Source organism: Chroicocephalus ridibundus, chromosome 4 (assembly GCF_963924245.1).
Source record: "Chroicocephalus ridibundus chromosome 4, bChrRid1.1, whole genome shotgun sequence".
NCBI lineage: Eukaryota > Metazoa > Chordata > Aves > Charadriiformes > Laridae > Chroicocephalus > Chroicocephalus ridibundus.
The window spans coordinates 28,680,511-29,194,108 of NC_086287.1; the positions used below are offsets into that span (position 1 = coordinate 28,680,511).

The 513,598-nt window shown below is 46.8% G+C and overlaps 9 protein-coding genes and 1 long non-coding RNA gene across 24 annotated transcripts; 2 read left to right on the forward strand and 8 right to left on the reverse strand.

The window, feature by feature from the left end:
• Positions 1 to 42,148: 42,148 nt before the first annotated feature.
• GPATCH2L (G-patch domain containing 2 like) lies at positions 42,149 to 86,467 on the reverse strand. Of its 5 annotated transcripts, none has more exons than XM_063331375.1 (11): positions 86,408 to 86,427; positions 84,814 to 84,911; positions 83,736 to 84,406; positions 77,360 to 77,424; positions 74,492 to 74,668; positions 74,045 to 74,124; positions 71,882 to 71,949; positions 70,925 to 70,979; positions 68,838 to 68,923; positions 59,759 to 59,850; positions 42,149 to 54,696 (listed from the first exon to the last, which is right to left on the reverse strand). In XM_063331375.1, the coding sequence occupies exons 3-11, from the start codon at positions 84,392 to 84,394 to the stop codon at positions 54,524 to 54,526; spliced, it is 1,455 nt and encodes a 484-aa protein (XP_063187445.1). In that variant the 5' UTR covers positions 84,395 to 84,406; positions 84,814 to 84,911; positions 86,408 to 86,427; the 3' UTR covers positions 42,149 to 54,523. The 5 variants fall into 5 exon arrangements, with proteins under 5 accessions (XP_063187445.1, XP_063187448.1, XP_063187447.1 ...); XM_063331378.1 differs by lacking the exon at positions 70,925 to 70,979 and adding an exon at positions 71,032 to 71,071 and having other exon boundaries at positions 86,408 to 86,424; XM_063331377.1 differs by lacking the exon at positions 84,814 to 84,911 and having other exon boundaries at positions 83,736 to 84,403; positions 86,408 to 86,467.
• Positions 86,468 to 132,844: 46,377 nt separating this feature from the next.
• Positions 132,845 to 179,418, reverse strand: IFT43 (intraflagellar transport 43). 4 transcript variants are annotated; one of them, XM_063333705.1, is made up of 10 exons: positions 179,053 to 179,418; positions 178,054 to 178,131; positions 172,133 to 172,162; positions 162,716 to 162,783; positions 149,754 to 149,786; positions 149,192 to 149,238; positions 135,734 to 135,806; positions 134,322 to 134,397; positions 133,911 to 133,973; positions 132,845 to 133,095 (listed from the first exon to the last, which is right to left on the reverse strand). In XM_063333705.1, exons 2-10 carry the CDS (start codon positions 178,120 to 178,122, stop codon positions 132,985 to 132,987), a joined length of 570 nt encoding a protein of 189 aa, XP_063189775.1. In that variant the 5' UTR covers positions 178,123 to 178,131; positions 179,053 to 179,418; the 3' UTR covers positions 132,845 to 132,984. The 4 variants fall into 4 exon arrangements, with proteins under 4 accessions (XP_063189775.1, XP_063189772.1, XP_063189776.1 ...); XM_063333702.1 differs by lacking the exon at positions 179,053 to 179,418 and adding an exon at positions 178,631 to 179,022; XM_063333706.1 differs by lacking the exon at positions 172,133 to 172,162 and having other exon boundaries at positions 179,053 to 179,404.
• A 5,254-nt stretch (positions 179,419 to 184,672) lies between these two features.
• On the forward strand, positions 184,673 to 202,466 carry TGFB3 (transforming growth factor beta 3). The gene is made up of 7 exons (XM_063332418.1): positions 184,673 to 185,728; positions 191,352 to 191,515; positions 192,864 to 192,993; positions 194,515 to 194,622; positions 195,433 to 195,604; positions 196,168 to 196,321; positions 198,727 to 202,466. Exons 1-7 carry the CDS (start codon positions 185,008 to 185,010, stop codon positions 198,883 to 198,885), a joined length of 1,608 nt encoding a protein of 535 aa, XP_063188488.1. The 5' UTR covers positions 184,673 to 185,007; the 3' UTR covers positions 198,886 to 202,466.
• A 6,590-nt stretch (positions 202,467 to 209,056) lies between these two features.
• On the reverse strand, positions 209,057 to 350,421 carry TTLL5 (tubulin tyrosine ligase like 5). Of its 3 annotated transcripts, XM_063333498.1 has the most exons (35): positions 350,305 to 350,421; positions 349,593 to 349,768; positions 346,846 to 346,955; positions 344,362 to 344,444; positions 343,427 to 343,533; positions 342,743 to 342,873; positions 342,119 to 342,201; positions 340,043 to 340,112; positions 339,663 to 339,747; positions 323,763 to 323,864; positions 323,546 to 323,637; positions 321,340 to 321,447; positions 310,983 to 311,064; positions 309,370 to 309,431; positions 308,536 to 308,627; positions 304,282 to 304,323; positions 301,101 to 301,214; positions 300,630 to 300,721; positions 299,956 to 300,018; positions 298,953 to 298,991; positions 297,887 to 298,032; positions 296,580 to 296,871; positions 293,615 to 293,735; positions 291,810 to 291,956; positions 289,417 to 289,517; positions 286,322 to 286,455; positions 285,572 to 285,685; positions 284,758 to 285,168; positions 283,078 to 283,268; positions 264,876 to 265,030; positions 236,148 to 236,325; positions 228,031 to 228,251; positions 220,781 to 220,866; positions 211,419 to 211,456; positions 209,057 to 211,332 (listed from the first exon to the last, which is right to left on the reverse strand). In XM_063333498.1, the coding sequence occupies exons 2-35, from the start codon at positions 349,679 to 349,681 to the stop codon at positions 211,306 to 211,308; spliced, it is 4,008 nt and encodes a 1,335-aa protein (XP_063189568.1). In that variant the 5' UTR covers positions 349,682 to 349,768; positions 350,305 to 350,421; the 3' UTR covers positions 209,057 to 211,305. The 3 variants fall into 3 exon arrangements, with proteins under 3 accessions (XP_063189568.1, XP_063189567.1, XP_063189566.1); XM_063333497.1 differs by having other exon boundaries at positions 209,057 to 211,456; positions 296,580 to 296,850; XM_063333496.1 differs by having other exon boundaries at positions 209,057 to 211,456.
• A 219-nt stretch (positions 350,422 to 350,640) lies between these two features.
• Positions 350,641 to 353,263, forward strand: ERG28 (ergosterol biosynthesis 28 homolog). Of its 2 annotated transcripts, XM_063332119.1 has the most exons (5): positions 350,641 to 350,880; positions 351,085 to 351,175; positions 352,428 to 352,546; positions 352,733 to 352,831; positions 352,970 to 353,263. In XM_063332119.1, the coding sequence occupies exons 1-4, from the start codon at positions 350,748 to 350,750 to the stop codon at positions 352,810 to 352,812; spliced, it is 423 nt and encodes a 140-aa protein (XP_063188189.1). In that variant the 5' UTR covers positions 350,641 to 350,747; the 3' UTR covers positions 352,813 to 352,831; positions 352,970 to 353,263. The 2 variants fall into 2 exon arrangements, with proteins under 2 accessions (XP_063188189.1, XP_063188188.1); XM_063332118.1 differs by having other exon boundaries at positions 350,642 to 350,880; positions 352,733 to 353,263.
• A 149-nt stretch (positions 353,264 to 353,412) lies between these two features.
• Positions 353,413 to 393,790, reverse strand: FLVCR2 (FLVCR choline and putative heme transporter 2). Of its 4 annotated transcripts, none has more exons than XR_010070707.1 (12): positions 391,563 to 393,140; positions 379,918 to 380,087; positions 379,331 to 379,472; positions 377,868 to 378,008; positions 373,012 to 373,079; positions 372,118 to 372,221; positions 365,138 to 365,248; positions 364,406 to 364,511; positions 363,830 to 363,941; positions 363,355 to 363,410; positions 362,377 to 362,586; positions 353,413 to 355,201 (listed from the first exon to the last, which is right to left on the reverse strand). XR_010070707.1 is itself a non-coding variant. In XM_063332117.1 (11 exons), exons 1-11 carry the CDS (start codon positions 393,664 to 393,666, stop codon positions 355,195 to 355,197), a joined length of 1,458 nt encoding a protein of 485 aa, XP_063188187.1. In that variant the 5' UTR covers positions 393,667 to 393,790; the 3' UTR covers positions 353,413 to 355,194. The 4 variants fall into 4 exon arrangements, 1 of the variants encoding a protein (XP_063188187.1); XR_010070708.1 differs by lacking the exon at positions 391,563 to 393,140 and adding an exon at positions 389,450 to 389,489; XR_010070706.1 differs by lacking the exons at positions 379,918 to 380,087; positions 391,563 to 393,140 and adding an exon at positions 393,154 to 393,790.
• An 11,290-nt stretch (positions 393,791 to 405,080) lies between these two features.
• BATF (basic leucine zipper ATF-like transcription factor) lies at positions 405,081 to 410,554 on the reverse strand. Its single transcript, XM_063332685.1, has 3 exons — positions 410,253 to 410,554; positions 408,353 to 408,457; positions 405,081 to 405,652 (listed from the first exon to the last, which is right to left on the reverse strand). The coding sequence occupies exons 1-3, from the start codon at positions 410,316 to 410,318 to the stop codon at positions 405,446 to 405,448; spliced, it is 378 nt and encodes a 125-aa protein (XP_063188755.1). The 5' UTR covers positions 410,319 to 410,554; the 3' UTR covers positions 405,081 to 405,445.
• A 16,448-nt stretch (positions 410,555 to 427,002) lies between these two features.
• Positions 427,003 to 446,967, reverse strand: JDP2 (Jun dimerization protein 2). Of its 2 annotated transcripts, none has more exons than XM_063332101.1 (4): positions 446,829 to 446,967; positions 433,735 to 433,958; positions 428,905 to 429,009; positions 427,003 to 428,041 (listed from the first exon to the last, which is right to left on the reverse strand). In XM_063332101.1, exons 2-4 carry the CDS (start codon positions 433,933 to 433,935, stop codon positions 427,856 to 427,858), a joined length of 492 nt encoding a protein of 163 aa, XP_063188171.1. In that variant the 5' UTR covers positions 433,936 to 433,958; positions 446,829 to 446,967; the 3' UTR covers positions 427,003 to 427,855. The 2 variants fall into 2 exon arrangements, with proteins under 2 accessions (XP_063188171.1, XP_063188170.1); XM_063332100.1 differs by lacking the exon at positions 446,829 to 446,967 and adding an exon at positions 445,206 to 445,493.
• A 33,847-nt stretch (positions 446,968 to 480,814) lies between these two features.
• Positions 480,815 to 484,347, reverse strand: LOC134514346 (uncharacterized). Its single transcript, XR_010070705.1, has 3 exons — positions 482,377 to 484,347; positions 481,511 to 481,610; positions 480,815 to 481,391 (listed from the first exon to the last, which is right to left on the reverse strand). It is a non-coding gene; the product is annotated as an uncharacterized LOC134514346 (long non-coding RNA).
• A 3,941-nt stretch (positions 484,348 to 488,288) lies between these two features.
• On the reverse strand, positions 488,289 to 490,343 carry FOS (Fos proto-oncogene, AP-1 transcription factor subunit). Its single transcript, XM_063333500.1, has 4 exons — positions 490,020 to 490,343; positions 489,343 to 489,588; positions 489,094 to 489,201; positions 488,289 to 488,960 (listed from the first exon to the last, which is right to left on the reverse strand). The coding sequence occupies exons 1-4, from the start codon at positions 490,158 to 490,160 to the stop codon at positions 488,352 to 488,354; spliced, it is 1,104 nt and encodes a 367-aa protein (XP_063189570.1). The 5' UTR covers positions 490,161 to 490,343; the 3' UTR covers positions 488,289 to 488,351.
• Between the last annotated feature and the right edge of the window lie 23,255 nt (positions 490,344 to 513,598).

A 513,598-nucleotide genomic window follows, 5' to 3' on the forward strand; every position in this document is an offset into this window, starting at 1 on the left:
CAAAATTCAATGCACAAAGAAGGAGAGGAAAAGCACAACTGGCAGACTGCATCCAACTCTTTTACAATTTAACAAAAATAAATGTCATTTTTAAAAACAAGTTGAGGATTCTGACAGAATGAGAGACGAGTTCAGAGTTGAGTTCTGGGGGCTGGCCCAGTTGTGCTTGTATTTCTGCTGCAGAATAAACTAGGGCTAGTAGGGAGGCTAGCAATTTAACAGCTCGGCAGGCTACTTAGGGTCTCTGCCCACAAACAGTATTTGATGAGGCTATTCCTGAAAACAAAACTGAGGGTATTGATGGTACCTCCTCTATTGACTCAGAAGAAGTTACTTAGGTCTCAAGGACCTGAACCATGATTCCTGCTCGTGTCCTTGACTGACAGGAGAAAACTGACGAGTTACAGATATCAGCACAGCTCTTTTGCAGAGGCTGAGCTGGGACCCCACCATCTGGACTTGAGAGAATGCGTCTGCCCTGGTCCCCATTAATAAGCGCAGGGGTAATGGCTCTGGATTTTTTCATATCTAACCTCTACATGTTCTCCTGTTAGAGTCACAGTCAGGCAAGGCCAAAGGCTTTTCTAGGAGGCAGCTGGTTCTCCAAGACTTCACCAACTCCTAGATATTCATGATGTCCAGTAGAACCTTAATGGCTATGCAGTTTCATAGCAAACAGACTCAAAGGCAAGACAGCTCCTGATGAATACCAGGGGAAGGGTGGGGAAGAAGAGGGAGAACAGTAGGCAGAGAGAGGCAAAACAGCTTTTGCTACACTGCTACCTTTGGCAGTATCTCCTACAATCAACCCTAGCACCATGCTCAGCTCTGCAGGCAAAAGTACTAGTGCAGACAGAGTACCAGATCCACCAGCCTTCTTTTCAACATGTTGCTAGGCTTGCTTGAGCTGCAATGGTAAAGAAATGCTGAACTCATAAAGAGCAGGATAAAATCCTCAGGCACCAAGCCCATGCTGAACTTCATGGTTCTTTGGCTCCGTGGCTAACAGTACCTGAGCTAGTTTAGGCATGTCTACACTGCGCTGTGGGTGCTGCTCTTGCTGGAGTAAAGAAAGTTAGTTCTGTTCAACAGGAGCAGCTATCCTAAAGCAAGGCAAGGACCCACCATATCATAGCCAAGGTCTCAGTTCAACTGCAGCTATTGATTATGTGGGAAGATAAAGTCATTTCCTCTTTTTGGGCCAAATCCAGTTGATATGCTTAGTGTCTAAGCCGGTAGGATTTAGTCAATGAGTTTTTTAAAAAAAATGCCCTTCTCACGGGACAGGGGTCTGATGAAGCACTGTGCAAAGACTCATGACATTTAGACATTTCCCTCAGTTGAGCTACTGCCCTATGTGAAGTCTGGCTTGTCACTTTACTACTGCTGCATATCCCCCAGCTTTAAAAAAACCAAAGATAACAATACTTAACACTGTACTTTAAAGCACTTTGATATCTGCAGATGAAGACCTACAAATGAAGGGGGGGAAAAAAAAAAAAGTGTCTGACAGGCTGAGCTCCAGTGTGGAAACAGAACCTGGTCCTTCACATTCACCTAGTTGAATCAGATTAAAAATTAGCTTACCAAACAAAGAAAATTTTGAAATTCTGCCCTCTCATTTGGGCTGGCCGTTACAAGGTGGTTTGGGCTTTAATACTCAGAGCTGTAAAACATTTTACACTTCCCATTGCCATTGGAAGGAACTTTAGAAGCTCAGTCCACAGAACAATCAGGCTGAGGCATGGCAGATCAAGGTCCCAAAACAGGAGTACCTACATCCAACAGTCACTTTTGAAAAATTCAGCTTTAACAAAAGCATAGCCACATAGATCCTGAAAGTGTTGCCACTGTCAGACTGTTCTTTGCTGTTCTATATTACTGACATCTGAAGTTCTTCAAATACTACTTCAGCAAGCCTTGTGTTGTTTAGAACAGCATCATCCCTGCCCCATTACACTGCCATGGGCCAAACTGAAGCCTGGGAAAATGCCACGATGTAGTCTAAATCACGAGGACACTTTGGGCACATCTCAGTCAGGTAGTTGGGAAGCTCTGTTCAGTTCTCAGGTCCAGGTCCAGTGCTTATCATTGGCATCCCCTATCCACAGCAGACAAAGATCTGGGCATACAGTAGTCCCCCATCCTTCCACTTTCTGCTTGGAGGATGAAGGGATGAGGACTTGCCAGCATGCAAGTTAGCTAGTATGGATGAACCCTGAATGGAGCCAGCATTCCCCCATCCTTCCTCTCTGCGTTTACACAACAGGATGTATGACCTTAGTTGCTCCTCACTTGGGTACCCAGCAATCCAGAGATCTGCTTTAGGTAAAACTTCAAACACATGTCCCCTACCCACACTGCGAGCACCCCTGTGCACAAACACCTCTTAATTCCAGCCTCAGGTGAGGCAGGGAAAGCATCCAAGAGTAGAGGCCATGAGACTGAATGCCCAGTTCAAAACACTGCAAAAAGAAAGCCAGAAGATTTCAACAGCACCTTCAGATACATTAAAAAAAAAAAACAAACAACAACAACAACCAAAAAAGATCAACATCAGTGACTTGTAGACTGTATAAAGGCTCAACTCTTTCCTTGAGGCACCCAAATAGAAGACATTGTAAAGTGCAAGTGCAGATCTACAGTCTTTTCTACTTGTCTGGGAAGGTATTTTTTTTAAATGCTTCTTGCTAGGGCCACTTACATCTAAGCCTATATTTCAGTCTCAGATTCTCAAGTCTATGGTGGAGGTAAAATTTCAGTGCTTAATTTACTTCAAACACAAGGAGTTTGAGCTTTGCACATATAAATCTGGGCAGAATTTGCTCAGCTGGATACAAGCTATTATAGAAGAATGTAAAATATACTTTCCTTCTTATGACAAAAAACAAAAATTCACAGCTATCCTTTTTAGACAGGGACACAGCAAAACCAGTTGAAGTTTGAAAATACTAGTCCAATCAATGGAATCTTCCAATTCCCCCACTCGCACATTAAACCACCCAGATAATCTTTGTCCCTTCTCCCGTGAGCCTCAAGATGCTTCTGTGCACATCTGATTTATGTGCCATAAGTTTAGAGCTCAGAACCACTGCTGCTTTTATATCAGGAAATGCAGCTATGAATCTAAGTTTTAAAAGATAAACTGAAAGTCAGCCCTGTAGTTTCCAAGGCTAGCCACAAACTACAAGGAATAACTGTAACACACAACAAAAAGTTTCTTCGGCAGAGTCAGACTACTTTGAAAAATTCTCAAAACCCCAAAATTCCAGGGCAGCTGCGTTAGTGCCCTGCTGGAGTTAGTGAGGTGTGAATTGCACAGATTTCAAACAGGGACTACTTAAACACCAAAAAAAGATACTATAAAATAACTCTTTTCACAAAAAGGAAATGAATGTCAAAAAACCCTCTTCCAAGACTGTGAAAATAACAAGATGAGGAATAAAAGAGAAACAAAAGGAAAAGTTTGAGTAGACACGCTCTTCTGGATGCTTGGCATACATAGTATTACTCTTAGATCTAACAGGTAGATCTTAGATTTAACAGGTAGTTAAATATACTATGCATTTTGATACAAAGCATGTACTCTGAAAAAAGCAAATTTTCAAGAGGGAAATGCTGATATTATTGCTAGAAGTTTAGCTGTCTTATTTCCTTATTTGATTTTAAAGCTGCAAATTTCATATTACTTCAATGTTGTTCTTCTCTGCAAACCATAGCAGGATATTTTTTGGCACACACTAAACCCAAAGTCCATACGTCTGTATACAGTTCTTCCGTGTAACCTCCAGGACGGTGCATGCCATGCTGCCATGTCAAGTCTCTGTCATCACCAGGGAAAGTCACACTGCTCAGTTAATACACTTGTAAACTTTGCTCCTTCTTTAACTCGTATATATTTTACTATTTTTCAGGAATGTGAAAATGAGTAAGATTTTAACAGAAGTCCCCTACCAGATTTAGCCATTTCAGCTAAAGAAGTTACCCCCCTCCAGCTGCCTGCCAGCTGGAGATTAGGACTCCAAAAGATCTTTGGCAGAAGTGAACCTGCAAAAACTTTCTAAAAAGCTTCACACAAAGCATGTCAGATTAGGACTAAAGAACTTTCCTGGATTAGGCAGCATCCAAATCTGTTCTTCCATTTTCAGAGCTGTGGACAGAGAAAAGTCTTCACCTGGCATAGCTATTTGCAGAGTTAGGCTGTGGAGAGGCACCCATCTGTGGCTGCTCGGCAGAGGTTATGCCACTGGCTTTAACAAGAACAAGAGCAAGCACAGAAGAATGCTACTCTCCCTTGTTTTTCTGAGTCCACCAATAATAACAATGTACTAATGAAAAATAGCTTGGCCTGAGCAACGAAACACATACCAGAGTGCGTTCAGAGACTATCCAGAGCAAGCATTCAGTTCTACACGTACACACAGAAATAAAACCTGTAAGGATTTAACTAAAGCCTGCAAGCAGTAAGACAGTCATATGCTGCATTACATTTAAACACGCAACCTTTGACAGCCTATCATGTACAGTATGATAACACAGTCCCTTCTCTCCTTACCTCCTTTAGGTCCCGCCTAAACTTCTACTGCAGAGCCTTTGGCTCAAAGGGCTTCTGTGTTTATACCCAGCAAAAAGCAACAAAACAGAATAAGACTTCTTGGATATACTCCTGCCTAAATTGTGTAACCACGATATTCTCTCGCTGGAAACCACCATCATCTTCCAATCGCACGCTGCAACGTGCTGTCAGTTCCATCGTTTGGGGCAGGCACCTTTCGCGCTTTCAGCTTGTTGTGGATGCTTTGCAGAAACTCATCGCTGTTGCTGTACCACTTGTTTAGGACCTTGTTTAGCACCAGCAAGTCCACACCTGTGCTGGCAGGGCATTAGCTGTGCACTCGGACAAATCTCAAAGCAGCCCTGCAGCCTACAAAGGTCGGCTTCAGGCAAGAGATAGTGTTTCATGTTCTCAGTGACCTTGGCCATGGTGGGAAGCGAGAGAAAGCATGGTAACTGTCATAATAAAACTCATAGCAATTTTGATAGCAGGAGAAGGAGGACAAAGTGAGATTTAAACCAGTTCTGGTGCCAGATCAAATAGCGACCAGGACTGCCAGAAACAGGTTCCCCTTGGGTTTTTGTTTTGTTTTTAATTCAGATTCCTTCAGACAATTTCTACAAAACCCAAATAACTACATTATAACCACAGACGGGCCTAACCATGATGTCTGGCTCCAGATCTAAACTCCTTACAGCCAGACTGTTAGCTCAGCTCCCCAGAAAAACCATCACCATTTTCCAAATGCGTGTGTCAGGGGTGTTATTACCACTCCCTCTTCTCCTCTCCAAGGAGAGGCTTCATACTCTTTTGATTGTGTCTTGCTCAATTAAAAGATATTTTATAAAAAATAAAAATGAAGGCAAATAACCGACGAAGTTCCTCAAAGGAAGGGGGTGCTCCTGGCTGCAGGCACCCAGACGAGGAATAAGCCTTTCCAGGAAAAGCCCTTCACACACAAGCTGAGGGGTTTCAGAGCTGCTCACCCGTCTCCAATCCCCACTGAGGACTTGCCTGCAGGTTGCTGGAGCTCTCAGAGGAAAGTGAGGTGCCACGCATGTTCCTCGGCCTCTAAAGTGAGGAAATAAGTAAAGAGAAATTCTGCAGTGGGTCCCTTGTTGAGGCCCCTCCAAAGCAACACAACTGACCTCCCGTCCTGCCTCATCTCCCAGGCCAAGTTAATTGTGCCTGAAGAGCCCTTACCCCTGCCCTGAGACTGGGACTCTCACTGGTCTGAAGGAGAAGGCGAAGCTCCCATCCCCATCAAAATAACCACCAGCCAAGTGTCAGTCAGCGTATCCGCATTTGGTGTCTGTGGCAAGGTGCTGGCTGCCAGGCGGCCTCTGTGAGGAGAGGCCGGGGCTGCCCCGTGCCAGACAGGGCCGGTTCCAGCTGGCTCCAATGGACCCACCACAGGGCACAGCTGAGCCCCTCAGCCAAGATGGTGGCACCTGAGGGAAAAAGTGTTTAAGAAAGAACAGAAAACGCCACACAGCCAGTGAGGAGTGAGAAATGGCCCCACAGAAGGAGGGGAGGGGATGTTCCAGGTATCGGAGCAGACAGGCCCCTCCAGCCCCTGCAGAGATCGCAGTGGAGCAGGTGGATATTTCCTGAAGGAACTGCAGCTCACAGCTGGCCAAGGTCAGCCCACCACAGATTCAAAAAAATCTGCTTCGTTCAGTAGCTCTCCCTCTGCATCCAAGACCCAGGCAAGCAAGCGCTCCCAGCCAGGTGATCTCCGGCTGACGCCGCCAGGGCTCCTGTGCCAGGCAGGATATGCCACAGGGATGGGTAGGAGGAGACAGGCCACCAAAAATAACCCTGAACAGTACTGGAAACTGTCCTGTTACTACAGGAGAGACTATTCTCCCACACAGATCACACCAAAACCCTACCTATAACTCCTGACTGATGAGGGAATTAAACCACCTGATTTGGGAGGCACTTGAGGGCACACATGACTTTCAAGACACGGTAATGTGTATGCAGATGCCTGCCACAATTCCCTCGCTGGCAGTGAAGTTCTGCCACCATAATATCGCTCCCTCACTGTGGGTAAATCAAACACGAAATGGCAGGCTAAACATTACCTTCACAGAAGCCTCTCCAGCACATAAAGCTACAGCAAGGTTCACTTGCATCCCAAGGGGAACTGGGATCTGCGTTTCCAGCTAATGCCTCTCAGCTCTGTGCCATCTAAAATCTTGTCGGAGCCCACACCGTGGCTACCAGGCCCTTGACAGAGAACTATAAGCCCTTGTAATATGGTGAACAGGTGCAGACGCAGGTAAAATTCCCCCCCACCGTCCCTTGTCTCCCTTTCTTCAGGCTAACCATAGCAAGTTCCGCTGTGCTTTGGCTCAGCTTCATCTTAGCACCAAGTAGGGTGGTTTCTCCCGCTTCACAGTGATTCTGCTGCAGTCCCCTAATCTTCCTCAAGTCCTTCTTCATGTCAGTGCTCCCAGCCCTCCGAAAGCTCTCCTGACCCAGACCCTTCCTGCCCCTGCAGTCTGGAGCACCTCAAAACGCAAAGCATTTCCTCTCCAGGAGAGTGAAGAGAGGGAAGGGAAAAAGGGCAGGAGCCTTTTCATTAAATGCAGTTACACGTATTTGCAAGAAAAAAGGGGTTTGCCAAAGGATTTAGTGTTCCCTTTGTATACTCCCCAGGCAGTCAGAAACTCTGCTCCCCAGCACTGAGCTCATCCCAGACCAAGGAGCAAGGCTACAGCACACGCAGAGAGGGGACAAGCTGCAGGGGCCATCTATGCTGCTGCCGAGCTTCATTGCTTGTTTCAGTCACTCAGGATTTGGTCTGAGGATGCTATGCTATGCACTGAGATGACGCGAAGGAAGGGCCACAAACACAGTCCCAGAAGAGAGGTGTCAGTGCCAGGGAGTGCCAGGATAATGCGGCCAGTGCTCTGGCAAGTGCACCACAACTGCCCCCTCATCCAGCTGGAGCTACATGCTGCCAGCCAACGGCCTGCCAAGCTGAGAAGGAGGCAAAAACCCGACAGTTTCCCTACCAACAACCTTGGCGTGTGCCACGGACAGAATCCCCCCTTGCAATGCCTCTGAGGCCCTGGTGGGGAGCATGCTGCGCCCCCCATGCTCCTGGAAGAGCTATGGGCCCCTTCCGTGCTCAAAGGTGCCCTGCAGTTCACCACAGATATTCAAAGCTGCTGGAACCTGAGCTGGAGCTCAGGCATAGCACAGTCTATAGCAAGCTATATTATCCTTCATCCTCCTCTCCTCCTCCCCACCCCCCACCTACCCCCCGTAAAAAGATGTCGCATTCATTGAGGCTTAACAGTGAGGAGGGGGAAAAAAAAAAATCTGTCAAATTCTTAACCTCAAGTGGATTTACCCAAAGCCCCTTGGAAACAGCTGCTTGAGGAAGGTTTCTGTCGAGTCCGTGTTTCAGATGCAGACATTTGGTTGCTCAGTCCTGTGCTGCCGCTTTAGTCTCTGCTCTTGCCACACCTGGACCTGTCCTTGCCTGGAATAACCAGTCCCTTCCATCGCTTCTGCCTAGGGCCCTGCTGCTGCAGGGAGGTGAGGCCCAGCTCCTCGCGAGTCCCCTCCCTCCAGGAATGTGTCACGGGCATGGCCTCACACACACTTGCTCACACATGGCCTGGCTGCGACTCCTCACTGAGCACAAAGAGGAAGATCTAAAGCAATCACAGTAGCTTCTTCCCTGACACGCCACGTACCACGCAGCTCTCCCAATGATCACAAGCTTGGAAAAAACCAACCCAACCCACCATGAAATGAATTCAGCCCTCTGCGTCTTTGTGAGGCAGGGCAGTTAGCATCAAAGCACTTCACAGCCAGGTAACAGAAACTCCAGGAGAAGCAGCCTCATTTTTATGTCACACAGCAAATAAGGGTATGTTAGCAAAAAATAGCTATACAGGGCTATTTCAGCGTGCTCCGTATGAGCTGTTTTGGATTTTGGCAGAAAGATAGCCTCGTTCATACGGACTTTATATCCAGATGAGAACCAGGCTATATTAATTCAAATGGAGAGCACCATGAGATTGTATCCAAGCTGAGTTATCACTGCACGGTGCTCTCCTGTGCCCTGTAAATACGCCTTAAGTAGCCTAGACAAGAACAGAATCTCTCTCTCTTGGATACATCATGTGCCTTGCCATGAGATCCTGGGATTCATCCACCTGGTGAAACCTCACATAAACTTGCAGGACAGACTGCCTTCTGCTCTTTGGGAAGCTTGTTCTCCAGAGTTGTGTTGCTACATCTGCATCATTCTTCCGGAGAAGTTTCTTTTTGACACATTATCAGACTCAATTCACATTTATAAATTTGTAGGAAAGAGATGTTAGAAAACCTATATATAGCCTGTGGAAATTTTTTTATGTCTCCTTTTTAAGTTTTCATATAAAATGTTTATGTTTAAAGAAAGTTATTTTATTCTTCACTTTCTCACTGATCACTAGCTCTCATCCAGGCAGAAAGCAAGGCTCTAATTTGGAGGCAGGTGGCCTGCTGGTCGTAACCATAGGGCATTTCATATTTCTCGGCTGTATCAGCAAATTCCCCAAGCAAACACTTTCCTAAAGCTCGGTGGTTCTTTTATGAAATTTAACAAAAAGCAGAGTTGTTTGGAAGTCTTCTATGTTAACTACTATTGTTCTGAGTGGTGGTGGTAATCTGGAGAAATTGTTACTCACTCCAGAAAACTTTAATCAAAGTGCAAACAAGACTTGACACCGAAAGCCACAACACCAGGAAGCAGCTCCCTACCCTGAACTGCTCATTGATTCCCTCCTTCAAAGGTGATTTCTTCAGACAGGGTCTCCATGAACGCAAACTCTTATTTCACCTCCTTCCTCAGAATGTCTGAAACTGCTTCTGCATTGCTACATTATGCTTGCAAAATGTTACCTGTTTCCCTTGCAAACATTAAATGGTCATGGAGAGCCTCAGTGGTCCACGTAATGGCAAGATTGCAAACAAACCCCATTCAGACATTACCTTTATTTCGTGATACAGAGCAAACAAAAAGGAAGGAAGTTCCCTGACAAAAATGTCGTTAAGGCTGTGCCATGACAGACATGACTGCATAGTTACTGTTCATCTCTGAGAGTTAGTGTTTCCAGATGCCTCATAAATGATCATTTTTACTACAACTAATTACAGACACGCTGTGGTGACTCCCCAGCCAGACTTGTAACCCTTTTATGTTATTGTTATTATTATCATTATTATTATTACAAGCAGCATTCAGAACCTGGGCCCTTTGACACTAAACACCACGCATATGCAACTATGCAAATATGGTCTCTACTGCAAATACTTTGTAATTTGAGGCCTGGTCCGCATCATTTTTGTATAAATGTAACTATCCCACTTCACAGGAGTGATTTTATAAGAATATTGCACTGAACAAAGTTATATAACTATAACCACATTTATGTTAGTCTAGCTTGCAGCTCCAAAGAAAATATGCTGAACTAAGTATGTCATACCAAAGCAGTATTCATGCCAGACCTGTACCAGTTTAAGTATACTGGGATCCAAAATCACAATGAAACCAGTACTCAAACTTTCTGAGACTTATGCAATGAAAACTGGGGCATGCATAAGCTAGAGGGCAGAAGACAGAGTCAGTACAGACATCACCAATTTCACATCTGCACCTCAACTTACCTCCAGAAAGAATCTTCTACTGAAAATTTTGGGTCTGCATTGCCTTCTCGGGTACCTGAAAAAAAAAATGCCTTGTTTCCAACAGTTTTCTCTGTTGCATTTGACTGGCTTTTTAACTGTATTATACTGAGGCAGCAATATTACTCACCTCTTATTAAATTCCAGGGAATCCACATGCATTAGAAGCATTATGAATGTCCAGAAAGAAGGAAGCTCATGCTTTACTAGTCACTAGAGAATCTACAAGAGACACTGACCAACCAATGGATTCTCTGATGCACACACGGCAAGATGTGAGCCTCAGCTGAACTCTTCTGTAATTGGGGCATTTGGACAGTCCCTGTCCCACATGGATTTCCTGGACTCTAATAAGACTGAGCTCATTCTGCAGTCTTTCCCTAAGGGATACTAATAAGGTCTTCCTCCTCTACCTGTCACCTATTTCACGAAACTTGCGTGAACTTAATACCTTTCAGACTTCTGACTGGGTGCAAAATGTGTCTGAAATTAGATAACAGGTTCAAAAGTTACACAAACTCACCCAGTGCAATCACATACATAGTATTCCTGTCGAAAAACAGGCCTAACAATAAATCCAAATTAGACTGACAAGGCATTTTTCCCAAGGGACACAATATTGCAATATAATCTGTATTTAATTTTCTTTAAAAAAAAAAACAAACACAAAAAAACCCCAAAAACAAAAACAAAAAACCAAAATGAAACTAACCAAACTAAAAAACCCCACCCCGCTCTTAAACCAAAAAGAGCTGGATCTGGAATCAGGAGCCCTCACCTGTGCAGTACTCAGCTTCATCCTGCTTCACTCTTCTCGTGCTGCCACCCCTCTCCTTGCTGATGAGATATCCCACCTCTACCCTGCTCTGCCTCATGTGCACCATAGGAAGAGGGCAGGCAAGGACTCTGTGATCGCTCCTGGATTCTATGATTGGTGGCAGATTTAAGGACAACAGTTTCCTTGGCCCCCAGCAGATGTGCATAGGCTAACTAACAGCGATCTTTCCCGTGCTGATAAATTGCCACGGTTGTGCACAAACCCCTGGAACTGGAAGCCAAATTATCTTTCTAGATTTAGTCCCTCTTTTCATCAGTTTCTCTGTTTCGAACCACCTTGGTTCACTCTGGATCTCTTAGGGAGCTTGAGGATTTGAAGTAATGATGGTAGGCTGCAACCTGGACAGCTTTTTTTCTTCTGTACGGTATTACTCCAAGGAGGCTGGGTAGGTCCTCTGCACGCTCAGAATCCAACTTCCTACTCGACAGATTTCTTGGAATAAAATGCAGCAGACAGCTATGTTCTCTAGAGTCAGATCTCAGGATAAATAGGTCCGGATTGTGTTGGTCTCATATGAGGTATAAATGCTGTGTCTTTGTCTTATCACTCCACTCCTCCCCCTTCACAAACCCAAAACATTTTCTCTGAATAATCACAACTGCACTGATTTCTTCCCTCTGCAAGGGAGCCGGGAGCCTGCACTGATATTTTTAGGTAACCCACTTGCTCAGTTTTCTTTCCCCTCTGTGAATAGATCCTTCATTTATTCTAACTCATACTGCCACACACATTCCTTGTCTCTTTCTTCTGGCACTCTCTCAGAACTGTAAATGCAGGACCTACTGCTTAGATGCAGAGTTACACTATCACTTTATGCTTTTTTGTGTGTCTGCGCTCTCCCAGGGCTGTACATGCTATGACCAGAAGTAGAGAGTTAGAGACCACAAGGAGACCTTGATAAAAGTAGTAAGTGGTTGAAGTATTACGTAGGAAGCCAAGCAAAAATTCCAATTAGTATTTTATGATTATTCATGAAAGCTGATAAAGATCCCATTCCAACGGAAGCGGGTAAGAGACCCAGCCAGCAAAGGAAGGTAACCTACAACTGAAGAAGTTCCTCATCCAAATTCTCTCCTGTTTCATAGTGACAGTTGGCATAAAATATCACTACTGTGACATGAGGAGGCTTTGGTGCCAAGTTTATGGAAGTATGAACAACAAAACCAGTGACAAGACAGGAGAGGATCAGTCAGTTCTTGCGTGGCTGTGTCCAACCCACACTGCTGCTGTCTCAAAGGAGTTTCCCCTTTGGTTCTAACCATATCCTGGTTTCTTGTTCTTCCCGTCTTCTGCTTCAGGAATCTTAGGAATGTCTTTTTAAACATACCTCTTCTTTCAGAATATGTGCTTTGTCCTACCCAACTGCTTTTTTTCCTCATGCTTTCCATTCTCATTCCCAGTCTTTCCGTTTCCCTTTCCTTTTTATTTTGGCCCACAAACAACCCCCTTCCTCAGCATGTCAACAGCAGTGGGAAGTAACCTAATTAATAGCTCCTTGATAGCCTACCCCACACACGCACACACCCATCCCCCCAGTATCCCACTGGCAATTCAACAGCCCTCTCTAAAGAAAGGAAAATATTTCCATACTAATTAATAACAACATTGGGTATTTCTGGGCGGAAGGATCTGGGATTCCCACCTGGGCCTAGATCTCTCGAGCTGACAGAGCAATTGTACCTCAAAGCACATTTCCTTTTCCACATCCTTGTGTCATTAACTGTTTACAGTGCTCTCTGTATCAAACATCTATGTCAGCCTGGCTTGTATTTTAGCAGGTATCTTTGCAATTGAATTCAGGATGAATTCCTTCAGCACTCAGCCTGTGTCTCCCTTTCAACACATGGCACTTGCTCATAAACCTACGTTGCTTCCCTTCTCTCTTCTCCAGCAGGATTCACATGAGCCAAGGACCTTTCCACACTGTGTTTCTCAAAGGACACAGATGCTACTAGATACTAGATCCGTTTAAAATGTCCCTGCTGCTTGACATCCCCTGACATCCACTTCACTGTCTCTGTTACTGCCACAACCACTTGTAAAAAAAAAAAAAAAAAAAAAAAATCAAGCGCTGTTTTTGAACAGAGGAGAGGTTCTCAGTGCTGAGTGATCTACAGTACAGATTTTTTTCTATATGTAGTAGGATAGTCCCACTCCTGTCTTCACACAGGAGAAGGGGAAGGTAGGAAATGCTTCATTGAGGACTGTGTTGAGAGACAGGCTTCCAGAGAAGAGAGGGAGCATATATGAATTTTGCTATCCCGTCCTGGAACCTCCAAAAAGGGAGAGTTGTATCTTGTGCCTCTGGAGGTGACCTGAAAAAACATGACTAGTTGCTTCTTCTGCATCACAGGCCAGCAAAAGAATGAAAAGCAAATAAAGAAAAGTGTGGGAAACACTTCTGAAAAAGACAGAGCTCTTCCCAGTGAGCAAAAAAACCAACAGACATCCTATACCACCTATTAGCTCCTTCAAGCTATGACAAGTAAGCAAGAGTATTTCCTAGAAGCCCAATACAGACAGCATTGTGTTGGTGGACATCAGTATTGAAGTGAGACTGCCAGATCCCACGCATTGGAGGACAGCAGGCTGTCTCCAGGGACTGTTGAAGTAACAGAAACACCAGCAGCAGCTACAGAAAGTCTCACAGCAAGGAAGAAGTGGCCCACAAGCGTGGGTCCTTCTCCTACACAGGCTGAGCTGGAAAAATACTTTCAGATAAGCATTTAGATAAAATAAATGCATAAGGGGCACAATTACTAAGCAGCAAGCCAGTGAAAGGCATCTTCAAAACAGTGTAATAAGGAAGGAACTGTAAAACGGAACAAAGAAGGGAGATAAGTGAGGTGCCTCCACTTATTCTGCCACTGCAGTGCTGCCTGCACAGCCTCCCCTGTGTCACGTACTCAGTCTGTCCATTTCCCATGCCAGCCTTCTTCTGAAGAGAATTTTATCCCCCGGCTGCTGCCCAAGCCTCGCTGCATCCCCACTGTCCCCAGTGCCTGCCTGGCCACAGTCTTGCCCAGTCTCCCCCATCTCCACAAACAACCATTCTTGTACGGCAAAGCCTCGTTCATTGAAGCACTTGTTTCCATCCACAAGGCTGAAAGAAGGAAGGATGGAAGGAATGAAGGAAGAAAGGACCCCTCTTAAAGGAAGGGGAAGAAGGATGGAGGCAGAGGCAAATAGGAGGGAGAGTGAGAGGGGCCATAAATTCCCTTCTAATTCCAAATAATTCCGATTACACGGATGAGTAGTTTTCAATCAGAAAGATAATCTCAAAGATAGATGGCAGGATAATTGCTCGTCGGCGCGACGTAAATATTGTGTCGTTTCTATTAATCTCAGCGAATCGGGTGTCAGGGTTGTCACTCATTCATCAAAACAAATTAAAAAAAAACATATTAAAAAAAGAGAGAGATGCTGGAGGGAGGGGGATGTGTATCCAATAAGCAGCTGAAGGCGTGCAAAGTAATGAATGCTGCTTACATGCTGTTTGTATTTTTTGGTTTATAAAAGCTAAAGGTAACTCAGCCAGTAGGTCTTTATTAACCTCTCAGTAAGGACTGCAAGGGGCACTGCTGCATGTGGAACAGAGCAATAGGGATGCAGAATGGGACTTTGGTTGCACAACACAGGGAAGGAAGTGGACAAGATGCCCCAGATATTGGGGCTGAATAGCCTGGGCATTAACAACAGGCAGGAGGTACTGCAGACTCAGTACCTGGGATAAAGGACATGGATCATAGCATAAAACAAAGGCAATGCCTCCATCTGCCACGTATGGGAGAGGGCAAGGAACAGAGTGTGACGTGGGGAGGTGATGACAGCATGTCTCTGCCCCACTGCTATATCCCCTGTGTCCCTAGGATTGCATCCCCAGGCATTGTGCACTTCCCTCTCCCTGCCCTTACAACCTGTCTGGCCTCATGCACCATTCTCATTGGGCAAATACAGCCCTTTGGTCCCCTGACTACTGTGTTGGCTTAGTTCATATCTGCTGACCCAGCAAGACTCATCCTCCACCCTGCACCCACCAGCACTGTCCCTCTTTCCTGGGACCACTCACTTGCCTGGGAGAGTGCCCTGCTCTGGGACATACGGGTAACAGCTTGGATCACACACTGGTCAGTCACCAGTGTTTCCCCACTGACTGCACAGAGAAGTTCCTCGGGAAGACCCTCATCCCACTGTGATATCCCTTTCCTGAGGGTTCACATCTCTTTCTTCAGGTTAGGAGCCCTAGCCTTAGCTTCTGCGCGTGAGATTTTCTCTAGTGGATACTGGGCTGAAACTACCGCTCACATCACACAGCTGGCACAGATTTACTGGTGGAGATCAGGTTGGATCAAGCAACCACAAAGAAAAGGCTCCCCATGCAACTTTCTCCTTACCCAAATTTCCAAGAGTGGAAAAATTCTGCAAGATAGTAGCCTCCAGCCATGCTATCTTGTGCTACAGCCCACAAGAGCTGGTGAACCAGTAAAGACTAGATAAGCATTTGGACAAATCACTTCCCCAGTACACTGAGCTGTGGGCATGAAGCAGTTCCTACCTGCGCAGGGAGGTTCTCCAAGCCAGGACTGTCTGAGCCTGATGCTTGCTGCTGTGATGCGACAGGGAGCCCTTTCAGTGCATCACAATCAGCTGTAGTCACTGAAGTGGTGCTCTTTAAACAAGTCACCTTGGTTTGCTGTTGCCTATGTAGCATTTCTGTGTCACTTCAAAAAAACCCTGTTCCTTTCCCTGCCTGAAGTCTGGAGTGGCCAAAACACTGCCTGAAGCTTGTGCTCTGACTAACGTGTTGTAAGAACTTTGGATCATAGAATCTTCATGGTTGGAAAGGACCTTTGAGATCATCGAGTCCAACCATACACACACAAAAAAACAAACCAACCAACCCAAAACCAAAAACAACTCTACAATCCTGTCACTAGAGCATGCCCTGAAGTGCCACATCTAGACGTTTCTTAAACACCTCTAGGGATGGTGACTCAACCACCTCCCTGGGCAGGCTGTTCCAGTGCCTGACCACTCTTTCAGTAAAGTAATTCTTCCTAATATGTAATCTAACCCTCCCCTGCCTCAACTTCAGACCATTTCCTCTGGTGCTGTCATTATTCACCTGGGAGAAGAGGCCAACACCCACCTCCCTACAACCTCCTTTCAGGTAGTTGTAGAGGGCAATGAGGTCTCCCCTCAGCCTCCTCTTCTCCAAGCTAAACATGCCCAGCTCCCTCAGCCTCTCCTCATATGACTTGGTCTCCAGACCCCTCACCAGCCTGGTAGCTCTCCTCTGGACACGCTCCAGCACTTCAATGTCCCTCTTGTACAGAGGGGCCCAGAACTGAACACAGTACTCGAGGTGAGGCCTCACCAGTGCTGAGTACAGAGGCACGATCACTTCCCTACTCCTGCTGGCCACACTATTCCTGATACAAGCCAGAATGCTGTTGGCCTTCTTGGCCACCTGGGCACACTGCTGGCTCATGTTAAGCTGGCCGTCCACCAGCACCCCCAGGTCCTTTTCTGCTGGGCAGCTTTCTAGCCGCCCTTCCCCAAGCCCGTAGCGTTGCTTGGGGTTGTTGTGACCGAAATGCAGGAGCCGGCACTTGGCCTTATTAAACGTCATACAGTTGGCCTTGGCCCATTGATCCAGCCTGTCCAGGTCCCTCTGTAGAGCCTTCCTACCCTCAAGCAGATCAACACTCCCACCTAGTTTGGTGTCATCTGCAAACTTACTGTGGGTGCACTCAATCCCCTCATCCAGATCACTGATGAAAGAAATGCAAAGGTATTATGTTTTTAGACCAGACTTAAGTTTGTCAACTAAGACAAGTTTTGCCTTTCTGAGCTCCAGGAAGAAGCTGACAGGTTTTGGCTGTAAGTTAGCTTAGTGCTTCACAAACAGCCTACTAACACAAGGACCTGAACCAGTGCCCAGGGCCTGTCTTCACTAAACGGATTTGAAAAATGCTAATATTTCATCCTTGGCCATGTCAGTGTTTCTGTTCATTTACTGCTGTTGTTTGCTAAGTGAACTTATTTATTTAAAAAGCCATTCTATGGGTAGCTCCCGTTGAGAGTTGGAAACAAATTCCCCATGGATGTCCTCATGCCAGGCTATGGCAGAACTGGTCCCAGCGTAGGCCAAGAATCATTAGGATTGAGTGCTGTTCTCACTGCACAGTCCTCTGGGACAGAGGGAACTGGGAGACTTGTCCCAGCAATACTTTTAACCTGTCAATCCAGCCAGCAACGCAATATCCGCTGGGGATTTCAGCTGCTTCTGTGATCCTGCCTTATCTCCCTACATCCCCCGGCGTGCCCACCACTCGGTGAAATGTCACTTCTCTCTCCCCTTCTTCCAAGATGGAAGTGAACTTGTGTGCCTGGCAGGGGGGCTGACAGACATGAGCTGAAAGGCTGTCAAGGACCCACTGAAAAGCAGGCAAGCCACACTGTGTCATATTTCGGGGTCTAACACTGCAGCTTTCTGTCTGCTCTCAGGCTGGCTCTAAATGGAGCCTTTGATAGGCAGCCAGGCAGCTGTCATCACAGGGTCAGCCTCAGAAGCAGGAGGGTATGAGCACCTGGGAAGCACATGCCAGTGAGCAGAGAATAGCAGCAGTATTGTAAGGCTGGGTACTGAGGGGAACCAGGAACACTGGAACGAGGGGAGAGTCAAGCATCAGACAATGGGATACACCAAGTGCATCCATCCACAAGTCCTGGAGAAACCTCAGTTCCACAATGACTTCTCAGGAGGGGAGTGTCCCACAAAACCAGCCTCCTACTAACTCCCCAGTGCTCATATCCCTCTCTAAGAAATCAGCCTAAAGGAGACCTCTCAAGGAGAAAGAGTGCAAAGGCAATTATCTTTGAGAACCACCCAACGTCATTTCCCATTTCCCATGGGCGGGGACTGTAGTAGCCTTTGATTTCACCGTGGCTGAAGTCAGGGCACCTAAATGTGACCTGATGCTCGAGAAGAGTATGCCTTCTTCCAGTATGCCTCAGCTTTCCCAGTAAGCCCCTGGATGGGCCCCTAACACCCAAAACACTGAGCTTACCCATGACGGATGTGAGGGAAGAATAAAATGCCACACTAAAGGGAACCCCCATGATTCCCTCACTCAAGGCCCTGATCCTTATACCCATGCAAGCTGGAGTTACAATTACGAGCTTATTTAATTGCAACCATATAAACTATATACAATTATATATATATAATTAATTTACAGCTACCAATTAAGCCAGTTCTTTCACTCTGGAACAAGAGTTAGTCCTTTGCTTAGTGGACTTCTGTCAAGGTACCACTGAAACAACTTGGTGAGGTAACAAGCTGACAATGTGGACGTCCAGGTAATGCTTTTTTTCAGAGACACTCTTGTAAAACCAGCATCTGTGGAGTGAAAGTTCTGACACAAATGAGAAATTGGATGAAACTGAAAATGTTACTAAAGAATGAACAGCTAGTCTTCAGCATGAGACCAGGTCCAAAGCTCAGTTGCACCAGGGACTATGCTAGGACTACTGTGGTATGTTACAAGTGACCTGGAAACTGAGAAGAACAGGTGGTAGAAAACTGCAGATAACTGCTTCGTTTAAATTAATCAAGGTAAAAGTGGACTGAGAAGAACCTGACAGTGACAAAGCTGGATAGAAAGGCAGGCAACTGTGGATGAAATCCAGTGTCAGCCAAAGCCAGGCAATGCAGACTGCCCTCAGACAGCACTTCCATAGGGCTGGAATTTCCAAATGAATACAGGAAACACAGATAGTTCAATGGAAAAGACCTTTCACTTTACAGCGGTGGCAAGGAAAAAAAAAAGCAGAAAAAAAAAGTGCACTCATTCAGACAGACCAGGAAGGAAATAGTAAGCGATAATGGATAGGAATTTTTGTCCCTGTGTTCTGTCCTCTACAGTAGCACTATCTCTGAATGCTGGAGGAATCTCTTAGGGGAAACGTCTCTGCCCTCCTTTTTCCTTCCTTAGATACTACCATAAAGAGCACAAGGGAATCTTGCCCTCAGAGAGAGCTATCACAGCCAGTTAACACCAAATGTCTTCTGGAAGAGAACAGAAACAGGACTGCAAAGCTGGGAGAGAAAAGTGCGTGGAGAATATAGAATATATGAAGCCACATTAACTCATGGGACTTATTCCCACCAGGTAACACTGAAGATACAGATTAAGCAGGATTAAAAATAGGATCAGATAGGTACATGAATTATAATGTGATCTATCCAGGCTCTCCAGTCCTCTGTTCTCTCACTGGCAGCAGCCAAAACTTGCTGCAAGAACTTCATAGTAGTTTGGCACAATCTACCTTCTCTCGTAAAATGATCATCCTGACAGTCAGAGATTCATTTAAAACTCATAAGCTGGTAAGACTCTGAACAACAGAGAATACTGGTGCACCCAGCCACACATCAGTAACTGGATGCCAGCTGAGGGAGCCTCCCACAGGCTTTATGGATAAATTGGGTGGCAACTCTTTGGCCTAAGGGCCTGATTTGTCCTTAGGCTTTCTGCACTGACACAATAGCTGTTTCCATCTCTAAAGTTCCTCCAGAAAGAGATAAGAACTGTACAGAGTTGTCCCCTGAGCTTGCCAATGCACCACCTGGACCCACCTTCTTGGAGAAAAGGCAATGAATATCCAAAATCGGAGTCTGCAGCCAACCTCAAACCAGCAGAAAGAGAAAAAAATACCTTACCCCCAAATTCGACTCCTCTGGAGCATCAACGACCCTGGGAAACAGGACTCAGGAGCAGGGAGATAATTGGGTGCACACCAGTGTGATAACTTCTATGCTTCTACACTGTCACTCCACCTAGCTCTATTTCAAGTGCTGGATGGCTCTTTTCCGTGTAACTCCCCCACACCTTCTCGTGTCTAGACCTTCCTCCTCTGTCTCTCTAGATGAGGAGATAGGTGTGGACACCAGAAGCTGCAGCAAGATAAGTCTGCCTTGTTACCCAGAGGCAGAACAACTGTGCTGGCCATGTGAGCCCAGCCTGCAGAGGTCAAGCTGGAAAGCACTGCAGGGTACAAAAAGCCATCAAAGGAAAAAACGATAAGTTTCCTTCCCTGGCTACATTTCCCAGCTCTGCCTCACCCTTCCATGACCTTTACAGACTGGCAACCAACTACTGCTGAAATCCCCTGCCTTTCACACAGCATTTCTCACATGGTGTAACAGCCCAGAACCACCCAGCTCCACCATTTGGTGGCTGGCTCAAACACAGCCTGAACCAAGCAGCCATATCTCATTCAGAGCTTGTTGTAAAAGTGGTTCTTGGGCCTGTCAGAATCAATGGTAACCCTCTAACCCTACAAAACAGTTTTAGTATATATTCCCTTTCACCTTCTCACCTCTCCCTGCTCCACTGAGGATGGGATAGGCACATCAGTACCTCACCAGCCTGGTGAGATGCTTGGTACAACCTCACCTTAAGGAAAGTTCATTCACTTCCCCTCAGCCTCTGCCAGCCTCAGCTGAGCACTTCAAAGGCTGTGTAGAGACTTCATCCCTGCTGTGAGCACCTCTGGGGGCATCCATGACCCAGCTCACTGGAAAGCCCCCATGCAGAGCAGCACAGCTCTCATGGCATCCAGCCGTCAGACAGACACGTAGAACTGTTCCTCACAGGATGGATTTTCAGAGTCCTCTCACACCACCTCACTTCCAGAGCTGCCCTCTACAACTGGCGGGGGATGTAGGGGCCATGTTTACCACATGGCCCAGCTGAATAGAAATGTCAGGGGCATAAGGAAGCACAACTTGCAGCAATGGCCCCACACAGTCTAGGCTGACAATGAGGCAGATTCACCAACAGCACAAAGGGTGAATGTTAACCTCCAAGAGCCCTACTGCTCTCTTTTGTCTCTCAAATGCTAAATGGACAAAACACAAAGTGAGAGTCCAATGTCCCAAGGGAAATCTGGGACTCCTAGGTCTGAGCCTGGCTCACTCACATTAACACCTTCCTGGCACCAAACTCATTACTTTCCTGCTCCTCTTACTCTATGAGAAGTCAGTATTGACCAGGAGGCCATGTTTGAGCAGCTCTCTGGAGATGCTGGAAGGGGAGGAGTGAAGAAGGCCAGAGCAGGTTGGTTATATATAACATTTCGTTATCGATTTCACTAATTTCCTCCCCTGTCATTCTCCTGCTCCTGCATTGCAGTAAAATCCTTTTGCTCCCACCCCTGCTCCCTATTCAGATCCCTTCTGACACTGTAATTTAGCTACAGTGGCCTGAGGACACTCTAAAGATGGAGGTCCTTACAGCGGACATGGGCCCTCTGCTCCAAAGCATGCCCACTAACTCAGCTGGGTGCACATAGTGCTTCTGACCACTGTCCCACTGGCTCATCCATCAGCACTCAGACAGTCTACAGGCTGTATCCAAACCTCACTGAAGCCTCTAGGAGACTTTCCATTGAATTCCACAAACAATGAGTCAGACTAATTTTTCTCTCCAAGGAGCACAGTCTTAGGATTCCCCCAATGGGCAGCAACTTCCCAACCTTCAGGCACAAAATGAATACCCTCATACCTCCCTCTGGCACTATAGTCTTTCAGGTTTCTCCTCTCCACATAGCACGTTCAATGTGGTTTTCTTTTACTTGCACTGTGTCCTGGCAGTAGGGACCTTTATTTCTTACCTTTGTTTCTAATTTCATATTCCTTTGCATCTCCACACTGCAGTCACTGGTTACAGTGCTCCCAATTTAGTATCCCTTGCAGATTTAATTAATGGTCTGTTTACCTCCTCTTCCATATATCTAATGAAAAGGATTAATCATACCAGCTTGAATGGTGATCCCTGTCCCACCTCACTGGCCATTTCAGGCTATTAAACACTTCAATGGCAAAGACCAGGTCTTTCTGTCTCAAGCTTATATGATTCTTTTACAATCATTGTCATACTTTGATCAGTTTTAAGTTCCCAGTCCTCCTCCTATCTGGAGAACAAACACACACTGCTAATGGGATTTCATACAGCAGAATCAAATGCTTCATCAGCACTCAGATGCATGTAAAATATCACACAAAGAAAACATGAGTGAATAAGCAGCAGCAACTGAAAGCCAAGAGCACTTGCTCAACCTGGTTTGCTCTCCATACTGTCTCTACAGATGTCATCACCTGCTCTCAAGAGCTCCACATCATTCCTTCCCCCCCTCCCAGTTTCCAAGGAGATGCATCCACTGCAAGAACCCCAATGCTTCCACCATCCCTATCAGCCATTCCTATCCCTTACTTCCAGCCTCCCTTGAGCACATTCCTCCTGTGGATGTTCTCTTATACAAAAGCTAGGGGTGGGGAAAACAAGGGTACATGCTGGAAAGCTCAAGAATTTGTATAAAAGTTTCTGCAGTAGCTGAAGGTACTTGGCATTTCCACACGCAGACATGCCAGTGAATGTAAGGGTCACATTCTGCCCTCAAAAGCCTCTCACTGCAAATAGCTCCATTTAGAAGACAGAGCACATGGAAATATCCCTTTCCATCTGGAAAAGCACTAGGAATAGGACAGCTTCTCAGCAGAGCTGCTTCTCTCACCTGAGGCCACTGCAGGTGAGCTGACAAAAACCAACATCTGATACTGGGCTAAAACCCGCCCTCTCGCCCTGCAGCCAGCAACAGATCAAGAGAGGTGCTCCCAATGGCCACCCTGTCCCCTCTCTCAGCCTTATCTCCCTCCTTCCTGGCCTGCCAACAAGGGAATTATCTCTCTAGACTTCCTGCAAGAAGGAATTGGACACAGAAAGCTCTCAATATACAGAGGAACTTTGCAGCTTTGATTACAACAGCTGCATTTAAGCTGCCTGTGGATTACTAATCACAATGCCGACAGGTACACCTTGAGAGAATGAGATGAATGCTCCAGCTGTCTTACTCTGAGGCTTGCAAAAAAAGGTGCATTTATTTTTATCTGAACTTCTCTTAAGGAAGAGGGCAGAGCAAATGTGTCCTTCCAATGTTCATGACATTTGGTGGGGTTGGAGTAGAGGTCCATTTTCCTCCTCAAGAAAGGGGAGGGATACAGAGCAGAGAGCGTGAGGGCAGATGCCCAAGCACGAAGGCAGATCTCCCTCAAGTGAGAGGCAGAGTGACACTGCGTGGAGTTGCAGGGAAAGGGCTTTAAGGCCCCTGAATTGAACCCTCGGAGATCTTCATTTCTGTGAAATAAATGTATTCACCCACAGCATGTGATTAGAGAGCAAGTAGCAAACCCTCAGCTTTATAAGTCATTGCTTAAAGACCAACTCATGAGAAAACCCACCACGTGGTCTGCCCACCATGCTCTCCGAGGACATGCCTGCGACGGGCTCTCTCTGCTTCAGTGTTGCAGCCCAGTTATTCTGCCCCTTGTTCCATTCCACCTCTCCACCAGCACCTCCATACCGATGAAACACCACCTCTGATATCCCGCCTCCACTCCAACTTGCATCTTAGCCCTTCCTTCCTGGCTTCTCATGTCCCTTGATAGAAAATTTGAACCAGCCAGAAATCTCTCTCACCCCATGCACACTACCAGCTACTCTGTGCTGGCTGTAAGCTGACTAAGGAAAAAGCAGCTGAAAGTAACTTTACAGACTATGGGTTTCTCTCTGACCTATAACTTCGTTCTGATCCATTTTTAAGAGGTTCAAAATCCAATAAATTAGTGCCAGTCAGCCTCACCCGTGTCCTTGTGAGGATGATGTAGTGAGTCCACTTAGAACATATTTTGGGCACATAAAGGAGAAGAAAGTGTTTTGGAACAGTCTGTGTGGATATTCCAAGGATAAAGAAGAGACCCGATTCTCTTCTAGGATAAAAGAATGGGACTTGTGGACAAAGGGAATGGCATGGAAGCCATTTACCTTGACTTCAGCAAAGCATTCCACACTGTTTCCCAGAATGTCTCCAGTTTGATAAAAAAATATTATGAGTGGACTATCAGATGGGTTAAAAACTGATTGGATGATCAGGCTCAGAGGGCAACATTTATACACTACCTGGAGGCCAGTAACAAGAAGTATGCAGGGTGTATTCTGGGACCTGTCCTGTTTAACATCTGTACCAACAACCTAGAGGCTGCAGCAAAGCACACGCTCTTATCAAGCTTGCACTTGCCACCAAACTGGGGGGACCAGTTGATATGCTTAAGGCAGGGCTGCCATCCAGAATGCCACAGACAAGCTGCAGGAATTGGGCTAACATGAACCTTATGAAATTCAACAAGGACAAATGCAAAAGTCCTACACCTTAGAAGAAGTAATCCACTGTGACAGTACATACTAGCGACTGCCTGGTTGGGTAGCAGCTCTGCTGAAGAGGACCTGGGGGCCTGATAGGTAGTAAGGTTAATACGAGCCAGCAGTATGCCCTGGCAGCAAAACCAGCCAGCAGCGCCCTAAGCTGTATTCACGGGCCCATAGCCAGCAGGTCAAGGGACGCAGTTATTCCACTTCACTTAGCACTTGTCAGACTCTATCTAGAATATGTTGTCCAGCTTTGGGGCCCCAGTAGAAGTGCGAGATTGATAAACTGGTGCAAGTTAAATGGAGGGTGAGCAAGGTGGTCAGCAGGCTGGAGCATGTGCTCTGTGAGGAAAAAGTGACGGAACTGTGCTTGTTTAGCCTGGAGAAGAGAAGGTTTTTGAGGGACCTAACAGCAGACTTTCAATAAGGACCTTATCAATAAGACAGAGACAGTGGATTGTGGGTTGGCAATACACCACAGATACAAACGGAAACAAGGGAGGTTCAGACTGGATAGAAGAAAAGCTTTTCCAGCACGATGACAGTCAAGCATTGGAATGAGCTGCACAGAGAGGTTGTAATTCTCTCTAAAATAAGAAGGACAGAAGATGGCTCATCCCATATATCTTATGATGGAGGAGATCTTTTGCTCTTTACAATCAAGGGAAACATGAGGAAATATCTGTTGAAAATAAACCTTCCCACTGAAATACCTTAAAGGGCCTCCAAAGATCTCACGAGTGATGCCACTTCACACCTTTTAAAAAAAAAATAATAAAACAACCAACATGAAACTCAGGCAAAGATTGAAGCAATGACAGTGAGATTCCTGTATTTTGAAAAGGACAAAAGGGATGTTGGCGGGGAATTCTAGATCAGTTAAACTTGATCTCAGCCTGGACAAAACAATGAAACAGTTAATCCAGAATTATACTGGGAAAAATAAAATCAGAGGCTAAAAATATAGTGGAAAGTAGGTCTTGTTAGGCTGCTACCCTCTCTCTCCAGCTCTTTTTTTTTTTTTCTTCTTCTTTTTTTCAACAGGATGACAGGCCTGGTAGGTAAAGACAGCAGTGCTAGTGCAGCATACCTGGACATCCATAGCAAGGCTACAGCCATAGCCAGTTTAGGTGTCATTTCACACCCAGTGTGCAGGTCCTAACACGTTCCTGGTCCACAAACCACCCTGCTGCCCCTGTTCTGCACAAGCAAAAAGCTCGGCCCCAAATGTACTCTCTATACAGTAAAGAAGCAGGGCATGTGAAAGAGGCAGTAGCGGCAGTCTGATAACAGTGGCATGCCAGCTGCAGGAGCATGGAGAGCTGGACATGCTGCTTTCACTCTGTCTGCCCAGTGCAATCTGCTCTGCACATCCTGGAGCAAGGGAAAGCTCTGGGTTGGGCTGCAGGGGAGAGGACACAGACCTCTGCCCAAGGACGGACAGGCAAGAATGGCAGGGAGATCTGTGTCCCCATGGAAGGAGAGGGATAGAGCTGGGGGCTACAAGCTCCCTTCCTGGTTACAGGCAAGCTGCAGCCCCTGTCTCTGGAGAAACAAGTGCCGTGAGAACCTTGAGGCACTGCGAGCCAGAACAGGCACCTGGGCAAAGTACAGAGAGATGCCTTGGTCCAGGGCAAGGAAGACACTGGGCAAAGTTTTCAGGAGCCAGTCGTTCCCACCATCACCTGCTCATGAGGAGAGGAACAAGAAGGACAACATTCTTTGTCTCAAACTTCCTTCTGTGACATCTCAAGTAACAAATGTGTGCTGTGAGCAACCCATAGGGCATGCAAGCTATGGATTAAAAACTGGCTCCCCATTTGCGATTCAAGAGCAATTGTCAATGGTAAGATTACACTAAACAGAGACACTAGTAGAAGCTTGCACTGGCCCATTGCAATTCCAGCTCACTGTTGGTACAGGTACAACATACAGATGGGTGGGATGAGGAAAAACAAGGGAAGAGGCTACTCTCAACAACTTGACTCACATCATTCTCCACAACCCAGATATGCACAGCCCAGTCAGTGCAAAATACAAAGTGGGACTGACGCTGCAGGCAACTGTCACGGAAGCAAACTTAGGGGTCTCAGGCACAACATGAGCTCCCATGTAACCCTTGGATCTACAACATGGGAAAGATTAAAACCAATATGTAAGCATCTTGCATGCATCAGTAAGGCAGTTACTAGATCCCTTGTCCCCAGCGGGTGCAAGCTTTTTGCTCCTTTGATTATTCAAGACTGAGAGGACGTACTTACCATGGTAAAGAACCTGAGAGCAGGGTGCTGGTCTTGTAGGCAGAACTGTAGGCAAGGAAATCCAGAGGCAAGAAGTTGAGGTTGACAAGTTCAGCTTCAGAATGAGATACTGCCATACTGCCTCCTCATGGCAAGGGGAATTACACACCAGCCGAGGGAGACAAGGACTCACTGTCGCTTATGCCTGTTTACAAGAGATTAGTTACAACATGACATTGTCTTCAAATGCTGCTTACCAATCCTTACAGATGTCCTAGAAGACATTCTGTTGCAGGAATTTGTTTTCACCCTGAGGAGAATACACCACCATGGACTGCTGAAGCAAGACAAACTGCACATCTGAGAAGGTATTAAAAGTCAGCTATCTAAGGACCTGCAACAGGACTCTGTGGAGATATGGAACAGATCACACAAGGTCAGTGTAGACATGACTGGCTCACAGCTAACCCAGTTGTATCTGCTGTTTCCAATAGCTCAGGTCCCCAAAAAACCCACATCACTATCTTTCAGTAATCAGTCAAGGGTCAAAAGACATGCAGAAACTGTCCCAGAAAATGAAAGGGGAGCTGCTTTCATAAAACCAATTTCTCTTTTACCGAGAGCCACCACAAATTGTCCCCGGTGCAAATCCTCTTTGATAGGTAGGCTAAGAGACAAAGTAGCTGAGTGCTCCAGCGTCACTCCATTAAAAGCACTGCAAGTCTTAGACTGCAGTAACTGATCACTAGCTCTCTGTCACTACAGTTCCTGCTCTATTCCTCATCCTCCTTTTTGCCAGGAGGTATTGTCTATTCAGTACCTGTTGTATTGTTTTGTGGAGCACTGTGATTAGTGCTGAACCAAAATCACCCAACCCTTGTGGACCTTTTTTCCCTTCCTACTATCAGAATGAGATTTCATCTTGATGTTCAGTGCACGGAGACCCAGAGGTCAGAGGCTACCACACGATCCACTGAGTCACCCAGTCCCTAGATCACAATGTTAACAAATCACCATTTATCTTTGTTACTGCAGCAAGTGTCCAAGGCAAAACGGTGCCAAAGATCACATCTGTTGGGATAACCTATTGATTTGTGTCATATTCTGCCCAATCCCTATTTTATTCTTGCTCAGGCAGAGGTCAAGGCAGGTTAAAAATAACTCCTTCAGTCTGAGGTGCAGGACTGAGGAATTTAAAGCCAGCCTGTTCTTCCCAAGGGTGGGGGTTCAAAAAACTCCAACACAAGCAACAGGAGCAGTAAGCTACAGTGGTTACGAGCCAGAACTTGCTGTCAGGGAACTCAAGCCATGGCAGGAGGTTTTGCAGCTTTAACTAAAAGACCCTTTTTTTTTTTTTTTGTGAGAGAGAGAATAAATCAGTCGTTTTAGTTCATTCAAGCAACTAAGCATTACAAAAGTTTACGTGATGTACATACACAGCATATGCTTTGAAGTACCAGTGCAGACTCTGTTACTGCATTTACACCACCTAGCCAAAGTACACAGACCAACATCAGCATAATTCATTGTCCTTATTCCACAGTAAGTCAAAATTTTGAATTTTATTACAGGGATTAAAAAAAATAAAAAAAAGAAATCAAGAAGATCAGAGTTGAAGTTGTTACTGCTGTTCCTAGCACTAACGTTCACCTGTCGTTTTTGTCAGAGAAAACTCCGGGTAGATGCAAATTTTAATTTATATTACTTTATCCCATTTCAAAACCTTTTCTATAGGAGTTAAATTGCCAACACTTAAGAGATATTTTGCCTTATTTTGCCTTCTATTAACATTGTGCTCTTCAGGAAATTAAATTTTAAACTAATACACATTTCCCCAGCTTTTTCATTAAAGAAGCATAGTGTACATGCAAAGCAGAAAACACCTCTTTATAGCATTTACATGATCTCCTGAGCATTTTCCCCAGTGATGCAAAAGAGGATCTTACCTTTACTCTGGCTTCATGTTACCACTCTCATATACAGATTAGATGATTAGGAAAGGAACCCAGTTTGTTATTTCTTCTTCTAACAACAGTTTCTGCCACTAGGACTAAAGCCCAGAAGATTTTAAGGGGGCCTAACAGGTTGACAAGTCCTTTTTTTCTCTACACAGAGATTTATATCTGAGTATCATTCACCTAATGACCACACTCCTGCAGGCCTCTGACGTCTTCTGTAGAAGGAAGGAGGTTAAACCAACCTATGCCTCCAGGAGGCAGAAATAAGCACTCTGAATGACAGAGAGAAAGAAAAAAACCTCCCACTGATTGCCAGCACCTTGCCTGTAGAAGAGGGGGTATCATGAACTGTACAATATCTCTCAGAAATTTCATGCACTTATCCAATCAAATGTCAATAACATGGCTTCCCTTTCCATCTCCTCCTTGGAACTGAAGGGCCAGTGTATTGTAAGAGCATACTCTAGTCATACCACTCGGGACATGAACCAACAAAAGAACTACCTGCCCTTGTGCAGAAGTCCTGTGGCAAGGATGGTATGCAGCACCTCTCAGGGAAGCAACCAAAGCAGAAACCCCACCTCTGACAGGACAATGGTATAAATGCCCCAGGCGGGACATGAAAAAATCTCTGAATTACAACGGTAAAACCACTCTAGTGCTGTGACAAAAAGCGAGGAAGAGGGGCTGAAGTTCTGCACAGGGGAGGGAGGCTGGCTCACTGCACACAGCCATTTAACCCTTCCTCAGCATCCTGCGATTTTGGCACGGAGGGGAATGGATGTGACACCGAGCAGGGGACACTGGGCCAAAACCTCATAGACACTGCTGAGAAACACGAACGCGTTCATCTCTGCCCTGTCACAAAATTGCCCTGCCCCATGGTTAAGCAGGCTCAGAGGTGACTAACCCGGCTGACCATCACAGACAGGTTTTTGTCAGTAGCAACCATGAGGTGGAAGAGGCAAAGGGCAGTTGAAGTCTCAGCAATACCATGCTCACTTGTACGATATGCGCTCCGAAGTCATCTCCTCCCTTACCATATTCTTTCACCAGCCATTTCTGGAGCAGCAGGGCAGAGCCCAGCGCTGGGCGTCAGAAGCCAGCCGCAACAGGAGTTAACCAGCTGTGGCTGCTCATTTACAGGTTAAAGAGGAGACCACCAGCACCGGCAGGAGGAAGAGCATCCGGGGGCAGGAGGCAGTAGAGACCTGGCGAAGCACTCTCCTCTCTGCTCTCTCTCTAGCGGTTCTGCGGGCGATTACTCCGGAGCACCCAGCCATACCAAAATCAATAAACAATTTCTACGCGGCCCAGGGAACTTTGCCACACTTAATAAAAGTCTCCAGTCACAGTTATGGCTTCATTTCACCTTAACGTCTTCTTTAACTGTCCCTTCTTTTCAAGATCAATTAGAGGCCCGTGCAAAGAGAATAAAAAACAAAACAAACAACAACAGCGGAAAACCTAAAAAGCAAGGTCAAACTAAGCCGCCCATCTCTCTCCCTCCCCTCGCCACTCTCCTGAGGTGAACATGGAAATACAGGGAGTGACAAGTAACACATTGGGACACCTTGTTTACACGTGCTTATTGCAGCCTCTGGTTCTGGGCATAGATCAGCAAGAGATCAGCCTTACTTAGGAGAGCTGGAGTATTTGGTAAGACTCAACTGAGCCCCTAGAAAACACCTTTGTTCCCTGCAATTTCAATGGAAATTCAGCACCCCTGAAAAATTCCAAATAAAAAGGGCGAAACTCTACCTATCCTCCAAAAGGGATACAGCACTGGCACCTATAAGCGGACCTTCAGCTTGTGCTGGGATAATCCAGTCTCGCTGTCCCAATCATGCCTTTGCTTCTGATGAGACATCCAGAACACTGCCACTGAATCATCCTCTATACTGCAGTGATTTACGGGAGGAAAGGGGTAATGAAGGGGGCAAATAGCTTTTGGTTTCTCCTCCCACTTTGCAAACTGAGGTGCAAATATTGCTTTGATGTTGTGTATGCAGGTTGAAAGTATTAGAAAAAAATCAGCTGTGGGTTTTTTGGTTGGTTTTTTTTGACTTGTCTGAAATAGCTGGTTCTGCACCTGGGACATCTGCTCTTGAACAAACTATGTGACAGTCACTTTGTGGAGGGCCCGGCCCATATGCCAGTCCTTCAGTCTTTAAGAGGCTTCTTGAGTTCAAATGCTTCCTCAGATAGAACCCAGAGTCTCTGCCCTAGCTGAGCTGAGCCCACAGGCCACCAGGGCTATTACAGACAATAGCAACTGAACAAATTCATTCATTGTCTTGCAACAATTTAGACCCCTGCAAAGTAAGATTCAACAGCTCTGTGCCTCTGATGCCACCGCTACCTTTAGGTCCCTAACCAGAACTGTGCAGCAGAAACAGACTGAAATCATTACAACTCCTCAATTCCTCTTGCTGCTGCTGGAATCGGCAAGGGAAGATCCGCTTTGCATTCATCCCATCAGACATGGGAAGGAGTCACCAGAGAGACACCCTGCGGAAGCAGCAACTGGTGGGACTGACCTACCCAGGGAAGACAGTGCTGAACTGCTGCCACTTGGTAGCATTGGCCCAGGAAATACTATTCCCACAGGTAGGACTTTGGCCTTTCAGATTGCTCTTAGAGAAATGCATCCTCCTACTGAAAGCACAGCTTTGGAGCACAAAGCATGGGGCCTGCAGAAAGCAGGACAACACTTACCACCGTACCACTGTCACCAGCAAAACATCTTCCCAACTCAGGCCTTGAATCAGAAGTTCATCTATACTGAGCCTGCGTCTCCTCTTGTGCCTCCTTCACTGGAAAAAAAGCACAAGGGAGGAAGCTTGGGGACAGGCAGACACCATTCTCTAGCTGGCTCCCACTGCTTTGGTAGGGCACACAGAAAACTAAATGCATGCACACAGTCAGCAGGGCAGGTTGGTTTTTGAAATGAAAAGATCCAAAGAAGGTGGACAATAGGTTAAGATATAAGGAAAAAAAAATTGCTCAGCCTTCAATCTAAATCATATTTCTTTGATAACACCTCCAAAGTGTGGGCTCTGCTTCCCAGCTAGATCTCTATTCCAAAGACATCTAGCTCTTATCTTGGCTCCTCTTCTTCCTGCCTTTACACGCCTTCATACATGTATCTTCCCTGATGACTTTCAATGTGCTTTAGCTGGTATCCTGAGATACGCTGGCTCAAGTCCTGAAAATTAAGGACAATTAATTCAGCAATCAACAGTTCCGCAGTGTCTCTTTTTGCCATTTTATTTCACACTGATGTCATCACAGATCATGTATCATCCTGCCCTTCCTCTCCTTCACTACTTGTGGCCTACACCCACATCTTTCTCTGTTTGAACAGTACATTCTCTGGACAGTAAATGCTCCTATTCAAAGTCCGTAAAGCCTCAGGTTCAGCTGGACTTGGATATTGACTAGAACCTTCTAGGGACTATAGCAGCACAGAAAATGAGGAAAGACTGAGTTTACAATGATCCCACAGGCTACAGCAGTTGCTCAGGGCATCACCTTGGTCCACGGATTGTTTCACTGAAAGAGTACTTCTTACATCTCCCACATAGAAGCACCACTTTTCCAGGGGCCATCCAGTGACTTTTCTTCACGTGGCCCTTGCTGGAGGAGTTTAAAGCTCTTCAGCCACCACTTACTGGAGACTGAAGATTTTTCAGCGCACTCACGCCATGGCAACTCTAAAACAACCCAAGTATGCATCAGATAGATAGAATGAAACATTTCAAAGCAGGTTATGCAAACCTGTGCCTGGTTATATCCTCATAATTTGAGGCCTCTCAGGGAACATTGAGATGACCAATATATTAAAGAACACATCAGAAACTAATAGGGTGTTAAATATTTCCAATTGAGAAGAGCCTACATGGCTGGGAGGAGACAGCTTCAGTAAAAGTCTCTATTGCTGCTGCATCACAAGCCTCCGTCAAGAGCAATGATCTTCTTGCTTGCAATATTTTACAGGCTGTTCAAGGATAAAGAAAATTTACCTTTGTTATTTAAATGCGAGATATCTCAGTGATTCCCTGTGTTAGGGAATTGGTCACCATCTTCTACATTTAATCTTGTGCTGTGGCTCTACTGCCTGTATGAGTGGGTACACAGCAAGGCCTAGAAACTGTGCCCTGCAGCAGAATGCAGTGACAATCACCACATCTGTAAAAAAAATAGAAAAATACTGTTTGTTAAGCTCCCGGTTTGGTTGTGAGCGTTTGGAGGAAGACAAGAGGGCCAAGCAGGATAGACATGGAGGCCAAATAACGAAGGCCCTAAAATAGTCACTGCATGGAGCCACTAAAAATATCACTTGAAACAAAAGAATTCAGTAACACTGGGACAAAGGTGACTGGAGGGATGAGATCTTGTAAACCATTTGCTAGTTGGAGTCAGAAGAGAACTTTCTCCTCCGCTGACGTGTTACCACACATTTATTACACATCAAGTTTATATCCACCTGGAAAGCACCAGTCAGAAGCAAGGCAATCTCCCAGGCTGTGACAAAGCAAGCTTTTCATTAATAACCCCACCAAAGGAAAAAAAAAAAAAAAAAAAAAAAGAGAGATGCACAGTATTTTCAGAACTGCCCAAGATTCTCTGCCCATTCAACCCCATTTTGCAAGCATACACTACAGGTGCAAGTAAGCTGATTTTTAATTCCCCACCTCAATGTCCAAGCACTTCTGCAATTGTTCAATGATGAGACCTATCATATTCAACAGAAAACCTGTCTCTATGCTGAACAACCAAGGGTCTTTATCTAGGGATGGAAATGGAGACCTAGTAGGATGCATAAATAGAGCTGGATCATGTAGCCAAACTGAATAACATCCAGTTCATAATGACCTGTCATAATCCTGTGCCAGGATATGGGGAAATGGACCAAACGGCTTCCCAAAGGGAGATGTAAGTTGGAGGGGGAATGGTGAAAAACACAGACTGAAGCTAAGCTTCTGAGCATTGCATTGCATCCCCTGGGTACAAGAGGGAAATGGAGGGGGCAGCTAAGAAACAGATCCCTTTTCCCTGATCCCTCTACTGCTGGCAAGGCAGGAGAAAAGGAAAAAAAAAAAAAAAAAAAAAGAAGAAAAAGAAAAGAGCACTAGAAGGGTCTGGAATAGAAAAGATCACAGCTCTTTCCCCCTCCGCCAGGATGACAGCCCTAAGGGCCCAACAAAGCAACATATCTGCTTGTCTTATTCTTTCAAGGATCACTTCAGCTGTGGCATTGTACTGCACCCTCCCATCCAACTGGGATCATCTCCAGTGGCCCTTCTGCTTCAACTGAGAGGAGGAAGAATTTAATACAGGAATGCCCCAATGCTAATGCCTTGCCAGAGGTGCATGAGGTTCCTAAGAGGCCTGACAAATATACAGTCCTTTGGGGCAAGGTCTTTTGTGCTTTTTATGGCCTGATGCACTCTCACAACTGGAAGTGGAACTGATAACCAGCAACATAGGTCATTGCAGCACCTAAAATGAGACAATCCTGCCCGTTAAATCAACCTGCTTTAGTGCTTTCCTAGGTGGAAAAATATAGTCACGCTCTTTCCTCAAACCCAGACCCTTCAAACCCTGGGAGCAGACAGAGTAACTCTACTTCTGCACCTGAGAATTACTCAGCACAACCCACCTCTGCCTTGGATGGCAACAGCATTGCCTGGATTGCCTCCCCACAGGCACAAGAGGCCTGGAGAGCCAGACTCTCTCTTCAGCTGTGGAAGATCACCACTACATCTGTGTGTACCCAGGCACGCAGAGCTCAAACAGCACTGAAGTGTTAGCACTGCCCTCACAGGATGCGTGTGGCCTGGCACCCCTGAAGCTGGTAGAGAGGAGAAGATAGAGATCTTTTTGGATTTGAGTGCACAACTCAATCAACCAGGCCTGGTCTGGGCTTCTTCCTTATTTTTTCTTTCTTTTTTTTTTTTGTTTGTTTTGTTTTCCTTCTGCCTTTTTAAATGGCAGTTCTTTATTGTTTGGCTTCACAGAGGACTTCAGGACTCCAGAGTCCTTCAGCATTCCCCATCTGACAAATTTTCATCTGCCTTACCTACTAAAAGCAGACAAGAAGTATCTGTGCTCAACAAGGCAGACAAGCTAGATAGGGCAGAGCAAGATGAGAGTTGTTCATTGATACGACAGCAAGCTTGACGGTTGGCTCAAGAAAAACAGGTGAGAAAGAGTGACCCCTGCATTGCCCAGTGTCCCCCTCGCTCCTTCTAAGACAAGTTTGTCACCTGTGTGAAATCCTCACTTGGTCATCACGTCCTTCTTGAGGGATTTGACTGCTTTGCAAGTGTTCCCATTAGCAAACTCTAAGCCTCCCTTTTGCAAGTGGCAGCCTGCTGTAGAAAGCAGCTCCTTTACCAGGCAATAACACCTGGTGGAGAGAAAACCTGCAAGCAGATTCCTTGAGACTGAAGCAGCAACCTTGACCAGTCACTTCAGAGCCTTGTTACATCCATAATGATACCGTCTCCACCTTTCCCTTCCCCCCAGCATGAAAGATGAGTGGTTGTGTGGAACGAGTCCCCGAGCTGTGATGGGAATCCGTCTCGCTTGGCTGCAAAAAATATATATATCTTGGTATGGCTGTGATGAATCCTTTCATTATTCATCTGCAATTGCCCTGCTACTGCTGGTGTTCCGTTCTCGCTCGCTCTCTTTCTTTTATAAATAAAAATGGAAACAGATTAATGACAAATGTTGACAGTGATTGCTTTTAAACAGCCACACCTGAATGTGGGCTATGGGGGAGGAGCAGTGGCAGAGCAGCATCAGAGGGATGGGAAGACCAGGAAAGACTAAGTAAGAGACGGGAAAAGATAAAGATGCTCACCTCCAGCTGGGCTAGATGAGCAGTGAGTGACTGGAGCAAGGTATCTTTCTGGTGATGAGGACCTCGATTTGCTCCAACAAATGAGATCTGGATTAACAGAGTAATGTATCAAAAATATTTGAAATAACCAGCAGTAGTCAGTTGTGCTGTCAAAGATACTCCGGAGAAAAGTTTGTAGGGACTCCAGCAAAATATTCACAGGACAAAATGGCAACACACAGAGAGGTAGTTACACACAGCAGTCCCCAGTGATGAAGAAACAGTCTCTGATAATGCTGCTCATCCCACTCCACTCCTGGAGACCGGCAAATATCAAGGCTCTAGTCAGTGCCTTGCCAAGGCACAACCGCCAAAGCCACTTGTATTTTGGGAATGTGGCTCAGACAGGCAAAGACTGTCCGTGGCCAGTCAGGCCACAGCCTGACACAGCAAGTGAATGCATCCAACTGAGGCAAACCTGGCCTCATGACACCTTTCCCTGTTCATTCCCACTGCATGAAGAAACATGACAAGCATTTTACTGTCATCACTTCTCTGTGTATCTCTATGCCTACAGTGATATCCAGTGATTTTAGTCTCCTCCTCCAGGTCCCACGCTCCCTGCCTCAAGCACTGCCTATCCACCTGAAGATACCAGGTCTGCTAAAATCACCCTCTACCTAACCATTTCCAAGGCTATCTCACCTTTCTTCCATTGGTTACACCTTCTAGCTAGCTCCTCATTCCCATCAAACTGTTTGGCACTACGTTTGAGAGCTGAGATGTGCATGGTCTCATTGCTGCTTGCTCCTTGCCAGCCTCCCACTTAACTAAACCCATTTTCATCCTTCCCTCAGAATTGCTCCTGCTCTTTCGGTGCCAAGCCACCCTTCCTGTCCTCCTCAAAGCACACTGCTCCTTGGACTCCTTTCAACAGCAGCTAATGCAAGACATTACAGCACAGAAGCCTGCGCCAACTTCCAGTGCACAAACAAAGACCAGATACATGAGAGGAGAGAGCACACTGTCAGCATTTAATAACAGACACTAATTGCAAACAGGGGGATGAAGTTCTCCATCCCTGTTCTCTCAGCAGCCAAAAGCCATCTGAGCCAGGAGAGATGGCCATTCACAAACCAGGATCCGTTCATCACTGAATGGGCCCTTGCTCAGTATCTGTGTGACTGCCACCAGCCTGCTCGGTGTCTGACTGATCCACTGAACGGCCAGACAGCCTCTGGGAGCATCCCTCAATAGTGCAGGGACACAGAACTATAAGGCCTTTAGGGAAGTAATCTCAAAAGCCTCTTGGACCTGCCACAGGTTTGCCCTATAACCCTTTCAAACTTTTAACATCTCTCTGTCCCTCTTGTTTTCCTGAGAAAATGGCCTTACATCCCATCCCAGAAGGCTGCAGAGCATGCTGTTTGTGGGCCTCAGCATTTCAGTACGTCTATCAAAAGCTGTTGCAAAGGACAGATGGCTTTTTTAGTAACATTCTCATTCACCAGAAAGGCTGGTTCTCATCACATGCAACATGGTTGAGAGATACTAAGTATTTTCCATGATTTTGCCCCATCACCCATTATTCCATATAGGTAAACAAATCAGCCCACCTAAACAGAAGAGATCCACATGAGAGACACTTTGGGTTCTCTAGTGCAGGCAAGTCCCTCCCAGACATAATCCCTTTTTAGGAAGCATATATGGTTATGTCACAGGAAATGTCCCTTCTCACCTCAGCTAAACATGGTGTCAAAACCCCTAAGGAGCACCTGGGAGAAGAGGAGCACACAGTTCTTGGAGAAACTATTCCACGTGACTTTCCAACCACCCAAAGCACCTCTTGCAGCCTTGGATTGTGTGGAGCTCCTACGAGCTGCTGAATCCCTGGAGAACATGGTGTGGTGGGCACAGGTCCGTAAGCAATTAAGCCAAAGTTAAAAGCTTGGTGCTGCCAGTTAGGTGTCTCCCACATTCAAACCATCATTGCCCAGGACTTTCTCCCAGCTCACCCACCTCCCCCACTCCAATCCTGCCCTCATGCCTTGGACTGTCTCTGGCACTCCTTCCAGACATCAACTGAGCCAAAAACAACCAATTAAAGCAGCAGAAATCAAGTCATTTTTTGTAGTTAAGGGGGTTGACAAAGGGGTCCAAGGAGTGAAAGGTAAGCATCACGAGCTGACAGCCAGGCATGGGGAGATAATGGGGTGGAGATGGAAGAGGAAGGCTTGCCCTTTCAGCAGGGATGAACTGTTTACCTCACCTCATGGCCTTGCACCTCATATTTCCAAAAAGTAAAATAATGTCCCTAAAATTTCAGTCAACTGCAAAGCCTTTATAGAGTGCTTTAGGATGTATTTGGATAAAATAGTAGTAGAGAAATGGAAGGTCAACACCCTTCCAAATTTCTACATGCTATAGGGTTTCAGCTCCCACAGAAGCTCAAGGTGATGTTGGAAACCCTTTGAGTGCATTGCAGCTAAACTTACTGTCCCAATCTATCCAGCTGCATATGCACCGGATATCCTACACGCTGCTATAACCCTCACTGGACTTCTCGCTTGATTTTACCCTACACAGCCCTTCAGGATTCAGAGCATCAGTCCCCCCAGTATCCACCCCTCTCCTCAGGCTCTGGGGCCGGCAGTTGCATAATTACTTGTACAGTTACTTAGGACAGCCTCATGAGAGGGTTTCAGCTGCTGCCTTGCCTTGGAAACTTCATTAGCTTTGATGTTGTTCGTTGTTTTCCAAATGAACACCCTGCGTTAACCCACATGAAGTTTTATCCCTCACAACGCTGAGCAGATTTGAACCCTGTGGAAAGACAGAAGATCTGGAGTCTATTGACCTTCACATCCCATTGCAAAGTCCACCTTTCACTCAAGCTTATGTTTAATGAGATGACATGAAGTGCCTAAGTAATGGTGTAGAGCATTCATATGGATATAAACTGCCCAAGCAAAGGCCTAGTCCAGCCTGTCTCTCTTTCCTCCTTTATCCTGCCCCTTGTGTCTCACAGCTTTGCCCCTTTGCCCTTGTTCTGACTCTTCTTGATCCTCCCATCAGGTGACAATTTGAATTTTAAAGCCATTTACACTCCAAAAGGTGCATAATCAGATTTTTATCCTGTACTTTTCTGATGTGACTTTTTTATTATGACATCAAGTACTGACCCATAATAAGGATGTAAATGCCCACTTTAATGTCTATTACCAGTATCTGCAGATGCATATAAAATTATAGTATCATCACATAACTACATATTAACCTCTTGAGCTCCATGACAGACAAACTCACCAGGGAACACTGTATTCCAATTGTCAATTACCAGCAGTAGTTGAGTGACAAGCAGTAGAAGTTGTACTCATCCATATCCTAAACACTCAAGGTACTTGCAGAATGACAGAGAGTAGTCACATTCTGAATACACCAGTCCTGGTGCTGCTAGCTGCCAGCTTTTGTGACAAGCATTTGGGTCCTTCCCAGGAACAAACACACAGTTACGTTTAAGTACACATACAGGTGGGATGTAGCTGACCCAAAAGAAATTTGTGGTTTTCAGCAAAGTTGTTTCTGAGTCACATGGTAGTGCACTATCATCACTTTACCCACAGCAATTATCAGAGAGAAAAGGAGTACAGCAACATATCATGTGTCATCTTCTGTGCTTCTGTTAAGCAAACAACGCACTTTACTCAGAAAATGCCCATTTAGCACAGGTGTAAAGGTGCAATATGTGAGCAAGGAATGATGTGGTCCACAATACTTTATTGCAAGGATAAGGACACCACAACTGCAGCTACCTGCCCAATCTCAAGATGGCATTCATAGAAATGCAAACATTCTGATTTTCATCTTTCAGGTTAATGGCATCTGTTTACATCAGAAATCGGGTATTCAGCTGCAAACGGAGCCTGCTAACCCGCATTTGACACAAGAATCCCACAAAAACTTGGAGAGGGAGGTTTTTCGTTGCTTTGTTGTTGTTTGGTTTTTGGGTTTTTTGGGGGTTTTTTTGTTTGTTTTGTTTTGTTTTTTTTTTTTAAATGCACTAATTTCTCTAGAAGATCTAGACCTGAGAGTGAATGGAGAGAACAGAACAAAACATAGGATAATAAAGACAAAAGTTAGTACCATTCTTTATTTGCACCTTTCCCCTTCTTTCTGATACAGCTTAGTCAGATGATTGATTCTGGTTCCAAAGAGGGTCTCTGACCCAAGGGCATTCTTCCCAAAATATACACAAAGATTTCTGATATTTTAACACTCTGCTGAATGGGCATTAAGAGGCAGCCTATCATTTGTTAAATAACAGCCAGGTTTTCTGCACTGGACAGTCATTACTTTGGAGTTTAAGGAAGAGAATCAGAGGACAACACTTGAAATATCAGTGCAAGGCATAAGTCAATAGTCATATGGTCCTATGACATTCAGGTAAAAGCATATAAAGCGTTAACTGCTCAAAAGCAAATTTTGACCTACCTATGGCTTTCTCAAGTTGTAGTAGACAAGATACTTCACAGCAGATCATCTGTGATACTATGCATTTGGGCTGCTCTTCCACTTTTAATTCTTTTGAAGTGCATGAATCATAGACATTTCCAGAAACAAAGCATATTTTGGGAAGCTAAAATACCGTATAAGGAAACCCCAATACAAAATGAATACATACCAAAAATTCCTAGCTCAAAAAATAAATAAAATCTATCTATCTATATATACATATACACACACACATACATCTAGTTACAGATAAAAATAGTCAAAAGTGAAGAAATGAACTGCCACCCTAATTTGTCCTTCTGTGTATACACGTTACAAGAATACCAAATTAAATGATCACACAGTTTATTTTCTATGAGACTCCAGCTTCATACGAAGCACAGATCACACACCTCTGGAGAGAGGAGGGCTGAGAACTGAAGGAAATTGGGTCTGACTCATTTGCTGTTAGACAGAAAAGACAAAGCAGGGCAAGGCAAAGTTCTTGCAATGAAAGCAATTGACCACCAGCCCTGGAAAGATGCCTGCCTTTTCCACCTCTCTGATATCTGAGAAGCCAGAGACTTCAGCAATGAGGACTGGTGCTCCTCACCTCCCGAGTAATTGTGGCTGGATTTGCAGAGACTCTGAGCACTCATAGCTGCTACGGAACTTCGTAGGAAATGGGCTTTGAACCTACAAAAGGCTACAAAGTAAGCCACTGCAAATTGCCAGTACCCAGCTATCTCATCTCCGGCACCCCAGATTCACAGATAACTCCTAGTTTTTGCTTCATTCATTCTGGCTTAAACTCCCCATCTATAAAATAAGGGGGACAATAACATCCAAATTCTCAGCACATAAATAAATTCATTAACATTCTAAGCTGCCATAGCAGGAGGTACCCTGAGGACACCAACAAGGAAATTACTTCTTCCCGCTTCAGAGTGGAGTCTGGATGCTGTGCAGTAAATAAAACTTGAAGTCAGTCTAAATAAGGGGAAAAAAAAAAAAACAAACCCAAGCCGCTGTACATTCAGAGAACCTCAACCCTCCTACACTGACTGAGGCAGGAACCTAGTGTGAAGAGAGGGGGGAGACGAAACAGGACACACGAACCCTCGAACCCAACAACAAATCACATAACTGCTTACCTGCATTGTACTGCGCGTGCAGAAGGCCACTGATCACAGCAACACTGGCCACTTGAATTGTAGCCTTGTTTGTCATGGGAGCACAAATTTTCTGGTTTGTTTTCGTTTTTGATTGGGGGTGAAAGGGGTGGAGTTTGTTAAAGAAGGTACTTGTTTAAAGGTCTAAATAAATACGTAAACACAGGAAACCTGTGGCTTAGAGTCATGCAGCCTACCAGTGTGGTCAGGAGGGTGGGAAATGCCACCTGCCCCAGAGTAGTCCAGTAGTAGCCTCTGCACTGCTTGAGTGCAGGGCAATGGCTGCACCTCATGGTCCCTTCTCTCCCCTCCTGGAAATCAGACCCTGCACCCCTCATTCCCACTCCTTGCTGTCTCTGAAAGGTACCAGCAAGGCATAAAAGGTTCACAAAAATACCTGATAAAAGTACCTGAAAGGACCAGCAAGGGATAAAAGGCCCACAAAAGCCCCCCCACTTGCTGCTCTTGTTTGTATAGGCTCCTTTCTTGGTGACACTGGACAGCCAGTAAAGAAAACACAGGACTCCTTTCACTCACGGTACAACGCTCCGCATTAATAGTGTCTTCAGTTCTGGCTTTCTCAAAACGCGAACGCACGTTTCCCCATGGTGGGGTGCTGGGTGAGTCCAAGCAGTTGCAAATTATGTGGTGAAGCAGGATGAAGAAAAGTCCTAAGGCAATCTTGGTGAAACTCTCAGGAGGCTGGTGTCAAAATTACTAGAAAAACATCAGTGTCAATGCTGGCATTACTTCAGCAGAACCACCGGTTTGCCATTACTGCCCCTGCAGGCAGTCTGTGAGGAAGAAGCTATGACACTTCCCAAAGTAAGATTTCTCCAACTATGTGCAATTTTAAAAATGCTTTTACAAAATCAATGTGTTTCATCTGCCTAATGGCACCAACTCCTGTCTAAGATCTGCTCTTGTTCTTATCTTTAGATACCTCCATGTTGCTCCCCCACTAGAGATGAATAAAATTAATGTAATTTAGCATTTTGAAACTCTATACTATGTTTCATTAAAAAGTACTATCAAGTATCTGCTTTACTTCCATACAGAACAAATCTTGTACCCCCAGATCTGAAATACCCTTTATTTAGATGTAAGAAATCCTCCATCAGTAGGCAGCAAGTCTACTTGTACTCATTTGTAGTTTCAGTTGATTCTCTGAGCTGGAAAAGTATGAAGAAAGCATGGTCTGAAAAACATCAAAATAGGTAAAAGCCACCACAGTCAGTCCTGTTACAGAGTTTGCCACCAGCTATTCAACCTGAACTGAGAAAATTCTCAGCCCTTGAGTGTAAAATTAAGGATGTGCGAACTAGAACCATTCAGCTTTTTTTTTTTATATATATATAGAAATGCTTCCAATTATGAAATGAAATGCTTCATTCCTCAGGGAAAAAAAAATAAATGCAAGCAGGTGGAAGACTGAATCAGCTCATGATTTTCAGATATCTGACATTTTTGACTGTTAGCCATAGTTGGTCACATTTGCCAAATCTGGGCAATTCCCATAAAAGAATCTATTGTTAAGAGATCTTTTCTCCTTCCTCCCAACAAAAATCAGTGCATTTCACCAGGAACACTTCCCAGTTCTCACAAGTGCAGCCTGCAGATGAGAGAGGAAAATCATCACTTTTAAAAATTGCTCCCCCCAATATAGTGTTGAGAACTTGAAGCAATTTCCAGAGGATCTTGATCTTTTTGTTTGAAAGCATTCAAACAACTTGGGAACTAATTTTTTACAATTTATTCCTTGGAATAGTTAATGTAGAGGGAGTCCTGTTTTGCTCCTTCCACAAGAGCGCACAGCTATCAATACTGGGACACAAATATATGTAAAATAAAATTCAAAGTCCACTGCTCATTTGATCTTTGCAGCCACTGCTATCATGGCAAAAAAGAATGATGCCAATCTATCTTAAAAGGATGTCAGCGTCGGCCAAACGAATAGATATCCATTAAACAATTGAGACTGACCTGCTCATTTACATTAAATCCCTTTTGGGACTGGCCAGATCTGAAGCAGTGACTTGGAAGTGAAAGGCTACTTAAGAAACTCTGGAATTGTTTCAAATTCCAAACAGGGAGCATCTCACTTGTCTAGAGACAACGTCATGACAAACTGGGAAATAAACAAAATCATTACAAAAAAACAAAGAATGGACATGATAAATTACCTCAAATCCTTCACTCAAGTTTGCAATTCAAAGGAAAAAAAGCATAGTAACTCCCTATAGACCTTCAGGTTACAGTTTATATTTAAGGAAACAGTCAAGGAAGCATGCAGATTAATGGACATTCCAATACTGTAAATCTAGTTAGATGTCAGTGAAGCCTCTCTTCTCCCACTCTCAACTCAGTTCACTTTATATCAGATAAAACGCTTCTTTCATATATTGATTTATTTCCAGTTTCTAAAATCAGAACAAAGATCCTGCAAGAGCCTCATTCAGAGAATACACATCATGTTTAAGACAGAGAAATACAAGCGAGAATCTTCCTTATTTACACGTTACCCCCAAAATAGAGTCCTAGGAACCCAGAGTACAATCCCTATCAAACAGTTAAATCTTATGACCACATAAAACATTTGGGACACGTACGATGCATGTCTCAAAAGATTTTGAGTAGACCTGTTTGTGAACTATCTCTAGGTAAACCCTCTGGGACAGGAGGAGAAAACTAGAATGGAACTGATGGCAGCTTTGGCTAACTGTCTGGCGTTGCCAAACTTGAAGGAAAATTCAATGGCTTCAGCAGCACCCAAGGGCTCTGGTCAGGCCAGACCAGTCCCAGTTCACAGCACTCCCAGAAGAGCTTCCAGCAATGAGGTCTCACATACACCAGCCTGGGCAACAAAACCAAATGCTAGCATGGGACATTAAAACTATGTCCAGGACTTGAGACCTGAAGCAACAATTCAAATGTGACACTATTCCATCACTAGAATTTTACATTCATTTTGAAACAAAGGTACAGCGTAATGTATTTGAAAGCTGAAAAAGCTGAAGAAGTCATTGCTCCCTAATGTTAGAGAACACACTACCAGAAAATTGCATCCTTCAGTCACGCCATCTCCTCTCAGATGAGTGCAGAAGAGCTCTTCCACTTGGAGAAATTCTTCGGTGTGATAGTGAAGGCTACAGGCTACGAAAAGGGCACTCCTACAAGGAGGCATCTTCCTTATATGCCATGAGAGAGAAAAGCAGCAACAGCTGCTATAGTGATTAAGAAAGATATTGCATACTCTTTTGGCAAGTATCCTGTCAAGGTAATAAGCCAACTGATGCTCTCCCTCATTTGTTTCTGATTTCAGTGCAATGTGCAGGCAGTTCACACAACCGAGCCAAAGAACTGAGACAGAGCTGCTGAAGCTGAGCACGTCCACAGGGAACAATACCTCAAGACAGCAGAATTCTAGCTGCCAGTAGAGCAAGAAAGGGGGAATCCTCACCGAGGATGCTCTTCAACTGAGTGATAATATAGGTTCTGAAGACTGCATGTTCGTATGTCATTATACTACTCACAAATAAACTCACATGCAGAAATGCTGCTTCATTTCATTTGGCACAGATGAATCTTTTCTCACGTCACCTTCCCATGTAATTTCATTACAATCTTTTGGTAATACCATAAAAGTTCCATCACCATGACTATTCCCTATGTTTGCCAAAACTCTTCCCATTTTTCAACAGATCTCTATACTGTATCATAAAAAGTCTTCTGTTCTAAACCAGAAGCAACTATCATTTCATGTAGACTGACCTTCACTATAAAATTGACCATTCAATGTCTTTTAGAAGCCTCTGTATTTATTTCAATGGCTTATATTTAGCTACAACATTCCTTCCATAAAGCTACTGTCTTCAAATTGAAGTCTGAAGATACATAGAAGCTACTGCTTCCCACGGTACTTTGTTCTGATGGTTAATCTGTCCTCACTGTTAAAAGCTCACGCTCTATTTCTAAATTGAATTGATTTGGCTTTAGCTTCAAGTTCATCTTTATGCCCATCCGCACAAGACAAGAGACACTTTATTACCTAGTATTTCCATTTCCATAAAGGACTTTCTACCACACAAGCAAGACACCTCTGATCCTCTCCTGATAAAACTAAACAGACTCAGCTCTTAAGTATTCCAAATTATAAAAACCATCAGTAAAGAACTGCACTGTAATACCGCTAAAGGAAATGCCATACATTTTGGAATTAAAAAAAAATTAACATTATTCTTACCATCTAGGATCTTATGCATTGAAACGCAGTGGTAAGAACTTTAAAGTTAACTGCCTGCATATCACTTTTATTGTAGCATTACAGCAGTGTTTGGGCAGCAAGGGCTACCATGATGTTTGGATATGTGAGTAGATGAAGCCTGAATAGCAACAGGGAAGCAAGTGTTCCTCCTTCCGTAAAGAATAAGGGTAGACACCAGAACTGAATGCAGATGGATATGAAATACTGGGGATTTTCATGGAGCATAGTTAAAGGTTAAATTACAAGTTTTTAGTGTGAAGCTTATGAAAAATGACTTATATGGGTTAGTGTATTACATAGGACTTGTTGACTGAGTATAGGTAGTTATACATGACAAAGAAGCCTAATTGTAAAGGAAGAATAGGACTTTTCAACCCTGCTGAAAAAAAAGCATAGCAAGAAACAATGTCAGGATGCTGATATTAGGAAAAAACTATTACAAGAGAAGACGCAATTTCCTTATAAAGAGGACAATTAACAAGAAAACTGATTACCAAGAAAGATGAGCTAATCCTTACTTGATGTTTTTAAAGTCAGATTACATGTTCTTCTAAAAATATAATTAAATCCAGTCGCAGGATAAATACTATAGCCAAAGGGTCGCAAAAGTCTTCTCCAGCCTTGAAGAAAGATTTTGTAAAATCTTTTTGCGACAGGACACTGAGCTAAGAGAACTTAAAAGGAAATCCTTACAGTAACCTCTAGGCATCCAGACCTGGCTGCTGTGAGAGACAGACCTTTGGTCTGACCCAGTGCAGCCTTTCTTAGGCTGTTCATCCCATTTCCTTCAGAGGTTACAAGGAAAAGAGGGCAGCTTTGCAAAACCCTGATCATCCTAATACTGGCAGCTCTGCTTTAAGACAATGAATACCCTAGGTCATACATGCAGGGCTCAGCATTGCTTTTTCTGATTATTGTCTGCAGCTATGTATATATTTTGCATCTTTCTTTGATATAACAGGCTGTGCCGGTCCATTTTCCACTTTTACCAATTCTTTGAGTTGGTACAAGAATTCTCTTTTCGGTATGCCAGTTAACACATCGTTATCAACTCACTGGAGTCACACTAACAGCCAGGTTTCTAGTCAGGAAGGCATTTTACCCTGTTAAAGTTTAGAAGGATGTTGAAGGTTCCCTCTCTCTCCACAACCTACGTCTGTATGTCACCTGATTGAGGGCCAGCCATTCACCCGTCTCCAAGTGCTGGTGACGGTTTAGTCTCCCTGCACTTGCCCATGCCACAGTTTACTTTCTTAAGAATGAGACGCTTTGGTATAATCAAGACATTATGTTCTCTATGCTGAGTTCAATCCTTGTACTGGGTAAAAGTTAATGGCCTAAGATAATCTTGTCATGCCTTCCGTGTAGCAAGGGGCCCCTTATGCTTTATCCCTTAAGAAGCATTGCTGTAAAGTATTTTTCCCATACTTGATGGTACAAAAGCAGGATGTCTCAAGCACAAAACACAAACTGGAACAGAATGCAAGGGACAAAGAAAAAATAATACAGTATCACAATGAGAACAGAAGTTTGTCCTCCTTTGATAGTCTCCTAAAACTATTTCTGAAGATAACTGGTAGTGTCCTTTACTTTTGCATCACTGAAATGTTCTCCGGTTACAAAACTGTTGCTTATGAAACCAAAGCACAGTTCTTATCCACTTTACATAATTCCTTTTCGATATCCAGGCACACACATCATTTTTTGTAGCATCTTCTTTCTTCAGTGCAGAAGGGGTTACAATAACAGGCACTCAATCACCCTTCTTGTCCCCTCTGCCCAAGGAGCAGGTCTCTGCAGCATCCACAAAGGAACAGCATGAGCTTCTACAGTTCAAAGGACAGCACTAACCATCTCAATGTCGTTATTCAGGAATGCTGGCAAGAAACACCTCTGCATACCACAATCATGAAGCTAATCTATCATTCAGTAGCACTAGCCCCAGCCTCTTACGAGTTTCTCTCCATCTACGGTTTTGTTGCCTTCTTCGCTCTTTACTGTACCTTACTTTAAGTTCATAAATCCATCAGGCCAGAAACTACATTCTTTTAAGTCGTGCTTCTCCAGTACCTGCCAAACTGGGCGTTAAGCCTCACTACAGCTCACTGGAACTACTGGAAATGTGCAAAGAACAACTAGTAAGTGTACTCCTCCCAGCTCTTGATTTCGCTTTCACTGAATGCCTATCTTTTTCCTGTACATAAATAAAGCCCTGTTTGCAAAAATATGTCATTTTAAGACTGGTCTCTGTCATCCATGAAAAATTGTGGCAATTGCATGAGGTCCCCAGTGACAGAAAGGGGTACGTATCATCTCAGCTTGCTTTCATAAAAGGCAGGAAGGAGGATCTGGGGAATGACAGGCTAGTCAGCCCTACCTCGTTCCCTTGTAGCCTTATATGCAGCATGTTCTGGAAGCCATTTCCAGGCACCCTAAGGACAAGGTGACTAGGAACAGGCAGCCAGATTAAATGAGGGAAAACCATGCCTATGAACCTGACTGCCTTCTATGACGACACGACAGGCCCTGTGGATGTGCAGAGGGCAGTGGATGCTGTTTACGTTGACTTCAGTAAGCCTTTTGATGAGGTCTCTCATAGTATCCTTGTAACCAAATGGGGGAACTATGGACTTGATGCCATCCAGTAAGAAAGGTCAGTGAGAAACTGGCTGAACTGTCAGGCTCAAAGAATAGTGATCAGTGGTTTGAAATCTGTGTGATGACCAATTATGAAAAGCATGCCTCAGAAGACAATACTGGGATCAATACTGTTCAGCGATCATTAGTGATCTGGTGGGAAGAGACAGAACACACTCTCGACAAGATCAGAAATAACAGCATGTTGGGGAGGGGAGCTACTGATATGCTGGAGGGTGGGGGTACCACCCATAAGGACCCTGACAGACTGGAGGAATGAAAAGACAGAAAATTCATGAAGTTAATGAGTAGAGTAGAGTAGAGTAGTTCAGTTGGAAGGGACCTACAATGATCATCTAGTCCAGCAGCCTGACTACTTCAGGGCTGACCAAAAATTAAAATATATTATTAAGGGTGTCGTCCAAATGGCTCTTAAACCCTGACAGGTTTGGGGCATCAACCACCTCTCCATAAGCCCACTTCAGTGTTTGACCACTCTCTCTGTATAGAAGTGTTTCTTAATGTCAGGTCTGAACCTCCCCTGGCACAGCTTTGAACCTTTCCCATGCATCACGTCACTGGATACCAGGAAGAAATTATCAGCACTTCCCTCTCCACTTCCTCTTCTCAGAAAGCTGTAGAGCGCAATGAGGTCACCCCTCAGCCTCCTCTTCTCCAAACTAGACAAACCCAGACTCCTTAGCCACTCCCCATAGGACATTCTTTCCAGCCCTTTCACCAGCTTTGTTGCCCTCCTCTGGACACGGTCAAGTATTTTAACATCCTTTCTAAGTTGTGGGGCCCAGAACTGCACACAGTAGTGAAGGTGAGGCTGCACCAACACTAAATACAGCGAAATAATCACCTCTTTTGACTAGCTGGTTGTACTGTGTTTGATGCACCCCAGGATGCGGTTTGCCCTTTTGGCTGCCAGGGCACACTGCTGACTCAGAGCGAGCCTGCTGTCGACCAGCACCCCCAGATCCCTTTCTGCAGGGCTGATCTCCAGCCACTCCTCTCACAATTTATACTTGTGTCCAGTATTACTCCATCCCAGGTGCAGAATCCGGCATTTGTTCTTTTTAAATTTCGTCCTATTAATCATAGTCCAGTGCTCCAGTCTATCTAGATCCCTCTGCAAGGCCTCTTGTCCCTTGAGAGGGTCAACAGCACCTCCCAGTTTAGTATCACTGGCAAACTTGCTAATGGTGCATTCAACTCTTGCATCCAAATCATTGATAAAAACAGTCAACGGTACTGTCCCTAGAATTGAACCCTGAGGAACACTGCTGATGACCAGTTGCCAGCCAGACGTAGCCACATTCACTACAACCCCTGGAGCACTCCCATTCAGCCAGTTCTTCAGCCAGCACACTGTGTACCTGCTCATCTCACAGTTGGACAACTTGTCCAGAAGGATGCTGTGAAGGACAGTATCAAAAGCCTTACTAAAATCCAGAAAAACTACATGCACCCTTCATCCCCTAAATAGGTGACCTTATCATCGAAGGATATCAAATTAGTTAAACAGGACTTTCCCTTTGTGAACCCATGTTGATTGTGCCTGATGATTGCATCATCCTTTAAATGCCTTTCAACAGCATCCAGTATGATCCTCTCCATAATTTTGCCAGGTACTGAGGTTAGACTAACAAGTCTGTAGTTTCTTGGGTCTTCCCTCATGCCCTTCTTGTAAACTGGAATAACACTGGCTAGCTTCCAGTCAGCCGGGACCTCCCCAGACTCCCAAGACCTTTCGTAAATGACCGAGAGGGATCCTGCTGTAACATCCACTAGCTGCTTCAGTGCGCTAGGATGAATCCCATCCAGCCTCATGAACATTCAACTTACAATTTCAGTGTCCACAAATCGAAAGTCACTGTTCCTGTAGTCATGGTCCTCCAATTCAGAGGATTGGGCAGCCCAAGGTCTGTCAGTATTATTAGAGACTGAGGCAAAAAAAAGCATTGAATGGCTCTACTTTTTCTTCATCCCGATTTGTCAGGTGACCTCTTTAACAAGTACCGGTCCAATGTTTTCCTTAGACGTCCTCTTGCTACTAATGTACTTCAAAAAGCCTTTGTTGTTGTCTGACACAACACCAGCCAGTTGGAACTCTAATTAAGCTTTGGCCTTTCATGTCTTCTCCCTGCATATGTGAACCACAGCTCTGTAATGTTCCTGCGAAGCCTGACCTTGCTTCCAGAGATCATACAATTTCTTTTTCCTCTTGATTTCCAAGAGGAGTTCCCTGTTCAGCCAAACTGGTCTTCTGTGCCACTTGCTTCACTGTCAACACAAAGGGATTGCCTGCTCTTGTGCTGTTAAAAGGTGGTTCTTAAAAACTCATGGACCCCTAAGCCCTCAAAAGCAATTCCCGGGGGACACTGCTAATTAACTCGCTGAGCTAAAAGTTAGCTCTCTTTTAATCCAGGGTAGCAACTCTGCTGACCATTTTTCTCATTGCATCAAAAATTTTCAACTCAACCAAGTTCAATGTGATCACTGTGGCCAAGACAGCCACCTACCACCACGTCTCTCACAAGTCCTTCTCTATTCACAAATAACAGGTCTAGGAGGGCATCTTTCCTAGTTAGCTCACTGAGTACTGGTGACAAGAAATTATCTTCAATATACTTCAGGAATTTCCCAGACTTGCTTGTCACAGCAGTGAGGTATTCCCGATTGATGTCTGGGAAATTGAAGTCTCACATAAGGACAAAGAGAGAAGGTAAACCTGGTGGGGAGTCCTGGTGCGCAAGAAGTAAAATATGAGTGAGCTGTGTAACTTTGAAGCAGTAATCACATACTGGACCACCTTAGTAGAAGCACAGCTACCAAATCAAGGCACATTATTATTCCTTTCTACTGAAGCAATCCACATCTGAAGGACTGTGTCCTTCACTGTGAGTACTGTGTGAGTACAGTGTGAGTTATAAGGACTCTGCCTTAGAGAAAAAAAGACAAAACAATGCAGCTAGCTTATTCATCTAAGAATGCTGCAGACAGTCAAATCTGTATCAAGCAATTGAAGTTTGAAGATAGATTTTGATAAATACCCTGAAGTAACAAGATATATGATTCATTTATGTTGTCTACCACCTCAGGAGAATGAAATTCGGTTGAGAGCCTAACTGACCTGCAAATGGATTCTAACCTAGAAATAAGACAGACAGGGCAGCTGCAAGAACTTGAGTCTCTTGGCATTTCCAGAAAGTTGTGTGGCAGGAAGTATGGCTTACCAAAGGCCTGCCACAGTAAACCATACGAGGCCTGCTACAGTTACTCTTCAGTACTCCCACAGGTATATTCATCCTCTAAAAGGCAAGGAAGACCTCCTAGGAGCTTACAACCTAAGTAAGGGCTTAACCAGATGAACTGTGCTACTGACCTCAATAGGAAAATCTGATAAATTATCCTTCCCCGTCCCCCAAGAAAAATCACGTGAAGTCTGGCAATCGCCCCCTGCAATGAGCATAATGAAGGCTCTTGGTTCCCTAACACCTCAAACACCTCTCTTGTGAAAGTTTTAAGACCGTCCTGACACCACAGCAGAAACAGAACTACTCTGAACAATACTCACAATGGAGCAAGATATATCAGAGTTGGTTTTAAAAAGGGGAACACAAAGGCCAAAATTAAAAATTTTAGCTGAACAATCAGTAATCTGAGTAAGTCTGTTGAACAGATTCACAGAACCACACAGCATCACCGAAAGGTTCGGGTTGGAAGGGACCTTAAAGATAATCTAGTTGCAACCCCCCTGCTATGGGCAGGAACATGTCCCACTAGACCAGGCTGCTCAAAGCCTCATCCAGCCTGGCCTTGAACACCTCCAGGGATGGGGCATTGACAACTTCCCTGGGCAACCTGGGAACCTGCGATTCAAACCAAGAGAGGCTGTGGAGGATTCTTCATGAGATGAAAGACACTCAGCTGCACAAACACTTTTTTTAGGAAAACAATCCCTGTCACTGAAACAGCTTGCAAGTCCAGTTACTATGCTTCCTGTCTTAAAATTTATCTGCAGGTTGTCAGGAGAATGTGACCACCTTTCCTCTTCACTGTGTACTGTTTGTTCATGAGTACTAGATAGTCAAGCTACTACTCTTCAGGTTTACCTTCTCTTTATATGTTCTAGATTAGGCCCCGAGTGCTGAGACTTCCTGTGCTATCTCTTAAGCACCACTGCTCAAAATAACAACAAAACAACAACAAAATAAGACAATCCAATGACTACTTAAAAACAGGAACACTCCTCTCTTCACATAACCCTTACAGCTTGTCCCGTAATCCAAACTGACCTCTGTACTCCTTCAGCAAGGTAAAAAGGCTTTCCTTGTTCTAATTAGTTCTAAAATGCACCACCATCCAAAAAAAAAAAAAATGGTTTTGAGAGGGATTTACGATGACAGATCTGACAGTTTGCTTGGCCTGCGAAATATAAATCCAATTTGGATCTCTCCCCAAGAGTAAGTAGGTATTAGGGGATCAGACACGGACAGTGTGTCTGTAGAATAACTGTATTTGTCGATCATGATTTAGTGAGTCATTCAATTTCTGTTTTGTGTATGTTATGATCATTTAACATTTTAATTCAGAGTTAAATATAAATCACTGCTTTATAGCCTCACAATCAAATCTGTCCCTCAGCTATTGATTTATAAAGTAGAGTAGAACATTGCAAAAGTGCTAAAAACATGCAAATTTTGTTATCTACTTTAGAGTGCTAGCTGCACCTCTCCATTCAAAATGAATTTTACAAGCTTAAACGGTCCTGTCTGAAAGCTCCACATGGCAACAAAAGCAAAGAGTTCTATGCATACAAATATATCCTATTTTTAAAGGACTTAGGACATGAGGCCACCTGTTCCCTGACACATGCTATGCAGGTGTATACTCTAAAAACATTGCCCAAAGTAAGCTCCAGGCAGAGTAATTCAAGAAAAGTAAGTGGAGTGTGATCAAGAATTCAATAAAAGAGAGGAAGTAAATCACTATCCATATATTCTGCAACACAGAAGGTAACAGATGACCAAGTCAAAATGCTATGAAAAGAACAGAATCTCTTTTGTGTACGCTGCAGAGTAAAGTACAATCATCAGTAGGTGGAGACACCTCCAGTAGATATAGCAGACAATACTTTTTTGAAGGGAGGGAAAATATGAGACAGAAGTTGTCTGATCAATACCCAGAATGCTCTGAACTCAGGTGATACTTTAAATGGCTTTTTTGTTCAACGGCATGTTAACTTCAAAGTCAAGTGTCCTTTAGAAATGCTAGCAGTCATTTTTTTAATTTATACACCAAGAAATGGAAGTTTTGTATATCCTCTACCATCTCTCCAGACCCCTGGTGAGGGGTCTGGAGACCAAGTCATATGAGGGAACTGGGCATGTTTAGCTTGGAGAAGAGGAGGCTGAGGGGAGACCTCGCTGCCCTCTACAACTACCTGAACGGAGGTTGTAGAGAGGTGGGTGTTGGCCTCTTCTCCCAGGTGAATAATGACAGCACCAGAGGAAATGGTCTGAAGTTGAGGCAGGGGAGGGTTAGATTAAATATTAGGAAGAATTACTTTACTGAAAGAGTGGTCAGGCACTGGAACAGCCTGCCCAGGGAGGTGGTTGAGTCACCATCCCTAGAGGTGTTTAAGAAATGTCTAGATGTGGCACTTCAGGGCATGCTCTAGTGGCAGAGATTGTAGGTTGTTTGGTTGGACTCGATGATCTCAAAGATCCTTTCCAACCATGAAGATTCTATGATTCTATTCCAAGGACACTCAAGGGCCCAGGTTCCTTTCCAGGACTCCAGCTTGCAGTTTAATGTCCAAGTAGTTCTCCCAAATCCTTATCCAGCAGGAGATTTAGGAAAGAACATGCAAAACACAAGCAAGACTAAAGACATTCACAACAAGGGAGAAGGAAAATGTCTAATGGACCATGCTGCCAGTAAGCCAATGGCAATTTCTGAATGGACAAGCATCGTATTTGCTTCGCTAGAAGCAACATGATTTGAGTCCAATAGTACATGGCCTGAAAACGTTCTGCTAATACAGAATTCAGGTACCATGTTTCAACTTGTTTGCAGTCCCTCCTCATTCCCCAGCCAAGAAATCCTCCTGGCCTGGAAGAAAACAGGGGAAGACTTTTGCCTCCCCAAGCGGCAGTGGGACTTTCACCCAAAAAACGCCAAATGTACAAACAAGCAACATGTCCAGCGGGTGAATATAGATCTGAAGACTCAAAAGAATCTGTACATGACCCAGCAGATATGAGCTGGCATCAGGGAAAGAGATGAGTGCATAATAAATACAGGAATAGCAAGAACATTTTTAAAAGCCACTGCAGTCCCAACACTGATTACCTTTTTTTCAACATAGATTCACAAACATGATTTAGGTATGCAGGGCACACAGATCAGTCTGGGTAATGGCACACATCACGTACCAATACTGAAGATATCACTACTGCCAAACAAGATGTTTGGTGAAGACACACACCAGAGTCAAACAATTCCAAAATCCAGCAAGCTTTTACAGTTGCAATGCTTCTTTTTAGCTGTATCCAGGGCTCTTCTCTGGTGGCATTTTAAAAAAGTTACTGGAGGCAGCGATAGTGGCTTTCTCGGCTGCTGGTGTTTTCCCTGTCCACTCAGAGTTCTGGGATCTCAGGGACGGTGTTGCTGGTAGCTCTGACTCTGCTGCATCCATGTGGACAGATAAAGTTGCTGGAATATAAAATTGCAGGAAAGGGGGAACAGAGGAAAAGAGTAGGAAAGGCAATAGAAAAAAAAATGTTAGAACAAGTCAGTTCATGGCAAACACCTCATATATATAATTTCTTATACAAACGTGTTATTTCCTGAGCTCCTACAAGTTCCCCCACCAAATTCCTTTGAAATACGGGTTCTTGATAGCATTAACACCTTTGCCCTAATGATTCTCACATTCAAAAACTCCGAGTTCCTAGTCCAGTAACTAGCTCTCTTAGTCAAAGTTCCTGTGGAAAATCAAGAGCTTTAGCTGTCTCATTCTGAAACTGAATCAATTCATAATCACTCAATTGAAGATAACTTGATCTCTTCACAAAGACTCAATTAACCCTGTATCTGAGACTTTCAAAGTCTTTGAAGGCTTGGCAAATTTCAGGTTGCAAAGCTCAGTTAGAGAAGAAAACATACATCTCCTCCTTACCCAGTAAAGGCAGTACCATGAACCTCCACATATAACCAATACAGTAAATCAGTGTATTATAACAAGAAGCTACTTGCTAAGCTAGGTTGGAATCCATTCTCATTTTTTCAATGCAACCACTGCTTCAAAATTGGATGGTTATAATTAGCAAGAGAGATTTGCAGATCCATAGCTCAACCCAACAGTCACTGAAATTTCCAGCAGGACTGTCAAAAACCTAGAGATATGACAGTTTACTCCCATTCTCAGTATCCTGAATCACTTGATTGTCACAAGCAGAATGGGGCAGGATAAAAAAGAGTAATTACCACAGGAGTCTTTGGGACAACCAAAATTTTTTTGAACAATTAACTGCTTCAGTATGAAACACATTTTCATTGTATTCTCACAATAGATAATAGTTGTTTGCGTGTTTTTATTACAAGTTGCATCTGCTGCTCTGTAGCGGATGAAGGATAAAGAGGCCGTAACAAGTCTCAACTAGAGGACTGATTGCTTTGAAGTTTAAATAAAAAGCTGGTTCAGCGCTTGAGGTTCCACGCTCAGTAGACCTGGAACCCCAACAGTTCTGCTTCTGTACATCCAAAACAGTGAGTCATTCCCATACAATCACAACAACACAGCTGATAACAGTACATTGCATAATTTACTTCTAGCCCATCAACTTCCTCCACCTGAAGGTCATATGAAACACACAGACACACACACACAAAAAGTAAGTCAAAGTCCTTAAACTAATAATCACCAACAATACTACACTATGGGCCCCTTTCTAGCAGCCTCCCTACTCAGGCTCTCCATCTTTGCTCATAAAAAGAAAAAAGCAAAGGACTGAAACAGGCTTCTTGCCGCTGGGTACTATCACACCACGACAAAGAGTGAATGCCTTAGCAAGAAATAGGAGAGGGAAAATTCACCAAATCACTACTACTCATCAGATTGTTCTCTGACAAGCAGTTTCAGAGGCTGCTAACTGGCACATTTTAGAAATTATTATTTTTCACAAACTAAGCGTAAATACATGCCAAGGTGTGTATTCAAGATGCTCAGACTCACTGTAATACCTGAATAGGATGCCAGTTACTATGTGCACTGCTACATATATAGGGGACTGGACCACGTAAACATTAAAAACATCAATGTAAGGCTGGACAGTTGTTCATCATTTATTTCACAATCATCTACACATGTGGTCTGTTCTGACAAACAGAAGACAGGCATGATGGTCTTCATCAGATTCCTCTGAAACCAGAGAATAACTACCATGAGAATAACATTTTATGCATTATTTCTCAGACAAGTTCTACTGTGCTACTGAGGACATTATTCCAAATCTATTGCACTGCAATGGAAAGTAACCAAACACAAGGACATTATCCATGCCTTTTGAAGCCCCTAAGTCTTGATCACCGAAAGTTCGAAGGACTTTTTTGTCACTACAGACTTTCTTCCTCCCTAGGCACTGGCTGTTGGTCACAGAGTTGGACGAACTTCTGCTCTAATCCAGAACAGCTGGTCTTACTTCCTCCAGATCTCCTTATTCTACTGCCAAACTACACCAGCCAGACTTTTGCTCTTACCTGGTGAAAGCTTCATGCTTTAGAGCTCATACACCTCTCAATTGCATAGCGTGGAAAGCACTAACTTTCCTTTTCAATCTCTCTCAGTATTTGCATAAATTTGCTCAACTCAATTTTGATAACAGTCATTTCCTGAAGTGCAAATGAGTTCTGAATTTTCTACCTGTTTTTTGTTCCTCTCAACAGCCAAAACGCTATTCTTTAACAGCTATCTCAGTTATGGTATTTGGGCCAGTTAGCCTCAAAGGGCAGAATTAATATCAGAAGTTTAACGCTATAACAATACAATAGAGATCTAGGCACTTCTGCTACCGTAGTGCATGTTTTTTGATGTTCATACAAGGGCCTCTGACAAAATATGTTTTACCAGAATCCATAAAATACTCACATTCATAAAAGTACGTGAGAAGACACAGAATAAGCTTAGTTTGCATGGCTCCTAAATAAACATATCTCTAGCTTCTTTCTCTCATTCCTGCAGCTAGAAGGAAGATAGCATCCACATCTCATATGCCTTTTATTAGCATCTTCTGATTTCAGCCAAATTCAACTCAAAACTTTCTGTGGATGGTGGGAGGTGAGACGACAGGAGAAGATTTGTAGCTGCATGTTTAAGAAAGAAGCTAAATTCATCACAATGACAGGGGAGAGTGTTGGCAGAGATTTGAGCTATTTATTCTTTTAGGAAAATCCTATAAAGAATGACATGAGGAAGCCTCTATCTGCAGTCTTGTTCATCACACTGGTGAGGAGTCCGATAACAGATGTATGCAGTAGCGTGATTTAGTGCCGGGAGCTGGCCCCTGATGTGTATTAATACAGCGGCAAAGCGGAACGAGCCCCTCTTCATCACTCATCTCTATAAAAGAGGTGGAATCCGAGATGGCCCGATGTTCGGCAGAGCAAGCCCATTTGTTCTGCTGACTGATGGAGCCAGCTCAGGCTGTGTCCTTCACCTCCATGGGGCACTCAGGTTGCAAAAAAGGAGATCACTGAAGCAGGACCTGGTCAACAAGTGAGGCGAGAGCAGTTGGACTCAGCTAAAGAGCTATTTAAAGGTGAAGAAATCCAGCACTCTGTGTGCCTGCAATGACAGGCATGGGCCTGCATTCCGATTCACCTGTGCTTCATCTTTTGCAGAAAAAGTAAAACAACATAAACATAAAAAGCCTCTGTAGTGAAAAAAAAGAGGCTGACAGGACTCCTCAGGTACAGGGGAACACCAGTATAAGACATTTATGTAGGGGAAAATAGATGCACGGCAAGGGAGAAAAATCTATCTCATCAATGTCTAACAAGCATAAGAGTCTTCAGTTAATTCTCATTACTGCAGAGTAACCCTATGTATTTCTTTAGGCATTAGTAGTTCCAAGGTCAGATCACCTTTGCCAGAAATAATACCCAGATTTCAGAATTTTCCAAGTTACATACCCATGTTGTGCTCCAGCTGCAACTGGGAGACTGCTGTAGAAAGTTCGCTAGGACACAGCTTCAGTTACCCAATCATAAAAGTTTCTTCCCACATGTCAGTCTTGTAGCAAACCCTGTCCGTAGCTGTTAACTTTGCTGGGGATATTTCTAAACAAGGTCTAAGGAAAATATCTATACCTTTTCTGACCGTTAAAGACCTTGCAGCACTTTTCTCTTGATGATCTGCACAAGCATCCTGTCCAGATTCCAGTAACTATACTCCCCTTATTTTGTAATACATACTTTAATTTTCTCTCCCTCATCCCCCTGCAAAAAACAATCTCAAAAACCTCTGTGCTATTTTCCAGTGCTGAGTTACACTCCAGAGGCAGATTCAACTCTTCAAAAAGTGTTTACTATACAATTTGCCTATTTTAAAACACATAGGCATGGAAATAGAAGCTCACACACTAGCACTCATACTAAGAAAACCTAGGATCCCAGAACTAGAATTCTGTAGCTACGGATACACAATTTTACTAACCCTTTCACTACAGAATTTTGAATGTCCTAGCATGGATTACTCAACAGTCAGGAAAGAATATCCTAAATAAATAGTCAATAAAAGATGACACTTTTGCTAAGCAACAGATTATTAATGTTCTTTTCTCTTCTTTTTTTTAATACAGAACCTTTCAGACAGTCTGTAATCCAGACCTGTGGCCTGGAGAGCTAGCACAACTTTCTTCCCTACTTCATTATTTTACTGTCTATCCACCAGCCCAAGAAAGAAATCCAAACTTCATTCCTCCTATTCATCATCAATTCCCTTGGCTTTCCCCACTGTTTTCCCACCACCACGTTTCCCCATCAGTTTATCCACTGCCTTGTTACTGGATTACAACAATAGTTTTTTAATAAGCTAGTTGGAAGAACATGGGTTGCTTGACAGTAGGCAAAATATTTCAAGAGGGGGTAGAGCGAGAGGCCAGAAAGAAGTCTCCTAAATCCCTCTGTGTTCTGCCAATTAAAACTTTTTGAAATTCTGGTGAGTAATCAATCACTTTCCAGAAATATGCCACATGAAAATAAATCAGCATTTTAATCACTACATCCCCAGAGCAAAAGAAAAGAGTGTTTTCATCCATAAGGGTAAGACAACTCTCAGGGAATAGCTGGTCTCACCTAGTAGTGATACAAAAATTACCAGATTTCTGCTCCTCTGAAAGTGTCTAGAAACACCCTTAAAAGGGTACCAGAGCCACCAGCTAATGTCAGATCAACACTGAAGGAACATACTGTGTACACTTATCACCTCTTTATTACCACGTATTGCATAATTTAGGAACGGTGGAAATAACGCTTTATGAAGAAATAGATTATTACTCGCTGTACAGTGAAGCACTGTAAATTATATTAATTTACCATAGCTGCACGAACAAAGATTTGTTTAGTGGGCAGCTTTTGATGCTATGCAAAAACACATGATACTCTCTCTCACGCACATTTCATTAGTTTCAAACCAAGGTAATGCTATTTTTGACTACTGTGACTGGCACTTTGCTCAAGAGGGACACAACTCTGGAAATGCTGGCACACATATTACCTGATGTTGGGCTGGACATGGAGGCTGCAGCTGGCTTTCGTTTCCTCTTGATGTCCCTTGAACATGGTGGTCCCAGGTGTACATTTGCTTGCCTACAGAGAAATTAAAACAAATTAAACTTTGTTCCACTATTACTTTCCTCTAAGACTCTGGCCAATCACCCTCCAACTCCCACCTTTCCATCAGCTTCTTAACTAGTAGGCAGCACAAATCAAAAGCTTCCCAGGGAAGTTTTGCTCACATTCTTTGTTAATATACCATTATGCTCCCATTTCTTTCAAAAGCTCACACACATAAACAGCTCAGAAGCACAGTTATTTCTTAGCCTTTAAAAGACCCGGTTTTGTATTAACTTTAAAATAACTCCCTGCATAAGTAAAGATGTGATCAAGCAGGGATACAACATGTCCCACCATTACTTCTAAAGAAGTGTAACAAATATCTGCAAGATCGCTCTTTTAAAAAATTATGTGGTATTTTGCTCCCTTATTCAGAAATTATTTTGCAACCTATTTAGTACTGTAGAGTCATCTTAGAATGTACCTATATTCCAAATGTCCACACACATTGTTTCCACTATAGTAGTAAGTTCATAAAGTTAGGAATGCAAAACTGTCTCATGCATTTTCAAAATTACGATTTCCTTATCAAAGTGCTATGAAAACAGCTGAATCTGGCTTATGGTAATACAGCAAGGCTGTATTTCAGCCAGAAAACTGGCTGAAAGGTGTAATCTGTCCCAGTCATATCAACTATTAAGTCCGAAGCCTACTGATGACCAGTTTAACCATTTGCCAATTAAGATGCAACCTGCATTATTGGGACTGATTTCAACTGAGCATTCCTCCAAGTTCTAGATGCAGGAAGAAGAGAAGTTTAATTCAGAAAAGACAGCCTTGGCAGCAGACCAGAGAACTTTCGCAAATACAATCCATAATGAATACAAATGCATAATTTAGCAATGATGTTTGGTTCAAATCCCTGCTTTGTCTGAGATAACATAGCTTCTTTGGCAAGTTCCTTGGTCACTCTCTGCATCAGATCTGACGTGTAAAATGCAGAACTACAGTGCAAATAAAATCCATTAAAGATTGTGAGGTGCTAACATGGTGTAAAGATTGGAACCGTATAAATTTAGATGATTGAGTGCCGAAAAGCTTTTGTATGTTTAAAGCTTGTTATTTTGATCTTAAAAAAAAAATCCCGAAAGTTTAACAAACATATTTATCAAGTACTGAAACCTTTTACACATAACAAAAGGAAAAGTTCATAGCTTCATATTTCCATGTCCAAATCTACTTGTGAACAAAAAAGAAGCATATTTATAATATATACAATTTTAGGCACTGAATTCATGCAAAACCAAAGTGTGAGGTTGTAGCTATACAGAACAGTGTAGGGAACACAAAAAATTTCCTATACCAGCCAAAACTGTAAATTGTTTGAACGTTGCCAGGTCTACCTACTTACCTGTAATGAATATGCAACCACAAAATAAAAAAGAAATATCTACTGTTCTGTCTTCTCAACTAAAATTCAAAAGTTCTACAAGGAATCTACAAGATCTGTCATCTAAATCTGACATTAAGGAATAGTTTCAAAAATGTTTAAACTGTGCTAAGTTTCACCAACAGACAATTTTTCAAATCTGGGAATGCATATTAATACAACCAGACACAGAAGTCTCCTGAAAACACAAAATAAAGACTTGTGAAAATACCAGTACACCTACAGACTGCATATTCAAATCTTGTGTTTGTACGCATAAGTGACTAACCTCTAAGTGATTTCGCATATGCTTTTGTACATGATTATGACATTGGCTATATAGTGTTTTAGCACAGTTCTACCATGTATTCTGAAATATCTAGGCACACATAGCCCAAGGAAGAGATAGTCTCAAGCAAATGGAACTTCAGTTTTTTATTTTGCATCAGTAACATTGTATTAGATTACTAACTAGATGACTACATAATTATATATAATAATCCAACTCATTTTATCACATAATAAGGTTCCCTTTTTAATTTTATGAACTTATACCAACATTAGCCAGCTGATCCTTGGTGGAGAATCACTACAGACTAGGAAAGAAGCATGCACTATCATTTGCAAGAGGAGTTTATGCAATTTTTCCCAGTTTATAAATGCTACAACTAGATTTCGAATAAGAGCGTCTGGATCTCAGATCCATCTGAGCTCAAACCACATCCACCCTTACCTTATGATTACATAAGAGGTAAAAAAAAAAATAAAAAAAAACAGTGAGAATCTCAAAATCCCTTCTTGTAGTCAAAGTAAAGGCAAATCATACTCCAGATGGAGACTAATAGCAAGGACGCTGCATCTAACAGCCCTGCCTCTAACACACAAAGGCTCAGACATCATAAATTGTCTCTGTAACATGTATTTCATTCAGGTTTATCCCTTATTGATCACCCACACTTCAGTTAGTAAATCAGGAACCTATTGATTACTCACTGGCTCTGACTGACCTGGTGGTAAAAGTGTCAGTTTCAAGTGGTTGGTGCACTTTACAGACACCATAAATCTGCGTACAGGGAATCTCCAGGTGGTACGTACCTTGGGAGACAGGGGAGCAGAACAATACATGCAGGGATGATAGTCCTCATTAAGACATGCAGAGAAACATTGTCTGAGGTATAATTTATGAAATATGCATTTTTTGGTAGATACCACACTTTTGAATCTAAATTTCTAATCACTAACTCGCATATAGATGTTACATCGGTAAAAGAACAGAATTGGCAAATCCCAGTTTAACAGCAGACTCCTAGAAATACCACCACCAGGAAAGTCAGCTCATGGGTATGTGCAGCATACAACATTGAAGTGGACAGGCTGAACTATAAATTGTGAAAATCTCACTGACATGATGCAACATGAATTAGTTTTTCTGTCAAAGCTGAATTTTAACAACTCCTCTGAACAGTTTAAAAGTTACTCTGAAGTAGAATAGAACAGGGCTGAGAGGAAAGGCTGACAGAAAATGCACAAGACCCTCTGTGAAGAAGTTCGAGGCATAGAGTTTTATGGGATGAAAGATCTGAGCCTAAACTGAGAAACTAGAATGGTACTTACTCTGCCCTTGCTGCCTTTCAATCTCTTCTGCTAGGCTTCTATATACTTTCTTTAATGTTGCGCAAATGAGAAAATAATTGCCTACTTACTTTTGGACTATGGCTGGTTGATCATAAGAAAAAAACAAAGTCACAGTGCGCAGTCACAGTCGGATCTGCTAGGTGACTAGAGACTAATGCGAAAACCTAGTTTACAGTCTAGAGAAGACTGAAATCCTAACCTGGGAAGAGAAAAACAGAACGCACCTGGAGACACAAAACAGGATCCAAAGTGCAGCTACGCTGATGGCTGGAATATATCCAACTCACACTGCAGCCTCTCACTGCCAGGAATTAGTGAATGAAAAATTACATACATATAGAAAAAATGGTTTTATATGAGAAGAAGTCTACAGTGTCTTTCTGACAGTGATCTTTTTTTGTTTTGTTTTTAATCACAAGCTAAAAGAATTATGCAGGAAATGTGGATCTGTCTCTTGTTCTTAACATAGTACTTAAGGTACCTGATTCTGCATGGAGGTCACGCTAGAGAAAAAGTGGGCTTTGCTATGCAGAAAGCTGAGATTCATTGCTGTCTCTAATGTGTCAGAAGTAATGCTTCCTTTCTCTCCTTTTCCACATATTTATTCTGTGACCTTTTTTTTTTTTTTCAAATGAACTGTAATTGCATACACCGAACTCCTATCTCACTCCTACAGAGTTCAAGGTGATCACATGCAGGACTATAGGGCCACAGAAGCCTGCCACTACTTTACATCTACCACAAGGTTTCAACAGAAAATGAGGATTGGCAGTACAGTCTGTGGGAGACAATACAGAGCACAAGCAGACACCATCCCACAAAGAACCTTACTGAACAGCATCAGGCCCCTGAAGCCTTCACTACCTGTGACCAGAAGTCTATCCACTCTCTCAAAATTTGGGATAAAAAAATACCTCAGTGTCACAACGGAGGCCTCTGAGAAGACCCTACAGAGCTAACTGTGACAGTCTGTGGCCTTCTTGGAGGCGCTGCACACTTGAGAGTGTATGCCTCTCTGTAATCTCACATCATCCAGCTTCTCTGCTGACAGTTTTTATTCTAACCTTACACTTGGTGGAAGCAAAGCACTTGGATTATTTAGTGAAAGTGTGAGGCAGCCATTAATCTACTGTCACACAAACAAGGGATGCTATTATCCTCATGTTAAAGTAAATGTTCAACAGAGACAGCCTTCTAACAAGGATACTGCTACTAGAACTCCACACAACCCAGCTGTTGCTGTTGTGATGCTATACTCCCAGCAAACATAAGCCAAATGAAAGGCTCCTTCTCTAAGCCCCGAGGTGTTACCTGAAGCTGTTGATAGCAGCTTCACAAAGTTAATAGCAAAAGCAGAGTTCTTCCTCCTCTTTGACTATAGACCCAACTGGGCACCAAAGTCTGATCTGCACATAGCACGTGAAAAATCAATACGAGATGCTCATCCAATCTGCACACAAAGCTTCCACGCATGCAAGTGGCTCTTGCTATCACATCACAGCGTAGTTACTTCCTGGGAATAGCAGAGCCTGCTCTGCCCTGCAGAGCCTCACGGGAGAGCTTCTAAAGCACATTTTCAGATTCCAAAACCATGAACAGGTCATCTCACTTCTTAAATCATCCAAATCTCATAGGTCTTCATGCAGCAGCAGTCTGTTCCTCAAGTAAGCATTCTAATGACGTAGCAATTCCATTCCTAAAAGTTTGTGTATAGCAAATGCAAGGGAACATGTTTTCTTCTAGTTTTCCACGCAAGCATTCGAAGCAGAGACAATGTGATCCCATATATTGCATTCTGTATTTTTATACTGAATCACACGATATTTGTGCCAGAAAGAGTCCTAATATTTGCCAGACCTGCTGAGTACATGGATTTGATAATGGCAATATGCTTTATAGGAGAAGAAAGCAATAGCAAGTAAACAAAATTCTGAAGCCAAGGGAATTTTTCACTCCAGAGAATTAGGATTCACCAAAATGGGAGCATTAGGCCTCAGACAACTGCATGTGACACTAGGTTGATAGCTGCTGTTCATTGCATGCCTGTCAGAAGAATTCAGTTATATCCTCAACTGGAATATTAGCCAGGCTTTAGCAAATGAAGACATGAAAGTGCCCCAGCTAAATGGAAAAAGAGTTTTAAAAAAAAAATAAATAGGGAGAAAGATGCCTAAAGCAGTTGACAGCAGACATTTTTACATAAAGAAAATTCCAGGAAGATGAAGATGTGTGGATAGGTTGCATGGAATAAACTGGATACTGTCCTGGTCAAGTGGGAAGGCATGAAATTGTGAACATCCGTTCACTCCTTCAACTGCCTCAGGAAAAGCTTGACATTGTGGACAATCCCTGTACTTCCACATGTTTGAGTAAGAGGCAGAAATGTCAGGATCTCTGCACAGATACAGAAGAGAAAGAACAAAATTTACTTTGATGTGCATATTTCTAGAGCTGGAACTAGAATGAGAGACATTCAAACCTTTTCACTCTTAACAGCACCACCAAATCCAGGGTATGGAGCAACTGGCAGTTTACAAGGAGACTCACTCTATCACTCATACCTTTAGATCATTATCCCGTGTTCCAGGCAAGATGTGAGGCTTGCTTCTAAACCCAGACAAACTCTAGGTTTACGGTTAATATTAACTGAGAGGACGTGCAAAGTGATTTTCTTTGATTCATCTGTACTGTTCAGAGGTCTCTCTAACATTATTCTTCAGATCTCCATCTTCAAAATCTGCTTGCCACCTGAAGTCCACTTCTCCTGTGACCTCCAGTGGAAACCTTTAATTGAGCTTTTCACCCTTAACCCTATTTTCAAGGCTAGGTAAACAATAAATGGCATTAGGGACAACTTATCTTCTACTTTCCTCTCTTATTCTACCTGCTATTCAAACTTAAATTGAAGGAACATTGGCTGTAGGCTCTACTGAAACTCTTACCCTACCTCAAGGGAATAACATTCCACCGACCAACAACCTCTAACATCTTCCCAGCCACTGAATAACCAAAATCTAATAAGATATTCTGCTTGAGCCTTTACAAAATCCTCTTAAGCAGAAAGAGTTCAAGAAGAAAATTCTGTTCAGACCACTCCATTCTCCCGGAGAGTCAAATGGGCAGAGGGGAAAGAGGGGAAGGATCACTCAGGCTCTCCATGCAAGTCTCTACTTGCTTGCTTTTAACAGCCTGCATCGTGAAGCCGAAACCTTAACAGACAAGACATGATTAGCAAACGCTTTGTGCTCTTAAAGGAGAGTAATTATAGGCATGTGAAAAAAGGAAGAGATCCCTGAGGTACTCTTCCTTGCATGCCTCCCGAGAGGCAGCAGGGCCATTAAAAATTCCATGATGAAGAGGAAAAACAGCCTGGGAACAGCCAGGAGGCAATACAGCAAATTAATACACCAGTTGTCCCTCGGGAGGACTGCAAGAAAGCAGGAAACTCTCCTCGCTTCACAAAATAAAATTATACCACTAATGATAACAGTCACCACACACACAAAACTGCTTCTAATGATGGGTGTGAAATTCCCAATGCTATGCATACACTTTGAATGAAATCTCTTCTCATCGCAGACATAAAGCAAGAAAGGTAATCTTGGTAGTGAACAATTTATACAGCCTTTCAAATAAGACTTCCCAAGGAACCCTCCACATAGAACCTCCCTCCTTGACACTGAAAAGCCTGTCTTGAACACCCGCAACTGTGCTCAGTATTCTGGCCTTCAGCTCTGCTTAAATGAAGCACCGGGTTACCAGTCTTACAGATGAACTGCACTTCCAGATGAACTGCACCAAAATCCACCACTGACATAAAGAAAACATTTCCATGGGAGAGAAAAGATTCCACCCGGTAACTATACTCCATTGGACACATTCGTGATAGCAGCAACTAAAGCAGAGAGAGATAATTTTGCACGGCACGGAGGGCATCAGTTGAAGAAACTGGATGTCCACAACATAAAGACAGTTTCTTCTCTAACGCATCATATCATTCTCAGGGAATTAGCTCCCGCCCCCATCCCCCCACCCCACCATCACCACCACCATTCTGACAAATTTCTGAATAGAGTTTCTCCAGGATGAGGTGCAAGCTGTTAGGGGCTTACTAAAGCACATGCCACTGGAACTGACTGCATCCATGGCAAAAGACAACGACGTTACCTGTGACAACAGGTGAACAGCGCTTCCAGAGGTCATCTGAACCTCCTGTAAGAAAATCGACTACTAATAGGCTTGGTTCTTGAAGCACCTAAAGAACAACTACTGTCAAGAAAATGTTTCTGTGAAGGAACAATTTCCTTCGGTGCTCTTGGCAGTATCTTTACATAAAGCAAGCACCTTGCCACATACATGGGGCCACATAACACAGTCATTCTTTCCATATTTCTTTCTCCTATAAAGATTATTGAGCACATTTCACAATAAATTAGGAACTACTTTCTCAAACTACAGGCACTTAAAAACACAGACTCCTCTGGGATGGGACAACTTCTCTGCCAACATTCAGTAACAATTCATTGTGGATTATATTCGTCAGGACACCAGTCACCTGTTCATTAGAGGAAGGAACCAAGCATATATTCATCGGTTAGCTAGACTACATACTCAGCAAAACCAAGCAAATGTCATCCCTTCAGGTTTAGAAATCCCTTGCGATAACTTTGGTTAACTTTTGGAAAGAGCCTTTACTGACCATCATAAAGGCAGAGACTTTGCCCTGTTTGAATTCGTGAGCAGGATTCGCCTAGCTCTCCTTTCTGGAAGACAAACTTCTGTAGAGCGCCAAGTAAAACACTCAAGGCACAAGAAAGGTTATCCTAGCTGTAGTAAATGAAGAGACCAATCAATCTTCTTGCTTGTCAGGTACAAAACATCCCCGGAGTGGGGCAAAAGCCCAGAAAAAAAACAATTTTTGATGTACAATCTTCTGAGTTCTTTTTATTCTCATCCAGTTGAATGTTTAAGAGCTGATTTCTTCCTCCCTCCCCCTTTCCAGCTTTAACATGCTGGCTACAGCAGCATGAGGTCATGGTGCGACACCACAAAATTCCCTGCAGAAGCCAGTGGGAGGAGAGGCTTTGCTGGGTGGGTGCCAAGCTTTCGTTCAGACACATACAACCTCAGTACATTTTTCATGCTCTATTTGCTAATTAACAAGGGAAAGAAAGCCATGAAGCTGAAAGTCCAGACGTTTCCTTCTGATTTGGTCCTTCGTACAAACACATAAGCAGAATTGTGTCCCAAGCAAGGCTCCGTCTCCTTGCACAGGGAAAGAGCTCAAGGGCACCTTACCTTTAGACAGTCACCTGCAGCACAAGAACAGGAGTCACCTCCAAGGCTAACACTTGAATTTAATTTAGGATTAGTCAGCAGAAGGTGCCTGAATAACATATTAACCCCAACTATGCGGACTCAAATATATCTCAACGTTTGGCCAGACCAGATCTAAAATTCAGCTATAGCAACAGAGAGAGAGATAAAGCCATTAGAGGTCACCTCAGGTGAGTTCTGAATCTGCCTAGATGGTCTATTTTAGGTACCCAGGATACCAAAATGCCTCAGCATGTCACCCACACAAGCTTGTCAGCACTTTCTCTCTCATCTTGTTCTGTTTTTAATAGTGGGCAACAATACTATGCCCATTTGTACCCATACAACGGACTTGCAGCAACTCACTGCGCAATCCAGAACAGATCACATTTATTTCTAAAAGCACAGTATGTTCTGCCTGTCTGTCCTACACTATTTCAAATACTCTAAGTGCTTAGTGTATTGAGACTCTCAAGTAATCATCATCGGTATGTTTTATGCTAAGTTTGAACACAGGCCTCCTAGGGAAAAGTGCATTAACTTCCAGGTCCATGAGTATTGTTCAGATCACATAGTACTGCTGAAGATAACCATGGGAGGGAAGTGACACAACCCCAACAGAGCAGAGCAAGGGAGTTACCTGGCAGTGCAGTGTGCTGGTGAGCATCTTCGGTGGGAAGCATCAGCAAGCACATCCAGAGAGTACAGAGGAGATAATGGATTGAACTGGAAAGTCAAGAGATTTTATTTAAGCAAAGCATAAAAAGAAATAGTCTCCAGATAAAGCTGCTCAGATCTATTCCCTATAGTTCATCCAGTATAAGGAGACCTTTCTGACACATCAAGGGGTGAGACTAGGTAAGAACTGACTCTCACTTCAGACAAAAGGCTAGCACAGGATGCAACAGCAAATCTGATAACCATCTTCTCACAACAGACAGTGTTATAAGTACACTCGTCTTTCAATTCGCATTACTAAAAATGCTGGTTGACTAAGGGCATACTCAAAAAGCTCTACTGCTGCATGCCATGAGCAAGAAGTCTGCCTCCCTTTTGGGAAGCCTCTTGTCTACCTTCACACTGTACAGAGAAAAGTCACTGTTATGAATGATGCAAACACAGAACTTCTCACAGAGCAGTTCCAATATTCCCTATGGTCATACGTATCCCTGAAACAGACCTCTAGAAGACTCAGGTCCACCAGGTTCAGTTCACAATGAGCTCCCAATTCATTCCACAGCAAGTGAGCTGCTCCTCCCACTCCCAACCCACCTCACAAGCTTTCTTTGCAAACTGCTTAAAACAAATTTCTGAAACACTGCACGGTCAGGCTAATCTTAGATCCTTTGTGTCTTAGACATACACTAGAAAAATCCTGAAGGCATCAAACCTACGCAAGACAGCTTGTTGTAGAAGACGCAACTCAAGATTATTTATTTTTTTTTAAAGGTCAGGACATAGATGGAATAATCTAATCAATCAATGCATGGAGCAAACTTTGCTCAATACACAAATAGAAGGTTTAGACTGGTAGCTTCTCTGGGGTATCTGCATTACATTTCCATTCAGCATCTCCTCTATATTTCATACCATAAGCAGGAAATGCATTTCCATCTGCTTTGCAAAGTGCTACACCAATCTCTAGAACACTTTTCTTGTATTGCTAGGACTACTGAGGCATTTTTAAATAAGGACAAATGAATAATCCACAGCTGTAGCAGGACTCGTCCTGAAAGTTATCTGCAACTCTTAAACTCAGAACTAGGCCTCTGCCTTCAACCTTTCTAAGAAAGAAGAGGCACCATGCACGACAAAACTGCTGCTATCAGGGGGCCCCTCCTTAAGTTGGACTGTTAGTTTACTGTCAGTGAAGCAACACTGCACCTGCACAGTAGGGGAGAATCACAATAGCCCTCTGTAGCCGATTCATTTAAGAAAAGTAATTTATTTTGTTCATTTTAAAGCTTAGGTAGTTATCATTCTTATCTTTAGCAATATAAAAGTGGTACATGGAATGTTCTCATGAACAGAAAATACAAGTTGCACAAAGGCATGAAAATTATTTCTTGCCACATATGTATTTTTAGTCGCCCGAGGGGTAAAACAGACTTCAATTCTACTGCTCACCAACCAGAAACCAACTTGCAAAGGAACAGAAGGGAACGTGCATGGGTAGGAAAACTATTACAACACTGATGAAGTGGAAGATGCTTTTTGCTTTCTGCTATCAAGAACCTGAGCTCTTACATCTTAAGTAAAAAAATCTCCTAGTACTGAAGCTATGAAAGACTTACTGGAGAATATAAAAGTGCATAGACAAGAGTTTCAGTTACGGGAATGCCTATTTCTCTTGCTTATCACCTTATACATTTTCCTGTTATGGCTGCTATTTAACTACAAACAGCTCACCATTTTTTCCCTTCTCTATTGATGAGACTATCAGGTAGAAGCCTGAGACAAACAGGGCAAAACAATGCATTTAAAAAGAGAAAAATGTTCCAATTCTTATGGAATTTTGAGAGGCCAAAGCTCCTCCTGGCAAGAGGCATTTTCCATCCCACTCATGGTCAGAGAGGAAGGCCTACACTAATCTGAAAGAGGGAGATAAACAAAAGGAATTCCTGACTTATTCAACTTAAATAAACAATATAATGCCCAAGACATGGGTTGTTTTAAAAGCCCAGAAGACATCAGTTACAAAAATGAGAAGGGACACGGCTGCCTTACCTCATGTGCACAGGCCACAGTGTGTGGGAAATCAGAAGCCGACACTTTGTTCTTTCTAGAGAGAAGGAAACCAAGAAAATAAAAAAGGTAGAGCAGAGTCAGCTTACCTGGTTGCGATCTCTCTTCCCCATGGATGGTAACCAAAAACTGGAAGGTGGCAGTCAGAAGGACAGGTGGAAGCAATGCCAAGGAAGGAACAAACACATGGCAGGAAGAGGGGGAAAGGGGTAAGGAGAGAAGGGGAAGGGAAGAACAGAGACGGAAGGAGAAGGAGAAAGATTAAACGTCAGCAGCACTCATATTAAAAACAACAAATTTCAGATCCAAGGAGGAAAACTGGATACTAATAGCTGGTGAAGGCTGGACATATTGCATTACAGTCAAGAGGTGCCACCCTTACCTATCCATTGCCCAACAAGAATAGCATTAGAGGGATGGCAATGGATAGGCACCATGACTATTTCCAGTGCTGACTACAATTTAAATACGCTAATTGGGGAAGGAGACAGAACACCAAAGAAAGAGAAAGCAATTTCGCGGCTGCCTTGTCAGCATCATTTCTGCAGTCTCGGTATGTGCCCATAGCGCATATGACTCCACACAGAAGCTTTTTAAATAACTAACATACAGGACCCAGTCTTTTCATACTGTGCAGAAGATCTCCAGTTATTGCAATAGCACATTATAAGGGAGGGGGAAAGAAAAAGCTGACTGTACCAAAAGGGCATTTGAGCAGTGTCCACACACTGGGGCAGCCTTATAAACAAAAGGGAAGTCAGCAATTGCAAATCAGAAAATGGAGAAGCCGTCAGCAGAGGACTGTCTCCCATTCCACAGGTCACTGCATGCTTAAGTTACCCCCCAGCTCTTCATTCTCTTCAGTCCCAGGAGGGAAGAGGACCCTACAGTTCTTCCTCCCCTCCCAAAGTTCTACACAACAGCTGTTAAGGGCCTTACTCTTTCTGGCGCGGATCACTAACAATATGACCTAGCCTCTCGGTGCCCAGAGTGCTCATGGAGGTCTCCTGAAACACAAAGACAGGTAAAAGGTTGCAAACTCTCACACAGTGAGCAGACATAGTTGTCTGCTGCTGCCAATAAGAACAGATCTTACTCCCCTAGGCCACATCCTTTCCTCCCCAGCCCACTCTCAGCTAAACATATTCACCCTCTCCTTTTAGAGCCTCAACTGAGCTGATTTAACTAATTAGAATGGCAGAAAACCATTCAGTTTTATTTGTAATGTTTGGTTTTTCTTATTTTAGTGACAATATTTGCTTGCACGGTGGCGCACCAAGGACTGGACCAGTACGAAGTATGGAGCGTAAGGATGCAGTTAAGAACAGGGGAAACGGCTGAGAAGTGCTAATTTCCAGTTTACTGGGGTCAGCTGGGAAAGAAACAGGCTGACAGACAGGACATCACGCTGTCCCACTAACAATGGGGATTCACCAAGCACAGGTGAATGCAACAAGGGGTATGCATGAAGCTTTTGCCCTTTCTGAAAGCAGCAATTCAGCAGCAGGACCTCTAGCAGCTAAAGAAAAGGTAGATCCTAGGAGAAAGAACTTCCTCTGGGAGCACGTTTCTCCCTGCAACACAATGCCCTGTGTATGCGCTTGATGCTGGCGTACACGTACACACACAGCCTGAAGCACCAGCTGTTCATATCTGCATAGGAACTACCTCCAAGAAAGAAATATACTTTGCAGTAAGGGTCTGAAGATGAGGGTAAAAGGCTTTCACAGATAAGATTCTTCACAGTCTGTGCCAGGTACATAGGCAAAACACACTCAAAGTTCAGGGGTAGTTGTAGCAGCAGGGGTGAAAGAGGGGCTATTTGTTACAGCAGGAAAATTATTAACTTAAAGTGCCGTAATGTTTAAATTTACGGTTTATTACTGTGTAAATTACAAGCCGTACTTTTGGTAATTAGCAGCTCGCTGGCGGGGAGCTCTGAATGAAACTCATTATTTATGATTACAATTTAGAGAGAGATGGGGAAGGGGGAGCAGTGACCTCCGCTGCAAATGACAAAGATCCCTTTAAGGTGATGAAGATGAATTAAACAAGTAAATATTATCCTTCTCATTTGGATCATTAGAGGTGCTGCCAACAGGCCTAGCCACTTGCAGGTGGCCTGAGGAACCCTACCCAAAGCCAGTCTCTTGCCAGTTGAGGATTCATATTTTAAACACTGGTTACAACTAAGCAAGGTGAGTGGAAGAAAGAAGGGGCAAACAAGGATCTTTCAGGTGTGACTGAACAGAAAGAAGAAGTCACACTCCTCTAGACTCCAGGCTCCTCTAATACACCTTGCTAACAGACTCTCTAAAGCCAGTCAGCTCAGAATATATGCCAATACTTTCAAAAGCACAGAGCACATCCCAATAAAAGTAAAGCCAAACACAGCTAACATCTTCCTTCTCAGAAACATCTTTTACAACACAGACAGCAGCACTCAACACTCCAAGATCCAGACCCAACCAGGTGCGTCCCTCCCTCTTTTACACACGCATATGCAAAGTATTGCTTAATCCTTTAGAAACAGGCCTAATATTTTGTTTGTTGTTTGCCCTACTCATAATAAACCTAGTCAACGTCTTTGGGTAACTTCGTCTGCATTATTGCATATACCGTTTTATTATTCTGTCTCCCCACTAAAAATGCAACAGCTAAACCACCTTCCTTTGTTGCCATTCATATCAGTCTGCTTCCCTATTTAAAATTTGGCCTTCCTTCACCTTTGAGTCACCTCTCTGCCCTTGTAGTCTCAGACTGTGAGCATGCACAAGTCTCATGCCATCATCATTTTCCCCTACATTCTGCCTAAATCTTCTTGATATTTACGCTCCCTATCATTCATCTTCAGACCTCCTTTCATACTGCTTTTAGCACTGATCAACTGTCTTTGCCGTTCCAAATCTGCCTTCAATTCCACTTAGTCACTCAATCAATTTCTGACAGTCAAAGCAGTTAAACAAATCAAACAATACATGAAACAAAAAAATGTACAGAGCCCCTTTCTGCAGAAAACAATTCACATGATTATCTTAGAGTAGTACTTCAGGACTGATCAGCATTGGAAATACAAAATTTTTGTCTTGCAAAAGGGAATACCTTGCCAACGAGCCTCCTCCGACCTTTTCGGAGACAACGGGCAGCAGCTCCTGGAAGGCGATTCAGGCGAGCATGAAATCCTGAAAACCAAACCCAGAAAAACTGAGCAACAAATACAGAAGATTCTTCCTGACAAAATCACCAGGAAAAATAGTTAGTTCAGTGGTCAAATCAGATACTCTGTCTCTTGTTTCTCAATCTGCCATAGGCAGATATGCCAATTTATTCACAAATCCCATAAAATCCCGATTAAAAAAAAAAAGAAGACTCAAGAATGTGGGCAGCTGGTATTTTAGTATCCTCTCCAGTATTGCAGTTATTTTTAATTGGATCATTAATAAAAAACAGATCACTAATATCAGTTTAAATTGTGGCATCTATGAACAGATGTACTCTTGCCATCACATCAGAAGTTCTCAAACATGTGGCATTCCTTATGGACCTTACCTCTCTGAGCTGGCCGTGAAGGCAAGAGGAACGTGGAATCTGAGAGCTTGTCCAGGCCTGAGTCAATCCGCTCCACTTCAGATCGGTGGTCAGCTCCCCACTTAGGAAGAAGGTTGGGGACAGTGAATCCTGGAACACATTCTCCTTCATAAAACCAATCACTTTGCTCATCATCACCTAAAGAAACAGGATGGAATTAGCCACAAGTAATATCAATGTGCCCCGTGACAGTCCCACAAAAAATTACAGGTAGGCATTTCTGTATGTGAAGTAGCTGAAATCTCATTAGGAATTCCTTCCTGAAAAGCCTTATATTTGTATTCTGTTTCAATGATCTGCAGTAACTATGGGGCCTCAGTAAATGCTTTAAACTATCCAACTCATCAGTCTACAGAACTTCCCTATAGAACAAAGCTCTCTTTATAGACCTGCCTAGGGCAGCTTTAGCACTCCGTTGCGACTGCATCTCATAAACCTTAGTTTAATGTTGTGTGATGTCTTATGCACAACTCTTTCTCCGAAGTAATTACTGTGACAGAGGTGGAGACCAATCATTTGGCACAAGTTATAAGCCATCACAGGAGGTACTTCACAACAGGGGAAGACCAGGCTCACAGAGTAAGCAGAAGGAGCATATTTACTGATTAGAAAGATCCCTGGTCTCCTAGACAGCAGCAAAGAGGAAACTCCACAACTATTAGAAATGGTCACTCTAAGTACTAACCATGCTGTGAGTCTGACTCAGTCAAAATTTCTTAGAATCTCTGCAAAACTACAGCAGCAGCAACAGAAGTCATGACCAAAGTCTCCATCACAACTTTCACAAGACAAATTTTAAAGGATTGTATGCTAATATCACCTTAACTTTTGTCCCAAGAGATCACAATTAACAAAAAAAAAAAAAATCTACAAATTACAAACTAGGACCATTCTCTGCTCACAGCAGTGCACTGGTATCCGTAATTGCAAAGGCAACCCATTTAATTGGCAACAGCACAAGTATTACATGACGTAACCTCAAAAAAAGGGGGAAAAAAACTACATTCAATTTAAGTACACTGCTATCTTGTATTTCCCATTATTCAGTTTGGAATTGTACTAGAAAACTATTTCTAAGATGATTATTTGTGACCAAAAAAAAAAAAAAAAACCACCAGTGTTGCGCTCTCTCCATCTCTCTGAAGAGCTGTTGTTTATTATTTACTTTAGGACTTGAAACTGTTTAAAAAAAGGAAAGGGAGATGTTTCTTATTTAACCTGAAAGTGCAACAACAGTTTTTAACCTTTTTTTACATAACTGTAAGCCAAAACATCTTGGCCAGAAAGCTATTATAGTATAAACTGTTTGAACAGACAGAGGCCTGATGACTAGGATGTCAAATCTCTTCTAGTACCTAGACAGGGAAGGCTGTAATTGGATTTTATTAATTTATTTAAGTAGTATATTCTACATGCTCTTGTATACTGGGTATCCTACTTCTAGTAGCAGCCAAAAGTTAATGTCTAAAACGGTATCAAACCAGGGCAAGTATATAGGGCAAGCATATAGACAAGTGTATATATATATATATATATGTATTTATATATATACACACACACACACTTATCCAGTCTACATCAGTCTTGCCTCAGGTGATGAAGTAAAAATTCAACACTTCAGTCACCACCTTGCTTTGTCATCTGATATGCAAGTGCTCACTAATTTCAGCTCCTGCAGAACAGTCATCGGTAAAAAGAGAGAACAAAAGATTTGACTTTTCTGTTGCTTTTGAAGGATGGGAGGCTGGAAACAGTTATTTTTCAGCAAAGGTCAAAGCTGATATTTGAAATCCTTACTCTTGGGGAAGGTATTACAGCCACCTAAGATCACAACAGATCAGCCCTACAGCCTAACATATCATCAGAAAATACATAAGCATATTTGCTATCATCATGTTGACTCACACACAGATACCTGGATCAGTAACAAGCTAGTGGAAGCAGCATTTCCTACTGAGTTACTGATACTACTTCCTTTAGCACTCATATATTCCCAGAAGAGATCTCATCCAAATCTTAGCTTGTGAAATGTGACAGAATCAGAGTGCACACCAGCAGAAGCTACGCAGAATTACACGTCTCTAGGGTCACATTCCACCTGCTCCAAATGTAATAGCCCTGAGTGCCTATGTGCCTACTACAACCTCTTTCACACTTATTTCTGTCATATCCCCCATAAACTGGACACTGTGCTGTCAGTAATAAATAAAACCAGATTACGTTCCACACTCCAGCCTCCTAAGAAACCATTTCCACAACAGAGATTGAAAATACTAGGCTCAGCTAGTGCACACGAGAGCAAGGGAGGAATGGGTATTTAAAGAAATAAAACCTATCACATAATACTGGTGTCTTCTTAGCACAATCTGTTAGGTGACTTGTCAGTACTAACTGATTCATTAATTTATTTTTTTTTCACAAGGTCTCTTCCTACCCATAAAGAACACAACTAATAGATTCAGGCACTAATGGTATGTAGACAACAATTAAAACACCTATAGAAACAAATCATAAGCTCTGCTCTTTCATTATGGAGAGCTCTAAAACTCCTCTTGTATTTGTGTGCTTTCCATAATAATAGTTTCTTACATTTCAAATGTTAGGGATCTGATACACAAAGTATTTCAGAAGGAAAAATATACTGTTAACAAAAATCACACCTTGTAGCCCTCAGCTCATTTCTTAACTTCTAGCCCCTCCCAGCCATTGGCCTTTCTCCCGTACTTCCCTCTCTGTCCCTCTTCAAACACAGATCTTTCTTTGTATTTGTAATGAAAGTAAGAGAAATTCCCCAGCAACACAGGAAGAAAGTTACAGGACAGTTGTTACCTTGTCGGCCCTCATCATTGGTAAACAGGCCGGTATCACTGCTGCTGCATACACTGCTGGTTTCGCTGGAACAAAAACAAACAAAAACAACCCACTGTTACAATTGCAGCAGATAACAAATCAAAACCCACTTTATTACATTTTATTTCTCTGAGCCCAAAATGCATTACATATCTCACAGAAATTGCATTTCAGCCACATGGCTGACTCTAGCACGGGACATAATTGCTTTCAGTTAAAACCTAGCAATGCTGCATCACTTGAAATAGAGTAGAATCCTGTATCTAGTCTAGTTCTAAGTTATCAAAAAGTAATTAATACAATGGTATTTGCCTCGGGTACTAGAGTTAATAACCTAACTATGACACTGTCTGGAATACTCACTAGGAAATTAAGAGCAGTTAAAAAACTCTGTCCTTGGGTCACTTAACAGCTACTGAAAACCCTCTGAAGTTTTCTACTTCGGATTCCCTTCTCTCAAAAATGTTATACAGTTACATAAACCTCCCTTCAATCTACAGCAACTTTTATTTTATTTGGAGGGAAGAGCAGCTGGTATATTTACAATTCTTCAGCCAAATACCTTAGCACAGCATGACTTGCTGCTGCTGAATGCAACCTCGTTACAGCATGCTCTGCATTCGCTGAAGCAGTTACAGACTTAATTCTTGAACCAAAGAATTAAACTAGAAATTAATGTGTAGAAAGCCATTAATCGACTGTAAAGCTGGATGAATATTTGTAGCAGAAGCACATGCTCAGGTCAGTCCCAAGCATCTGATGGCTTTAATGCTGATATTAAATCAATCCTTGGACGCTTCGGGCAACACTTCCTCTGATTTAGCTGAGAGATATCAGAACAAGCAGAAAGTACTTACTGACCACCCCCTTAGCACTAAAGCCTTAGATGCAAGTGTCAGGTGTAACTCAGCACTAGAATCAATCTCTGATCAGGGTGTGCTGTTAGAAAGCATCTCTGGATCATACCAGACACAAGTATCAACTGGATACCCCTTGATTCAAAAGGCTGAAGGATGAGGGATCACAAGATGCATGACCCCAAAGAATTGCAGGCACATAATAAAACCCCATTTTGTGAGCATATTATTGCTCTTAGAAAATGCACTCTGAAGTGTAGCCAAATCAACTCATCATGGTGGATATCTACAAACTCTACATCTTCATCATTGTATAAAGGTCATTTCAACTTAAAGGATGAACAGGCTGTGCATCATTCCCACATTTCAGTATGTAAGTTAATATCAAATTCCAAATCAATCCATTACCAAGTTTGGCCATCCATTCACCCTCCCACATATACACCATAACAATTAAGGCCAAGGACTGAGACCCATGAGTCATTCATTTCATTCCTAGCTCTCCTACCAACTCACTGTATGACCCTGGGCAAATCTCTTAGCGTGTCTGCTTTCCCTTTTGAAAGCCTGGATTAATAGTCCTCACAAGCAGCAGATGCAAGGATTGAGTGACTGCTTCATAAGGGTTTTAGCATCCTCAGAGGAAAGGTGCCTGAGAAAGGAAAAAGCATTAAGTCAAGATTCCAGATCATAGTAACCATACTTTAAGCATCCTGTTCTACTGAGAGCTCTTTAGTTCCTTATATATACACATTACTGCCAGTGCTTTACTGGAATGAACTTTCACAGATCTCACCCTCTTCACCGCCCCTTTTACACTTCAGGGCTGAGCACAAACTAGACTCCTACACAAGCCTTTCTGCAGGTCCAGTAAGCACTGATTAATGACCTCCGCTTGCAAAGGAGGCTACTTACCTTAACCATGAAATAATGAATGCTATTGATCCGACAAGCTACTGCTATAGAGTGTTATTGATCACCCAATCTTTGGTTAAAATGGTCCTCATTTAGCAATTTCACTGTCGCAAACACCTGGAGCAAAGCATGCTTATAATTAAATAGTTTGGGGGAGTTAAAGTGAGAGGTGATGGACAGAGATCTCAGGTTTCCCCCATTTATTCTTGCGCCTGAGCTATTGTTTGTGTCAAGAGGGATATTGATTTTCTATAAAAATAAGAAAACAAGAGGCACCGAGGGGCTGCAGAAGGTCAGGCTGGGCTGGAGAAGGAGGGGAAGCTGAACACTCTGTCTTTGTCACTTGCCTTCCAAGAGAGAGGAATTTTTTCTTTACAGAGAGACTGGTCTCCAATTCATCAGCTTAGCCAGGCTCTTGACTGCCACTGCAGGCTGTCATCAAAACAGCTCCCTTCCAAAGGGTAAATCGACTGAGCTACATGCTCAGGATGAGCACTGGTTACACTCCCAGGCCAGAATACTGCACTGCTTTTGGCTGGGATAGAGTTAAATTTTCCTCACAGTAGCTCTATGGCGCTATGTTTTGGATTTGTGACCAGAACAATGTTGATAACACACTGATGTTTTAATTATTGCTGAACAGTGCTTAAAGAGTGCCAAGGCCATCTCTCTTTCTCACACTGCCCTGCCAGTGAGTAGGCCAGGGGTGCACAAGATGCTGGGAGAGGACAGATCCAGGACAGCTGACCCAAATTGACCAAAGGGATATCCCACAGCATATGACGTTGTGCTCTGCAATAAAAGCTGGGGGAAATAAGGAGGAAGGAGGGCGGGGACATTTGGGGCTACAGTGTTTGTCTTCCAAAGTAACCTTTACACATGACGGAGCTCTGCTTTCCTGGAAATGGCTAAACATCTACCTGCTGATGGGAAGTAGTGAATGAATTCCTTTGCTAGAATGCATAGCTTTTGCTTTACCTATTAAACCAACTTCATCTCAACCCATGAGTTTTCTCACTTTTCCAATTCTCTCCCTCCTGCCACTGTGAGGGAGTAAGTGGGCGGCTGTGTGGGGCTGAGCTGCCTATCTGCATGAAACCACAACAAATACAAATACATCAGCATCAAGCCAGTGAAGTCACACAGCATTGGTGGGTCAGTACAAACCCCAGTTTGAAAAAGTCACGCTAAGAGTTACGGCACTTGAGAGTGGATTAGACAAACTGCACATCTCTCACTAGTAAGCACATCATTCAAAGTGATTTTTCAGACAGCTCTTGTGCTGCGGTTTGTTCTGCCCTCAAGCCAAACCCAGACCATTCTGGGAGTTCTCAGCTTAGACCAGCAAGAGAAAGAACTTCAGCACTCGATATATAATTTGCCTTTGCTTTATTATGGCTGCAGGGAATCTCAAAGCATTAAGGGACAGAAGGGCACACTACTTCTAACAGTCTTAGCAGTTAATTGTCTCCTTTGTACAAATATACCAATGGCTACTTAACTAAGACCACTTGCTTCCTCTGTTGTTTCCACAATCATTTATATATCAGGCTTTGAGTCATGTCATTACCCAATTAAGAACCATCATCGTTCCTTCATCATATTCCTGCATATCCTTCCTTGTCTCATTTTTTGTTCATCTCTTGCCATGTCTGGCAAACAATTCCAAAGACTTCATTTTCACACACCCTTTGAATCACAATGCTGTAGCATATCTTTCTCCAGGAAAAGACCGGGTACAGTCCCCAAAGCAAACTATAAAAACTACCTCCTCATTAAGGATCCATATCCAAAACTTTCTCGTGAATGGGAGTAGGTTTTTGATCTCACTTAGGGTAAGGAGCCTTCTATAAAGCAGAGAAAATGCTGGATATTTTAGCATTTACAGAGATTCACTCCTACATAACGAAGAAAAGCAAGTGCCAGTGGAGGGGAAGAAAAAGAAGGTGAAAAAAAAATCGGTTCTGAATATACAACTTAGTTTTCCTAAACCACTTAGTTTTGTGACACTCCCCACTGCTAGATGAGTAAACAGTAGCAGAACCAATTCAGTATCAAAGTGTTTCATAAATCACTAGATTACTATAGACTTCTTCCAAGTCCCACAAACTTTATCAGTCACTTTCCCTCCCCTCAGCTTGTGATAACAACCATACCGTTTGCTCTGCTAGGCATCCAATTTTCTTCTCCCTTCCTCAGGATATGCCCTTGTTATACATCTGTGCGAAGTACTTCTCTTACAGTACCAGAAAAAACAGCTAGAGCAGAGCGAGTGAGGTAAGCACAGCCAGTTTCACTCTGCTGCTAGCAGCAAAGTGCTATATTTAGAGCAGCAGAGACCAAAGCATGATCCTTCACTGCTGCGAGGGATACTCTGCAGTGAAGAGGGATTGTATGTATTTCTCTTTCCAACTTTGACCCTCCCTAGTGAGTCACAGCACAAATCACACACGTGGTGTTGGAGAGGTCAAAACCCCTGGCTTTCCAAAGAGAATCTCAAGGATTTGGCAGCAGACGGTAAACGTCATTTGATGCAGACACTTGCACAATAATTAGTTTGAGAGCAAGGGACAACTGAGACAGAACAAAGCAATCCCCCAGCATGGTCCTCAAGTAACAGTCCAGACAAAGCTGTTTATTTACTCTTTCAAAGGCTGGCACAAATAAAGGCTGGATGAAAGCCTGCTGGTTTAAGTTCAAGCTTGACATGATGGAACAGACTCTGATTGGTGGAAAAAAAAACCTCAAGGAACACTGTCCATCACTGCCACATCAAGTAAGGGTATCTCTCAGTCCATCACCACTGACATACAACATGCAGGGGCTACTCAGCACATTCCCTTTCCTAGACTACCAGCAAATAGCTCTGAAAAAGATAAAAAGTGCTTTTAACATCTAGTAGCAAAAAGGAATCCACTAGTCTCTTGAAAAGGCCCATTTTGCACCCACTTTTTAAGCAAACAATAGCCACTTTTAAGGAAAGAAATGACTACTTTTTTTGCTACTTCCACTCCGTAAGGGTTATGTATAAACCACACAGATTCAATAAAAACACAATAGTGGTCCCCTATCAGGGGGAAGGTGGTCCCCTATAGTAGTCCCCCTGTCAGAGGATTAGGACAGTGAGGGCGTATTACAACCTATGCTTCTCACAGTATCTTAGAAAATACCACTGAGAAGTTTGCACTTACAGCTATTATCCACAAAGCCTTCAATAACAAAGTGCCACCTTGTCCACTCTGACAAACTGCAGGAGCCAGAACACTTAAGTGAACCTTAACATATGAACAATTATACTGGATCAAACAATTATACTTTCCAAATCTACTGTCCTCTGTGATTGCACCTATTATGGTGGATGCTTGAGGAAAGAACATAAGAACACGACAAATACAGACTGACTGTTTCCTATGTATATTCCTCCTCCAGCTTCTGGCAGTCAGCAGTTTTGAGACTTCCTGAGCTGGATCTTCCATCTGGGCTGTAATGCTTAACAGCCCCTGATACATCTATGCTCCGCATCCCTCCTTTTGGACACATCTAAATTTTTGACCTCCAAAATGTCCCACAGCAGAGTTCCAAACCTCCTGTTTTATGAAAAATAACAATTTTTTTTTTGTTTTAAATGTTTCCTCAACATCTCCTGCTTCTTACACAACAACAATAAGGAAATAAACAAGTCTATTCACTTTGTGCATGCCACTTATTAAGAAATCTCCTCCATTTGATTCTCAGCAGTTGTTTCCTTTCAAACCTGAAAAATCTCTTCGTACAGAAGCAGTTTTATAACCCCTAACCTTCTATGGAGAGAATAAAAGTCACACTCGAGGGGAAAGCTTCCCAAGAGTGACACACAAGCAAATTCAGATCATAACATCTACACTTCTCATTTTCATCTCGTGTATCAAATTCTGACACAAATTCATCAAAGTTCTCCAAAACTGGACACAGAGACATGCCAGACTCCACTGTTTGCACAAGCTTAGCCTCTAAGTATAAATTCAGCTTTCTCCAGCTTCTTTATCATCTTGCTACATTTTCCCCATAGCTAGCCTTTCAGGACCTTACTCCAGATCCAGAGCAGAGATGCAGAACTGCAAACAAGATGTTTTGACTAAGGTTCACACAGTACCTGCACAGAGGGCTAATGGTCACTATGGGAGAGCTGTCTGTTCTGTATTACTACTTACAGTAAATTCTGAAAACTAGAAACTGAGATCAGTTCATATGAGTCACGCAACACACGTGTAAACCGTGGATTTACTCTCCAAACCTCAGGCCACAAGCATGCCACTTTGTAGCTGCAGGGCCACAGACATTTCAGAGGGCTCCTTGTGTAACAGAATCCAGAAACATATCAGCTTGCCAACTTTTCAAGGAAGTGTTTTGGGTCATCAGTACTGACAGGAAAGACTTGGAAAATATCTACAGTTTAGAAGTAGCTGAAGTATTTCTCCTCTTCAAAAAAGAGAACAGCACTCAGAAATTTTGATAAGAACTTCTAAAAGCAAGGCACGGAATTTACAAGCAGCTGCAAGCAAGGCAGCCATGTGACTAGCACAGGAAAGAAACCGAGATCTCACCATTCTGACATGTTTTCATCAGAGCCCTGTTTCTGCTCATCAGCTTCACACTCCATTCGCTCCTTCCTTCCCCCTTTGCTGAGGAAGGGCCTGTTCTCTCCTGATTCACAAAGGCCATGACCTGATGATGTCCAAGGTGTATTTTCTTTCCAGCGTGAAAGACGCTGTTTCTTGGCTGACTTGAACCTGCAGCCCCTCTCGTAGTTCCACTCTGACACCCTGAGCTTTTGCTGGAGACTAGCAGCCACCTCTGATGTCACACGTTTGACTTTCCGTCGGCGCCTGAGAGGTCGACAAGGTGCATTCTCTGTAAAGGAGTCTGACTCGTGCCACGAGTGTTGCTTGCTCCTCAGGGTGGCACTGAGAGCTGGGTGTCGTTTGACCACTGCCATGTCATCAGAGTCACTGAAATTGGCTGTCAGCACCTCACGGCAATCCTTGACAGCTTCATCCAAGCTTGACTCTGAGGCCTCGCTGTAGCAGCAGGCATGCTCTGCCTGATGCGTGAAGTCTGAGCGTCGTTTACGACCTCGTCTCTTGCGAAGTTGACGCCGCTGCTGCCGTGGGCTTAGGGCCATCTCTTCCCATAGCTCATCCAGCTTGTTTTGTTCTGAAGTCTGCTCTAAGGCTGAGGCCAAGTCATGCACCAGTTCATCCATTGGCAATGCCTACTAAAAATGACAACAATTAGCACCAGATATAAGTGCTGCTACCAACTGTATTGGGTTTGCGTGGCAAGGTTTTGGCAGCAGGGAGGCTTCTGTGAGAAGCTGCTAGAAGCTTCCCTTATGTCGACAGAGCCAATGCCAGCCGTCTCCAAGACAGACCCACCACTGGCCACCGCTGAGCCCATTAGTGACGGTGGCAGCACCTCTTTAAGAAGGGGGAAAAAAAACCCTCTGGATTTGCAGCCGGAGAGAGGAGTGAGAACATGTGAGAGAACCAGCAGCCGCTATGGTCAGTGAAAAAGGAGGAAAAGGAGGTGCTCCAGGCACCAAAGCAGAGTCCCCTGCAGCCCGTGGTGAAGCAGGCTATCCCCCTGCAGCCCATGGAGGTTAACGGTGGAGCAGATATCCACCTGCAGCCTGTGGAGGACCTCATGCTAGAGCAGGTGGATGCCCAAAGGAGGCTATGACCCCGTGGGAAGCCCATGCTGGAGCAGGCTCCTGGCAGGACCTGTGGAGAGAGGACCCCATGATGGAGCAGTTTTGCTGGCAGGACTTGTGACCCCATGGAGGACCCACATGGAAGCAGTTCCTGAAGGACTGCACCCCGTAGAAGGGATCCACGCTGCAACAGTTCCTGAAGAACTGTAGCCCATGGGAAGGACTCATATTGGAGACATTTGTGGAGGACTGTGTCCCGTGGGAGGGACTTCATGCTAGAGCAGGGAAGGAGTGTAAGGAGCCCTCCCCCTGGGGAGGAAGGAGCAGCAGAGACAACTTGTGATGAACTGACCACAACCCCCACTCCCTGTCTCCCTATGCTGTTTGAGGGGAGGAAGGTAGAGAAAATCAGGAGTAAAGTTAAGCCCGGGAAGAAGGGAGGGGTGGGGGAAAATTTTTTAAGATTTGTTTTTATTTTCTCATTATCCTACTCTGATTTGAATGGTAATAAATTATTTTCCCCGAGTCGTCTGTTTTGCCCATGACAATAACTGGTGAATGATCTCCCTGTCCTTATCTCAGCCCACAGCCTTTCATTATATTTTCTCTCCCCTTTCCAATTGAGTAGGGGGGAGCGACAGAACAGCTTCGGAGGGCAACTCATGTCCAGCCAGGGTCAACCCACGCTAATACATCACTAGGCTAGAGTATGCTATAGCCTTTAAACGTTAACCATGTCCATACTTGTTTTTGAGTTGCCTAGGAGAATCCAATGCAGGACAACTGCCGCTTCTCGTGCTAACACTCACTCCTTCCTTTTGCAAGGGTTAAATCCCTTTTCTAACCATGGCAGCAGAGATCTCACTCGTGCAGCAGCCAGGGCAAGTGCTCTGTGTCTGAAAAGGCCTTAAGGTTGCATTTTTTGTGCTGAAGCAACATGATCTATCACACATCCTATGGATATGACAGTCTGTAACTAGCTCGCTACCTGGTGTCGGTAAGCTCCAGAGAAGAGTTAGCCTGCTTGGCAAACAGATCGAGTCTTCCAAAAAGTAGACAAGCAGCAAAGCTGAGAGTAAAACAGATGGTAACGCAAGTAGTTTGCAAGCCAGCATCATTTCAAAGGCAAAACAAGGTGTGCGGGACCCTGTGCTCCTTCGAACGGGGTGTACGAGACCGAGCCCCAACTCCTACGGCCAAAAAAATCCCACCCCTTCCACCTCAGGGCTGTCAGGAAGCCAATATCAACGCCCTGGCCAAACCTCTCACCTCACAACCTCCCCCTCTCCCCCAGCCGTGCCTTGCAGGCGGGGGATTTCTCCCCCCACCTCTTTACCGGGCTCAGAAACACCCGTACCCCCGCTGAAGCACCTGCCCGCAGGCCGCCTCCCTTTGCCCTCTCAGCGCCGCCCGGCCTTTCCCTTCCTCTGGGGAAGAAGCCCGGTGACTTCTACCGGACAACGCTACCGGGATGTCCCGCTCCCTTCCCCCCCCATCATCCCCCCCCGCCGCCGCTGCTCCCCGCTTCAGGGACCCTCTGCCGGGCCTCACCCCGACCCCACTCACCGGCCAGCGCCCCGCTCCGCCAGCCCCTCCTCAACGCCGCTTCCGGCCTCCCCGGGCCACTTCCTCCTCGCCCGCCCCGCCTGAGGGGCGGGTCCGGCGGCGGCGGGGAGCGGGAGGGGGGGTTGGCCCGGCCGGGAGGCCGCTGCGCCGCCGATTCGGCGGCGCAGCGGCCTCCCGGCCGGGCCAACCCCCCCTCCCGCTCCCCGCCGCCCCTCAGACCCGGTCCCCGCCGCTGCGAGGGTCTCAATCGCTTCTCCCTCGATTTACGCCGTGGTGGGAGCCATTACAGCTCATTTACCTGTTAAGAGGAGGGGGGGTGGCCCTTGCCACACGCTTACCCTTCACTTCCTTGTTTATGTATATATATATATTATTTTTTTTTTCCTTTTGATAACCCACACTTCGCTGCTGGCACACTAATTAGCCACATCAGGCCAGCAATTAGTTACCTCCCCAATTAAACCTCACGGTGTTAACGCCCCTCTCTGCACCCGCAGTCATTTTTACGCGTCCACGGGCCATCAGCGTACAGCCAGGTGTGACCCTGCCGCCGTCCGGTTTTGCTTAGCGTTCCCTTTTTTTTTCTCATCGTTCTTGTTCGTGGTTTGGTTTTTTTGACCCGTTTGGCCGCGTTCGTTTTCGAGACGATACTCGTTTGTTCTTCACATAACGTTTTACGAGGCAGCGTGTCAAAGGCTTTGCCGAAGTCCAGATAATATTACGTCCGTGACATTCTCTTCGCTAATTTTGTGAGTTCAGTCAGAGAAAGTAGTCAGGTTTGTCTGGCGTGATTTGTTCTCTATAGATCTACGCTGCTGCTTATTGCTCACAGATCTCTCTCATCCTTTGTATTTTTGCTTTTTTTTTCCCCCTGCCTCTATTTATTCCATCATGTCACTGGCCACAGAAGTTACTCTGAAAGGGTGATAATTGCCAAGATGACTCCTTCCTCCCTGCTGCCCCCCCTAAAAGACTGGTACAGCACTTGCTTTTCCTCAGTCCTCTGGCACCCTCCCTAGTTTGTCAAGATACTTCAAAAATAAGAGAATCCTGGAGTTCGACGTTGATTCCTACACCCCTATAGGACAGTTGTCGTTTCGCTTCACTGAGCTCTTTCTACATGCCGTTTCTCTAACTAGTCCTTTACATTGGTCTGAGCTGTCACGTTAACATTTTCATTACCTTTTCCTTCTCTGAGAAATTTCCTTGGAAAAGAAATATTAAAAGAAGAAAAACAGTCATTAGGTAGGTCATTTTTATCCCGTTCCCAATAGCTGACTTCATTTAAGTTACTTTCGCCGCACCGATCTGTCTGCAAAATTCTGTCCTTTTGTCTTTTTAACCCTTTCTGTGGCAGTAACTCACCCTACTGGTCTGCAGTATTTTGTTTTCCCTGCCAGTTTCCTATTTCCAATACAGGGGTTTTCTTTTTACTCTCAGATCTGAGAGCCAATCCCTCCTAAAATCTAATCCTGTTTCACCGCTGCAATCCTTTTTCATGCTTCAGGATATAAAACAGCTACAAAATGTCTGGGTTAGAGAGAAACTCCCCTGATGGGAAGGTTATTCTGTAAACATCCACTTCAGAGCTTCTTACCCCTTCATTTCAAGCACTCGGTACTGGCTGCCATTCTAGGCAGGATAACAAACCAGGCAAACAATTGTGTACAAGAAATCCTGTATTTGGATGTCCTGGGGAGTCAGCAGCAGATGCCTGTTCTAATTTCTCTTGTTTTCCCTTCATTTTCCCAAATGTTGTTTCAGTTGGTCAACAAACTCTTTTGGAACTGGTATAAATTTTACTTCACCTGTCTAATTTTTTAGACATTTTCAACACTTCAAACCAAATTTCAACAGAAGTTAGCAGCGTTTGGCTTGAGCAAAGGCAGCCGATTTGTGTGTGGAGTTGATTTTTTGGGAGAGGGTAAAGCGAAAGATAGGGCAGAAGCTGCTTTTGCAGTTGCCAGAGTCCCAAGAACTAAAATGGTGCAGCAATGGAGCGTTGATGTCTACGGGGAAAAATCAGAAAATTTGGAATAGGAGTTGGAGAAATACAACGGGGCAGTTGGGTTAATCTGTGTTTGAGCGGTTTATGGCATTTCTGTCCTGTCTTACAAGGTTGACTCTGAAGTGGGCCAGTGACCGTAAATTTTGAATCCTTCTCTGCGTTCGACTTCATCCTGTGTCCCTGGCAAATTATTCACTCTCTGTGCGCTTTGCAGGTTCCCTGCATGGACAACGGGAAACAGCCCATCTTCTCAGCGCTAGTTTTGCTCACGAAATGCTCTAGCGATACAACGTGCTTGGCACTCTTACTGGATTGTTTTCCCTCCCTGGGCTTTGTACATCCAGGTTTCTTTTTCCTGCCCGGAGGCTTGGGGTCACTGGCGCTGAACTGCTGCTGGGCCTGGAGGTGGGCGAGGAGATGTTGGTGGTGAGGGATGTTTCCGAGGCGAGCAGGAGAGGATGCTAGCAGCGTGTGGTTGCCATGCCTTTGCCCGGCTCCCTCTCCAGCGGGCAGCGGGAGAGGTACGTCCCGGAGGAGCGGGAGAGGAGAGGGGCCGTTGCTCTACCCCAGCAAATGCTCTGCCTGGTCCCATGGTGCTTCTCAGCGAAACCTTCCAGGGGTTAAAAGGAAAAAGAGAGCGACAGAAAGGGGACAAGAGACAAAGGGAGGAATAAAGTCAAAAAATGTGCCGTGAAGCTTCTTGCAGCAAAACGCGGAGAAAGTCATTTCCAACTTCTTTCATCTCGGAGATGAAGCCACTAAATAAAAGGGCAGCGCAGAACACAAGGGCTTTTAATCTGTCTCATCTCCTTCATAATAACTGCAAATTTTCCCTGGGCTCCTGGGAGTGAGCCTCTTTCCTCTGTCTTTGCCTTATCTCCCCCCTCCATATTTCACAGCCGGCTCGGCTCCCCTCACTCGGCTGCCCCCGGCCTAGTCTCCGAGAGGCCTGTGGGAGCCGCCAGCTCCCAGGGCCTCATTGTTCCCGGCTTGGGAGGAAGCTCAGGGAGGGAATTGAAGGCAAGTCAAAGGGAAACGGCATCATCGCTGCTTCATTAATGGGAACCTTTCAGCAGAAAACATATCAGAGCGAGGTCTTTTCAGAGGCAGTAATTAGCAATTTGGAGCCTTCCCCCCTCAGGAGATGCAGCTGCGATCTAACAAGTGGGAGCAGTGCTCGCCTCCTTTTACGCTTCATATTTATTGTTTTTCATTTTCTCCATCTTCCTCCCATTGTCCAGCCTCCTCCTCGCTGCCAGATAAGGGCCCTTTATTAATCGCTCCCTTTTAATTCTTCATTAATGATAATAACTTTCTCTGGCATGCGGAGAGGAGTTAATCTTTCCTGGGTATTGAGAAAGGACAGGGCTGAAAGGGAGGGAGTGAAGAAGTGCATGGTGGACAAGGCTATACTGCCATGTTTCCCTCCCACCCACCACCCGGAAGGAGTTTCTGAAGACTTCGGCTGCCGAGCTGTGAGTTGCCCATCGGAAAGCCTCGGGCTGTCAGTTTGGTCAAGCTGTGTGGCTTTGGTGGGATGTACCCTGGCTCAGAGATACGTCCCTTACCAGAAACAAGTATACTTGGGCCGGAGGGAGAGACTTTCTCTGCGTGTCTTCACAAAAAAAACAACGGTGTCTTGGTGTGACTTTAGGCTGTGTTTGCTTGTCTTGTGAGAACACTCCCTCAGACACCTTCAAAGCCTGGTTTCCCAACTGCCAACACTGTCCAAGCTTAAACAACACCTGAATGTGGAAAGAAATGGTATCTGGGAGGTTCTGCAACATGTCAAGACCCTCCCTGGTGCCTCCCCCTGACAGAGTCTGCCTTGGATTGCTCCCATCTGGAGGTGCCAGTCCACCAACGTGGACATCTGTGAGAAGTGACTGCTGCCAGGCTGGCTCAGCATCGGCAGCCCAGCAACAAAAGCTGGATGAACATGGCAGGGAGGGGAGGAGGCTGTCACACCCGCTATGGCCACATGTGTGGAGCTACAGTCAATGAATACCAGCCCCAAGAACATGCTGGGGAGGACAGTCCTGCAATACCCATTACACTTACAAAGCTTAGCTTCCCTTCCTAGTGTTTTGTACCACTGGCTTCATGGTAACCCCTGTTAGTGAGGGCCATGCAACTGATCTTGCCTTACAGTGGTAGCCTCAGCACTTTCTGGGCAGCTGGGCGTGCCACTACCAATTAAGAATATTTTACTACTACCAAATACGAGGAAAAAAAGGACGAATGCTACTGTCACCAGCATAGATGGCTCCACAACCTCATTGAGGATTGTCAGGTTGGCAACAGTGGGAGATGCTGAGGGAAGGGAACAAATGGCATGAGGAGAACACAGAAACTTCAACGCAGGAGCTCAAGCTCATCTGTCAACTTTAGAGACCCTCACAGAGTGGTCCTATCCCAGCTTCGCACCCTGGTGTCATTCCATGGGTGTTGCCAAAGAAGCCAGCCACAGTTCAAATTAGGCCCTGGAAGCACAAATCGCCACATGCTCACCTGTGACAGAGGTGACACAACACCATCAGTATCGTTGTGTGCTGATCTGAGGCAGTTGTCCAGCAGCGCTGGGAACTGGGCAAGAAACCAAGCTGCTGAGGGAGTCAGGGCAGGAGAGGGGAGAAACAGAAAAAAAATTAAATTTGGTGTTTTCATTTGCTTCTGCTTTGATGTCATTTTCAGGCAGATATCCTGTCTGCATTCTTTTAGAGACCGTGGTAGAAAATACTTTTTTCTCTAAGTCAATGCTCTCTCTTGGCCCAACATCAGGACTCTTGCCAATGGCTGTGGGGCAGAGAGGGTCAGTTTATTTGTGACAAGCATCAGCTTGTGTTTCCCTAGTATGCTCTGGTTCTGAAGTGTCTTTGAGGGTGAAGTGAAACTCAGGCCTACATTTATGTTCCTTTGAGCAATTTGCTACCAGCATCTTTGTTCATTTAATGTGGACTTTGAAGGATTCCTGGTAGTTCCAATAATCAGGGATGACCTGTATTTCAGTGTCCTGCGACAGACCTGTGCTTAATTTCCAGTGACCCTAAGACATTGTGGGGAGATGTCTAAAAGAACTTTCTAGCTATGAACTTGAAGTAATATAGAAAGTGGGGCTGGCCTCTCTGTAAATGGTGCGTTTTAATCTCCCAGAGGGTCAAGCTAGTCCAATTAAATGTGGGCTGGCTTTTAGGGCTCATTGTTTGCCCACAGCATCTCTGCATGAAGCCAGAAGACTTCACTTGCACAAAGCAAATGGAAGAGGTCTTCACACCTAACAGTGATAAATTAATTTCGTATTTTAAAACACGTATCTTTTCTTTAGACTCACTGAATCAGTTCTTGTCCAGTCCAACACTGCTCCCCTGCACTGGCAGGCCAGCAGGGCATACCAAATCCTCTCCTCCACCCTTGCAGCCCCACTAGTCATAGAGATGCTCTGCACCTTCTAAGACTGTTGCCTGCCTTCACACGTCTGGCAGTGGATGGAGACAGAGAGAGTTGAAGTGAGGGGATCCAGGAGGTTTGTGGAACCTGGTGCGTAGAGGGCCATCCTCCTTCCAGTATGGTGTGCTAAGCACTAAATAGAGATGCAAATCCTACCTCAGTCAGGATTCACAGGGACTTTGTCTCTGCTAGCAGTCAGCTGAGCAATGACCATATGCGGGCTACATGGTCAGGACTTGCGACAAGATGCCACTCCTGCTGATATGGCCAAGCCAAACTTCTGATTGCTGTGGAGAGTACACTGTAAATACAGGTGTGAGGCAACATAAACCAAACATTATTATTACTGTGAGAGGAGAGAGACAAGGTATCACAGATGCAGAGTTCCTCAGGAAAAAGAAAAAAATTTAAAATGAAGGTAAATCAATTTTACATGGATTCTTCCATAGAAAGGACATTTAAATATAGCAAGCAGGATGTTAATAATGCTGTAACTTGGAAGCAAGAACTAAATAAAAAGAGAAACTGAGAGCAAGCAAGGCAGGAACTAAAGAACCGCTAAACGAATTACAGGAATCCCCTTAGTCTTGCAACTGAAAGCCTGGTCATGAGGCTACTCATCTCTTATCTAGCATGTTTTATTGGATAATTTTTCTTTATTTGGCAATAGATCAAGAACTTCTGTAGGACTGGAATGGTCTGGGTTCTTACTATGGTGCCTGTCCACCTGCCATTGCTGGTGTAACAGCAGTGGCCTCTGAGTCACCCGAAAGGGCACTCGGCGGTCTCCCAGCTGGCCTCAGGGACCCAGCTAAATCCCCTGAGGATGCTTTCATGTTCAGAAAAAAAATACATTCACCATGGCAGCAGAGAGCTGGCAGTGGTACCAGTGATGCTGGTGAGGGCTGGAACATCGTGGATGTTAATGTCAGGTGGCAGGAACTGAGTGCTAGCTTGCCCTCAGCAAGATCAAGTGGTGTTTCAAAAGCTAGAGGCCTCAAAGAAAGCCAGCACAGCCAAGTGTGAGGGTCATCCACAAGGACTGGTGAAGCCTCGAGGAGGCTGGAATGATGCCTTTTGCAGTTACAATGATGGCAGGTTTTGCTTCCTGGAAGTCCTCTGTGGAGTCCTTGCTCCTCTCCTGCTGTCCCTGCATCTTGCAACTATCTGCCTGTTGCAGTGAGATTATCTGCCTGGTATGCAGGAGAGCAGCAGGTCTTATGCAGGGCACGTCACAAATCTGCATAAAGTAGACAGGCAGGGTGGCAGGCAAGCAAAGGTGGCCAGAAGGCCTCATTGGATGCATTGTCATTCCTTATTCGAGGGGAAGCTGAAGGTGCTCTACTGTCTGGATGTGCGAACCGGGCTGGGTGTTTAAGCCAGGGGCACACTCGTTGGAGTAGCCCTGCAGGTTGGCTGGCATTCACAGGTTGGGCTGGGCCGGATGGCTTATTTTTAAACATGAAGCTATTACGCATATGTGACCTATAAATGTGTAGCTCCAGAAAGCTACCAAGAGTCACATTTTCTGAGTCACAGGTGTTACTGGAACACACTTGCATGCAACAGCAATGGATCCCTGCCCCAGGCTGAACTTAACCTCCTCCTGCCCTCCAGGCCAGCCTGCAGCCAGGGCTCTCCTCCCTTATCTCCTTGTACTTGCTCATTGCTACTGCTTTCTTTCTGCACAGCGTACTTGCCTGGTCCTTGCCTCTTGTTGCTCAAGACCCAAGCAGACCTGCCGCAAGCCCCTGCCCCTTGAGCAGATCCTACTCACCGCCTTACCTGGCTTTTGCATGATGGGTGCTGTGGCCTCCCACGGCCGTTTCCAGCACTGCACCCAGGCACCCCCTCCTCCTACCCCATGCTGTGGCCAGGGGAGCCTTCGGTGCTGACATTGCCAAGCCTTTTGGAGAGTTGAGAGCACTTCGTGGTAAGGAAGAAGGCGTCAGTGTGGATCTGCAGGGAGGGGGAGGGAAGCAGCCTGACAATCCCCTTCGAATTATAAACATATCCTCTTTAAATACATTTCTAAGGATAACATTTGTATTACTGTGTCCTGTGGCTGCTGATAGGGCCCTGCTTATCGCCTCGGTCTCTCCTCCTTTCTCTGGGCCCTGCTGGGAAAGGTCCCTATCTGGAGCCGAGCTGGCAATCCTCCGCCAAGCAATTGTTTCAGTCCAGGGGAAAAATTAATTTCTGCCTATCGTTAATTGAGAGAATTGTGTGGAGAGCTGGGAGGGGGGCTGGCGGGGGGAGTGGGGGATGGAGTGGGGAAGAGAGAGATCGTGTTATTAACAGTGTCCCTTTCATAACCAAATACCCTGATTTCCATCAGTGAGATGAGAGGCTCATTACAGCAAGAAGGTGATTAGAGAACTTGGAGGAGCTATCAGGCTAAGCAGGAGAGTGGCAGGGAATTCGGGAGGGACTCCCAGCAGAAGGGCAGCCTCACCAACCAACCATCCCCTCTCACCCTCATTGCCATCTCCTCCACCCCTCCTCTCCCTGTCAGCCCCACTGACCTCCTATCCACATCTGAGGAAAAAGCAATGAAGAATTTTCGAAGATCAGCAGTTTTAGTGGCTGGAGAGACACTTTATGTGGTGGCAGAGCCTGCGCACTCGTAACCAAAAACCCACCAGTGTTGTTCAGCTCCTAAAGGCCCAGCTGACAGCTCATCTTAAGTGCCTTTCCCTGATGGCCAAAGAAGATGATGCACAAATATGTTGGCCTCCTTCCCAGCTACATGGCGAGGTCATGCATGGCCATTCAGAGTCTCTCTCATTAGCTGATTCCTCAACAGATGACTAAAAGCTAGGACCCCTGACTGTCTCTCTCACTCACGGAAATGATGTACAAACGGAAGAAAACTACCCCAGATTGTCCTCTGGTCCAGCTTTTGCACCACTCTTTCCATGTGTGACTCCTTCTGAGATATTTCCCCTATTTTAGAGGTATCACTGCTGTGATACAGCCCACCAGCCCCCAAGCCATCTCATGCACCATGTGTATGTCTTCATGAATTTGCTGTCCTTCAGCTCACAATCACTCCCCTGACAAATAGCTACAGCATCCCCTTGATTCCTGACATTGCTAGAAATAACTTTCTCCCCCTTCGGGAAGGTAAGCAGCCTTGAAAATTCATCCAGCCCACATAAACACCAGGGGATGGGACTAGGATAAAAAGTTGAACTTCTCATACCTTGCCTATGAATGATGCAATGAAAAAAAAAAAACAACCAATCACTTATATTTTCCTTCTTTTTTCAATGTAAACCTTTGGCATCCCAGACAAATTTGCAGTGAACAAGAAGATAATAAAGATTCTACTAAATTAGAGTAATCCATCTATCCTGTTACTCCCATAGTTAATATTAGTTAATGATTTAGTTATTAGGATTTTTTTGTTGTTAGTCTATTGCCAATGCTGTACTTAAGACTGTCAAAAATCCTATTCTGAGATGACAAAGGGGTCTTTGGCAAGGCCCACACTGGGGAGAAAAGCTGCAACAGAGAAGTCAAAGTATCAGCTGAGTAGCTGCAGATTGAAAAAAATTATGGGGACTGAACTTTCTCCTCTTCCTTTGACAAAAGTGATGATTCCTCTAGGCCCGGGATGAGGGACAGATTGTCTCACTGTATAGACCGCAGGAAACTCAACGCCGCACAGAACTCACGATAAATTGATGTGAAAACAGAAATACTTTTAGAAGGTAAATGGGCTAACTTCTCGTCTAGATCATGCCAGAGAACGTGAAGGCAGACAGAAGTGCTCACCATCACAGCATATGGAGTTCTGCATAGAGTAGCACAAACGTCGTAACTCCCACCCCAGAGAGATCTCCTACCTTTTCTTAGCCTAATCCCACCTACCCTGGCCATGTATTGAGCTCTAGTAATCTCCAGCTCCTCTGGGCAGATACAGACAGAAGCAGACCCTCCACATAAGGCAAGGCCTCCCATTTTAGCACCAAGTTTTCATTGCTGACAAGTAGAGGACACGTCCAGGAATATATGGTCTCTTGGAAAGCTAGCTGGGCAGTAGAGTGGTCACCAAGATCCATTCAATCCTTAGCAATTTCTCTTCATTCACTTATCCTCATGGGACAATTACCGGCAAAGAGCAAATTGTTAACAGACAGTTAAGAGTAGGCCCAGAGCCAGACTTAGAAATCTTTGAAGCCAGAATGATTTGTGAGAGTCTGTTTATTTAGCTTTTCCTCTTTAACAAAACGTCCATTTTTTGCTATTTCTTGTGCAAATCACTAGTAAAATGGAAATGGAGAAGAATGGTTGTCATAAATAGTTTCTGTGTTGAAATTTTGGGTTACTTGTGTCATTTTATCTAAAGATGCTGAGGGCTTAGCCTTGAATTTCTAGTATCACCAGTCAACTAATGAATAGAGAGGAAGATCCCGTATTAATAGTGTTCTGGTTTCATCTGGTATAATTTTCTTACTAGCAGCTGGTACAGTGTTGTATTTTGGATTTAGGATGAGACTAATGTTGATAACACAGTAATATTTCAGTTGTTCCTAAGCAGTCGAGGACTTTTCAGCTTCTCACGCTGCCCCATCAACAAGAAGGTAGGGGGCACCCAAGAAGCTGGGAGGGGACACAGCTGGGACAGCTGACCCCAACTGGCCAAAGGGATATTCCATACCATATGACATCATGCTCAGCATATAAAGCTAGGAGAAGGAGGAAGTGGCGGGGGGACGTTATGGCACTTGTCTTCCCAAGTAACCATTACGTGTGATGGAGCCCTGCTTTCCTGGAGATGGCTGAACACCTGCCTGCCGATGGGAAGTAGTGAATTAATTCCTTGTTTTGCTTTGCTTGGGTGCACAGCTTTTACTTTACTTATTAAACTGTGTCTGTCTCAACCCATGAGTTTTCTCATTTTTACCCTTCCAATTCTCTCCCCCATCCCACCTGGGGGCGGGGGGGGGGGCAGCGAGTGTCTGTGTGGTGCTTGGTTGCTGGCTGGGGTTAAACCATGACAACTAGGTAGCTCTGGTCTAATACAATTGATACTAAAGCCAACATAGGCTTCACACAGCCCCTCAGCTAATCCAACCTCTGGCCAGAGGGGTTCTGGAGACAAAACACAATTGCACAATAGGCAGCCTGACCCAGGGACTAAGCACTAAATCCTGGGCAGTTAGACACAAATGCCCTCTCACCAAACCTTAAACAGCTGAGACTCCACAGAGGCTAATGTAAGCTGGTAGCCTCCAGCTTTGGATACCCGATCTGAGCTATTGTTCTGCGCTCACATAGCCCAGGTTGCCTTCAAGTGGGGAAGCCTGGGCCTTGCATCTCAAACCAAAAATAATCAGGCATTTGCAAAAGCCTCCGCTACTAGCTCTTTTCTTCCACAGACAGTATTCTGCCACCAACTTTGCAAGGCTGCAGCTATGAGATCTGAGGAAGAGCTTGTATGGCTGCTTCTCATCCTCTCTCTCTCTGCATCCCATCAGGAAGTTGAAAAGGTGAGAGACTGCATGCTCAGCCCCCTGCTAAACCCATCCCAATTGATGGCTCTGAAGTGTCAATTATAATGACTAGTGTGGCAAGAGACCAGGAAAGGGGACAACTGGAATATGTAAAAGGAAGAGAAAGGGGAGGTGTTTGGGGGAAAAGAGCCAAGTAGTGACAGTGAAGCAAGGACAGTGACTGAGATAACACAAGAAGATGGACGGGACAGAGAAGAGAGGATTACAGCTTCTCAAACAGGGTGAAGCACTGAAAAAGGGAAAAAGAAGAGACAGAACTTTAATATTACAGTGATATAAGAGCTACACAATCATTTCATTAAATGGGTCAGTGAGAAAACAATATGGAAGTTGATAGATGGTATACAAAGAGAGAGAAAAAAAAAACAAAAAGCAAATTAACAGAGAGAAGGTGGGGAACCAAACAAGGCAGTACACACAGCTTCAAAGCTACTGAGCTAAAATGACCAATGCTCCTATTTATTATTACTTTCTTGGTCATCACCCTGTATCTAACTTCTCTTTGCCTCTGTGTTTGGTCCATAAGCATGGCATTCAAAAGGGACAGCACAATTATTTTGACCACGTGTTTCTGTATTATCATGCATTACTCTAGGTCTTATAATGAGTCAGCTATAAAAAAAGAGAGCATAACTGAACCCCACCAAAACATGTGGAAGTATTTCAGCAAGTAAGAAGAAAGCTCCCTTCCACACACAGAGCCAGTCCTGCTGAAACCCTCACACTGCTGCTCACACTGCTTGGGCACTGCTCTGGGACAAAACAGTGGTTAGGTGGAGCCCTTGGAGGGAATGGGATGAGGGTCCAAGTCCAAGATGCTCTGATGATCTCTGGTGTCCCAGCAAGTCCCAGGGCAGGGCAAGGTTGGACAGACCCTATGCTGGCATGGGGACCATGCACTTCCCAGCATCCTTCCTCCAGTTTGGCACAGAGAAAGTAGTGAAGAGATCAGCCAAACTCATGGAATGAAAGAGAGCATGACACCTGTACAAAGAGGGACAAGCAAACAAACAGAGCTGCAAGCAGAGAATATGAGATAATTTCAGGAGGAAGAGTTTGAAAAACAGAAATGTGACTACAAAGAGAGGAGAGTAAGGGTGAATTAGACAGAGGGAGATGGAGACATGGACTGTGTTTGGAGAAAAGAGCACAGGGGGGAAAAAGGAGGGGGCAAAGTCCGAGGCGCTCAGCGAGTTCAGAACAATCTCCATTCTCTACAGCGCTTTCTGTTTAAAAAAATAAAAAAGGAATGATGGAGAAGGGGAGAGAGTCAGACAAGTTTAATGATGTGTGTTCAAAGCTCAGATTGGAAAAATGACAGAGAAAAGCAGCCTGTTTCGGCTCTAATAAATTGTTCTTTGCTGTAAGAGACGCCTGTCGCAGCATTAATACAGGGCCCTAATACACGGGTCAGGGTTAAGTAATTTTCTCCGGCAACTTAAGCGAATAATGAAGCTGGCAGCGGCTAGTGGCGCAGTGGGAGAGATGGCCCGGGCCGCCGGCACTTTGTCTTCATTTATTATGCCAGCTCTCATGATTTGGGTACTGGCTGCAGCGACGGGAAGCCTCCGCCGAGGAGATATCGCTTCATTTCGGCAAGGTAATGAAAGCTGGGATGGGGGGAGGATAAACCAATTTGCTGGCTGACATGGGAAGGAGTGATTTGCAGACCTGGGTAAGGGAGGGGGGCGACCAAGCGAGAGGAAGCACAAGGCTAAACCAAGGGGGGTGCTCAAGGCCCTTCCCTGAGATAATGGCACCGTGTGTTTGTGGGGAGGGCAACCGAGTGGGACCATGCAGGAGGGGATGGTAGGGCTGGAGCGCAGCACATGTCAGGACCTGTGGGTTCGGGGAGTAGGTAAGAGCCACCAGGAAAAACAGTGTGGGCAGGAGAGGCTGGTGGAGGAGAAAGTAGCAGAAGCAGGTCCAAGGGCTGGTGGAAGTAGTCGGTGGAGTAAAGTTGAAGAACATGTAACGGTGGGATGATAAAAGACAAGCAGAGAGCAGCTGCGTGGGACAAGACAGGCACAAGAAGGAGGGTGACAGGAAGAGCAAGGGATGTTGTCCTGGCACTGTAGGGAAGGGAGACCCTCATGAGCAACTTGTCTAATGCACAGACACTCAGGAACTGCAGTTCTGGAGCTCACTGAAGGTCATCCCCACTGAGCCCATTCCCCTTCTCACGAGGAAAAAAAAACTCCAGATGAAGTACAAGACAACCCTGCAGCCACATCCCTCCCAGAAGAGAGAACTTCTGTCCCCTGCACTCCATTCCCACCACATGGGCATAGACAATCCATCTCCAAGCCTATTTCTTCAAAGAAGATTAGCAATGACCAATTTTGTGGATTAACTCCCAAAACGTGGGTGTCACTCTGATCAGCCTGGGCATACTGTTTGCATGCTCACAATCCCCTCTGATTACCTCTGCATTGCCATCCTCTCTTCTCAGCCTGAGAGGATATATGCCTAGCATCTAGTATGCCATCTTTGTCCCTGCTTTAAAATACCTGAGTCACTCAGAACACATCCCTACCTCCCTTCAACATCCATGCTCCTTACTCACAAAACAGTGTAGGGAATGGAGGCAACAGAGCCCTAGCAGAGTCAACTCTGGGCCTCTTACACTTTCCTTCCCTCCCCCTCCTCTCGATGTGGGTTAAGGATTTCCAATAAGGACCAAGTGTTGGAGGCTTAACACTGCAGTCTCTGGAGAAGCAGGCCAATTTCACACTAATCTTCCCCATGAAGGGAGAGAGCATCGGAAGCAAGAATTACATCAAAGAGAAGTTAATGCTGAGAAGCAGACGACAAAAAGGAGCTGCTTTCAGTTTCAAATGAATACACACAGCTGGATTAAGAGATCAGGCAGCTCAAAGCCTGTATCACAAGCTTTGGTACCCAGGATTTAGCCAGCAGGGAAGAGTTCTGATCTGGGGGCTCTTTTGAAAGGAGAGGAGGGTCTTTATGGAGCACTGCAGGTATTTGAGAAGAGCTAGGTAAGAGACAGGGAGGCTGATCTCTTGGTCTGGCCTCCACTGACCTCCTCTAATAAATATAATGACAGACTCAGATAATGCAGTGGGTTTGTGCAGCCTACATAGCTCCCGAAGCTTTTTGGTTAGCCAGCAGTTACTCTGTCACTTCCCCCTGCCCTGCACAGCCCTCCCTCCCGCTTTGGTCTGGGGCATTGCAGTTGTGTGGGGAATAGCCCTCCAGGTCCTGAAATGCAAGCAGTCCTTTTCCTCACGGCAGGAGGTGCGTTCAGCTTCAAATGCAACTAGCAAAGGCAGCTGAGCTGCCTGTAATATAAAACACACCCTCCGGAGGAAAGGGGAGCGGAGGGTGATTGCAGTAATGTGCCTGTTGTCCCATTTTAAGCATTGCTGAAGTGAGCCCCAGCGTGCTCCCCCCGCCGGGAGGCTGACAGGTGTAAATCCCGCGATGAATGAAGGCACCGAGCCCTATAAAGCTGGTGTCTCTCCACGCATCTCCGCTCTGATTGACTTGTCGGCTCTCTAAGGCTGACTCTATCAGCTCCTCGCTGCCTCCAATTCCAGGTGTGATTTAGTTTGGAGATGAGAGGTGACAGTTAACATTGGTACTCGTCAGTGTAGATCAGACACAGTCACGCTGTCTTCTCCTGGCTCACTCCCTCGCCTCCTCCCCCATGCTCCCCAGCCCTCTGGTATCTCCCACTCCTATCTGTTGCTCTCATTCTCCCTGCCTATCCTCATCCAGTCCCTCCGCTTACCACCATTATCCTCTGGCCTCCCATCACCATTGCCAGACCTCATTATCAGTAAATTCTTCCCTTTCTCTTGTCTTTTGTATCCCAGAATAACAGACTCCTAATGCCTTCTTCAAGGAAACTTCTGTCATGCAAAGACTAGGAGCAGCTGTTTTGGCTTGTCCTTTCCAGTCCCCTGTAAAGCTAAGCAAGCAATATCTAGCAAATACTCCATTTGCCAAATTTAACCTATTTCTCCATTCATGGGTTGTTCGTTCGAGTTGAATTGTCTCAAGTGTATTTGCTGCTTGAAATTCATGAAGCAGTTTTGAGGAATGAATCTGGGCTTGAGGACAGAAGAAAAGAGGGATTTTGCACTTGGTGTGCAAGATTACAACTGAATTGTTCAGTGTGGTGTGGAAGAGCTCTTTGTAGTCCCAATGCTCTAATACCCTAGAACAGCCCTACAATCAAGGTTTCTGACACAAATGCTCAGATTTCACATCTGGAATTCCTCCTTGATTTAAAATTTCCAGTTCACCAAACTTTTCCTGCCCAGGTCCACTACCTATAACCCTTAAGGAAAATGAACACAAGGGAAAGGAATCCCACTTTTTACTAGAGTTAATAGTTGCAAAAAACTCTTGTTTGTATTCACACAGCTCTTTTTAACCCAAGTAATAACTTTCTACTCTATGTCACTCTTGGTCTCCCATTTCCCAATCATGTTCTGTTTCAGTCCCTAGCACTCTAAGTGACAGGATTTCTTTAAGCTACACTAAAAAAGGCAACTGTTCCAACATCACCAAATAGGAGGTGACTCAATGGACAATGCATTGGTTAGGTTCACTCTTTTTGGTTTCCAGTTCCCTTCCTTTTTAATTTTCAATGACTTTTGTAGCTGATTCCAAGTGAGGTATAATCTTTTCCTCTTTTCCAGGAGGCGGTGACCCATCATCACAGGCTTCACTGTACCAGAGAGCTTGCTCATAAATTTACAGATTACTTAAACTGGAAGAGACTGAATGGGCATTGTAGGATGGGCTGAGAATCCAAAATGACCTTGACAAATTGGAGAAAAGGTCTGGAAGAATGGAGGCAGGTCAGCCAGAGCACCACACTCAACCATCAGGTAGGAATAACACAAGCAGATGCAACTATACAACTAAGCGGAAAGGGAAGGACTTGCAGAGCCACACTGCCTCAGCACAGGACATATTACATGCGTGTTGCACTTGAAAGTGATAGAGGAGATGGGCTAAAGCTCCTGTAGCATACTCCCTCCCCAGTACATCTGAGCCTGAGTAATCAACTACGCAGTCATGGGGCTGGAGAAGAATCAGGTAGGTAGCAGAACTATAGAAATGGATGTAGCAAGAAACAGTGGGTCACAATTTGAAGACAAAACCCCATACCAAGCTGTTGTGAAAAGGCAAAAAATGAGAAACAAGAGAACAGCCTATAAAGCACAAGAACTAATCCTCATGCTCTCCTTAGTGTAATTAAGGCCTGAGCTGGGCTTCTTGGCCCTTCCTTGTTCCTCTCTGGACACTAAACTTCAAGGCAAAAAAGTGGAGGAGCCAGAAGGACCCAGGGAAGTTAAGCAAGAATGATCACAGGTCTAGAAAACCTGGCCTGCCAGGAAAAGGCTGTAACTGGGTTTGTTTAGTCTAGATGAAAAAAAAAGACTAGAGGCGGCATGATGGCAGTCTCAAAACACTTATCAGGCTGCTTCGAACAGACAGTGTCTTTGGAGAGTAGGAGAAATTGTGGCCTTAAACTGCATCAAGGGAGATTTAGAAAGCTCAGAGAACTTTTTAGCTGCATGTGTAGTAAAGTCTTGAAATAATTTGATTAGAGAGGTTGTGGTAGCACCATCATTTTTCTTAAAGATGAAGTTAGGTAAGCATTTGGAAGGAATCACACAGATATCTTTGGACTGGATTAGATGAATTTTCAGGATTCCTTCCTGCTGTATTTTCTCTGAATCTGCAAATATATTGATGACACTCTGCTGACGTGACAGGGACTATGCATTACACAGTCTCTTCCAGAAATAAACACGTAGCTGGAAATCTGCAGTGGAGCCACATTAGCACATGAATGATAATAATATGAGGCATTAGCTAAAACCTGTCTGTGCTTCCCAGCATGGCTATGACAAAATGAAGCAGAAAGGAGAAAAGCCACTATACATGTACCATGACACTGCTGAGAATCTGAAGGAATGTTTCCTTTTCTCTACATGAAAGGCCAAGATTCACAATTTGGAGACTGAAGATTGCCTGCTGCAGATATTGCTGAGTTTTGTGATTCTTTCTAAGTTGAGTTATTTTAATGATAAATTAAGTTCTGAGCCTTTGAGCTTCAATGATGTGTGACGGTAGTTCTGTTCAGGGCTGATGAGAAAGACAGTGTTTAGAATACGCTTATCCTTTAATTCAGACTGCATGAATAATATTTACTCTAGTTTATTGGGTGATATTTTTCTGCTAACCACAAACTGTTCCTCTGGCTGCCCTTATAGCCATATCAGTATGGAAATAGTAATGATGTGAGAAGCTACTGAGCTTGATTGGTTCCTTCTTGTTTGGTCTGTTTTGGATTGGTTTCATTTTGTTTATTTCAGGTAGCTTTTGCTCTCTGACATCTCTATGTAACCACTCATCCTCAGTAACCAGGAGACACCATGAACAAGATCGATCCCTGGCCTATGGATCACCAAGAAGTCCCATCTCTTCCTCCAAGAGAGGAATAGAGCAACTCTGACTTAGATATTCACCCCTTGAGTCTGAAGGGCTGTCACTCCCTGTACTGTCAAAGAACACTAATCAAAAGCTCAAAGTGGCACTAGGTACAGCTCTCCACATCACCATCCTCCAACTACAAAAGTTTAGGGGAACACCTTAGTGGTGGGGCACATATGCCTGTTTCATGAACTTCCTTGTGACACACTGATGACAGCCACCAATAGACATTGAAATAGATGGACCACTTTACCTACTCTACAAGTGTATTCCTCCATACCTCGATTCTGAGGGCACAACAGCACAGTATTGTGTGTTCTTCTTCACCACCTTCCCACACATAGTCCAAGTTCCTGATGCTAAACTTCATGTTTGTTTATAGTGAGAGATACCCGTGCCATCTGTGGCTCACTAAGACAGTTTGAGTCATTGAAAACATGGGAACTGGAAATGCTCCCATGTATACTCTTGGAAGTTGGAAGCTTGGAGCTCTCAGTCCTAGCCTAGGGAATGTCTTGATGAAGTGGTTCCCAGTCACAAGAAGAGCAAACCAGAAATTCAAGTTAAAGCGATGGAGCCTTAGGAAGGCACAAACAGAATCCATGGGAAAATTCTGATGCCCTGGAAATACCTAAGTCACATTAGAGACAGATACAGTGAACTCTGAAATGGATCTTCTCAGTTCTTGCCCCAAAGCTCAGTGTCACTGGAGCCTGACCATACTCATGACTACACTCACTGCTAAGACATTTCTCAACATCATCTTAGCCTCTCCGGCCTCTATCTGACAGCCAGCATTCTTAATCTTCCCATTGTCAGAATCTAAATTATTTCTCTCATTTATGTGGCTATATGACAGCTGTCCTCCTGTTCCATCCAAAATCCTCTTCTCCAGGACAGACATACGTACCTCTCAACCTGTCTTCATCTACCTTTTCCTCATTCTTTGCTCTGCTCATCTCTACCTTCGGCCAGAAAGGGGACATTCAAAGATATAGCCTGCATGGTGTATCTGGGAGACTATTTACCCAGGCAGCCTCGTCTTCTCCACGAAAGACTCCAGACAGGGGAATTGCAGAGGGAAATGGGCAGCGTCAGCACAGGGCACTGGGTGACTGAGCCTGCCAACTTCTCTGGCAAATCGCCCCAGCAGAGCACACATGCATCTCATTTTTGAATGTCTGAAGGCACTCTTGCCTGTGTTGTCAGTGTTGGGATGCAGCAGCAGAGGGAACTTAAAACATTTTAAAGTGACCAAAAGCCTCTCCAAACAGAGGGCTGCTTCCTGATCCCAGCAAAGATCCCTGCACCTTCCCAAACGCCCTTTCTCTGTTTCTCGGGGCTAGAAGTTCAATTTGGAGAACAGACTGGGCTTTACACTTCCTAGTTTCTCCCAAAAACATATATTCCCTGCCTCCCATAACCCCACTGCCCGCTCTTGCCTTGTGTCCATCTGCTCCCCCTCCCTGCTCCAGCACCTCCCTCCCCACCTCCAGCCCGGGTGACGATCCATGAAAGCCCCCAGCAGTATGTCACGGGAGTGATAATTACATCCCCCTGCTCGCATCACGCCGCCTGCTGCTGACCTCTCACCCCTCCTCTCTTTTAATCACCCCTTGGCATCAGTCACTCTGACAGGGCAGCAGCACGAGCCACGTGACCTGTCAGCCTGGGGACATGACTTATAGGGCCCGGCTGGTGGACAAAGGGAAGGGAGATAGGCAGCATAAATCTCCAGGGCGAATAAAAGAGAGTGATGGGGCACTCTGCCGGGGCCTGCGTTAGCAGATTCTCGGCCTCTTGTTATTCAGCCCAGAGTTATGGTGATGAGGAAGTGGCCGAGAGTGACACGCGCTGGTCCCAATCAACCTTGCGAAACCTGCAGAGACCTAGAGGAGCCTTAATGTCACGCATGGCTGGAGAGCCTCAACGAGGTGAGCTAGGGCCAGGGGAGCAGCCAGAGCAGTCCCCCGGCCGCCAGAGGCATCTGACCAGCAAAAGCTTCAGCTGTCAGAGCAAGGCACTAAGTCACACAGAACAAGGACAGAGGACCCCAGAGTTGTACCTCTCCATCTCTACTGAGCATGGCTGCAGCAGAATTTGCACATCAGAGCACCCACCGCTGGCCTCAGGACACAGGTTTCTCCCCAGCCGGAACATTTCTCCAAGCTCCCCACTAGTCCTCTGCCTGCCTGCAGGCTCCCCTGCCATATACCTCCTTTCCACCTGCTCCCTTGCACTCACCTGTTGCTTGATAGGATGAAATCACTGGTGCATCAGTCAGATGCTGCCATTATAAAGATACAGGACATCCGGGGTTTGCACCAAGGAGCAGTCGCCCATTGCTCCTCTGCTGGGACAGAATGGCTCCTCTTGGGACTGCAGAGACCTTTTACATCTGTGCAGGGCACAAGAGGGTCTGCTAACGCCTGCTATGATGGGTGCTGCAGTGGACAAAGGGCACCAGAAGGACCCATCTGGATCATCAACTCCATCCTATGACAGTCACCACTCAGAGTCTCTACAGGTCACAGGAGGGAAAGTGGCAAGGGAGTGGCAAGTGGATGATGTCCCCAGTACTGCTGTAACTCCCCTCGTACCACACCTTCAGAGAAGACAAATCCAGGAGCTTTAATCCAGAAGGTGCAGGAAGGAGAAGGAAGCCCAGAGATGATAACTGGGGGCAGTTTTGAATATATTGGAGGAGAAATTAGGGAGAGGGAAACACATGAGCGGAAGACAGGGAAATTTTAAGTACATTTTCTTTTATTTGTTCAGCAACTGAAAGCAGTACCTGAAATTGTAGCTCTTCATCTGAAAGCTAACACATCAATAATTGTCCCTTGTGCTTTGAGAAGCAAAGTAATGAAGCCCATTTCCAGCTTTGAGTGCAGTTGTTTCTGACAACACAAGATAGGTGAAGCCCAGTATCCAGGAAAGATTTGGCTCCATAAACATCTTTATCTGGGAACCACCATGTCTCGGGTGCTCAGAAATGGGGGGTCAGAGCAGGAGGCACTGTGCAGACCTGGTGCTCTGTCCCCATCCTGTCCTGCACTGGCTCCTCTCAACTTCAGGTCTCATCTGCACAGTGAAAACACCAAAGCCAGCTGCCAGTGTTGGCTGTTCACACTGTCCATAAGCACCACCTTTCACCATCTCCTCTTGCACTTCCCTGAGACCTGCAAACCCACAGCACTTCCAGCACTGCAGCAGATATCCTTGCATTTGAAAGAAATGCCAGAGGTGCTGAGACCGGCTCTTGGACCAAGCAGAGGACTCAGGACAGCCACAGCAGCGTCCTACACTTATCCTGTACCCTCCTGCCCCAGCGAGTGCCCACCGCTGCTGCCCTCCTCAGTTTTCCCATCTCTGCCTGCAGCCCCCCAGCCCCAGCACAGCACAAGGTAGGGAGGGCTGCCTCCCACACAGAAGAGACTTCATCTAGGCTGGGACCTGGAGGCAAAACTGCTCAGCCCTGGAGAAGAGACTGAACAGGGCCCCACGCTGCCCCCTCCATCCTTCCAAAAGGCCTCCTCGCCACCAACGACTTCGAGGGAGAAGCCCTGCAGCCCCCAGCCTCCTCGCCAGCTGGGTCCTAGCCTCCGAGACAGGAGCACACAGCTCCCTACCCTCCTCCCCCGCATCTGCCTTTTAACGATGATGGAAGCTGCTGTCAGCGTGCAGCGACAGTAATAAACACTCTTCTTAATAACACAGGGTGTCCCTCTTATTAAAATGAATAGACTTCGGTGGCGAAGCCGGGCTGCCTGCCTTGCAGCGTGGTGTGGACAGCAACCCTCCAGCAGCGCAGTTTGTCTGCTGTAATTACTACAGCAGCTTCAGCTCCAGGACATTCCTGGTTACGGCACTGTACTCTACCCCCAGGCAGACACACAGGTAACATGGACAGACTGAGGCACCTACCAACACATGAGAACACAGAGAAATGCAGGCAGATAATTGCCTGTGAGCCTGCAAACATGTACAGTAACTTCTGAGATGCACAGACACAGCAGAGTAGGGTTAAATGTATCCACAGCCAGGCTTTTAGGCATCCTAAATCCCACTGAAACCAGCAGCAGCAGCTGGTGTCACTCTTTCTGCTTCTCTCATGCATAACAGGTATGTTAACACACGTGTGCATAAACCACACGGCACTGAAAGCAGGTAGAAGACGACAAATGCTTGGTGTGTGGGTGAGAATCCCCTCCTCCACCAGCTCACAATGTATCTGCTGAATTTTTCCTGTTCCCTGGTCAATGAGAGGTCACAGGATAAACATATTTCAGGTTTACATACCAGTCAACACATTGAAAAGAGCTGATGTGGCATCCCTTGTGTCCACCCTTTCTGGATTTTGGATCTCAGTTATTGTATTGGTTTCTCCCCCATGGGGAAGCTGCCCATTTCCCAAGCACCAAATTCAGAGGATCTCTGTATCCCAAGCACTGACTGTCTTTCACCCTGCATGTTGTAGACAAACACCAAGTTTGGGATTCACAGGACAGGGAAGGAAACCATCTGACATGATGCTTGGTAGTAGTTCTTTTGGAGGTATGTTTGGACTGGCTGTTATGCAGCAGCCTCTACGCATGCTTCCTGGCTTGGGAAACAAAGGCATCCCCCTCCTCTGCCAATCTAGTTTATTTTCTCAGCCTTTATTTAACTGACTGGTTCTGCAAACGTGCCCAGTGCTGACCCAAGGCTACATGCCTGTGGAAAAAAAGCTGCACTGGGAAGCACTTTCCTCCTTTGGAGCTCCCTCAAACAGAGATTATCCAATGGGAAAAATCTATCAGAAAGACAAATTACAGTAGCATGTCCCAATATGTGCTCTGCTGCCACCTCAGAGCAGTTCTCTGGTCTGCAGAGACCCAGCAAGACCAAATCTGGTCTACTGAATCTCACCCTTCCAGGAGGAAGCACAGAGGAGCAGTCCTCAGCTATTGCATCATTTCTCTGCACCTTCGGTGCATTAAGACAGGTTTCTGCATCACTGTCATCATCAGGCCCCAGATAGCTCACGCCCCCACAGGACTCCAGCATTCAAGAACACCTAACTCCATCTCACCTTGCAGTGGTGCTCACAGAAGAGCCTGCAGCAGAAGCTAGCGGTAGGCAATTTAGCAACAGGATAGAATAAAAAAAATAATAAGTTATTCATATGCAACCAGGAGAACCAGTTGGCAGGACCTCACCATGAAGAACGAGACTGAGGTACATCTGCCTTTATTATCCATGGGATAATGGCATCTGTAAGCTCTTAGAAAATATTCCTGGCACAGAATATTAGAACCTCACTGGTTTCACTGGTGTTTAGTACAGCAAGAGAGACTAGAGCGGTGGAGCGGATAGGGGAAAAAAAAATAATGAGACAACGGATAAGTCTTTTTCAGCCAGTGACTTCCTGGGCTCAGAAGTCAAATGCATCACAAGAAAGCTGCAGACATGCTGTTTATTCACGTTTCCCAAGTCACTCACGTGCCATGTCCTGAATTGTCTGTCTTTCTGCTCAGTGGAACGTTAGCAAGGATGTATCAGGGGAGCAGTTGATGAATGCAAAACAAGACAAGGACCTAATCTAAAAGGTTTCGAAAAGGGCAGTAGTATCCCAGAATAAGTATCTCTAGCTACGTGCAAACTGACTATGCCACCACTGTCAACAGTACTTCCACCTCCCCAGGCCCTGGCAGGGATGCTCCAAAGACCACTTCCCACCACCAGGACTAGATTTCCAGATCCAGATGGCTCGCCTTGCTGAATCACTGCCACCAAGGGCTGCAGGTCAAGTTGGGGGCTACTGGTGAGGTTGCAAGCCTTTGTCAGTGGAAAGGGCTAAACCAGCAGAAGATAGCTCAGAGGAGACTGGGGGACCACTGACAAGGCCCTGAGGGTCAGCCTGGCTTTGCAGTCTACCTCGTCCTGTCAGTGCCTTACTTAATAAGCACAAGCATTTCACCCACTTCTCACCTTAAAGAAAAAAAATCAATCTGAAGAGAAGAAAGTAAGGGAGAAGCTTGCACTAGGAGCTGGGCAGAGCTAGGAAAAGTTGCAGCAGTGATTCTGCGCAGGGGGACATGCAAGTTCAACACGGCAGCAGGGCTGAGATGGAAGCTGCATGAAGTCCACTTGCCCACTCCCAAGGCTGCTTCTGGCACGCTCAGTGCCTGCAAGGCCAGGCCAGCTACAGGAGCTGAGTGACTCCTGGTCTGGACAAAACCACCCTGCAGGACCACTGCTGAGGCTAGAGGCCACTGGAGGGGTCCTGACACTGGTCCACTGCCTGCACAAAGGTGATGGCTGCTGTGTACCACCACGTACAGAAAAGAAAACACAATATAGAAACAAACTTTCCTTCTTCTGTTGAGAAAGCAGTTGAAACTTCATTCACCCCAGCCCTCACATTGAGGGGAAGTGCTGGTGTCTGGAGTCACTGGGCTATGGCTAATCATCTGTCACCAAACCGTGCATGGGAAAAGCAATGGGAAAAGCAATAGGAAAAGAAGCTACAGTGTCCTGAGCAAAGTGTTTGTCATAGATGTGGATACTCCAGCTCCTGAAGAGGTCTTGTGCTCCAGGTAGCCTGCAGAGGAAGATTTTGCTTGAGGATGTGGTTCACCATTGCTACAGTGAAGTGAGACATATGGGAGAGTGGATGGCCAATCCTCAAAAAAAAAAAAAATCTTAGCACCAGTAATGTCATTCCCCTCCTTCCACTGGTGTCAGCTCCAAAGCAGCATCAAGGTTTTGCTGCTCGTGCTCTGTGCTGGGATGCTGGAGGACTTTGCAGCACCCATCAAGCGCACAGGAGTTGCAGAGGCACAGGCACAGAGGGGCAAGCTGAGACCCACAGCTGACAGCCTGACCAGAGGACGAGGACTCAGGAAAGGATCAGCTCTTAACCAGCTCCTAGAAAGCTCGGAACATGGTTTTGGCAAATCACTTTCTGAGCAGGTGCCTGGGTGAGTGGACTGAGGGCAAAGGGCTATTGATGCCACCCAGCTGCAGAGCCCTGCCGTGCCGAGCAGGGTGTGGGGAGGAGAGGGCAGACCCCAGAGAGAGACTCTCTCAAGCAGTTGACATCCAGAGAAACTGAGCCAGAATTCAGTCCTATGACTTCACTGGGCTTGCATGCTCTACGAGGCTGTGACATGTCAAGAAGCAGATGAAGAAATTATTCTGAGCAAGTGTATTTTTCTCCCATTGCCCTGCAGACAAGCACATACAGATAAAGAGAGACCTCTAGTGATGCTGGAGGGACTCTGCCTGTCCTCCCCCTCCGAGCATCCCTCACAGCCAGAAACAAATGTCTCGATTGCTCTGACTAGCACAGTAATCGCCTTCCTCCTGAGCAGGAGGAAAACAAGGGCTGATCACAAGAATATCTGCACATCCGCGGGGGAGGTGGAGGGGTGGCACTCAGAACAGGGGGGTGATTATGCCAGACTGAGGGGGTTCAGAAAAAACTGACAGAGGTAAGTGAAGTGGGCTCAGGTCTTGCCCACATCTTGCCTCTTCAGCTGCAGCTGCCCAAGCTCCAGCACAGTCCTGGGATCAGCCATGGGATTCAGCAGGCACATGGAGGGTGGGTAATTGCCAGTGCTGGGAGATGACGTGCAGTTTGGCTGCAATTCGGAACACGTGCCTGAAGTTCGAATTCAGGCAGAGAGGAGGTTCAGCAGCTGACAGCTCAGCATGGCAAGAGGCAGGAGCAAGGAACAACAGGTCCCTGGAGGAGCCCAGCCATGCCAGGAGACACCATATCCCCCCTGCACAACCTGACGATTGCAGCATCTGGCACTGAGCTGCAGGACGAAGGAGCGTTTTTGGCTTCTTGCAGAATTCAGCCTCAAAGCCCCAGTGTCCAGGTGTGGGCAGAAAGGATGGTGGACTGCACATAAGGGCACGTTCATGCCAAGCATCCCATGCCCAACACAAACAGAAGGATGGCAAGCAAACACCACCGTTCACCTTCCCAACTCTCTGCACCAAGAAGGGCTGAACACAGAGATAAGAAAAGAGCTTAAGTCTACTTGGACACACGACTACCACGTTAAACTTTCCAAGTATGAAAAGGGTTTGAAGGGAAACATGAGGAGAAGAGAGATGCCGGGGCAGACGTGGCTATGACAGAGGCACAGCAGTTGTGGTGCAAATGTCAAAAAGGAGACGAATAATCTGTCCTGTTGCTCTTAAACCCAGGGCAAGAAAAGAAGGCAAGGGCTCTGGCCAGCCAGAAGAGAAGGCCTCTCTCACCTGCTCCTGCCACCTTCTCCGCAGCTCTGAGCTGCGATTACTCAATTAGCAGCTCCCATAGTACCTTCCTTCCACTCAGCGGTCTCTCCTGCTGCCCAGCCAGCACGTAAATCAAGAAGGAACAGCTCTTTCCCTGGGCTTTCTTTTTCTTGTGCTAGCCCAAGCCTCAGTGACCTCCTGTTGGGAGAGGGGGCAATCGTATTTTGCTGGAATGTTTTATTTTCTGTGCTGCATGAAGAGTAATTGTGGAGGGGAGGGAGAGCGTGAGCACAAGAAAGCATGTGCGCTGCCAGCCAGGCTGATGTCCTTGTCCCACAAGGTTATGGATCCATTTTAGCTCAAATAATAATAATAAAAAAGCCTCATAGAAGCAAGGGATTCATAAAACAAAACATGAGCTGGGCACTTGGCAGCAGCTGCCCACAGAGGGGGAAGCACACGTTCAAGTCTGGAGGTAGACAAACTCTCTGTACCCTGCCAGCAGCTTAGAGATTTCGGGGAGCCGGCAGGGTTTGCGATAGCATGTGCAAGTGTGTGTGCACGCGTGTATGCAGAGAAAGCTGGCACAAGCCTCCTTTCTCTTCCCCCGCATACTTCATCGATGTTATTTCAGATACTCGGTGCGGCAAAACTCAGAGGGGCGTTCAGACTGAGGAGCTTACCTGACCTGCACGGGCGCAAGTGGCAGGTGAGAGCAGCCTGCGGGGGGATCTCCCCCTCTGCCCGGCACAGCAGAAACACAGCTTTTCAACAGCTGCGTGGGACACCGGCACTGAGTGTTTCTCCTCCCTGTTTAGAGGACAAACATTGTGAAGCACAGAACAACAGAACAGCTCGCACCTGAGACAGAAGAGCCTCCCCTGTGAGAATTCAGGTAACTTTGGGGATTTTCACATGTTCTAATGAAATCCCAACAGGCATGTGAATATCTCCAAGAGATAAATAAGGCCCTGAGGGCCAAATTCAAGACTTTCTGAAAAACAACAACAACGGTACACTTCATTTTGCTTCATATCTAGTGAGCGCTAATAACGATTACTGTTTCTTTCTTGTAACAGGCACACATGAAGCTTTCCTGACTGCAGAGGACATCTCGCTTGCTCATTTATAGTGCATCAGAACAGAGACATTTAGATCAAATACAAATGGAGCTGGTATAAGTTAAGACTACCTGGTACTTTGGAGGAGTCAATTGTTTAATAAATTACGGGTTAGCCATAAAAGTACTGAACAGGCTAGAAATTCAGCCAGTGTTATTGAAAGATAAAACCTATTTCTTCCTGATGGGTGTTCTTACATTAAAAAGCCCTGCAGTTAACTTGGGAAGCTGAAGGCAGGATCTGATCAATCGGGGGGATTTCTGAGTTTACTGCTCTGAGTGCAAAGGATTAGACCACCGGCCAATGTCCACATCAGCCTGGACTGTAAGTGGCTTTTGCCCATCAACTCTCCAACCTCAGCATCTCCAGGCCAGAGGTAACAAACTGGAATAGCAAAAAAGGAAGGGAAGCTGAGGACAAGTCAGAAATGCTTTTCTAAAAGAAAACCAGCCATTCTTAGTCTACTAGAAACCTCTGAGAGAATTTGAGAGAAAGAAAACATCATTACCTGGACTTCCAAAAAGAAGTTCATCGTCTTGAAGAGTCTGCTGCTGAAGTTAAGACATGACATCGCAGAGATGGCAATGAAGTTCTGTCATGGGATTAGAAGAGGAAGGAGTAGATTGCTAATCCTGGCGTAGCGGAGGAACAGCTTCGGAATACCAGGATGTGACCTCTTAGAAATGCTGCTTGATGCATTTTTCAGTGATTAGGGGTGAGCAGAGCAGTGGCAAGATTTGTGGGTAAACCCTAGCTGTATTACCAAATCCAGGCCAGAGATCCAGGGAGCTTCAGAGAGATGGATGACAGCAGGGACACACAATGCCGGTGGATGTAAGGCAGCACACATTCAGTTGCTCGTCTTCATCAGGCAAACACAGTTGGCAATTTGTGTCATGGAGCAGTGAGAACAGGCTCCTAAGGGAAGGTGAGCTGGCAGCCAAGGTTCATCCCAACCCAGGCAGTGCCCTCACTGACCAAGGCACAGTCCTGCAGCATCTGAGCATGGCAGCCAGAGGTTGGTGCTGGTAACAGGGTCCATCTACAGCCCTGGACAAGGCAAAGTAGCCAGGTCCAGGGTTCATCCAGGGAATCCCACCAAGAGCAGCAAGAGACGGGACTGGAGACACTGCTGCAGCATAGGTCTGAGGTGCGTCTAGGAGAGGAGGCCAGAGACAGGGCTATAGACAGGCAGACCTACAACACAGCTCAGGAAGGGAATGGGTGGCCCAGGCTGAGCTTAAATGGAGCCCCTGGGGAGAGGATGTGGGTGGGGGCCCAGGTGAGACCACTTAGGGCAATTAAGGCCTATTGGTGCCATCAGGACCCTGAGAGGTTTGCTTAATGTGCAGAATCCCTTCACATGGGGTAGGATCATCCACACAGGGAGTTTATGTGGAATTGCCCTTCCGCGCCAGCTGGCCCTTAGTGACAGCCTTCCTTATACACTCCTGTAACATCTGTCTGCCTGCACTCGCAACAGGGAACATGTGTTCACATCCCTCAGGAAAGGATTTAGCACCAACCAGGCAACAGCATTAGGAAAAAAAAAAAAAAAAGCAAGCAACCACCAAAAAAAAAGGTAAAAAACACCAATTCCCTCAAACTGCATAAAAAATAATGCAAATGTATTTCCACTTCTCCTGAAGAATTAAAAAAAAAGGGTATGTAATGGGAATACCTCTTACTGTAGTGCATAGCAAGCCTGTAGGAGTTGCTGATGGTCTGTGGAGGATGTAAGCCCAGAAGAGGCTCAGACTCCTGTGGTTTAGGGGAACACCTACGGTTACAGCAGACAGGATTTTAAAGACAACAGGTTAATTTGTGAACCTTCCTCATTGAGGGCATGTGGCAACTGCTAAACAGCTTGGAAGGAGGAAAACAGTACTCTCGGGGTGTCTTAGCCCCTAATTGTCTGTTATGACATTTCTTGGCCTTTTTTTCCTGAAGTCTTCAATTGTGGCCACCCTGAGCACTGGGGAGGCAAGTCAGTTCTCTCTGCCTGGGCAATTCATGTGCTAAGGGAGTGCTTTTTCCCCCAGCGTCCCAAAAGGCGCTGCAGGATCAAACGATAAAGTGTATTTTCTGTCCTGAGAAGTGAGCTGTGCAGACGGGAGACAGCATGAACCCAGGCAGGCAGCCGGGAATGGTGATCAGCAGAGAGCGCAAAGGCAGCACGGGGGCTTGTAAATAAAAGGTTTTGCTGTTACTCTGGAATGGCAAAGACATGTCCTTGTAGGAGCAAAACTGTACAGATTGCTTTATTATTTTCAGTCCAACCAAATTAGCTGGAGTGGAGGGAGAAGTGGGGGAAACAGTGGGGAGGAACAGCGGGGATGGAGGATGGGTACCGCGAGGACACTCTGTGCTCGGGGCTGCACAAACCTCAGTCCCCAAACCCGCTGGGCTTGGTGATGCCTTGGAAGCACAGTGTGGCTGGGTGAGCTGGGGGCAGGGGGGGTGGTCTGTCCTCCCAGCTGTGGCAGGCCCCGCTGGAGGTGCAGTAGCAGGGCCCCTCCGGCTCGCTGCAGGAGGCTGTGGCGACCCTCCAGCTCCCTGCTACTGCTTCGCAGGGCTGGCACCCCACAGAGCCCCGCGCCTCTCCCTGCCCCTTCCCTGGTCCATGGCCCATCCTGCTCTCCTCCCTGGCACCCAGAGCAATGAATGAGAGGCCGCACTCGCCCCGTCCATCCACTCCACGGGCTCTGAAGGAAGCAGCACAGTGATTGCCATGCCCATAGGCACGTTGGTCGCTTATTCCCCTACTGCATTCAGTGATTTATTTATTTGATGTAGAAGCCTTTGCATGCTCCCCCTACCCCTCATCTCCTTTCGCCATCTGTCCGTTCGTTTGGAAATCTGTTCCAGCTGACCTCGAGCTGACCAGCGCTTCCTTCTTCCCTCCATCCTGCCATGGGCTCCTCCAGACGTCCCCAGCTCGGCTCAGGGGCTTTTAGCTGACTATGCAAATGTCGCCCAGCCAGCTGGTGTCTGCCTCCCAGAAACACATGTTCAAAAGCCCCCTGGACGGCCAGGGGGGAGGAGGGGGCAAGTCCCCGTGCCCCGGCCCGGGGGCTGCGCAGAGAAAGTTACTTAGCCAGGAATTATTCAACAAACAGATGGGAGGAAGGATGGAAGGCCAGGGAACAGGGAAAATAAGAGCGTGGTGCATCTGTGTGAACGTGTGTAGGTGTGGGTATATGGGGGTCCCAGGTGAGCGTGTGGGAAGTGCAAATGAAATCACTGTGTGAGGACGCGTGGTGGTGGAAGGGGTGTGTGAGAGAGCTGTACAGATGAGGGGAGGATATTGTTGATAGTTTTATGGCCTTCTCCTCCTAATGACATCTTCTGCAGCATGCAAAAGGGGCTCTAATAGCACAGCTGTCAGAGGGACAAACAGCAGACCCACGGAAACAGCCCCCCCAGGAGAGTTACTAAAGCAAGGCAGGACCAGGAAGGCTCATTTAAACTCTTCTTCAAAAGGTGTCTCCTCTCTCCACCACCTAATATGTGACCGTCCACCTTAGAGCTCTAGCTCTCTATGGAGGAAGAGGGTGGAGATGCTGAAACTGGAGCTGAGGATTTGGAGAGGGATTTGGGACTGAACCAAGGAGAGAAGAGAGCAGAGGAGCATTACTGCAGCACCCCACCAGGGCTGATAACCACTGTAGGACGTACAAAGAAAGCCACTCATGCATCAGTCCAGCTCACTTGGGTATCTTTGCAGGACACAGGCTGTGACACAGTCATTTCCATTTTCAAGTTAATCCTAACAGGATTAACATGATGATGCCTGCAAGGTCTTTGCCATGCACGAGGTGAGAGGAAGGCTCAGAGAGAAAAGGACAAAGCATCCACAGTGCCTCTTGTGGACCTCCTCAGCCAGTTATGGACCCCCTCAGCAGCTCTGCTGCTGCACCCAAAGGCTAATGCATCCTCAGTTTCTCAGGCAAAAAGGAAAGGTTGGGTGTCTGCACGTAATTATACAGGGCTTGGACACTCTCCACAAAGTAGAGAAACTCCTTTTCTTTACCTCTTTCAGGTGCTGTCCCTAATCTGACTTCAGGTGGCTGGGTATTTACTGATAACATTTGAGCAGGGGGATGCCAAGCCTTCTCTAGGCTAAAGAAAAATCAGGATATTGTCTCTTTAATTTAACAAGATTCTTCCTTGTTAATAGCAATTAAAACTAGAAGAAGCCAAGGTACTTCTCCCAAACCTAAATTTTCTCCTGTCACAACTGGCCCTCTGATAAGGACCCCGTGGGCTCCCTGGAAGAAGGCAGGATGGCAGCTCCAGATGTAGCTGACAGATGATGCTCTTCCTGGCCATAGGCAAGAACTGTGAAATGGTGAGCTGCCAGCAGCAGCTTAAGGAAGACATGCAGAGCGCATGTGCAAGGGAAACTGGGATGTTACAGCATCGATACAGAGCACAGGGGAGCTGCTGGACATCAGAGATGTCTCCTTTGTATCCTGACCACAGGTGACAATGAAGCTTGTCCCTGAGTCAATGAGAAAATGTACATTGTGTGAAAGAAACCCAGGCAGTGCCACATGCTCATTTCCACTGAGACTGTAACAGGACACAATGAAGGTAACCAGGGCTGAGTTTGTTCCCCAAAATGTACTTGAAGTCCGAGGTAAAGAGAGCCACTGTTGAAGGATGGAAGGGACCGGTCCTGCTCACGTCCATATCCATCTCATCTGAATTTAGAGTGGCTCCCGGGACGTCGCTGGATTTTAGAAAGACCAAAGTGGAATATGTGAATGGATATTGCCATTCCTTAGGTGTGTGTTTTATGTGGATGGGTTTGGCATAACAAATAAAAGTGTTGGTGTTTCGGTTTTTTTACTGAAGAAGAAATCTGGGTTCTTTTTGCACTATGGCAATGCTCAGCAGAGACAAAGCTAGACAAAATCACAGGGCAGATCAGCAGACTGTATGAGCGTAGAACCAGATCTTCTTGTTTTGTGTATGCTAGATCTTCATGTCATAGGTCTTGGTGATGCCAGAGATTTTGGGGGAAGTACCTGACAGGCTTAGCTCTTTCAGGATCAGGAGCTTGGGCTGAGAGGAACAAGGCAGCCCTGTATTGGCTGATGCAGTCTTTGGAAGAGACCTGTGGGTGCATGCTTTGGGCACTACAAGACCAGCTGAACATCCCTGGACAGTTTGAGGCTGAGAGAGAAAATATTCATCACCAACCTGCTGTAGCCTCTCTGGGGCCTTCGACCCAGCCTCCACGGCAAGCACAGCAGAAGCACGCCATGACAGGCTGTCAGGAGCACAAGATAAAGTGACTGTACTGGGTTAGTCCAAAGGGCCATCCAACCCACCCACATCCTGCCTCTAACAGGCAGACTGGGAGCAGTACTGGAACAGGGCAAGCACCAGTGTGGGGCTTTAACGTGAAAGAGAGAGAAACTGTATCCCACTTCTTCTGGGGACAAACAAGCATCAACTAAGCACAGCATGAAGCCAAAAAAGAGCAGAAGTTACCTGCACTCGGTGTACACCCATTTTTCTCACAGTCTTTGATAGGATCTTTGTGCCTTGTACTGCGGTCTTGTCCTCAGCATCTCTCAGCGACGTTGTGTTGCTACACGGCTTTTTCTTGGTAACTCCAATATCCTGAGATCAGAAGTCACCCACCAAACAGGGCAAGAAGGAAACCACCTGGCTGCATCTACGCTAGTGAATTAACCAGGGCTCCAGCTCTAGCAGTCTCTGAACATGGGCAGCCTCCTGGCGGGGTGCTTGTCCCCAGCAGCTACTGCCCTCCCAGGCACCGTCTGGCTGTGATTTGTGGTGTATGGGGAACACCATAAGCAGAACAGAGGAGGCCTCATTGTGCTGTGGTAGAATAGGTTTGGCACATTTCAGCACGAGCCATGCCATACAGCTTGAGTTTGCTTGAACATACCTGCATAGGCGTAACCGCAGAAGCCCATCAAAGGATACCAAAGGGAGCCCAATTCCAAGAGAAACTAAGAAACTGCCAATCAATGGAGTGCCTTCCGATGCTCAGTGCTTAGCCAGACCCACTGAGCAAGAGCCGGCACCTGGGCCCATAAATCCTCAGCCTAACCACAAACCAGAACTTGAGCATCCAGTTTAACATGGACCCGGGGAGTCGTTCTCCCCTTCTGGCTGCCCGTGTACAGTCCTGTCTCGGCCTCGCAAAGCAGCCCTTGAGCCGCTGCGGGGGGTATCCGTCAGCTCTCCCGCACCCCAGCCCAGCTGAGCCGGGTGCGGGGTCCCCGCCAGCCTCCCCCCTCTCCGCGGGAAGGCTGCGAGGCAGAGCGTGCGTGCAAGGAGGGGGAGCGGGCTGCCTCTCATGTCTCCTCTCCCTTTGTATGTACCTCCTGGTACGATTATTAAACGCAAATTACAAAAGATGTGACCCAAACGATCTTTATTTCTTCTTTCACCGAGCGGTGCCTGCAGGGTCCTGATTCTGAATTCCGTTTCAATTACCGATGCCATTTTAACACAAAGCGGCTTCTGTCTGCAATTACCGGCACTGACGGCGGCGCGGAGACAGCTCCGGTGGCAGAACACAAAAGCCTGGCATCTTCCGCCTGTTTAGAAACTTTCATTTGCCGTGATTAAAGGCAGAAGACGCGGGAGTTGCCTGCCTGCAGAAGCGCACTGCACACGCCGCACCCGCTCCTGCCTGGTACGGTCCCCCAGAAACCAGCCCTCAGCGCTCACCTCCACGAATCACTCAGAAGGACTTTAACTGATGTTCCAGCCGATATTATGCAGACAGACTGACAGAGTAAACCCCACCGTACCTCAGCTTAGCAAGGAAACTCTCTGCTTTTACTGACGGTAAAGACGAGCAGCCTGAACCGCAGAGCAGAGACGCCGGTACGGGCTGGGGCACAGGGCGATGCAAAGATGAGTGTTTTCCTCTTACGCTGGCAAGCTAAAGCGCAATTAACAATGACAAAATGCACAGTTAACAATTTACAAGATGCGCTCTCTTCACTTGTAGCTGAAATGCAGCCTCCTGTAAGCACAAGGGTAGGAAATGCTACATGTATTACTGAGCAAATTAACACAAGCAGAGGTGATGAGGAATCCCAGAGCCAGATGAAACTGGTAACAGGGGACACACACATCTGCTGGAGTTGGCAATTACCTACGGCAAGAGGGGCTGACACCTGAAATCCGTGGGGCGTGGACCCAGTTTCGCGTCTTGTTGCAAAACCAGCATCTCCACCCGCACAGCATCCTCTGGTTCTCGAGCAAAATTCACAGCGACTGCGGTTTTGACAGCTGAAGTCAAACACAATGGAATTCAAAGAGTACATTTCCGAGCAGCGGCTGCACATCACTCCCTGCGGCTGTGTCTGGGAGCCCCTGCTCTGCCTCGAGCTGGGGCACTGCCTGTGTGCTGACCCACCGACAGCCACACACGCGCCCCCAGGCCACCCAGCCACCGCCTCTCTTTTGCCCCATCATCCAGGTCAGTTCTTGCTGCTGCTTCTTCAGCGTACATGGCTGTGCCTCTTTGTCCTTCAGCCTCCTCCACAAGCTCACCTGGCTCGTGCATGAGCCTCCAGCTTATTCTCATCTTCCAGACCTTTTCCTTCATTTCTGTCCAGCCTCCACCAATGACATCTGCCTTGTCCCCCCAGCTCCCTTTTCCCACACCATCCATAACGTACCAACAATTTTCCGCGTGCTCTTTAATGCCACTGCTCTATATGGAGTTTCTGCAGACCTGGGAAGAAGCTGATTGCAGGTGCTGCCACCCGGTGAGAGGTCCTGTTCACATTTATTTTGTTGCCCAGTTTGCTCTTTTTCCCCTTGCCTGTTCCTTGGCGTGCTTTATTCCTCTCTCCTGTATGTTTGTTGGAACACGAGTGCACGGCACCAAGCCCAGGCGAGCACGGCAGCGACCGGAGCCGTGCAAGTGAGTGTGCAGCCGGGGCAGCCCTGGCAATGCTGAGCCGGTGCAGCAGGCAGGGATGCTGTATCCTAGGGAAGGCTGTGCTGCGGCTCAGCAGCAAGGGGTAGGAGGCTGATGTGCCTCGGCTGGATTGGCGCAGGCACAGGGAACACCAGCCATGGAGGCCCCGGCTCTCAGAGGTGACGCGGTGCCCGGCCAGAGCTGCCAGCCTGGCTCTGTCCCCTGGGAACCGGGCGACCCTTGGGAAGGCAGTGTCACCCTTCCCCTTTAAAACCCACACAGAGCTTCCATGATGGAACGAGTCTTGAGACTCTTGGCCACAAAATACAACTTAAATAGGTGGTTTTTAGGTCAGGAAGTCAGCTCACACCCCCTTGCTGCACAACCCCCATTTTCCAACAAGTCCCTGGGCCCCCTCAGGCTGCACGGCCCCACCGGGGAGTGAAACACGGACATTAAATACCACAACCCCAAATGGCAGCGCTGGAAAGGTCTCTGCCCCAGGGGTGGCTGGTGTCCAGACTCCCGCTGGTTTCCCCCATCCCAGCCCGTGGCAGGGCAGCACGTTTCGCGTGATCCCAGCTGAGCCACCGTCCCCGGGAGCCGGCGGAGGGTGAGGAGGGGGCAATTTACAGCCGTGGTTATTGAGTGGCGTGTGAGCCGTTTGTCACGCTGAGCCCTGGCACCTTGTTCTACCTGTGTTGTGCGTGTTTTATTGGTGTTGAGCAGAGGGAGGCCGGAGCAGAGGGGAAGCTGGGAGGAAAGGCACTCAAGTGAAAAATGAACCGAGCCAAACAGGATTGAGAAAGAGAGAGAGAGAGAGACATGCAGGGAAAGGGGGTGAAGGGGCCAGATTATAAAACACAAGACAAATGTCCCCACTGGCAGCAGGGTTAGGGAAAGAGGGAGAGGGAAGAAATGAGCGGGAGTGGGGGGCAGGGGAGGAAAAAGAAAGAGAGAATAAAGACGCTGCCTTGTGGCCAGCACTATCCTAGTGGGATCGGGGATGCACATGTAGTCAGAAAAATAATTCTCAGTTTAACAAAGCAAGAAGAGGGGGGCGGGAGTGGAGGAAAGCTACAGATCCAAATGGAAAGTGCCCCAGGGTGTCCAATCTGCTGGGTTTAAAAAAAAAAAAGAAAAAAAAAATGATTTTGCCTCATCCCCCTCTTTCCCCCACCGGGGAGACGGCTCCTTCCCCGTCCCCCCAGCCACCACCACCAAAAGGAACGGGACCAGGGAGAGAGCAGAAGGTCTGTTTAGAATTTCACATCCCTTCCATCCTGCTCCCTCAGTGCTAAACTTTCAAGACAAAAATCATAAAGCGAGGTGCTTTGTTGGTGAGGCAGATTCAGAGATCTTCCTGTTAGGAACAAGAAAGGGAAAAGAGAGACAGAGAGTGAGACAGAGAGATAGCTAGATGGAGGGCTGGCTTTGTGCTTGCAACAAGCCACTAAAGGTGCATTTTTAATTAAATTTATACAAAATGTGTCAGTTTTATCTCTATGTTTCAAACCTGACTCTTTTCTATCAAAGTAAAGTATTGATCTTCACTGCCCCGAAGCTACCTGACTGAATTAAACAGAATAAATAGAAGAAGGACTGAAAGGGCTTAGAAACAACTGCAGAGAGGCGAATGTTTAATGGCTCCACAGTCATTTGCTGCAATTAAAAAACAAAACCGTTTAGAGGGGCTGTTAACACCTTGAAGTCTGAAAATCCTCACTTCAAAAAAGCCCCAAAACAGCTCCCAGGCAAAACATTTTAATTGCCATAAATACTTCCAAGCTCAGCCATCACTGGTGCGTGTGCACGTTGTGCAGATAGACAAACAGATCCCTGGGCCCGACAGGACAGAACCCACTCAGCTGGTGAGATATAGGTATGCTCTATACGGCACAGAGACACCTCCAGCCACGGAAAGGCGTCTATCCAGTATGATCCAGATACATATCCACTTTATGTAAGAAAAAAACCCACCCATTTATCCGTGAAGTAGAGGATGGCTGTTCCAGACCCGCACATGTATTCTGGGTCTGTTTCCCTAATGTGATGTTGCCTATACTGAACATTATTCTCCAAACTGGTTATACTCAATTGCATGTCATGCAAGCCTTAGGCATCTTACAAAGCTCTCTCTGTGCGTGTCTTATGTCACAAGAAGCTGTCACAGACTTTGCGCCACAACCAGTCCCACTCGAGTAAGAACTAAGTGTGTTGGGGCTGGGGTACCCTGTTACAAGAGCCTACAGACCCTGGAATAGACAGGGTCCACAGCTTCATCAAAGGCTCTTGACCACCCCATGATTTAAAAAAGAAAAACAAAACAAAACACGTTTGCTTGGTTAATCTTCAGGCAATGTGGTATGGCGTGACTTACCAAAGCCTTTCTGAAAGGCCTGTGCATCTCTCAGCATGGAGAAGATTTCCCATCCCTAATCTGTGGTCCTCTTCTGCAGAGCTCAGCAGAAGAGCTTGATTTTGGGGACTCTGTAGGGAGAGACATCAGCAGGCTGAAGAGCCTTATCGGCTTCAGACTTCCAGAGGTTGCACTGGAAAATAGTTTGGCACATTCACAACCCATCCCTTCCCTGGGTGTTTCTGGGACAAGGGGAGCAGGCTTATGGTAGGAAGCCGTTTTTGCAGGAGAAAATTACAGTTTTCTATCTCAGCAGGGGCACTACCAGGTGGGCAGTGTGCTGTGCCGTTACTAGAGAAGGTGTTTTGTAGAGAGACTATGAAGTTTTACTTCATGTTTCTGAAAATCAGGAAGGAGCTCTATAGCCTGAAACCAGCTTTTGGTTGAAAATCAAAAATAAGCAAATACACTGGCCTTGTGCACCATTTCAGTTAGTTAGTAAAGTAACGTGGCTGCAGCAGTGGAGGGATGCTTGGAGGAGCTGGGTTCGGTTCCTAGCTGTGTCACAGTCTCACCATAGGACCCTGGAGAACTTGCATTATCAGCCCATGACTCTGATACCTACGTATGAAATGAAGAGCATCCAATCCCCTTCACACAGGGACAGACAGGGCGTTAAGTCTTGGGCACCACGGGTTTGCAAGCCATGGAAGTGAGTAAGAGTATCTCTGTGGGGCAGAGAGCAATGCAGAGGGGCAGTACCAGAGATGGCTTTAAAAGAGCTAGCCCAGGTCCCTGAAGAGGAGCCACAGCACCCAGCTGGGCGAATCCAGGCTGCTTCTCATCCCTCTGGGTTAGATGGAGTTTGCTATCCGGACTAGCTTTGCGTGAGCTCAGGTATAGCTACAATAGCCTGAACTGTTGTCACACGTTTATTTAGGAGGCTGATTCACCAAGCCTTACAGCCATCTGTACACATAACCCCACAGGCAGTCACAAGCTTAACTCCAGTTTGGCTTTGGAGCTGGAAGCGCTGAGAAGGTTGCTTGACTTGGACCAAATTCCTTGGCAGTTTCCCAAGGCACTTCTCTGGCTTTGTGGGTAGTTCTGCTGATCGGGGTAATGATCAAAGCAAGACTTCAGCCTATCCCCTGGACCGCAAGTCCATCTTCTTTGGCTGATTCAAAATATCCCACAACACCAAAAAACAGTGACCCTCATCATTTCAGGGCCAAAAGCCATCCCGAGAATTTTCCTTACTTGGATCTGAAGGGGGGGGGGTGTGACTTTTGCTGAAGGAGCGGGGTCAGATAATAAAAGCTCTGACCAATTATTAGTGCGTCAGTTCAGGCAAATGAACCCTGCATTTTCTCATCTTTCAAACATTCTGCTCAACATTAAGCAATGATGAAAAGATTTTCTGTGAGCAGCAGAACATTTCACATGGAAGCAACAGCACCAACGTCACCATGCACAGCTCTTGCCTGTGATTGTTACAGAATCACATGTTTTTAAAGGACCTGCTAAGCCACACACATGGGTTTGCGTTGTGGCAGCTCCCTCACCAACATCTGAACTGCAGGTTAACGTTCATCCCAGTCAGCTGAAATGCTCAAAAGCAACAGCAGCACAGGGACAGGAGCCAGCGTGGCTCTGCTTGACAGGATTTCAGAGCTACACTCTCGCTTGAGCATCAGGAAGTTCTGCCCTATACCCTTCCCGGGCCCGCAGCCTCTCAGGGGTGAAACAGCCCTACAAATCTGAGCCAGTTGCCATATTCTGTAGCAGAGGGTACATACGCATTCAGTCAACGCTGCAACTTGTGCATCTGAAATGAACCGTTTGGGAACCGAAGAATATGCATTTTTAGCGCTAAGGTTGAATACTCCTGCTGCTTACGGCCAAGCTCCTGCTGCTGCACTTCAGAGCGTTTTGCTTTGTTACGGACCCCTGATTAACACTTTCTAAGCATTTCAGCCCACACTCCAGTCACTTTACAGATTGCAATGAATGCAGATTTGAGTTTATGGGTTCATAAAAGTGTGAATTAGCGCAACAATTTACCCCCAGCCTATTTGCACAGCCCTTCCTTGAGTGACCTGTCCCTTCAGACAACACAAATATTTCAGCTGAAGCGAAGTGCCCAGCGAGGCATTTTTAAGAGACTAGAACGAGATCTGTGGCCCCAGGAAGCAATGCCTGCGGGAGCGCAAAGCAGGAGCATCACTGTGAAGCCCAGCACTTGCACCTCTTGGCAACATTAAAAAGCGCTGAGAAGCAAAGTCCTTTAGTCCCTGCAGGAACGGCGGCGATCCCAGCAGCCCCGGCAGTGCCACCTGAACAGGCTCCGAGCCTGGCATTGCTATTGCCACCCGTGCTAAGCAAAAAGGGGCAAGGAGAGGTCCCCTGCCTGCGTTGCACGGGTGCAACGGTGCCTCTCGCTTGCTGTGCAGACATAGTTGCGTAGACCTGCACCAGTACCCTGGGCCAGACACAGAGATCCCAAGAGGAGCACCCCCACGGTGACCCGATGCTGCACAGCCAAGTCTTCTCCACACCCACGCGCCCTCATCTCTTCCAGCCTCTACACCGACATCCCGTATCTTTGGGCTGTGGAAAACACTGTCACCCAGTAATCTGCCCCTTTTCCTGCTCTCTGCATATCACCGGTGTGATCAGCCCTATCTCTGCATGGGGGAGGGGCTGGCTGACCAAATTTCTTTAATTAAAAGAAAAAGGATCAGGTTTATTCCTGATAAGCAGGAAGGATTAAAATAGAAAGAATAGACAAGGGGCAGCTGTCAGCACTCCAGCCGATCCACCATGATTATTAATAACGATAAGCAGGAGAAGAGGGCTAATAAAAGGATAATGAAGTGGTCCTGAAAGTGACAGGAGATGGAGCCCGATAAGAGGGCCCATGGCCTGGAGCTGCTCCGGCCTCAGCAAGGTCTGTGCAGAGCAGCCTGCTGGGGCAGGCTCGGGTAGGGGGATATGAGGAGGAAAGGTTTGATCTCCCCAGGGACTGTGGCAGAGACACTAACGGGCTCAGGAGCTCTGGACGTCCGTGTCATGCAGCATTCATGACTGAATCAAGCAGGATGTCCAGCTTCCCAGCTGTGGCCACACGGAGTGCAAGTCATCCTGCCAGATAAAGCACGGCCCTAAGAGGACTGGTCTCTTGGATCCCTCATGGTGCCCCACAGCTGGGACCCTGCCTTGGCCCTCACTCAGTGCTGCGCAGTCCCAGCACAGCCCGGGACTGAGATGCCACATTTTGAAAGGGAGCACAAGTGGGAGAAGCTGCTGAGGTGTGGGGCGGTTGCTGGGAGAGCACAGAAGCAGCATGGGGCACCTCTGCCCTGCCTGGGGATCACACAATACTCTGGTCTCTCCTGGCCCTGTCACCTCTCCAGGCCAGGAAAGCGTCCCATATCCCAGGCAGTTATCCAAAAAGGTAGAAGGATATGGCTGAAGAAAGAGCGGACAGTGGAGGGCTGGCTCCGGGTGCCCTTTCCCAAGGGAAAGCTCACATGCAGAGCACGAAGCACAGGCAAAGACCGCTGCAGCCTGGAAACAACACAGTGCACCCACCTGTACTAGCTGGCTACAGCTCCCGGCCGTGGTGCAGGTTGATCGAGGGGAAAAGGTGTGGAAAGTTATTTCCCAGGAGACATTAAACAGAGAATGAAATCCCACCTAAAAGCAAACATAACCTCTGTCCTCTCTGTCAAATCATCTGTAGAGAGGCAGTGGGAAAGAAGGAAGAGGGAGACTGAGGAGTGACAGCCTCACAGTAAGCCACAGAACGAGTCAGATGGCTGGAGAAGGGAGGACTTAGTCAGGGGATGTTGCAGGAGGAATTAATTCTGCTTGGGACAAACTGGATCAGTTTCCATTAGAATTGTTCTCTTTTCTATACAAACATACCCTTCTCCCTCCCAAGCCTAGAGCATGTCTCCTTCTTCAGAGGGAAAGACCCTGGCCACGGGCTGCGACATCCGACCCAGGCCAGCAGGCAGGCAGGTGGGCGGCTGGATGGGCGCTCAGCCGGAGCAGCCACGCAGCCCCCACGCTCGGCCACGGACAGGCGGCAAGCAAGGCCCCAGAGAGGAGCAGGAATACGGGCTCTGGCTCTCACTGCCTGGCGCTGCGCTCCCGCCACTCCGGGTCACCGCGGCAGATGCTGGGAGCATATGCCATGAATTAATTCCACTTTCCCTGAGACGCTCCGGCAAAAGGAACAGCAGTGCCTTTCCAACTTATTAACATAGGAGCTCCCCCCCACCTCCCATCACTTTGTCACACTTAATAAAACAGCCAGCCAGAGTCCCTTTAAGAGGCTCCTGGCTGGCAGTCAGGCTCTTTAATGGAAAGTTGCTGGGTCTGGCTTTTTTTTCAGCTTATATTTTCTACATTTTTTTTTCCATCACTGCGTACACTATCTCTGCCTCAATGTCCCCCCAAAAACAACAAACTGTACTCTAGTAAAACATCTCCACCGAGAAAGTCTATAATCCACCAAAGAAGCCTATAAATATTGTATCCATTATTATAAGCAAACCCAGAGAGTCCTAAACCTGATGGGACCTAGAATTAATTTTTCCTCAGTGCACTTCTTTTACTTTGTCTGTGATGTGGCTCACCATTTGCCTGGAGTAGCCTATTGAGCCCTGAGCCTGCAAGAGGCTATCTGTGGGTCCATATTTACACTCATCCAGAATCCCAGAAAGCCCCTGAGCAGACACCCCAAATTAGCTCACTGACGACACACACTTTGCCAAGTTTGCAGCTCTCCCTCAGCAACGCTTGAGCAGAGCAGAACAAAGAGCAAGCAGGACACAAGGACACTATGTTGAATCGCCATCTTCAAACTGAAGATGGGAAACACTCACCATGTTTTAATCAGAAGCTTGATGTTCCTTGTTTCTAACCCTGATTCTGCCACAAATTTGCTGTGTGGCTCTGGGCACACCACTGCACCTCGCTTTACCCCTCTGTGATACAAATCTGTGGAATCATAGAAGCATAGAATCTTCATGGTCGGAAAGGACCTTTGAGATCATCAAGTCCAACCATACACACACAAAAAAAAACCCCTACAATTTCTGCCACTAGAGCACGCCCTGAAGTGCCACATCTACACGTTTCTTAAACACCTCTAGGGATGGTGACTCAACCACCTCCCTGGGCAGGCTGTTCCAGTGCCTGAGCTCTCTTTCAGTAAAGTAATTCTTCCTAATATTTAATGTAAATCTCCCCTGCCTCAACTTCAGACCATTTCCTCTGGTCCTGTCATTATTCACCTGGGAGAAGAGGCCAACACCCACCTCCCTACAACCTCCTTTCAGGTAGTTGTAGAGGGCAATGAGGTCTCCCCTCAGCCTCCTCTTCTCCAAGCTAAACATGCCCAGCTCCCTCAGCCTCTCCTCATATGACTTGGTCTCCAGACCCCTCACCAGCCTGGTAGCTCTCCTCTGGACACGCTCCAGCACTTCAATCTCCAGCACTGGAGATTGACAAGAGATTATTCCTTGGCTTGGCACAGCCCAGAGGGCTGATCTGAGTTGCCAGGAGCTGGGTGCCCTGTTCTGAGAACTGCTCTCACTTCTCACCTTATCTCAGGATCAACCAGAGCTACACCTTTGCAGGCTACAAGAAAAAATTTACACCTGCCATTTCTTCCTTTGCATGCTCTTTCCGTGGGACTTTTCAGAAATGCAGGTTCCTGAGGCAGCTTTGTCACAGCCAATACACACTGGTGCGGCACCATGAGCCGAGAGCTGGCCTGGTCATGCAAAAGTAGCTCATTATTTCTTTTTAGCAAGGACAGTAACAGGAGGAGGTTCTCCCCTGACAGCACCAGGACCTGAGAGAGTCTCAGTCCCCTTCCCAGCACTGCAACCAAAACACAATCGAGGAAGGATGGTGGGTGGGAACAGCTTGCTGGAGGAAGGCCAGGAGCCAGAAACTCACCTCCCCTCCTCCAGCTGGGGAAGGAATTGAAAAGACATGGAAACAAGTCTCAGTCTATTAAGTTTATTGAAGGAAATTAAAGAGACAACTTGATCACAGTGCACATAAATACTGAAGAAAGGAGAAGATATCTGACAGCATGGCTTAACTGGGAAGGTGAAAGCATAAGCAGGCTCAGGGAACAGAAGATGAAACTCAAAAACTGAGTCTAGAAACAAAGCAGATTTTGAACCATAGGGGCAATTATCTATTAGAAAAACTAACGAGGGAAGTATTTTAAATATACTGTCTGCCTTTCTAAAAGACAGGCAAAGCTCAGCCACATCTCACTGGACTCTGCCAAGGCTTGTATTACAGCAGGTCAGACTAAATGATCAAAGCCACCTCCTCCTGCCTTAAAATAGATGAGGGTGTGATTTTTTTGAAGCTCTGCTCTCAAACTCTCCCTGGGTATTTGCTGGGCTCCCAAGGTCCCAGACTGGGCACAGGTCTGGCCCACATACACTTGCCTCCCACCCAAGAGCATCCCTGCCCAGGGCACCAAGCCAGAGCCAGGTAGCCAGCAGCCCCAAGCACAACCTTCTGGGAGATTTTATGCAGCTTTAGAGCAGCTCCTCCAGCACAACGTGAACACAGCTCATCAGCAAAGGCCTCGTTCAACTCCCAATATGCTCTTCCTGTGCTCTGTTCTCTCCTGGCTCTCCACCAGCACCTGCTCTAGTCTCACTCCCCTCCAAATTTTATGCATACCCTGTTCCCAAATCATTCAACCTCCTTGCTCCTCCTGCCCCTACCCTGCCTCTCCCACAAACTCTGCTCTTGCCCCTGGCCCCATCCTCCCCACGCCCTACCTCAAATGGCCCTCCCCCAGCCCTCCCCCATTCCCACCTCTCACCATCTCCAGCAGGATCTCCAGGGTTCGAAGTCCCTCCTGCTCTTCTCTCAAGGGGTGCATTCCTCTTCGTCTTGACTCCTGAAGGACCTCTGCGGCCTCTGTGGGATTGAGTAGCACTGCACAGCCCAGCTCCACTTCTCCTTCCTCTGCCTGGAGAGCAGCTAGACAAGGAGTGCTCTGCCCACCCAGGATGATCAGAGCAGCTCTTGGAGGCAGAAGATGGCTCTGCAAGCCTTCCTGGAGGCAGCCCAGGATTGCTGGTGCAGCGCAGAGCTGCTAGAGGAGCAATAGGCTTGGCATGACTCCTGCATGGAGCACTCAGTGGCTTCAGTCCTAACTACTGCTTAGTTATCCACTGCTAATGCTCCGTGTGGCCAGCAATGCCACCTCCCCAAGCCCCTAAAGAAAACGCAACACATAATATGCCACATATCACACACCATACCTCTGCCCGGGCAGCCAGAGATGCTGGATTCGCCGTTCACCCACCCTTGTACCTCAGGCCTGGGCATTTTCAGCTTTTGTGGTCATTGAAAACTGGTTGATTTGCAGTGGGTGACTCTGTGGTTTTATGAGGTGACACAAAAGTGCAACTCCTGTGTTTTGACGCACTGACTGAAGGGAGAAAGGTGGGCTCACCTCTCAGCCTCCCTTTCTCTCTCTGTTCCGGTTGTTTTCCTGCGCTCCCCCTCAAAAAACCGGAGGCAAGCGCAGCATGGTAGCAGGACAGATACTTCGCTGGTAGGGACACGGTGCAGAGACACAAGTTTCAGTGGGGGTACTGGTAGTCTGTTTTGAGCCACTCCTCCAACTACCAAAGTTTGTCCTCTCATTCTCGGGGCACAGAAAGTTACATTTGCTTCACACCTCAAAGAAGCTAGAGTCTCGCTGCTTCCATCACTCACTGGAAGCAGACACCACTGGTGAATCCAGGCAAGCAGCTTATAGGAGCAGTGTGGATGAGAACCTCAGATCAAGTAGAAGGGAGCAAATCCACGCTAGATAGTCCTACAGTTTGCAATCGAGAGGAGAGTGCCTCTGCTTTCTCTGTGATCCTTGAGGGATGAACTGAACAAATCTATGGCCCGTCCCCTTCTCCCTTTACCACTCTCTTCCTCTCAGACTGGCTTGTTGGGTTTGTCTGATTTACTAAACTAGTTTGCTGAATTTAATCTTTATTTTTTCCGGAATTTAGGAAGCATTCTAAATTCTCTCTGACCAAGAATCATAGGTGTGTCAGAAAAATAGACAGTAGCTCAACTGGGAAGTTTCTGCTCATACCAAAACGGGCTTCTGTGCTCAGAGAAAGACTTTGGGATTATCCTCCATACACTGGTCTCCCAAGCTTCTGTCTCACCTAGTTTTCTAGTTATAGGGGAGATTTCTTGGTTTTAAAAAGCTTAGTGTCTCCTTGAGACAGATGAGCCTCCCCTTATTTTGGTGGCCTCAGACTGGAACCTGATTGCTTCTGCCTTGTTGGTGGAATTGTTTGGCCTGTCAACTCCGATCTGAAATTCTGCAGAGTACCGAATTCACACTGCGTTATTTGACCTGTCCGGCTGTCAGTACAAAAGCAGAAATGCAATGCTCTATCAGACTGACCAAACAAGCTAAGAAAAGCAGCACAGCAAGCCTTCATCCCAGCACCTGCACTGCTCCCCAGGAGCATATAGCAAGATTCTCCAGCGGAACAAGGCTTTGAAGGACGTTGGCTTCGAAGTAATGTTACTGTTTCCTGCAAATAATGACCACGGTTCTATGGGGACAGGGCATTAACAGCTAAATGGATTTTTCTTCAGATGACAATAAGCGTGGGTTACTCGGTTCCAAGGAGACACCCACCAGGGAGTTACCTCGTTTCAGGGCAGCAGGCTCCATTCTTTCACATGCACGGAATAAACAGTATTTTCTTTGCAAAGTACCTATTGCCTGAAGCTATCTCCGTTCAGACCATGATCTCATCTGACTGCAAAAGCTAAGCGGGGTTAGGCCTGGTCAGAACTTAGCTGGGACACCTCGAGGGAAAAAAGAGGTGCTGTGAGAAGCGGTGTTGGCAGTTTAATAGGTGAAGCTGCTTCCTCTGAGTCAATGCAGAGGTAATATTCCAGGAGAGAGGTTAAACTAGCAGGGGATGGCTGGAGGCTGCGGGATGATATGTAAAAAGGCTATCCTGACAACTTGTGACATCTGTTGTGAGGAAAACGGTAATCTTGATGTCCTAGGCAAACAGATCCTATCAGCCTAAGTTTTGCTGATAGCCACCAGTGAAAACCACGCTCCATTGTAAGATGGTCCACCCCGAAGAGGCTGCATTTCCATAGAGGAAAGATCGACTGTTGCAGTTATCTGTAAAGGTGCTAGTGAGGTTGAAGTGACTGTTCATAAGTAAATATTTTATTGTGTTTAGAATTCTTAATCTCTTTTAGGAACAAAGTTTTTATATTAAAAAATAACCAAAACTTCTCCCAAGTCAGTTTTCTTACAAAGAAAGTTCCTATTTATTTTCATGTCTGAAATAAATTCTCAAATACAAACAAGTGAATAAAAAAAATTGAAGTGTGAACCTATTTACAGGGAATGCATGTATGAGATGTCTGGTGTGCCAGTGCTCTAGGGCAGACTGAGGTGATCCTCTCTCTCAGACTGTCCCAGGTCCCACTCAGTCACTAGTTCTGAGGACACCTCTGTGAAGACATGGTCCCAATTCCAGCTGACATCATCCTACCGAGAGGAAAAAGACAAACATGCTGAAATGTTACTGGTGACACCCAAAGGTCTCTGAATGATGCCAAATATTCAAGATGAACAGCAAAGAGGGAAACCAAATGGCAACTGCCTCTGCCAGGGAAGTCCCAAATTCAGTTGGCTAGAACAGGAATTCTAGCCAGAATGAAATGTAAATCCCTGCTACAATTTAAGGAATTTGACAGAATTATTCATGTTGCAAAATTCCGTAAAAGACAAATTTTTTTGACACTTGTTAATCTTAGATACTCCCAGGCAGTATGCAAAGAGGAGCCATAAAAATCTTCAACCCTTCTGTATTTCTGCTGAAGCATCTGCAATTATGAGCTGCAGAAATCCTTCGTCGCAAGCCCTGAGCTCCTGGCCCCCGCAGTTGTATTAAGGTTGTTCCGTCCCACTTTAACACATTTCTCTGCCCAAAGTCCAAATGTTTCTGCCTTTGTCCCTCTGTACTGCCCTGCAGAACAACATGGAACTCACAGTGGCTACCAAAAGACAATACACAGAGCACTGTTTCTGCAGGGATCTGTGACAGCGCCAGGCCCCTCACATTTTCCTTATTAGCTCTTTCATACTGAAGAGGCCAATCATAGTGATAGAGAAAGTCCTATATATCTTTAAAATAATCTGCTGGGGAAATCAGACCTCCATCCTCTAGGACAAGCACCTCTTCACAGGCTCCTCCTCATCTCTCTCCTCCATCCCACCGACAAAACCTTGCTTTCCAAGTATAGTCTGAGACACATAAGAAGCTTTTGCCTTGTTGGTGTTCCCACAAAAGAAAGACTCACCTCTCGTAGTTCATGCTCTGGAGCCAAAACTTTGGTGAGAAGCTTCAGGTCAACCTCTCCATCCTATGAACACACATAGTCACAGTCTTACAGACAGTGAGAAAGGGGACATCATCATTTCACCAGGTAGGTTTTGCTAGAGATAGGCACATTTGCCTCATAAGGGACATATACTTTGCCCAGGACAACAGCAGGAGCCTCAGCTGAGCAGCAGATACCATACCCACACTATTTACAGGCACAAACAAGCATGAAAGCCACACTGCAGAGATGAACAGACTTGAAAGCAGACTGGAAGTTGTTTGGATGATAGGGCTGTGTATTTTATGCAGCTGGGTATCACTGTGGAGGACGATGGGAGCCCGAAGGAGAGGGAGTCACATCGGTCACACCATAGCAACATCCACTCACCAGAGTCTGAAAGGCAGCATACTTCATCAGATCTTTGTCCAGGTCATGGTACGTCAGCACTCGGTTCACCTGCACACTGCAACCAGAAAGGGTCAAAGAACAAGCCTGGGTAAGCGTGGAAGCACATCTGAGGAGAAGGGTGGCATGAACAGGAATCTGGTGACACCCATCTCAAGCGTCCACAACCCCCATTCAGCAAATCTCATTCAGAAAATGAGCAGTCAATGACAAATTTGCATGCCAGGTTGTGCACATGCATAAAAATGGGAAGTGGAGCAGCCACTGTCAGAGGCTGTCAGAGAAGGCAGCACGCCAGAGAGAAGATCCACAGACTAGCTGCAAGAGCCAGAAAGAAAACAGGAACATAGTGAACATTGGAACAGCCCCAGCAGGCTCTGAGAGCCCTACCACACAAGCTACAGAATAGTAGGGACCTTGTCACTGCCATGTCGGAGCTGAGTCACAGCTATCAAACACAATTTTTTAAAATGTAGCCTCCAAAGAGAAACAGGGGCTAGGGGCATAATGCACCGTTGTGCCATGCTTCCTTTCACAGGTAGTATAGAAAATACCTATATTAATTTAATTTCTGTTTGTGTTTGTCTTTTCTATTGCAGAGAGACTATGGATACAGGAGTAATAGATGGGATTATAAAAAAAGAGAGAAAAAAACCCCACGAACTCTGGTGAGAGACTAAGTAATTTAAAATTTTCTACTATAACGTGTCATTTATTTTTGTTAATAGCTATTTAATTACAATACCTACTCCACACTTGTGAGAGGAGTAAGATATCCCACCCCTCCAAATGAGGGTCCCTAGAAATCCCAGTCTGTGATGTTGGCAATAGGCCCCACAGGGAAGAGAAGACTTTACTGATACATTTAAGATAAAATCCCCAAATCTTTCATTTTTTAAAACTTGCTGGTTTCCCTTGAGCTAACCCCAAGACTATTCTGATAACACCTTCAAACAACAGGATTGTACTCTGCAAATGAACTAGGCACTTGAGTAAGAAGGGTCCTGGGGAGGGCAAAGCAGCCTACCACCGTGTGTAATCAAAGCATGTGTGATAATACATGTGTACTGCGGGCATTTGAGGTTATACAGGTAACCTTAAATCAAGCACTGACTAACTTTTCAGAGTTTGATTTTGCAACATCAAACATGTTACTGTAATGTAGTTTTTGTATATAGAGAGAAAATATACAGTAATTGCTTTCTCTGTGTAATAGGAAACAAGAAGTTTGCACTGTTCAGCTTGGAGCCCCACTGACACAATACACAGCATCGGATCCTGCTGAATGGCACCGCCACTGGCATCCAGAGAGCGTGAGATAAGATGGAGTTTAATTTCACCAGCCATTTCGCACTGCTGATGAGAGCCTCAAGAACACCTGGCAGTGCTCTTACCTGGGAGGAGCTGCCACTTGCATGGCCAGGTCTTCCTCCTGGACTTCCTCCAAGTCAGGGATCACGGGAATGTCTGCAACAAGAGAAAGCTGGAGCAGTAAGTGGGGAGTGTTATGCTCTCCTCTCACTAGAGAGAAAGGGTCCCTTGCTTCACAGATATGAAACAACCTGTTTCTTATTAGAGAACACAAGAGAGTTATTTGGCAATGATTAAAAATACAATGTTTAATATTAAAACAAGGCAATAGAGCTTTGAAGCTTGGGGCCACAAGAAGTACTGCAAGAGGAGTAGATTTGCGCTGGGTAGGACTCCATAGCCATGGACTGTCCATTTGAACACAACCTTGAAACTGAAAGAAGCCGGCTGCACTAAACCCCGCCACCTGCTTGCCATCATCCTAAGACTGGCAAGAATTTTCTTCTTATGAGATGTGTTGTTATTATTTGCTTAGCTCAGCCACCAGTCACCTAGACTCTGTTAGAAATGAAACGTGTGGCAGAAACTGAGAGAAGCCAAGTAAAACTGCATGCTGAAGGAGCTGCTGGCTGGGTCTCAGACTGAGCAGAGGCCTGTGACCTTCCTGATAGCTGAGGAAGGAAGTGCTGGTGGTCTAGCAGATACAAAGACCGGGGAAGATTCACCTAGCTCTAATGTCATAAACCTTTTTGTGATTTCCAGTGTGACCCTGGAATTGGCTGATGTGTGGATCACTGGGTATCCCCAGCACAAGGGCTATGGCTACTCCATCTAAAAAGGATGCTAGAGACAAAAGAATGAAGGAGGGGAGGAAGAACTGGGTACATGTTCTGAAACTTGCTAAAGGAGTAAGGCTTTGCTGCTTTTTGATTTGACAAAGTCCTGCAAACAGATGGAGATTGAGACAGCAAAGACAGAGAAAGGAAAAGGTAACTGGAGGCGCAAATCAAGGACAGAGTACACCAGCACAGAGCTCCTTTAAAGATTCAAGTCCACAAAGGCTCTCCAGAGACACTGAGCCCTCAGACCGTGGAGAAGCTGGTGCTTCGGCTCTGGGAAGAGGTTTCACTTGGATAGCGTGCAATCACTGGAGCAAGCAGGCTGCTCCCAGCTCTTTCGGCAGCGTGGGCATGCCACTGCTGGACGGCAGCAGCCAGCTGGCCTGGCTTTGCCCCGTTTTGCAGCCCAGGCTGAAATGAATATTCAGAAGCTGGAGAGATGTTCCCACCTGTGGCGCTCAGGGCTCCGGGCAGGGTCTTCCTGAAAAGCCCCTTGTCCGGCCGCCTGCCAGAGCTTCGCAGGCTCTCAGCCGCCCTCTCCTGCTGAACATCCCCTGCGCATCCCTCCGGCTGGCCGGCCGGGAGGCAGCCCTCGCCCAGCTGCGGCAGGACATGGGTCAGCCCAGGCCTTGGCGCGGTGGCTGTTTGGAGCCGGCCACACAGTGGGATTTCTCGCTAATTGGCTGCCTGGCGGAAGGCTGAGCAGGACAGGGGCTGCCGTGAGAGCCTGGCCACAGCAAAAGGCAGTGACAGCTTGGCCGGCCCCAGCAGAGCTGTGCCTTCCAGTTCCCCTGCCGCCCAAAGAGCAGATGCCTGCAGAGCGGCTCTACACTACAGCAAATTTCCCAAAGACATTTAAAGGGAAACTGCAGCAAACAGACCCCCAGGCTGTCCCTTAGACAGAGGAGGCACTTGCAAGAAATGCCCCACCAGTGCCTTGCTGGGCATTTGGGGCAGATCTCCCCCTGCTTTCTGCTTGTAAGGACAATGCACAGTAGAAGCTGCTATCCTGCTGGCTCTTCCCTGCAGGCGCTCCTAACTCTTGGTAAAACTTATAGCAAAATGTAATTACGGGACAAGAGTATCTTCATGGACAGACAGACTGACCTGTGGAGGCAGCTGCTCAGTGATAACATGGAAGAAAGTCCCTGTATATAAGCAACAAAGACTAAAGAGGGAACAGACTGGTAAGACTGGTCCAAGGGGAGGAAAGAAGCACTGTGCAGAGGTGACCTGTTAAGTCCAGGCAAACAAGCATGAGAAACAGTCTCATCTCTCCTAAGCTAATTTATCCTTTTCAGCAGGACACTATGAATGTTGCTCAGCAAACACAACTGAATGAAGAACTACCTGGGAACAGAGATGCCTTCACCCACAGAGCAGCATTCCCTGCAGCAGGAGAAGGTCAGATTCTTAGCCTCTTTTGACAGCAGAAATGTGGAAGGTGTTTGCAGCAAACTGAATTTCTTCCCTCAGTGCTCATTTTGGCAGCCATTTCTGGGGTCTCCTCTTCCTGGTTCCCTTTTGCTTTTATCGCTCTCTTTTTGCACTGGAAAAAACTGTAAACTTAGGGTCCGGATCAGTGATGTCCCATCCATTTTGCAGGTTCCCAAAGACTCCTGGATTCTCCAGTACTGATTTTATCTCATTGCCATTGAATTCCATGGAGAGATTCCCAAACCCCTTGCAGAGCGCCACCTCTACTCTGCATTAGCAAAATCCAGGCAATCACGTAGAAATTCTTTCCAAAAGAAACTCAAGGCTCCAATATTTTATAGACACTTTGAAAATATTTCAGACAGAAGAGCTGGAAACGCTCTGGGGGCTCCTGCCAGCCCCTCCAACAAAGGCCAGTGCATGCTTGTTCTTACTGCAAAGTGCGGATGATTTGTCCATTTCTAGGCAGAAGCAATGCCCTTTAGGACTGTCAGACTGACAGGAAACTGAACAAAAATGTCGCAAATTATAAGAAAATACCAGCTCCCCAGGCTAACTGCTATCAGTGGCAAATCAGTCCTAAAATATTTGGGTCTTTATTTCACTTGTTACTCATAATTTCCTGTTCCCTCTGCCAATTCCCAGGGTGCCACCTCTCCACAATCCCTCTCCCTTCTTTCTCTGTACAGTTTGCAAAGCGCCTCAGTTCTCACTTTATCACCAAGGAGCCAACCTTTCCCCTCACTCAGTCTCCAACCCCCTAATTGTTTTTGTTGCTCTTGCTAGGACCCACATCTTTTTTTCCAGTAAACTCTGGTAACGCAGCCAAGGCATGGCACTGTGTCAGCTGCAGGGGGAAGAAGCACGTGGGCTGCAAAAGCATAGGCATATGCTTTACTTTTGATATCCCCATTAACTGCAGTTGAGTTACTTACATATAACATTAGGACATGCAGAAATGTCCACAGGACCACGTCCTCCCAGCCTCGCGCTGCAGCACTCCTGCAGCTTTTTCCGACAACAAGTTTACATTACAAACCCCCACTCTGTGTTACTTTGTTCTGTGACCCACTTTTTCCCCTCCTGTTCAGTGTGAGGGTTTCAGATCATTTTCCATCACACTGATAAAACCTATGGTTTCGGTACAGGATCTTGACACATACTTTACTGTCCAGGCTCTCATGCCTGAATTCAGTGCCCGTGTAGGTAAACCTTAGAAATGACTGCACAACGTACATACATGCTAAGGAGCTACCTGTGTGCAGAACCAAACACCTTCACAGACACCAGGCCACTGCAACGAAGTGAAAAATGGCCTGTGCATTACGAAAAGGAAATGTTTTGCAGCTGAGAAGAAGGGGTAGCTTCAAAACCTGGAAACAAAAAGTGATTCTCTGCAGTTTAGCTCTAGGTTTGGGGTCGGGCGGGGAGGGAGGTTGTGTTACTCAGCTGCATTTTGGAGGAGAGAGCAGCTTCCATAGTCTTTAACAACAACCGTTTTTAATCAAAACTGTAGGCAAATTTCGGAAACAACAGGAAAATCTTATACCTTCAGCTGTTCTTCCCCCACTTGCTTGCAGACTTAGAAATCAGAACAAACTGATATGCTACTAATAGTAAGAAACACTAAAAGAAAAGTTGAGTTACTGGTAAAAAAATACTAATATTAAAAAAGGGAACAAATCAACTACAAACCATCTTACCACCCTTGGTCTCCCAGCTGGCCTCTGAACAACATGCTGCAAGGTACTGTTATCTATGCCACCTCCTCCAACCAGTCTCCCCCAGACAGAACCCCTTTGATTCTCCATTTCATACCGCAGGTAACATTCCCCCAGTGACTGCTCCTGAAAACAACACTCACTCTCCCCCTGAGAGCAAGCATCCTGCTTTTATTGTACCTGAAGGGAGGGGAGACTAGGTAGACACGTGTCAGGTAGTGTTTTACAAGCTGAAGAAATGAGTGCATGCAACAGAAGATGGAAGGGGGAACATAAAAACTCAGTGCATGCAGTGACATTAAAGACGAATGGATGAGGCTTCTCTTTGTGGCCCAAAATGACTGGAAACAGAGTAACACAAAGCCTTTCCCCACGGATTTCTCAGCCCATAAAGAAAAAAGATATTGGCTTTAGAAACTGCTTGTGCTAGAGACTGAAAAACTGAGTGAGCACTTAAATGCCAGATGACCATTGCAAATTCGCCTCCATCTCCCAGATGATGGTGAACAAAGAACGAAACCAAATGCGTGTGTATCCATGCAGAAGTCATGGTGGAGTAGGAGAGACACCAGAACCAAATGCTGGTTAACAGGGGAGTTATAATGTACTGCACCAAACTGATTGCCTCAAAACATTTAAATCCCAGCATATAAGTAAGAATAGTATCTTTATTACAATAGCCAGACTAAACTAGGTGTTACAAAAAAAGAGCTTTGTAGCTAAGTTAGGGCAAGACACAAAACGCATAAAGCAGAAGCGTGTGAATGGTAGGAGGAAAAGACATAGGGGAAAGACTGAGAGTGACCTGCTACGTGCAGATAGCCAAACAATAAGCAAGGAACAGTGGCTTTTTAAGTCATAAACAAAAGAGAGCTTTATGTGTTCATATCAGAGTACATGCAGTAACCATCCCCTTCCTTATCTCATAGCAAATAACTTCCTGACAGCTGAGGAAGACAACCACAGAAAGCGACAAGCAGGCAGTGGAAGAACCAGCACCACCTTAATACCCAGTTGCTCTTGCAAGTTGGTGAGTTGCACTTCCCCTCCCAGGTAGAGCTGATTTTTGGTTTAGTAGCAACACCTGCAGGCTGGGTCCCTTAAAATCCTGCAAGCTCACAGTAAGATCTGCTCCCAGCCCCAAAGAACTAAGTTCTCTGTTAGATACAAGACAGCACGTAAGTGGGAACAGACAGAACCTGTTCAAGGTCAGGCAATAAATCAGTGGCAGAGCTCGATCTAGAAACCATGTCCCAGGTCAGGCCTGCAGTTAGCCAGCAGTGTGGTTGCCACTTTTTCCCTGAGCTGCTTAAGAGCCTCCCAAGCCAACATCCTGACACCACAAAAAATTCCTCCATCTCACCCAGTCTGATTCGCTTCCCCCAACTGGGTGAGTGTTTCAAAGGCCAGTTCAGAACACCCCTGCAGTGGGGACGGCGCTGCCCTCCCTGTCCACACGCCACCATAGCCAGAGAACACAAAGAGGGTAGTGGCTTCTGGAGCTGGCAGTCCCCTGCCACGCAGCAGGCATAAGAATGAAACTAACTTTAGTTTAAGTTGCTTGCTTATAAAATGTAAAACTGAAATAATTACAATATCTCTGCTGCTGCAAAACTTTGTTTTACTGAATGCTGTTACCTTCTGCATCACGTTTGGGGAATTTTAAACAGGCAAATGGAAGAAGGTCTGATTGAAGATGAAGTTAAGTGAAAGAAATTGGTCTCATTTAGCACATGACAGGATTCATCTGTGTTCCCAAGTCCACTGAGGTAGCATCATGGGCGTTTCATATTCATGAGCTGCTGCGACACTGTGTCCCCTCATTTACAAAGCACCGTGTTCAGCAAATTCTGTCCCTGTGGACACTCCGTGCATTTCATGGTCTTGTCAGAGAGACATCAAACACTTCAGTAACCAAATACCAGAAAATGGCTTTAATTAGCGCATCTCAATGCAATAAATAATTTTTCTCTCTAAGTGGAAAAATGGAGAATTAAAAAAAAAAGAAAAGAAAAAAGTGGAAAGCAACAGGCAAAAAAAAAAATCTTCAAAAAACCATAAGGAACAAGGGACACAGACAGCTTCTGCTGAACACACAAACAAGCTTCAAGCCTCTTGGAAGCTTTCTCAGGAGAGCAGCAGGCAAATGTAGAGGATAAAAAACACTTCTTTGGATGTTTGGACATTAATTTTATAGGGATGCCTCTCCCTGACTGAAATTGCCCTACTAGTAGGCCAATATGGAGCAGCGTACCTGCCTGATCAGCCAGCAGGGAGATGAAAACAGTAGCATGAAAAGCAGGCAGTACCACAGCTAGTAGGGCACTGCCTTAAAAGCTGAGACAAGCAGAAGATAACCTGAGTGTCCCATGTCCCAAAGCACCCTTTTGAGAAGAGAATGGTAACAGCACAACCTGTCTAGGCTGATGGGAAAAGGCACCCAGTGAGTGTGTGCCAGAGGATTCATAGGATCTAGGGGAGGTCACGCAGCAGATTCAGTACTGACTCTCCAGCCTTGCCTTAAAAGATTATGCCTTTACCTTGCATCAGACAAAATAATTTTTTCTCCAGCCACCAAGCTCTGATGATACTGTCAGCTAGAGGGATGACTGGCTGGGAGGTTGGGTGGTCCATGAGACACTCTACTTGCTTCAATAGTGCTGTGCTTTCACAGACCTCTTGGCATGGCATGGCTTCTTCCTCACCTGAGAGCTTGCTGGGGACAAGCATCAGGCGTATTTGCTCCTTCCCAAGGCTCCTACTGACTCTGCCTAGTTTCAACCCCTGGGAAGCATGAAGAGAGACAGGGCACAGAACAGCCCTGTCAGATGAGGGGCCAGTTTTGGGCCCCTCGCTACAAGAGGGACATTGAGCTGTTGGAGCGTGTCCAGAGGAGGGCTACAAAGCTGGTGAGGGGCCTGGAGGACAAACCTTATGAAGAACGACTGAGGGAGCTGGGGTTGTTTAGCCTGGAAAAGAGGAGGCTGAGGGGAGACCTTATCACCCTCTACAACTACCTGAAAGGAGGTTGTAGAGAGATGGGGGCTGACCTCTTCTCCCTGGTGACAAGTGATAGGACGAGAGGAAACGGGTTCAAGTTACATCAGGGGAGGTTTAGATTAGATATTAGGAGACATTTTTTCACTGAAAGGGTTATTAAACATTGGAATAGGCTGCCCAGGGAGGTGGTGGATTCACCATCTCTGGAGGTGTTTAAAAAAAGGGTAGATGGGGCACTGAGGGACATGGTTTAGAAGTGGCTCTTGTCAGGGTAGGCTAAAGGTTTGACTTGATGATCTTAAAGGTCCCTTCCAACCTCAACAATTCTATGATTCTATGATGAGTCGCTGGGCTCAGCCCAGGGCTTCAACAGGTAGTAATCCCTGTCTTGTATTGTGCAAGAAGAGCAGATACCGATGGCTTTAAAGATGAGAAATCTCTTAATGCTTGTTCACCAGCAGCAGAAGACAGGAGAGACTGGAGGCCAGGCTCAGGACCTGGAGTCCACCATACTCCTGAGGTTATCAGCATTTAGAGCGGTAACACATCTCCTAGCCTTACCAACAGCCCCCTGACAGAGCACTATGCCTGCCCTCCTTTTCAGTAACATCTTTTTTCCTCTTTTCAAAGGCTGTTCCCCATTCCTTTGCAGTATTCCCCTGCTGAAACATACTCAGAAGGTGGTGGGGCAGCAGATGAGAAGGCATGAGGTGCCCAGGGAGGGTCTGGTGAACTCAGAAACACAAAACCTTCATTGACAATGCTGGAGATGAGTGACTTTGCATTAGAGCATTACTGTAGCAGGGAAAGCAGCTTCTCAGGATGCTCCTGTGGAAGTATGTTCAGGAGCAGGCGTGTCTGATTCTATTTCATCCTCTTCATGTAACGCTGGAAAAACAAGACAAACTACATTTCTTTTATGCTAAATCCTTAGGTTTTTTATTTTTTCTTATATATATTTATTAAAAAATGCCTCTTTGATCGGCAGCACCCATGACACTTCCACATCCAGCAACTCCTCAGAAGCCTCCCTCCCTCCACACAAGGCCACCGCTGCTGACAGCCAGCCGGGTTTGATCAGAGCCACTCAGAATCGGATTTTCATAAGACAGATGAGGAATCTTACTGCTGCTCTCTCTCATATCAGATGAGAAACCGAGGGGGAGGGGGGACGGGTCCTGAGGGAACGACACTACAATCAAGGGCTATGCAGTTCTCTCTCTGTCCCTCCACTGCTGCAATTTTCAAAGGAGTTTGCCTCAGGCAGTTTTAAATGATGGTGTCTCAATTCTGTAATCATCTTTCAAGAGCTTTTTCTTAAAGGGTATTTTAGGTAAACCTAGTCCGTCAACTACACTTATGGACTCAGCAATCACAGACCCGATATGACTGTGTATCTACCATATCGCAGAATTTAGTGATAAAAGATGCTTACCCAGACCATCATTTTCAGCCCCCAACAAGCTCTGTGTGCTCCCTTGCAATTAAGCTGCCCACCGCCCCTTGGCCAGTGGCCTGCTGTTTCAAATAGGACTTCAGACATATCCCTTGGGACATATTCTCTCCTCCCCCCTGCCCACTGTGGCTGTCAGGAGAGAGCTTTCCTTGCACACCAGAGCCTCTCGATCACTGGAGGAGTTCAAACCGGCCTGGACCAACAGCTCAGTGGAAACCATCAGGTTGGGCTGAGTCTGCCCTTTGCTGACCTGATGCAGAAACTCAGGGTAGTGCGTTAGGGGAGCAGCCAAGGGGAGGACTATGGTGTGCTGAGAGCCACAAAGTCACAGTGCAGAATTTCAGAAACTCAGCAGTGACTGTCACCCTATGCCCACAGGTCTCTCTCTCCAGCCCGTTCACACCACTTGCAAAACACCGTGTTTTTCACTCCATCTCTATTTCACTGATGTTCAGAACTTTTCGTCCATTCAGCTCTCTCCAAACTGCTCCACCACAGCCTCCTGAGCCTATGAAGTACCCACTAGCCATCTCCCTGACTGTTCCGGCACATTCCCCCCTCTCTTGCTCTCATGTTCAGCCACTGCATCTGTCCTTGCAGCTCATGGCCCGGGGAATCCACCAGCACCTGGTGTGTTCAGTAAAAACAGCAGCTCATCGGGGAAGCAACTGGCAAACTTTATCAGGAGTGATAGAGCCAATGATAACTCACCCACACTGCACTCTATTCTCAGCTCTGTTTGGAGCTATTTCATCACTGGTGCATATTTGCATGCAGCTCAAGAGGTGTTCGATATTTTATGGCTGTGAATTCCAGGAGCTGGAAATCCATTGAGGGCTGTCTCCCACCTGACAGACAGACATCACTCCCCAGAAGGATGTGGGGACCATGGCATATGCTCCTTTCCTCCTCTGTTGTGCACAGAGCCTGGACTTCCATCCTGTTCAAATGCAAAGGAGCTCCTGGCACGCGCCAGAAGGGTAAGAAGTCCTTCTAGAGGTTTGATATTGTATAGAGACATCTAATCGTCTAATCCTCAAGGAGAGCTCTGCCTCCTTGAGGAGGCTTCCCAGCAGGTAGGAAGGGGTTTTGCCTTGAGGGCACAGATCTAGTGACTGTCTCCTGGCAGCTTTCCTCACCTGCAGGTCAGGTTTGGGTTGTCTGTGTAGCATAGTCAGGCTTTCATTTCAATCAGCTGTCTCATTCACACATGCTATCTGCTTTAAAATAACAAGCTGTCGTTCCTGCAGACAGAGAATTGCACATCACATCCCAATCGCCCAAGAAAAGCCCTGTTCTAGGAGCTATGCATCCCAAGGGTAACAGAGAGAAGGGGGGGAAGGAACTTCCAAAGATGGGACAATAGTCTATGGGGGAAGGATAGCTGGGAGAGAGATGACAACCTTAGCTAACTGGCCCCTGTAGAGTGTTGAGGAGAAAAATCCAAGGCCAAGGTAGCGAGGAGACAGGCATCTGGGGGAGTGCAACTCAGCAGCGCAGAACCGGTGAACAAGAAAGGACCAACAAAGAAACCTTTACCCAAAAGGACAAAGCAGTTTGCTGATGGGGCGTGTGGGGGAAATGCCAGTGTTTTTCACCCCAACAGGTAACAGCCCTTTGTAGCTGCATGCCAGAAAGAGACACACAACAGAGTAAAGCCAAATGAAATACCCAAGCAAAGTCGAAGCAGAGACACTACTGCCCCGCTGGAGAAAGGAGCGAAGGGAGGGGAAAGCCCTTCAACGTGAACTTGGTTGTTCTGCCTTCCCTCCCACCTGATGACAAAGAATAGTCTGCACTTGGGAGAAGCTTTTGGCTGCTACAGAAAAGGAAGCAGTGCTCTGCAGATAGCACTTTTTAAATTCCACTGATAGTCTCACATCTCCCATCTCATGCAGTTTTGCTGCCATACAGAGCTCAGTCAATGCTGCCCATTTCCCCTGTTGACATGGACAGAAATTGAGCAATTACCCTTAAACTCCTCTCTCTCAGATTGCCCAGATTGCTACATACACAGTATTAAGCCCTCAATTGCCCCTGGCCAAAAGTGACTCAACTAGGCCTGTCCATTAGGAATTAAACACTATTTTGTTGCTTGTGAAGGTTTATTATTCCTCAAATTGCGATGCATTAAATCCAGCTAAAGCAGGTTTCCCACCATGCAGAGAAGCTGGGCCCCCCCATGACAAGATGCAGCTGGACACACATCCACCTAGCAAAGGTGCGTTACCCATTTGCTGTGCCTGTGTACTAGCCTGTACCAGCGTGTGTTCAAGCAGATGGACACTAAGCTCACAGAGGGTGCTGTAGGGTACCCCAATATCCATCAGCTGGACACTCCAGACCTGTTTCTCAAGAGACACCACAGATTTTCAAAACAGTCTTTCCAGCCTTGCATTTTACAGAAGCAAATGGTGCTTTTAGTCAAACGTGTCATTGCTTTCCTATAACTCAAAACTGGCTCCTCTTTAAAGTGTCTCTCTTGTCCTGGACTAGCCTCTATGAAGAAGCAATATGGATTAGAGAAAAAGAATTCTCAGCACGACATGGTACTTCAAGGTACTTCACTGCTGGTATTGCAACGGTTTGTATTGTGCAGCATGGATGACTTGCACCTTCTGGGTTTCCCTGTGCAACTGTAAGGAATGGCTGAAACTGCAGATAGTTCCATCCACGTCCCTGTCTGGGCCACCCACTGTGTCCCATATTACTTCAGTCTTTCCACACAGCCTGAGAAGTGACTGTCCTTCTCTCCCAAACTCCCACGGAGATGAGGATTCAAATGCTATTTCATGCACAGGGTGAATGGCTAACAGCAGCGAGAGAATTCTACTTTTATTTCTGAAACTACAAGGCATGTCAATCCCCAAAGTCTCCCCTCGGCTGTACAACCTTCCCTCTACTCTCCACATGCCAAACTGGGCTCTCTCCAGGCGCCGTGCTTTTTTAACACTTCCTCCAACGGACTCCAGATTCTGAGCCTCTGGGTGCTAGTGCTGTATAAATGATCACAACTGAGCACATTTCAAACACACAAGAACACCTTTTTAAGGGCATATAGTTTTGTCCTTCATTCTTCTAATGAAAAGGTTGGATGGGGGACAAACAATGTTAATGGAATGGTACAGCTAAGCTTTCTAATAGGTTAAAAGAAGGCGATACAAATGCATTGGTTGACAGCAGCAATCATTACACAACTGCGCCTGTTCATATTAAGGTGTACAAGCTAACACATTATGCAGCACAAAATAACCGTGACCCATCCTTGGGGATCCATACACCAATGTCTTGATTTTTGTGTGTTTAGAATCTGAGCTTTACTGTTAGAGTTAACAACACGAGCCCAAGTGCAGTTCTGTGCAAAGGGGAGGCTGATGCGGCTCAACTTACTGCACACCCACGGAGTGCTACTCCCTGCCTTCTACACTGGGCAGCTATTTGTACCTCTCTGCTTATTCAAAAAAGTAATTTTATGCAGGTACCACAGTTTGTTTATATGTCACTTTTCTTCACTGTAATTGCTGACCCTAGAGGGAAAACTCCTTTCCCAGAATAGCTTGCTTAATCTCATCGTAGAAATAGGACCACATGCATACAATGCACTGATCCATTTAGAGATTTTCCATGTGCCAATCAGATCCACAAGCCAGTGTATTTGAACGCACCAGAAACTGCCTGGGCAGAAACCAGAATCAGATTTCTTCTAACACATAGATTTAATCCTGAACTGAACTCCAGTTTGCAAACAATCCCAATTCAACTGTTAACTATAGGTTAGGCACGGATAAATAAGTGAAGTCTATTAGGACTTGCCATGTCTTCATACCATATTCTGTATCAATTCTATTCTGTGTTTATTACTCAAGGTCTTAGAGCACTAAAAGTCACATGCTGCAAACATGTGGCAAGCACTTTTATGCCTGGTTAGCAAAGACAGTTATTATACTCTGAATACAAGACCAAGGTTCAACAAGAAGGACGGCGCATATGCAAACAGTCAAAGAGCTGTTCAGAACAGACTATCAGCCTCAGTGACATACGCTGAAATTTAAGAAGCCCAAGAAACTTCCCAGGGGGAAAATTAAGTCTGTTCTGAAGATGCCAATGCTATAAAGGTGCCACTTCTGGCAGTCATATGTTGCAATGCTTAATCTGTCTGGAAGACCCAAATAAGTCTTCATTTAATCTCATTAACCATACTGATGTCTGATCCTTTGTGACTCCCGGTAATCCTTCTGATGCTTGCTGATATTTTACAGATGCAACTTTTTATACACTGTATAAAATTCTTAGCCCTTGAAAACTGAGGTAGCTCCTTGAGACTTTAATGAATTTCTATGCTTCCCACAGAGCTTCTAGCACTCATCTCAAAATTCATATTGTGGATTTTTCCTGAAATTTCTCTTGGCTCATCCAGTCCTAGAAGAGCAGGTAACATATGCTATAAAGAAAGCCAGTGCTGAGTCAGGAGTCCAGTAGATTTCACAACAACCTGTACAGGGATGCGATGGGATTACCCACCAGTGCCTATATTTAACTTATGATGTATGATCCTGGGTTAGGACAAGCAGATTTTTTAAATTAGGAATCCTCTCATGACAGACATCCCAGGAGAGTGGTGCAGGCACTTGTCCTGATGGGAACAATACAAGGATGTTACCATAAAACATAAGAGAGGCTTTAAGCAGAGGATACTATCACCTAAACCAGGGCACAGCAGTGAGTTTTTTCCCTGCTCTTAACCTCTTATTGCTCTTTTAGCTCTCTTTTTGCCCCAGTACACTATTCTCCATGTGGAAGTAATTACAGAGAAAAGCGTGTCCTCAACACTTTCTCTCTTCCCAAAGGTGCTTTATCATTCTGTGTTAATGAAGAGCCGGAGTTAGACTACAGGTTCACTTCCTCATCCTCCTCTCCATCTCCTTTGCTGTCTCTACCTCATTCAGCAGCTGGGGAGATATAAGCATCTCCTGCATTTTTTTACCCCCAGGGTGGTTCATTTCTTACAAGATGCCTCTGCTCACTTTACTTGAGAACCCCCAGACATGCATGAAGGCACTTCTTGGAGTCAAGTAGGTGACACCTTACCTCCTCCATCATCTGATGCCTCCAGGCTCTGCTGTCTGAGACGATGGCTGCAGCAAAACACAAGGAAGAAAGAATTTCAATTGCAAGCCCAGAAAACCATCTTCTTGTGTCCCCTTCCTCTCCACAAGCCTCATGGCCTGTCAAGGGGAGAGTTCCCAGGTACGCTTAGCCTGCAGACTGACCTTCTTCCATAGCCCTCATTGCCAGACTCAGCAGAAATCTCAGCTTAGAGTGCTTAAGCAAGATGCCTTGCACCTGAGACAAACCCCTAGGCTGCAGATAGTCGGGCCTGGGGTGGATCTGCGAGGAAAGCAGATGCTTTCTACTTTTCCTTCTTTCTGTCACATGGGAGTGACATAGCCATCACCTACTCCATATCCAGGGAACTATAGAGTGACCAGCCCTGCCCCATCCCAGAACACATGACATGAATTCATGCCAGGCTCCGCACCCTTCCCAAGCCCCAGATCTTGGTGTACTGGTGCTTAGAGTCACATGTCCCTTCTCCATGAGATCAGATATAAAAGTTGTGGAAGAAGTCTCAGCAACAATGGGAACTTACTCTTCTACTTCTTCTGCATGCTTTCTTCCTGACCTGCAAGACAAGGAAAAACTTACGCTTAGAAAAGGGTAGAGAAAATTGAAAACCTGCATCTTTCCCAATATCACTGTTATTATGCAAAACAGTTCCTACACCAGGTGCGATAACACATCACACCTTTAAAGAGTTCTGAGTGACCATTAAACCAGTGCACCAAAAAGTCCCCAAGTGCATCAGATTGAAGCAGAACCATTTGGGTCCAAAAAGACAGCCATGCCCAGACACAGCAAGAGCTATACTCCCTGATTTTTTAGCTTCTCAGATACTTTTTCATCCCCTCTGCCATCAGCTGCAGGTAAAGCTTGCCTTACCTGAGTAGAGAGGTCGGCACACTAAGGAGTGAAGAAGATGCTATACTTTGTCCACCTACCCCTGGGAGATCAACAGGTCCTTCCTCCCCCTGGTCGTGCATAAAGATGATCTGGTTGCCTTTGTAGGTTAGGAGCCCCACCTGAGCTGGCCAAGTTCAGGTCAGACATGCTGTCACTGCAGTAAATCAGGGTTGATCTGGCTGAGTTAACAGGAGTTCATAATAATAACGTGGGGGGGAGGCACTGGCAAATGGCAGCTCCCTTGCTCTCCACCCCAGCAAGCCCAGAAGTAATTCAGTCACGATTAGGGACGCTTGTTCAATATTCAAAATGTAAAACATGGAGGTTGCTGAACCAGCACTTTGAAAAGTTAATTAAATGCCAGGTTTCTTTTTAGCAGATACTCCATCACTCGCTGATTGCTTTGGCCATTTTGCAGAGTGAAGTTTCATCTCTATGCGTTGAGAATAAATATTCTCCCCTCCCTTGAAGTCAGGGTGCTATGACAAGAAGTACATGGGGCTCTCCCCTACCACATGCACTGTACCAGGACACACCAAAATATAAGAGTTGTTTCATTGCCTTGCACTGCTCCTTTCACAGCTCGTCCATGAGATGGGACAGGCTTCTTCTCATCTGCTCTCTGTTCTAGCAGGCCATGGCCCTCAATTAGTCCTTCCTGTGATTAATCTGCTCTTCTAAGAGCAAGATGCAGGGCACAGAGGATGTCTAGCTACGAGGAGAAGAAAGCCTCTTGTCTCCACTGCTCTCCCTGGAGTTTGCAGTCTGTGAGAAGCTAAAGATTACACTGAATCGGTGCTCTGAGCCCAGTAATATCCACTGCTATAATCAGAACTGCAGCCAGGTAGGTGACATCTGCATCTGGGCTTTCAGCTATATCTGCACCCTTCTGTTCATCACAAGAGACAGAAATGCAATGGAGCCAGGGAATTTAGAAGAGAGCTCCTTCAGTGAGGAGTAATTGTCCCGCTCCATCCTTCTCCCCAGGAGTAGCACAAAGCACTTTTTGTGAACCCCCTGATACTATAGAGAGAGAAAGGGATGGCTCCAGAGAGCTCACCACCAGCTCTCATTGGAGTTCAGAATCTGAGAAGACACAGATGGGAACACGATGCTAGATTTATCCTATTTTATCCCTCCCTTCTGCCTTCACAGAACTGCTTCCCACACCCTGTCTTCAGAGCCTTGCCCACACTGAGATGAAACATCCCAAATGACAGCTTTGCACAGCCTTGCACAGTGAAGTTTCCTGGAGGCTCAATCTAACCTCTTCTTAGCACAATCCCGTAACTCTTGATAATTGTCCAGCCCCAAATAACACTCTCTTTTCCTCAGTACTCATGCTCTTCACATCTTTGCTCATCTCCTGTCCCCAGGCAGGAGTGAAACACTCCACATGTTTATACTTCCCAGGGGAGGGTCACTCCTGCTATCCCTGTAAGCAACTTCTGTTTCTTTTTCCTGAGCTCCCCGTCATGACAGATATCCACGTGGCCCACAGGGAAGTCAGTCATATGTTAGTCCTAGAGGCAGAGACTACTTCACTCTCATTCCCAGACTTAAGACTTTCCCAACTTCTCCTAGTTATGTTAGAAAAGGACTAACTCAGGGCAATAAGCAAATACTTCATTATGAAATAGCTGCACTATATTGGGGAAAAAAAAAAGTAATTTGAGTGAAAAATTCATAAACCGGGAGGGAAGAATATGACCCAGAGCCCAGATGTTGGAACACTCTCCTGTCAAACAAGATAGTTCCCTCCTCTCTCTAAGGCAAGCTAAAGCCCCACTGTCACCCCCCCTTTCCCCCTCAGGAGAACACCCTAGTCCCAATGCCACTGGGTCTGAAGGTGGCAGTGGGTGATGCCAGTCTCTCATGCTGACAGTACTGTGGTTTATACAGAGCATTTAAATACCAATGGCACTAGAGCAGGAGCTAGAAATTATTGTTGTTCTGTTTAGGTGAGACACCTGTTTCCAGTCACCTGCACTAGGTAAGGTTATTAATATATGATTTGGAATAGCATTATTTGATGAAACTGGCAGTTCAAACCAGTTGATAAGCTCACGGGTAGAGAACTATCCGGGAAGTATAGCACGAAACTTCTGGAGTATGGGAAGGAGTTACATGTTTTTATACTCCCTGTGGCCTTAATGACTGAGCTATTAGGTAAAGAAGATACTAACCAGCCTACTATTTCCTCCCTTTTTCAATGGAGCCTTGAACCCGAAGGCTTCCTTTCATTTTGTTTGATGCCAAATTACTTTTACGTTCCTTGTTTCAGGTTGGAAAAAAATAAATCACAAAATATTTTTGGTTGGTTCCTGAATAATGGTTTTCTTTTTTGGCCCAATTGCATTACACTTGCACTAACAAAGTGACACAGAGATAGAAGACAAGCTTTGCTCTGTGTCCTAAGGTCCCTGTGCCCTGTGTCCCTACTTCAAGGAAGTAAGGGAGGAAAGTTAACAGATCCTACGAAGGTGCCCTACCTCCAACCCTGTCCGTTCCATAAGCTTAACCGAGGGCTAAGGTACACATGGCGATACCTGCAGAACCAGTCACCTGCCTGTCCCCTTGTTCTCCAGGTGCTATAGAAAGCCCCGCATGCATTCTTCATGAAGTTATCATGCTGCTTTAAGCATTGTGGAGTACCCCATCCTAAGAACTGGCTCAGCTTATCAATGCCAATTACATCATTTTGAGACCAGCATTTCATCCTTCAGGAATAACAGGCCTGGGTAAACAGCATCCTCTTCATTCACCACAAGCTCACAGATTTCTAGTGGTGAGTGAAAGTAGACGTGGAAGAAACCAGACCATAAACTCAAGCCAGCATAGACAGATTTCTTTCTCTTCTCATGTTCTCAGCAACAAGAAGTGCACTCACTGCCCTGGTTTGTTTGCTCCAGCAGGAGGCACAGCACAGGAAGGGCAACAACGAGTGCCTACAAAGTGAGCAATTGTGGGTGAACTACAGCTACGCTCACTCAGGTAAGGGCAAACAAAACAATACAATCCTGGGCGCAGTGCTCAGAAATGCGTTCAGTTTGCTGTATTATACACCAGCCACCCCCAGCCTTGTGAGACTGCGATACCTCTGTTCTGTTGTTTCTTCTGATAAGCCCATTGCATTTGGAGGGCCAAAGAACATGGACCAACGCCATCACCTGGGCAGCGCCATTTAAAATTCCCTTTCACTGCAAGGCTCTTTGTGCTCTCAAACATATCCAAAATCCGAGAGTATTCCATCTGGCTTTGGCCAGCTGCTGACCCCTTCTCTATTTCAGGGTGTTGAACAGTTGAGAAACTGAGCAGAACACCCCAACAGACCCCATGTAACCCCACGTTCTGTAACTCCTCATCCAGAACACCTGTTTCTCCCCTGACTGTGTGTCCCAGGACAGAGGATAAAGATCCGATCTTGCTCTTCAGTGCTGTCTTTGCTAGGTTCTGGCCATCAGGAATCCTCTCTCCACATTAATGAGAGGGGGTTAAACCTCAAACCCGAGGCTTCCCCGACACACACCCCCCTAATGCACAGCTGAGCTGCCTCGGAGCTGCCAGGAACTTCTGTGCTGAAGGGTGAAAGGCAGTTCTAATGTAGACATCATCTCTGTTAAACTGTTTCTTTCTCATTTAATGGACTACCATGGAGATCTAAATGGAGATAAAGTAGCAGGGCTCAGAGAACAGCCAGGATGCTATCTTTATGCAGCATGACGATGTGCAGTGGTTAATTAGACACCGTTAACCTATTTTATCAGGGGACATAACTGGGATGAATGGGGGGAAATGTCCTTGAAATCTTTTAATGTCCACAGCTCGTGAGAGCTCAAGACACACTTGCGTCCTGCACCGAGCCACAGCCGGCTGCCAGGAGGTCAGCGTGCGAGATCCGAGGCTCTCTTCTGCGCGCCCGGGGAGGCGTGAGGGCGGGACACGCAGCCAGCTAAGGAAAAGGGAAGCAATTATGGTGCCTTGTTAAAACGAACAGGAACGCCCGGTCAGGCGTGACGGGGGCGGCGGCAGAGCAAGAGCGAAGGTTGGGGAGCAGAGCAGCCCCCGCGCCCGGCCCGGTTGCCCTCTGCCCGGGCGGGCAGCTCCCCGCCGGGGCAGCTTTGCTCTCCCCGGACCCCCCGCACCCCCGGCGCAGCGCCCTCCCCGCTCCGCCCCGGCGCCGAGGGGGTCGGTGCCGCCGAAGCGGCGCTGCGGGCCCCGGAACGGCCGCGCTCCCCGGAGCGGGGGTGGGGGGGGGTGGGCGCCCGCCGGCACCGCGGCATTGCCGGGCCGCGGCCGCCCTCTGCCGGGCCCCGGCGGCGTGGCGCCCGGCACCGGCTGCCCGCCGAGGCTGCGGGTCCCCCCGGGCCGGTCCGGTCCGCTGCCCGGTGAGGAAGGAGGCGAGCACTGGGAGGCAATCCACGGGGGCTGCGGGCTGTCCCCGGGAGGGCGGGCGCGACCGCAGGTCGAGAGGGAAGGGTATTTTAGGTATTTTACATGGCCCTGGCAGCGGGGGGTAGAATTTCATCTGCCTGCGTGCGTTAGCGTATTTCCTGGCATGTCTCAACCACTTCTCTCAACCACGTGAAACCAAAAAGCTGCAAAAAAGCTGCCCTCTTGCTAAAAGAATGAAATGGAAAAAACAGGGAACGTCCTGATGTTCAGAGATCCTTTTTGTTTTGCGAGAGCAGGGCGATCAAAGGGAGAGCAGAGGTGGGCTGCGTGCGGAGGAAGCTACTCACTGGCCAGTTCTGCCTCTGCACTTCCATCCCAAACCGTACCCACCCCAACACCGAAGGCTTGGCTCAGCCCACAGGGAAACAAGAAGCCTTTTGCCTGTAGGGCACAGACAGTAATTCAGGTCTAGGCCTGAGGGAGGAGGGGGGGGAAGATAAAAAAGGACATTGTACTCTCTTGCTCAAGTATTTTTTTTAGTGCCCATCTCCACAGTGAGTGGGTGGTGAGCTACCAGTTGCAGCTTGTTCAATAGCCTAAGGCACAACTAAGTTACACATCCAATATGACGCACAAGTGCTAACTGATCAGTTCTCCCTGCTCTCCAAGTGTGGGTCTTGGTCACTGCTTGTTTGCTGAGGCACAGGGAGAGAAAAAACACTCGTCAAAGCTGTATGTAAACTAGAACCACAGCCCGTGCTGGAAAGCACTACCACAAGGTGTCTTCTCAGCTATTCCATTGCACCTTCCTTGGGGCTCTAATCAGTTGTTTAAGTTTCCACCCCCTCTCCCTGGACTGTGGCCGCCTGGAAAAGCCAGATTTGCCTTGATTAAATCTGGGGGAGTTCAGTCTTCACATCTCCTAAAATCAAGGCAAGTTTTGCCATTGATTCCAGCAGAGCAAGGACTACTATGAGCCTTTTTTTCTGTCATAGGATGTCACCTCACAGAGCTCTCCACTTCCAGGCCCTGGGGCACATGGCTATATCTCCACAAGGGGGTTTTGGGCAGACACACATTTTTTTAAACTGTAATGGTCCCACCATCCACTTTCTGGTCCCTCATGGTCTCACTGGGCTACCTGGACCACATGCTGAACACATAGGGCACGGCACTGGAGGAAGAAGGATGCAGTGATGAGCAGTCTGTGGGATGCAATCTGACAGACCCTGCAGCTAACCTCCTCCAGCTGAAACGAGCTTGTGAGGTGCTAATCAATCTCTAGCAGAAGTGGTGGTGTTTCTCCTCACGTCCTAATACGTGGGCTTGCTTAACAGAAACAACAAAGGAGGAAAGCTCTGGCACGAAAGAACAAGCTGACGGAGAGGGTTCATGGGGGTCACTGAACCTCAGCCTACTCACTGCATCGTCCCTGTAACAGATGTTCCCAGGGTTCCCCCGCTCGCTGGCTGGTAGAGAGCTGACCGGCAGAGCCGTTCAGAGCTCCCACTGAGCAACAGAAAAAACAACAACACTCGATACAGATTCCTGCTGTGTGGGAAAACAGCGCTGCAGTTTCTAGAGGTATCCACCACACATCTTCCGTCCCTGAGAACAGGGGCTCCTATCCAAGTGATCACATCCTCAGACTCCAGTAATGGCCAGGACCAACTCTCACACCAAATGGCTCTTGAGGTTACAGGAGCATTTCAGTTTCCATTTAAAGAGAAAAGCACACTTCTGATCCTCGTGGTTACATGGAAGAACTGACTGCTAGAGGAGACAGAACTAGAATGCAAAGAAAAAGTATCTAAGGTTGGGTTTTTTTCCTCCCACAACAGAGAACAAACTCATGATTTTGAAGCACCGGGCCACAGACTTTTTACTTGTGATTGGCCTCACTGAAAACATTTAAATGAAAAACACTACTTTATTACCGAATGGCACCTTGTGCTGTCATCTGACAGCAACAGCTTCTGAAAGAAGATATTTTAAGAACTTGGATTAAGAACTTAAGAATAGCAGAGGGGTTATATGGGGAGGGGGACTGGGGGAGGGAGAAACAGGGCCAAGCAAGTAGATCAGGTCATCTTAGGTGTCTTTCTGCAGGTAAACTGCATTAAGCTAGACTTCACAGCCAATTTAGGGGTGACCTACAAAGGCTAGACAAGTTTTTAGCTTTGGCTCTGCCAGACACAAAAGGGTTGCAAGTTGCATGTGTTCTTCAAGAAGGTTTAGCTTTTTTTAAACTAGACATATTTGGGACAGCAATGATAGTATCCCCTGAATTTGCCTGTAAGTTCCTTGGGGATGCAGAGAACTCAGGAAGGAAGATGCTTTGTCCTCAGTCAAAAAAATCAGAGAGACTTCAACCAGCGCATGCTGCCACCTCAGCAGCTTACATGGACTGTTACAAAAAATGTCACACTCCTGTTCCTTATTTGTCATGCAGGCTTCATCTTCTAGGAGAGCAAGAGACAACAATCCTACTAGTTCTTCCATTGCCCACAGTGTCTTTCAGGAAAAAGAAGTCAAAGGAAACTTCACTAACAGAGTAAAAAAAAAAATAAAACCAAACCAAAACAAACAAAAAAAACTCAAACAGAAATCTAGAAAAAAGGAAAAAAGGAAAAAAGGAAAAAAGGAAAAAAGGAAAAAAGGAAAAAAGGAAAAAAGGAAAAAAGGAAAAAAGGAAAAAAGGAAAAAAGGAAAAAAGGAAAAAAGGAAAAAAGGAAAAAAGGAAAAAAGGAAAAAAGGAAAAAAGGAAAAAAAAGAAAAAAGAAAAAAAGAAAAAAATGAAAAGAAAAAAAAATTAAAATAAAAAAGGAAAAGAAGGGGAAAAAAAAAAAGCTCAATCTTTCTCCAGGCTCCTCTGGGCACTGTGAAGACACAGGAATAGGCAAAAGTCTAGCATTTTCCTTTTGCAGAAAACCCTTGCAAGTCATACTAAGCAGGATTAAATGGAAAAAAATCCACCATCACAGTCATGGTACTGAGGGATTCTCAGGTGACTTTTCTGTCTTTTAGGGACTTTCCTTTTTCTGCCAGTTATCTTTACTGAGTCTAAACAGAAACACCAAGGAGAGCTCACCCCAGCAATGACACGGAGGGACAAGAGGACAAGAGCCTGTTAGCATTCTTGGATCATTCAGCCTATTAAAAAAAAAAAAAAAAAAAAAAGAAAAAGAAAAAAGAAAAAGAGGTAGAGGAGGAGGGGGAGGGAGAAAGAGAGAGAGAGAGGAAAAAAACCCACCCTGGGCCTGCACATTGCAGCTTACCGCCATCTTGGTGTCCTTGATGCGTGCCGATGGTGTGGAGGCGGCTGGCACCAGATCAGCCCAAGAGAAGGAATGAGAGGCCAATGGAGATTTATGTGAGGAGAGTGAGATGGACAAGGTAAAATTGTCAGGAGGAGTTGTTAGAAAGTAAAATATATTGTGACAATTCCACTCCTGCCGTTCATCAATAAACTGACAGATCATTTAGTGTCAATTAGGAGTGATAGATGGACAAGTCCCCATGATCCTGGGCCAAAATTAATGGCTGGGAGGGAGAAGGTGATTGAAAATGACGGCTGACATTGAGAGGAAAGTCCTGAAGGTCCCCAAGGGGCCATTACTTGCCTCATTCCCTTGCAGATCAATGCAGGGACAAACCCAAAAACAGACACTTCAAGACAAAACTTAATCAGACTTCCTTTTCTTTCTTCTCCTTCTAAGTTGTACCCCCTCACTTGGCAGCCTGGATCCTTTGTGCCTATAGTCTTCACATCATCGAGGACATCCACAGATGGCTGCAAGACACAGAGTGAGGCTGCTGCCTTCCCCACAGCCAGGAGCCTGGCTCTGCTCCTAACATGGCAGTGTCACAGGGAAGCCCAGCCTGCTGGGCTGGGAGTCCAACGCTGCTGGACTGGGAGTAGAGGGCAGAAGCAATGACACGAGCTTCCCTCTACCATGTCAGGCAGAGAAACTCATGAGCATTTTACTACTCCCACTTGCAAGACAGGGATGGCTAGAGGTTCTATAAACCAGGCACTCTCAGGGGTCATTTCATATAGATACAACACAGGATAGTTTAAGCCCATATTTTTGAAACAGGAGGTTTTTAACTTAACTTACCTCTAGAGACCTAGAATCATAAAACCCCTTAATCTCTTAAACAACCTTCCTCCAGCTCCTGGGTGCAATCTCACCATTGCCCACCCTCCAGAGCCCTAAATGACATCTATACAGAGGCCGGGTTACCCTGCTCTAAAGGTCACCCTGACTGCATCCCTTTCCTTCCTACAAGCCCTTCACAGTCACCTTCTTGCTAAATGCTTTCCTGGACACTGTACCACCGCTTCTGTTCCAAAATACTTCAGCATGGTCATTTTCCTAAACAAGCCTGCCTTGATTATTCCAACTCAGTATGACCTATCAGTCAGAAAGGAGAAATTTCAGTTGTAGCTGGAGCACCTGTTGCTAAACTGCCACGATCCCTGTAGAAGAAAGCAGGTACACGGGAAGGCACGGGAAGGGATTTCCTACTGAAAGCAGCACTTGGCATTTGCTTGTGAGGCCACCTGAAATGAGCTGTGTTTATTCCACAACAAGCCTAGCTGCTGCCTGCAGAACTGTATGAATTTTAAGGGGCTGATTGCAAGACCAAACGGATCAAGGATCCAAATAAACTGGAAGTGTCCTGGGAAGCAAAGAAATAAAGATATTAATAGGGAAAAAAAATGGAAGAAATTCTACGATAGATGAAGTCAGATAGATGAGATTAGCAGAAGCTGGAATTAAATGGATCCCAGAAGCACCTCTCCTTTGTTAAATCCTCACCAGTATGCAAAACTGGATTCTCCTTTCCTTTTCCCATTGGCAGGCGCTTTGTGTTTCTTCTTTCTGATGCATGAGATAACCTGACAATAAACCTTTGCTTTGCTTGTCACAAGTGTCAACACTGATGTCATTAAGGACATCAGCACAGTGTTCAGAATGGCACTTGGGCTCCATCCAGTGGTTAGAGAGCTGCTTCTATATCAAAACCAGCTGTAATTACTATTATTTATGTAATCTCAGCAGGGTACTAGGCCCCAAGAGGCTGCCTATGTTCTTGGCTGGTCCCCTGTCCTCTAATACTGGGGCTAGAACATTGCTGGGGCAGCAATGGGACTGCCTCTTCTCATAGAGAGTGATTCTTCCCTCTGAGCATAAATTTAAATAAATACAGCAGATTCAGGTGCTGAGGGCCCCATCAGTAAGGAAAAAAGGTTCTTCCATCACTACTTTGCACCATTTATTTGCTGATTGCAGAGAACGAGCCTGAGGGGTTGCTTAGACACTTAACTGCAGTCCTCGTCATTGTCCAGATTTACAAATGAGACTTTTAGCAATGACAGCTGTTCTACAAAGGTACTAGGGGTCCAAAGTAATCTTCCCATGCTTGACTTCTGAAAATCTATCAGTAAGAGACAGCATTTGGATAGTTCTTGGGAATTTAAATATCTGACACTTGTAAATACTATGGGAACTCATAATAAAATACTTTATCTTACTTGCACACCATCTGTGAGAATTCATTTCAAAACTAATTGTAGGTTGGAAAACTTTAGGGGCCCTCCTCCTCTTTCTATCTTGCAACAGTCTGAGAGAGCAGTAGTCTGATGGAAAGAATCAGCAAGATGGTGAGAATATTTGCAAGTTTACCTAGGTATGACAAGAGCTGGGCAGGTAAGGGACTAAGAAGGAGCAGCAAAGGTAGAAAAACAGAAAAACAGGTTGCAAATTAAATTCTACTACAACGTGTGCCAAATGGAAACACGAAGAACAATTTCAAGTTATCCTTTCACATCAATAAGACTCTGAACTAGAAATACAGCAGAAAAGAGTTTTAAGTATCCCTGCAGGAAAAGCAACAAGTGGCCATTGCAACTGGCTGAATCTGTCAGAAACAGAACTTTAAGCTTAGACTTCAAATGGGGAGAGAATATCACATAAACAGCTACAAGATCATTTCACAAGTGGCTGCAGTATCCCATCTGACCGAGAATATATTTATACAACACAGGAAATCTAACTGTAACCATTCTGCTCATCCTTCCTTTCTAAGTTAAAAAAAAAAACAAACCACAGATTTTACACTGTCAGTTCTCAAAAGCAAATTACATAAAGCAGTACAATTCCCAAGTGTAGGTTCAGTTACACTGGCATAAAAGTGCTTATACTTACATCAAATATATCAATAGAAGCATGTTATTCTAACTACATCTACACTAGTGAAATTGGAGCAAGTCAACTTGACGGACTTCCAAACCGAGTCAAAATGGTTGAAAAACTGTGGGGAGATAGAGCCTGAGAAAACAGAAACAACAAAGCTACAGTAACTTGGTATGACATCAGCCGATGACTCAGACTTTTCACATGAAGGCTTTACTCTGGGATATGTCACAAAGACAGCCTCACAGGCCAGCACCTCAGACTTTTTTAAGGGAGAGAAAGAGAGAAATCAGCTTGGGGAGATTTACTTCAGAAGGCTGAAGTAAAGAAAAGACGGGGGAACTAGTTGTACAAAATCCTTGTACCTCATATGGCCAAAGAAAGTCAGAACAATCCTCCCCTTCATAAAATTTATTCAATAAAAACTCTTAACAGGAATTAAAAGAATTGCGTTCAACCTCATCGAAGCATTTACTCCAGACACCTGCTATATCTGTAAACCATGCAATTGGGATGCTGGAGAAGCACCACTGATAGCTACTGCTCCAAATCTATCTGATGAGGCTAATGTCAATGAAAAACATCCTGAAGTAGTACATGGCACAGTGCTGTTACATTAGGAACCTGTACACTGTCCTTCAGGGCACGTTAGGCACAGCCCTGAATAACTGTATTGCCTCCAATCCAGTCCTTCACCTAGCCAACAATTACAGAATTTATTTTTCCTGAACAATGCAATTCACCCTTGTTCTCTACTATCACGTTTCCATAAAGCTTCTGCTTGGTCCTACAGAGATTCAGGATCACTGGTAGCATTTTTTTTATAACCCTGAGGTGGATGCATCTTTGCAATGGCAACTTCTAGCTGCACCCAGCCTGTGAAAAATAATACCATTATCAGAGTTAAACTGGAGAGGAACAGAAGGAGCGCAGGCTGAGATCTTCATCCCTTTGCTTTACTCCAGTCTCCAGATTTTCAGCCAATTTATTCTCAGAGACAAACAGAGTGATAATTTTCCCAGAAAAGTACTGTTTTCCAGAAAGGCTGCCCCAGAATACAGACCACCTTTCTCACCTCCCAGGAAATACTGACTATATAACAGGTTTCTGGATGTCCTCTCCCATTCTCAAGCGTTCCAGGAAAGAAAATACATAACTTTTCCATAAATCAGAATGCCTCCAAAGTATATGTTCAGACATATACACGCTTATTATATGTCTTAATGTATACAAGCAATCTCACACCACTCCATGACTGTGCTGTTCAGCTCTGTGAATAGGAATGATAACACCAGCATAACTTTACGGCTTGAAAAATAACAAATAGCTTAAAACCAAGTCATCTCCTCCTGAACTGTCCTTTAGTTTTCATACCCATTCTATTACCATGTCCAGATATTTCCTTTCCCTTAGGTGTCCTTCATAAGCATCAGGCTTCTCAACCTACACTCTACAATTTGTATACTTTTTTCCTCCCATCTCTTCTTGCTGACCATCTCCATCCATCTCCATTATACCATAACCCCATACACACATAAACATTGACAAATTTCACCTTTACTGTCAAGGCTGATCACTAAATCCTGAATGGTTCATTGCATTCTTGTCAGTGGGGCACTGTCATGTGTCACTCTCCTGGAAAGGACACAACCAGTCAAATCCCCCCTCCCAGCTCCTGCATTTAACATGCTTATTACTTTCTTGACTCCTTCCAGTTACTGTACCAGGTAAGGAATACACTGCCTCTGGCAGACAGTGACATCTACGCAGTTCTGAGTCCCACCAGGCCAATTTATAAAGAGCATTAGCCAGCAGAACCAAGCAAGAGCAATACTTCAAATGGTTTGAAGGAGCTACAACGATATTGGATACACAGGCCACCTACAAGATCCAGAAAAACTGTTCCGATGCCTGTGACAACAAAGCCCAATCAGGGATGTTCACTTAATCCATGCCTAAGCCCCTCTTAAAAAGGAAAAAAGTGAAGACTCACTTGGTAGCTGCCAGTACAGGATCATCTGCCCAGCCTCCTTGCCGGCGTGGAGGTTTAGGTGGTGGACCCTTTAATAGAGAAGAGACACGTTACAGCCAGCTCCAGTCAAGGCAAAGTCAAGTCAACTGAGACACCGGGTCCATACATACTAATGTAACGCTTCACCAAATAATAGATGGAGAGATAGTGTTTAAAATGCTGTTTATTCATAAAACAAAAGGAAGACAAATATTGCAGGACAGGTTTTTAAGTGTCTCTGTAAACAAAAGATGTATCACTCTAATCGGTATCTTGACAAGTTTCAGGTCTTTGTGCCTTTGACTTGTCCAGGGCACACAGTACAGTAGCAGACCGATCCACAGAGGATACGTTCTCCTGGCAAAATATGGTTCATTGGGAACTTGTTTGTTACTGCTGCCCACATTTCAGTGGGACGAACCACATGTTATATGCTTCCTAAGGTATAAGCCAGCTTGTTTTAGATGAGGAATTGTTCCTAAAAAGCGTCTGCTTTTGTCCACTGCCTAGAATAGGAGGTTAGATGCCAAGTTCAGATACAGACAGCCATACCAAACACTTCTGAAGTTAGGCAAGATGAATCCCACCACTGAAATGCTACAGGGGAAGTTCATCTGGAGCTTGAAAACCCTCCCTGCTATTTTCTTGCATTGTCTCGTGTGGCACACTGCTGCACGGCAAGAGAAAACAGGAATTCAGCTTGGGGCTTACAATGGGAATTTTCAAAGAGCAGAGCCATGATTTCCCACCGTGTGGGAGCTGCCCGCGGCCTCTGGCAGTTTTGGGCTCAGTTCCCCCTGCCTGAAGCATCTTCTACGGCAGTGGCTTCAGTATTTTGCATGACAGGCAGTGGTGAAAGCAGAGGGGCAAAGTGAACCCAGTGCATGGATGTCAGTTTATATAGCTCCCAATTGACGGTGCCCAGTGAGGAAGATGGGGACTTGTGAAGGGACCATCATGAGAAAGGATGACTGGGTAAAAGATGTCCCAAAACAGGGAAAAACGGTAACCGCAAAAAGATTCTAGGCTGGAGCAATGGTGGGGGGGACAGGTGGCTCCCACAGCTTTTATTAAGAAAGGGAATGGTGTGGGCACCTCCTGAAGATTTTTGACTTGACAGAGGGGACCTTGCATGTGTAGTGGGGTCAACCCTGAGCGAAAGCCAAACTACCTCTTGCCACAGACGAGGAAGGGGCTGAGCTAACCCCTGATGGTAGGGGTCTCCCATGTTTATTTCTTGAAGCAGAAGCATTGTTTGTGAGTGTGGGAAATGAAGAGAGGCTGCCAGGGGCAGTCACTGCCTGCTGCAGGGAGGGGGCACGACCCTGCATAGCTCCCTGATAGGAGCAAAAATAGTCATCCTCCAAAAATAAACAGGGAGCAGGAATGAGGCAGGAGCTGCAGTCCCAAAATACCAGCTTTCTTCAGCAAAGGGAGCGCAGGAGGGCAGAGGGACAGGCAGGGAGCGTGAAACGCAGGAAACAGCCTCCTTATATGGGCTCATCCGCAGGGGACAGAGCTCAGTCGACTGGAATGACCATGTCACAGAATGTGAAGCCTTCAGGGGCCCAAGTGAATGGAGTTTTCTGATCTTTAAATGATTCCCCCAGATTCTTAAGATGCCAAACCAGAGAAGAGGCTACAGTGCCAAAAAAGGAGCATTTTGAATTCAGTTGATCTGGACACACCCAGAGCCCAGGAAAAGGGGAAAAACACACCACATATGGGCGTGCATGCCCACATAAACATCCCTATTCCCATTACACACACCCCTACCTCAAAAACACACTCCCTCCCACACGGATCCTTCCCAAGCAAACAACGTTCCTCCCCTCACACCATCTCCCAGATAGCCAGCAGGCCATGTTCCCAACACACAGACACACAACTCCTCACAAAGGCGCATGGAGTTACACAAATGTCACCAAAGAACCTGGGCCGTGAGGCTGAGGGAAAATGCAGCATCTCCAGGGTGTTCCAATGCACCTGCAATTTAATTGCCTCATCATCAAAACTCGCCTCCAGATCCAAGATATCTCAAGTCGGGCACTCCAGGTCAGAGGGTGATGAGAATGACTGCCCCAGTCTTGGCACAGGGCATGGCTCCATGGCATCTAGGGGTTTGGTCCCAACGTCTTGCCAATGTTATAACATCCTCCCATTGATCATACACACCAGGAAACCCTGGATGTCTGTCAGACCTTGACAAACATCTCACACATACCTACAGGTCCTTTTATTCCTCTTGCAATAAATCAGGTAATTCTTTTTGAACTGCCCACAGGAGAACTAGCAAGAGGAAAGGCAATGTTAACTGTCAGCTGAGGATAAATAGCCTTTCTTTGTTAGTTGCCTGGGAAGTGCCGTAATAAGGTCACATGCCACGTGCACTTTTGTCAAGTAAATAAACTTACCTTCATATACTTTCACATTTCCAAAACCTCAGCATAATTTACAATTGAGAATGCAATGCCGTGCATTGCCACAATATGATGACAGGTAGGGGACGTTGCAGCTGGAAGCAAGAGCTTGAGGCAGAAAGTGGGAAGAATGTAAACCCCAGAGGGAGAAGAGCAGAAACAGAGGTCATTGTTCTTCTGTCATGGAGCAAATGTGCTCCTTAACACGCCTCTTTGGTGAAGAAAAACAGGGGCTTTAAATGATCAGAACTTATTGGTACCTATATGTTATACTTGGGCAACATTTTTATGTATGTTCCCAAATGCAAAGCTAAGCTATGCACCCAAACGGTTTGGTGTCCAAGACACTGAGATTCCACCAGCTCCTGACAACAGTGTTCTCTCTCAGCTCTTGCTGCTCAGTCTCTTTTCCACTTCAGTTTTGTCAGTTATTTATCTCCAGAAGATTTCCTCTACCTTAGTTTCTGCAGTTCATCCACTTTTTCAAGGAACATTGCCATGGTCTGGGCCCTTTATTCTATTCTTTCTCAGAAATTCAGCTCATCATTTTTATGATGGTACTTTTTCAGTATTTCTCAGGACACCCTCCTTACCAACACTTTCATACTACCACCATAATCGGTATTTTATCTCTCCCTTTGAAAAATGACTGGCCTGAATTCCATCTCTCTTGCCTTAAAGTAGAAACTCTACCTCTTTCTTTATCTGTAGTCAGGCCCTTTCTTATCAGACAGATGTAGAATTCTAATTTGGCTTCCCCATTAAGGCAGAAATTTCCAAGCCACTTGTCAGATCATGTCTGCAGCTATGAAGGTGCTAGGTGGATGTTGCCTCCCTCACGGAAGCATCTACCCTGTGTGACTCTGGATCCTGAGGGTCCAGTAAAGTTTCTTTTACGACCTACCACAATGCAGGCAGATTACGGACACATTGGGTCCCTCAGATTCTCAGACAGGTCTGGAAATATGGATTAATTTACCTTTGAAACAGCGAGCACTCTGTGCAGGGAAGCAGGGACTCAAATGACATTGACAGCGTGCAACAGAGGACATAAAATTTTTCTGTCATGTAACACATCTCCTAAAATGTGTGGGATCTGTTGCGTACAATATACAAACACTCTGAGATTTTATTGTGTATGTGGGTGCCTTGCTTTTGTCCAATATTGACCACAGAGCAGAAAGAACTAAGTATGGCCAGTCCAGTCTCGAGCTCCCTCTTCACCAGCAAGTTGCCTGAGCGCCCTCTGACTGAGGAAAAGCAAACCTCCACAAACAGGCCTGATGAATTAGTTTTGACTACCACCAATTAAGGAGCTGTAAGTCAAACAGCCCCACTGCTTCCAAGAAGATACATAACACAAGCTATACCAATCTCAGAGCACGTATGATATCAGAAAGGGCTCAATTCCCAGATCTATGCGAGCCTCGGCTTTTTGCAAAGAACAGCCCATCTCTGTTAGCTCTCTTTATCATGTCCACAGACAGTTCAAGTAGTGTATCTGATTTTAATGAATCCCCTCCAAGAACTTCTGCATGTCCTAAATGCCTAATAGAAAATCCCATATTTCCATTTCATCTGCAAACTATCCTTCTTCATGGTCACTGACCTTCCTTTACTAGGGAAAGTGCTATTGAGACAAAGAAAGTTCTTGAGGGGCTTTAACTATTCTCTGTCGTCTATCACAGCAGGTAAAGGAGCAGCTCATACTGTTAAACAGCTATCAAGAATTTCTCCCTAAAGCAATGGTCAGCTACCTACTCAGCTTACACGTGCTAGGAAAGCTGTCGTGTTGCAGCATTTGGCACCTTAACCTGCCTCAAGACTTACTGCTCTCCCCAGCATGAAAACAGTGAAGCAGCACACAACTACGTGATCATCTGAGCAAGGGGCCACCAGGTAGAATCCTCTCACAACCTGCAGTTACAGGGCGGTGTCCCTCCAGCCCTCCTAGGCATGAACATCTCTCGAACAGTTTGCTACTACCTTGTGCTACATACTGTCAGACACGTTCCCATCCATCTCCATCGCTCCTACAGTTCTTTTGCTGCCTTCAGGTAGGTCCCGGAGCATTCAAAACATGAAATAAATGTGTGGAAATGAAAAGGAAAAGGTTTTGATAAAATTATTTTTGATGAGTTTGTCCCTAATCCACATCAAGGTATCCAAGCAGAGAGGATACTACAAGAAAGGCTGGGAAACATGGCTGGCTAGAAATGCTATTTCAGTAGATGTCATCAAAAGGCTAGTAGATAACCTCAGAAAGCTGAAAATAACTGCCCTGCTGGCCAGCCACTCGGGGTGCACGGGAGAGAGGCAGCGCAAGGCCTTGGGGAGCTCTAGGCCATGCAGTGCTGGGGCTCATACTGGGGAAGTTGGCCTAATTAGGGAACAAAAGTTCAGCTGCATTTTTTAGATTCCTCCTGGAGAATCTGGCCAACTTCCAGCTGAGCGGTCCCCGGGAACAGGCTGGGAGTCCAGCATTTCTACAAGCAACCAGAAGACCATTGGAAAAAAAGAAGCAATCCCTGTAAAATGGAAACAGGTAAAAAAGCCAGTGCTTCCTTGGATGCTGGTTTCCTTTGGTGGAGGGTGTTACTCAGCAGAATGTAAGAATTCAAAAAGATGACAGAAATTCTGGGACATGGAGGGACAAATTCAGCTCAGCCCAGGACAAACACGCAAATGGGAGGGCATTCACAATGTGCAACAGTTACAGGAAAATCTGCCTCAGAGAACCCTCCGAGGTTCTCAGAGATGCCAGTTGCTTCAAGAGCTATCTACTGACAGTCCACCCCACTCCCGACTGTATGCCTAAGAAGGCAAAACCCTGGCCATGTGCCGTATACAAAATGCAGCTAACCCCTGGTGAGGGCTCTTCTACAAGCTGAAGATCACAGGGGAGAGGAGGATGCTAGAGAAAAACAACGCAGTCTGACTGCAAGGTCTTTGGGAATAGGAAATTTTTGTCCCAGCTACACACCAACACTCTCTAGATCTTACTGCAATTCAAGTTGTAGATACCAAAAGGGCTCTAAGGGACTGCATTACAATTATACATGACTCTGTAGGTCATGAACTCTCTGAACTAGAGTGGCTGGACAGTGCCTAAACCACTGCGATTATTTTTACGCATATAAGGTCCCCAGTAAGCACCCAGCTGAGTGCAGCCGGTGCTGGGCTCCTCAGTCACACTTTTCTAAGTTTCAGGGGATGTGGGGAGGAGCACTTGAGGGGTGGCTGCTGGGCAGATCCAGACCAGACTAGACAATGGAATGAGAGTTTGGAACTGGGTGCCAACCACTGTGCAAGGGTAAGAACTGGGTCAGGAAAATACCGCTCTGATTAAAGGCCCTGATCATATCAAGCCCCAGGCCATGTCTACACCACAGGTGCAGACACACCTGCAAGTAGGATCCATGTGAGTCAGCCCGAGTCTGGAAACAGTCTAGCTTTAGGTAGTTCTGGTAACCAAGCTGGTACCTCCCCAGGTAGCGTGCAGGTTGCTTCTCACCAGGGGATCTCTGCATCATTCTGCACTGTATTTTAGGACGCAAATATGCTCAAACAACCCCACCGAACTGGGCAAGCTAGCAATGTAAGTCCACAACTAGCTTCGCATTTCAGGTACTTACATTTTTTTGATAGTTGTTCTTCCAACAAACATTCATTGAAAACAATTGTTCCTGACACGTTGTCTTAACCTAAAAAGCAACAGCCCATTTTTTCACCCAACTTGTCCTAAAAGCACTGGGAACTAGAACTACAGGAGGACTTGGCTGCCCCCTCTTGAAAGGTCAGATCCTCAAATCCTCTTTCCAGTTGTTGCCTCAAAGCATGTCATCACTCAAATTTTGAGTGATATAGTACCACATAGGTGAGCATCAACCTAGCTAAGAGTCAGAAATCAGGTGCTGTCCCCACTTTAGTCCACAAAGGACCTTGAGACCACCTATGGCATGTCTATCACAGCAAACTAGAGAACAAGGTCCCAGCTGGACTCATTAGGACCAGAAAAGATGTCTTCCTGGTCAAATGTTGTTGCCTTCAGTTAGAAGGTTCTTCTCTGCAGCAAACAAAAAATTCTTTCAGTTCCATTTTCAAAGCAGAGCAGCTTCAGGAGAAAGGACTGAGAGCCTTCTCAGACCCAGAACAGCTCATAGCTTTGTCATTATATGTAATATTCTCTAGGGAGCTGGGAAACATTACTTGATACATCTTTCAGGAGGAGGAAGAGGACAATAAAATCACTATCTTCCAGCTTGGAAAGGAGATGGTGGGTTTAATCTTTAAGTTTATGTATGAAGCCTGTGGCTTCAACATCAAAATTAACACCTGCATCCCTGGAGGTCCCCGAAGGCAAGGAAAAGCGCTGCTCCACTGCTGAAGGATACAAAACACAGGATGGGGATCAGGATCACTCACTGCCAGTGTAAGGACACGTGCTCCCAGAGCTCTCAGAATGGGGCCAGAACTCCACATAAGGACAAGATTTCAGACACACTCCAGTCCCCAGACACTCTACCACCTTAATAGATCCACAGGTCCATCCTGAGATTGCCTACACACTACACAGGCACCTAATACAGGCTGTGGATTTTGCTATGAGGATAAGGCATCTAAATCCCCCTGTGGACCTGCATTTAGGGAATCCCCACAGTTCTACATAAAGCTCCAGCCTCCCTTTCAGACAGGGACTAAAGCAAACTAGTGGAGGGACTTCTCCAAGGCCTGAAAGCAAATCCGTGGCAAAGCCAGGAAGAGAACCCAGCAAAATCTTGGCTCACAGCCATGTTCGTACTCCTCCTGCCTATCCTGCCTCTGCAAATTAACTGAGATATTAGGATACACCCTTTATTATACCATTGATCAGCCTTACAGCCTTTGGCTAAATGTCCCAGGCAGCCTTGGAAGGTGAAGCCAAATGAGTGATTCAACTGGCAAAAATTCAGATCCAAGATGAGTGGTTTGCCAGGGGGTGCAAAACAAGTCTCAGAGCAGGCAGATGGCTGGAGGGCAGGACTTCAGCAGGTACATTCACATCGATAGCCGGGATGGGGCTGTTTGCTAATATTCAGGCAGCCACAAAGTATCTTCAGCACAGCAAGAGGAAAGGGACCAAATCCAGGAAGAGTTCAGATTGTAACACTCAGCACAGCCCAAAGGGAGTTCAGAGAAGGGTTACATGAGCCATCAGGGGGACGAAGGGGCCAACTTCGGACAAATGATTCAAGAAGCCAAGAATTTCAGCTTGGCCAGGCAATGACTAAGGGAGGGATATACTGCAACAAGTTTTGGATCACACTTTATAATATAAAGTTCCCGTAATAATTGGTTTGGAAGAGACTTATGATACAATTAACAGAAGTTTGTAAGCATATATTATTATAAATTACAAGCAGCTTACTGATCAGTTAGATTTCTCAACACTCGCTTAACCATTTTGTTACCCTTCACAGGCATTTACAAATGGAAAAATACTATAAAGTGTGACTGTGATGCTTAAGAGCACAAGCCTGAATAAAGGGTGCAGGAATTATCCAAACAAGATGGATTTGAAAGCAGGGATCACTTTATACTAAGGAAAATCTCCTTGCCAGGCACCATTGCATAACATCCCTGAAGCAACAACAACTGCTCATGTGGAAGAGTCACATCAGTTTAGCTACTTTAATGAAATTTAGCAGCCAGGAGCAAGAAGGCGCCTGTGGCATGTGACCAGCCACCACTCAGTACAGCAGACCTTGGGAATCAATGATTTAGGGCACTGTATGGAGGTGGAATTAGTTCCAGTGAAATGACTGTAAGGACTGGTTCCAGTGGGCGGGAGGGGAAGTTTAGATCAATTATCAGGAAAAATTTCTATTGGGTAACCAGTCCCCAAAACTATACCCATCAGTGAGAGGTCTCTTTGCCTGATAAATGGAAAAGTGCTCTGGGCATAGTCCTGAACCATCCATCACTGATGAATAAACCCAGTGGATCTTTCCTACAATATCATCTCTAGCACTACCAAGAGATAACTGAGCTAATCTGAATAGTCTTGACTCCTTGTGATGAGTATAATCTTCTGAGGCCAGAATTAATGAGATGGGTGATACGGGCTTCTTTTCTGGGCTTTAAATTTCACAAATGAATATATTATGCTACCAGTATTGGGCTGGTGCTTCAGCAAAAGGAATTAAAGGTATGGGAGAGGATGCTTTAATTGTTTAACATATACAGAGAGCAGTTCTAGCCAGGAAAAACAGGGCAACACCAATTCCACAGTTAGGAAGAGTGCAAGACAATTAGCCCAAAACCATTAACAGAAACAGGCACTAGTTCTCAGGTTGCTCTGAACAGCACCACTCTGGCTTCTAACACCAAATGCATGCTGAGATGTAGTTTAGCTTTGCTGCAGGATGAGAAAGGATATGTGTATATAACAGGAGCCTGGTAAGAAGCACTATGCTATCCTATTTACCACAGATACTAGCATTACAGTGCTGGTGCAATAAAAAGGGAAGACTCATAGAAAATACAAAGGCACACATCCTTGTTACTACTGGCTGGCCTTCTCCTCTGGGACACCAGCAAGACTTCATAATCCCTGAAGACAAGTTTTCAAGTCATGGGAGCAAGCTAACCATACTGGACAGCAAGTCTAGGCTCAGTAAGGCTTTGTACTCTATTAGCTAATTGCTGCCCTGTCTTTTAAATGAGAATAAAGTATCTTTCCAATGGCCACATATACATCTGTGACCTCGGAAAAGATGCAGCAGCTGATAAGAGCAGCTGTTACAATGATAATTTTAAAAAAAGCCTGTCAGCAACAGGAACAGAGGACGCAGGAAAGGCACTGCATCTGAAGCAAACTTTATCTTATTCTCCAATACAAAAGTCCCCTCTTAAGGTAGTCTCCACACATATGAATAGGTTAGTCCTTCTAGTCCCCTTCAGAGGAGCCAGCATCTACCTAGAAAGCCTCTAGTCTTACATGGTCAACCTTTTCCTCAGGGTCTTCATCCTAGAAGGATCAGGAGGAAAAAAGAGAGAAAGAAGTTAAAAGGAAGAACTATGGAAGCCTGCACAAAATAGCTTGAAGATCAATATGAATGGCTGTCCCACAACGCTTGCTTTCCAACCTTATTCCTTTGAACAAAGTACAAAGCTGATCCCACCATTGTGAGATTTTATATCCAGTCATTTATGCATATACCAACTGTGATGCTATAAAGCATACCTGTTTGACTGCAATGGCAGGAGAGTCTGCCAGCAATCAGACCCTTGAAAGCCATACTAAAGAAAAAACCTACAAATAAGAGTGAGAAGACTTAGTTCCTTCTCTCTATAGCGTGAGAAAATCCAAATTATTTGGGGGTATAGGATACTAGAAAGATTTGTACGGATAGGCTCTGCAACCATGCCAGAGACCTGAAATGATACTGGACCGGTCATACTGGGGATTATACACCGTAGCAGGCTGTAGCCCTTTTTTCAGGAGCTACTGTTTCTCAACCCTCTCAAGCCTAGGTCAGATCCTCCACTGGGAGCAGGAGCTGCAGCAGTCAGCATGAGATAGGCCTAGCTGACAGCAGTGTTAGCTTTAGTAGATGAACTTTGGCTAACCCTATGGTATAAGGGAGCAGCTTAGTTACAGGGTAGATGAGTAACTCAGGGAAAGCAGCGTGTTAATCACTGTGAAAGTTGCAAACTGGTTGAAAACCTTTCTAGTGAGCAGACTGCCAGCACCAGGAGTGGTGATAACCAATTGTTAAGCACCAAATGCAAGGGGGAGGCAATTAAGAATTCGTCAATCTCTACACAATCCTAGAAATGAGAGTGTTCAGAATCACTAAGGGAGAGAATCTAGGGTACCCCATGACATTGCACCAGGAGTACCGGATGGCTGGAACCATTACACTAATCCACCTGACTTTTCTTCTGGACTGCATCATCTCTCCTGTGGAACAGGGAAGCCACGTGATTAATAAATTTCATGTATCTCTGATTAAAGTGGTTTGGTATATGAGTCCTCTTAGTCATCCGTCATCTGGTCTTACAGTCTTACCATGACAGAAGCGGAGGGAGCTACATGCAGGTTAGGGCAGCTGGGGTACAGAAATGTCCATATCCGTGAGCAGCAAAAATGAAATCAGATTCACCCAAATGGTAAAATCTGTTGGAAGTGTGTTATCTGTCAGCCAGGGACCCACATGTTCCCACACCAGAGAGCTGAAAGGCTGCTGTGGGGCCCAACATGACCTAACCTTCTCTGGATGTACAGAGCCTAAGCGGTACAGGACTTGCAGTAGCACAGAAGGAAATCTAGCTGGACAACACATGTTGGAAAAGCACTTGAATAACCACTTCTCTGAGCAATCTTCCACGTGGATTTCACCCTCAGCAACTGATTTGCAGTTGTTTATTCACTTGGTTTAGATAACCGAGTCCTATTTAAATGATGCCTGGATGTCAGCCTAGAGAATCACTGCCAGGGGTGTTTGTAAGCTGGGTGGTAGAAGTCCAAACAGCTGCTTTGCAAAATTCATCTGTGGGAACATCCTTCCAACGTGCAGTGGAGGTGGCCCAAGCTTTTGTCTGTCTATACAAATCTATTCCGAATAAGTTATTTTTACAGCACAGAAATGCTCACTTTTAACTATCACCCAAGAACCACAACTACATACACAAGCTTACAAATATCAGGTAGGACAGTCTTTTCAGAAGCGGAAGCACATAGCCTTTCCACAAGCTTTGGTGAAGCATGGGGAAGAGAACCAGTAAGAAACTTAGATGATTTGGGGGCAAACCCTGATATAAAGTGAAAGTGACCCTGTCCTACTTGTGTGGAGATATTCTCAACATAGCCTGGAAAACCCTCATGCTTTAGGCTGACACATTGCCTATTAAAGCAGTCTCCACTCAAAGGACGTACAAAGTGCTGCCAGAGAGACATCAGCAACATCATAATGAGATTGTAAGAGGTAGAAACCAGGGAAGCCTTGAAAAATGTCCCAAGGGAATCCCCTCACTGTAGGATGAAGAGAAAACAGACTGTGTAAACAGGAACAATTACAATATTTTTGCATACTGATCTCTTATGGAACAGCAAATAGTTCGCTCTTGCTGAGAGGAAACACAGAAAAGGAAAAATTTGCTGATATATTTTAAAAAAAGGCTTTTCCACTCAGCTTTCCAAATCAATCTCCCCAAGAGCTCCAAACCTGGCCAAACAGCTTCTTTTGGTGGATGTCACCAAGCCAACAGTCAGGCTGTTGGATGCAGTGATGTTAGAGCCAGGAAAAAGGTTTGACTTTTATTCTATGAAAGTGTCCAGAAGTCCTGGTAGGATGGGACAGCAAAGATCTTCAACAGATCTCATTATATCTGCCCCTCCCATTATACAAATAACATGACCAGCTTGAGTTTGTCCCATTTTGTCAGAAACTCGATAGCATCAAGATGAGTAAAAAGCAACACATCAAGCCAGGGGATGGGAAAGGCCTCCCAATGGAAAAATGGATACATTACCCCTCTGAAAATGAATGTTTGAAATGCAGAGTTCTGGCATGCAGTAAGCAGATTTATCTCTAGGAATTCCCATTTACGGCATATTCCCCTGGGTGCCCAAGTGCCTGCCGATTTGCCAAGGAGCTCTAAAGGCCAGGAACACGCACAGCCATTGCTGCAGGAGGATGCTGACAGCGCCAATTACAGCAAGTAATCATGTTCCTTCTTGCCTCATCAAATAATACATAGCTGCAGTGTAGTTTGTTAGTACTTGCACTTCTGAAAAGGCAGGAATGCTCTGCTCATCAGATGGCAGACTGGGAGTTTTGTGACCCTCAGTGAGCCCCTTGAGGAGACAGAGGTCTAAATTTGAAGGTAATGCAGATACTTCCACACAGGAATGGGACTTATCAAATAGAGATTTGGGCAGAGGAATTACAGATACACCGCTGTAGTTAAGAAAATTATTGTGGGAGACGCATACACACAACAGGCACTGAAAAGATACTAAGATATCATACTGTTCACACAGAGCTTGGGCAAGTACATTAGGCTACAAGGCAGTAGAGACTGCAGTTGTGCCCTAGGGAAGGAGGTTTTAACAACACATTCGTGAGAAAAGACACACAGTTGAGGAGATGTACCATTATTTGGAGTCTCTTTTGGAAGACAGAGTCCGGGTCAAGGAGAGATCAGCAGTAATTTGATAAAATCTACGCTCCAAGTCAGATGATTTGCCTATTGACTTCAAAACAAGCATCTTTTTAATTATGTTAAATGAGTTGTTCACCCCTCAAAGTGAATCTCCTCGTAATAAGCACAAATGTCAAAACATGGATAGACAGGTAGTTTTTGCTTCCTTCAAGCAAGCTGCTCTGACTGGAAAACACTTCCTGGATTGTTCTTAATGTCATGAAAAGACCAGAACAATAGCACAAATGGTATGTTCAAATGAGAAATTTGAGCTGGGTAGAAACTAGGTGGATTGACATGGAATTAAAAAAAAAAAGTCAAAATGAATCTTAAAACAGTTTTAAAACTCTGAGGAACTACTGACAGCAGAATTACCATCCTGAATGTGAAACTGCACATGAAGGTGTGACTATGGCAAAGGTTTAAGACAAACGCCTTTGTCTTCAAAATCAGTAATAAGAACAAAACCTCCATTAATTACATGGGGCCTCCTCCACTACTGCCAGTTCCAGAAAAAAGTACTGTGTGGCTTGGGTTTTTTTTTATTTTGCAAATAAATTGTTTCTTTTGGGAAAGTTCCTTGAAAAGGTTTCAAGATGACCAGATGGCTGAATGAGACATCCATTGTAACAGCTGACCCCACCAGTTGGAGGCAAGCCAGATCCAAGCTTCCAGAAAAGTAAAAGGTGATTGCCAATCTAGGGTGAAGGGAAAAACAATATTAGTTCTATTAAATGCTCACTTTTGATATCAAATATGATTGTGTATGAGAAGCCTCCAATTCTGAAGCAAAGGAAATGGCTGAAGATTATTTATAATGGATTTTGCCTCTTCTCCAGTAGCTCCAAGGTTTTCAGTTAACAGCAACATTCAGCAACGAAGAACTGTCTGAAGGGAGACTATTGACATAAACGGTTCTTCCTGGTGGTTAAGATCCAGTAATAACATATTTGAATCTTGTAAGGCGTGGAAGGCCTCACCCTTCTGCTGCTGGAAAGCTCATTGCTTTCAAACAGAAGACTGTAACTATTTCTCAGGCCTCTCCAGGGGTGCCCAAGGACTGGAGCCTTCACAGTTTCTTCCTAGCTATTATAACGGCTATGATGCAAGACACACCAAGTACAACCGCAGTAAATTACAGTCAGGCAGCCATACCCCGACATCCCGCCCGGGTCTCTTCCTAACCAGGGCATCAGTCCATGAACTAGGACGGCCAGTTCCAGTAAGAGAACAATCTGACAGTGAGCCACCCTAATCTGGAGGCTAACCAACGATTATACTCACTTAAACCACCAGCTGGTTTCTTTAAGACTTTCTTTACCTACGAGGCCCACACTTATTTTGATTTCTTAAATTATGCCTTCTGCGAACTCCCTCACGGAATCCCTTCCGAACTCCTACAGCATACCCAGGGAAGGAAGAATGCATAGGTGGGAGACAATTCCCCATTATGCCTATCAAGAGAAAAAGAGCATACTTTCTCCAGAAAAAAAAAAAAAAAAAAAGCCTGTTCTATGAGGTGCTGTTGTAAACTAAGCCATAACAGTGTATTTTCAACAGCATTGCAGGGACTCCAAGGAAACATCCCTCCACAAAACCATTTTGTCACAGATGGCTGGGACACAACTACCCAGTGTAACAGGAGAGTTTTGTCATGGCACAGAGGATCAGGGAGTAGCCACTACCGAGAGAGAAGGTCGCAGGGCTCTGAGCATAGTAGCTTGAAGCACAGCTGCTGCCAGGGTGGCACCAGCAGGGCAAAGGAGTTTTGCAATTTAAAGACGCCAAGAATACGGTATGCCAGAGACCACTACTGGCATTGCAAAAAGATAAGTATTATCTTATTGAAACAAATATCACTGACAATAAGATGTGCCCTTTTGTCCCTCTGAAGGTGTGAGGGAGCAAAATCTGTACGTCATTGCTTGATAGGTCCCTGTGGAGAAGCCATGCTAACAGCAGAGAGCAAATCTCCAAGCAGAATTTGGGCAGTCTGCAGTGGTAAGCAAGAAAGTGAACTGAAAGGGTTCAGAACTCATCTTTCCAGGTATTAGAGGGATGTTGCCTCACTCTCCTGTGAAACAGGCGTTCCAGACCATCTTCGACTTTCTGAAGATGTACTGACAGAACAGGCTCTGAACAAAAGTTTTTCTCCAAAGCCAAAAGGGAATTGAGTTTGCATGTTACTACGCACAAGACAAAGTCTCAGATGCTGCAGAGCTGGTGCCTAGCACGACCTCTGTAGCCCATGCATGGAGGAAAGGAAAAAGTGTCACTATACAAACTCGATACTGACCAGACACCGTACTCTAGCTCTAGCAACAGCAAAGGTGCAGAAGTAAGGCATCTGCTTACCTGTACTCTATCTTGCTACCATAGAGGGTGGGAAAAATGGTCACAAAATCATGTGCCTGCTCATATTTTAATTCCCATGGAAGATATGCATGTACGGGAGGGAGAGGCCCCAAGTCCTGTTTGATGCAACTCTCCATACCTCACACGTGAGAAACCGTGGCCCCAGATATGACCCTGTGTGAAAAGTACCCATTGCGCAGAGGGCAACACCAGGACCGGGACAGGGCAGTCACATGGGTCCCAACAATAAGGACAAACTTCAAAGGACAGAGCACAAGATCTCAGAAGAACCGAAGAATCCTCCACCGGGGATACACCAGCAGGATTACAGACAGGTTCTCCCAACAGGACACCCACCTCTCCGAGAGAAGCAGACAGGGAATTCTTCCTGCTGAGATTTTCGTCCTGGCGGGCTCGGCGGCCCATCTTTAGCACCTGTAGCGCAGGGGGAAACGCGAAGGAGCGGAGGGCACACGGTTACTGACAACAGCTGCTTCGGGGCCGGGGGCAAAGCCGCAAGCGGCGGCTCTGCGGTTACACCTTATGCCCTGCAATGAGACACGGCCCCCCGATAGCGCAGAGGCGTTACCAGCCGCAGGTGTTAACCCCGCGGCCGGTGGGCGGGTCGAGCTCCTCGATCCCTCCCTCCCCCCCGCCGGCTGCTCGGCCCTTCCCCGCGGCGCGGCGTCCGAACCCCGCGGTAAGCCCGGGTAGGCCTCCCGGGAGGGGAACGGACGACACCGTATCCCCGCCTCCGTCGCCGCGGGCCCCGAGCCCAGCCTCCTGCGAACAGGCCGTGCTTGAAGACTCCGGAACCCCCCTCCCCGCCCCCGGGACCGGCCTCGAGGCGGCCGCTCGCGCCCCGCGACCGTTAACGGCCCCCTCGCGCGCCGCGAGCGGCAGAGCAGCCTCGCCGCGGCCCGGGCCCGCTCACCCCGGCGGCGGCGCCCCCCCGCCGCGGCGCCTCCGCTCGCTCCGGCTCAGCCTCCATCCTCCGCCGCCGCCGCCGGTGCTTCCGGCGGACAGCCCGCCCCCGCCGCCCCGGCAACCGTCGCCCGCCGCGGCCACCCCGCTGGTCCCCGCCGGCCCGGCCTGCGCCGAGCCCGGCCCTCTCGTCACGCCGTCCCTGCCGCGGAGCCCGGCCTGCCCCCGAGCGCCCGACCTCGCCAAAGCTTGCCCGGCCCCGGCCCCTCCGGGGCGGCACCGGTCCCTGCAGGCGGGGGCAGCCGGCGGGGCCGCACGCCTCGCAAAGACGGGGTCGGGGCGGGCCGGGTGCTGCTGCCAAACGGCCGGCAACAGAATACAACGCCCGGTACTCCTGGTAGCCATATAAATATTCCAGCCCCGTTAGCGGACCTGAAAATCTCGGCCTGGCTAACGGCGACAGCGGCGCTACGGTTTCTCAGCGCAATACGTCATGTCAGCGCTCTTTTATCCGTTTTTAATTTCCCCTGCAGCGGGGGCAGGTTAAGCACAGCCTGCCGCCCTGCCTTCTCCAGCTCCTTGCTGTCTACGCTCTTTCAGTTCCCACTAATCCCAGCCTCGCACATCTCCCTCCTCACGGAGGGCCTTGCCAAGTCTCCTGATGCTCTTCCCAATGCTCTCCAGCTCTCTAACGCTGCTTTCCAGACGAGGCAGCCGGTCCCCAGAGCGCTCGGTGGAGGCAGTCCCGAGGATCAAATGTAAGATCATTACACACGTGCCCCTCGAGCGTACATTGTGCAGAGATTTCCACTGAGCCGCATAAAATGATCCCTGGTCCCTTTCTCGGCTGGGCAGATGTATAGATTAATGGTTTTAGCTCCACATGTTAAATAAACATTCAGTTCTCCGGTGCTTTCTCCATTTGCCGATATTTTTCTGGCATCTCTGACATTCCTCGCAATCTTCACCCATCCTTATTAGCCTAAATAATTGTCATCCACTTATTCCGCTGCTACGGTCAGGGACTGACACTTTGCCATGATGAAAATTGACTGTGTAATCCTAAAGTTTTAAGCCTTCCAGGAATACTTTTTATTAAAGGCACCACATCTCACTCCAGACCTGCTTAGCTTTAGTAGACGCTCACGGTCTGGCTGAAGAACTTTAAGGAGTCTGAATAAATTGTGTCAAATAATTCCCCCTTTTTCCATTCCTTACGGACATTTTCAAGTAGTTGCGCTGTGGCTGTGATGATCTAAGGATTAAGTGAAATAAGATTTGTGGGCAGAGGTAATAACTTTTTATTAGACCAACTGATATAGCTGGAAAAAACATACAAGAAGTGTTTCTGTGCCTGAAAGCTTGGCTGTTTTTTCCAGCTGTATCAATTGGTCTAATAAAAGATACTATCTCTCTTTACAAACCTTGACATGTTCAAGGAATTCAGTAAGTGAGATGTGATTTTCCTTTATTTGAAGCCAGGCTGCTTAGGCTCTATGAAATCACGATCTTCCAGACACTTTGTTCTTCTCTTTTAATTACAGATTCAAGTATTCACCAGGTAGAGAGGGCAGTTTTCGCTCAGCCCCATGCTTCACCACCAGGGATGTAGGAATACGGCCCCGCGTGTCCCACTTCCCACTCGCTCCTCCGAAGAGCTGACGCAACCGTGTAGCTACGCAGGTACCAGGAGACAGAGGGGACCCCAGGATGTCTGGGTGCAAGTGTACACTTACAGCTGACCTTCTCGATCAGAAAAAGAGCATCCTAAGAGGAGCGTGGTAGTGTCCAGAGGAATGTCTGCTAAAGCAGGAGGGCATCCCTGGGGTGGGAATCCTTGGGTAGGAGGGCATTGCCAGCTGTGGCCCCAAACAGGTTGCTGGCGGGGTGTTGCTACCAGCGGCAGGGTAAGAACAATATGGGGTGCCACCCTGGATGTGAGCCACCAGGACCCATGGGTTCACTTGTCTTGAATTGACCCCTCCCAAGCCCCTCCTCACGATCCCCCTCCAGTCCCGATCCCAGGCACTACCCCACTAGCACGTCCCAGCCCCCCCCAGACACGCTGTGCTGACACCCCGGTGACAGGAGTCTCAGGCCAATTGAAAGATGGTGGGGTCCTCGTGCAGGACAGAAAACATTCAAGGACTTGAGGAACCAAACTTTGACTTCTGATTTCAGAGATTCTCAATGAGAGAGAAGAGCAGATGTGCAGATAGAATGAAACCTAAAATCTGTCCTGCCTTGAGTCCCTCCGGACCCATCAGAATGGGGTTTGTCACCCACCCTGACACATTTTTGCCTGCTTGGGCAGGGCAACAGGGGAGAAAGAGTTTTCATCCATCGTTTCATGTTGTGGCTAAAATGGATCTTGCTTGCTTTAAATAGCGGGGTCACCTTTTCTGAACAGCCTAATTCTCCTCTGCCCTACTGGTGACAACGCAGGCAGCATTTGGTGCTGGGCCTAGAGCAGCCCCACTCAGCCGAGAAGGAGATGGTTAACAGGAGAAACACCTGGTGCTGCTGTGGCTGCCTAAAGCCACTCTCTGTGCTTGCTTCCTGTCCAGTTCAGGTCGGTGGTGCCAGGGTTTCTCTTTCCCAGCGTACGGTTTCAGGTGTGTATTCTCAGCTCTCAGTCTGCCTTACTTGTTGAGTTTTGTCCTCACTATAAATCACGTTGCTGCCACCCCCTCTCCTCCGAACAGCAAGTAAGAACCACGCAAGCATTCCTTCCGCGGACAAGTTCTCACGCCTAAGCATAGACTCTCTCCATCTGGTTCCAACCCAAACCTGATCACACACAATAGGAGTAACAGAGTCCCCCACTAACGCTGTTTGCTGTTGATTACTCCTTGAGTGGACCTATGAATAGAGCTTGTGTCTGGTCCTCCTTCCACCCAAGAGAAAGCCGGGAGAGTCTGGGAAAGCAATCACACTTGAGCATTCCCACATGCTTCTGCTCCTAGACCACCTTTAGAGCGAGGGCACACAGGCGTAGTTAAAGCTACAGCTATGGTGGAGAGCCCACATGGTAGCACTGCTGTGGGAGAGAACAATGACCACCTTATTCAGAGCAGCCAAAGGTTTTGCTGAGCAGCGCTCTGGCAGCAGTAGGATTTATGGGACGCGGGGCAATTCCAGTAGCAACCAGTGACACAGCGCTGTGCTTTTCCTTCCTCACCCAGTCCTCACGTCGGGCGGCCAGCCAGACTCCCGGGTTCGACATGGGCCAATTCATTGAAAACAGTAAGCTTCCATGGGGAAGCAAAGCGCTCGGCAAAGACTGCCGCTGCCGTAGCCTGCTCCACGCGAGCAGCTCCAAGAACCTGTTTGATTTTTCTGCTATTATTTTCTCCACGCATCTCCAATTGTTTACCCCATCTCCAAGGATTTTTGGAGGAGGGAAACAACTGCTGTTATTTGTAATATAAATTCTGTTATTTGCGCGGGTTCCAGGACAAAACCCCCTAACAATTGCAAAGCTTCAAACAAGAGGTTCCTTCCTCCCTCTGGAAGGTGGAAGGGGCTTTGATAAGCAGAAAAGTCGCCCACATTTGCCTGTCCTGATCTCCACGAGAACAGATGCTGTTCGGGTTACATCAGCCCCAGCCCAGTCTCTCAAACCCCAGCCAGGGTTGCCAAGTGTGAAATATTTCCTCCAACACTCACACGCTCAGTAGCCCCATCCGCCTCTCCCTCAGCCCAGCTGGATTCAAGCGTGTCCAAGACGTGCAACCTGTCAGTGACTGCTGCTCGCAGCCACCAGCGCACGTCGGCCCACGGAGCTTCCCCACCTCTTCCCAACCCAGAGAGAGCGACGCCAGAGCAGAATGCGAGTGGCCCAATATTGGAACCAGCACCACACCCACATCCTTCTTCTCCGCTATTATTTCCAAGCAGTAAGTCCCCACTGTCAACTCTTAACAGAAAAGTCTGCTCTCAGCCATTAACAACATAACTTTAAATTTTCTACTATTGCATGTCATCTGATTTCTACTGCCTCAGCCATCAAATTTGCCTACCCCCTCCTATAGGGTATCCCAGTCCTCCCCTGTATTGACAATGCCTCCCAACTTTGGGTAAGCAGCCAATTTCATTAGCACATCCATTGTGGCGTGCCAAGATCATTAATGAAAACTGGGCCCAGGACCAGCCACTGGGGAACGCCTCTGGTAATCTCTTATAATTCTTGAACTTATCTCCATCTTAACTAATAACTCACCATGCGGCACTGTAGCAAATGGATTACCGCAGTCCAAAGCAATCAGTTCTACTGCATTTAGTGCGACCTCCAACCTAACACCGGGTAGAGGAGGTCCCAGAGCTGAAAAGCATCCAGAATTCATTCCAGAAGTGCCTGGGGAGCTCTAGAAACATCCATCCCAACCTACATAAAAATATTCCATGGATGGTTAAACTGCAGCGCTCAGACTTTGCACCTTACTCCGAGTCGTGAGTTGCCTGACGTCATCTTAGAGCCACTAGATCTTGTTATGTCTTTGTCTGCTCCACCGAGGAACTCAAATGCCTCTTCCCCCAGCAAAGCACACGCAAACTGTGAGCAGCTCACCCTTCCGTCTCCTCAGACCTGCAGGGAACGGGCTCACCGGGCCCCCAGCAGCCCCATGGATTTCCTCTGAACCTCTTCCATGCTCCGTGCCTTCAGTGAGGCGCTGGCCTCTGGAGCTGGCAGAGCTCTCCCAGCTCAGCTTCCCCCGGTGCCCTGCCCAGCTCTCTCCTCAGCCGCAGCCGCTGTCCCTGCCGCATCTTCCCTGCGCACGGGCCCAGGTCATGGATCCGGACCTCAACTGGGTGTTACGCTTTGAGAAACCCACAACAATTTCTTGTCATTTAGACAATTATTCTATCACCCGATGACCTCTCCCCATCTGGGAAGGGGAATTGGGGCAAAACAAGGAAACCCGAGGGTTCAAATATAAATAGATTTAGTAGGACAAGACTAAATAATTAACATTAATAATACTAAAGAACCAATATTGATCCCGATACCAATATAAAATACAGGAGGATTATTCTCAGCCCATTCCATCAGCAGGAAGCTGTGCACTCCCAGCAGGGGACAGCAAACGCCGGACACTGCCAGCGCTGCGGCTTCGGGGGGAAGAGAAGGGCTCGGGGGTTTGGGGCAAGTTCTCTGGACTGCCACCATCAAGGGAGAGAGAGCACTGTGCAGCAAACTTTCTAATTTATATTGAATGCAACGTTCATGGTATGAAATAATGCTGTTGGCCAGCCCGGGGTCAAGTGCCCGGGTCTCGCTCCTCCTCATCCCTGCACCTGGCGAGCTCAAAAACACCAAGACCTTGAATCCCACACCATGGCTGACTATAAAGTTAAGTATTTTCACAAATTCAGACACTGGAGTCTTCTAAAAGTGCAGTTTTCCCAAGCATTGGAGGATAAATTAGTCCCATGTCGTTCAAACCATGACGCCGGGGCCGATGTCTTGTCTCCCGTATGTGGCCCCGGCCCCTCTGCAGGCAGCGGGTGCCCGAAGCAGCCCCGACCCCGCAGCGAAGGCTGCCACGGCGAGGGCCCTCCTCAGCGCGACAGCGGCCACCTGCCCCCGGAGCCGCAGGGCTTCACCCTGCCTGCCCGACACCGTCCCCCGACCCCGCCGGGCCCGCCAGCCCCGCCGCCGGCCTGGGCCCCGCCGGGGCTGTCACAGCCCCCCTCGCCCGCAGCGCGGCGCCCGGCCCCTCCTTCCCTCGGAAACAAACCACATCAGGAAAGTATTTGGGGTATTTTTAGCCGCTTTTAATGCGATTTCGCAGCTGGAAACGGGAGGGGCCTCCCCGCGCCGGGCGGACCACCGCGAAGGGCCCGGCCGCCGCCGCCCCGCGCCCGCCGCTGCCCGGGCGGCGCCAGCAGGGGGCGCCCAAGCGCCGCCGCCGCGGCGGTGCGGCGGCCACGTCGGAGGGCGCGCGGGGCCGCCCCGCCGCCGAGGGGCCCGGCCCCGGGGCGCGAAGGGGGCTCGGCGCCGGCGGCCGTGCGGGGGGCGGCGGCGGGGCCAGGCGGGGGAAGGGGGGACGGGGTGGGGGCGGCGGCGGTGGCTGCGCGGCTGCTGAAGCCATTAGCGCGGTGCTGCGGGCGAAGGCCGGGCTTGCAGCTCCCTCCCCCGCCGGAGCCCCGTCCCGGGGACGTCATGGGAGGGAGGTATAAAATTTCAGCGGCGGGGCCGGGGCAGAGGCAGTGTGCGCGGGAGGGGCGGCGCGGCGCGGCGCGGTGCGGTGCGCGGCCGGGGCACGGCGGCCAGCGGAGACCGCGGGCGGCGCCGCTCCCGGCCGTGCGGGGAGCGCCGCGGTGCCGCGGAGCCGGGGTTGGGGCAGCGGGCGATGTAGGGCGCGGGGCCCGGCGGGGGCATGAATGGTGCAGCGAGAGGGGCGGGCGCCGCGCTCCCCCCGCGGCGGCGGGGCGGCGCGGGCCGCTGACACGTGCGGCGGCGGCGCGGCGCGGCGGGGCGCCCCCGGCTCCGCGGGACGCGGGGCGGCGCATGGGGAAGGAGCCCGGCGCGGCGAGGCACGGCGCCTGCCGCTTCTCCTTGCGGAGCGCTGCCAGCTCTTCCTGGAAGTCCTGAGTCGCGCACGGCGCAGTGAGTTCATGCACCTCCTCGCCAAGCCTCAGCCTGCGGGATCTGGGGAGGCTGCCGCCAGCACACCGCCCGGTCCCCCGCGCCCGCTCGCCGACTCCCGGAGGTCTCTCCCGGGGGCCTCCGCCGCCGCCGCCCCCTCGCACATGAAGATGTACGTGCAAAGGGCTCTGGTGCTGCTCTCCCTGCTGAGCTTCGCCACCGTGAGCCTCTCGCTGTCGTCCTGCACCACCTTGGACCTGGACCACATCAAGAAAAAGAGGGTGGAAGCCATCCGGGGGCAGATCCTGAGCAAGCTGCGGCTCACCAGCCCCCCGGAGACCGTGGGGCCGGCCCATGTGCCCTACCAGATCCTGGCCCTCTATAACAGCACCCGGGAGCTGCTGGAGGAGATGGAGGAGGAGAAGGAGGAGAGCTGCTCTCAGGACAACACCGAGTCCGAATACTATGCCAAAGAGATCCATAAATTTGACATGATCCAGGGCCTCCCCGAGCACAGTAAGTGCTGGGCTCCCCCCCGCCCCGGGGTGGCGCGCCCGCGGGGCAGGCTGCCCGGGACCCCGGGCGCGGAGGAGGGCTGGCCGGGGCCGAGGGGCGCCGGGCCCCCGCGGGAGGGGCCGCTTTCCCGGCGGGGCGGGGAGCGCGGAGGCGGGAGGGGGCTGCCGCCAAGATTTGGGGGGGCGCGTCTCCCGCCTGCCTGCGCGCTCGGGTGCGGGGGCGAGTGGGGGCGGGGGGCGCACGCCGCTGTCCCGGGGCCGGGGTGAGCGCGGGGCGGCCAGCGCTCGGAGCACCGACAGGACGGCGCGGGGCTCGGCGGGCAGCGGCTCCGCCGCAGGTGGAGGAGGAGGTGGGCGCTGGCGGCGGTGGGTTGCGGGGTCCGGGAGCGGCGTCGGCCCAGGCCCCAGCGGGGAGCAGCGAGCCAAGCCCGTGTCTGGGGCTGGGGGAAGGCGGGGAGGGGAGGGGAGAGGGGCAGAGGGGAGGTGGGGACGCAGCAGGAGAGGAGGCACCTGGTCTGGGGGCGAGTGCTCCGCACTGGGCCAGGAGAAGGCGCAGGTCTGGCGTCCGGGTGACGAGCAGGTAGACGAGCTCCTCCCTGCTGGAGCTCCAGCGGCTGCCGCAGCGATACAGGCAACCTGTTTGGTGTGTGCAGCACCCGCAGCGGTTGTAGAGAAGGTGGAGAGGCGCTTGGCGAAGAGACTGCTGCCGGGAGGACACTGTCGAGGGCGTTACTCGGATAGCCTGAGGGTTCGGAGAGCGAGCAGAAGATAACAGGGATGCTGAGCAGGTGCAAAGCAGACCGTGGTGCGAAGGGGACCCCCGGGGGAACATACACGTTGAGGAGACGTGGCAGATGTTGAGCAGGTGTGGAGCAGATGATGAGCAGGCCCAGATGCAGACACTAAACAGATTCAGGTGCAGAAGCTGAGCAGATGCAGATGCAAAGACAGAGACTGAGCAGACATGAAGCCCAAGCAGACTGCAGATGCTGAGCACATGTAGGCACAAGCAATCCTTTTGGTCCGTGCTTGGGACTCCTTAGGATTGGAAGATGTTGGTGGGCATGCAGTCATACCACCATCCAGGGTGTCCTCCTGTGAAGTAGTGCCATGCTGGGGACACAGTTTGAATGCCAGCAGTTCTGGGGAGGAGCTGTGACTTGGTGCAGGCAGCTGCAGAATGCAGTTACTCTGCCAGGTTCATGTTAATCTTGACATGAGATGAGCCGGAATAAGAGCTACAATGTGGTAATGCAAAAAATTTCACTTAAGCTCTAGCAGACTGCACTCCATCTGGTTATACGATTAGCTCTTAGCTCAGGAGACACCAAGACTCAAGGAACAGAAAGTGCACAGGGTATTAGCAGCTTACCCGTATTTCAGCATTCTTGACCTACTGAAGTGTCATTTGTGAATTCTAAAAATATATGGGGAAACCAAGTGTCTGTGCACAATAGTACTGCCACACTGTGAACCAGTGTGTTTTGGGGAAGGAAACTGGGAAAGCACAACAGCAGGAAATGAAGTCAGAGCAGTGGATTTGGATAAAGTAGAGGGGAAAGAGTAATGAAGACATGTGGTGCACGAGAAGGAGCAGTGAGGACTGACTGTGCGTTGGGGAAAATTCCTATGGAAATGAATGAACCTGTCCCATCTCCTCATAGGACACTGGGTCAAGGTGCTGAGCAGTGGGTTCAAAAGACCAAGTAGTGCTGAGATTGAATTCCTGGGAGCGGGCAGTTGTAGATGCCACCACCCAGAGAAAGAGGGAACTTTGGAATTGGGTCACAGTGGGAGAGACTAGCTCCAGACAGGCCATGGTGTCAAGAGACGTGCTCCTTTTGAAACCTGTGGAGTTTCATCGCTTACACCATGGCTGGATTTGGCCCTGTGTCTTCAGAAGTGGCTGATGTTCAACTTTCCCATGACTCTGTCACTCTGCCAGGTGGTGATCTCAGAGCATGCTCTGAGCCAAAGCCAGTCTCCTCTGGGAGGGAAGGGGAGGACTGCTCCATTGAGGGAACCACGAGGACAATACAGACGAGTCTGAAATGCGTGTGCACACAAACTGTTCTAGCTCCAAACTATTACTTAAGTGGCTCATAGGCTCAGAGAACTCATCCTTCTGAAAGACTTAAGACCCAAAAGTGAGGAGAGCTGAGGAGCAAAAATAGCAGCGGGGAGAGCCCCCTCCTAGGAAGGAAGGATATTCAGGACCAGGTTCCCCATCCCTACTCTGAGCTGTTTGGTGACTCAAATGGTCTTTCTGCTGTGCTTCTCAGGCACATCGCCTGAATTATAAGGGACTTTCTTTCAGAGAATAACTTGCTCTTGACCAGCCATTCACTTCAGGGATCTCCTAAAACTCATGGGGGTTCAGACTTGGTTAGATTCAAGCTCAGGGAGCATCTCCAACAGTCCTGCAATGGCTTTGCTTATCTTCCTGAGGAAAAACAGATGACCTTTTCCAAGCCAGCTTGAGAGACAAGGCAATTAAAGCCATGGGTCACTGGGGCCAAGCATCTCTTCCCTCCAAATCTGCTACCTGCAGAGTTCCAGAAGGATTTTTTTTTTTTCTCTAAAGTTTTGCAGCTTTGGCATGAAACACCTTGACATACCAATGGTGTAACATGGAGTGAGGCAGTACCTGCTGACAGACAGCCTGCCCTTCTTTGACATCAAACTCTTAACTGCAGCCATCAGCCTTCCTGGGGCTTGCCAGAAACAGCAGCTGTGTAGGATCGTCAGCATGTGGAGAACCTGCACCGTGCTGAGAGCAGTGGTAGGAAGAGGGAAGCTCCCAAAAGAACCTGCTCCCTGTATCACACTGTCCATGCTAAGAGGCTACTGGTTTCATTGTTTGTGCAGTCAACAGCTCTGGGCTGTCTGCTGCTCCACAGTAATAGCAGGGTCTGATCGTGAGGATACATCCTGTCGTGTCAGACATAGCCTGGCACGGGTGCACAGGGTGTCACAGATTCCCTGTCTCCAGGCTTGGTTACAGCCACTGAGTGTTGTGGACTGGAAGATCTTGCAGGGATATTGCCTTCAGGCTTTGTTCTGTGCTGGTAGGTGGACACGTCCGGATTCCAGTGTGATTAACACACCTAAGCTGGGACTGGACCAAGTTTCCTGAAAAACCACCTTGCCTCCTTTGCCTGTGACCTCTTGCAAAAAGTACTTTGCCCAAAAGGAGTCAGCTTACTGGGAGTCAGTCGTGTATCTCGGACACCCTGCTATGAGAAGCAGGCTCCAACCTCACAGTGTTCAGAGTGAAACACAGAACACAGCTCCATCTCCCCTTCACAGGGAGCTTGTTCCCAGGGTATGAAGGGAACATGAAACAACTTCTTAGGGAAGGGAAGATAGCTATTACTGTTTCCACTAGGAAGGTCTCCCAAGACAGCGGCACCTTGCTGAAGTAGGCAGAAGGCAAAGTGGGGACACCAGGCAAAATACAGTAGATACAGTAATGTCTTACCACCATGGCTACCTAACAGCCAAAAATCTTACGGAGATGATAAACAATGAATTATTTTACCTGTAACCCGCTCTGTGCTGTAAGACCAGGTCTGCAGTCTCTAAACAGACTGGCACATAAAACACTACTGCTGGAAACAGATACTGGGCTAGGCTGACCACTGGTCTGATCTAGAAAGGCATTTCTGATGATTACTGGGACACCCCTCGTGGACAGGCAGGCAGGTCTGAAATGAAAGGGCAGGTGTTAACAGCACTATTAATAGGGCTAGGAGTGCAAAACAGCTTAAAGGGGTATTAAAATACAGTATCTGCCTAGATCGAGGACACAGAACAGTTATCAGTGTTACGACTTCAGCCAGGAAGGTGCCTCTGGGCATTTAATGAGATCAGAGCTTGGGTTTTCTGCTGTTTTTCTGTGGCATAAAGCCTAGAACTGGTCACAGTGGTGGAGTCCCCGCAGGGGGTGTCCTTGTGTGGCTTGGTGTACTCTTTGCACTGCAGGGTTGCTGGGCTGAGCATACCAGCTCATGGCTGCAAAGAGGTCTGGTCTCCAGGGATTACCGAATGTCTATCTCTTCAACAGCAGCCAGAGCCTTTCCTGTACAGGAAAGCTGTTCCAGTCAGTAGTACAAATGACAAAACCCCTGCCAATTAAAGCCCAATGTGAGCATCTGGTCATTAGCTTCTTGAGTAAAACTCCAGCACTGTAAGAAGGCATCCTTGTAAACTGACAGGCTCCTGCTTGCTGAATCTGAGCGCAGCATGAGAGGAAGACCTTCGTCTTCGTGGAGATGACTCTGGAAGTGCACCAGTGTTGCTCAAACCAGAATTTGGCACGGGAGGTGAACCTCTGTGCTCAGGCACTGTTTCACACTATCCCGTCTTCAGAAGCTGTTTCCCTGGGGAGATAGTGGTGGTGTTGAGCAGAGAGGGGATGATTCCAGTAATCTAAAATTAAGGTTGCTTCAACTAGGGCTTCCAGCCTATTTGTCACAGGCTGGAGCTGTGGCTGAGAACAGGTGATAGCTTTTGTTTCTGTTTCTTTTTTTGTTTAAAAACAATTTAAATATCAGCTGACATGACAGCCCCTGTCTTGCATTGGACAACACTCGGAGGTCATATGAGAGGCTCTGTAGGGCCGCAAACCTGCACTTGGGTGTAGAGCAGGAGCTGCTGTGTCTTGTCTGTAGGAAGCCTTAATGATGCTAGAACCTTGAGGGCTAATAGAGGTCAATAGGAGAGGAACAACAGTGACACCTAAGCCTTTTCCATGGGACTAAAATGGTCCCAGTGAAGAGGCTTGTTTTCTCTTGAGGACTCTGTTTTGGACCTCATAGCTTTTACCTACTCTTTTTTGGGGCATCTGTGAAATGGATCTTCCTGTTCAAACAGCACACAACAAGGCAGAGAATTGCTGTGTTATTTCCTGCCCATGTGTCTGATCTCTGCAGGCCTCTCAGCACTAATACTCTGTCCCTGAAGAACTTTGTATCTAGTACTATTCCTTAATTCCTTCTCCGGGTCACATGTGAGAACTGATCTTAAAACCCAGTTCTTTCAGTACACACTGAACAGTTATTGCCCCCCCAAAGTCCTCCACACCTCATGCTTTCTGGACACTTGGCTGGCTTTCATTTTAGGAGACAATGTAAAGGTTCATAAAACAAAGATTCAGTGGTAATGGGATCACCTCCTGTGTGGCTTCATGCCTCCAGCATGAACAGAGTCACACCATCATAGCTACTGGGAACGGCCCCCACTAGCTGCAAATGAGGTTGCCCCATCACCTTGGCTGGTGTTGTCATTTTGGATGCAGCAGACTTGGGAGCAGTAGCAATATTTGATGAACAGAGTTAGAAGAGATAATATTAAAACTACTGTGGTTGATCTCTTCTGATTCTCTGGCCTGTAGCATTGAAATAATGGTGGCAGTAGTGGGAAGATTTTGCAAAATGTTGCAGTGTAGATCAAATCTGAGTGAATTCATCCTGTATTATCTTTAGCTAGATAGCCATGCTTCACAGTGGCAAGATGTTTGAATGACAAGCCTCTGCTGGAAAGCTCTTTCTCAGACAGTATTTATTTGAGATCCCACCCCTCTGACTTATGGTTCTCAGTCTTTCCATCTTTCTTTCTCCTAGATGAGTTGGGCATTTGTCCAAAAGGTGTCACCTCCAATGTGTTCCGCTTTAATGTGTCCTCGGCAGAGAAGAACAGCACCAACTTGTTCCGGGCTGAGTTTCGAGTGCTGCGTGTCCCCAACCCGAGCTCCAAACGCAGCGAGCAGCGCATTGAGCTCTTCCAGGTGAGTATTCTTCTCGCCTTCCCCTGTGCCTGAGCCCATAATTGCTTGGCTCCTTAATGGCTGCCTCAACTGATACGTGCAGGGGCACAGAAGAGAGAGAGAGAAGAAATCCTATGCTGTACCCCAGGTTTCTTCCAGCATATGCAGTGATACAGTCACCTTTCTTTCCTGTTACAGTGTGGTGCTGTCCTTTCCCCACTCACGTTGGCTGGCTGCTCCGAGCACCCTGGCGTGGTGCCCCCTGCAGCTCTTTGCTGCACTGAGAAGGGAGCTGCCTCTCACCAGTGGAGGAGCCCTGACCCTTCTGTCACATCTCCATGCCTAGGTCCCTTGGCAGTTTTGTTCCTTTGACTGTCGCAATACAGTTGGTGCTAATCCAATGGGTGGAGCGCTCTTTGTCGTCAGTGACTTACTGGAAAAGTAACGCTTGCTTTCAATGTTCCCTTCAGCAGCAGCTCCTCAGGGGCACAATTCATGCCACCGTTAATTCAGGTACTTCTCTGGAGTTTGGTTTGAACCCATGGACTCCCCTGTCAGAATAAGGTCTGGTTCAGGTTTGGAAGTGGTCTTAGGCTGGACTAATTGTACAGTTTAGCATCCAGGCGGCACATTCCCACAAGCTGGTGTCTGTCCACTTTGCAGTAAGAGTGCAGCTAAAATTGCCCTGTAGCTGGTAGCTCTTCAGGACTTCCTGGAATTCAGCTTCAAAGGTCAGAGCAATTCTCCACCAGATGACACAACTGACAAGAAGGCAATGCCGGAGCTTCTCCATAGGTTCAGTGCTCTGTGGAGTGAACCTGGGGTCCTGCAGGAAGGAACGCCTTGCACAGGCTGTGGCTGTTTGTCCGGAAGCGGGAAGAAATGTCAGAGCAGGGGGAGAGGTCTCCGAACCTCATCAGCCCTGGTCTGTTTTGATAGAAGTTGAAGACCGTAGGACGCATGAAAATGCCACTCCATAGACTTGCTGGGCAAGGGACCTGTGGCAAGATGCCTGCTGCTAGTTTTAGTCTGAAATCCAGACCCACATCCCACAGGTATATACAGAAACAAAACCACACATTAGATCCATTGCTGTGTGCTTCTGCCTCTGGATATGTGCCCCAAAACAAGGATAAATTGAGACAGGCATGCTGCTTAGGACACAGAAATAAGCATTGTGTAGATTTCTGGAGTTCAGGTTGTTTGTGAAACGTGTCCTCACCTGTGCCAGGGTATTCCTGGTGTCTCACTTGCCAGGTCCAGCCTTCTGAATTAGTTTTTAGCAAGCTGTAGAAGAAGAAAGACTCGAGGCTATTCCTTCCTTATGCACAGCACCGGCTGATTCTCTCTACCACTCCTTCTGATGCAGATCCTTCGGCCGGATGAGCACATAGCAAAGCAGCGCTACCTCAGTGGCAGGAATGTGCAGACACGGGGCTCCCCTGAGTGGCTATCCTTCGATGTCACCGAGACTGTGCGTGAGTGGCTTCTGCACAGAGGTAGGGGTCTTAGCTGGGCTGGGTGTCCAGGCATCCACAGAAATGTGGATCAATGTTTTTTGCGTGAACTTGGCTCACATAGAGAACAGCTTCTTTCAGTCTGAGAACAAGCCTTCCCCCAGAGAGCTACCTCAGTGCGTGACGTTTGCTAGATTCCTAGCTCTGTCCTGGAGTCTCCACTGTGTAGCTCTGTGGGCTGAGTCAGAACGAGGATTCATCCTCTGGAGGAGAAAATTGTTTTCACTGAGATGCTGGGACTTCTTCTGGTTCTTCGATTCTAAGCCCAGGGGGGACCCCTCTGCTTGTCTAAACTATAACGTGCAATACATAGACAATGAGGATTGCTCTGGTTTAATTTTCATGTGGACTGCAGCAAATCTAGTAGGGGGAAAAAACCAGAAAGAATACTGGTTTCTTTAGCTGTTTACAGCTTGGCAGGTATAAAGGTGAGGAAATACCAGAGGCTGACACACCTAGACAGATGGAGACTTTAGCACTGCAGAGAACATACCTCTGCCACCACTGGGCAGCCCAACAGATAGTTATGGGGCAGCTCCCAGCAAGAACACTGACTCCATTCACAGCTGGAGCATAGGCACCGTGACTCACAGCTGGATTGGCCTCACAGATAGAAGCTAGGTGCCACTGAAAACTGGAATGCAGGTACTGGCAAGCAGCCGCTCCCTGGAAGGGTAAGCTGTGAGCTTGTAGGCTCCTCCTTTTTCAAGCAATTTAAGTCATGTCCTGATGGCTGGAGTTCAGGGCTGGAACTGCAGTGAGCTCTGGGCAGGCAGTCTAGCTGACAAGACATCACAGAGTATACAGAGCTTAGGAAAAAAGGTGCTAGGCACCTTGTCAATGCCCGAGGGAGCCAGATGTTTTAATTCATGACACAACATAAAAAAGGAGCTTTCATAAGAGTCTTGTGTTCCCTTAGTCAGGCCCACACAGCATGACTGGTCCAGGAAGTTATTATGAAAATAGACTTGCCTCTGGAAAGTCTGTGTGACTTAGACTGCTAGCAGTTCAACAAAACAGGAGGTTGCAGCTGCTGAGAAAAAGGCTTCCAGTGAAACTACTTGTCCATATCCAACTCACTCATTTTCAGTTCTCTCCTTCAGACACTAACCAGAAACCAGATAGTAGACAGGTACTGAGGATGGCAAAACTGATTTAACACAGACACCACAAGGCAGCTTTCCAGTGGAGCTCCCTGAAACTCACAAATCCTTTTGGATGCTGAATAGCCTAAAAAACGTAGCCAGGAGCACCCTTCTCACCTGCCCAGGAAGTTCCCTTTAGCAAGAGCAAAGCTTCTGGCACAGGTGGAGCTGCAAGATTCTGCTTCCCGTTTTCCTTTCCAAGGCAGCTTCTGTTCCCCAACTCTGATAGCATCCCTGACTTTGAGACCGACCCATAGCCTAGGAGCTACCACAGTACATGTCCTCACTGAAACTTCCCTGTGCCAGGAGCTGTCCCAGCTGAGGAAGACTGTTTCTCACAGAGTCATCTTCTTTGCAGAGTCCAACCTTGGCCTGGAAATTAGCATACACTGTCCTTGCCACACTTTTCAGCCCAACGGGGACATCTTGGAGAATTTGCATGAGGTCTTGGAGATCAAGTTCAAAGGTGATAAAGAGCTGGGTTATGGGAGGCTGTTGGGGAAGGGAAAGCCTGGTGTATCTAAAGAAAAAACCCGAGGTCTTGCTTTGTGTATTTGAGCGTTTTATGTTGCATAACGTTTGGCTTAAGCATACACATCTGGGTCTGCATGTTGATTATATAGGTGTATCCACTTTGTACATAGGTTAGAAATGGAAGAAAGTAAGTGCAGGCTGGGTGGGTTTGCACGATTGTCTGCAGAAAGGAATAATTCTGTATTTTCATGTCTCTCTGGGAAGTTCAGCTTGATGCCTTCTCAGATTTCCACAGAGGCTCCGCTTTCCAGTTAGGGTGACTGAAACACAAGGAAGTCAGGCATCCTGTGTGAGGTGGCCCAGAGAGTCAGTGGCTTGGCTGGCCTAAGAACTAGGAACCTCCTGGCTTGCAGCCCTTGGCTGCAGCCACTGGCCCCCACAGGCTCCATTTCTGAGGCTGTTCTGCGGAGTGCCAATGATCTGACATCTTCTTTAAACCATTCATCTTCCTGCCTGTCCTGGGAGGGAAGCCAGGAGTGAGTGGGATGGATTAATGGCCCCACCATCAGTTTGCAAATGGTAAAACAGGTGGCCCATAAGCCTCTATTTCAGGCCTGCAGCAGTCAGGTTCACCAGCAGTAAAGGGGTCCCGGTGAGGGAAGAAGTCCCAAAGTGGACATGATGCCTTAAAAACTTTCACCTGGTTCAAGGGCAGGCATGGGAGCGTTAAATGCACTGAAAAGTCTTTTTGCATCCTCCACTTCCACACTGATTTCTTTGTGGATCCTGTTTTTCTCTGAAGGCATTGATAGTGAGGATGACTATGGCCGTGGGGACTTGGGGCGTCTGAAGAAGCAGAAAGACTTGCATAATCCCCACCTCATCCTGATGATGTTACCCCCACATCGGCTGGAGAGCCCAGCGCTGGGAGGCCAGAGAAAGAAACGGGCCCTGGATACCAACTACTGTTTCCGGTAAGTGAGAATCCTGCCTGGAGTGACCATGTGCCGTGTCTGAGGTGGGCAAGCCTGGCAAGTCGCCATGCCACCCGGAAAAGCAGAGCTCTCCAAGGGGGTCGTTGGTCACCATGGTGCCACAGGGGCCACATGAGGAGCATAGCTCAGCCACATGCTCCTCGTGGTGTCCAAGAAGGGGACGCTGGCCAGCTCAGCAGAGTCACTGTGTGGTTCTGGCTGTGCCATTGGCTAGAGGGATACTTGCAAGTGGCTTCTTGGAGCACAGCCTGGGCAGGGACCGGCGATGGCCCCCTGCCAGAGAGCAGCTGGGTGCTGCTTGTGGGCGCGTGAGGTGCTGCCTCCCTGGGCCAGTGGTGAAGCCGCCTGCTGGCAGGCACAAGCAGCACCCGGCTGCTGAGCTGCCCACCACTGCTCGCCTGTGCCGCTCCTCTGCGCTTGGCGCAGGCAGACACCACCTCCCACTGGGCACTGCTGCTCCTCATCCTGCTCAGGAAGCTGCACCACACAATCACGTACAAGGCCCCTCTTTAGATTCACTGTGTTTCTATACTGTGTTTCAGGAACCTGGAGGAGAACTGCTGCGTGCGTCCTCTGTACATCGACTTCCGGCAGGACCTTGGCTGGAAATGGGTCCACGAGCCTAAGGGCTACTTCGCTAACTTTTGTTCGGGCCCTTGTCCGTACCTCCGCAGTGCAGACACCACTCACAGCACGGTATATCCAGTATATTATCCTGTCAGGGCCTGTGGCTGTGACTCCCCCTTCCTCCTTAAGTCTGATCATACCCAGTCTCTTCAAAGCGGCAAAAGCCATTCAGATCAATAGTTGCAAAAAAACTGTCCAAGGAAATGCAGAAAAGAGTCTAGGTGGTTCAGCAGGGAAAAGGTGCTTCCTTTGGAGTCAATACTGAGTCCATGCTTCTAGCCAGATGTTAAGGAGTAGGATGCTGCTGTCTCCTGGATAAGATGTGAAACAGCAGGATTGATGGTTTTAGGGTACTTACTTGGTAATGGCCAGGGTATTAACTGAATTGTTCACATCAAACATCAACTCTGGTAATAATCTTCTGCCTAAATTTCTCCTGCGGTTTGCACTGGATAGAGGATTTTTCTATGCTCTGTGCCAGGCTGTTATGCAAAACTGTTGTGTCATGGCAGGCAGCTGCCGTCTGCTACCTCAGGGGCAGCTATAGCCTGAAAATGAAGGGAAATCTGTGTCCGTGGCCAGAAGTGAACATAGCCATGCAGTAAGCTCTCCTTTCTGCGCAGGCATCCCTTCCAGCTGTATAAATCCCACCTGACCTATGGCGGGGAGGAACCTACTGGGCAGTGTGGTTCATGAATAAAAACTGGCACAAAGCAAATGTCTTTAGGTAACTTACGCATAACCACTGTTTAACATGAGTACACTAGGCAGTCTTTGGGAAGAATACCACCTGAGGCTGGTGTTTTCTTACACACTCTACAGTGGAAGAAAAGCAATAGAAAAGCACAGGCAAGGGGGAAGTACCAAGGGAAGAAGACAAACTAAGGAGCAGGCAGGCCATTGCTGAAGCAAGAAAAACCAGAGGAAAATCCTGTGCTTCTGTCCACAGAAAAGGCGGAAATCCAGACAATGCAGCAGCTCACTAGCAGCTTAACTTCAGGTTTCGCTAAAAAAAGTTACAGGAAAAAGCAGATTGAGCCAAAGAATAGATAACTAGGTAAACATGATATTGCAGAAAAGATGCTAAGTTGCTTGACAGCTTGAGAGTCTGCACAGCAGCAAGACTCGCTGAAGCTCAAGGACTAATACCAGTGGGAACAGTCAATCTGTGGGAATGAAGGAGTGAACAGATGCTGGACAGTAAGCAGAAGACAAAGCAAGGGAATGAACAGCTTTGAAAGGGTAATGGGCATGTAGCTTTACCATCTGGTTGACCTGAGAAGCTCTCTAGTAGATAACTGGACCGAATCAGTGTGAGAGAAAGAATTTAGAATGGTTCCTTCCTAATGTTCTTTTCTTGGGCAAGAAAGGAAACCATCAAGTGTTAAGGTCAGCTGAGTGATCCAAGAAACCTTTAGAACAATATAGCTGCTGACAGCTTGCCAGCACCACCAAGGAAAAAAACACGGTAAAAAGAGGATTTCTCACCAGTCTGTTTAACCTACTGTCTCTGTTGAGTAGAGCAGCCCCAGAGCATGTGGTACCCCTGTGGTACAGCCAGGGGGACTTTCTGAGTATCCCAGAGAGTTTCCACCAGAACGACTGCGATTACATGGATCTGGATGGTAGAACAGGATGTTTTCTTAGCACCTCTCATCCCCAAACTAAAGTAGTAAAACACAATGTGCCAAACCCTGTCACTTATACCAAATAAGCACTAACAAGACCACAGTAGTGCAGGTGAGATCATGTTTTGGCCCCACAACTCAAGAAGCTGCTTCCTGTTGAGAAGTGGCCACCTCTGGCAAGAAACGTGGCAACTGTTCTGAGTGGTTACATGGCTGAAGTGTACAGTCATCTGTGGGCTGGGGCCAGTTGGGAGGAGGAATCCAGTGGGGTCCCGCAGGACGCTCTCTTGGCTCCAGTGCTATAGTGTAGTGACTTGGAGGATGGAGTGGAGGGAGAAAGCATCAGACAGTTCAAAGCTAGGAGGGAATTGTGGATACTCAAGAGGATTGGCATCCATCCAGTGCTATCTAGAGATGTTGGTTGAAATAGGCAGCACTTTTTTCTTCTGGTTTCTTTAATGGAACCCAAGACAACGTGGCTCCAGGCTAGTTACACCCAGCCTTGTTAAAAGCAAAAATTGTGACTCTATCCACCATATCAAATTAGAGATGAAAGGAGACAACTACTTGAACTCCTTCAACTCTCAGGCATCACCCACAGAGCAAGGCTACTACAATTTAAAAAAAAAAAAAAAAGTCTTAAGAGTCAGGCCAGGGCAGGTGACACCCTTTAGAAGCAGGCCATGATCGGGAAGTGACAGGGGAGTATTGCTCGCCTCAAGGAAATACCCTCTGGTAAGCACAGTCTAAACAGCTAGAGACCGGTTAGCATTGCAGTCCCTTCCTGTCCTCAACCAACTGAAACATGTTTCTGACTTTGTCACCCCATTTGCTTTGTTTCTGCAGGTGCTGGGCTTATACAACACGCTGAACCCTGAGGCATCTGCTTCGCCCTGCTGCGTACCCCAGGACCTGGAGCCGCTCACTATCTTGTACTATGTTGGGAGGACCCCCAAAGTGGAGCAGCTCTCCAACATGGTGGTGAAATCCTGCAAGTGCAGCTGAAAGGCATCCTGGCCCGCCCAAAGCCAAGAGAGAAACTGTCAGCACCTACTCTCCTGCTCCCAGGCCAACACAAAAGGAACTGCGGGGCAGAGACTACGCATGCTGAGGGCCAAGTGCCAAACCCTGTGGCTTATGGTCTGGCAGCCCTTGGGGATCTCTTTTGGAACATTTCTTGGTCTTGTTGGCAGTGTCATGTTCCTTCTGGGAGTTACTTTGGTGACACGAAGGCCACACTATTCAAAATGGCTGGACAGTTGGTGCGGAAGAGAAGGATAGGCTGGAGGAACTGCTGTGTTTAAATGCTGGGTGGTTGAGCTGGGAAAGCGAGGGAATGAGAAAGAGCAGAAGGAATGGAAATGGGGAGATATTTTCTCTTCTAGCTTTAGCTACCTTAGGACCTCAGCCCTCCCCACTGGCCTGAAGAATTAAAGGTTTCCCCTGTAGGAGGAAACCCTGAAAGTTTCTTTAGAGAAAGAAAATGCACCAAGAAGGGAAGCTGCTGAGAGAAGAAATGCTCAGAGATACACTTAGACTTTTGTTCCTCAGAGGTGTGATCCAGGAGTCCTGCAACTGAAACTCTGTGTGCGTCTGCCAAACCTGTAAGTTCAGTTGGCAGATCCTGGCTATTCATTTCTAAATGCAAACTGCAAGGCTCCCAGCCAGCCTGCTGAGGGTGGGCAAATACAAGGAAAGAGGGTGCTGAGTCCATTTTCAGAGGGACTGATGTCTCCATTCAGCTCTTTTCCCTTCCTGGAGTTTCTGAGAGATCATTTCTGGGTTGGGGCAAGAGCAATATCTCTGGGTACCTGAATATTGGGCCCATTCATTTGTGAGCTGATACACCCTGAGGACCTCCTGTCTGTTGTGGTTTGTGAGGTGCTTTGGGGTGTTCTGCATGATGACCTGAACGTGGCCCAGGCCTCACCTGCCAAGACTTAAAAAATAGTAATCTCAAAAACATTGTAAAAAATAAATATTTGAGGGGGGAGATGCTCTTTTTTTCACAAGCAAGTTGTTTGTTGGAGGGTTAGATGGTTTGCTGTTTTTAAACTGCTACTGCTGTGGCATACTCAGTCAGTCTAAAGTCCTTCCCCTTTCCAAAATGTCTCTTCAAAGGAACAGGCAGAATTTAGGTCAGCCAGAGAGCCCCAGAATGGAAATTCCTTGGTACACTCAAACCGTGCCTGGTGTATATGTGCCCTGTCCCGCCCATGTCCTTCAGACATGTACATCACCTCTGGCACCCGCTTTTGATAGATTTCATATGTAGCTCCCCTCAAATGTAAAACACTTTCAGCAATACTGTTTAAATAACCAGGGCAGTACAGTTGCCACAGCTGACAAATGTCCTATGTCCATTTGAATATATATGGTCGGCCAGTGCAGACTTGTACAGGCAGGTAAATAACACACCCATCCTCCCAGTTGACAGAGAACATTGTAGATGCTCATAAAAAGCTCACAGATGTTGCCCAGGCAAGAATACTTTTTTAAAAGAATGGTCTTTTTCAGACATTTTTACCCATTTTTACCCACGGGTAAAAAACTCCGGTGCTTGCATGCCACATGAGACTCAGAGGCTGCCTCTCTGACTCCAAACCACAACTACTTAAAGTCATGTTCTAGGGATCACAGAGGTTCCTCTCTGTCCCCTGGCCCCCAGCAACTAAGTGTAAAATGACACCTAGCTGGTTAATCGCTCATGGCCAGGGCTGCCCATGGGCAACTCAGAATTCACCTCTTCCATAAGCCCTTCACAATAATGGCTGCTTCCATATACCTCACATGAGGCTGCCGTAACATGTAATCTCAAACATTTTAATAAACTATAAACAACCCTTCCTGCACCATCACCAGCATGCTAGAGGTTAGAAAGGGTGGGTCAGCAGAGGGAGCCTGCCAACCTGGCTGGTGCACACATGGTGTGACAGAGGCACTCCCCAGCACTTAGCTCTATCCCTTTCATCGCTCTGGGGCTCCTTGACCTGTCATGGGTGTGATGATGAAAGGTGCAGCTCTGACCAGTCCTGCAGCACTACTGTATTACTGTGACCTGGTGCAGCTCTCCATGCCCATGCTTCCCCCTCGCCTCCCCAAGGAGGGAGCAAATAAATACGTTATGATTACACTACCATGCTGACAGGCCAGAAATTTAGTGGCTGTAATGGGGGTTGGGGGGGAAATCCAGATGCCAATTGGCGTAGGAATTCTCTCTAATCTCCTTTTAGCAGCAGTCCCTGGGGAGGTTTTGGTTTACAAGCTGCAGCCTGTTCTTTGGTCATTGCTCCTCCTGAGCCCTAGGCTGGCTCTGCTGCCCATCCAATTGAAGGGCTTCCTTGCTAGTAAAGGGGAAAAAAAAAAAACCAAAAAACAAAAAACTAAGAAGGGGGAGCTGCAAAGAGCTGAGCTAGAACACTTGCACAGCTCACAGTCCTACGTGGCACTTGGAGCACGTCAGAACCACCCACGGATTAACCCTGGCAAGCCCCTTGAAGTGGGTCTGTCTTACTAGCCCCAGTTCACTGCTGCTCCTCAGTGGCAGGGAGGGGTGGCACAAGGGCCAAGCTGTTTATCTCCTTGGAAAGGAGGCAAAATGACAATGCAGCATCAGGGGACAAGAGTCTTGGGGCATCCAGCCAGTAAGGACAAGGTAATCTCATAGATACAGTAATCCTTGAAGTCAAACGGACACATTTCAGTTCTGCTTCTCTGTCCAGCCCTCTGTTTCCCTAGCAACATTTGAGAAGTAGATTTGTGAGACAGGATCTGAATTCATTTTCTTACAATTAAAATAGCTTTTCTAAGAGTGTTTTAGCTATAATTCAGCAACAAACGAAACTATCTACATGGGGTTAATAACACATTGAATACACTCCTGGGTGCAGGCTTACCAAAACGTTTCAGGACACTTGTGTGAGAAGGCAGAAGGCAGTTCTCTATATGCTCCGTTACTAGATGGCAAATTGAGGAAAACAATGGGAAAGAAAAAGTGGGATCTTCACTGCCAACACTGAATACAGCTCCCAACAGTTCCCTTTTGTTGTCCCCAGGAACAAGCAAAAGCTGATGAAAACAATCCCAGCACACTGTCTAACAAAGATCAATGGTTAGAAAGAGTGAAAAAACCCCTATTCTGCACTGCCATAAGGCAGATCCTACACAGATGATCAAACGACCGTCTGTGCAGTCCCTGCTTCTCTGTGACACACTCTATTCCAGCATGCAAGAGGCCTAGACCTGAACTTGAACACCTTGTTTTTCAGGCTGTAGTGCATTATAGAGCTCTGCAAGGAACACTGCTTCAGTACATACAGGAACGTACATTGGTATTTCAGCAAACAGCCTTTGCAGGCTAAATGAGTCTTTGTTCCCTGGTCTTTGGGTTGGACGGTCTCTAGCTATCTCACTGCACTTACAAAAAGCAGTAGTACATCCCCGTTACTACTGTGTGAACTGGGATATGCTGCATTCTGTTTCACCTTTCCATAACAACAGATATCAGTATACACAGTAAACAAAGATGAACCATGTCCAAAAGTAATAAAAGATACAAAAGACAAACATACCTGTCCGCTCCTCTGACAACATCATACCTCTGTTCTGCTCTGTCCTGTGATGTCTCACATCTCTGTTGTAGCTACCAAATTTCCATTCTCAGTTCACAGATCATTTTCTTACATTTCTACACTGCTCTGAAGCTTTCCTTACCTATGACTAGTGTCCTCATTAGAGCACAAATACAGGAGGTCTCCAGGCTCAGACTACTTTGTAAAGTAGTCAGACATCCCATGACAGAAGAGGATCCATTGCAATGTCTTATAAGGCAGACGTCTTCAATATGGTCTGGGGTCCAATGCAGAGCTGGTTCAGTACCACAGGGTGAGAAGGACGCAGCTCTAGGGCCAGTTCCGTTGTGCAAAAAAGATTTTTTTGTCCACTACAAGTGTTTCTAGTGGCACGCAAAACATCCACTCTATAGTACTGGGTTGTCTTCTCTTAACAGGTGGTTGAAAGGCAATGAAATTAATCAAGAGAATGCAGTTTTCAATACATATGGAGCCAACAGCGTGACACCTACACGCTTGCAAAACTATACTGATTTGTCGTAGTGCAAACCAATAAATGGTTTTATGGGCTGCCTATAACCTCCACATTAATTGTGGTTTAGAGTAACAGCAGCAATTTGGATACAGTGCAAAGAGGAGAACATGCGTTCTAATTCTTCAAAAATAACATCTACTAAAATTTTTACACTCAAAAATCACTAGAATAAATATATTGGTCAAAAGCTGTATAAAATTAATAACTAACATGCATACTATGATGTTTAGTAAGAGAACACCTGGACTTTCAGGTCTCTGCTTTACCAATATTTTCTTTTGTATACAGGGAAGTAATTTAAGCCTTGGTTCATTTTTTATGAACTCTAGAAGTGACACAGATAGAAGCAACTAAGCTCAGTGTCTTTTGTACTCTCTTGAAGAGAGGCTGCAGATGCCCTGTACAAATGCAAGATCCTTTATCACGCAACAAGTCAACATAGAAGAGACAGTTTTACTCATTGGGAAATAGATTGTCTTCAAAACGAAGTCAGACACATCAAAAAGAAATACAGCAAATGAAAATTGCTGACCAATGGTTGCCATTCTCTTACTTCTCTAAATGACAATAATGCATCTGAGATGCCACTTACGCCCATAATTTCAGAAAGAATACGGTACAGTACTTTGGATGTCACAGTGTGTTTCCAGGAAAGACTAATTTCAAAGATTACAGACCTCAGCTACTTGGCTGCTTTTAGAACATCCTTATCTAGGGCTAGGTTGCATTCGGAAGATGGCAGAGATGGTCTGAAGGCATTCAACCAAAGCAGCTGGGCCTTTTCCAGTACTGGACTACGATTTCATGGAAAACACTTAGGGGTAAGGACCTTTATATGCAGTACAGAATAGAGGTTTCTTTACAGCTGTGGTTTGTGGCACACACCCCCCCCCCCCCATTATTGGTCTCCCACATCCTGCAGACTTAGTGAAGAGCTTTCAGGCAGAAACTCTGTCCCCTGTGGTATATGCCGGCACTGTTGAATTATACCAAGGAATACCAATCTTTCAAGTGGTATCCTCTGAAGACAAAGATTTATTTCTCCCCCTTTCAGGGGGGTTGTGGTCTTTGTGCAGGGTGATGTTCTTCATCTCTCATTCCACTTAGCTGGCTAGGCAAGATGATACCTCATTGCAGTCCACAGAGACCGATGCAAGAAATAATTACACATAGGGGTTATGCATGTTGCAGAAAGCAAAGGTGACTTCCTTTTCTGGTCTGCCAACACTCAGACGTTTCTCACTAGCTGTTTACAGATATTCATTCATCACATACAGAAATCAGCATGAGGCATTATAATAATATATCATGGCCAGTGCATGTACATCACTTGATGAAAGAAGCCAGCTGGGTCATATCAAACCAGAGATTTCCTGACATTCTTCAGAAAGGATTTCTTTTTTCTCCTGCAGTTATTATCCTCTTCAGGAAGCAGACAAAACAAAGATTTGCTGTGCAGCCAGGGGCAAATCTTACAGGATTTGTTCAATACATGTAGTGTAATGACCGGGGAATGTCTTCGTAACTATGTTCTGGTCCTTTCTTGAAACAAAAATTTATGATCTTTTGAACTGCTGAAACCCTCTTGCAGGTAGACTAGATGCTTGGGAGATCTCCACTGTTTTCACAAGAATTTGTAAGAAACTCCACTTGTCGGGGAAAGCAGTAGCAGACAGTCTGACTCACAACAAGAGTCTCTGGAAGACATCCAGCTTGCACCAGGGTGCCTTGCGTGACACAATTTGACATCTGCCCCCTCAAAGGACACTTGCTACAGAAATCCCTAACTATACTTCAGGATCTGAAGATCTTATTTGGGTACTACCACTCCAAGTGCTCTATTGTGCTAATCTGAAGAACTGAAAACAACCAACCAGAACAAACAACGAAAGAGAAACAAAATAAAGAAAATGGCAATAAAACCTCAGGGAAGTATGGTATGGCAGCAGTTACAATGTGCCGACTACGCATTTTAAATTGTCTTCCATTTTTATCAATTTCACCTGCCCTCAGCCGAGCCATCATTCAAAAGACCTAAGAAACTTGCAGAACCACAATTTGGCAGGAAGAGCCACCAATTTTTATTCTTACGTATTTTTCATGAGAAATTTTCAGTAGACATATGGAGACAGGAGTTTTATAGGTCTGTGGATAAGAAAAAAAAAATTCCTAGCTGACACCATACACAAAATGTATTCCACATTGAATTTCTGGTATTAGAAATGGTGGAGAAAATACACTTTCAGGAGGGAAGACAACCCCGATTTGAATGGGAGAAAGCATCATGCAACTGGAAGCATAAGTACTGCAACTAGTGGCACTAATGGGGTGCCTACAGCTTCATTTGCCCTTCCAGTAAGTTCACAGCTGTCCATCTGCACACCTTGAAGAACAGCACAGACATCCTAGATGTATTAAATATATCTGAAACAGCGTGACCTTTTCAGAAGGTCATATAAATAAGGCAAAACCACTTGAAAAAACACGAGGTGAATCCTATATAGTAATTACTGGAAACAGTGGTGAAAAAATCCCTTGTCACTTTTTTTCCCCAACCTCAGAAAAAAAAAAAAAGTTATAGTAGAACGAGGAAATTATGACAGTCAAACATTTGTACCTGGCAATAGAGGAACTTTTCAAAGATCCCTTCCTGACTTTTGACATGGTAGTACTCAAGATACGGGGATTAGATCATTAACCCCAAAACATTTTTTGAGGAGATTTTATGACTCGTAAACATAACTAGACTGAATACAGTAACTTGTCTCCTCTTAGTCTGGGGGAAGGAGACTACACTTTATCCTTGCTACACTACAGTGAAATGAGATTTTCTAAAATACTCTTGCAGGGACACCAATTTAAACTAATGTTCTAGGATTGTCTTCTGCTGCACATCCCAGAACACTAGTAGGCAAAGGGCCAAATGCTGAAATTGCTTTTAAGCGATAACAGCACCTCTTCCACCTGCCCCAAACAAGCAATAAAAATTCTGGTAATAAAAGATACATTTTTAACAGCCCCCAAATTCTTAACAATTGCATCAAATTTGGCTTTTTAAGGCCAATTGAATTTTTTTGTGTGATAGGTCAGATAAAGAAGCCACTCCTTTTCAAAGAATATGAAATTTCTCAAGCTCATTGTGTGCGCTGTAGGCGTGGACTTGTAGAGAAGAGGCCCTGTTAAGTGTACTCTTTTCCCTAGGGAACCACTATGATTCACTGAATAGCACTGGCAAAGGCTTTACACCAGGATCTCCGCAGTGATCTGCGGAACTCTTTCCTTTAAATTGGAAACAGCAGGAAAACCTCTTTTTCAATACGGGCCGGCAAAATCCTATTTTTGGCAAGGTAATAGAGAGAGCAGACTCCTCAGGGCAGACCTGCTGTCTTTTTTGTCACCTGTAGTTCAGTGGAGTTTGTCCTCTGTGTTAAAACTGCATGGAGAGGCTGTTGCAAAAACTCAGAATCCAACAATTTTGGAGAAGATCAGCTCGTGTTTCCTAACTATTCATCTCTAAGGCAGCAAGGAAACTTAATGTCATTCTTTGGAAAAGGTTTTAAAGTGGGAAGAAAACAGTTACCAGGTACTGTAGTTCTTGAAGATGTGCTGTGGCTGTGCACATTCACCCTGAAGGTGCTCTGGACTCAAGCACTTTGGAAGACAAAGATGGTGAGAACCGAAATGTGAATGAATAAGATAACTTAAGAGCTTTGGTTAGTGGTAATTTTCTTTTCCATATTTAAGCGATTAACCGTTCACAAACATCATATTATGGATGACTTCCAGACAGCAACCTACTTTCCCCCCAAATCACAACTGTCTAGAGGTGGATCTTGGTGTCCTGTATGCTCTTGTAAGAGCTTCATCATTCTGAAAGCCTCTGCAATATATAGCGCCCAACCAGGTGAAGGTGTAGACAAGCTGCATATGACAATTTGGCAGATGTCAGCAATGTAGACTTTTCTTAGAGAACCCAACACCACAGACTGAATTCTGGTGGAACATGCCACTGTCATGGAAGGCAGCTTTGCCTTGGCTGTTCTAGTAGGCTGTACTGCAACTGTCAAAATAAAATGTCCATACAGAGTCAGACTACAACACCATCTAGCCTACCTCTCGTCTCTGAGAGTGGTCAAGAGCACACGCCTGACAGACAAGCTAAAAATCGGAAACAGCACATTATGATAGTTCTCCAGAATAGTCACTTGAAAAGTCTTAGAAACTTCCTGCTTGTTTTTTAGTTTTAATATTTAATATGCCCTAATAGATTACTTTTCTATGGATTTGTCTACTTGTCTTTTCAAACCACATACTTCCTTTGTATCCACAACATCTTGTGACGAGGAGTTCCACAGGTGAATAACATACTGTGAAAAATAATCATACGCATGCCCCCTTTTTCTTTTTCCCTTTGAATCTGACATCTTTTAGTTTCATTTGATGCTCCTACTTCTTTTAACAGGCAAGACTGTGCAATTACTCCCTTTTCACCCTTACTACCCTCCTTGCCCACCTCTTTTCCAATTAACCACTTTCGGCATGAAGATAACTATGAACGTTAAGTTTTGTGCTCTTGGTAGAAGAGATCTCAAGGACTGTTTGACTGATCTGATTCTGTAAAGATAAAATAAGGTCCTCCTGATGTTTGGCATAAACAAGGACATCTTAGCTCTAGAAACAGGAGGTTCTAGAAAGAAGAAAAGGAGGTCAAGTCCCAGATTCAAGTAAAGCTCAGAGGCTTCTTTTGGAAGCAACTCATGACAGATCCACAGGAATAACATGTCCAAGGGAAACAGTATGAAGAGGATTAATCAGCCAGTTACTTACTGCAACCAAAAAAATCCAACTATTTAAACACCAGCAAATAACCATCCAGATTCACACAGTGAGCTCAGGGTTATCATGAGCAGCAAATGTAGGACTGACTGAGAAAAAAGTCCTTGGAAGTTTGATCAAGTAAACCTTAACAAGAATAAGTCAGAAGCCAGTCTACTTTTGTTTCCAGCAAATAATCCAAAATGACGGGAACTGTTGTATTAGTACAAGGTACAGGCCCGAAAGAATGCAAGCTGAGAATCCAGTCTGTTCTGTAAACTCATCTGTAACTCGATGATCTTCTTCACAAATAAAGAGGAGGAATGGTCCTGCACTGCCAGCCATTCAACTCCATGCATACGGAGACTATCCATATTCCGGTATGAGGAAGAGGTACGGCATTGAGACTCCTACCAGTAAACAAAGATCTTGATACCAAAACCTCCTGCCACAGTGTGGAACCAGTATCAGAGATACATATATCGACCTTCCAGGCACCATAATGAGGAGCATTTCCAATAATCCATGATTGTCCAAAAGCATATCTAGTCTTGAAAATGGAAATTCTCATTGGCATCCAAGACTAAGTGATCTATCTAGCGTCACAACATGACCTCCCATTGATGGCACTCATGTGACTTGTGAGCCTGTTTAAAAGGCCAAGATGAACCATGTAAAAGTGAATTTTATACTTCACGTACAGAGTACAAGTCAGCTGCTTCTTAAGAGGAGAGAATCTAACATTACTCCCTTAATTTTTAATGTGGTGGTATGCTCATCACCTAAACACAGCACAGAACTGTTAACTGAAGCACTCTGAGAGGTTTTTGAAAAGGGACAGACATGGAGGTAACAGAGCTGCAAAGAGACAAAATACACATGTACAGTACACAGCATCCACCATGCACAGACACACATGGACTCCAGGCTGCGTAGTACACAGAGATGGAAAAAATAAGAGGCTAGAATCGCAGGATTTGTTCCTGATTCTCTACTGCACACACTCCCAAGGTAACAGTGTTTGTGCTCAGAGCTGGGATCAGCAGGTGCCCAAGGCAAAGGAATACTGCTATTTCCTTTGATGCTCTGGCTGCCCTAACACTACTGAGGCTGAACATGAGTTCAAGGTCTAGGCGTTTGGCTTGAGGTAAAAGGACCAGTCTTGATATCCCTGTTTTTTGGTGGGTTTTTTTTTTGTTTTTGTTTTTTTTTTTTGTTTTTGTTTTTGTTTTTTTTTTTAATTTTTTTTTTTTTATTTGTTGGAAGCAGAAGAAAAATTTTCCAGGGACAAAGGATGCAAGACTTCACTGCTGCTGAAGCTGACAAAATTCATTCCTTTGAAATGAGAGTCTTAGACTGCAATGTGCATTTCACCGAATATTTCAGAGACAAGATGTCTGATATACTGCTACTAAGTCATCACTGTTACAGATGTGGTGTTGGTTACATCGAACATGCAATGCAAAGTTCAGAAAACATGCTGGCTATAACTGTGTACAAATCATTATCCCAAAATGAGGGCGTGGGAGACGAGCAAAGGTGACAAAACAATTAACCTATGTTCATAAGCAGCCAGCACAAATTGGTAATTTGACAGACAAGTAAGAATGCTGTTTCTGCCAACGATCCTCTAAAGACAATCACCTTTCCTGGGGCTAACTGTGCATTTAAATCTCTATCCTCCAAACCTCTCTACAGTTTTCAGTGGTGGCTGTGATAACCTGAGCAAAGAAACTAGAGAACAAAACCAGAGATAGTGGTTCCACAAGGATGTATATCCTATAGCTACTTGGTCCTGCACATGAAACCCAGTGGAATAAGGATAACTCAGATCCCCTGGGAAGAAGAAGGGAATGGAATCTGTTATTTACTGAAGCTAAACATTATAGGGAAATAGCCCCTCCAACAGTTCGCGAACAGAGCTGGAGGCTATAGCCAATACCACAACTAGCAGAGTAGGCTATGAGAAGACAGACCCAAGGTCTTGAAGCCCACAGCTGGTGAGAACGTGCAGAAGTTTGAAGTCACAACTTCTGCAACTAATAATGAGCTGACAACTTTGATGCACCAGTAGAGACGTCTATCTCAGAGATCCATGGGTGGAATGCAATGGTTACAGATAGAAGGGACATGATCTGAAAGTAACTTCACAAGATTTTACAAATCTCTTGGTCACTGATGAAATGTGATGGTGGCACAGGCAGCAGACAAATGCTGTGGAGATTCTTGAGGAACAGAGCTGAAAAACACAGACAAAGTGAACAGATCATGAAGTGATCATGACTGTCTAGAAAATGAAAAATAAGCCAATGAAGTAAGAAAGGGAACACCTACATCAGAGAACTGCACTTTGGACAAATGAAGTATTCAATGTCTGTCATATGCACGAGTGGAACAGAAAGAGGAAAAAATGCATGTTCTGTCCGATGAATTCATGCCTGGAGCAAGCGATAGTGAAACTAATGGGGTATGAACATAATTATTTCATCTTCTTACTATTTATCTGGTCTTGAATGACAGAAAATATGCACAATCCAAGGCTGAACATGAACACGATCATTTCAAGATAAAACACTTTCCCCCCCTGACACGGTTTCTTCTGTCAGACATTTGGGTTGATCATTATCTACTTGCCAACACATGAGAATGATCTCTTAACACTGACTATACAGGTTAGAAATGACAGGGGAGCTGTGGAATAAGAAAACAGATCAAACAGGCTGTTAGAATCCAATCAGAGGGCTCTGATACAAACAACAAGAGATTTTGTACCCTTTGAGAATTACAATCCTACCACTTGCTGTTTGACAAGGCAGAAGTTGCAGAATACTAAGTTCTCCTTTAACCTGGCACCAACAAAGAGCCAGAGCTGAAGCTGTTTCCTGTTCATTTTAAGGATGGGTGGATCTTCTCTCCAATACATTTTCCAGCTGCTGATGTTGTTTTCTAACACAAGCAAATTAATTTTCATAGCATTAGGCAAATTTTAACTGGAGTGCTTCACCAAGCCACTACACTGCAATTGACAGGAGCCACCTGGGCCTCAGGGTTCAAGCTTGGGTCTGAAAACATCAGCCAATTTAAAAAGCTTATAAAGCCTAAACAAACAGAAATCAAAATACAAAAATAAGCCACACAGAACACAAGCATCCAACAGTGAAACATAAAGACAGATTTAAAAGCCTGTCCAATATAACAACAGAAAATATTTTGGGGCTGTGAATTAATAACTGAAATTATAACCAAAACAAGCAAAATTACTTTATTCAAACCAATCATTTCTATGGCTCTGGGCCAAAATTCAAGACGGCAACCAACCACACAGACGGCTGGAGGACCTCTGCCTTATAGAAAGATCTCACAGATAGTGATCAGGAAGAGGTGGGAGGAAGGGACCCCAAGATTCAGCAGCAGAAGCTCTCAGAGGTAATCATTCACCTCAGCTTGCAGGTGTGTCACAAGCTTCCACAGATTTTCAAGTACTCTCCTCAGTGGGTTGTCCTCTCACCAGGGCCTCCTCTTCGCTCTTTCCTGGGTGTTACGGGAGAGTGGTTGTATGAAGTCACTGCTGCTTTTTCCTTTGCCCCATATTTGAAGCAACACCCTGGATTCCTCACCTGGTGGCTCAGTGTTCGTCCTTCTCTGTGAGCAGAGGCTGGAAAAAGCACAAAGCAAAGATTTTGAGTAATCACAGGGGGCTATTTTGTGGGAAAAACTGCTGCGCTGCTCTGCAAATCTCAGCCATCACGAGACATCTGGATCTCCCTGTCACAAAACCTCTCTCTACAGTAACAGATGAAATCACAGATCAGTATGACAAAACCTAACTTAATAAGCTACTGTGTGAAAAAGTACTCTTGGTATTCCTCTTAAGCCCCAGAACACCTTCTTGACTCTTCGTCCCTGACTCATCTTTTCACATGCTCCTCCAGCAGCTCTAAATCCTTCTCCCTTATCAGTATGCTTTGTCTCTTTTACTCATTCGCTTGCATGGGAGTCTACTTCCCCACTCCAAAAGATGTTGAGGACCTTGGTGCAGGAGAGATGGGTGTGTGAAAAGGCTGATCTTTAAAAGAAACAAAACGGGGATAAGGAATTTTTTATTCTTCCCATTATTGTAGATTTTAATTGTACATACTGCAACATTTTCCTACCTAGGCATGTTGTGGGAAAAAGTCAATGTAATCTTCACTTCTCTTAAAAATCCTTAGACAGTCCTTTAAAAAGAAAAATCCAAAACACAAATGCACCAAGTTTATTTTGGACAGTCTGCATTTTACAGCTAATCTAGTAGGTAAAGCTTGTCCTGTGTATTTAGCACATCAGCTCGCTCCTAAATGCGAGTGACATTTGTTGAGAGCTGTTTATTAAAAATATTGCTATATTTAAAAAAAATACACTCACCTTGAAAGCCCAACATAGAGCCAAACATCGCACAACACAGAGGATCTGGAAAGATGTTTAGAAAGCAGGATTGCCAGCTATGTCATTGCACAGAAAGTTTGTAACCTGAATTAGGAACCAACCTGTCAACCATATGTATTAAGATAGGATAGAAGTCCAGAAACCTATCCCTTGGCAATATACTGAAATTAAGGAAACAAAGGCACATGAGAGAGGCAGCCAACTTCAACCTCATCTTCCTGTTTTGAAGAGACTTTTGAGCCTTCCCGTTCCTACAGAAATGCACGGTATGGTTTGTCTTTTCTTACAAACTGAATTAAAATCACTTTGAGTGAGTTCCTACCTTGAGGACTAAACTTGGTAGCCTTGACAAGGTAGCCTTGAGGCTACCTTGAGGACTAAACACAGAGAAGGGCGTTCCTATGTCTACAAGTACATACGTAGGTTCCTACCATGAGCGCAGCTCATGGCCAATTCAATTATTTCATAAACATTAAAGTATATAATTCTATGAAGCTTTATCATTTCCAAGCCACTGGTGAGCATTCCACCTCCTTCTGGTTGAGTAGGGGGGACAGAAAAAAACTCATTCCTGATAGCAGCCAACAGTAAGGGTTGATTCTCCCTAGGATATGAGTCATTGCAGCAAAACACCACATAAAACAGAACGAATCTCCTTTATTCTTTGCCTGCCAAGAGGTGTTAAAGTATCTGCCTGTATGTCTGTCCACATGTTTACATACTATTATGTCATCCATGACTGCACATCAAAAACTTTAACATTTTTGTACTTAGAACAGTTACACAGGGGGAAGAAAAGTATTACTTTCGTTTTATGGATGTGATTCTGAGTCACAAGGAAATCACAGGAATTGTATAAAGTCATTTATGGGATACACACACACTAGAACTCAGTGCTATATAGACTTCCCCAGCACAGACATACATAGCCTTGGTCAGACACCAGCACCTAATCTACTCTGCTTGCAGGTTGCAGGAATGAGCCAGAGCAGAGCACTAGGCTAGATGACAGTACTGCATCAGGGACCCATGCTAACATTTTCTAGGCCTAGTTTGGGCTGTTTCATCATACCCACAGCAAGTTTGTGGCAGAGCTGAGAAGCATGTCAGAGCCTCCTGAATTTAGCATTGAAAACAGGAACTTCCTTTCTCCCTGAAAAGCTCTGATAATCCTAGAAATTCAGATATTTTTTTTTATCCCAGAGCAGAGAGAATTCCTAATCCTAGAGTGATGCCCAGCATTCTCTTGATAATATACAGTGCAACTAAGAAAGGCAATAAATAGATGGGGTTTATTTATATCCCTGGGTGACTGACATTAGAAGACAGGACAGCTGACAACAGAAGGCCAGCCTTCCCTCCCCCATCTTTTGGGCATGATTTCAAGTTGGCTTGCTGGACTGGGCAGGCAAGAGAAAGCAGTAGTTCCAAGTCATGAAAATTAACTTAAAGGGCGTGGGGGGGGACACAGTCAGTACACACAACTGAATTCGAGTGAAGTCTCGCTGCACAAAGAGAGCAGCGAGCAGCCTCATTAACAAGTGGAGAAATCGCAGTGGAAGCCAATATGAGCCGTCCTGCTCCCCACCGTTACAGAGAAGACACTCGGTGGGCTACTCACCCAAACTGCTAATGCCCTTCTGTACTTGACAGCCTTCATTCTGATTGCTCTTATTCAGCTCCCTACTCCCTGGTTTGTTGTGGCTTTCTCTTCTCTGGCTCTTCCCCACATTTCATTTCATAACTTCAGACACTCCTTTTACCCTATTCACACACATTTCGGCTTCTATTCTTAGTCTCAAAAAATAATGCCAGATAAAAACAAAATCCAATTTGGATGGGCAAAGTCATCCTCTCTATAGGTAGCTTAATGCCAAAGGGCCAGATGTGAGACAGAAGTAGCCAAGATATTATATAAGCTCTCCCCAGTCTTTGCACACCTGATCTTGAACGACATTTCCAACACAGCAAGGAAACACAGGCAGTTTGCCATCACCTAACTACTGAGAACAAGCAACTCTCAGCCTCCAGTCAGGCAAAAACGCCAACTGCCTGAAGTCATTCCTTATCCGGCTTCGGAGTTTTCTTTGAGTCTGTCAGAAGCGAAGGCTCCTACAATTCAAGTTGGGTTCTTGTTCTTAAACAGGGAAGCTAATTTCTAGGGACTCCTTTCCTTTTTTCTCCTGCTTTTCCCAGTGGTCCTGAGACTTGGAATGTCCTTTCAGTGGCATGAGACCGGTAGCAACAGGAAAAAGCTCCTTCCTTTCATAAAAGAAAGGCAAAAGGTTGACTAAAGGTGTGAGAGGCAGGCTGCTCTTACAAGTTAAGGAATAAATGTTATTTCTGATCATTAAAAGCAATCACTGACCCTCAGCTCTAGCTGAGACCTAGAGTCGGACATCACCTTCTTAACATCATCTGAGAAGGGCCCAAAATGCTGCTTTTGGCAGAGCTTTACACTCTGCTGGAATTTAATGAAACTTATACATAGTTTTCTGATAACTGGATATACTCAAACATAGTACCTTTCTTTATGAAACTGTGGAAGTCAGCAGGGGAGAGAGAAAAAGAAGATCCTGGATGTTTCCATGATGCATGAAAGAACAACGGCTTTAGGAAGATAATTCTAAGAACAAATGTGAAACCAAATATCCTCCATTGTAACTGATTCTTTGCCCTCCCAAAAAGGGAGGCACGATAGTAGGATTCACCTCAAGCTCCACTGCTTTCCAAAGTATAATAAAACGGACTGATTCTGTTTCTCAATAACCCTTTCTCTTCATGGAGACAGCACTACAGAGAGAGAGATGCTGACAGAATGTTATTACTGCTGTTGACAAAGGCTGTATGCAGGGTGAGAGGCTGCACTGGAAAAGTTTGATGCAAGGTGCTGGATATCACACTGCTATTCCCTTTCAGTGGCCCACCCAGACCTTCTCAGCCAGTCAGGTGGTCCTGGAAGGATTTATGTGAAAGAGCTCATCATTACTCCATTCCTGGACTAGGATAAGTAATGAGGTGACATCAAAAGTTGCTCTTTTATGTCATAAGATACCTCGTGCCCAAGTCTGAGGTAGAGGTTGCTCCAGGTGCCCATTTGAAGGTCACCTTTCAAAGTCAAACCACTTGTGCAGTCAGTCACAGCAACAAAAGAGAACCAGGAGGGTGGCAAATGAAGACTGGAATTAACAGGATTAGGGTGAGGGAGGAGGCGTACCAGCAATGTGCTGTGCAGAAACCTGAGTGATTTCTTTTCCCAGCTGTTCCTGATGAAGGATTTGGACAGTGTGGTGAGACCAGCTGAAATCATAGCCAAGGTTCCTCTTGGGAATGTGGTAACAACATAAAAATAAATACATTGGTGTTCAACAATCTACTGCCTTCCGAGGCTGCAGGGAAGCCTGGCAGAAGCTGAGGAAGCCTGGACAAGGCTAGGCAGCTGGGAATTCCACCCTACTGTAGCAAATGGCCAGAAAGCTGACACAGGCCGTGCACAGTGGCAACAGTACATACCCTATCCCACCCCTACCCTTTATGCACCGAGAGAGTTGAGAGACACTGGCTGATAAAAGAATCTCCAAATCCCTCTTCATTTAGATCTGGCAAACAATACAAAGTGATTTTTTTGCGCCCCCCCTCCTTTTTTTTTTTTCCTTTTTCTAGTGCAGGATAGTTTTGAAGCTTGTACTTTTGCATACCTGCTAAAAGCATCTCTGCTTTTCTTTCTTTAAGCTTATATAAAAGAGGCTGCATTTCAAGAATAATGCTAATTCGAGCAGTGGGCAGACAACAGCCAGTCACAGCTTAGCAATTCCAACGTGAACTCTAATTTCAGGTCTCACAAGACACACATGACCTTCTTACAAAGGAGCACACAATAATTTTGGATATAAAAAATTTTAGAAATACACAGTCTACCTGTAGATTTCCTGTAAAATGAAAAAAATCTAGAGCGTGGTAGATACAGAGAAGAGTAAGTGCAACAGTGCTCCTTACTATCACTAGTTTGCACATTCATTGCTCTGTACCAGACCACACTGCTTGCACATTCATCTTATTTGGACAGCATTCAGAAACTGCTCTCCACCTTAGCCTAAAGAAGGAAATCACTAGAAAACTAAGAACACCAGCCTGCCTTCTACATGGATTAGATCCAAACCAGTTTATTAATCCCCATATTCTTCAACTAATCTCTTGGCAGTTCAGGATCCAGGTTTAAGCCCTCACAGGTGATGATACACTTGCATACCTTCTGGACTTGGCATTCATGCAGATACGGGGGCCAGGTAAACGTCTAAAGTAAACAGACAACTGTGCATCATCTTGCAACAAAGCTCAGATACAGACCTGGGAATCACAGGGAATAAAGTCAAGTCTATACCACCTAGCTCAAGAAGTTTCCTCCCTAGCTTCCACCAGACTAGGTGGAGATCTGAGACTTTGCACGAATTAGCAGTCTTCACTCCTGTCAAGCTCAGACAGCACATTACTAACTTTTACCTCCCCTAATCAGTAACTCTAATGCTTTTTTCTTCTCCCAGCACACGTAGTGGAAAAGCCATGTGGACACTAGTAATATAAACATTAACACAATAGAACTGCATCACTGTTAATCAGCCTGAGTATGAAAAGGCAAAAGTCCCGTCAAGTCTGGAGCCAGGCAGTAGTCTTGTCCAGTTTTAATCATGATTCATATTTGTTTTTAATTATAAAGGTTATTAGCTCATTATATTTTTGCCACAGCAAAACAGAACCCCAGAAGTATTCTGTCTTCTGAAGCTTTTAAAGTAAGAGTTTCACAAACTCTCAAGAAGTTGGCAGCAAACAGGAGACAGAAGCACAAAGACAGAAGACAGTTTTCACTCATAGTTGCTGTTACCTTTACAAATCAAACCAAACCAAATAAAATCAGCTGTGGTCATCACGGTCTCTGGGCTTTTGCAGACAAGAGTCTAGCTCAGGAACACAGCAGCTGCCTGGGACTATGTTGTTATATTTTCATAAAGTGCCCTTCCTACTTTATTCTTCCTAAAATCTGCTTTGTGTTAGTGTTTTCAAAAAGTGTTTCAAAAATAACTTTCTAACTATGAGGTCTTCCACGTAGCTACAGAACTTCCTTGATGCTTCTTGCCAGTGGTTCAAAAGATAAATTCTGGTGCAAAAATGACACCTTTTTTACCTAGAACTTAATTTTCTTGAGGAAAAAGAATTCATGCACTATTCACCTAATGCCGCTAGAGAGGAACAGAAAATAAAACAGCGAAATATGGCAAAATGTCTCCATACACCTTACATAGTTAATATATATAATTGAAAAAAGATGACGAGCCTGTAGGTTCCTTCCTTCATCTGAACTCGCCATATTAAACACAGCCTCATAAAGACAACCTGGAACTTAACAACCCACCATATTACTTAGGCTTAGCTGCTACTCAGCGAGCTATATTCTGAAGAACACTTGGAAAAAAGAATTGATTTCTTAGTTCACAATCACCCTATTTCACTAATACTAATTGAATTGCTAAATTCCGTGAAGCAGGAAACGATCAGTGTAATGCTGAGGGATCCTCAAAGTAACACAGAATAAAGAAAGCAATGTGATAATGGCTGTATTTTCAGAATGACAACCCACTAGTGGCTGAGTGTTCAATTTCAGTGAAAAATCAGGTCAGAAACATTTTGAGTGTTCCCTAGAGGTAGTAATTCTTAGTAGTTCTTTACTAGAATAAATCCTGTTAAACTTCCACGAACTTTGATAGGAAACTGTCTGTTCAGACACTACAAATAACCCCCAAATGATAGCTTGCAGATTTAGCTTCCTGTCTGTAGATACTCATGAGAATCTCTGCCTTCTCTCGCATTGCGCCAGAAGCACACAGCTCTCACACAACTTCTGCCTTTCCATGAAATGAGGCTGAGGCCATAGGGATGAGAGGATGCCATGCTATCATTGTAGCGGTGGCTTGTTTCAGAATCCTGAGCTGCTTTGCAGATATGCTGACTTTGATATGCTGACTTTCATTCTCCCTTTTACTTCATCTTAGGAGCTTGTGTCCACTGCACACCAGTATCTACAACTGCTATTCTCCTACAGTTTAAGTGCTAACCACTACTGAACGGTTTTCTGGACATTCTGGTTAAAAGTTTCCATATTGCCCGACTCTCACTTCCTTTGAGCATCATCCTTGCTTTTGGTTAGATTATTTGTGACACCTTTCTGCTGCTTCTCTGCAGAGCCCCATAGCTATCCTCAGATAGACTGTTAGAGCAGAAGGCCTGTTCAAGCTTCTCAGGCATTTTTGAACATTTGCGTGCATGTTTATACAGAGGTTCTGCCTGGTTCCTCTTTTATCTCTGCAACTTTTCACAGCCTTCTATCTTTAAATGCTTGCACTTTATTCTGTAATCTGCTTTATGACTTGTGTCTCCAACCCCTTTATAGTTGGTATCTAGGATACCAAATAAGTATCCCCAAATAAGCTGCTGATGAGGGGAAATCGGGGCCCTAGTGTAAGCAATCAATGGAGAGAGTGAAGAAGAAAAACAGCTGTTCCTGCAGGAAGGACCAGAGTAGTTTCTGAGACACACAGACTGGGCACAGCAGCCTCTGACGCATACCAGTGGCTTGGTGCAAAGCTGAAGAAAATATCATTCCCCAGTTTCCAAGAACAAACATTTTGCTCTAGTTAGTTCAATCACCACAATATTTAGCACTGTTCTTGGAGCTATACACCTCTTCTAGCAACAAGGAAGCTTTGAGTAACCCACCCACCATGGTTCTGCTAGCCTACCCCCAGCCAAACCAGGGTTCTATCTAAGCTCTCACACTCTTAGCTAAATGGCAGGGTAAACCCTGTGTTTCAGCTTTGGAGAGGATAAGTTTAGTACAGTGCAGCTAGCCTAGTCCTACAGAAGGAAACATGAGCTGAAGTTCTCAGTTCTCACTGGATTACAAGTATTTCCGGAGAGGATGACTACCCTGAACTTTGTAGTTGTTATCTAGTCTGTATTTTCCTTCAGCTCTGGCTGTTGCCTTCCGTCATTAATATTATCAACAATCCTCAGGCATGCTCTGCATTAAGTATTCACAGAAACAGGGAAGGACAGAAAAATGCTACCTACAGATCACAGACACACGTAACAACAACAGCACTCAGAGGAGACGGACAGAATACCTTGCAGAGGTTAAAATTACAGGGTGGCAACCATGACAATGCTCTTAAAACCGTGAAAAAGGCGGCAGAATACGGCACACAAACACCTTCATGTAAGTCCACTCAGCGAACCTGTTTGTTCAATATACTGAGAACTCAATTTTTACATTTAATTGTAAATTTACGTGTTACCTTATCTTATATAATGTACTAAAAACTCAACTTGAACTATGAAGTAGACCAGAACTTTTGCCTTAACTATACATATACTACAGTATTGACATAATTTTATTTATTTTGATAATCCCATTATATTCCATTCCTGCACTGTTATGTTTCAATGTGCTGTAGGGGTTTTTTTATTGACTATGCCTATTCACCCTATAAAATTTCTGGTAGGATAACTGTAGTTTTTGGCAGGTGGTAAAGTGTGGGAGGCAGTTTGGAACTGTACAAGTGCATTAGCTGAATGTTTGTGCTAGAGGATCAGCAATAAAATCACTGACATTAATAATGGAAATGTCATCTTCGAGTTTCATAGCTAAATAACCAAGAGATGAATTAGGTAGTTCACCCCTGTGCAAACTTTTCTTTCAGCCTGTGAAAACACAGAGATCACTGCATTAGTGATACACAAGTCATGTTTTCAGGGTTTTCACAGCCAAACAAAAGGGGACAAACATACATTTTAAAAGCATTCTAGACCATAATTTGCCCATATATTCCATTACGGCAACATCACAAATTATTGTGGGCCATGGGTAATATGGGTTCATCAAGACTACACAATCTGCTAACAGGTTTGCATCGATGAGAAATGGATTTGGTCGTCATTTATTGAGACTTTAACACCAGATAAACCTGTTTTAATTAATTAGACACTAAGGAATGATGAAGATTTGATTCAATAAGCCACAGTGATTTTCCTTTGGGAGCTTTCACCTCTACTGATTGACTTCACTATGCAGCTGATTCACAAGTCTCAACTATGTCTTTCTGAACTAAGGGGCTTTTCTGCAAGAAGAGAAATGTAAAGAATGTCCTGGCCCTTTATTACAGGCCAAGCTTAAACAACAGAGCATCTTTGAGCCAAAGCCTAAAGCAAAGGGGAGCCATTTTAGCCAAGTTTTTTTTCCCAGCCACATTTTTAGGGATCTTCCTCTTCCAACTTTATGAAACTCAGCCTTTGCTCCCTTCTGTTTAGTCTTTTTAATCCCAGGAGGAATAAATTCCCTGCACAGCTGAACCCCGACTGTTACCTAGGAACCACTACGTGCAGGGTAGGCAGCTGTGTTTCTTCTTGCTGCTGAGAAAGTTTTTTTCCTGCCAGTTCTTGAGAAAGATGAAAGCATCTCAGCATGCCCACCCCCACTTTCCTGGTCTTTAGCACTGGCACTCACCTGCGGAATTTGTCCCTGGCTCACAGGATGCAGCACTGTGAAGGCTGTTCTGGAATCCATTCAGTTGCCTTTCTGCAGAGGTCACCCTAACAGGTAAAAGCATCAAATTAGATGGAGGTAAGAAGGGATAGGCCAACAAAGAATAAAAGCCTCAAACAAAAAATTGAAATTCTCCTAGTTCACATCATCTCATTGGGATTGTAGCTATAAAGCTGTGCATGAACATGGTACGAAAAAGGCCGCGACAGCAACTGACTCCAAAAAGGCAGAGCAAGACAGATGAACACTCAAGCCACCTGCAAGATTCTGATGTGCCTAAAATGCTTAATTGTCCCACACACCTTGGAAGCTGATTCTGGAGGATAAAGGAGATTGTAAGTGGTATTGGATCACCAAAACACAACTCAACTAGTAATGCTGTGGTAGCCTTATTCCAGTGATTTAAAGAAAAACGATTAAGCAACCTTAGAACAGAAATACACATGCTGGTAAAAACACGCTACATTCAAAAGTTACATCCTTGCATCTTGTTTCAGCAGAGACAGCTCATTTAAGCAAGATTTCTCACTTGTCTTGGAAACTGAGACCCACAGAATGCATTTAATCTCCAGCAGTCCAGTGCCAGTCCTCAAGCAGCTACTTTATGCAAAACCTCTTGCATTTATCTCAGCATTTGAGTTACAACAAAACCATATTCTATGGAGTAAAACTGCACTTCCTTTAACTCTTATAAAGATTTATTATCAAACTGAGACCATGCCGTCTTACATTAAAAATGGGTCTACTCACAAGACAAGGTCAAGCTATACAGCTGCAATGATCTATTCTGTTCTTAAAATCTATACAATTGATCCATCTGTTCCTGGTTTGTCCTCTCCTCCTTTATCCCTCCTTGACCTTCTTCCACCCCGCTCAACTCTATTCTGATCACTCCAGACTCCTGCGTGTATACTCGTGTCTCTCTGTCAGAGTCCTTCTCCTTCATTCATTCAGCTCTACAGCGTTATGGTTACTGTGAGCTCTTCTCCAGAAGAGCACTGTAATCTCCAATCCCCATGTGATGTCCTGATGACTAACAGACCCAGGCACACGTGTGCAGTTTCTATAGTTTTGTCTGAAACCTTTTGCTTTCAGATTTCAAAGTCAGCAAGTTGCCAGTAATCCAGGTGCTCCTGGCAGCTATAAGGCCAGTGAGGGACTCCTGTATTTTATCTCAGTTGGAGTTTAGTGAAATAAATTGAAGTCCATACATGAAGGGAGAGGGATGTATATATGACATTTGCAAAACAGAACACCTTAGTTGAGTCAGCCATAATTTGGAATGCTATTGTCAAATGAGGTGCCTGTTATTATGTTTATTGTCTCTTGGAGAGATTTTTGGATCTGTATTTATGGTTTCTTTTGCTGCTGATATTGCATAGTCCTTCTGGGAGCTGAGAATCCAGATGGATCTTTATGCTTCTTACACAGAGATTCCATGTTCATAATTAGCTTGTCCACTTTGTTAATGCAGGACAACTGACAGCCAAATTCAGCTCACCCTTCTGCAGGTAGAATGCAAGACCAGTGGTTGAAAATGTCAGCAAGAATGCCAGCAAGTACAACAACAAAAACCAAAACAAAACAGGGAACAGTCAACTTCTACCTTAAAGTGTGGTTTATGTTTAGAGAATCTCTTTCTCTCTACAGACTTGCCCTTTCTCTTTTTTGTCTACCCACAGTGTACCTTGATTCTTGCAGTTTCAACTGTCACCTCCACACACCTCATTCTCAAATCAGCTTCTGGGTCACTGATCTCCCACCACGTTATGCTCATCCCTCAAGTTCTCTCTGCTGTCCTGATGGAAGCTCCAATGCCAGAACATACTCACTATTTAAACTGAGTTAATCCCCTTCTGCTTTCTTCCTCTTTGGGTTGGCTGAAACCCTACTGCCTTTCTCAGGCTCCTGCTTTTAATGTCTGTGTTGTTTTAGCTTCCACTTCTCCAATGCAATCCATTGTTATGTTCTCCATTTCTTCTTCATCAGTACTAACAAAGACAGTGTTCCTACTGTCCCCTCCATGTAAATATCTGTCATTGCCCTTTTCCATCCCTTATACAGCTAACGCCTCCTTGAAACTGATACCGACTGACTTCATTTAGGCAGTAAACCAGCCCTAAGCTGCCCAGCCTGGGACTGCAAATTTGGAGGATGCTCTTATTTCACAGGTAGAACAAGAGAAATAAAAAATTAGAAAGAAATATTTTCTTGAATAAGTTTTGAACACCTTTGTTTTAACAACCTATTCCTGGGATGCTATGAACGCATCTAATGGTCCAGGGAGGACAAAACCGACACTAACAAATTCACATCACAAAAAGCCCAGGTTTGACAAAAGGACAGCAGCAGATGTGAAGACCCAGAGCCAGGGAGGCTTGTTGCTCTTTGTTGCTCTTGGACAGGGTATCTCTGCACGTGTATCTGTGTGTATGATCTGAGGCTAGCCAAGGGTAAAGAGCTACAGGCCTAGAGAGCCCAGCTGTGTCAGGGTGTTAAATCAAGGCACGTCTCTCAGATGCACAGCTTTTGCTGCCAAAAATGTCTAAGGGTCACGCAGCCTGATTAACCCCGATGCTCAGGAGCTAAAAAAACAAGCGTGCCGCAGTAGCAAAAAAGTGAAAGGGGTTCCAGTAACAGTTACATGCTTGCTCTCCTGCTGCCTGTCCTCTTTTCAGTGGGCACTCAGTTTGTAAGTGTGAGGTACCCGGCTTACTTAAGACACTTCACGCATGCCTATGAATAAGCACACATGGGCAACACAGGATACAAACCAGAACCATAGCATTTTACAGGGCTTGCTCTGTGGCCATCATTCTACTTTTGGCACATTTGCCAGGCTTGGCCAGGCTGTCCTCGAACAGCTGGCTACTGCCATATCCAATTGCAGTCAGGACTCCACCCTGCTGTGGGATGGATCTCCTGAACCCTGGAGAAATGCATCACCTCTACCCTATTTCTGTACTAGTTACAATAGAGCACAACTTGGGCTCTTCCGCTGCTGGCACCATGCAAAGCAAATGTACAAAACAAGAACAAGGTAGAAAGACACTGTGGTGTGGTGTTGGGACTTGAAGGGGATATTTGTTTTGAAAGGCTTCCTGAATAAGAGATGTTGAGGATGACATTTACACAGAAGTTCAGTACAAGAAATTATGCCATGTTGATCAACATCCCCAGTAGTTTGTGATGTTCCAGTCTATAGCTGATAAAGTTGGTGATCTTCTTGGGCTCTCTCTCTCCCTGATAACATTTTGAAATACATGCTTCTTTTCCTCTCCCTGGCATTTCCTCTCTTTATTACAGTGGTCTAACGTTGACAGCTGGATTTTTCTGAGATCTTTTGTCTGATAGTTCTGTTCACTGACTGTTTGAGACCTTGATCTACTTGATGCTCTCATAGTTAGAGAGCAGGTTTCTGAAAAGTTACTATAGCAATGGTAGTGCAGAAATTTATATTTATTGCGACTTAATCATTCCTAAAAGGAGAAAGATTTTCCGTCTACCCACTTATACCAGTTCGCTCTGGATTCTGACAGTTGAGCTAATATATTTTTCTACTTTGTATGCTGTCATCTGTAATGTGAAGATCCGATACACCAAATGCTGCTTCCAGGGACATCTGCTTCATTCCACAGCTTACGAATATTATATCTGTGATCACTATCTTAAAATGCTGCTCTCCACTTCATGGTTCACAGACCTGCCAATAGCAGTGGCAACATGAGCAGTGGAAAGGACTCAGTCTGACTCTTGGAAAGAAAGAAGAGTCTGTTGCATTAGCTGTTCAAAAACTATCTTTCTACTTGTGATATGATCACATTTAATTGAAACTATGGAGCCCCATGAGACCGTTTTATGGGGCTACATTTCAGCATAGAGCTACATATTAAACCATTTCTATCAGTTAGTCTTTTTCCACACTTTAATATGGGCCCTGGATTTCCACTCTGTTAGTTTAAGCAAGGAGTCTGCTTTGTATGCAATTCATTATAAAGTCAACCTACCACCTTTTACAAGTTGAGAGACTGAGAAAAACAAGAGAGGCCAGGAACTGAAGAGACAAGACTGAATTGCCTGGCTGTTCTATTACTTTTTTCCTTTATGTTTTAACCAGGGAAGCGTCCAACTTACTAGATAGTTTTTGAATTAGTCAGTAATGTTCATCTTTAGCATCTCACTCTGTTTATAGTTGAGTTTTCTACTTCTTATTCTTTTCTTCCTCTTCTGGAAGCCATGTGTGCTGGCTGGGAGAGAATTGATAACGCATGCAAGGAAGAGATAGGTCAAAGAGACAAAGTTGATTTTAGTTTGTCTTCACAGTCCAGTCTCTGGAGAAATTCTACAAACAATTTTAAAAAGATGATCTTTACTAAGATCTTAAACAAAAGCCAGGTGGTGCAAGAGCAGACTGGGAAATAAGGTCTGGCTTACTGAAATACACGAGGAAAAAAAAAAAAAAAAGAGACACAAGAGCTTTAACAACAGAATGGGATTAGTTTCAGTGAGCCTTGTAGAAATAACATATAGCACTGAGATCTTTGAGGCAAGAGATCAGGAAAACAGCCAACAAGTATTTGGGGGTGAGAGTGGGCAGCAAATTCAAAATGACCTGACAGAGAAATGAAGCAGTCAAAAAGCCAAAATTAGATTAGATGTTATGGAGAGGGATATTTGCCATGTCATAACCTAAGGATATGGTAGTCCCCACACTGGAAAAGTACAGTTCTGGGTGCTGCAACACAAGCACTGACAAACTGAAGAAAATACAGTAAATTCCAGACAATTAAGGACTTGGCAGGTGGAACTACTATCTGAAGTTAACAAAACCTCAACAAGTCTAAGCAACATTAGGAAACTCCAAGCAGTAGAAAGATATTCAAAAGATGGAAAACATTTGCAAGGGAAAGTGTTTAGGGTAGTTCAGGAAGGAGAAACAAGGTACAACATAGGAAAAATTCAGGATAAGGTTTCTGATAATAAGGTACTCTAGATCCTTAAATAGCCTTCTATAGGACATGGTGGGGTTTCTGCCACTGGAGTTTTTTGAAAGCAGGCTACCACAATGTCTAAGAATACTTCGTACAGAATAACCAAGGACTGTAAAGAACAGGCTGAAGCATGCAAGACATCTTTTTCTTTTCTAATCTATATTCCTTTGACACAGAGGTTTCTCTCCATTCACTCTCCTCCGCCGATGCATCTCCAGTCTTCCTGACAACAATGAATGGATTAAATTAGACTAAGACATAGCAGTTTTTAAATGACCAGCTCTCGGTATGCTGGAAATATAGCTGGGCACTGCTGTTTTCCGTGTAAGTGAAAAAATGTTACTGCAAGATCCCATGAATGGCAAGAATGGGTTTGGAGCCTTGTGCTGGAGACTGAAAGGCAACTTGGAAAGTATTTCCGGAGTGGCTCCTTGCAGCCTTCAATACTTGGATTAGTTTTCTGAAATTCTGAAGGAATCTTTTGCTTTTTTTCCCCCTTCAGTGCATTTTTGGTGCTGAACTTTTTCCGGTTTTCCCACACTCCTGCCTGTCACAGAGCAGAAACCACAAAAATGCAGTAAAGTAAAGTCTGTCCAAGGAGCTGCAATTCCATCTCACAAGGATAAACATTTCCTCTGCCAAGAAGTGAGCACAGCACACCGGCATCTTCAAATACACATCCCTGCTGCCCAGCAGAGAAACCCACTGACACAGCCTGTCACCTGCACTAACATGAGCTACCCAACATAAAAGAAATCAGATAGTAAACCCACCTGCCAGACCTGATGCTCACATCTGCATTTGCTGAGTAGACAAAGTCTACTAACATCTTGTTTTCTTTTTAAATAGTTTTGGGGGATTAATTCAGTGTGTTATCTCTTAAGATAGCAAGAGTACAGGCAGGACAGGAAATACACAAGCTTCCCCAAAGTAGTTCTGTCCAAGCTCCTTAAATACGCCTTGCAGTTCCAGATCTGATCCACACACACTGATAGTGCCCTAGCATCTTCATAAGGTGTCTTTCATCAGTAATCTTTTAGTAAAACTTCTCTCTTTGAACAGGAAGCAAACACAGAATCAGGAAACCTCACAGGAACCTGCTCGGAAAGCTTTACAACTCTTCTGGATGTAGAGTAAGTATAAGGGAGGAAGTTGTGAATGCAATTTTTGCCCTTTGGTATTCAAGGATGAAACAGTCTGAGGATATGAGGAAAAACCCGTTGAAGGATTTAGTCTAAAACAGTTGTACCATTTAAGAGGAGATAAACAGAGAGCTGAGGAAGCTACCAATAAAAGGTAAAGAAGAAAACCCATAAGTCTTGCTCACATACTCTCATAATGCACAAAAAGAGAAAATACACCAAGAAATAGAAAGGAAGGTAACCTACAATCAGTAAGCAACATTTCATAGTGATTTTTGTTTGTTGGTTTTTAAGATAACAGATGCCAAATCCATCTACCTTAGAATGGAAAGCACTATACAACTAAAAATTTGGTAAGAGTTAGTAGAAGGATTTCTACAAGTAATGAGGAAAGCTATCACTACACTAGGCACAATATAAACACTTTAAATGTAATACAACACATGTGCATGAAGACATAAGTCAAATCATTGTGTGTTAAACTTATGGGGAAACTTGGCCAAAGGGTAGATTAGTTTGTTAAGGATATTGAGTGGGTTGATTTTTTTGGCAGACTCTTCTGACCCATCAGATTCTAGCCCCCATCAAAGACTGAGCATGGAGGGAGTGTCTCAAGTGCCTTAAACATAAAGTACCATACTTGGTACTCTCAAGTTATTTGAGACATCTGCATAGGACTGGCAGATACAACGTGAGATCTACAGAAGACTTGTGCTCATCTGGAGCAGCCGTTGTAAGGTCAGGTGGAATAGCCCTGGGCATTTAATATGTCACTAGCAACCTGTATTTATGTAACTGAATCCCACCATACTTCTCTGATTCATTCTGGCAGTTCCTACATCCTCATGTTTGTATGATGTTACAGCCTTACCTACCTTACCGTTGTGAAACATGAAACTGCAACATAGCGCGTACCTATTTCAGTACACACAGCGCAGGTTATCCTGTGATTTATCTTGGACAGCATAGCCAAAAAGGTCTATGTCAGAGTCACAGGTAGACAGGTTCTTCTCCGATATTCCTTCTTGGGGGAACCAGTGCCAACTCCTTGTTGTGGATGGGAAGAGAAAAAACTTACTTGGAAATCCTCTGGGCTGCAGCCTTTCTGACCACTGCCTGCCTGTGGTTTGCTGGAGGCTTTGGAACCAGCTGAGAAGGCGTACTCTGGGATGGCATCACTTTGTGCAAACTGGCTGCCTTCTGGATACTAGAAGTGGCACTGGATGTCTTGCGGGTATCAGAGCCAGCTGGCATGGATATATGGCTGGTGCTGGATTGTGAGTAGTTGGCAGAGAGAGCCTGGTAAAAAGAAAAAACAAACAAACAAAAAAACAACAACAACAAAAATACTGTAGTAAATTGGTGATTATCTCTCTGAATGTTGCTGAGAGTGCTGATGGAAGTGGGTGACATTTTTGTGAGGGATAATACCTGTCTGGTGAAGGGAACCCCAGGGCTCCAGGGACAGTTCCACACATAGGAGTTAAGTGGTCAAGTGAGTGAAGTAGTTTTTAGAGCTGAATGTTATACCCTTGGAAGCTGTGACTAGCTTCTAGGAAGGTAGACAAGCTCATTACTGCCACAGAATGATACTATTCTGGAATAAAAAACAAGAGGACCTATCCTCAATCTCATCTTGCAATGGGCTCCCATACACAAAGCTTTTATTGCTTCAGCTGACTTTCTGCATTTATCTTGCTAAATCATTCTTTGTGTGGGAGTGGGATTGAGACACAGTTATGGTTACAGGGAAGATGTTACAATGCCAGTTCTTCAATCTAACCCTGTAGGTGCTTGGAATAACAGAAAGGCTCTAGGGTACCTTCTGAAAAAGGGAATTTAGGTCAGCAGCTGACAAAAAGGAAATCCCCAGTAATACCAGAGAACAGAAAATATTTCTATTCCTATAGCAGGTGGGAGAGTAAGTATGTTGGAGATTTGGCACAGGGTGCAAAAGAATGTGCGCATTATGAGACAGTGGAGAACTGAGCAGTGGACTGAAAGCAGGGAGTGGGGAATGGTTCCCTACGGGAGCTCTGCAAACTGCTCAACCCTTCAGAAAGGAGCAACCTGCTGAGAGTTGAGCCTTGTCTTTCCTCGAAGTCAGTCAGATTCCCAGGGCAAAGAGGCGATACCGTAACCATGTAGTTTGGCAGCTAGAGGTCAGTGATAGGAGATGAGGGGAATAGCTGAGCACTCGCCAGTCACCTCAGCGTGACCCTGGGAGCAGTGCCCTTCACTGCATTTGTCCTCAGTTTCTTCTCTGGTGAAAAACACACAAAGCCACAGTGAGTGGGCTCCAGGCTCCAGAGAAAACCACAGTCTGAGGGCTGGCTGAGTCTCAGTGCACAGACAGGAAAAGCCCCTCTCCCCCGCAATTCTCTGGCAAATAGTAGGGCAGTGGTGTGTGGGAAGGCGTTTCTGACAGGCAGAGCTCTAGGGAGAAAAGGAAGTGCAGGAGCCAAAACAGGCCTGTTTCCTAACTAGAGCTCACTGACAAGATGCCCTTGAGCTCCCAGTCCTTCTTAACCTCTCCCTTCCCTGCAGTTCTACCTTGACTGCAGCTTTCAGATTTTGAACAAGTAGCTGGTACAAGTGCAGAAGTCTGGAAAATAGCAATCACACCCCACCTCCCCCCAGCAAAACAAACTAAAATGGAGCTTAGTTTAGTCTCTTGCATCTGAGTCTGACACATCATGGGGTTGGGATGGAGACAGTCAAGTCACTGCACATCCTTCTTATTCAGAGGTGACATTTCATTGTGTTCAGTTTGATACTATGCATATTTCCTGTAAGTTCTTTTTCTTGTTATTAAAACCACTAAGATCCTGGAGTCCATGAAGCATACAGTCTTAACCCCTTCCCTGTGTCAACATGCATTGGCAAGGAGGTCCGTGACTCTGAAGAAACAACAAGCTTGGATGCTCTAACAAAGTCTGATCAGCAAAAGCTGGGCTGAGACCTACCTAAAGAAAGGTCATGGATGTTTTTCTTGGGGGTAACAGACTTCCAAAAAGGCCTTTGTCTCCATGCTGTGCTGAGATTCTGGCTGCCTTCCAGGCAAGGATGGGGAGACTGGAAGCTGACACGGACCATGGCTTCTGGATTCAGCTACAAAGCATACTGCCCTGCTGTGAACTCCATGGGGACAGGACAGGAAACCAGGAGAAGCTACTGTGCAAATAAAGAGGGCAGCTGGGAGAGCAGAGCCTCACCACACAAAGGAAGGGTTGGGAAGAGATTTCAGCACATCCAAAAAGCAGGAGACAGATCTGGATTCTGAAGGCTCAGGGTCTAGGAAGAGCAGAAGCCTAGACAAACCCTGGCAGAGGCAGTCCTGAAGCAGGTAGCACCCTACAACTATTGTTGCTGCAAGAGAAAAACTCTGAACCACACTATGAGGCTGGCAGATTTAACTTGATGTTGAGGAGACATTTGCTTCCCTGACAAGTTCTTAGGGCTACAAATCTGAAAAATACTTAGAACACTATGAGACTTTTTAGCTAAAAGTCATGTAAAGTGTTAGTGAGTTAATTCTCTTGCATAATTCTCTGGGGAGGTAGGACAGCATTAACCCTGTCTTGCACATGAAGAATGTCAGCACTGACAGAGAAAGTGATTTTCCCTAAGCCAGACTGAAGCAATATGAAAAGCTGGGTCAGAGATCATCCCGACTCCCAATCCCATATTTGCCTCATTAGATCACACCTCTCCTTGCTTCCACATCTACACTTGAACACCATACTCAAAGCGTTATCTGTCCAAAAATAATAGTTTTTAATTAGAAAATCTCAACATGTACAGCTTATCAGTAAGGACGATGCACATTTAAGAGCATTAGCCAATAGGATCTGAGCTTGGGCTGCTCATGATTAAAAGCAGGGAGGTACTGTAGTACTTTGAAGAAAAGCAGATATATTCATGATCTTCAAAAACAGAAAGAATGTTCCTGGCACTTACCATCCCTGTATCTAACACCCATCCCTAGCACAGTAACGGAACAAATGTTGCAAGCAAAAACATGTTCATTCTGTGACCAGGGGAGGTAATGAAGCTCATTTCCTGTGAATCTGTCTTGGGGTTGAATCTTACAGTATCTAATATAAAGCATGTCCCAAATTGTGGCTCCCTTCATGAGTTTGGGGCACTCTTCTGTTGATTTGCTGATGTTTAACTAGGAGTGGCCTCATGCTGCAGCCTTTGCCTCAATGGGAACAGTAGTTGAATCCCCTTTCCATATATATAGCTCTTTATATTTTCATGAAATTTATATGAAACATAGCTTTGAGATATCTATCCCATAGTCGTTCAGTTTAAATCGTATCAGCAAGCCTGAAAATGATGAGAGACTCAGCAGTGGATGAGAACTGACAGACAGATGCACACACGTGTGTTGCATAAGGATCTGTGCAGCTAGTTACAAACCACGAGGTGCTGGAAACTGAGTTGTTTATAGGCAATGAACAATGATGAGGATTTAAGTTAAAAAAAAGGGGGGGAAAAGCAAACTCAACAAAATTAAACCCATCACTTTTAGAAAAGCAACTGCATTTCAGATGACATTGCAAAAATGCAGAGAATTAAAAGGCTTGGAAGACCTTTGAAGTCGTATAAATTGTTTAGTGGAGATTCTTTTGAACACACATTAATGCATTCAGTTAAATCAGTTTGGATGCAACAATCAGTTGAGTTGAAAATTCACAATGTGGTGATAAAGAACAGGCTCAAAATGTCCTATTAACTGCCATAGTGTTAAACTGCAATAAGAGGAGCATCTTGGGGTCATCATGAAATTTAAAGAGGAGCAAATTCACGGTATGCACAGATTGTCCTGAAAAATGTCTTCCTTGGTAAATTCTTCAGAATGAGACTAAAATATACTAAAATAAGTTGACTTGGTGCCTTCTCCTTTGTCCCCCTTTGGTACTGGGAGCTCTTTGAGGCAAGGATTGGGCCATAGCATTGTATTGGAAAGATACTTAATACATCTGGGCGTTACCATAATTCTAATAATAGCGACAGGATCAGAAACATGGGGACAAAATTTCAGCTGGTATAAATCAGCACAGACTACTGCTTTCAGAACAGTTGTTCTGCTTTACTTAGACTGAGACTTTGACTCATCAGTATCACAAGACTCAAATAGGAAAAATGGCAGTTAGCTAATTTAGTGGGAAAACAATCTGAGGGAGAAAGCTGCAAAACAAGAATGAACAAGAGACTGAAGGGGAAGAGAGATTGCAAATCTGACAGCAGTCCAATATATAATAGTTTAGAAAACAGTTTAATGATGTTTAAAGCTGCATTCAAAGAGGCTCTGTGTGCTCAGGCAGGAATAGCATAGTTCTAGGAATACTACAAGTATTATTCTGAATACTCTACATTCCCAGTCAGATCTAAATAAACTGTAAGGAATTCAGAAGAGTCACACCTACATTAAAAGAAAAAAATTGTGCTGACCTTTATAAAATCAGGAGTATTTTGAGAACATACATTTAAGATTAACTTAGCCCAATGTTTTATAGCATAAAATCTACTTAAAACTTCTGATTGAAAACGTGATCATAACTGACCACGCAACTCATTAACACAATTTATCTCTTGTTTTACACAAGCTTTTTTGATATAAGCAGGACTGATGGGGATCATTCCACTATACAACTGTACTTTTCTTGTTTTAATTTAGTTTTTTCCCCCATGTGAAATGTTTGGCATAAAATTCTAAACCCAGTAGATGCTAGGCTAAGCAGAGAGAACATAGCCACACAGAGAAAGAGGAACCTCCCTAACAGCTACTGGCATCTTTCCCATACAGGAAACAATTAGAGAATAAACAATGATGGTATATTAACTGCCTTGCCAACTGCACCAGTGATACTAACATCTAGGTCATAACGTGTCACATGAAGACTCCTTTAAACATTAAAAATACTGCTATAAGCCTGTTTTTCTTGTGTTTTGGTTTGATTTTGTAATTCTTTTTATTGATTTTGTTGATATCAGATTTAAGCTTCTTGTCTCCACTTTCAAACTCTGACCCGTTCTATTTTTTTCTTTTCTCAGGCTCTGTACTGTCTCTGTTCCTGGGCCCTATCACTGCATTTGTTTATTCGAGTCTTATCCAGTCAGTCTGGTGTTTTTCTTTTTGTCCAGGGAATGAAGTACCTATTCTGACATCAAAGATCTATTTCCACAATACTACACTGCATGAACTAACTTCCACATACAATGACTGAAAATTGTTGGTTATTAGTCCTTTTTCTGCACCTAGACGGTGTTTGTTACTTACTCTGCAAATTGTTAAATGCCTGGATGAGAAGTCGTCATTCTTAAGTGTCTGGAAAGTGCTCAAAGTACTTTATGGGTGCTGCCATAAGGAAATATGCAATAAGCCTTCGTGACAAGATACGTCCATTGCATGGCAAATAGGGGTATTCTTACTACACAAATACCTGACTAGGAACTTCCATGCTTTCCAATGCATCCATCTCATCTCCAATATATTGAATTGATTAATGGAGAGGCAGAAGCATTTGGCTGTGTTATTAATCATGGTGCTTCTGTTACTTGTTCACACGCTATCCGTACACATATGACTAGTCCATGTGTCACAGAGAAAAGGAAAGACTAGTATCTAGTCATGTTGCATAGTCATGCCATACTCAGGGTATACCTCGAGATATATTAATAAATGCACTTCGGCTACTGACAAATGGCTAGCCTGCCTTCCAACCATAACAAGAACTCAAACAATCAGATGAAACAGGCCTGGAGATATCCTGCATGCGTTCCCCACAGTAGAGAGATCATGACACTCTTTCAAGGGATAGGCTTTCCGTTTTGGGGACATATTTCTTCTGTTGAGAGGGGGCTGAGGAACTTGTATCAGGTGAGACAATGAAGATCTCAATACGTTGGATGGAACATAAGGGAAAGACCAGGCAACGGTAGATAGGTGGCTGTGGTGACACTGACTAGGAAATGTAGTAGTGCCATGCAGGCTAGGATAAGCTACATCAGCTGGGGGGAAAAAAGAGGACAAAAGATGGCCAGCAGGAAAAGGCAGGATGGAAGTCAAAGCAGCATGAGTGGAAAGGAGATGTAGGGCAGGGAATGCGTAAGCAGGAGCAAAGAGAAGGCAGTTCTTGGAAAGGCCGAGTCAAAGGACTGAAGTCTGAGAAGCTAACTAGCAGAAGGAAGAGGTCAGTGACAGGAAACTAGAGAGGGAGCAAGGGATAGGCACATGAAGATGAGGGTAGTGCAGTGACTGGGAGGGGCATCAGAGGATCAGTGCAACTGTGACTGGAAGGGGAGGTCTGGCTGGCTCCGTACAGCGTCTCGTGGGAGAGGAAGTGTCCAAGACAATCATTTTATTAAGATGCGTTTTTTACTACAGAAAGTCTGAAAGTGCCTGTGTTCAACAAATACCTTTCTTCATTAACAGTAACTTCAGTGCAGTCTGAGTCCTGCAGCATGGCAATGGCCTCAATACTGCAAGTCCAAACTGCTTGGCTGAGAAGGAGAAGGGAGGGAAAGAAAGGAGGGGGATGATGTGGGGGTGAGAGGATGTTTAACAAAGAATCACTTTAACAGAAACTCCTGAGTAATGGCTCTGCCCCAGGCCAAGAATAACATCAGTTCAATGTCAGCAATTAGAAGAGGGCTCAGCCAGGCCCCATGGCCAGCTCCAGCCTCCTCACAAGCACAAGCCAGCTTACAGCCCTTTCCTGAACTCACGAGCAGCCACAGCTGCCCACCCAGAGCCCCTTGGATGGAGATGAAAAGACAGCCTTCTGCTTAGACGGGGAGCAAGAAGACTGTAGGTGAGGGAATTTGAGGATGGAAACTGCATGGCTAAGTGAGGGCCTTGAAAGGAGTGCAAGGAGCAAATGAAGAAGGGCCTCTCCTTCAAGATGCTTCCAGAAAAGGATGAGGGCAATTTGCCTATAACCTATTCTCAAGGACTCTGACTAGTGACTCATCTGCTTCACAGGAGGGATAGTGGGTGTTCAGACCTCCTCGTGTTAGCTCTGTTCATGGTTTTGTTGGATTCTAGTCCTACCAGTCTGCCCAGCAAATACTCCTTCCTAATGGAGACCTGTCTCTTCTGCATGAAGCTTTGCTCACCCAAAGACTTCCTTCCCTCTAGAAGGGAAGTCTTTTGGACATCACTCAGAAGAACAAAGACACCTCTCTCTCCATAATAACAAAGAAAGGTAATGAGTGCATTGATGAACTCCTTGTAACCTTGGAAGGTAACCCAGGCAGAATGGAAATGTTGTTCCAGACACAGTGGTCCACCCTCGGCATCTAGGTGTCATTCAGAACATCAATAATACAAACCCTTTTTCATATTTCCTCTAGCTCTTTGACAGTTAGTCCATCTTTTCTGCTTGCAATTGTAACAGAGGAGTCATGTACCCATCAGACAGTTCTGTGCAAAGTAGTAGAAGACGACCTTAAATGAAGTAATAACAAAATGTGTAGGAGGCCTGGAGATTTTCAGGGTTGCAGAGAAAACCTGCATCTGGCATCAGGGTCAGTGGCCATGCCTCCTGCACACTGAAGGCTCTTAAGAGAAATTAACACATTTCTTCAAAAGAATGAAGATTCCCCTAAATAATTTTTGAGTCCCCTTAACATACTGCTCTTTTGATAACTGCACCATATAAGAAAAAATCCAGGCGGCGAATAATTTAGTCAAGATGAAGCCTTGATGGGGTCTGTTTGCCCCAGAGGACACAGTTGCCAACACAATTTCAAGACCCTGTGTTTAGAAACACTGAAATACAACAGTGACCCCATCTGAAGCACTACCTAAGAAGAACTCAAGTCAAAGCAGGAACATATCACCAGTGATGAGATTAAGTGACAAAGAACTGTGGAGACTGTAGACAGTTCTAAGGCTGTCTGAGGCACTATAAGAGGATGCCTTGAACTGGTGCAGAAAAGCAAGCAGCAGCATGCCAGTAGCCAAATAGAAGAGGCTGCCAATGCAGTGGAAGAAGCTATTGAGAACTGCAGCATCAAAATGCTATCAAAGTCACTGCAGGTAATATTAGTTTTGCTGCAACCCACCTGAAGAGCTACTTTCTTCACAAAAGCTGTGCCATATGTACTGACACTGGGTTGATTCTGCACATCTAAGACTCAGTCAGCATTGCTACATCCCAGGCAGGATGTTTAATTAGTTACCTGGTGCCGGGCTTGGCTTTGCTCCAACAGCTGTCGTGACTGAAGTTTCTGCTGCTTGAGTTGCTGCACAGCAAAATGGAGCTGACAGTTGGGATGTGCCAGTGGATTCTGTGTCACCTTGTTGTTGACACTGTTCTCCATCTCTCCTTCCCAGGCAAAACGATGATTCTCTGGAGCCCTGAAAAAAGAAAAGCCATCACACTTTCAACACTCTGCATATAAGGATTCCTACTTAAAAGGCACTGCTGCTTCCTAAAAATCCCTTAATACTTAGCCAGTTATGAATTTGTTTTAAGCTACTCCAGCAAGCACAATGCCTGCTAGAGGTGCCATGTGCCAACTGCCATCTTGGTGAGGAGCCTCTTGAACTCCAGGCTGAGACCGTATTACTAGCTGTAACACCATGTTTGAGGAGAACAAAGGAAGAGAGAAGAAAAGCTCTAAACCAGAGCATGTCTGGCTGATTAGCATTGAAGAGAGGCAGCAGGAAAACAGCTAAGGATTCCCATCACTAACGAGATAATTATTTATTTGGATTTGTAGAGATTTTGTTAATACACTAACACAAGGCTTACAGCAAGCACACACATACTGCAGTAAGAGTGGAATAGAAGACAGACATGCAGTACAATATCCACAAAAAGGATAAAGGACCAGTAGGGTGAGGTTGCAACTAGGGCACGTATTTACTCCAAACAGTTACAATCCAAATGACCCAAAGGGACTGAAGATAGGCTCATTTCTTTCATCATCAGAGTAATGCAAGCCTTTCCCAGAGAAGAAAAGGCCTCTTGCAAAGAGGCAGGAGCTCTTATGACCCAGGCTTATACGGTGGGAGTTCAGCTGTGGCCTGCAACTTGATAAGTACAAACAGGAGCTCACTGGCTTCCTTTGAAGTTTGTAAGCCTCGGTGAGAGACTTCTACACAAGGCTGAGGGGCTTTGCAGAGAGCAGGTGGCAGACTGACAGGACCACAAGGTGTCCTGAAGAGGCTGCAATGGCCCTGCAACTCACACAGCCTGTGCTCACAATGCAGGATGCCATATAACCCACTGAATCCTGACACTCTGGCTAATGAAACCTTCAAGCGTCACTGCCTGAGCTTCCCAGGTTTCTGATGATCTCTGTTATGTTTCTCTCAGCCACTCTTTCCAAATATTTCCTTTGAGTCTCAGGGCAGACTTCCTTTGTATTTCCTATGCATGCCATAAGTAACTGGGATGTAAAAGATAATTGGTGTCTGTTACATTTCATGCCACGATTCAGAGCGTAGGTCATGGTTTTGGCAAGGGAGTTAACTGCTATCTCCTTGCTTCAGGATCCTATCAAAACTTACAACCTAGATTCTTTGAACTTGTCACGCCTTCCCTTCAATGTGTTGCACCTTCCTCCACAAGCTTCATCATCACAGCAAACCCCTAAAATATTCAGAAGGACGTTTCAACCAGAAGAAACTGCCAGCCCTATGTAGTCTCCCTCAAAAATAACGTAATGCACCCCCTTCAAAGCAAATTGTGCACAAGGACTCTAAACACCAAAGGGTGATTCTCCATACTCAGCTCCTCAGCAACAGAGGAGTAAGACAACCCAGTGGAAAGGGAGTTCAACTGTCAACATCTCCACCCTGTATCCTCTGGGCCTCCTCCTGCTTGGAGCACCACTACCACTTCTGCTCTTATGGCCATTAGCTGTTGGTAGGCTTCTCCAGACTGCGTTCAAGGGATCCCACCCATGCTTCCTCAGTCCTTTGCTTCCATTGTACCTCAGTGCAACACTGGATAAATTACTCTCACTCTACGTTCCCTTTTGCTATAAGATTCTCAGTCTTTCAGTTCTTTTCACCAGTGCTTGGAATAATGACAACTGTAATGTTGCTGACAGTACTCAGGCCTTGAAACCCAACTTGTATAAGTCTGAATCTGGCTTTGTGGTTAACCTTGGGAGAGCTGCTTCCCTCTTCTGAACCTGCCCTCCCACTTCTGCCCCAGTAATGGGGTCAGGATCCCCTACTTCTATGGTTTTACCTGCAGTTGCTCAGCTCTGGATCCATAGAACCATGCGTGCTGCTGGCCTCGCAGCACCACTCCTTGCTGGGCAAAGGATGACACAAAAAGCATAACTTGAAAGGAGGACACAACAAGGCACAAGGAATCTTTGTAATGATCCCCAGCTGTCTCCTCTCCAATCCCACCAACTCACCACATGGGTTATCAGCAGGTTGCTGTCACTTGGACTCAATTCCCATCCCAAGGGTAGTAACCGCTCCTTCCGCTGCATAGATACAGACTCCAGCATCCATTCTGATGTTAGAGCTCATTAGACTTTTCCCTTGTGTGAAGCAGCTGGAGTCTCTGTTACCTGCCCAGTAAAGTCAGGTCATGCTGACAGCTGAAAAGCACAAAGGACTGTAGTGGGACTGGGATGCACCCAGATAGCCGGGGGTTACTGCAGATCAGCCCTTGAAACAAACATCAAATGCACCAGATACAAAGCTGAAGAGCATTTAGGAGCTCCATCAAAGTCGTGTTAGTGCTCAGTAAACAGCCTAATTAATTCCTTATCAGTACTACTGAAAGATTATGATCTTTAATACCTCTGTTTTGAACCAAACAACAATTGTATTTGTCTATTTGCCCAGGGTAACTTTTTCACACCAGCAATTTCTCAATTGAGAAATTTGGTAAATTCATTCAAAGTGACCCTAAGTAAACTAAGCTAACATAGGATAAAGGGGTTACCTTTCATGGATTTCATAACTAGTTAAAAGACATGAAACCGGAGCTAGAATAAATACACAGTTTCCACAATAGAAGGAGATTACCAGTGGGGTCCCACAAGAATCTGTGCTACAGCCTCTGCTGTTCAAAACAATTATAAGTGATCTGGCAAAAAAAGACTGAAATTAAAAACAAGTTTGCTGCTGAAAAATTGAAAGTCGCTGAGAAGTGTGAAAAAACCCATCACATTACTGAACGATCAGATGTTAAATTGGTAGATGATATTCAATTTAGTAACTATGAAGTCATGTACTCAAGGAAACACAATCCTAGTTTTACACAGTGATGGACTTTGAACTAGTTATTTCTATTCAGGAAGAAAACCTTATAAAACTGTAGCTATAATAGGTTTTTCTATGAAAACATCACTAAAATACTCTCAAAAAGCAAATTCAGTGTTAGGAATTATTAGGAAAAACACAGGGAACAAACCCAATAACACTACTATGCTACCATATAAACCAAAACTGCATCCATCTCTTGCATACTGAGGATAGTTGTAAACCCTGTCCCTCCTCCCTTCTCAAAAAACATACAGTAGAAGTAGAAAAAGTACAAACAAATGCTGTAGAGATGATCAAAGGTATGGAACATCGATACGTTGAGGAATGGCTAAATAAATAAGGAACCTTCAGCTTGGAAAAAGGGTAACTCAAAGGAAATATGAAAAATATCTATAAAATCATGAGCTTCAGAGAGACGGAGAATAGGGAACAATTACCTCTCATAATACAGGACACAGGAAAAAAAAAAAACAAAAGAAGGCATCAGGTAGGCAGGTTAAAACAAACAGAAGGAGGTAGCGTTTTTTTTCATAACACATCATTAAACTGTGGATACCTTCTTACTACGGGACGCTAAGGACACCAAAAAAATTACTGGAGTTCAAAAACGATTAGACAAACTCACAGACGCAAGAGCCACTAATGCTATTTATATACAAAGATACCATCTCCTGGACAGAAAAATCACCAATTACAGAGTCCTAGAGAATATTGGGGAAGTATCACTGTTCCATAACATCACTTAATGCTCTTCCCACAGAATCTTCCATGGGCTACTGTCTGAGCAGGACATTGAACCAGACAGTCCATCTGGTCTGTGATAATGCAACCAGTATTGAAACTAAACCTGTCTCAGGTCTCAATCAGAAGTTAGAGAATTCAGTCAAGCACTTTTTAAGGTATTGACTCAAGTTATGTTTAATTCTAGAAACTAACGTCTGTTCCAACTTCTCTCATATCTACCTCCAGTGCAGAACCTGCAATGCATAAAATTTATCCTTTGATCCAAAAGAATATTTGGGAAGCTAAAGATTGAGTGATTTGTTCTAAAACATAAAAGTCAAGATGAAGTGGAAGAGATAAAACTGATGTAAATGAAAACTCCACTAAAGTTGGACCTGCTGATAGCCAAACTGGCTTTGTGCCACAGAGATGTACAGTGACTGCAGTCTGTAGTATTGTGAGGGCCACCAACTGAGTGACAAAACTTTAGTATCATTCCCTTGATCCTCATTTCTTTTGTTTTGAGATCTGTGGCAAAGGATTAACTATTAAAGAAATAAAAATACTGAGGACTAATGGTCCAATTTTTAAAAATGCACTGAGATTGCTGCCTTGCTCCAACCTTCACCCACTTCAACTCTCAAATGCTTTCATTTGGTTTCTAATCTGTTTTAATCCACTTTTTCTGTTTTAACCAATATATGATCTATAGCCCAAAATAAATTCTTTAGGATATAACATTGCCCAGATAAGCTTGGCTGGAACTACCCAGGAAAACGTTGTTGAAACTCTTATTAAATCTTCAGGAAGAACTAAATTAGAAAAAAAAAAAAAACAGCACACAAAAACTTTGGCTAATGCTTTCTTGCAGCATAGACAGCCTTATACACAACTCCCTACAGCTCCAACACCATCTCTCCCCACAATGCAGCACAACAGCAGTTACTTTTTTTCTAGATACTAGATAGTGAAAACACTGTTGGTTTTATTCTCATGGCCTGCAGAATCCTTCTGGATTGAACACGCTTCTGTTAGCTTCCATGGGTTTTGCATCTTTATAGATGGAAATCAACATAAATTCATTGCACATAACTTCAACCTTTTATAATATTAGCATTAAATATTTAACAACAGAAAGCCTGCAGATTTGCAAATCTTAGGATCACTTTTATAGAGAGATGTTCAATCTGTAGTTTTGGAAAGTCGGCATAGAACATGTTATCAGGTTGCTGATATTACACCTAAGGCAAAGCTTGCCCTGGTACAGGAGAACAGGGCTTAGGATCTGAGACTCAATATGCTGCTGCCAGAGACACGCTCCAGCTCTCAGTCTATTTGCCATGCTCACAGGAACGCATCATGGTGCGGCTCCTATTCTCAGTCTCTGCCTGTCAGATGATTTATCGAAGCACGACAGCACCTTTGCACCCTTCCAGAAGTTATCTCTTCTGCTTAAGGAATTCTACAACAAGCTCAGTGCAATTATGAAGGCTGGGAAAAAAAAAAACCACAAACAACTTTAGAGGACCTCACACCTTAATAGATACCATAGAGTTCACATGGTAGAAAGACTATATAAATAGCCCAAACTGAAGGAAAAGCTTTTTCATAACTCACACCGTTTTAAGCAAAGCCGAAAATAACCAGAAAAATCCCCACACCCCCAATGGAAACAAGGATCGTAGAGTCAGTACTCACAGACCTGCTTGTTTTCAATTCAGGATTATTGCTTGAACACTAACAATTGACTGAATATTCATTTGCTCACATGTATAGACAACAGATACAGGCACACATGCAAATGGGAAATAGACATTGCTGCCTGTGCCACCAGAAGAGACTGGGTTTTGTTCTGTCAGCCAGGCTGGTTGTGAGCAATCTTCTCACAGCTTGCTCAGGATTATTTATGAGTTGCTTAGTTTAGAGACCTGGCCAGGATTCAGGCCTTCACTATGTACAGGAAATCTCAGCCTTGGCATTACGGCCCATCCTTTGTAAGCAAGATTCTGTCCTTCCAGCAGCTCTTAGGGCTTCTCAGTATTTTTGGCAAGAAACCCACTTTGTTCCTTTCTTTCAACTGTAGTTTTCATAAAGCCTGGGCCAGAATTCCCTCTTCACTGACAGCGTAAGACCTCTCTGCTGCAGCTGTTTGCCTCACAGAAGATACAGGTTTGCTTCAGAGACCAATTTCAACAGATCTCCATGCTACTATGGTCGCAAACCAACCTAAAAGTACTAGAAGACCATGCATTCGTCTCCAAGTTTTCCAGTTCCAAACTCCCTTTCTGCTCTCTTTTCCAATTCATTATCTCTTTTCCAATATAAGCACCCCTTATGCAATCAACTATCTACACTTGTACTAGGAACTAATGCTAGTATACTAAAATACTAAATACTAACAAACTATTAATACTTTTACTAATTGACTACAGAAAAAAAAAAGTCTCAATGAAATCCAGCCTCCATACAGAAGGGATGTGGTTATCAGCTCTTTCAAGAAAGGAGAGAGCTGGCTTCTGTTCCCACTTGGAACAGATTTGAAGGGCATACCAAGGACTGAAGCCGTAGATGAGACCACAGAACACCACTCACTGAGAACCTTCTAGCTATGAAGAACTATCTGACAAAGCAAGTCCATACTAAAAGAACAGTACTGGTAACTACGAATGATAGACCACACTTCCCCTAGCATCCACCATTCCTGAGCACCTCATTCAAACATCTGACAAAGCAGGGTCTACTACAATACAACCACTGCTGGAATGAGTAATACCGGACAATAAGAGACAACAAACAGAGGACAAGGCAAAGAAAAATCTTTACTAGTGAAATGACAAGGAAATAAACTGGGGAGGGGAGGGCAATACAGGAATAGAAGGGGTTCAGAATATAATTTCTTAATGCATGATTTGGATATAAATTGGGCTTAAAGCTTCCAATGTTCCCAAAAGACACTTAAGGATTTTTAAATATTAAATATTACACATAGGGCTTTCATTTATATTTCAACTGAAGCCTTCTTCCCATGGCACAGCTGGGCACTTGTTTGATACCAACTCTTGTATGGCAGGCAACAATACCAATTCATGAAGTATACTGGTGTTCCCCATATATCACTTACTAAGCAGACACTTTTGAAACATTCGAAAAGTACCTACATCCCATTGAAAGGCAATGCAAACTAGGCTCAAATTACTTGTGAAAATGAAGCTTCTGCATTCTTGAAGAATATTCTGCTATGTTTAACCCCACTTAGTTTCTGAGAACTGATAGGATCACAGCAGGAGTCAGTATAGCTGGAGGTCTAGCAAACTGAGAAAAGAATTATCCTCCTTTTAAATGAGGAAACAAGCTGACAATGAAAGTATTTTGCATCCTTTCCTGTAAAGGCTGGAGCTAAGGATGAACAAGGGCCATTGCTGGCAATGAGGGAACCCAGTGCATTTACAAATCGGTGCTCCCACCTTGCCATGGAATGCAAGACAATCCTGGGCAGCAGTTTCTTTCCCACAGGGCATTCAGGTGGTATGACAAGTCCAGGAAGCTTTCAGTACAAAGCCTTGGTGGGCACCAGCTGCTAGAAAGTAGTTGGCATAGTAACTAATGATTCTGTCTAGTGTGGCAGCTCTGAGCATCCTGCTGACTTACGTTCAGGCACTCAGAAAAACACAGAACATTTTCTTTGGCACACTGCGTTCTTCTTCCATCCATAACAATAGGCCCTAGATTGGGGCTGGCTATGGAGCAATGATAAACATAGTGGGACAAAGCCCAGGACGCTGGGGGCCTGGCTGGGATGCAGGACTGTCGGGCCTCTCACAGCGCTGCTTGCCTCAAGGCCTTTCTTTGTCTTTCTCCCTCTTTCCCTCCCCTCAGCTTCAAAAGCAATAAATTAAAAATTGAAAAACAGAACAAGTCTTTGAGGATGGTTTGCTCCTGGCCTCTGCTGTTATCAGGAGTGTCTACGAAAGAATGACTTTGGTCCAGTTTAGTCAACAAGAGCCTGCATTTTAGCATGGTGTGTAGCTCTGATTGCTGGAATACGCAAGCCCCTAAAACATGCAGCAGAGATGTTACAAAGGTAAAGAAAGGTAGCTTTCCAAAAAACCAGGGGCGAATAAAATGTTTTTTTATATTCCTAAAAAAGCTCTGCCTGGGACTTTGGAGATCTCCTGAGGTACAGGGAGCTGTCCAGAACTCGCCGTGGTGCAGGTACTTGGAGACAGGGCAGGAAGCAGCTGGCCTGTATAAAATGAGGATGCCATCACCTGGCCTACAATCTGCTTTTGAGCTCTGCAAGAGAAGCCAAGGAAAAGCTTTTAAAGCTAATGAGCAGCCCGTCAAGGCTGCACTGGCACAATAAACATGTGGAAATGCATTTTGGTTTCAAATCCAGTTCAAAGCAGCAAATACAGTCTCCCATGGTGAAGGTGTTGCAGAGATGTAGGAGAGTTTCTGTCCCAGACCATTAATCAAACTTTCCCTTCTTAGTGATGAGGCACAGATGCAGGCATCTTGTAATAGTTTCAGCCTTCATTCTCCAGCTCCCCTTTCCCAGCAGCTCAAGCTACTTTTACCTACACAAGAGGCTCTTACTATCAGTATCTTTGTGCTGTGAGACAACAGAAAACGTACAAGGTCCATGTGAAAAGCCTTGGGACTGAGTTGGTTTACACAAAGAACACAAAAAGTTCTGTGGATTTAACTATAATTTCCAGATCCATTCACAGGTTAACTGTAATAGCTACCAGAGGCACAATTCAAGCAACCCAGGACATTTTAATGTGCATAATTACTAGCAAATGTCAGGAGTCCCCCTCTGCTATTCTCACAATTCCCCTTTTCAACTGAGAGAGTTGATGTTGTTACAAGAATTTTATTCAAAAACAAAGATGTAAGCAAAAGCATCCAACTCATCTCCTTGTGGTGCAGGATTAGCACATGTTTCAGTGGCTGGATGAGTCCATGGGTCGCACACTCAGCTGCACAACTCCACAGGCAGGTACACATACAGTGTCAAGAATTTTCCCTGAAATCTCCAATTAAATTTATATTTTCTCTGTTTTATTGCATGACCTTCCTCTTACTTCAGGTCTAAACCTTCACTATTAGAGCTATGCCTCCTTCGAGCTTAGCCAGCCTTGGCACGCTTAACTCCCTTCATCTTTTTCCTCAACTCAGTCCCTTCTCGCCTTTGATCGTATATTGCTTTTCTCTGAACTTATTCCACTTTATCAGCATTTGAGGCTAGGCAAGTGGTCAAAACCGAGCACATTATTCCAGCTGCACATGCACAATAGCTACACAGCGAAAGCCCACTGCCTTCTTGCTCCTTCACTTTATTCTACAAGTACTATCAAAGTTCATGGGCTTCCTTGTTTTCTAGTATATGCTGCTGTATAATTTATATCCTGCTCCCTGGCTTCTGAAAATTACTCCTGTTATTTCCTTGGCATTGAGAAACCTGAGTTTTGGAGCAAAAATATTCTCTTATAACAAAGGCAGTGTAGTGCCTACTCAGTTCTGCTGCAGATCAGGAATTAAGTGCATTTTAGGTCCTGGGTCTCCCTATAACCTCCAAAGCAGGTTAGAAATAAGGTACATCAAAAGAGCCTTGTCTAGCAGGGTAGGGCAGGGTGAGATTATGGAGCACTGGAAAACCTCTGCAGGCAAGGCGTATTCTACCTCAGCTATTCCTGGATTTTGCTGGCATTATCAACCTCTTACTTTCAGGACCACTAAACTTGCCACTCTTAGCAAATAAAATTAAATATTTACCCTTCAGTGGAGCCAATTTTTGTTGGGCCACTAGTAGCATCCTTGGCTCTATGCCAGTTGCAAAATACTGTCAGCCTCTCTGATCTGGGGAATACTTGGCATGTAAACAACACTGTATTTTTCCCTTCTCTTTACACATAGCAGCTTTGAAATTCACTAGTAGAAAGGCTAAATCAAGAAGGAAACTAACAGCCAGCTGGCTGTAAAGTTCAATGCCTTCATCCTATTGTGGCTCACCAGGTCACTGGAGAAGCAATGAAGTCAACTGAGCATATCTCCTCCACGTGATCTAGCTTAACAAAGTCACATAGCCTTTCTACTCTTAGTGCAAACCTGGGGTGAGCTTTATGGAGTGGAAGGTGGTTCTGGCTTCATGTTTCCTGCACATACTTCCACACCTGCAAACACAGTCCAAGCCTGCAAAAATATTTTAACAGCAAGACATATATACAATAAGACTACCACAGAAACCTGGTATCATTTTGCTCTCATAAGGAAGTCTTGTGGAAGTTTACATGCTTAAATCTGACATGCAATTGCCAAAACTGTGTTGTGTTGTTCACCCCCCTTCCCCCAATTGTAAAGTATTAATTAATGAAGTTCAGACAGAGCAGGTAGACTCTGAGTGAAGTTAGCTCACCGTACTGTCTAGCTCTGCTTTGATTAAAGATGAGTCATTCAGACTTAAACAATGTGTTAAGTGCCACCTTAAATTTGATCTCTTGTGCAGGCAGAGTTTCTGGGGTGAATATACACATCCACAGAATTCAAAGTACCAGAAACTTAGACGCAATACTGCACCACTTACAGAGATGGGAAAGGTATTCCTTGCTGCAGAGGTTCCACTGTAAAATCCTAGCACAGATCAAGTGGATCAACACAAAATATGACTTATACTGACATTCTTCTACTTTTCCTCTGCCAATGTAGGCAAGTTTATTGAAAACCAAACTGGAAAAGACTGATGGGCTCTATTTATTCCTAGCTCTCTCTCTCTATTTATTTAATTAATTTTTTTAGTGCTTTATCCAAGCAGATTTTGCATTTTATGAGTGGATAGCGGCAGTGGCACATGAGGATGAAAACAGTAAATGGGCACCGCTATCTGTCTAGAACATGCTTATGGCTGGGTCTGTAATTAAAGTCACTAATCTCTCCTGGAAATGCATGTTCCCTACCTCTCTCCAGAGAGGCAAGGGTTAAGTCAGCACCAGTAAGTTAGCCCTGCACCCTGTAACGCCTCCTTTGAAAAGCCGATCACACAGTTTACAGGGAAAGAGTGAGAGTGCAGCTGCTGTCCCAGCCAACATTTGGTTCCTATTACAGTGAATAAATCTCCCCCTCCCCCTTTTCTTTTTTTCTTCCCCTTTTTATATTAAAAGTCCATCAAACACATTTTTTTCTCCTTAATATTTTCCATTAAGTTTCCTCCTGCGTAGGCTTTCCCAGAGTGTGGTGCTCTTTGCTATATGCGCTCAAGCAGCAGCTGCAAGGTCCCACTGAGTAAGAGAATGGGGAATGAAGAAAGCAGCTCAGGCCCCTTGTTCAAGTCTCAAGAGGGAAGTGAAAAGTTACAATTGGGCTAAACTGGTGAAATCTAGAGCACTTGAGAAGAATAAACAAACAAACAAAGCCCAGGCTGTTGAGTTTTGTAGGGTTAGGATTCATGAGATGGGGGAAGAGTACTCAAAGCACTCTGCCCCTGCCCAGACCTGAATGCCCCTGCCACCGTCAGCCTCCTAAAAGACATGGCACAGGATGGCACTGCATTACACTACAGGGTCTTAAGGGTTCCTCCAGGGTTGTGCTGTGCAAGTCTCATACCTGGGGTATGGGCTTGACGCCCAAGCGACTTTTTTAGTTGTGCCACGTGACCATGGAGTAGAGATATCATATGCTCCAAACTTTGGGTGTTTTGTTGTCTAAATATTAAATATCAAGTCTATAAGCCTCTAAAGAACATGACAAGCCTCTAGATTCTACAAATTTACACTGAAGTGCATGAAAGCAATCAACTTTGCTTGACATCCAGTACACCTATCATCTTGTTATGTGGTAGATGAAGACCCTCTGAAGAGCACCTCTTAGAGAAGACATGATAAATCTGACAGCTTAGATGGTCTGTCTATGGGGATGAAGCATGAAGTATGCAGTTCCCTGACATCATGGCTGTAAATTTCGAGGCCAAGAATTACAGCCAGAAAACAGATCTTCACAAATGAAGCAACACTTCTACATTTACAATCTATATAACTAAAAAGGAGGCCAGAATCTGTTCTGCACTTCCAGAGAAAAGATGTACAAATTCACCTAATCAGAGATTGTGGACAGTGTTACCTGAAAGCTATGACTGGGCCACATTCATATTAGGAGAGATGCTCCAGGTAAAAGGTAGATTAGCAGCATAGTACCAACAAGATGCATCTGCTGCTACCATTCCGGAATGCAACTAAAGCTGCATAACATCTAGCTGCTGAAATACAGTAAAATAAGAAGAAATACAAAACAAGAACTAAAGGTCACTTCTCTGGGTCCTTGCTGTGAGGCTGTATGCTTGTGGTTAACAGTCTCTTGTTTTTGGATAATTCCCCAAGCATTGATACAAGGGCAGAGTAAAGGTCCTCAAGAGACCTTTTCCCTTAAACAACTGAAATTCATCAACCTAGCTCCAATGTAATGAAGCTAAAGGAGTTTCCCAGTAAAAAGAAAATAGACTTACACAGTCCCTTAAGCCAAATGGCATCTATATGCTAGCCAAAGAGGTATCTCGAGCATTCATATCTTCCCCATGTTATAAACTTGATTCCACGTGTAGTTTCTGCTCCCCTTGTCCCTCAAGTGGATTTAGATAAGGTAACAAGGTATGACAAGAAATTTGAGAGTGATCTCCCACCTGTTAAACAGAACATTTTTCCTCCTCAAGTTCCTTTTGCAGTTCTCTTATGCTGGAGTTAAGGGAGAAAGTTTTTTTACCTCCACTTCCTGTACAAAGATAACTCACCTGCTGTGGCTCCCTGAACATTTAGCAAAGGGTTAGAGAAAGAACAGGAAGAGGTGGCTGTGTCAGCACACGCTTTCTAAAGTCTGTAACAAAATGATTACATAAAATATAATTGGGGGTGGTGGTGAAATACACTCAGATCCACAAAGAGAGAATACTAGCGTGAGTTATTACCTATTGCAGGCATTGACCGAGTAACTGAGTGTGCTGCATAGATGAGACCATCCTATCACACACATTGCAGGAAAAAAAAAAAGGCTACTGATACAGAGATAGAGATCACAGATAGATACTACACACAAACCACGACATACAGACTTTCAGCCATCTGAAAGAGCAGCATGGCACATTGGCACCAAAGTGATCCCAGGGGTGTGGTGCTAGCTATTTTACAGCTAGCTTTTCTGGAAATCTGTTCTGGAATCCCTGCAAGCCTCAGGATGGCCACACAAGGCTGTATTTGTGCTGTAAAAAGGTAAGTGCTGTTTTTCCCCTCACTCCACTGGTCATGCAGCCTCCTTAGAGTTGGGTGGTACCTAATGGAAAGTACCTAATGCAAGGTACTTTCTGGAAGTCCTTGTTTCAACCAAGGCAGCACAAGTTCTTATCAATGCTCTTAATCTAAAACTGTCCAAAGTTTTCCAGGTCTGTAATGTCCCTTCTAAGAATCCTCCAGAGATACCCTACTTGCAGAAAACTTCTTTTCAGAAAAGAATTTTGACATAAAAATCCACAAGGTATTTTTCAAACAAATTTGCTGTATTTTCTTGATAGCTAAAATGCAGCCTAAAAATAACTTCAGAACAGAATGGCAGGTTCAATTTTGAATTACAGGTTATCAATTTTTAATACATAAAGAGAAAATATTTTAGAAAAATATATAGCCAGCACTGGAACAAACACACCAGTGCACCTCCTTCCTAATCATCTGCCCTCCTCTGTTGCCTCCAGAAACTGGTGATGACATAGCAGGACTGAATTATGAAGAACTGCAAGAAAAGAGTGGAAAGATTTTTATTTTTATAAAGCCTCACCTGGAAAAGCAAGCTCTTCAAGTACTGCAGAGCAAGAATCTCCCCATATTTTGGCACTTTGTCCTCCAAGGATTAATACCACAGAAGCGCGTTGCCTTGCCAGGAGAGACCTTTCCAGTTTAAGACAGTTTTGGCCTCTTTGCTGGTCTTTTGTTTTAAGCTATACAGAATACAGTCCCCATTCCACTCCTAACGTTATTCCATAAATTCATACCTCCTATTGGGATCGATCTACCTCTTTGCCTGAAAACAGAGCTCAGCCTGCAGCATTTCCAGTAACCCAATGTTTCAACAAGAAAAAAACAACACAGAGGAGTTCACATTATCATAAAGGTTCAATATTTAGTGGAATAAACTGAGTTACAGCATCTTGTTTCTGGCAGAGAAGAGTTAAGTGAGTAAAAGGGAAGCTCACAGCTAATTGCTTCTAGCAGATATAGCAGTGAGTGGTGTCTGTTCCCGCTTTAACAGAAGCTTTATATGAAGCCTTGGTTTAGCCAAATTTCTCTGTCTCTCTCTTTTCTTATTGGAAAGATGATCTGGTCCCTCTAGTCTCAGCAAGGAGTTCTGGGGCATCGTGGATGTAAATCTCTGCTTATTTTATGTGGCCATTACAGAACAAAAGATTAAAACTGCTATGATTATTTTGTGAAGGGACATAAAGCAGAAGAGAGGTAAGGAAGCAGTAATCAGAAAGGCAAAGAAAACCAAAGTGAAATAAATTTATTACTCTAATAGACCCAAGCAAGTGCAAGGTGCTTCACTGACACGTGGCACAAGGCACTATAACTTAAAGGGTAAAATATAATAAAGCAACACTATTGCTAATGCCCACATTCTTGGTTTAATTAATTTTCTTTTATTTCCCTCTCTCCATCCTGGCACTATAAAGAATGCAATGCACGAAGGCTGGGGGCAGAAGTGCTACACAGGGCTGAGGCAGCATACCTGGCAGCTGCTAAAACAGGACTTCAAAGTCTCAGCTCCCTTTGAAAACCCATCAGGCAAGAACCACTCCTCCCCTTCAGCTTCTTTAGGAGCTGGTACACTTAACCACTTCAGCATGTTTGGCAGTTCTACAGCAACTTCCAAAGCAGGTGGTGAAGTGGAAAATTGTGGGAGAGCCCCAAATCACTCAGTTGTCTCCCTCTTTCCCCAGCAGGCAGCGACGCACTGCTGAGCAAGCAGGCCAGCTGACAGACCACAATTAAGCACAGAGAACAGGGAATTTGTGATTACACCTCTGAAACTATAGAAGAGGCACAGGCTTACCTCAGTAAACTGGGTCGATGCTATCTTTCTCCAGGAAACCACTAAATCTGATGACAGACAAAGTCTGTCATTAGAGGAAGATGAGTAAAAGGATGTTCAGATAATTATATTGTATAGTACAAAGAGCTGGCACACTCTAAAAGGCAGTTCTCAGACTTGTCTAGGATCTGTTGAAAGATCCCTCTCTGTCAGACCCTGTCTGCAAAAGATGCTCAAGTTGCACAAAACTTACTTAGATCACCTAGAGCTTGAAATCCTTTACATGAGATTTCTGCCTCTGCCTACAACTGCAGGCTAGGAGGCAGAGACTGTAAGCACTGGTTTTATTTGCAGCACCTAGAAACAAGCTTTTAGATTCTGTCCATTTGAACAGGCACCCAAATTTGTGATGTTTCTGCCTCCAGTGTGGACAGAAGACTATGATGCAGTTGTCCCAGCTCTAGCGGCCATCCCAACTGCATCCATCTTTTCACCTCAGGGTTTGAGAGGAATAGGAATCTAGGGATGGTGCTGTTCCCTTAGGGATGCAACATTGCTTGATTCCTTAATAACTGATTTTGGGTAGACCTTTCAATTGCTAGGTCTTCTGGACTGTACATGGGTGTTGAATATTTCTAATGACCCTAGAAACCGAAAGCCAAGAGCAGGTATCTTCAGAGGAAGTGCAATAGCTTTCAGAGGAATTTGTGGTTAAAGATGAAAAAAAGTTATGCAGTACTATATTCCAGGCCAACCCAATCCCTTTTTCTAGAGCCAAAATGGAATAGTTTCCTACAGCGTACAGAGAAAATTGTATAATTAGTCAGAAGCTCCCAGGCTCAGGAACACAGATGGGAACCATGGAATCACTACCTCAGGAATTTCACCAAGTGATTGCATGTAATGCTAAGCATGAGCACATCAAAGATGCAGCTGCAGATGCTAAACCCTTATAAGGACAGACGAAAATATCCCAGACACTTAGTGGAATAATGTCCTTTCAAGACTGCCCTCCTAGCATAGATAAGGCACAGCAAGAGAGGACAATAACAACAGCATCCAGTATCCAATCAAGAAATCTCCATTATATGCCGCTTCTTTATACTCGATGCCTTTTGTGATGTTTCAGCAAGCGTTCTAAATAGACTTTTCTCACAAAGGCCACAACTGATAACATTTCACAGAAAATGAGTCTGTAGTCAAGACAAATAAGAGTCCAAACATGGCCTCCAGATGGCTTGAGCTGAACATGGTAACATTTGCAAAGAGGTTAACCTTCCATGCTGTATACTGTGTTTATGGCTCTCTAGAGACTACCTGGAGTATAAGACAGTAAGCAAGCTCTTGCATAAAGGCAAATAACAGACATTAGAAAAAAACTGAAAGTAAGCAACAAGAGTAGTTTCTACCTAGCTTTGCTACCTAACAAGATATACCATGAACACCAGAGTGAGACATTGATAAACAAGATGCAACCAACCATGCATTCTGTAGCAACAAGCAGAACAATTCACAATCGATGAAGTTACATGATATCAGGAATTTTGATGATTTCAGACTGAGACACGCAAACAAGAAGTTACCAAGCACCACAGTTCTCTCTCCTTTCATAAAAACGCTCCTCGGCAACACAAGCCTAATGGCTACGTTCAGGTTCTGCAGTGTTTTAGAGGTCATAATATGTTCACAAAGAATTTATTCTGTTCAGAAAATACCAATAAAGAAAACCACTGCACTACATAAATCATATTCTGTCCCCTATGCCTCAAAACAACCTAGAAATAAGTGCATAACTTTCAGTCTGATTACACAGATAGTAGAACATACTTTTGTATTTAAATCATTTGGGTTAGCATCAGCAGCAGGGAAGTGGCATTTCAGAAACAAATGAAAACATGACTCTGACCTTAGAAAACACCAAAATCAGCTACACAAACAATGTCCTGAACAGAAGGACAAAATATTTAAGTAACTAAAAATGGATTGAAGTTTCTTGAAATATACCAGAATAATCCAATTATTAAAACTGGGCCTTCAAAATTATTTTACTGGTATCTAAGTTATTTTATTTAATAAATATTTTTAAAATTTATTATATATGTTTATTTATATAAATTTAAAAAAAATTAAAATATATGTGAACTTTAATAGATAACAGTTAATGTTCCTGTGGATTTTTAATGAAATTAATTCCACATTAAAACACAGCTCCTTTTTGAGGGTTTTCGAATTTGAAGAAAGATTAGCAAGTTCTCAGTAGTCAAAACCAAACTCTAAGAAAGGCAACTGTTCCAAAAAAATCTTAATAGGCAGCCTTTGCTGGAACTGTTCATAAGGGATAAGCTCTAAACTTTCTTGATTTATTTATTTTTGGTAAGGAATTTTGAAACCAGAAGGCTAGGGGGCTCACTGTCAATAGGAACCAAAATCTCACTCTCTTGGAGAATATTCTGGAGATATTATATGCAGTTCTTCATTAGAAAGATGTGTTTATCAATGCACCTCATCTTAAGAACAGCAAAGTCTATGAAGAATTACTTTTGGGGGGTCTCAGAGTTTCATGAGCCTGTGCTTAGATCTTCCACACACACTGTTTTCCTTGTTGATTTCTTCACAACAGATGAGATTCTGTTCTCTTTGCCGTGTTGACTGCCTGAGTTGAAAAGCCTTTAGCTGCTGTTCAAATTATCATCCACCAAAGATATTTACAGAGAAGCCAAAATCTTTAGCATCATGAGACTGTCAAAGAATCTTACACCCAAGTGTCTTCTAGTGGAACAAGATCAGAAATATTTTAAAGAGAACACTCTTTCTAACAAGTCATTTCAAGTTTTTTCTAACACCACAGTTTGAGGAAACAGCCATGGGAAGCAGAAGTCACTGCACTGTAAGCAGTATGTTGGTTTTAATGGCTACTGGAAAGTTCTCATTTGAAATTCAGATTTATTGTTTATAAGTGATAGAAGCCATTAATCTTAGATACTTATTCATCAGTACCATAAAAGACCAACATTGGTGTCAAACCTGAGCTTCTGACTAATATAAAGAATATTAGTCCAGTTATGCTGCTCCGTGGCTAAATTCTCAGAGAAGAAAAATCCCTGAAAGTGCTAAATCAGTTGTAAAAAGAGATGCAGATCTGGAAGCTCAAACAGTTTCTAGCAGTGCCAAGCCTTTGTTGGTATGACTGTTACCTCACTGCGGATCTATATTCAGTCATCAGCAGCAAGAAACAAAATTCTTAAACTTACTCAATTTCAAGTCTCAGCATCTGCAGATTTTCAAAATGCTAAGTGAAGAGAAGCTGACACCTCTTTACTCATCAGCATCTTTATCCCAATATCCAAAAAGAAACAGATGGTCCAAACTTGAGGTTTCCTCCTCTTCTTCACGTAGTCTACCAAACAAAGTTTTGAGCTGAATTTTGAAGAAAACTCAGCTTTCAACACTGAAGACATTCACAGCCCAACTTGGCTGAATTCTTCACAGAGAAGATTATAATTTTTTTTTTCAGTATCAAGCAAATAAAGAATTCTTTATGCATACAAAAGGTTAAGACCACATAAGCCACAGCCCTTTTGCTCCAAAGGGTGCTCCAAAGCATTCCTGACAGACAGCTGCCAAGTAGCATGTGCAACGCTGCCAGATAACAATCTTTTTAGACTAACTTTTCAGGCAAGCCCCACGTGCCAGTTAGCAGAAAGATAGAAAGGGCAGTGGACTGCGCCAGATGCAATCTGAAATTCAAGCCGTGCAACACCATGGATACCAGCAGCTGGAACATAAATAGTGTCTTTGATAAGGCTTTCTCACTTTGAAATTCCTTTTACAAAAGGTTGTTGTTCAGGGCCAGTTTTCAGTAGACTTGGATCAGCCAGGCTGCCTTGGCCTCTCCCTACCTGGTTCGCTGTGGCCAGTAATTGGATGAGAAATGTTAATAAGAGTTCAGTGAGTGCAACAGGAGAGTGGAAACTGTGGTATCTTTAAGCACTCCCTACGTTTTTTGCCCTCCCCCCTCTTTTTTTAAAAAAAAAAAAAAAAAAAAAGAGATACCCATCTTTCAACTATTGTTACAGAATGAAACCCTAGAAATAACTGCTTGTGATAAAGGACTCTGGATGCATCAGCGTTTCCATTCTGACACTGCAGAGCCTACCTTTAATAGTGCACTTAAAAAAATCTTTGTAATTGGCACTGGTTCTGGACAATCCAATAACCAGCTTTCTTGAGCCACCAAAATGCTTTCTTCCTCATTACCAACCAAGTCCTCTTACCCAGAGCATTTTGGTCAAACTACTCACTGGCTGATATTATACAGTGTTGAGTAAAGACTAAGAAAGTACTACTAACCACAAGTGTAACTCGTTTATTAGAATTCACACTATTCCCTAAACAAGATATACTTGCGCTTCAAAAACCTATGAACAGGATCACCAAGCAAAGCTGTCACCACATGCCTAGGGAAACTGAAATAGTTCCTAATTTTTTTATTTTTTTTTTTTTTAAACGCTTTTTTCCTCCTCCCCCTTTTTCAAAGGAGTTTTTTTGTTAAACACTGGAGCCCTGCACGGCTCTCAAGCAGCTGCTGCTTGATACCTGCAGCCCAGAGCACCCCTGGAGAATAACAGGCTCATGGAATAACTCATGGAGCCAACAGCATACAATTCACAAACTCTTGTGTCTGCTACAAAACTCCCCCAGTCTGAAAGGTGGCGAAAATTAGGTGACAAAGCAGGATCTTCATAGGAAAGGCGGACTAACACCTTCAGGGATAGGACTTTCCTTTAGGATAGGGTTTCTTTGTGCTTTTGGCAAGGAATTCCCACTTATGTCACAGGATAAAGCACCTAAAAGAGTGCCATGCTCAACCTGAGCAAGCCAAGCTAAAGCATGACCTCGGGCTGGATGGAAAATGTGAACGTGCATCAGTGGTGGAAACTTCACTGTACAACGGAAGGTAGCCCCAAAACAAAGCCTAGCAGGAAGGAAAACCCTTTGGCCCTTTTTGTTACCTCCTGCTCTGGCATTCATACTTGGTCATTGAAACCCTTGCCTCATCTGAGCTTGACTCCAGGTCCTTTGGCTGCTGACTTTAGAGAGTTGTCCAGGGACTGCCCCACATGAGGGCTGCCTTCTGGAAAGGCTTTCCACATGGATATCAGATCACTCCCTCTGCTCCCAACATCTGATAGGCTTACGGATCCTAACTGAATTTCTCTCAGATGTGCAACACCAATGTCTTCAACACAGCTGTTCAAGACCTTTGTTCTCACCAGTAACCAAACTTCTTTTCTAACACCACCCTCTAGCACCCCCATTTTTTTGAAGTGAAAAGGTATAGGGCAGACCTGGAAGTCTCCAAAATATTCACAATGAGTTCAACTTCAGGACAGCCCCAGAGAGCATGAGGCAAATGAAGGAAAGGTTGCTAACCTGTCTTGTCCTTCATAAGCCTGGCTTACAAAGGGGATTTCCATTTTTATAAAGCAGCATTCTGTTGTGTGGTAGGGAGGATACAGAACATGCAACTCTGAGATTTCCAAGTGCCTCACTGTGACCCACAGGAATAGCACAGTTCAAAGATGAGCCCAATTCAATCCCTCTGTTCTTACGCCAGATGGACCTGCCCTAAGATCAATGCCAGAAAGGACGCTCTTCTGGGAAACCTCCCAATGCCCTTCTCAGCTGCACAACTGTGAACTAGTTCAACAGCTATGGCATGGTAGCACAGCTTTAATTTCTACCTTGCTACCTGCAACACCAATCAGTGGACAAAACTCGAGGTCCCTGTGTGGGAAAGAGCCAGGAATGGAGAAAAATATTACTAAAAAATTTAGGAAAGGGAAGAAACCAGACATTCGTGGGATTCCCTGACAGCTCCGTGCAGAAGGAAGGGCTGGGCTGGAAAAAACAGGGCCCCAGGTTCCTGCCAAGCTGTCTGAGGCCCGTCCTTTCCAAATAGCTCAAAGAAACAGCCAAGGCTCCCTTGTAACCCTTTCAGAACTCCTCTAGAGAGAAAGGCTGCTGTGGCCAGAGCTGCTCCCACAGAGCATGAGACTATAACTTCGGGGGTCCCCTCATTCCTAGAAGGCTGTAAGCAGTAGATTCCACCTCCACCATGAGAGGTACCGAAGTGAGAGCTACAGCCACATTAACCCTCTGAATACAACACTGGAAAGCTATTTTAATGGTGAGTAGGAGGTTTAAATAAATGCAGAGGAAAGGGAGATCTGCTGGTCACTTTGCAACATGAAATATCTAGAACCTACACAGGATATTTCAAAGAGATCCAAGATCAGGGATGGCTGGGGGAAGTTTGAGTCAAGTAGCGCAAGACACTAAAAGTTTTCAACTTGTTCCATATTGAATAAGATGCTTATTAGAACAGAAACCAGCATGTGACTTCCATCACAGCCAACAAAATCCTTTCAGCTGGTGGCAGCTGAAACCGGGAAGAGGAGAGTTCACGGGTGAGGAAGGAGAAAAAAGAAAAAAAAAGAAAATAATTGTATCAACATGAACTGCCTATATCTTGCTCAGTTTTACATTCACTGCAATAACCAGAGAAACGCAAGAGCACATTAAAAAAAAATATCTGTGTTTAGCATGGTCAGAAGCCAGCAAGATATTAGTATAAGTAAGTTATGAGTTAGAAAATAAAGATACAACAGTGTTACTTACATAAAACCAATGTTTTACTCCTACTTGATGTACTGTTTTCATTTCTTGTCATCTCTATAAAGACAGCCAGACAATTATTAGAGGGCTGGGAAGATTTCCATTTAGAACTTGAAAAGAATGGGACTGTTTAGTTTAGGAGAGACAAATAAGAAGGGAGATGATAGAAACATAGAGAATAAATAGTGCAGAAAATAAATCAAGCATTTCTATTTGCCTTCATGTAATAAGGGTGCAGAGACTTTTGTCAAATTTGGGCAAAAAAGATTTAAAAAAGGAACTTTTGCATAATATGTAATTCACCTGTGGAACTCACTGCCACAGCTTAATGAGACTGCATTTTTTCCAGAAAGTAAAAATATATGATTAATGACAACATCCGCATTAGACTATGTGGAACAGAAAGTATCGTGAGAACTACAAGCCTGCTGTTAAAAGGTGGAGGGTAAAAGCAAGCTTCCCCCACAAGACAGGGAATCTCACGCTGCCCATCAGAACGTTCTCTGTGCTTCTTCTAAAGATGGTGGTGGTCGTTGCTCTGAAGCATGGGAAGGGAGAACCAGACAGACTGGCAGCCCAGTCCACAATGGTAAATCTTATGTTTACACTAGGGTAAGGTCAGTTTGTGGAAGCAGGTGAAATGAGAAAACCCAAAACCATTATGTGGTATTGGTTTGGGGAAAGGTATGAAAGCCTTGTCACTCCCCTCCACCTACCATCATGGGCTGCTTGCTGGGAGTAATGGGAAAGACCCTCATATCTTCTCTGAAAGGAAGTCATGCGGTCAAAGAAAAACCTGCCCCCTTCAAATTTGGAGAGCTTTTTGCAAAAAAAAAAAAAAAAACCACACACATAATTGCCCAAGGCTAGCAGACACAGGTAACACAGACATTGTGCCCCCTGTGCTCAGCTAGAGCCAGGGCCCAGGCTGCAGCTCCAGCAAAGCCTCCCAGAAGTAGCTGAGCACAAGTCCGCTGGTGCCCCACTCTGCCCTGCTGCGAGGCCCCAGCGCTCGCCTCCAGCTCACAGCCCCGGCACTGGCTCCTACGGTCTCCCTGCACGCAGCCCAAACCCCCTTCGCCTCTGGAAAGGGTCCTGCGATTAATCTCACTTATTACCTCGGAAAAGTAACAGCGCGGCGGCTGCCAGCCAAGTCCGACTCAACAGCGTCTGGGGAGCCGAGGCTGCAGGGCCAGGCCTCAGACTGTCTGGGCAAGTCACGAGCTTTCCGCCTTTCCTCTCCCGGAGGCTCCAGACAGACAGAGCCAAGGCCTAGCTGTGGGAAGCAGGGATCCTTCAAGACTGTGCCAGCCCATGGTGCTGAGGCTCAGGGCGATTTCCGAGCAGGATGGAGAGTAATTGGACCTGCCATCACAAGTTTCTTTAGTGTGACCAAAATATATATAGAAAAAAAAAAAATAATCCAAAGCAAGCCATGTATTTCTGAAGTTTAAGACAGCCAATTCACTTCCACAGTTAACAAGTTGTCACCGGTGACCCTGGGAGATGTGTTTTAAAAAAAAAAAAAAAAAAAAAAGGTAAGAGGTTGCCAGGGCAGGGGAAAGCTGTTACTGGCACAAATACGCACAGGTAGAGGAAGAACATGCACAAACTAGAGACAGGATGCGTTGCAAGAACATACAGCTATTCAGGCAGTACTTTATTTTTCGCCCGCCCTCCTCAAACCTCATCTGAGCAGAAGGTAATAATAGACCAAACCCCAAATTCAGGGCGCTCAGAAATGCTGCTTCTCAAGGACCGCAGGCAGAATCCGCATGACAGAGCTGCTGAGGAGATGCAGACAGGGGATCAATCTTGGGGGGAAAAAAAAAAAAATAAAAAAATCACTGTACCCACTCTCAATTACTCCTCCGCTTCAAATAAAGAAATTGAACTAATTTAGGCACTAAGGTAAAGAAAAAAAGAGAAGAGGACAAGCGGCATGAGGAGCAAGGAACAGACACGTGGCTATGTTAGCACAGGGCTGGACTCAGCGCTGTTGGTTTGCTGCCGCTCTGGCACTTCCGCGCTGCTTAGCTAGGGAGGTGTTAAGGTCAACGCAGTTTACTCAAACGGAACTGAAGGCCTATTGTGCCTGCTCAGTCCCTGCTTGCTTTCTCCCTTCATTTCTTCCAGCTGCATCAGTGCAGCACAATCTCCAAGTTAGCTTGCACCTAGATGTTGTGCAAACAAATAGGCTCCAACCACTTGGCAAGCGCGGCACAGGACAGCAGTCAGGCAGCCTCTACCTTGCAAGAGGCTGCAGGGAGCTTGAAACAAATGATTTGGAAGAGAATAAAACCACTATCAACCCTTAAGATGCAGAACTACAATGCAACACATAAGTAACAAAATAATTTACTCTTATTCTCTCTTCCTTACTTCTAGTTGCAAGCCCATATGTAGTCATCTCTTTCCCTCCGCCCCTACTGCAACGTCCATGCTGCTCCTGCCATGGCCTAGTGAACGAGTTGCAAAAAAGCAAGACTGTCCCATCAACTGCTCACCCTCTATGAGAGGGTGAGAATCACCTTACACATTAGCACATCTCTTGGCTATTCTAGTATCACTCTTCTCCTAGCCCTTCAGAGCCTGTCTAGTCAGGGTCCAAGCCTGATTTCTTATTTTACATCGCACATCTCCAAAATTTAAAATAAAACCTGAGGAAATGATGAAGCCACTTCCACCTTCCCTTCATGTCAAATGCAGCAAGTTGCCCCTTTGACACAAAGGATCAAGACCAGTGAACCACAATTAGCCTGTGATAGTTGTCTGGGGTCTTTCTAGCAAAAGTCTACCTTTCAGTGGAAATTGAGAAGCCACTTAAAGAAAAAACTCTCAAAAAAGAGTGCAAGAGTGGAGTGCCAATCATTTTTCCGTGTGGAATTTTTGGGATACAAATTAATATATATTTGCTATTAGAACAGGCACAGGAAGCTAATGTTTTAAGTGGTACTGGATTTCCTGCATCCATACTGTGCAGTTGATTTGTACGTGAGCAGTAAATATATGCAATGTGACCCAGAAGCACCTACTACGTGAATGCTGCTCTAACTACGCTGTGAATGGGCATGAAGTCTGATTCCTTCAAAAAGCTGGAGGCTTACCGCGTATCAGGTATTTACAGAATCGCTAGACATGAGGCATACCGTTTGGGGTTCTTGAAAGCCTGAGATGCCAAACGTCTGGCCATCATCTTTAGTTTCCCACCCCATTCAATACTTCCAGGCAAGGAAAAAATGAAAATGAAAATGCACAACACAGAGCCTCTTTGGGAACCTGGACATACAGCAGGTATGTGCACACAGCCTGTGAAGCCCGGAGCAGCTGCCACTGTTACTACCACTGAGAATGACACCAGAGCAAATTAAACTCAGAAACCCTTAGGTCAGAAAATTGAAAGTCTTGTTTTATACAATTTAACCCAGATTAGACAGCCTGCCAACAAAACATCATTTCCCAGTGAACCTGAGCACCTTGGCTGAATTTATGAGCTAAGTTGTATTTTGGGCACGTCAAGCAATGAAGAGAGGAGAATCCGTCGTTTCTAACTGCAGTAGCCCTCCCAGGCTGTCTGGTATAATTTGGACTGCCATTCTACCCTCTGACTGATGACAGGAAAGCTTGCTTGCCTGCCTCCACTAACCAAGTTAGACAAATCTGTCAGAAGATCCAAGGGAAATACACTGAATATTTTAGAAGAGCTAGGTTGGTCTTGTCTTCAGGTTTGAGAAAGATGTTATGAAAGAACAAGAAGCAAATGAAACAGGTCTGAGAAAACACTGACGATTTCACTGGTGAATTCTTGCCAATTGACTGCCCATATGATTTTTAAAAGATGATCCTGAGCAAGGATGGCTGCTGTTGAATGCAATGTGCCCACTGAAAACACAGAAATCTGCACCAGTTAGGAAGAATTCTTTCTCACGAGCTTTGGTCCAGGTCTTGGAGATTAAATGACCCGTAGAGCCCAAGTTATTCTTTTAGGGGAAATCCACTGTCTTTTTCAAAAAAGAAGTGACACAGCAGCTGCAGATTACAGTGCTAGAAGCTTCTAGGAATGTCTGCCATCCCCACCACTAGGGATTATGCAACTATTTGCCAACAGGTACTCAAAAGTTAGTTTCGGTTCTGAATCAACAAGCTTCGTTCTCCCAAAAACCTGATTTTTCACCTTTATTATGCAACTGAGAATGCTTTCGAGAGAATGCTTTTTCAAGAGCAGTTCTAGTAAGGTCTTGGCTTCAGTGACCGGAAATTAGCTTCACTGGATAATGAGGAATCACTTTCATATTAGTTGTCCTTAGATTACATTACTGAAATTGCAATAAAAATTATATACGGGAATCTTAAATACTTCTACTACAAAACATGTAACCACATTTAGTGCCTTTACAGCAGAACGTTAAAGGGTGACAATTCTGCCCGATGGACAGTGTGAGAAGCTGAGATAGAACTGGAAGAGGGCACAGAGACAGGGCTAGGGTTAAAGAAGGAGAGAGCAGATTTGGCATAGCCACAATGAGCTACAGAGGGCAACAAAGGCAGGACTGCAGCCAATGTGACAGAGGCTGGCAGCCAGTTTCCAGTAATCAGAAGTAAGCCCATGTACAACTTGGTACATCCCACCTCTTGTGTAGCCCTGCAGGCTTCTTTGTCTGGGGCACAGTGAAAGCCTAAGCCACCATTTGAGTGGGAACAGCGCCAACAGTTATAGATAAAGTGACAAAAAGAAATAATCTCAAAATGCACAGCAGTGCAGACTTATAAAATAACATTTTAACATATCCAGAACTGTTCTCTGTCTCTGTATTACAAGCGCAAGATCTCCTTTGCCTTTTGGTGAGCAGACTACTGATTCGGCACTTCATCTCATAGAGCCAAAAGAATTCAACTAAAGAAAGGAGAACTTATTTTGAGAAACACTTAGATAATTCAGCACTGGGTGAGTGGAAATTAAAGAGAAGGAAGCTTTTCAGTAAGAATAGCCTGAATCCTATAGATTGCAAGCATCAAAACAAAGTTTTCAAACAAACCCCAGCAGCACTGAAATTGCTTAGAATTACCACAGAGCCATACAAAAACTGTAAGGACCGAGTTTCAGAGCCAGATGTTTGAACTGGAGCCAAGTACAAGCCAGATAAGAGACCCATTTACAAAAATATTTCCATCCTTGCTGAATTCTACAACTGATAGACCAGAACCTTAATGGAACAAAACAGGAAGCTTTTCTTCAAACAGCCATCCAGCACTAAGCACAGGCTGACACCCATCAGATGACCCTCTATGAACTGCTGGCTCCAACGTAACAGATCAAGTAGCAAGACAGACATTTACAATACAAGATAGCCATCTCCATATATCGCAAGCTTTATATTTCTTTCAGAATTCTCTCATTAAATGAAATATCACAGCCCAAGTAATCCAGCACTGCCTCAAGAATCCCTCTTTTTAATTTACAGATTTACATAAAACTTTTAACTCCCAGTATTCTGGACGTTCGATACAAGCAACCATGAAGATATGGTAATTCAATAGAGGGTCTTAAGGCACCTTTCTGTCTCTTGCTCTGAGGATAAAAACAGAGCAAGTGAAGTACTGAAAGACCAAATGGCTCATAAAAGTTTTGAAGGTGGAATTTTATACCAGCTGTGGCTGGACAATTCTGAAGTACTTTTGGATTGCTGTACAAAATAGAATAGAATTTCTAAAGACGGTAAACTATGCATACAGTGCTAAATGAGACGCAGCCCTGGAAATCGTTCAGCGTGGAGTTCTGGGCATTAAACAGTGGATTCTCAGCTCTACAGGTACCACAGAACTGAAATTATTTCAGAGCAATGTGTTAATTACAGTGTCTTCTGCAGAGTTCTCCAACAAGAGATTTTGACGATGAGTAATCCTTTTCCAGCTATGTCTGTAAGTCCAGGCAGAGGTGCACGCAGAGTTGAGAAAGGAACGGAAGCTCTAGGACAGCCTGCACTCTGCTGCTCTCTCAAGCTATGTGGGAGGGGAAGGCAGTTTACACCTGTTGGATAGGTTCTTTATTTGGATTAGGTAATAGCTCGCCTGGCTGGGCTCCAAGAGCAGAATCACCACCACCTCTCTCAATAACTCTAAACCCCAGAGGCAAACATTGTGCTGGAACTGAAACAGGCCAGGAATTCATTTCTCACATTCCTCTTCTTTAGGCAGGATTGAAAGCAGTGACTGATGAAATAAGAACAATTTTACTTGAGCTTTCCAAATCCCATTCCAATCCTCCTATTGAAGAGCCCATTTCGGAAAGGACGAACACTCAGGTCACATGCCTTTTGCACTGTATGTCTGCCTCTCTCACCTCCCTCCCTTTTCCAGTAGCATTCAAGCACCAGTGAAAAGAATCAATATTTTCATGTATACAGTGCTTTCCAGTCCTAAACTCGTGTGTCAGAGAAGCTCTGCCTCATTAGTCTATTTTAAAAGACAAAGACTTAGACAAAGGAATAAATAATATTTACTGAAGTGGCAACGGAAGAACTCAGATCTGCAGCAGTTCTGGGCCTGTATTCAGCCTAGTCTACTGGAGCAAGCTTGCGTTGCTCTTAGCTGCCAAGATCCAGAATCCTTGGGGTAAATCTTTCTGCTCTTTCAATCCCAGGAAGAATGGTTTTATTGCAGAATCAGTCCTTTGCCCCGAGTCCCATGAGTATATCACCCATAAATATAAATTCCAATGTCCAAAATAAATAAAGAGCATGAAGAAGCCATCTGAAAAAGAAACTTTTATGAACACAGCAAGATGCTGCTCTATCTTTGAACAATCTGAACTTGATATTCAAGGGAAAAGCATGAAGATGAGGCCTTAGCAGAGATTTCTGCAACATCAGGTTTAAGTTTACATTCTGCATAAATGTCTCAACACCAGCACACCTCAATTTACAGATGCAGGGATGAAAAATGATCAAAGAGAAACAGACATTTCCCTTTCATTCTATGTGTTCATCCATGCCATTATTTCACCATGAACCTGCCAGCTCTGGGAATATAGCTCTATTTTCATAGGCCTAGTTTCTAGGACAGTCCTGAGAAGAACCAGTACTAGGCCCTTAGATGTTATCTTCTGAGCAAGAAGCCAAACAAAATCACAAATGAGCTCCCGAGTGCATCGCATTCTTCTTCAAATAGCTGGAGCAGGAACTTTAGCAGCAACTTTAACTTACCTGACTGCTGAAGAGACAGATCTTTTGTCAGCTATACGAGTATCTGGCTGAACAGCCCACAAGGACCCTCTTTTGTCGAGTGGCGACGGGTAGCTCTGTGGGGCAGCTGCATTGCCTTTGCTTATAGCTCCACTTGCCAAGTTCAGGTTTGTTAACTAAAGTGGCAAAAAAAAAAAAAGGACATCAGAAACAATTAAAAGCCAAGAAATGTGCAAAAGTGTCACTAAGTAAACTGGATAGAGTATTTACAGAGCTCAGAGGGTAGTGATTAGGGGCACAGAGTCTAGTTGGAGGTCAGTGACGAGTGGTGTTCCCCAGGGGTCAGTACTGGGTCCAGTCCTCTTCAATATATTCATCAATGACCTGGATGAGGGGACAGAGTGCACCCTCAGCAAGTTTGCTGATGACACAAAGCCGGGGGGAGTGGCTGACACACCGGAAGGCTGTGCCGCCATACAGAGAGACCTGGACAGGCTGGAGAGTTGGGCAAAGAGGAACCTTATGAAGTTCAACAAGGGCAAGTGTAGGGTGCTGCACCTGGGGAGGAATAACCCCATGCACCAGTACAGGTTGGGGGCTGACCTGCTGGAGAGCAGCTCAGCTGAAAGAGACCTGGGAGTCCTGGTGGACAACAGGATGACCATGAGCCAGCAATGTGCCCTCGTGGCCAAAAACGCCAATGGCATCCTGGGCTGCATCAAGAAGAGTGTGGCCAGCAGGTTGAAGGAGATCATCCTCCCCCTCTACTCTGCCTTGGTGAGGCCGCACCTGGAGTACTGTGTCTAGTTTTGGGCTCCCCAGTTCAAGAAGGACAGGGAACTGCTGGAGAGGGTGCAGCAAAGGGCTACCAAGATGACTAGGGGACTCGAACACCTCTCTTATGAAGAAAGACTGAGGGATTTGGGTCTCTTCAGTCTGGAAAAAAGACAGCTGAGGGGTGACCTTATCAACGCTTATAAATACTTAAAGGGTGGGTGTCAGGAGGATGGGGCCAGGCTCTTTTCAGTGGTGCCCAGCAACAGGACAAGAGGTAATGGGCACAAACTTGAGCATAGGAAGTTCCACCTAAACGTGAGGAGGAACTTCTTTGCTTTGAGGGTGGCAGAGCACTGGCACAGGCTGCCCAGAGAGGTGGTGGAGTCTCCATCTCTGGAGACATTCAAAACCTGCCTGGACGCGTTCCTGTGCAACCTGCTGTAGGTGACCCTGCTCTGGCAGGGGGGTTGGACTAGATGATCTCCAGAGGTCCCTTCCAACCCTATGATTCTATGTACTAAGAGACGTAAGACTGCTAGAGAAAGGAAGTCTTCAGAGGCAGAGAAACCGTACTAGTTGCATAAAGCAGTGCTGGACGCCAACAGCCAGAATGCTTGAGATGAATTCGAGTACCAGCATTAAAACTACAACCCTTCCATTCACAAAGAAGGAAAGAGACAAAGACGGGGCAAAATTTGCAAGGTAAGAAAGCAACATCATGTTCCTGCTGTGTGTAAGTTAACTCTATATGCATTAATCAAAAGCTAGAAGCTCTTATTACACTGGGCAGAGACCAGAGTGTCTGCCCAGTCATCATGAGCTGTATCACTAAGCCAGCCATACGCATCTGTTCTCTCTCTACCCCTCTCTAATCATACATACAGGCAAAACCCAACGGTGTAAGTATCTTAGATATAAAATTCCAAACCAAACTAACACACACAAAAGAAACCTCTTACCCAACCACTTCCAAACTGTTCACACAAGTAAACGCACTAGTTAATGATAGCCTAAAATCATATTAGGTGTATGTTTGTTACATCAAGCTCTAAAGAAACTATGTGTTTTTAAGTATATAAAGTGTATTCCATTGTTTCTTTCTCTGGAAATTCTTCTTGTGTTGATCTTCTTGAAAGATCAAAATCTGCAAGCAGACACTATCTGCTGGTTTACTGAAGAGTGCCTAAATACATAGCTTGTGAATTCCCAGCTTTGAGATCTTAACTATGCTCTTTCACCAAAATTTGTGCGCAATTACTCAAACAAGTACATACCAGCTTAATTGCAATACATTGTAATCATACCTACGATAGACTTGTGCAGGACTGCAGACTTCATATCCTCTGACTGAACTCAGGAACATGAGCTAACATTGCAACTGGCAGCACAGTAGGTTGCCACTCCTGTGGTTTAGTAGTACAAGGCATCTGAGCATTCTGTAAATTCAGAAATCTTAATTCCCGCCTCAAGTTCTCAGCTCTGTCCTCTCCCATTTCTTGCTCCTTGTCTGTGTGTCATTATTCTCACCTAGTCAGTGAGTCAGTCACCAGCTTCCACATTTCTGGTGTCGGTCTCCTTATTCTGCTCAGTCCAGTTTCATTCTTACAGACTTCCAGCCCTGGCATCCCCACCATTTCTGGCCCGAGCCACACCATTTAAGGCCTGGAACTTTCCATGGGAGTAGTTATTCCATCTGTCCTCTCACACTTTTGTTCTTAGTTCCTCTTCCAGTTGCTCACATGTCTTATATTCAAGTGGTTCTAGTTTTATTCCCCTCCTCAGCCTGCTGCTTTTGTCAACCTCTATGTTCACCCAGTCCCAGAATGTGGGCTCCTCACTAGACCACATTTACCACGTTGCCATTCTTTCAGCCTCTCTCCTTTCACTCAAATGCTTCTCGGTGTCCTCTCCAAAATTATGTCTAGGTCTAAATCTCACGACTTCCTTGTCCTAGCTCTTCTCCACACCTTGGCAGCATTCCCATTCATTCCACATTCAAGTCAGACAGGCTCCTAACCCAACACGGACCAGGACACGGAGAACACAGGAGAATGGGGTCTCAAGCCTCAGTACTCTAGAGGTGCAAACACAGAGAAATTTAGTTTAGCATCCTTAGTGTGGAGGGAACCTTCAGGAAGCTGAAAAGCTCTGGCAGGTGCTGCTGAGTATATTTCCCCTGAAGCTTTTCAGATAAGTACTGTGCAATCAAGCTTGGATAAAATTTTAAATTGCAAATTGCTATTCCAAAGCATGGGAGATCCACAGATTTAAAAGAAAAGTTCTGTAGATATTAAAACACATAGGGTATTTTTTTTTCTATCCAGCCTTGGTTTTGGCTGGAACACTTCACCTTGCCTGAAGTGTTCTGAAAACTGAACATTAAACACAGAAAACAGTTTCAGAACATTACAAGCAATTTAAAACAAGATCTTACAGTGGGCCTTATTGGGCAAGCTTAGTAATAGGCAGTGCTACTCATCTTATTCTTATATGGAAAACAGCATTAGGCATCATTGTGGTGCCTCTACCTCACCCTTAAATGTTGTTGTCTTCCGTAGAATTTAGTTAAAATCTAAAGCATTTTCATTGCAGTCACAGAAAGCTTCAAATTAGGTTTAGTTCTGATTGTGCCAGGCACTATACAAATACCTAACAATGACAGTTTCTGTCCACAAAGAGTTTATTGTCTGAAAAGAAGCAAGAATGGCAAATGAGGCAAACACAGAGGCCAACGTGGTAAATGAAATAGGATATATACAATTCTTAGCTTGTCAGCAACTGTGATCACAACTTTGCTAACACATCCAATGTGTGAAATGAAGATTACGTCATCCAATTTTCTCTCCTCATCATCTTGATACCAAGAATTATTTAGCCTCATGAATTAGCACCTCACCCCTGCTCTATTAATGTGATATGCTTTCCTCTCTAATACTGTGTCATTGTTTATTTGAAAGCTGTCTTTCTAAGCAAAGCAGGTGAGCAAATAGCTTAGCATGGGTAGTAGGGACATTTCACACATTCCAGAGAGACAGGTGTTTAAACTACAGCAGGATTAAACACAGGCAAGGGATTCAGAATGAGGGAGAGAACACCAGCAAGAGTATAAGGCTTAGCTGCAGCCAGCCCACCCAGATGGGTGCTAACGCTTGTTACTGTGCCATGCGCTGAAACATTTCAACTGCTATAATTAGCTCGCCAGGATGTTGCCTTGGTGAATTGCTGGGGCACCCCCAGTACAACTGTGCTCAGTAGAGTGGCTTCATTAGAAAATGTCACCAGTCCTCCTGTGCACCTGATGAAACCATATTCTTCCCTTTATAGAGGCAAATACTTGGCAGCAAATCAATTGTTACTTTGCCTGTATAGCACCCGGACCAAAGCAGATACCAACATCTCCATAAAGAAGAGCTTGCAGCTTCAGAAATTGTGGTAATGGAAAACATATACAAAAAACCCCACAAACAAACCAACCCACTCAACCAAAACCAGAAAAACCCTCACCAAAAAAAAACCCAAAACAAAACACCCCAAAAAAGACCCCACAAACCAAAAAACAAGAAAGGCAGGCTAATGGGGTTCAACAGGAAAGGTGGTAACTGGTGTGAATCTACAAGAATAAAGTTAGTTTTCAGATTGAGTTGTATCAAAATGGGTTCAGTTCTCCTGCTTGGTAAGATTCCTGTTTTTCCACTAGTAGTGAGGGAATTCAGAATACTTTTTCTGACATTGACAGTATGACAGGAGACCTGTGTGTACTGCACTGCACGCTTCAAACATCCCTGTTTTCAAACATCTTTCCTCACATTCTCTGGAGTCTGCAAAAGGCAAGATAATACACAGCTAATATCTCTCATGATAGAATGATTCAGAAGTTTTGCCACAATTTTTAAACTGTTGGGGACATCAAAAAGGTCACATGTTGAAAGGAACATGCTGAGTAAAGAACACAATGGGATAGTAAATCCCAAAAAGCTCTCACGGAGGCAGAAGAGCCAACTTGATGTATTTCTATTTATTATCTAACATCAAGAAATAGGGGAGAAAAGAACATGTGGTCTGTCACACCCATATCAATAAACATAGCCTTGTGTTAGAAAACCTAACAGCACATATATGTACTGTTATACTTAGTTCAATACACTGCTAATAGACCAAAAGACAAATTATTGCATAATACCAAAATACTTTATTTTAAATTTTTAAGCATTACAGGGTAAGTTTATGACTGCGATACACTTGCCTTCTTGACAGCAGAGACACAGAAGTTTGAAAGAATTGATCTCTATTCTCTATTGATCTCTGAATAAAGTCTTACTTTATTCAGAGAAATTCATATCTGACTAAATTTAAGATTGAAAGCAAGGCCACAACACAGAATGATATCCAAAAGCACTGGATATGAGAGATGAGGGGTTTGGTTTTGTTAATCTATTTTATAATTTAAATAGGAAATACAAAATCTCCAAATACAGATAGGAAGAAAGAAAGTTACAGGATAGAATTTGTTTCTAATGAATAGCATCCGACAGACAAAGACCTATTGTATAGTACCTTTAAGAAATCACAAGCAAGGGTCAGAAGAGGAGCTTAATATCTTTCACATTTCTGATCTAGATTATATTATTCTTCCAACAGTTTCCCATTATCATATTGAAGAATCTTTTTTCTATAATAAAGTGAGTATTTTCATTTTGATCTTGTCTAATGTTTCAAATAAGCTAAAGCAGCAAATATTAACAATGGCCAAAATTTTTTTAAAAAATAAAATAAATAATTAAAAAAAAAACCCAGTGCTGCAGATCAGCCTCCATAGATTCAGGAAAAACCTCCTAAAACCCTGAGTGTTTCTCTTGCTAGTTTGCAGGAGTCAACCAGGGTGAACAAGGACACATCATCACTAGAAGCTGTTACTCTGTCCCTCTGGCAGAGAGTGGAAGAGTGACTTAAATTTTCATTACCAACATGCTGAACGGCAGAACCTGAGTTTCACTGGTCAGTGTGTTACAACACTGTGCAAGCAATCCACTACAAAATACACTCTCCAGTTGGCAGGTTTAGTACTTCTCTGCCAGAGGCCAGTGCATATAAAGTGCCAGGGACTGGTATCTACAAAGCCTAAAGACCATTTCTTTTACTTGGAGCCAGACTTGCACCATCTCCACACATTTCACATTTCCATTTTGTTCTTTCTGATTGGTGAGGAGGAAAAGAGATCCAGAGTTCAAGCCATATGTCAAAGATCAAGACTAAGAGATATGCCAAAAGAACAGTCATCACAGGCCTACATTATTGTCTCTTCCCAAAAAACCTTCAACACAATGAAAAGTTCAGTCTGAAACAGAAGGAGACCTAACGCCACAAAGTTTTCAGCACAATCTACCCTATCAACAAGTTTCAAAGGTATATATGAACATCGACAGTTCACTGGGAAACCTTTTCCTTTAAAGAAAGATTGGACAGGGATTGTGGTAAAATACACATAAGACCACTGCTCCTCTGCCTTATGACCACACCAGAACCTTTTGATTTTGATGCCTCAGATAGGACAAGATGACACTATATCATAAGCTCAAAGAAGGAAGCATTCCACCAGCAAACAAAAATGTGCAAAATGTCTCATCATTTGTAATATCTTTTCCTTCGCCTTTTGATCTATTTTTCCTGTGTACTGAGCTCAACTCCTTCAAGACCCTTCAGTCAATCCCTGATTTTCCATTTTATTACTTACCGTTCATCCAGCAATGCCATCTTTATCCAATAGCTTGTAAAAGAAACGTTTCTTTTCTTCCATTACCTGGCTTCCATATTCACTGTATTTTCATCTGCCAAGCCTTCCTCAGACACACATACCCCTGCGGCTTTCAACATCAGTGAAATACTTATATTCCCAGGAACAGAGGGGAAGAGCTAACAACTTGCGATTAAAAAAAAAAATTTTTAAATTTGCTGCATTCTTTGTTATATTTTGTTCTTCCAGCCTTTACAGATGACTATGACTAGATGCTACAACAATCTAAATGTTCATTGTTAATCTGTCCTCTCCCCAGTCTGCGTGTTGCATTTTCTTGGCTTCACCACGGAGCTCCCATGTCCATCTGTGATCTAGCGCAGGCTAGATCTTGACTTGGTTTGACAGCACCCAGGTCTTCCAGTACTATTGGAAACAGTCCACCTGCCTTGCCTTCCTTAATATATCAAGATACTGGAATCCAACAGGCCATTCCAGTATGGGAAGCATCACGGATCTTAACCCAACTCTTTCCTTAAGAGGCAAAGGAAACCACAAATCTCTAACGCACACACACACACTTTCCCTGTCTGAATAGCAGCACAAAAATACACCTAATACAAATTCCTTGAAGAAACCATCTAATACAAACTGATTTTTTTCCTAGGGCCACCTTTTTGTTACCCAGGCCAGCTTGCTGACCACACCCCATACTAAAACTCCTTCATTTTATATATAGATTTGAATTTGCAGCAGCAACCAGCCAGAAGGGAAGAACTGGGGCTAACAGGCTGGGAAGTGTGAAATCTGTGTGTGTACCAAGGCTGATCTGGCTAAAGGCCTGTGACATTCCTTCTCTCCTCATGGAGCTTACCAGCTTACAGGATATACACATGCATACACAGCACAAGTGTTCCAGTCTCCAGAAAATGTTCCAGACAAAGACCTGCCAGAGACATTCCTGGGAAACCTGACAAACTTGCAAATTCCTTTGTAGTGTCTCCAGCGTATGCATCCATTTAACAATGAAAAAACCCTCCAAGTTAGTGCTGCTGCTGTGGATGGCTGAACTCTCCTCTTCCTTCTCCTGAAAAAGTCAGGCTTTCATTTAAACACTCTCTGCCTCAAAACTTCCCAGTGGGAGTGATTTTGATAAGGCACAGTCCTGCCAAACGTTTGATGATCAGGGTGTAATCTTTCCCATAACACGAGCTCCAGTTGCTCAGCCTAGCCCATTTGGTGACTCTCTGCAGATGTTGCTGCATCATAACAAAAGCCTCTGCTCCTATTCGCTTTGGAGCCTCAGAGCAGAAGGGGCTCAATTCGAGCACTGCAGAAACTACATTTACATTTTTGCTTCCTACAACCTCTGCTGAGACCAGTGATATTACTGCTGATGCTACAAATCGGTTGTATTAAAACTAAGCCCAGCTCCGGTGTGAACAGCCTGTGGATGAGGAGGAGACAGGGCCCTGCAGCAGTGCAGAGCTGTGTGAAAGAGGAAAGACAAACATCCCTCAGACTTCATCTCCTGGCCTCTTGCTCCTCTTCCTAGTTACAGTGAGATGCCTTTTTCCTTTACACTTCCTTTCCCCTCCATCAGTGGAAGGGTAAAAGCCAACCAAATGGTTACATAAGAAAAATAACTCTGATTAAGACTCAGATAAAGCGGGTTGAGTCAACGCAAGGGACTAACACTGAAAAAACCCTTTAGCGGGGAAAATATCCCCACCAAGTTTCTGCAAGTATTTGCCGCACCCTGAGTTTATGGTCAGTCACCATGTTGCTCTTCCTCAGATCTAGAGCTGAAAGACCTGATACCCACTGGGACCTGTACAGTGTGTTTTGGCACACTGGCAATTTGCTTTGCGGCTCTTTTCCTCTGCTGAAGACAAGACAGGTACCACACTGTGTAATTGAGACAGTTAACTGAGGAGTGGTGTGTGTTCAAATATTGTTGTAGCTGATGTTAAGCTGAAGCTTGCTATTTTGGGATTCCTGGGGTATCTTATTCCCACAAGGTCACTCTGGGGCACTGTAAAGTGCCCCTTCCAATTCTTGGTCACTCCCTCTCACCTTTCCTAAGGTTTAGTAAACTCATCTGCTTCCTGTTAATTTCCACCTTCTCTCCAAATGAAAAACGCAGAATGAGAAGAGTGCCCCATCCTCCTATGGATCTGTCAGTATGTTTGCAGGAATCCTGGCTGCTGGATATTGGGCATTGACTGACTGCATAGCAGAGATGGAAGCAGCTCAGTATAGTCCTTGCCTGGGTGGTCTGATGTTATCCCTGTGATTAAACTCCCTGGCTAGAAGAATTGGAGCTACTCCCAATGATAGCTGGGTCCTGAAATCTCACACTCTCCCTCACAGAGAGGGGCGGAGCTCCCACCAGGCTTCCCCTCCTTCTCTTCTTCCCCCTGGTGAAGCTGGCCAGTTTAACACATTCTTCAGTTCACTAGCATTAATAACCACAAAGTATTACAGCCTAGTAGATATCAACTGCAGCCCCCCACACGAGCCAGTGATAGGGACCTCACGCAGATCCAACATTGCAGAAGAAAACCTTCTTTTTACCTTACAGCATACTTCAGAGAGAAGTAGCTATTCACAAAGAAAAAGACACATATGTATCCAGATCCAGCCACCTGGCTCCGGATCTCCACACATGCTGTGCATTTTAATGTCCTCCTCCCCGTAGAAAGTCCCGCAATACAAGCACACGGAAATATTTTATGCTAAACACACATGAAATAAAGACTTCAGGATTAATGCCTGGTAAGAAATACGGCAGAGGGAAAAGAAGTCTGGATTATTTTGGTCCCAGCCTTCATCCATCAGGAAAGGCCAATGGCTAACAGTAGGTCCAGACAAAAAACCCTTCTTGTAGCTCAGCTGTCCAAAAGTAATATAGTAGCCAATAAGGCTCCTATATCACAAATCGAGGCAAGCTGGCAATTAAGCCCCTATACAATGAAAGGGGCTTAACTGAACTGCTATCTTCAGCTTCGTTCCCCAATTCACCCCCAGTGCATCTACCTTGATTCTCCAATAGTACTGTTACTATCTTAGGCTCATGCTTGGCAATGGGCAAACTAAACAAGAAAATTTCAGAATAATTGAAAAATTGAGTTGAGTATCATTAACACACTGACAACACTCCAGGTGAACCAACTACACATACTGACAAAGACATCATCACTCTAAAAATAATTAGAAATTGTTTACATTCCATAACTAAGGAAATCACTAATTTCAGATACCGATTTCTTCATAAGTGTCTCAGTAACCCACTTATACTAAAGGAAATATTTAGCTTGACTATTGTAAAGCAACGTAGCAAAGAAAAAGTCATAAATATGGAAGCAGCAGCATAGCACACGTTCCTCAATATTAAAGACAAAAGGTCAGTTCAGAGCAATGGCCCATCAAGCTCGCTATCCTGCCTGACATATTTCAGAAACGGAAGAAATTTTAGTTTCCAGGCATCTAACAAACACCTAATTGATAAGGAAAATTAATTTGTTATTTCTGTATGTTAAAACCTAGGGAACTATCATTTGCATAATGCTCATTATTCTGAGGTTACTATGGCCTGTTAAGCTTTCTGCTTTAGTGGTATCTTGTTGCAGGAAGTTTCAGAAGGTAAGCATATTCTGTGATAGTAACTATTCACTTTTATTATCAGTTTTTACTGACGTCTTCCTACTAAACTGAGTATACCCTTCTTTTTATGAGAAACATTAATAAAATCAACTTTTTTTACCTTGTCGTCCACTGCTCTGTATAATTCCTACGTACCTATCTCTTTCCTAAGCAAAAAAAAAAAAACCTTAATACTTTCACTTTCTCATTAAAAATGCATTTTGCAGTTAATTGTTGTAGTCACTTATCTGAGAGTCCCAGATATTTTTCCTGAATTCACTTTAGGAATGGCAACCAGAACTGGAGGGAGGGCATGTAATTGATACTTACTAATTACATACTATTTTCTATCCTCTTCCTTAAACATCGTAGTAATTGTTGTTTGTTGCCTTTACTGCTTGACTTAGAACAGGTATCTCCACTGAGCTTTCCACAACAAAATTAATTTTTTTTCTTCCCTAAATGATTAATTTGAAGCTTATTACTTTAAGCGGTTAAAGTTATTGCTTGCCACGTGATCAGTTATTTGTAAACACTGAACTTCATATGCCATTGTCTTGCCCAGTTAACACAGTTAAATTTCTCTTAGTTTTTCTCCTAGTAATCAAAAAAAGAATGCAAACATACTGACAAACCACCAGGAGGTAGGCTCAAGTTTCCAGACACGTAACTTCAGAGTAACTGAACATCTGGACACTTGCAGCCCACATTATACTGAAGGTAACAAGAAGTTACCTCATGTAGTAAACATGAGCTGCACAAGCATGTGTTCACATGGATGAACGCCATAGAGCAGTTAATCTACTGTAAATTCACACCCCATATTACCTTGCAATAGCTTGCTTTTATATTCATTCTTTAGGCAATAATATGCCAGTTATTATGAACCTCCTCCTTTCAAATATTTAATTTTACCCTCCATCATACACATTCTGTATTCTGTCTTCAGTTATCCACTTACTGTATAGCAAACTGGCTAGTTATTCTTTTGTTTGCTTTCTGGTTTCAACCTGTAACAAAAAACTTTGCCTCTCACCCTGCAGATACCCGGCTTGCTTAACAGTCCTTGCTGAAAACTTGTCAAAAACTGTTTTGAAAGTTTGAACAACAAGAACCAGTTTCACTAGATGCCATTTTTCTCCATTCAAAGAATTCTAACGGATCAAGACACAGGTTGGCTGTTCTGGAGTTTTTTGGGGGTCTGAATTATGTTTATCGGTGAATTAAGATTCCATTTTTATTTCAACTTGATACGTATCTGCTAGTGGAGAAGGACTTGCTGCTTAAATTTACAGGAATCTTTAGGGTCCTTATTACGGAATCACGGAATCTTCAGAGTTGGAAGGGACCTCTAGAGATCATCTAGTCCAACTCCCCTGCTAGAGCAGGATTGCCTAAAGCACATCCCTCAGGGCTGCATCCAGGCAGGTCTTGAAAATCTCCAGAGTAGGGGACTCCACAACCCCCCTGGGCAGCCTGTTCCAGTGCTATTACAGATAAGCACATTTGTTGCCTTTTTGTCCTTTGTAACAGCTTTAGCACTGACCACACCTTTCAGTAGGAAATTTGTCACTTCACTGTAACATTTCTGAACTCCTAAATGTATGTCATCCAGCCACAGAAGTCTCACAAAACATTTTTTGCCTATCTTTTCTCCTAGGAGCTTCACTTCGTTACCTGCAAAGAAAATGTATCTCCTTGGTATCTACTATAGTGAAAAATAGCGCAAAAGAAATTCAGTATCTCTAATGCCCACATCCTCCAAAATTTGCGTCTACAGAACTAGACTACATCCACACTGAATTAAGAAATTAATCTATCAATAGCTTATTTAAGGAAATCTGATTTCCTATGGCATCCCCGTGTGTCTCCCTGGACAATAGCCACATCAATTCACAAGTCTGCTACCCATGATATCTTCAAGATCTCTGCTCCCTGTGTCCCCCTAACTTACAAGCAAGAAGCAGCACATGTTGCATCTAGTTCCAAATTAGAAGCCTGTTCACTGCTAATTAATATATGCATTCTGACTGGCTAGGCAGCAGTCCAAACAGAACAGATATATTGGACTCCATTTTAGCTCTCAACTGAAACACTCATGGGCCTTGCACTTCTACACACTTAACATTCTTCACGAAACAGGTAAGAAAGTACTGTCCTCAAGACTTATTTAGTTGAAACTTGGGGAATTTGGACAGGGGCTTTCTTTCTTACTTGTTTTCTCATAACGCTTTGAGCTCACATGCCTCCTTGTTATCCTACTCAGACATGAACTTAGAAGGTTAATGCTGCATCCTCAGAGGCACACATTTTCCATAGAGATCTCTGTATTGCTTGCTCCCAAACATACTGGGTAGTTAACTAGAGGAACGCCTTTTTTTGGCTACTGTGGCTACTGATACAGTTAGATGGCAAGTACTGCAAAAATCAGGCAGTGTTTGAAAGATCTCTTATGGATAGAAGTACATACTCTCACTGTTTGTCATAACCTCAAAATCAGCTTTACTATTAGATTTTACGTATTATAAAAACCATTGTAAATATGTTTTTAAGTAAATAAAATGGAATTAAATTCCTCAGAAGTAAAAACTAACATTAATTACTAACAGCTATATTTAACAATAAAGATTCTCCCTAGCAGCTTCACTGTGTTTATTTGTAATGCTGATGATTATGATCTTTCATAACCTAACTTGAGATTGTCACACTTCACTGTGTCCTTAAGGCAACATCTTTTCTGCAACTACCATTAGAGACAGTTACAGAAGTTACCCAAACAGCTGCTCCTTTTGTAGTCTATGAATAATACTGCTCCTCTTTCCTCTCTATCCATCTCTCTCGTTCCTGCAACTGGGCAGTAAGGCATCATACATACAATGATGCAGGGGATTAAGTAACGATTCTTATGGGTACACAATTTCTACTGTATACCACTGTGAAGGCACCCTTGTTTATTTTCATATTGCAAGCGTGAAGATGCACTGATAAAATTTTATACAATATAATGAAAACTACTTTTTGAAAGCAAAATGTTCTCACACACTTTGTGAGGCAGTCTGTAAGGGCTGAAAATTAACTGTGTACAAGGGAATGAAACCGCATATCAGTAAGGCTTTACCTTCCTACCATTTCCACCTCCCATATTATAAGAACTGTTCACTTTTTGAGTATCACTGTGAAGTTCCCATGAGGTGTTTCACAAGTTAATGGAGAGGACCAGCAAGACAGAAAACTGACATAATCACAAAAATCTTGTTTTTAAGACAACAGATTTTGAATACCTTGTTCAAAGCTTGTCAGATACTTACACTTAAAGTTTTCCCTCTGAACATTGCCATTTCAGCAGCAAGTTAGCTTAATAAACTAAACTGATCTAATACAGAGGGTAGAATACACGAGTATAATAAAGAAAGTGTGAAACAGGTGCTCTGTGCAGGGATAGGAAACAGTGAAGAACAGCAGGGACTGAGGAGTGACAGAGGTGGACTCACAATCAGAATGGCAAGATCATTCCAAGCACAGCTGTTGAGGCTACATTCCTGGGAACCCCGGAGACCCACACTGATACACGGATACCAGAAGTAATTCTCACAAGAATGGGAATGGAAAACAAGCTTCCCAGCTGCTCTTGGAAGGAGGCAGTGTATTCAGAGTACCCCCGCCCCCAAGACACAGCTGGGCACAACACAGGAAACCAAGGCACAGCTAAAGGCATTCAACTCTCACATAGAAGTTCTTGCCCTTGGAAAAGAAACACAGTCCACATCAATAGTAGTGTTTTCAAAAAAGTCCCTCTTTCACACACCCCCTCCAAATCAATCGTCCTAATCTTGCCATTAAACATAATTAAATCCAAATATCAAGTGCCTTTCATACCAGCCAGGTACTTTCCAAAAAGGCAGACTAACTCCAAGTTTCCAAAGTGGCTTTAAACAATTGTACTATTTTTATTATTTAGGTGAGTGATGTTCTCTTCCAGCGGTTGTCTTCATGTCAATTTGTTTTAGAATGCTTATACTTTAAAAGGACTACTATATGTCAAGTAGCTTAAACAGAGGAGAGAAAAGGGGGAAAATAACAATTCAGAGTCTCCTGTCTAAAAATGCACAGGAAAGTAGTGCCCTTTTTAACTAAATCACCCTCATACAAGCCCTATCTCTAACCTCTCAGCTTTCAGTCCCCTACTTCTCCTGTCCTGAAGCCACCAGGGTCTCATAACCCAGGGTCCCCAAACACTCCTGTCCCAAGTCTTTCTCCCTTTCAACTCATACCAACAGTGTTTGACTTCTAACTTCTCTCCAGCTGTTTACTAAATCCTCTCCCACATGTTTCTCTATCTCTTCTGCCCCTATCTTCCCGATTCCTGGTTCGGATCAAATCCTTGTCTGCTCAAGCCTATAATGACACAACATTCCCAAATAGCTTCACCGATATTTACCCTTCTGCAAATCACTTTCCAAAGCACCAGCCTACTCTGTAATGCCTACACTTCTCCTATTCATTCAATCCACAGTCCATTCAAATTCAAAATTCAAACTTACATCTATAACTATGGCTCAACACCAGGTGTCCCGGTTCCAGGTCCCTCAACAATGCACCCAACCCTTGCTTAGCTCCTCCAGTTTTGCCTGTACAGGCACTTGCTACCATGCTGTTATGCTTTTATTGTATGCAGGTACCTCTTGTCACTCTTCATTGTCATGGCAGCCTTGTCTCCCCACAGAACTAAACCCCTTGGTCCTCGTTGCAAGATTTTCGTAAAAGAAAAGCCATCCTCAACTAAACCATCCAAATTTTCATACTAAGCAAGCTTCAGATTTCATCTCTCCAAAAGGATTACTGCAGAAACATGGTGTCATGGTTTCACTTGGGATAGAGTTAACTTTTTTACTAGCAGCTGGTAATAGTGCTATTTTTTGGATTTGGGATAAGAAATATCCCAAAACTGGTGGGTTTGGTTGTTGCTAGGCAGTAAAGGCCTCATATGGAGGCCCACTCCTCGTATCACCTGCACAGCAAGCAGGCCAGGAGGTCAGAAGAAGGGAGAGGATGTAGATAGGACAGCTGACCCCAACTGACCAAAGGAATATTCCATATCATCTGACATTCTGATCAGCATAAAAAGCTGGGGGAAGGAGAGGATTTTTTTTAGAGTTACTGCATTTGTCTTCCCAAATAACCCTTATGTGTGATGGAGCCCTGCTTTCCTGGAGATGGCTGAACACCTGCCTGCTGATGGGAAGTAGTAAATGAGTTTCTTGTTTTGCTTTGCTTGAGTGCATGGCTTTTGTTTTACTTATTAAACTAACCGTATCTCAACCCATGAGTTTTTCCCTCACTTTTACTCTTCTGAGTCTATTCCCCATCGCAACCTGGGGGAGTGAGCGAGTGGCTGTGTGGTTCTAACTGCCAGCTGGGGTTAAACCACAACACATGGCCTGGAGAATCACAGTAGAGAACAGATCTCTAGAACTGAATGGATGCAGGCTCAGGAAGGAAATCCATTGTCAGATAGTGTTCCAGCTCTAAACTTTCCACTGACTTGTGAATCCCTTTCTACATGGTGACAGAAGACCATTAAGATACAACTCAACCCATGTTTCTATATTTCACTACAGAAGCAAAGCCTGCACAAACACTACGTAGCCAAATACAAAATACACCAAGGTCACTCAGAAAAATCTACACTGTCTGCTAGGAGTTGAGGTCTTTATTGTTTGCTTGCCACAAAGAAGGGACTTAGCACCTTCGTTCTCCTTCTATACATTTCCCACCTCTTCTGTGGAAAAGTATCTTGGGAGAACCCAGAAGCAAAAAGCAATGAAGACACATTTGCCATGACCAACACATTTCCAGAGCTACCACTGCATTTCACAGCCACTTTCAGACTTGCGTATGCCTACACTGATTGACTGACTGGTGGCTAAACAGGGTTCAGCCTCCACCATCTCCACTTACCAGAGTATGCTCCTTTGTCACTCAACACAGCTATACTCAGGAAGCTACACAGCCCTTCCCATGTAGATCTTTGAATTCCTCTCTGGTTTCCCCCTTCTGCACTTCCTAATGTAACCAGCAGTAGCTAGCTATGGGAGGAATACAGAAACTTAAAAAATCATCTTTACAAATGGTAGCCCAAGGGCAATTTGAGTTCTCTAGACAGACTTAAGAAAGTTAGACAGTTGGAGCCAAGTGGAAAATGAGTGGTTTTAGGGATAACGTCTATGAATTTCTTTTAAAAAGTTCTTTCCTGAAAAGACTGAAATGAAATAGATGGAGTTCTACTTTTTCCCAAATATTTCTTTAGATACTAATTTTTACTCAAGGAGGCAGCTTCCATCATATATTTATCTTTCAACAAATTGGCATTTCCTGAATGAAAATGTTTCACTGCCGAATTTTTGAACAGTTTTACTAACGAAGTTTAGCTTAAAAAAAGCTGAATTCTGATTTCATTAAGAGAACCAGACTGACAGCTCTGAAAATTACTGAACAAGCAAACAAACTTCTCCTGATGTTCCCCATAACATTTAAGGCTCTGAAAGATCAAATTGTCTAAGCAGGATCTGGCCTGATGCAAGATCAGGCCTCAGCAACACTGGTATATTCACTGCTCACATACTCTGATGAGTCCAACATCAAGAAGGTTATTTGTTTTTGTGACTTATCCCTTAAAGTTCAAGACCTATCTGAGAAGACCAGGGTGCCTGTGTTAGTTTTGGAACTGCCCGGACTGAATTAAAACCTTGACCTGGATGCAGAAGGGTCCAAAAATCTATTCAGCTTCCTGGAGTTGTAAGTGCACCTCACCATTTGAAAAAGACATGTTGCTAATCATCTAACCAGATATTCAAAATCCAAACATAACACAATAAAATTGAAAAAGAAGCAAAAAGCAGCAAGTAGCACCAGCTATTGCAACTATTAAATATGCCTCAGAAAACTTAGCAAAACATCACTGTTAAAACAATACTTCCAAAACCAAACTATTAGAATGAAAATACTTAAACTGTTTGTCACTAGCAAGTAAAGAGGAAAAAAATTAATTTCCAAAGCCAGGTACCTATTTTGGAGAACCTCCAGTTGGCAGCTTAATTAATGAGAAGTGTCCAACTTGAACACCTTTGATGAACATAACTATAGCATATTATAAAGAAAAAAATGATTACGAGTATAGCCATTTAGGACATAACTCAAAAAGATATATGAAACTAAGAATTCTACCAGAAGCCAATGTAAATTTCATAGAATCATAGAATCGGAAGGGACCTCTGGAGATGATCTAGTCCTATGTCTCTGCCAGAGCAGGGTCACCCACAGCAGGTTGCACAGGAACGCGTCCAGGCAAGTTTTGAATGTCTCCAGAGATGGAGACTCCACCACCTCTCTGGGCAGCCTGTGCCAGTGCTCTGCCACCCTCAAAGTAAAGAAGTTCCTCCTCATGTTTAGGTGGAACTTCCTATGCTCAAGTTTTTGCTCATTACCTCTTGTCCTGTCGCTGGGCACCACTGAAAAGAGCCTGGCCCCATCCTCCTGACAGCCACCCTTTAAGTATTTATAAGTGTTGATAAGGTCCCCCCTAAATTTGATCTATACCACCATGTTTAGCAAAAGGATTATCATATCCCATCCTAGTAAGTACTTCATTATGTCTTTAAAATGTTATTGGAACACAGAATTTACATCAGAACCCATTCTGCAGACTTCCATTCCCAGCACTGTGATGACACACTGAAGGAAGGAGGAAGGAAATTGCATGGAAGTACAAATCTGAGAAAACTTAGTTTTATTGTTTAATAAGACCAAGCATGGATTTGGTTTTTGTAACGTAGTTTCTAATCCTCTGCCCAGTCTCGCATTCTTTTATAAAAGGACTTTAGCAATATTCTTGTCATCCCACAGAAGATCAAAACTTGTCGCTGTGAACACTTCAAAACAACAATATGACAGAAAACTATTTTCATGAGATTTAATCCTTCCAGCGTGTCTCAGCCCAGCCTAGTGCTGACACAGAAGTCTGTGACAGACTTTTCTGTTGTCACAGGGGCTCTAGCTTTACTGCTTACTTACCTGCTGTGTAAGGAGACTGATGTGGCTTGGTGGGGAATATTGACAGGCTGCTTGCTTTTCTGCTAGTTGCTGCAGTTCCGCTGCTACCATACTGGGACTATAACGTTTGCCCTGGGAAGAAGTATCTTCTGCATCTTTGTGCATCCTGGCTGAGCCCGCACGCTGCCCACTTGGACTGCGATGGCACAAACCTACGAAACAAACATTTGGATATGCTTAGTAAGTGGTATATCCGACTCTCTCAGCCTGCTGATCACAGAGATATAAAAGCAGTTATGACACTTTCTGCAGATTCTAGGGAGAACACAGCTTTCTATTGTGCATGGGTATTGCCTATATGAGCTTCTGTCAATTCTAAACCCGTATTATCTTCATCATAACATATCTAATGGCACCCAATTGCAGAGAATATTGGCTGCTGTAACCTAAGTTAAATCTATCACGTTTTTCCTTAAAAACAGATAGATACCTTTAAATAAGCTACTCAGTTGGGAAGTCAGATTTATTTTAATGCTAGAAATGCTGTTCATATACAGGAACCCTAGTGAACATGTGCTGACCCTGATCTACAACCTAAAGCAAATGTATACCATCATTTAAAAAAAAAATAATATATATATATTACATTTTATCAGAACCACAGTTGTTAGCCTGTGCGTGGTTCTCAAAACTTTCCAAATAGATTAAAGTCTGCATTAATAAATTCCTACAGTTTCTTCTACTCTCCAGATTCCTTACACTCCAAAGCTGCATTGCTCAACTATGTTCTACCCCAGCCTGGTAAATGAAAGGTCTCTAGATCTTGTATTTAAGATATCCTTGGATATGGTAGTGCTGAAAAGTCCTAGAGAATGAGATACAGTAACGATTCATTCAGATCTTTCATTTTTGGAGGTCTTGACACACCTTTAAGTATTCAACAATTATGACGTTTCATTAAAGGATTTCTCTGCACTATAGATAAATGCAGAATTAAGAACAGCACATAGACTGAGATAGGACTTCTGCTAACCAAAACTACATTAAAAAAATCACTAAAGTTAAACAAGAGATCAGTAATACAATCAAGTGAAAATATAATAATACTTCATTTCCCAGCTCTTTTCAAACAAGTTCAACAGCTGAGTTCAAAGTTCAAGGCTGAGGGGAGACCTTATCGCTCTCTACAGCTACCTGAAAGGAGGTTGTAGCAAGGTGGGTGTCAGTCTCTCAGGGAACAGGTGATAGGATTCAAATAGCATAAAGTTGCACCAGGGGAGGTTTAGACTGGATATTAGGAAAAATTTCTTCACTGAAAGGGTTGTCAAGCATTGGAAGAGGCTGCCCAGGGATGTGGCTGAGTCACCATCCCTGGAGATATTAAAAGATGTGTAGACATGGCACTTAGGGACATGATTTAGTGGTGGACTTAGTAGTGTTCGGTTAACAGTTAGACTCAATGATCTTAATGGTCTTTTCCAACCTAAACAATTCCATGATTTCCTGTTCATCTGCTCAATAAAAGGGGTGCCTTTGTACAAACAAGTGCTGCTTCCTGCACTCCTCCTTTCCATGAGAAATTTAGCACCATTCAACAAGACTCATAATTCTGGAAATGTAAAATTTCTACCTACTCCAGAACAGAGATTACACAAACTCTGTACTGAATTAGCAGGTTATTATGGATCCCAGAACACTCACCTACTTTTGCAGAGGATGGTCGGGACAATCTTTGGCTGTAGATCTGAGCAGCTCTCGGAAAAGATGAGAATGGGCCAATGGTGTAGCTACCAGAATGACAACGATGTAACCCTGCAAGGCTAGAAGACTGATTGAACGCTGTGTTTCTGAAGGCAGAAGAGCTGTCAGGAGCTGTGCTCTGTGAGGAGGGCAGTGGGGACAGGGACTGAATCAGCCTGGGACCAACTGGAGGAGCTGGCAATGAATGGTGACCAGGCACCTGTGAATTTTCAGAGGCTGCAGGCTGAGATGGTATCCAGGAACTGGTACTTCTCTGGAACGTGGCACCAGACACAGAGGAAGAAGCAAGAGGAGGGTCGCACTGAGGTAATTTCACTTCAGCATTTAAGGAGGAGGTGAGTCCTTCTGGAACTACACAAAGATAACGAGCACACTACATGAGAAAAAGCTGTTTTTCAGGTCCTTTGACTAGTATCATCACACCAAAGATGCCTCTACTTGGACACGCTGAAGCCAAAATGACCTCATCTACCAGCAGAGACAAGAGGCTCTACATGATGAATATCGTCTTTCAAAGCTTGCCGTATCTAGATTTCCCCCCACAGAAGAGCAGCTAACTCTTTCATACTGCTCACTCTACAGTATTTTTTCTCAGGTTTAAAAGAAAAAACCTGCAGAATCTTCCACAAAAATGGGCATTTGATCCTTCAGTTTGAACCCAAAAAGTTCCAACCTCTGTTTAAAACAGTATTAAAGACAGTATATGCATTCATTTTTTTTTTTTCTTGATGATGATTTGAGCCAGTTCACTTACAGGTAGATTTAACTTCTTTGGGTTTGTAGCCTTTTAACGCTCCTTCTGCAGGCAGATCTGCAATTGAACTTTTGGGCTGATCATCTTTTTTTTTTTCCACCACCTCAGGATGGTCTATAACAAAACCACGGAGTTAGGAAGTAGAATAATGCAAACAGTGATATTATTAGAAGGAGGACTGCAGAATTTAAACCTCGTTACAACAAACTGTCTTGCTAATGTTTACTGTAGACCATGCAACTCTTTTGATCACAATTGTGCTGTCGTGTACAGTAGCATGGACTACTGGACTTGTATGGCTGGCACTGTACTTCCTTCCATGGAATGCCTAATTAGGCTCAAAAATACAGACTCTGCCCTCCGATGGGTATGCTCACTGTAGGTAGCACAATTTAACAGGCCTTGATTTCTCTCATACCTTACTCTGATAAGAATGAAAGTAATGAATGATAAGGATCTGTTCGTTTCAAATTTCAGTGCCTTCATTTTGCACATTCTCACTTCAGTCGTAAGCCACCATATCTAGTTACTTATAAATGCTAGTCCAGATTCATCCCATTTCACTTTTTAGAAAGTAGGGGTGCAGTTACTCTAGTCTTCACACAGAGTCAGTTAAAAACAAACAAACAAAAGATATGCTAACTCAAGAAACCCGAATAACATTCTGGAGGGGTTGTTCTCTTTCCATAGACTGAGGTTAAACTGGATTTGTCTGGACAACATCACCTCAGAACCGCCTGCAACACTTACCCCCTTGAGGCTGTTTCTCTGACCGGTTACTAGTGTGGCTGGATTTTGTGCTTGCGGAGTTTGTTCCTAGAAAGACACTTGCCGACTTGCTTTTGTGTGTGTAAAATGTCAGCACTTCCTCCAGGTCACGTTCACTACAAGAAGGAGAGAAGAATGGATGTGAGGATTCTATGCTTTTTCTGTGTTCACATAACTATCAAAACCAAGAAACAACAAGGAGGCTGAAGAGGGGAGTAGGAAAAAAAAAAAAAGGTATGAGGCCAGACAAGCTAATGATTTGCTCAGTTCTGCAAGGTAAGAGCAGAAGCAAAGGGACATGCCTTGGTTAAACCTGAGATTCCCATTGAAATGCCATTTTCTTATGCAGTGGAAAATTCGAGACATTCAGAAGCCTTCCCAGGATAAATAAAGAGCAACTGAAAACTCCAAACACATTTTTGGGGAGATGAGCTCAACAGGAGAGATTCAGTTCACAGATAGATTTGTGAGTCTTCCCCAGGTGCTCTCTAGAACAAGCAGCTAACTTGTTCGTAAGAGAACCCAGCTCAGCCTCTGTTTTAGTCACTGCTAGAGGTTTCAATTCAACACTGGGGCAAGAAGAGGAACGAGGAGGGAAGAGCTTGCCAATTAGCCAAAACTGCAAAATTAGCAAAACAAATAGACCAGTCAATATTTTTGTGAATATCACAAGACTTGCGTACATTTCTCATTTTCTTTAGGGAAAAAAAAAAGAGTTTAACTGCCCCAATGTTCTAAGCGTCTGTTGATCCCAAACCAGTATCAGTTCCTTGGCCATTCATATTAGAGCTTGTGCAAACTGTAATTCTAACTGTTTTGATATCTAACATGCTTTCCTTTTGCTTTATAGTGTTGCCTCAGCATTAGTGAGTGGGTATATGGCAGAGCAGATACCAAAAGCAAGAAGTATAGTGCCAGTAACACTACAAGAAAACATAACACAGGAATATAAACTTGCATAGCAGCAGTTATAGTCCTTCAAAATGTCCTCTGCATATCACGCTTGTACTAGTCTTAGCTAGCCTGAGCTTTGGTAAAAGCAATGTCTAAAGCCAATCCCACTGGAGTTTGGACCTTCAGGGCATGCTGCAAATTTAACCTTTTCTCCCAAACCAATGAGAACAGAGGTGAAGAGGAAATGTAAGAATGAAGAGTTGTTGTTGGAAAGGTGTTCTAAGCTTTTAAGTGAACTAAGCAGCATACGTATATACTTTTACATTGCACTGAGAAAGTTTAGAAGCAATGGTTGTAGGATGTTCATAACTAAACACAATGCCATCCATGTGATATCAAAGTTAGAGTCAATGAGACAATCCCAGTTATTAAGTGGCAACATTTATTATCCATTTTCTCTAGTGTTGCATTCACTGTACTGCAGAACAAACGCTCAAAGTAGAAATCTGTCCCCTTTGCTTAGCTCCAAAGGACCAGCTCACTGATTTAAGCTTCAAGCACAGCGCAAAGTAGTGTCAGATATCAGAGTTTTCAAACATACCTGATACTTCATAAGAAGCGGAAAGATCATCACTAGAAATTGTCTGATTGTTGGCAAACTGGCTTTTGCTGTTCTTTATCACTTGGGCAGATGATCCAGCAAAAATCTCCAGCCCCAGCCCAGACTGTGCATCAGACCATGATGGCATGGTTGCCAACAACATGGAAACAGAAGAGTATGCACTTCTGGCCCAAACAGCCATCTCTTAGCATTTCTGGCAAAAAGCAAAATGACCTGCCTTAGGAGGCAACAGTCATTTTAGTGGCCAGAGATGTCAGAGAACCAAGAACATGCCGTGGGCCCATGTGATCTGCATTTCTAGTGACAGGAGTAGATGCTGTGGTATATGGTAGTCAGATATCTTGAGAAGCATTCTTTTATAGAACTCTATCTGAAAAGCAGCAAGATTTTTCTTGGAGCCTGTAAGTCTGCTGCAGTCATGACTCCAATTATATTAGCAAAATGTAAAATTCATTGTTATCATGAGAACATGGCATCAGAAGAGCCTGTAAAGCCTCCTGAACTCAGTTAAGAAGCCTCAGCTATCACCCGCTTCTAATCAGTCACTAAGGGCTAACCAAACAAAGAAAATGAAAAAAGAGTTTTATAACTGATCATGAAAAAGAAGCAGTGACTGTCAACCTTCCCAGAGAAGGCAGAAGGGCATTAAAAAGGCAGATGAACTCTACCTGTCCAGATATTGACAGGGGTCCTTACCCATATAGGTATGTCATATATGGGTCAAATAAAGGAGTCAAAAGCAATCAGTTTAGGTGCTCAAAAAATCAGAGACTGAGGATATAATTCCAGTTCACTGAGTAATTTCAGACCTCTCCATAGTCAGATAGGTATAATACCATTATTTTTCATCCAATGCTACAGGCCATAAAGAGTAGTTACCTATTTTCAAAATACATTTCCTACCAGACTCTTATAAGTTTAAGGCAGATAAAGTTCAGAGCACGCACAGTTAGAAAATGATGCTTTTTCATTGTGAAAGTAACTGCTTGCACTGGACTGCCTTAGCAAGCCAAATAAGAGGCTAGGATGAACACAGGGAGCCTAACTCCCTTTCTTCCTCAACTCAAAGTCCAGACCTAGAGAGTTCCTGAAGAGAGGCAGCAAGCATAAGATTTATTTCTGAGACCAGAAACTTGAAAATCAGAGCCACAACAACTGTTCAACCACAGCTCAAGGACACGTGAGCAGCAGCTCTAGTTTCGTCTCCTTCCAAAGTACCACTGCATTTGCTCCAGCATCACAGGAAAGGAGACCATTAGCTCACCACCATCAGTTTGAAAATTACAAAGACAAGGACAACCACTGCTGTCCCTTGGGAATCTACATAATGGTCAAAACATCTACAGTATGTCCTTCTCTATGCACCAGATGCTGACACTACAAACATTTTGTTGCTGGAGGGCGAAAAAAGACAAGTTCTGTCCCCCAGCAAGAGCAGGAACAGGAGTAGGTCAATAAAGGTATCTAGAGGCCTTTAGATCAATCGGATAATCTTTAGAACAATCCCATTACCTTCACAGCTGGGAGATCCTTTGTCAAAAGGAATAAAATTCATTCCTACCTTGCTTTGGTAATAAAGTTCTGAAAACCTTCAGGATTCACGCCCTCCTCCTCCTCTTCCTGTTTCTTTTTTGATCGCTTCTGAACCATCTGCTCTGTTTCCTGTTAATAAGCAGTATCAGTAAGTGTCTCTGTGTAGTTACTTTATGATCCATGGCATAGCTACAGGTCAGGGAACACAAAAAACCATTCCATGGGATCTAAGAAAAAAGAACATCAAGGCCAAAGAGCCAAATTGTAAGTATTTCACTATATGCAACAGAATAGATAAATACAGAGAACCCCAGAGACAATATGCTAAGCATCCACTAAACTCCTCATTCCTCCACTTGGAGCTTATTAGAATTGATTTGCTGAGAAAAGGACAAGTTTTCACAAATATGTGCCGCTCCTTCAAACATACTCTTCGCTGGGACATAAGGAAGTATTGAAGGGGGATTTTTTCCTTACAGATATTAGGTCCCCTTTCTACTTTTGCTGTTTCTGTCATAAATACAGAGTTCCTCAAAATAGCTTTTATTTGAGCATCTGTCCCAAAAGGAGATATTCAGGAAGAAAGGACAACAAAAATATCAAATTTTATTAAAGAAACTCAGTCCAGGAGGTCTGTTGAGGGCATCCACATTTCCTACTGTAAACCAGGAGTTCTCCTCTTCAGTTAATTTCTCTTGTCATGCAGAAAATTGCCAAGGGCTTATCTACATACCAAAAATATACTGCTTTAGCAAAAGCAAAGAAAGTAAAACAGTACAGCCTGTGGCAAATATGCATTTATACACTAAAATATACTGGAATAAAAGACGGTAAGCCTTTGTGCGTGAGAATGGAAGCAAGTTCTCAGATATAAATGATCTATTTTACACCAGTAGAACGTGTTTGTATCAATACAACCTCTCATGTCAACATTTTTGTTCATTGAAAAACCTCTACAGGCCTGTCTGAAATACCAATACCAGCATACGAGCTTTATCCGACCAGACTTGACCCCCACCTCGTTACTTCCTAGAAGGTACTCTGACCATTCCCAGCATGAAAGGGTCAGATACATCTTTTGCAAGATAATTCAAGAGGGGGAAGTAGCTGCCACTCTGGGACACATCTCTACTCTTCACTACTTAAGGAAAAGTCTGGACAACATACAATCTATTTTACTTAGTTTGCTGGATGTATTATCTTTTCTTCTGTGTCATTACAGAAGATACGTGATGGCTAGTAGGAGTCCCCTACTAAATATGAAGTTACAAGTCAGTGAAAAAAGTCTATATGTTGGAATCAGACATCAAAAAACCTCATAGCCTAAGAGTCTCTCAATGGCTTAAACACGTACGTCCTAAAACCTCAAGTGATCTGTTCTCACTTGTTTTAACTGAGAAAATATGCTTATGCACTGATTTATTACCAGTTACACAGTTTTATTTTGTGAATTTACTCAAGAGTTAGTAGAAAATCCTGATGTTTGAATACAATTTGAGTGGAAGTTATATCCAAAGCAGCTGTGTTCCTCACTCACCACAGAGCCACTCGAGTGTTTTGTGGTTACTCCTAACACAGTAATTCAGTGAGCATTAGGCATACAAGACACTCCCTGAAACAGATTTCGTTCAATACCAACCTTGCCTTGACAGATCAAGTTACCAGATGTCACTTCTGACAAGCTAAAATAAGCAAACATCCTCTGCTAACAAGTAAGAGCTTGGAGGCCAGCGTGCACAACAGCCTCTGAAAGCAAAATTTAAACTACTTTTGCTCTAACACTAAAGAAATGCTAGGGGGCAAAGGAAAGGGGAAACTGTTCTTGCAAAACAAGGATTAGCATGAAACCACTATGCTCAGAACAGTATCTTCTACATCTTAAGAGGTGAAAATTATTTAAATTAGGACCTATTTCTCCTTATCACTGAGCACACAGAGACCCATACTACAGATAGCTAGCAGTCCCTCAGTATACCAAACAAATGGTAAAATACATATTTCATACTGTTCTGTATTTAAAAAATTACCCCTAAAGAAGCCTCAAAAATAGGGAGAAATAGAAAGAGGCATTACAAAGCACTAGAATCGAAGACAAACCAAATAAAAAGCAAACTGCCAGTTAAACTCCATTTCATTTCAACACTTCTCCTTACTGTTATGCACACGATTACCAGACTGCTTATATAATGTAGTAATACTGTTGTCTATCTGACAATTTGAACAGACACGTGTCCCGGTTTGGGGACACGTCAAACTACCATCACTGGATGCACAACTTCAAACAGACCATATAAATTACAGAACAGAGCCTTTAAAACACCCCGTTGTCTTGTCTAACACAGCAGTCCAGCAGGAGATACTTTAGAAGAAGAGAACAGAAACCAAAACAGCTACCAAAAGAAGAATCAAAGAATTACTCACCTTGTTATAACAGATTATGAACTCGCCCAGCTGGTGAGCCAGGATACGACGACGATCATTTAGTCCTAAATGACGGCTGGGGAGCAGCATCCTCAAGGACTGCTGAAGATTGCTGGCAGCTCGCTTCAGAAAGCGTACCACAAGCTCCTGCAAGCAAGAGAGATGGAGTTAACAATGGACCAGCTGCAAGATGTGCGGAGGTACTACAGCAGCTAACGACTGGCAAGAACTAAACACACTGTCCTGAGAAAGTGAGCTGATAACTGGAAGGCAAAAGCATTCTGCAAGATGCATTTTTATATAGCCCTACAAATCTAAGGTGGGGGGTGAAGAGTGATGGTGTGCCTTGCCTGAGGTGGGTCAGAATTGGGAACACTTGAGGAATATTTGTCTGAAAAGCATGGCAGATGAAGAAAACAAAAAAAAACCATGCAGCAAAAAGCAGCAGCAACACATAACCACCTGTAAAGTCCAATACCTTAGGAGAACATTTCCAAAAAACAACCTGTAATGTGTTAAAGAAAGCCTGTGATGAAGCATACTGACATAAAACCCTCTCAGCACTATCACAGGGAAGGGGATCTTGGTCAGATACCTCCACTACAGTGATGTAGCCCCATTTCATCACTTTTCATATATGTATACTATTGCCATAGCCTCTACACAGCAACAGATGAATACATCTACAGCCATGTAATTCCAATCCCCCACCATGTCTGTTTGACCTCTGGTGAGGGAAGCATATGGCAAGGCAGATCCTAAGGCGAGATGCATCCTGTGGGTATTTTGAACCCTTTCTGTCTCCTCTCTGGATTTGCTTTTGGTTAGGAGCTCTGGTAATGCATAAATGAGCAGCCTCACAGCCAAACTATTGGATTTCACAGCTCGCCTCTCACTGCCATTACTCCAGGCTGGTTTGATCTGTTATTTTAAACATTATTTTTCACAGTACAGCAGACAAAGTGACTCTCAAAAAGCCAGTTTTAATTTCCACTTGGAAAGAGAAGGGGTAACATTTTCCACTGAGTCGACTGATTATTCTTGACACACAGTTTTATCTCAGAACTGCATTGGCTGTTTCCCTGCAACATGCATTTAGCAAGAATACATTTGGATTTGCAGAAAGCCCCAGAGCCTACTGTACAAAGCTCTTTTAGGAAGGTTTGTGAGGGGATCTGGGCTTGCTGCACTCTTTAAAATGTATATAGATCAAATATAGGGCCTTAAAATACTGTCTAGAAAAATTCATCGCATGAGGGATTTTTTTAGAAAAATAAACAACACACCTATGTCAGAAAGTAACTTTCTCTCCTCAGTGGCTTTTACTTCCCCCCCCCCCCCCCATCTATCTAGAATGCAAGGAAGATTTCTAAGTGCAGGTGGCTGCAATGAGCAAAACAGTATATAGGAGAAAAAGCTTAACTGGGACCTGTTCTATTTGAGTAGATGTATACTTTAAACACAGCAGAAAACAGATACTGCCAAGTAATCTTAAAGAATGTTAGACAGGAGAATTCAAAAGCAGGTAAGCTCAGAGATCAGTGAAGGAGAACCAGGGAAAGATCTCAGCAGCTTGAATGTCGGCCATGCTCAAGTCATTAAGAACTGTCTATTCTGTCGCTGCTCAGATGTCAGTCAGCAGTCCTACCTTGTCTGTATATTAAAAATACAGCACTGGCAGCTGGACAAAGATAGACAACTATAATCTCAGTTGGACTTCAGTTCTTCCAAGCATGGGAACTGACCTCAAAACTCTCAAGGCAGATTTCAGCTTGGCTTCTCAGTCTAGCCAACACAAAGCTTACCATTTGCTCGTCCTCTTTGGCAGCCCACACAGGATTCTGGATCTGGTCACCTGCCTCCTTCATGAGTCGCAACTGAACGTGCTGTAGATAGGCAGAGAAAGCCCTGCGAGCTTGCACTTTGCTGTGGACCAAGAAAATCAGTGAGCTGTCTTCAGAGTAGTAGTGAGAAAAGTTGCAGAAGTCAGGCACAGCTTATGGACCGAAGTACGGTCAGCAAGGACCTCCTAGGTGCACAAATGTTGAAGCTCAAGGGAAGAAGGACCCTTTCACCCCACCAGTATTTTCAAGGAGACCTTCAGTTCACCAAGATGGAGTAGGTTTTGCAGGACATAGAGAACGCATCTGCTGTCTTTTGGAAGTTCTAAAATCATGTCTAAAAATTGAATGCTCTCCTTCCTTTTTCACAGCCTTAGCTACTCTCTTCCAAAAGCCAATAACATGAACACCAGCAAAACTGTGTATTTTTAACCCAGATTCAAGGCTCTATTGCGCCTCTGTCTTCACAAGCATTTTGAACACCACAACAACAGAACATAAAATAAATAAATGGCTTGGCACCAGTGCCAGAGTTATAACAAAGGCCCTTCGGTTCCCATTGGAAATGAAAGAATTAAATCTGTGAAAGTGAGCTCTTCCCCTGCTGGCCCAAGGACACAAGCCAAATTTCATTGAGCAAGGCACCACTGAAGAATGTAAGAACATCAGCAAAATCTGCTGTGCAGCTGGCTGAACATCTTGGAAAGTTGTGAGCATGAACTGAGAGGACTAGGAGAGACATATTGCTTCTCATTCCCTCACAATGGTAGTCACTCCAGCATATGCATCTGTTGTGAGAGAAATTGCTGAAACCTTTGCCTAATTCTGTTCATTGTCATCTTGGCCTAAACTCTCTTCTCCAACATTCTACTCCCCCAGTCTCCGTTCTTCCTTGTCATTTTCCACATAGTCACTACAAGCTGTCCCTTGAATTGCCAAGCATGATTTCTCCTCTCATGTACCAGTACTGCAATAACTAAAACACGATAAAAATACCTGGTTACAATTCCTTTCTTACAGTGAACTCCAGAATGCGCAGCAAGCCTTTAACACCTCTGTATGCTGCTAGTCACCACACCTACCTTTTCTTCCTCATGTGTGTGGAACATCAGAACACTGAACTCTGACTAAGAACTAACACTCTATATATACATCAGGCCACCATATATCAGAAAAGGCTCTCCCTGAGAGCTCTCTAGGGCTTCCAGGTTTGTTTTAGGTGTAACTTAAACATTTTGTGACCAGAAGTTCAAGATTTGTGCTAGTAGGCATTAAGGACCCCCTGTTATCAACATCAGCACAGTAATACGATTCTTTGCCTGCACCTGATACTTCTGTGATCACAAAATAGGAAAAATGGGAAACTAAAGAAGGTCCTTGTATAACACTGCCTCTCCTCCAGTGTGTGGAATGTTGAAAACCAAGGCCTTAAATGCAGGAACAAGTATCTCTTTTTTTTTTTTTTTGCTTCCCTGCGAATGGCACAGTCGGGCAAACATGTTTCATTCTTCTGTCACCTCTTCACCAATGAGACACAATGCGTGGAAGGCAGAGAAATTACCTCATCAGGCTGACTGAAGGAGAGAGAGAAGTCCTACCACTTATAAAAACTGACTGGAACAGGCCTGGTTTCTTTTGGATTAAAGTTTCATTACTTCAGCTCCTCTGCCTGTTGACCCCACAAGCAAAGCTTTCATCAATGACAGATCGGATGGGGCCAAGGCCAGCACAGTCCTGGAACATGAGGTCACCACAAGCCTTACAAACTTCTGCGGGGAATCCCAACAGCACTGGGTGCTGAGCAAGATTCTGCCAGGAACACCAGACAGAGCTTACGTTCTTGGCAGGAGTCAGTTCTATATATAGGTAGATGACAGCATTGCTATGTTTGTTCTCAAAACAGGTTTCAGAATCTTCCCTGTCACAACAGCAAATGTCATTGCCGCAAGACAACATCAGAACAATCCCCAAATCCATTTGATAATTCATAAGTCCTTTCCGAAACTAAACTAAGAAAGCAAGAATAAGCAACAATTATTTTCTCTGCCTTTGGACATCTTTCATAGAAAACACAATGCTGTTTCTTATCTAGAAGATGTAAAATCCTCCTACTCGGATATATATGATCATTCTTTCTTTTTGCCGTTCCTGTCCATCTGCAAATAGGCAGTTTTACTACTCCCATTTCAGGGGAGGATCGTGCTTCTAAACATCTAGTAGGACCCTGGTTGGTGTTATTCTATACAATCTCCTCCAGCACGTATCTTTTTTCCCCCCCAAGAGACCCATGTATCAGAACACACTCTGCTCCACACTGTCATACTCATCACCAGGCAACAAGATGTTTCAGTAATTGTCACTCTCAAATCTTGCTGTCAGGAGGTGATGACCTTGAGCAGAGAGTAATGTTAGAGGTAAAAATTCTACCACCAAAAATAAAAGCACAGAAGTGAGAAAACTAATTTTATGGAGAGGCAGCACTGAGGTATTCCTATCCAACTTTTCTTGGATACTTTAACATACATTTATACCCACTTGTTTGGAAGTGCAAAGAATGAAGAGACGAATTTTAGAATTCAATAGCAAGCATCCTGCATTAATACAGAGGCATTTTAGAAGCCCAAGGTGGCCAAAAAACAGCTTACATCACCAGATCAAAGAATAGCAATGGAAATTGCGGCTTATGCTTTATACTGATCCAACAGGTCAGGCATTTAGGTAAACTGTCAGTCTTTGCAACTATCTCCCTTCTGTACCAACTAGTTGTTAAGGCAGCCCACAGCTGGACAAAAATGCAGGCCCCTTTTTCTAGGGTCCTCTTATCTCCTCACACTCATTCAAAATGTGGCACTAAGTGTACATCCCCCATATTTTAACCAATATTAGCTGCTAGTCAAAGCTCAAGGCAAAATATGCAGAAATGTCTCACCTCAGGTTTCCGTGCTTTTGAAGAATCTGCAGCAAGTTAAACTGAGATTCGGAGTCCAGTTTTTGAAGAAACGGCTCTCCTCCATCTCCAGTTTTCTTGTCAAGTTTTTTTGGCAGCCTCTCCTTACAAGTAGTTTTCACTAAGTCAGAGAGCTTTGGCTTGCTTTTCAGAGAGCCAACAGTTCTATCTAGCTTTTCGTCTTCATCCACCTCCTCTTCCTCCTCACCTTCTGTGTCTGACTTGAAGGACAGCTTTGTTGCGTCTGACGTCCCTGTAGTAGAGGAGAAATCACCTATGCTGGTTTAGAAAAAAAAAAGAGAAGTGTGGAAGACTGGCCTGCTATTTATACCCTTTGGTTTACTACTAAACTCTTTTCTGCTAGAAGGACAGAACACCACCATTTTACGATAGCATCTTAAGTATTGCTGCCCCTTATTATTCTTTCTGCTTGTGTATCAAACACTTGTGAAGCAAATTTTTCCAATATCAGAGAAAACAGAACAAGATTTTTGTCTTAACTTTACAAATAAAGAAATAAAAGTTAAAGAAACAAAGGCATTTTCCTATATTTTATCCTGATTCTTTTATATATAATGACATATATACACTCATACTTGATGTATATACTCATTTTTTGTATCTTCATGTCAGAAAAATGAAAACTACAAAATCTAAGCTTCCACATGTGCCAATAAAGATCATACACCTTACCATAGTACCAAAAAATCATGTTATAACATACAATCTCTCCCATTGCAGTCAGTATCACACAGCTACTAAAAAAAGTTTAGATAATGGCTGCAGGAACGGACACTTATGAGGATCATTCACCTCTGTATCCTTTTAAAGTTTTTCCCCACATCAGCTTGGATAAGAAGGATTTCTGTCTTTCCAAAAGCTTAGAGTAACTGCTGTGTAGGAGAACCAGCCTGGAAGGTCCCAAATTTTCATCTTTCTCTGAAAAGCTGTAGGACTACAGAGGCACACATACTGTTGAATTCTTATACCCAAAATGCAACCACAAGGTAATCATTATTTTCTTGAAGATGAGCTTTAGTCATATACATGGGGATGTGGAACGGTAGGAATGAAGTCCTAGGCACTAAGAAGGCAGGGAGCTCAAAAGAAGAATGAAGTGAAAACTATTAACACTTGGAATGAAAGCTATGAAATGAAAACTTCAGCCTGTGAATCCCTTTAGGGGCTTCAAAGGCCAGAACAACCCCATTCACGCACATTTCAAATTAGAAAGTCCTTGCTTGCTTTGTTTTGACTAGCTGCTCGTGTAAGACTCTAGCCATGCATACCTGATGATCTTGTCCGTGCTGCTCTAGCCTTGCCGTGACATCGCCGGCGCTTCCGTAACTCCAATGAAACAAGCTTTCTCTCATAAAAAAGAGCATGAGAGTCCCCAGCTTCCAGCCTCATATCCAGCCTTCCATTAAAACCTGCTCTGGGAAGTATAATAGAGAGACATCCTCAGTCTCCCTTTATACTTCTCTTCCTGATGATACAAGAGACTTAGGAGATTAAATTCATTCAAGAAACAGTTTTTCTGACATGGGGAAGAAATATTTATGGTCAGTCTAACTTTGCTCTATTTAAAGCCTGCAAATGTTTGAAGGGAGTCTTACAAGTACTTTATGGAACATCAACTCTCAAAGCCCCAAAATGCACTTATCTACTGTCATGCTTTCATGACTGAGCAGCATCTGTCCACCATGCAGCAGCTCAAGGCACAATTAACAGGGAAAACTGCGAATTCCAAGAATACAAAACAATGGAGGGCAGTGGGAAGACAGCACACGGACCCGAGCCCAGTTTTCTGAACCTTTCATTTAGATAGTTTGTCCTTCACTGTTTGGTCACAGATAAGAATTTTAACATTATCTGAGCGAAAAAATGACAACCTTTCTACAAGTTCTCCCTAAACCAAGAGAGGAGCCCTGCCAGATTTCTTAAGGGAGACAAACATCACTTTCTGCCAGTGCACAAAGATTCTGCAAAGTGCTCTGTATGACATAAGTGGGAACATCCACAGAAAATTCCTGTTGCTCCATTTATCTTTTAGATACAGCAAAGTGAATATATGGGTATGAGTCCAAAACTCTCATGCATTACAGGATCTTTTGAGAGAGCTCAGTGATGCAGCTTATCAATATGGTAGGTAGGAGAAACCCTAAAAGGAGCAATTTTAAGGTCCAGTCCAACAAAACTTAAGCTCTCCACATGCTGGGATACTCTTTGCTCACTGTATTTACTTTTCTAACAGGTAGAAAAGGTGTTGACCCAGGACTTGGAAGATGAAACTGGAAACCTAAGTTTAGAATAAATCCTACAAAGTACAAATTATTTAATTAAGAAGCCATTTACCGGGAATTCTCAGGAATGAAGTCTCTTTTCATCTTGCCCCTACAAAGAGAAAACCAGCAAAAATTACCTTCTATTATGGATCACCGACTGGATTAAGAAAGCCTCCAAAGTCTTTCATATGTGCAATGAAAAGACCAAATTTACAGAATTCCTTGTGAGTTCTATCTTAAAGGAGAAAAGAAAGGCTCCAAAAGAGGAAATCTGAGAAGCTGTTCTAAAATTGATGCTTGCATCTGTCTGGCTTAAATTTGAAGCTACGCTCTAGACACATCCCTGAAAGTACACAGAAAAAAGAAAAATAAAAAAATTGTACAGTGCTGATACAGGAAGAACTTCTGTAAATATTGTCTCCTCAGTCAGCAACCTTATCCTTACTCTGTAGGTACTTTATTATGGATCTCAAATTTCTATAAAAACCATGTTGAGAAGGAAGGGTGTTAAGCATACAGTAAAAGATACTGCATACAGCTCTCAATGGAAGTTCAGCTAGCAACATGAACTGTCACTTCCACCCAAGCACAACACAAGGAAAAAGACATCAAGTCATACTTGCACAGGTCAAGAGATAAGGGTACTAAACCTTTGGAGTAAATTTCAGTGCTTACTTTACATGAGGACAAGCTCTAACATGACTTTAAACTTGAAACAAAAGGCAAGCAAGGACCACAATAACCCTTTCACAGAGAAACCTAGGTGCTCAGAGGTTTTTCACGTCTATAGTCATGTTTTTACTCCAATGACTCCCATGCCTTTTGCGTGTTGTCCTTTTTGCCCTTGGATTCAGAATCACAACACAGAGAAGTGTGAGAAACCTCCACAGTCACTGGCACACTAGAGAACAGACATGCAACTATTACCATCCCTGTCAATTGCAGACCAGTGTTTATAATATTGCATAAGTGGATTTGATCCACTTGAATCCATTGAATCCATTGAAAAGGAATCAATCCTTTTCATGCTGTTTCTGCCATTTGCCTCCCTCCCAAATAGAAAAACTTTCTACCTCTCCTGAAACAGACGTGTAGCCAGCATGTAGTTCATTGATGTCTTGTGCTCTAAAAAGGATCTAGAAAAACAAAATACAGGATGTATAAAGATAGAGCTCAACACAATGAAAGACAGCATAATACAGAAATAAATGATCTATAAAAAAACATCCCAGAAGTAGACTGAGACAATATGCTGTACCATAACAGAAAACAGGAAAGGAGGCGAGCTATCACTTCTCAGCTGAAGTTGCTCATGAGGCAAGAGACACAGAGAAACATTACAGACTGGAAAAATTAGAAAAGCATAATACCGTATCAGTCATGGGATGAGTCCTATATTGTGCTTATGGCCTAATGACAGAGTACACAGTACGTGCAGCTGTAGGATATAAAAGCAGATAGCAGGAATGGATTATCTGAAGTGAAGACATTTTTTATCCTGACAGAAAAGCAACATCAGAAACAATGCTTGACAGCCTTCCACAAAGTGCAGTCAGGCAAAGCAGCAACAACTAAAAACAAGTGATCAGAAAAAAGCATCCTCAACACTAAAATAAACTCTAACAAAACCCTTGATATGTGTCTTTCTGATTGCTAAGCCGGTTGATCGACATATACCTAACAGAATATCGCTCAACACAGAGCATCAGCGCAACGCTGAGCCATCCTATTGGATTCTTATTCTTACCCATAAAGGTCCCATGTTAATGGGGTAGGGAATATCCGGATGAAGCCTCCTCTCCGTTCATTCTCCTCTCTCACTCGACGAAGAACTTTTATCTTGGAATAAAAAAAAAAAAAAAATAGCCAGCAAAACAGATACAATGAAAAATGAACCCTGGAAAAATCTCTGAGTTTCAGAGGACAAAACTATTACTGCAGTCCTGGGAGCGGGCTGGGTGCATATTATATCCTTAAGCAATTTTATTTTGCATTTAAATTCTGAAGGAGTTTATTCCTGCTTGGAGCACATATGTATGCCTGGCATGACTGAGGGCAAGGGCAGTACCAGCAGCAAAACTCAGCAGTTCTGTTTCAAAAGTTATACTACTTCTGTCAATTTTTTTGTACTTATATGCACTTGCTCTTTGCTGAGCAAATAACCCCACATATTGCATGAAAGCCAAGGTAAATAAAAGACAGCTAATAGCTAGCTTACCTCCTCAATGGAGAGACCTAGCATAGAGCTGCCTTGCCTTCCTGTTGCTTTTTCCCTCCCTGAGGGCAGTGGGTTTTTAATTTCAGCATCACTGGCAGACAGAGGACGGGTACGCTGTAGAGACAATGTGAATCCAGATTTTTCCCTTTTCCTCTCTCAATTTACTTTTTTTAAAAAGTTACATTCAAATTCTAGGACCCCATTCCCAGCAGAATCTACACTCCACAGTACTACAGCCAGAATTCACAATTCCACACTCCAGCTGTTGAGAAGTCGACACCTCAGCAGGCTCTAAGTGGGAGTATTCACATTCCTAGTTTTTAAGCACAGCAGCACTCACAATTCAGGCATCAGTGCTGGTATTTACGCCCCCATCCCCTTCTGGAAAACACACTCAAAAGCACCAAAGCCAGGATTTCATACAGAGAAGCCCTCATCCAAGGGGCACTAGAGCCAGCATTCACATTCACAGGCCTCAAATACACTTAGATTCACACCTCAATGGTACCAGAACCATGATTCTCTGTTCCAGTTGTGTCACTACACTAGAAGAACAGAACTATAATCCACTGATGACAAAGTTGCAGGGAAAAAGTGAAAAATTCAGTTCACCACCTGTTATTCTTTCATTACTATACTGCTGGGTCTTAACTTGCTACTTCTCTCACGTATGGACAGATCTTGTATATGTACATAAATACATCAGGCAAATTTGCACACATAAGCAAATTTTAAAAATTAAGAAAAGAAGTATTTGCAGACAGTCTCTCCAAGGTCATTCTTAACCTGATGGGCAGTCCTGATCAATTCTAATAGAGGACAGGAATTCAAAGTGTCTTCAAATTATCAGGATTATAAAATCTTAAAAACCCAGCAAGACTGAAATCCTTGAACATGTTCTCAAGTACACTTAACTGGGCCTAAGACCAGCTACAGATAAACTACCTCTGTAAAAAACAGCATTAAAAGAGTCTAGCTGAGAAGGTCTCAGGCCTTTATACAAAATTCAACTTTTCTTTTAGCACTATACTGAGCAAAGAATGCCCAGAACACCTTCTTCATCTAGAAAGAGAAAAACACAACAGAAAACTTAAGATGGATAAGCCCAGGGAAACACCCCATACTGCTCAGATACAAATAAAACTCGTGGCAAGATCAGGTTGTATCTTTATTTTTAAGGACTATTAGAATTGAATTCCATTCCCTGTTTCATTAGAAACTGCAAGCAGCTATTCAGAATCTGCAGATGAAGCAATTGCAAAAGCAACAGGCATTGCGCTAGAATGGGTTACACTGCAGTGATTGTCACAGGAAGATGAAAAGAGAAAACAGACATAGCAGTTGCCAGCTGAAACATTTCATTAAGCCCAATGAAAACTGATTAAATAAAAACAAGAGAAACAAGACAATCTGGATGAGAAGGTAGGTGACACAAGCATTTACAGAAGAAATAAAAATGTCAGTAGTCAAGGTTTGCTTGATGCTGTAGATGACTAAGTTGAAAGGCTTTTTTTAGTCTTTCTTCCTAAGCTTTCCTCCATTTCAAAAGCAGAGCCCAACAACTTTGCTTAATAACTTCCTCTAAAACCTCCTCTTAAAAACCATTTCCTGACATTACCATAACAATCATCACGTGAAAACTGCTGCTCAAAGAGAATATTACAGGAAATTTCTCATCCTATCAGATGATCTCCTTTACTAAGGAAATAATTCAATGAAGTCATCTCCATTGTATCATGAGACAATGGAGATGGTTTCATTGATTACAAACAGAAAATGTATGCCTACGTATTAGCAGCTCTGGCTCTTAAAACTAGTGAAGCTCTGGTTCCTACCTCAGAACAAAGTACAACACTGTCAAAATGCTAGAGAAAAAACTAACTTTCCCAAACTTCCTCAACACACACTTTTTTTTCCTCCAGCGTTTCACTGCAGAATGCTCTCTGACTGTAGCACGGAAATGTCTCCAACTTCACAAAGACCTTGTTTCCTCTTTGACCCAGCTTATCTTTAAAAGTATAGATAAATCCAACCACTTTGTTTTATCTCCAAATTCTGCAAGCATCTCTGGTTCCCACATCATGATTCTAATTATACTAAGCACTGACAGCAGTTGGCACAAAGATCCTTCCTATTCTCTATGAAACCTCATTATTCAATAAGACTCTCCTCTCTCAGCCTCAGCTAAACTTACACAGAATGACATAAACAGCAGCACATAGAATGAATTCAGTTCTCAAGATGATTCCATCTGTCCTACCTTCCTTCCTGCTGGGAAACCTCAAAAAACATGAGAATCACTGCTATTAAGTTCATGCAGGAAGCCTAGCAGCAAAATAATGCCTACCGTGTCCCCACACAACCAGGTGCTTAGAACTGTAAACTAACATTGATTTGTCCATATGGCTTGCAAGGAGGGTGCCAAATACAACATTTAGAAACGCGGAGCAGTCTGACTTATGCTAACGCTAGTTCTACATTTTTCCATTAATAAACCCTTATCTCTGTATCTATTTTGACCCAGTTCACTCTCAAATTTTTGTAGTTTCCTTCAGATGACTGTCTCATAGAAAATAATTACTTCTCTTATGGGGCAACCTGAATTTTGTCAATACAGATTCACCTGTGCTATCCTTTTCATTCAGACTTATTCCATCCCCTGTAGTACACAAGACAAAAATTCCTCCTCCTTCTTTTTGGTGTGATATTCCTATTCACAGTTGCTTTCACCAGCTCTTCCTTTGTTTTTGTACTTTCCTTTTCAATGGCCTACCAAATCCAGAACACTGTGCTGCCACTGTCTTCATCATTTGATGACCAGAGTGACAACTTTATCTTTAAACATCTATATCCAATTTCTTTAAAATGCAGTTCAGAAATACTTGCAGGCTTAAAAACTTTGAGGTATTTGACCCAGCTGACCTTGACTCTCAGCACATCTCACCTATTCTTTTTTTTAAGGTGCTAGAACCCATGGTAATGTTTTTCCAACCTTTGCTCTAGCCACATGGAAACATATGCCAGTACCTAACCATCTCCTCTTTTCTTGTTGACTTCTCCCCCCACCAGGCTACTTAGCAGCAAAATATATTTGGGGACCAATTGCACCAAAGAGTATTGTACAAGGTAATATTTGAAGTTGTGTCCCTTATATCGGTGAAGGGAGCTGAAGGGTACTTACCAATCTGGTGCTTGCTGTTTGCAACTGCGCAGACACAGGACGCTGCAAGAGACACACACAAAGAGAATAAAAGCCTTGTGTTCTCCAAGACACTATCATCCTTGCCTGAGTTGCAGAGAAGTGAATGCCCGAAAGCAAAAGGGTATAACTGAAGTCCAGAGATATAGCTAAAAGCTTCTATCATCTCAGTTCAGATCTTCTTCATACCCTCCACAAATGTATCCTGTTCTCATTCCAAACACAGCACTAATCCTAATCTCAGATGTGCTCAACTGTGCAGAACGAATCTGCACATACACATCATTTTCAAAAGCACACAGAAAAGAGCTCTGCAGAATGGATGAATGAACTCAACTTTCATGACCAAAATCCTTATTTTTTTTAAGATAAGAGCTACCCAGAGGAAAATATTTAATAGCTATGTATTAAGGAGAAACAGATGTTGTTGAGTAGAATTGTTCTTAGAACAGAAAGTGTAAAAGAAAAATAGTGAAATCCTGAACAACCAGAAGCCTTTTCATTTCAATATCTCAAGAATGTTCCAGTTCTTGTGGAGAAACAAGATTCTATTTAACATTGCAAAGCAGGTGTAGAAACATCAGCACAATGTCAAAAGGTACCCTGTATTATTTATCTGGCATCAGGCCTTCAAGCAAAACCAGTTTCATGACAGGGGTAGGTTCAAAAGAAAACTATTACCATAGGAGCTTAGATTTTTCTTGCTTTCACGGTATTCGGGCTGCCTTCCTCCTCTCCAATGCCCAAGAGGAGCAAATGGTGTAAGAAAGGATTCTCAAGAGACCTATGTATCATTTCTAGCTGTACTACTGCCAAGTTCTTCTCTACTGGTGATCTATACAAAACAGGTCGAGATCCCTTTATTGCTTACAATTAATTGAAAGAGCTACAACCCTGAAGAAGCTTTGGACTCAGCCATGCATCCTGTAGATACTCACCTTACCAACTATTCATCTCTCTTCCAGTGACTCAAGACTGAGTTTTACAAGAAGTGAAATGTTGCAATTTCTGTGAGTTTTCCCTATACCAAAACAGACAGTGTATGATACTCTGTCACTGAGCAAAAATAACTGTTCGTTTCTTAATTGAACTTGTTGCATGTCCCTCACAGAAGCATACGCCTATTTGCCTGAGGGGAAACGTATCTGAAAGTCCAAATGGACTAATATGGGAGACACTGTTGTGGGTGTTTACTAGAGACCACTGGATCAGGAAGAGGAAGTCCATGAAGCCTTCTACAGACAGCTGGAAATAGCCTCACAATCACAGGCTCTGGTTCTCATGGGGGACTTCAACTGCCCTGACATTTGCTGGAAAGCCAACACAGCGGGGCACACACAGTCCCAGAGATTTCTGCAGAGCATTGATGATAACTTATTGACACAGGTGGTGGAAGAACCAACAAGGAGAGGTGCTCTGCTGGAACTTGTGCTAACAAAGAAGGTCTGGTTGGGGATGTGAAGGTCAGGGGTAGCCTTGGCTGCAGTGACCATGAAATGGTGGAGTTCAGGATCCTGCATGGAAGAAGCAAGGCAAAAAGTAGAATTACAACCCCAAACTTCAGAAGAGCTGACTTTGGCCTCTTCAAAGACCTACTTCAAGGAATCCCACGGGCTAAGGCTCTAGAAGGGAGGTGCAAGAGAACTGGTTAATATTTAAGCACCACTTCCTCCAACCTCAAGATTGGTGCACGAAGTGCAAGAAGTCAGGCAAAAGAGGCAGGAAACCTGCATGGATGAGCAGGGAGCTTCTGGGAAAAAAAACTCAGATGGAAGAAGGAAGTTCATAGAATGTGGAAAAAGGAACTGGCCACTTGGGAGAAGTACAGGAACGCTGTCAGAGTATGCAGGGATGCAACATGGAAGGCTAAGGCCAGCTTGGAATTAAACCTCGCAAGGGATGTCAAGGACAATAAGAAGGGCTTCTTCAAGTGCATCAGCAGTAAAAGGAAGACTAGGAAAAATGTGGGCCCAGTGCTGAATGAGGTAGGTGCCCTGGTGATAGAGGATGCAGAGAAGGCAGAGTTACTGAATGCCACCTTTGCTTCAGTCTTTACTGCTAAGGCCAGCCCTCAGGAACCCCAGGCCCTGGAGGTAGGACAAAGTGCCTGGAGTAAGGAAGACTCTCCCTTGACTGAGGAGGATTGGGTTAGAGATCATTTAAGCAAACTTGAACCCACAAATCCATGGGCCCTGATGGGATGCACCTGTGAGTTCTGAGGGAGATGTCAGATGTTATTGCAAAGCTGCTCTCCATCATCTTTGAAAGGTCATGGAGAACATGAGAGATGCCTGAGGACTGGAGGAAAGCTAATGTCATGCCAGTCTTCAAAAAGGGCAAGAAGAAAGACCCAGGAAGTTACAGGCCAGTCAGCCTCACCTCCATCCCTGAAAAGGTGATGAAACAGCTCATCCTGGATGTCATCTCTAAGCATGGAGAGGAAAAAAAAAAAAAGAGGAAAAAAAAAAGTCATTGGGAGTGGTCAGCATGGATTCACCAAGGGGAAGTCATGCTTGACCAATCTGATAGCCTTCTACAATGGAATGACTGGCTGGGTAGATAAGGGGAGAGCAGTGGACGTTGTCTGCCTCTACTTCAGCAAGGCTTTTGACACACGCTCTCATAACATCCTCTTAGATAAGCTTAGCAAACATGGGTTAGATAAGTGGACAATGAGACGGGTCGAGAACTGCTGAATGGCAGAGCTCAGAGGGTTGTGATTAGTGGCACAGAGTCCAGTTGGAGGCCTGTAACTAACAGTGTTCCCCAGGGATCAGTACAGGGTCCTGTCTTGTTCAATATATTCATCAATGGCCTGCACGAGGAGAGAGAGCACACCCTCAGCAAGTTTGCTGACGATACAAAACAGAGGAGTGGCTGACCCACCAGAAGGCTGTGCTGCCATTCAGCAAGACCTGGACAGGCCTGAGAGTTGGGTGGAGACAAACCTACTGAAGTTCAGCAAGGGCAAGTGTAGGGTCCTGCACCTAGGGTGGAATAATCCCATACATTGGTACAGGTTAGGGGCTGACCTGCTGGAAAGCAGCTCTGCAGAGAGACCTGAGAGTTCTGGTGGACAAGTTGACCATGAGCCAGCAACGTGCCCTTGTGACCAAGGCAGCCAATGGTCTCCTGGGGTGCATTAAAAAGAGCATGGCCAGCAGGTCAAGGGAGGCCATCCTCCCCCTCTACTGTGCACTGGTGAGGTCACATCTGGAGTACTTTGTCTAGTTCTGGCCCCCCCGGTTCAAGGAGGACAGGGAACTGCTGGAGAGAGTCCAGTGGAGGGCTACAAAGTTCATCAAGGGACTGGAGCACCTCTCTTATGAGGAAAGGCTGAGAGACCTGGGTCTGTTTAGCTTGGAGAAGAGAAGACTGAGAGGGGATCTTATCAATGTTTATAAATACTTAAAGGGTGGGTGTCGAGAGGATGGGGCCAGACTCTTTCTCAGTGGTGCCTGGCAGCAGGACAAGGGGCAATGGACACAAGCTGGAACACAGGAAGTTCCATCTCAACATGAGGAAAAACTTCTTTGAGGGTGACAGATCACTGGAACGGGCTGTCCAGAAAGGTTGTGGAGTCTCCTTCTCTGGAGATACTCAAAACCCACCCAGATGCGTTCCTGTCCAGCCTGCTCTAGGTGAACCTGCTTTGGCAGGGGGATTGGACTAGATGATCTCCAGAAGTGCCTTCCAATCCCTAAAATTCTGTGATTCTGTGAAATGACATAGGTGATCTCCCTGCCTTTTGTGAGTGTTCCACTTCCACAGATATTTATGGAATCGATCTCATAGCCAAAAAGACATAGAGAACAACTGCCCTTCAGCATTACAGTGCTAAGAAAGCACAGTCTCAGCAGAAGAGGTCATGGACAGTCACAGCAAGCCACATGAGGTAGGTCTCAGTCCAAGGATCCACAGGAAAGGAATGAGAGATTCCAACAGTGAATGGGAAAGAAGCCTTACATTTCAAATGCAAAAAGCTCTTTCTGTCTAGAAGGTGGTCTTGGAGACATTCATAAAGCTCTAGGGTTCTGAAAGCTTGTTGTTCACAACAAAACAAAAGTGGCTGAAAAGCCCATAGGTCAGGTGCATCCCCTGAGTCTCTTCTGTAGTGATGCTAGAAATCCAGATAAGCCCTCATGCACTCAACTGGCTCTCTCACCTGTGAGCCAAATTCAGGGAGAATGACTTTCCTGCTATCCTCCTCAGTTCTGCATTGTTGGAGTCACTTACCTGCAGCTTCTGGTAAGGATTTCTCCTGGTAGATTCAGACGAATGATAAATGGCCCGGGTTGACCGCTGGCCTGGATCCTGGCACACGAAGCCTATGGGCATCAGTAGCCACATGAGAACTTTGAGACAGGCAAACCCTGAAATATAAACCTAGCATTCCTGTTAATGATCTCAGTCTATACATGACCTTCCTGTCCCTGCCCAAGGACCAAAAAGGATGCTTTTATATTTTATAACTTGCTTTGTTTAATCCCAAACTGTATATTGCATTACATTTTTTGAATAAAACTGTAACTTGCTTCAAAACCAAATACTTATATCAATAAGATGGGTTACTGAATAACAGCATAGAGATAGGCTCTATTTCCTGAACAGCCGAGCAGGTTACCTGATAACAGTTCTGCCTCTTTTAGTACTAGGGGTAAGCTGCAGCAAGTAACTGAGCCAAGATGTACTATGGATGCCTAAAAGGTGCTGTGCACTAGACAGTCATGCAGCCTTCACAGTCATGACTCCACTTCTAACATAGCCTAACCAGATCACACACATTCAACAAAAAAAAAACAAAGCAAAAACCCCATGAATACTGATTCTGTGGGCTAAGCAGAAGTCACCTGCTAAAGAAAAAGAGTAGTGTCATCAAATACCAACCCAGGGACTCTTAATACCACCTAAACATCACAAACAGCCAGATTATTCTGAAGCTGAAGTGTCCACATATAACTTCCCAGTGCTACTCCTCTACGATACTCATCTAATAACATGCAGCTCATAAATCTACCTTTTATTGGTTTTAAATGAGGGAAAAATCAAAGAGCTTTTTGTTACACTCACCTACAAGAGTGAACATATCTGAGAGCATGCTGGCTTTGATCTTCAGGTCCAAAGGAGCATCACTATACCCACATGCAACAGAGGACAAGAGAACATTATTTGTCTGGCACTAAATGAGAGGAATGTATCAATGTTCAAGATACCTTCCAATATAGTTTCTTTGTATTGGTCCTTAACACAGATAAAATCAACACGGAAGGAAAACTAGGTGATTTTCACATGCACAGGTAAGGATGAAACAGCAACACATTAATCTATTTATCCTTTTTCACAGCTTCAGCCTTCTAATACAACAACATATGCCCTTGTTTTAGCTCTGCTTGACTAGAAACACTTTGTTTGAATGTATCTATGTTACGTTTCATGGAGTAGATAGAGGTTGCTCTTGTAGAATTCTTAAAAACCACAATTACCTATGCCTCTTCCACATAAAATCATGAAATCAGATGGGTTAGTTCTAATGGGTGGGAACAAATGCTTGGGGAAGGCGATAGATTGAAGAGATCAGACAGTGTGGACAGATGGGAAACATCCATAATTTTATCGGGCGCCGGGGGGGGAAGGTAAATCAATGGATACAGTTCAGATCAGAGAGGCAGAGTTTGATTCCTTGTGAGCAGAGAAACCAGCCATGTTTCACAGCACAGTGATAGATGCCAATAGCTTGGACAAAGAAAGTGGCAGTCATAACAAAGCAGAGCAAATGATACAGATGCGAGTTAAGAGTTTTATGTAGCAAAGGATGCAAATAATTCAGTGTGTATATATATGAGCACAAACCACTAAACCAGGAAATTAAGTGTTGTGGAAACCTTCTAGTTGCAACTGAAAACAAAATGGGTACTGTGGGAGTTAGGGTTATGAACAGTGTGTGAAAAAATTTCTATGCAGCATAAAGAAGGAAGGAAAGGAAGAAAAAAAATCAGGAGGAAGGTAAAGTATGGCTATTCTGGGAACATATAACTTAAAACTTATTTATACTGTCATAACTGAAATATTACTACAAAAATTACTACAAAAGTGTATTGTGCATCTGTGCTCCTGTAAAGTTAAACAGTAGTCCAGAAAACACACATAGTTGGATATCTACAAAAATAAATTCTCGAGTTTTATTAGAGTATGAGTGTCAGCATAAGCCAAGACAACACTACTCTACTCTTTAGATTTTAGCTAAAGAGAGTACTAGACCAAAAATTTGAGCCCAAGTATACATCTACATACTCAAATCAAGCATAATGCCTGAGCTCTGCTTGGACTCCAAAATCTTAAAGATTCTACTCAGCCAAGCAGATTGAAACCCCACACAATAGTCTGGAGAGTTTCAAAATCCAGCTATGATGGGAGATTATGAAGTGTTAACAATGATGATGGACTGTGGAGGAGAAATAATTAAAAAGAAAATGGAATCCCAACTGGGTTCTTTCAAAACCTATTGCTGCAATAAGTTTGTTTATGCAAAGGGAAAAGCAAAGGACTATCCTCTCTGTCAATTTTAGTAGTGGAACAAATACTCTGCAGGCATCAAGAAATCATGCCCTCCTAGGACCACAAGGTTCAAGGACAACCCTCTCTAGCAACAGTCCCAGCCTCATATTACACCGGGAATCGCTTACCAGGCCAGTGATGGGGATAGGTTCACCTCCAGTAGCCAGGGCTTCAGAGTATCATCGATAAGGACATCAAAACCATACAGTTCTGAAAACACAGAAGAGACTGTAAGTTTACTTTACTGCACCTTTAAACATTCAGGTAAGGTCCAACATTAGTCTCTATCAGGTCATCTCTATCTGTATAACTTATGTTAAATCCAGTGAACTCTCTAGGGCTGAACAAATAATAACATTCTGTAAGTGAGAAATTTCACTTCCTCAGAATCAAGATTAAGTATATTCTGTTTGTGGGGGAAAGAGGAAAGTAGAAAATGGGTCTTAGGAAAGTATTATATAGAAAAAGAAACTCTTTGCTGTCCACAAACTGCAGTTTTTGCAGAACTCTACTATTCCCCCCGCCCCCCCCCCAAGTTGACACAAGCACAGCAGGTCAAATCTACTTCTTCCATTGGATCCTCGAAACAACAGAACTTCATTCTCCTTTTCACTTTTTAATCCCTATATTCATTGTTCCAGTCATCTATAGAAAATCTTGCTTCTTTCAAGCATCAGCTTCTTTTCAATGACTCTTGTACGTTTTTCTGTAATATCCCCATAGGAGTACAAGAGTCTTCTCCTCAGCGGCTCCATTTACATGGACAACCTCCCATAACTCTTTATCTTATTGACAGCTTGCCACTTCACAGCAAACAACTATAGAAATATTTTTTCTTAGTTTCTGAAACATTCATAACATATTACATCTGCTAGATGTGTTCTGCTCTACACAGGTCAGATTGAAGCCAGCTTCCCATTCCAAGACCGATTTTACTATTTCACTCTATACACACATTCTCTCTAGTTTCGAAAGAGTTGCAAGAAAGATGCTACACAAAGACAACTGTAAATCAGAAGTTGGCATTAATGCAGTTCCCTCTTCCAGCATTAAGAAATGCAGTTAATGATCATCAGGGCAGTTTATGCACATTTTTTCCAAAACACCGCAGAGCAGGGTATTGGCAGAGAAGAAGGATTTCCACAGAATTAACCAGCTCCCTAGTACATGGAGTGAAAGCAGGAGAATTTCTTTGCCATGCTGCTTTCCTTGAATTCGGGCCTCAGCCTTTTGTTGCCTGCCTGACATTGATGCTGGCTTCGGGGAGCTAGACTGCTTGACAAGATCTTCCCTTGCAGACAGCTGTGCAAGAGCTCATGTAGCTTAAAATGGGAAGTTAAAGAGCTGGGGGGAGGGAGCTTGGAAGGGGAGTAAATGGTAGCAGAGTGAGTACTGCCTGCTCACTTTTCTAGACTGTGTAGCCAGACATTGAGTGGGAAGCAAAACAGCAGAGAGTTAAGGAGTTGGTTCACTCTAAAGAAATGAGGCTGAATCTATGTTTGGCTCTCTTGCTCCCCAGATGGGAAAGGCTGCAGTAAAGGGAAAAGGAGGAGGTGGGGATTATAAGTGTAAACATTAGCAAAGCATTTTGACCAGAAGAATATTCTCATGATTTTAATACATTATTTCAAAATATAATCTTAGGTTTGGTGAAGACCTGTGACTCTTAATGGCGCAGCAAACTTCAGTGGACAGGCAGCTCATGCCTGAGACAGAAGTGAGCCTGTGGCAGCTGATGGTCTGCGACCTCCCAACCCCTCTCAGGAAGCATAACATTTTGTTTTGACTAGCTTTTGCTTCTTTTGCTGCTGGCCATTCCCTCCTTCTGCCCCTCAAAGGACCTTTGCTAGTATTTTGGCACCTCTGACTTCGTCCTCCTTTCCCATACTTTTCTCTCTTCCAAATCACTTGCTCTTTAAAATTCCCTCTTTTCCCACCCAGTTACTGACTTACTCCATCTACTTTTACAAATGCATATGGGAAACCTCTTGACCTTAGCCAGCCTGACTGTGCTGCTGGTACTTTACACTCCTTTCCTGTCTTGTTTATTAGGACAATGAGCTCTTTGGGGCATACCTGTTGACTGAATGCCATTGTTAAACACAGACATCTAACACCATCTGCAATGCCTTAGGGTTCCCTAGGAAGGCTTCACTGCTGCTCCATAATGCCCCAAGGCTCATGTATTCTATGTCATGTCTACAACCCCTAAACAGATACCTGTGCTACCCTCAGGCCATCCCAATCTGTGCAATATCCATGTTCTGGCAACAGAATCAAGCCTCACAAGTTCCCACATAGGGCTCAGCACAAAGGGGTTCTCAAGTCTGCCCGGGATACTGGGGCACAAACAGAAGATAAATTATCTGTGGTTTCAACTATCCCAGAAATATCTCCTCAGCCCTCTTCCACATTTGGAAAATGTACTACCTAGATTAAACACAGAAGTATCCTTTCTACTGTGAAACTCCACTATCATTTGTAAACATAAATACCCAGGTAGCACAAAGATGTGGAGTCACATAAGCATAACACAATCCAAAATATATCCTCTGCAATTACTAACTTAAGCAAGACCGCCATTTCAGTCTATAGAGAGAGTAAAGAAAACAGAATGGCTGAGAGAAACACATGCCTCAGGCTGCGGCAATAGTAGGTTTATGACAACACACCTTGCACAACTATTATTATTAAGGGAAGAATAGAAGAAGCTAAGATATCCAGTTTCCACACGGCCTTCCCTTGCTCTCCTCCTCTTGCTACTACAATACACAAAACCATGTTTCACCCTTGCAGTTTGCTGCAGAGATTGGAATTATATCAGGAGGTACCAGCTCTTGCCAAGACTCAGCAGAAACAGCCTGCTCTCCCCTCCGACCCCCATAGAGAAGTCACTGCTGACCAAGCTTCCCATCCTCCCAAGAGAAGGGCTAGCTTCGCACTCAAGTCTAACAGCAACAGTTCAGCCAGAGATTTTTTTGCCAATATCATTATTTAAGACTAAGAGAAAGGCTAGAGACATGGTCTCAAGCGTTTTGGTTCTGGTAGACTACCATGTATTCCAAGTTTGGTTTATAATCTTGTCAAAGACTGCACTGGCACTCCATTTTAGAAAATATCCCCACAGACTTTGCTATTCTCTGTAAGTTTAGAAACTAAGTCACAAGTGATAGCCTGGTAGCGCAAACAATGTTTTAATAATTTTGCATAGAATGAATAAACTCAATTCCTAGAGGGTTGCTGTAATTCTGGTCTTTGTTTTCAGCTTGTTCACTGGGGAAAAAGAAGCAGCTTTACTGCAAAGTACATCTTCTGCAATTGAATGGAGGCAACCTGAGGTTATGAAGGGACACACACTGAAAAAAAGTTGCCCAGCATGCAACTCCTCTGCTTTCGCAATAAAAACTGTCTCATTTTAAGCAGGAGCATATCTACAGACATTCCTAATGCAAGGAACTACACCTGTGCCACTGAAATTTGTGTCTTCCCTTTCTCCTTCCGACTTTTTCTGTGCTTTATATAATGGTATCCTGCACACCATGCTTATAGGCAACACGTATCAAGAAGCTTCAGTTAGAAAAGTTCACTGTGTTACAATTTCATCCACAGCAGCAACCAGTCAGTGGAAGGGAGAAAAACTTCTAGGACTATAGTCATGGACACAGTGCTTTGTTGAACCAAGCAAACCTTTGTCTGCCAAACTTGAGCCTTCAGAGACTACATAGTACTTTGTAAATCAACTCCATCACTTTATCTAGGGATGGTACAGTACCTGCTTCAACTCTGGTAGAGCACATCTTAACAGCTATGAGCACACGAACAAATCTACATCTTGGGGGCAGAGGGAGCTACCACAGTCAGGTCCCAAATCATTCCTGTTACTCTGCAAAAGGCCAGCATAACAGTTTAGGCTTTGATAAGCAAAAGGCCACATTGTGACATAGCGAGTAATAGAACAGAAGCCTCTACTCTGGACACCAAAGGCTGTGGAGAAAGCACTGGTGCTGCAGTCTTGTGCATGAATTTGCCTTGTACTCAAAATACAGCTGTTTTTAGAGAACTTTATTTTAACAGGAAAAGGTTTTATCTCTCAGTGTTATTTCAGGAAAGGACCCAACAAGAGGGGACAGAATTATTCTACATGTTGGTGTTCTTGCTTACTTCAGAAGATGCACCCCACACCTGCCAGTTTGTCATACTATCTTGGCCAAACGTGTAATTACCTCACTTAGAGGCACTTTTTCCACAATAGGTAATCAGAGGAAGTCCATCACTTATAAGATGACTTCTCTACCTTTCTTCCTTCAACTGAAGCCTGAAGGACACTTAGTCGCACTCCCAATAACAGTCTGCAGAAGTGGATTAATTTCAGGGTACCTACATAGAATACCTTGAGCTGGAAATGACCCATAAGGATCATAGAGTCCAAATCCCTGCTCCTCACAGGATTACCTGAAACTAAGTCATATGACTAAGAACATCATCCAGACACTCCTTGAACTCTGACAGGGCTGGTGCCATGACCATTTCCTTGAGGAACCTGTTCTAGTGACTGACCATCCTCTCAGCAAAGAGCCTTTTCCTAATGTCCAGTCTGAACTTTCCCTGACACAGCTTCATTTCATTTCCTCATGTGCTGTCGCTGGTCACCAGAGAGGGGAGATCAGCACCTCCCCCTCCGCTACCTCCCTTGAGGAAGTTGTAGACTGTGATAAGGTCACCCCTCAGCCTTCTTTTCTCCAAGCTGAACAAGCCAAGTGACCTCAGCCACTCCTTGTAAGTCTGTCTTCAAGACCTTTCACGATCTTGGCTGCCCTCCTTCTATATAAACCACTACTTTCTTTGGTAAAGAGAAGATTACAGTTGGGCTTATCACCTATACCAAAATCAGACTCAGAATCATCCTTCTACTCTGAAGTCAAAAAAGTTAATAAGGCCATCTTCAAGGCTAACAGCAAAGAACAGGTGCCTTGGTGCAAACTGGGTTGCCTTTATAATCCTAATCTTACAGAGGAAATAAATTATCACCCATGAAGAACAAAGTTCTTCAACCCAGCATGTGAAATCATAGTGAGTGAAGAGGTTAACATCCCAATAACCACCTTTGAACATCACTTAACTTCCCTCACGTCACTGAGAAACAGAAGACTAGATATGCTGCTACTTGTTCTTCAACAAACTTAGATGTCCAAATTAAGAAAATGTAGTAGCAGGTAGATCAAAATAAAAGCGAGCTGAATCCATAAATACATGGGTACACAAGGTGAAGAAGAAAGACAGCATGTTTCTGACTTCATTAGCTGACGTTCTTTCGATTTCAAGCTCCTGAAGTCCAACAACCTTAGCCCCAAGCAATCTAGGGGACAAGAATAACCTGGTGCTCCTCGCTTCCATGTTCTCATCTATTTGCTAAAGACCTTAGTGTCACTACAAGAACCAATGGCAGTATAAGGTGGAATGAAAAGACAGGGTTGATTCAGACTTTGGTAACACAAGTCCACTGATTATAAATTAACAATGCTGGTCATGTCTTTGTGGCTGTTTTCGGAAGAGCCAATTTTTCCTAGGTCTGCCCCAGCACCCTGAGAAAGAAAAATGGTGCTACCAAGCTGAAAATAGCTTCCAAAAGAAACTAGAAAGCTTCTGCAGCAACAGGGCTCCTGACTCTTTCAGCTGAGTTTTGGGTGATAAATCATCAACAATCAGTTCAGTACCATTTAGAGCTATGCAGTGACAAGTAAGGAAAATGGTGCAGGGAGAGACCCTAACTCCTACAGGAGCTATCACTAGAAGACCTATCCCTTGAACTCATTTTACCCTTCAGACTCAGCTGGCAGTTTTCTTTAATTTTGAAGATCCAGCTGTTATATTACTAAACTACCTTGGCACATTGGATCATCAAAAGACCTGTGCTGAATGGTACAGAGCTCCTGGATCTGATGGTAGCCAGAGGACTCTAAGGACAACTTTTTTTCAGATTCAAAGTGGCATCTTTACACACCAGCTTTAAAGCAAAGATTGACAGTAACAGTATAAAAATATAATGAATTAAGCTTTGCAAAAAATAAAAATGTAGTGAATACGTGCTCTGCTTTTCTTTGGTGTATCATCTATGAAACCGGAAAAAGATACAGAGTATGTGTATGATATATGTATGGCTGACCTAAAGCTCTAAGCAGGGATCTACCTATACTCACATCAAGCAAGCCTGCATAGAAATTCCTTAAGAATCTCAAGTTTTTAGTGTTCTGCAAAATTAATTATGGAGCAGGTCAGCACTGTTCAATACTACAACCCAAACAGGTCAACTGCTACAAATAAGAAAATTAAACACTCATGAAGAACAGTAACGTAGATGGTTGAGAACTGGTGATTAGATAAAAATGAAGACTTGTTTAAGCATTTAGTTCCAGATCAGCGCCACTCAAGTAATACAATAGTTTGTTTGCTCTATACCATCTTAATGTAGAAGTGAGCAGAAGCACAAGCCTGACGAATTCAGCCTTAGGACACAGGAGCAGCTAAGTAAGAATCTCATTGCTTTGGTGGGATCAACACGCCTATTATCCTATCCTTCCCTGCCTTCTTGATTGCAGAAGAGCTCAGTGTCACCACTGGGTTGACTAGACCTGGGAATGAAACAGCCAACTTAAATCTATTGCTTCTTCAGGCTCATGTTTCAGTGACTACAGAAAGCGGTGCTACACCGGATGCTGCCAAAAATAAGTACTGCACCCAGTTGCCTTCACTTCATCCCCTACTAAACCATCCTACAGAGAGATTCTTCAGATTGCCTGAAATCAGGCCTCACTGCCTTTTCTAGCCTACCCAGAAGTGCTTGCTCCATGAGGGAGAACAATGCAGTCTTTAATTGGCTTGGGCATATGTACCACTATCATACCTACTGCAATGAGATGTCACATCCCTCAAAGTCAGTGCAAACCCTAGTTTCTCTTAAAGAAGGCTCCAGAGGCAACCAACAACTCAACTGTTGACAAGCTTCAGGACAATGCAGTGGTTCAGAGTCCTGCAGTATGGCCTCCTCTAAAACTACTGGTTAAGACAATTTTTACATGCAGCTTAATTTTACATGAGGAATTGTTAGCTAGTCACGAAGAACAAAATAGAGGCTTGAGATCACATTGTTAATAACAATACATGAACAGTGCTGCAACAAAAATCATGTAGTACTTGCACTACTTTCTGTGATGCACTCCAGAGGAACAAAACTACTGAGCATCCCAAGTCCTCTGAGATCTGACTATTACTAGAATGCAGTAAACAGCTCACATGACATGGCCAAAAGGGGACTCACTACAATCTTTCCACAAATTAGAATCATAGAATTGTTAGGGTTGGAAGGGACCTTAAAGATCATCTAGTTCCAACCCCCCTGCCATGGGCAGGGACACCTCCCACTAGACCAGGCTGCTCAGAGCCCCATCCAGCCTGGCCTTAAAAACTTCCAGGGATGGAGCTTCCACCACCTCTCTGGGCAACCTGTTCCAGTGTCTCACCACCCTCATGGTGAGGAACGTTTTCCTAACGTCCAGTCTGAATCAACCCATCTCTAGTTTTAATCCATTCCCTCTAGACCTACCATTACCCGACATCCTAAGAAGTCCCTCACCAGCTTTCTTGTAGGCCCCCTTCAGATACTGGTAGGCCACTATAAGGTCTCCTCGGAGCTTTCTTTTCTCCAGACTGAACAACCCCAACTCTCTCAGTCTGTCCTCACAGGAGAGGTGCTCCAGCCCTCTGATCATCCTTGTGGCCCTTCTCTGCACACGTTCCAGCACGTCCATATCTTTCTTGTAGAGCTCCAGAACTAGATGCAGTACTCCAGGTGGGGTCTCACAAGAGTGGAATAGAGGGGGAAGAATCACCTCCCTCGACCTGCTGGCCATGCTTCTCCTGATGCAGCCCAGGATACGATTGGCTTTCTGGGCTGCAAGTGCCCACTGACGGCTCATGTTGAGCCTCTTGTCCACCAGCACCCCCAAGTCCTTTTCTTCAGGGCTGCTCTCAAGCCAGTCACTGCCCAGCCAATATCGGTGCTTGGGATTGCCCCGACCCAGATGGAGGACCTTGCACTTGCTCTTGTTGAACTTCATGAGGTTGGCATGGGCCCACCTCTCTAGCCTGTCAAGGTCCCTTTGGATGGCATCCCTTCCCTCCAGCATGTCAGCGTCCCCACACAGCTTGGCAGCAGCACTCCACTTCGACATTAGAAAAAGAATCATCCTGACCTACCACTCTCACTTTCTAGGCAAGTATGGGTAGCTGGAACAATACAGACTGTCTCACGAGGCTTATTTTAGAACATGAAGCCATGAATGGAGTCTTTTCCCTTAAACCTAGAAAACAAGTATATTACATAAAAAAAACATTTATTTGGGAAAGGAATGACACAGCAGCACTACACTGATAGAGAAACAAAGTGGGCAACCTAATCTAGACAAATAAGCACTTCTGATTTAATTTTTAGCAAGAAGGTGGCAATTGTGCTGGAGTCCTATTCCCTAGAACACCATCACAAAGACTGGAGTAGAATACCCATTAAGTTTGTCATATTTTTCTAGAAGCTTTCCAAACAAGGCCTACCTCTGTATCTGAATGTCAGATGTAGGATTCTGAAGTCTGGGATACTTTTCAAGTGATCGGTCTTTCTCAGGACACACATGCAGTTTCATTGTTCACAACCCAGAAAGAAAAGGAAAAAAAAAAAAAAAGGGCTCTTGGGAGCCTTTGCATGCTGCCTTGAAATCTTCATTCCCAGTTTTCTCCCTCGTTAACAAGCCATGAACTCAGCCATTCTGAACACTTCTAGCTAGAGAGACTGCCTTTTTTACAACAGGGTTAAAAGTGGCAGAACCAAAGAGTGTCAGAACAAGACACACAGATAAAGAATAAGCCATACAGCATGACAAGGGCAGTCCAAATCCTTGGGACATGGACCACCACTTAATTGTGGGGGAAGGTGGCAGAAAGTACGGAGCTGTGGAAATGCCTCAGGCTCCCTGGGGAAGCAGTATGGCTCCTACTTAAGCTCTCTTTCCTGGGAAGCTCTTAATTTATGTTTACACTGAAATAAATGGAACAAAACAGTTTATTTGTGGGGGAACATCTGAGAGGGTGGTTAGTGCAGCCCTTGGGAGGCAGCAGGAAGTGGGATAACCTCAGAGCCAGGCCCAGCAGAAAGTACACCAGGAACATTAGTTTCCACATACACAGCCCAGAGGAATCTAGAGACACAACTGAGGGAAGAAAAGGGAGGAGCAAAAGAGGCAGTTAAAGTTTTTTGGTGTGCCTTTTTTTTTTTTAATCCAGTTGTTGATATTTTTTCAGTAGCTGATAAACTGCTACGTCACTAAAACTATTATCTAACTGATAAATCCCCATGTATGCCAAGGTTCTCCAACTTTGAGCAAAGGTATCAGAGTCAGTCACAAGAAGCTAAGGCCAGAGAGGCCACTAGCTTGGCAGGTAACTAAACAACATACCAGCCATGGCTCCTCCTTGATTCATGACTGCCTTGCCACCCTCAAATATCCAAAGATGACAGCATTTATGTTAGAGTGTTGAAAGCTGCAGAATTGTCAATACCCAAGTACAAAGCAAGGACCATACAAATGGATTTACCTGTCACGGCTAGTTTAAAATGTAAGTCCCAATACCTAAACGCAGGATTGCTTAAGCCAAGCTTGGTCTTTGGTTTAAGCACTGACTGAAACTAACTATAGACTCATTTCCCCTGCCCCGAGACTCCATCTTCGTGCATGTATCCACATGAGCAAAGGGTGGCTAAGAGTAAAAGGAGGCCTCTTTAGGGAAGGTTGGGAAGCAGCCACTGGAAAGCGGGAGAAGGCACACTGTGGTACCAGCCGCTGCTTTCTGGACCTCATCCCAGCATCTGCTGCCAGCAAGTTCTCAAATCCCTTTGCCAGAACATAGCTCTCCATCCAGCTTCTGCCAGAAACAGGCTTTGACGCCACCATGCGGTACTCTCACACAAGCACAAGCCCAGAAGCATTACCACTACCAGCATTCCAGGCACTGCATTACATTCTTCCCTAGTCCTCAAATGCACATAGGACAATAATTCAAGACTACATTGTGCTAGATGGCTCAACAGAAAATATTACATGTTCTGAAGGGATATTTAATCATCCACAGCCATCCTTTGCAAGGGCACTACTGGGTCAGTAACTTCAACTTTCCAGCACTTCCACAGTTGCGTTTCAAGTCCCTTTTCGTCATCCCATTTTCGAGTATGAGATTCTGATGAACAACATTGGCATAGGAGCAACTGTGATCCAACATCCCCTGCCCTCACAAACACCTATACTGAGGAGCAATAAATAAACAAACACAGTATCCAGCTTCCTTGCAATAGGGAATGCACATTTCCCTGTAGCATCAGAAAGCTGGAAGTTTCAAACAGTACTCAAGAGCCAATCAACAAATATGCCCCCAGTGCCTTACCAAAGCAACTGCCACGATGTGAAAGAAAAGTTTTACAAGCTGTGGCAATGGCCAGCTCAGCAGAAACTACAGTCTTGATAATCAGGTCCTCCACGTTGGCCATCAGTGCTGCAAGGAGGGGAGGAGGGGAAAAAAAAAAAAAAAAGGAAAAAGTAGATTGAGAAGTAGCACACAATATCTAAAAAGCATGAGAATATGCATATGGACTGCTACCTTTGTGAATCAAAGCATGTGAGAGCCTATGGATGACAAAGCAATGATGTTTGGAAATCCATGCAAGCATAAGTATATAGATACATGTGTAAGTATCCTAGTGCAAAAGTATTCACAAATGAGAATGATAAAAGTGATTATATGTACAGTGCAAGTAAGCAGAAACATGTGGCAAGCACATCAGCACAAGTCAGCTGGAGTCTGATCACCACCCACTCAGAATATTAGGAAAGATTAAACAAGAGTGGGTTAGTGAGATACGCCCTTACACTACAGAGAATAAGCCATAGCCACTGAGACAGAAAAAATTTTCTTGTGGACTTTTATGAGAGAACTGTTTTGTGATGTTGCACCTTCCTCTAAAGCAGCTGTTCCCACACTACGATTCATAAATTATTTCAAAATGGTATGACAGGTGTCAGCTCCCAGTCCTGCTGACCTATAGATAATTTGCAGTTTCAGTACAGAAGCTCTCTCCAGCTCCTGTATGAGCCTGTAAACAGAGCTCAGGAACAGGAATCTGAGCTGACAGAGGGAGCAAAAGGCAAGAAAAGATGCACGTTAGATATAGGCCTGGATTCTACACTGAGCTTGGGATGAGCCATGCAATAGAAAGAACACCACACTTTGTTTCTGTTTTCAAGGACAAGCAATAGAGAAGTCAGAAGAGGAGGGAACAGACAGACACTGGAGTCCTAGTCTAAAAAGTTAGTAGGGATGATAGGATAGCCTTCCCCACGCCTCAAAGGGAGCACAAGCAAACACACAAGACCTCCAGCAAACCCACACAGACATTTGGTAATCCCTGTCCCAAAGAACATCCAGTACAAACCACCTGACTACAGAGTTCGATGTAGGCCTACAATTACTATTTCTGATGTTCAAATAATGACATGCAGGGACCTGAATAATTACAGAGGGGCATGCAAGCAAATTCAGATGTGAACTTCTGTACCAGAAGACAACTAAGTGAAACTAACACAGCACGGGCACGTATAAGTGCACATAAACATCTCGCAACACAAAATTCTTGCCAGCCCAGACAAGGCTAGCACTTTCCAGCCAGCATTCTACCTCCCTACGACCAGAACCAGATGCATCAGAGAAAGGTGCAAGAAGCCTTGTAATGGCTAGTTAGAGAAGCCTGCTTACATTGCTCAGCAGTTTACTTAAGAGTGTGTGTTACATACTTTGGTTTGGGGTGGGCTGTGGAAACGTATCAATATAAATAACTATGCGTACACAGCTTACTGAAAACATATGGTGCAAGAAGTGACTGGAAAGCCATGCACACATATGATAGGAAAAAGTCTGCTTCCATCTGAAAGCCAGATTCAAACCACTTCCTCCAATATCTAAGTGCTCCCTAGCAACATTGGCTATACGGGCATAGCTATCAGTAGTGTTACTGATACCTCAGTATCACAGGTAATTTATCCTTTGAAGGATATACCTGGATTCTGCTCTGCAGATGCATTTACTCCCAGCAGACCTGGCAAAGGTGTGGAAGAGGGAGCTATTTTATATGAAACATAGACTGAAATGAAAACACCCAGCAAAAACCTGAGCCATGGAAAGATGACACCACATCCAAGAGTCATTCAAACTGGCACAGCTCTCCAGAGGTTGGTCACTCATCAGACTGAACGGGCCATGGGAGCAGTAGAGGGAGGGAAGCTTTTAGAAGGAATGGAATGACCTTAAGAAACGGGAAATGTAGGTAAAATATTAAGAAACACACCCTGAGAAAGTCTCAGAATATTACTCGCAAAAGGGAAGGGGTAGGCCTCATCTCTGGGGATAGCACTCATCTCTGGGCATAGAGAATAAATGCACAGCTCTAGTGAGTAAACTGTAAGGAACAATGCTTCCCTCCACCCTGCTCTGGTGTTAAGTGAGACACACTAGGGCTCTTCCCTGACTTTGTAGGATTCACACTAGTGAGATGATTCAAGATCCAACAAAGGAATAAAAGAACAAGCTCTGTACTGACCTGCGGTGTCTCTCCCCTCTTGTTTTAAGTACCTCAGCATTGCACTCATGCTCCACTTGTTTCCATAATCCTCTACTTCAGGATCATCACAGCTAAAAATAAAAGAAAGAAGCGAGTTGACACCACTGGCGTACCTCTATGGACTTGCACCAGCCTTAGACCAACTTGTAAATTGACCCAGCCTCTAGAGATCAAGTTCCATTTTCCAGCTAAGTACCTGACATAATCTCCACTCTTCTTGTTGACACTGTAGTTGGTCAGATGCATGAACTGGTTTTTAATGTTCTTGGATGCCTGGTCATACCTCACTGTTGCAAACCTGTAAAAAGGGATAACGATTCACAATATTTCTTGAACAAGTGACACACTTGCTAAATATGACCTAATACACAGGCCACTCAACAACAACAGCTAGGGAGAGAATGCATGTAATGAGACTTCATCAAATGCAATCTCTCCTCACGAAAAATACAGTTTATTCTCAAGGGCCACATCCAGGTGCATTTAGTCTCTTTTTCAGCTTCTTAGGGCAGGGAGCTCCATTTGCTCACCTGGGAGTTTTCACAGCCTGACAGTGTACACATCGTGCTACGCACATTGTTTTCCTCAGCTTCTAAGATTTGTGGTCCTTGGACATTATGGTCAAACAGGCCACTTCGCTTCAGGCAATCAGTGTCACAGTCCCTTCAATTTCACAACAGCACCTACCATGAACACTTAAGATCCACTGGTCCTGGAAAATGCACACATTCAGAGCAATCATACTACATTTGCATACCACAATCAGTATTTCCTGAAGTCTCATAGAAGCACAGCTCAGTTCTTGTGTACCCCAAGGATGCCTTAGGAAAGGCTGAGGGTGGGAACAGGTTTCTATGACTGACGACTACACAGCCTACAACTGCCAGTCCTCGTTCTCAGGAGGCATCCAGGAAACCCAATATAACCTTCAGGCCAGACCTATTTGTCCAACAAAGCAGCATCTGCTCCGGGGTGCTGTCATTCTCAGGGACTACGCAGGCCTTCCACAACTCAAAGGTGTCACCTAGCTATGTCCAAGGAAAGGGACTGTAGGAAAGACCACAGTCAGGTGCAAGACACTGCTACAAGCTTTTTAGTCTCTGTATGAACCCTGTTACAGCCAACAATACCAAAGTTAAATCAGCCCATTTATTAAGGTGTGGTGGGTTGACCTTGGCTGGATGCTGGGTGACCACCAAAGCCACTCTGTCACTCCCCCTCCTCAGCTGGACAGGGAAAAGAAAAACATAACAAAAGGGTCATGGGTTGAGATAAAGACAGGGAGATCAGTGACCAACTACCATCACAGGCAAAAGACTCGACTTGGGGAAATTAGTTTAATGTATTACCAATCAAATCAGAGGAGGATAATGAGAAATAAATCCAAATCTCAAAAAAGACACCTTCCCCCCCACCCCTCTCTTCTTCCCAGGCTTAGCTTCACTCCTGATTTTATCTACCTCCTCCCCTCCAGTGGCACAAGGGGACAGGGAATAGGGGTTGCAGTCACTGATGGGTTGTGCCTTGGCCAGTGGCAGGTTCTTCTCAGAGACAGATAGCATCGGCTCTATCTGACATAGGGGAAGCTTCTAGCAGCTTCTCACAGAAGCCATCCCTGTAGGATCACTGCCACCAAAACCTTGCCATGCAAACCCAAGACATATGGGAACAATGGTAGTAACCTCCTGATTAAAATGCATTACCTGTGCTGTAACTGAGTACCCCATCACCCACTCCCTTAGCCATACACTACCATCACCGATATTTGTGTTGAAATGAATTGAAGACTTGATATAACTGTAAAATAACCCAGAATTTTGGTTTGTAAGGTGTTTGAGGGGTATTTTTTATTTGGTTTTATGTTGAGGAGGCAGCAGAGGGAACAGGAGGTTAGAGGGAGAAGGGTGCGAAAGGACAAAGGTAGATCAGCTCCCCAATCAAGCTACAAAGTTGTAAATTGATGAATTTGTTTGTTTTTTAATCCCCTCTCCAGTGTCCACACAGACTTAAGCTATCCATACTCTCTTTCCTCAGCTATCCATCTTTGTTTTACCTACACGATACCAGCATAAGTGTCTGTCCTGCACAGCAAGCATCTAAACCCAGCCTTTTTTGCTAAGCTATTTATCAAATCAGATCAGCTCACTGCATGGGTACAGAAATGCTTCTGGCGATACAATACAATGGGCATCACAAGCCCCTGAATAAGCACAGGAATATAGCACCAAATTGCACTGAAGCAATTTAAACAGTAATCTTATCAACAGCACACCTCTTTAAAAAGAGGTTGAATGCTGAAACAATATAAGCTTCTGGGGAAAAGGAAGGAGCTTCTCCCGCAACCAACTGCTAGCACACACAGTTGCCCATGCTGTCCCTCCATTCCAGTTTGCACTGTGCAGCCAGGGGGGAACTGATCACATACCTGTGCCAGGAAAGGAAACGGTCAACACAAGAATGGGAACAGCAGCCAGGAAACGTGCGGGACTGTTTCTCTTGATCACCATGCCAGTTTAAAGTGTTCAAAATTACATCTTGTGCAAAAGTTGCTGTCTAAAGGTGTAGTTACATGATCACCCTTTGTCAATCTAAGGATAGAGGGCAACTGAAAGCTCATCACCTGCCCAGTTCCACACTCCAGCCACTCTACTTGATCTGCTCTGGAAATTACATAGCCGCAGGCAAGCCAGGTAACTTCACAGATCTGACCGAACAGCCACTTGAGCAAATATAGAAAGATACCAATTATCTTTCAACCAGATGCAGATATACCCTCCTTCAGACATAACGGAGAATGTTAGGATGCAGAGTCAGGACAGAAAGAGGGTACTGCCTCCATTTTTAGGAGCAGGCCACAAAATTTAAAAAAATAAAAATCAAACATTAAGCAGAGGATAGTACTATTTGAGGAAACATTTGCAAAATCCTACACTCAGACAAAAGACATACCATCAAGTTAAATATAGTGTAATAGAATTATTCCAGTTGGAAGGGACCTACACTTATCATCTAGTCCAACTTTCTTATTCTGCACGTAATCAATTCCTGTTTCAATATATATTTTAGGCCTCAGACTTTGCAGAAAAATAAATAAAACAAAATATCAAGGGCAGAATCCAGGGCATCTAGTTGGCAGAATGAATGACCACTGCTAACCACCACAGTTCATAACAGCAAGTATGTTCTGGTTATAAAAAACAAAACAAAATTAAATCAACTTGAGAAGAAATACCTTTTTCTTCTGATCATCCTCCTATACCACAATACCAGTGTCTCAAAAGAGATAAAGGGAGCAAGAAAGGGTAAAGGGAAGTCAGACATATGCTATCCTAAGAAGCCCTGGCAAGAGGGAAAGAAAGTACCAAGGAAAGCAGGGTTAGTTGCAAGAAAAACACAGTGGATTCAGGTGAAGGCTCAAAGCAGGAAAAAGGAGGCTGCGCTCAAGAAAAATATAAGAGGGAGAGGCTGGCTGTGCAATGAAGTTAGCGTCCAGAAAAGAATGCATCCCTAATTTGCTTTATTAATAGTGATCTCTCTTTATCCTTCCCCTATTATTTTCTGTAGTTCAGAAGAAGCTGAGCTATACAAAGACATCTAACAAGTTACACAAGAAAGAAATTCATCCTTTAGAAAGAACTGCCACCAAAAAAAGAGTCTAATTTCCCAGTGGAAACGAAGCCATCACTGCCCTCACTTGGTAGCCATTTTGAGAAATATCTCTCTCTCCACAAGAACTGTATCAGCTAATCCATGAAAATGCTCATCAGATTAAACCTATCCTTAAATACACAGGTGGGAGCAGGAAAAAACAGAAACAAAAACACCCCCATGATGTAACTAACTCTAAGCAGCAAGGTTAAAAAAAGTGAAAAAGATTTCACTCCATATTTTTCTAAGCTTTAACTACATACGAAGTCAGAGCAGCTGGCAACCGAAAAGAGTTTGGAAGTTTGGATTCCCTTTCCACATATTTCCACAGCTAAAAGTATTTGAATTTCTTTTCAGTTTAACTGTAAATTTCCTGGATTTAGCACTTCTATTTTGAACATAGTGGCAATAGCCCTATCATTATTTTTTTTCCTTAATTATGATTTCATCATCTTCACCTTAATAATCATTTATTGGCAACATACTGAAAGCATTTGTTGATAATATGATTTCAGCCAGATCCTGGAAGATACTGAGCACGAGTGGCAGAGGGCAATTCGGTTCGCCATGCTTATCAGCTTCTTAATTTTTTTAGTTATGCACATAATCAAAAGTATGAGGATACAAGCCCCTGGCAGACATACTTCTAAACAGTATTTCTTTACCTTGCAAATGCTGGCATTAGCTTCCTTCTACAGAGACTGACCTTAGTTACTAGCTGGTCTGAGCTCCATGGCTGTAGAATTTACATTTCCATGGGAACTGGATTATTCAGAAGGGATTTCAATGTGTTCTAGAGCTCTCAGTACATAAACTTTCTCTTCTACTAGGATGTTGTCATCTTATGGGATATCATGGGTCAGTTCAGCAATGCACAAAAAAAAAAAAACCCCACACACCATTAAATGATTCAAATGTACTATCAAAAAACCCCAAGCTTTAAACAACAGAATCAGATGCCAGCTTACTACACTCTCCAACAGCTGGTTTGACAACCTTACTAGCCTCATGCTAAGTGCAAGTCTGCAAATAGAAAATCCAAGTTATTTCTAGAGCCTCTATCAATAGCCTCTGGATGTTAGAATGGTGACAGATGACAAGTCCAATGCCGGCAATAGCCCACACCCCTTAGACTGTGTTTCTCACCTGCTTGGGATGGAAGAGCGTTACTACCACTGAAATATCAGTTATGATTACCTTCAGTACTCTAGTTCTACAGCTTTTCATACTGTACTTCATCGTATCTTTCTTCTGCTGTAGCAACAAGGCTACTCATCCACCACACTTGTTCTCTCCAGAACAGACAAGACTTGCACACTACAGAAAGCCTTGGATCAACAGAAATTTACAGGTTATTTTTAGAGACATTAAGATCATAGAAACAGGCCTTACAGTAAGAGTGGAAAGTAGGAAAGCTTCAATGCTTCTAAAAGTCTTCTAGGTATTAACCTGAGATTAGAATAAACTCTTGAGAAATCTTACAATCTTTTAGAGTATGATTTCATTCCAGGGCCCTGCTCTCTTCCAATGACATCTGGACTCTGACCTTTTTCCAGTTCCAGACCCCTTCTAAGAATAGAATATTTGTCACCTAAATATAAGGGCCAAGATCCTAAAAGCCATTTAGAAACTATAGGGTAAGGTCGCACAGAAAATAAAGTGCAAGCCTCATGTTTTCCCAGTAACACAGTTTACCACAAGCACATGCTGCAACATTCTGCACGAGCTATTTTCCTAAGCACTAAAGGCTTCATGCCCAGGTATCTCATATTGCTATAATCCAGCCAAAGAGTGATGAAGGCACAAATAACTGAGGCCAGGTCATCATCTGCCAGGACAGGACTGTTTCCTAGCCAAAGCATTACTCGTGGATGCTGCTATGTGGGAGCCTGCAATCAGCCAGGAATCCGAGAGTACTCCTAAACTGAAGGCTGCATTGTCCACATGCGAAGGCACGTCTTCAGCCAAAGAGACTATTTTATCGAGTGGAACTCTTCAAAACACTATCTTCTGCTCACTAACACCACGTCTTTCTTGCTCTGCTTCAAGCAACTCTTACTTTCCCCAACTGTGATCTGATCCTGTCCGAGTTCTATATTACTCCATAGGCTTTGCAATGCAGAGACCCAACACACTTACCACTGCTGTGTATGGCTGGTAGTTAAGTTTGCATGGCCTGAATGTTCAATAACTGGATCCACATTGCTTAGAATTCCTATAAAGAATTCTCCTGTAGGACTTGTCAAAATAAAAGTCTAGGAACAGGTGAAATTTTCCACTATTAGTCAGACAGGAAGGTTTTGTGCCACTTCAGTGCATTCTTCTGACCCCACCTCATTTAAATCAGTAGTTGTTAACAATGCAAACTATTACAGAGGTAGCCAAGAAAGGAACGGATGTCTGTTCTGTATCCACCATCAGAAGGATATCAACTCTGTTTTGGCCTGAATTCAGATTTCCTTTCTCCATAACCCAGGTTCTAACCACAAGTTTTCAAAGTTGGATTTCTCCTGCGTTAACTGAACTCTCTTTCACCTGCCAATGGGCTTGTGGGGTGGACGGAAAAGAAGCAGAGGATGCAGGAGGAATGGTCCCCCATCACAGCATTAACCTGGGTCACCTGTGTGGTATGTATTACACAGAGATAATATGGCTCACAGCAGCAAGGACATAGGAAGCATCTTCCCCTGTCTTGATATTATGTACAGCCTGTATTCACTGTCTAAATTGAACAACAAGTGATATCAAAGATATTCACTTTCATTAACTTGTTTCCCTGGCCTTACTGCACTCCCATTCTCACAAAGATCCTCCCCTTCTAATGAATTATGTCCTTTTAAAATCTGAGGAAAGGAAAAAGTTAAGAAAATTAAGGACACCTAGTAACATAATATACAATACATTAGATTCCAAAAGCCTCTGAACAGAAATATTGTGGGAGAGCTTCTACCCCAAAACTACAGCTGGAAATGGGAAAGGTTAAACAGAGGTTGACTGCGCACTGTTTAGTTTCCACGCAGATTGCTGCCAGCAACACGCCTCCCAGGCAGAAGTAGCAGCAATCATATTGTGAACAGCCCTGGCAGCCTCCCTCCCTTCCACTGCAGCTTCTCTTTCCTCGGGAGGATGGAGGAGATGTGCTTCATTTCTGAATTCAAAACTGAGAATAGAGAAGTGACACTGGTACATTTAATTGTTCTGACACACCTGCCCGTGTCTCAGCTGGTCACAGCCAAGTTACACAGGCACAGGCAGATGAAGGCAACAACCAGTTCCCTTTCCCAGCAACTACACACTGCTACAGAGCTCGCCTTCAACAGCAGCACATTTGCCTTCCCTCTGGCTGCACTTTCTCTGGATCAGAGAGGAGGGAAAGAGCAATCAAAAGGAAGCAGTAGGGTGGCAGTAGTGGCAGCAGTTCTGTTCTGGGCAGCAGGAACAGAAAGTCAGGGGAGAATTCCTTCAGACTCCAGAAGTACTCTCAACCTCCAGACTAAGAGTACATCACTTAGAGGCATCCCAGCTCTCTACCCCTCCCTATCACGCTTCAGGCTTCCCCTGTTAAAAATCACCTTTGCCATTCAGATACTGGCAGATTACTGCCCTCCCTCCCCATCGTGTAAGAGATCACTATAAGCCTAACACGCAAGTTTAAGCTCCACCTTCAATAGGCCACCTACTTCAAGTGATATGCAGCACTTTTCCCTGTTGGCCTAGCAATCTATAAAACATGTCACAGAGCTCACACTTATCTCTAGAACCCCAAATCCACCACACCAAAACTTGACTGGCCCCTAACCCACACCCCTACACTGCCTTAACCCAAACAACCTGCCCTTTTACTGTCACGCGTTCAGACAGGACACTACCCGAGGGACCATACACCACTATTTGCCTTATCCCCAACATTACTTCAGGAAATGAATTGACCACAAGGTAAAGTTTGTCATATGCAAGTCATTTTGGAAATACGCAAACTGGATCATTAAATATTTACATAAGATGTTACATGGTTTTGCATGAAACTTGGCAGCTCTAGAATGCTTATTTGAAACATCTAGCCAGGGCCTAGGAAAAGAGGAGAAGAAAAAGGACCCTGGAGTGGGAAGGAGGAAAGAATAGTTAATCCTTTTTCTCTCAAAAAAGCGCTACAGAAAAAGCACACATTATGATAGTCTTTTCCATGACTGCACACAGAGTTCCTGCCTAAATGTCCTGGAAATAACCAGTGAAGCGTTTCTCTAAGCACGCTCCTCACATTTTATGCTTGGAGTCACTTTCTCAGTATCTCTTCCTTCCCCTCCCCATGCATTAGACTTTGGCTTCCCTGTTAGTCTATTAGCTGCCACTTTGTTTAGGGAACTAAACACGTAGAAAGTTGTTTGTACCATTGAATTCTCTTTATGATTCCCATGAACTGCTGTTAAAATGAGGATGAAAAGAAACAACATTCCCTAAGGGAATTGTTCAATGGACTAGAACTGGTAGAGGAGAACTAGAGATATTTCTATTTTTAACACTATCAAGGCCTGGACTCCAAAGCACCACCTGGGACCCAGTTTACGTGCAGTACAGGGCAGAAAACAGAAATCTAGAGACCATCACAATCCCCCTATCTTGATCATCAATATTTTCCACAGCATCCACCTGATATGTCAGTTAGAAACCAAGTATGAATAGGAGCGAAAGCTTCTAGGAGAATTACTAAACATAAAAACGAGTTTTGGTAACATCTCTGTGATGGCAGAGTTTCTCTAACCAAAGTTGGATAAAATTATTCAGACAGTTCTATGTTAAAGAACAAGATCCAGGAGCAGTTTTACCAAATGTTTGCAGAGACAGGAGAAAAAAAAAAAGTCTTATTTTCCTTTTTTCTCTTTTCATAAAATATTTGCAAGTTTTCAACTTATGTGCTGCTATTAACAGGATTTCGAATGTACGGAGCATAAGGAAACACCGTGAGGGTGACTGAGCACTGGCACAAGTTGCCCAGAGAAGCTGTAAAGTCTCCTTCCTTAGAGATATTCAAAAGCCATCTGGAGAGGGTGCAGGGCAACTGGCTGTTGGTAGCCCTGCTTGAGCAGGGGCTAGATGACCTCCGGAGGTCCCTTCCAACCTGAGCCACTCTGTGATTCCACGAACCTCTTCTGTTCCTCACATTCTCTAGTTTCACATTGTGCAGACTGTCACCAAGAGCTGCCCAGCCCCTGCGATTCTTTAGTACACCAATCCTGCCTGTTAATTGCAACAGTAGGGTCATGTAGTTATACCCAGAGACCATCCTCTGCTACCCAAAGACAGACTCAAATGACTGAGGGGAAGAGAAGTAATTTGCAGAATATGAAAGATGAGGAGAAGCCTACAGAAGAGAAAAAAGTGAATTTGCTAGTTAGTATTCAGCTACCTTTCCTTCAGAATTTCCTAAAATACGCCATCAAGACGACAGGTTGCTAAAGCTGGCATGGCACAAGATACGTAAATGTTGCTCAAGGAGACTTTTTTTTTTAAACACACAACTCTTTCAACCAAAAGAGCAGTTTTGATGGAGCTCACCAAGAACGGGTTGTTCAAAAATCAAACCTTTGTCCAAAGACAAGGGGACCAGATTTAACAAAAGGCATCACTAGACCATGACTTAAATATCTATATATATTTAAAAATATAAATATTTTTATATTACATATGCATAAAAATATATATTGTAGACTTCCTTGTGGCTCTCAAACAGTAGCAGCCTGAGGCCTGACTACCCTGTTTTACAAAGAAGATTCAAGGTAAAACACACATAGTCTAAAAATCAGGTAATAGATGTCTGTATAGGCAGCACATTTCTATTAAAAGACACATACACAGATCTCTCTCATCAGTGATTCAAACCCTGCTTATCTTAATTAAAAAGCAAGGAGGCAGCAGAAAGTCTCCTGGCTTGATGCACTATCCATTGTGGGGACAGTCCAGTGGGGACGTCTAGTAAAAAAAAAACACTGCTCCACAGCTTCTGTGCAAGTCGATGTCTCCTGAAGTGGTCGTAGTCTGATCCCAAGTGTCCATGCAAAAGCGAGTTGCGGTCCCTAAGAAGCAGAGTCCTGCCAGGCAGGGGTTACTGCAAGGGGGATGGGGCCGCTGCGGCAAGCTCTGGCCTAAGCACAGCCTGTGAGGTAATGTGAATTCCTTGGCTCCAAGCGAGCACCTGAATTCTTTGGAAACCACAGGAATCCAGCACAGAAAAGGTAAATATCCCAGCAGAGCCAGTGCTAATTAGGAAGCCAGGCTACCGAAGGAGGAGACACTGCGAGGCTGAGGGGGGTGAGCTCAGGAGGTGGGATGGCAGCCACTGTGAAGCCCGGCTGTCTACCCCGCCATTACCGGAACTCTCGTGTCCCTCTGGAAAGTCTCACCCAGCTGCTGCTCCTTCAGCCTTTCACAAGAACATTTGGTTTTCAGCTCAGTTTTGCCTTTTTTTTTTTTTTTTAAAAATCTATTTTTCAAATTCAGTGTAAGCCTGACTCAGGAGTTCCTGCTGGGCTAGGACTCAGAAATAAGTCTGCCTAAAGCTGGTGGTTTAGGCAAAGTAGGCTACAGAAATCTCCCCAAAACATGGAGCCATTTCACTATGAATTCCCCACACCATGTGTCAAGTGCCCATAATGCCTGCAGGCACCAAGCAAGACAGGTCGACCAGGCTCCTTTCTGTCCCACAAGGAGGTACACAGAAAGAGGGAAAGTCAGTCAGGAGAAAGAGAGGTGTCCCTAGCTGGCAAGATGGGGAAGGCTCACAAACAGCACAAGCTATTCCTGGCCCCACGTCCTCTTCAGCTGTACTTCAGACACAAGTCAGGCTTGTTATTCTCTCCTTGCACGGGTGCCCCTCCAAGAACCAGCATAATCCACCAATTCAACAGTTGGCTGTAAGACCAGCCTTGGGACTTCCACATAACTGGGCTTGGTGAGTCACCTTCAAAAGCATGTCAAAGTTCGTAATTAAGACCGTAGTTTATTAACAATGAATCTCTTATTCATACTAGGATATAAAAGGTATGTCAATAAATATATTCCATCACATATTTTGGAAGTCTTAGATAAATAAAACTACCTTGATTTTTAACATACGATCAGATGACTAAGTTACACTCTCACTGAGTTACACTCTCAGGCAAACGTGGACCAAGCTTCCCAAGACCATCTCTTTCTCCAAACCTGTACCTTCTATGCAAAGGTCCCAGCTACAGTTTTACAGACTGTGAATCACAGATGGCCAATCCAGATGATAATTGCCCTTTCCAGCATCAAGTTACTAAATATCTGCCAATTTAACAGATGCACAGCAGCATGCTTTGTCTGCTTTTTTAAAATACGTACTAGAAAAGTGTTGGACACCACATTTTTCAATCCAACAGACAAAGATCTTAAGGCCCCCAGTGCTGCTTTATGCCTTAAGCACAGCTTCAGTCTTGTTTCAAGCTTCAAGAAAGAAAAAACCCACCCCGCTCCCTCCAAACAGATCACTGAATATCCCCAAATGAATCTATTAGCAGCATTCCTTCTAGAGGTGGACCAGGCCCAAAAAATGCAAGACAAGGTTTGATAGTTTGAGGGAGGCAAGGCCAGAAAAAGTAGCATTGTAGTGAAAGATGAAAACAGAGCACGTTCAGCGATACCATTCTTAGTAACTCTCCATCAGGTCTGATACCTGACACTGATGACCTAAGGCTCTGTCCCCACTAAATACAGCTTATTCTACAGGGAGTTGGGTGGCAATAGCTACAAAAAGGAACCTACTCAACATCAGCACTTCCTAAGTTCTACTCAATTTTCTTTTAGAGGATAAAAAAAAAAAAAAAGAAGCTTTGAGGTCAGTATCTTCCTGCAAAATTGCACTGAAAAAGAAGAGAACTTTAGCCTGGGCAAACCAAACAGTTATTCAGTACTTCCAGCACAAATCAAGAAATAATAGCTAAGGCTTTGTTACACACTTCTAGGTACATACCCTTCAAATCTCCTTCAAAGGAAACTTTTTCTTCGTTATCCCACATGGAAAGCGAAACACAAGTTACACATGCTGAATCAACAATCCCTTTCTTCTCCTCAGCACTGAAGCCTCAAATTCCACTCTAGATCATGTCATGACAAGTCTAGCTGTGCCAAGAGAAACCAGGCCTAAGGAAGTATCTAGTCAAACATCACAAATGTGTAGTATACCAAGTCTGTTCATTTTAAAAATCATTACGTCTTATGGTTTCCTGATAGCGCTCCTTTTCTGCTAGAAGTCACCAACTTTACTGCAACAGCCAGGTTCCTCTTCTGCTTGGAATACGCAAGACATAACATTGGAGGGCAACACTGCCTTTCAGTAAATTCAGAGAACAACCCAGAAGAGGTCACCCCAACAACACTTCAGAGACTACCTATCTTCAGAAAGCAAATTCCAAACATGGACATCACCATAGTGCACCACAAGCACTAGCAGATGTCACAAAAACAAATTCCTTTGTTCTGCTGGTGGGTTTCCCCTTAGATTGCTTCAGTACCACCTTTGATTCCGGGCCCCGATCTTACCTTACAGTTCTCTGCTACAAACTGCTTCCACTCTTAAGCAGCATGGGTTGTTTTTTTTTTCTTAAGTAAAGAATAAAAAAACGGCTTCTGCTCTCAAAGATTAAAGCATTCCCCTCCCTCCCCACACAGCTAAAGTTTTGTCCCAGCCTTAAACTAAAGCATTACACTGTGTGAGGCAATAAACGGTCTCTCCCAGCACTTAACTCGCACTGTTAAATGGAAGGCAAAAAAGGCTAAATAGGAAGCCAGAATCCAGTAGCTCCGGCTGCCTTACCTCTCACCAAATGAATTTGCAAACAGGGTATGGGAAAAATACAAATCGCTAAAGCTAAGACCACTAGTGCCATCTGGAGGCCATATAAAACAGCCCACCTAAAGTTTTCTGTCAACCTCTGCTCACACTTGAGTGTTTCCTCCAAAGAGAGCTTCCCAGCACTTGCTGCACAAACTTACCAACTCTACAGCCATAGAAGAATGGAAAAGTTTAAGAGTAATTAAAGATATTGGTTGCAATAAATTCATACCTATCACGTGACAAGTCTTGTTACAAGCCTTTAGCCATAACTGACGCTACAGCTGAAATTGCCCAGTGGGCAGCTGAAGTTCAGTAACAGAACTAGAGTTACTCTCCAGAGCCAGGACTGTCCTTGGACCAGAGATAACAACTCGTTATTCCCTCTACACCAGTCCCACGGTTGTACTGGTGCAGCTGACCGTATCACAGAGCAGCATTAAGATACCTAGTGCCACAGACTACCCACAGTTAGTCTCCATATACTAGCTACCTCTCACAGGGAGCCGTAAGATGGGATGCAATTTAAAGGAAAGGATAACTACCATGAGTAATACCGCAGTGTCCTGTACATTATGTTCCGCTTGTCATGTATGTGGACACCATGTGCTTTAGTCATGTATGTGAACATCATGTTCTCTAGAACATGTATTATAAGACTTAAAGATTTTAGAAGACTGAAGAGTGATTTGCAAGTATTACTGCCACATGGGATCTTACCAAGATGGAGAGTCCAGAACTGTTGAGACTGATGCTTCTGGATAGATACCCAGAAAGAAAAGTTATTTGCTCAGGGTTGACTACAACACTGTTTCAGCTCTGAAGGTGAATATTCTGAATATCAAAAGAACAAAGAAATTCAGCCAGACAGCATTCAGATTATGAAGTAGGGATGCCAGCTCACAAACTCAAAGAAATCAGATCATTGTTTCAAGAGACCTTTTACCTAGGATAGCCCAGGTGATCTACAGTCTTGCTACCAGTAGGAGCTCCTGGACTACTATCTTCTAGGAAGGTATTTCCAGGCCCATTAAGGATAAAGAGATTATTGGAAACAACAAGTACAAGTTTTCCAAAAAGAAGTCATGTCTGATGCCTCCTGATTGTGTTCTAGGATGACATGAATAGTTCTGGGGTCAAATGGAGAGCAATGGATGGCATGACTTAAGATCTGAGCACTCAAATGGCCCCTGTAAAGCTAGAGGAATGGGCTAACAAAACCCTCATGAACTTCATCAAAAGCAAATGCAAAAGTCTTGAACCTGGGAGGCATAACCCTGTTCAGCAGTACAGGCTGGGTGGATACAAAGCAGCTCTGCAGAACAGACAAGCAGTCCTGGTGGACAACAAGCTGAACATGAATTATCGGTTTGCCTTCACAGCAATAAAGGCAAAGTACTTGCTGGGCTGTACTGACAGGAGTGTAGCCAGTAGGTTGAGGGAAATGATTAGTACACCTCTTACTGTGAGTGCTTAGCAAGCACTGGAGACACATCTGGAGTGTCATGTCCGGTTGCGAGCCCCCAGTACAAGGAAAGTATTGACTAAGTGGCACAAGTCTGGCAGAGAGCTTAAAATGGACTGAAAAACATGATGTACAAGGAAAAGCTGAGGAGAAAAGGATTGTTCAGGCTGCAGATAAGAAGGCTAACAATAGATCTAACTGCTGTGTTCAACTCCTTAATGCATGGCTATAAAGACAAAGACAGACTTTTCTCAAAGGTGCATAGCAGAAGGGCAAAAAGCAACAGTTAAACTGCAACAAAAGAAGTTCTGATTGCATATTAAAAAAACACGTGCACATTCACAGTAAGAATGGTCAAACGTTGGAAGGGGTTGTCAAGAAAGACTATGGAATCTCCATTGTGGAAGATATTCAAAACTTTATGGTATAAGGCCGTAGAGCACCTGCCCAAACTTTGAAGATGATCTTGTGAAGGAGGTTGGACTAAAAACCTCCAGACTTCACTTTCCACCTGAAGCATTTGATGATTCTATCTTAAGGGATTCACTAGAACTCTGACCAGTGTACTTCAGTCAAAATAATATCCTTGTTTCCTTCCTCATTTCCTTCCCTAGACCTCTAATACAACTGGAAAAGAAGAAAAAAAACCATACACATCCCCACATACAATTCCCTCCCCCAAGCAAAACACGTTACTCTACTGTCAGACACAAAAATGCTATTTATCATGGAATTGGCAGTTGCCCCCAAACAGAGTAGAACGCTTGTCTCTTACACAGATGAATTTCTTCATAAGTAAAACTCCTTTGTTACAATAAGATCAGCAGAATTACCTTTAAGACATTAATGATGGTGCAAATCCTATTTTGGCAGTTGCTGTGCACTGCCCATTTTCAGAACATCCTAGCAATCTACTCATCTATTCACAACTGATGATCTCTTTTCTGCTCTTCACTTTCCAATAACATGCAATATTAGCAACTAACAATTAAATTGCTGATTCCAAGACTCTTGCACACCAGGCATGTTTAAGGCTCCTTTTCTAAAGTCAATATAGTTGTCAAGTTTTCCACCGACCAAGATGAGCTACCCCCCCTTCATGCCCACCTTTAGGGAAACAATCTGTTTATGTTATCTTTGCGGGCAGAGGCACATCACAACACACCTGAAGGCGTTCATCAGTTTAAAGAAGGATATTTCTTGTGGGATCGTTATTAATATATCATTTTGGATGCAGTAGTTGCTTTGGATAAAGGTACATTGGACTCAATATCTGCCTAAGTCAGAGTCATGTAGGCTCGAACCCTAGAGATACTCTTTCTGGGTACGTGCTTATAAGACAGATTCAGGATTATTTGAAACTGTTGCAGAAGACAGTCCAATGATGCTCTCTTCTCAAACACCACTATAGTTAAGTTTCTGGTCTGTTGGAAATTCAGAGGCGTGATTATTCCAATTTTATTAGCTACTACAGACAGGTATTTAGCTAAACTTCTGTGATGAAGAGAAACAGGTATTTTTGGTAGATAAGTGTTCCTCTGGGAATCTTAAGTATCTTTCATGACTTACATGCAAAAGGAAATTGACATCTTGCAGGATAAGACCAGTGAACTAGTCTAACCACACTTACTTGATACTGTAGAAAATACAAACACTGACCTAAAATTCAGAAGAGGAGTTGAAAGTATTAAAACAAAGGCCAATACAGCCAACAACAGGTCTCCAACTGTTTTTGTCTTCAGGATTAAACAGGAATTGAGAAAGTTTAGACTCCCTTCCCCTTGGAGGATGGAGAAGGAGCACAAAGGCACCAAGAGTCCAAAGAGGTTTCAAGAAGAACCCAACCTTGAGAATGAACACGCCAATGATGGTGTGCGTGTGGCCATTCAACCCTTAAGAGTTGAAAACTTGCTTTATTTGCTACATATGTAATAAAGTCCCTCACTAAAGATCCTATCATCTATATAAAGAAAACTGATGGGACACAGCATGATGAAGTATCATATATTGTAAGCTCTGCTGAACTCTAACTGGCACTTCCCTCATTTGCTATTGTGTCAGGAGTACAGAGGCAAGCCAAGACATCTCTGGATCACCAAGTGCAGGTACGCTGAGAAAGAAGAAACCTCCCCTACCTGGCCAATCCTTCCTCGTAGAGATAGATGACAAGTGGATCATAGGATGTAACCAGAACATAGAGGCGCACATCAAATTTGAAATCTGAAATACAGTTGTCAAGAGTTAGTGACTGCAAGTATCCTTCAGACATCACATCCAATTGAGGAATTTCAACAGACCCTGAGAGCAACAAACCATTATCTGCTGCTGACATAGGTGCCTGAAGCTTCCCCAGTTGAAGAGCTTCCAGATTTTAAGGAATTCACTACTTACATTTTTCCGGTACTAGAGGAAAATAGACCACTCAACTCTTCAACCAAAATCCTGCAAAGTTTGCACAGATCCTCAGGTGTGGGGTGGGGGGGAAGAGAGAAAAGCAATTCCTAAGCATACTCACCATCTATGAGCAGGGGGTTGCTGATGTAACGAGAAACCAGGATGTCATCTTCCAGGACAATCTGGTTTGGCTAAAGAAGAACAGAGAATCCAAGAGTGAAAAAACAGGAGGCTTAAGGAATAAGAAGATGACTAGATCAAACCCACCATTTTTTCCAGCCTTTCCCTCCTAAAGCCACTCTGTACGAAAAACTATGTCCGGGGAGGGAAGAAACAAAATCAAAATGAAAAAACACCGTCAGTCACAACATACTTAAGGTAATTAGATCCTAACCAGAAGCCTGAGAAGGATTACATTGCAAAAAAAAAAAAAATGCCCATTGAATCTTCCAGTTAAAGTGCTCCTTAGATTAGAATACAGATTTAACAGCTACATGGCAATGACGTAAAATAGGCACACAAAAAAAAAAAAAAAAACACATCTAGGATGTGACTGTCATTCTCTTTGCTTCTCAAGTGTTTAACCAAACACATGGGGAAGGGGTTTAGAAGACACTGGAAGGAATATCTAACTACAGTTGGTAAGGAAGTCTCAAGTGAAGAAAATGACTCCTCGACTTGTGATCTTTATAGCTAGATCCTGGGCCGGTATCCAACCTTTTTTCCTACATGAGTAAATACCTTCTACTGAGGTTCAGTTCACAGCAGGGGCTACTGTACCAGGAAGACGCTACCCTTCTAGCTCAAAACAGAAAGCTCTATGACAAATATACATTACAAAGTCATGGGATCTGTTGAGAAAGCTTTTACTTTTTGCTGTGTGCAAGCCTCTCTTGTAACCAGTTTTAACTACTCATACAAACAGTTTCCAGCAAAACATTTTCTTGCCTTCAGTTTTCAAAAGAGCCAAGAGAACCCTGTCATCCTGCCTTTATTCAGTTTTGCATGCTTTCAGCCACATCACCAGCATCATGAGCAGGAAGTCCAGGCATACGGAGTGCACATATACAATGTAAGGGAACAAGTTCAACTTCCCTCAGCACATCACGTAAAAGTGACAGCCTGTTTTATTATGGATCAGGAAAATCCAAAGGCTTGTTGTTTTGTTGGGTTTATTTGTTGTTGCCTTTAAACACTTTTGTGATGAGATTCTAGAATACACTCCCTTAATGGCATCACACTGAAGGAAAATGAAGTCTTTGGGCCAAACCAGCTGAAGTGTATCTGGAACAGATATACACAAAGGGAGATTGGTCCCAGAAGGGTCCTTTCCCTAGTTCATGGCCAACTGCCATATAAGCCTGAGCTCGTTCCTCTCTTTCAAGCAAAGAAAAAGCTGAGTGCAGTTCTGGAAATACTTACCTCATACACTTGGCGAATTGCTCCCTTATTTTGTGGGAAATGATCCAAGTAGAGAACAGATGAGGCAGCATGACCCCTTCAGTGCAGGGGAGGCTAAAGGGGTTTGAAGGAGCAAAACCAAAATGACTCACCAGTCAGTTTTGCTGCTGAGAATATTTATTGGAATCCCCTCGTGTGTTTGGATCCTGCCCAGATATATTTGTTACCTATGACAACCTAACTATAACCAGCACATTGAATTCAAAGAACCATCCCCATGACACCTCAGTAAGGGCACACTGGCATTTAGATAACACAGCTCTAAGACTGCGTTATCTAAATGACATCCTACTCTATCACATAAGGTTTCATTTTAACTGGTCTTTTCCAGGGGAGAAGAGTGAGACAAAGGGACTGTTTGATGTCTGTTTAGGTCACACAGAGAAACAACTAAGGAGAATTTGGGGAATCCTCCCAAGGCCACAAGGAGAGCATGAAGCAGCACAGCTTCCCAGACTGTCTCAGGGTGCATGAACTTGCTCCTAATAAGCTAAGACTTGAAAGTAGGTTGCAAGACAAGCACAGCATACAAAGAAATAGATTGCTTTTGGTTACGCATCATAGTCCCAGGCAGGCTTTGCCAGCTGATCGGGACTTTTGAGCTGCTCACCAAGGTATGGTTGAAATCCAGAGCACGGCCAGTGTCTGGTTAGATGTTTCCATGCCCCTTGCCTGGAAGCTGGCATAGTTTTGCAGACAGTGTTACTGAAGAGCATTTCTTTTGCTGAACACTTACATTGTTTATCAGGTAGACACCTCGACCCCTGGAAGAGGCCACAGGCTTCACTATCCACGGGCCTCTGTCCTTAGAATAAGTATCTGGTTAAAAGAAAACAGCACAGGTCTGAAACATTTTCCATTTTGCTTATTTACAGAGGAACAAGTCAAGAATGTTGCCTACAGTAAAAGCTTTAGAGAATTCCATGACAAGATCAAAGTCTACTTTTTTTGACGTCTTATTTCACCCCTTGGGACTCATTGCAATTATTACTGCCTCTCCCTGAAGCCCCTCCTGCTGCTCCAATAGACTCATTTCCCTCCCTTATGCCACCTTTTGACACTTTTCAGTACTCCCAGATATTTTGAAGTTGATCATCAACAGCACTGTGCACAAAAAAACCACCTCAATTCTGGAGCCTTATGCTTCTTGAGGACTTACACAGGCATGGAGTAAACAGCAGAGTAGAAATTACATTAAAAAAAAAATCATGTAGGTCTTTCCCACTGTGTTTCCACCTTCCTCTAATTTTGTTGCCTTAACCACCGGCATGATCAACAGGCTAGGATATTAAAAGTAATTCCTTTCCCACACACACAGTTATTTTACTTTAGGTCCAGGCATCATCAGCCATTCACTTACTGCAGAAGTCCCGGTACTCTGCCGGTAGGATAAAGGTCTGAGGTAAGATATGGAATGTCTTGAATCCATGGGCCAGCTGCATACGACTGATGTTCTTGTATAGTCTGTCCTTTCGTGTCAGTTCATATGACCTGAAGTCCCAAAACAAGAGACGGTATCTATTTTTTCCCCCCAACATAGAACATCCACATTACAGCAACGCTCCGTACTACTTAAAGGCTCTGTAGCCCTGTCAGATGTCTCAAACCCTAACCTGCAACTACTCGTCGGTTTTACTGACTCTGTCCTACAGCTGTACTAATATCCATCCTCATTTGTAGCACATCATGCAATTCCCAAGACAGACTCAAGCACAGCAAACTGTTTTAGCTGTGTTTGTATACTTTAGCAGGTGACATATGACTGTAACTATGAACCCAAAGCCCCAAGTACTTTATTTATACCACCAAATAAAGCGGAAAAAAAAAATCCAGTATTTGGGCTACAGACAAGCACTTCAACTCACATACTATCTCCTCAAAACCCCAAAGACCGTTTAGAATGAAGACAGCATATGGCACAGGCCCAGCGCATTGTGACTTTACAGTATCACGTATACTTTATTTTTTTTTTAGAGCTATCTACGTTCAGCTTTTTGCAAACCATCACAAAGAGGCTCAGCAAAACACGATATCAAGGCCTTACCTAGGGAAGTGATTGACTTTCTGAATATCCGTAAGGGAACGCAGCAAGTAGGGCTTCAAGTGTGATCCTGTCCACATGAGATTATAGTCGCTGCTAGTAGGGGGCACCTAAAAAGCAACATAATACCACCACACACACATAAAAACATTGAACTAACACAAAGCACCACCGCTTGTCCTACAGACTGTGACCTTACGTCTACGAGACCAAAGCAATTTTAGTTTAAGACAATTTCCTCTGCCCAGCTCTAATATTAGGGCAAGTCTAGTCAGACTCCTGTCCTAAGCTACTGTACAGTGGTGCTGGGAAATAATCATGTCATATTTTTCTAAACAAACTTGTGGTTTTGTTCTTTTTATAGACTGTTTAAACCCAATTTGTAAAGAGTTTTAGATTTCTTTAGGAAACTTGTGAGACCAATTCCTTAACTTGCTGTTATTCAGAAGAAAATCCGCTATGCACACACATCTCTCAAACTGTCATTAGCTGTACATAGGACGTTCTTTAGAGCAAGACAGGTGCTAGAAGAGAAATGTGAAACACTACATCAATGCTTCTGTGAACTTGCAAAGGCTGAGAGATTAAATCCTTCAGATCTTCCCAAGGGTGTGAGATGATGCTTTAAAGTAAGAAAAAAAAAAACACATAGGACCCAAAACACATGACTTCCTCCTTTAAGGGTAAAGGGTACTCCTTTGATAGCACAAAATCACGACATATCTCCTGTCTGACTGTCAGAGTATGTTAAAAAAAAAAAAAACCTCAAGGGGGTTCACAGCAATTTCCTTCCTGGTTCTATCCCTGCAGAGTAAAAAAAACCAAACAAACCAACCACAAAACAAAACACAGAAAAACACCCTCAAAAACATAAGAATCATCATCACCACCACCTCCCAGACCAGCACATAATCAGATCTCAAGATCATTGCACTCACCTCATGGAATCCATGGGCAGTCAGAATGCTTCGAACCAGGCGGCTGTCTGTTCGCACAATCTTATAGGACAAGTGGTAGCGCTCTGTTAAGAGGCCAAGAGACACAATATTAGAATCTGCACCTAGAAGAATAAACCAAAGTTTCCGATGCTACCAAAGAACAAAGAAAAGCACTATAGGACACAGCACAGTACAGCTGCACTTAATCCCCAGTGGAGCATCGACACAGTAGCAGCACATAACAGCCAAAGGGTGACAGGAAACGCCTGTCCAACTCTTGGGGCATTAACTCTAATGAACTGACTTACATCAATCCTTAGGTATACTATTACTGCATCACTGAACCCTGTTGTATCAAAATAAAACACAGGACATCCTAACAAGTGCCCGTATTACTTTTTTTCTTTTTTGAACAGCTCTCTATATAGATTGCTTTGTAACACAGAATCACAAAGAATCACAGAATGGTAGGGGTTGGAAAGGACCTCTGGAGATCATCTAGTCCAACCCCTCCGCCAAAGCAGGTTCACCTAGAGCAGGTTGCACAGGAACGCATCCAGGCAGGTTTGGAATGTCTCCAGAGACGGAGACTCCACCACCTCTCTGGACAGCCTGTTCCAGTGCTCTGTCACCCTCAAAGTAAAGTTCCTCCTCATGTTTAGATGGAGCTTCCTATGTTCAATTTTGTGCCCGTTACCTCTTGTCCTGTCACTGGGCACCACCGAAAAAAGCCTGGCCCCATCCTCCTGACAGACACTCTTTAAGTACTTATAAGCATTGATAAGATCACCCCTCAGCCTTCTTTCTTCCAGACTAAAGAGATCCAAGCCCCTCAGCCTTTCTTTACATGGAAGACGTTCTAGTCCCCTAATCATCTTTGTAACCCTTTGCTGTACCCTCTCCAGCCAGCCCCCATCCTTCTTTATAACACTTGAAACATGATTCCAGCTCTTTCTTCTCTATTCAAGATCAGTATTCCTAGCTAAAAGTAATCATGCCATACGCCCCTCATTGACATGGCTAGCTTGTACGATCACTTTTTAGATCTTGAAAATCCAAAACAAAATACTGAATTTTTATTCTCATCTCATTCACCTGCACTGATCTTCCAATAAATAACTGCAAAAAGTAGCAGGAAATAAAAGTAAATAGGACAAGGAAATAAAAAGAGAAAAATCACTATCCACTATTCATAAAAACAAAAGCAGTAAGCAGCACTGGAAGTATAAGATAAACAGAAAGCAAGTAGCAGGATTAGAGACCAGTTTTCATACAAAAGGATGTGGCAATCCATAAAAGAGTTCAAAGAAAGTAGAGGCAGAAATTGCAACACTAGAATACAGAATCACTTGGAAAAGACACTTTATAAATTGGTTCAAACTGAGAATACAAAGATGAGGATTAGATTAAACCTCAGGCAATATGTTCTACCAATAAAAATAAGTCTAAAGAAAAAAGTAAGTAGTATCAAAACCTGGGACCAGACAAAGCTCAAGGAAATTTAACAAGTTGCACTATTCAGCAGTAGACTGGTTAAACCACGAAAAGCCTCTACCTCCTGAGAAAAAGCAGAAGAGACACGCTCCAGTTAGGAGATAAATTACAATTACCATCAGCTTCTGCCACCATTCAAGTATGTTTTTAACTCGCATGAAAAGGATCAGGAGTTTCCACACACAAATCACCTTCTCCACCCCTTACCCCAATGAGCCAGAAGCATTTCTGCTTGAATAGGATATTAGAAACGAGGGCACCAATTACCTAAGAAAGGGAGAAGCAGGAGAAGAAAGAAGTGTCAGCATCTTCACAAGAAGAAGCTGAGCAGATTTTAGCTTTTCTCCAACTCAGCACATCCAGAATGAGCTCCTAGCTGTACACACCCGCAAGTGCTAACTCTCGCAATCCGGAGTGACTGTTTATAACAACTCTGCCTCTTATTTAGAGGCTCTCCCTTATTTGACGCTGGAGAGGTTTGGTCTCCCGATTCAAGTGCTGCCAAAACAGCAGTCATTTTGCTTATGGCCTTACTCACAGTCGTGAGGCTGTAGACAGCAGAGATGTATCACTACAGCTTACTACTATTCTTAGCACTGTGGGTCTGGCTGCTTCATTTCCCAGCAAAACCCTCTCAAAACTCACTGCAATAATTGATTTTAGGTTCTTAGCTACAGAGTGGTGAAGTTATATTCTGGTCATAAGTTCCAGCACAGCCTCCAAGTTCAATTTGCAAGCAGACAGTTCCAACTCAAAACACATCAAGACACAATGGAGGGACAACTACAGACACTTGTCACAACTCAAACACGTGATAAACATTCACCAACTGATCTAGCGTTTCTGAACATCTCAGTGCTCAAAGACAAGAGGGGACTGTAATTTCCTTCCTACCATGTCCTCTTCCTACCACAAAAAGAAGAGAACACCCAGGTAAGAGACTTCCACCTCATGCCTTCAGGCCAAGAGCTGGCACATAATTGCACCCACCTCCAATTAGGCGGAGGTAGCTGTCGTTGGTCAGAATGGCTTCAGCATGAAACACCATGATGGGGATCCGCCTGCAGCCACCACCAGTCCACTTGATACATGGATGATCTCTGAAATGGCAAGACAGTATAAGCAACGACTGAGCCTTTTAGTTACAATAAGGGCACACAGCAGTTACAGTAAGAGCACAGCAATTCTCTATGCTTGCCCACCCAGCCTGTGGGCAGGACGCAGGCAAACGCACTGTGGGAAAATAACAGAAGATTAGGAAGGAGGTCTGTAAACATGCTCAAGTGACTTGTATCTGGGGTGTAGAAAGATACATATATCATTCTAATTGTTGTCCATCTTGGTGCATTTGACAAGTAGAACATCTGCATTCAGATAATATAGATCTGTGATAGACTTAGAAGCACCCTATTGAACATGCTTGAGATTCCTGCCCTGCTGTGGGAAAGATCACAGCACAGTGGTAAAATACACCTGCGCAAATCCCTGAAAAACAGACACAAACAGGAGGTTCAGCAATGCTTTAGCAAGGACCGAGCTCCGCAATGCCTGCATCCCTGCTTGTGTGCCTCTTCCCAGGTGCTGCTTTGAGTATCCCCCTGTTGGCAAGGTAACAAAACCAAATTTACTCTTTGCATTTCAGCCGTGGTTTTGTGGTTGTTCCTGCACCCTGCTGTACACACGTTGTGCCTGCGCTGACACACACACTCTAGGCACCTTTGGTACTCAACTACAAAGGGAGTCTTCCAGATCATCCTCTTTTTGGGTTGGTCTTGCCAGCCTAAGTTGGAGTTCTGTTTAATTTTTATTTATTTTACAGAACATGATTTGGGAGAAACTCCACAAATTTTGACAGCTACATCTCTCTGGATTTATAGCCTGAAAACAGGATCTACAATTCAGGATAAACCATAATTGCTGGTATCCACACAACCAGACCTTACAACAAAGGTTCCAGTCTCCAATTTAAGAATTGCAAATCAGTGCATGCTGCCTGGTTGTAATCCAGGACTCTGAAGTGCACAAAAAGGCACTCATGCAGAGTTTGAGAGACTAGAAGAGGCTTGGCGCAACACAATGGCTAAACGCGTGTGGTGTTCTTTTTTAATTTCTGCCAGATGCAGTGGAATGCAAGCCCAAAATACAACAACGATGGCCCAGCCAGCCACTCAAGCTACAGGTTTCAAGATACAGTGATCAGTTCTGTCCAAGACAACAAGACTACAGAGGTAACTATAATCACCTCAGAGGAATTAAGGGTACACACACACACAAAAAAAATTAAGATCTGTTATATAAAATCCTAAGATCACAGAAAGAAAACCTGTCAACCTCCCTAAGCAAATGAAACTCAGACTGCTTATTACTCAACTGTGCAAGGAAACGAAACCATGAAAAAGTTAACAGAAAATAGAGACTAAGGGGCTGGAGAAGCCTACCTCTATCTACACAGACAAGAAGAAATATAAAGACTGGCAGAGAGACACAGAAGCATTTGTCTGAAGAATGTGCAAGATCATTGACTGCCAAAGGTTTGGAGACGTTACAGAAGACAAAACCCTTCCTATACTTAGAACACTGAAACAGAGATAAAAGGGCAATTTTCTGATGCTAGGACAAGTAAGTACTCTTCAGTGTAACCTTGGTCCTCTTAACCAAGTTATTACCATTATCACTCAGACAAATTAACTTCGCAGCACTCCCATCTGCTCCTACCACCTCTAAAGAAAAAAAAAAAGTAAATAAAAAAATAAAAGTCCACTACTGGTATGTAATTAGCTGAAAGGGACCCAAGAAGCTTCCAGAATTTACAGTACAGGCCAGAGCCTTATATAAGTGGGAAATGAGCTGAGGCAAGAGGAGGGGAGTTTATGTTAAGCCTGTCCTGAGGATTTACAGTAAGGCTCAATCCTCCAGGTGACAGTCATTCATTCCTAGCATGACCCCCGGTCACTTGATGCAGACACATGGTTACAATTATGTTCTAGGTGAAGGCAGTTCTGGACCTTTCCATCCACAAGGGTCTGGCAAGGGAGCCAATACTTGGTATGAAGCAACATTCCTCTAAATGCCTTAAATCACTGCAGTTTGCACCTGGGCAGTCAGTCACAACACACACCCAAAAGAAAACCAACAGGACATATTAAAGCAGGTCCAGCTGAAACAGAAAAGGGATTCCACTCTGGGAAAGAATAATGGAACGACTCCTTCACAAGCAAAGATAAAAGAAGTTACTAAACAGAAGTTGGAACAAACAGACGCCAGTAAGTAACAAGAACTCTAGGCGCTGAGTTCTCACAAGACAATTTTTTAAAAAGGACATAAAACCCTGCATATCAGGCTACTGTACAGTAGTTTTCCTTTTTCTGCAGCTAAGTAAAAACTAAAACAAAACAAAAAATTAAACAAACAAGAAGAAAGGACATTCGTTTCCTTCATTTGCTTAAACATCATGAAGAAAGTTCATAGCTTAGGAGCAAGCTTAGGAGCATGACAAGAAGAGATCAATAAAACTATGGACTTTTAGAGCAGCCAAGGAAGAGCTGCACCTCCAACCCTGATGAATATGGTGGTCTTTTAGGCTACAAATGCAGGCAGCCTGCCCCCAGGCCTGAGGCTCAAACCAACCATCTTCTGCTTTACGGGTAGGAGGAGGGTATGGAATGCAACTGTCTTTTCAGATCCCAGAGGAAGCACAGGGAGATAGAAACAGTTAAGAGTGTTTTTTCCCCACTTACTCCAGCCCATCTACAACATCTTCCTCCTCCTCTTCCTCCTCTGAGGATGAGCCAGTTTCCTCCAGATCTCGAGCCGTCCCAACCGGCATTTCCTCTGGGAGTTTTCATACAGCCCAGTCTCAGTCGCCTCCAAGACTCCTTCCGGCAGATGCAAGGGATCTTGCAAGAGCAGTAACCTGCAATAAGGATTAAAAGCATGAATGCATAGCTGAGCAGGACAGCACGAGAAATAAGGTAACTTAACTCCCACCTCCTGTCAGTACATATTTCCCACAGGGCTATCAACAAGCTTGTTACAAGCTGTAAATCACCTCCCAGCCAGGGGAGTGTAGGAAGAAGCATCACCTTCCAGCAGATTATTCCTCACCTGCCCGTGAGAATCATTCAGGCGCTTAGCGCTGAAGCGCGTCCCTGCCCTGCCCTGCCCTGCCGCCGGCCACAGAACCGCGCCAGGCCCGGCCCGACGCCAAACGCCTGCTCCTCCCCGACGCCGAGACTCCCCCGCCGCCCGGGGGCAGCCGGACACCGCAACGCCTCCACCGGCCTGGGGACAGCCCTCCGGCCCGGCCGCGCCCGGAGGGTCGGCTGGGGCCCGGCCTACCCCGCGGCGGCCTCAGGAGAAGCGGGAGCAGCGGGGAGCGCCCGAGGGGCCGCGACTCCCGCCCCGGGACCGCCAGCCAACCGCCCCCCACACTGAGACAGCTCCCCATACCTGCTCCCGCATCGCCCCGGCCGGCGGGGCGGGCAGACACGGCAGCCCAGCAACCACAGCCCCTCCCGCCGCTTCCCCGTTACTACAACAACGGGCGGGCGCTGTCCCCGCCCCGCCCCGCCCCCAGCGCGCAGGCGCAGCGGCCCGGTCGCGCGCCCGGCCTTGCCTCCGCCCGCCGCCGCCGCTTCCCCCCGCCCCGGCACGGCACGGCGGGCGGGGCCGAGGGGGGCGGGACCGCCTCGCGGGCGGTGGGCGATGGGATTGGCGGAGGCGGCCCTCACGTCCGCGTGGTGCGTGGATGGAGCGGCGCGGCGCGGCCAATCGGAGCGCTAGGCGGCGGGAAAGGGAGGGGCGCCGGTGAGGGAGCGCGGCCGGTGAGGGGCGGCGCCGGGCAGGGAGCGTGGCCCCGTTGCCTGCGGGCGGGTGTCGTGCCGGCCGGGAGGATGAGCCGGTTCCTGAACGTGCTGCGCAGCTGGCTGGTGATGGTGTCGGTCATCGCCGCCGGGAACACCCTGCAGAGCTTCCGCGATCACCGCTTTCTCTCGGAGAAGCTGTACACCGCCAGCCCCGGCCTCGGTAAGGGCCGCGCCGACCGCCCCGAGGCCTGGAGGTCGCCTTCCAGCCGCGGGCCTTGGGGCATCGTGGCCGCCCCGCCTCAGGGGCTGCTCCCGGGCCCGGCAGCCGCCTGTCGCCCCGGCGGGGACGGGGGCGGGGGCGGGGGGTGGCGGCGAGCGGGGCTGTGCGCGGTCTCCATGTGCTCCCCCTCTTATTTTTGCGCAGTGAACGGGCTCCAGGCTCGGACCTTTGGCGTCTGGACCCTGCTGTCATCGGTGATCCGCTGCCTCTGCGCCATCGACATCCGCAATAGGACGTACGTAACGGAGCACCGGAGAAATCCGTCGGTTTGCGTTCTAGTCGTAGCCCGAACAGCTAGCTTAGGGGGCAGCGCGGAGGAGATGGGGAAATCAAAAGCTGTTCCTGAACTTTCTATAGGGTTGAAAGCTTAGCTTTCAACAGAAAAAAAGCTTAAATAGCATTGTGGGATTTGTGCCTTAACTCCCGCTCCCGTCTGCCTGTGTGAGGAGAGCCTGCGCGTTTGAGTTCTGTTTCTTAGCTCAGCCAGAAATTGGTAGATCTGAGAACTTCTTACGTCACAAATTTCTGATCTCCAGCTTGGAAAGCATCTTCTGGTGGCACGGCACGGCTGCTATGTTGACATTAAGCAGTTGCTAATGCTGTGGTCTGATACTTCTTTTCCTATGACAGCTCAGCTAAAGGCTGTGGCAGGTTGAGAGGCCCCTTGCAGTGGTCTTAACCCGCTGCCTTCTTCCACACACTCTAATCTGGACCTGAGGACAAGGCCCGAGGTGCAGCCTGATGCTGTGGCAGGAGGCAGGCCATTTCTCCCTGTGGTAACAGAAGTATTTCTGAGAGGGATTTCCAAGCAAGGTGACTCTGGGTCTGTCCTAGACAAAGCCTGTGTTGGAGGTTGCTAGAACTCGCTCTTTTTGTCACCACCTCCCCCAGCCCTGCAGCAGAAGTCACTGTTCACCTGGCAGCATGTCCTTGGATTGCCTAGGCTTGTCTGTGGTAGGGAGCTGCAGGGACTCGGTTATCTGGTTTTAGGGGGTTGTGTCAATGCCAATTACCATGAAACCAGTTGTTTCTTGCAAAGATTTTTTTATCTTGCATCTCTTGAACCTGCTCCATTTCCACCGCTGTGGCCCCTAGAGGGTAGCAGAGCACAGGCTGGGTGATGCAGCCTGGAGTCAGCCAAGTCCTGTCGCCCTAGTTCTCAGCTCATCCAGTTCTCACCCTCTTTTTGTGTGTGCACATGCTTCTCACTTCACCGGTGCCCAACCTTTGCTCTCCCCTCTTCCCCTGCCTTCAGGGCAGATAATGCCTGTGACTTTCAATGCATCACTGAACACACTGCCCCATTCTCCTCTCAGCGATTGCCCAGGGAGCTTTTGCACCTCACTAGGCAAGGGACCAAGCGCCCTCTGTGCTGCCGCAGTGAGGACAGGTGGGGCAGCATGCAGGTTTGCTTCTTTTCCAGTCAGCCATGCTCGTGCCCATACCATGGGTTATATGATAACCTGCTTCTTTCTGCTCTCCAACAGCCTCTATTACATCACGCTCTTCACTTTCTTTTTGGCCCTTGTTCACTTCCTCTCCGAGGTCTTCGTTTACCACACTGCAGCACTGACAATTGGAGTTATGGCACCCCTCATGGTAGCAAGTAAGTAGAGCTCTGCATTGTTCCCCCACAAACTCTCTTTGGAGCTATGACCCCCCCCGCCCCGCCCCGAGAAACTCTGCAGGGGCAGGGGGCTATGAACTAAGGACAGGGAGGGGATGATGGGAGGGAATGCCTCATCTCCTGTCCATCATTTTCTACGCAACTCATCCTGTATCTCCATCACAGGTTTCTCTATCTTGGGGATGTTGATTGGCCTGCAGTACCTGGAGGTGGAAGCACTGTCACAAAACAAGAAGAAAAACTGAAGCTGAGGGCCCTGTGTAGGTCAGAGTTGTATCGTATCTTCACTGCCAAACTTCCACTAAAGCTCAGCTGAACTTCTCCAGGACACCAGTCCTACTAGTGAATCAATGTTGGACTCTGTCAATCATTCTTCATTACCAAGTGTTTTTTCTTGTTCAGGCAACATTTCAACTGATTGATGTCAAAGACCAAGTCCCAGAGGAGTTCATGTCAAAGCTTGCGGGGTGCAGTTGGTGACTGCCTCCCTGGAGAACAGACAGCAGGGAATGTCCCAGGTGTGTCCAGGGCACTAAGGAAATCTCTCCCAGTGTACCTGTGGGGAGGAGGTGTAGAGCTGCCCAGGATCCACCGAACACTTCAGACCAGAGAGAATGTGTGCTGGCCCTGGCACTGCTGTGTAACTTGCATGTGTGTGTTCCTTGGGGGCCATTTCTAATAAATGACAGAAAGGTGCAGGGTGCCATGTCTGTCTTTCTGCTACAGAGCAACAGGTAGAGAACGTACAACCTCAAAGCAAACAGCCGCTTCTACTGTATGTTGCAGGATAAATATCTCTCTTTACAGCAAACCCACCTTTCCCTGACTGCTTCCCACAAAGTTCCAGGTCTGACTGCTCACCTCCCACACACATGAAGAGTTGTTGCAGCTCTCGCTTCCACAGCATACTGGTGATAGCAAACTGCGTGCATCTGAGAGCAAGGACTGAGCTACCTTTGCAGTGAGCGGGTACTAGAGAAAACAGGATGAGGTTGCTTAGATGCAGATGAAATAATCCCCAAAGCAGATGGGCCGTGCATAGAAGGTAGGAAGGAACCAGCAGGATCTCCTAGCTGGGAAGATGGTGCGTGTGCAGAAGAGAGAAAAAACACAGAAGGGAGGAAAAGAGGACAACAGTAGCACTGGGCAGAACGATGATTTTTCCATTCTACAAATATTTCAGGCTATTAAAAGAGCCAGGTATAGACTGTTTCAACCATTTAATATGAATGTGTCAGGCTTTATTGTACACTTTGAATGTTTTTATTTTATATAAACTTCTACTTTAGATCCCCATCCTCAAGATAGGACATGAATTTTTTAATATGTCAAGACTGTATAATTTCACCCAAAAAATGTTTTGTCCAAAATGGTATGTCAGAGAGGACTGTTTTTATTCATTCCACATGGTTTTGGTCTTTGTCCCTCCCCCCCACACACAAGTGACATATGTGTAACTGCATGATAAATAGTATAAGGACACTTGATATCTCCACCAGTGGAAGGATGCTGGAAAGGAAGAAGGGATAGAAGGATCTACATTTATGTTTAGAAGATAAACAGCAGCATACAGAGGGGCAGTGTCTACGAGACACAAATGCTGGTAAGAGGGCTTCTCCTGTTCTCTGTTATAAAGTGGGAAGCTTCCACACTGGAGCAAATCTGGATCCCCATCATATTCAAACCCCTCTCTGTGGCTGCAAAGAGCAACACAGCCTTGGCTGGTTATCTCAATAGAACACTTCACAAGAGTTTTTATGTAGTGTTGAAACATGCAAAAGGCACTTTATCATTAAGGAGGAAGACACAGTCCTCAGCCCAGGGAGCTAGTTGTTTGACTCACTCCTGTTGCCAGTGTAGTGATGAGCTAGGCTTAGGCTGTAAACATAAGCTGTGGAACTAGTCCTTGCCTCCAGGCAGAAGGAGGCATATTGGTATCTCTCAAATATAGGAATATCAGGGCAACCTCAGTGAATCCTGAGCAGAGGTTTATCCACAGACTAAGAGTGCTTTGTCTGGGACAGTCACATAATAAAACCAGAGCCAGCAGCAGCAGATGCACTGCTTTGCATTTGCTGGTGATGTGCTGAGGCCTCTGCCATCGCCTGTGCAACACAGAAGGCATCATGGGCACCAACAGAGAGCAATTCCTCCTCCTGAGAGCCAGCTGAAGGCTCTCCCGGGGCTGCTCACACAGTAAGCATAGTCCAGCTTCTGCATTTCATGTCAGAGCTTGCCTGGGAGAGGAGACACAGCCACGTGCAGGGTGCCACTCACGTGCTCAGGGCTAGCCTGAACTATGGCTTTTCTCAGCATGTGTGCTTTTTCTTTTCCAAGCGTACACGGTGGGATGGGGGGGAAGAAGTGGGTTTTCCCATCTTCCCAAGCAGCAAAGTCTCCAAAACAGCAAGGTGCAGAGGTATAACTGAAAAGAGCAACTCCCTTCTTGTTTTGCTCTTTGATGCTCTCCACAGCAGTTCACTGAGCTCCTGTCCTGAGGCTGCCCCCCTGTAATGGGTAGGTAGCACGGATGGGAATAAGGGGGGCTGCATCTCCCAGCTCTGCCACCCCTCCATTTCACAGCTTTGATTCCTCAAGGATTATGGGATCGGTGCAGGCTTCTGGCATCACTTTCTGCAAGTCAGACAGAGAAAAACAATACGGTTAGGATAGTGGGTGGCTAGACCCAGACTTCAGAGAGACCAGCTGGCCAGAGGCTGGTTAATTCGCAGCTCTCTGCTAGTGTGCAGAAATCCCCAAAGAAGAATCACCATCCTCAGAGAGCGCACCTAGTTCCCTCTTCCGTCTCCAGACCCTTCTAACTGCCCAGACAAGGGGCACTGGGGCAGCAGGGCAGAGCAAGGGTCCCACTTCCCTTAAGCTACTTGCTGTAGTCCTCAGACCAGAGTTAATTCCCAGAAGCTGTACAGGCCCAGCTATCAGCCCCAGAGCCAGCTCCCTGAAGACGTTTCACGGTGACACAGTATCGGCCTCAAAACGGTGAAGCTGCAGGGCCAGTTCCCTGGGCAAGGGAAGGAACTGGGAACTCCTCCTTCATGCCACAGGGCAGCGCAGTATCTGTGCAAGCACCAGACAGAACCTGCATCCTCTGCACCCTCAGGAGGCTCAGCACAGCAACTAGCTCCTCTCTGTCCTTACTCTTGCATGAGCAAGGACCTCTTCAACTCTCAGATTCTTCTCAAGACTTTTCATCCCCACCCCCCATTCAGGGCTGGCACCCACTTCCCCGCTTCTTCCCTGTCCCCATTTTGGACTCACGGCTCTGATAATTCCACAGAGTGGTGCAGATAAGGCTTTCTTTGAAATTCTTTACTTGTATCTTAAAGAGCCATAAGAAATAAGAGGGAAACACACAAGTTCGTGTCTGCATAAATCCTATAGAAGAATTGGCCTGACTATTTGAACCCTCCTACAATTTCTTCCCTTAAGATGGAGGGAGCTATAGATTTATTCACCAGAGGAAAAGCAAGGCTGGCTGCTGCCCAATTACCACCCTGTCCTGGGTTGCATGAAACAGCCAAACTTCTGCAATTCCAGTTCAGCCTTTCTGGGTGGAGCCTGATGAGCTCCTCTGCTGAGCCCTTCTGAGGTGCGTTAGGATTAGACTTTAGACTTCTCCTTCCCCCAGGGGATTTCAGATACCTCTCTCCAAGTTCTGACTCTGCTCACAGTGAGACGCCCCAGTTCTCACCAATTCAAAGACAGCGTACAGACTTGTACGGGTAAATGTGGATTCTCCCACAGCCTGGGCTCCGAGTTAACTCGCTCTGGGGCAAGACTGACATCTGAGGCAGGAGTCAGAGGTGCACAGTAAAGAGGTTCACATCCCCAGTGCAGTTCAAGAGAAGACCAGGCAGCATGGAAGCAAGGCATATGAAACAGCTTCATTTTGAGTAGCCTCTTACACAAATTGCAGGTGAAAAGCTTTTACAGAGGTCAGCAGCAACATCCCAAAGTAGAGGAGCGAGATTAGGAAAGCTTCAAGGAGATGCCTGGAAGCAAAAGCCAGGAAGCACAAAGAGGAAACTCGTACCAGCAGGAGGGGTTAGGGGGGTGCATAAAGTAGTGCCAGAGGGAGGAATAAAGGGAAAGATGCATTTAGGCTTGGGAAACCTCACCAGAATGCATCATGGAAGCATGCTGGCAACCCTGAAAAGGCACCCCAAGCAGCTCCGGGATCTGAATGCCACTCACCTGCTGTGGAGCTACAGGAAGGTTTAGATCTGCCAGCCTGCAGGGCTCCACCGCCTTGGAAAAGGCAGGCAGCTCTCACAGCTGGGAGTCATAGTACTGGAAGAGGGCATGCAAGTGGCCTGCCCATGGCTTTCGGATAGGAGGAGAAGGCCAGTTGCCACACAGCAAGCACAGAAAGGGAACAGGGAAGTTTGGGAAGCAGGGGATGGGATACACACCATTTGTGCCTACTATGCAAAATTCCAGCAGTTTGTTGGGTTTTGTTGTTTTTTGGTTTGTTTTTTTTTTATTGGCAGTATTTCACTAGAGAGTAAGCATGCTACAGGTTGCAAGGGACTCCAGTAAGCTACTCAGGTTGGATGCTTGCCCTAATGCCTCTAAATCACACTGGCCTTGGGAGGAAAAAGTAACATGCTTTTGGATATTCCACCAAGATCCATCAGATGCATCTTTGCATCCAGGCAAACATACAACCAGCAAAAAAAGGTACTTAGCCTTGATCGAGTCCTGACTTATCCAGGACATGGTTTGAGGACACAGCAGAACTTCAGTCCCGCTTTAAACGAATCACTTGCTGTGGCTGTACACCAAGCGCAGGTCATTGGTCATCCAAAATCATCCACTCATCAGTGCTCAGCCCTGCTGGTAGCATAACACTCCAGACAAAAGTTTTAAGTTTTATTAAAATTCAAAAACCGGGACAAAGTCCGAAACCACTTTACTCCTTACTCTCTGCTATCAAGAATAGGTTCTTCACACACACAAATGCAACTTATCTACCACTATATAAGACCAGCATAAAGTAGACTCCAGTGCCCTGAACATGCATTAATCACATTTGCGAGTTTCAAAGAGGCCTAGCAAAGCCCAGTTTGAAAGATGAGGGCAGTCCTGCCATTTTGGAATCCTGCACTCCGTATGATTGCTGCTTTCTTAAAAACCCACACAAGCTTAAAAGTATTTCCAAAGAAATGTTGCCAAAGACTTTCTTGAACAATTCACTCCTGAGTCAAAACAAACCATGGAAAATCAGCAAAGATGCTTCTTTCATAACACAAAGGAACAATGCAGGAAGGTTTGCATGGATGCTGGAAACCAGGAGCGGATGAGCACAGGCTATACACAGCATATACGTGAATAATGTATATGCTGAATCAACTGACACTACTATGAAACCTTAAGGCGCAATGTTGGAATGGCTTCAGATGCACTTACAACAAAGGCAGCCCACAGAGAGACTCATTACCATGTAAAACAAGCATTTGATCCAAGTGTCCTGAGACACAGAAAGCTAACCCTGATGTCGCTCTGGGAACTGAGGCAGACAGAAGCGGGAGGATTCTTGGAAGCACACTACAGCTTTATTAATAGAGGACAAGGTGTCCATAATGCCATTAGGCTAATTTAGTTCCCACTACAAGTTCTACTAATTGCAACATCTGTTTAATTATAGCCATAAGCAGAGAAGGGCACTGACAGCCAAAGCTCTCTGTTCAGTCAGGCTGGTTCTCTTCTCCACCAGCTCACCTTTCAGGACTGACTCCCAAGGGACTCTGTCAGCCAGGCCCCTAAACAGGCCGAAGTCTGCCCTCTGGAAGTCCAAGGTGTCAGTTCTGCTGACCCTCTCCTTACTTCTCCAAGAACGAAAATCTCTGTCATTTTGTGATTGCTGTGCTCAAGACAGCCTCCAACCATCATCACCCACAAGTCCTTCTCTGTTTGCAAACCACAGGTCCAGCAGGGTGCCTTCCCTAGTCGACTCACTCACCAGCTGCGTCAGAAGTTATCTTCCACACACTCTAGGAACCTCCTGGTCTGTTTTGTCTCTGCTGTATTGTATTTCCAGTAGACATCTCATAAGTTGAAGTCCTCCACTAGAACAAGAGCTAGCGATTGTGAGACTTCTCCCAGCTGCTTATAGAGTATTTCATCCACCTCTTCATCCCGGCTGGGTGGCCTATAACAGGCTCCCACCATGATATCTGCCTTGTTAGCCTTCCCTCTGATTATTTCCCATAAACACTCAACCCTATCATCACCATCATTAAGCTCTAGACAGTCAAAACACTCCCCAAAATACAGGGCCACCCGACCACCTCTCCTTCCTTGCCTATCCCTTCTGAAGATTTTATAGCCATCCATTGCAGCACTCCAGTTGTGCAACTCATCCCACCATGTTTCCATGATGGCAAATATATCATAGGTTTTCCTGCTGCACAATGGCTTCCAGCTCCTCCTGTTCGTTGCCCGTGCTGCGTGCATTTGCATGGTGGTGGTGTACACCATGCAAATGCTGGTGTAGATGCACTTCAGTTGGGCTACTGATCCTGCCACCTTCTTGGAGATACAGGCCCTAATTCCTACATGACCATTCTCAGGTGCTTCCGTGGTTTCTAACACATGAATAACCCTTGCATCTTTGCTGCTGTATGGATCTCCATCCCCTACCTCCACTGAGATGGCAGACCAAAGGACCTCGCTAACACACCGTCCCTCAAACATTGGCACACTGCCCCCAGGCTTATCTCTGGAGACCCTGGTTTTATCCTTTCCCCGCTTTAAATCTAGTTTAAAGCTCTTTCAATGAGCCCTGCTAATGCCTGTGCAAAGATCCTTTTCTCCCTTTGAGACAGGTTTACCCCATCTGTCGCCAGCAGACCTGGTGTCATGTAAACCAACCCATGATCAAAAAACCCAAAATTCTGCTGGTGACACCAGGCTCAAAGCCAGGTACTGATCTGCTGGCTCACTCTGTTCCTTCCTTCATCATTCCCTGCAACTGTAAGGACAAAGGAGAACACTACTTGTGCTCCTGATCCCTTAACCAGTCGTACCAAGGCCCTGAAGTCTCTCTTAATTGCCCTTAGACTTCTTGTTGCAACTTCATCGCTGCCTACCTGAAAAATCAATAACGGATAATAATCTGAGGGCTGTACCAGGGCAGGAAGCTTTCTCTTTACAACTTTAACCTGGTCCCCAGGGAGGCAGCAGACTTCCCTAAGAAGTGGGTCCAGTCTGCATACTGGGCCTTCTGTTCCCTTCAGAAGGGAGTTTCCTATGACAATGACCCATCTTTTTTTTTCTTTATGGAAGCAGTTTTGACACAGGGCCTATACAGGACCATCCCTGAGCCTCACAGAGTCTATTTTGCAACTGAGACATCAGTGGTAGCACTGGCAATTGTACCAAGCTAGGTCTGCTAACCAAGGCGATGATATAAACTTCAGCTATCCAAATAGTACCAGTATACGCCAAGCAGGCTTGCCCAGCTCACACAGCTACAGCTTCTCAACTACTTGGTCCCAAATCAACACCACACGCATACCCTGCTAAAACTGCCACAGACTGCAGCATGGAGACAGCTTCAGAAGCACTCAGCCTGGCACCAAATCTTTCCCTGCCCATGGGACTCTTCCTCACACCTACATCAAAGCATGGCAGCTTCACGCTCCCTGTAGCACACGCTCTAGTCTTAGCAGGATTAAGTCTGTTTTTCCCAACAGGCTTGCTCTGCTTTTGCCTGTTAGTCCTGTTGGCTGTGGCATTGATGCACACACTCGATGAACACCTTGAAAAGCAAAGGGTAGCATGGTTAACTTGGCAGATCAGCCAGTCAGTGCGTAGCAGAGGACAGTGAGTAATAAAGCATTACACCACAAGCAACAGCTGAGAAAATGCCAAGTGCCATTGAAATTCACAGATCAGCAAGCACAGAGGTTTAAAATTTTCAGGTGTTCTTATACCAAAAGGCACCAACCCAATGACTCTTATTGCTAGATGTTTTTAAACTTCCTTCTTGAAGTTGGCCACACACCCTGGCTGTGATCAAAGCCAACTCTTCTACAGGGTTCCTGGTATCACTTCCAGCCAAGAACATGGACTGTAAAAGTAACGTCAGAGAACAGCCTCCAAACGCCTGCACCTCCTCTCCCCAGTAACCTACTGACAAATCAGTTCTCCATCTGCTCCAGCATCAGGCTTTACCTTGCCCCACCTAATTGAATCCCTATGCCCCTATCTGACATGAGTCCGGTGGAATCTGCACTCTGTTCTTGAAAGCTATCTTGTCTTTCCTCCCAGGTGGGTACCCAAGAAGGCCAGAAAGATTCTCAGTACTCTACAGCCACTGCTGTCACCCCAGAAGTGCCATTGGCTTGGTGCCTGTGCCACCCGTGAGTGTTCAGAGAAGCAGATTAGTGCAATTCTCCTACCTTTGTATATGAGCTAGTGAGCAGGAATGGGAATTGATGGGGTTAGGGTTACAAGCTACAGTCCCGTAATCCGTGATCTGATTGCTGCCTTGAAGTCTCTGTAACAACAGCCACAAGTCACCATCCCAGAAAAGACAGAGGCAAGTAGGGAGGGAAATGAAAGAGGGGGAAAATAAAAAAAAAAGAGGGACAGGCAAAGGAAGAAACCAGTAAAAACACCCAAGCATGTGTAAGGCAGCTGTGCCACGTAGAAAAGCTCCAGTACCTGAGTCTGTCAGAGCTCTCCACAAAGGCAGCACACAATGCCCAAGCCCAGCTGGCTGCTCCCCTGACTGAGACATCCATGCCAGTGCAGAACACCAGGTTCAGCCCACCTTCAGCTGGCTGAGCACCTAGGGTTGTTTGTTAAGCTTGAGAAGTATCCAGGTGAGCCACGTGGAGACCACACTTGGGGGTGTGGTGGGGTGTCCATCATGACTTCCTCAGAGCATGACTCCTCAGGAGGAAGGAGCTGCCAGTGATGTTTTTGACCGAGACCTGTTACCTCACACACATCCCTCTGGTTCTTTCTGCAGTCAGTACTGCAGGCTTTTAGGATTATAGTAATGACACCTGTACCACCTTTGCTCTGGTCTCAACACCCTCCCCCCTCCAGCAGCAAGCTCTTACAATTGTGTTTATACTAAAAATGGCTTAAGCAAAAGCGTACAATTCATCTGGTGAGCAAAGTGTCTGACAAAGGGAAAGGACCTTACTACTACTAGGCATCATGTTCGCTGCCAAAGGACCTTGCTATTTCCTGGGCCTTGCACATACATGTTATGTATTAACTCAGTTCCACCAGCACCTCTCGTTACAACCCTGCTGCCTCAGGGCTTGTGGAGGATGGTTTGGCCTTGCAATTCATCTTCTGCCTTTGGCTTCAGCACTGTTAATCAAGGGATATAAGTAGTCTGGTGTGTATCAAAACAGGCTGGTCTTTACCCCAGCTCAGCTTAGCTAAGTGTGTGTTTCAGTTAGCCCCATTCATGCCAGGATTCTGGGAGGGCAGTTGTCTTCTAGCTTGGTCTTGTAGACCATGATGCTCACCACTGCTAAAATTAGCCAAAGTTTTAAGCCTCAGAGCAGGAAAAAAAAGCAGGAATTCTTTTTATGTTATGACAATGGGGTGGGGACTCCTTTACCCAAACAAGATAAATTGTACAGCCTTTTTCCCCTCACATCTGGTCTAGAATTATATGTGCAGGAACTACTCAAGACAGCATCAATTCCCTTTACTTATCCTATCCTCTGCATTTGTGCTCAGATAGTTCAGTAAGAAGAAATAAAAAATAAAAATTAAATAAAAATTAAAAAGCTTATATTTTGTAACTGAAAATCCACCTTCCTGAGCAGAGCAGCCAGTCGGAGCAGAGCTGCTTCTTGGACCTTCTGGTCTCTCTCCAGATCGGACTGGTTAGATTATCTGGAGGAAGGCAGCACAGTCTTCTGAAAAAAGGTGACTCGAGAGAGCAGAGAACTGAGCTTAAGCACTTTGCTAGTCATGGTCGCTGATGGCTTCATGAACGTTGGGTGGACATCTCTGCTAATGTCCTAGAAGAGGAGCCCAGAGCAATAAGGAAATGAGCCTCAAACAACCACCAGTCCCCTCCCTTTCCCTGCAGGGAGAGTTTTTAAGAGTATCCACTGCAATTAGTTCACCAGAGGCCCTCTCACACATGCAAACAGCTGCATTAATTGCACAGTATGCCCCAGGGATATCATACACTGAGCTCTGATGCACACATATGAAGTAGCAGCCTTGTCTTCAGCACTGCACAAAGTGTGGGGAGCCAGGCTGCTCAAGCCCTCACTTGGGCTCTGCCACCTAGCTTCCTCCAGTCCCATAAACTGAGCCCCATTTGGCAGCTGAGGACAGGGAATAAGAGGAACAACCTGCCTCCCTAGGGGCCTGAAATAATAGTTACCCATCTCTAAACAACAGCAGAGCACTGGAGGGCTCATTGCATTGTCAGGGGAGAGAAGCAACCACAGTGCTACCATACATCTGTCCCTAGCCAATATAAAGATGTGTAAAGCCCTGCAGGCTCCCAGAGGACCAGAGCCTAGAGATTCTGCATGACATTAGCAAACAGAGGCCCCAGCAGCTGGAAGAGCTGGGATTACAGCCACCTGTCTAAAAATGCCAAAAAGGAGCTTCCCCCCACAGGCTGGGCAAGAAGCTGTGGGATAAGAGAAGAGAATCGCAGCTGCTACCATAACTCAGAAAGGGCCAGCCCTATTCCTAGGGAGGAGGGTGGCTGGGTGTTGTCCTGAGCTAATGGCAGGGGCACAGCAGGGATTGAAGGGGGATTTACTCACTGTCTGTTCATTATCCAAATTGGCCTGCTGTCTTCGGAGATCAGCCTTAATGAATGCTGGGACAGAGGGAAGAAGAGAGATGTGAAGGCAGTTAAGTCACCATGCAGAGCACAAATCAATTTCCCCAGGACTCAAAGGGGCAACAGAGGCCCCAAAGGAGACAGGAACGCGTAACGGTGAGCAAGAGAAACCCCTCTCCTGGATAAGGCAGAGAGCACTTCTGAAACAGGCAGGGTAGAGTCCTCATTGTAGCGTGTAGAAGATGCATCTTTGAGACCCCAGCCAGGGCAAGAAGCCTTGGATCTTCTTTGTAACACAGACCAGCTGCTTAAAGCAGCGCAGCAGCATTGCTATGGGACTGCTGCCTGGGTCCTGGCCTTTCCTGCAGGCACCGCTACACACAAAAGCCATTCAATGCATATGCCAAGCCCAAGGGGAAGAGTCACAACAAAGGAACACTGAAAAATTTAGTTACCTGTCATAACAGTCCCCAGGAACAGGAAGGAACAAAGAAAGATATTCCCCGCCTTCGTCCCGTAACGATCCATGATTTGCCCTTGGCTGATGGTGAAGGCAATACCAAAAATCTACAAACAAACAAAGGCAGCATCAAGCTATGCTGTTACTATAAAGCAGTCTGAACAGCTTCCCAGCTTTACCAAAGTATCAAGGCATATAGGCCAGCCAAGCTGTTGGCCTAGCGAGGCTTAAGTTTGGTTATAAACACATCCAGAGGCACCTCCTGGCAGCTGATGGGAAGACAGGCAACCCTTAAGGCCGGAATCCCATCTCTCACTGGAGAAGAGCTAGGTCCTAGGCTGTTAGGAGCAATGTTGGAAAAAGCAAGGATGATTGGCATCATCATGGATTTTCCTAAGCAGAAATAGAACGGGTGCCACTAGAGAAATGCTATAAGGAACATCATTCAAAGAGCCCAGTCCCAGGGTGCTTAGATCTGCAGTACATTACAATAATCATGGACAAGAAATAGGAGTCAAGGCTGGGAACTACAGTTTAATCTCTCTGTTTATGAAGAGGCAAGCACATTTACCTGTGCCGAGACGTTAAGGAGCCCTGATGATGTTCCTTCTGATTCTGGGTATGTCAACTCTGCAGCAAACTCAAAGCCCAGGGGAAGGTATCCTGTCATGAAAAACCTGTAAAGAAACACACAGAAATGAAGACCCATCAACTGCCAGAAGGAAGACTGAAGAGGCACAGTGTAGCCCATATACTTTTGGGGGTGCTTCACTGACTGCACACGATGTTTCCCCTAGGCAGGTGTCTGACTCCCTCACCATGGCACAGGTCTTCGTTCTGCCCAGAAATAACTTTGTCCCCAGCTTCAAGGCACAGAGCTAGGCCAGCAGGGAGCTGCCAGCTGCTACAAGAACGAGGCATTAAAAGCAACATCTCCAACAAGTAACTTTAAGGGGCATCATCCCATGCACAGTCAAACAGCCATCCAGGCCCACTTGCTTTTCATTCCTGCCCACTGGTTATCTATGCAGCTGTGGTACCACTTGTTTGACAAATGCTTTCACTTGATTGCCTGGAACATTTAAGGCAGCTGCAGCTGAGCAGGACCACACTAATGTCCCTAACTCTAATGAAACACATACAAGAGAGAGATGGGAACAGCAGATTGTTTTGTCCTTAATCCACAGAGGAGCCACACACAGGCTATGGCTCTCCCCAGTCCCTCCTGCGCCATGACATCTGCCTCCCTGCTCACCCCCTAGCAGCTCACACGTAGAGGAAAGCAGCTTGCACATGAACTTACCCCAGCATGCCCGCAGTCACAAAGACCACCCAGAGGTGGCCTAGGCTCAGAGTGAAGGTGTAGGCTATCATTCCCGCCAGAGACATGATATAGACAACTAGTGTTGTCTGTCTGCAAGGAAAAGCAGAGTTAGGGTTTTATTTAATCTGGTCCTCCTATTCTTTTCGCCCACAGGTCTTGGTATGGTTTGCAGCACTTGGATTAAAAATAAATAAATAAATAAAGTTGTCAGCTCCCTGACACCCTTACCCCAGACAGAAGAACTGGACTGACAGGGAGCACAGAAGTGCCTGCACACACCGCAAGGCAGCAGGAGGAGCAATAACATGACCTAAGAGTTTTCACGTCCCTACCTCATGACCAGGGGCTTCACCCCCTGTGGGGTCAGGGCATCACATCTATAAGGAGGCACCTATGGGGCAGCCAAGAAAGCTCAGATCCTACTATGGGCTGACAGGTCCCTGGTCATATACTGTACATGCCTCTTGAGGGGGAGAACAAGAGCCAGATAAAAAGTTCAATAATCTTTCTTGGGCATGCTCTGTACTATAACCAGTTGGACACGCTTATAAGCGGCAGCTGAAGGGACTGAGCACTCCCTAGCAGGAAAGCAAAGGGAAGAGGTGACAACACCGCTACAGCGTTATGGGCCTGTATTTTTCAGTGCTATCCATTCATTGCTGCTCCTTTCTGTGTTTAACGGCCTACTGTATGTGGAGAGGTGACGTGCAAGACAGGTTGCCTTCACAGGCTCACCCTCAAGCCACGGGAGCATTTAGCAGGGCTAGTGCCAGTTCCACGGCCAACAGCAGCTCAGCCACAAGTTCTCATCTCTGGGCAGAGGGGACAAAGAAACCCAGTGCCCAGGAAGCATGCCAGGCAGATCCTGGGAACGGTCAGACCTGCAGCCTGGCCACGCTGAGGAATGTCAGTGGGCTCAGTACTGCAAGACACACACAGCAGTCCAGGCCAGCTTCACCAGAACTGACTAGACATCAAGGAAACCCTCCCCACATCCAAAACCCAAGGCTCTTTCTAGTACAGGAGGTAGCAAGCAGCTCTTCACAGTACATAGTTTTGGGAGGGATGGAGGAAGGGAGGAAGGAAAGGTAAATCCTTTACCTGACTGAAATTCCACTAGGATCTTGAAAGCAAAACAGTTACCAGAGTTGACAAAAATTTTTGGCTGTTGTCTTTTAGGAAGAAATTAAACGTATAACCATGACCTACTTGTGTACTTTCTACCAAATTTTAGTCTTAATTCAGTAAAGAATGTGTTTGGTATCAGTTCCTAGAATTCTACTAAAGAAACTAAACCTCAAACTATTTTCACTTTTTTTTTTTCCTTTTTAATGCAAATGACCACTGTCAAAAATCCAACCCCAAACGGGCGGCCAGTATTATATTGTGTAATAAAATATTTCCAGAACACTGAATTACTACAGATAAAAACAGAATTTTCCAGCTAAGGTTCTGTCCTCCCTCACTGCTGCAATGACTGAAGTCAGTGAGGTTCATGCTCATATGTAGATTCTTATCTAAATACAGGCTTGAGAAGCTAATTTCAGACTTCAACTACCGATCCATACTTACAAAGGTTCACCAAACACATCTAACGTACTGAAAGGCTAAACATTTTGTTGTGACAAGTAATTTTGTTTTGTTTCAAAGGGGTAGGCAAATCCCTTAACCTCCGCTGCTGCATCATTTCTAGAATATGTTCTTTCCAATGCTTTCATGAAGAAAAATAGTCATCTGTGAAGGCAGCACGAAGGGGCTGCTTACTTCTGCTATAATCCATTATAGAGAGCTGCTGTGTGGCCGGCACACAGCCTGGAGACTGCAGAAGGAAAAGAGCTGAAGGAGAAGGAGGAGTTAGAAAGCAGCCCCAGAAAGCTAAAGCGAAGCAGGTTAAAAGCCTTTTTCTGCTTAATACAGGTTCCTCAGCTATCTCCTGTGAGTTCCTATACCTCCCGTCCCTTAAACAAGCAGCCACGGAGGAAAAGTGCTGACTAGGAAAAGAGCTCAAGGCCAGAATTACAGCTCCCTGGGCTGCACGACGACCCATGTTAGAATTGGGTGCTTTTTCCATAAACAGGAGTCTCCAAACTGCAGAGCAGTCAATGCTAAAACACAGTGCAGGCCTCCAAGGGGTGGCCCTAACAAGCTTGGTCTCTGCCAGCAGGAACAACCTGGCACGTGTTTTTTTTAATTATCATTTTCTCCCCACAGCCAGTTTTGGGCTCAGCGCACAGCTCTTAGGATAGTCCCAGAAAACGTCACCCAGCTTCCTAGGCTTACAGTTCAAGTATTCCAAGCAATTCGTATCTGATTCACTCTGTTGTGACAGTTGCCAACAGTTGCACTTTGCCCCTCATCTCCAGGCAAAGGTGATGAATGAGTTAGTGACCAGATGTGGTCAGGACTTTGTTTCACACTGATGTCATTAGTCAAGCTGCAATAAAGAAGTTCCCAGAAAATGCAGCTCCCCCACACCGAGAACTAGAGCAGGCAGGCTCATAGGAGCAGGCAGCTCTTGAAGGTGTTCTCCAGAACTAAGTTGGGGACAAAATGGAGAAAATCGTTTTATCTTGCCATGAGTACATTGTCTACCACACATTAGCTGTCTCTAAAAGACTATGAGCTTTCCTCACGGACCTCCCTGAATCATTAGGCTCCAGCAGGAAAAAAAAAACAAATCGACAGACCTTTGTGAAAGAACAAGGCCACAGGCTTGAGTGCTGTGGAAATCACACATCTGAAGCCACGCACTGAGCGGCTGCCTGCTCACCGCGTTCCCTAGCTGGGACTTGAACAGACAGCCCTGACTGTGACTCCTGCTGCAGGGAACAGCCACAAGCACACAAGCAGACTTCTGCTAAACCAGACTTTAGCAATACCCATCTCCCCTCAGCATACCACTGCTGACACACACAAAAAAAAAAAAAAACAACATTGCCCAGCAGTCCAAGCAAGAGCAAGACCCAAAATTTTGACAAGGGTTTAAACTGAGACACAGGTAGACACTGGTGCATAGGGAAACAAAGAAACTCCTGGGGAAAGACACCAAGGCAGAGCATTTCTCAGGAAGTGGCCTTTGTCACCATGTCACTAGAGGACAAGAAGAATGCTTTGTGACCCTAGGGCATGGAAGAATGCCCAGTTTTGCTTGATAAGACCCTTATCATAGCCATAAATATCTTACGGAAGAGATAAAAACACAAAGGAGGAGAAGCAGATTCACAGAGGACATTAGCACAGCATTCTGGTGTTTTTAGCAAGCTGTTCCCATGATGGCCCTACAGGGACTGATCATTATCATCTGGAGCAGGTACCACCAGACTCCTTAATGGGCTGACTAGTGCAGTGAGTGCAGTTACACCTCCTGCTACATCACCTTAGGACAACGGGGGTTAACCTCCCTCTATGCTCTAGGGTGTGGGAAGGAAGCAGTGCTACTGGGAAGGAAGCAGTGCTACGAAGGCACCAGCTGCCAAGTCTCTGTGGCAGAGCCAGGAGAAGATCTGTGAAGGAGCTGACACGCTTGTCACTTAGGTGAACCTAAGCTGCCCTGACATTCATCTGCCCTCCCAGCCACATTCCCTACCCTTCTGAAGAGGCGGATTAAAGAGCTCACACAAAAGACTGTGAGAAAAGAGAGACCTTAGGGAAAAAAGCCAGCCAGGGCCAGCACCATCAGGGGACAGGACTGAAATGGAGAGCACAACTCCTGCTGTTCAGCGAACTTCAGAGGAAGCCCTGGAGTAAGGCTTTGGTGGGCTCCTGGCAGCCAGCCAGGGTCAACCCACCACAAATGGCCATGGCCCAGCCCAGCCATGTCTCACAAGGTCACTTGGATGAGGAAAACCAAGGGGACTGGACCAGACTTGCAGGGGGGTGGAGCTGCAAAAACGCTATAGTCAAGCAACATCTGAAGCAACAAATGAATAAGGGGTGAGGGGAGGCCACAGCCACGTGCCACAGCTTTAGGTGCTCACTGGAATGTTGTGTGCAGATCCACATCGCTCTGCTGTACGGACTGGGATGACAGACAGCCTCCACAGGTTTTGCCATGAGGACAGCACACTCCAGGCTGTGCAAGAGCCTGAAAGAAGGCCTGGTCCCTATACTCCCAGAAGGATCTCACTGCTGAAGACACCGAGATGTCAGATGCTGGAGAAGGGAAGAACTGAAGAGGGCTGGTTTGGTTTTCACTGCCCCCTCATCCTTTGTCACTCAGTTTTATGCCACTTTCTTCCTGTATGAAGGTCACAGAGAAGGTAAATTGGTAAATTATTTACATAAGACATATGTCATGACAGGGTGAAGGCATATCCACTACACAAGGACTAACCTGGAAAAGGGCTACAACAAGAAGACCCAAATTGCAGGCCAGATTAGGCTGAAACAGCACTCAGCTTTCAGTGGAAGAGACCCAACCACCCTATTCTCCAATATCCCCAAGTCTTTCCTCCCTCTCCCAAATTTTAACACACTTTGGGCCTGTACAAACATAGGTTTAAAACCCCACTTGGGGTCCTCTGCCTAGTCAATGGAGAGAGACAGGTATTTCTGACACCTTGCCTTACGGAGATGAAGAGATGACAGTGGAGAGCGTTGTCTGGAACCAGCTGGATCTGAGGCAATGTGAACACCGCCCTTAAAAGCGAAGCTTGGCCAAAGAGAAGTGCTGATGATTAATCCAGTCCCCAAACCCCTGGTTCTGAGCCAGATTCCCCTACAAATATCAATATACCTTGGAGTCTCCAGGTGTCACAATCCCATCTCTCCTCCGAGCCAGAAACCTGAAGGATGTACACGGAGCCCCATTTAACGCTATGACAAAACGTGTCCCTTCAGAGCGGCAGGCTGTTCTCGACAAGCCACCAGAGGCAGCCCCAGTTCTGGGACCGCTGGCTCGTCACAACGTAACTCGCATATTTGTATGGGCCAAACCTGCGCCTGCTAATTCCAAAAATAAGAACAGCACAGGGGCTGCTGCAGGGACTTGCCTGCCAAATAAAAGCAAGAATGCAAGGCCATTTGGTGCCTGAGCATGACAGATGGGGAAAGCCTGACTTAGCACAGCTTCACCCTTTCAAGGAAATGCTGATGGGACAGTAAAGATCAAACACGCGTGTAGAGCTCTGCAATTCCTTCTGTTATTAACCTCCCCCTGCTCCCCTCAATCACAGCTGGATCCCATTCATTTGCTTCCCCCTCTCTCCCTAAAAAAAGGACTTGACATCTTTCCTTCCTGATTTTCATGTGCTTACCATTTCGTTCCTGACACTATCTGAGCAGCGGAGGGAAGGGGGAGGGTACCTACCTAGAACATCTGGCATCTTGACAGTTTTTTTAAATAGACTTTTAAATGGGGCTAAATAAAGACTCTATAGCACTCAAAAATTTTGCTAGTTCCACAGAAATCCAGTTTGTGGGCTGCAATGGGGAAGAAATTCTTAGCAGTGTTTTTCCTCACCTATGGCTAAATCTATCCCCAGATAGTCGCCGGGGCCTGTAGTATAAATTCCATGGGTGGCATAGCCATATTTTTCTGCACTCTTAGCCAGCTCTGCCCACCTACGTGGTCCCCCTCCAAGCAAGCAGGGGACATGGAACAAATCCAGGATTTATTCTTTTTCCCCCCTCTCCCATTCTGGCCAATTTCAAGTCCCAGCTCTGCCTGGTGAGCCATAAAGCTCTTCAGCATTCCTGCTGCAACTTAGCTCCACTTAAGGAGAATCAGGAAGACCATCTGCCCTAGCAGTGCCAGTTGAGGCTACCTTACCATTAGCCCCGGGCTGGAAAGAGACACAAGCTACGTGGAACAATTAGCTAGGGCAGCTCATAGCAGCTGCGTTTCTACTTCCCAGGACTGCCAAATGAGAACTGCTCAGTGGCACACAGTGATCTAGAAACAGCAACAAGCAACCTGCCAGTCTCTGTATTAGTCACCTGCTCCTCCTTCCCCAGCACCCCCAGGAGTCCTCAGCTACCATTCTTTCTTGTTAGAGAAGCCCATTTCCTCTCCATTTTTGATCCCCCAGTTGACAGCGAGGGCCAGAGGCCACTTCAGAAGCTGCAAGCCCACAGCTAGCCAGATTCATCTAAGCTGCCCACAATGAGAACCTGCTTTTCTGGCCCAAGATACCAGGTAGGATAACGACAGTGGGACTCCCCGACATGAAAAGCTGCTGCAAAGAAAAAAACCTCTGAAATTGCTGTCAGCTCATCACCAGTAAAGTCCCCTCTCACCCAACCTGCTCAGGCAACAGGTTATAGCACAGTTCTCAAAGCCAGCAGGGAAACTGAAAAGCTGATTACAAGGACCCCAATGTAAGACAGAAGAGGCACTCTCCATCCCCTGGGACACCCTACAGAGGTCTGTCAGTGAGATGATCTGAGTTCCTGAGGACTGGGAGCTGCAGGACACCCAAAGACTCTGAACCGTCCCTTTGCAGATAGCAGAATATGCTAGCCAGATCCGCCCTCCCAACCCACCAGGCAGCAAATCCAGAATCATCCACCCGCAACCCCAATACCCCTTATGCCTGCCCTAAATACAGCAACATGCCCTCACACAATGCCTCTGGGCACTAGATTCAATGTGGTTTTCATTAAGCCGGACAAAGATTCCCAGAAGCTGGTTTGTAAGGGCTGAGAGATAGTCTGGTACAGTCTTGATTCTGCTTGTGCCAAGAACTCTCTCATCCCCGACAAAGCAGCTGCTGAGCCATCTCATCCTCTCCCTATGCCTCCCTAGGGACCACTAGACCTTGTATGGGTCCGGTGGAGACTAACACCACACAGCTCCAAACTTTGCTTTAGACTAAATGGATTTTGAAGAACCGTATTTTTTTCTTACAAACCCTCCCAATGATTTAGTCCTTGGACTGCCGAGTTGCAACTGCACAGGGTTGCTCCTTGCACAGTATGGGGGAAGAGCCTAGGGGCACAGAGGCAAACAAGGGACTTACTTGTAGGTTTTGGTTCTGTCCAACCAGATGCCGGAGATCAAAGCCCCAACCATCCCCGACAGTATAATGGTGAGTCCAATCCTGCCAGCATTCACCTCCTCCCCCTGTGGTGAGACACACACACACACACACTCACACAAATGCAGGGGCTAAGTCATAGCCAACACGAAGCAAAGTGCAGAGAACCCCGAGAGGAAGAGACAGCAAAGTTAGTGTCCCATACATGTCTTCTGCTGGTAACGCACTAACCAGAGCTAGCCTTTGCAAGAACACTTTTGAGCCCACTATGAGCCAATGCAGTGTCCTATTCTGGCCCATGAAGAAAAGTGGTTTGGCACTTCTCTCTCAGCCAGCCTAGAGAAAAAGGTGAACATTGGCCAGCGTGAACAGACACTCTCAGTGGAGTCAGCATAAACCCTATGGAGCTTGCTGCCCGGTGTTAGGATTTGGGCCAGACCGACCAGGAAGTATTGGGACCAGCTATAAGGCAGCACAGAAAGGAGCTCTCTGGCACGCAGCCCCAGCAGTAAGCTCTACAGTAGCTCAGCTACTGAAGCACCCCATCCTTCTGCCACCAGAGCACGAGTGCGGGCAGCCTCCTGGTACAGATGTCCCAGTAGAAATCACTGCCAGGAACAGGGTGGAGGCAATTGCTGGAAGAATTTCTCAGAATAAAATGCTCTCATTTAGGGTGTAAAAGGAGCTGTCTTCTCTAGAGTTCACCGGCTTTCGCACGGGGTGGGGTAAGAACTAAAGGAACGCCTGCCAGCCAGTCAACTTGTGCCAGAGCCAGCCAGAAGTACCGTAGCATTGCATTTCTCACAGACTCTACTTCGGCAGCCAGCACTGGACAACAGCAAGCATCAGAGGGCCACGAGAGTTGGATGCACTTACTGGGTAGTGATGGATCACCATGCGGTTCAGCAGAGTGGACAGGGCGTAGAAACAACCTGTATTCAGACCTGAGAGGGGGATAAAAATGCAGCACATTCAGAGCCTGCTACTCTCCTGCTGGGTAGTGAAAGGGTAGAAATGCAAAGAGAGAGATCTTTGGGAGCAGCGATCCACAACAAGGCTGCCAAGTCTCAGGAGAGCCAACCAGACTGGCTAGACAGAGGTTACTGAAAGAAATGCAGACCAAGGACAGCCAGATCTCAGTATGCAGGAGGAAGCATCCTGCAGTTTCAGGATGGTTCCTACCTTAGCAGCTAGAGGAAAGCCTGTGCACGTTTCTGGTACTGAAACGTCTTGCAAGTCCTGCATAGGGTCTCAACCCTCCCTTACAGCCAGACCCATCTTTAGCATTGGAGTTTTCTCCTCCCCCCAGCCAAGGTAATATACTAGAAAAGCACCTTCCTCATCATCACACCTTTAACAAGGAACTGGGATTCAATTAACACCAGTGCCATTGACCTATGTGGTTTCCTTCCAGAGAAGGGCCTGATAGCACTCTCCCTGCTGACAGCCAGTAACAAACATCCTCTCCAAGCCAAGAAACACCAGAAGGCAAGTAGGCACGGGGCCAATGGTGAGGCACAGACCGCACTTCCCCCAGGCACCTGGTGTGTGCGTCTGCATGGGAAAAGTCTTGCATTTTAAAAGATATCACTGAAGCCTGAAAAAAAACCCAACTGTGAAAGTAATTGTCTTTCTGAAAGGGAAGTTAGATTAACTGTTACAAGCATCAGCCACCTGGTGAAGGTTTCTCAGTATCACCCAAGGTGAGAATGGAAACGGTTGGGGTGATACTGGTCAAGCCCCATTCAGACACTCTGCTCCAGCTTACGTGCAACTCTGGTTGAGTTAAATGCCTTCCCAAAGGGCACAAAACCCAAAAGCGTTGCTTACAGCAAACAAGAACATCCACATGGGCGCTAGACCAGCAGTACTGCAACGGCTACACTCTCACCTTGGGCGATACTGAGAAACCTTCCCCCAGGTGGATGAGGTCTGTAACAGTCAGTGCAACTTTCTTCTCAGAAAGTCATTTACATTTGCTGTTAGTTTCTCTTCAAGGCTTCAGTGATCCCGATGGGGGGAGGGATGGGGACACAGATTTCACCGCTGCAGTTCACACATCTATAGGCTCCATAAGGAGGCATGGGTTTCAAAACTCTGGCACAGATGCTTGAAATCCTGACAGAACAGATACGTGTCAAGTTCCCACTTCCTACTTTTCCTCTTTCGGCCTCAGCTAAATGCAGAAACATCGCAATACATGATACGGAAGTGCAGTCTATCAGGCAGAGCTTTGACAAAGGGAACAAAACCCTGAGGTCCCCTAACCCTGAAGTCCTCCAGCTCCCCTGACCCTGAAGCACTTAGCAATCCTGCACCTAGCCCTGTCCTCCACTGGGACATCAGATAGCCATTGCTCTCCACAGCTCATGAAGCACTCTGAGAAGCCACAAGATTGTCAGCTGGAGGGGACATCACACTTCTTTCACATGCCGTCTCTGACAACATCAAGTGTATCTTCATGGCACAGAGAACAGATGAAGAATCTTATGCAAGTGATCCCAAATAAGCCAATTGCCTGTGCCAACGCTCCCTGCTCCAAACGCATGTGTCGGGAGTACAGGAGAGGCTAGTAAGCTGTGTGACATGCTCTTTAGGCAGGAGGAATCCACCCAGTCCTTTCCAAGAGTTACTCAGAGAGGCTGGAAACTCCTTCAGGGCCAGCAGGCAGGGAGGGGGGAAGAACAATTGGAGGTTCCACAGCAAGGAGGCGCCCTCCAGCCTTGAAAGCCGGCTCTTTGCAACACTTCGCTATGGCAAAAACATCCCACAAGAGCCTAATTCAGCTTTATCTTATCTCCACCTCTGGAGCACCCTGCTCACTGGGAGACACCACAAACTGCAGTGCCAGGACACGGGAGCATGGCAGATCAGCACCGTCCCTCTACCCACTACTGCTTCACTTCAAAGCTGGGCATAAACATAGACCAGTCATTTGTGTACCTCTAATTCTCGCCCAGCCAAGGGGACAGCAGCCTTTTGGGGACAGCCAGACGCTGCTCTGGTAGTTGATGCTGTCAGTACGCCAGCTTCACAGCAGCTCTATGATACATGCTATTTCCAAGAGAGAGAAGGGCCCCTGCTCCCAAGCTGGGCAGAAAGCAATGTAGAGTTGGCAGCAACACTTGGCACCAGAGTCAGGCAAAATATTCTAAGAATTAAGACAATGTGCTGAATTTGCATTTGTGAGGGCTGGCAAAAGTTGTAGGCATTTCACATGTCTCGGTTGCTCCGTGAAGTTTCTCTGTGAGTTACAGCTGTTTGAATGCTCAGAAAACAGGCAAGGGTTGTTTCCAATGGGCCAGTGCCCATTTGCCCATGCAGATGAGGAAAACCAGAACTAGTAGCTGGGAGCAGGACATCTGAAGGTCCAGTCCCACCTGATTCATTAGCTAGTTGCCGTGGTTTGCTTGTAATGTGCTGTAGATGAACATTTTTGAGACATCACGGTGCCTCCTCTATTTTACAGAGGCTAGAAAGGGGAAGTTTATTGCCTACGGCTCCAAAAGGAACTTCCTCCAAAGAGGAAGTTTATTGCCTACAGCCTTAGACTAGAACCCAAGACTTCTACAGCTAAGCAGCCTATTGCCTATATGCCAGGCTATTGGTCTCTCTTCATGCTCATTATCCTCCAGGATAACGGCTCCTTATGCAGATCTCACTGCCCTGTATCCTCCTCACTGCCCCTTCACCTTTTCAAATGCTGATTCTCTGGGGCTGTCTCATCACTCCCACTTTACCAGCCTTTCCCACCCTGTTCCCGCCTACTGCCTCCCACTAGCAACATGCTCTCCAGCGCAAAGCCCAACCCAATAAATTCAGAGTTCCTTAATGCCCACACCATGCTATGCCTCAGCTTTACAGAAACAACGTCAGCAGCCTTTGGGAAAAGGCTGTCTGAGGGTTTTCCTGAAAAACAGTTCACTAGCACTAGCATAGCCACAGTGCCACCAATGTTTCCAGCACTGTAAGTCTTACCACAGGAGAGGAGTTGGCAGCTGCTGGTAACACCAAGACCTTAGACGTCTGCAGACCTGTTCTGACCTGGCATAGGAGGCCTAAGGGCCCTCATTCTTTCTACAGCCAGGGGAGATGAACAAGGAGCAGGTTTCCCTTTCTCCCCCCTGACAGTCACTATGCTAATACAAAACCTAAGAGAGGATGCAGGTATGTGCTAGCTAGGTAGGATGACTCAGTTGCACTCATATTGCTGCAGATGTCTTAAATCTTGGGCAACATAAAACTTTTGACTTGACTAGGAAAAACTACCCCCTTTTTAAAGCCAGACTAGTTAAAAAAAAAAAGTTTCACTGTATAGTTCCCTCTCTGAGTAACAGTCACCATCTCAAGTCAAGCCGGAGATTGACGTGAGGCTGACGCACAGAATAAATGCACAGACCATCAGAAAGACAGACTGAATTGTGAGCCACTGAACAGCCTTTCCACGCTGTTTGTGACTGCCAGAAGGGAATTTTCCCAGGAAGGTCAGATTCTAAACCTGCTCTTCGTACTGAGATCCCTCCTCTCTCCTTTAGGACTTGCTTATGCCTATTAGAACAAATGATTTCCCCTTTCTTTTCCCTGAAGGGTAAGTGCAAACTGAGCAGATGACACAATCCAACTTTTAGACACAGTCTGCCTGGCAGTTTTTTCTATCTCCACTTTCTGAGAGGACATCGTGTACTATGAAAAAAAAAAAAAAGAACAAACCACCAAACCAATCCAGCAGCTGCAATGCAAACCAGCAGAGCTTAAGGGTGATCTGAGAGGGGAATTTCTAGAACACCACTGCACTGAAAAAAGAGAAGATATTTCAACAACTCCAAAGACCATTAGCACCCTCAGCAGGTACAAAACCACCATCTCACTCTCTCCAACCTGGCTACTCATCCACCAGGTCCTTTAGGTAGAACTGCTGGCAGAACTTGCAGCACTACTTAACTTTCCCCCTGAGGAGCTTCCACAGCAAGCTGGTAGGAAGCGAGGACCAAACTCCCTGCAGACTAGCTGGCTACAGTACATCCTATTATGTAGCCAGGCATAGACCACAATGGCCTTTCTGCTAAAGGGAAAAACACTTTTCCATATGACAATTCAGCATCAGGAACAGATTCAACACATCACACTACCCTCAGAGAAACAGACCAAGACTGCTGAAGAGAGGCAAGTAGCAAACCCAGTGTGCAAGGACAGATGGCAAAAGAAAAAGTCCTCCAATCTTTCCTTCCATTTGCTTCATGGGGACTGCCAAGGAAGCTGATGCAGTTCGCACATCTGCGTGCTCCACATGACCTCCACTAGGATGCCTGGCAGCAGTACCCTTGCCTTGGGAAATGACTTTCACTCAGTGCTGTGACTTGCACTCAGACACAGCTCCATATTATTTCTTGGGTAAGCACTTAGATTAGTTCATTGCAAGTAACTAACTGACTAGAAAAAAAAAAGATAACAGGATAAGGAAATCCCCTGAACAGAAAACAGTCAAAGACTAGGAGAACAGTAGTGGGGGCACACTGTCCTCTGTGTGCTTGCCTCGCTTTTGTTCTTCCCTAGGCATTTGCTTGTAACTGCTGCTGGAGCTAGAAGGACTCCTGGTCTGTGGCAGCACAGCTAGCCCTATGCTCCCCTAAAACAACTCAGGCCAGTTACTGTCCCAGCACAGCACGAAGAGGGAGGGAGAAGCTAAATATGTCTAGCAGTGAAAACTGCAAAGAAGAAAGGCCAGACCTTACCGTAAGTGACCATGAGCAGCAAAAAGTTGGCATTGCGGAGCAGACGGAGGATTGATTGCACGTAGGAATACTCCTCTGGTGGTCTTGATTGGATCAAGGCTTGAGCTCGGCTTGGAGGGTGCAGGGGCTTCTCCTTGAAGACTGAAACCAAACACAAAGTACACCTGTTTGTGATGGTGCAATCAGGGAGCCTGAGCACACACTGTGAGTAGAGCCATTTAAGGGACAGCAGAGGGACTATCTAAAACCAAGTGTACAAAACACACCATTGTCCTCAAGCTTTGATCTCCATTCATGAGCTTATCCAGGAACAGGGAAGAACAGGGTCTCTCCAACATAACTCCTGTGACTGGGGAAACACTTATCTTCAATTAGCTTTTTGCGTAGGCAGTGTCTGGCAGCAACACAAGAGTTCTCAGGAACATGGAAAAGTATTTCTCTTTAGCAGAAAGGCCATCGTGGTCTATGCCTGGCTAATACTGCCTTTGTCTCCAGGATGATGGCCTGCCAGCTGCAGAAGTGTTGCGTGCAGTTACAAATGCAGAAGTAGAATGGGAAAAGCCAGCTGGCAAAGGTGGCCCGGTGCCCTGCAGTGCCCAGTGCCTGGGGAGCAATGACCTATCCCAGGTTTTATTTCAGCCCTGGCATTTCTCAGGCTGCCCAAGCCATCTGCTGTCCCTAACTAGCGTTAAAGTAGCATCCAGAAACCCAGGTCACAGGCGATAATGCTGTATTGTGCGCTAGACAGGCATTTTTGTACCTTATCTATTCCCTACCCCAGACTGTTTAAAGTGTACCTCTGATTCAACCACCTGAACAGACAACATGAATAAGCTGGCAAGAGGAGCCTATTAAAAAAAATTACATGGAGTTCAGCAGACAAGCTCTGCTCCCCAGTGAACATGACAATCTTTCATGCTAAAGATCTGTCTTGTGCTTCACACGTTAAGCAGAGGAATTGCACCTCTGGTGTCCTGCTACTGCCCTTAATGCTTCCTTCTCTCCACTCATAACTGGTTACTTTTTTACTACTCGGAACAATTTGTTCCTGTGATGACATATAACCTGCCTCTTTCTCCCCACCCTTAAGAGGCAGTCAGGTCTGAGACATAACCCAAGGCCCAGCACCCTGTCTGCAGGCAAGATGACTGTGAACCTTGGAAGATTTCTGTTGACTTTTAAAGGACTTACTCATGCCAGGGTTTTATTACGCAGGCAATCAAAGGATGAAATGAACAGTTTGGCAGGCTCACTCACAACCTCTTGCCCTCCCTTCCAGATGTGCTGTTCACCAACGGCTTGAAGCAGCAAGATACGGTATTGCATGACCCTGTGAGCTGCATGCTAGGACACATCCCCAGATGACCTCCCCAGCCCACTTCCTAGCACGCAGGCCCCCCCCCACACACAGGCTGATCTTCTCAGTCCTACCTGGTTTCGTGTGCCTGCTCCCATCTCCTTACCTATGACAACCAGGATGAACAGGGCTGTTGCCACGCCTGCAGTCATGAAGAACATGATGCTGATGTGGTAGGCCAGCTTCTCCACATCCTCCACATTGGGAACCAGAACTGGAGGGACCAAAAAGCCCACAGCGATCCCGAGCTGAGCAGGAGAGAGAGGGGACATACAGAGGTGTGACATGGAACCACAACACTACCACCACCCCACAGCTCAGCCCCCTGATGCCCAGTAAGGGCTCAGCTGAGCCTAATCCAATTTCACAACCAAGGTGAAAATCTTCTTTACCATCCAACCAAGAGATAAAAGCCAGCTACCCATTGCAATTAGGCCGTAAGAGAGGTCCCCCCCCCACTGCACTTACAACTGTCAGGATATTCAAGGCAAGGTTCTACAACAAAATCAAACAGAATCAATACCTGCCTCCATTGAAATGGAGGTCTTGCTTCCCCTGTCCTCCCCCATGCCTGTGAGTTCCTGTCCACACACACCCCTCCTTATCTTGCACCTACTCTGGTGCTGGCCTAATCACCTGGTAATCCAGTTTTGCTCATTAAAAATGTCAGAAAACAAGACCATCAAAACCCACCACAATTCTTTGCTGGTCCAATGAGTTGAACCAAGTTATTTTCCAGCCAGACAAGCACAAGGGTACAGGCAGAAACCTCCCACTCCTAATCTGGCTCAGACACTTTATGATGGTGTTTCCTAATGAGCCGCCTCCCAAGACAAGGCTCACCCTATGACCACAAGGAGAACCTGAAAAACATAAAGGTTGAGAGTGAAGGAGGTGCTACGGTACATATCCTAAACACTGAGGTTGTGTGATGGGCTTGGCAACTGCTGCTGGATAAAATGCTTGGCTCCAAAGGGCTGCAAGAAGAAACCTCTGCAGCTCTGGCCTATACTGTGCCAAGAGTCTCACACGTCCAGCTGAGGAGGTCCTGCAGTAGCAACACACTTTAGTGAGGACATTATGGCTTTTAATTCCACAGCTATTTCTCCAGGACAGCGACAAGGAGCTGCAGCAGCACAGGCTTTGCCACAGTGATAAGCGGGACTGACAGTGGCACAGACCTTCAGTGCCGCCCTCAAATGGGAGGGAGAAGAAACAGCCGCATTGGTGCTTAGGAGTACACTTTTCATGAAGTGGGTGCCAAAATGCACTCAGCACATTTGTGAGTATTCTAAATGCAAGAGGAGTCTACTTTTTTCCCCTGCTTTGTGTTTCACTGTTTGTGGCTGTGTTTCAATCACAGTTTGGTTCCCAAGCACTGTTTATTTACCTGTTCCCCCAGCCCTTCCCAGAACTTGCCCGCTCAGACATCAGAAAGAGCCATGCTCAAGCTCAGCCCTTGGTTGCTCTCAAGGCTCTGCACACTCACCCCTGTTTAGGGCAAAAGCAATTTTTTTGTTTAGCAATGCCCTCATTTTTGCTATTTCCCGATTTAAGCCTACGTTTGCTGCTGTGGACAGTGACAAGGCACACACAAGAGCCTCCAACAGATGGAAGGACTGAGAAGGCACCCAAGAAAGAGACATGCCAGTTGCCACTCTCATCTTTGCTTGAAACAAGGTATTTCCAATGTCTTTTGCAGGCTGTACCATTTGCCTGGACATAGGAAAGCGCTAACAGTACCACAGTGCTGAGACAATATAGACTAGCAGCATTAAAAAAAAAATCCCACCCACCATTATTCATGCTACCCCAATACAGCCTCTATAGAGCCACTGCCCTCATCACACTAAGAGAGGAGGTAGGAGCACGCAAAACATGGAAATGAGGATACAGTCAAATTAAGCCCACTGCATTTACCATTTCCTTATAGGAAACATTAGATCAATAGCAATCAATTAGCACCACGATGACCCCTTGTCCCAGGATAATGGGCTGGAGAGGATACTGCTTATGCCTCACCGATGACTGAACAGCAGCAAGACCACACCACTAGCCAACTGCTGCCATACAGAAGGATTCTGCAGTGCTTGATGTCTTCATAGTCCCTGGGAAGGGTCTATCACTCTATAGGTTTGGAAAGCAAAGACTAAGAAAGGGGAAGACTATGCTGCCCATAAAGCACATCCAAGCATGTCAGCATACAGAACAGAACGACCCAGGAGCCCTGTAATCCAGGCACAAGCTCAGACACGTTGCCTGGGCTGCCTTCTAGCAAAAACTCCTTGTGCTTTCTGCATGCTTCCTCTGTCATCTCTCTTTTGGAACACTCACTCACTGACCAGGATCAAGATCACAGAATAAAATTACATTTCAAGTGCCGTATCTGGTAGTTGGGATAAAAATCAGCTTGTGACATCCAGACCCAGAAAACTCTCCACAAACTCCCTCCTCCTCCATCTAGCTAGTGGATTTTTGAGACAAGAAGAATGCTTATGTTTCAAACAGAGCTATCTGCTAGACTCCCGACACCCTATTTAGCTTACAAACAAGTACCTTTCAACCATGTCTGGCTAAACTTCTCCTGCATCAAACAGCGCCCTTCACTGGGACCTCGAATAGCCTGGGTCAGGCAGGATCAGCAACAGGCGTCTGTGCTGAGTTCATTGCTGGTGCTGGGACATCGCAGGCAGCCAGTGGGAAGAGTCACCAAAAGATTACAGATGTGCCTCACTGGTTCAGGGCACTGTCGGGAACGAGAATATTTGGGTGTCTGTTAAATGCACTGAAGATAGACACAAGTTGTGCTGTCCCAGACAGCAAGTCAAGGACTGAAAGAGCTTAAGAGGAAACTTAAGAGACCATTAGGAAGGTTAAACCTTCCTAGCACCCACACATCACAGGCAGCTTCTCACGCAGGACTAAACTTGCCAGAGCTCTGCTTTGTTCAGACATGGCCTACCCCCAGCATCTCGTCACAGTCAGCCAAGTCCGCGCTCCTCCCCTGCACTGCCTGCCGGCACCAGAGACTCACTGCCTGCCGGCGAGCACAGTGATCAGCTGCCTTAGAGGCTTCAAGCTCTGATCTTCATTAAGTTGCACGCCTCTCCCTTCTCTGCACAAGGGAAACAAGCCTGCAGCTGCACAGAAAAGGCAACGGCAATGAACAGATGCTCACAGAGATCACTCCCAGAGGGCAGAAACCCACTTGTCTCTGCTGCACGTTTATTTTGCCCTGCTTGTGGCCAAAGTGCAGGCCTGTGGCTCCAGAGTGCCCGCTCAGCCCAGGACACAGCCACACTGGGCTTCACTCCTATCTCCCTAGCATTCCCAAAGGTTCAAGCTTTGAGGAAAAGACACTCAACTTTTCTTCTTTCCATTCAAGGGAAGACTCCTAGCAGCTCTTACGTATCAGGTCTCACATGTGCCCCTACACCCTTTACTAAATAAGGTCTATAAACACCTTCCTGGAAATTGCTCCTTTGCCTTATCACCGCTTCATTCTTGGAAGAACTGGGATGGATTCCTATGGTAGGTGTTTCTTGTCTTCCTGCTCTCTGCAATCACATGCTGGTCCCATGAGCTGCCGAGCTGCAGCAAAACAAGAGCGGAAAGGAGAAGAGATCCATGCTTTATTATGGCCTCCAACTTAAGTTTCTCCAGGACTACAGCCAAGATTCACTCTTTCCAGATCTCCCTCTAGCTCCTCCTTCCTGAAAAAGGATCTGATGTATCTAGCAGAGAAGGTCTTGAAAATCTGTTTTGCAAATTGTTCAGAAATCCTTTACTGAGAAGTCCTACGGTCATTGCTTACCCAACAGAACACAGACTTAATCAGCTTTCTCGGATACTGCTATTGACTTTTCAAAAGACCTGAACAATTTTTCTAACTGTAAATGGTTCGAAAACCTCTCTTTTCACCTCCCAAGATAGGCACCACTTCTATCCAGTAGGAGTTTATTAAGCCTTTGCGAAGAACTAGGTGGTAGAAGGGAAAAAAAATCCCAGCAATAGGAGCTATACTTTATATTTCAGAGCAACTGATGATGTTAATCCTGTGAAAATGAGGATTGACTTCACTAAAACTGAAGATTTCCTGGAGGATACTCACAAACCCTGGATTATTCATACCGTTTTTAGCAACAAATACAAGCTCTCAGCAACACGATGAGTATTTTACTTTACCTTTCACAAAGAGATTTTTAGTCTGGTTCTCAGCAGGCCAGTGCCCACATCACCGTCAGCCCAACAGACAACACTGTAACCAGATAGCCAGACAATTTAAAGATGCCTTAGCAAGGGAAAAATAACTTTTCTCTCTTCTCCGCACCTCTCATGTCAGGGCTGGGAAAAAAGCCATGGAAAAACAAGGTTGGTTCTGCAACAGTCTGTGATGCCCTCCTTACAGAGACCATCAGTCATTAGGGTTCACAGTGCAGTCCCCTTGCACCAGCATACAAATTACCATCTCCAACCTTTGTACAGGCAGAACGCTCTCCAAGACCTATATAGATAGGCTCTAGTTCCCAAAATTCAGCACATCATTCAGCATCCCCACACCCAAAACACACAACACTGTCCTGATATCCAAGAATCTCTCCTCAGGAACCAGGCATTTTATTTTAAGAAGTCTTTGGGGTAGTTTTTAAACAGAATACCAGGGAAGTCAACAACTACAGCACAGTGCACTGTTTAAATTACATTCTTTAAAGGCTAATAAAGGATAGAAGGAATGTATTTCCTACCTGAATTTTGTCGAGGACCAGTCCCAACAACATCATCACATTCACCATTCAAGCATATACAAGAACAGGCAACAAAACCAAGAGCAAGTGGCTAATAAGATGGTATAAAACTATCCAAAGTCTTGAAATGGAAAATGGAATGTCTAATTTAAGTTTAGCTGTTCGTATACTAAGAGTCTGCAGAAGGAAGATAATCAGTGTGGTATCAGCATAAAAATTGTAAGTGAACGATCGATGGAGGAGTGGGTCTCCACCTTAAAGAAAACTGAGAGTCAGCAACAGGAATACAGAAGACCTATAAAATTCCATAAGTAAGCACAAATATTGACAGAGGAGACCACCAAACCCAGAAGGTCAATTAAAGTGTTAAAAGATAGAAAGAGACAGATGCTGCAAAGGCAGAAAAAAATACAACAGTGAGAAATTTCGACAATGCCCTTGCAGGCTAAATAAGTGTCATGACAGGGATAATGCAGAGACTGCATTTTTGGATTCCATAAATACGCTTTTCCAAGGAAAACCTATAAGAGGCAGCACAATTTGTGATTTAGACCTAGAGCAGCACAGTGTGACCACAATCAATATTACAGAACAGCTCTGCCCTGCACTCAAATGCAGCTTCCTTGCAGCAGTGACCAAAAAAAAAGAAAAAAAAAAAACCAACCCACCCTCCAAAGCACTATGGCAATATTTAACTCACAAGAGGGAGCTGCCTAAAAGGGAAGACGCTTGTTAAAAGGAAATTAAAAAGAAAAGCCAAAGAAATAAAAATGTTTTTAAGTGGCATTTAGACTGTAAAGACACTGCATTAGAGGCTTGGTGTCAGCCTAGAGAATACTAGCAAAAGACTTTAGAACAGAATAAAGGAACCACAGTTAAGTAAAAAATAAAAAAAATTAAAAAAACCCACACAATGCCCCACCAAAAAAAAAAAACCCAACCACCACCCAACTCAAAACCTGGACATTACTCTTTCAAGCAAAGAAAAAAAAAGACAGCAAGCTGGACCTAGCTAAAGTAAAACCATAATTAGGCCACAAAAGGCTGGGGAACAACTTTACAAACTAAGTCAAAACTCTTCAAACACAGCAAAATCAGGAAGCCTGCCAGAAACTCTGTAGGGCCAGAAGATTATCACTGTGGAAGGAGAACATTCGAGAAAGAGGGAGAAGTAAATGAAGTCTTGCACCAGCATTCACGGCATGGTATTTATGGGAGGTTTCCACATCAACAGAACCTCTTCACATGGCAAAAATCTGAAGCGTTATCAGTGGAAGATCATAATCAATTTATTTCAACTAATTTCTTCCACAAGGCATCAGGAACAGATGGCATTCATCCAGTTCAAAAGAACAAGTCAACAGAAAACCCACACTACTCGCACACAAACACACCGAACTGCCAACTCCGCTTTGTTACCAAATGCTCAAATCAGGAATGGAGGAAAAGAAAAGTGATATGAATTTTTAAGAGGCCCAGCACAGGCAGGAGTCCCCAGAAACCCCAGGGCCAGCTGCCCGCCAGTTTGGCCAAATGGGCAAAACCTATAGCAATCACAATATTGACGTTTACACATTGATAAACACCAATACAACAGGCTTTTCTTACACTATGATTTCAAGACAATCTCAGCAAGTTCCCAAGCCAAGACTTCGGAGAGTTAGAAGGATACACTCCTTTTTTACTGTCTTTCCCTTAGCACTTGTCACTGACTGGCCTGGGGCTGCCTGGCAAATTTGGACTGACCTAGGCCAGATGCTCCTCTGTTCTGATGCATTGTACCTTTCCAAAGAAAAGGCTTGGGGGGGAATAAAAATAAAAACAAGGACTTCACCTGCTCTCAGCGAAGAGAGCTCATTTTGTTTGTCGACATGCCATTGGAGTTACTTTACCTTTCCACTCCCAAAAGAGTTACTTTTAACAGGGCCCACAGTCATTTGGCCCTGGGAATGAATCTTTCACACACACACCACCGCCACCCCAGATCAGCTTGGAGAACAGAAATAGGATAATCTAGCTATCCGCTGTAGACCTCTCTTTAAGGAATGTTTGTGAAACTCTATCAGATAAATTCAATGCTTTAAAGCATGAATAAAACCAACACTTCACCTATGCCAAAGGTGAAGCCCTTGTGGAAGCCCTACTCTGAGCCACCCACACAGTACCGCTGTCAGAAGCCTTCTGAGGGTCACACCAACCCGATTCCCTCCAGGGCCACCCCTCCATTTCTAATGGACCCTCCTCCACTGCCTCCAAAAGCAGGGGAGCAGGAAAGAGTGGTGTAACTGCTGGGGAGATGCAGTACCAGTCTTGAACCGTTTGCTTACAATGCACAGCACTACCTCTAATCCTCAACATACACACCAACCAAGGAAGGCGGAGATGAGGAATGCTCTAGAAAACCAGAGAGACTACCATGCTTTGGAAGAAAGTTACTGATATTTCAATTGTTCTAACAAGTCAGTCCTGCTGTACACACTGACTTATTATCTGACAGATACATTTAAGCCTGTAGAACTTCACATTTTCCAGATGTTCTTCTCCAGACACAATAGTAGAAATGGGTTTGGGGGTTTGTTTGGGTTTTTTTTTTTTTAATTATACTTGATTCTAATTCAAATGGCTTCAGATACCGAGAGCTCAGAAACAAATCTTTTGACATTCCCCAAATGAACGATGAGAACTGACCTGCCAATATTATTATCGGGGAAGCCAAGGTTCTTGGTGAAAAGTCAACAAAGCAAGGCTGCACACTACAGCTGCTGTTCTTCTAGAAACCTCCATCTCAGATAACCACCACAACAGGTTGTCTCTCCAGAAATCTTACAGACAAGACACACAAGCCAAGTACAGCAGCATCCATGCTGTTCAGTAATAGATGAGACTAGATCAGGATTCCACATAGCCCACACTAGCTGCCCTGTAGCGTAAACCAGTGCAAAGATGCAGAATGTAACTGGTAGTGGCAGAAGGGCACACCTGACAGGTGGGAGGAGGGGGAAGTTGCACAGTTTGCTGGATCTGAACAATGTGCCTCTTGTTGCAGTAGGAAAGCCCTTACGAAGGGGAACAGAAGGCCTCTCCTTCTCGCTACGTTGCTGTTACGTGTATGAGAGAGGGGAACTTTGAACCATGCTCAGTACATACAAGACCGATGCCAGATGCCCCTCTGACAGTTCTGCCACCATAATTAACCTGGATCTCCACTGACCCAGGGAACACCTTTGAGGAGGTACCTATTCCATAGCCCTGGGCAACACAGCCTCTTCCTCTACTCTTGTCTGCATGTCAAAGCTCTGCCCTGCAGTGCTCCCTCCTTTTCTAACTACAGGTGCCTCCCACGCTATACCCATGACATTTCACAGGAGCAGCTAAACTTTCTGACCTACAATTCACATATCGCAATCTGCAGAGAGCAGACAGCCACCCCCTCCTCATGCCCTGTGACTCCTACTGCGCATCCGCTTCCCAATCTTTTGCTACCGACACAAGTCCCAGCTGCCTTTCCATACAAGGGGCTACAGCAGAATTGAACATACCCAACTGAAGAGCTGTGTAAAGCAGAAACTGCCAGTTCCTACCCAGTATACTTTTGTGTGGGTTGCTGTCCAGAATATGCTTCTTCCATACCACTGACCACAAAACCAAAAGAGCCTGTTGAAATCCGGATAGTCAAGAAATCGACATGCATAAATGTTTGCAAACCACAGGTCAGTCACCTCTCTTTCTTTAAGAAGCAGGAAAGACCCAAGTTGTGAAAGGAAAAATTGTAATCCAGGCCTCGTGACAAGATAAGATAGGACTTGGGCTCTTTTTTACTCTCCCACTGACGTAGCAGATAATGTTTTGTTTGTTTTTTTTTTTTTTTCAAATGGCACTTACACAACTAAAGGTCTTCCGGAAGCAAAGCAAACTCCCTTCCTCATCAAGCTTCTGCTTCTGTGGCATCATCTCATGCTGTTTAATATGATGCAATGCCGTATGATGAAGACTACTTCTCTGTGCAAGTCACTCAGGGCCTCTCAGTCTTGAATGCACCTTCCCCCAGTTTAATGGGAAAGAAACACAATGCAGCAAAACAGCAGCAGCAGACAAGAGAGTGTAAAGCAGAAGAGAGGTTTCATCTCTGACAGCTACCTCAGCTGCTGCTGGAATCCTCAGTCAAGATATAATACTTTGGTCAAGGACCTAACATAGCCAGCCCCGGGGAATCCTGCAGGGCAAGTGCTGAGGGTGCCATAGGGCAGCCGCTCCCAGCAAAAACACTGCATTCATTTAAACTTTTATGCAGCTTCCACAGAACATAACCCAAAAGCCAACTGCTTCTGTGAGGGAGAAGGGGGAGCTGCCCTTGGTGTATGGCTGAGAAGGGAGCATCAGTTGAAATGGGTAGAAAAAAGTTAATTTCAGGCTCCAGTGTCTGTTTATAGAAACTTAGGCATTCCTGGGAAAGCCACGTTGCTATTTGGTCAGCACGCCCTCCCACACTGAGCCACATCCAGGATCTCGGAGAGCTGACCACATAGCACTCCTTGTGATCCAAGTGCTCTGATCCACCCTGCCCTTCTTTACAAGGAGAAAAAGGAGCCAGGGTCTGAGAATTTCAACCATTAACTGGCGCCACTACCAGCTCCTCTTGGTTCCTTGCTAAAATCTTCTCTATTCTAATAGCTAAAACCCTGGGAGATACAGGGCCAAGCTACAGAGGGATGCGAGTCAGACTACCACCTGCCCCTATTTCTAACTGGGATCAAATCTCATCTGAAGAGATGGGGAGCCTCCAGAAGGGACAGAACAGCCAAAGAGATCTAGAAGTCCACTCGAAGACAGGAATTCCACAGGACCTGAAGGGTGAAAGGTACAGGACAGAGTTAGCAGTGAGGTATCAAACAGCAGCACATGCTCAGCACAAATAGCACTGCAGGCTCACCAGCACCAAAGCCATTCAGGTGTTGCAGGCTCAATTATTCGGCAACACCCACCCATTACCTCATGCAGACTGTTTCCCCAGGTTCAGAACAAGAGAAAAAGATCCACCAGGAGAGAGAGAGAGCATTTCCCTGAATGTCATTCACAGCTTATCATTCAGTTTGTCCACTTCAAAAGCCATCACTCAGCAGTCTGCAGATAGCACCTAAAAGCTCTGCCTCAGGCCGTTTCTGTTTCCGAAGCCCAAAATCTCTGAAGTCACATGCCAGCTGCATCAGAACAAGGACAGACCCCACCTGAAGATCAGTAAGGTGCTGCATCATTTTTCCCCAGAGGCAGAGATTGATATGAAGCTAAACTCTTCTTTCCTCCCAAACCATGTCAACACCTTTTATCAACCCCTGCTAAAAAATGAAGAGGCAAAATTACAGCAGAAAGATCGCCTAAGACGCCTGCATCCTTACTCCCCAGCTGCTTGTTTCTCTTTGTCAGAATGACAGAAGCCACGAACAAGGTCTATTTCAAACAAACAAACAAAAAAATAACAATACCTGTGGCAAAACAATACAAAGTCACAAACATAAATGTTCTTTCATTGCCCCTGTGGAACACAGCTGTACACTTCCCTGTCTGCTGCCCACGTTCCTCGCCCTTCAGGTGACAACAGGGAGACACAGCAGTAAGAGATACGCCTAAAACCAACATGCCTGAAGAAGCGTGGCCCATGCACAGCAGTCCAGCATGTGCTATGGCAGCTGAAGCAGAGAGCTGGGCCTGGACACCAAAAATCTGAAAAAGACACGAGAATTGAACTCATTACCTAAAGATCCCCACCGCTGTGTTAGTTTTGTCATGCCACAGTACCGTGTTTCTTCATCCCCAAAAGACGTGGGAGCAAGTATGTTAAAGGAAGGGGCAAGGCCTGCTGCTCCAGCAAGCACATGCTCCTGCAGGTGCTAGTATCTCAGGAGAGCAACTCCTCCCGCTGCAATCCTGTCACCAGAGAGAATGAAGGGACAGTCTCCCTCTGACACAGAAGACAGAAGCCCGTTTGCTGCAACCTGTCAGGTCCGAACCATGGCCCCAGACAGGGAACTGGCTGATGGATCAATAACACCACAACGGAAGCAGCATGGACTTACGCAGACCACTCTCTCCCACCCACCTCTTGTGCATGGAACTTCACGTAGATGTCCAGCACCAAGATGTCCAGCACCTCCACGAATAGCACTGCTGACGACCTAGCAGGCATGCTACTTCTGACGGCTGTACTCCGGAAGCGTGTTAGAGAAATTCCTACCAATATTCAAACACATCTGTGAACTTTCCAAAACACTTCTGCTTCCGTCCAGAACTTCAGCCTGAGGAAATGTCCCCACATAGATTTTTCCCTAGTCTTTCAAGCAATGAGATGTTACTAATATTTTAATGACACTAATATTTTAATGCCGAAGTATCCAACATGCAAGTAAACCCCATTCTACACCTCCCCATACATGCACTTGCAGGGACAAGGAGCAAAAAAATGGAAAAACCCATGCATCTCCCTGTTAAAATGGGGAAAAGTAAAATGTCATGAAAACCAGCAGTGGGTAAACAAGGGAATGTGAGTGCCTCCTCCACAGGTGTCCACATTCTTCTTTTCTGGAAGCTGTCCAGCATTGATTCAAGAGTGCTCAATCTAACCCTTCTTTGCACTTCAGATACCACAACCAACACATGGCCAGAAACAAGTGAGAAGAACCTGACACTCTACTTAGGTGGTTTTGTTTTTTTTTTTGTTTGTTTGTTTGTTTTTGTTGTTGTTTTGTTTTTTTAAAAGGTGTTTAATACCCAGTTTGACTGATTCAATGATTTACTGCTCAGGGCTAACTTTGAACCTGAAGGTTACCATCACCCAGCAAGCAGCAGTGGTGTGTCCTGAGCAGACATCACCCTGGCAGACCTAGAGGAACCAGCAGGCAAGGGTCTCCTCAGGACAGCACTGCTCAAGTGCTGCCTAAGGTCAAGAGGGTAGGAGCAGAAAGAAGGCAGGTGTATCAAACAAAGCAGCGGTGGCACTGCCCCGATCCTCCATGTAGCTGACTGCAATCGCTGTCAGAGAGGGACATCGGTGCTTGGCACGTGATAATAATAATCATGATTATAACTCGTGACAGAGTTTTCCACCTTGAGGATCTGTAACTAGGCGACATGGCAAGGAAAGGAAAACCATACAGTTGTAGAGGAATGAGCGTAAGGACTAATTTGCCATACTGGCATACTGCAATTACAAACCCACTGTATTATACCCTTTGCTAACGCTCCCTAAAACACAGTCTTTAACTGCAGAGTCAGGAAAAAAGGATGCCTCTATTTCTTACCCCTGCCCCACGTCACCGCTAACAAAATAGCTACTTTTCATTCACTGCGATTATGCATCTCAGGACCCACAACTAAGAGAATGAAATTAAGGGAATGAGTAGGCCGTGCCTGTGGAGCACACCCTGTCTTTAGTTGTTGACATTTCTGATTTCTCCAGTTCTCTAAAAGGGAAGCCTGGGCTTACAAAGAAAGGCCTATGTACTGAACTGAGGTCTCATTGACATGTCAGTTCAAGCCTCAGAGCAGTGTCGAACACCAAAAGCATAGCCAAAATTTGCTTTTCGCAACTGTTAGACTAACCTGCTCCTTTTAGGACGATGAGGATACCATACACGTATATAGCACAGGCTGAAACCCTCATTGTTTGGATTTCTTATGCACACTGTTGAGTAACTCCACCTGAATAATTAAAAAAAAAAAAAGTCTGACAGCAAAATGTTCTGTTACTTATTTACCCCAAAGTAGCAGAGTGTTCGTGCCAAGTTAAATGCCTTCCACTCTAAAGATTCATTTAAAACACATAAAAAAGCAGCCCACTAGCTTGGGTGATAAGAGGAAAGCTAAGATTCACAAAGAGAAAGATAAGTATGTTTTCTCTTTCCAAAAGATGTAAGCCAGAATGTCCTTAATTCCCTAGCACTCTTCCACAAACACCATCTCCAAGCATTCACCTTTTCTTGCCTCAGCAGTATTTAAATAATTACAGAAACCCAGGAATGTGGGGAAAGGAGACCTCAAACCCACTGCACACAAAGTTATCTGTGAGGAAAACCGTGCTTAAGAAACTATCTATCTGAACTGCAAACCACTCAAGTCCGAATAGCACCCACAGGCTGAACTAAAGACAGCCCAGGGCAGGGCGCAGCCATGTGTCGGGCAGTATATTGGGTCTCAAAGTAGAGGGGCAGAGGTCCAGCCTAACAGCTAATGCCAGGTTCTACTTCCCTCTTCTTCACATCGGCTTTGCAGAGCCAGACTCACTTCGCTCACGCCACGTTGCATCAGTATTGGTCTGTCTATCTGCTTCGTGCAACAAGGATGAGTGGGTGTTCCCGTGCAAGGGTCAAGAAGCTATTTCCCTCATCCTTTCAAAGCTGTGGAAAAATTTGTCTCCTCTGAGCACTAGCTGGGCTACAAGTAAAGGCCGTCACAGCTTGAGCAAGTGCGGGTCGCTGGCCTCCCTGACCCGCCTTGATACGAGAGTGCTTGGGGACCTTACCTCGCCCTAGAACGATGGAAGGTTTGCTTCTTTTCAAAGCAACTGCCTGTGGAAACTCTGTACCTACTTTTAAGAGGTATGAAAGTGCTGAAGTCCTTTTCCTCCAGGGCCCTGTGACAAGTACTCTTTCCAGCAGACAGTTAATCGCCTTTGTCCCATCTCGTTGTCAGCAGGAGGATATTGCAGTGTCAAGTCCAGATGCAACTGCAGATCTGAGGTTTGCAGGACACTGTGCCTAAAGCGCGTTTCTCAGCACCACAACACCACCTCCAGCCCATCCACGGGGCTACTGAATCATCCCCCTGGACTAGAGGTTCGCAGACAGAGTAGGAGGCCACTGGAGAAGACCCTGAGTCCAAACATGGCGCAAAGCCAGAATCATACCCAACCCCCAGGCTGCCCCCAGCTTTGTAGACTTAGCTCCCACCTGCTTCTGCCACCACCATCAGCTCACAGCTTGACCCCAGCTGTGTCCCTCCAGGTACCAGCTGCATTTCCCTGCAGGATTTTCGTGTAAGCACCTCTTATCTTTGCTCCTGCCCTCCAGGCCCCGTGCATCTCTTCCCTCTCCCTAGTTTGCTGCTCTCCTCCCTTAGCGCTCCCAGTTTACGGCCAGGCTGGCGAAGGCTTGCCCAGTGTGCCCAGCCAGCCGGGGAACAGCCGCCCCGTTACCTGGTTCCCGAAGACAGCAATGGAGCAGGCGGTGGACACCTCGTGGGAGCCGAACCAGACGGAGGCGATGTGCGAGGGCATGCCCAGGATGAAGACCTGGGCCAGGGAGCAGATGACCTGCCCCAGGACGGTGACGGGGAAGAGATGCGGCTTCAGGCTGCCCAGCTTCACCCAAGCGCCCAGGGCGTTGAGGGCCGAGCCGGCCAGGGCGATGAGGCGCAGGCCCCTCTTGTCCAGCAGCCAGGCGACGGGGAAGAGCAGGGGGATGTAGGTGAGCATGTAGCTCATGGACAGCCAGTCGATAGCGAAGGCGCTCACGCCGTAGAAGCGCAGGAAGACATTGTTGATGCTGCTGTACTGGATCCACTGGAAGGCGTTGCACAGGGAGTAGCTGCTGAAGAGCAGCACCACGACCCAGCGACGCCGGGACAAACGCACCTCGGCGGTGCCGGCAGCGGCCTCCCCCGCCGCCGCCGCCAGCCCCGCCGCCCCGCCGGGCTCCTGCTGCACCATGCCGGCAGCACAGGCCACCCGCCTCGCCTCGGCTGGGCTCGGCTCCCCGCCGGTACCCACCTGGCCGGGAAACCCTGCCCGGCCGCCCCCGCCGAGCTCACTGGCTGCCGCCGTGCGGGGAGGCCCGGCCCGGCCCCCCCCCACCCCGCCCTCCGCCCCGCCCCGCCCCGCCGCGGGGGCGGGCAGGGCGTCTGGCTGCCCCGGGGCGGGGAGCAGTGGGAGGGGGGCGGGGGGGACACAACCAGCGGGGCACCGGCGGAGCGGTAGGCCTGGCGGGGGCCCTGCGGCGGCGGAGGGGCCGCCCCCCCCCCCCCCCCACTCCGCCCCGTCCCCTGCGCGGGGCCGCCGCCGCCGCCCCGCCGCTCGCAGGCCCCGCCGAGCGGCCGCCCCGCGGTGAATCAGGCCCGGTGCGGGAGAGACCTGCGGGACACGGAGTGACCCAGCGCTGTGCCCTGGGGGGGGGGCTGTGTGTCCGTGGGCAGTGGCCGACCCAGCCAGAGATGAACAGGGGTTGGGGGTTTCATTAGGCTTGGCGTCCGATGTGTGGTTTGGGTTTTGGTTTTTTTCATGACATGGCGCACTACAAAGTGAAAACATCCAGTGGAGTCAAAATTAAAACATCTCCGTGATGCGACTGAAGCAAAAGAGCCAAAAGTGGTGTTTGTTTTTCATCCTCCTGGGGAACTCGCAGTTAATGAGTCAGCGTTATTTAGCAACGTGCCACTCTTGACAGATTCCTGCCTGGAGACGGCTTGTGATCTACAGTTCATTTAATTAACGTCGTGTTATCTGAACTGTACAAACATTACTCAGCGCGAGCTTCAGAATGTGGACTTGGTTGCATGCTGGTGTTGCTCAGCTCTCTTCCAGCTTTAAACACACAGCTCAAAGTTCACTTGGAAAAGTGGGACCAGTGACCTGTCTTTAGGATGTTGTATTCCCGAAACAAAGACTGGGGTCAGAGAATGAAGAAGTGAAGTTCCTCTGGCTTGTATTTACTTTGTGGAATGCTGTCAGAGGTTACTGACACTGTCTTCTGACTGCTGCCGGGAGCAAATGCTCTCGCTTTGGTGAGACTCACGAAATGACGCTCAGCTTTGGTGCCTTTGTGTTTGTATTTCCCATGCAAGCAAAAAAAAAAAAAAAAAAAAAAAAAAAAACTAGAACCCTAGGCAAATGTCACCTTAAGTGGTTCTTGCTCCTCACAGAGCTTGCTTCTTGAGTTTCCTACTCCCAGCAGAGTGTCCAGGAGCACAGCTGGAGACAGGTGAAGCCGGTGCAGCCTTCCCTATGTGCTCTGCTGAAATCACCGCAGAGCAGAGCTGCAAACCTCCCTGCTCTCCCCGGCATCAGCCCACAGCTTTGCCAGCGAACCTCTGGCCTCACCTGGGATGCTCCTTACGATGGTACAACTTAACCATAACGTAGTCCTTTTACATAATAAACGAGAAAGGCAAATTCAGAAGCAAGAGCCAGAAAAGAGGGTCCTCCTCACCATTTGTTACTTGGTTAGGCACCCAAAGTTACTCTAAGCTCCGTACTGAGACAACAGAAAGGACAGAAGAATTTGTTCTAAGCAATTTGTGATTTAAATGTATCAGGAATGCAATGAGTGTGAATAGCACTGCAGAGCGCAGAGGTGAAATGAAGCAGGAAGTCATGGTCCAACAGCTCCTTAGTCTGAGGACTAAGGATATAATACTATATAGGATATATATATATATAAAAGGATATAACTGAGCATATAACAGTAGAGTATACAGAAAATTAACTTTTAGGATCATCAGATTTGAAAAAGTCTTTACAAAATTCTCCACAAAATCAAAGTTACCCAGAGGTAATCACTATCATTTACTGAAGAGCAATCGAAACGCTAAGATCAAGAGAAAAAAAAAGGCAAATTTTTAGCATGGCAAACTGGGCTTGCTAGAGGAGCGTCATTAATAATCCCGAAAGCAGAGCGAGGAGCAAAATTTCCAGATAGTAAAACGTTATTTAAGTTACTCAAGACTAATTTAAATATGTCACCTACATGTTGTATTTAGGTCTGTATGACTTTAGAACTGTAGCTTTAGCTATCTGTAGCTGAAAGTGTTATCACAGCCCCTGGCATCTTTAATTTGTAAACTCAGAGAGATGCAGGGTAACCCAGTTAGGTACTGTATGGCAGTCTGCTGCAGTCAAAGGTCTCTGGGCAGCAGAGAGGAAGATACCAGTGACTAACAGGGACTGAACGTGGGTTTCAGGCTTAGGTCACAGAAAAAGAAAAAGCAGAAAGAGTATAAAGGAAAAAATAAAGAGTTGAGGAAAGCATGTCATACATTTGTAAAACACTGAAAACAGTTACATTTCTCTACATGTGACTAAAAATTGAGCACACACACAGAAAAATATTTAGATATATGGGAGAGGAATAAGAAACACACGCTGGGTCCTTTGCCTCCTGCCAGCCCTACTCCAAACTGGAGTCAGAAACAGTCTGTTGTCTTGAGTTGTGTTTTAGTCCCACCTTCAGCTCCTAAATTTCTCTCAAAACCCCTCAGTTTTACCCATCACCAACAAAAAGTCCGTAGCAAGCCAGAGCCTGCCAAGCAAGGAGCAGTTTGTTCGCACTCAACCAGTGTCTTAATCCAATCGGAAAAGTCCAACAGTAAATCAAGAATGACTAAAACACAGACCCTGCTGAAAATAACAGCTGAAAGCAGACGGATGAAAGCATTGCCCAGCCTCTGATGATTGCAGCCTGTCAAGCGAACACGAGCCAGTCAGGGAAGCAACCTTGGCTCCCCCAAAGCCGATTTAGTCAAGTATTTTTCATACCTATAGGCCCACGCTTCCCAGAACTCCTCTCCTCAGATTTCAGGGCTGTTTTGTTTTGTTTCTGGCTCTGTGAACTATCCAATCACCCCTTTATATTGTTTGCCAATTTCTGGACCAAAATAAAACTCCTGTGCTTTGCATTTCTTCCTCTCTCCATTGCCGCATCTGTTTCTACTCAGATGAGCCTCTTTCCCTCCTTGAAGCAACACAGCAGCTGCTTTTGGATTTCCCTCATCAGAGCATCTTTATATAAAAATTTCTTAGCCATGAAAAATTATTTATATTTCAGGACAACCCCTTGAAGTAGATTTTAAAGCTTGAATGAAATCTCCTTTACATAGAGATTGACACAAGTGCTAAAAAGGTTACAGGATCCTGCAGCCGTAAGTATCTGTGAAGGTTGGAAGGCACTAAACCAGAGGCAGAAGCAGGGCCCAAATTAAATGTAACGGTACAGGCCGTCAGGTAGAGCCTAACGTCTCTGGCTTCCCCACTGATCTCAAGAAATCCAACTTCTGACATATCTTGGCATATATCTTGGCATATACTCTGTCTTTAAGACCTATGAGAACATGCAATTCCTTTATGTTCTGTAAGGACTGAAGAACATGTCTTGGAACAAGCTTGGTTTTCTTAAAGCCCACCCAAAAAACACAGAAACCCTAGGGATGATGCTGGCAATGACAGCCCAGCTTTATGATTTCTAGTGAATGGCAACAGGCCTCAATGTCAAGCAAGGCCCTAACAAACGGGTGGTGAAAATTGGCTTGGAAGGTGCAGAAGGCACATTAGAAAATTATTGTGAAAAGAAGAATTCCTTGATGGCCTTTTCTCTCCTACACTGGATCAGAGATCCAAGGAATAGGTGGGACAAAAGATGAAGGTTGCCAGGGAAAAGCAGGTACTCAGGGATCTACTGCACCTTGCAGCCATGCAGTTCCTGCAGAGACTTCAGAGGATGCTTAGGCTCCCTTTAAATGGGAAGTATCTAAGCCCACGGGATCACAGGATGTCCCTTGCTCCCGAACTCACAGCATTGTGATTTGTGCCTCTAAATCTCATCCTTGCACTTAGAAGACCTAGCTAATGCAGCTCTTAGGTGGCTCTATCACATTTTCACTGACAAGATTAAGGTCCAGAAAAGTTGTCAGAAGGTCTCTCAGTCTATCCCACCCAACCTTTCACCACAGACATTGCGGAGAAGATTACAAGATCTTTGTTGGTGGAGGGAAGATGTTTTCTATTGGGTTCAACATGCAAACTGCTTTAGTGGAGGTCTTCAGAAGGCAGATAGTCATATCATTAGACCAAGACTCGAATAACTGGCAGAACCACTCACTTTTTCTGGGTCACAGCTGGATGCAATGCACAGCTGGAGACAGACCGTGCAGGGCAAGGGCTGCCGTTGGACAAAGGCAGCGGTGTTCCCCTATAGCGCAGGGAAGGCTGCGAGCCCTCTGCTGGCACCTGCGGCTTTCTACACCGCAGGGGCCACCAGAAAGCAGGACCCAGCGTACAGCTTATAAATGCAGTGGGTTAGTTTATTACTGTAGGTTAGGTACACAATTATTTTGATACCTTAAACCCTTATGAATCTTTCCCATTGCAGTTCCTGTGTAAAGATCTGGGGACACATCCAGTGGTGGACAGCTATGTTTATAACAGTGCCGCATGCAGGCTCTGCAGCACTCAAAACTGCAAAAATTACCTTCCTCTACACAAAACGTGAAGGCTTAGTTGCACAATCTAAAATCTCATCCAGAGAATACTGCAGACGTCAGAACCACCAAAGCTGTGCAGGGGATAACTTTGAGCACCAAACCCATCCTCTTCAAAGTTTAAGGCCTTTCAAAAGCATAACTTAAGGAAGGAAAATGGCGTTTTGCTCCCCTTCAGCATGCCTCATCTGTAGTTCTCAAACTTCACTGGGGATGCATCACCTACATCTATTTTACAGGGGAAACGGGGGCACAAAGAGTTAAGGTGCCAGGGGCAGGGCTGGTGTTCCCCACCGCCAGTCTGACACCTTCCAACCTTGGCTGCAAGGGCTTGCCCAACAGCAGCTAGAACTACCGCCTCTTTACAGATCAAATATCCCTGTCCAAAGCCTGGCTTTAACGTAGCAATGGCTTTAATTTAATTTAACCTGTCCAGTTCAGGTGTGATGTTTGTATGGATGAATCATATAGGTCTGAACTTCAAAGAGCACATGGGAGGGCACGGCTGAAGTGCTAATATTCTCAGCTGCCTTCTTGCAGCGTAAGGGCGTAAAGGAGCGCACAGCATGGAAGAGCACTTGCACCCGTGGTACCTCAGATGTGCCGGTTGTTGGTTAGTGCACAACCCTCGAGGCTCAGGGCGGTTACGCTACCTCTGCATGGCCTTCTGCAAACAGACACCAACTTGCTCTGCCCCACTCTCTGGTCGCGCCGGATGACAACCAGCTCTAATCCAAAAGCTGTGTAACTGTGGTTAGCCTGCTGCGCTGCTCGAGCATCTGAAGCCCAGGTTTCGACCTTTGGTTGTGAAAAGCTGTGGGGATACAGATAGTTGTGAAGGGAGCCGTGCTCTGTCTGCTCTGTCACTAGAGCAAGCCCACCTCAGTCCTCTGCTGTGCACCAGGCACGCACGTAGGACATGAACATCTCCTCACTCAGCTCAAAATAAAAGAAGTGAAAAAAAGGCAGCTAGACTCAAAACTCAGCAACAGTCTAGATTTACATCCCCAGTCCAGATCAGGGTCACAGATTAACCCCAAATACCAAAAGCTCAAAGTATATAAGCCCTTCTTACTCAGCATCCTCCAGCCTCCATCTCAGTGAGTCATACCAGTTCATGCCAATGACACAAAAAAGGTTTTCATCTCCTAATGCTTGCAGCTGGCATTAATTAATAATTAAAGAGTGCTGGAAATGTGCATGGCTCACTGCTGAACTTGGGCATATTCCTCTTCTTCCTCCCACTGGCACTGCAGCAAAAAGGACAAACCCGGGACAAGTCCTGGGGCCCAGGGCACCACACCATCGCTGCTGTGAGGGGAGAGAAGTTGATAGCGTCTTAGGAAGGAGTAGAGAACTGGTGCAGGAGTTGGGAGGAACGTGGGCTCTCTCTGTGCGGATGTCTCTGAAGCAGTAGGGCTCTCAGCAGCTGGTGTCTGCAACCTCAGCTGCAAGAAAAATTACAGTCTTATGTAGTAACCTTAATGCACTCGTCGTAACCCTGCCCTGGCAAGAAATGAATATACATCCCCTACTGTTTAGTTGGCTAGATTTTTGATTAACCTAAAAAACTTTATGTATATACACGTTGCCGCCTCACTGCTCAGATCCCCTGCAGATCATTAATCAATAAGGTGGCAACACAGCAGAAGAAGGACCCAGACGAAGCGAGCACAGTGCTGTTTGCCAGGAGAAAGTCTTGCCATTCCATGCCACGCTTTGCTTTTTCTCTTCTTGCCAGCTTTTAATTCATAAAAATTCTTTGTCTCTTAGCAGTGATTCCTGATCTTTGATCGCTGTGTGCCGAAATATTAGCATCCAGACAGCATTCTTGTATGACAAGCGCTGCTTTGGACACTATGATCATTGTAAGAGGCAGAGAGAGCGCCTCTTTTGTGGGCTGCTGCTTCAGTTCAGTATGCAGGAGATTATCCTCTTGCTGCTGCAGGCTGGCAGCCCTAACAGAAGTGACTTCAGAGATGGGATTTGCAAAACAAAGTGCATAAATCATTTGGAGCCACAGCAAAGTGGGCAACAGAGCTGCTTTTTCTGTCCGTGGCCAAACTGAAGATATGCCTCTATTTCTCTTCTGACTCCATGCATACCGTGCTTGGGTATTACCTCTTCCGCTGTTCCTCAAGAGAGAAAATTCACATGTGAGTCCATTTAAAGGGAGGGCATCACAGTGACGACAGCTGGGATCATAACAGCCCCATGCAGTAGGATGAATGCAGGTTCCACTGGAGCGGCTGGCTCTGTGTCTGCCCACCTTGGCACCCGGCACACTGGGAGCCTGCAGCTGAGCTGAGGAGGATGAAGCAGGAAGGGAATACCAGGCGTAAAAGATTGCCCTGGGCTTCCCATCTGGGGAGATATGTTAAGCTTAAGTCAGCAGCAAATGTCATATCTTTATTTATCTTACCATAGAAGCAACCCTGAAATGCTGATACTGAGTGTTTGTAAAGTGCTGAGCCTGTGCTTTTAGGGAGAAAATTACTGCATCCTCCATGTTTTGTGACTTGCTGTCCTTCTGCACAGAGCTGCCAGGATGCCTTGCTCCATAGGAGGTATTGAGATTCAGTGAAGGCCATAAAGGAAAATGTAACTCTCGTGTCCCCCAGTTCCCATCTCCATTCTCTGATTGTATCAACAGATGTTTGCCACACACCTCTGTTTTGTCTGCAGGGAAAACAGCAGCCAGCAAGTAAATGTGGAGGCTTGAAAAGCACCCACGGCAGCTGCCTCCCAGTGCCACCTTCCACCTGCCCGCAACTGCTATGCACCCCCAAACCACTGGGCTTTGGGCTGCCTTTGCCCAATTATGCATCCACAGCAGATCCCCCAGGACAAGGCTGCTGGGCAGAAATCCATCCCCATTGCCTCTACAAAAGCTTTCCTGAGTATCAACATACTGAAATCTATGGTTCTCATCTCAGGTCTTGGTGAAGGTGATTGTATAGTTCATCAGGGCTGTAGTCAGGTCTATGCTTAAGCGAGTAGCTCGTACCCCTCCACCTGGGATGTTTCCCAGGGCTCAGTCCCCACATCCAGCGCAGCACTGCCTGCACACTGCTCTGCAAGCCCCACGGGAGCCGGGGAAGGTGAGCCAAGCCAAGCCAAGCTCCCCGCACCCTTGCACAACAATGGAAACATGCTGGGACCACAAAGCAGAACTGGCCCCTGGCCCAAGCTATGAGATCCTTGGCCAAGGGAAACCACAGCCCCACGTTTCCTCTTGGACCTGAACATCAGGCAGACTTACTCAACCCTTGCCTTCACACATGTTAACCTTGAGCCTCACAGGTCTTTCCCTAGTCTCTGGCAATAGCCAGCCTAACCTTGGAGCCAGCTCTTGCCGTAGGGGAGCGTGAAGAGGAGGTCGCCAAGAAGTGCAGGGGAGCGTGAGGAGGGTGTCACCCAGAAGCGCGGTTGCAGGCTGGGAGAGCTCAGCCTTTGCCCAGCAGAGGCCAGCACAAACCAGCAGTATTTCAGCAGGCTGTGCTTGCAGGCAAGAGTTGTCTCTCTACCTGGCCTTGCCTGGCTCAAAAAGAGTCCTTCAGCCTCCTGTGAGCCCTCATCTCTTTGCTGCGTAGAGGGAGCTTTTCGGTGAGGGACTATGTAGTGCAACAGAAAGGCGCTGCCATCCTACCCAGCCTTCAGCCAATTTCTCCACTTGTGTGCCCAGAAGTACCCCTTCCCTTGGAGCAGCAAGCAGCACGGTGCTCCTGGGAGTTGGGCAAGGCCAGCTAACACTCACACAACGCTTTAGATATGCCAGATGCCGTGGAAATGAAATTCAAAAGGAATTGCACTTCGAGTAGGAGCAGACAATCGAAAGCAATCAGGGATGATTGCCCTGGCCACCACCCTGCCCTTTGCTCCTCATTTAAACTCATTAACAATTCATTTGCTGACAACAGTGAGAGCCACACCAGAGGACAGGCACTTGGCTACTTAGAAATCAAAACTAATTACGTGAGAAGCCTTGAGCAGAGGCCAGGAACCAAAGGAAAGAGAAGCAAGAGACAGCACTGGGACAGAAGTGAAAGGATCTCCTCACAGAGCCTCAACAAGCAGCTTGTGCAGGTCTCAGCCTCAGGAAAACATCTTTTTCTTGGTGATTCAGGTTGAAAGCGCTGTTGTCCCTTGTTGCCTGGGTGCTAAGGAGGTCTCCCAGGGGAACCATTCTTCATAACAAAGAGAGACTGCATCCAAGACACCTAACAGTCACCAGAAGCAACTGAGAGGTTAAAAACCACTTGAACCGTGCAAATCATCTTCTGTGATCAGGTTTTTGAGGGCAAGACCAAGGCAAAGACAAGTCAGATTGGAAGATCGTGTCCCTTAGCGTCAACATACACCCAGTGTTTGGCCAAAACGGCTGAGCACAACGCTTCTTGGAGGCCTTCCAGCTCACAGCCAGCCATGCAGAAGAAGGGCACCTTAACCGATGATGCCAGGACTATTGTTTAGGTTCTGGAGAGGATGTTGTTGCAAACCTGTCTCCCAGTCTCACCACTTACCACTTATTTTCGTTCTGAGTCGCAACAATAAGTCTGAGACGTTACCAGTGAGTAGTCTAGCAATTCTGCGGGCATTATGCAGAACCCCACCCAGCCTGCAGGATCTCAGACCTCGACAGCTCTGCAACAAAACTATTGGCTTCATGTCTGTGTGGGCATAGGCGATACATATACATCAGGGTAGGACCTTCTCCATCTGCTTCTAGAACCAAGCTTAGCATTTTACAGCCATGAGAAAACACAAAGGCTTACAGCAAGGATGGAGATTTCTCGTTATTGTAGGCAATACTGTGTTTTAAGTCACCGCAAGCTTTGCTGGGGACCTGTTGCATCCTTCAGTGAGGTGCATGGGCCTGCAGTGCCCTGCACAGCAAGCCCCAAGCAAGGTAGCAGTAGCTTTTTTTTCTCGGATTCTGTATAACCCAGGAAGCATGGGAGCATCAGAGCCCTAAGGAACAGCAAGTGAGAAATCCGGGAGCAAACCCACCAGAAGCTGAAGGAGCAGAAGCACAGCCTGTAAAAACAAGCTCCTCCAGAGCTGCAGCTAGTTTTCTCTCCTGGGCTTAAAGAGCCAAATCCCCCAGAAATGCAGTTTGGGAAGGGCCTTTGTAACCTGGGTGGCTCAAAGCATGGCCTGTGCGGGGGATCGGCAGCTCCGGTTGTTGTACCAAGGGATGGAGTGAAACCTGCTGGTGTGAGACCTAGCAGACATGGCTGGTGTAAGACACACTGAAATTGCTCCTGCTGCTTTTTTGTGAACCTGGTTAGAATCTTTTTGCTGCCAGTAGATGTATTTTATGTGTCCTGTATGCAGAAAACCTAGCTGCCCGACCGGAGTAATCACCATCCCCCCTCTATGTGTGAGCATCCCCCCCGGGGCGGGGGGCAGAGCTGCATGGACAAGGGCCAGGGCAGTCGCCCATTGCCTCAGCACTGCTTTTGCAGGGTGGTGTCACCCAGGCCAACGTGCTGACAGCAGGCGTCCCTGGCCACGTTACTTCCCATGCTGGCACAGAAGCTGGAGGCAGGAGGTTCACAAGCCTCTTAACAGGCCATGGCAGGAGAAGTCGCGGTGCTACCTGCACCTGTCCTGAGGCATGGCAGTGTTTGGTTATCATCCTGTTAGTGCAAACTAGAGAGAGAAAATGGGCACAGCACAGCACATCACAGACTTTTCCCAACTGCTCTTGAGGGCTATGATGATGGGCCAAAACCCATTTGGAAATACACCACTTCTCTGTGCCTGGAAGAAGGGAGTAGTTGAAGATGTCTCTGCTTATTGCAGGGGGGTTGGACTAGATGACCTTTAAAGGTCCCTTCCAGCCCAAACTATTCTATGATTCCGCAAGTTGGGTCCATTTAGCTCAGTTAAAAGCCTACATCAGCAGCATTGCTCGTGGCACCCTATGCTGAAAAAATTGCAGCTGATGCTCCGTGGAGATGGCAGCAGTCCTGAGCCAGCATTAGCAACAGGACCTGCACTGGCAGGTGGGCTTCAGCCTTGTGTATAGAACGGGGCTGATAGGTGGACTGCTGGCTGGTGGGGTGTTAGGCGCAGAGACCGCCTGTATGGACCGGTTTGTGTTTCCACTAAATCAGACCCAGCAGAACTAATCTACTCTTCACTGACCTTTCAGGTTTCATCTGCTTGAATGCATGAGGTAGTGCAGCAGCCTTTTGCAGAGCTGTGACTGGTGGGGAAGGGGAAACAGCGTAGGCTGCTGCTATGTGCCTTAGAGCAGGGTGCCTTAGAGCAAGGGTCCTACCAGGTCCTGCTTCCCCGGTGCGCTCCAGCACAGCATCATCGTCCCCCTCCACGCTGCGATGCTCTTTCCCAGCTGTGCTGCTGGCCAAGCTGAAGGCTTCGCCAGCCCACCAAGCCGCACACACGAGGTGACGTGATATGGCAGTGCAGTTCCACACGTGCAAGGGGAGCATGTGGAGGTCTAGCCATCGGCAGCAGGGAGCTCAGGGGGTCGACGGGGAAGAGACCTGTGATGCTACGATGTGGCATGTCAGACTCATTAGCCAGGTCCAGCCCTGCAGCAAGGAGGGACCCATCACCCCCAGGGTCCCCATCACCCCACAAACCATTGCTCCCCAGCCTGCCCAACCCACACACATGCCCCCCCCCCCCAGCCTCTAAACGTGGGGCTTCAGCTGCTGGCCCTGCATTAGACACCAGCACACGCAGGGCTGTTCCCTGGACTCCAGGCTCTCCCCTCCTGCTCCCTCCATCCTGTGTCATGCTGGGCCTTAGGAGTGGCTCAGGTCCTATTTTGGAAACAGAGAGTTAAACATTTTCAACTTTTATTTTACAAAAATAAACCAGTTTTGCCCTGGTACTCTGTGGCCCCCAACCTTCCCCTCTGCCCCTGCTCCCATTCCTCGTCCTGGAGCTCTGGCTGTTGCACGCCGGAGGCTGCCGGTGCCACACGCTCCTGCGAGCGTCCCCAGGCAAGCACCAGGGAAGGCGGTTGGTGCTCTTTTGCGAATGCTTCCTCTTCCCAGGATCCAAGCTGGAAACTGCCCGAAGATGCCTCCTGGTGGCTCTGCCATTTCTGCACAGGGAGCAAGTCTTAGGCAAGTCACTCAGAGTACACACTTTGAGAAGGGGTGTCTGTCCGTCCGTCCCTCTCCCTTGGATGGAAAAGCGAGCCCCATGAAATTGCTTCTTGCCATCGGTGGAGCCCCCAGGCTGCCGTTCCGCTGGCTGGCTCAGTGCTGGAAGCGTGGGGAGCTGATGTGGGGCTGGTGGAAGGAGTGTGTGGCATACAGCACTTCTGGGGGCGGTGGAGGGGATGTCAGGATGGAGCAGAGCGGTTCGTGGGAGCTCAGCATCGAGGCAAAGTGCTTCATCTCCTCCGTCAGCTGCTTGATCTCCCGGCGCAGGGCAGCGTTCTGCCTCTCCAGGTCTTCGCTCTCCTGAGGAGACAAAACCACAGGGGCTTCCTCAGCGCGGGAGCCGCAGGGATGAGCTGGGGACACGGGGGTGGCTGTCCCGCGCCTCTCTGCCCCGCAGAGTTTCCAGAATGACACGTTTCCGGTAAATTCGGCACACAGAGTCGCTCTTGGGCAAACCCCACTCCCCCAGCCGGCCGGGCCGGGTGCGGGTGCGATGCTGGTGGCCTCAGCCGCTCTCCCCGGCCCCGGCTTACGAGAAGTGACTGTGGCGTGTGCTCCCGCCCAGGCTTTCTCGCTCCCTCTCACGCACAGGCACATCGCCCGGACGCTTCCCGGGCCGCCCGGCCGGGGGGAGGGCACGCTGAATAACCGCCGTCTTTAACCAGAAAACCACCTGCCACAGGAAACCTGTCATTGCCCTGGAAAGAAAAGACTCACTGCTTCCTGCTAGCAGCCGGGGAAACCAGCGGCACGGTGGGGAGGAGGGGGAGACGCTTGAGTCAGAAGAAAAGAGAAACCGAGGCCTCAGAAGAACTGAATTAATACTGTTATTCATGAGAATAACAACAAAGGGGTTAATAACGATGCTCAGCCTTGTCTCAAGGATCCGAGAGCATCGCAGCCTTTGCTACCTCTACTGCTGCCCAAGTGCAATCAGCTCCAGGCTGCAGCATCCCATGGAGCCAGCAGCCTCGGCAGGGCTGAGGAAGGAGGGAGGACGTGGCGGCAGGCTCTGCAAATGCAGCTGAGACAGCTAAAGCGGGACCCGGAGCTCTGAGGCCCTGGAAAGCTGCACCACCACCTCGCAAGGCAAACCTGTCACCCCTCCGCTTACCCCTCCACTGCCACACTGACTTCTGATGATGCCTGCTCGCCGGGTACAGGTTGAAACGCACCCGGCAGTTACAGTGGCTGTCACAGGAGGAGCTTGAGCATCTCTCAGACGTGACTAAATGCTGTAGAAATCATGTCTGACGTCGAACTCAGGAGCTGACGGGAATCACCCAGGGGCCGGGAGCATCCCTATGACTCATTCCTCTCAAAACACAAGCTACGAAGCCCTGGGGCAGATGGAGCTGCTGGCTCCTTTCCTACCACCATAGCTCAGGATAAGCCATGCTGCTCTCCTGGGCAGAACCACATCAGAGAAGCAAAGTCCCTAATGCAGAGTCAGCCAAAGGCACTCAGGGAATGAACCCAGGAGCAGCGGGGGTCACTGTTCACCAGGAATTGGAAAAACATCAGCAAAAATTCACCATCCATCCTCTACTTGCCTCCCTGTATTTCTCCAGCTGCCTGCCAGGATCCTCTCCGTCTGAACCAAACTGGGAGTAGCCCCCCTTCTCCCGTTCCCATAGGAAGGCAAAGAGTGTGTGCTATCAATGCTCACGGAGCAGTAGTCATCTTGTAAGCAGGTGGTTTGTCATCTGCTCTAAGAAGAGCAGCCCAAATCTTCTTGGCGCAGAGCTACGCAGGATTTTCCAGGGGGAGAATCAGAGCCCACCCACCTCTGGGATTACCTTGTAGAGAGCACTGACCCCAAGGAAAGGGTGTCTCTTCGCTCCTTTCAGGCACAGTCACCCAGAGCCATTGCTGCTGACAGACTTAATGCAATCAGCCTGGAGCCATGTCAGCTCTAGAGAGACCATCAGCGACTAAGAAAAGAATGAAATCTCTGTCTTAAACCCAGCTCTAACCATGGACTGAGAGCAGTATGTAAGGAGGAATGTTCAGGGGCGGCTTCTCAATAATTCTTCCCAAAAATGGGGATCTGGGGGAATATTGAGACCACTAAGTCAAAGGATGTTTTTTTCAACATAGGCCCGATTACCACTTTTCAAAGGGCAGCCAAGCCCAGTGCAGGGATAAAGATGGTCTCTGCCCACTGCAGACTGTGTATTCTACATCCCGCCCGCCAGCGGCCCAAAGCACAGGGGACTGCGCTTACCAATGTGCAAAATGCAAAGTAGCCCAGTCCCTGGGCTCCGACACTGACCACACACTCCTGCCCAAACACACACAGCCAGAAGTCACCATCCCTCCTGAAAAGCAGATGCCTAGTTCTTCACAGTGGGAAGAGTCGCAGGGGTGCCCATGGTGCCACAGGAGGAGAGTGGGACAGCAGAGTCAAACCAAAAGAGGGAAAATCCATACTAAACAACAGGAAAAGCCTCCAGGTACTGCACAGCGTTCAGGTGAAGAAAGGGATACAAGTGCTACCGTGGAGACATTTAAAAATATTAGAAAATGATTAACATTTATTTATCTACACTAAGTTGTCCCGTTCAGCTCCACATTGCACCATCATCCATACCAATGAATACAAAGCACTACTGGCTCAGAAAAGCATCCTTGAACACTGTTGCACCGCTGCATAAGTGACGGCATGAAGCACAAACCCAGGGAGAGCCAGCCTGGGTGAGCCTGTACTTCCAAAGAGCCTGCCTTTGACTTTTGAAGAGATTAGGAAAGGAAATTGGTGATGTCAGATTGTGAGATAAAGATGGATTCAAAACTAGCTGCAAAACTAAATGCTTCATTGGCAGTCGTCCTGGGCTGTGTGCTTTCGCTGCGAGCGCTGACTCCTACATCCTGCCCTGGCCTCACTTTTCCTGTCCTGCCTCAACTGAGCATCTCTGCTCCGAGTCCCTAGGGGAAAAGCACATTGTCCCCTATGTGATCCCTCAGCTCCTCAGGACCGGGAAGGGTGTGAGTGCTCACCAAGTGCAGTGTGTCTGCTTTCTGGGTCTGCCTCAGGCGACTCTTCTGGGCAGCGATGCGATTCTTCTCCCTCCTTTGGACTTTCCTCATGTCATCAGAAGAGTCCTAGGGAAACAAGACATGGAAATGACTGGGGCATCCCCTCCCTCTCTCTGCTCCTGCAGGGCAGTAGACGGGAAGGAGACACAGCAGATAACATCACTGAAGCACGGGACATGGGATACACACCCTCAGCACCAGGATAAAGCCCCAGGGGTGTGTGATGCTTTTGGCATCCCTGTTGCCAGGAGGTGCAAGTTGGATACCCTTAAGCATCCTAACACATCTGGAAAATGACCACTCTCCTTCCACCAAGACACAGGCCTGGGATATGGCTTGAGGGACCAGAGTCCCAGAATGGAGACAATTTGAATTCTTTTTACAGAAAACCTTTCCTTTCCCTGTCTCTCTGCGGGGATACGGCACTGCAGACATTCCAGCTCCTTGGCTCAACCATCTTTCCAGAGATTCAGCCTGTGTTTTCCCCCTTTCACCGCTGTAGGTCCCACTCCCTCTCCATCACCCTTCTCCCTCAGGCTTTATTTGTCGCAGATCCTTACAGTGCAATGTGGCCCTTGCTTTGTTTAACTAGACAGACTTGGAGCTTTTGGTTTTTCCCAGATCTCATTTGCTCCAGCTCTCTGATCCCTGGGCTTGCTCTTTTCTGGAGTCCCTTGGCAGCAATGCCTGCAGTGCTGACTGCAACACTCCCAAGCCCCTTGGTCAGGGGCTCCAGGTCTCCAGGCTGCTTCATGCAGCAGCCATTCTCTGCTGAGATCTGGTCCTGCTGCTGCCTTCTGACAGTTGAAACCGTCACACAGACTCTTTCATCTTCTATTTTCATATTGCGCTGTCTCTTTTGTGGACTCTCTAACATTCACACCACTGCTTCTCCACAGGACTACGAAACTCAGCCACAAAAGTTATCTTCCCAGCCCATCAGTCTGTCCACATCCTCTCCCCCCTCCACCCCGCCCAAGATCTGTTCTCTTCTTTGAACTTAACCGTTTTATCCTTGCCTTCAATACCCTGCAAATGTCTCAGATATGGCAGCTCCTACATCCTGCACCAATTCCGGTCCCTGTTCTTTGGCAACCCCTGTTCTTTATCCCCTTCTCTACCAGGACGCTTCCCCATGCCTGGTTGCGAGCCCAAAATCATCTGCCCTCATCATCCCCAAGATTTCTGAGCCCAGTCCCAGGTACTTGCTGTTGTTGCCAGCCCAAGAGAAATGGCGAATGACACATATAATAAAGCTTAGCCAGAAAAGGCAGTGGAAATACTTCAGACTTGTGTCAGTATCTGCCAGCAAAAGACCTACCATTACGGTACTCTGTTCAACAAACCAAAATCCCTCTGTCTGGCATTACTGAGACAGAAAACCCCTGAGGCTGAACAGAAATGAGAGCAGACCCAAAGTGGCAGGGTTTTTCTGGGTCCTGAGTGCTGCCCGCGGCAGCGGGAAGCAGGCAGGCTGCCCCTGTGCCATCCTGGTCCATGGCGAGGAGCTGCACACTCGGGCTCCTTGCCGGAGCACCAACTCTCATGCCGAAGCTTCCTGCCTAATCCCTGCCCAGCAGGGCCCACCGTGCCCGGGGATCCCGGCACCCCAGTTGCCCCTGGCACAGCCCCAGGTAACCGGGCCTCCTCTCTCCACCCGTACCCAGCTCGGTGGCCAGGGCTCCTGCCGGGGCTGTCGGCTCAGCCCTGCATCCCTCTCCCCACAGCCATTCCTAGAAAGCCCCGCCATACTGCGCTGTGAAAACGCCAGCAGTGGGTGCCAGCCTTCCTCCTGCCCAACCATTGGCCCACCCCGATGGACTCTCCAGCTGGGAGGGCTGGAGAAGGGTCCCCGCTTTACCTGCTTGCTGGGAGGGGGGGACTGGCTGAAGCTGCTGGAGTCGCTGCTGTCGGAGCTGTGGGGCATGGCTCCCGTTTCTGGTTCCCAGGGCCTCTTCAGCTTCCTTTATGCTCTTGGGGTGCCTGCCTTCTGTCTCGCTTCCCTTCCCTCTCCCCTGGCCTCCTCGGTTCCCTGTGAGATGGCCCTGTGGCTTCTTGTCTCTCGCCCGTCCCGCAGGCACGCTGTCCTCTGCGACTTTCTCTGCCTCTCCTCTCAGAGCCTCTGCACCTTCCCTTTAGGTCTCGGCCTCCTGTGGTTTCTCAGAACCTTGGGGATGTAAGCTGAAAGTCACGTGGCCGGAAACTTTAAGGCGAAGAAGAAAAGTTACAGAAGAAGAAAAAAGAAAAAAAAAAAAAGAAGAAAAAAAAAAAAAGCACATCTGGGAAAAATGAGCTTCAAAATAGCCTGAAAAACCCCCGAAAAACACCTTCAAGCGGTTGAAAAACAGCAAGATGGGTTTTCTCTGAGACAAACAGCAGAGATGGAAAGGAATAAAAGCCCCGTCTCTGGCTGTGAAACCTGGACCCTCAAAGGAGGGCAGTGCGGAGGAGGTGCTGCCGGGAGCCCCAGAAATTCCAGGGCCACTGCTTGCCGTGCCAGTCCCGTGCAGGCAGGAGGTTGGTCCAGCCCCGGGCAGCCTCTACCACCCCAGCCCTGCTGGGGAAATTCCCGGGCAGCCACCCACCTCCCCACAACCCACTCACCCCCTCCCACCGCCCCCGACACCGTTGACGTGGGTCCCGGGGAGAGGGTGGGGACCCTCAGCAGGTGCCACACAACCACTGTTTGTGCGGATGGCTCCCATGCGTACGGCAAAGCACCGATCCCACCTAAGAAGAAAGGCCTGGGATCGTAGAACGTTTGGACTGGGTTTGGTAGGACTGGTATTTTCTGTAAGGCAAAGCTCTTTAGCTCTTTAAAACGTTCATTTCGTACCTCACCACCGTCCTGTAAGGAGAATATCAACCCTGGCACACAAATTAAAAGTGCTGTAAACATAATGGTCTGTGGACGCCGAAGCTGAACCTGAGACATAATTCTCACTCCACGCCGTGGTATGAGCTTGGCTACACCCCAGGGGATGTGAGACCGTCGTGCAGGGATCCCGACTCCCTGCCTGCTCCCCTCTAGTCCCCTCTCACCACAGCTGAGAGTAGAAGACCCGGGGGAGACAGGAGCTTTTTGGCACGTGAGAGGTTGTTTCCTTGCTATTCTTCCTCTGCCAGCACCCAATTTGGGCATGGCCCATGCAGACAGCATAAAGAGAAGCTGCTTTGCATCTCCTTGTTTCTCTCCTGGTCTGTGCTGCGTGGGACTACTTCCATCCTTAGTACGAGCCCAGTAGACTGAAGACATGCAAGCAGCCCCCGGGACGGCAGTGCTTCAGGAGTGCCCTCAGAGTGCCCCATGCTAGTGGCTCTGGAAGTGACAGCGCAGGAGCAGGGAATGCCAATGCAGGAGCCGTTTCCTTTCTGATCTGCTCATGTTGCCAGAGCCAGTGGGATGAACCAGGGACGGGTGCCAACAGGCTCTCCATCTACAGACAACAGCACACGTCTTCAGAGCAGCTGAGTTCTCGCATATGCTGTGAGAAGCAGATACAGAAACAGGCATGAACTCATCCACAGTAACCTACTCCTATAGCAAACAGCAATTCCCAGTTCCCCCTTACTGGTTTTCGTTGCATATTGGTGTTTCGGTTGAGTTTCTCCTGCCTCAAGCAGGAGCAGCGAGCAAGTCTTGGCAGCAGGGTGTCAGCAAGGGCACTTGAGATGCAGTTTGGGGTTTGCTGCCTTATCACAGCGCAGGAAGCACACGCGCAGAGGAGCACACGCTTGGAGCACAGTGCGGACTTGCGTGGGCATTGCTGGCATTCCCAGCCCTGCTGCTCATGGAGCCAACATGGCCAAAAGCAAGAACCGTGTGGGACTGGCTACAAGCTGGGTGGCTTGGGGAAGTCACCTAGCCTAGCTCCAGTAGCCAAAGTGCTCCATTTTGGCCCGTTTTCCTCTTTAGAAATACCCTGTAGCACTGGTGTGCTACCCTTGGACCTATTATTTCAACATTTCTCAGCCTTGAGTGCATATTGAATGCCAGTGTGCTGTAGGGAAATGCTGGGATCCTCCACACTTTCGAACGTTGCTTGCTTGGGATGAGCCACCCCATCTCCTGGCAGTGCAGCCCCCCTGTAACAGGCAGGGCTCCTCTGGCGCGGCCGGCTCTGGGAAGGGAGCAGCCGAAGTGAGACGAGGGGCTGGTGGGGTGTTGTGTTCAGGCCTCCCAAGGCCCGGGCTAGAGGCGCAAGCATTGAAGCATCCATTCGCTCGCTGCATCGCTACACTTCCTCTGAACTCGGCAACCCCACGCGCCACTTCCTTTCCAGGAAGCACGTCGCTGGATTCCCGCTCTCCCGAGGAAACCCGCGCTCCTCTGCCGGCAAGCAGCTCTCAGAGACCGCCTGGCCCACCCGGCTTTACAGGCTGCTGTTGCTCCAGGCAGGACAGAGGGAGCTCCTTCCTCACAGAAAAATATCCCTGATCCATTATCAGGCAAATAAGCTGAATTCCCTCCTTTTGTATCTAGCGATGCAGGTGGCTGAAGGGAGGCAACTGGGAAAGCGGAGGGTGCCTTGGCAGGAGCAGGTGCAGGGACGCTGGGTGTCCCGGCAGGAGCTGGACCGTCAGTGCAAAGCTGGCCAGAACACGGCTATGGCAAAGGTTATTCTTTGATCCACAGGAGGAGAGTTTTGAGCTGCACCCTGGTTTGCCCAGAGCTGGGCTTTTATTAACAGCTTGACAGAGAAATCTCAGGAGAGCGCGACATCGCGGGAGAGGGTTTGGACACTTGGTCTTGCCGAGCAGGAGTAAGAGAGCATCCCTCCCTCTTCCTTCCTTGCCCAGACTCCTCACTCTCAAGCTGGCTGCGACGCTAATGAATAGGAGCGTCACTTAGGAGCAGTGAGTAAGCGTGCTGTCAATGAGATTGTCTCCTGGCGGGATGGCGGGCAGAGCCTTCACAGCTGTCCCCTGGGCTGGGCAGGACTCACGTTACCTCCTCTGAGGCAGGGCCCCGTGCCCCTCCTCTGGAGAGAGCTGTGATCCCCCCACCTAGAGCAGCAGAAACCACCAGGGTGGCTCCACCGGCGTCTGCTCACACTCTCCCAGTGCCGCCCTGGGCATCTGCTGCAGGCACAACATGGGGAGCTGATATCTTGCTGTCCCTCCCCAGGCTCTCCCTCTCCCCTGCTGGAGCCTCAGGAGCCAGCCTCCTAATCTCTGTGCTTGATTTAGGTGACTACATTGACACTGATGAACAACGTCCCCATGCTTTTTCTCTGGGATCACTTAAGTTTCTTGATCTTAATCACAGCAGCTGTGAAATTGCTGTCAGTGGCACTGGACGAACTCAGAAGTGCTAGGTTACTGCCATGCCGTCTGCTTGACAGAGCAAGGATATTTCCAGAGGTTTTTAGGGGAAGGATGGGACCACCCAGTTCTGTGTTGATCCCTTCTGAATAACAGTGGGCACTGCTGAAGGGAGTCCTGTTCTCTCCGGGACAGAGCGGCTGCAGGGACCCTGGAGGCCGGGCTTAGCGTGACCTCGACTGCCGAAGAAATGGTTTGAAAGCAGCGAGATGCAGTTCAGCAAGAACCGAATGCAAATGTGAAGCATAAGCGAGGTGTAGGTAGAAGAACTGGGGAATAACCGACTGGGCAGCAGAATGGGAGGGAAAAAATCTGGGGGTTGTAGAGCAATCGTAAGCTGAAGGTTCGCCAGCAGCGCGGAGGTGTCGCAAAAGGGCCGGGGGGGGGAGGGCTGGGTGGCAGGCGGAGGAGACGACCGCCCAGCGCTGCCTGTGCAGGGCCAGGACACATTCAGAGACCCGGGTCCAGAAGCGGACAAGTCCGGAAGAAAACAATACAAAGGATAAATACAGAGAAAACTTGCGCTAAGAGAAAGGAGTGAAGAAGTTGGGTCCATTAAGCCTAGAAAAGAGAAGTTCTGGGGGCGGGAAGTGGGTGGGGAGGAAGGAGCAGGCCTTGGTATGTTGTAATGGAAAGGGTGGTCAGCTCTTTGCTGTGCAGGGTAAGAAGCAACTGGGTGCCAACTGCAGCAGGAAAGGCTCAGGTCTGAGGTTCAAAGCAAGATGAGGTTAGGAAGGCCTCGGGATGGGCATTTCAGGGAAGTTATTCAAGCCCCTTCGTATGAAGGGGCTGGGAACAAACCTCTGTCAGAAAAGGTCCAGGTTGAATCCTGCCTCTCTAGGATGGGTTAGAGCTACATTCCCAGGGTTTAAATAAGGAAAAATTAAAAAACAAGCTACTAAGCTGGGCTCCTCGGAGCCCAGAGAGCACATGGGGCGTTTCTTAGCCTTAACTGCAGCCAGTCCCTTTGGCTCCAGAGCCCAGAATGGTCCCTACGTCCCACCTGTGCACCTTACTCAGCACAGGTGGTTGCTGGAGCTTCCCGCTGCTCCAGCCCTCTCGCCTGCTGCAGGCTCAACAGCAGCAACATTCAAAACTGCGTCTCACCCCCATCCACCTCACCCATCTTGTTTGCATGACCCTTCAGTGCATAGCGCTATTTAAAAAAAATCCAACCTCGAGCAGCTACCGACTTCAGCCTCCTGTAAGCCACCAAGATTGTTTTTGCTTCGCCTGTAGCATTTTATGCAAATGACTTCTTACAATATTTGGACAATCGCAACTATTTGCTTATCATTCCCCCCACGAGTTTGAAGGCTGTTGTGTGGAATTCAGTGCTGATAAGAGATGTTGAGTGAATGGTGGTGTTGAACAAAGTCCTTGCTCTCTACCAGACAAGCTTCTGCCTTGCCCTGCTCCGTCAGCACGTGTTGGTCCTCTCTGCGACATGGGCAGTTTCCCCAGCTGGCAGGAAGGCTCGTCTTCATCACCAGGGCTATTTCGTCTCAGCTGAGCTGAGTGTGAGGTTGGGGCAGGAGAGCTCAAGCACAGTCCCACCAAATTCATCCACCTCGCAGAGAGCAAACGCCCGCCCGTCACAGGAACACTTTCAGTCCTCACGGGGCACAACCTGCCAATGTACAGGAAACAGGTACTTTACACCCTAAACGTCTGATAAATGACGAGGGCGGTAAGTCAAGCACACAAAAGCATGGAAATCCCAGAATTAAGTCCCTTAAGCACGCTGCATTTACACCCTCATGCCGTGAAACACCGCGTGATCCACAAAGTGTTTCTTCCCTGGGATGGCTGCGTTACCTTCATCCCTGTCCAGTGGTCAGAGCCTGCTCCCACATCCTGCTTTTCCATTGTCTTCACAGGCTCTTTCTAGTGCTCATGGCTTCAGCACCGAGTGAGAGCTTCAGGGCTATTTAATGAAGCTGTTTTCACAGCCACCTTTTCAGGTGCGGGGGTGGAGTCATCCCTCTTTAACAGCTGCAAAACAAGAGACAGAGAGAGATGTAGGTCATAAGTACTCATCCATTTTGGACACACAGTTTGAACCAGCCAGGAGTTAGTTTTCGGGGGGTTTTGGCTCTACGCAGCACTTTATTGAACCAAACCCCAGCTCCCGATGCTAGTGACTGCAGCTGCAAACTTTTAGCACTTCTGTAAATCAGCTCCGGCAAATGAGGAAGATGCGGCGGCTCCTGTGAAAGCTCTGGCTCCTGCGGCTCACCGACTCGCAGAGTAACTTCGAGGCAGGGGCAGACACAGACCCAGCTCTCCAGGGAGGCACCAAGCATCTACCCAGGAGACGCCCCCCACACACACACATCTTTCTTCCTGCAGTCCCTTGCTTCACCGACTGGATAGGAGTTTCCCAACCCTGCTAAGAAAGGAGGCGGCCCAGTTGACCAGCTTATTGTTCCCTTTGGCCGAGGTCCAGCCTGGGCGCTGAAGAAGTGGCAATCCAGGGCAAAACGCGGGAGATGATCACGTGCACGCGACAGCTGAAGCTAGGTTGTCCAGGCAAACCCCTTTTTTGGCAGTTTCTAGCTCTTCAGTTCTTGGCTTTGCCACTTATATGTGGGGGTTTTTTGAATGGCATTAGTAATGCTCTTTATATCTGTGCTTTAAAAGAAGGAAATTATAGAAAGGAAAGGCCAAATGTACTAGCTTTCCAGATATGGACATGGAGCTCCAGGTACCTGGGGTCCGTCTACCATGCTGGAGGGAGAGAGCGAGCCTGGCCAGAGCCTCCTAGCTGAATGGTCGGCAGGAGGTTGCCAGGGTCTGACCTCCAACACATATGGGAGTTTCACTCTCAAGACAGAGGCAATTAGAGTTCACCCCAGGCTATTGAAGGGATGAACCACAGTCTCCTTCTCCTGTCCTGTACATATGGACTGGTTGGGTAATTAGTTGAGCAACCTCTAATCTGTTCCTGGCAAGAACTTAGCAGCTCGTGAGCAAGTACTCAGATGTGCACTTACATGACTCTCCAGGTCAGCAGATCCCAAATCCTGGTAGAGTACATCCTTTTAAGGCCAAAATGTCTCTCGCTGCTGTCCTCATGGGCCCTGTCTAGCTTCTGGGATCTGGTCAGAAAGGGACCACACACCCCAGCCACGCTGGATTTGTATGTGCTTGGGGCACCGAAAAGGCTCGGCCGCCAGATGCTCCCCCCCCCAGTCAACCAGGGCTTCTTTGCTTCCGCTGCCTGGGCTGAGCCCACCGGTTGAACTATCCAAGCGCATGGACGGGGCGCGCAGAGGGTGCAGATGTTGTCTGACGGTTTGACTCATCTCGGTGGCAGTCTCGTTCAGTGATGATGGGGAAGGCCCAAAGAGGAAGGGCAGTGACCCGTTTAACCAGAAGGGCTGATCCACCCAGGGGTAGACTTACCGGTGCTGGTAAGGGGCCATAGCGCCAGCTTCCTTCATGCTGCCCAGCGTGTGAATTTCCAGGCTACAGAAGGCCAGGAGAGACGTGTGGCCGTCCAGCCCCACCACTGTGGCAGCAGGACCCAACCTTAGGCCTCTGATAGCACTGCAGTGAATCCAACCACAGCAACCAAGCAGCAAAAATTGTGCTCCCAGGGGATGACCACAGCATGACAAGGCATTTGATGTTCACTGGGCATTGGTTGCAACCACGCCGCATGGCATGGGGGCAGAGGGTGAACTCATTACTTGTCTTGAATTAATACATGACTCTTGAGTGTATTACATGGCTGCTCCATGACTCCATTCAGAGGAAAATGTTCTTCAACTGCACCCATCACCATAAGACATGTTCAAGCCTCCCAAGGATTGAGTACAGCTTATTTAGGGCATGTTCTTGCAGCTAGACTTCGAAACTCCCATCTCAGCAGGAGATGACTGTGAACAACACTCATGCTAGCTCCCACCCCAACCGGATCTGCTTCGCTTTTGGCTCAGAGGGGTGCATACGCTGATTCTCCTTTCCCCCACCCCACTTGGTGGGAACAAGTGCTCCCCGGGCCCTTGGGCTCAGGCAGCGTGGCTGGAGGGGGTGTTCAGCACAAGTAGCCACGCTGATGGGCGCACGAGCGGTGAGCCTGCGCCCGGGGCGTGCGCGGTGCTCGTACGAGCGGTGCTGGAGCGCAGTGTGTCGGAGGCGGCACGGGGGAGGACGGGGCAGAGTGGCTGTGAAGGAGAGGGCAGGGGAGCTGTGCAGAAGGTACACTCGGCACCTGTGCAAGTAGCACCGATCGGCTGTTGTCAAAACACACAGAGATGCGTGTAAGCCCCAACTGCCCAGGCGCTGCTTTGGCACACGCTGGTGCCTGCTGGCAGCTCTCCGGGAGAAAGCCTGTCCCAGAGCCTGGTCCGTGCCCCGGAGCCTCCGGCCAGCTTAGGGTTCCTCAACGCCTTTTTGAGAGAAACGCGAGGAGGGATGCTCATGGTCCACTGCCTGGACACAAGGGAGGACCGGCTGAGTGCTGGCTATTTCAGAGGACTTGAGAACCCCCACAGGTTTCCCAGGGGGCTCAGAGCAGCAGATGAAGGGAGGGAGACAGGGCAGTTTCAGGTGACCGCTGATCCTGTGCTTTCCACCTTCTCATTTCCATGCCCCAGCATGACAGAGGTGCTCCTTAACCAGCCTCCCAGGGCATGGCAGCTTTTCTGCAGCTTCGTCCGTGGCTGCCAGCACCACCACCCAGACACAGCTGACCTGCGGGCTCTTGGCGGCACCTCACCCCTGACGGTGCTTTGGAGGTGGGACGAGGGAGAAGTGCTGCACCCTAAGCCATGCCAACAGCGCTGCAGCAAGGCCCTGGCTTGAAGAGCCAGTCCTCCTGTCGTCACTGACAACTGCCAACACTGCCTTCAAAGAGGGGAGAGAAAAAAGACAGAAACTCCTTTCCTCCCTTCTTTACCTGAACCCCAAAGTAGGTGTCTGAGAACCGCGCCACCTTCTATCTTTTTTAAGCCAAACGTTTCGACTTGAGTTTTGGGTATCCTTGTCTTTCGTATCAATACCTGACCCCCTGTGAGCCCTCTGAAAGTGTTAGCCAACAGGGCATCTTGTCCACCTGCACAAACCAGTTTGCTGGCTCTGTGAGAAGCGTGTCAATTTACCAGTTTGAAATGAGTTGTCTTTCCATTTCTTTGAACATCTTGTGAGGGGGTGAGCAGAGGAACAGACTTATCTCTAAGCGCCGGGCATTGCACTGCACATCTCTATCACGCGGCATTTCACTAGTTTCCGCTCTAAACTGGTGGGACTTTTAGTCTCCGCATAGGGAAATTTTCCTGCAGCCCTAATTTAGGTCAGCACCCATCTTTGGATGTCTCCTGTTCTCACAGTGGCGCAGCCAGAAGCAAACACAGCACCCCAGGAAAGCTGTCCCGCAGCCATCTGCGGTGGCATTACGGCTATAAAGGGTGGATGTACTCTTCTTCATCCCAGTCCTCATGCAGCCTTCCTCCTTTCCCCACCGCTGCACAGCGAGCAGGACCCACCGGGTCCCTCTACTCTGAATTTGGAGCACAGCCTTGAACCCATTGGCACTCTCATCTAAACCATTTGGGTGCCAGCTGGTGCTTAGGCGTGCTCCGGAGTGTGGCTGGGAGAATTGCTGAGGCGCTGCTACCCCAGCGTACGAACCCAGCGTACGAAGACAGCCTCGGCCCTTGCAGCCACGGCCGGTGGTTGCTGTCAGGTGAAGAACTGTGCCCCAAACCCTGCCTGACCTGTCATGACATGCGTGTAACTCCACGTCACACACAGAATGGCCAAACAGGGTACACCGGCAGCTTGAACTGCTCCGTGTGCACATAAGCTAGTGACCTGCGGGTGTCCTACAGGCAGCAGAGCGGGTGCGTGCAGCCACGTTTAAGTCAACTCTGCACCTCTTCCTCGCAGACACAGCAAACGCCTCGCGCCTGCACCCAGGGTGTTTGTTTGAAGCAGTGAGTTTGGTTTTGACGACCTGTTACACTGTCAGCATGGAGTGCCATCGTCCTGCCCCGTCACACAGGGGTGCCATCATCCTGCCCCGTCGCACCGCAGCGCCAGCACACACCAGCACCTTGGCTATCTGAGCCGCTCATCCGTCATCTGCTGGCTGGGGCTGGTGTATGAATCAGGTCACTTTGCTCACAGGGAAGGTCTGCGAGGAAGAAAAGGGACGTCTCACTCAGCAAACCTCTGCGCGATGCAGCCGTGACTCTGCCTGGCACCCACGGAGTTCGCCTCTGTTGCAGAAGCCGGTAGCCCATGTACTGAGAAGCACTTGCCGATACCCACACGTTGGCTCTAGCACAAACCCCCTCTTGCTAACTGCCCGGTCACCGGCCATTCAGCATCACCTTGTGATGAGCTGTCAGTAGCCATTTTATCTTCAACCAGAAACTGTTAGCCTACCTAAAGGCTCCGCTGGGTTTGGTACCCCACGGACCTGTGGCAAAGCCTTGCTGCCCACTTCTTCCTGACGACCCCTGGCCATTTCAGCACAAACGGGTGTCCAGCAAATCCAACCAGGCTGGGCAATGCTGCTGGAATTAGGGCCATGGCAAAGCAGAGGCAGGAACTGCAGTGTCAGGAGCCAGGACTTCCCCTGACGGCACCACAGATGACAACTCAGCAAGTTCATTCTGCAGAAACTAGATAACATCAGCACAAGGTGGTGGTTACTGGCAAAGGATCCTGTTCCTGAAGCTTCATCTGAGACGTGACAGGCTGCAGTGAAACCTCGTGTCACACAGACCCAAACTCTGCTGTTGCTGAGACCCACGTGGGCTTCTGGAAGTAGCTTCTTGATGGTATTTCCTAGGAGCTCCAGCTCGCAGTGCTGGGAGCCAGGGCTGGAAAAGCCCATCAGCCTGCTAACACGGGGCCTTTTTGTCGAGCAGAGTCCCTCCAGCTGGACGGGGAAGTGGAGCTGTCAGTCCTAGCCATGGTGACCCACCTCCTGCCTCGAGCAACAAGAGTTTTTCCACCTCCCCAGGGGCTAAGACTTCCCCAAGCCCCATGGCACCCCGCTCACGCTCTGGGCATGGACAGCTGGACACAGGGCTGGAGAGAGGAAAGCCGTTCCTTTACTGGTGGGGAACTGAAACATTCAGAATGGCTAAGTTATATTAAACTTGGAAGCGACCGAAGCGCAATAAACCCCTTGGCAGATGCCGTTATTCAGAATTAAAGCGGTCTTGGTACAACTGGGCTCACTCCCTCCCCCCCGGGCAGGCTTTGCTCACAAAGCGCTTATCGCCACGGGCGGCCATACCGGCTGCCCGCTCTGCCACATGCATCCCCCGGCTGGACTCCACTTGAGTGGGTTACTCCACTTAAAAAAGCCAAACCAAAGGAAACCCACTTTAACTTGGCAGCAGGGCATCTGGCGGAGGGTTGTACACTGCCGCATGAGCCCACCGCTTTAGCTGATTTGGATTAACTTCTTGCGCACCCTGGCAGACAAACCCAAAGGCTCAGTGGCGTTAAGCTCTCTCATCCCACAACCACGCACTGCACCTGCAGCCAACCTCCCACCCAAACTCGGCCCCAGGCGATGCCTGGGCTGCAGAGCTGGGTTTTGGCCTATGCGAGATGCGCTGTGCCTCCCTGCCAGCCCCAGCCCCAGCCCCAGCCCCATCTCCAGCCCCAGCCGTAGCCCCAGCTCCTCCTCCGCCCTCCCCCAGGTGTGCGGTGAGGAGCTGACACGTGCCTGTGCGGGGCCGGAGACCCAGCCGCCTGCTCCCAGAGCCACCGAGGCTGCCACGGGCACCGAGGCTTGGGGAAGCATCGCAGGGACCGGCTGCGCCTGGGATTAAAAGCCAGTGGCAGTGGGGGATCCAGCCCAAGCCAGCAGCGGCTGCCGGGGCCTCTGCTCCGGGGCCTTCAGTCGCAGATGCCAACCCATCCCAGCAGCCCCGGCCAGTGAGAGCCAGTGAGACCTCCCAGTTGCAGGGAAGGATTTTCCTTGGACAGAAGGGGCTGGTGGCAGAGCCGCTGCCAGCGAGCTCCCTGCCGTCAGGGCTGGCTACGCCTCTGACAGCACCCACCCACATCCCAGCTGGGAGATGTCCCCGGCCACCCCACCAGCCGCACGGTGCAGGGAGGCTCATGCCCTTAACCAGGGACAAGTGACCCACCCATCTCTGCCCTCCGGAGCAGTTTCCTGAGCCCAGCAGAAGCACGGTGCCTCCATGGAGGCAGGGAATGCCCACAGCCCCATTCCCACGGCCGGTGCCTGCCTCCCACCAGCTCATCCCCACACTCCGATCACCAGCAACCAGTGATCACAAATGAGCAAAAAATGCACAAAGGCACAGGGAGCCAGGTGATATTTCCCGGCTAGGGAAGTAGCGGTCAGATTTTCTCATTTCTCTGCAACCATCCTGGTAGCGAAGGAGTTTTCCCCGGCTCTGGTCCTGCCGCCCAGCCGCTGGCTGCACCAATGCCAGCACCGCTCAGTGCAGTTTGGCACCCATGGTAATTAAAGCAGTTTCCGCATCTCTTGGTAAATATCAAGGCTGGGGATTTTTGGGTCTTGTTTTCCAGCAAGTTGAGTAGAAGAACCAATAAGGACAAAGATAAATGATTACCTGCTGCCCTTGGCTCAAAATGAAACAAGAGAGGCAGGTCATTGGCAAAGGTTAGTTAATACCACTTACCGCAGTGTCACGGAGTCACCCTCAGCCCCTGCCGAGAAGGGCACAGGAGGCAGTTTTTCAAACACAAAGTGAGAACGATACTATGAAAAACTGCAAAGTAACGGCCTCCAAACATCCTTTGCCAGTGACCAGCCGCGGGCCAGGTGAGACTGGATGCCCTTGTCCCTGGGGCAGCAGTACACAGGGGCTGGCATCTGCGAGGGGCTGGGGGCAGTGGGTGGGGAGAGAAGAGGAGGAAAGGAAGGAAGCCACAACCAAGCTTTGAGGAGCACGGAGGGCTGCTTGATCACTCCAGGATGAGCTGGTTGCAGGAGAGAGGGGTGAGGAGCTGGCAAGACTGGGGACACTTGTGGGGAAACCAGGTTCCTGCTGCCCACAGGCCCAGCCACTTGCCAGGGGTCTGGTGACAAGAAGGGAGTCAGGCATGGAGCGTGGAGTGCTCACACCAACCTACAGTAGCTGGACCCTCAGCCCATCACCCCAGCACTGCCTCAGGCCTGCTGCTTTGGGGCAAAGTGGCACCCAGCTTTCCCTGGGTGGAGGGTGGCTTTGCAGAGAGAACTGGGGGTAGTATGTGAAGGACACCAGGGAGCTGGGACAGGCATCTAAGCAATGGAAATGTGATGGGGCCCATCTGCCTGGGCTTCAGGAAAAATGTGATACCATGCCCTGGGGAAAGCTCCTGCCTGAATTGGTGAGTGTGGGAAGGAGCACAAGGCTTGTGACCTGAATGTGGATCCCACAAAACAGGAGACAGGCATGTGCTGGAGGGGGCTGCTGGCACCCTGGGAGTTACTGCTGGTGGTCCTGGTTGGGAACCACGTCAGGTATCTTGCAAGGAGAGGGGCCTGCGGGCGAAATGGCTGGGAAGCAGCAGTGACGCTGAGCAGGCTCACGTCTGACAAGAACCATCTGACATGGTGGGATGGCACCGCCAACCATGGAATCACAGAAAGGTTTGGGATGGACGGGAGCTTCAAAGATCATCTAGTCCAACCACCTTGCCACTGTCAGAGTCATCTTCCACTAGGTGAGGCTCCTCAAAGCCCCATCCAACCTGACTTTGAACACCTCCAGGGATGGGCCATCCACAGCTTCTCTGGACAACCTGCTCCCGTGCCTCACCGCCCTCACCGTAAAAAGTTTCTTCCTTGTATCTGATCTAAACCCACTCACTGTCAGTATAAAACTGTTGCCCCTCGGCCTGTTGCCACAGGCCCTGCTGAAAGCTCCCTCCCTGGCGGTGGCTGAGCCGGGGAAGGGCCGGGGTGTGTGTGCGCGGCGGGGGCAGCTTTAGCCGCTGCTCCGCAGCGAGGAGCATCCACCGGGTCCGGGTCCGGGTCCGGCTGCGGAGCCCCGCTCCCCTTCCCGGCCCCGCTCCCGCGGCCGCGCAGCGCCTCCCGCCGGCGGTCTGTGCTCACGCCGCCGCCCGCACCGGGCTGTTCCGGGGACCGCCGCCGCCTCCTGGCCGGTGTGAGCGCAGGGGCAGCCCTGCCCGGGCCCGGAGGGAGGAGCGGGGCCGGGGGCGGAGGGGCAACGCCGACCGCGGGGTGTTGGAAATGGCCAGGCTCCGGTGGCTGCGGGAGGGACCGGCGGGGGAGCCGCGGGGGAAGGGGGAGGTCGGCCCCAGGCTTCTCTGGTCCCCGGTAGGTGAGCGCTGCAGCGGGCTACCCATGGCCTCCTGAAACCCTGCTTCCAGCCACCTGCTGTGCAGTTTGTGTCAGCACGAGGGACCTTCAGGCTGGACTCGCTGGCCAGCAAGACAGGAGGTCCGTGTGCCGGCTGCTGACGCGGGGCTGTGGTCCTCCACGGCTGCTGTGTCCGGGGCCAGCAACTGCGCAGACCATCTAAAACCAGCTATGGAAGGGATCCCACAGGTCTCTGTGTGTGTGTGTGTGCACCCGTCAGGACGAGGGGTTCAGCCTGACGACCTGCCGGACAAGGGGACATGGGGCTGGCAGCACCTCCCATCGATCAGGCCACCAGCTCCGGCGCCGCTGGCACCAAGCCCTGTCCCAGAAGTACACGATACCATCAGCTCTGCTCTGGTAATGGCCCACAGTGCACCCAGCACAGGATGTGGGGGTGTGGGGTGGCCAGGAGGTGGCTGCCTGACCTTTGAGAAGCGTCCCTTGTGTTTTCCAAGCAAGGACACGTTACCAGCCCTCACACGAAGGGGGCCCAGGTGGGAGGACATTGCCACAGGTACAACCATTGCTCTTTGAGTTTGAGAGCACCGTTCTGGCGAGGAGAAACACGTGTTGTGCCTGGCATGCGCCTGCTGCTCCTGCTCATACCCAGGAGATGCCACTGTAATGCACCAGCCTGAAAGGTGTCCATCAGGACCACCTGTCCCATGGTAATATTTCTACCTCTGCTAAGGGCGGGGGGGGGGTTGGAGGGGACACACGATGGAGTCAGGAACATCAAGTAGCCCATCTCCCGCAGGGACCAGGAGGGGTTTTCAGCCCAGGGCTGCACAGAGATGGAGCCTTTTCCATTCAACACTTGCAGGCTGTGGCTTATGGGGCAGAGGCCCAAACCCTCTGCTTTAACTTCGACGGCTCTCAGCCTAATCAAGTCCCCTGAAAAGAAATGCCTGAAACTGAGTGGCAAACCCCTTGGTACCGACTGGAAGGCAGCAAAAGGCTGTTTGGAGGATATACAGGAGACCGGGCAAAAACCTGTCTGGGCACTGCCAGGGCTCAGACAGCTCCTGCCTGAGCCTCAGCTGGAAGAGCTGAGCATTAAACTCATGTAGATCCATCACTCTCCTGCTGCCGCCTTTGCTGCTGCTCCTGGTGTGCTTGGTTTCAAAGGGCACCTTATATTTCTCTTTCAAGGCAGCTGTTTTCATAGCAGGAAGTTTTACTGCAGTGTGGCCACTTGCCAGCGAAGGGCCATTGCCTGCCCCCGTGGCTCTGCCAGTGCTGCTTGGAAGGTGCACGGCAGGTGGGTGAGACTCCCCCCCACGCAGAGATGAGCACACAGTCTCTCCAGGTGAACAAAAAGGAGGAGACCCCTGTGGCTGGACCATCTGATGTCCCACGGGGAGCTCCCACTGACCACCAAAGAGGAAACTGATACTTGCAGGAGCCTGGAAATTCATTACCGTGTACACTCTGCAGAGGGAAATAAAGTCCTGAAGAGAGAAGCAGGCCCAGCAAGCACTCTGCGTCCTTTCAGCAGAGCCCAATGAGAGGCATCATGTTCCTCAACGTACAGAGAGTGTCTCCTGACGGCAGCTGAGAAATGGGTCAGGTCTGAGCCACCACGGCAGGGTCTGGGCAGAAGGAAGCACAGAGGGACAGCTGCCCAGGAGGCAGTGGGAGCCAGGCCAGGCACTGCTTTTTCTCCACCAGCATTGTTTCAGGTCATGTCCTTGCACATCCCTCTCAAGCACCTCAGCCAATAAGTCCTCCCAGGGCAAAAACTTTGCCTGTAACAGATCCAAGATGCTTCACACTAAATAACACAGCTGGCAGCATTTTGGGAGGTCCCAAAGACAGAAGTTTTGGAAAGGGAGGGGAAATCCAGGAAGAAAGTATGAAACAGGGGAAGGACCAATGCCAGATATCCCTGGAGGTTAAGGGTTGGAAAAGGAGGCTACAGAGAAAGAAACATGCACTGGAGATGCAGTCGTGCTCAGGGAGGACCTCCTCCCATGCTGTTGTCATGTTTAGGTCAACTTCTTAGGTCATCTTCTTTCTAACACCGCTTCAGTGGTCCTGGCTGGAGCGTGCCTCTGTACCAGATGCTGAAAGCTGCTTTCACTTGCAGTTTGCATCAAAGCAGCCTCATCCACACTGGTAACACGTAGAACACCGACTGGGAGAAGACCAGGTGCACCACTGCTCCTCTGAGACAACCCTCAGTGGTGCCCACATGCAAGATGGGATTTGCCCCAGTCCAGACCAAGGCACCTTCCCACTGCCTTCATATCTAAGAGTCAGGAACACAGCAATAGTGTCTGGGCTTGGTTATTCATATGGGGATGCTAACTCTTTCAGTCCTAGCCTCTGAAGCACACCTGGCGAATTATCTTCTCAACCTCCACACCCCTGTGCTCAGCACTGGCCGAAGCCCCAGACAAACTTTAGGAGCTTTCCCAGCATGTCAGTTACAGGCAAGGCTAAGACCCGGCTGAGACCCAAAGGAACTGTTCTCCACCTCCTTCCATGAAGGGATCACCACCACAAGGACATTGTGACACCTCCTCCATCTCTTTCTCCTCCCTGAAATGAGTTCTAGCTGCTGTATTCAGGCCTGAAACAAGAAGGACCAGGTAAGAATGAGATGGTCTCCCTGCCTCACACCTCTGCCTTTCCAGCCTGCAAGCCATGCCCTGCCTGCCCTCTTCAGCACATGGCTGAGCTACTCCTTGCTTGACAATTGTCAGAGCTGCCTCCAAGGTTCCCAGCTTCCCCAGGGTGAATTCCACTGACCCACAGCTGCTAACACAGAGATCCACCAAAACCGGCTCTGGGATCAGCTCCACCATCCCACTCAGCCAGGAATGCACCCAGCGTGGTGAGACCTGTGTCTCGCTGCCATGGTGCCGAGCTCTGACCAGAGCCCACTGTGGCCTGACTCAGACAGAGCACAGGAGGACAACGTACATAAAGTTAACATTTACTGAGAGATACAGAACTGAATATTATGAAGGACATACATGGATGGAGAGGGTAGCGACACCACTGCGGAGGGCGGCTTGGACCCCCTTCCCAGCACGCCGGGGAAGGAGCCGGACGCTACCGGACAAGTAACACAATGGAGATAACTGTGGCATATGCATTTGTAACAAACAGACCATCATAACATACATTTCTATGGGATCACATCTAGTGATTATATAAATCCATATAGAGATCGCTGTATAAAAACTTTGTAAAAAATACTTTAAAAAAAGTGTAAAAATGTGCATTCAAAAGCACGGCCGACACGGACAGCTGGGCTGTAAACATTATACTGAGAGTGTGCTTGTGGGGGGCGCCTGCGCCACCGAGCCCCGACAGGCCTGCCCACCAGATGGGGCTGCGTCAAGTGTTTGTGGTTCTTGGGTTTGGGTTTTCCTCCGGAGCATGTGCCAGGAGCAGCGGCAGCCTCTGGGCGGGGTGCCGGTGGCCACCACAAGGCCACCACTCCTCCGCCTGCGGCCCCTGCTCCCCACGGGGTGCGTGGTCCTCGCAGGACATGCTGCGGCATCGTTGGGTCCCTGGGGCCACGAGCAGGCTGAAAGGCCGTGATGAGGTATCCCAGGGAGGTTGCCCTCAATGCCACCACTAGCCCTGCTCCTGGGTTCAGCCTCAGAGTACATGGTTGACAGGTTCCTGAACTTCTCTGTCCCCATATTTGTTTGGTCCATAGTTCCCAAGGAAGCCCACTGGGTCCTGGCTGCACCAGGCCTGGGTGCACAGTTCTTCATACAGTACATACATTAGAGACCCTGGAAGACCCTGCGCCACTGTCTCCTCCTCCTGGCCCAGTGCCACCTTCACTTCTTCTCTAGCTGCTCCAGCAGCGGGTTGGCTTCGCTCTCGGGTGTCTTGATGCTGTCTGTCCGCACAATGCAGGTGGGACGGTGCCGGTTCAGCATCAGGATCAGCTGCTGCCTCTCCTGTTTTAGCTCTTCTATCTGGGCCTTCAGCTCAGCGTTCATGAGCTCCAGACGCTCAGATTCCTAGCAGGACAGAAACACAACCACATGTGACTTTACTCCAACGGGACAACGTAGGAGGAGAAACAATTTGGCCAACAATTGACCTCTGTGCCCCTGCAGCACAGGAGCAGCCTGAAGACCTGCCAAGACACCAGGTCCCTCCAGGCAGTTATCCCCCGCCCCGCTGCCTTCAGTTACCTAGTGCTAGTGCAGGGAAATACACAGCCGCCTCCCAGGACAGGTCTCTGCTGCACCACAGCAAAACCCCTGCCTGGCTGCTTTTCATGGTCTGGAAGGGTGTTTAGAAACAAACCCGCATTTAAGTTTTCACCCCCGCCATCTGCAAGGATCTGCCCTTGTGAAATGGCTCCCTATCCCCACTCTGTGTCATTTGCCCATGTCCCACCACGCCTTGCAGAAAAGCGGCAAGGTGCTGTGAGAGTTTTTCTGCCTTGGGGTCACGGGTGAGAGGGCATCTGGCCTCTGAATGGGGAAACCTTCAGGAATCTGGGCAAGGGGACAGCACGCTGTCAGTCCCTGTCCTGTGTCACACTCCCACAAGCGCTCCTGCTCCAGCACTGAGGCAGGGACACTATCAGCTCTCTCTCCCCCAAGCCCAGAGCCCACCTCCAGCCCTGTCCCTCCCTGGTACCATGGGCACAGGGATGCCCATGAGCTCTGCCTGGGCACACACATGGCCACCACCTTCACAGCCTCGTGCAAAGTGGGGCAACAGGCCTGTATTTTCCCAGATAAGAGCACAGGAGCAAGGAGAGGCAGAGGGGCAGTTCAAGAGGGAGCACTGCCTGCTGACAGGGCACCTTTCTAGGGAGGTGCCCCCACCAAGGTCCCCACTGCGCCCTGAGACAGGTCAGGGCACCCACCCGCTGCAGGAACTCCGTCCTCTCCTTCTTCTTGTTACGACATCGCGCTGCTGCTACTTTATTTTTCTCCCGGCGCCTTTTCCTCCTCTCCTCTTCCTCATCCAGCTGCAACGAGATGGAGAAGCCCAGGTCAGAGCCAGCAGATGTGGGGCAGGGCAGGAGGTAGAGGTGAGCACCGAGCAGCCCCACCAGTGGCAGGGCAAGGAGAGGGGTGGCAGCCACCCATGCCGGCAGCCACCAGCAACATGGTCTAATCCTGACCCGAAGCCAGGTGTGCTGCTGCCACAGCCTCTAACTCCACTCTGTGGGGACATGGGGACGGAGAACAGCGCGGTGCCCACAGCTGGGGAGCCAGCTGGCAGGGGACAGAAAACTCTTTGCAGGGCTGCTCCCTCCCCGAGGGAGGGCAGAGACAAAGGGAATAGAGTCCCATCCCGCAAAGATGGGCACAGTTTGTCACACAGACATCTACAGGCACAGCTCTGTGAGCAGACTCATTCAAAGCATCACACACAGAGCCAATGGCGAGAGGCAGAGAAACCTGAAAGATCCTCCAGCTGGGACTGTCTGCTGCAGCATCAGTGCCAGCCAAGTCACAGGGCCACTGCGGTAAGGCAGGGACAGGTCTCACATCCCCTGTAAAGAAGCGCGACACGGTGGTGCCTGCGCTGTTTGCCATGACTCAGTTGCTCTGTGCTGTCTGACTCAAACCGCACAGGCCAGGCCAACAAGCCCTATGGGCTGGAAACCCATAATCAAAGTATTTAGGGATATTTACTACAAAGCCTGTGTAAATGGCCTATGGCATGCTTACATGCAAGAACCCAAATCAGCTTCTTCAAGAAAAATCTGAGTGCTGGAAAGACCTCTGAAGTCAGCATTCAGGTTACCCTTTGTAGCGGGGCTAGGGAAGAAAAGGTGCCCAGTGCCTTTATCCACATTTGGGACTCTGAGATGTCAGACTGAACTGCCTTGTTCCTATCAACTGATACCTGACAGCACACATCTTTTCAAATGCAGCGGCAGCAACATTTGCTTTATGAGCACTCCCACAGCCTATCCGCACCTTCTCTAAGGGCAGCTCCTGTCTGAGAAAGCAGCCGCATCCGTCCCTTCATACCTCCCCAAATCAGTGTGGTTGAGGGACACATCTCCCAGACGAGCCTCTTGCAGCACACACCATCTGAACAGCCTTGTTGCTGTAGCGCCTGGGCTTAATCACCTCAAAATGAAAGTCAGAGATTCCCAATGCCAAGGCCACAAAGTGGTGGTGGAAGTGGGGAGCCACCAGATTACCCCACACGTAGGTACACCGGTGGTGCCCGCAGGAAAGGAAAGCTGTAGGTGCCATTGTCCACAGCACACTGTGCACACTGCTAACATTCACTGAGTCCAAAGCCCACTAATCGAAACATTTAAACGTGATGGGCAAGGACAGGATGAAACATTGACTTGGCAGAGTGAAGGTGAAGGCATACCTTAGGTAAGCTGCATGTCCAATATGCAGCACTGTAGCACACTTTAGAAGACAATGTCCAAATTTTATAGCACTAATACAGCTTTTGCGTCTTCTGTGCCTTGTTTCCCAAGTATTATACCGAAGTTGCTATATTAGATGGGGCTAAAATATTAAGCAAGGTCAGCACAAGCTATGCACAGGCTTACATAATGCCGGGCTGCCACCATTCCCTTGCCAAGGCAGTGCCATGGGGAATCATGCACCACATTTGGGAGAACCAGGATGGGAACTGCACCGATGCCCCCAAGTCCAGTTAGAAATGGCCAGCTCTCACTACACCCATGTAACTCAGATGTGGCACGCATTAGAAGTGACCAGGAAGGCTCTAACTCCACGCTCTGCTGCCTTTTCCTCCTGGTAAAGCCAAGCTACCCCACAGCACGGCACAAGTAGCTCTTACAAAATTTCCACACAGAGTTTAAGAGGAGGTGGACATCAGGACAGCCACCATTCCCCTCTGCACATTTACCAACCACTCATATACCCCCCCTTAGATAGCTTCTCAGCCTTTTAGTTCAAGGATTAATAGGAGGTGCAAAGAGGGGACATGTGCTCACAGCTCCAAAGCTCAAGAAACACACACCAAGCTTTCCTGCAAAGTACATCTTGGGTTGTAACAGGAACTGGAAGACCAAACAGCTCCCTGGTAACTGCCTGACACTTTTCCATGCCCTGTTGCTGCATTCAGTGAGGATCAAAGAATAAGTGACCTGTCCCTGTCCCCTTCACCCCACAGAGGGCCCAGCAAAGGGCTGTGTCCTTCAGATGGGGTACAGATGCTCAAGGAGGGTGGCTCAGCACTGATAGGGGAAGCTTGAACTCTTGGCTCTGCTTTTTGACCACAGCTCCTGTAACTTCAAGAAAGCAGGTTTCCCTCTCTCCACTTCTGCTTGATTTCAGTTCAAAAAGGTGATGTGGCCCTGGTGCAGGGGGTTAGGACTCTTCTCAGAGGCACGAGGGGCAGTGATGGTGTATCACCCCATAGCAGGTTTCAGCTGTTAATCTCCAGGGGAGCCTTGTGGGTAGAAGGTCTGGGGGTGCCTCCTGAATTGCTTCAGTCAGCAGCCTCGGGGACAGTGGTGATCATCAGCCTGAGGGGCAGGGCTCCCTCCCAGGAGCATCCCAGGTGGGTTTTGATCATGGAACAGCCTGGCAGCACCTGTCTCCAGCTGCCTCAGGAGGAGGGCAGCTTGCCCAGTGTGGCTGTCCACCACCCTCCGGGGAAGCCACCACCTAGCACCCACTGGGTGGGTTTTGTGCACACTGCCAGGGACAAACATCCCAGTGCCAGGAGATGCTGGTCCCCCCAGCACAGTGGCGAAAGCTTTCTGTGCCCCAGCTCACGTGGAGCAGCCTGTCCTGGGCACCGTGCAGAGCATGGCATGCCAGTACCCAGTGTCCCTGGGCTCCGGCTCCCTGCAAGAGGAAAGCAGCTGCAGGCTGCATTGCAAAATTATGCGTGGGCAGCTTCTTGGCTACTCATGGGATAAGCAGCTACTGCTTCAGCTCCCCCAGGCTTTTGCTGCAAAGCCTGTGCCAGGGGCAGCTCCATTTGCTGTCCTCAACTCCTCGGCTTTACAGGCCACGCAGGGGAGGAACTGGCTGCAGGCAAGGCGACCATGCGGGGGCTGACAGTGGATTTCCCCTTATCGTTCCTCCGCATGGTGTCTCAACAACTGGCTCAGAGGACACTCAGCACTTCCAGTACCCACTGCAGGGCAGAGCAGCCCTGTCCCTGTTATGCAGAAGACCAGTGCGACCACATCTCCGTGCCCACAGAGCAAAAGCAGCTGTTGCAGGGCCAGCTCAGAGGTGCCTGAGATGCCTTGGGAAAGGAGCTGTGCCCAGAAAGCTACAGACTCCCTCTTTCTTCTGATCACCTCACTTGCTGCATGATACCCAGGACAAAAGCTTGGGATGGCACTTGGTTTCAGCTGCCCACCCACAACTGCTTTGCCCATAGAGGGGCCAAAGCCATTAGCATCCCCCAGCCCCTTCCAATGGCCTCCTGCAGCATCCTAGCCTCAGCTCCTGCCACTGCAGAGTTGCGCAGTCCTTCTCCAGGTGATCCCCATGGGATGCTGCACAAGCTGATCGGACACCTCTTTGGGCACAGAGGTACTGTGCAAGGTGCTCACATGGACTCCACTGTATCGGTTCTCCCCACAGGAGTCCACCACAAGGGGCTGGGGGGAAGGAACAGGCACCCTGCCTGGTGGGGCAGGTGGGCCTGGGTGCTGCTGAGCTGTTGCTGTAAGAGTTGGGCCAAACCAGGTGTCAGCACCATTTGGAGAATGTGCTGCTCCCAGGAACTGATGTTTTACTCCCTTCTGCTCACAGCTCATCAGAGGCAGCTTTTCACATCACCTAGCTCCTCCTCACTGACTCTCCAGAGAATGCATGTCACCCTGTCCTCACATGGCATCACCTGAGGTATCCTCACACAGGACCGAATGCACTGTTCAGAAGGGTTTTTTGTTGGACCTTCTGACGGCAGCCACCACCCTCACCAACATGGGGCCTTCGAATTGATGGGTTCCCAGCTCCATCTGCAGGCAGTGGGAGGTGCAAACATTCACCACCAGTACAGCAAGGGCCAGGAAGCCAAAGACTGGACAACTAACACGAGACACCACACAAGGAAAATGCTGTGCAAGTGTCTCCCAAGTCCCTGCAGCCTGGTTCTGACGTGCCAGCCTGCAGTACCAAGCAGAAGCTGCTCACCTTCCCTGTCCCAGGAGCCCTGAGGTGAAGCCAGGGCCCCCACTGAGCAGCAGGACAAGGGCAGCCCCAGCTAGCAGTGCCTGTGGCACAACCTGGGTCACTGCTGCCACTCAGCACCACTCACCCACACACCTCGTCCCTGCAGAAAAGGCAACGGCAACACCAGCAGCACCAAGGGCTCACTGGGATGAAAGCATCACATGAGCCCTCTGACAGGCTGTGTGGCTTCTCGTTTGGGTGCATGCCCCAACCTAGGGACAATTTGGCTGTGCCAGATCCCGCTCTGCAGGCAGGGTTTGATTTCAGCCGTCTGACAACAGCTGTGTGGGACCGGTCAGGTCTGGGACACCGAGGCCACCACACCCGGCCCATGCCGCAGGGACAGAAATTCAGGCACGGGGAAGAGGCAGCCAGCGGAGCAGCTGCCAACACATGTGCACGTCACCAAACAGGCAGAGTGACATGCTTATAAAACACGTTGCTAGCCACCCTGGCAGGAAACCCAAGCACAGGCAGGACAGAAACCCAGGCAGGCGCAGGCGACAGCCCTGCAGGGCCATCTGCAGCCAGCAGCCCCCGAGACTCACCTCACTTTTCACAGGCTGGGGTCTCTTCCCAAGCTTCACCTCCAGGAAGTGGAGCGGTGAGATCATGGCCCCGATGTTCCGGATGTCGGCGTACTTCAGCTCCTCGGCAGTCAGGGCTGTGCCAGGCAGTCCTGTCAAAGGGCCGAGCCCAGGCAGTGCGCCGGCCGTCAGGGACGGGTCGGGGATCTGCCCTGGCATCATAGCAGGGGAAACAGCTTCATAGGCTGGAGGGAGAGTGAGACACAGCTCATTACAACCCAGCTACAGGGCCTCACGACACCGCACAAGCCAAATTTATCCTACAGTCCCATCACCTAATGGGGAGCAAAGCAGGGAAAGCAGCCATTCTTCCCCATGGATGGCAAAGGCAAGGACTAAGCAGAACTTGGGTGACAGAAATCAAAATATATGAATCCTACTAGGAAGGATACAGTACTGGAGTATAGATCAGGAAAGGAAGAGACCTGAGAGGCAAAGCACCAGAAGAACAGGAGCTGCTTATGACGACAGTGATGTGATCACACAGATTATTGGTTTTGGCACACCTTTCTCTGGAGTGCAGAAGATCAAGGTTTGCTCTCAACTGAGTTTTGATTAATGTATAAGTCATTACGACAAGAAGAAAATTCACAAAGAGGACCATAATATGCCTTAGGCTGGATTTCTTCTGGGCAGGCTCAGCCCACTGGTCAGGGCTGGGACACAGCACGTGGGGACCAGGGACAGGGGACTGTGAGAGAAAAACCTGCCACTGAACAAACACCTCCCAGCACAGACATGAGGAAGAAAAGGCTGCAGAAGAGGTGAAATGGAGCAAGGTGCAAAAGGCTTCTTCTATCAGGAAAGAAAAAAAAATTGCAATGCAAGTGAGAATAGGATCAGGACAAGCTTTGGCAAGTCCCTTATAGGCAGAAGAAAGGGAGTTACCAGGAAACATGAAGAACAAGCAGCTAAAAGATAAAGAAATAAAATTATACCTAAAATGGGAAGCACAAAGAGCTGGAGCTCTTATATCAGCCAAAAAGCAAAGGGAGCAGGTGCTTGTTCGCTACAGTGTGAGTACAGCCCTGCTTGTGTAACTCGCCTGGGACACTCACAAGTGACCCAGTTACAACATGCAGCGTCAACTTCTGTCCACACAGCAACCATTTTTCCGCCCCCTCAACTCAACCACATGTTCCAGTGCTCATGCGCTGCTCTCCTTGCTCTGCCCAGGCAGACTGGTCCCAGTACACTCCAGGAGCCTTCAGGCATCCACCCCATTCTGCCCCTACACCAGGAGGCACCCACGCAGTGGGAAGAGGGACCAGCGATATCAGGAGGGAGAAACAGACTAATGGAGCAGTAGACCCAAAATCTCACTGAGCAGCCTCCTGCAACCACTAGAGCGAGTCACAAGGCAGGATTCAACCAGCAGTTAGGTAAACTCATGGAAGAGGGGTCCATGAAGGACCATCAGTCACACCAGTCTGCACAAACTCCTGGAAGCTCTGACAGCACCAACTGCCAGAGCGAGGAGGTGCATGAAGTGAGGGATAACGTGCACTTGCCTTTCTCTTTCCAAAACGTCTACTCTGAACAGCTGAGAGACAGGTAAGAGGCGATGCAGACTTTTGGTCCAGGCAGTACAGCTGTGCTAAGCAGAGGCACACACAAATTGTCAAGCCAGCTGCCACAGTTGCTCAGCACTTGCCATCCTGGGGTAACAAATCTGTGTCAGTGTCAGCCTGAAAACTTCAGTAAAGCTGCATGTGAGATAGGACAGTTGGATCACAGGCTCACAGAACAGCTGACGTGGGGAGGGACCTCTGGAGATCACAGAATGGTTAGAGTTGGAAGGGACATTAAAGATCATCTTGTTCCAACCCCCCTGCCATGGGCAGGGACACCTCCCACTAGAGCAGGTTGCTCAAAGCCTCATCCAGCCTGGCCTTGAACACTTCCAGGGATGGGGCATCCACAACTTCCCCGGGCAACCTGTTCCAGTGCCTCACCACCCTCATAGTGAAAAATTTCTTCCTAATATCTAATCTAAATCTACCCTCTTCCAGTTTGAAGCCATTACCCCTCATCCTATCACTACATGCCCTTGCAAAACGTCCCTCTCCAACTTTCTTGTAGGCCCCCTTCAGATACTGGAAGGCTGCTATAAGGTCTCCCCAGAGCCTTCTCTTCTCGAGGCTGAACAACCCCAACTCTCTCAGCCTGTCTTCATAGGAGAGGTGCTCCCGCCCTCTGATCATCTTCATGGCCCTCCTCTGGACCCATTCCAACAGGTCCATGTCCTTCCTGTGCTGAGGGCTCCAGAGCTGGATGCAGTACTCCAATCACCTGGTCCAAACCTGCTGCTCAAGCAGGTCATTGGGAGCAGGTGGAACAGGGTTAATCATGACAAGCAGAGAAGTTAAGGATTTATTTGCGATGGCACATCTCTTCACCCAGCATATTTGGTATATTTGTTAGGGTGAAGGAACAGGATACGAGCAGCCGAAGGGAAGGAAAGCCAATCACACAGGTTTGTCAAGGGTAGAGAGGCTAATGCAAGCTCCACAGCTCCCAGCACGGGTGCTGTGCAAGCCATACTGGCATGACAGACAAGGGGAAAGCGCCTACAAGCTGCAATATTCTGCAAGCTGTCATACGCTCTTATCTGCCACTGAAGAGGTCCAGGTGTCAGCACGAGATGTCCCCTGCCAGAGTTTGCTCAGGAGACATCAGCAGTGACCAATGGGACTTGAGAAAGAGCATAGAAAGCAAATGCAGCAAGACTGTGACTGTAAAGAGGTGGCAGGCAGGAATCAAGCCCTTTGCTCTGGTGATCCTTTAGGAGGAGAGACCAGAAAGGGGAGAGCAGGCCAGGGCTCAGCAGTGCTGGTATGCAGGGGGGAGGAGGAAGCTGGGCCTGGGGGAGGTGATCTGCACAAGGACATTAAAGCCTGAAAAGGAGAAGATGGGAAAGATGGGAGAGATGAGTAACTTCTGAATTGAAGTGATACTATCTGATGAAATGGACTCCTGCCCATTTGGTGACAGAAGAGAAAGAAAATACTTGGTAATGCTACTTGACCTCAGGAAAGACTACACGTCAACTCATTGTGATTGCAAGGACCTAAACTGATCCAAAGTATCCATTCTTCTATAGCTGTCTCTAAACTAGACAGCTGTAATTCCACATCTGCAGTGGTTACCTTGTAGGGTGTCAGGAGATGCTCACTCACAGCAGGGCTCTGAAACTGCATGCTACCTCCCTCCCCTCCCTTTCAGGCCTACACACAGCCAAGATGCTTCCCTCCCCCAGAAACCGGGCACCATCCTACACTAGGCTGCTCTCCAGACAGAAAAATGCAGAAAGTTATTTGGGGACTGTGCCTAAATCCTTATCAACTTTCTCAGAAGCTGTTCCTCTCCAGCAGGAAAGCACAGGTCAGTGAGGTGGCATGGCAAAGGGGAAGTGATTCCAGAGGCTCTTCCCAGAGCATGCTGCCACGGGACTCAGCTGCATGGAGTTAAATTCAGTCTACCATTTTGAGATAGCTGCACGCACTGCAGAGCTAGCCATTTCCCAGCCGCTGCCCCTAAGACGATGTACTGTAGCACAGGGAAGAAGCCTGCCAACAGCAGCAGGCCTCGGGCCAGCTGCTGCACACCCCCTCACCAGCAATCCTGTAGATGTCCATCCCTAACTTGAACAGTTTGGGCTTAAGTAAAAATAAGAATTAAAAAAAAATTGGTAGTGAAAGTATACAACACACCCTCTTGAAGTCTCCATCCTGCAAATACCATACGTGAGCTGCTACGGCACACACACTGACTTGGGGCCCTGACCCAACCTTTTCACAGGCTTCAGGCAGGGAACTGACTTGAGCCCAGCACTGGATGCCGAAATCCATTCTGGACTTGGGGGACCTGGTTTTAATTTGTTGTCTTCCATCATGACATGGAGCTGACAGCACTCAGGCACTGGGCTGGACAGTCCCGATCTTCAACTAGACCAAATTCAGGGTCACTGCAATTTATAAAATAAGGAGGGAGAAGAAATCTGTTCTCCAGACTGTGGGACAACCTGGACACTGAGCACCCCCCTGCACTCCTGAGCCTGGGGCAGCTCCCCGGGGACAACTGGCTAAAGATTTGAGAAAACATTGTGTTTTCTCTGGCCCACCTTGTCCCTCTACCTCTTTGATCTAGTAGCTTAATATGCCTTGAAATAGCCTCCGTACCAGCATGACATCAGGCACAGGTCAGAGTGAAGAAGCTGGCCCAGCACATGCTCCAAATAAAACTGATCCTGGATCCAGGGACTGCACTGCCAAAGCCCACATCACATCTAAAGCTGTTCAAACCAAAGCACTGGGAGCCACTTGGAGGAACATGAACCTGCACCTTAAGGTGAGCTGACAAGTAAGAGGGAAGGGTGAAAATGATTTCTACAAGCAAGATGTTGCTCAGGGGTCAGGAAGCTCAGGAGCACATTGAGAACTGCCAAGAGTCAAGCTGAGTTAGACCTTGGAGAGGAACACAGAACCATTCCCAGCAGGGCTATAACCACGGAAATAAGGGAATGAGGAGAGATGTCATCCCTCTCTGCAGTCACAGACCATCCTGCCCAGCCCTCGGTGCTCCTCAGCCCCAGGCACTGTCACTCCCTACTGTCTGGAGGGGCTCTCGTTTCATTCCTTTTGCCTCTTTCTCCTGTAAGAGAGGCTTTCCTGTCATCCCAAGTCCTAGATACTTTCACCTTCTTTTCTGGTTAACGCTAGAGGTAAGAAGTTGTACTTCTATCGTGTCAAAAAAGCCAAAACATGTAATTCTATTAATACCTTGGTCTTCTTCCCGAGGCCATCACCGTGGAACACACTGACATGCCTGCCTATAGCTCCAGCACATTTCTACCACATTTGCATAGAAGGGCAGAAATAACTTTGAAGTTCAAGATCGAGTTTGACCTTTAAGCTGCAGTTTTTCAATAGCTACATCTTGCTGGATGGGCTGGTGCCTTGCCAATTCCTAATTCCTTTCTGGATATTCCCTTGCAGTGTTTGTTATTTCTAAGGCACATGAACCAATTCACCTCTGTATTCCTTCCCTTTCTAACACAGTGCTTTAGATGGGATTCTTATCAGATTTTTTCTTTTCATAACTGATTATTAACACAGTCTTTTTTCTCCTCAATGCCAGGCAGTCTTTCAATGTCTCCTTACAGGAGCTGAGAAACATTGTGTCCTCAGTAAAACCTAGCTTTCTGGTGTCCTATGGCTGAACCACACAAGTCCCGCATTGTATCAGCTATGCTTTTTCACATAATGAAGCCAATAGCAAAGCAAAGCAGCGAGGAGAAAGAGAATATGCAGTCTTACATCTGACACTGGGATCTGCGTGACGCCAGCTGCTCAAGTTTACATTCACCATAGCTGTGCCTTCTGCACTGATGCTATTCATCATTTCATGCCACGACATCAAGATGCTCCAGAGTGAATTAGGAGACAGAGAAGGCTTTCTTAAAACTTCAGTTCGGTGATGAGCAGCTTGTGTCATTCAATGCTCTCTTCATCAACTATCCTTACAGCAAAAATCTGGTCAACACGTGATTTCACGGGTCAAAATTCAGTTTGCGTTTCCTTAGCTTTGCCTCTACGCTCCCCTTGTTCTGGTTAAAATGCTGTAACACAAGACTTGACCTCTTGCCGAGATGTCTGTAAACCCTCCTAATTATTGCAGTCACTTTTGCATCTTTGCTTTGGCACCGTTCTTGTTGTGGTCTCAGCCAACCTCAGGTCAAGCTCGTTTATTTTATCATCAGTCCCATCCCCAAAAAGCTGACAACAGCACAGCTTCCTGTGCTCACCTTGGTTTTGCTGCATCTTTCCCATTAGTGACAAGTGTTTCTGTGCTTTGTCCCCCAATCACGTCGTTATGGTCAATAGTCTGTGACACTGGTTGATTTAGTATTTCTTAAAGGCAGCGTCCATTATTCAGTTTCTCTCCTATTGCCAGGGTCTGTTACCTTCCAGAGCCTGTGACCTAGTGGGAAGAAGCTTTACCAAGTTGTTACTGTCCCATACAGTTGCTCAGCTTCCTCAGTGACACCGACCCTATATACCCTCTTATCCTTTCTGATCTTAGTTTGCTTGGAGGGCTTGTTTTTTCATTTGTTCCCATACTGATTTTGCTGGTGCTTTTTCTGGGGACTCTTTTTGTTTGTTTTTGGTTTTTTTTGGTTTTTTTGTTTTTTTTTTTTTTTTTTAAGGAGCTGATGTTTGCACAGCAGTTACGGCATGAATCTAACTTGCGTAGGCATAATCCACGTAACCCAGTGTCCCCGGGGGCTTGTACTCCGGTTGCTAGCCTGTATTCACACCCCTCCTGCCACCTCTTCAGTGCTATTCTTACCCACAGACTAAAACTGGCACAGGAATGCCTACCTGTGTTGAAATCATACATTCATTTCCCTGCGCAGAAACTGCCTTAGTTTGTATCCACTGTTCCCCCAGGACCATCCTATGGCATCCTCACTTATCCAGAGGTGCTGTTTGCTTCTTTATAAACCCCATGCAGTTGCTGCTGCTGCGTCAACAGCATCATCAGGAGAGGACCATGACATCCCAAAGCAGGCTCTGACTGTCACACTTCAATTTAAATTGCCATTACTGTCTTATCTCTGCTGTCAGCTTCCTTGGCGACAGCGAGGGCTGTTTGCAACCTTATTTTCAATTTTACTGTCTATAAATCATGGTTTCTTCCCACATAAGCTATTTTGCATGCTCTGACATCTGCAATGGTTGATCCAAGTACCCTTCCAATACTCAGAGAGCCAGTCTAGCACCTAATACTGCCAGCCAGCAGATTCTGACATTCTGTAAATACCAGCATGTTTCTCTTTTGCCCATGTTAAGCGCTGTGCTAAGGCAAAGTCTGTCCTACCAGCCCTTCTCCATGCTGCCTGCAGAATCAAGGCCATGCTTGCCTGTTGTTCTCTCACTCCAGGCTCGACCTGGGTGCCTGCCATTACTTGTCAGCTGCCATGCATCAGAGCACTGCCAAAGTCTGCCAGCCACCATACAAGCGATCTTTGATCTCTTCATCAGTGTCTTAGCACTTAACGTACTATCGCCATTTGTATGTACTGTCTTGGAGCACCTAAGTCATAGCAGTTGGCTTTTCATCTGCTCCTGGCAACAGGAAAAAATTCTGCTGTGGAGATCAGAAGTAGTGCTACCATCCATGAGAGGCAACTTCTGGGTCCTTAGATCTTACTGTGGCTTTATTGCCATTTTTTACTTTTTTTATTAGCTCCTGGCTATCAAGTTTGCTCAGCCTGTACGTCATACATTGCATCTTTTAGTTCCCTCTGTTGGCAGAAGGATGATTTATATGAAAACCCTTTCCTGACATGCTCAACTTCTCATGCCCCAAGAATGTAACTTCCTAAACAAAGACAGGGCAGTTGGCTACCACTCTTCCTCTGAAGCACAGAGCCACTTGTTTTTTTCCATCTGGACTCTTCTGGCTGGGGTGATTGCAGGGTGCTGAGGGTCACCAGAGCCTACAGACTTTCTTCCACTTCAAGGTTCAACCCCTAGTGAGTGCCAAGTTAAGCACGATGAAGTTGAAGGCAGAAAGCCACTACCCCATATTCCCAGTGCCACAAGTACCTAGACATGCAATTACAGTTTTCTTCTGTGGTCTAAAATGTGATACTCTATCTGCTCTAGATGCATCTGATGCACCTAGTTTTGAGTAGTACCTTAGTTTGAGTAGCAGGTCACCCTATCTCCTCTCTAGCTTCTTCTGGTCTGCATTGTTAAAAGCAGTAACTTGCAGTGCCCGTGCCAAAGGCCACACTGATCAGTATCAAAGTTATTTGCCAACCATCAGAACACAGCCAAGCCCTTTGGTTGTAACCAGTCTTTTCAGATACCCATGCAGCAGTGCTGGCAAACATGGACTTTAACAACAGCCACCATGCCTTCATTCATTATCTGCTGAACCTGTTGATGCCAAGGAACCCACCACCTCTAGTGTACTGAAGAGCTGCAGTGACGCCCACTGGGATAAAACTGTGCATGCCCTCTCTTTACCAAGGACCTAACATTACTTAGTGTTTTATAGCATCAGGGAAATTCCCCTTTAAAAAACCAAACCACAAGTTTAAGGCACTATCACAGCATGGCTTATCGAGTGCACTGAGCTGCAGCATGCCACCTCAGCATGCTAGACTACCTCACTACCTCCAAACTCCACTTCTACCCCAAGAGGGACAGACAGTTCCTTTAATCATGCCCTTTGCAGGGCCAAAGCAGCATCTGTGCCCTTCCCACAGACACCTCCAGCTGCTGCCCTTGCTGTTCCCTTCCTCCCACGGGCAACCCCTCATGGAGGAAGAAGAGCTGCAAGGCTTGTGAACACCCGTACATGTGATGTCCCATCCCAAACTCCCACACTCCAGCAAGTGGACTGCAGGGCCACAATGCTAAAGAGAGGAAGGAGCTGTGAAGGACAGTTCCTCAGGAGATGGAAGTCTAAACCCATTTTGTGAGCAGGAACGGTCTGTCTCAGTCCTGCACATCTAGTTTCACAGAGATGGCAGGAGGAATGTCCGAATCATTCACAGACAGAAGGCTATGAAAAGCTTTCTGAAAACAGGAATGCAGGAACCTTCCTGCCTCCCTCCTCTTCTCCATCAGGGAGGCACGCAGCCCCCTACACTGTACCCACAGTGCAGCCCACAGCTGACAGCCTCTCCTCAGCAGGGGTGCACTTTTGCAGCCCCCCACCCAACTGAGTCCTACCATCAGGCCCCCACACCTGCCTGTCTGATGCTTTGACTCCTTATCCCCATTATGAGGAGGGGAGATGCTAGTCCTCTACTTCTCAGCTTTAGAAATAACCCCTCCTCTGCCACGAGCAAAGCAGTCAGCTCACAGTCCTTCTTTTTCTCTGAGCATTTTCCTCCATACCTTCACAGAGTAGTAAAAAGCTCTAGTTTAGCATTACACTGCCCCCACCACTGCAATGCAGCGACTGACTTGTAAGCAACCTGTGACAGTGGGGTTTTGTACAGCACCTGGCATAGCAAGGCTCCTGTATTGCAATAGTTAGTTACAATAATTGCAAAAAACTTGCAATTAATTACCACAGTATTATTGATTATTTGTGGCAGACATTTAATAATGCTCACCACCCACTGGACGGCAGTACAGAGCAGGAAGGTAAAAGCTATCCTATTTCTGCCTGGAGCAGCTCAAAGGGATTTGAGGAGAAAAGAATATCCTGGTCTGCGTTAGGCTGAAGCTCAGACACTGAGGTTAACGACTGACTTGCTGAAATCCCCCAGGACCTTCCCTGACCACATGTGGTCAGGGCTGGAATCTTCTTCAAGATGACAATCCTACTCTGGCACAGAGCTATGCCCTCAGGGGCCAAGGATGGCCTCAGAGATGAGAGGCCCCCCTACAAACTCCTCAAAATTATGCCCTGAATGCCAGGGTCATCCACAAAGACCTCTAATCCATATAAAGACCAGCTCTGGCTAGTTTGCCACAATCCTGTTCAGATGAGTGGACCATATGGACTTTCAGCTCCCTGGCTGCATGTTAAAACAGCCTGCAATGTTTGGACTGATACTCCGGACAGTCCAAGCAACTGAGAAATCCATGCAAGCAGCCAAAGACAGATGGCATCAGGTTTGCCGTGCCCCCTCTTTGCTGTACTGGCACCACCGAACACATGCAGGCTGGCAAAGGGTCCATGCCACACACCACGGCTCTGCCTCCCTTGCTCTTGGGGCCAGGGCCACTGGGAACAACCTACTGCAGTGAAAAGAGTCTCTCAACAGCTTCATACCCAAGGCATTGCGTGCTGCCAAGTACCTGGCCCAAGCAATGCAGCTGAAGTAGCAAACACTAGCACAGGGAAGGAGACTGCAGAGCAGAGCTCAGAGCTGCCTGTGCTTGAGCAGCCTAGTTGGACACACTGATCGGATGGAGAGGGCAGGAGGAGGCAAGAAGTGTGAGGGAGTATCTACTCTTCCTTGGCAAGGGCTGCAGCACAGAGGCCTTTGCATCCTGCAAGGCAAGAAATGCTCAACTGTGAAGTGAAGGGCGATGCATCCATAGCTGTCTCAGCAGGAGGACCCCAGGCAGCAACCTGCACATTAACTCTCAGCAGATCTTGTTAATCCCCCAGACCGCAGGAACCTGGGACAACCAATCGCTGCTTGACACAGGGACGGTTTGGACGGCAGCTCCTGCACCTATCCACTCATCCCCTAGATGGGCAGGTTTGTGCTTTTTTAAGTCACTAGGAGTCACACTAAGAATCTGAACTCCAACAACTGGCATTCCCAGATATCCCCACGCAAGCACTCACCAGCAAATTCCCAGTGCAGACTCTGGCAACAGCCTCCAGATAGAGTTTTTCATGCAAGTTTTCTTGAAACTAGCTAAAAAATCCTGGTCTGAGCTGCAGAAGCATTTGTTTCTGCTGAGCTCTCGGAGTCCAAACACACACACACGCACACACACACAGTTTGGCAGTGGTTGTGTTCCAGGGCTGGTAATACAAGCCATGGAGCTGGCTGCCAAGACAAGCAAGAGAACGAGCCAGGCCCCGTTTCATTGGCCACCATACGCTGCATATGGCCCTGGAACCAGCCAGCACAGTGTTCTCACCCTCCTTGAAGGCATAGGAGACCCTGTGTTTTCAAATACACCTCCACAGGGCCTTCATTAAAGGAAAATGGAAACATAATGTGGCTCCTGCTCTCTTGGTATTTCTCCCTTTCCCCCAATTTGCTCTCAAACCTATTTCCCTCCCATGGAAAAAGAAAAGTGCCTCCTGGAGCAGACCGTGCAAAAGAATGCAACTTCCATTCAACTCCATGCCTGACTGCTAAAGCGGACTTGGGACCGAGCACTTGGGAAGAGGGGGATGGTGAGGGACCTCCAGGGCCCCTTTTCCTTCTCCGGCCCCCGCGGGCTGGAGGCACGGCTCACCGCAACGCCAGCCCTCCCCGCGGCACGCACACGGTGGCCGGAGGGAGCCCGGACCCCTCACCTGCGCGACAGGTGAAACGGCGGCAAGGGAGGGCACCCGAAAGTGGGGAGATCCCGCTGCTCCCCACCGCCCCCGCAGCGCATCCGTGCGGGGGCAGTAGCCCAGCGCCGGCCACCCCCGAAAGGCCGTCCGAGCCCCCGCACGTAGCTGGCTGCGGGGGTAGCAGCCCCGCTCCGAGCCGCCTGTGCGGCTCTGCCCGCCCCCCGCCCCCGGAGGATTCTCCCCGCGCCCCCGCGCTGCGCCCGACCGCTGGCAGCCGGACCCCCCGCTCCCTGCCCGGAGGACAGCACCCTGCCCGCCGCCGCGGGGTGCCGGGATGCTCCTCCGGGCCCGAGCCCCCCTCCGCCCCCGCGGAGCCCCCACGTCCTCGCAATCCCGGCCCGCCCGGCGCTCCCCCCGCCCGCGCCCGCACCCACCGTGCAGGGGGACCGGGCTACCGGGGTGCCCGGCCGCAGGGGCCGGGTGGGGGCTGCAGGCTCAGCCCCGCCGCCTCCGCCGCTGCCCCGACCCCCGGGCCCCGCCGGGTGCCGATGTCGGTGCCGGCCGCCGCCGGGGCGCCTTGGCCGATCGCCGCCCCCCGCCGCGCCGCTGCGCGCCTCCCGCAGGCTGTGGCGGGCGGCGGGGTGGGTTGCATCAGCCCCGGTTATATAGCGGCCCCGGGCTGCGGGGAGGGGTCGGGAATGCGGAACCGGCCGGGCTGCCAGCGCCACACGTCAGGGAGGGCGGGGGAGCGGGGCCGCGGGGCGGGGAGCGCCGCGCAGGGGTGGGACCAACCGGGGCACCGGCACCCCGACATCCCGCACGCCGGCATCCCCGCATCCCGCACCGCGGGACTCCGCACCCGCTAGCCCTTGGCACCCCTGTGCCCTCGCAGCCGGCAGCCCCGGCACTCCCCGCCCCCTCCGCATCACGGCACCCCGGCACCTCGCACCCCCCTACCGGGTGTGGACCCCTGCCCCCCGCCCCGCGCTCTCCGCTCCGCGTCCCCCCGCGTACGGACCCGGTCCCAGGCAGCCCCGGCCACCCGGCCCGCTGCCACCGCAGCCCTGCCCGGGCCAGCCCGCAGGGGCAAGCTCAGCACCAAGCCCCAGCTCCTCAGTCCTGTGCCTGGGAACAAGGAGGCAAAGGACCAGGGCGGCCAGGGCTCCCCAGCGCCAACCCCACCTCACCCTGGGTAGCAAAGGCATGGTAGGCAGGGAGGGCTGCAGGACAACCCTGCTGCTTGGTGGGAAGCGAGCTCCTTCTCATCTCATCCTACCCCAGCCTGGCCAGCTCATGCCCCACACAATGCTGTCTCCCCCCATACATGGCTCAAGGGCTGTCAGCCCCAGCTGTACCAGGCTTTTGACTGGGATGGAGAGGAACCGGGAACCAGAGGGGTTCAAGGCTCCCCTGCCCAGCTGCTTTTGCCTTCTTCCCTTATCATTACTTGGACATCCCAGAAGGGACATTGCCCAAGGCACAGGCACTCTCATGGTGCCCCACGCTCTAGTACCATGATGTCAGGTGGAGATGGGGGAGCAGGTGGCGGACTGGGGCCTTCCTGATAACTTATTTGCATGGATCTGAATTGTCTCCTTCCTCTTTCTCTCTCACATTGGCCTCATCCCACCAGCACCTGCCAAACTGTTCTGGGAAGCAAAGCTCTGCACAGCCGCAGGGCCTCTGGACCTGCCACAGGTACTGGATGCTCTAGGGCTGTTGCTCCAGGAGCATTTCAGGGCAGAAACACTCCTTTTTCTTTGGAAATAAAAAATACTAGAGTGCTTAGCAAAACCGCCAGGCTGAGCGGGCTGAACTACCCAGCTCCCTCTGCCTAAGCCTATGCGCGAAGTCAATGGGGAAAGAGGAGAGATGTGTTTCCCAAAGAAGGATGAACCATAGTGAAGACTCACGACCAGCAAATTCCCCTGACATCTCGTGTGCCCTCAGGTCATTACAGACAAGAGAAGTCTCTCATGGAGCTGAGCAATACTGCCATCTCTTTTCCCTATCCTCCCCACCCACCCAGCTACACAGAGAGGCACCATCCACCCTACCTTGTATCCTTCTCCTGGCTTGTCAGTCATTGTTCCTTTTCAGCATTCACCAATTTAATTTCTTCACACCACTGACGATTTATGCTATTCATCATCCACAAGGTCTCACCACCAGCACTTCCAGCCTTGTCCTCTTCATCTGTCTCAGCAAGAGAAAGAGAATTCAGTTGGGGAGCTGGGACTGAGCTGGAACAGGGGACCAGAAATGCTGCGTTCAACATAGAATATACTTTGCCCAAGTTGTCCTACAGAAATAAGTAACAGCCTGGATTGTCAGGACACTGCACACGTATTCTCATTCCTACTTTCCTCATGCTGTTGGGTTTTTATGTTTTCAGAGAAGCAGAACACTTTCTATACACCTTTGCATACAACCCCAATATTTCTTTAATCTTGGCACCTCTTCTCGGGGGGAATGGTGCAGTTTGAGCTGAGATGTATTTTTCCCATATGCATTCCTTCACCTTCCCATATCAGATAGGACAGGCTTTTCTAGTGCCTTAAGCTGGAGGGATCCCAGTGTGGTTGATAAACAATATGTCTCTCTAGCAATTCACACAGGTTGCCTGGAGGGCATGGCAACTATTGCGTCCTGAGGGCAGGGAGAGGGAAAACCAGGGGAATTTCAGAGGCTGATGACCTGGCTGAGCAAGGTCCAGTCCAGCACGTGGTTCTTCCTGCAGCCCTTCCCTGCCCTGGGGAAGGTGGGAAAGTGCCATTTCCCATTCTCTGCTGGGGGCTGGAAGAAAGAGAGCTCTCCCTGCTCTGTCTTCCATTGTTTTTCCCTTTTTTATTTCCCTTTCTCTAGTGGGCAGAGCTGGGAGATATTGTGACACAGACATCTACAGCCCCAGCCTCAAGTACTGACCTCTTCATGGGTGCTCTTCCCCCCCAGCCAGCCCCCATGGGATGGGAGCAGGGACACCACCTACCAGTGTGTATATGACCAGCACTCGCAGCATGTTTACAGTGCACAGATTTCAAAGCTGTGTACCCAAGACTGTGCTGAAGAAGGCTGGGAAGCAGGGACGAGAGGATATAGCTGAATACCTCCCTTCAGCCTAGATGTCTTTCCTTCCCTGCTTCCCCTAGGCAGGTCCTGGGGGCAGCTGAGCCTCCATTATTATGATAATCCAAGTTAATCCTAACTGGAACTTGTTTAACTTAACTGTTGAAGAGCTAGTCCCAGCGAAGCATCCATGTTCTGGACAGTGCTTACGCACGTGTTTGAAGGGACAAACTTGCATCATTCTTTCTTGAGTTGGGAACTCTTGTCTCACAGGGGAATTTTCCTCGTTCTTGCAGCCGCCTGTGCTTGAACTGTTCTTTTCCCAAGCTGGGTTTTGCCTCATGTAAACACCAAACATGTTTACTTTTCAGACAGTTTCATTCGGGCTAGGAAAGGCGTAAGAATTCATTGAGAATTTGTGGCTTCAGTGGGTAAAAGTGAACAGAAAAGTCACCAACAACCGTCTGCTCTCCAAAGGATGCGGAGTGGTTGGGTAAACACGGCTGGCCCTACCAGAGCCTGTCAGTCTTGCCACTGGTGTGGAAAGATGTGCTGACAAAGACAAATTAACCAAGTGGGAATGGCAGCATCTGCAACGGAGACAGGAGTGGCTGAGAAAAAAGCAAAAGTTCCACTGCACGGAATACCAAAAGCTGTCAGTACCTCGCCGCTTGGAAGATGGCTTTCTCCTCAGACCAAAGGGATGATTTGCATATTTTTGTCCAAAACAAAGTGTGTGGAAGGTGAAGGCTCATGGATGTGGAAACACAGCCCCTGCAACACAACATGGGGCCAGAAAGTTATCAGGAACAGAGCAAACTCCAGAGCAAAACAGAGCTGCACCAGCACAGGAGTTTGATTGCAAAGGAGTTGCTCTCAGTCCTTGGGAAAAGCCTTTGCTTTCCGCCTGCCAGCACGCGTTTCTCTGCCTTCCCCACGTGGATGAACTGTGTAGCTCATCGGCCAGATTCAGGCTTCGTCCAGGACGCCACGTGACGGCACTGCAGTCATCCTTGTTCTTCTCACCCCTCTCTTCTGGATTGTCTCATGGGCCTCTCACAGCAGGAGTGGATGCTGCCTGGGGCGGGCTTGTGTCCTCTGAAGGCGGGCAGGGGAGGCAGAGTCAGCACTGGTCCATCTTGCCAGGCTTCTCAGCATCACTCTTGATGTTACAGCCCTGTCATTGCACAGCAATGAGAGCCAGCATGCTGACAAGGCTCCTGAAGGTCCTCAACATTTAATATGCCACGTCCTCCAAGAGCACTAAAAGCATGTTTAAGACCCCAGCAATGACAGCCCTTTGCTTGCTCTCCAAGCCCTTCTGATGCCACTATCAGTGGAGATGAGCTCACAGTAACCTCCCTGGGACATTCTTGGCCAAAAAAGCCAATGATACAATAGACCTGAATAACTCTGTTGCTTGTCCAAGTACAGTTTTATGTGCTTGATATTAACTAATATTCTAAGTCTAATCAGGATGTTAGCGACTCGAGTTCATCGCCTTTCTGTAACCTCTTCAGGGCTCACTAGTACAACAACGTGCACATGGGACATGCCTGGCAGACATAAAGCCACACTGACGTCCTACAAGTAAAACTCCTTCACGTGTTACCTCTCTGTGCAGGCTGACAGGGTTAATGATTCCCCTCCCACCCACTGAGGCTGACAGATCTGTGCTGTGGCTCTGCTTAACTGGGATTCCTCAGACTGGCTCCTTGCTCCCACACTTGCCATCTACCACTTGCTACACGAAACAGTGCTTTTCATGTCACCCATCCACCTAAATCACCCAAATCCTCATGAATCTGCCTCCCTTCTTCCTGATCTTTGCCTTCAGTATTAGGATTATCTGCAATCCTGATGGTCAGTACTGAAAACCATCCACGAAAGGACAAAACCTAGGACTTAGACATTCCAACTGCTGTAAGTCAGAGTACAGTACCTATCTGCAGCAAGAAAGAGCTTCAGCCTGCAGGGGAGGGTGGCAGTGATGCAAGTCAAGATGTAGCTGCCCTTTGGCCACCTCTGTCTGCATGTCACACTGTGTCACACATCAGCCACAACTCACTTCTCGTTTAGCTGTTCCCTTCATGCAACCCTACCTCATTTATAGTCTGATTTTCCTTTAAAAAAAATTATTTCCAGTCATTTTGCAGAATTGGGCTGGGGAGCGAAGAGACAAATCACAGAGGCAGTAGGAGTGAGAGGATGATAAATTGTCCCCGAGTCACTGCGGGGGAAGAGGCTGGGTCTGGGCTGGTGGCAGTGCTGAGGCCAGAGCAGGCACCACCACAGGGGTTAGACAGTGTCCTAATGGACACAGGCTGATGGGCTGATCGATCCCCAGGCTCCTTGTTTATAAAAACGGGACTGATTAGATACTGGGGCTGGCAAACGCTGCGCAAGAGATTGTCTCCGACAGTGCTGGATCCTTAAATTAAATAATCTTTACGTTGGACAGTTGCGGAATAACCTCTCCAGAGAGGAATTTCCTTCTTATCTTTCTCAGTTAGGCATTGGCTTAGACTTTGAAATATATAGTCTTTCCTAAAAAAGTTATAGTCCTATCTAATTCATACCCCTTCCCCATTTATCTTCTCTGTAAACTGACATGTTGTGTACCTTGCAATCATCGCTCATGTGGAAGGGGCTTCATCCTTTTAGTAACTTTATCTGCTAGTATCTCCCCTATTTTCCCCAGCAAGGGTGACGTGAAGCACACAGAGTATTCCAGTTGAAGGTCTATCCCAGACTCACTCAGTGGCATTACAATATTCTCTGCATTAGTTTCCATCCTGCCATAAAGCCACCCCTGCGTGGTTCCCAGAGATGAACTGCTCTGAGCCTTCAGGGCCTTTGGTTTCTGCTTCTCTGCAGTATTTCAACAGTGCCAGCACAAATCACCACGTGGCCACTTAGCTTCCTTGAGAAGTTCCTGTGAAAGACACTGCTCCCAGGTTCTTGAAAATCCATGTCCTGTTATTTTCTACAGCAGGAAACACTCCGTAACTTCTAGCACCTCCAGGAGCATGATCTTCCCTTGCACAGGAAAGCGAGCTGCAGATTTCTTGCTGCAATGTAGCAGATCAAGGGGGTGTGCGGAGAGGACCTGCAGATCCTTAATGAGCATCCCAACAATTCACCTGGGATTGAAGTAAGACTCATGTCCGCAATTCCTTGGCTTTCTCTGCCCTCCCCTATTTCTGCATGAAGTTACTTGCCTCTAGCACTCTGGTCCTCAGGCCCTCGTGCCCAGTCCTGGGACTGTTTTTCTAAGAAACCAGCCTTTGCTTGTAGAAGTTTTCACTGCCTCAGGATGCCTTGGGTGTAGCAGCTGAGCTGCACTATTGGGGGGGGTTATCTTTTTTTCTTTTTGGTAAAGGAATTGCTTAGCTTCTCTGCAGTGCCCTAAGCTTCTTTAGCTGCTCTACTTTCTTCCCTGATCCCAGAAAACCTGTCAGCCCTCTCCCAGGTTTCCTACTTCCAACAGACTGAAAGAAGGTAGGTCTTATAATTTTTTCTGGGTCTTTGTGCTTCACATTCTCTCCTTAGCCGACCAATTACCATCTAATATTTTCCCTTCTGCAGCCTGTGCTCCTACTGGCTTCTCTAGGCTTGCATGTTCATTTTCTGAAGGATCTCTTTGCCTTGAATAACCTCTCATGCCTTGTGTCCTAGGCAGATGGGGGGTGGGGGGGTGTCCTTTCCTTCCTCTGCATATTGCTGTCTGCTGCAATAGTGTTATTAATAGAAGAACCAATGAAAAAGCTCTCCTTGATATTTATCCAAAACTCTTTCTCTCCATAATGCCCTCTATCCTCCTTCCCCATTTCATTCCTCCACCACCTCTTCCTCACCCCGCTCCCCTGAACACTTTGCTTTCTCACTTTCCTGACTTTCTTCATCCCTCCCCTTGTACTCCCTCCTTCTTTCACTGCCTCCCTTCTTCCCTCCCTCTCCTTGGCTCAGTATTCAAAATCCCTGCCCATAGCGACGAAAGGAAAAACAACAACACAACACTCCAGCCTGAGGAGGCCAGAGCATGGGATTCCTTCCGAGAAAACTCAGAAACCAGGGAAAAGAGGGAAAGCAAACAGTGAGACCAGGAAGAATTCTGAAGAGAGCAAGGATATTTCAAGGGGGAGGGATGAGCTGGTATCTCAGGGAAACTTGGTGGGGTCTGAGACAAACACAGAGACACGATCACAGGTCCAACCCAAACACAGCAGAGCAAGTTCTGCTTTCCGGGGAGAAGGAGCTGGGTTAGGAAGCCCAGCTCCCACAGAAAGAGCCCCAGTGCAGTTATGCAAAGGACAGAGATAACTGTACAGATGGAGAGGAAAGAGAAAGCTGTGACTTGCTCTACAGAGAGGATGGGCCAATGCCCTGGGCCACAAACAGGAGAAATCTCTGCAGCAGAGGAAGAAGGGCTGATTTCCCCAGGGATGGTGGGGAATTCTCCATGCCAAAGGGAGACTGTAGGCCCAGGGCTGAAGGGTTAATACCCCACAGGAGGGCCCTGGGGAATACACTGTAAATAGGTGTGGTTTTCTCTGCAACTCCAAGAGGCATTTTCTCTCTGTACCAGTCTGGACAGGTGAGAAATCGGAAGAAGTTGGAGCCTGTGCTTCCCACTAACACAAAGCAGGGCTGTTAGTACAGGTCTTGCTGTTTGTTTGCACACTCCAGCCTGGCTGCTTAACTCCGTAGTACCCGGTGCCAGGAATCTCTGGCAGTCAGCATGGTGGTCCCCCGGGTACAAGCACCTGCCTGTTAATGGAAAGCCACAGATTAATGGTGCAGCACAAGGAGCCTTAGTCAGTTACTCATTGCAGAAAGGATAAATTCAGTGATAAGCAAAAGAGCCAAATATGGTATGTACAGGGAAGGCAACTTTCTTCCTTTCTGCTCTTCCCATATCTCATGGGCTTGCACCCCCTACCCCAGTACTGGACTTGGCCCTCCTTCCTTGCCCCATCACTCATGATCACCCTTCCCAGGGCTCTGCCTTGCCCTCCCCATGCCACATCTCCACGCTGAATTACAGGAATTTTGTTTCTCTCCACAAGCCAACCTCCTCACTTACCCTGGCTCTGCAGCCTGCCTGCTGCTAGGCAAGAATAACCGAGAACCAAAGTTTTCAATCACCTCTGCTCCATTTTCCATTTTTAATTCAGAACACTTGAACCTTGAGAATAATTTTCCCTTTTTCAAACGAGTTTTAAACATAGCTGGCTCCCAGAAAGGTATAACTGGAAGAGACACTGGATCACTAAATCCAGCCACAATCTCAACAGCATCACTTAAATAATCCCCTTCATAAACTAACCAGGCTCAATCTTGAAACCAATTGGGGTTTTGCTTTCCCTGTTCCCACTAGAGAAATGCTCAAAGATCCTACTGCTATGAAAGGAAGAAATATTCTGTTAATCTCCAGCCTAAATTTACTCATTCCCATTTGCGCTGGCAATGAAAGACTGCACCCAAGCAACAAAGCGCTGGGTAGGACATAAGCCTCAGAACAGAATTCAAACAAATCAAACTGAATCACAAAGAATAACGCTGAGAAATGAAAACAGAAGTGTTTGCAAAGCAATTAATCTTGGTCTTGGAAATGCTGATTCCCCCAGTCATTTCAGATCCCAAAGGCTCCTCAGCCCTACAGAGTCCCCACATCTCTTTGATTCCACAAGTGCATATTAGAGCCATGACCCCACTGTGCCCCTGTACCAACAGCCTTTCTGAAAACTGCTTCCAAGAAAAGACATTTTCATGAAGACATAGCCCCCAGTTCCCCAAAACCTACCTAGCACAGCTGCTGCCAAACTGCATCTGAGCTTCAGCCCAGGAGAGCTGCAGGAAAGGAGAATACCAGCGTCTGCAGAGAGTACAAGGCACATATTGTCCAAAGTTCAACATATAAAACAGTAAAATGAGCTTGCAGAGGGCTGAAAGCTTAAGGAGAGATACTACAAAGCCCTGGGAAACAGAAACTGCACGTGTTGAAGCTTCCTTCTGCCCACCGTTCATAGACACCACTGAAGTCAGCAAGTAGTTGTTTATTTTAGGCTTTTGGTCAAGTTCCGTTTGCAAGAAGCCAAAATGGTGACGCTAGACACAAAGGCATGTCATATGCCAGCAGAAAGATGGCTCCCCAGCTTACATGGGTAGATACAGCCGGGCCACAGACACTTGCACTGAATCATAGATTCCTGTCATCCAACTGTGAACAAGGATAATGGGAAATACAACAGAAGAGATGGGGGAAACCATCTGCTGCTCTCACTTGATTGCACTGTGAAACTGTAGGCTCTGTTTGGGATAAAACAGCACTCATTTCCAAGGCAACAAATTGCAGTATCATAAACAAGAGAGGACCAGGAGATGCCTGCAGGTTGGAAGCTGAGAGAAAGGACCTTCTTCATGGAGGCACAGGCAGATCAAGTGAAGATGAGGCAGGACTCTGAGCACTTGCCCAGGGCACTGGTTTTGCCAGTGTCACCATCTGAGACCTCTTCCCTGCTCCTCCCAAGCACAAGGCAACTTTGTGGGAGGGCCCTCACCAGTGACCCCGTAGTCCAGCTGGGTGTTGTCACAGCCACAGAGAGGCTAAGTTGCCTTGCAGACTTGTGGGTGTATTTATCTGCAATCTGACTGAAGGAACAGCCATAAAAACCACAGATGCAAAGGGTCCTTTCAGTGTCCTGTGCCTAGAGCTATAAGCGTTTGTGGCCAAGTCACGGCAGAGAAGTACCTGGGACAAAACCCATGTATTCTGCTGCACGTCCATGTGACAAGTGCTAAACCCAAACAGGGGATCATAAAGCTGGCCCTGATGGCCTGACACGAAGAAGACAGAGCTGGACAACTATAGGCTAAGGCCCAGAGAAGCATAAGGTAAGCATAAGCAGAATGCGTTATATTGGCATGACTTACTGTAGGATTGTCTCCCCTCCAGTGTGGTGACCGTTCTGGAGCATACCTCTCGGGCTGGCAAAGAAGACAAAGTCCAGTGGGGAAGACCAAGGTGGATAAAGGCTGGAGGAATAAAACTGCAGCAGAAAGAGAAGCCTTCTTTAGGGGAGGAAAGAGGCTGAGCAGGAGGAACAGGAGTGATAGGCATAAGCGACACTGATTTGAGTAAGCCACTGAGTGCTAAAGAGATAACACCCTGCAGAAGAGCACAACCAGTTTGGGATAAAAAGATAAAAATGAGGAGTTGGGCTGTTTACTGGGGATAGAGTACGTTCTCCATGGGGCAGACGGACCAGCTAAGCACACATAACTTCAAATCATGGGGCTAAAATGTGGGATGCAATGAAGAGAGGGCAAGTTAGTGGGTGAAGAGAGGGAAACCAAACCAGGAAGAGGAAATAGGAGTGAGACTCCAATAACAGATGACAGAAGCTGTAATCACAGGAGATATGAGCTGTAGGGATTTTGACAGTTTAGGTGTCTGTTTAAAACAGATCCAAAAGATCTCAGTACATTGGTCTCTGTACATCTAGCTGCAGAATGGGAATGCCTTAAGTGCCAGGGAGCTTGAGGACTGCTGTGCTTCTCTCCCACAGCACCACTGCTGCAGTTCCTGAGACACTCACCCCGTGTCCTCCCAGCACTCCTGGGACTCTCGACCCTAACGTACAGCACAGGCACTCCTGCAGCGGGGCCAGGTGAGTTCTGCTGCTACAGGGCAGAGAGCAGACCACAGAGCCGAGGAAAGCCACCCTGTGCAGAGGGCAGGAAGAGAAATAACAGCGGGGTGGGGAAGCTGCCCTGGAAGGGTGCTGCACCTGGAAGGGTGCTGAAGACCTGTAGGTAAGAAGAGGGTCACGTATACAAATGGACATGGGAGGAACCCCAGGAATTGTCAAAGTGCAATGGAGAAGGGTAAGGGACAGAGGTGCCAGAGCTGACCTGCTGAGGCTGCAAAAGCAAACATAAGAAACCCAAGGAACTGGGGGACAAGAGAGAAAAGCGCAGGGCTTGCGACTGCCAAAGGAGAAGGGAAGACAGCTGCTGGGGAGAAGGTGCAGTTGCTCATAGGCAACTTTACTGAAGGCTCCTCTGAAAAAGTCATTAGTAGCAGAGTCTCAAGAGTGAGAACAGTTAATGAGTTACAGGAGAGATCCCAAGGCAGAATCAGATGGGGCAAGCAAAAGATCCTATTGTGTGAGTTTTCAGTGGGGCAAACAACAACTCCTTGATGAATTTGACAGCAGAACAAGGGGCAGAAGAGAGAAGCAGAACACCATCCCTCGAGACGCTTCAGTGATCTGCATTCTCTGGAGTTAACGAGCTGCCAGTAGGGCCTGCGTGAGCCAGCACTGTTGTACAAGCTGGACTGGACTTTCCAGGAACCAAGGAAAACCACAAACTGCCTTCGTGACGTGGACGAAGCGTGTGGAGCAGACAAATGTCTTGGCTCATTCCAATTGATTGCTATCAATCAGTTCCCCCAAAGGCTGCAACAGATACATCCCATGTGAGACTGGATTCTCCATTGCCACCAATACATAGGAATTGTGAGACCAATTTTAGCCCGTGGCAGCAAGAAGGACTCGCTGTTCCCTTATGGGTTTTTCCCCTGAGAAATGCAGTACCTCCATTTTGGAGTGGGAAAGGTTTCTGCCCTTCCTTTCCCTGCTCAATTCTTCCATACAAACATCTTCCTGTGTGCTCTATGACTCCATCAAGGCTTCCTATTAACAGACACTGTGAAGAAGGGAGTCTTCCTTTTGTGCACAGTCAGCCCTGTGTCACTGCTGGCTGGATTCGTGTTCCAGCAGTCCTGAGGAAATCCAGCACGGGATGTGGCTCGATGCTGCACGGTTGGATAACACAGCACACAGAGCTAATATACAGCTTGCCCTCAGGTGTGTGAGGGGTTAAGTCCGCCAAGAAAATGCTTCTGCTGCTTAAACGAAAATTGCTCTTTTTTTTCTCTTTTTTTTTTCCTTTTTTTTTTTTGTTGAGGAGTTCATGAAAAGGGGAAAAAAAAAGCTGCTATTTGTTTTGCCCCTGCTGGAGCCATGAAGGGAGCTCTGCAGAGTGGACAGTACAGTCACTGTGGCATCGCAGCAGTGAGGGAGCTGAACCGGGAGCTGCGAGGTGAAGGTCCCTGTTTAACAGCTTTCCGTTTGTTTACCAAAAAAATATTGTTCCATCATAAAAATTCCCAAAATAGTTCACGTCTTGACAGACTGACTGGCAGCTGCCCAGCTCTGCAGGATCCTGCTAAATGAAAGGAAATAAAAAAGAGCTCATCTGGTACCCCTGGCCCATTGCTCGCAGCTTGGGAATCTGCAGAGTCTCAGGGCCCAGCTGTACCAGTAGGTGCAGAGTAGGGTGGGGAGTCCTCCGGTCAAGGGGATGGCTTTACTGATGGCAACAGCTTTTCCATGAGCGATGAGGAAGGCAGCGCTCGCCTAACAATGAATGATCAGCTTCTGCTTTATTTTTATACCAAGTTTTCTTCCCCCCTCCACCCAGCTCTGCAAACCTTTGCCTTGAATGCTGCCTGCATTAATGGCTGTATCTCTCTGAGGCCTTCAATTCCTAAGAGCTGTCAGTGGCTCCTTTGGGGAATTTTTTCATGCAGGCATCTTTCTGGACCAGTGCGACTCTCAGTCAGCTAATGTATTGCTTGTTGCTGAGAAGATCTTAGGATGACAACCTACTGTTGCTGCAGATCGCAGTGATCTTATTACACATAAATGGAAAGTGTCAAACAGCACGTGGCAGCCAAGTCAGAGAGTCATCCTCTCTAGGAAGAGCAGAAGGCCACTGTGAAGTCCTGCAGCCTGCCGCAGTGACCAAAGGACCATGCACACTGTGACTCACAGTGCAGAGAAGCAGCGAACCCAGATTAGGTCATGCAGAATTAGCAGCCTCTGTGGAAAGAACCTATCCTCGCCAAATCGCAGATGTCTCCCCAGCTGCGGAGTTAACTTCTCCATGGCCCTCATGGCGCCCAGGGCAGGTCTGCTTTAGAGAGGGACAGGGGGAAATGTGCACTCCAGATCATTCCCAGTATTGCCCTCATGGGACTCTCCATTCCTTCCTTAGACATTTTAGCACCCGGCCTCCAAACGAGACCAGGCTTTAGCAGCTGAGCTGGGGGAGGGTGGAGGGATGACCATTCCCCCAGTGCTTGCCCCCATTAGTGGTCTGCAAAGCCAGGCTTGCTGGTGCTGTAGGAAAGGTCAGGGTGTGCAGGGCCATGTTAGTTGTGGAGGTTCTTCCTCCTGTGGCAAGATCCGTTTGGCCTCCTGCTGCGGGACATCTCTGAGCAGTGTCACACCAGCTCAGCAGCCAGATGTGGGAGCTGTTTCAGTACAGCTGAGCTCATGGCTACCCACACTTGCTTGGTTTAGGTACCCCTGTCACAAAAGAGAAGCAGGGCTGGTGGGAATGGGACAGCTGGTCAGCTCTCAGCCAGGCCATCCACAAGCCAGACAAAAGTGACAGGTGACATTGCTAATGGGTTCCATGTGACTCTGAGGTTCCTTTCGTACTGCACGTGGTGTGCATGCTGCCAGTTGGGGCTCCCTTCACCTATCTGTAGCACCTGGGAGAAAAGCTGACCACCTGTTTTACACTGGAGGTGCACTGCCATTGCAGGCTGGCACTGTTCCATGTTGCCCCACTCTTCTTGGCATTTGTTCCCGTGGTATGTGGCCCATTTCCATGTATTGATCTTGCTCTGGGTGAGCCATGAGGGTTCTTATGATAGAAAACAGACCCATGGGTGTAAATTCTGTCCTATCAGCCTCAAGGACACAGGGAACCGAACCCTTCACAGGAGAAAGAAAAGGAAGACAGTCTTTAGCTGAGGAAGGGCCATGGAGGAGAGGAGGTATGGCTTGCACATCAGGGCAAGCTGGAAGCATCCTTGGAAGCCCTTATTAGCAACACACAGTTTGAAGCCATCCCACATGTGCCAGGCCAGGCTGTGCTGGGTTGAGTCTGGGGAATCAGGGACCCTCCATGACCTTCCAGCTGGATCTCCAAGCAAGCATGCTCTGTTCATCCTGCCCAGGCTGGCCATCCCATCCAGCACAGCACCCACTGTTCACCCTCTGCACTCAACCCCCCCAAGCTCTGCACAGAAGTTTAACAAGTTCCTGGCAGGAGCACGCTGGGAATCTGGTTTCTGGGTGAAGGCAGCAGGACTGGGGTAGAGGAAGTGTCTTTGAAATGATGCAGCCTCTTTTGGGATAACTGTGGACAACGGTCTTGCTGATCTGGGTGTCAAAGTGCCTGATTCTTATAGTTTGTTTTCCCTTTGTGCTTGCTTCCCTGTAGACTATGACAGGACTCCTTGTGCAGATGTGGCTGTACTCTGACAAACCTGCTCCAGGATACAAAGCAAATTTAACCACCAGCCCCTTTCTTGTCTTTCTCCCCCTCTTTGCCTGTGTCTTGCATTCATTCAGTCAAGTGCCCTCTGGTCTGACATTTCCATGAGGTGTGCCTGTTGTAAGGCTGGGCTGGAAACTCCTCTCCTTCATCGCTCACAAAGCTTGTCGGGGGACAGAAGCAGACCCTCGTGCACAGCATTCAACCACTCTCAGCCAGGACCTTGTAAGGCAGCTGCCCCTGCTGTGCTCCCAGGCCCTGAGTCACACATTTCCTCTTCCACTGGTGGGGCAGGTGATGCACAGGACTGGTGCAGTTCTCCCAGTACCCTCTCAGTCATATTTTCCCTCTCATCTTATGACTACCACTTAGGAGATAATCATTGACAGACCAAGCGGGCAAGGGCACAAGCAAAGGGTGTTCCCCTTTCACATTTTAACCATCCAGGGCTGGCATTACAGCCCATGTTAAACAAAACCAAGGCTTCGAGTTTGCAAAGAAGACAAAATGCTGCCATCTTGCTCCAGGGTTACCAAAGCAAATCTAGGACTCAACATTCACCAAAACCAAAAGCCCCAAAACACTAAAGAGCCCTGGCCTTAACCCCATCTTTTTGAGCAGTGTATAAATAGGAGATTGTTACTAGTCTCTTTCCAAGAAACTAGCTGCAGAGGAACGTGGGGGCTTGGCCCTGTAATTTGGGTGCCTGGGACCCACTTGGGCCCATAGACCCAGTTGCTCCCCTCACTGCAGCTCTACCTGCTTTGTAGGCAGGGCTTCCTTTGGCCAGGGTATCTAAGGTATTGGCCTCATCTCAGAGGAGATGCTTCTCACATACTCCTGGATGTGACTGTCCATTTAAGACCCCACTCCAGCTCTTGGCTCATATCACAGAACAGCCCCCATCCAAAATATACATTTGCCTTTCTGTATTCTTTCCTGGGAGATACTTCCACTCCAAAGAGCATGGGAGTGAAATAAAGCTGTGGGGGGGGATCTCTGGGATCCCACTACCAGTAAATAAAGCACAAACTGATCATTGCTGTAGCAGACTCCTTCTCCTTCAAATAAAAGCCTCAGAGAAGGGGCCCAGGAATCGAACTTACCTCTGCTTCAAAGTATTGAGTGAACAAAAGTCTACATACATGTTTTACTGTTCAAAGACGTCAGCAGAACTCCCAGGTGCACCCTGCCAGCATCAGAAACCCCCCAAGTCCCACCCTGCTCATCCCCTGACTTGTGCATTTGGTTGTTATCAGAGAACTCTAGCTCTTTATCAAGACCCATTTTACATTATTTGTTATCATTACGTGGCATGTAATCAAACTTATTACTTATTGCTGTTCCCATATTGTCAGATATGGGACTCCCACCCCCTCCCTGGGGAGACACAGTTCACTTCTAGGAAGTACTTTCCTGATGCTTGGTCTAAATTTTCTCCTTTGTTAACATAATCCCCATCTCCTCACAGATGTTTGGAGACAACAATGCTTCCCCCACCTTAGTCATCTTTTGGCTAAACTGGTTAGCACTATGCTCGATTTATCTCCCCAGTCTGTCAACACTTCCAATATCCCCAATTCAGATCACAATATTTGGTGAACTGTTCAGAGAAAGACTCTCACTCCCCTCCTCGGACAGGAAAATCACACTGACCTTTCCTGCCGCCATAACGCAACACAGACCCCCTGCCTGACTTGCTCCCCTGCTGTCCTTTGGGCTACACTCCAAAAATCAGTGAAAGTTATTGGAAAATCAATTCCATCTCTTATCGTTCTGTTTCCACAAGGGTAGGACCATGCTTGCTACCAAGCGGATGCTCACGAACATAAACAAATTAGCACAGTCCTTTTTCAGCCAGTCTGCAGACAAGTGTCTATTCTGGCATACGTGACTCCAGGACATAAGGTTTTATGGAAGACATAGGGAAGGGTTGTTATCTGCCTTGCCCCTTCCTTGAATTGCCCACAACATTGGCTCTTCTGCAAGCAGGAGGGTGGGAGCTCTGTGCTGATCTCATCCATCACAGATGGTGGAAGGAAGACCAGCCCATGCTCCTGAGTGCTGGGGAAGGGGGAAAGCAAGACTTTGTGCATTGGCAATGAGCAACTGGCTAAAAGAGAAAGCTGCCCCTGTCAAAGCAGCTTAACAGGCCCTGCTTTCATTTGTTCCCAGTACGACACACCAGCCCTGTCAGCGTGCAGGTCTTGTCGCATGAAGCTCTAGGGGGAAATATTTCACACATGTTCTCCACATTTTGGTTTAAGAAAAATCACAAAGATAATTGCCTAGTTCATACAGTCACTGGTTGACATCATTCTTCATGCTCCTTGTGCCGTGCAGGGTATTGCTCACTTAATTCACATTAACTGGTTCCAGCTTCGGGCTTCTCCTTCCCACCCTCCCAAGGATCCTGTGACAGTGGGTGGACCATGTCAAAAACGCAGAGCTCAGAGCAACTAAGCAATCTCTGCATGATCTTGCTCCCCACCTCCAGAAAACAGACGCTTTCTTAAGCAGAGGGGCTGCGCTGCGCTGGATGCAGCCACAATGAACAGGAAAGGTCTTGCAGTCAAGCAGTCTTCCAGTGCAGGGCTTGGAAGGGGCTTGGGTTGGGGCTGGCAGTCATACTGGGCAGCCGGGGGGCATGGAGAGCTGCAGAGAGTGAGCAGCCACAAAGGAGAATTAGCATACGAGAGCTCCTGCAGAACTTAATCCCTATTTTGCATGCTCTGCGGCAGCACTAAAAGCACCATTGCTTAACTCTTCTGGAAGTGGCTTAAGCAAAACTGCAGGATGGTATGCAGAGTTCAGTGTCCTCGCAGGGAGCTTGTGAAGAAAAGCCACTGCTCTCTGCACTCTCTGCCCTCAGCGCTCTCCGTCACGTGTGGTACAGAGATGGCAGCAGCAAGGAGAAGAAAAAAGAGAAAGAACCAACCGTTTTGATGCCTGGTGGTGAATGAAAGTCATTTCCAAGCAGAGAGGTGGGGATGGGAAGAGGGAGCATTAATTTCTCTCCTTTACAGATTTGGAAAGGACTTGTGAACATTTCCTTTCCTGCACTCTGCCGTTAACAGTTCTGCAGGGTGATATCATCGGGGCCTTTTCCAAACTCAGACCGTCTCAGACATTACAACACCAGGTTTTGGCTGCCTATACGTATCACCAGCTACACCCACTCCAGCCCCCTCCCTGCAACACCCCCAGAGGGATCAGTGAACCTCCCACTGCTGGAATCACCAGAGCTCTTCTCAGCTTCTCAGCAGTCACGGGCCCCCAAGAACTCATCCTTGGACACCGTACCTACACCTACTCAACTGCTCTTGAGAGCAGCTCAGCTAAAAACAGACCCTAACTGCTCCAAAGAGTCTAACGCTCTGAGCCCCGTTGTCATGAAAGTAAGCAGCTCATGATACCAGGCACCAAGATGCTGATGGGTGTGTTTGGAAGTGGAGAGAAAAAGGTGGAGAGCAGGTGCCTCTGAAGAACATCTCCAAACAGGCAATGGTCAACGCAAAGGTCCATTTCCCTTGTGCTGTACAGCACGTACCAGGGAAATCAACAGCCCCCAGTTGAAAACCTGCTCTTGGCAAAGCCACTTGCAAGCTGGAGGAAGGAGAGCTGCTCTCCCTAGTCCCCAGCCGTTCTGTGCTCACGTTCTGCATTCCAGCAAGTTCACCTCTGTTGCACAGATCTTGCTAGCTGCAGCAGGGAAGAATTGCAGCTCTCCTCTATGTATGGTGGGGGCTTACATCCAAACTAGCTCTGCGCCAGCGTAAAGAGGAAATGTCTCCACTGACATTAATGAAATTACTCCGGAGTGTCAAGTTAGGCCAAGTGAGAGCAGAATCAGGGTACGTCAGTATGTTGGAGATTTGCAACCACAGAGCAGCCTACCAGCACAACAGACAAAAACAGTGTGTCAGGAAAGAGGTTTTAGTTTCAATTTGTCCAAGAATCACACAAAAGCAGCAGTTATTTAAAAAATGCCTGAGCTGGTTCCTCAAAATAGTGGGAGTTTCGTTTAGTGCTTACCCCGAGCAGTGTGTTAGCAATGCATGCAGGCCTTCTTCTGCAAAGAGCAAAAGCGCCAAAGGCAGAAGAAAAATAAACAAAGCAAATGCCTGCGCTGTTCCACTGGCCAGCCCAGATGTCAGATTTGCTGTTAATAATGTCGATGATTTGACCTGCTTCCCTGCCTGCAGTCGTGTCCAGGAAGGTGTGAGGAGCCCCTGGAGATGCAGACAGCATGAGCTTGAAGTGTGAGATGGTCCCCCAGTGGGTTTGCACGACAGCCTGGCAGCTCTCCTCTACAGATGTGCTCTGTCAGTATAAAACCTCCCAGGGCTGTCAGCCTGCTCCCGGCAGCCTCATCCACTCCCCCTTATGCTTAAGGATCACAGAACTGCAAGGCTTTCTTCTGTTTACTGTAAGGACATGTTGCCTGGATCCTTTTTGGATGGAAACTCTCTGCTACTTTGCTCTCTAGCAACCTTGGTCAAGGTTCCCCAGAGCTTTTTCCAGCCCACCGGGCAGTTTAGTTGCTCCAAAACAAGACTGGCTTGGTTCAAATCCAGTACTTGATCCAATGGCTCAGCTACATTCCTGCTAGGATATTGCCCTCAGTATCACCACTGGCCTGTTTAGCAAGCAGTCCACGGATGAGAAAGACAAGTACATGCCAGCGGTTACTGGGTTCACCAAAGCAAACTAACCACAAAGGTCCAGAGCTGGCAGCCTTTAGTCAGGAAAAGATCTGCTCCTAAGGCTCTGCTCTGCCATCGCTCTGGCAGCTTTCTGCTGCTATTGTTTCCCCCCTCTCTCTTCAGAGATTTATTTTGGTACTGACAGGGACACTGCAAGGACCTTTCTTTCCTTTCTCCCTTCTAAAGCACTTTCTTTTCTCCCTCTCCCACCCTCTGCGTAGATGAGAGAGCCCATTTCCCTGCAGTGATTAATTCCTTTTGGCCCTTACAACTCAGAAAAGATTTTCTGTTACTGCTGGCTTTGTCTCTCTCCGATTCAACTTGCACCTTGCATCATATAAAATGGCTCCAAGCACTTTCCTTTGGCAATGCAGGTTAAAATCCAGCCTGAGTCCTCACAGTAGGCACTCAAGAGGACATGGTGGGTAGGGGTAACGGAAGGAACATGACACCCGTGTACAGCACTGGCAAAAGCGTTACTTCCCTGCTTTAGAAGGGATGTTGACCACTGGGGGATGGAGGGGGAAGAGAGACTCCAATGGCTGAGAGCTGTACTATTTGCCCCACAGTAAGCACAGCCTGTTTAGCCTCTTGAGCAGAAGAAAGTGCCTTTATCCCACTGTAATCCCAGGGAGTAAACATGGAGCACTCAAAAAGTCTTTAATCTCTGGAAGAAAGGAAGAATGGGAACCACAGCCGGATGCCATAACCAGGCAATTTCTGATTAGAAATAAAACACTGTTTTGTAGAGTGTTTTGTAGAGTGTACCATGGACATGGTAGATTGCCTGTCTCCATTCGATTCTGCACTGAGGCTGGTTAACTTCCCAAAAGTGCTGCTGGCAAGCATATATTATTGGGTGTGGGACAGAGGTAACTACATGAAATGAAGGGGCCAGTCTTATACAAGAGGTGAGGCTGGATGATTGCCTGTCAAACCTGGGGAGCCTGTGAATTACCAGAGCTCTCGTTTTGCCTGTGGCATTTCTGTAAACCTGCCACTGGTGCTGGTTCAGTGCTGGCACGTGTCCTGGAAGCACACCTTCTCCGAGCTGTTCGTTGTTCCAGGTCTGCTGGAGACTGAATTCGCTCCTCCGCCTCTGGCAAGAAAGTTTCAGCTTTCCTTGTATAACCTTGCAGAAGCGGGGGGCATGGCGACCAGAGTGGGCTGGCTGTACCCTTGAGCCACAGGCAAGAGGCCACGTGCTCCTGATTCAAATGGAGGGAAGGGTGGCTGGTCAAGGTGACCCCAGAGTCACCGAGCACACAGACAACCCAGCAAATCAGTCCAGATGAGAATCGCTGCAGATGAAGGAGGAACGCCCAGGGTGTGCAGTTAATCGTGAGCATCCACTGGCATCAGTTGTACAGCAGGAGATCACCTTGCAAAACAGTTACAGCCCTTCCACAGTAATGTGATAAGATACTCCATAAGGCAAAAAGTGGCTCCCGCTTGGTTATGAGGTTGTTTATGCCAAAAAAACCCCCCACCCTGTAAGGCTGTGGGCCCATGAACTTTCTCCATAGACAGTACCCAAGAAAAACTTCACCTACCATGTAGCACCCCCCTAGTCTTTGCTGTCCCATAGACCTGAGCCAAGGGGACAGCATATATAGACTAGGCAGCGAGGACTTCCCAAGAAAAGAAGGCATGCCACCTTGGAAACTTGTCAAGAGCTGGTGGGCTGTACCTAAATCCCCCCCAAAGTCCCTCAGGATGGAGGCACCATTTTCAAGCTTCAAACCTGGTTAAAGAGGAGCTTAGGATGCAGCCAACCAAGTGAGTCTCACACTCAGTGCATGAAGCTATGGAGGTGTATCTGAATCTTCACTCATAAGCACAGACTGTCTAGATTTCTTTCCAGAATTAAGAGGCACAAGCCTGTATGGATAAGGGCCTTGGAACAAAAGAAGACAGCTGTGAGCCAGTTTCCACTTTGGTGTCCTTTGCCTTTGTACGCCTCTCCCGCACTGCATTAATCCTGGCTTTCTCTTCACAGCTCTTCCCATCCCCTGCTCTGGCCAGTCCTGGTGTATGTGTGTCATACCAACATGCACACTCTGCATACATGGGTCACAGCTGCCAGACCAGGCTCCACACCCGCTGCACCGTCCACGCCTCTCCCGTGGCACAGTACTGAACTGGCCTGATTCTTCTGTCCACCTGTAGAGCGTCACAAAACCTGTAGAAATGTAACAATCTTGGAAATTTCTATTCTTCTCTCAAATTTGGATGAAACTGTCCAGCATGTTCAAAAGTAGCCAGAAGGGCGCCATGGTAAGCACCATGATTACATAGGCTTTGTCACCTTAGGAAACGGGCCAGAAACAGATGAGAGGCCCATACACTACATCCACAGCCCTACAGGTATCTTGCTGCAACAGGGCATGGTGAGGAGGTGCCCTGCATGCAGGGAGCGCAGGCAACTGCTTGCCAGCAGTGCTTTGCTGCCTTTCCAGTTCGCCTGCACATTGTAACTTTGACCAGAAGTAAACTGCTTATTAAGCAGTGAGCCCCAGGTTTGTCTGGTTTTGTTGATGGTGGCTGTCGATCCCCACTGAGATGATTCATGACTTGACACTATTTTCTGTGCTCCTCTTCTGTCTCCAGCCAGAGCGCCCGATATCCTTGGCTCCCAGCCAGGGTGCAGGGTGAGTGTCTCTCACTTGTTTATAGCAGGGCTGGGGGATGTTTAAACGAGGGTGGTGATGGGAATCTTGGGAATTTCGCAGCAGACATAACTGCAGCTACAATCCTTGCTGCAGCCAACAAGATCCACTCAGGGCAGAGTACAGAAAAACCTTTATCTAAAGACAAATCCATTGACCAGCTTCTTCTGGAAATGAAGGCACTCTCAGGGATCATACTAGTTGCAAAGCAAATTAAAAAACCATAATCACTCACGGCCTGATCTCTAAAAGGCAGGAGTCCAAAGCAAAAGGAAAAACTGTGCGTGCAGCTGCATGCTTAGTTGACACATGATTGCCTGCACAAAGAAACACTTTGATAGCAGAGAGAGGAAGAGTCTGGCCCAGACTCTGTGGCAAAAGCCCTTCGTAAAAGCGGGTCCATGCTGTACCACACAGACTTGGCAGTGATGGTGTCAGAGTACAACCCCAGCTTTAAAATAAAATTTTTTCCAGTCATTCATTTAGTAGGAAAGCACTACAGATTATTACTAAAGCTGAAAGAATTTGTTTAGATCCATGCTGTGTTTCACTGTGAATGTTTATTTTCTTTCAGCACTTCTTTCAGCTTGGACAATGACACCAAGCTAATTAGTTTCACATTTGTCCATACTTTTAAGTCCTTCTCCTTTGCAGGATTTCATGGCTGCAATAACAAGGTTATAAGCATGACGAGCGAAGGCACATTTGGTTTTCTGGAGAAGGTCTTCACTTGATCTTTACTTTTCACCATCAAGTGATTCCATTAAGTTTGCTACTAGCCAAAGCCTACACTGGAGGGCCAAAGCTGACCTGATGATGTTTCCTTCCAAAAAACATTTAGAACTGATACCTAGCTTATGAGACTGAAAAGCTTGCAAGCAAAAGAGCTCTTGCAATCAGAGGAAGAGGAATCAACTCCGACATGTTACAAAATTATTTTGTAATGCCTTACTAGTATACTTAACACTTGGAAGGGCACCAAATGCCAGGACCCAGCAACACCACTCCTATCTGACAGTTGGAATTCAAGATAACGATCACATTCAGAGTCTCCAAAGGACTGTCTGTAAACCATCCTTTTCTAGTAAAAGCATTCAGACTCCTTACAGGACACTCTCAAACACAGGAGTTTGGCAAAAACATGGATAAACGATGCACTGGAGTGCCTGCAGCTCCTTTTTGCATGGGCAGTTCTGTCTGAAAGTGAAGCTAAGCAATGGTCCAGAGGAGGCTAGACTGCTTATTTTCTGGGGATGCAGCACCAAGCACAGGAGGCTCAGATCCATCACTGGCCACAAGTGCCTCACACAGTACCACCCAAGAAAAGGCAGAATCTGAAAGGCAGGAGGAGCTGGGCAGCAGTGCACTCTAACTCTGCTGCATGTTCCCAGCCTCAGCATCACCACCACCACTGGCAGGAGCAGCGGCACAGCAGCCTGGGTGCTGAGCCCTGGGTCACTTGCCAGGGTCTTGGGTACACCTTGCTAGGGACACATTGCTGGGGAACCCCTGAAGCAGAGCTGGGCTCCAGCTACCACATGGCACCCTCAAAGTGCCAAAGAGGATCAGCACAATAATGTCCTCAGCTACCTGCTCCTCCCTGAACCCACAGCAAGGGGGTGTACGCCCCATAAAAGTCACATCTCCCCTGCCCTCCTGCAATTACCCTGTATGAATTTCATTTTCTCTTCTCTCTGCTTCCTTCCCACATTCTGCCGCAGCTTCCATGTCTCATCTTCAGATGATGGGCAATCCTGTTACCAATCAACACCAACATTTTGAAGAATATAAGCCCCATACAGCTGTATCACAAGGAACCAGAGATCCTACGTTGCATAGATGCAAAATCCAGGGACCCAGCAATTGCTGGTCTCATTGCACACATCACAAGAGCTGATCCATGCACTGGCAACAGCCACCTGCCTGCACATCCCAGGCATCAGCATGCTGGGGGCTACCACTGCTATTGCTTCACTGCATTGCCCGGCAACACAGCTCTGGCCAAAACACTTGGCTCTACAGGTTACTCGCAACAGCAGTAGGTAGGGTTGGCAGGTCTTATCAACTGATGGAGCAGCATCAGGGTGATGGGCTGCATGGGGAAATGAGTCCAGGTAAATTTGTAACAGCTAAGACTGGGGATAAGCTGGAAGCAAGTCTAACCTGAACATCACAGTGGTGAGAATCTGCTGAAGCTCTAGAAAAACAGTCCTGCTGAGTTGCCTGAAAACTCCCTAAATCTTCCTCCTCTGCTGAAGGCTAAACTAAAGAAGAACAAGAAAGTGGGTTCCCTATAGCAGAGAGCAAGAGACAAAATTCCCCCCAGAAAAAGTGCAGTATTTTCCACACCGGTGGCTGTCTCATCATGGAAAGACATCTGAGACACTTCATTAGTCACTGCCTGCAGCTTGCCTCCTCAAACATGTCCCCAAAGCAGTAGAGACCAAAAATACAAAGAAAAAAGAGGAATCTCTGTACTCCTCACAAATGTGGAAATAACAGGAGTGGCAATTTAGATGCCAGGCAGAGAATTTTCTTGTAAGTTTTACGGGCAAAACTTTGACTTCTTCTCCAGTGCTATTTTTATCTTTAAATAACTCCTCCAGAACAGAGTCCAGGTCCACAACTGCACTACTAAAAAAGCCCAGAAGTCATTTTTTTAAACAGGTGTCTTTACTAGTGAGTCCAAATCTTGCAAATAATTTAAAGCTGCCAGTGCCCACTGGAGCTTCTCTCACAAGTTTGGAGATGCGCTGGTAAAGCCCACATGCTGAAAGCAAGGATGGATGTGAATACTCAAAGCTCTGCTGACTGCCCCCTTAAAGGGGGCTGCAAGTCTTCACTAGCAGGGTCAACAGAGATCACTGGGAGGAGCCAGAAAAATGGAGAGAGCAGGAGAGATGAAAGAAGGTACTGCAGTGCCTAGAATATTCCTTTGCAACTCCGACTTGTATTGTATTAAACTGTTAAGAACCAGTAAGGTACAGGACAGATACACACACCCCCCTTTGAAATCTGCCCTGGGCCCTAGTCTGTACACACAGCTTGAATCCATACATGAGATAAACAAAAACGCCAAGTATGGAAAATGGCTCAGCATCTTTTCTGAACTCCAACAAAGGGCAAAATCACGATGCCAGAGTCTCACAAGCTCCCTGGTGTTCTGTGGTTCTTATCTGTCACACACTCATCACTTCAAAATCAAGCAATAAAATTGGACTTGTCCTTCTAGCCCTGGCAAAGACTGCATGTGAGAAGGGGTCTCCAGAGCCAGCCAGGACTATCAGCACAGCCAGATGACTTGGCAAGGGGGAAGGAAGACCATGGTTTCTACAGCAGGTTAATTCATCTATCCTGGCAGTCAACCCATGATCCTTGCTTGGATGTCCCTCTCTGTGACTGATATAAGGACAATTTCTGTAGAGCCAGGCTACCTGCCTGCCTGCCATCCCCTCTTTTTCCCCGGGTAAGGTGAGCGCAGTGGCCGGGGGCGGCTGGCTCTCTCCACCCCAGCACCCGCGGCGCCGATGCCCTGGAGGAGCTCTAGCCTCAGGAGCCCGGGCCACGCCGCCACCCCGAGTGCCCCCTCGAGCCGCTCGCCAAGGCGGAGCTGGACTAGCCCTGCGGCAGAGGCAAGGGGCGGCGGGGCCGCCCGGGAGGGCGCGGGGCCGACTGGGGGCGCCCTCTGCCGGCCGCGTCTCGCACCCGCCACCGGGGACCGCGGCGGCAGAGCCCGCCGCCCTCACCACCGCCCGCCGGGGCTCCGTGGCGCCACTGCTCACACGAAAACGGGCTAAAAGAGGAGAGGGGATGCGTGTGTGTGCGTGTCTCATTTCACAGACCGCGAGTGGAACCGCGTCCCGGACAGGGCGCAGCAGCAGGGTGCTCACGCCAACACCTCCAGCCGAGCCGCTCCGCCGCAGCTCGCTTCCCAGCAGCGCTCCCCCGGGCAGGACACCTTCCTTCTGCCCGGGTTCCCCTTCTAGCAGAGCAACTCTCCCGCAGCCCCAGCTGTATCAGGCCAAAGGCGCTGCTTTTGTTCTCACAACCCACTGCAGGCTCTTTGCTTTTGTCACCAAATCTTCATTGCAGGGTACATCAACAACAATACCAGTGTAACTTGCTAAACCACGAGGCCCAGACCTCATTTGAAGAGCAAACATCCTGCCATTGGACCAAGGGTGTTCATTTTGGTACAACAGCCTTCATCAGCACAAAGACTAACCCTCTGCTTAGGCACCTACAATATCATCAATGCTCTGCAGCCTCAAAACAGGATCCAAAATGCTTCCAGAAAGGAAACAGGGCTAAAACTGTTTCGGAGAGGGCAAGGGAAACGGTGATGAATCTTTTTCCTGGTGAGCTAACACCCATTACTTTGATCAGCTCCAACGTTCTCGGGTGGTGGGGCCCTATACAGGTGCACAGCGCTCTCCCCAGCTGGCAAGCCACGGTCACTGCTGGACAACATGCTGTGATACACACCTTATCAGCCTCCACACAAAAAGAAGATTTGCCTTTTTTTCCTCACCGCCCCCCCTCTGGCCTCTCCCACAGGGCGGCTTGTAATTCCCAGACGCAGCTAACAGCAGAGAGTCAGTTATCTGGAAATGACTGGTTGCGGTTTCAGGCTATGATAGATGGCACCCACTGGTAATCCTTCCCTCCCTCTCTCCATTAACACTCTTCCTCCCTCCAGTTACCAGAAAATGCAGCAGTGCTCCCTTCTGCCCGCCCCTCTCTCCTCCCTCCAGGCTACTCCTTTGGAGAATTGGCTCCACAGCTGGATTGTAAAATAATCCAGCTGTTCCTATGACAACGTGCTGGCAGCGGGCAGAGATGACGCCAGCACACAGTGTTGGCCCATTCACTACCAACACCCAACTCTGTTTGTTTTGGTTTGGGATGCGTTTGTTTTTCTATGCGGGCAGCTCTGCCGAGTACATTTCTGAAGGCCGGAGGGGCAGGAGGAGCCACAATCCCAGAGACGCCAAGAAAGTTGCTGGCGCTGTGATTTACCCCTTTTATTTTTTTTTTTGCCCCAGCTACATCTGATGTGAGGATAAAAACCCCTCCGGCAGTCTTGCAGCTGCACCCAATCTTTGCAAGACTTGATCCAGAGCCCGAGTTGAAAGGCACAGTGCAAGACTTTGCGTGTAAGGCTTCCACTGGAAAAAAAAAAGGCAAAAAAGAAAAGCCTTGTGTAGAGTCAATAAGGGCCATGCAGCCTTTATTTTAACATCTTGCCTGTCAGCAGAAGGATTGCAGTCTAGAGGGAAGCAAACAAAAAACTTGTTTCTTGTGAAGCGTTAGCCAAACACCTGGCTGGACTCATCCAGCCTCTCCAGCTTCGACAGGAGCTAGCCCATGTACCGAGGGATTTGGGCAGAGACCATTAGCAGGAGCAGAAGGACCTCAATGTCAAGCTCGGCAAAAGGAGGACGCTCCTCAGGTACCGCAGCTATTAGAAGTCCTCACCAAAGCCCGCCCCTTCTGCATCATTGGGATAATTCTGCAGATACCATCTACAGCTCTGCAACTCCAATGACGGGGAATTGCTTGACAGTCCTCAGGAGAGGACTGGGACTAACACTCTTCACCCACAAGGAAACTCAGCACAGCAAAATGCCCCTGGTCCCAGCATCAACAAAACGAGAGACAGTGTTTGGTACTGACTGTGCATTTCACTATGTCTCCATTTTTATTCTGAAGGTCTTGAGAACAGAGCAGGGCATGTAAGGCAGGCAGGACTCTGTAGCTGCATAACTGCTGACAAACTGCTTCCTTTCAAACACAGGTAATTAACCACCATTACAAGCACAACGGTGGCCATTTCTGTTGCACTGCTGACTGCAACGACCAGGGCTCCCACCGCTCTGCTTCCAACATGCTGAATGTCAGCAGGTAGGGGTGAAGAAAGATGGTTGTTTTTGAAGAGAGACCTCCATGGGCCACTCTGGAGAGTGGGCACGAATGACCAATTAACCCAAGCAAGTGCAACAAAGAGAATGTATCTCAAACCACCCAGGGCTGGTTCTCTGATCTGGCATGGTGAGCAGCTGAACAGAGTAAACAGTTAGGTAAAAGGAAAGTCAAGAGATCAGATTAGTTTAAACCTACAGATGCTTCTTTGATGAGAGCAAGGAAATAAAAACTAAGCATGAGAGAAGGACCTGGGGGTCCTGGTAGACAGCAAATTATCCATGAGCCAGCAGTGTGCCCTTGTCGCCAAGAAGGCCAATGGCATCCTGGGCTGCATAGGGAAGACTGTGGTCAGTAGGTTGAGGGAGGTCATTCTCCCCCTCTACTCTGCACTGGTGAGGCCACAACTGGAGTACTGTGTCCAGTTTTGGGCTCCCCAGTTCAAGAGGGACAGGGAACTACTGGAGCGAGTCCAGCGTAGGGCAACCAAGATGATTATGGGACTGGAGCACCTCCCTTATGAGGAAAGGCTGAAAGGGCTGGGACTCTTTAGCCTGGAGAAGAGAAGGTTGAGGGGGGACCTGATTAATGTTTACAAGTATCTAAAGGGTGGGTTTAAGGACGACGGAGCCAGGCTCTTTTCAATGGTTCCCAGTGACAGGACAAGGGGCAATGGGCACAAGCTAGAACATAGGAAGTTCTGTTCAAATACACGGAAAAACTTCTTTACAGTGAGGGTGACAGAGCACTGGAGCAGGCTGCCCAGGGAGGTTGTGGAGTCCCCTTCTCTGGAGATTTTCAAGACCCGCCTGGATGCAGTCCTGAGGGATGTGCTTTAGGCAATCCTGCTTTAGCAGGGGAGTTGGACTAGATGATCTCTAGAGGTCCCTTCCAACTCTGAAGATTCCGTGATTCCGTGTTTCTGGAAATGCTCAGACATTGTAGACCCAAAAAAACACTGCAGCACCTATCACACAGTGGCCATGTGGGTTTGGACAGACCTTTACGGGCTCAGGAAGCTGCCCTTCGAATGCTGCACCCGGCATGTCTGCAACACTGCTGCCTCAGGGTGCCTTACCTCCTCAGCACTCCACAGCCATTTCCAAGTTGTCCTCAACATCTGTCCCCTGCCCACTCTTCAACCACTTAAAAGTCCTGGCCATCAGAGACAGAAGCAGCAGCAACTGATCAGTGCTGGGTTCAGATGACTTCTAACTTGCCTTCCCTCCTTCACTGTGCAAGGAGTAAAGACTAGCTAGCTTTTGACGAACCAGTTGCAATGCTGCTGTTCACAGAGCAGGAAGCTCTACTGTACACTTTACCCAAACTCTTATCCAAGTCTTACTCCCAGCTTCCCTTCTCATCACGCAGGGGTTTCTGTTCTGACTTCAAAAGATCAGAAATAAATATCATAAGCCATATGTGGACAGGGATTTTTTCTTGCTATCCATTTTGCAGCAAGGACATAAGTAATTTAGTAGCAGTGCAGAAAGTTCTGAGGTACTTTCCACTAGGGCTGTATTTTCCTACCTTTTTATTTACTTTAGAAATCAGCCTCAACTTATACACAGCGCAATGTTTGAATCCAACAAGCTCTAGAGCCTCCTCTATATCCAAAGAGCCCTTCAGCGCCAGCGGCACCTGAACACCCTCTGCCAGCACAATAATTACAGCAACACGTTCCTTCAAGGACGTGGCCTCTGCTGACTGTTCAGTATTGGGCTCTGTCACTGGCCCGAGACAAGCTCAGTCCAAGATCTGCCCGAGTCCTTCCTGCAGAATACAGTTCAAAGAGTCAAAAAACAGACTTCGTAAAATAAACAAAAGCAAAGCTCTTCGCCGGCTGGCATAGCCTGTGGGAGTCCAAGCTCCTTGTTGTGCTGTGCTTTAGTCTTCAGCACTTTTCACAAGTGCCAGATCCCAGTCCCACAGTCTCTCTCAGACTTTTTACTATTACCTAGGGCAAAATCTGATAAGAGGTTGCCAGGCCCCTGGTCTGCATGGTGTTTACAGGAACAGACCACTCTATCCAAAGCTTCATTAGGTAAACTAGACTCAATATCAGCACACGTACATATTTGAGAGGATTAAGAACAAGATTTCATCAAAAGGTATTTCAATTATCAGACTGCGCAGCAGATACGCAGCAAGGCAAAGGATTCTGACAGCAAGTCTGACCATGTATCAACAACCTGTCCGTTCCATGAAAAGTCGACCTGCCTACCTGGTCCTTCCCCAGGAAGCACCCTTGTGAGGCTCAGCAATCATTGCAAAGCAGATGGGCAAAAGCGAGGAGGGCAGCCTGAGAGCAGTATCAGTGCAGGTGGGAGATGGGATCAGGTGAGTGACTGCGCTAGAGGTTTTGTGGAGAGGACTGGAGGGTCTGCCTGGGGCAGCTGGCAAAGCAGGCTGCTGCACTGGGGATGGAACATCAGCCCTTTGGTTCTGATTGAGCCCGTAATTTAGACTGACTTCAGCGAGGCTCAGAATGCCATCTTCTCTAGGATTCTTATAGCCAAGTTAGTGAGACAGCCACTGGGTACATGAATAATGAGGCTGGTTGGAAACTGGCTAGACCACCAAGCTCAAAGCTGATCAGCAGTTACAAAGTGCAACTGACAGGCAGTGGAGTTGAGCAGCATCTCTGAAGGGTCAATACCAAGGGCCAATACTCTGTGATGCCTTTATTAAAACCCTGAATGATGTGACAAAGCATATGGCCACACACAACACCAAATCAGGGGTAGTAGTTGATATACTTAGCGAGTAGGGCTACTACTTACGGGAATCCCAATAGGGTGGACAAACGGCTGATAGGAACATCATGAAGTTAAAAAAAAAAAAAATCAAATGCAAAATCACCCGCCTTGGAGAGAATAACTGTATGCAACAGTACAGGGTGCCACCTGCCTGAGGAGCCACTTTACTGAAAAAGTGTTTGGAATTTGTAAAAAGTTCGGGAACGCAGCAGGGGAACTCTTCAAAGCATGTCCCCAAGATCCTGATTTTTTACCATGAGGGTGCTCAAACACTGGACCAAGTTATCCAAGGCTGCAGAACCTCCATTCCCAGTAACATTCAAAATCCAACTGGACAAAGCAGTGAGCAACACACTCTTGTTCAACCTGGTTTGAGCCGGGGGCTGGAGTAATGACCTCCGGAGTCAGAGCATCTTCATTCAACACTCCTCAACTAAACTCCTTGCTTCTGCTTTTCTCCCCCAGTGCTCAGCTTCCTGGAGACCAGCAGGGAGCAGTGAAAGGCGAGGAATGAAGACTTACCCACCAGACCAGCAGCATTCCTGCAAGGCTGTAAAAACATGCCAGGACCGCCCAGGGCTGCAGTTACGAGTGCCCAGCCCAGGGAAGCAGGCCAGGGACCCGGCCAGCCACCGGCCATCAGAGGGCACTGCGGGATGCTCTTACCGGGCAGGGACAGAGCACGGCCGGAGGAGCCCTGGCCGGGAGCGGGGCTCTCAGGAGGGGACTTGTGGGGGGATCCGGCCGAGGCACAGAGAGACTGGGGGAATTTCTTCAGCCGGGGAGCCAGGTGGAGGGGGCTGCCCAGCCGGCTGCACCCACTGGTGCCAGCCCGTGAGCCACATCCCCAGTAACTCCTGAGATCGGCTCGATATTGTTGCTGTAAGCGTTGAACGTTGCTTGTTGCTTCAAGCATCTGGGGCTACAGGGTTCATATTGCCCAACTCTCCTCCTTGATCTCGAGATCTAAACACATGCTTAACAAAAACCGAAATTTAAATTCTTACATAACCACATGACTCCAGGCACTGGGATGATGAAATAGTGCACCAAAACTCTCCCACTGACACAGGACCAGCAGAGGACTGCAAGAACCCAGGAGACATGGGCAGCCATTTTACCAGACAGCTTTGCTACAGCTCAGGATTGTGCTCCCATCCATCATGAAATTGAACACCAAGGCCACAAAGACATTTGCACACTTTTGTCAGTTCCAGTAAAAACTATGGCATATTGGTTTAAGCTACAGCACTTTATCCACCGATGATGCATATAGAAAATCAGACATGGGAGAAAGAAACCCCAGCGAATGGAAGTCTTGGGACCCCAAAGACCTGGGTTCAGAGGTGGCTGAGTCTAAAAGCGCTGCCTCAGGGGTCTGGCTCATGCATTGATGCAACCGGCTGGGGTGGTTTCAGGCATTCCCATGCCAGTCTCTCCACCCTTCTCTCCTGACCTGGGTTAATACACCCGTTCCAGCAGAGGCAGAAAGGAATGGGAGCTTCGGCCTTTGTCACTGGGCATTGGGGAGCTCTGCACAAGCCCCTTTCCTCAGTCGCTTGGTTAGCTAACAGCACTGGGGATGAGGGAAGCTACGCACAGCCTCCTTTTTGTCACCTGGGAGAGCTAGCAACCCACTACAGACAGCAAGAGGGTATTTTAAACTGCTAGTTACATCTGTCAGAGCACGTCATCCAGATCTTAGAGATGCTCATACATATACATAGAGACATTTCATACATCTGGAGTAGTTGCTTGCCACAAACCCTGTGTGTTACCACTCAGCTGCTTCCACACACACCACCAGCGCATTACTCCTCTACTCTCCTGGATTCAACCGATCCCACCAATCATAGACTCGATGCATCATGCAGGTTGGAAGGGGTCTCTGGAAGCCACCTGGCCCAACCCTGCTCAAAGCAGGGCCACTTAGAGCAGGCTGTTCAGGGCCTCAGCCAGTCAAGTGTTGACAACTTTCAAGGCTAGAGGTTCCACAACCTCTCTGGGCAACCTGTTCCAGTGTTTGACGACCTTCATGGTAAAACATTAGGATTTTAGCACAGTCAGAAGAGTCAGTATTCCAAACTGAATTTAGGCAAATCACTTACACCCTCAATATGCTGTTCCACAGGAGTTTATACAGCTCTGTCAGCTACAAGGTCTGCCTCTTCCACTGCTCTGGTATTAGCATTTGACTGATCCTGCAGTAACTTTGGTCAGGGACTCAGATCAGCTGGAACTTAACCCTCCCACATAAATACATTTGTTGTGCCACTGTAACTTCCTGAACCATTTCATTGCAAGGTCAGACAAGTAACTGTGTGGAAGCCAGGAAGGAAACAGAGACACATGAATGGGAGCTGAGAAGATAGCAGGACCACACATGTAGACTGACTTAAGCTATTCTGAAAATGTAGTTTCGGTGCCTCAATTTATCTGGTTATTAAGATAGGATCACACTCTTCACCTGCTTCATATGGTTCTTGGGGACAGGTAATTGAGTCGGTGAAAAGCCAAGGTTGACACCTTCAAGGCACTCAGTGGCCTGGCACCAGCACATCAAAAAAATGGTCTCCTGAAACACAAAGATAGACTGTAGCAACAACTCTTGACCCTCTGGCACAAAAAGACTCTGCAATAATGTAATGCTTGCCCACTCAAGAGATCCCATTTTCCAAGGACCTGTCCAGATTTGGAGAATGAGTTCCCTAGAGACTAAGGCCCCTCCAGACTGCAAGTTATGCTGCTTTCACCAGTAACACAAACACACTGCATCACAGAATCTGCCGGGGAGACGAGAGGGGAACAAACCACACGTTTGCGTATTAGTCACATTTGAGGTTAATGGGAAAGTACTCAGATGCTGCTCTGAACGGCTCATGGTAAGCTGCAGACTAGAACAGAACACTTCAATCATTAGTGCCCATAAGGAGCTCTGAGACCCTCAGGTGAAAATCATTATATAATAAATACTTTGTCCTCATAAACACAGATGATTATTTCAGTGCATGATGTATCTTGAAAGGAAATACAAACCTTTGGTTAAGAGTCAGAGCTGGTCTTTACCACATTCTGTGCCTGATCACCTGCAGGGCACAATCTGTCATGCAATATCCAGTAATTAAGCTATATTTATGACAAGACTGGAAGCTGTGAGGTCATTCCCTGTGCAACTACACGTGCCTTAAATTAGCTGTGATAATCATTCTCACATGCACGCAACAGTTCAGGCCTTTAGCAGCAGCCAATGTCTGATATTACAACAGCAAGTGACAACACAGCACGGAGGGGAAAAATAATGCAGACTTTGGTCATAAAGTGGTTTGGAAAAAGGAGATTTTGCTGGGGTTTGACTGCATGGTATTATAATCAACTCCATATATACAGCAAATGGAACTGGTTGGCACTTTGATCAGAAACACACAGGCATCGCCGACTCCCGAACTGTCATGTTAATGTCTACTCTCTATAAGGAATCATCAAGGAAGCTGCATTTATTTTTGGCATGAAAATACTCACGCAGTAAAATGTTTCTTAAACTACAGGGTCTAAAAACTATGGAAAAAATTTAAACATTTCAATTCTTGGGAAACATTACTTATGTTTACATTATATGACAGGTTTATCAAGAAGCCATGTTAATCCTGCTCTGGTGTAACAAGCAAGAGTCTTGTACCCTTCTAGAACAAGAACTAAAGCTACAACAACATGAGCTTCATAAGAAAGGTGATTACAAGTTCAGGTCTTGACTAAATGTGCTGGAACTAAAAGCCAGGATCCATACCCAGTGAAGCATTTGCCCTCAGTAGGGTCCCTAGGAACGGAGAATTATGTAGAGTATACATTAAACTTTTCTCAAACAAGTGTTCCTAATCAGGAACATTCCTTTCTGGGGGAATTACCTTGTATGAGTATCATTCCACAGTTCTAAAAGCTGTGGAAACCATTCCATCAGCTTGCCATGCCCCTCAGCTCAGCCTGCCGACTGAACTGGATATTAGGAAGAAGTTCTTCACCATGAGGGTGGTGAGACACTGGCAGAGAGGTGGTGGAAGTCCCATCCCTGGAAGTTTTTAAGGCCAGGCTGGATGAGGCTCTGAGCAACCTGATGTAGTGGGAGGTGTCCCTGCCCATGGCAGGGGGGTTGTAACTAGATGATCTTTAAGGTCCCTTCCAACCCAAACCATTCTATGATTCTATGATCTTGGAGATAAACAACCAGACAGAGTAACATGTTTCTTGTGTGTTATTTCACTGTATTTGTCTCCAATTACAGTTACATATCTACCTTTCAGTGAAAAGCTTTAATTCATGTTTCCCTTAAATCCCACCCAATATTTAAGATGATCTGGGGGTACTTTACCAAACACTGCAGTCATCAGGATTTCTTTGGGAGCACTGAACACCTTACACAACCCTTACAGTGAGAGGTAAATCCTCCTCTAAGCTGACAGAGCTTGTTTATAGATTGGTGACACAGGCAGCATCTACAATATCAAATGAAGCAGGGCCAGGAACTATTCTGTGGTGGAAGGGCCAGGCCATACACTAACCACACCCATACTACGCAGCACTTGGCCATGGTCATCTCTGAACTACATGTGGTGCCTCCATAGCTCTAAGTATTACTTCAGGGGTGTTATGTCAAACATCCAGAATTGACGAAACGAGGGCTGTGCTGTAGCCTAGCCTAGAAGGGTGATTTACAGCATGAAGCTAAAGGACTTGTCATATGCCAAAGCAGAGTTGTGTTTGATAGGATGAAACCTGCTAGGATATTGCTGGATGACCCTGCAGAGTAGGGGGAGCGCGGTTTCACATAGTCTTGCCTACTGCTCATCGGACACACGCTACCCTCTGAACTATGCCCACACACCATCTTGGGAGACTGCTAGCTGACACAGGCCAAGACTGTTTCAGGGACCAGGGTTATTACTGTGTAGTAGAGCAGGGTGGAAAAATCGGCAGTCCTCAAGCAAGCTCAATCTTGCTACGTACCCCCTTTGATAAAGCAACACAGACATAGCCAGGCTTATGGCACCTGGAACTTGCTGACAAACAGCAGAAAAAGAACAAAAAAAAAAGGGGGGGGGGGGGGGAAATGGGAGGCCCTGAGCTGTCAAGAGCTGAATTCTTTGAAAGTCTCAGAGTAAAATCCTTATCTGTGCCGAAACGCCATTCTTGGCTTTGCACTCCACTCTTATGTAATGACAGCACATTACTTTGGTTTATCTTCCTTAGTGTCCTCGAGGTTAGTGACACATCATCATTAGGTTACGTTACTATTTTAATTCAATTGCCATACCACATGCTTAAATGCTGTAACAGAGCTTGTCCTTCTTTCTACCATGCGCTACCAGCAACTGCCATTTCTCCTACAATTAGAGTTCAAACACTTCATAGCAGGAATTGCATCATTCTCACACTGAAGCACCCACTATACTTCGGAGCAGTGCCAAAATAATGTTTTACTTAAAAACCCCAATAACCTGGTAATACCTAAATCCTGTGCATTTCAGATTATATGCTTTAGGACTGACACCGCTACTGTATTTTATGGCCTTTACAATACTGTTACCTATTCAAAACAAATATTTAGTTTTGCAAACAAAACCAGACAAATACTGTGTTATGAGTTAGATTCACTTCCCTTATTCCCTAGCATGAAAAGATTTAAGATGAGCTATTTAAAAGGAACTAAATCCTTACCAAATGGAAGATGCAATGCAATCAGAATTAAAATGACTCCTTTAATGTTGCAGCTGGTTGTCTTTAGCCAACAGGATCAAGTTACAAAACATTTGTATAAAAACAGAGCTCAAATATAATCAGTGAAGAGGAGCTGAAAATCTGTTGTTCTGCAGGCCAAAGATGCAGGAGGGGGAACAGAACAAGAGCTCCATAATTGGAAATAATAAAGATACTTTGTCCACTTGCTAGTTATGACCTTCTTTTGTTTTCCCATGATATCCTGTTGATATAATATCCAGGTCCCTGGTGGACATCCGCTGTTTCCAAGTGAGAAGAATGAGTGTTGTTAGTTTCACTTCAGCACCTCACCGGGTCACCAGCCTACCTACTATGTCTGGAAAGCCTGCCGGAAGCAGCGTCAAAGAACAACCTTATCAGCAAAAGATCTGAACGGATGAGAAGCACGGACATATGAGATCACATCTTATGGTAATTTAAACAAATTTCAAATACCATTACAATAAGGAAGCGCAGAATAAGAGCAAAAGTTCAGATAAATACTTACAAACCCACATAGGAATAGTCATAGTCGATCAGATCAAGCACACCTTTTCCCCCTCTCTGCTATCAGCCACAGTCTTCTGACACTATCTCACAGCAACCACCTGAAGAAGGTTGAAAGCACAGAGTGTAGTGCTGCCTCCCCGCAGTATTCCCCAAGGTCCCAGAAATTTACAAAAATCAAGACTTCCACAGCCAAAGGGGTTATTTTTGTATTTAACAGTCCTCATTGGCTTTTTCTTCTGTTTGCTTTCTGGATTTCTTTTCAGCTCAACCCCCCTTCCCGCCCCCCCCCACCTTGTAGCATCCCCAAAATCATGCAACAAGGTTTTCAACAAGTAACAACAATATGGAATGAGCAACCTTGTTATGTCTGGGTTTATCCCACATGTCCCTCAAGTTTCATCTGATGCACATCATTCTTATGTTGAAAGAAACCTGCCCTCACTTGCGTCTCTGTAAGGCTGAAGAGTCCTAGTGAATTCATCTGTATCTCACCCAGAAGTTGTTCCACACCTCAGAACACCTGTTTACTTCTCTGCACCTATTACAGTGCTCTATGTCCTCCTGAAGGTAAGATCAGAACTGTACAAAGCATTCAAAGCACTGGCACACCATGGATTTACACGGTGCCATAATGATGCTCTCTGCTTTGTTGCCTAGCTCGTCTTTATTACCTCTTAGTATTTGATTTACTCATTTACCAAGCCTTGAGCTGAGATTTTTCACAGATCTATTATTATGCCAAGGTCTTGTTCCTAAGTGACAAATCAGCTTCTAGGCCATTCCTGGATATTTGAAGTTAGGATTGTTTATCTCCTGTTTGAAACACTTTACATTTATGTATATCAAATTGCATCACCTACTCACTTTGTATTGTGAAGTTTTACTGAAGTTCCTCTCAGACCGCAGGCTCCAATTCAGATCCTTGTGGAACTTCACGTAGTGACTCCTTTCACTGAGAAGATATTTTTGCTCTCTTACAGCAACCTGTTTTTAACCCAACATCATCTACCCAAGTGAAAACTACTCCTCTTACTCCACAGTTTCTTCAGAAGCTTTTGCTGGCAGATTTTGTTGAATGCTTTTTAGAAACCCAAGTAGATGACATCAGCTGCATCTCTCCTGTCCACATGCTTTGTTGGTTCCTCACAGGGCTCCAAACAACATGTGAGGCCAGGACTTCTCTTTAGAAAAGCCCTGCCAGCCCTTCTGGTACACCATTTTCTCCCTGTGCCCACTAGTTCGCCTTTTCAAACTGCTTTCATTAAGTTATCTGGTACAGATAACAGGCTCATTGCTCAGCAGCTCTCCAGAAATCTTCTAGACACTTTTTTTTTAATTGGCATATTAACCAGCTTCCCGTTCTCTGTTATCAAAGTGCTTCTAAATGAGATGTTACACAAACCATTAGTAAGCACCTCAGCTATTTTAATCTTGACTTCTCTTAGAACTCTTGGATGAACATCATTCAGTCCAACTGTTCAGCGCTTTTTATTTTAGCTATTTGTTTCATAACCTTTTCTACAGACACTTCAGCTTGAGACATACCCTCTGATAAGTCTTTCACAAAATTGAGTATAAGCACAGGAATCTTCCCAAGTTCCTCTACAGTGAGCACAGAACAAAATACTGATTTAATTTTCTTCTAGAACCTTATCTCCTCTGAACAACCCATTTATTTTTGACTGTCCACTGGCTCCAAAAACTTTTTTTGGCAGGCTTCCTGTTCTATTTTGACCGAAAGCAAGAGTCAGATTTACTGGCAGAGCCCCAACAAAACAAATGACAAGAGAACCGGCAGAACAAGTGTTCAAGGATACAGGTGCCTGGTCACCAGCTACACTGAGGTCAGGCTTCACAGGGCAGCTCTGATACTTCAAGTGCACTAAAAAAATGGCAATTATTTTTGTTCATCTAATTCCATATGGAGATAACATTAAAAAAAATATAATGATAGAATGGTTTAGGCTGGAAGGAACCATAAAGATCATCTAGTTCCAAACCCCCTGCCATGGGCAGGGACACCTCCCACTAGACCAGGCTGCTCAAAGCCCCATCCAGCCTGGCCTTGAACACATCCAAGGATGGGACATCCACAGCTTCTCTGGGCAACCTGTTCCAATGTCTCACCATCCTCACAGTAAAGAATTTCTTCACCCTTTTCCAGTTTGAAGCCATTACCTCTCACCCTCTCACTACAAGTCCCTCCATATCTTTCCTGTAGGCCCCTGTAAGGTCTCCCCGAAGCCTTCTCTTCTCCAGGCTGAACAATCACAACTCTCTCACCCCATCTTCATAGGAGAGGTGCTCCAGCCCTCTGATCATCTTCATGGCCCTCCTCTGGACCCGCTCCACACAGGTCCGTGTTCTTCTTGTACTGAGGGCTCCAAAGCTGCATACAGTACTCCAGGTGGGGTCTCACCAGAGCATAGGGGTAGAATAACCTGCCTCAGTCAAGCAGCTTTTAAGTTGAAATGTACCACCTTTGATTTTCCACCGTCACAGGTCAATTCTTCCAGCTAAGAGCTGATGATGGAAATTTCCAGGAGAGGCGACGCTAGGGAAGTCCAATTAAGGACAGCAACAGCTACAAGCTGTTTGGTGCACACCCGCCTGGGACTCGGCACCCAGTGCTGCAGGGAGCCAGGGTGGCTACCATACCTTTTCCTGACACCTCAACCACCCCCCTGGAAGGGGACGGGAGCGCTGGAGGAGGGCTAGCAGAGCTCACACCACCTTGCCCACCCACAGGGAGCTCAGCCACCAGCTTCACGCCTTCCCCACACAGGGGACAAGACACGGTGGCCCCGGGCTGTGAGGACGCGGCCGGCCGCCCGCCCGCCCGCCCCGCACGCCGGCCGTTGGGCCCAACGGCTGGGCCCTCGCGCGCTGCGCCGCCACCCCCTCCCCTTCTGGAACCTTCCCGCCGCAGCGCCGCACGCGCCAACCGACGGGAAGAAGGAGCGCCACCGCTGTAGCCATATATGGTCAGGGCCGGAAGCGCTTGCGTCATGGCGTTGGCTCGTAGCGTTCTCCGCGGGGAGTGGGACGTCACGTCACGTCCCTGACGCGCCCCCGCCGCCCCTGGCAACCAAACAGTAAACAGGGCGGCGGGGAGGGACGGCGGCCGCGCAGGCGCGGTGGGGTCCGGCCCGGCCGGGCCGTGGAGCCCGGGCGAACCACGGGCCGCCTGAAAGGAGGGCGGCGGCGCCTACGGTGGGGCGGGCTTGGGAGCCGCGCCTGGGCCCTCCGGGAGCGACTCCCGCCCCCCCTCTCGGTCAGCGGCCCAGACCCGCTGCGGGCGGCGGCTCCCTGAGAGAGATCCCCCCCCCCCGGCCTGGTCGCGCTGCGGCTGGCCCGATGCTGGGGAGCTCCGCGGTCATTTCAGGTATCGGCGGCGGTGCCGGCTCGGGGACCTTCGCCCCCGGCCTGCGGGGAGAGGGGCCGCCCCGCCGCCGCGGCCTCGGGGCAGGAGCGCTGGAGGCGAGGGGCGAGGGGGGTGCAGAGCAGCGCGTCGGGGCTGCAGCTGCCGTCAGCGTGGAAGCGGTCCGGGATCCGCAGCCCCCTCCTGTCCCCGGGGGTTACTTTGCCACGCAGCCCTTCTTCTTTCTACTACAAACGTGTTTAAGGCTCCTCGTGTCGTTTTGCAGCTCTGCTTTTTGTAATTCGCAATAACAATTCCACTATTCCAATTTGCAGCTCTACTTTAATTCTCAATAACAATTCCACTATTCCCATTGCGTTGTGTTGCAGTGTCATTTCTAAGAATTAATTACAGTACTGCCCTCAATAGGACCAGGAGCACAGGAGGAGTCAGAAATAATGCAAGCGTTACCTGCCTGTCTTATCTCATTCCATTGTTTTGTTTCACAAAGCTCTGTGCTGATATCTGTGAGATGTATCAGATACAGCTTATAATTGAGGCACATGCATGTAATCCGTTCCAAGCAGAGGCTGGTGCGCTACTCCCTCTCATGGCTCTGTTGAAGTTAGTGGCGAGATTCCCACTGATTTGAGTGAGATTTCACTACAGAGTTCTCAAATGCTAGGAAGCAGATAAGTCATATCCACAACACGCCATAAATTTGACCTAGCACATCCTGAATCCTGGATCGTCCCAGACTGAAGGCAAAGAGTAGGGCTGGAGCCTGAGGTTAAAGTAAGTATTGTGTCTCATGTAGTGCCACACCTGAGTTTGGCATCATTGCATAACAAATGCCAGGGCTGACACTCAGACCTGGCACTTGCTGTCACTGCTGTTAGAAGGAAAAGCCTCAGCTGGGCTGCGGGACTGCTATCTCTCAGAATTCAGCACTGGATTTTGCTTTAACCTGTTCAGCCATCGTGAGAGATAATACAGACAGAATCACTCCACCTGCTTTGAGGGGACTGTGTGGTATTTTGGGACTCTATAGACCCCTGCTCCTGTCTGCCTCTCTGCTGAATGGCTGGTGATTTCAACAGCGTGTGTGGGCTCTCATAAGACCTCTGAATTCTCCAGCCCTGGACCTGACGGTCTCTCAGCAGAAGGTACATTGTGATTCCAGATTTACTGACTTCACGCCCGTTGTGATTCCAGATTTACTGACTTCACGGAGTTACTCGTCATGTAAGTCTCCCTCTCTTGCAGCTACACCTACGTGACTGCTTCAGGGGTCAGCGCTACTGTGCATTTGCTGTTCCTGGGTGTTGCCCTTGTAAACTCAAGTGGCGATGTGAAAGTAGCTGCTTCTCTGTGGGTGGCATCTCAGTAGCAAGTGGGGTCAGTCTTTGTCAGTTGTCAGCACTGCCTCCAGCTTAATGTTGAAAGACAGGAAGCCGCACGCGTAATATTTGCTTTTGCACAGGGCAGGCCTTGTTGAGCAAGCCGTGAAGCTGCAATACACCCTATTGAGATGAGATACATCCTGTGCGTGTTCTGATTAGGGAAGGGGTGAAGAAAGCAGAGCCTGCTGCAGCAACCAGGAAACATGGAGTTACACAAACCCAGCCCTGAACACCGGAGAATCCTCCAGCCTGCAGAGATTGCCTGAGAGCAGAGTGTCAAGGTGGCCTTCAGCTGGGCACACATGCCAGGGCAGGTGGCATCTTTGCCTCCACCTCAAGAAAGGAGTCCTCAAGTGCTGGAGGCCATTGGGGAGGCCTCACTGCTCTTATGGGACTCCTCACATGTGAGCGTTAGGGAGGGAGCAGAATATTGCCCTGCACGCAGGGGTGACCTGCCCCCTGCTGCTGTCCTGCCAGGTGGGTACATGTGTCACTGCACACACAGCAGGAATGACAGGCAGTAGCAGCCCCTCTGAACTAACTCAGGCAGGAGAGGCCACGCTGCACAGACCCCACGGGGAAGCATGCTATTCCAATGGCAGATGGGGCTGTTTGCCATAAGTGATATTCACACAAGGACTGGACTAGCTTTAATAGAAAACAAGGGGCAAGGGGAGGGTCAGCACTCTGCCTCTTACCCCTCAGCCCAAAGTAAGATGAAAGTGTGTAAGCATTTCTCCTCCCACCATAGCCAGAAGGCAATATATGCCATAGCTGCTCCTAGAGGTGCCAGACCAAGTCCCAGGGCACATGTCCACTCCTCCACAGGCAGGAGGAGGTTGGGTTGTTGGGCACACACAAACGATACAGTGGCCCCCAGCCTGGAGATGGCCTCCCTCATTCAGAGGCATGAACTCACCTGCCCTTTTTACCTCCTTTCTACTGAGGCCTCCACAGCTTGTCCCTGAAAGGCCACAGCAGGTGACACGCAGAGGCACCAAACGGGACCAGACCCAGACAGATCAGATGGAGAAGGCCATAAGAAGAGATGCTGCTGCCCATCGGGATGGGTGGGAAGGGCATAGCCACAGACAGCCCTGACTAATGCCAGGGCAAGGACAGGTCTGACCTTACTGGTATTCCCACCCCGATGTGCCCTATGCCCCAGGCAGCCAGCACCAGTCTGCAGTTTATAAAGCCCAGCCTAAATTAGAGGCTGGGGAACCCCTTTAGGGTCACGGGGAAGCAATGCAAAAGGTAACACAAGGACAGCTCCAGAAGTCAACTTAAATGCTTTTATTGACAATGTCTCTGAACAATAATAAGCAAACAATGCTTAAGTTTCATCCAAATTCACTTTCCACATGTCAAAAAAGACCTCAAGGTAGAAAAAAATAAAATAAAAATATAAATATCTGAGAATCCATCTTAATAAATAAATTAAAAACACAATAAAAACGTTTTCATGGAAAACTTATGTCAGAACATTCAGACCACCTCAACAATGCATGATCAGTAAAGTTACAATGAACATCAATGTAGAACTACAGTACATGGATATAGCTATTTATCTACCTACTAGAAAATAAAATAGAGTCTCTTTCCCCCCACGTAAGATGGGTCATTGCTAAGTCATCAGAACACGATATTGCCAGGAACACAGTAGTTATTGTTAATCAGCTGCACTAGATACGAGTTGGAGATACCCAGCACCAGGTTAAATTCCAATCATTTAAAACCAAGAGATTAATTAGTTAATGCTAGTGATACTAAGGAGGGGAGGGAGTCACCTACCCAGCCATGTGGGACATGCTACAGACTACCAGCTCTCATGGATGGGCCATTGGGGACGAGACAAATTCCATGCGATTTGCTACATCTCTGGAAGAGGTACGAGGCCTCGGCACAGGGCGCTCTGCCAGGCCCCGTGGCACCCAGCCAGATGGGGGGGTGGGGGGTGGCGGTGGCAGGGCCCTCCCCAGGCCTGGGGAGCCCCATGGGGCGCAGCGGCGAGTCCGTGGGGGGGTGGAGGGGCAGGGGAGGGGGCCCGGCAGGTCAGTCAATGCTGGAGCCCCTCACAAGGCCAGGAGGGTGGGGGAGCTGAGGGAGTCAGACGAGGGCTCGTTGCTGCTGCTGCCCTTCCGGTGCGCGGCAGCACAGCTGGGGAAGGCGTCCGCCTCCGGGTAGGTGAAGACAAAGGTGGAGGTGTAGGTGCTGGGGCAGGGGGTGCAGGTCACCACAGGGGTGCATAGGGGCTCCAGCTCACCGCTGGTCCCGGCGCCCAGCGACTCCCAGTCCGACGCGTAGAAGGAGGAGGCCCCAGGCAGGTCCATGTCGGGCACGGATCGGGAAGCCTCCCGCGGCCCCGTGGAGAAAAGCAGCTCGTCGAAGGGCTCAGCCTTGAGCTCCAGCCCGCCGCCGCCGGTCTCCTTGGGCGGCACGGCCGGCGGCGCCTCAGCCATCAGCGGCAGGGCGAAGGCAGCCTCCTCGGCCACGGGGGGGCTGGGGGTGCCCAGGTCCAGCGCGGTGGCAGCCGCCAGCTCCTCGGAGAAGCGCAGCTCCTCGGGCATCTTGCAGGCGGGCCGGTGGGCTGCCAGGATGAACTCCAGCTTCTCCTTCTCCTTCAGCAGGTTAGCTATCTCCGCCTGCAGCGCGGACTTTTCTTCCTCCAGCTGGTCGGTCTCCTGCAGAGAGAGCGGGGCTGTCAGCCAGAGCCGGCGTCACCCCCGGCTGGAGTCCCCCCCCTTCTTGCCACCCTCCCCCTCCTGGTTCTCCCCCCCCCGCCCCCCCCCCCTCCGCCTGCCGGGCAGCACTTACCGCCTGCAGCGTGTCAGTGAGCTCCCGCCGCCGGTTGCGGCACTTGGCCGCTGCCATCTTGTTCCTTTCCCGGCGGATCCTTCTCTTCTCCTCCTCCTCTGGGGACAGCTGTGGGCAGAGAGAGGACGCTCAGTCCCGCTGCCAGCCCGGTGCCCCCCCCGGCCGGGGCAGCCCGCCGGCCGTGCCCCTCACATCCACACACACACCCCCCCCCCCCATACCCCGCCAATAACCCCGGTCCCCACTCACCTGCTCGACTTTGCCCCTGCGGCCGATGCTCTGTCCGCGGCCGCCCGGCGCCTTCAGCACTGCGGGGCGGGAGTAGGCGGCGGGGGCGGGCGCCGACACACCGTAGGGGTGCCCGCGGCTCTGGGAGGGGGCCACCGAGGAGATGAGGGTGGGCTGCACCAGCCACTGCAGATCGGGGCTGGTGGAGATGGCTGTCACCGTGGGCACGAAGTTGGCGCTGGAGACGGCCAGGTCGGTGCAGAAGTCCTGCGGGACAGAAGGAAGGGGGGGGCTGCCGTCAGCGGGGCGCCCGGACCGCTCCCCGCCGCCCCCGGGGCCGCGCCGGCCGCGGCGCCGCGCTGCCAGCGCCGGCTCCACACGAGAGCGGCCTGTTATAAATATCTCTGACGTCCGCGCTGACGCAGACGCTGCTCCGGAGTCTCCTCAATGAACTCGCGTTTTATCAATGAAGCCGCTTTACACACCCGCCGCAGAGCGCGGTCCGGGCCACGGCTCCCCCCTCCCGCCCCTCCGCGGCACCGGGGACGCTCCCCACGCCCGGTCCCCGACCCGGGGGCAGGTCGTCGCAGCCCGTCCGCTTCCACCCGCTCCCGTCCCGCGGTCCCGTCCCGTCCCGTCCCCCTCCCGAGTGCTCCCGCCCCGCGGCGAGGGCGCAGCCGGCGTGCCCGGCGCCTCACCTGCGGGTTGACGGGGGAGCCCATGCTGGAGAAGGAGTCCGCCGGGGAGGGGTAGTAGGTGAGGCTGTCCCCGGCCGGGGAAGCGCTGCTGCAGCGGGAGGAGGGCGTCTCGTATTCTCCGGCGAATCCCTGGTACATCATGTCGTCGGCTCGGTATGGCGCAAGCCGGCGGTGCGGGGCGATGCGGTGGCGGCGGAGTGCCCTTGGGGAGGAGACGAGGAGGGGGCCGGCTGCGTGCGTCCCTCTGTCCGGTCCGCGCCGCGCGTCTCTCCTCTCCACCGCCGGGGCTGCCTCTGCTGCTGGAGTACCGCGCGGCGCCTCCCTTTTATACCCTCCCGCGACGTCACGCGGGACGCGCCACCCGCGCCCGCGGGGGGGAACCGCCCGCCCCGCGCCCGCCCCGCGCCGCCCCCGGGGCCACCCCCGGGGCCGCCCGCCGCCGCCTCCCGCCGGAGAGAGCCGCCACCGGGGGCGGAAAGCGGCCGCCGGGACGGGGAGAGCCCCGCGAGCGGCGGGAGGTGAAAGGGGGGGGTAAGGCGGCGGGGTTCCCCCCCCCGTCGAGGAGTGGTACGGCCGGGCTCGGGAACCCACTGACGCAGATATCCTTATATGGGATACATCCTGTGCGAGGGGGCGTGACTGACGGGAAGCGCTCCAGGGCTGCAGCCAAGTGCGGCGGGCGGCGCGCGGGACGGGACGGGACGGGACGGGACCGGGCGCGACGCGACGCGACGGCCCCCCCCCCCCACCTCCCCCTACCTCCCCCCTCCCTCCACGCGTGGCGGGACCCCGCACCAACGCTGCCCCCGCGGGTGTCTCTCACACACACACTCACACTCACACTCACGCCCCGCAGCCCCGAGCGCGGTGCTCCGAGGGAGGCGGCGGAGCAGGGCCGGGCCCCGCGGCGGGCCGGGCGCGGGCTTCGCACCGCAAAGTAAAACCCCGGTGCGTGGGCACGGGGACGCGGCGGGGCCCGGGTGCGGAGAGGCTGACCCACCCCCTTCCCCGCAGCCAGGAGGGCGTTACGTGGCACTAATCGCTTGTCTACGATAGACACAGAGCTACAGTGGCGAGCGAGGGGAATGGCACGGGGCGCTGGGAAGCCGTGCCAGGGAAGCCTGGGGGGGCCCACAGCCCCCCAGGAAGGTCGGGAGAGCTGGGGAGCGGCGTCCTGGGAGTGCTGGGGCGCCCGCCAAGGGCACGGGCAAGGGGCCACCGGGAAACCACCGTCGAGGAGCGAGGGGTGAGGCTCGTCCTTTCCTCCAGTTTGGGTTTTGTTTTGATCCTTGTTGCAGCGAAGCCCGGAGACACCCACCCACGACGGGGATGTCAGGCAGCCCTGGCTCAGGTCAGGCTAAGCTGGGAGCCAGACCGCAGACTCGCCTTGCACGGGAGCCAAGAGATCGCGGCTATAGATAGTAACAGGGAAGCTGCAGCAGCGAGCGTGTTTACAGCAACAAACAGAGCCTGCAGCGCAGTCTCCAAGCAGGAGCGTCACCCAGCCAGGCTGGGATCCTGCTGGCAGCCTCTCCCGCTGTTTGAGCTCATGGGCTAAATGCAGCGCCTGATGCTGCTGCTGCTGCTGTTGCTGTTGCTGCGCGAGCAACCTCCGTTCTTAGAGATCTGGGCCACGGGGGCGGGAGAACTGGGCCAGCTGCTATTTCTGAGCTGCCCGTCAGAGCGGAGGGGACAGCCAAGGACTGCCGCAGCTCACGGCCCGCACCGCTCCCTGGGAAAGGACCCGCGGGGGCCAGTGCTGCCTCTCACCAACTCAGCACCGGCCAGTGGGCTGCCTCCTCCTGGGGCAGGCATCTGCCACCCCAGGTCCCTGTGCTGCCGGGGGCTCCTTGCCCCGGCCAGCATTCCCCCCATGCTGGCTGCCAAAGCAGTGGGGCAAGCATGGTCTCTTCAGCAGCCCCAGGCTGTAGGCAAGGAGGTCCCCCCTCAGCATTGCCTGGAGGAGGGATGTGCCAGCAAATTAGCAAAGCCACGACCCCACCATCCCAGCCAGCAGCCGAGCAGCGGGCCAAACCTCTGCGGCCACGTCCCCAGCAGGGCCAGTGCTGACGTGCTGGTGCCCAGAATGGGCGAGAGCCTCCAACACAGCTTCAAGTCCCAGACATTTGCCAGGCACGTTTCAGAAAATCCCTGCTTAGTCCTGCTGCTGTCCACAAACGGCCCCAGGGTTCCTCTAGCCAAACTGCTCCCCCCTCCCCCCAACAGAAGCGTCTGGAAATTAGGGAGGGGGACTCGCTTCACCAAAGCCCAAAATATTTTTGTGGCGCCCATGCAAACCGTCTGTTGCCATCTCCGCTGGCGACCGAGCGTGCTCTGTTTGTACCAAACGGAAAGTGCACGGACGCTGCACATTTCTAACATGTGGAGGCAAGGAAACAGAGAAAGCGAAAACACATGACGTGGGTTTGTTGTTTGCTCCAAAAGCGGGGTGCACACAGTTTTACCGCAGCATGTGTGAGAAAAAAAAGAGGAAGCAGGCGGTACCGCAGAGACAGAACAGAGTCAAAGCGCAAACCCTCCTGCCCGGGTGACGGGGTTGCCCTCGCCACTGTGCTGCTGAAGGCTGACGAAGGCTCCTCACCCCTCTCGCCAGCCAGGAACACGCAGAGGCGTTCATCCCTTCCAAAATATCACGATCTGAGGAACAGACCACAAGTCCATCAAGCACTACAACATTATTAAACATGTACAAGCAGGGCTTTGCCGGGCTCTGGAGGTGCTCGGCTGGGCCTCAGCTGTAGGGCACCACTGTAAGAACTGGGATTCTCCCCAGCCCAGGGGCAGGGGTCCCCCGTCCCAGCATGACCCTTTCCCCCTACTCCAGGCAAGCCCATAGCATGGCTGGGCTCTGTGCTGGCGAGGAGGAGGTGGCTGCTTACCACTACCAGCAGGGAGATGGCTCTTCCCAGATGCCTGGCCAGACAGAAGAGGCCATGACCACTGCACTATTTGGGCATGGCAACGGCGCTGGCAGGGCAGAAGGAGAGCACCCATCCAACAAGGATCTTGTTCTGGGTCCCAACAGGACCCCTCCACCTGCCTGGCCCCTCCTTTTCCTCCCGCCAAGCAGGAAGGTGGGAAAGCTTGCAGCTCCCGGGCTTACAAGGGAGCAGTGAGCTCCCCAGCCCCAGAGTGGGAGCTTGGCCCTGCTTTCACACCCCTCCTTCAGCTGAGCTTGCGACTGAGCCCGGGAAAACCACAGCACAGAAGCGCCTGAGGCATGCGGGCTGGTGCCACCCGCACAGCCAAAACACGCTTCGGGGGCAGGAGATGGCTGTGCCTAAATTTGGCTGTTCACCAGGGGAAAGTTCATGCCAGCAGCGTGGCCCTTTGGCAGCCGTGTGACAGCCCTGACCCACCCTCTGTCAGCAGCACTGACCGCAGCATGGTTCCACGTTCCCCCTCCACGCATGCGCCATGACAGATGTCTGCCTCCAGATAATCAGGGGCTGCTGGGCTGGGAACGAGACCTGGTGGGGAGAGCCCAGCGGCAGGGCCAGCACACAGGGGACGCTCCTGTAGGCATCAAAAAGTAGTTCTTCCCTGTAAAATACTCCTCTGCGCTGAGAAGACATCACTGCCTGGCCAAGCGCCCTGTCCATACCATCAGAGGATCCATGCCTGAACCCCCGTTGCGGTACAGACTTCGTGGGCAGGCTCCGGAGGCATTAGTGCAACTACCCTGCACACACCTGCACACCTGCCATTCCCAGTGTCCCCTGCCACATACACTCCCAGTGTGGCATGAGGGGAGCCCCCCCATCCACCTGGCCCCAGGGAAGCTTGCGGAGCCAGGCAGATGTTGCAGGTCTCAGGAGCAAATGGGATGGAAAAGCAGGAAAGGGTGTTGATAAACCAGTGGTGTGGGCCTGCTCCCTCTCTTGATGTGGCTGGGAAGCAGGAGGTGGACGAAGGACTCTTAGCACGTTATTGGGGTGGGGGGGGGGGGGCCTGAGCTTCCCCCCAAGACACCCAGCAACTATTGCCTCTCACCTAGCCTGGAAGCCTCCAGGAGGGCAGGGTTCCCACCTCTGCTGGTCTTTAAAATGCAGTGCATACCCAAAGCAAAGTATAAATAGTAATTAATAATCACAGCAGCTGGGTGTGTGACAGGGACATCCTAAAGAATAAACACTGCAAGCGGAGACATCCCGGCATCTCGTGGTCGTGCAGCCACATGCCACCGGCCGCCAATTACTATGGATGACGCCGTTGAGCCCTCCCACCCGTTCTCACCACTCTGCCTGCTGCTTTCACCTGCACCGTGGTGGATGCTAGCTCGCCAGGCACTGCTGGACCTTGCTCCACACGCTGACAAAACCCCACGCCGCTCTCATCCAGCAGCTCCAAAAGGCAGCTTCGCCTACTGTGGCGCTTCCTCCGCACCCCATTACCCCAGGGCCGGGCCAGCAGCCATCGCCCTACAAGCGAGGGTTCATAACCCAGAGTAATTCAAGCGCAAAGTTCTCCTGCTGCTGCCGGCGCCGTCCCTTCGTGCGCCGTGGCGGTGCGACAGAGACGGGACACTGCAGCCAAGCTGTCCTCTTATCTCCCTGCTGGCTCCAGAGCCATAGGCCCATCCCAGGGCGTTATATGCGCTCACAGTTATAATCCCAGAGCACTGACCAGCCCGGAGGAGAGAAAAAACCCACCTGCAATAAAATGACCCACACATTTGTGGAACTGCTCAATATTTAGAAGTGAAATCCCAGAAATGAAAGGCAATAAGCTCACGCTCGGTGAGAGGCAGCATGTTCAAGCCCAGTGACAGACAGGCTGATGCAGGTCTTTTCTGCTAATCAAACAAGATCCAAACGAGGCAAGCACAGCTGCACTCTCCTCACTGGAACCCCGCAATAAAACCCCACGCAATCGAGAGAAAGCTTGGGCTTCTCATTGCGTACAAGAGCTTCCTGGAGGTGGCGGCTGGATGGTCCCACCACACAAGCTGCCTCTTCCCCCGTGGAGCCAGGCAGCTGCAGCAATGCTTATGCCGTGGGCTGGGGTCTGGGTAAAGGGATCCTGTTCCTCTGTTCGTGCGGTGGCTCTTGAAGAAGAAAATGGGCCAAGGGTAACATAGGAGGAAGTGCTGAGATGAAGGAGGAAAAGGCCGCTCTGCTTAGCTAAGGAGATTTTGTTGCGGGCGGAGAACAAAGCAGCAGCCGAAGTGAAGGGAAGGGGCAGGATGTTGAGGATTGTTTGGCTCAGGACAGAAAGAAACCCTCTAATTGTTGTGACTAGGGAGTGCTCTCGGGAAGGGCTCAAGGGGACTCAGGACGAACAAAGGATCACAAAGCTGAAGATAGCCTGGGAAGGAGGGGGACGGCCTGAGGCTTTGCCACCGCTTGGAGAAACAGCCCTGCTTCGCTGGAGGAAGTCCCTAGATCACCTTCCTCCTGTGCCATTCCCTCTCAAAGCCCAGCACGCCGGGCGGGCTGCCCCAGAAGACAGCATGGCCATCAACACAAGCAAAGTCTCTTTTTTTTTTTGAGTCCTCAGCTCTGGTAGTGATGTGGCTGTTGCAGGGACTCACAGAGTCTCAGCCTGCCCTGGCCCAGGGGGAGTCACATTCAGTTGCTGCTGCTGAAAGGAAATGGCGAGATTTGAAAGCAAGGTGTTTGCTCCCTGCTCTGGCTGAGCTGTACCTCGGGCTGGACAGTCAGGCTGCACGCAAAGGCAGAGCCAAAGGAAGCCGTCGGCTCTGTGGAAAGACGCTGCCACTGCAGGAATAGGGACCCCAGTAATGCAGCAAGAGAATAAATGATGAGGCATGGCTACGCGGAGAGTTGGCCTTCTCTGCCCTAAGAACAAACATTGGGAATACCCCAGGAAACTGAGGTTTCTCAGATGGTATTTAAGAAACGTAATAAATACGAAATTCAATCTTATTAAATGGTCTGGGGTTAACAGTGCCATGAATATACATACATACGTGTAAACAGCGTGGAGCACTGCCAGCCCAGCCCCGAGGCTTTGATCCTCCCCAAGGATCCAGATCTGCCAAGCAATTTGGTTTGGCTGGGGGGAACTGCTGGGAGGGGGAAACATCTTTTGTGTTAACTCATCCCTAAGTCTCTGCGCAACTGCAACAAGAGCTAAGCACGTGCTTGTGCAGAGAGGCCTGGGATGAGTATGTGATTTGCAGATCATCTGGGGTGCTCTGCTCCATCTCTGCACTGTGAACAGGGTCTGGAGGACAGTCTCTGTTGCTCACTGCTACCAGCCCACAGCTTGTTCCAAGTCGAGGAAAGAACTTGCCATTATTCAGGCACATACCAGCACCTGAAAAGATCAACCATTTCTTTCCCCATCGAGGTCAGACGGAAAACATGTAGACAATAAACAGGCCAGAAAGTACAGGCCTGGAAATTCAAGTAACTGCCCCCACAGAAGAGGCACGGGAATCCACTTTGGGACCGAGTTTGACTGGTGATAGCACATGGGGGTCCTGGTCTTCTCTGTACTCCCCTCCCAGGAGCCTGGCTGCCAGGGGCACAACCGCCACGCCAGCAAGGACAGGTTAACTTGCTTTCTCCCTGCTTGCTTCAGCATCTCAACGGAGCTCTGCGGGCTGTGAAATGAAATGAGCATTCCTCTCCTGCATGAGACACCCCTCGACCCTGCTGGCCTCCCTGGGCACCGAGAGCGCCAGCACGGGTGTGGGCAGGCACTGGCGCGGAGAAAGGCGCCCTGTACTCCAGCACAAAGCGCCAGTCAGCCTGCCTGGAGAGCCGCCCGCCGCCACCCACCCACAGTTCCTGTAAACAGGGATTCCCTCCTGCCTCCCCCGGGCAAACCCTGCCTCTCCCAGGGGGCTGGAGGCAGCCTGGAGAGAGTGGCCCAGGTCCTGGCGAGGAAGCGGAGGATGGAGCTGCGGGTTTGGGCTCCAGCGGCTGAACCAAAGCACAGGGAGGGCCGTGCTCAGCCTCCCACAACACGGGCCACCCTCTCAGGCCTACCGCCTCCCTCCTGCCCAGCGGCAGGGCTGCCCGGGACCCTCCGGGCTGCCTGGAACCCCTCCATCCCGCTGGTGCTGGCCGCTGGGAGTTTCGGGGCGCTGAGGCCAACGCCCCTGACAGGCCTCTGACACCCCAGGCCCAGGCAGCCCGCACCGGCCTCCCGTCGGGCCCTGCTCGCCCCCTCGGGCAAGGTGGGCAGCAGGGGGCCGTGAGGCCTGGCGGGCACCCAGGGCCGTGTCCCCCTGGCGGAGCCGCCGCACCCCCCACCGCCAGCACCACCCCTGGCACCAGCCGCCCTCGCCGGGCCGGGCCCACGCCCGGCGCCCCGGGCCTGCGGCGGGGAGGGGACGGGGGCGGTGCCCGACCCGGCGCTGGCCCCGCCCCCGGCCCCTCCCGGCCAATCCCGGCGCTGTTGCTGGGGCCGGGCCGACCGCCTGACGTTGCCCGGGAGACGGCGGAACGTTGAAAACACACAAACCTGTTGACGTCGGTGCGTGGTTTCCGTAGCAACGGGCCGGCAACGTCATCGCCCTCCCCCTCCCTCCTCACCCCGCCGGAGCTCGCGGGGCGACGCAGGCGGCGGCGTCAGCCGCGGCGGGAGGGGCGGAGCGCCGTCGCCATGGCAGCCGCGGAGGGTGGGGCTCGGTCGCCATGGCAGCGGGAGCGGCTGTTGTTTGTTTGGGAGGCGGCGGTCGAGGTCGGACGGGAGGGAGAGAGGGAGGGAGGAAGCCGGCGGCGGCCCCAACTCCGGCCTCCTCGGGCGTCCTGCCCACACGGCCGTCGGCGCCCGGCCCTGCTCCGCCGGCGGGGCACCCCCGCCCGGCCCGGGGAGCCCGGGTGGGAGCCCCTGGCGGTGGTAACGGCCCGGCTGGAGGAAGAGTCCGGGTCTGGGAGGGATGGACGGCCGGCCGTAGAAGGCCGTGCTGCAGGCGCTGCTCTGAGAGGAGCCGCCACAAGCTCTTGCCCCGCTGCGGACACGGGCTGAGCACCTGCAGCACGTGTGCTCTGCTCCGCCACCCGGGGTGCCGAGCGGGGTGCGCCTGTGAGGTGGACATTCAGGCAAACCTCAGACACGCAGCCTCAAAACAAAGAAACCGAAAAGTGAACCACAGGTGTTGCCGTGTTTTCTGGTCCGCCTCTTGAAGAGCGGCCGGGTCCACCCTTCCCCAAAACCGCCCGGCAGACTTTGCCCGGTGCCAGCGCATGGCCTTGCTCCCACAACCGGCGGCAGCGGTGCCCGGCGGAGGCTGGACAGACCAAACACTCCTCCCTGCGTGCTGGGCTGCTCCCGAGAGCCCCACTCGCGACGCCCTGCCTCCTCCCCGGCTGCCAGCCTTTGGGTGTACTTTGTTCGGGTGTCTTTCCCGCTGACATCAGTTTCCTCCCCTAGGACACGCAGCGGCCAAAGCCCTCCTGGGTGAAATGGCTGGTGAGGGGAGTGGGCTGGTGGGGGGACCCACCCACCAGCATTTCTGCCCCCCCGTGCCATGGCCCGTTGCGTGGGTCACACCGGCCAGGGGGCTCCCCTGAAACCCCAAAGGCTGACTTTGCAGTGGGGGTTGCACAAGTGCCGCTGGCAGATGGGAGAGGAGGGAACCTCGGGGCCGCCCCAGCCTCGGCTGCCGCGTCGGGTGCCTGCAGGGTGGGAACTCCCAGCGCCTCTTCCCGCCGCCACCGCCGCCATCTGCTGAGGCCAGCAAACTGGAAACCAGCTGCTTGCCCAACCCTCGCCAGCAGCCGGGCTGTTGTCATTGCTGTTTGCTTTACATCAGCTCTGTTTGGTTTGGCAGGCTGAGGGCAGCAGGTTCAATCTGGGCGATTTTTATGAGGGCTGGTTCCTGTCCCACACCCCTCGCCGGCGAACACGGCGTACAATGAGGATACCCTCGCCCCGCAGCCCCGGGGCAGGAAAGGGTGCGGCTGGAATTAGTGTTTGCTTCTCAAGGGCAAGCCTGAAGTGCTGGTGTTTGGGAAGGTAATCACCAGGCGTGAGAAAAGGCCTTCTGCATGATCATAGCAGCTCCCCGTGTGCTGCCGGTGCCCTGTCACCTGCACCTGGGGACCACCGGCCGCATGGGAAAGTGTGGGTAGGTGGCCAAAGGCAGGGATCACACCTGGGGTCTGGCTGGCTGCAATGCAGAGCGTGTCCAAAGTCACCTGCCAGGGAGACAGAGCCAGTGGGAGGAATGTCCCACTGGGACGGGTACCCTCCCATAGCACCTGCTACTGACACCTGGCACCTTGGAGGTTCTCTGTTTCCACTCAAGATGCATCATGTCCAGGCAGCTGGTACCCATGGTAGGGGGGGTGGTTTCTCCTCCATGTTTCACCCTGAAGTGAGAAAGGAAAAACGCCACTAGTTACTCCTGCTGGTCCCCTCTTCCGAGGACAGGCTGTCTGCCCTCTGCCCGTCCCATCCCAGGGCACAGGCAACGGGGCTGCTGGCATGGGTGCTCAGAGCTCCTGGTCTGCAGGGAGCTGCAGAGGCCAATTAGCCCAGTGTCCTCCTCCTCATTAGCTCCTGCTTCATCTCAGTCAACTGGAGCAGCCCCAGCATCTCATCCTGCCAGTCAGTGACCCCACCGGGGCTGGGGTGTCGTCGTCCCCCGTCTGCTGCAGGACCTCACCTATGGGGAAGGAGCAGCGGGGCAGAGGACGGAGTTCAATGCACGGCAGCAGTTCAAGTCATCTCTGCCCAGCCCTGCCCTGGCTGCTCCTTCCCAGACCCGCCCTGCCCCACGGCACATGGGCCCGGCTGAGCAGTGACGTGGGGCGAGAGCAAGCCGCTGGAGATTTGGGGTGTGAGAAGGGTGGCCACGCATCCCTGTGTCGTCCCTGGTCCCCTCCTGCCTGAGCCACAGATTTCTTTCCCTTGCACTGGCCATAGGGGCACGCAGCCATGTGGCAAGCCACTTCAGAGTGCTGACCCGGATGGAAAGGGAGCACTTTATTTTGGCAGGTTGGAGGTCAGCTCGGGCCACTTGCTGCTCAGGCTTGCCATGGACTAAGCTGCTGCCAGGGTCCCCTCCTCACTGGGGGACCCCATTCCCGCTCCTTGCTGGGTCCAGCTCTTGGCCATGGGGTGAGGAGCCGCCCTCTTGGTGCTACCCCAGCAGAAAACCCTTTGCTGCCTTTTGTCAATCAGTCCTCCGCCAGTTTAGCAAGGTGAAATGGCTGGGAGCACAGTCAGGAGTCAGCAACCGGTGCAGGGAAAAGGCTGGGTCCCGTGCCAGGAGGAGTGGGAAAAGCCAGCTTACGGCAGCTGGGCTCGGACCGCTGTGGAGCTGCAACCTGGGCAGCCGGGCACTTGCCGTGTGCCGGCATGATGCAGGGTGCGGTGCCGGCAGCTGCCCAACTCCCTCTAAATCAGCTGATCCAAATCTGGGAGAAACAGCCGGCACCTCCTGAGCCAAGCCGGGGTGCACGGTGCTGCTCCAGAGCCTTGCAGCGAGCTGGGCTGGCAGATGACTAACTAACCCCTGGAAAACAAGAGATGATGGCTTTTCTGCCAGATCAGCTCCTGGATCCGGTTTGCCAAGCAGCTGCCTGTAGCGTTCCACTGGCACAACAGAGAGAGGATATGAGCGAGTGCCGAGGAGCTGGGATTGCTTAGACCGCTTCAAACAGACCCGGCACCAAAAAAGTGCAGCTGTGGCTGCACAGATGACCCCGAGCTAATAGGACTCCGCTTATCTGCAGAGCCTTTGTGAGCCCAAGCCTGGGACAAGTCTTTACTGAATTGCCTCACTGGGACAGGCTTTAATGAGTACTGGAGCTGAGCTCTAGCAGGAGTGGTTGTGGGGGGGTCACCTGCCCTTTTACACAGTATTTGAATGCGTTTTCACTTCCCTGCAGAACTAAAAGTGGGGGGGGAGAGGTAACGGTTACCTGTTCTCCCATTCCAGTTTATCCCTAATCCGTAACATTTTCACCCTCTGGAGCATTTTCGTTTCTTTGAGCATTTCTTCGTTGCTCTGGTGCCAGTTCTGGCAGTTTTAGTGGCCTCTGCCCCCCCCGGCAGCATTCACAGCGAGGTGCATCCACAGCAGGGTGGCAGGGGGCTGTGTAAAAGCATCACTCCGCTCTTGTCCCTTCACCCGTGTGCGCGCTGCCTGGCCAGCACTACAGGGGCTTACAGAGCTACTGCGCTCTCCACGCAAATCCTCTCCCTCCACACACACCGAATCCATCCGTAGAATCTTTGGGATGCTCCCCCGTATCCCAGGCTGGGCTGCGCTCATGCGCTCATCCGCTTGGTGCTGATTTTCCCCTCTCCCTCCCCAGCAAGCGGGACCACTCTGGAGCGAGCCGCTTCGCTGCGATCGTGACTGTTGTGAAACAGTGCGACTTCCTACGGGAGCGGGCAGCCCTCGCCTGTCAGCCTGTGCCTGGCGCTCGCAACGCCTCCGGCGCTCCCAGCCCCGCTTCCTTCTCCCTGACGTGCGCACATGCACGCTCCCGCGTGCACTCCCCGTCCCTCCTCCGGCGTGCCTTCTGCACCCCACGGTTTTCCAGGGGCCTGTCCCCGGGGAGCATGCCGGCAAAGGGCATGCGGTGGCGTGCTGGGTCGGAGCCCAGGCTCCCACCGCTGATGGCGGATGCGCGAGGAAGATGGATACAGGTCCTGCTGGGGAGACCCCGAGAGGGCAACTCTACCACCCCAGCCAGCAGCTCCGTGGGTGGATGGATGGTGGTTGTACATGGACAACAGTCCCCTCGCCCTGCGGATTATCCCGCACCCAGGAGTGCCTCCTCGGGAGTGCCCGGGTGGCAGGCATGGGCTTTCAGGCAGGCACATGCCCGGGGGGTGGGGGGTGGGGATGTCGGATGCCGTGGCCGCCGTGGAGGTTCTCGGCGGTGTTCCCAGGAGGTGACTCTTTAGGAAGTGGGTGCGTCCCGCTGGTGCTGCCGCGGGAGGCCCAGCGGGAACTGCGTGGGAGCGAGGAGAGCCAGGGAACGGGCTGGGCCCTGGCCTGACCTCCTGGTCGTTAGAGAGAAGGCGGCTTTGGCGTGAGTCAGCAGCAGAGCTGGGTGCAGGGGAAGCAGGGCCTGGAGAGCGGAGGAGCAGGGAGGTGCCAATCGGCATTGTGACACGTCCTAATTACTTTACCTTCCAAATCCGCGGTGCGCTATTAAATTTGCTTGCTTGCATGAGAAACAACAAGAGGCATTCCCCAAAACTCCCTCCAGGCAGGGGGCTCCAGCGCCTAACCCAGATGTTGGCAGACCCTGCCTGCGCAAGACAGAGGAAGAGGGAGTCCTGGTCACACCACCTTCTGCCAAAAATTCCCAAACCGGCAAGCCTCGCCAGCCTGGGACCAAGCAACGGAGCATCGCTGACGAAGCCACTGCCCAGGAGGGCCAGGGACGGAGGAGCCACAACCCCCGCAGGCGAGGAGCCCTGCGTAATGCCTCTGCTCCCCGCAGTTGGGAAATAGCTATTGCGTGGAAGCTGAGCACTGTGGTCAGCTAGCACGAGACAGGATCGGCCACCTACCACGTCATGCTTTACATGCGGGAGGTCAGCCCAGGGATCACCCCCTGACATCTCACGGTGGATCGGGCACGGTGTCGGACTGCGGTACCCCCGAGCACCAGGAAGCATGGGCAACGAGGGCAGGAGCCCCCTGTTTCCCCTCCACCTCCTTGGGTCCCCCAGCACACTGCCTGGCTCCCCGCGCTGGGTGCTGGGCTGGCCCTGCCAGGCTCCTCCGTCGTCCCACTGGCCTCCCCTGCACCCACAGAAGTCCCACGGGGAGAGCACCCTCCTGCTGCTCCTCCTGCTGCTGCTGCTGCCACCTAATGGAGCCGTTCCTCCAGCACGGGTGAGATGAAAGCAGCAGTGCTCTGCACCGACAGGCCAAACCTTGTGCATCCCGGGCAGCCAGCTGTGCCCGTGCCCACACTGGCGGGGAGCACGGGTGACATGCGGGTGCTGGGATGGGTGAAACCCTCTGAGCACACAGCAAGGAGGAGAGCCGGTCACCCCCCTGTAGATGGTGGCCCTTGAGTCTTGCTGGCAGGCTCTCTCTGTGTACGCTCGCGCGTAGGGCACACCTGGCCCACACAGCCGCTGCGCGCGCAGGAGGGTCTCGGCTGCCGGGAGGGAGCATCCCAGCCACTGGCTCGTGGCAGCTGAGACGGGGAAAGCGAAGCAGCTCCCGAGTGATGCAGGTCATGGCAGGATGCTTTATATAACCCACAGCCACAGAGAAAACCAAAATAGCTGCCTCCCTGCTGCTCAGTTCGTCTCTTCCATCAAACAGGGATAAAATTAGAGCAGGCGGTGACGTGCACCTACGTCTGCGCAGGGACTCCAGGGAGACGGAGGGAGCCGGCTCAGGGCTCTGCCATTAGCGGCGCAGCCTGCCAGAGCTTTCAAGTAAAATCCGTCAGCGAGGCTGGTGTGTGGCCGCAGGGGAGAGATGTGTGGAAGAGGAGGAGGCAGCAGGGGCTGGGGTGGGGGCGATATGGCTACCGAAGGCACCCGGGGACTGTTCCACGCCTTGTCGCTGCGTTTTGGGAAGAGGGGCTGAGCGCTCAGACGCAAGCTGGGCTTCGGCGCTGCGCTGACCCTCACCTTCCCGGTGGGTCAGAGCAGGGCTGCTGCGAAGGCTGAGCTCCGGACTGACGCATCTCAGAGGGCCAAGCCCCCGAGCAGGGGACTGCCGGAGCAGGAATACTTCTGCCAGGACTTTTGAGCAAACGTGCCTCTGTGGGCTGGGACCCAGAGCTGCCCGCTGTCCCCAGGGAGGTGACCCACAGAGCTGGCCAGCCCCCCCACCTCGCTCTCTGCTGACTTTGCAACCTGCCCCAGGAGATGTTGTGCTGGAGGGTGGTGAAAAGCTGATTCAGAAAACACTGCGTGGAGACTCAGACCCCTTTAAGGAAAAAAAAAAAGAACGGGAAAAAAGAGCCAGGACAAAAGCCTAGGCTAGAAGCTGGAAAACAGTCACCTACATCCCTGTATAGACACCCAGATAAGGTCTGAGCCTATCACTGATGCCACGAGAAACTTCAATTACTCAAAGCCTCTGAATACCAGGTAAAAAAACCAGTGTCACTGTCCAAAGCACACGCAGGTGGAGGTGTCTACTTTCAGCTCTCTCTTTTGGATGCATTGGCTTTGATTTTTATTTTCTGGTTTACTGGTCCGAACAGAGGCGAGGGAGCCAGGAATGCAGTTGTCCGCTATGCTGTGACATTGACCCAGTCTATGACCTTGGGCACACCTATCCCCGATGTCCACATGTCTGCCTGGGTGCTTTGGTGTCCCGTCCTCTTCTCTGGGGCTAACATTCTCCATCCTCATTCAGCTGACAGGTTAAGGATTCGGGAAGGTGAGTAAGTTAATATTTGTCAAACACTGAAGGTGGCAAGAGCCCTGGAGAAAATCTGTACATTAATCTGTACTTATGTAAAAGCAACCAAAAGAAAAAGGAAAAAAAAAAGAGGCCAAAAGGTTTAAAATTGTTTTCCTGGTCTGAGAGATCTGTGCCCATTTGTGACGGTAATTTATGCCCCGTCCCCTGAAGCCCTGCCACCTTCCCCCCTCCACCTCTGTCACACGACAGCGCTGGATACCTCTGCTCTTGAAGAGGTGGCTCAAATCCCAGCCAGCTCCTGGAGGCAGGAATCGCAGGTATAGATAGCAGCGTGGCAAGGGGTGAGATAGGCAGCCACAGCAGCAGCAGCTCCCCATGCTGGGCTCGAGAAAAAACCCCAAACCACGCAGAGCAAATGAAATCTGTTCATTTCCCCCACGAGTTCCTGGAGTTGAATAGCTCGACAGGGGAGAAGTGTCCAGATGGGAGGAGGGATACCTGTGTCACGCCGTGGGGTCCCTCCTCATTCAGTCCCACCCTCAGCCTGCCGAGGCCACCTGGGAGTTGCTCGCATTTCCCTGGGGACATCATTTGCTGAGTATCCATCGCTGCCTGCTATCTTATCTCACCGATTTCTGAGGAACTGCCCTGCAATCCAAATGTCAACCATACAGTGCAGAACCATGCAGGGACACGGTGTGTCCCTGTGTCCTCTGTTATCTTCTTCTCCTTTGGCCTGTGACAAGGCCAAGGGACGTTTGCGCACGCAGAGCACGCCGGAGCGCCTGAAGTGGCACAGGTTGGTTTTGCATATTCAATGAGGCAGTTGAGAAAGGGTGTCTGGGAATCAAAGGGCTTCATGTGACTATACAGCAAAATCCGGCTTCTCTGGGTTGGTACCAAAGTCCATGTGACTCCTCCTGGCCACAAACAGCCGCATCTGCATCTGCACGACCCAGCACAGCCTCATGCCCCGGGGATGATGGTCCCAGCAGGCTCCTGCCCAGCACTGCCCACGCCACTGGCTCCATGTGCAGGGAGACCTCCCAGTGCTGCCTGCTGGCTGGGCATGGGGGACCCATCCCACTGCTGCCCACGTTACCAGGTTCCTTCATTTCACTGAAATCGCTGATTTATCAGTAGCAGAAAGCCTCTGAGAAAGCAGAGAAGACAGAGGTGGAGGGGACCGGCAAGGACAGGACAGGTCAGAAGGGCCCAAAAACATGTCCTTTCCCCACAAGCGACAAATCATCCCTCCTCAGACCATGCTGGCTGTTGCTGAAGAGTTATGAGACACCGAAGGCAGGTGAGGCAGCCATGGACCAGCTGCTGGGGTGGTGGAGAGAGGGTTGTGCAGCTCAATGGCACAGAATATGGGAAACCTTTGGTGCTTCCACTGCGGTCACACCTCGTCTGTGACCTCTCCTGCACACCAGCTCTTGAGGGACAGAAGAACATCAAGTATCAGGCATATTTGTTGCAGGCAAGGGCAGGAGAGCATGATGATACAGTCTGGGATTCCCCTGGGGCTGTTGAAGGACTGGTTTTTACTAGCGGGATCTCTGCTGGGATGAGATGAATGGGGAGCAGGATTAATTTGCAATCCCTCTTACGTCACTTGACGGAATATTTAATGACTGGGATTTCCCTCCGGTTATCCTGGGGGAATTGGAGCTCATTTTACAAGCTCTCGCCCAGCGTCAGGCAAGGAGCCATTCTCAGGCTGTTTGAGTCTCTTTAGAAGATGTCAGGAATAAAAATTGTTTCCCGTGAGCAGTAGCAAGGAGCAGCCTGGCACAACTGTGGTCTGAAAAGGATACTTACAACAGGAGCATCTTTTTCCTCAAACCCTCAGCAAGTTGCTCTTTCATAACTGTTCTGTAGCCCAAAATAACCTGTCCTGGCAGCTGGTGCTACTTGCATAAAGAGGAAGCTGAGGCCCTCAATGAGGTCAAAGGGAAGAGCGCCCTGTCTAGACGAACATCCCTGGGGATTTCAGCCCTGGCCTCCTGGAAACCCCCCTGGTCCAGAATTGCCCTGGTGAGTCAGAGCCACTTGCACAAAGCCAGCGCCGAGACAAACTCCAGAGCTATCCCACTACTCTGACACCGCTCCTGTGACCTTCTCCTCTTGGGAAGGCTTCTGCAGGACAAAGGAAATTTCCATGTTGCTCTTACCACTTGATCCTTATCAGCTCTTCCTAGCTGTGCTGCAGGACAGATGGGAACCTGTGATTGCACATCCCCTACATCTTCGTTGCCTGGTGCTCCGTCCCCTCCAGCTAGAAGGCCTTGCTTGTGCTGCTCACCAAAAGGCCTCTCCACTAACACTCTCCGTATCAGACGTTGCATGCAATGGTCAGCCATGTATCTGGTACTCTCTAAGCCCGGTGCACCGGCAAGGCTCGCAAGGCGCACCGGTCTTTGGTATGATGCTTAGGAGTGACTTCTTGCCTGTGGCCAGCAATGAGAAAACCAGTAACCCCGAGGTACTTCTTCCCTGGGTTTTGAGGTGCCTCCTGCACCCTCACCCATCCCGGCAGCTCAGCTTGCCCTTGCAGAAGGAACTCTGCAATGCAGAAGTTGCCCATCTGCACCGAGTGGCCACGGAGGTTGTGGTTTGGGTGAGCCATCCTGCCCCACAGAAGTCTTGCTGTAGAGGAGTTATTAATATTCCTGTTGCCCACGTGCCATACTGACTAGCTTCCAGGGATAAGTGCTCTCCTCATGTGCCTGTGGAGAGAGGGGACTTCCCAGGCCTAATTCAATGCTTCCCATTCCTGATTTCTTACACACCAATCTCTGCCGAGGCTATGAATATGTCCTGCTGATTCAGTGTTCATCCAGCCAACTTCCCCTTTTCACAAGGGGAAATATTTATAATCTAACACTCAAGCCACCACACAGTGCAGCTGGTGGAAGGCATCCAATAAACATCCCATCTAACTGCTGCCTTTGCTGCCAAGCCTCCTCCCAAGAGTTGGTGACTTGAGTAGCGTTCAACTGCGCTGTTGTTGATATATGCGAGGTAATATTAATTAAGCCGATCGCTAGATGTTGACCACTCTGACGAGTTGCATGAAGGAACGTTCTTCATGTAAATCTTCAAATAATCAGCAAGGCTGCTCTGAGCTGAAAAAAATCACGTCAGTCTGGAAGAATTCATTAAGGGTTGCCTTCAGTGGAGAACCTGGCTTGGACCTCTCCATTGCATCTAGCGTGAAGATATCTTTGAAATACATAGTGTCCCTCTGCATAAATGTCCTCTGTCTATTATTACCAGGCAATATGAGGATAATATCCTTCAGAAATAGTGGCTTCATAGCTACAGCTGAGGTTAACTTTGTGTTTAAAATAGGGATTTGAGCTCTCTCGTGTCTTAGTGTTCCTTCCCCAGTGTTCTTGCACTCACTTGCTCCATATAAGAAGGAAAGATCTGAGAACAGACAGGTACAAATGTTCAAACAGCTGAGAAGTTAAAAATGATTAAAATTAGCCCTTGAAAAAATGCAGCTTCTAGTAACAAACCTTTTTGACGTTCAATCATCACCATAGTAGAATAATAAAAAGACTTCAGGCTTCCTACGCAATAAAAGCTTACCGCTATCATGTGCAAAGCCTACACAAGAATATTTATTTTTTAATTCCTGGGTATTTTTCACATTACTTTTGACAAGCGAAAGTCTTTCTGTATGCTTACATTAAGAATTTAGTTCAGAATTTTTCTTTTAAAAATGCGACTGAAGTCATAACGCGTCTTAAGCGGGGATTGTTTGGAAGAGTTGCTCTTAAACACACATAGACAAGCCTTTCCTCGTACCTGCTCATGTATTTCTCTCAGTCGCTGTCTCCCCACAGCTTGGGCAGCCATCTTTCTTCCTCAAGAGTGGATTTGGCTACATTCCCATTAGGTACAACTGGAGGACAAGTTTTGTGACAGATAAGCTTTCAGTTATGAAAAACTGAAATTTATTTAAGGAAATACCTTCACAGACATTGGACAGCAAGTCTGGAAAGCATTTAAGTCAAGAATTCAGCAATATTGAAAAGTGTTGAAATTTATATGGCTGGTAGGAACATCCAGATTTTTAAAAGTCAGTGTACGTTTTAAAAAGGATGGTGAGTCTTCTTTTGAGGTCCTCCAGCTAGCTCTAACTAGTAAAGATTCGATGCTGAAGTAAATATGCCGTGACTTTCTGCTGTGGGCTTCTCCATTCTCCTATGACATGTCTATCACTAGCTGTTATCAGAGAGAGGACAGTGGAGGAACTGGTCTGGGGGTGCCCAGCAGTTGACAGGGATGAGGTGAGCGAGAACTCCATCTGATCTGTGGGGAGGTGGACCTAGCACGGCCAACCACCTCTTATTTAGGGTGCTGCTCATTATAAATTGGCTTTATCTCTCCGTTTCACTCATTTGTTTCATGGGTGAGGAGACTGCTCAGTCAGACTTGTACAGAGCAGCAATATGCAATGTAACCACTGATTAGACCTGGATTTCAGCATAAATTCAGTTTTGAAGAAACCTGATATGGGATTTAGCCCACTGGATTCAGATGTCTGGTTCAGGACGAGGTGACCTTCTCTCTAGAACAACCTCTTTCTCTCCATTGCTTGGAAAGGGGATGCAGCCCCCGCACCCCATCACATGCAGAGATGGGCCTTCGATCAGGTGGATCTCAGCTCCAACCTTTTAAGAAAAAGTAACCATAACGTTATGCCCCAAACCTTGAAACGTACTCTCTTCTGTGTTGTCCTGAGCCTGCACTGAGTTTCACAACAGAAAGAAAAATAATGGTTATGACTTAACATTGTAGAGTTTGCCTGTTAGGACACGACAGTATCCCAAGCCTCCTTTTTTTTTTTTTTCTTTTTTTTTTTTTTCTTTTGAGTTGTAGCTTAGGTAACAAACTCACATGCAACGTTTTGTAGAGCTTCTTGAAAGCCTCTGTAAACAGCAATTTCTTACCCTCCCTGAGCAGAGTCATGTTTTTCACAGAGGTCAGAGGAGGACAGGACAGGGGCTGGGGGGTTGAGAGGAGGTAAGGAGCCAGTTGCTTCTTGCAGAGGGTGGAATTTTCTGGGTGGACTCTTTATCGGTGTTTGCTGGTGTTATGGAAATTACGCATGCCAGCCACTGTAACAGGGTTCGACTCCAGGTTTCCGCATAAGCTGAAAGACTTTATGAAAGTACTTTTTATTAATAGCAGTACAACTCATGCCGGAGCAGTGCTACAGCTCGGGCTGGCCACCTCTGAAGGGGGACCTCGAACAAAGAAATCCCTGAGCAATTATACCCTTACAATCTAAGTTCCCCACCCCTGTGGACTGATAGTAGCGTCAAGGTCTGCGGTCATCTTGCTTTTTTATGGGTTTGATTTGTGTGCTGTTTCGCTATTGCAGTTGCTAAGTGGTCATCTTCTTGTACGATATCACTTCATCCCAGGTTGGTTTCGGCCAATCCTGTAGTTATTTATTCGGCACGTTTTAATATGGTTGTTACCGTTCATTTGCTAAGATCTCTGGGCTTTGCTATTGCTTGAAAGCCGAAAACCTGCCTGGCAGCAGTGAAAGCACTGCGGGGAGACGAGAGGAGCATCGTGAATGCTCGCTTCCTCAAAGTGGTTTGTGCGCGATAGAAGCTGGGCTATCTTTGACGAAGGATGTTTCGTTTCCCTAATTGAACCCATGCTTTAGATTAAGCCCCACGCACTTGATTTCGAGCAAAACCAGTTCACATTTATGCAGGATTTTTAAGCTTCCCCATCATTACCTTAGGTAGAAATAACTTCGGTCACTGAGTGAAGTGGAAACAGATTTGTATAAATGTACTGTAACAACAGTTTGTCTCCTCAAATGAAATGCAGCTAGAATTACGTTATATGCTTCTTGATGTCTAAATGATGTTATTATCTTACCCAAGCACTATATATTTTAACTATATGTCCAGCACACAGTACCCGGGGTCTCTGGGACAGATTACAGGGGAGGCAGAGCAGCGCGATGCTGTTTTATGGCTGTTTAGCCACTGATTTATTTTTAGTTGATTGAATAACTTCCCGATCTGGATTGTGATCACGATGGTGACTGTGATGGTTATATCCCAGCAAGGAGTTCAAATATAGCCCCTTAAAAGAAGAGGCCTTGCACTTTCCAGAAGAAGTGGATGAATAATTTTGCATGGTTAGTAAAAATGGTGATTAGCATCGTAAAGCGCATGTAGTTTTTATAGAAGTTTCTCAGTAGCTTGTAGTGGATTGGCAGGTGCAAGGCAGAATGCAAAAGGATTAGAGCATAAAAGTAAGTCTGGAATGGTTTTTAAGAAGAAAATAATTTCAATGTTTTATTGTCTAAAAGAAGAAAACGCAGAAATGCCACAGCAGCTGATGCAGAAACGGAAAAAAAGAAAAGTCTAATTACATCATTCACGCACATTCATACACATTGTTTCATGGAGATAGCAAATTAGTGTTGTTTTCTGCCATTTACCATGGATAAAAGATACATTTTGGTATGGCAAAAATTGACTGCTGCCAACACTCTGTGAACTTCTTTGTCAGCTGGGAAAAAAACTAGGAAGTTGGGGGGAAAGGGCTTATTTTCCTCAGTGGCCATTGCTGCCTCAAACTACAGAGACACCCAAAGGTTTTTGGTGTTCTTTTGGTAGCACAGGGTTGTTAAAAGCTGAATAATTCATTGATCTCTCCATTATTTTCAGGACAGCAGTGAAACTGCGTTAGGGATATTTGGAAATATAAAAAGTACAATGGTTTAAATTTTGGCAGTGTCCCTTGATTGGCAGATGACAGGGTAATATTGACTTTGGGGATACACCCATCTGTCCATGAATTAGCGGCAGTGAGAACAAATACCTGCTTCCAGCTAATTGCCGAGCTCCCACAATGTGTAGCACGGCAGATTAGGCCGAAATAGGTCAACGCTTCACCCCGACGGTTGCGTAACAAGTTATCCATCTCTTCTTCTCCCCTCTTAAGTGTTTCAGAATTACAGGAAGCATTTCATTTTGCCAGCCTCCACTGTGTGGAAACATTAAGGCATGTCCCTGCATGACTCTCATTTCTAAACCTGCAGCTAAAAGGATCTTCAAACGCTCTCCCTCTGCTAGGAGTTGCTTTGCACACCCAAGGAAGATTGCCCCATCGCATGTTTCAGTGCTTTAAAGAGCGAAAAGCTGGGGATTGTGCAGGGACCGGCTCAGTACCACTTTTTTTCACAACACGCTAAAGCGCTAAAATCATAGAATGTGTTGGGTTGGAAGGTTGGAAGGGACCTTTAAAGGCCATCTAGTCCAGCCCTCCTGCAGTAAGCAGGGACATCATTAACTAGATCAGGTTGCTCAGAGCCTCATCAAGCCTGGCCTTGAATGTCTCCAGGGATGGGGCCTCCACCACCTCTCTGGGCAACCCGTTCCAGTGTCTCACCACCCTCATTGTAAAGATCTTCTTCCTAATGTCTAATCTAAACCTACCCTGCTCTAGTTTAAAACCATTGCCCCTCGTCCTATCCTTACATGCCCTTGCAAACAGCCCCTCCCCGGCTTTCTTGTAGGCCCCCTTCAGGTACTGTAAGGCTGCTATAAGGTCTCCTGGAGCCTTCTCTTCTCCAGGCTGAACAACCCCAAAAAAGCGCTAAAGCGCTAAAGCATCTCTGGTGGGGTTTTATAATTAGACCTGAACTTGCCTGTGCGGCAGTTTCTAGCACAACGCATCCACACGAGAGGCGGCTACAACAGAAACCGGGGGATAAATTTGTCGGTCCTAAACGTAACCCGTCTAAAAATGTATGGTGACAAAATGGCCACAATAGGAAGGGACTGTAGTCAGCTGCGTATTTGCTCTTCAACGGTTGAGTTCACACTTTGATTTTAGAAAATGAGGCTGCCTTAACATGAATGAGCCATTTTCTCTGATATTTGCCTCAGAAAATAAGGCATCATTGAACGTTTTAAACGTGCTAGAAGGCTGGGTACGAATCATTCGTATGAGGAATGTTCTACATGGAGAGATTCATCGTGCTGTGCATGTTTCATCAGGAATTCTGTGGTACAACATTACAACATTTCATATCTTCAGATTCTAGGAATCTAGGTTTCTTAAAGCTTGTGAAATAACATCTATTTCGGCCTTAAGTGCTGCAATGGAAAGAATGTTTTCATTGTGCAAATATACTTTGACATATTACAGAAAGAGCTAAATGTTTATTTTGTTAAGGTTAAGCTTCCAAATAATTTAATTGTCCAAGTAAGGAAAGGTTTGTGAACTGATTGGAAAAATAAAGATATATCAAAATGTGCAACAGGTGACCATAAATCAAATTTCAAGCAATAAACTGGAGCTTACAGTAAAGTAGTGGACTGAATATTTGAGCACAGTCGACCTTCACTTAAAAGATACAGGCTCTGCTAAGGAAAAATGTGGTTCTCTAAAATGCCATTTAAATAAAGGGCAAAGGTCTAGTGTCGGGAGGGTTTTCTTTTTTGTGAGAGTTCTCGTTATTTCCCTCCAAGCAAGGAGGCTGCTGGTCACTGTACGGTTAGGCTTAGTTTCTGTTCCTTCACACAGTGGGCTTCGTCGCGTTGTCTTGGCAGATCCAAGCACAAGGACATGAAAGCAGGGAGCTGCTCTTTGAAACGCTCTGGCCATGGCCAGGCCTGTCTCGATCTCCACAGGAACATCCAGGCCTTCGATTTGCTGGTTTAAGCCTCTTAAAATTGAAATTTGCACCGATTCCTAATTACTGCTTGTCATTACGGACATGTTTTGCCCAATGACAGAGGACCGGTGACGTTCAAGAAATAAATGTGAAGCAATGGTGTAATTTTTTTTTTTTTTTCTTCTTTTTACGATGCACTTCTTTCTCCCCACCTTTCCTTATGTCTCAACACGCCCAAGCAGGCTGCGTCTCCCACTCGTGGACATTCTCCCTGTCCCCTGTGGTCCCCGCAGCCGGCCTGGGGAGTCAGGCTGGGCAGGGAGGGACACCGGTGGCCTGGGGCCCGGGCAAGCAGCGGTCCAAAGCTGGCTGGTGGGTTATTTAACGCTATTTTCCTAAATAGCGGAATAAAGTGAGAGGAAAAAAAAAAAAAAAAAAAGTAGATCTGAGCATATGCTGGAAAGGGAGAGAAAAAAAAAATAATTCTTTGAGTATCTTTAAAAAAATCATCACAATTTTATTTGCCGTCAAAACCACTTGCATATTTGTTCCGCTGTCGTATTTGCGGGATGCTGATCCGAGGAAGCGAGACATCTGACAAAA

Excerpts from the sequence above, each read along its gene's own strand:
- GPATCH2L (XM_063331377.1), bottom strand. The coding sequence starts at position 84,394 with ATGGATGAACTGGTGCATGACTTGGCCTCAGCCTTAGAGCAGACTTCA. Across the intron at positions 71,950-74,044 it reads GGAGGAGGCTCGTTGGCAAG|GAGACCTCCATGAGCACTCT; the intron begins GTATTCCCTTTT and ends TTTGTGTTTCAG. Across the intron at positions 70,980-71,881 it reads AGTGATCCGCGCCAGAAAGA|AAAGAACAAAGTGTCGGCTT; the intron begins GTAAGGCCCTTA and ends CCTTCTCTCTAG.
- IFT43 (XM_063333702.1), bottom strand. The coding sequence starts at position 178,687 with ATGGAGGCTGAGCCGGAGCGAGCGGAGGCGCCGCGGCGGGGGGGCGCC. Across the intron at positions 149,787-162,715 it reads CCTGTACTGGCAGCTACCAA|GTCAGGAAGAAAGCATGCAG; the intron begins GTGAGTCTTCAC and ends CTTGTCTTGCAG. Across the intron at positions 133,096-133,910 it reads CAGAGCATGAACTACGAGAG|GATGATGTCAGCTGGAATTG; the intron begins GTGAGTCTTTCT and ends TCCTCTCGGTAG.
- TGFB3 (XM_063332418.1), top strand. The coding sequence starts at position 185,008 with ATGGTGCAGCGAGAGGGGCGGGCGCCGCGCTCCCCCCGCGGCGGCGGG. Across the intron at positions 185,729-191,351 it reads CCAGGGCCTCCCCGAGCACA|ATGAGTTGGGCATTTGTCCA; the intron begins GTAAGTGCTGGG and ends TCTTTCTCCTAG. Across the intron at positions 196,322-198,726 it reads CAGACACCACTCACAGCACG|GTGCTGGGCTTATACAACAC; the intron begins GTATATCCAGTA and ends TTGTTTCTGCAG.
- TTLL5 (XM_063333496.1), bottom strand. The coding sequence starts at position 349,681 with ATGCCGGTTGGGACGGCTCGAGATCTGGAGGAAACTGGCTCATCCTCA. Across the intron at positions 285,169-285,571 it reads CAAAGAAGTTAAATCTACCT|TTCCAGAAGGACTCACCTCC; the intron begins GTAAGTGAACTG and ends ATCTTTGTGTAG. Across the intron at positions 236,326-264,875 it reads TCTGTCTCTTCAGCAGTCAG|GGCTCCAGAGAATCATCGTT; the intron begins GTAAGTTAAAGT and ends TTCTTTTTTCAG.
- ERG28 (XM_063332119.1), top strand. The coding sequence starts at position 350,748 with ATGAGCCGGTTCCTGAACGTGCTGCGCAGCTGGCTGGTGATGGTGTCG. Across the intron at positions 351,176-352,427 it reads ATCGACATCCGCAATAGGAC|CCTCTATTACATCACGCTCT; the intron begins GTACGTAACGGA and ends GCTCTCCAACAG. Across the intron at positions 352,547-352,732 it reads GGCACCCCTCATGGTAGCAA|GTTTCTCTATCTTGGGGATG; the intron begins GTAAGTAGAGCT and ends TCTCCATCACAG.
- FLVCR2 (XM_063332117.1), bottom strand. The coding sequence starts at position 393,666 with ATGGTGCAGCAGGAGCCCGGCGGGGCGGCGGGGCTGGCGGCGGCGGCG. Across the intron at positions 378,009-379,330 it reads GTTCATCCTGGTTGTCATAG|TCTTCAAGGAGAAGCCCCTG; the intron begins GTAAGGAGATGG and ends GTTTGGTTTCAG. Across the intron at positions 361,092-363,354 it reads ATTTGGATAATGAACAGACA|AGACTTCAAGGCAGCAATCA; the intron begins GTGAGTAAATCC and ends CTGTTGTTACAG.
- BATF (XM_063332685.1), bottom strand. The coding sequence starts at position 410,318 with ATGCCCCACAGCTCCGACAGCAGCGACTCCAGCAGCTTCAGCCAGTCC. Across the intron at positions 408,458-410,252 it reads CCCCCCCTCCCAGCAAGCAG|GACTCTTCTGATGACATGAG; the intron begins GTAAAGCGGGGA and ends TTGTTTCCCTAG. Across the intron at positions 405,653-408,352 it reads AAGCAGACACACTGCACTTG|GAGAGCGAAGACCTGGAGAG; the intron begins GTGAGCACTCAC and ends TTGTCTCCTCAG.
- JDP2 (XM_063332101.1), bottom strand. The coding sequence starts at position 433,935 with ATGATGCCAGGGCAGATCCCCGACCCGTCCCTGACGGCCGGCGCACTG. Across the intron at positions 429,010-433,734 it reads CCCAGCCTGTGAAAAGTGAG|CTGGATGAGGAAGAGGAGAG; the intron begins GTGAGTCTCGGG and ends ATCTCGTTGCAG. Across the intron at positions 428,042-428,904 it reads GGACGGAGTTCCTGCAGCGG|GAATCTGAGCGTCTGGAGCT; the intron begins GTGGGTGCCCTG and ends CTGTCCTGCTAG.
- FOS (XM_063333500.1), bottom strand. The coding sequence starts at position 490,160 with ATGATGTACCAGGGATTCGCCGGAGAATACGAGACGCCCTCCTCCCGC. Across the intron at positions 489,589-490,019 it reads GCTCCCCCGTCAACCCGCAG|GACTTCTGCACCGACCTGGC; the intron begins GTGAGGCGCCGG and ends TCTGTCCCGCAG. Across the intron at positions 489,202-489,342 it reads GCAGGGGCAAAGTCGAGCAG|CTGTCCCCAGAGGAGGAGGA; the intron begins GTGAGTGGGGAC and ends CTCTGCCCACAG.